The following is a 576,716-nucleotide window of genomic DNA, read 5'->3' on the forward strand; positions in this document are numbered from 1 at the left end:
TCTCAAACCAATTTAGTGAGGGGCAGTTGTGTGGGCAAAAAAGCCTTTTTAGTGTCAGAGGAGAATGGGCAGACTGCTTTGAGATGACAGAAGGGCAACAGTAACTCAAATACCCACTTGTTACAATCAAGGTATTCAGAATACCATCTCTGAACACAAAACACATCAAACCTTGAAGCAGATAGGCTATGAGGTATTTCCTTACCAAATATTTTTATTTTTTTTTTTTTGGGGGGGGGGGGGCTTTTTCTCCTAATACCCCTTGTAAAAATTCAAAAACTCAGTCTACAAGAACAAGCGAGTGTAAAAAATTAAGATTTTGAATTTTCTCCTTCACTTTTAGCTGCTATTCCTGTGAAACACAGGGGTGCAGTTTTTATAATGGGGTCATTTAAGGGGTATTTCTAATATGAAGGCCCTTCAACTGAACTGGTCCATGAAAAATTCAGATTTTGAAAATGGTCAGAATTGCAAAAAATGCTCCCGTTCTTAGGGTTATAATGGGCTCTGTCCCCAAAGGGTTAAACATATAAATTTTCATGCATATAATTATGATTTTTCCCAGAAGTACGACAAAATCAAACCTATATAAGTAGGGTATCATTTTAATTGTATGGACCATTTTTTTAACGAAAAATGTACTGCGTAGAGATGGAAGCCCCCAAAATTACAAAATGGCGTTTTTTCTTCAATTTTGTTGCACAATGATTTTTTTTTTTCCCATTTCGCTGTAGATTTTTGGGTAAAATGACTGATGTCATTACAAAGTAGAATTGGTGGCACTAAGAAAAAAGCTATCTTATAGATTTTTAGGTGCAAAATTGAAAGGGTTATGATTTTTAAAATGTAAGGAGGAAAAAACAAAAGTGCAAAAAACAGAAAAACATGTGGTCCTTAAGGGGTTAAAGACAACAGAGAAATAGTCATCAGACCCTCTGACAAAGGGGTCGGGCTTGTCATACAAAACTATGTAGATTACCACAATGAAGCCCTGAAAATCTTCCAAAATGAAAACTAGTACAGAAAACTCAACTACAATCCATACCCCAAACTATGAGAAACAATAAAAAAAAAATCTACTGAACCATGCATCTACATAAAACATCATCAACAAAAATGAAAAGAAATTCCTATACATAGAAAATCTGGCAACACCCTTCTACTATCACCTACCTAAAATCCACAAAAAACAAGAAAATCCCCCCCGGCAGACCGATCATATCTGGAATTAACAGCCATACCTCTCAAATTTCTCACTATCTGGACCTCATTCTGCAAGACTATGTCCAAACCCTCCCCAGCTATCTCAAAAGCTCAGATGACTTGATCAAATTACTCTGTCCCATATAATGGCAGAAAAACCTCACATTCATCACCATGGACATCACAGCTTTATATTCAAATATAAAGCATGACATAGGCCTAAACTGCATCAACTCACCTTTGATGAAGATCCCACCAAAACAAAGACAATTTCTACTGGATTGCCTAAAAATAATACTCAATCACAACTACTTCACATACGACGTACCACCTACCATCAGACACAGAGAACAGCTATGAGCACATGGGTGGTACCGTCATACGCAAATCTGTTAATGGGCACATTTGAAAAAACATACATTCCTTACAACCGCTGTTTCAACAACATATTTCACTTTACCGCTGGTACATAGATGATCTGTTTCTACTTTGGAATGGACCACCACACCTAATCAACAAATTCATCACAACCATTAGAGATGTGTGAAGTTACAGTGATTCGATTCGTCAAGAACTTCTCAGCTTGGCAGTTGCTGACTTTAGTCTGCATAAAATAGTTCTGCTTTCAGGTGCTCCGGTGGGCTGGAAAAGGTGGATACAGTCCTAGGAGACTCTCTCATCTCTAAAAACCATCAACAATAATGACTGGGGAATCACACTCAACTCCAACACATCCAACAATAAAATCTATTTCCTGGACCTCGAAATCTATCACAAAAATAACAGTAGTTACCGCCATCTATTTAAAAAAAAAAGTTGATTCTAATAGCTAGCTGTCATTTAACAGTGGACACTATAAAAAATGGAAAACAAACATACCCTTCAGTCAGTACAAATGCATTTGGAAAACAGATTCCTAGCCAAAGGCTATCCCAAAAGTATTTTAAATTAAGCCTACAAAAATACTGACATAAGACTTTAAATCCCCCTAACCAAAATGAAAACTCTGACAAGAAAACAAGAAAACTCAACTTCATCACTACCTACAAGTCCTCCCACAACTCAATCTGTTCTGTCCTTCATAAACACTGGCACATACTCCAAACTGACCCAATACTAAAACAAGCCCTCCCCAACAAACCAAGCATCACTTTCAAGTGAGCACCTATACTAAAAAACATACTAGCTCCCGGCAGGCTAAGACGCCATACAAACACAAAACACAACCACAAGCAAAGAAACTAAAGGAGCATCTAGATGTGGAACAAAAAAGATACATTTGCTGTACCACCATAAAGCACAACCAAAAAACATTCTCTAACAAAATAAACTTTCAATATCAAATTTCCCCTAAACTGCAAATCAAGTGTCATGACCGACTGGGGGGACATGGAGAGTGAGCCCTAAACTGACCCTAAAACATCTCTCCCTGCCTATTTGCCCATCCATCCTAAATGATGGCTCGACAACTGGGCACTGGTCCCCTCCTGCGCTAAAGTGCAGTGGCGTAAAAACACATAATATACATAGTCAGTCACAGGCCAGAACAGTAACGGACAACTACTAGACAACCAGAAATGCCAAACAGGATACAAATACTAACGGAAGAATATAAATAGGCAAACTGATACAGGAACATAGGATACTGTTCACAAACAGGTACAAGGACAAAGATCAGATCAACCAAACAGGATATAAATATAGGACACTGGAACACAGAACAAACAAACTGGACACCCCACTCCACAAAAGGAGGAGCCATTAATAATAAAGCCAAATAGGCTACTGGCCAGCGGACGCAATCCACCGTGTGGACAAGATGCTGAAACACTAGACTAGAACTGGATGAGTCTGAATAGGCTTCATGAGATACCAAACAGGAATATAAATATACAGAGCACAGGTAACAAGCAAGACTCAGACATAGTGTGAACAGATACATAACAGGATATACAATCCTAAAACTGACTAATGTAACACAGACTAAAATACAAGGAGCATGCTATATAATCATGGCTTAAAACCCAGATAAAAATGGAAAGATAAATACAAGGTAAATGCTCAAGCAGACATAGTCAGAATATTGCACAAACAGACATAGTGGCATTAAACTAAATAACCAGCACCGAATGCAGAAGAATTCTGGCTTAAAATAGACACACCCAAGTTTTCATTCGTTGAGAGCATTAACCATTCCCTACCTAGGAAGAATAGAAAACTGCTCTGAATATCCTAGTGTGTGAATACACCACTAAACAGAAAAATACAGAAACAAATGAACGGACATTACAACAATCTTTGTCTAATCACCTGCATCTGCAACCAACAATACATTGGAAGAACCACCCAAGAATTGCACCTCCGACTCAACCACCACGAAACAACATTAAATGGAAATTCCTTCCTCGTAGTCTATCAAGACACTGCTTCTAAAAACATCCTGACGTAACCAATCCCATCACCATATACCCCATAGACCACATCCCAAAACACAGAAATGACAGGTTCACAGCTCTGAAAAAACACGAGATATACTGGAATTACTGCCTTGGGATGCTCCAACCCCAAGGTCTAAATGATGCCACTGAACTTATAATGTAGCCTCCCCTACAGGTACAAATCTCTCCTAGCTCTGCATTCACTTTGTCCCCAACTTCCAACACACTAACTATTCTAACACATTCCATAAGTTTCATGAATAACTACTTTTTTTTTCTTTTCTTAAAAATAAGAAATACAACCACACAGTGTAACCTCCTGGTTCTTCTTAAATAATGTAGGATTGGAATATAAACAGCGAGTTTAGGCTGGGTTCACACCACGTTTTGTTAAATACGGTTCCCGTATACGGCTGGGAGGAGGGGGGCGGGGCTTAATCGCGGCGCCCGCACTCAGCCGTATTCGGGAACCGTATTTAATGTATGTCTATGAGCCGACCGGAGTGAACCACAGCCTCCGGTCAGCTTCGTTTTTGGCCGTATGCGGTTTCCCGACCGTAGGCAAAAAACGCGGTCGACCACATTTTTGCCTGCGGTCGGGAAACCGCATACAGCCGAAAACGAAGCCGACCAGAGGCTGCGGTTCACTCTGGTCGGCTCATAGACATACATTAAATACGGTTCTCGAATACGGCTGAGTGTGGGCGCCGCGATTAAGCCCCGCCCCCTCCTCCCAGCCGTATATGGGAACCGTATTTAACAAAACGTGGTGTGAACCCAGCCTTACCTCAGTCCTTGGATGTGACGAGAAAAAGCTGCACAGACAACAGAGAGGTTGATCAATGGTCAACAGCTGCAGTCTTCTCCAGTTTGTTATTGGCAGCCGTTCTCGACACAATGACAGTGGTCTGAGGGTCTGCCCTTTGTGCCCCTGTTAGCACTTCTCCAATCCCGAGTTATTGGCACCATTTTGATCTGGATAAACACCTACTTACAGGTCACCTTTGTGGGTCCAAATTAGGATGAGGTATAATTTGGCCAAATGAAAAAAAGCTACATTAATGAATACATAGACAAGATTCTTCGAAGACAATAATGTGCTGATGTGTTTATTAGGCAGAGTTACCCACTTCTTATACACTGGGTATGTACTATGTGTACATCACAGGTTATACATTTATACTGTACATAGCAATTAACCCCTTCCCGACCTATGACATACCTGTACGTCATGGGTGGCAAGGTGTTCCCGACCCATGACATACAGGTACGTCATGAACATTTTTTCCGCTACTCGCGGCATCCCGCAGCGCCCGGAAAGATGGTGGGTATCCCTGATAGCCAGCCATCTTACCATGCGACCACGGGGGGTTTCATCCCCCCCCCCCCCCCCAGCGATCGCTGCTATCAGCTGGTCAAATCTGACTAGCTGATAGCAGCGTTTCGCTATCAGAATACTTAGCAGCGCGGTGTGTGAGTCCGGATCACGGGGATCGGGACACACACCGCTCTACTAAGTGTCCCTTACCCGTCCCCCGGCGTCACTTACCCGTCCGAGCGGTCCCGGCGTGAGCGTCCGCTGCGTCCCGGAGGTAAGTTTCCGGCAGCAGTGCGGCATCTTCATTGGCAGCAGTGAGATCGCCGTAAAGCGATCTCACTGCTGCCTCTGGGAGTTTCAAAACTGCAACTCCCAGCATGCCCAGACAGCCTTTGGCTTTCTGGGCATGCTGGGAGTTGTAGTTTTGCAACATCTGGAGGTCCTCAGCTTGGAGACCACTGTATAATGGTCTCCAATCTGTGCTCTTCCAGATGTTGCAAAACTACAAATCTCAGCATGCTCAGTCTGTCCAGGCATGCTGGGAGTTGTAGTTCTCTAACATCTGGAAGAGCACAGATTGGAGACCATTATACAGTGGTCTCCAAACTGTGGACCTCCAGATGTTGCAAAACTACAACTCCCAGCATGCTCAGACTGCCCAAGCATGCTGGAAGTTGTAGTTCGGCAACATCTGATCCTTCAGATATTGCCGAACTACAACTTCCAGCATGCCTGGGCAGTCTGGGCATGCTGGGAGTTGTAGTTTTGCAACAACTGGAGGCACACTAGTTGGGAAACATTGTCCGTTTCCTACCTCAGTGCCTCCAGCTGTTGCAATTGTTGCAAAACTATAACTCCCAGCATGCACTGACAGACCATGCATGCTGGCAGTTGTAGTTTTGCAACAGCTGGAGGCACACTGGTTTGGAAACACTAAGTTTGGTTGCAAAACACTTGAAAGTTTATTACTTAACTTAGTGTTTCCAAACCAGTGTTCCTCCAGCTGTTGCAAAACTACAACTCCCAGCATGCACGGACAGCCAAAGGGCATGCTCAGAGTTTGCAACAGCTGGATGTTTGCCCCCTCCCCCCAATGTGAATGTACAGGGTACACTCACATGGGCGGAGGTTTACAGTGAGTGCTGCAAGTTTGAGATGGTGCAAATTTTGCGCTGCAGCTCAAACTTCCAGCGGCAAACTTGCTGTGAACCTCTGCCCATGTGACTGTACCCTAAAAACACTACACTAACACTAACCCAAAATAAAAAGTAAAAAACACTACATATACACATATCCCTACACAGCCCCCCCTCCCCAAAAAAATGAAAAACGTCTGGTACGCTACTGTTTCCAAAATGGAGCCTCCAGCTGTTGCAAAATAATAACTCCCAGTATTGCCGGACAGCCATTGTCTGTCCAGGCATGCTGGGACTTTTGCAACAGCTGGAGGCCCCCTGTTTGGGAATCATTGGCATAGAATACCCCTATGTCCACCCCTATACAAATCCCTAATTCAGGCCTCAAATGCGCATGGCGCTCTCTCACTTTGGAGCCCTGTCATATTTCAGGGCAACAGTTTTGGGACACATATGGGGTATCGCCGTACTCGGGAGAAATTGCCTTACAAATTTTGGGGGGCTTTTTCTTCTTTAACCCCTTATGAAAAGGTGAAGTTGGGGTCTACACCAGCATGTTAGTTGAAAAAAATAAATTTTTTACACTAACATGCTGGTGTTGCCCTATACTTTTCATTTTCACAAGAGGTAAAAGGGAAAAAAGACCCTCTAAATTTGTAATGCAATTTCTCCTGAGTACGGAGATACCCCATATGTGGGCGCAAAGTGCTCTGGGGGCGCACAACAAGGCCCAGAAGGGAGAGTGCACCATGTACATTTGAGGCGATTTGCACAGGGGTGGCTGATTGTTACAGCAGTTCTGACAAACGCAAAACAATAAATATCCATATGTGACCCCATTTTGGAAACTACACCCCTCACGGAATGTAATAAGGGGTGCAGTGAGCATTTACACTCCACTGGTGTATGACAGATTTTTGGAACAGTGGTCTGTGAAAATGAAAAATAAAATTTTTGATTTGCACAGTCCACTGTTTCAAATATCTGTCAAACGCCAGTGGGGTGTAAATGCTCACTGCACCCCTTATTAAATTCCATGAGGGGTATAGTTTCCAAAATGGGGTCACATGTGGGGGGGTCCACTGTTCTGGCACCATAGGGGCTTCCTAAATGGGACATGCCCCCCAAAAACCCTTTCAGAAAAACTCACTCTCCAAAATCCCATTGTCGCTCCTTCCCTTCTGAGCCCTCTACTGCGCCCGCCGAACACTTTACATACACATATGAGGTATTTCCTTACTCGAGAGAAATTGGGTTACAAATTTTAGGGTGATTTCTCTCCTTTTACCCCTTGTAAAAATTCAAAAATTGGGTCTACAAGAAAATGCGAGTGTAAAAAATGAAGATTTAGAATTTTCTCCTTCACTTTGCTGCTATTCCTGTGAAACACCTAAAGGGTTAAAACACTTACTGAATGTCATTTTGAATACTTTGGGGGGTGCAGTTTTTATAATGGGGTCATTTATGGGGTATTCCTAATATGAAGACCCTTAAAATCCACTTCAAACCTGAACTGGCCCCTGAAAAATTACGATTTTGAAAATCTTGAGAAAAATTGGAAAATTGCTGCGGAAATTTGAAGCCCTCTGGTGTCTTCCAAAAGTAAAAACTTGTCAATTTTTTTATGCAAACACAAAGTAGACATATTGTATATGTGAATCAATATGTAATTTATTTGGAATATCCATTTTCCTTTCAAGCAGAGACTTTCAAAGTTAGAAAAATGCTAAATTTTCAAAATTTTCATGAAATTTTTAGATTTTTTTACCAAGAAAGGATGCAAATATCAGTGAAATTTTACCAATAACATAAAGTAGAATATGTCACGAAAAAACAATCTCTGAATCAGAATGATAAGTAAAAGCATTCCAGAGTTATTAATGTTTAAAGTGACAGTGGTCAGATTTTCAAAAAATGCCCAGGTCCTGAAGGTGAAAATGGGCTGGGTCATGAAGGGGTTAACCAGCAGACACCTGCATGCTCTCTCGGCCCTTGGCCAATCTCCCAGAAACTCCTCAGCTACTGTTATCAACTTGGTCATTCCTTCCTGAGAACTTTTACACTGATACAAAGTAGAACCAACTTCTTACTCAAAATCAGCTCATTTTCTAACAAATTCTGTACTTTAAGGATATTAACTGTTTAGTTTCCATAACAGAAGCAAGCTGTGAGGAAAAAATGACTCAAAATGGTGTTACTGAGACCACGTAGGGGACTTTCTCCTTTTCATTTTCCAGTATTTGGATTACAATATGGGATAAGATGAAAGGAAAGAATAATAGCAGCTGAAGTACTCTTGTGAGACGTTTACTGTATGAGGTTTGCTCTAGGCTTTTATGCTGCATTTAAAAAAAAGTTTTCTGGGTCAGTAGGAGGAGGAACTATATCTGACTGAGCAGCTGGGGGCAATTTCAGTGAGGAAAATGTGTAAAGTGCCTTTGTGTGCTTAAAGAAAACATGCAGCGGTGACATAAGAGTGTTAAAAACTCTCCAGCAAAAAGAAAAAATATGTATGTTTTGCCATATAGTGTAATCTGTTTATTCCTTACTCATCTGCATCCATACATTTTAAACCCATGTATTATTGCAGCTGGGTCATGTGATCACCACTGAGACCCCAAGTAAACTACAGACTCTACTATGTAGAAAGATCAGTCTATTTCTGTGCACTACAGGCATACATGTTGTTGCTATTCTATCACACACCCCTGTCCATTCTCTCTCCAATCATCTAAAGCATTAAAGGGGTATCCGGCCCTAAGACATCTTATCTTCTATCCAAAGGATAGGGGATAAGATGTCTGATTGCGGGGGTCCCGCCACAGGGGACCCCCGCAATCTCTCATGCAGAACCCACCTGTGTGAGCTGACGGCCATCAAACCCCCTCCCATAGACTTGCATTGAAGGGGCGGGGTGTGATGTCACACGGGGGGCGGAGTTGTGACATCACAATACTCCAACAACAATTGTGCCCAATAGGCACTCACACCCTCATATTCCCTCCACCATAAAACTTAACTTTTATTATTTTATTTTACTATGTACAAAAGTAGAAGATTAAAAACACAGATACTATCCACTAGTATTGTAGCCACTATCCAAACCCTATATATCCAGATGCAGGTACTGGATTTCATGTCCTTTTTATTTCAAGGATCCAGTACAATTGCACTTTTATTCTTTTACAGATTAATATTCAGGGAGAGGATATTCTGTGTTGTAGTCACAAGACTGACTAGTGGCAATTTGCCAATGGGCAAGTGCACTTGTAGCATGCATTTCACTCAGTATTAAACCAATTGTGGGTAGTGGTGCCGGTTAAAATCTGTATGCACTACTACATTAAATTGTTGTTGGTACCATTGTTGTACTCTTTTCCCCCCCCTCCCCATCTGGGGCAGTTTTGTTGGTATATGTCAAGATACTCCGGCTCCGTAGTCGTGAGGCTTCAGACTAGGAGCCTCCAGTGCTGACGTGCAGGTCACACAGGTGGGTGCTGCATGAGAGTTTGCCGGGGTCCCCAGCAGCGGGACCCCCACGATCAGACATCTTATCCCCTATCTTTTGGTCAGGGGATAAGATGTCTTAGGGCCGGAGTACCCCTTTAATGTCATTAAAGAAAACTTTTCACATCAGTCACACATGTCACTGGTCTTGCTGCTGAGACATGATGCAATTGTGAGTTATTAGCCGGAGAATTAGGTGGCCGGGAGATCCATTTCTCTGGATAGAAATCTACTAAATACCTTCTCCTCTACTGTATTAACACAGATGCGTCAGCTTACAAAACATTAAAATAGACAAATCACCGGGCCCAGATATAATCTATCTGCAGGAAGTAAAGGGGTACTCCTGACATGGACAGAGGTATCAGCAGAGAGCACCTTGTCAGACAGAAAAGAGATTCACAAAGAAAATAACTTTCTCTGGAGCATACAGCAGTTGATAAGTACTGGAAGGATTAATATTTTTATATAGAAGTAACTTATGACTTTCTGGCACCAGTTGATTAAAAAAAAATTGGGTTTTCACCGGAGTACCCCTTAAGTAATTTTCTATACAGACTGATATTCCTAATATTTTAAGATTTTATAATAACACAAAACTACTGCTTAGAAAATGCTGTGCCAATATTAAAAATTCGCACTACATTGGACCGGGGTGAAACTGTGGCTGTGATGTTGTGTATCTGGACTTTTTGAATGCATTTCATAATGTTACACATAACATGTTAGTGTAGAAGTTCACAGTCTTTGCATTGTGTGTCTGTGTGTGCCACACTAAGCATTGGCAACAGAAATAGCAGAAGAGAACTGTCTGAGGACTTGAGAACCAAATTTGTGGAAAAATATCAACAATCTCAAGGTTACAAGTCCATCTTCAGAGATGTAGTTTTGCCTTTGTCCACAGTGCGCAACATTATAAAGAAGTTTGCAACCCATTACACTGTAGCTAATCTCCCTGGGCATGGACGGAAGAGAAAAATTTATGAAAGGTGTCAACCAAGGATAGTCTGGATGGTGGACAAGCAGCCCCAAACAAGTTCCAAACATATTCAAGCTGTCCTGCAGGCTCAGGGAGCATCAGTGTCAGCACAAACTATCCGTCAACATTTAAATGGAATGAAATGCTATGGTAGGAGAACCAGGAGGACCCCAATGCTGACACAGAGACATAAAAAAAAGCAAGACTACATTTTGCCAAAATGAACTTGAGTAAGCCAAAGTCCTTCTGGGAAAACATCTTGTGAACAAATGAGACCAAGATAGAGCTTTTTGGTAAAGCACATCATTCTACTGTTTACCGAAAACGGAATGAGGCCTAAAAAGAAAAGATCACAGTACCTACAGTGAAATATGGTAGTGGTACAATAAGGTTTTTGGGATTGTCTTTCTGCCTCTGGTACTGGGTGCCTTGAAGGTGTGCAAGGCATCATGAAATCTGAGGATTACCAGCGGATTTTGTACAGCCCAGTGTCAGAAAGCAGGGTTTGCGTCCGAGATCTTGTGTCTTCCAGCAGGACAATGACCCCAAACATACATCAAAAAGAACCCAGAAATGGATGGCAACAAAGCACTGGAGAGTTCTGAAGTGGCCAGCAATGAGTCCAGATCTAAATCCCATTGAACATCTGTGGAGAGATTTTAAAATTGCTGTTGGGAAAAGGCGCCCTTCCAATAAGAGAGACCTGGAGCAGTTTGAAAAGGAAGAGTGGTCCAACATACCGGCTGAGAGGTGTAAGAAGCTTATTGATTATTATAGGAAGCGACTGATTTCAGTAATTTTTTCCAAAGGGTGTGCAACCAAATATTAAGTTAAGGGTGCCAATAATTTTGTCCAGCCCATTTTTAGAGTTTGGTGTGACATTATGTCCAATTTGCTTTTTTTTCCCTACCTTTTTTGGTTTAGTTCCAATACACACAAAGGAAATAAACATGTATAGCAAAACATTTGTTACTGCAATCCTTTTCTGTGAGAAATTCATTCATTTTCTTGAAAAATTTTAGTGGTGCAAACATTTACGGCCATGACTGTATAACCCCTCTGTGTTTGTTGAGAGGAAGGCCAATAAAGAAGAACCCTATGAGGCTGATGCCCCAAATATACAGTATATAGGTTTTATTCTGATTGCCAAATTTAGAGTCAGGAAGCACCCCCCTCGTGGGGATATAAAAAGTGTAAAAAAAAAATTTATGATAAGTTTTTTTAAATTTGTTAAAACGCCACACCCCCAATTAAAAATTAAATGGCCCCATTTTACCCCACAAAGCGTAAAAAAAAATATTTTACAAACATGTTTGGTATCCCCGCGTGCGTAACTGTCTGAACTATCAAAATATAATGATGATGATCCCGTACGGTGAACGGCATAAATGTAAAAAAAATAAATAAACAGGTCCTAAATTGCGGCTTATTTGTCACGTGTCAAACAAAAAAAAATAGTAAATAACGAATAGAAAATAACATATACCCAATCGTGTACCGATAAAAACTACAGATCACAATGCGAAAAATGAGTAATCATACATCATACATGTACCTGTATACAAAAAGTTATAGGTGGCCAAAACAGGGCAATTTTAAACATACTTATTTTGTAAAAAAAAATAATTTAAAAGCAGTACAATAATTGAAAAGTATTTAACCATGGGGGATCATTTTAATTGTATTAACCCACAGAATACAGAAAACATGTCATTTTTACCATAAAGTGTACAGTGTCAAAACGAAATTGCATACGAGATTTGCAAAATTGCGGTTCTCTTTTCAATTTCCCCACACAAATAATATTTTTGGGGTTTTGCCATACATTTCCTTATGGTAAAATAAAAGGTGTCATTACAAAGTACAATTGGTCACGCAAAAAGTAAGCCCACATATGGGTCTGTGGATGGAAATATAAGGAAATAAGTGTTATGATTTTTAGAATGCAGGGAGGAAAAAAATGCACAAAATTTTTTTCCCTGTGTCCTTAAAGGACAACTGTAGTGGTACACTTTTCTATTTGCCCGGGCCTCAAAACTCATACATACCTTCCTAAGAGCCCCCGTTGGTCCGGCACAGGCCTCACGGTCCGGCAGTGCTGACGTCATTCCACTTCCTGGGGACGGGGATGCCGCAGAGCCGTCGGCGTATCACCGGCCATAGCGATGTCCTGCCCGCCTGGTGATAGGCTGAGCCCACTGTCATGTAAGAAGCCGGCCAGAGCTCCTGCGGCGTCCCCGTCCCCAGGAAGTGGAATGACGTCAGCAATGCCGGACCGTGAGGCCTGTGCCGGACCAACGGGGGCTCGTAGGAAGGTATGTATGAGTTTGTTTTGTTTATTTTTGAGGCACAGGCATATAGAAAAGTGTACCACTACAGTTGTCCTTTAAGGCCAAATGAGCTGTGTCCTTAAAGGCAGTGTTTCACAACCAGACTGGCTCCAGATGTTGCAAAACTACAACTCCCAGCATGCCTGGACACTTGGCTGTCCAGGCATGCTGTAAGTTGTAGTTTTGCAACACCTGGAGGCACCCTGGTTGAGAAACATTGCCTCAACCCCTTAACGACCAAGGACGTAAATTTACGTCCTGGTGCTGCTGTACTTAGCGCACCAGGACGTATATTTACATCCTGTATATGACCACGAGCATCGGAGCAGCCAGGGACCCGCTGGTAATGGCCGGCATCCGGATGTCTGCTATTACCCCCCAGATGCCGTGATCAATGCAGATCACTGCATCTGCGACAGTGCAGACAGAAATATGGATGATCGGATCGCCCCCCTCAGCGCTGCTGCGGCGATCTGCTCATCCAGAACGGAGCACGGAGATCCCCTCACCTGCCTCCGTTGCCTTCCACTGGTCTTCTGCTCTGGTCTGAGATCAAGCAGACAAAAGCAGATGACCGATAACACTGATCAGTGCTATGCCCTATGCATAGCACTGAACAGTATTAGCAATCATAGAAATGCTATAAATAGTCCCCTATGGGGACTATTAAAGTGTAAAATAAAAGTAAAAAAAAACTTTGAAAAATCCCCTCCCTCAATAAAAATGTAAAATGTCCCCTTTTCCCATTTTATCCCTATAAAGTGTACAAAAAAAAATGAATGCACATATTTGGTATCCCGACGTGCGTAAATGTCCAAACTATTAAAATATAATATTAGTGATCTCATACAGTAAACTGCGTGGACGTAAAAACGCAAAATTGCTGCTCTTTTTTCATTTTTATTGCAAAAAAATCTATAAAAATTTTATATACACAAATGTGGTATCAATAGAAAGTACAGATCATGGCACAAAAAATGAGCCCTCATACCGCCACTTATACGGAAAAATGAAAAAGTTATAGGTTGTCAAAATAGAAGGATTTTAAACATACTAAATTGGTTAAAAAGTTTGTCATTACGCAGGACAACTGGTCACACAAAAAACAAGCCCTCATACTAGTCTGTGGATGAAAACATAAGAGTTACAATTTTTAGAAGACGAGGAGGAAAAAACAAAATGCTAAAATAAAATTGGCCTGGTACTTAAGGTCAAAATGGGCTTGGTCCTTAAGGGGTCAAAGGGGTACTCCACTGGGGGAAAAAAATGTTTAATCAACTGGTGCCAGAAAGTTAAACGGATTTGTAAATTACTTCTATTTAAAAATCTTAATCCTTCCAATATTTATCAGTTGCTGTATGCTCCACAGGAAGTTCTTTTATTATTGAATTTCCTTTCTTCCTGACCACAGTGCTCTCTGCTGACACCTCTGTCCATTTTAGGAACTGTCCAGAGTAGGAGCAAATCCCCATAGGAAACCTATCCTGCTCTGGAAAGTTCCTGGCATGGACAGAGAGGCCCCCTTCATACATATTCATCTTGTCTTCAGCACAACGGTTTGATGTACCTTGACATCACCACCCAGTCTGTCTGTTTAAAAATATACATATATATACTTTTTTTTTGTTTTGTTTTGTTGCGCTGTACAATTGTTCCTCATATGGTTTTGTGGATGGAAAAATAAAAGATTTCTTTCTCTTAACATCCAAAATGAAAATTGTTCCAGGCCTTAAAGGGGTACTCCGCCCCTAGACATAGGGGATAAGATGTCAGATCGCCGGGGTCCAGCTACTGGGGACCCCCTGGATCTACCATGCAGCATACAGGTATGCCTTCGGTCCCTGGTACTTAAGGACCCCGGGCGTACCTGTACGCCTGTGGGAATTTCAGTCCCCCGCTGTGCGCTGGGCGGGGACCGGGGTGACTGCTGATATCAATCAGCAGGCACCCCGTGAAAATGCCCAGGGGGGTCATCAGACCCCCCATGTCGGCGATCGGCGAAATACGCAAGTGATTTCACACCTGCGATTTGCGCCGATTCCGGGTCATACGGGTCTATGGGGACCCGGTATATAAGGGGGATCGCGGTTGTCCATGACGCCTACGATCCCCCTGAAGGGATAGAAGTGAGGTGGCAGGGGTGCCACCCCTCCTATCCCTGCTATTGGTTGTCAAGACGCGATGACCAATAGCAGATTGGGGGCGGGGGGGTTAACTTTCGTTTTTCACGTTCTGCCCACCCACAATAGGCGGGGCAGGACGGGGAAACCGACAGAGGACCGGGCGCTGAAGTCCACTTACCAATCGGCGATGGCAGCGGACAATGATCGGCGGCAGCGGGCAACGATGTGCGGAAGAAGAGGACGGCTATGCGACTCCCTGGATCCTACGGAAGCCGGTGAGTTGCCTAGCAACATCTGGAGGACTACAGTCTGAGAGCACTATACAGTGGTCTCTAAACTATAGCCCTCCAGATGTTGCAAAACTACAACTCCCAGCATGCCTAGACAGCTATTTGCTGTCTGGGCATGCTGGGATTTGTAGTTTTGCAACATCTGGAGGGCCACAGTTTGTAGATCACTGTGCAGTGGTCTCTAACTGTAGCCCTCCAGATGTTGCAAAACTGCAAATCCCAGCATGCCCAAACAGCTGTCTCAGCATGCTGGGAGTTGTAGTTGCGTACCTCCAGCTGTTGCATAACTACATCTCAGTGTATGCTGGGAGGGCATGCTGGGAGTTGAAGTGTTACAACAGCTGGAGGCACACTGGTTGGAAAATACTGAGTTAGATAACTGAAGGTTTTCCAACCAGTGTGCCTCCAGCTGTTGCAAAAGTACAACTCCCAGCATGCATGGTCTGTCAGTACATGCTGGGAGTTGTAGTTTTGAAACAGCTGGAGGTTTGCCCCCCCCCCCCCCCCATGTGAATGTACAGGGTACATTCAAACGGGCAGGTTTACAGTTAGTTTTCTGCTTCAAGTTTGGGCAGCGGCAAATTTTTCGCCGCAGCGCAGACTCCTAGCGGGAAACTTACCGTAAATGCCCGCCAGTGTGAATGTACCCTAAAAACACTACACTACACTGACACATGATAAAGGGTAAAACACTACATATACACCCCTTACACTGTTTCCCCCCCCCCCCCCCCGATAAAAATGAAAAACGTATTGTGCGGCAGTGTTTCCAAACGGAGCCTCCAGCTGTTGCAAAACAACAACTCCCAGCATTTTCTGGGAGTTTAGCAACAGCTGGAGGCACCCTGTTTGGGAATCACTGGCGTAGAATACCCCTATGTCCACCCCTATGCAATCCCTATGTAGTCCTCAAATGCGCATGGCGCTCTCTCACTTCGGAGCCCTGTCGTATTTCAAGGAAACAGTTTAGGGTCACATATTGGGTATTTCCGTATTCGAGAGAAATTGCACTTCAAATTTTGGGGGGCTTTTTTCCTTTTACCCCTTATGAAAAGGAAAAGTTGGGGGCTACACCAGCCTGTAAATGTAAAAAAAATTAAATTTTTTACACTAACATGCTGGTGTTGTCCCATACTTTTTATTTTCACAAGCGGTAAAAGCCAAAAAAGACCCCCAAAATTTGTAACGCAATTTCTCCTGAGTACGGAAATACCCTATATGTGGGCGTAAAAGGTTCTGCGGAAGCACAACAAGGCTCATGAGTGAGAGCGCACTATGTAAATTTGAGGCCTAAATTGGTGATTTGCACAGGGGTGGTTGATTTTACAGCGGTTCTGACATAAACGCAAAAAAATACCCACATGTGACCCCATTTTGGAAACTACACCCCTCGCGGAACGTAACAAGGGGTATAGTGAGCCTTAACACCCCACAGGTGTTTGACGAATTTTCATTAAATTTGGATGGGAAAATGAAAAACACATTTTTTTTTCACTAAAATCCTGGTGTTACCCTAAAGTTTTCATTTTTACAAGGGAAAATAGGAAAAAAGCCCCCCAAAATTTGTAACCCCATTTCTTCTGAGTAAGAAAATAACCCATATCTTGATGTAAAGTGCTCTGCGGGTGAACTACAATGCTCAGAAGAGAAGGAGCGCCATTGGGATTTTGAGGAGAAAATTTGTCCGGAATTGAAGGCCACATGTGTTTACAAAGCCCCCATAGCGCCAGAACAATGGACCCCCCCCCCCCCACATGTGACCCCATTTTGGAAACTACACCCCTCACGTAATGTAATAAGGGGTACAATGAGCATTTACGCCCCACAGGTGTCTGACAGATTTTTGGAAGAGTGATCCGTGAAAATGAAAAATTTTATTTTTCATTTGCACAGCCCACTGTTCCAAAGATCTGTCAAACGCCAGTGGGGTGTAAATACTCACTGCACCCCTTATTAAATTCTGTAAGGTGTGTAGTTTCCAAAATCGGGTCACATGTGGGGGGGGGTCCACTGTTCTGGCACCACTGGAGGCTTTGTAGACACACATGGCCCCCGACTTCCATTCCAAACAAATTCTCTTTCAAAAAGCTCAATGGCGCTTCCCCTCTTCTGAGCATTGTCGTGCGCCAGCAGAGCCCTTGACGTCCACACATGGGGTTACAAATTTTGGGCGTCATTTTCTCCTATTACCCCTTGTAAAATTTGGGGAAAAAACAGCATTTTAGTGAAGAAATTTATTTTTCATTTACACATCCGAATTTCACGAAAAGTTGTCAAACACCTGTGGGGTGTTAAGGCTCACTGGACCCCTTGTTACGTGCCTTGAGGGGTGTAGTTTCCAATATGTTATGCCATGTGGGGGTTTTCTTCTGTTCTGGCACCATAGGGGCTTCCTAAATTTGACATGCCCCCCAAAAACCATTTCAGCAAAATTCACTCTCCAAAATCCCATTGTCGCTCCTTCCATTCTGAGCCCTCTACCGCGCCCGCTGAACACTTGACATCCACGTATGAGGTATTTCCTTACTTGAGAGAAATTGGGTTAAAAATTTTGGGGGGCTTTTTCTCCTATTACCCCTTGTAAAAATTCAAAAACTGGGTCTACAAGAACATGCGAGTGGGACTTCCGGTTCCGGCGCTGCCATGGAGGGACATAGCTAGTGGAGCTCCCGCATCCCCCGACCCTGAACGTTCCTCTCTGCCGGTTATTGGGATCCCCCCTAGGCGGCTTCACCTCCCGGACACCTGCCTCCCTTGCTTGGGACCCTGCATGGAGTGTTACCTGCTCCAAAGCCTCTGTAATTCCCCGGCCCCAGCTTCAGTCAGCCCGGCCTCCTCACAGCGTGCGGCAGCGGGACCAGGTGGGTCCACGGCTGCGAAAATCAAAGCGAGTGGCGGCTGTCTTATTTCGTCTACGGGCGCACGCCGGACCGATCCTACCTGCCAGCTGAAAGCCCTCATTGGTCTCCCCAGCCAGCGGTGCTCCCTACACAGGTCAGTGACTGCTCACAAGGGATCATCTCCTCTCCTCCAGCCCCTGCACATACTGACAGCGCAGCTATGGCATCTGAGCCGCTCTGCTCCCCCTCCCTCTCAGACACTGCAAAACACTGTCTCACTGCCTGACTTAGCACCTTCTGGCACCTCTGCTCTCATGGATCCTCCTGATGGGGTAACTGGTAGCCTTGCCTCTCTGTCACCTGCCCCTGTAACCCCCACACCATTTGACTTTAAGACCCTGGCGGCCCAAATTATGGCGCAGGTGGTGCCTGATATTCAGAAATCCTTGGAAGCCACCCTACAATACTCATTTCACTCCCTGAGGCGTGATCTCTCTCAGACTAATACTAATGTGACTGTCCTTAAAACTGATGTTACTGTGCTCCAACATGGTCAGTCTGATTTATTTGGTCAGCTCTCAGATCTCCAGCAAGAGAATGCTAGCTTATGGGCCAAGTTGGACAATCTTGAAAACCGTTCGAGGCGCAATAACCTGCGAATTGTGGGCCTCTCTGAACAAGTGCCTAACGTGGACCTTCACCATCTATGCAAAATTGAGCTGACCGAGGCTTTTGGTCTGGACCATTATTGCAGAGTGGAACGGGCTCACAGGCTGGGTCCAGACCCAGGGGGTAGGGGGGATGCTCTGCGACCGTCTCCATCTGGACAGCAGAACAGCCCACGGCAGGTCATATTTAAACTCCTTGATTATAATGACCGCCAGTCTATCCTGTGGCGTTTTGGAAACCCTCATCTACCTTGATACTACGTGACAGTCGAATTCTCATATTTGAGGACTTTTCAGTGCCTGTAACGAAATGGTGGAGGGCCTTCAGTGGTGTCTGCTCGGAATTGTTCAACCACAAGATCAAGTTTCAACTGCAGTTCCCAGCTATCTTGCGTGTTTTTCACAGTGACGGATCATCATCAGTCTTCAATAGCCCCACAGCAGCTTAAGCCGCTCTACATAGCCCGGCGGGTGCGGGTCGTCTAAGAGGGTCACAGGGGTGCCCTAGGGAGAAGTTTCCATCCTATACCCCTGGACGTCAGGGATCCCAGTATGAGAACTTTTGACTTGGAACTGAGCCTGTATCCTGATTTATGTTTGGTTTGAAATACTGATGGCCACTTCTCCCCCGCTGTTGGTTATCTGCCTTAATCCTGCTCCCATTGGATGGACCATGGCGCGGCAGCGGCTGACTGCCTGGAGTGCTGTCTCCCATTTATTTGCTCTCCATGGGGACTTGACTGTTGAACTGCTTGCTTTTCCTACTGCGGAGGGGAGAGGCTGAGGGAGGGTTTGTAGGTGGGGGGCATAGTCGAGGATGGGGCTCATCTGCCTTATCTATACCATTGCATTGTGTCGGGGGCTGTGTTCGTACACAGGCAGAAAAAAGTGAAGTCACTTACACGGTGTGGGACGTCTTGGTGAAGTCCTGACGCACTACGGGGGACATTTACTAATCTAGTCTATTCTGGGTATGCTTATAGACCAGCGTATGTGGTAGTCTCCTGTCTATTGTGCTCCTAATTTATCAAAGGTCTCACAGCCCTTGATAAATTCTGTGCTCAGACTTCAGGGTCTACAGCTTAAACTGCATTTAGACCTGCTCCAACATGGTCTGACATTTCAGCGTATTTTGGGCAGATGCGACTTGTCGCATAAAAGTCGCACTTGATAAATTCAGCACCAATGCATTTTCCAATGCATTTCCGTCTAAAATAGACTTGCATGCATCATGTTCTAAACATCCTCTATAGCAAAAGTCGCACATATTTAGACTGCGACTTTATGTGCGACAAATTTAGACAGGAAAAACCATTCTAAATCCTTTGATAAATCTCGTCCTACGTGTCTATTTTTGTTGTTTGAAGCGATAATACTTTAGCGGTGTGCTTGTCTGACACTGAAACTGGAATTGTTGGCTTGTGTTTATCTCTGCTCTGGGTTCCAACTGACAACGGAGTGAGTGTTTTACGGATTAGTGTGTGCTTGTGCGTCGTGAGTGTGTGAATTTATTTATTTATTTTTTTCTTCTCCTCCTCTCCTTCTCTCTCTCACTCTTCCCCTCCTTCCTTTCTGCCCTACTACTCCTCTTTTATTTCCCTAGTCATGCGTTTCATATCCTGGAACGTGAAGGGTCTTCGCTCCCCCAATAAACGGACACAGATACTGAGACACCTGAAACGACTCCATCCTGACATAGTGATGCTCCAGGAAACTCACCTAGCAGCTGATGACCTGATCTGTATGTCCAAATTATGGGTTGGCTCTGTTATAGGATCACCTGCGATCGGAGGTAAGGCAGGCACTCTCATACTTATTCACAAGAACTTTGGGGGCACGGTCATAGCTCAGGACGTAGACCAGGAAGGACGTTGGGTATGGGTGCACTTACGTTTTGAAGGCCGCGACTTTAGTGTCTACAGCTGTTACGCGCCTAATGGGGACAATAAGTCTTATTTCCAGACCCTGGAGGGGAAATTATTCGCTGACCCCATTTCTAGTAAAATTTTGGGTGGTGACATGAATGCAGTGGCGGTGACGATAGAAGACCGAAGGGGTGGACCTGCCGATAGGTCTCTGACTAGGTCTAGTGACAGGGTATACGGTACCTTTCTGGAGTCCTCTGGCCTTAGCGACCCGTGGACACTGATGCACCCGGACAGCAGAGATTATACGCACTTCTCTCATAGCCATTCTTCCTGGTCCCGAATAGACTACCTCCTGGTTTCCCCTGATCTTTTGCCGAGGGTGATGGACTCTGAAATACATACCATGGTAGTGTCAGATCACTCTCCTGTATCCCTGTCCCTCGCTGACTCCTTCCCGAGAGGGTCCGATTTTCAATGGAGATTCCCCGCCTACATGGCGAAGGACGACAACTTTGCAGATTTCTTGAAGAGTTGGTGGACGGAGTTCTCGTGGGACAATGCTGTACATCTTTCAGACGCACCCTTATATTGGGAATCTGCTAAGTCAGTACTCCGGGGTCGTTTAATCGCTTACATGTCTATTGTTAAGAAGAAGTCCCTCCACCACTTTCGGGAAGCATGCAAAGCACTCCAATCTGCATATACCACTTTTGTTACCCAACCTTCGGAGGCAGCTTGTCAAGCTTGGAAGGCGGCAAAACGACTTTTCACCTTTGGCAGCTTATTCCCGTTACCGAGTTGATTTGTTTCGGTTTGACAATAAATCCGGCCGTCTTCTCGCCAGACTGGCTAACGGCCGTCGAGCCCCTCAGCATTTTTTTTCCCTACGTGATGGGTCGGGGACCTTACATAATGATCCCCAGGCCATAAATTCTCTCTTTTCTTCTTATTACAAATCCCTTTACTCCTCAGCTCCGGTGAACATGGTTGCTGGTAGACTGTTTCGGGAGTCAGTTCGCCTCCCCACTTTGACCTCTGAGCACCGGGATGCTCTGAACGCAGATTTCACTGAGGATGAGGTCCGCAGAACAATAAAAATCTCCACAATTCCAAGGCGCCGGGCCCTGACGGGTTCTCGGGCGAATTCTATAAGATCCTAGTTGATCAGGTGGTGCCTCCTCTGACATCCTACTTCAACCATGTCCTACACACTGGCTCCTTGCCCCTCCACTCTAATACAGCAATAATCAAACTCTTGCTGAAGCCAGACAAAGACCCTTTGCTCTCTTAATCTTACCTCCCCATATCACTCATAAATCAGAATCTTAAATTAATATCCAAAATAATGGATGATCGACTTAGCTTGCTCTTGCCATCCCTGATAGGCCCTTCACAGGTAGGCTTTGTCCGTAACAGATCTGCAGTCACAAATGTACGCAAGGTTCTCACTGTCCTAGATAGGGTGCAGCACTGTCCCGAGCCTGAAGAACACCCAGTACTATTGGCGCTTGATGCTGAGAAAGCATTTGATAACGTAAGATGGGACTGGCTCGGGATGGTGCTGGACACGATAGGCCTGACGGGTGGTTTTAGAAAATTTTTAGGCAGCTTATACGCTTCGCCCCTGGCCCGGGTATTTACTTCTGGGATACTCTCTCCTTCCTTCTCCCTCTTCAAGGGAACGAGACAAAGCTGCCCCTTATCCCCTTTATTATTTAACTTGGCGTTGGAACCCCTGGCCCGCCATTTGGAAGACTCTGCAGTTTATAGGGGTATTACAATTCAAAAAGAAACAGTCAAATTGACCCTTTTTGCGGACAATATCCTCATTTTTTTAGCTGATCCACAAGCCCATTATGCTGCCTTAATGTCTGCCTTGTCACACTTCGAGTCTTTCTCTGGCTACAAAATAAACCAACTGAAGAGTGAACTCCTCCCATTAGGCGCTCCCAGTCCTCCCTCCTTTTGGGCTACTATAGGCATTCCAACTGGCCTAGTCAAATCCTCCGTCACCTACTTGGGGATCAGCATAGGAAAGTTGCCCTCTTTGTACGCTTTAAATTACCCACCCATATTCAGGTTAATAAGAGACGAGCTCAACCGCTGGAGTCATCTTCGGATATCCTCTTTAGGCAAATGCCATTTAATTAAAATGACAGACTTTACCAATTTTACTTAAACATAAGGATATCAATTCTTTAAACTCTGCCTTCACCCGCTTCATATGGTCAGGGAAGCGCCCGCGCATTTCCCTGCAAAAATTGATGTTATCTCGATATGACGGAGGAGTTGGGCTTCCCAATTTACGTGGCTACAATTTGGCCTGCCTTTTCTGCCATGTCCTAGACTGGATCTATGGATCTGACTACCACTCCAATCACGCAACAGAGGCTGATTATGCTTCCCCCTGGAATTTAATGTCCTGCCTACACAACCGAATCGCGGGCCTTCCCTCCTATATTAAGCGCTCAATTTTGTTGAGAGACACTATCATGACATGGAGAGCGGTTCACAAGGCACATGGTTTGCCCTTCCTGCTGTCCGGGAGACTCAATCTCTGGGGTCACCCGGAATTCACTCCGGGTAGAAAAAACAGACTATTTGAGACGTGGCGTGACAGGGGCTTAACTGTTGCGAGGCAGTTGATGCACGTCGAGGAGAAGCGGTGGCTTTCTCCACGAGAAATTAAGCAAACTTTCGATCTACCACCTGCTCATTTCCTCCAGGTGTCTCAGCTGCTATCTTTTGGACCTCTAGACTACGCGACCCCTCTCCTGAGTTCACGCCCTCATCATTTGAGGATCTGGTAGGACCACAACCTAAAAAGATGTCCATTTCTACCTTATATAGAAACTTAAATGACAGAATACTGAAAGTCTCTAAACACACCGTCTTTACCAAATGGGCGACGTTGTTGCAGATCCCGGACGTCAGAGATCATATCTTGGAAGGGTGGACCAAAGTCAGGGCGAATGTAATAAGTGTGCGCTGGCGCGAGACTTTCTTTAAATTGATGCACTTTGGTTATTTGGGCTTCAATCTGCCGGCCACTCCTGCCTTTCCGGAACGGCTTACGGCTTGCCGTAAATGTGATGAGCCAGCATGGCATTTGGACCTGCGAAAGGTCGCAATGCTTTTGGAAGGAGGTTATTGACTATATAGCCCGTCACTGGTCCATTCGCCTTCCTCAGACTCCTCTGGCCCTTCTGTTCCAGTCTGTCGATGCTTCTCTCCCAGAGGAGATGGGTCTCCGCTCGGTCCCGAAATTCCTCCATGTTCTCCTCCTGGTAGCCAAACGCATACTCCTGCAAGAATGGATCAAACCGGCCATGCCGTCCATTGCTGCAGTGATTGCGGAACTTAAAGATTTTCTAGAGGTTGACAGGCTGGATACTGAAAGGCACAGAGAGCGAAATGCAAAGAAATTTTTTGCCAAGTGGCGCACCTTTATGGTTGCCCATCTCACTAGGACTCAGATTGATGATATTGTCTGGCCATTCCGTCACACGGAGTGGTACTCTCTTGCATCCCTCAGTGGCTCCTTAGGCCCTCTACGCCTTTCGGCTCATCTGACATGAGTTTCCCATGGTACTTAGTTGGGAAATTGGAGCTTCTCTTTCTTTTTCCTTGGACACTTTTTCTTGCCCTTTCTCCCCTCTCCCCTTTCTCCCCCCTCCCCTTTCTCCTCCCTCCCCTTCCCCCCCCTCTTTTTTTTTCTTTTCTTCTTTTACGTATGCTAGTGAGGCTGCTTGTTGAGAGGGAAAGATGGGGTGTGTGGAAATGTGCATGACTGGTGTGACTGATTTGTCCTCAATTAATTTTGCCTGTTGGATTGGAATTGACCGAGCCCCAGAGCCCTACTGATCGCACTGACCTAATGTTTACTCATGCTTGTTTAGCGGGTTTGCAGCCCGCCTGTATTTCACCATGCAGTTACTATGTGTACTCTTCTTTTTGTACTGTTCGTATAAAATTTGAAAAATCCTTAACCCCTTCCCGCAGAATGTCATATATAAACGCCGGGTTGTGCAGTGCGTTCGCGCATCCCGGCGTTTATAAATGACATTCAGTTAACCCGGCGATGCGCAGCATCGCACGGGTTAACTGGCAGAAGTCCCGCTGTTTCCAGCAGGGGACAACTTCTGCTTCACCCCCAGGACCATCCACAGATGGTCCTGGTCAGCGATCACTGTGGTTGGTCCCTGTGGACCAATCACAGTGATCTGGGGTGAAAGTTCAGATCCCCCGCACTGCCCGCCCCTGGAAGTCGGGCAGAACGGGGGACGATGGCTGCGGGGGCTCGCGGGGACCTGCGGCATAGGAGGGGAACATCAGGGGACCGGCGGACTTACCTGGCGGGACCGAGGAGCAGCGGCAGGACCGGCCACGTGGACGAGCAGCGACGGGACCGGCAGGTAAGTACATGGTCCTCAGAAGCAGCAGTGAAGATCTTCACTGCTGCTTCTAGGAGTCTGAAAACTACAACTCCCAGCATGCCTAGACAGCCTTTGGCTGTCTGGGCATGCTGGGAGTTGTAGTTTTGCAACATCTGGAGGGCCCCAGTTTGGAGACCATTGTATAATGGTCTCCAATCTGTGCTCTTCCAGCTGTTGCAAAACTACAACTCCCAGCATGCACTGACTGTCCAGGCATGCTGGGAGTTTTAGTTCAGCAACATCTGGCCCTTCAGATGTTGCCGAACTACAACTCCCAGCATGCCCTTCAGCTGTCTGGGCATGCTGGGAGTTGTAGTTTTGCAACAACTGGAGACACACTAATTGGGAAACATTGTTTCTAACTCAGTGTTTCCTAACCTGTGTGCCTCCAGCTGTTGCAAAACTATAACTCCCAGCATGCACTAACAGACCATGCATGCTGGGAGTTGTAGTTTTGCAACATCTGGAGGGCCCCAGTTTGGAGACCATTGTATATTGGTCTCCAATCTGTGCTCTTCCAGCTGTTGCAAAACTACAACTCCCAGTATGCACTGACTGTCCAGGCATGCTGGGAGTTTTAGTTCAGCAACATCTGGCCCTTCCGATGTTGCCGAACTACAACTCCCAGCATGCCATTCAGCTGTCTGGGCATGCTGGGAGTTGTAGTTTTGCAACAACTGGAGACACACTGGTTGGGAAACATTGTCTGTTTCTAACTCAGTGTTTCCTACCTGTGTGCCTCCAGCTGTTGCAAAACTATAACTCCCAGCATGCACTAACAGACCATGCATGCAGGGAGTTGTGGTTTTGCAACAGCTGGTGCACCCCCCCCCCCCCCCTGTGAATGTACAGGGTACATTCACATGGGCGAGGCTTTTACAGTGGGTTTCTCGCATTTTGAGATGCAGCAAATTTTGCGCCGGGAAACTCACTGTAATCCCCCGCCCATGTGACTGTACCCTAAAAACACTACACTACACTAACACAAAATAAAAAGTTAAAAACACTACATATACACATACCCCTACACAGCCCCCCTCCCCCAATAAGAACGTCCGGTACGCCACTGTTTCCAAAGCAGAGTCTCCAGCTGTTGAAAAACAACAACTCCCAGTATTGCCGGACAGCCGTTGACTGTCCACGCATGCTGGGAGTTTTGCAACAGCTGGAGGCACCCTGCTGGGAATCACTGGCGTAGAATACCCCTATGTCCACCCCTATGCAAATCCCTAATTTAGGCCTCAAATGCACACGGCGCTCTCACTTTGGAGCCCTGTCGTATTTCAAGGCAACAGTTTAGGGCGACATATGGGGTATCGCCATACTCGGGAGAAATTACGTTATAAGGTTTGGGGGGCTTTTTCTTCTTTAACCCTTCATGAAAAGGAAATGTTGGGGTCTACACCAGAATGTTAGTGTAAAAAAATTTAATTTTTTACACTAACATGCTGATGTTGCCCTATACTTTACATTTTCACAAGAGGTAAAAGGGAAAAAAGCCCCCCAAAATTTGTAACGCAATTTCTCCCGACTACAGAGATACCCCATATGTGAGCGCAAAGTGCTCTGGGGGCGCACAACAAGGCCCAGAAGGGAGAGCGCACCATGTACATTTGAGGTGATTTGCACAGGGGTGGCTGATTGTTACAGCGGTTTTGACAAACGCAAAAAAAACAAAACCCCACATGTGACCCCATTTCGGAAACGACACCCCTCACGGAATGTAATGAGGTGTGCAGTGAGAATTTACCCCCGACAGGTGTCTGACGGATCTTTGGAACAGTGGTCCGTGAAAATGAAAACTTGTACAGCCCACTGTTCCAAAGATCTATCAGACACCAGTGGGGGGCAAATGCTCACTGTACCCCTTATTACGTTCCTCAAGGGGTCTCGTTTCCAAAATGGTATGCCATGTGTTTTTTTTTTGCTCTCAAAAAGCCAAATATGACTCCTTCTCTTCTGAGCATTGTAGTTCGCCCATAGTGCACTTCAGGTCAACTTATGGGGTACCTCCATACTCAGAAGAGAAGGGGTTACAAATATTAGGGGGTATTTCCTGCTATTAACCCTTGCAAAAATGTGAAATTTGGGGGGAAACACACATTTTAGTGGAAATTTTTTTTTTTTTTTTTACATATGCAAAAGTCGTGAAACACCTGTGGGGTAATAAGGCTCACTTTATTCCTTATTACATTCCTCAAGGGGTCTAGTTTCCAAAATGGTATGCCATGTGTTTTTTTTTTTTTTGCTGTTCTGGCACCATAGGGGCTTCCTAAATGAGACATGCCCCCCGAGCAAAATTTGCTCTCAAAAAGCCAAATATGACTCCTTCTCTTCTGAGCATTGTAGTTCGCCCATAGTGCACTTCAGGTCAACTTATGGGGTACCTCCATACTCAGAAGAGAAGGGGTTACAAATATTGGGGGGTATTTCCTGCTATTAACCCTTGGAAAAATGTGAAATTTTGGGGTAAACACACATTTTAGTGAAAAAAAAAAAATTTTTTTTACATATGCAAAAGTCGTGAAACACCTGTGGGGTATTAAGGCTCACTTTATTCCTTGTTATGTTCCTCAAGGGGTCTAGTTTCCAAAATGGTATGCCATGTGAGGGTTTTTTGCTGTTCTGGCACCATAGGGGCTTCCTAAATGCAACATGCCCCCCAAAAACCATTTCAGAAAAACGTACTCTCCAAAATCCCCTTGTCGCTCTTTCCCTTCTGAGCCCTCTACTGCGCCCGCCGAACACTTTACATAGACATATGAGGTATGTGCTTACTCAAGAGAAATTGGGCTACAAATATAAGTATACATTTTCTCCTTTTACCCCTTGTAAAAATTCAAAAATTGGGTCTACAAGAACATGCGAGTGTAAAAAATGAAGATTGTGAATTTTCTCCTTCACTTTCCTGCTATTCCTGTGAAACACCTAAAGGGTTAAAATGATGACTGAATGTCATTTTGAATACTTTGGGGGGTGCAGTTTTTATAATGGGGTCTTTTGTGGGGTATTTCTAATATGAAGACCTTTCAAATCCACTTCAAACCTGAACTGGTCCCTGAAAAATAGTGAGTTTGAAAATTTTATGAAAAATTGGAATATTGCTGCTGAACTTTGAAGCCCTCTGGTGTCTTCCAAAAGTAAAAACTCGTCACTTTTATGATGCAGACATAAAGTAGACATATTGTATATGTGAATAAAAATTTCTTTTATTTGTAATATACATTTTCCTTACAAGCAGAGAGCTTCAAAGTTAGAAAAATGCAAAATTTTCAAATTTTTCATCAAATTTTAGGATTTTTCACAAGGAAAGGATGCAAGTTACCATAAAATTTTACCACTAAGTTAAAGTAGAATATGTCACGAAAAAACGGAATCAGAATGATAACTAAAAGCATTCCAGAGTTATTAATGTTTAAAGTGACAGTGGTCAGATGTGCAAAAAACGCTCTGGTCCTTAAGGCCAAAATGGGCTTGGTCCTGAAGGGGTTAATAAACAAAGTTTATTAAAAAAAAATAAAACATGCGAGTGTAAAAAATGAAGATTTTGAATTTTCTCCTTCACTTTGCTGCTATTCCTGTGAAACACCTAAAGGGTTAACAAACTTTCTGAATGTCATTTTGAATACTTTGAGGGGTGTAGTTTTTATAATAGGGTCATTTATGGGATATTTTTTAAAAGAAAGTCCTTCAAATCCACTTCAAAACTGAACTGGTGCCTGAAAAATTCAGATTTTTAAAATTTTGAGAAAAATTAGAAAATTTAAGCTGAACTTTGAAGCCCTCTGATGTTGTCCAAAAGTAAAAACATGTCAGCTTTATGATGCAATCATAAAGTAGACATATTGTATATGTAAATCAAAATATAATTTATTTGGAATGTCTGTTTTCCTTACAAGCAGAGAGCTTCAAAGTTAGAAAAAATGCTAAATTTTAAATTTTTTCATCAAATTTTGGAATTTTTCACCAAGAAATTATTCAAGTATCGGCGAAAATTTACCACTAACATAAAATAGAATATGTCACGGAAAAACAATCTCGGAATCAGAATGAAAGGTAAAAGCATCCCAGAGTTATTAATGCTTAACCTGTTGGGGACGAAGGGCATACGCCCTTGCGTCCTGGTACTTAAGGACGAAGGGCGTATCCATACGCCCATGGGAATTTCGGTCCCCGCCGCACGGGGACCGGACCAGGGTGACTGCTGATATCGATCAGCAGGCACCCCGTGCAAATGCCCCCCCCCCCCCCATGTCGGCGATCGGCGCAAATCGCAAGTGAATTCACACTTGCGATTTGCGCCGATTACGGGTCAATGGTGACCCGGAATATAGGGGGGATCGCGGTTGTCTAAGATACCCAGGATGCCCCTGAAGGCATAGGCGTGAGGTGGAGGGGTGCCACCCCTCCTATCCCTGCTATTGGTGGTCTAGACGCGACCACCAATAGCAGATCGGGGGCGGGGGGGCTTTACTTTCGTTTTCCCTGTTCTGCCCACCTACAATAGGCGGGGCAGAACGGGGAAAACGAAGAGGACCGGGCGCCGACGTAGACTTACCCGTCCCGAGGCAGCGGAGCGACGGTGATCGGCGGGCGGCGACGGAGATCTGCGTGTGGTGTGCGGCAGAAGAGGACGGCTCCCTGGATGTGACGGAAGCCGGTAAGTTGCCTAGCAACATCTAGAGGGCTACAGTCTGAGACCATTATAGTGGTCTCTAGACTGTAGCCCTCCAGATGTTGCAAAATTACAACTCCCAGCATGCCCACACAGCTGTTTGCTGTGTGGGCATGCTGAGATTTGTAGTTTTGCAACAGCTGGAGATCTACAGTTTAGAGACCACTGCACAGTGATCTCTATACTGCCCTCTAGATCTTGCAAAACTACAACTCCTAGCATGCCCACACAGCTGTTTGCTGTCTGGGTATGCTGGGATTTGTAGTTTTGCAACATCTGGAGGTCCACAGTTTGGAGATCACTGTTCAGTGGTCTCTAAATTGTAGCACTCCAGATGTTGCAAAACTGCAAATCCCAGCATGCCCAAACAGCAAACAGCTGTCTCGGCATGCTGGGAGTTATAGTTGCGTACCTCCAGCTGTTGCATAACTACATCTCCCAGCATGCCCTTCTGTCATCAGTACATGCTGGGAATTGTAGTTTTGCAACAGCTGGAGGCAACCAGTGTGCCTCCAGCTGTTGCAAAACTACAACTCCCAGCATGTACTGACAGACCGTGCATGCTGGGAGTTGTAGTTTTGCAACAGCTGGAGGCACACTGGTTGGAAAATACTGAGTTAGGTAACAGAACCTAACTGAAGGTTTTCCAACCAGTGTGCCTCCAACTGTTGCAAAACTACAACTCCCAGCATGCACGGTCTGTCAGTACATGCTGGGAGTTGTAGTTTTGAAACATCTGGAGGTTTGCCCCCCATATGAACGTACTGGGTACATTCACACAGGCAGGTTTACAGTAAGTTTCCTGGTTCAAGTATGAGCTGCGGCAAATTTTTCGCTGCAGCGCAAATTCCTAGCGGGAAACTCACTGTAACCCACCAGTGCGAATGTACCCTAAAAACACTACACTACACTAACACATAATAAAGGGTAAAACACTACACTACACTAACACATAATAAAGAGTAAAACACGTATTGTACGGCAGTGTTTATAAAACGGAGCCTCCAGCTGTTGCAAAACAACAACTCCACGCATTTCTGGACAGCCACTGACTGTCCAGGCATGCTGAGAGTTTAGCAACAGCTGGAGGCACCCTGCTTGGGAATCACTGGAGTAGAATACCCCTATGTTCACCCCTATGCAATCCCTAATTTAGTCCTCAAATGCGCATGGCGCTCTCTCACTTCGGAGCCCTGTCGTATTTCAAAGAAACGGTTTAGAGCCACATATGGGGTATCTCCGTACTCGGGAGAAATTGCACTACAAATTTATTTATTTTTTTTCACCTTATACCCCTTATGAAAAGGAAAAGTTGGGGTCTACACCAGCCTGTTAGTGTAAAAAAAAAATTTTTTTACACTAACATGCTGGTGTTGCCCTCTACTTTTTATTTTCACAAGAGGTAAAAGGAAAAAAAGACCCCCAAAATTTGTAACACAATTTCTCCTGAGCATGGAAATACCCCATATGTGGGCGTAAAATGCTCTGCGGGCACAAAACAAGGCTCAGGAGTGAGAGCGCACTATGTACATTTGAGGCCTAAATTGGTGATTTGCACAGGGGTGGCTGATTTTACAGGGGTTCTGACATAAACACAAAAAAATAAATACCCACATGTGACCTCATTTTGGAAACTACACCCCTCACGTAATGTAATAAGGGGTACAGTGAGCATTTACGCCCCACAGGTGTCTAACAGATTTTTGTACAGTGGTCAGTGAAAATGAAAAATGTAATTTTTTTGTTTGCACAGCCCACTGTTCCAAAGATCTGTCAAACACCAGTGAGGTGTAAATGCTCACTGTACATTCCGTGAGGGGTGTAGTTTCCAAAATGGGGTCACATGTGGGGGGTCCACTGTTCTGGCACCACAGGGGCTTTGTAAATGCACATGGACCCCGACTTCCATTCCAAACAAATTATCTCTCTAAAAGCTCAATGGCGCTCCTTCTCTTCTGAGCATTGTAGTGCGCTCGCAGAGCACTTGACGTCCAAACATGGGGTATTTTCATACTCAGAAGAAATGGGGTTACAAATTTTGGGGGACATTTTCTCATATTCACCCTTGTGAAAAAGTAAAATTTGGTGAAAAAACTGCATTTTAGTGAAAAAAATTTTTTTTCATTTACACATACAACTTTAACAAAAAGATGTCAAACACCTGTGGGGTGTTAAGGCTCATCGTACCCCTTGTTACGTTCCATGAGGGGTGTATTTTCCATAATGGTGTGCGATGTGGGGGGGGGGGGGTTGTTGATGTCCTGGCACCATAGGGGCTTCCTAATGTGACATGCCTCCCAAAAACCATTTCAGAAAAACTCACTCTCCAAAATCCCATTGTTGCGCCTTCCCTTCTGAGCCCTCTACTGCCCCCACCGAACACTTTACATACACATATGAGGTATTTTCTTACTCAAGAGAGATTGGGTTACAAATTTTGAGAGGATTTTTCTCCTTTTACCCCTTGTAAAAATTCAAAAACTGGGTCTACAAGAACATGCGAGTGTAAAAAATGAAGATTTTGAATTTTCTGCTTCACAATTTTCTCCTTCACTATTCCTGTGAAACACCTAAAGGGTTAACACACTTACTGAATGTCATTTTGAATACTTTGAGGGGTGCAGTTTTATAATGGGGTCATTTATGAGGTATTTCTAATATAAAGACCCTTCAAATCCACTTCAAACCTGAACTGGTCCCTGAAAAATTCTGATTTTGAAAATTTTGCAAAAAATTGGAAAATTGCTGCTGAACTTTGAAGCCCTCTGATGTCTTCCAAAAGTAAAAACACGTCAACTTTATGATGCAAATATAAAGTAGACATATTGTATATGTTAATCAATATATCATTTATTTGGAATGTCTATTTTGCTTGCAAGCAGAGAGCTTCAAAGTTAGAAAAATGCTAAATTTTCAAAATTTTCATCAAATTTTTGCATTTTTCACCAAGAAATGATGCAAGTATCGACGGAAATTTACCACTAACATAAAGTAGAATATGGCACGAGAAAACATTGTCGGAATCAAATTTATAAGTAAAAGCATCCCAGAGTTATTAATGCTTAAAGTGACAGTGGTCAGATTTGCAAAAAATGCTCCCGTCCTTAGGGTCATAATGGGCTCCGTCCCCAAGGGGTTAAAGTAACAGTGGTCAGATGTTTAAAAATGGCCGGGTCCTTAAGGTATAATTGGGCTGGGTCCTTAAGGGGTTAAAGGAAAACTGACAGCAACATGACTCTCACTTAAAAAGGTTGAAAGTGCAGGAGATGCCCAATCCAATGCAGTTTACCTTGTCAAAATCTGTAGCGCCATTCTAGGGATATATCTAATAATCCCAATATGCTTATCATACTTTTAAAGGGGTACTCCAGTGGAAAATATTTTTTTTTTAAATCAACTGGTGCCAGAAAGTTAAACAGATTTGTAAATTAAGTCCAATAGAAAACAGCTACCTGGCACTGGTTAAACAACAGGCTGATAGATCACTTGCAGGCGTGTCATGAGATTCAGCGGTGCATAAAACAAAATGGTGCTTCACAGATAGAGCGAAAAAAGCTTCTTGTGTAAACCATAATTGTGGAAAAAGGAGATCTGGAGCACTCACTTGATTTTTGATTGTGTGTTCTTTATTGACAAATATCCATAAGAATAAGATCTTTAAAAGTACATGCAGGGGAGCGGAGGCATAGGTGCACACCGGGCGACGGAGTCCGTTTCACGCACAGAGGCATGTCATCAGGCCCATCGGTGATGTCAGTCCGCAGTTATTCCGGCTTTAAATACATGAGAAGGTACGTACAAAACAAAACATAAAAATTAATACAAAAAGCATAAAGACAATAAAATAGCACACATATTAAAAACAAAACACCAGATGTAAGCCTAAAGGATTGCAAGTATTAAATGTATTCTTAGAGAAACACATTAAGCTCGTTTCGCTCATTGAGTCCCAGTGGACCTGTCGCTTCCATGTGCATTATCCACCATGCTTCCCTTTGCATCAGTTTTAAATGCCGATCTCCTCCATCTTTCAATGGTAATATCCTTTCTATCCCGGCAAACGTGATCCACCTGACATCGCTGCTATGACTATCTACTATATTCTTAATAAATTTAGTTGCTCCAGTCATTGCTTTGATAGACCTGATTTGTTCTCTGATTTGCTCAAAATGTCTCCTTTTTGTTTTGCCTACGTAAAACATTCCACACGGCAAATCAAACAGTAGACAACGAAATCAGTTTTACACTTAATCAATTCTTTCACTGAAATCGATATCCTGCAAAATTTAAAATGTTTCTGTTAGGATTCGGCAGGCTGGATGTGGATCCTCTGTGTCAGCGAGGGATTGGCGTGGACCGTACCGGTGGACCGGTTCTAGGTTGCTACTGGTATTCATCAGAGCCCGCCGCAAAGCGGGATGGTCTTGCTGCGGCGGTAGCAACCAGGTCGTATCCACCGGCAACGGCTCAACCTCGCTGACTGCTGAGAAGGCGTGGGACAGAAGGACTAGACAGAGGCGAGGTCAGATGTAGCAGAAGGTCAGGGCAGGCTGCAAGGTTCGTAGTCAATGGTGATAGCAGAAGGTCGGGAACACTGGTATGGCAAACACAGGAAACGCTTTCTCTAGGCACAAGGGCAACAAGATCCGGCAATGCTGGGAAGGGGAAGAGAGGTTATATGAGCAAGGAGCAGGTGGAAGCTAATTACAGTGATTAGGCCAGGCACCAATCAGTGGTGCTCTGGACCTTTAAATCTTAGAGAGCTGGCTAGCGCGCGCTCTAGAGAGCAGAGGCATGCGCGCCAGGATGTGACAGCCGGGGACCGGGACAGGTGAGTAGCTTGGGATGCGATTCGCGAGCGGGCGCGTCCCGCTATGCGAATCGCATCCCCGTCGTCAGCGGGTCTGATCGGGGCGCTGCAGAGAGGAAAACGCCGCGAGCGCTCCGGGGTGGAGCAGGGACCCGGAGCGCTTGGCGTAACAGTACCCCCCCCCCCCCTTGGGTCTCCTCCTCTTTTTGTCTGCTTGTCCCTTCATGGGAGACGAGGCCATTGGGAGCGATTCTTGAGTTTCTTTCCGGAGAGAAGTCCTGGGTAACTTCAACAAAGGCAGGCAATCCAGAAGAAGTGGGAAGGGGGAGGGGGGGCAGAGGGTGAAGCTTGCCACGGGGCAGAGTGTTACTAGGAAGGGGGCTATGAGGTGGCAAAATCCCAGCTTGCTTTTTGCCAAAAATATCCAGGTAAGCCTTGGGAGGAGCCGGTATGGGTGGCACCTCAGGAGTTAGACAAGTGGGAGCAGATGTGAGGCATCGTTTGTGGCAAGATGAACCCCAATTCTTGATCTCCCCGGTGGTCCAGTCAAGGGTAGGAGAATGACGTTGGAGCCATGGCAGACCGAGGAGGACTTCAGAGGTGCAGTTGGGCAGAACAAAAAATTCAATTTTTTCGTGATGCAGACCAATGCTCATAAGCAAGGGTTCTGTGCGGTAACACACAGTGCAGTCCAATTTTACTCCGTTAACAGAGGAAATGTAGAGTGGCTTGACAAGACGGGTCACAGGGATGTTGAACCTATTAACAAAAGAGGCCAAAATAAAATTTCCCGCAGAACCAGAGTCCAAGAAGGCCAAAGCTGAGAAGGAGGGGTTGGCAGAAGCAGAAATTCGCACGGCACAGTGAGACGTGGAGAAGCAGACTTCATACCAAGAGACGCCACTCCCACGTGAGCTGGGTGTGTGCGTGCGTTTCCCAGACGTGGAGGACAAAGAGAGGTTATATGAGCAAGGAGCAGGTGGAAGCTAATTACAGTGATTGGGCCAGGCACCAATCAGTGGTGCACTGGCCCTTTAAATCTTAGAGAGCTGGCGCGCGCCCTAGAGAGCAGAGGCGCGCGCGCCAGGACGTGACTGCCGGGGACCGGGACAGGTGAGTAGCTTGGGATGCGATTCGCGAGCGGGCGCGTCCCGCTATGCGAATTGCATCCCCGCCGGCAGTGTCTGTGCAGCGGTCCCGGTCAGCGGGTCTGACCGGGGCGCTGCAGAGAGGAAAACGCCGCGAGCGCTCCGGGGAGGAGCAGGGACCCGGAGCGCTCGGCGTAACAGTTTCATAGCTAGATTATAAGAGCAGAAAGAACAATTGTTACATTTATGATTTCCTATGGGAGTATTCTCTTTTCTAGCCTCTTCTTCTCTAATTTTTTAATTCGACTACCTACAGTACCATTCCTCCTTAATGTGATAACTGGTTTTCGGAGGCTATATCTCTCACATCTGGATCTTTTTCTAACATATACCATAATTTCCATATTGCGTTCTTCACTGTAATATTCATAGTGGAATTCTGAAAAGAAAAAATGAATCTTTTTGCATCTTTCTTTTTCTTACTTTTCTGTCTCAAAAGATGGGCTCTACTAACACTTTTACTTCTATTAAACGCTTCATTGATTGTTTTCTCTGGGTCATGATTGTTGTTAATTCTTTTTAGCCTAATAAACTGGCTGTATGGATTGCTGGTTATGACATGATACAGGTGGGAGCTGTTAAAATGGAGAAGAGCATTTTTAGATATACTTTTTTGGGAATCCTGTTGTTGATTATGTGAAACTAAAATTTCTACATCCAAGAACTCTAATCTTTCTCCTCTGGAGAGGGCTTCAGTCACTAAGCCAGTCCCAGTCACAATAGGGCGGCCCTGTGCCGGCTCCGTGAGTGAAGCCCTCTCCAGTTATTTAGATTGGTTACTTTCCCTGCTACTAGCAGTTATGCCTTCTTTTTTGAAAGACACCTGGGAGCTTATTAATATCATGAAATTATTTGGTTCGCAGGAAGGTTTCAAATTGGCATCCACAGATGTGGAGAGCCTCTATACCCGCATCCCTCATGATGCGTGTATAGAGGCAATCTGCAAATGTCTGTGGAATGCAGAAAAGTCCCAGGACTTTGTTGAATTTGTGTGATGGTCTTAGACTCATTTTGGAGAACAATGCATTTAGATTTGATGAGCAATGGTACAGACAAAGACAGGGTACAGCTATGGGTACGCCCATCTCTTGCACTTATGCAAACCTGTTTTTGTCTGTGCTTGAACATGATTTAGTTTTTTCTACCAGTAACATTTATGCTCAATTTATTACATTATTTTTGAGATTTATTGATGACATCTTTATAGTTTGGGAGAGTTCCGAAAAAGAATTAGAACATTTTCTTTCCTATTTGAATTCCCAGAATGAGTCTAATATGACCTTCAAACACAAATTTTGAGGAGAAAGATTAGAGTTCTTGGATGTAGAAATTTTAGTTTCACATAATCAACTAATTACAACAGGATTCCGAAAAAGTATATCTAAAAATGCCCTTCTCCATCTTAACAGCTCCCACCTGTATCATGTCAAAACCAGCATTCCATACAGCCAGTTTATTAGGCTAAAAAGAATTAACAACAATCATGACCGGTTCCTCCAACAGGCTAATGATTTGAAACAATTTTTTGAAACGGGGTTACCCAGAGAAAACAGTCAATGAAGCGTTTAATAGAAGTAAAAGTGTTCGTAGAGCCCATCTTTTGAGACAGAAAAGTAAGAACAAGAAAGATGCAAAAAGATTCATTTTTTCTTTTCAGAATTCCGCTACGAATATTACACAATATGGAAATTCTGCTATATGTTAGAAAAAGATCCAGATGTGAGAGATATAGCCCTCCGAAAACCAGTTATCACATTTAGGAGGAATGGTACTGTAGGTAGTAAAGAGAATACTCCCATAGGAAACCATAAATGTAACAATTGTTCTTTCTGTTCTTATAATCTAGCTATGAAACATTTTAAATTTGGCAAGATATCGATTTCAGTGAACGAATTAATTACGTGTAAAACTTTCATTGTCTACTGTTTGATTTGCCTGTGTGGGTTGTTTTACGTAGGCAAAACAAAAAGGAGACTTTTTGAACAAATCAGACAACATATCAAGTCTATCAAAACGATGACTGGAGCAAGTAAATTTATTAAGAATATAGACAGACATTTATCAAGCGATTTAGTTAAAAAATTTTTACAAAAAATGTCGCACAAATATCGCACCTGCGACTACACAATTTTTTCGTGTGACATTTTGACTGGAAAGCGAGAAAAGCAAGTTTTTTTTCAAAACTTAACTACGTAGTAATAATTTTAAAATGGACTACGGGTAGTCAGGTATTTAGTAACTGCGAGAGTCGCAACAGCGCAAAAAAAAAGTCGCAACAAGGTTAAAAATTTACTAAATTTACTCCAGCTCAAACATGGAGCAGAAAAAGCTACTACCAAAGTAAAAAAGAAAAAATTGCTTACGTGAAATAAATTTAGCAACAGGCTGAAACCAGTTGATAAATAAGTCACACATAAGCAAAGAAAATAAGGAATACATAAGCAAACATTGATAAATGTCCCCCATAGTAGATAGCCATAGCAGCGATGTCAGGTGCATCAAGTTTGCCAGGATAGAAAGGATATTACCATTGAAAGATGGAGAAGATCTGCATTTAAAACTGATGCAAAGAGAAGCATGGTGGATAATGCACATGGAAGCGACAGGTCCACTGGGACTCAATGAGCGAAACAAGCTTAATGTGTTTCTCTAAGAATACATTTAATACTTGCAATCCTTTATGTCTATATCTGGTGTTTTTTTTTAATATGTGTGCTATTGTATTGTTTTTATGTTTTTTGTATTTGTTTTGTACATGTTTTGCTCATGTATTTAAAGCCGGAATACCTGCAGACTGACATCACCGATGGGTCTGATAACACGCCTCTGTGCGTTAAACAGACTCTGTAGAGCGGTGTAAGCCTATGCCTCTGCTCCCCTGCATGTACTTTTAAAGATCTTATTCTTATGGATATTTGTCAATAAGAACTAAAAATCAAGAATCGGGTGAATGCTCCAGATCTCATTTTTCATACATTTAAGATTTGTAATTTACTTGCATTAAAAAAATCTTAATCCTTCCAGTACTTATCAGCTGCTGTATGCTCCAGAGGAAGTTCTTTTCTTTTTGAATTTCTTTTTGTCTAACCATGTGCTCTCTGCTGAATTGTTTTCCACCAGAGTACCCCTTTAAAGCAACAGGGATGTTCCCTAGCTCCATGGTGCACCGTTCTGCCCATTCGCTCTCGCCTTGTGATACAGCCCTCTTCATAAACACACTCGCTCCATAGTCACCTCTTTCCATGTCAGGAACTTTCCAGAGCCGAATAGGTTTCCTATAGGGATTTGCTCCTACTCTGGACAGTTCCTAAAATGGACAGAGGTGTCAGCAGAGAGCACTATGGTCAGGCAGAAAGGAAATTCAATAAGAAAAGAATTTCCTGTGGAGCATACAGCAGCTGATAAGTACTGGAAGGATTAAGATTTTTTAACAGAAGTAATTTACAAATCTGCTTAACTTTCTGGCACGTTGATAAAAGAAAAAAAAAAAACGTTTTCCAGGGGAGTACCCCTTTAACCCCTTGCCGGAAAAAAAACGCAGTTTCTAAACGGCGCTGCGGCACGTGAGGGTTATGAAGCGAGCTCAGGAGCTGAGCTCGCATCATACCCACACGGTCCCAGCTGCTATCAGCAGCCAGGGCCCGTGGCTAATGCCAGACATTCCAGTTCAGGCAGATGTCCGGCATTAACTTTTAAGACGCGGCGATCAAAGTTGATCGCCGCGTCTAAAGTGATAGCTTCCTGGCAGCTCAGTTGGGCTGATCGGGACCATCGCGGTAAAATCGCGATGTCCTGATCAGCTAGGACGGAGCAGAAGCGTGCCTTACCTGCATTGATCAGTGTATTGAATCAATGTACTGCATGTTATAGTCGCCTTATGGGGGCTATAACATTGCAAAAAAGAAAGTGAAAAAAAGTTAATAAAGATTATTTAACCCCTTCCCTAATAAAAGTTTGAATCACCCCCCCCTTTTCCCATAAAAAAACTTTTAAATTTAAATAAATATAAACATATGTGGTATCACCGCATGCGTAAATGTCTGAACTATAAAAATATATCAATAATTAAACTGCACGGTTAATGGCGTACGCGCAAAAAATTCCAAAGTCCAAAATAGCGTATTTTTGGTCACCATAAAAAAATGAATAAAAAGCGATCAAAAGTCAGATCAAAACAAAAATTGTATCGATAAAAACTACAGATCATGGCACAAGAAATACTGCCCTGTATGTGTAAAAATAAAAAAGTTATAGAGGTCAGAATATGACAATTTTAAACGTATTTTTTCTGCATGTAGTTATGATTTTGTCAGAAGTAATACCAAATCAAACCTATATAAGTAGGGTATCATTTTAATCATATGGACCTACAAAATAAAGATAATGTGTCATTTTTATGGAAAAATGTACTGCGTAGAGACGGACGCCCCCAAAATTACAAAATGGCGTTTTTTCTTCCATTTTGTCGCACAATTATTTTTTTTCCGTTTCCCCGTAGATTTTTGGTTAAAATGACTGATGTCATTACAAAGTACAATTGGTGGTGCATAAAATAAGCCATCATATAGATTTTTAGGTGCAAAATTGTAAGGGTTATGATTTTTAAAAGGTAAGGAGGAAAAAACTAAAGTGGAAAAACGCTATGTCCTTAAAGGGGTACTCCGCCCCTAGGCATCTTATCCCCTATCCAAAGGATCACCGGGGGACCCCGGGATCTACCATGTGGCACCGGGGGACCCCGGGATCTACCATGTGGCACCATGACGTCACGACTCCACCCCGTGCGACGTCACACCCCGCCTCTCAATGCAAGTCTATGGGAGGGGGCGTGACAGCCATATGAAGTGCACGAAAGCAAGCAATCAAATCTGAATGCATTATTCTATGGAGTGAAAGAGTTTAATTGGGCTGCCAGCTGGGGAGTGAAGAGCACTGCCGAACACTAAGGCTGCTTTCACACTATGAAGTTCACCCGTTAATAAACGTACGTTTGAAAAAGAATTATTAACGCCTGTCAAAAAAACCCATTCAAGTCAATGGGTTTTTTCGTTTACCCGTGATAACGGACGTTAGTTGTGACGGGAGAAATAACGGGACAACATAACGTTATTTTTAACATTGAAGTCTATGGCAAACAGATGAGCCTTTACGTCATCCGTTTGCACCCTGTTTTAAAATATCCATTATTACTTCTGAGCATGCTGAGAAGAGTTGACATCAGCATACTCCTGCAGTGCTGAGGGACTACTACTACTCCCATCATGGAACAGACTTGTTTCCATGATGGGAGTAGTAATTCCCCACTGCGGGAGTCTGCCTGTGGCTGGGGACGCTACATTAGTGTTTGTACTACTACCCCCATCATGGAACAGACTCTGTTCCATGATGGGGGTTTTAGTACAGGGGCTGAGGGATTGATCGCAGTGGGTCTCACTTCTGACACCCTATATAGATGTGCTGGGGGGGCAGACATATAGCGTTATCTGTCCCCCACAGCGATTCTATATACATATGCAGCTGCCACGCTATGAATGAATAGTGTACATGTCAGCATCATCTGGCCGGGCGGCTGCTGGCAGATATCACATATAGCGCTGCACAAATGCGCTAAATATGAAAAGTATATCTGTCAGCAGCGCATCCAGCAGGTGCCCGGCCGATATAGATATACTATTCATTCATAGAGCGGCCGCTGCATAAGTATATAGAAGCGCTGTGGGGGCATATGTCTGCCCCCCCAGCAATTTTTATTAATGCGCTGGCGGGGGTCATATTTTTATTAATGCACTGGGGGGCTGGATATGCTCTATGCCCCCCCCCTTCAGCACTATATATCTTGCCCCCCCCCCCCACACACACACAACACTTTTAATATACATATGTCCCCTCACATTGTCCATTTTAAAACCCCGCTGGGATACCTGAATGGCTCCTCAGTACCGGCCATTCAGGGCTCCCAGCGGGGAATTTAAAAATGAAAGTAAAAAATACATTGTGTACATCGCAGGGTTGCAGAGCATGCCGCCCGCTCCCCTGCTTAATAACGTCTGATCGGATCGGGTGTCAGAAGTGAGACCCTGTACTACAACCCCCATCATGGAACAGACTCTGTTCCATGATGGGGGTAGTAGTACAAACACTAATGTAACCTCCCCAGCCACCAGCAGACTCCCGCAGCCGGGGAACTACTACTCCCATCATGGAAACAAGTATGTTCCATGATGGGAGTAGTAGTAGTCCTGGCTGTGGGAGTCTGTAGGCAGAAGTGTTAAAACGTCCGTACATGACAGATGTTATAACAAGTCTTAACGGATGAATATACCCGTGATTTGGACGTTTATTAACGGGTGAACTTTATAGTGTGGAAGCAGCCTAACAATCTCAGGGAGTCTCAGGAGAGTTTGGACAACATGTCAAAAGTTTTTACAAATGACACTGACGCTTTAACATTCAGTTAGGTAAATAGGCCTGACTAGCTATACAGGCAGCTCCTGCAGGGTTGATGCTTCACAAGAACCAGCTCTGAGTGTCAAAACAGCAGCTTCTGGGGATCAAGGCAGGTAAGTATGATTTGTTTATTTTTTATCAACATGACTTTTTCTTCTGGGGCTGGACAACCCCTGTAAAGTAGTTTTGTGCAGAGAGAAATCTCTTAAAACAGATGATGCTGGGTACAAAAAAAAAAAAACTAAACATTATAAGCATTACTCACCTCTCTTATCCCCTTCATTCGTGCTGAAGTTTCGGCAATGTCTGAGTTCCTGTTGAGCATCACTTTCTGGTACCTGGTCTTGACACACAGAAAATGGCTAGCAATGCCTGTTCTGTCAGTTGCTGGTGCTGGCATTTTCTGTGTGTATCTAAAGTGGTATATAACATGTAGTGTGCCTTACGGAGTGATACAACTCTTTGTACAATAGTATACAAATAGAAGAACAGCAGTGTGCACCTGTGTATTAGGTAGTTGAGATGGCTATTGTTCTGTGTGTCTCTGTACAATAGGTAAGCTTTCTGCAGAAGCTTTGGGTGGAATGAGTGGTGTTCCTAGAGTTGGTAGGGCTTCCAGCCAGTCTTTCCTGTTCTTACAGTACCTTTCTTATATCCAGCCCAGCAGCTGGTGCACGTGTATTCACCTCACACACAATAAATAATCATGGTGACTCCAGTTTCATGCTGCTTTGTGAATTTATTTTTCTTTTTTTTTTCTTTTTCTTTTTTTTTTATTACTTTGTTTCCACTTGTGCTCCTGCCAGGAATCATCCAAAAAGACAATCACAGCAGCAAGAGTAAACCCTCAGCATTGCTGGTTGTAGATTATAAAATAATTTACAGCAGTTATTTCACTTTTTTCCTTTTTTAAAGTTTTTTTTGTTCTTTTTAAAACCACAAACATTCCAGTATCACACTGCAGGAGTAGGTTCAGCGATACAGAGCATAACCTTTGCATAGTATTAAATGAACATAGACATAATGTTTTTTTATTTACAATTAGTATCCTCTAGAATTAAAAAAGTATGTAAAAATGGGCGAACCAAGCATTTCCTCCCTCAGTGCAAAGCAGAGTCGACTCTCTAGCACAGACAGAGGAAATCATTTACAGAATGGATTGTACCATTAAATATCTGTATATATATATATATTTATATATGTATAGATCTTTATATAGCTTTAGTTTTTTTTTGCCTTTTTTTCACATCTCCCATGCTGCTAAAGACAGAACGTAGAAAGCACATTTGTGTTAATAATGAGTTTTTAAAAATACACACAGTTCCATTTCCTGAATCCTACTCAAGTCAGGGAGTGGGATTTTTACACTGTGATAATGCGTGCAAAAATTTCTAACAAGTTATTAAGTAGAGACAGACACAGAAAGCAGCTGCAGGTGAATCATTTTTCAGTGCGCCATTCTTGGGGGAACATTAAACCTGCGCAATAGTCATCCACTGCCAGGGATTCATTTCTGTCTCCTCGATGTTGGCTCTTGAAACCATAAGACAACGCAAGTCTCAGTAGGGATTATACCACACTGATAATAGGGAGTTCTCAGAATTTAACTTTACCGTATAGTTCCCTGGCACGTGGCACAGTGTCGAATCTAGAGGAGACAATGGCTTGTAGAGACTGGAAACAAGATGGAGCTGATGTTGACCAGCCAAACACACTTATTGCTTTGATTAACAATGTAGAGTTTTGTGTCTCGCATTTCCATTATTAGTGGGCTGAATCTGTGCAATGTATCATTAATATACAGGAAAGATTTGTTAAGTTTGCCTGGACCTTTCTTATTGTACCGTAATGTTTCAATAGTTTTTAAACTGTAAAAAAAGAGATTACAAAAGGTACTGCAGAATATTCAAAGTTGGGAAGGTCAGAATGTGTTAACATAAAGCCGGTAGTAGTGCAGTGATCTACAGGAGCCTTCAACATACGGGGCTGTGAATCAGGAAAGCGATCCATGGATCTGACCATGAAGGCTGCACTCATAAATATAACATATTACAAGAGGTTCTCTTATAATATAGATTCAGCACATGGGATGATTTATGGTGAATTTTTTATGGCCCCTTATTCTGGCTGTTTACAGAGCCGCACCACTACCACTTGCAGTCAATAAACTGCATTTCTACTGAAGTCAGTGGGAAAAACCCACTAAAAACACAAGCTAGCTTTTTGTTGTGTGAGTGGGATCTACCAGACCTCAAGAGATGTTACAGTAAGTGCATGCGGAACTCGTGAACTTAGACTTCACTACTTCCTCCTTGCCTTAACTTTTTTGTGTATAGCCCCAGTGTTAGCCTTCTCTAACTGAAGTTATGTATTTGGGATCATTTCCTTTTCTATATAAATCCTGAATGAGCAAATGCCTGAGGTTAACCACCACCTCTCTTTTATTAAAAAATAATAAGAAAAGTGGTGCTTTTTGAGTTGTCCAGGGTCTGCTTTTGTTTTCAGGAACTATACCACTCTTACCCTTGGACTGTGTTTGGTATTGCAGCTTATGTACAGACGTGGATTGGTTTTTAGAAAAAAGCAGACATTCTCCAGTCTTCTAAAAATACAGCCCACTTATATGATGACATCCGCTGCTACTCAGTGTACGTTTATTGTCTACATCCAGAAGTGGAGAACCCATTCTTGTTCATCTGACATACACAGGTATGCACTGTGTGAGCAGGGTGGGTTTTCAGCCTTTGGGTGTGAACAGTGATTGTTCCCATTTTCTCTCAGCAAACACATTTTGAAAACCGTGAGGACATGTAATACGTCCATTAGAAAGCTGCCAAACTTTTGATTTTACAGCGTTTTTTCTTAATTATTGTGACTCAGGTATCCTCTGTTATAGTCTATGAGCTGAACCTATGAGCTGCTACCTTTAGCGGGGGAGTGCGGTCATAAACAGAAAGGCTACAGAGAAGAGAAGGAACAGTGTTCACTGTGCCAGGCAAAGGATCAAGGCTGCCATATCTGTTGCTGATTCCAACATACCCCATAGCTTGTCACTGCAATGATCATGACATTAAGGACTTGTCATTTTCTATTGTTTTTTAGTTATAGGTGGAGCCATAGCTTAACTTTAGTGCTGATGATTTGTAAATATTGCTGTCATATACAGTATTCTATACTGGAAACTCTACCAGTGAAGCTAACCATGCAGGTTGCCATATTTTATTGATCTAGCTTCAAGTGTGAATAATCAGGTTCTGTCCGTTCTGGCTGGATTCATTCAGTCTCTCCTAATATTTTGTAGGTGGAGCAGATCAGACCTGGGGGAATTTCACCAGAATATCATATAGTGATGAAATGAGCGCCGCCGATTGATCGCCAGTAAGGTACAGATGAAATGTTTATCGAGATGAGCTATACCTTCAGACTGTTGCTGCTTTATATGTACCCGTAATGTAATTTCTAGCTAGGTAACACTGTTGATTGTAAAGAAATAGTCTGACAGTGGCAACATTAGAAGGGTGGAGGACCTGACACCTCAATGACCACTGTATGTAAAGTACAATAATCACCAAATAATGTGGTCAAGAATAACTAACATGGTTAAGGCGTACCAAAAGTGAGGGTTAATTATTGCACATAAACATACCTATATGTACTAAAATGTGGAATATGATGACTGCTTTAGACCACTGAACTAAGCAAAAAGAGCATTTATTGTAGCAACGTTATAGCTAGATGAAGTGCTCTGCTCTGTCCTGTGCCCATTATTCGCATGAGGTCTGGACGCCATAAACCTTTTAACCCTATAGCATTTACTTCTTTGCCTCTCAGCAACATGACTGAGCTTGTAAACAAATTACATTCATCTTTCAGGATGTAAATAGCGAAACCAAATGTCAAAATGAAGATAAAGCAGCCTGCCAAATGAGGAACTAAAGAGTACGTTGTAGCAAAGAATTGCTCAGGCCAGACAAAAAAGGGTATTATTGCTATTATAGCCCCATAAGGGGGGACAGGATGGTACAAACAACCTGTGTTTTTACAATGTAGGTTCTTTTTGCTGCAGCAGCCATGCCATGAGAATGGCGGAGAAGCCATTTAGACTTGGATCTTGACTGGTCTGATGAAGGAATGTCCCTTCTACTGTCTAGCCACATTGCACTTCAAGTTCTAGAATGGAATCTGTCCGAGGAAAGTGTGCGTTGTGCGGATCTCCACAGGAACGATGCTTTGTGCATGTCATCCACTACAAGTGGTAGATACAAAGAAACATAACCTTTTCGTGCACCCTGCTTGCAATAAGTATATTAGCATTTTTTTTGTAATTTTTTTTTTTTTTATCTTTTTAACCTCATATATTTTTAGGGAACAACATATTTCCCTTCTCACATGCATAAAGGGATTGTACACAGATTTTTGTACGAGAAAAAATGCAATAGTGGGTGGGGTGTTGTGCAGCCCCAGCACCTGTGAAGATATGCCAATGTTCATGTGTCTTCTTTGACTTATGTGAGGGGGTTTCCACATGTGTATACACATACACACACACATACACACATCTGCCATCTGTAGAAATCGCTCATATATATGTTCTTCTGTCATTATGGGTGTAAATCCACTGTGCAAGGTGAGGTTTAGAACTTCAAAAAGGAAAAAAATAGTAATCCACTATAAAGGATTCCAAGCTTGAGGTCTTTACCTAGTTGCTGTTTGGTGGCTCATGTATCAGTACAAGATCAATACTGTAGACTGGGGAAATCTTGTTTTTTTTTCAAGTCTGCCCCTTCCATGGAAACCTCCAGAAACATATGTAAAAAATGAAACAAGAGCAGGGGATTGTAAATGTACATTCATGCAGGAACATGGTTGGTTAGAGTTGTTTTTGGGAGGGAGCAACATGCGGCTTTTGCAGAAATCTGCCACATTTTCTTTCCAAGCACTGTCTGGACATGGACCATCCAAGTGGTGTCACCTTTACTGTCAGACAGACACAAGTATTGATTGCTTTTGTGATTATGAATAATTATTTTGCTGTTGCACTGCCGTCTCCAGCTAAAGGGAGGTTTCCAGGCTATGTATCGGACTCCCGGGACTGGAAGAGGTAGCTGATTTGCTTGTCTCTGTGGTGAGATTGATCCCACTGTCAATTGCATTGTTGTTTTTGTTGGGTGAGGGAGGCTGGCTGGAGTTTTGCTTCAGGGCAGGGTCTTCCTCGTGGTCTGTGTCATCGATTAAAGGGATATGTGGCTGAGAATCTTCTATCTTAAATTCTGGATGGGTCATGAAATTGTGAATGGAAGATCGAGAGTCCGGTTTTTCTAAACCTTCATAGAGAGAGCTACGGAATGCCTTCACGACGCGGATCTGTGTGCAAGGAGTCAAAGAGAAGAGTGAAAAAAAAAAACATACAAACATATTCACAGTTACAGATCAGAATGGACGTGGTTTGCTTGTGCACTAAAGAGAAGCACATTCTGGTCTGGGGCAAAACAGGCAGCACAAAGTAAAAATGTGGAAAAGTTGACTTCCTGCAGAGGGACAGGCGGCTCAGTGTTCTGTGCTTTACTCTCAGATACATAAAGGAAAAAAAACAGTTTAGCAGTTTTCCAGCAACCCTTAATAAACAGAAATATGTGCTCTTTATTAAGGGTTAGAAGACAAGAAAAACACAGACCCATTCGAGGCCTAGTTAGTAAATAAAGGTTTACAATAATGATGTGATAACACTGCAGACACAAAAGCACAAAACAACACTGGCATGGTCAGATGAGTAAGACAGAGAGGCGGAAGAACTAGTGCATGTTTGGAATTGGTTTCTTGCAGAGATGAGAACAAATGCTCCGAGCAGGCTTCTTCATCCTCCATTAACTGACCAGCAACTATTCCAGGGGCCACTCAGATTTTATCAAAATTGCAGCATAAAATTTATTGTTTATGGCCACAGAAGACAGACATCCACTCCACAGGCTGATCATCAGACCCTGGGACTATTTTTTCTTGGCCCTAATATTGTCTTTTCAGCAATCAAGTAAAAAGCTTTAGAGTGATTTTATCCCAAGAATAATTTTATACTGGTCATCAAGGACTGATAAAAGATCATCTCTGTCAAGTAACTTAGCAAACACAGCAGCAGAAACACTTAAGAGCAATGGTAAACACATGGTGGCCACAAGCAGACAATGAACAAACACATGCCACAACATAGGGTCACCGGCACCACAAGACATAAGACACTGGCACACAGTGACTCTAACACACTACACTCGAAGCCCTGGATTATGTCTAGAAGCTTTTTTTTTTTTTTTTTTTTACTTTTCTCATGCACAAAAGGTAAACACTTGAGTATAGGCCCAATTTTCCCTTCAGCAAAAGTGGATTCTCAAAATGACTTGTTATCCTAAAAGAGGGATTGTTTAGACTAGAACGGAACACTTTCTCTACAGATGGACAATAAAAGAGATGACAGACCAGATTTACAGGTCCCACTGATTTAGCTGCTGAACACCTGCAAAAGGCAATATGCTGACCCTAAAGGCATGCCAGGCCTCACCACTACACATCTTGCTGGATGCAACACTGGATATAAAAGAACCGGAGAGAGATTCTCTGTGCTATTATCTTGTCCCTATCACACAAGTGGTGTTTACCATTTTCCAGGCTTGCACTCTCTCCTGCACTGTAGACTGTGTTCACATACGAGATGGGATAGAAAAGATCTTGTCACATTCATGTTGATAAAATATTAATGTCTCATTTCTGCTACTGACACAGGTAAATACTACAGTCTAGCCCAACTAACTTTTGACTATTAAATCCAGGAGATAACAGAAATCCGGATCCTTTTGGGTAATTGCCAGAAAACAGACACGCTAGCGACACGGACAAGGAGAGACAAGCTCTTGTGCTAGTAGGACTAGAGACACCACATAACAGAAAACCTCTCTGGACAGAGGAACTAGAAGACAGACATGACAATATTCTACAGCACACAGTAGATTCTTCTTTCCAGTCAGCTGTAACATATAACCACAAAAGAAAAATCTTCATCCAGTCCTGCAAGTTAGATGGTAATAATACTGATAAAGTGGGGGAAAGAGAAACATTCACTTAGTGTCTTTCTGTGAATCCTACAAGTGAGAGGTTATAGAGTCTGTTCCCGCAGCTATGTCCTGTAGTAGGTCTGCTCTTACTGCATATTACAAGTGACTGTTATATTATTTATTGGATTTCAGTAGGGAATCAGTAATAGTGGTGTTTGGAGTTGATCTCTTAGCTCCTTTGGCCTCTTTTGAAAATGTTGTGTTAGAGGTTGTATGTGTAAGATAGGGAAAGTATTGAATACTGTGCAAAATGCTTTGGAATAAAATGTTAGAGCTGCCTTTGGTTCAACATCAAGAGCAGACACAATGAAAATTCAACTTGTGAAAAAGACGTCTGCATAGGAGAAAGCATCTAGTGATCCTCAAAGTGATTACAGTGTCGGGGCTGTAGGCTAACATTCCTCAATGGAGAATAAGCAACAATTTATACTCATGCATTTTTTTTTTTGCCAACTGCTGAAATAAGAACCTCTTACCGTGGAACCATTTCTTAGCTATGGGCTTGTGCCCTTTACATATTTATGTTTAAATGTATTTTATGTGAGGATTCTCTACCTATCATTGTGGTGCAGACATCAGGCCAAAACTGAAATGCCGGATTTACAAATACTCATATACACATATTTCTAAAATTGTGCAAATAGCGTGACACCCACAATTCAAACCACAAAAGTCAGTGCAGTTTGATAACACAGCCACTAAAAATATGGGGGGAATTCTAAAATGAGAATAAGCATAATAAGTGGGTAAGGGGGTGTTTCCATCTTTTGAAACCTAGATATTACAGTTGCACAGCTGGTTATTTTTGGGCATATACTCAAAGTTTTACCCCGGCTTCGTCAAGATGAAACCCTGTGTCACATTCAATTTAGGCTCAAAGATAACGACTCACAACCTCTTTATATTTCACTCTCTCTCGCTAAACCTTTGGTCCAGTGTTCTCTAGCCCTCTGAGAAAGACAAACAAAGTGGGAAAGGTTTAGACAAAGAGCAGAGCAGCAAGGAAAGAAATTCAAATCCAGATCTACACTGGGTAATATACATTAATTTATGAGAGTAAATATGTCTTAACAGTCCCAAGAGATGCCAACTGCTGAGAGTGATGGAAAGTGATGTGGGAGCAGGAAGGAGGAAATGTTAAATCCACTTGATGTGAGGTGTGCTGCAAACTCATGCATTGTTCAATATACAGTACTCTCCAAGTAATGGGTAAAAATGCAGAAACATTCACGTGAATAACCATTCTGATGATACCACTGTATTGAATAGTCTCTTGGCGGATTGGTTGTTTTTTAAGGGTACATTTTATTGGTCTTTACATTAGGGCAGATGTCCTATGTTCTAGTGCTACAACACAGAATCCTAAAAAGCATGTGCGGTGACACTCCATGCTGTCTGTGCTAGGATGATTCACCGTACCAAAAGCTTCAGGGAACTTGTGTTAATAGTAATATACAGGGTGGGCCATTTATATGGATACACCTTTATAAAATGGGAATGGTTGGTGATATTAACCTCCTGTTTGTGGCACATTATTATATGTGAGGGGGGAAAACTTTTCAACATGGTTGGTGACCATGGCAGCCATTTTGAAGTCGGACATTGTTAATCCAACTTTTGTTTTTTCAATAGGAAGAGGGTCATGTGACACATCAAACTTAGGCTGGGTTCACACTACGGTTTGTCATTACAGTTCCCGTATACGGCTGGGAGGGGTGGGCGGGGCTTAATCGCGGCACCCGCACTCAGCCGTATAGGGAACCGTAGTTAATGTATGTCTATGAGCCGACCGGAGTGAACCGCAGCCTCCGGTCGGCTGCTTTTTCGTCCGTATGCGGTTTCCCAACCGCAAGCAAAAACGTGGTCGACCACGTTTTTGCTTGCGGTCGGAAAACCGCATACGGCCGAAAAAGCAGCCGACCGGAGGCTGCGGTTCACTCCAGTCGGCTCATAGACATACATTAACTACGGTTCCATATACGGCTGAGTGGGGGTGCCGCGATTAAGCCCCGCCCACCCCTCCTCCCAGCCGTATACGGGAACCGTAATGACAAACCGTAGTGTGAACCCAGCCTTATTGGGAATTTCACAAGAAAAACAATGATGTGCTTGGTTTTAATGTAACTTTATTTTTTCATGAGTTATTTACAAGTTTCTGACCACTTATAAAATGTGTTCAATGTGCTGCCCATTGTGTTGGATTGTCAATGCAACCCTATTCTCCCACTCTTCACACACTGATAGCAACACCGCAGGAGAAATGCTAGCACAGGCTTCCAGTATCCGTAGTTTCAGGTGCTGCACATCTCGTATCTTCACAGCATAGGCAATTGCCTTCAGATGACCCCAAAGATAAAAGTCTAAGGGGGTCAGATCAGGTGTCCTTGGGGGCCATTAAACTGGCCCACGACAACTTTCCAGGGAACTGTTCATCTAGGAATGCTCAGACCTGACACCCATAACGTGGCGGTGCACCATCTTGCTGGAAAAACTTGGGGAATGTGCCAGCTTCAGTGCATAAAGAGGGAAACACATCATCATGTAGCAATTTTGCACATCCAGTGGCCTACATGATGATGTGTTTCCCTCTTTATGCACTGACGCTGGCACGTTCCCTGAGTCTTTCCAGCAAGATGGTGCACCACCACATTATGGGTGTCAGGTCCGAGCATTCCTAGATGAACAATTTCCTGGAAAGTGGATTGGTCATCGTAGGCCAGTTGAATGGTCCCCAAGGTCTCCCGATCTGACCCCCTTAGACTTTTATCTACGGGGTCATCTGAAGGCAATTGTCTATGCTGTGAAGATACGAGATGTGCAGCACCTGAAACTACGGATACTGGAAGCCTGTCCTAGCATTTCTCCGGCAGTGTTGCTATCAGTGTGTGAAGAGTGGGAGAAGAGGGTTGCATTGACAATCCAACACAATGGGCAGCACATTGAACACATTTTATAAGTGGTCAGAAACTTGTAAATAACTTATGATAGAATAAAGTTACATTAAAACCAAGCACATCACTGTTTTTCTTGTGACATTCCCAATAAGTTTGATGTGTCACACGACCCTCTTCCTATCGAAAAAACAAAAGTTGGATTCAAAATGGCCGACTTGAAAATGGCCACCATGGTCACGACCCATCTTGAAAAGTTCCCCCCCCCCCACATATACTAATGTGCCACAAACAGGAAGTTAATATCACCAACCATTCCCATTTTATTAAGGTGTATCCATATAAATAGCCCACCCTGTACTATTATTATCATACCAGCAGCAGCCAGCAAAAAATTTTGTTGTTGTTGCTGGATACACATTACTTACATGAAAGCTTTTTTTATGGGGCATAACTACCAAACTATCTTGAACTAGCTTACTCTAGCAGCTCTTACGTAATCCTATATGTGCATTACTCCCACTAGTTGTCAAAAGCATTGCTAATACTGTGTAAGGGTGCTAACACCCCAGATTAGTTCACAAAAGAAGTCTGAGAAAATGTTAAGAGGCCATACACCTTTTAATCTCTCCTGTATACCCCAAAGACATGAATATTCAGCTCATGAAAGAAACAAAGTAAGCTCAGATAGCAGCTTAGCTCCTGAAAGCAAAAGCGTTAAGCAGATGAAATCCAAAATATGCAATCCTTTTCTCCCCTGACATCACCTGTTGGGGGAGAGACAGGAAGCCCCCATACACATTAAAAAGAGTCAGCTGTATCTCCAGATATTAGCTGGGTTGGTAACTCTACTCTTAAATGTATGGGTCCCTAGAAGACTAGAGAAGTCTTACTTTCACCCGTAGAACACTATGGAAGCCTTACAGTTGGTCAGCAGAAGACTTAGAAAGTCTTACAGTCTCTCACTATTAGACTAGTCTTACATATGTTCAGCATAAACTTGGAAAGTCTTATTATTACTCAGTATGGGAAGGAAGTATTTTAGTAGCTTAGCAGAAGAACAGGGAATACTTACACTCGCTTAAGTAAAAGACTACAAAAGTTTAAAGCTGGCCATACATTTAAGTTAGCTGTTGGCTGAATGTTTATTCAGTTGACAGCTATCTCTCCCATAACTCCTATGTACATGTAAATCTGACCTGACTAGTGTGCATGTTTTGTTAATGGGGAGAAAACCACAGCAATACTGCTTGGGCACAAGTCTATCTCCCAAGAACAAAGGTATCATGGAGTTAAAATCCAACACACGTGATCCTTCTTACCCCCAACATCTACAGTCAGAGGAGAGTCAGGAGGCTACCATATAAATTAGATTAACCATTCCAGACAAAATTGATGGGATCAGCTGATACTTATCTATAGTGAAGACCAGGGAAATCTAATAGTTGCTCACAAGAAGACTAAGGAAGTCTTAAAGTCACTCAGTAGAAGATTAGAGTAGTCTTACAGTCGGCCAGTAGAAGACAATAAGTCTTATAGTTGAATATACAATACAGTGTTGGGTGATGAACAGCTTGTACTATTAGACAACTGCTTTCTTATGCTTGAAAGGCTCTCATGTTCCGTATTCTATCATAGCTTTGCAGGGTGTAAACCCCTAAATACTGCGTTAAAAACTTACAGGCCTGAGGTACACAAGAAAATGAACTGGTGGCCAGTTATTTAAAACATAAACAATGAACATGCCTAAAGCCAATTACCAGTTATTTGTCAATCTGCCACATTGTGGGAGTCTCTAATATGGCTTTAGTGTCAATCAGAAAGCTAAATATCTTCTATAGCCACAGTGAGGAACAAGTTGGGGTGCACTTATATAAATAGGGACTGCTTAAGGGGTACTCTGCTGTCCGAGCGTTCGGAACATTTTGTTCCAAACGCTTGGAACAGGCGATTGTGATGTCACGGCCACGCCCCTCGTAACGTCACACCACACCACCTCAATGCAAGTCTATGGGAGGGGGCATGACGGCCGCCACACCTCCTCCCACAGACTTGAATTGAGGGGGCATGGCGTGACGTCACAAGAGCCGTGGCCATAATGTCACGATCATTGCTGCCCGCATCCAGCGTTCTAAACAAACGGCAAGTGCTGAACAGAGATCGCGGGTGTCCCAGCGGCGAGACCCCCCCCCCGATCAGACATCTTATACCCTATCCTTTGGATAGGGGATAAGATGTCTAGGGGTGGAGTATCCCTTTAAGCTACGTTCAAACTGCCGTTGTGCTCAAACCGTTCTGACTGGGTTTTGTTTCTTTTTGCACTGAACAGACCCAGAATGGCTCGAAGCACAGCACTGCTGGGTCCTGCCGGATCCCATTTACTTGAATGGAGTTGAGCGGAGAAAGAAATAGGACATGAATTATTTTTTTCTCTGCTCCACTCCCTTCGTTCTGAATGACTAGCCAATGGAGCCTATACCGTAGCACAAGGGCAGTGTGAACAAGCCCTCATTCAGCTATATACAGCTATACTTGTCAGATAAAAGCTTCTTTGTGATTAAGCAGAGCTATCCAGCTGCTTCTGCTGGATCATGTGTCAGACACAAGCTCTAAACCTTGTCCAGCTGCTGGAAAATGGGCTCCTTAATGGGTAACCAATGCCACCATAAAATCACATGTTCAATTATCTGTACGCAAAAATTGTCCAGTGGTACAGGCTTCCATCGCTACAAACAGAAATAGTACCACTAATTTATGAAAATGAGGGTGAAGTGTGGAAGTAAGTGATCCTCACACTGAAGATGAAACGTGGAAATGTTCATCATGCTGAAGATGAAAGGGGGAAGTGTTCCTCACACTAGCCAATTTTTTTGTTTTGCTTACATATTGAAAGCGGTGATGTTATGTGGGTAAACATTTTCATTACTTCAGTTGTTGTAATATTGTGTTGTAATATTAACACATGCCTGGATCTTATTGGCCACCAATATTAATTATTATCGATTTGCTCCATTTCATGTTTGTTAGACTTTCCTCAGTGACATAATTTATGACCAATACATGTCATTACACTATATGATTACTATTATGGGACCATTAGACCACTTAATGTCAGGTGGCTAAATTGCATTGTATTGGAAATGCAGCTGATGTTTTTTTATTGTCATAGAGAAGCCATATGTGAGTATTTATGTTAGTCTTGTAAAACTCCAGAACCTGTAAAGAATAAGCTGTAAAAGGGAGAGATGCAGAAACTGCAGTACGGGGAAGTGATGGACCAGCACAGATACTAAATGAGGACTATGTGGTGGACGTAAAGATATCAGTATGAAGAATGTCACATAATTTTAGATATGGACTTAGTTTTGACTGTCCATGATGTCCAGGACCTGTGACTGTATATGATCTTCACTGTCCCTTGAATGATATTTTTAGGGCCACATGTAGCAAAACCTTTTGTGTAGGATACATTTCTCATCCTCAATTTAGTTTTAGACAGAAACACCAAAATTATGAAAAATAAATAATACAGTGAATGAGTACAAGCTATGATGTTGATGAAGTTCTGTGAATGTCTGTCCAGGCTCTTTATACCTGCAGTTAGGACCCTCACCGATAAGACCCTTATGAGGCGGATGTAAAAATGAAGACAACCTGTGTTTGTATCTGTGCTGGACTCTCACTATGGAAGACAGGATAGGAAATGGAGGAGACCTCAGTGAGGACTACAGGCTAGTTGGCATTTCTGTGGATGTGAGGCAGTAAGAAGGCAAACTCACGCCCTGCTGCTGATGTGCTGGTAGGAGAAGAAAGAGCATTGGATAAGGAGACATGACTAGGGCTAGAAATATTGGTTACATCCTGGTTCTGGCTTGTGGTAGACGACTGTCTCCTCAGGGCCCCCTGAAAGGAAGCCCCGCTCTTGAAAGTATTCACTACTTCAATCTGTAACGGAGCAGAAAATGAGACAAGTTTCTTTAACACTTCATGCAACAAATGGCAAAAATAATAATAAAAAAATAATAACACATAACAGTACAGAATAGACACAAAGCACACACAGAGGCAGTACATCAACGTGGTATACAAAGAATATAATGTGACTTGCACAACTCGTCCTTTACTGCACACTTTTTGACATATATCACATACATTTTTGATAGCTCTTCTCCCATGCCACTGACATTTATTTTATATAATTACAGTCAAATTTCACGTTTTACTTCCAATACCTTATGTAAAGTTCTCATAATAAACTTTACTTGGAGCTTATACATCTTTGAATCCAAACACGGGTATTTTATAGATGCTGCCAATACAGGAAAAATTAGATCAATACAAAGTGGTTTGTCTAGTTTTTGGTACTGTCTTCCTGTTTTGTAGTACTTCTCCACCCAGTGACTGTATGACATGATGCTTAGTGGTAATGTCTTCCATGTCTAATGCCTCATGTATTTTTTACCTAAAACTTATTATAGTGCTCCTCAGCAGTAATGTCTTCATTTCTAATAAGTCATGTAGTGCTACTTCTTTCAGTGACTGTTTTAAAGAAGCACTCAGATAATTTTTTTTTTGCTTACATAGTGAGCAAGGCTATTATTAGAGAATAATGTAGAGGTTCTAGTGTATTCCTTGTACTTACCTGTTTTAGCTGATGTGGCATGCATGGATTTTCAGCCAAACCAGTTTGTATGTACACAATGAAAATATATTCTACTACTGTCTATATTTCCCATGATACCTCTAACATTGGGTGTGGAGTCCCATCAATGCAATTTTCAAATGAGATGAACTAAATCACTTGGCTAGTGGTTTTGTGTCAGTTCACACTACACACAATTTTTATGCTTTTTATATTCACTCAAAGTGAGTTTTAGCAAAATATTGCCACAAGGAGAAAGAGATTTGACCAATAATTACAAATGTGTTATTTTATGAAGAATTAAAGTCTGCAGCCTGTGTTCACATGTTGTACTGTAACCACATTTTTCATATGTTTTTACTGCATCTGGGCTGTGTTACTGGTGCAATTTTCCAAACTCGTGGTTAAAATAACATGTTACAATGATTTAAACGACTGCACTAAAATTGTAAAATTTGGGCAAAAATTTGGGGAAAATTACAGCAATAAAAAAAAAAGCAATGTGTGAACACAACGTCATGGGAGGGGTATAACTACTATATATACTGATCCCATAAAGATAGCAGCAGCAGTGTACAGATAGAGCTGGGAGGGGAGAGGTGGGGAGAGATCTTGGAGCTGTCAAGTGGGATCTGACAGGTGATCATCCTGTAATTTACAGGAAGTCAGCTGAACTAGGACAGACGACTTCCTGAGAAATATTAAGCCATGTCATTTTCTGTGGGTCAGGCTGGTGATCACATGACTCGGGTACAGTTATGAAACGCATGAATGCAGCTGCACTGCAATAAAACAGATGGCACTGTAGGCTTAGTGTTGGTTAAGTGTGCATTTTATGGGCAAAAACAAAACATGGAGTGCTTCTTTAAGTGGTACTCCTTGGTGCTCTTTAAAACCTCTTATAGGTGTTGGAAAAAGCATCAGACTTAGATTAGATGTATGAATTTCCTGACTAACGCCATTGCCAGTGAACATTCTCCAGTGAAGTTTATCTTCGGGTGTGGCCTAAATGTACTAGAGTACATGGATTCAGAATATATATCATTCATTGTATAGTTGTACGTATCACATATATCTACTCGCTTCATTTCATGTACAGTAGGATAAACAATCTATGCTGCTTGAGTACTTGACCTTTTGTGGCATAAATTACACTTCTTAGCTCACTTTTCCCTAACATAATAAAACACCTTAAAACTTGGTGCTGTGCATTTTCCATATGCTGGTGGCATCTTCTCCTCAGCTGTCAGTGACTTCCTGCACCGGTCACCTTACTGTCTATACACGTAATCTGCACAATACTTATGCTCATTGTTTCTGCTCAGCACAATGCAACAAAACATGGTGCATGTCAGAAAAGAATATTTATCAAAACCTGTGTAGAGGAAAAGTTAACCAGCTGCCCATAACAACCAATCGGATTGCTTCTTACATTTTTCAAAGGTCTTTTAACAAATAAGCAATCTGATTGGTTGTTATGGGTAACTGGTCAACTTTTCCTCTACACAGGTTTCGATAAATCTCCCCAATTGTGTTTATTCAATACATAATGTGAGAGAAGATTAGGCTAGGCTCACATGGCATTAGTATGTCTATCTGACAAACAGCTATAATGGATGCCACTCAGTTATACATTATGGCATCTGCCATACATAGGGTCCCAGGTTTTTAAAAAAGTATATAGTGTGGTATTATTTTTCATGGGATCCAGATGAATGGAATAGTCTGCACTATTTCAGCCAGCAAGTTCTGACACACACATGCCAAATAGAGGCCAAAGTTACATACTTTTGGACTTTGGCAAGTGAATAGAGGTCTATGGATCCCTTTAATGAATGTACCAGGACCTACTGTGTTAAATTGAGCTGCTTGACACTACTTAACTCAGTGTGAATCCAGCCATAGTGGGAAAAATATACAAGTGTACTGCACAGAACTATTGGGTTCTACCACATTAGCAGACACCCAAAATAAGGCTTTAGCAGCCATAATGGGTGTTGTGACAAAAAGTCATCTGTAACAACAGACAGCAATATTTTGCTTTACAAATCACAAATCTTCTATACAACATTATATACTATGTTGATTTTTTACTACATGCATTCATGATCGTCAATGTACGGTGGACAATCTATACCATCAATGTACTGAGATAATGCTTATCTTTAATGTACTGTGCATAATCCCTACCATCAAATTACTCAGTCTAGACAGTCCTTACCATATCAGTGTAACACTGGGAATTCCTGCAGTCTATTGTAGAAAATCCTTGCCTACTATACAGATTCCCATAAATAGTAATAACCTAACCTCTTATTATTATACATTATTGCGTTTGGTCCTTGTTCACATAACCAGTTTCCTTGATTTTCTGCAAAATCTTTCTTTTCTGGTTTATAAGGCCAATCTGTGAAAAGAGCAACAAACTCATAAAATCATTGATATACCTGGGTCTGTATTCGGTTAAGCCCACGAAACCAGAGAATTTGTCCACGTCTAAGTTCACGTTCTGCATGGTCTATTTCTTCAGCATCTTCATTCATCTCCTCGTCATGGTTCTCTTCTTTCCGTGTCAAATGACCAGCTCCCTTGAGGAACTTTAACCTACTGGTTGGGATGCTGGAAATGACCTGTAAGCACAGCATAATAGCACTGCCCATTATACCTTAATGCCAACACATTTGTTATCCACACCATGTACCTAACAGATGCATCTGGGACTAAACCCAGGTGAACAGCTCTAAAAAGAGGGGTTTCTTACTTTAAGCCCTTAAGGACCGGGGGTTTTTCTGTTTTTGCATTTTCGTTTTTTGCTCCTTTCAATTTTCAATTTTGCATCTAAAAATCCATATGATTGCTTATTTTTTGCGCCACCAATTCTACTTTGTAATGACGTCAGTCATTTTGCCCAAAAATCTACGGTGAAATGGGAAAAAAAATCATAGTGCGACAAAATTGAAAAAAAAAAACCGCAGTTTTGTAACTTTTGGGGGCTTCCGTTTCTACGCAGTACTTTTTTCGGTAAAAATGACACCTTATCTTTATTCTGTAGGTCCATTCGATTAAAATGATACCCTACTTATATAGGTTTGATTTTGTCATACTTCTGGAAAAAATCATAACTACATGCAGGAAAATTTATACGTTTAAAATTGTCATCTTCTGACCCCTATAACTTTTTTATTTTTCCGTGTATGAGGCGGTATGAGGGCTCATTTTTTGCGCCGTGATCTGAAGTTTTTAACGGTACCATTAAATGATATTCATTCACTTTTTTTTTGCAGTGTTATAGCTCCCATAGAGACCTATAACACTGCACACACTGATCTTTATCATTGATCACTGGTTTCTCATAGGAAACCAGTGATCGATGATTCTGCCGCTTAACTGCTCATGCCTGGATCTCAGGCATTGAGCAGTCATTCGGCGATCGGACAGCGAGGAGGCAGGTAGGGGCCCTCCTGCTGTCCTGTAAGCTGTTCGGGATGCCGCGATTTCGCCGCGGCTATCCCGAACAGCCCACTGAGTTAACCAGCACTTTTTACTTTCACTTTTAGCCGCACGGCTCAGCTCTGAGCGTACAGCTAAAGGGTTAATAGCGCGCGGCGCCGCGATCGGCGCTGCGATCGGCGCTGTGCCGCTCGCTATTAACCCTTTAGAGGCGGCGTTCAAAGTTGATCGCCGCGTCTAAAATGAAAGTAAAAGCTTTCCGGCAGCTCAGTCGGGCTGATCGGGACCATCGCGCTGAAATCGTGATGTCCTAGTCAGCTAGAACGCGAGCGGAGGTCCCCTTACCTTCCTCCATCACGTCTGATCGGCGATTGATTGCTCCAAGTCTGAAATCCAGGCTTGAGCAATCGACCGCCGATAACACTGATCTTTGACGTGTCAATGCACGGCAATGATCTGTGTATGAGATCGGTGTGTTCAGTGTAATGGCCACTAGGGGGGGCTATAACACTGCAAAAAAAAAGTGTGGAAAAAAAGTAAATAAAGATTATTTAACCCCTTCTCTAATAAAAGTAAGAATCACCCCCCTTTTCCAATTTAAAAAAAGTTAAATAGAAATAAACATATGTGGTATGGCCGCGTGCTGAAATGTCTGAACTATAAAAATATATTGTTAATTAAACCGCACGGTCAATGGCGTACGCGCAAAAAAAATTCCAATGTCCAAAATAGCGTATTTTTGGTCACTTTTTATATCATGAAAAATTTAATAAAAAGCGATCAAAAAATCCGATCAATACAAAAATGGTACCGATAAATACTTCAGTTCACGTCGCAAAAAATGAGCCCTCATACCGGCCTGTACGTGGAAAAAAAAAGTTATATGGGTCAGAAGATGACAATTTTAAACATATAAATTTTCCTGCATGTAGTTATGATTTTTTTTAGAAGTAATACAAAATCAAACCTATATAAGTAGGGTATCAATAGGGTCCGTATGGACGTACAGAATAAAGATAAAATGCACTGTGTAGAGAAGGAAGCCACCAAAAGTTACAAAATGGCATTTTTTCTTCAATTTTGTTGCACAATGAATTTTTTTTTCCGCTTCGCTGTGGATGTTTTGGTAAAATGACCAATGTCGCTGCAAAGTAGAATTGGTGGTGCAAAAAATAAGCCATAATATGGAATTTTATGTGCAAAATTGAAAGGGTTATGATTTTTAGAAGGTGAGGAAAAAATGAAAATGCAAAAAGGAAAAACCCTGCGTCTTTAAGGGGTTAAAGGGATGTGTAGACTTTTTGTATCCAGTATACCAGGTGCCTAAAGCCCAATATATAAGCCACAATATATATTATTAAACTGGAACCTTAAGATGAACAATGATAAAAAGGATGGCTACAGTCATATATAAACTGCATAAACTGAAACCCAGCCTTCTGTACATGGCACCTGCCTCTTGAGAAGATAAACGTAGAAAGGGATGAAATAATGCAAGGTCAATAAGACTTCAACTTATAGAATTCACTTGACTTATTATTTTTATTAGAATTGGATAACACGCAACTTACCTGACCCCACACAAGTTCCCCAATGCCAAGAAATATGCACCACATCCATTGATCAAGCTGAAGAGGCGAACAACTGAATGGCTTCCCACCAAACTGCACAATCACGATCTGCAAGTAAGAACAATCAGAACCACTATTCACACTACTGTGCTTTCACTAAAGAGCAGTCACATTATGGAGCTCTCTACTGTAAGAGCAAATTCAGTGCCCACTACCTCTTGATAAAGCCATGAGGACATGGTGAAACATGTTGAGGGGGGTAGAGTGGAACTTTTAAATCAGTGTTCAATCCACTAAGAAACTAAAACTGCGTCTGCAGCCGCAGTAGCAGAACGTACACAAACATATGGCGAGGGCTGTTTAGCCATAATATAATCCTTACTGCTATTCAGGAAAGCAGGCAGAGCACTGGTTTTTTTTTTATGAAGATTTAATAATTATAGTATTTAATAATCACGCAATTATAGTTTATGGTAAATTTAGTGTATTTTTGGATCACAAAAAGGTGGTCTATTGGAATTTAATTGAGATTTAACCCTACATAGACGTGTCTCATGATAAAGGGCTCTACTGTAAGAGCAGTCACACTATGGAGCCCTCTACTGTAAGAGCAGTCACACTATGGAGCACTCTACTGTAAGAGCAGTCACACTATGGAGCACTATACTGTAAGAGCAGTCACACTATGGAATACTCTACTGTAAGAGCAATGACACTATGGAGTCCTCTACTGTAAGAGCAATGACACTATGGAGCACTCTACTGTAAGAGCAATCACACTATGGAGCACTCTTCTGTAAGAGCAGTCACACTGTGGAGCCCTCTACTGTAAGAGCAGTCAGACTATGGAGCCCTCTACTGTAAGAGCAGTCACACTATGGAGCCCACTATTGTAAGGGCAGTCACACTATGAAGTCCTCTACTGTAAGGGCAGTCACACTATGGAGCCCTCTACTGTAAGAGAAGTCAGACTATGGAACCCTCTACTGTAAGAGCAGTCACACTATGGAATTCTCTATTGTAAGAGCAGTCACACTACGGAGTCCTCTACTGTAAGAGCAGTCACACTATGGAGCTCTCTACTGTAAGAGCATTTGCACTATGGAGCCATCTACTGTAAGAGCAGTCACACTATAGAGCCCTCTACTGTAAGAGCGGTCAGACTATGGAGTCCTCTACTGTAAGAGCAGTCACACTATGGAATTCTCTACTGTAAGAGCAGTCACACAATGGAGCCCTCTACTGTAAGAACAGTCACACTATGGAGCTCTCTACTGTAAGAGCAGTCACACTATGGAGTCCTCTACTGTAAGAGCAGTCACACCATGGAGTCCTCTACTGTAAGAGCAGTCACACTATAGAGATCTCAACTGTAAGAGCAGTCACACTATGGAGTCCTCTACTGTAAGAGCAGTCACACTATGGAGCTCTCTACTGTAAGAGCAGTCACACTATAGCGCTCTCTACTGTAAGAGCAGTCACACTATGGAGTCATCTACTGTAAGAGCAGTCACACCATGGAGTCCTCTACTGTAAGAGCAGTCACACTATAGAGATCTCTACTGTAAGAGCAGTCACACTATGGAGTCCTCTACTGTAAGAGCAGTCACACTATGGAGCTCTCTACTGTAAGAGCAGTCACACTATAGCGCTCTCTACTGTAAGAGCAGTCACACTATGAAGTCATCTACTGTAAGAGCAGTCACACTATAGAGCCCACTACTGTAAGAGCAGTCACAATATGGAGTCCTCTACTGTAAGAGCAGTCACACTATGGAGCCCTCTACTGTAAGAGCAGTCACACTATGGACCCCTCTACTGTAAGAGCAGTCACACTATGGAGCCCTCTACTGTAAGAGCAGTCACACTATGGAGCCCTCTACTGTAAGAGCAGTCACACGATAGAGCCCTCTACTGTAAGAGTAGTCACAATATGGAGTCCTCTACTGTAAGAGCAGTCACACTATGGAGCCCTCTACTGTAAGAGCAGTCACACTATGGAATTCTCTACTGTAAGAGCAGTCACACCATGGAGTCCTCTACTGTAAGAGCAGTCACACTATAGAGATCTCTACTGTAAGAGCAGTCACACTATGGAGTCCTCTACTGTAAGAGCAGTCACACTATGGAGCTCTCTACTGTAAGAGCAGTCACACTATGGAATACTCTACTGTAAGAGCAATGACACTATGGAGTCCTCTACTGTAAGAGCAATGACACTATGGAGTCCTCTACTGTAAGAGCAATGACACTATGGAGCACTCTACTGTAAGAGCAATCACACTATGGAGTCCTCTATTGTAAGAGCAATCACACTATGGAGTCCTCTACTGTAAGAGCATTCACACTATGGAGCACTCTTCTGTAAGAGCAGTCACACTGTGGAGCCCTCTACTGTAAGAGCAGTCAGACTATGGAGTCCTCTACTGTAAGAGCAGTCACACTATGGAGCCCTCTACTGTAAGAGCAGTCACACTATGGAGTTCTCTACTGTAAGGGCAGTCACACTATGGAGCCCTCTACTGTAAGAGAAGTCAGACTATGGAACCCTCTACTGTAAGAGCAGTCACACTATGGAATTCTCTATTGTAAGAGCAGTCACACTACGGAGTCCTCTACTGTAAGAGCAGTCACACTATGGAGCTCTCTACTGTAAGAGCATTTGCACTATGGAGCCATCTACTGTAAGAGCAGTCACACTATAGAGCCCTCTACTGTAAGAGCGGTCAGACTATGGAGTCCTCTACTGTAAGAGCAGTCACACTATGGAATTCTCTACTGTAAGAGCAGTCACACAATGGAGCCCTCTACTGTAAGAACAGTCACACTATGGAGCTCTCTACTGTAAGAGCAGTCACACTATGGAGTCCTCTACTGTAAGAGCAGTCACACCATGGAGTCCTCTACTGTAAGAGCAGTCACACTATAGAGATCTCTACTGTAAGAGCAGTCACACTATGGAGTCCTCTACTGTAAGAGCAGTCACACTATGGAGCTCTCTACTGTAAGAGCAGTCACACTATAGCGCTCTCTACTGTAAGAGCAGTCACACTATGGAGTAATCTACTGTAAGAGCAGTCACACCATGGAGTCCTCTACTGTAAGAGCAGTCACACTATAGAGATCTCTACTGTAAGAGCAGTCACACTATGGAGTCCTCTACTGTAAGAGCAGTCACACTATAGCGCTCTCTACTGTAAGAGCAGTCACACTATGAAGTCATCTACTGTAAGAGCAGTCACACTATTGAGCCCTTTACTGTAAGAGTAGTCACACTATGGAATTCTCTACTGTAAGAGCAGTCACACTATAGAGCCCACTACTGTAAGAGCAGTCACAATATGGAGTCCTCTACTGTAAGAGCAGTCACACTATGGAGCCCTCTACTGTAAGAGCAGTCACACTATGGAGCCCTCTACTGTAAGAGCAGTCACACTATGGAGCCCTCTACTGTAAGAGCAGTCACCCTATGGAGCCCTCTACTGTAAGAGCAGTCACACTATGGAGCCCTCTACTGTAAGAGCAGTCACACTATGGAGCCCTCTACTGTAAGAGCAGTCACACGATAGAGCCCTCTACTGTAAGAGTAGTCACAATATGGAGTCCTCTACTGTAAGAGCAGTCACACTATGGAGCCCTCTACTGTAAGAGCAGTCACACTATGGAATTCTCTACTGTAAGAGCAGTCACACCATGGAGTCCTCTACTGTAAGAGCAGTCACACTATAGAGATCTCTACTGTAAGAGCAGTCACACTATGGAGTCCTCTACAGTAAGAGCAGTCACACTATGGAGCTATCTACTGTAAGAGCAGTCACACTATGGAGCCCTCTACTGTAAGAGCAGTCACACTATGGAGCCCTCTACTGTAAGAGCAGTCACCCTATGGAGCCCTCTACTGTAAGAGCAGTCACACTATGGAGTCCTCTACTGTAAGAGCAGTCACATTATGGAGCCCTCTACTGTAAGAGCAGTCACACTATGGAGCTCTCTACTGTAAGAGCAGTCACACTATAGAGCTCTCTACTGTAAGAGCAGTCACACTATAGAGCCCTCTACTGTAAGAGCAGTCACACTATAGAGCCCTCTACTGTAAGAGCAGTCACATTATGGAGCCCTCTACTGTAAGAGCAGTCACACTATGGAGCTCTCTACTGTAAGAGCAGTCACACTATAGAGCTCTCTACTGTAAGAGCAGTCACACTATAGAGCCCTCTACTGTAAGAGCAGTCACACTATAGAGCCCTCTACTGTAAGAGCAGTCACACTATGGAGTCCTCTACTGTAAGAGCAGTCACACTATGGAGCCCTCTACTGTAAGAGCAGTCACACTATGGAGCCCTCTACTGTAAGAGCAGTCACACTATGGAGTTCTCTACTGTAAGAGCGATCAGACTATGGAGTCCTCTACTGTAAGAACAGGCACACTATGGAGTCCTCTACTGTAAGAGCTGTCACACTATGGAATTCTCTACTGTAAGAACAGTCACACTATGGAGCCCTCTACTGTAAGAGCAGTCACACTATGGAATTCTCTACTGTAAGAGCAGTCACACAATGGAGCCCTCTACTGTAAGAACAGTCACACTATGGAGCTCTCTACTTTAAGAGCTGTCACACTATGGAGTCCTCTACTGTAAGAGCTGTCACACTATGCAGTCCTCTACTGTAAGAGCAGTCACACTATGGAGTCCTCTACTGTAAGAGCAGTCAAACTATTGAGCCCTCTACTGTAAGAGTAGTCACACTATGAAATTCTCTACTGTAAGAGCAGTCCCACTATAGAGCCCACTACTGTAAGAGCAGTCACACTATAGAGCCCTCTACTGTAAGGGCAGTCACACTATGGGGTCCTCTACTGTAAGAGCAGTCACACTATGGAGCCCTCTACTGTAAGAGCAGGCACACTATAGAGCCCTCTACTGTAAGAGCAGTCACAATATGGAGCCCTCTACTGTAAGAGCAAGCACACTATAGAGCCCTCTACTGTAAGAGCAGTCACAATATGGAGCCCTCTACTGTAAAAGCAGTCACACTATGGAATCCTCTACTGTAAGGGCAGTCACACTATGGAGCCCTCTACTGTAAGAGCAGTCACACTATGGAGTTCTCTACTGTAAGAGCGATCAGACTATGGAGTCCTCTACTGTAAGAACAGGCACACTATGGAGTCCTCTACTGTAAGAGCTGTCACACTATGGAATTCTCTACTGTAAGAACAGTCACACTATGGAGCCCTCTACTGTAAGAGCAGTCACACTATGGAATTCTCTACTGTAAGAGCAGTCACACAATGGAGCCCTCTACTGTAAGAACAGTCACACTATGGAGCTCTCTACTTTAAGAGCTGTCACACTATGGAGTCCTCTACTGTAAGAGCTGTCACACTATGCAGTCCTCTACTGTAAGAGCAGTCACACTATGGAGTCCTCTACTGTAAGAGCAGTCAAACTATTGAGCCCTCTACTGTAAGAGTAGTCACACTATGAAATTCTCTACTGTAAGAGCAGTCCCACTATAGAGCCCACTACTGTAAGAGCAGTCACACTATAGAGCCCTCTACTGTAAGGGCAGTCACAATATGGGGTCCTCTACTGTAAGAGCAGTCACACTATGGAGCCCTCTACTGTAAGAGCAGGCACACTATAGAGCCCTCTACTGTAAGAGCAGTCACAATATGGAGCCCTCTACTGTAAGAGCAAGCACACTATAGAGCCCTCTACTGTAAGAGCAGTCACAATATGGAGCCCTCTACTGTAAGAGCAGTCACACTATGGAATCCTCTACTGTAAGGGCAGTCACACTATGGAGCCCTCTACTGTAAGAGCAGTCACACTATGGAGCCCTCTACTGGAAGAGCATTCACACTATGGAATTCTCTACTGTAAGAACAGTCACACAATGGAGCCCTCTACTGTAAGAACAGTCACACTATGGAGCTCTCTACTTTAAGAGCTGTCACACTATGGAGTCCTCTACTGTAAGAGCAGTCACACTATGGAGCTCTCTACTGTAAGAGCAGTCACACTATAGAGCTCTCTACTTTAAGAGCTGTCACACTATGGAGTCCTCTACTGTAAGAGCAGTCACACTATGGAGTCCTCTACTGTAAGAGCAGTCACACTATTGAGCCCTTTACTGTAAGAGCAGTCACACTATGGAATTCTCTACTGTAAGAGCAGTCCCACTATAGAGCCCACTACTGTAAGAGCAGTCACACTATAGAGCCCTCTACTGTAAGGGCAGTCACAATATGGGGTCCTGTACTGTAAGAGCAGTCACACTATGGAGCCCTCTACTGTAAGAGCAGTCACACAATAGAGCCCTCTACTGTAAGAGTAGTCACAATATGGAGTCCTCTACTGTAAGAGCAGTCACACTATGGAGCCCTCTACTGTAAGAGCAGTCACACTATGGAGCCCATTACTGTAAGAGCAGGCACACTATAGAGCCCTCTACTGTAAGATCAGTCACAATATGGAGCCCTCTACTGTAAGAGCAGTCACACTATGGAATCCTCTACTGTAAGGGCAGTCACACTATGGAGCCCTCTACTGTAAGAGCAGTCACACTATGGAGCCCTCTACTGGAAGAGCATTCACACTATGGGGCCCTCTACTGTAGGAGCAGTCACACTATGGAATTCTCTACTGTAAGAACAGTCACACTATGGAGCCCTCTACTGGAAGAGCATTCACACTATGGAATTCTCTACTGTAAGAACAGTCACACAATGGAGCCCTCTACTGTAAGAACAGTCACACTATGGAGCTCTCTACTTTAAGAGCTGTCACACTATGGAGTCCTCTACTGTAAGAGCAGTCACACTATGGAGCTCTCTACTGTAAGAGCAGTCACACTATAGAGCTCTCTACTTTAAGAGCTGTCACACTATGGAGTCCTCTACTGTAAGAGCAGTCACACTATGGAGTCCTCTACTGTAAGAGCAGTCACACTATTGAGCCCTTTACTGTAAGAGCAGTCACACTATGGAATTCTCTACTGTAAGAGCAGTCCCACTATAGAGCCCACTACTGTAAGAGCAGTCACACTATAGAGCCCTCTACTGTAAGGGCAGTCACAATATGGGGTCCTGTACTGTAAGAGCAGTCACACTATGGAGCCCTCTACTGTAAGAGCAGTCACACAATAGAGCCCTCTACTGTAAGAGTAGTCACAATATGGAGTCCTCTACTGTAAGAGCAGTCACACTATGGAGCCCTCTACTGTAAGAGCAGTCACACTATGGAGCCCATTACTGTAAGAGCAGGCACACTATAGAGCCCTCTACTGTAAGATCAGTCACAATATGGAGCCCTCTACTGTAAGAGCAGTCACACTATGGAATCCTCTACTGTAAGGGCAGTCACACTATGGAGCCCTCTACTGTAAGAGCAGTCACACTATGGAGCCCTCTACTGGAAGAGCATTCACACTATGGGGCCCTCTACTGTAGGAGCAGTCACACTATGGAATTCTCTACTGTAAGAGCAGTCACACTATAGAGCCCTCTACTGTAAGAGCAGTCACACTATGGAGTCCTCTACTGTAAGAGCAGTCACACTATGGAGCCCTCTACTGTAAGAGCAGTCACACTATGGAGTTCTCTACTGTAAGAGCAGTCACACTATAGAGCCCTCTACTGTAAGAGCAGTCATGCTCCGAGACATGTTGTCCTACATTGTACTGCCTTTATGCTCTCAATAAAGACAATACTAAAATATACAACAAGACTCCGTGGGTTTTCGCCGGCAAGCATCCAAGTCGGATTATTCTACCTTCCAGTGAGGTTAACCCTGCCAGGCTACCCTCCTGCCAAGTACCTCTTCTCTGCTTCTACACTGCAGCGGGACCGACGGCCATCTGCACCCTGATACCTACACCGATAAGGCACTTTCCAGTGTTGTGCCTGCCCGCACAACCAATCCAGGTGAGCAGGCATTGAGCCTTCAATACCTTTTTACATCAAGCTGTTTTCAACCCCTGGATTTACTGCACTATACGGGCACCGCTCTTGTTCTTCTTCTTCCCATCTATATACTATTATAAGAGCAGTCACACTATGGAACCTTAGTGTACTAGTATTGTGCTAGGTTACAGGAAGGATTATTTTCCCCGGAGATAATTGGTTGATGTATTCCTTTACTGGATCTACACTGCAGGATAACAGGGTGAGCTTTACTATGTAATGTTATAAGAACAATACAATATACATGGTTGTTTGTTTAAGTTTAATATCACTCATTCATGCTGCTCTTATATATTTGGAAGAAAGCTGCCCTACTTAAAAATTCAGAAAAGCAGCAAACCCCAGTATACCAGTTGGACCATTCTTACACTCACAGGGGTCCAAGAAGCTGACGTACGGGAAGAGTCTGCATGAGTCATGGAGAACTGTGGTAATTGATTTTCTTTCCCTTTTTAACAGTATATTGACTCTGGAAGGTTAAGATGTCAAAACAGATTTGTTTATATAATAACCTTGAAGATAATGGTTGGTAATCACGATGATCCCCACCATATAACAAGAACCATTAGAGGAAGTAAAGCTTATCTACAGTATAAGCAATGTGCAGGCAACAAAGTGAGATCTTCCTTCACCTGTCACAATAGGTAAAATAAAGGAGCAAAGATTCTTACACGACCAGAGTAGGTTACTGTGTGTAGAGAATAGACTGTTTTTTCCAGGTCCTAAATAATCTATGATGTCTATTATTCTTGATGCCACTAAAACATAATATATGCATAATTACCTGGATTGCAAATGTGCCAAGTACAATTAAACAGAAAATCGGATTCCTAAAAATTCCATCAAAGACATTGCGCTCTCCATGGATCTTGCGAGCATTGATCTCATTGAAAAGCTGCATCATGACGAACGTGTTGAAGATTATTGTATAGTGCTCCGATGGAGGGGAATGGAGTGGTGCGTTTCGTCCACTGTCTATATTAAAGATCTCCTCTCCTGCAGGCACAGAAAACTCTCTGAATTATAGATGTGTGCTCTAGCACACAGCAAAAAAATGTTTATGTCATGTAAAGGGCAAACTTACCTGCAAAAAGTAGCGTAAAGATCAGAGTCAGCTGATAGACAGCATGACCTAGAATGTTCTTCATCATAGTTTGGGAAATCAGAGGCTTGTTTCTTCCATAGGGTTTCCGAAGTAGAAGAGACTCTGTTGGTGGCTCAGTTGCCAGAGCAAGAGATGCAAAGGTGTCCATGATAAGGTTCACCCACAACATCTGAACAGCTTTCAAGGGAGAATCCTAGCAGGAAAATCAAAAGAAATGCATGTATCTCCAGTCAATGGTTATGCTGAAGGCTTTCCCCAGAAAGTCTTTATGACAAACCTGGGGGAATTGACAGATTCTCCACTACGAGCCTCTACTGCCACATAGAGCCTCTTCTGCCACTTTGTACCAGAGACATGCTGCCTCACCTGTGTAATGCATGCCCCTGTAAATGCCACAATAACGGCCACCACATTCACTGTCAGCTGAAACTGCAGGAACTTGGAAATGCTGTCATACACATTACGGCCCCACATGACAGCCCTGACAATGCTGCTGAAGTTGTCATCTGTCAGGATGATGTCAGAAGCCTCCTTTGCTACATCTGTGCCTGCAATGCCCTACAAGATCATATAAAGACAAAAAAAACAATCAGCTGCTTAACATAGGAGATTAGGTGTATCCCATCCTACAGTTATAAATGTATAACAAGGTTTCCCTCTCACATACCAGAGTATACACTATAGGGAATCTGTAAGCTGCAATTCACATTCCAAACTGTTGACACTGTTAGCTAGCTCTTAGTGCAAGGATACTGTACCTTTCAAATAACTGTTTGTGCTTCCAGAAAATAGACAAATGCTTTTATTCTCTGGGGCATAGAATCAAAGAGGGGTCCCCAAGCCCCTGAAGTGCTGATGGCTAAAACGCTTCCTCACATCTCTGTCACTACTTAATTGACAGTCTAAGCTCAGCCTCCAAATCATATTGTTACGCCGAGCGCTCCGGGTCCCTGCTCCTCCCTGGAGCGCTCGCAGCGTTCGTCTGTGTGCCGCGCCCCGGTCAGACCCGCTGACCGGGAGCGCTGCTCTATTACCGGCGAAGATGCGATTCGCGTGGCGGGACGCGCCCGCCCACGGATCGCATCACAATCTACTCACCAGCCCCGTCCTCCTGCTGTCCGGTCTCGGCGCGCGCGGCCCCATTCTCTAGGGCACGCGCGCGCCGGCTCTCTTAAATTTAAAGGGCCAGTGCACCATTAATTGGTGCCTGGCCCAATCAGTTCTATCACTTCCCACAATATATAAACCCACTTCCCCTTCCTGTCCTTGCCAGATCTTGTTGCCTTGTGCCCTGTGAAAGCGTTATAGTGTGTTCCCTAGATGGTGTTTCCAGACCTTTTGCTGTTGCCCCTGACTACGAACCTTGCCGCCTGCCCTGACCTTCTGCCACGTCTGACCTCGCCTCTGTCTAGTCCTTGTGTACTACGCCTATCTCAGCTGTTAGTGTGGTTGAGTCACTATCGGGGGATACGACCTGGGAGTTACCGCCGCAGCAAGTCCATCCCGCTTTGCGGCGGGCTCTGGTGAAAACCAGTAACTTCTTAGAACCGGTCCCCTGGTACGGCCCACGTCATCACCTCACTAACACAGAGGATCCACTAACTGCATACTAGACCGGTTCCTGACACATATTCTTGCGATGTGCATACAGATGCCCAGGTGCAAGATTTGCAAACAGGGCTCGGCTTCCCGCTGATTGTGAACCAAGCAGGAACAAGGATGGGAGGGTGAGCGAGGAGACGCTCCAGGCCTCAGCATTTCATGGTTTTGGGAACGCCTCTTTGACTCTTTGCACCAGAGAATAAAAGCATTTTTCTATGTTATGAAAGAACAGACAGATATATAAAAGGTACCATGTGTCTCTTTGCACTAACAGCTATAAAACAGTGTCAGCACTTTGGAAGAGATTCCCTTTAAGTCATAAAGATATAGTGTTATAGCCCAGAACCAAATGCTGAAAACATGACCTATAATATGTAATAATCACTTCAGAATTTATAAGGACTATGTCTACATTATTGCATGCATAATAACAGATAAGAGCAATTAGGTTGGAGCAGAAAAGTCCAAAAAATGCCTACGCAAGGTCGTTATATGCTGCACCTACCATTGCAAATCCAACATCAGCTTTCTTTAAAGCCGGACCATCATTTGTTCCATCCCCGGTAACCGCAACCACTTGCCTCTGTTCCAGCTGTGTGCTGTCAATAATACCTATAAAACAAATAGATAAACTTGTTTATAAGACAGTATGCACCATATACCGGGATTATTGTCTTATCAACAGTGTAAGTTACATACTGGAATCAATGCTCATCATACATTATACTGGGATCAATATACATCATATATATCAGGATCAATGTCCACTATATACAAGGAATTGTTTCTGTAATTTAAATGTATGTTTCAGGCTGTCATATTCAAGTATCAGTGTCCATTAAATACAGAGACTGGTGTCCATAATATTCAGGGATTATGCATCATATACAGAAATCATTGTTCATTATGCACAGGAATGAGTGTTGAATAGCAGAAGCAGTGTTCATAATATACCAGAATTAATGTTACTCATGTACAGGGATCAGTGTCCAGTATATAACAAAGTTGGTATCCTCGATCAATGTCAATCATTTACAGGGATTGGTGTCCATCATTTACAGAGATTAGTGTTAATCATACACTTTAAACAGTGTCCATTATATATTATAATGAGTGTCAATTATATACAAGGATCAGTGTCTGCCACAGAACGTCATTAAATGGGCACTGTCATGAACTTTTTTTTTATATGTTGTAGTACTGATGTACTACAACATATTTCTAATATACTTTAATTATTTTTTTTGTAATTAAAACACTCTATTTTGAAATCTGGCCACTCGAGGTCTTCCTCCTAGTGGCTGACTGCAGCCTGATGTGATGTCACAGATGAATTCAGACTGATCCCTGATGGGCATCCGTCTGAATTCAGTCAGGCTGCGCTCACTCCCTGCCTGTCAATCCCTGGCCTCACATGTCGGCCCTGGCTCCCAGTGTGGGGTGGAATTTCATGCGCTGCTGCTGCCAATAGATGTCAGGGCAAGCTGGAGTTGTAGTGGTGAAACAGCTGGAGGTACACTGTATAGGTGAACCAAGGGCGGAAGTCGGCCCCCTGCAGGAATAAGTTACGTCGCGCCGGCTGGGGAAGTCTGCCTGGTAATTGAGCACACTACCAGGCAGACAAAAAGGCATTTTTAATGTAGTAAAAAAAATGTAAAGCCAGCGAAGGGGTTAGGGATAAATGGGCAATAGGCAGGGACAGAAAAAAAAAGGATGGTGGGAGCTACTCTTTAAGTGAGATCAGTGTATACAGAGAGATTTATGTCCATTATATACAGGGATTAGTATCCCTCAAATACAAGGATCTGTGCCAATTACATATGGGATCAGTGAATATCATATACCAGATCAGTATCCGTCATATACAGGGAGCAGTGTCTGTCACAATGAATGTATCTTTATTATACACTGTGATAGATCACCATTAAGGAATTAAGGCTATTGCTTACTATTTGTCTAGGGATACACTTATGCCCAGGTTTTAATAAGATTTTGTTATTAATGGCACATGTTTAATCTTACATCCTAATTATTTTGAATCTCTGAGTATTATTTTTCGACAGATTAAGGGGGCTGCTATGGGGACGCATTTAGCTCCCAGCTTTGCAAACTTACTTGTCAGACTGCTTGAAGAGAATACTATCTATTTCCATCCTCATTTCAATAACTGTGTTTTATATAAGAGGTACATAGATGATATTTTCATAATTTGGAAAGGCACAAAACAGAACTCAACAATAAGTCATGCGGCCTACACTTTACTCAGTTGGTTTATCGCAGTTATGCAGAGTTTCTAGACGTAGTTGATTCCATATGGACAATAAAATTAACAAAATAATTTTCTTCAAGAAAGTTAATAGTAATAGCTATATACACTTCTCTAGTGATCACTTCAAATAATGGCTGACCAATGTCCCGTATGGAGAATTGAAACACATAAGACATAATAGCAACCGTGATTCTGATTTTATGTGCAGCCTCACTTACACAATTGGACTATCTAGTAAAAGCAAAGACCCCTGATGCTTTTATAGAAGATAAAAGATTGGCCTTCTAATTTTATCACAACATTTCCCAAAGATAAGCTAATCAGACAAATCCTACATTCCTACATACCAATGCCATGAAACTCTTACTAATTTCCTGGCATCATGGGACAATCCTGCAGAAAGTGATGTTTAGTCCCACAAAATTAAAATGAACACTTTGGGCCTCATTTACTAAGAGTGTCGGGTATTACTAGTGCAAAATTGTCTAGCCAGCTTTTTATCCACAGGATTTTCTGTGAATTCAATAGTAAATAGGTTGGGTTGTGAAATCACGCCCCCCCCTTTTTTTTTTTGGGGGGGGGGGGCACACCCATTTGCAACAGACCACGCCCACTTTTTGGCTTTTCACAGTGCAATGTCGGGTTTGTCGGATTTTCCTGGCAGACACTGTCGCAGACTGGCGCAGACATGTCGCAGACACTCTGTGCCAAAATAAGCTGACAAAACTGGTTGGTTTCAGCTTAGTAAATTAGGCCCTTTGTCTATAGGCACTCCCCTTCAGGAAGCTTGACTCTCCCAACTTGCAATGGCTTGTCATGCGGAGATGTTTCCAGAGGTCCCGGATACATTTGTACCCATGATATTTTTCTCAAATTTCTATTTTGCATTTGTCTTATTATTTTGTTGTCCATATCTTTATCCTTAAAGGGGTACTCTAGTAGAAAAAAAATGTTTTTATCTACTGGTGCCAGAAAGTACTTCCAGTACTTATCAGCTGCTGTATAAAACAGGGGAAGTTCTTTTCTTTTTTAATTTCTTTTCTGTCTGACCACAGTGCTCTCTGCTGATACCTCTGTCCATGTCAGGAACTGTCCAGAGCAGGATACGTTTGCAATGGGGATTTAAAATTTGCTCCTGCTCTGGACAGTTCCTGACATGGACAGAGATGTCAGCAGAGAGCATTGTGGTCGGAGAGTAAAGAAATTCAAAAAGAAAATAACTTCCTGTGGAGCATACAGTTTACAATTTTACAAATCTGTTTAACATTTTGGCACCAGTTGATTACAAAAAAAGGGGGGTACCCCTTTAAGAAAGAAGTGCTTCCTCCCCCTGTGCTGAAGCTTCTATGCTGCTCAATGGAGCTTCATTCTGCAGCTACACCGCTTTCCTCTGCATGTGCGGCCAGCCACAGGATAGCATGAAGTGAAATCTCCCAGTGGTGAAGAGGCAGATATGTTGCAGAGTGGAGCTCCATTCTGCAGCAGAGGAGCCTCAACATAGGAGGAGGAAGCGCTTCCTCTTAAGACACACATCACTGGGCACTGGGGGCTTGGGAACTCCCCCTATGAACCAAGCAACTGATTAGCATTATGAATAAAAAGAACAATATTGGTGGAACAAAGGCATGGATCGGGAATCCGTAAGTATTTTAATATCAGTATTACCTGCAGTACAACCTTGTACTTATAGGTTAGTGAGGGTGATACTAATGACAGACAGATTCCCTTTAAAACAATATTGGGGAATTTTTTTAAAACCTGTGCAGAGAAAAAGTGGTGCTCTGGTCAGAGCAACCAATCAGATCGCTTCTTTAATTTTTAAAAAGGCCTCTGAAAAATTAAAGAAGCAATCTGATTGGTTGCTATGGGCACCTGCACCACTTTTCCTGTGCACAGTGTTTGGATCTCCCCTTTGTACGCCTGAATGTGATCTATAATAGTAAATTGAAAAGATCCTAGTAACAGTAGAACTTAGGACATATTATTAATGAGGACAATCAGGAGGCATGTGGTCATATGGAGAGGGATGAACGTGACATAAAGAGGCAGAGGGTACAGACATTATCTGTTAAATTCCGCTGCTCACCCTTGTCACTTCTTCTCTTTTTACAATGAAGCTAATATTATAATTTAAAATGAACTGGATGGGGGGTGCTTTGTACCAACGATGTTCACACCATCATTCATCTTCATAGAGGAACTCTAGCTGTCCCATATCATTAATAATGGAACGACTTTCATTTGAGTCAAGTGAATGTCCGTGTTATCTTACACGTGACGATCATGAAAAAGCAGCAAGGAGCGCACATTATCCAGTACATCTCCTTGTATTACTGCTTGCCTTTCGTTGTCCAAGGGGGAAACAGTTCCCATCAGATTGTCACCATCTCACTTCTCAGCAGGACTTAGACACCTGGGTCAAGTTGGAGACAATGTCATTGATGGATTGTAGTGATGGGTCTTGTTTTAGATGCAGAGCACTGCCTTTGCCCAGGAATGGTGACAATGTAAAGCAATTCCCCACAAGTTATATGGGTAAATGTTATACACTCTTTTATCTGAAGGCAAAGACCGGCATTTATCACAAGCTAAACTAAGTCTGGGCTTGTGTAGTTTTAGAGACTTTTCAGTGGCTTTGTGCTGTGTGTTTTTTGCGACTTTTCACAAAAAGGCGCAGTTCATAAAACCCTTCCATATCATGTGTATTGCCAAAATCAGTGGATTGCAACTCAAAATCAACAGAAATGTGTAAACCGAAAGGTGCAAAAAAGGTGCAAATCAACCCTGCTTGCGCCTTTTTTGCACCTTTTCTAGACACAAAAAACAGTCTAAAGACAATGATAAATGTCGGCCATTGTTCTGAATACAGCCTCAAAGATAAGTGTAAATGTATCCTGAGGGCAGGACACTGGTCATCTGCAGATCATCTTCCTCATCCAGGAGGCCATGCACCTTACTTACAGCCAAACCCACTGATTTCGCCAGGAACAGATTACCACCTTATGTGTATTAAAGGAAATCTGTCACCAGAGTCACCTGCAGTAACCTGTAGTGCAGGTGACACTGATGCCAACGTTACCTTGTCCCAGTCCGTGCAATCGTTCTTCGGTAATCTTTTCCGGTATCTTTAGCTCCGGGCCCGGCTTGGAGCACGGCGAAGCTTAGTGACGTCAACGCTGCAGTTCTCTGCTGGGTCCCACTGCTAGAGGACAGCAGCGGTGAAATCACTAAGCTCCGCCCATGCTCCAAGCTGGACCCGGAGCTGAAGATACCGGAGAAGATTACCGAAGAACGACTGCACAGACCGGGACAAGGTAAGTACCATTGTCATCAGTGTCGCCTGCACTACCTGTTGTTACCGACAGGGTGTTGCAGGTGACACTGGTGACAGATTTCCTTTAAATCTTCAGCTGACATCAGCCAAATGACAGCTATTATAATTTTACCATATTTAACACGTGCCAATGCATTTTATATATTTATCTATATATATAAAACTCAACGTGTGTGTGTGTATGTGTGTATGTATGTGTGTATGTTCCACAAAAACTTCCAAACGGCTAAAGATATTAACATGAAACTTGGCACACATGTTACTTATATGTCAACAACAAACATAGGATAGGTGATTTAAAGGGAACCAATCATCAGATTTTACCCTATATAACGCTTGGCAAAGCGTTATATAGGGTAAAATCTTTTTTTTCACCATTCCCAAGGGAAGCTCCTGCCCCCAGGGATGGTGAAGATATGAAGTTATAAACTAGTCACCGCCGCTGTCGTAAGTAGTCACCTGGGCGGGGAGCTCTTCTCACCTACTCCCGTTCTTCGTCCGGCAGCGACGCCCCCTCCGCTTGATTGATGGGCCGCGTCATCGCTCTGCTCCGTCTGTTCAGTGAGCGGAACAATGACGCTGCCCATCAATCAAGCGGAGGGGGCGTTGCTGCCGGACGAAGAACGGGAGTAGGTGAGAAGAGCTCCCCGCCCAGGTGACTTCATACAGCGGTGGCGGTGACTAGCTTATAACTTCATATCTTCACCATCCCTGGAGGCAGGAGCGTCCCCGGGGATGGTGAGGACAACAATTTTACCCTATATCACGCTTTGCCAAGCATTATATAGGGTAAAATCTGATGATTGGTTCCCTTTAACCCTTACTCACCCCCATTTGCCAGGGGCGGGGTTTATGTTTAAAGTCGGAGGTGGGGATAGGAGGACGGGATAGGAGGTCGAGATAGGAGGAGGGATAGGAGGACGGGATAGGAGGACAGGATAGGAGGACAGGATAGGAGGACTGGATAGGAGGACGGGATAGGAGGACGGGATAGGAGGACGGGATAGGAGGACGGGATAGGAGGTCGGGGTATGAGGACGGGATATGAGGACGTGAAATGGGGTTGGAATATGACAACAATATATGGGGATGGGATTTGAAGTCAAAAGCTTCCTCCTTTGTTGATTTTCTTCCCCAACAAGGATGAGGAAGGAAAAACCGGGCAATGCCAGGTACTCAGCTAATATATATATATATATGAAAATATATATCCTCACCATCCCTGGTGCAGGAACGTCTCCTGGGATGGTAAAGATTAAGATTTTACTATATATATAATCTAATTCTTTTTCCTGCTCGCAGGGATGGTGAGGATACAGTATATATTTTCAAAGGGTTCCCCCTGCCGGCCCGTAAGTAGTTTTCTGGGCGGGGAGCTATACACACCAAGTCTCGCTGCTCCTGCTGTAATACGCCCCCACCCCACCCCCCCTGCCCATATCTTGGAGCTGGAAAGGACTATGGAAGTAAAAAGGTATAGTAAGAATTGTGATGACTTGACAGATCTAGCCATTGGCTTATTTACACCCCTGTTTTCAGTTCCACTTTAATGCTTGTTCCTTCTAGTGGCATGCATTGGGTGATGGCCTGCCTGCTGAAGGTATAACCCTAAGGCTAAGTTTCCACTTGTTTTTTTTCTGTCAGTTTTTGGATATCTGCCACTGCAGTTTTTGAGCCAAAGTCAGAAGTGTATTCAAAAGGAAAAGGACATATAAAGGAAAGACTTATACCAAGTGGAAACTTAGGAAACAGATTTTTTAACTACATTGGAATTAATAATGAAAATAAGTAGCATTGTCTAATATGGAGCACAATGATGGTCATACCCAATGCACATAACAGTTCACTGGCACTGCTTGTGGGCACTTACCCTTTACCAGAGTGTGCTTGTCAGTAGGTGAGGAGCGTGCCAGAACTCGCAATTTAGGCCAAATTTTATCAATCCTTTCTTGCTCAACCTATAGAAACAAAAATAATTATAGCAAATGCATTAATGCTGAATTAATGTAATGTAGTAGATGGCCAGAAATGCCTTGTTGATGTCAAAGGAGAATAGACAGACACAACAGTGATTTAATAACCACTTGTTACAGCCAAGGTATGCAGAATACCATCTCTGAATGCACAGTGCCTCGAACCTTGAAGCAAAAGACCACACCGGGTGCCACTCTTGTCAGCTAGGAACAAGAATCCTTGTCTGAAATGTCTCAATTCTAGGTGCCATATTCAGATGACAGGGTCAGAACTTGGCATAAACAATATAAGAGATCATGAAAGTGAGGCCAACAAATCTACAGCAACCACATGATGCCATCAAGTCCGTATGAACCAAAATCTAAAAAAAAAATGTTGCCAGAATCTTGAACAAAACACACGAAGAATGAAGACACAAATGAAAACACACGAAGGATGAAGGCAGTTCTGAGGGCAAAAGGGTGTCTAACCTGGTACAGGCAGGATGTACCTAATAAAGTGGCTAGTGAGTGTACATTTGTATACACACATGTACTTAGTGTTGAGGCCATTAGGGGTGGTGGGGGTTCTAAGGGAAGCATTCTCTTAGTAACAATCCACACATACATCCGTGCCCACCATGCCATTTTGTGATCAGCTATAACTGCTAGGAAAAGCCACAAGACTCCTTAGAAATGATGCAATGATACACGGGGCTCATAAAAATGACTAGGCTGATGACATAAGCATATGCTTTAGCTAATAGAAGGAATCCTGAATGGCAACCTGTCTATTACAAAATGTGCATAGGTAAAATATGTCGAACTTTCTGTGTTCTATAAAAGATGATACTGAATTTCCCAGGACTCACCTCACCCTTCTCGTTGCGTATCCTCCTGTTAAATTCTTTCCCTTCTATGCAGAGAAAATCTTCCCCAGGACTTATGATGCCGCATTTAATGGCAATAGCACGTGCTGTATTAATGTTATCACCCGTTACCATACGGACCGTAATTCCAGCACGTTGACATTTCCGTATCGCTTCTGGTACCTGCACCCAACACAAAATAGTTAACCAAAAAAAGCTGGAAAATTAAAGTTTGCTGAATTTTCTCAACCTTTATCTCTCTTAAGGCTCTGCTATCAAGTTGTAGACATATTGCAGTATCGCTGCGGTTTAGCAACAATTTGACAAAATGATGTTATAAATGCAGCGTTTTTGTTAATTCACAAAACAGCCTTAAAGGGGTTATCTGGCCAAAGAAACGTCTTTAGTCTCAGAAAGCTCTTTGTTCCCGGGACTGGGGACATGATGCTCCTCCATTCATGTCCATGGGAGGGGGGCGTGACGGCCATCACGCCAACTCCCATAGACATGAATGGGGGCATGGTATGACGTCACGAGGGGGCTTTCGTCACGTCCCCAGTCCCGGAAACAAAAAGCTTTCCAGACTGGAGACGCAGCCTACATAGATTGCGGGTCCGACATCCTATCCCCTATACAAAGGATAGGGGATAAGATGTCTTTGGCCAGATAACCCCTTTAAGGTTTAAACATCTCATACCTTTCCCATATTAGTTCCATTGATCCATGATGTAAGCATAGTCGGTGTCCACCTTCTCTCTCCCTCTGCCCCCCTTTCTGAACTCACAGTGACACCAGTGGATCTTTTTGTTGCAGGCATCATCTTCACCCAATTGTACCACAATACAAACAAGCCCCCATATAGGTCTTTCAAAATAAAAATACAAGAGCAATGGCTCTTAGAAGTAGAAAAAAACAAAAATTGTCTGCAACATTAAGAATCTGACTCCCTACCAAGCCTTGATATAACAGTACCACAAGGGCCTTAAAGAGTAAGTGCACCAAGGCTTAGTATTACATCATGATGATCGCATAGTCATTGCAACTGTGCCAATTTGATCAACGACAGTAAGGGCATGCATTTATGTGTGTAATATTTTCATCTAAAGTAACTGTGGGATTGGCCCCAGATTCAGCTCCAATGGTGGGCTCTCAGTACCCAGTCCAACACTGCTTGCATCTCTAAAATTCTGCAGAGATCAGTGGTTACTGAGAAACACATAGACATCTTTATGAGACCTTACCTCTGGTCTCACTGGATCTTCAATGCCAACAACAGTGACACAGGTCAGATCAGCTACAATATCATTTTCATTTTCCCAGTCTGGCTCTGGACTCTGGGGGAAGTCTCGATAAGCAATGCAGATTGTTCTGAGACCATCAGAAGCCATTGGCTCAATCACTTTTTTTACCATCTCATCTCGATCTCGGGGTTTGAACAAACGAGGTTCTCCAACTTCATTCAAGATTTTAGAACATCTACAAGAGAGGACATCCGAAAATAAACTAAACCAGTTATGCCCACGGTCCTCCCTGATGGCTACTATAGAAATTACGTAGAATAATACTCCACTGTGGCAGCTGCAGTTGTGACTTCATCTACTAAATAGAGAAACATATTTTAATGGGTGCACAGGAAAGAAGAGTATTAGGGGCAGGAAGGAGATGTCACTGTTGTGTAACTATAGAGATGGACGAAAAGAGAAAAAAACCTCCTCTGATACATCTACACAAATGTTAAGAATGCAGATCACCTACTTTTTAAGGATAATCTCTGAAGCCCCTTTGCTGTACAGGCGGAAACTTCCATCTTCCAGCTTAACCACAGTGCTCATAGACTTTCTCACAGAATTGAAGGTGTACACCTTGTAGAGTTTTTCTTCAGGGATGAGGTTTCTCACAGTCTGATAATTTTGCTTCAGATCCAACACAAATCCCAACAAGCCACATTCTGTTTTGTTTCCAACTTGTCGTGGGAGGCCACCACCCTGCTCTGCAGGCTGCAAAGAAATGCCAATACTATATGATGTGTGAGATAGTTTCCGTGCTACAAGATGTGACATATGAACCTTGCCTCATGTGGAAGCTGGCCTCATGCATGCTTTTCTTTGTGAAATGAATCAACATTTTGCTGACTTAGATAAGAGATTCCCTGTCTGTTCTGCACATCTCCCTGCATATGTTATGATCACAACTAAGCTATATGACATCCCTATCATGATGACCTAGACAGTAGCACCTACAAAATGTAAATGTATGTAGACTCTTGGGAGTTAGAACTCAGTATTTGTCTGATCCCTCCCAATAAACCATCTTTAACAACACTTGAATAAAAGTCTTCAGCTCCATATAAAAGGTATTTTATTTCATTGTAATAAAAAGTCAGTACACAAACTGACACATTTCGGATCCACAAAGCATTCTTATTTTTGGCCTAACACACAATTGTGCTTAAAAATTTGCATGCCTAAACATAAATAGTTAAGATCGATTTTAGAAAATATGACTGAACATGCAAAAAATGTGTCTTTTATGTAAAGATAGCATTTAAATGAAGCCATTTATCAAAACATAGTTGTTTTGTTCCTTTTTCATTTATAATGATAATAGAAATCACCCAAATTGCCCTCATAAGAAGTTAACTTTCCCTTGAAGGTTTGACCTTGTAACAGACACACAAGGTGACATACAGAGGATAAAATGGCAATTAAAGGTACATTTTTTACACCTGTGGCTTTTTAATTTGCAAATCTATATATCTATATATATATATATATATATATATATATATATATATATATATACATATATGAAAAGGCCTGACTCACTGACTCATCAATGCCCAGAATTTTTTAACATGTGTTTTTTAGTAGGTCGAGATAGGAGGACGGGATAGGAGGTCGGGAAAGGAAGTTGAAATAGGAGAACAGGAAAGGAGGACGGGATAGGAGGTCAGGAAAGGAGGGCGAGAGAGGAGGGCGAGAGAGGAGGGTGAGATAGGAGGACGGGATAGGAGGTCGGGATAGGAGGTTGGGATAGGAGGTCAGGATAGGAGGTCGGGATAGGAGGTCGGGATATGGGGTTGGAATATGACAACAATATATGAGGACGGGATATGTCAAAAGCTTCCTCCTTTGTTGATTTTCCTCCCCAACAAGGATTAGGAAGGAAAAACCGGGCATCATTGGGTACTCAGCTAGTAGAGTGTAAATAGTCAGAATTTGTTAGTTCTTATGTGGATGCACTCAGCAGGCTAGATACTGAGCCATGGGGAGCAGAAAAGACCTGTCAAAAGACCTGCGCAACAAGGTAATGGCAAAAGATATAAAAAGATATCCAAAGCCCTGAAAATGGCAGTCAGTACTGTTTAATCCAGGTTCTATTGATTCCAAGCCAAGACAGGTAAACCAAAAGAATTGTTCAGGATACAAAGAAAAACCCACTGGAAACATAAGGAGATTGTGTGGTTGGTTTACAGAGCGCAAAATGACAATAATGCATGGTCGAGTTGCCAGAAAAAAGCCTTTACTGCGCCAATGCCACAAAAAAGCCAGGTTACAAAAGATATCCTTCACAGACTCTGGCACACTGTTATTTAGACTGATGAGACCGAAATAGAGCTTTATTGTCAGAACCATAAGCCATATGTTTGGAGAGGAGTCCACGACCCGTAACACACTGCTCACTGACCTGCATTGAGATTGCTTGGCTGCTGCCAAAGGAAGTGCGATTTCTTACAACTTTATCCCACAAACAGCATTGTCCTAACAGCTAAACAGACCTGGATGTCTGGAAGCACCACAAAGATTTATATGCTTCTGTATTCCACACATATGGTGGCATGTAATATGACTTACCAGCACTTTGGAGGTGTATGCACTGTTGATACCTATAGAATTCACCAGAATATCTAAGGTTTTGGCTGGAAGAGCATCAGGGTCTGGAATTTCTTTGTAATGGACGTCGGCGAGATAAGCTTGAACCACAGTCATCCTATTTGTAGTCAATGTGCCAGTCTTATCAGAACAGATAGCTGTTGCATTACCCATGGTCTCACAAGCATCTAAATGTCGTACTAGATTATTATCTTTCATCATTTTCTGGAACAGAATAAAATTTAAGATATAACAGTGTTCAGAATAATACAGTGGTACATTATAAGACAGGGTCATCTTTCCACCAAGTAAACATATTTTCAGCATCAGTAATAAAAATTACCTTAACAGAATATGCCAGAGAAATAGTCACAGCAAGAGGAAGTCCCTCTGGTACAGCAACAACCAGCACAGTGACGCCAATGATGAAAAACTTGACAAAGTACTGGATGTATATTGGCGTGCACTCGGACAACCACTGTCTTTTTTGGACAACAAAAGTATCGATGGTAAAGTATAACACCAAGATAATAACTGTGATGGCAGACATGACCAGACCTGTAGGACAAGGGACAGACAGGAAAAGATAGAAGGTGAATTATATGAACCTCACACAGTTACACCATCAGTATCTTTAAGTCCTTCAATATTCAGGAAACAAATTTAATCTTCTTTGAGAAGACCACCCAAAATTGCATTGAAAGATGATCTGCTATGGTGATGACCAAGTTTAAGAAAACACCAGCTATGAAAAATTTAAAGGGGTATTCTGGGCAAAAACATTTTATCCCCTATCCAAAGGATAGGGATAAGGTGTCTGATCGCTGGGGGCCCACTGCTCAGACCCCCTGCAATCTCCCTGCAGCACCCGCAGTCACGCCCCCTCCGATAGACATGAATGGAGGGAGCGTGGCGTGATGTCACGTCCCCAGTCCTGGAAACCTGGAGGTTTCCGAAACTGGAGATTCAGCACCCGCATAGAATGCGGGTGCTGTAGGGAGATCGCAGGGGGTCTCATGCAGCTGGGGGATATTTTTACATGAAAGGAGTATGAAGTGAGTGACTTTGTTAAAATCTTTACTGAAGTGAGTGGCAACTAGCTGAAGATCTAGATACTGGGGCATGGAAGAAGTAGTACTACTGCAGCACTCTTTCTGGGATCTGATGTAGCAGATGGGGACTGTTCACCTATGAAGAGGGCAGATCTCTACCAACAGGATGTCGGTGTTATTAAATTAAGTACTGGATTTTCTTATTCTGAAAAAAATTGAAAAGGTCAACAGACAAGAAATCTTCTCCACCATCCATGTTGGTGACCATATGCTCAAGATACTTGTGTCTCTTTGACCTACCAGCTTTTCCAATCTGTACTGCCAGTTTTGTCAGCTTTCCCTGCAAAACAGACTTCTCCTTTTTGTGTGGATTTGTTTTTTTCTTGTCCTTGTCTTCTCCATCACCCTCTGCACTTTTCAAGGGCTGCATCTCCATGGCAGCTGCTCCATCTTGCTGTTTGGCTGTCAAGGCAGAAATAGATGGTCAGTGAAGGCAAGTGGTCTGCAATACCGCAACTTGTTTAATGTAACCTTTATTTTCCTTACACACAGAAAAGACAGGAGCCAAGAGGACCCAAGAGCTTAAAACCTGGACTCCCACAGCTCCAGAAGGGGGCCATTCTATAGGACCATCGAGAGATTGAGGCTGTAACAAGGGTCACTATTGGGGCATGGCAATGAATGGTTAACCTGTGACCCAGGCCTCCACTTAATCCCCCAGGAGTCACTTAGGTCAGGTTCCGGGACATTTTGGATTGCTTGTATTTGCTTGTTGGCTCACATGAACAGGTTCCTGCTAGATACAGCTCTATACCTTAGTTCCAGCACTGTCGCTTCATTACCTTTATTTTGGATGATCTCCACATTCCCATCTTGCATTTTGCCTACATGATGAAAGGTTGACAGACAACAGAGAACAAAACATGAAACATCAGAACAAACAAGGAACCAGAGTGACAGCACAGATTAAATACACAAACTGTGAACGACTCTACAGCTTAGGGCTGGCTGCTGAGATCGGAGCAGCGTGTGTTTATCTGTATATATGCAGAAAGAAATCCCAATGTAAGAAAGGGTTCCTGCATCCAAAATAGTTAAACCTTCTCCCTTTCTTAAAAGCACGAGTATTCCAAATAGTGTAAAACTAAGAAGGCAGGTCACAGTGTCAGATTTTTAAACATGCTATTCTTTATCTGAGCCATGTATCTCTGTATATATGTATATACCGGTACATGTAGTCTGTAGAGCTGTATAGGTGCAATGTGTATACCAGTAGAGGTGCAGTTTGTGTACCTCTCTATATGTGCAATGTATGTATAAAAAGATATATGAGCCGCTTGATTAATAACAATGTGTATAATACAGGTGATATATGCAGTGAGTATAAGTCTATCCATCTCTATATATGCACAATATATGTACCACTATGTGTATTGATCGTATATGCCCCTGTGTATGTACATCACTATATATGTAGTGTGTATGTACTGCTGTATGTGTCCATCTCTATAGATGCAGTGTGTATGTACTGCTATATGCATCCATCTTTATATATACAAAGTACTGTATATGTACCGATACGTATATCTATCACTATATTTGCAATATGTATGTACTTCTCAATATAGCTGTACAGTTTTATATGTGCACCATATAGTTTTGAGTTATACATGCTGCTATACCACCTGCTGCCAGCAGAGGGCAGTGCAGTGCTTTTTACTCGACACCAGTGCAGAAGTGAATTAAGTGTTGTCTCAGTCCCTGACAACTGTTGGCACTATTTCTTTAAGCAAAGAATGCCAGTCATGGAACGGTTTACTACTACCACTATCTGGGCAATGTATGCCTCGTGTGGCACTGTAGATATTCACAGTATTTGTGACTGTGCCAGCCAAGCATTGCTCTGTGAATGCTGCTTGGCTCTATGAGGACAGTAGATTTATAGGTACACAGTAAGGCACTCAGTGGACACTAGTCCATTCTTTGCAAGCAAAGTATATCACTATGAGTATAATTCAGCTCTATGTGCAAATTATACTCATTGACAAAAAATAACGCACCAACAAGGAGTTGTTGGAGTCAAATGAAGCTTTCTATGTGTGAATGTAATGATGATCACAGTATATGTAAGTAATTATAAAATTATAATTGAAAGGAGGCTCTAATAACTTGTTACCTCTAGCCTGGACACAAGATGAGACACAGTTAAGCATATATACATATATACAGGTTCTGTATTGCATCCTGTGGCACACGTGCCTGCATATGTTACAGCTGGGCCTGTAGATCCTGCATATTTGTAGACTGCCAAACCTGGCATCCCAGATGGTCCAATAAATGTGTGACCTGCAAATAACCTGGCGACCAGGCAGGCCGAGGAAGTGTTGCAATCTAGTGAACCAAATCCTGCGAAATCTTTGCAGTGTGTGGGTGAGCTTATCCTGCTGAAAAATGCCAACTGGAAGCCCTGCCCTAAAAGGGTACATATGTGGCTGCAGGATGTCCTGCACATATTGCTGAGTTTTTAAAGGGGTACTCCGGCGCTAAGACATCTTATCCCCTATCCAAAGAATAGGGGATAAGATGCCTGATCGCGGGGGTCCCGCCGCTGGGGCGTGACGTCACACGGGGGCAGAGCCGTGACGTCACTATGCTCCATCCCCATGATCGCTAGTAATCAGACCCAGAGCGAGCACGCTCCGGGGGCTGATTCTATCGGGGTGCGGCGTGGAAGATCACGGGGGTCCCGAGCGGCGGGACCCCCGCGATCAGGCTTCTTATTTCCTATCCTTTGGATAGGGGATAAGATGTCTTAGCGCCGGAGTACCCCTTTAATGTCTCTTGTATTACTACAAGGGGTGACCGACTGTTGTATGTGATGGCTGCCCAGATAATAGCAGTTGGGGCAATGTGTGCCACCACAACAATGGCAGGGTTGAAGCGCTCACTACGAGGCCTCCATCCTTGAACCTGACCATTGTAAGATCTTAAACAGAACCTGAATTAGTCTTTAACCCCTTAAGGATCGGGGGGTTTTCCGTTTTTGCATTTTCGTTTTTTGCTCCTTGCCTTTAAAAAATCATAACTCTTTCAATTTTGCACCTAAAAATCCATATGATGGCTTATTTTTTGTGCCACCAATTCTACTTTGTAATGACATCAGTCATTGTGCCCAAAAATCTACGGTGAAACGGAAAAAAAATCATTGTGCGTCAAAATTGAAAAAAAAAACGCCGTTTTGTAAATTTTGGGGGCTTCCGTTTCTACGTAGTACATTTTTCGGTAAAAATGACACCTTATCTTTATTCTGTAGGTCCATACGATTAAAATGATACCCTACTTATATAGGTTTGATTTTGTCGTACTTCTGGAAAAAATCATAACTACATGCAGGAAAATTAATACGTTTAAAATTGTCATCTTCTGACCCCTATAACTTTTTTATTTTTCTGTGTATGGGGCGGTATGAGGGCTCATTTTTTGCGCCGTGATCTGAAGTTTTTAACGGTACCATTTTTGCATTGATAGGACTTTTTGACTTAAAAAGTGACCAAAAATGCACTATTTTGGACTTTGGAATTTTTTTGCGCGCACGCCATTGACCGTGCAGTTTAATTAATGATATATTTTTATAATTCGGACATTTCCGCACGCGGTGATACCATATATGTTTATTTTTATTTACACTGTGCTTTTTTTTATGGGAAAAGGGGGGTGGTTCAAACTTTTAATAGGGGAGGAGTTAAATGATATCTCAGGCACTGAGCAGTCATTCGGCGATCGGACAGCGAGGAGGCAGGTAGGGGCCCTCCCGCTGTCCTGTAAGCTGTTCGGGATGCCGCGATTTCGCCGCGGCTATCCCGAACAGCCCACTGAGTTAACCGGCAGCTTTCACTTTCGGTTTTAGCCACGCGGCTCAGCTCTGAGCGCGCGGCTAAAGGGTTAATAGCTATTAGCGGCGAGTCCCGGCTTCACTATGACGCCGGGCCCGCCGTGATATGATGCGGGGTTACCGTGTAACCCTGCGTTATATCAGGAGAGCAGGACCAAGGACGTACCCGTACGTCCTTGGTCCTTAAGGGGTTAAATGGGTTCTGTCAGATACAAAACTTTTTATATGTTGTACATCTTGGAAAAACATTATCCTTTCTATTATACTTCATAGGAAAATTTTGTTTCCTTTTTTATAGAAAATGGATCTGTGTTTCTTGTGTTGTGTGCCAAAATATGGTGCAGTGCTTCATAATTTGGTGAATTGCGTCACAATTTGTGTCTGTGCCAGAATTTGCAACCAAAAATTTCCAAAAACCCGACCAACTCTCCATTTTGTTTAGAAAAGGGGTGTCGCCACCCAGGAAAGGTGGCGTGGCTACCAAAAAGGGGCGTGTCCCTGACATTTGCGAAAACTCCCTATATATTTACTAAGGTTTCCACAGTAAATGTAGTGGATTTGAGCTCTGAAAAACCCCACAGCTCAGAGCAATTGCAAAAAAAAAAAGAAAAATGTAGGGAAAAGTGGAAAATGTTGGGAAACATTAGTAAATACTGTGGAAAAATACTTGTAGGGAATAAAACCCCACAAAGAAAACTCCACTCAGTAAATCAGGGCCAATGTCTTTGAGTTTATTTCTAATGGTCAACAATATCTCTCAGCAATAAGTATTCTATCCAAAAGTAGCTGAAAATGATCAACAGAGTGGAAAAACAGGGAGATTTTGGTGCATTTTTGGTTCATAATGTTAATAAATAAAGAAAAATTATTTTCCCCGTAGTTTTTTTTCACCAAAATTTACATGAAATTCTGATAGTACATGAGGCCCCAGAGCCTAATCAAACCAGACTTGTAGCTTTGCAGCAATCCAACATTTCTATCAGGGTGCATTATTTATTTTTTTGGTCAATAAGTGTATTTTTCCACCAAAATGAAGAAAAGCTTTGTCTGTAGTGTCACATACTAAAGGTAACTACTCTGTAAAATTATTGTCTAACCTGTTAAAGAGCTTTAAAATATGACTAAGGATTAAAGAAGACAATGCATTTTGACACTCTTTAATAGTGCTTTTGGAAAATCATAAGTGGAACAAAGAAGTCTATCATGTTATGACCTGACGAAGGCACCATCATAGCACCAAAATGAGTTGTTCTCGTTATTCATCCAGTGATAGTAGCTATCACAGACGCATCAGTATATTATTCTGCAAATAAGAGCAGCATCTGCACAAAAACAATGGGGGGAGATTTATCAAAACCTGTCCAGCGGGAAAAAGTCGCCCATAACAACCAATCAGATCGCTTTTTTTGGGAAATACCTCTGAAAAATGAAATAAGCGCTCTGATTGGTTGCTATGGGCAACTCAACAACTTTTCCACTGGAGAGGCATTGATAAATCTCCCCCAATTACTTTTCTAAGAAGGATTTGTCACCTTAAGGGTCTATTTACACATACAGTATTCTGTGCAGATTTGATGTGCAGGATTTGAAGCTGTGTTCAGTCATTTAGTTTACATTGAAATCTGCAGCCGAAAATCCTGTGCATCAAATCTGCACAGAATACTGTACGTGTGAATAGACCATAAAGCTACTTTGTCTTGCGGTATAACATATCGGATGTAGAACCCACAAATCCCAGGCTGAAACATCACTATCCTCCAGCACTTCTGCACAGAGGTGACATATTCAACCTCGAATTTTGGATGGAAATGGCTTCTCGACACAATTGGTCTGTCATCTTCTGCATTAATATAGATGTATTAGCTGAAGTGGTGTGCAGTTCTGCCCCAGTCCATAGCCCCACTGCTCCATGACCTGAGACTTTTACGTTCAACTTCCATACTGCAGCTTCAGCCTCCAGTGGCTCATCAGTGGGCCCCACTCTCCTAACTCTGGAGCAGTGCTTACCCTCCCTAAATCATTCATGCAGTCCTCTTTTTGGAGGATTTTACCTTCCTTATCTCTGCAGGTACCCTATGCACTTTCTCTTCAAGGAAGATGGTGGCGTAGGTTACTGAAGGCTCACTGTCTGAAGAAGAAAAAGATAGTGGGGGAACTGCTATCCAAACCTTTAACAACACCTTGTCATCCAAATAACCTCTCTGGTTACTTGGGTGACAAAGGACTTAGTCTAGACAACAGACTCTTTTAAACTTTTTACCCTAACAGGGCTGTGATATTTAAATGCTGCAAGAAATCGTTTTGCCTTCTCTGTGGTCCTACAACCATGACAGTTGTCTCATTGCTTTTCCTTGTCTTTTGGGGGCATGACGGGAGCCACATGGGTCACCATCCTTATTAGGGAGAACACTTGATTGGATCAGGCAGCTAACCTGTGGCAGATTGCAAATTGCAGATGGTTCTTGAGTGGTGGAGCTGTTCAGGCTTCTCAATGTGTGTTTCTGTGGTCAGGAATGAGCAATTGGAACTGTTCCAGCTTATGCATAACAAGTTTGCCACTTACAGAGTGACATTGTTGGCTAAAGATTTCAACTGCCCCATCGAAAAAAAAACAAGTCGATATGGTTACACAGACCTAGGAAGCTGTAGGCTCCATGAGTGCTGCCATTGTAAACTACAGCTGGAGCTACCATGATTGCTTACAGCGCTCTTGCATCAACTATGTGTTCCCATCTTGGGAGGTAATATACCTTAGGCCACTAAGCTTCAGGCGATTTTGTACATGATGAAAATATGTTAAAATCAAGTTTTAAGTTCTTGTCAGGAAACATTAAAGGGGTATTCCAGGAAAAAAACATTTTTATATATCAACTGGCTCCAGAAAGTTAAACAGATTTCTAAATTACTTTTTAAAAAAATCTTAATCCTTTCAGTACTTATGAGCTTCTGAAGTTAAGGTTGTTCTTTTCTGTCTAAGTGCTCTCTGATGACACGTGTCTCGGGAACCGCCCAGTTTAGAAGCAAATCCCCATAGCAAACCTCTTCTAAACTGGGCAGTTCCCAAGACATGTGTCATCAGAGAGCACTTAGACAGAAAAGAACAACCTTAACTTCAGAAGCTCATAACTACTGAAAGGATTAAGATTTTTTAATAGACGTAATTTACAAATCTAAATATAAAAGGTTGTGCAGCTCACAATTAACTAGCCGAGGTAAGGAGGTTGTGCACCTACACCAGGTGCTGGAAATTTAAAACAATATTTTCAAACAGTAACCAACCCCTCAAGATTAGTACCAGTTGCCTGATACATGGATGGATGATATTATAAATAAAATAGCTGGATCGTGCTTCAAATAGAGGATACAATTTTATTAAAAATATATATAAAACGTCAATGACTTAGCCACGTTGCACAGGGCCCTTGTGCCGAGGAAAAGAAATAGATTTACTTAGACATATAATTATAATATATAAACACCGATATTTTTACAAAATATAACAAAATTAATATGAATTATAAAAATATTGAAATAGATCACTATCGATAGTCCGGCAACTGAAAATCCAGAGATGTATAAAAGTCCCGTAACTGATATAAGATCCTGATAAACTGAAAGGGATGGGTGAGTTAATATTTACCAGCTTGAATAAAGTCCCACTGTAGCGTCACCTGAAGACAACTGATGAGGTCCGCAAATCTCGGACCTCATCCAGTTGTCTTCAGGTGAAGCACAGTTATGCACAGCTTGCCCCTCCAATTTCAATATTTTTATAATTCATATTAATTTTATTATATTTTGTAAAAATATCGATGTTTATATATTATAATTATATGTCTAAGTAAATCTATTTATTTTCCTCGGCACAAGGGCCCTGTGCAATGAGGCTAAATCATTGACATTTTATATATATTTTTAATAAAATTGTATCCTATATTTGAAGCACGATCCAGCTATTTTATTTATAATATCATCCATCCATGTATCAGGCAACTGGTACTAGTCTTGAGGGGTTGGTTACTGTTTGAAAATAATTTACAAATCTGTTTAACTTTCTCGAGCCAGTTGATATATATATAAGTTTTTTCCTGGATAACACCTTTAACACCCTTATTCATGTAGGTAAATCAGACCTGCACACCTCCTTGATAATGGAGGAACTGCACTTTTTCACTAAACTTTTCAGGCTCTGGCAGTCTCCCAGCAGTAGACTATGGGACCTCATTCACTTGGACCTGTTGAAACTGTACAGGAGAATGTGGTGGCAGCAGAGTGAAGGAATGATCACAATCTTTTATAAGCTGAAGGGTGATAGATGGCATTAAAAAAAATTTGGCGCCACATCTTTCTCCTAAATGTGGACTACAAAATCCTCACCAAGGTACTGGCCAACAGATTGAAGACTGTCTGTTGAATAGATTAACTGATATCTGATGGACAGATCATTAACCGAAATCAGACCTGTGATCAGGCCACAGAATCGGAGACAGCCTTTCCCTCATCAGAAACACTAAGCACTATGCCACAATATATGTCCATGGCCCTGATCAGTCATGACTAGAAAAGGCATTAGATTATGTTTTGCACATGTTCTGGAAGAAAGGTGCTGGATGGGTTTGGGCTGGGGTAAATGTTGATGAATGGCTAGAAGTGTGACCCCTTTCCAGTTCATTCAGGCACAGCTTCCCCTTTTCCCTTCTAATTTTGTGTTATAGAACTCTTTGTGGGAAAAGCCAGTGGCCAGGGAGATAAGTCTAGATCAGCCTGTGGTCAAGCGATTATGCAGATCAGTGTATGGTTATGTGCTTGTCCAGATATAAGGAATTCAGTTAGCTAAGCTCAACTGAGGAAGTTTTTGAGGGGTGTGCCTTGACGTCTTCAAAACCCCTTTTTTGGAGTGGGCCCTGACTTCCTCTGACCCCTTCACATTTTATATTCAATTGGACTTCATCAAGATCCTGTGAATATGGTTCAGGAAGGAAGCAGAATCCCTAAAGTCTTGGTAAGATCACTCGGCTACAGTCAAACAAAATATTGTGGAGCCTTAGACAACAAGGGAAAGACTCTTGTATAATGATATTCTGGCTCTGCCTCAATACATGGTGCAAGCCTGGCCTCATGCCACTATTTGCATGCCAATTACCTGCTTTGTTTAGGGCTCCAAAATGGACTGTTATAAGGATGCTATATGGCTTGCCAAAAATGCTTTGGTATAAACTGGTAGAAGATGTCTGTTCAGGTTTGCTGCAAGCTGGTTCACAGCCTGCTCAGAAACCATGGCATTATGAACAGACCGGTCTTTGATGAAATAGAGGATTGATTCTTCTTTATCCTTGTCTCTCTTTCAGTAAAGCTTCAGATGTGTGATTCCTTTATCTTTTTTCTTCTTTCCCACTCTACTATTCCTTATCACTCGTTTTTATTTATCGAGTGAAATTTCCAGCTTTACTAGAATATTAAAGGAGAACTCCCATTTATAAAAACGTATCCCCTATCCAACCGATTGGACCGCCAGCGATCTCCTGAACTGTGGCACGGCTCTCCTTCTGAATAGGGTGTGTCAACTACAGCCCAAAGCTGCAACCGACATGCCCCGTCCATGCAGCTCTATGGGAGAGCCGGAGCGCTGCACTCAGCAATCTCCAGTTCTGCCATAGAGCTGAATGGAGGGGGCGAGTCAGCCGCATCTTTGTGCTGTGGTCCACACAACTCTTATCATGCAGAGAGCGGGGGCACAGTGCAGGAGATCACGGGAAGTCCCAGCAGTCCAACCCTCCACGATCTGACACTTTTCCCCTATCCTTAGGATAGGGGATAAGTTTTTATAAACGGGAGTTCTTCTTTAATATATTAAGGACCCATGACGTAAATGTACGTCCTGAGTCCGCTCCCGTTCTATAACGCCGGGTTAAGGGGTTAATATAGCATAGTGTTTATTGTATTATGTAAGGCCCTTCATGCCTTCTTCTGTATGATATGATCTTGTGCTACAAAATGTGTATGTGGTATTTATTGTACTGTGTTCCAGCCTTCACTGCATCATAGTATATATGACTAACTGACATGTATGTATTTGATGATTAATTTTAAAAAGTTTTTTTCAATACACCCAAAAAAGCTGTCTGCAGACAGTTTTTCTTCCTATTGGAGAAGATTTTTGCTTGGCTGATAATCTCTGGTCATGTTTTAAGGTAGGGATCGACCGATATAGTTTTTTTAGGGCCGATACCGATAATCGGTGCAGGTTAGGGCCGATAGCCGATAACTTATACCGATATTCCGGTATAAGTTATCGGCTATTTAACCCCCTGCGACACCACTGCAGATCATTGATTTAAAGCGGGCGCTTTAAATCAATGATCTGCAGTGGCTTTTGCGGGGCCATAGGCCGCTGCCGCCACCCGCTTCTCTCCTCCTACCTGTCCGGGTGGTCCGGGCCATCCATCGTTCCTGTAGTGTCCGGGGGCTTTCCGGGTGGAGGGTGAACCGGTCCAGGCTGTCCTTTTTCTCCGGCGGTCATCTTCTCCACTCCGGGCAGGCTCCGGCCTAGTACGCTGCATAGACGCCGCTGCGCAGTGACGCCCGTGCGCAGCGACGCACCTGACGTCACGGCGTAGCGACGTCTATGCAGTGTACTAGGCCGGAGCCTGCCCGGAGTGGAGAAGATGACCGCCGGAGAAGAAGGACAGCCCGGACCGGTTCACCCTCCACCCGGAACGCCCCCGGACACTACAGGAAGGAAGGATGGATGGCCCGGACCACCCCCATTACGGATAAGTTTAATTTTTTTATTGACTCGGAGGGTGGGGGAGGGGCCCGACTGGTATAGCGGTATGGGCAAAAATCCATACCGGTATACCGCCCAGCATCACGGTGGGGGGTGCGACGCGGTGCTGTGGGTCGGGGGTGCGGTGCGGCGGATCGGGGGGGTGGCAGTCGCGGAGCGGTGGGGGCGGTGCATTATCGGCTTATCGGCAAGATAATTGCCAATACCGATAATGCCCAAAATCGTGATTATCGGCCGATAATATCGGCCATACCGATAATCGGTGGATCCCTATTTTAAGGCTTTTATTGGTCACACATTTACTTCCAGGGTAGTTACCTCCAATATGTGTTACTATAGAGATATAAATTCTTACTGCTAGAAAATAGCTAATTTGCATAATTAACAGGAAGCATTGCTTGCTATGTAATTCCAGCTGGTAGTCTCCACAAATATCAGTCCCTCAGTTTTGGTGACATGCAGGTCCTTTATATGGATCATTAAGATATCCCTGCTTTGGGTTGCTGTAGTGTCACTTCCTAAGGGTACAGCATCAGGGTCTTATGGTGTGACATTAGAACTCCATGCACTGCTTAGTTGTAGAGCTGTCATCCTCCCAGTGCACCCTCTAAATACTTAAGCTGTCCTCAGATTTATTTACACATCTGCAGTGTACAGTTTTCCATCGGTATAGACCACACAGCACGGTTTAACGTGTAGCAGAGGAGGTGTCTGTCAATCTACAGGGTGGGCCATTTAAATGGATACACCTTAATAAAATGGGAATGGTTGGTGATATTAACTTCCTGTTTGTGGCACATTAGTATATGTGAGGGGGGAAACTTTTCAACATGGGTTGTGACCATGGGGGCCATTTTGAAGTCGGCCATTTTGAATCCAACTTTTGTTTTTTCAATAGGAAGGGGGTCATGTGACACATAAAACTTATTGGGAATTTCACAAGAAAAACACTGGTGTGCTTGGTTGTAACGTAACTTTATTCTTTCATGAGTTATTTACAAGTTTCTCTTTGTTTACAGCCATTGACATGTCGTTGAGGTTAACACGTGAGGAGCGGATAGAAATTGTGTTGATGTCTGGTGAACGCAGTAACCGGGTCATTGCAGCAGATTTCAATGCAAGACACCCCATGAAACCACCTATCTCCCATGCTACAGTTAGAAAACTGCTTGCTAGGTTTCGTAAAACTGGTTCAGTGTTGGATTTGCCAAAATGTGGACGCATGAAATCTGTCACTAATGAAGAAACATCAGTGGCTGTCCTAGCTTCATTAAGCAAGAGCCCACAGCGTAGCACTCACCGCATGTCACTGGAGAGTGGCATTAGTGAAACATCCCTTCGGCGGATATTAGCTACTCACATATGGCACCCTTACAAACTCCAGCTACTGCAGCATCTCAACGAGGATGACCCAGATCAGCGCACTGAATTTGCAGAATGGGCAAAACAAAAATTGGAACAGGACCCTCAGTTTACTCAGAAGATTTTGTTCAATGATGAGGCAAACTTTTATGTGAATGGTGAAGTTAACAAACAAAACCGCCGCTATTGGTCTGACACTAACCCACATTGGATAGATCCCTCCAAGACTGTTGGAACACAACAATTGATGGTATGGTGTGGTATATGGGGTACAAAGATAGTGGGGCCATTCTTCATCAATGGAAACCTCAAGGCCACTCATGATGATGTGTTTCCCTCTTTATACACTGAAGCTGGCACGTTCCCTGAGTTTTTCCAGCAAGATGGATGTCAGGTCTGAGCATTCCTAGATGAATAGTTTCCTGGAAAGTGGATTGGTCATCCTGGGCCAGTTGAATGGCCCCCAAGGTCTCCCGATCTGACCCCCTTAGACTTTTATCTTTGGGGTCATCTGAAGGCAATTGTCTATGCTGTGAAGATACGAGATGTGCAGCATCTGAAACTACGGATACTGGAAGCCTGTGCTAGCATTTCTCCTGCGGTGTTGCTCTCAGTGTGTGAAGAGTGGGAAAAGAAGGTTGCATTGACAATCCAACACAATGGGCAGCACATGGAACACATTTTATAAGTGGTCAGAAACTTGTAAATAACTCATGAAAGAATAAAGTTGCGTTAAAACCAAGCACATCATTGTTTTTCTTGTGAAATTCCCAATAAGTTTGATGTGTCACATGGTTCTCTTCCTATTGAAAAAACAAAAGTTGGATTCAAAATGGCCAACTTCAAAATGGCCGCCATGGTCACCACCCATCTTGAAAAGTTTCCCCCCTCACATTTACTAATGTGCCACAAACAGGAAGTTAATATCACCAACCATTCCCATTTTATTAAGGTGTATCCATATAAATGGCCCACCCTGTATATTGTAAAGGCTTAGAACACAGCAGGAAATACATAATTAGCACAAGAGTTTCTATACCCTGACTGTATACAGAGAGTGGGGGCAACCACTGAGCCCAACATCATCTCCTCACCCAGCTGTACAAAATGAAAGGGAGGACAATGACTTCCTACAAACATGAGAGCAATACATCATGGGAAATGTTGTGGGTTGACGTACCATTCACTAAGTTGGCATTGGCATTATCAGTGGCGTTTGCCCCTGCGGCACCATCTGAAGCTGCAGGAAGGTGACAGGGTGGATGGGTGGAGCCGACTGTGATAAATTTAAAGAAACAGAGAGAATGAAAAATAACCAAAAGAACAAAAATGCAATGAAAAAAAATAAGTGAAGTGACACAAGGTGTGAGAATTATCTGGATATAGACCTCTAATAACTATACTAGGGCCCGATGGACATAGTGATCCATATACAATCCCCTGAATATTAGTACTGTAATGAAGACGGGATAAAGAAAGGAACAATGTAGAGTTCCTGCACTCAAATAACAAAAGATTATCCAATACCTCTAGTCAATGATCCATCCCACCGCCACGTGGTCCTAACGCCCTATGTTCTGCCACTAGGAAGAGCCTACAGAGATGCTAGAATGAGTCTGGGGTGACACACAGGTCATGTAACAATCGCAATCCATAGGAATACATAAAGCCACAAGGAATTTTTACTTGCATTCAAGGTGACACAAGGTGAAAACTATTTTTCCACAAACTGCTAATGAAGCAATGACAAAACTGTGCAGCCTCTGGCCTAACATGCTATCAAATGGTCAGCCATGTGTAGACTTACAGACACAGAAAATATATGGGTTTAGTCCATGGAAGAATTCCCACTGGCCTGGTTGACCACAAAAAAATAAACCTCACAATGGTCATTCATTTACTTTTTACCCCTGGCCCTGGATCAGTCAAGTTCCCCATACATATTAGTCTAAAGTCCAAAAAAAACACCGACTTTGGCAGGACTGGCAGACTGTGTAACGTGTATGGGTGTCTCTCCCCTCCAACAGATGTTATCGGGAGAGAAGGATTGGGCATGTTGGATTTCCACTGCCTTATTTTGTTCACCACCAGTCAGGCATTAGCTTACCTTTTCTCCCATTATAGAGAATACATGAACATTTGGCAGAGCCATATTATCAAGGGTATGTGGAGAAAGGATTGATAGCAGTTGGCTGAACAAACTTTTAGCCGGGAGCTATTAAAAGTGTATGGGCACCTCAACTGATATAGTAAACAACTGTTGTCTTCTGGAAACCCTGACTGACATTGCTGCTTAGCTTATATGATGAGTGAGATATGGTTAGTCCCCCAGCATTTCACACAGGGTCATGACCTACAGGCTTCAGTCTACAGTAGAGATAGTATGTGCCCCCTGGTGTTACTTGCTACATCTACATGTCTTACACTACCTGGTAAATTGGCTCCATCCTCCTTTTTCACACCTGTGAGATGACGATGAGAACAAAACAGAAATAGGATGTTAAACATGGAACCAATGGGACACGACAAGCACATGCATCCAATGCAATGATCATGGCAGCACAGAAATATGCTAAACCCACTGCCTCACCATCCTTTCCTTCTGCATCAGAACATAAAAGAGAGACATGTGGGGTCATGTTGCTTAGTGCTGGATACTGAAGGTCCAAGACTCAGGAGATGTAGAGGAAAAGGACAACAAGTGCTAACATTGCCTTTGCAGCAAACATTGCAGGATAATAAGGAACACTTACCTTTCTTGTCTTTCTTCTCATCCTCTGTATCACTTGCCCCTAACAAGGTAAAAATGATTCCAGTCTGAGAGTTGACACCTACAGCAGTGACGAGCATTCTCCCTGATCCCTCCATCACATGGGTGCCTGTAGAGAAGTATGGTACATCAGTACGATAGGACCCTACAGAAGCTTGTATATCAGGCAGACTGAACCATTCAGCAACTATGTCATATAAAGATCCTAAATACATGTGTGGACATACTTACATACAGTATATTTTTGAATAGATACTAATTTAAAATGGATCCTGAATATTCACCACAAGGTCTTGTGATCATTATTGAAGATGTATAGTAGGTGGCATTGTCTTAGAGAGGACTAGCTTATCTTTTTTGTTTTTTACCAAATACCCCCTGGAGCCTTACCAGTGCATTCTCCAAATCCACACAGCCACTTTTTCCCCTAACAATATGCCCCTCCCCCATAACACACCACAACTACGCCCAAAACCACTTCATCTTTCACAGCCGCACCACTACTTAGTCCCTCACCATTGTGTTCCCCACTACCAAACAACATGTTCCACACAACTGCATCTTCCACTTCCACAACACCACACCACTGCATCTATGTGCTTCATCAATGTATCCCCCACCTTTACTACATTACTTATCACTATGTCCCCAATCAATGCTACATACTCCACTGTGGCCTCCACTACTACGCCACCACAATTCTACCACGGCATTTCCAATTACCACACTACTACTACAACCGAACTACAGCACCCCCCCCCCCACACACACACACAAAAAATACATGTCCCACTACCAATTCATTCTTCACCATTGTACCCTAAACAACACTACCAATAATTTTTGGTTCTGAGCTCTGTGGCTACTTAGCTGTTCCGGGGAGCTCACCAGGTTTTATTGCACTTTGCTGTGTACTCGACAGTCTTGCTCTGACAGAGTGAGAAAGGCATACACGTTTTTACTGGTCTCAGAAAAAGCTTGGGTGGCTCCACTATGGGAGTTTTACGCTTTATAAAAAGAACTAAGGAGAAGGATAAAGATCACTGGTTTCCTCGCCTGGCTCCTGTTTTCCATTCGCTTAGAAAAGAGAGCTCTGTGGAACCCTTAGGGCTTGGACACTCTTTCTTGTTTCCTCAGGAGAGGTCCCTTCAGATGTCTCTGGGACTATGCTATATTTTGTACAAAAAGGACATCCACATTATCACTGTCCGCTGCTCCTTGGGAAGCAAGGGAACTCTGATGACCTCATTTTTATTCTAACTACAAGACTGCACATTCCATTGTTGACCTTGATGGGTACCTGAATTAAACAAAAATAAACTTCTGAAGTCTTAAAGGTGTACTCCGGTGGAAAACTTTTTATTTTTTTTTAAATCAACTGGTGCCAGAAAGTTAAACAGATTTGTAAATTACTTCAATTACTTCTTAATCCTTCCAGTACTTATTAGCTGCTGAATACTACAGAGGAAATTATTTTCTATTTGGAACACAGTGCTCTCTGTTAACATCACGAGTACAGTGCTCTCTGCTAACATCTCTGTCCATTTTAAGAACTGTCCAGAGTGGGAGAAATCCCTATAGCAAACATATGCTGCTCTGGACAGTTCCTAAAAGGGACACAGATGTCAGCAGAGAGCACTGTGCTCGTGCTGTCAGCAGAGAGCACAGTGTTCCAAAAAGAAAAGAGTTTCCTCTGTACTATTCAGCAGCTAAGAAGTACTGGAATGATTAAGATTTTTTAATAGAAGTAATTTACTTCTGGCACCAGTTGATTTAAAAAAAAAAAAAAGTGCCCAGACAAGCGATAACTGTATAAATAAAAATGTTTTGAGCATAAATGTGAGTTCAGGTGCAGTGACCAAGAATTTATTTTTTTTAATCTATTTTTATAATAACATTTTTCAATAATAATATTTTTTTTAAATGATTTCTTAAATAACACCTCCCCCCCCCCCCCCCCCAAAAAAAAAAAAAAAAAAGAAAACTACAACCATTTCTGTGATTTCTACACTATCAAAAAGCTGGTTTTAATTTTTTGATGTAAACTGGACTCTCACCCCTTTAAAATATCATGTAAAGCAGATAAAACGCCCACTTTTACAAAACTGATGTGAACGGTGTAAACCATGGCACAAAGCTCTTTGAAAATATGGTCGATACTTTTCACACCAAAGTAGATTTTTTGGGGCACAAAATTCTTTGAGAATCTCCCCCAATGTGTGTATGTATGTGTATGTTCCAGCATAACTTCCAAACGGCTAAAGATATTAACAAGAAACTTGGCACACATGTAATTTATATGTCAACAACAAACATAGGATAGGTAATTTAACCCTTACTCACCCCCATTTGCCAGGGTCAAGGTTTATGTTTAAAGTCCCATAAAAGTCTATGGGAAATATATGTTACTGCATAACTTCAAAACGGCTCGAGAAATTTCGATAATATTTGGTCACATGTTATTTATATGTCCACAAAAAATATAAGATAGATAATTTCACCCTTAAAGGGGTACTCCGCCCCTAGCATCTTATCCCCTATCCAAAGGATTCTGACATCACGAGGGGGGCGGAGCCGTGGCATAACGATTCTCCAGCCCCTGTATTGCCCGTCATTACGCACAGAGCGAGTTTGCTCTGTGCAGTAATGATAGCAGGGTGTTGCAGCAGAGATCCCTTTGGATAGGGGATAAGATGCTAGGGGCGGAGTACCCCTTTAACTACCCCCATTTGTGAGGGTCGGGGTCCCATGCAAATCTACGGGAAATGTATTTTCCGGCATAATTTCTGTACGGCTGGAGAAATTTCTATAATTCCTGGTACACATATTACTTATATGTCAAATAAAAATATATGATAGTTAAATTAACCCTTACTTACACCCTTATATAAAAGATGGGTTTTTGTTTCAAGTTTCATGCAAATATATGGGACTTCCAGTACCTTATTCCACAAGCTCCGCTCTTCATCTCCTGGTGAATGTGTCAGTCCGGCTTGAAAGCCACACCCCATGTCACAAAGACACACCCATTGTTTAACCCTTTAAGGACGCAGCTCATTTTCACCTTTAATGGGCACTGTCAGATACAAAAACTTTTGATTTGTTGTAAAGCATGCAAAACCAATAGGTTTTGCAATTGCTTTCATTAGAAAATTTTCAGTATTTCATACTGAAAAAGCCAGATGAAAAACTGCCCTCCCTGCCTGCTCAAACACATACTAGTCCTGCTGTGTCTATGCGTCATGGACCCACTTCCTTGATTGACAGCTGTGAGCGCAGGAAGAATCCTCCCACTGTCAGCTTGTGTCCCGCTACTGTCAGTTAGGACAAACTGGGAGTTGTAGTTTTGCTAATGCTAGAGGAAACGTGAGCAGACAGCATACTGAGAGAGGAGGCGGAGACCTGCACAGAGAGGCCACGCCCCCTCCCTTTGAGAGGAATTCAGACTAGTGAGCTAAATTAAAAGTGTAAAAAAAATAAATAAAGGTGCCACGCACATACAAATTAGATGTACATGGTCAAAATTAGGCATTGAGTAATAGATTAAAAAAAAGAATAATTTGTTGGGTCTAACGGGTACGCTTTAAGGACTTTCTTGCTAATCTGACCACTGTCACTTTATATAATAATAACTCTGGGATACTTTTACCTTTCATTCTGATTCCGAGATTGTTTTTTCGTGACATATTCTACTTTAACAAAGAGGTAAATTTTCATCGTTACTTGCATCATTTCTTGGTGAAAAATCCCCAAATTTCAGGAAGATTTTGAAAATTCTATATATTTTTTTTACTTTGAAACTCTCTGCTTGTAAGGAAAATGGATATTCCAAATAAATTATATATTAACTCACAAATACAATATGTCTACTTTATGTATGCATCATAAAGTTGACATGTTTTTACTTTTTGAAGACATTAGAGGGCTTCAAGTTCAGAAGCAATTTTCAAATTTTTCACGCAAATTTAAAAATTGGAATTTTTCAGGGACCAGTTCCGTTTGAAGTGAAATTGAGGGGCTTTCATGTTAGAAATACCCCATATATTACCCCATTATAAAAACTGAACCCCTAAAAGTATTCAAAATGACATTCAGAAAGTTTGTTAACCGTTTAGGTGTTTCACAGGAATAGCAGCAAAGCAAAGGAGAAAATTATAAATCTTCATTTTTTTACACTCGCATGTTCTTGTAGAGCCATTTTTTTATTTTTACAAGGGGTAAAGGGAGAGAAATCCCCACAAAATTTGTAACCCCATTTCTCTCGTGTAAGGAAATACCTCGTATGTGGATGTTAAGTGCACTAGAGGGCTCAGACGGGAAGGAGCGACAATGGGATTTTGGAGAGAGAATTTTGCTGAAATGGTTTTTGGGGGGCATGTCGCATTTAGGAAGCCCCTATGGTGCCAGAACAGCAAAAAAAAAAACAACATAGCATACTATTTTGGAAACTACACCCATCAAGGAACGTAACAAGGGTTACAGTGAGCCTTTACACCCCACAGGTGTTTGATGACTTTTTGTTAAAGTCTGATGTGTAAATTAAAATTTTTATTTTTTCACTGAAATGCTGGCTTTTCCACAATTTTTTTTTCTCTATCGGCTCCATTGGGGGACACAGACCGTGGGGACACAGACCGTGGGTGTATGCTGCTGTCTCTAGGAGGTGTGACACTATGGTAATAAAAAAAGTCAGCTCCTCCCAGCAGGATATACCCGCCTTCAGGCTCTGAGCTAGTCAGTTTAAGCTTAGTGTCTGAAGGAGGTGGACATGGTCTGGATTCTCCAGACCAGGTCTTCTGATTTTTTGTTCTCCTAGTATAGGGACGTGTTAGTTTTTTTATTCCTTTTTCTTTTCTGTTTTCAGGTGGGGGCTCAGGGACTCCGGTTCCCTGTTTCCCCATTGCGAGTAAGGGGGCACAGACATTGCGTATATACGCTGTTCACCCCCCCCTCGCCAACGGTCAGCGTCTGGGTTGGTACCTCATGGGTCCGGGTCCCCCTATTTCTCTGCTCGCCTCGCTCGCGCATAGCAGCTAGGTGTGAGGCAGGGACAAAAAGCTGACTGAAGACTTCACTGAAGACTCCATTAGGTAAGTTCTTCTGACTGAGGTAAGTACCCCCCCTTTTTCTCCATAGGTACGGACTCGCAACCTCTGGAGACCCCCTGTTTTTGGCCCACCTTCAGGTTATGGGGCTGGCTTATACAAGGGCTGCACTTTATTCTGAGGGAGCAGTGGCACCTGAGGGGGCATGTATTATGGGGCACTTTACTTTATGGGGCATGTATTATGGGGCACTTTACTTATGGTGTGTGTGTTTGTTGCATCTACGTTCAGCGCCTTATATGCGGCTGTTAGCCGCGGCGCTGTTTTCGTTTTGCTGGCAGCGCCTTATACGCGGCTGACAAGCCGCGGCGCTGCTACGAGCCGGGCACTTCAGCGCCAGCTTACTTTCACTTTCGCCGGCCGTCTCTACCGGCGTTTAGGCCGCCCGCTCTATTCCCCCGAGCGCATATGTGGCTAGACATGGCGCTCGGGACAAGGAGCGGGCGTCATGACAGTTCTTCTCGGCCGGTCTGTAGCTCCGCCCACAGGGCTGGGAGCTCTCGGAGGCGCGAAACAGCCTTCAATCAGCGCCGTGGGTGCGATTTTCAGTGTGAAGGGGTCTGTTACTGTGTGCCTTGCATCAGGCAAGCCCCTCCCTTCCTATTGGCTGGCCTGTTCAGTCTCCCTGGCTGCACGGAGTGAGTTCTCCTCACTGCAGCTGACAGGGGACACAGACTAGGGTGAGAAAGTTCCTGTCTCCTTTTTCCCACATTATGTCCGTACCCAGAGCTGTTCCTCCCTCTAAACAGAAACCTGGATCTTCAGTGACTTATTATATCTGTAAGCACTGTAATACCAAGATGTCTGCCTCTGCTGAGCCCACTTGCCCTGCCATCTCCACTGCTCCCCCAGACCCCCTGGTACCCCTTGATGCCCCTTCGGTCCCGGTGGGTTCAGCCGCTCCTCCAGCCTGGGTTTCTTCCCTGACCCAGTATATGGCTGACTTGACCCAAGTCTCCCGTTCGGTGGCTGAGGCCTCCCGGGAAGTGGTGTTCGTCTTGAAGGGGTCTTCCCTGCGCAGGACCTCTGAGAGGGCCCGCTCCTCGTCTCCTCATACTTCACGCTTTCACAAGCGTGCTAGGGGTGCCTCGTCTGACTCTTCCATTGAGTCTTCAGATAGACGTGAGTGTTCCCCTCGCGGGTCCCGCCCGCCCTATCATCTGGGCACAAACGTCGCTCCTCCAGAGGACATTCTCGGAGTTGCCGCTCTGCCACGCCAGAGCCGTGTAACCGGTCTGGGTCGCCCCCCTCCAGGACTGCCTCTACTCATTCACATTCCCCTGGTGAACTGGTGGACGAGGCTTCCGAGCCGGCATCTTACTCAGAGGACCGCTCAGACTCAATTGCAATGGTGAACTCATTGGTGACAGCCATAAGAGACACCTTTCACTTGGAGGACCCAGGATCTTCAGATGTCAATCCAGGAGTATCCTTTCAACGTGCTAAGCCAGCACCTCAAAGGTTCAACTCTCACGCTAACTTTGACGACATTCTGGAATCCGCATGGAAACATCCAGACAAGAGGTTCCTGGGAATCAAGACAATTCAAGAACGTTATCCATTTGACAAGGACTTTGTCGTTTAAGGTGGTTTCCCCTCCCTCAGTGGATCCACCAATCTCCCAGATCTCTAAGGCGACTACACTGCCTCTGGCAGATGCCGCTGCCTTCAAGGATCCCGCGGACAAGAAGGTAGAATCTTTAGTGAAGTTAGCTTCTGAAGCAGCTGGCTCTTCTCTTCTTCCCATCTTCGCCTCGACATGGGTATCCAAGGCCCTGTCGGAGTGGTGCCAAAAGCTCCATCAGGATATCTTAGTGGGATCCCCCTCAGAGGATCTATCTGCTCTGGCTCTCCAATGTGCTAAAGCTGGGGACTTTCTGTGCGCAGCTTCCATGCAGTCAGCCCGTTGTTCTGCCTTTGCTGTGGGTCACCTAGCGGCTCTCCGCCACTCTATGTGGCTGAAAACTTGGAATGCGGATGCCGCTTCCAAAAGGTCTCTCACTGAGCTTCCCTTTACTGGGGGCCGTCTTTTTGGCAAACGCCTTGATGAGATTATCTCTGAGGCAACGGGAGGTAAGAGTTCCTTGTTACCTGAAAATAAGGCTCACCATACTTCCCAAAGGAAGTCCTTTTCCTTTCGGTCCTTTCGGACCTCTGGCCCCAGTAAAGGGTCCGGGCAGGCGCCCTCGCGGAACAAGAAGGCTCCCTCATTCCGGGCACGCCCGTCTTGGAAGTCGTACTCCAACCGGTCCGGCCGTTTTGCGCCCAAATCGGGCAACCGCAAACCCACTTCTGCATGAAGTGAGGCCCCCACCCACGGTTTCTTGTCGGGTGGGAGGTCGTCTCTTGTTTTTCCGAGACATCTGGACCTCACACAATCAGGACTCTTGGGTCAGGGACATGGTGTCCAACGGTTACCAGATCGAATTCGCCTCCCTTCCGAGGGATCGCTTTTTTCAATCCCGGGCCCCCTGGTCTCCTCCTCTGGCGAAGCAATTTCGAGCGGCTCTACAGTCTCTGCTTCTCCAAGGGGTTATCGTCCCCGTTTCTTCAGGAGAACGTTTTCGGGTGTTTCTATTCAAATCTTTTTGTGGTCCCCAAGAAGGACGGTTCTGTGCGACCAATCCTAGACCTCAAGCATCTCAACCGTCACCTTCTCATCCGCCACTTCAGAATGGAATCTCTCCGTTCGGTGGTGGTGTCCCTGGAACAAGGAGAGTTCCTTTCATCGGTGGACATCAAGGCTCCTCGGTTCTTTACAAAGATCCTTGCACCAGTGATGGGCCTGTTACGGTCGAGGGGAATCTCGGTGATACCCTATCTGGACGACCTTCTCATCAAGGCTCCAACATGAGCCCAGACTCTGGAGAATCTGGACGTCACTCTCCACACTCTGACTCGCTTCGGGTGGATGGTCAACCGGGACAAGTCAGTTCTCCGTCCTACCCAGTCTCTAACCTTTCTAGGACTTCAATTCGACACGGTCTCTGCCCGAATTTGTCTTCCGCCAGACAAACGTCTAGCGCTCTGCTCGGGGGTCCGCTCCCTTCGGACCCAGGTATCAGTCTCCATCTGTACTTGTATGGAAGTCCTGGGTCGGATGGTGGCAACTATGGAGGCCGTACCCTTTGCCCAGTTTCATTACCGCCCCCTTCAACTTGCGATTCTCTCTCTCGATGGAACAGGTCTACTCTGTCCCTTGATCGCCAGATTGTTCTCCCTCGCAGGGTCCGTCAGTCTCTGCTCTGGTGGCTCCGCTCCCCCCTTCTTCTCCAAGGGCGGTCGTTTCTTCCCCTTCACTGGCAGGTTGTTACAACGGATGCCAGCCTGTCGGGTTTGGGCAGCGTGTTCAGGGATTGGACGGTTCAGGGACTCTGGTCTCCCACGGGAATTACGGGCGATTCTTCTTTGTCTTCTTCATTGGGAGTCCTGTCTTCAGTCCCGTCCTGTCCGCGTTCAGTTGGACAACGCCACGGCCGTGTCGTACATAAATCGACAGGGCGGCACTCGTAGCTCGGCATCCATGGCCGAGGTGACCAAGATTCTCACCTGGGCGGAGAGCAAGGTTCCGGCCATTTCGGCGATTCACGTTCCGGGAGTGCTCAACTGGGAAGCAGACTTCCTCAGTCGGTCCTCCCCCGACCCCGGTGAGTGGTCTCTTCATCCGGAGGTCTTCGCGCAGCTCTGCGACCTCTGGGGAATTCCGGACGTGGACCTCTTTGCGTCCCGGCACAATTGGAAGATCCTTCCGTTTGTGTCCAAGTCCCGGGACCCTCAGGCTCTGGCCGTGGATGCCCTAGTGATTCCTTGGGCGGGGTTTGCCCTACCCTATTTGTTCCCTCCTCTTCCGCTCCTTCCCAGGGTGCTGAGGAAGCTCAAGGCAGAGGACGTCCCCGCCATTCTGGTAGCTCCAGATTTGCCCCGAAGGTCGTGGTACGCCTACGTAGTCAGGCTCCTGGACGACACTCCTCTGCGCCTTCCGCTCTGCCCAGACCTACTCTCTCAGGGTCCTCTTTGCCACCCCAATTTACAGTCACTGCATTTGACGGCATGGCGGTTGAGACCGCGGTTTTGAGGGCCCGCGGGTTCTCTTCCCAAGTCATTCACACCATGCTCAAGGCTCGTAAGCCCGTAAGAATTTACCACCGTACTTGGCGGTCTAATTTTAGTTGGTGTGAAGCTCAGGACTTCTCCCCGGTAACCTTCTCGGTTCCCCGTCTTCTCTCCTTTTTGCAGTCGGGTTGGAACTGGGGTTGTCTCTCAGTTCCCTTAAAGGTCAGGTTTCAGCCTTTGCTGTTCTTTTCCAGCAGCCCCTGGCTTCTAATTCTCATGTCCGGACCTTCCTGCAAGGAGTGGCGCATGCTGTTCCTCCTTATGGGTCACCCTCTCCCCCTTGGGACTTTAATTTGATTATGAGTGCCCTCCAGGGTGCACCCTTTGAGCCCCTTAGAGAGGTGTCTCTCCGCCTCCTTTCTTGGAAAGTGGCGTTTCTTGTTGCTATCACCTCCATCGGGAGGGTGTCTGAACTGGCAGCTCTTTCCTGCCGTTCTCTGTTTCTAGTGATCCACCAGGACATGGTCGTTTTCCGGCCAGATCCTTCCTTTTTGCCTGGTGGTCTCAGCCTTTCATCTCAATGAGGACATTGTCCTCCCGTCCTTTTGTCCTGCTCCTTCTCATCCTAAGGAGCGCTTACAACACAAGCTGGATGTAATTCGGGCTGTTCGGTCTTATCTCTCCATCACTTCTTTGTTTCGTCAGTGTGATTCCTTTTCTGTCCTTACGGAAGGTCGTCTCAAGGGCCACCATTTCTCGGTGGATTCAGTCCGCCATTTCGGAAGCCTATCGCTGTAAGGGGAAGATTCCTCCTTTCAGAGTTGTGGCTCATTCTGCCCGTTCTGTTGGGGCATCCTGGGCTCTCCTGAATAGAGCCTTGGCCTCGCAGATTTGCAAGGTGGCTACCTGGTCGTCTTTGCACACTTTCTCGAGGTTTTACCGAGTTCATACTTTCGCATCGGCTGATGCTATTCTGGGTCGTAAAGTGTTGCAGGCGGCAGTGGATCGGCCGTCCGCCTGATTACTTATCTGCCCACCCAAGGAACGGCTTTGGTACGTCCCACGGTCTGTGTCCACCAATGGAGCCGATAGAGAAAAGGAGATTTTTGTTTACTTACCGTAAAATCTCTTTCTCGAAGGATCCAATGGGGGACACAGCTCCCGCCCATTTTGGGATTTTCCTTAGGTTCTCTGTCCGAGGGTGTGTTCAGTTGTGTTTTTTCTTCTGGTTCTCGGACAGTTTTGGGTTTTTCTTTGACCTGTTGGTCTCCTCTTATTGCTCTGGAACTTATACTGACTAGCTCAGAGCCTGAAGGCGGGTATATCCTGTTGGGAGGAGCTGACTTTTTTTTATTACCATAGTGTCACACCTCCTAGAGACAGCAGCATACACACACAGTCTGTGTCCCCACGGTCTGTATCCCCCAATGGATCCTTCGAGAAAGAGATTTTATGGTAAGTAAACAAAAATCCCCTTTTTTACAATGGGTAATTGGAGAAAATGCCCCCCCAAATTTGTAACCCCATTTCTTGGAAATACCCCATGTGTGGACGTCAAGTGCTCTGCTGGTGCACTACACTTCTCAGAAGAGAAGGAGACACATTTGGCTTTTGGAAAGCAAATTTTGATGAAATGGTTTTTGGGGGGCATGTCACATTTAGGAAGCCCCTATGGTGCCAGAACAGCAAAAAAAAAAAACACATGGCACACTATTTTGGAAACAACACCCCTCAAGGAACGTAACAAGGGGTACAATGAGCCTTAACACCCAACAGATGTTTTACGACTTTTTGTTAAAGTTGGATGTGTAAATGAAAAAGAAACAGTTTTCACTAAAATGCTGTTTTTCCCCCAAATTTTACATTTTTACAAGGGGTAATAGGATAAAATGCCTCCCAAAATTTGTAACCCCATTTCTTCTGAGTATGTCAAGTGCTCTACTGGCACACTACAATGCTCAGAAGAGAAGGAGCTCCATTGAGATTTTGGAGAGAATTTGTTTGGAATGGAAGTCGGGGGCCATTTGCATTTACAAAGCCCCCATGGTGCCAGAACAGGGGACCCCCCACATGTGATCCCATTTTGGAAACTACACCTCTCACAGAATTTATTAAGAGGTGCAGTGAGCATTTACACCCCACTGGCGTATGACTGGCATATTTGGAACAGTGGGCTGTGCAAATGAAAAGTTACATATTTCATTTTTACGCATCACTGTTCCAAAAATCTGTCAGACATCTGTGGGGCATAAATGCTCACTGTACCCCTTATTACATTATGTGAGGGGTGTAGTTTCCAAAATGGTGTCACATGTGGGGAGTTCCATTGTTTTGGCTCCATGGGGGCTTTGTAAACACACATGGCCTTCAATTCTGGCCAAATTTTCTCTCTAAAGGCCCAATGGTGTTTCTTCTCTTCTGAGCATTGTAGTGCGCCCGCAGAGCACTTTACATCCACATATGGGGTATTTCCATACTCAGAAGAAATGGTCTACACATTTTGGGGGGCTTTTTTCCTATTTTCCCTATTGAAAATTAAAAAAATTAGGGTAACACCAGCATTTTAGTGAAAATATTTTTTTTCCATTTTCCCATCCAAATTTTACAAAAATTCGTCAAACACCTGTGGGGTGTTAAGCCTCACTATATCCCTTATTACGCTCCGTGAGGGGTGTAGTTTTCAAAATGGGGTCACACGTGGGTATTTTTTTTTTTTGGGCGTTTATGTCAGAACCGCTGTAAAATTAGCCACCCTTGTGCAAATCACCAATTTAGGCCTCAAATGTACATAGTGCGCTCTCACTCTTGAGCCATGTCATACGCCCGCAGAGCACTTACGCCCACATATGGGGTTTTTCCGTACTCAGGAGAAAATTGCGTTACAAATTTTGAGGGTCTTTTTTTCCTTTTACCTCTCGTGAAAATTAAAAGTAAGGGGCAACACCAGCATGTTAGTGTACATGTGTGTATATGTAGTGTTTTACCCTTTATTTTGTGTAGGTGAAGTGTAGTGTTTTTAGGGTACATTCACATGGGTGGGGGTTTACGGTGAGTTTCCCGCTAGGAGTTTGAGCTGCGGCAGAAGATTTACCACAGCTCAAACTTGAAGCAGGAAACTCACTGTAAACCCGACTATGTGAATGTACCCTGTACATTCACATGGGGGGGGGGGGGGGGGGGGGGGCAAACCTCCAGCTGTTGAAAAACGACAACTTTTGCAACAGCTGGAGGCACACTTGAAAACCTTGAGTTAGATTCTGTTACCTAACTCAGTACTTTCCAACCAGTGTGCCTCCAGCTGTTGCAAAATTACAACTCCCAGCATGTACTGATCGCCAAAGGGCATGCTGGGAGTTGTAATTTTGCAGTTGTAGTTTTTTTTCGCAAAAATGTTGCGCTTTTGCCCCATAGAAGTCTATGGAAGTGAAAAAACGCAAAGAAAAACGATATGTGGGTTTTAACTTTGGCGTTTTTGCTGGCGGTTTTTAATCTTTTTTGGACTTTAGCGATCCAAAAAAGTGAGGGAGATACCTTTTTTTATTTAAATTTCATAGGGTAACATAAAAAAAATTATAAAAAATATACATTAGTGTTAGAAAAAATTGTATCTAACGAAATGTATATTTTTTTTTATACCACGCACCGGCCTATAACACGCACCCTAATTTTACCAAGGATATTTGGGTAAAAAAAGTTTTGTACCCAAATATCCATGGTAAAATGAGGGTGCGTGTGTGTGCGCGTGTATACCCCGATACACCCCCAGGAAAGGCAGGGGGAGAGAGGCCGTCACTGCCCGCTTCTCTCCCTCTGCCTTTCCTGGGGTCTAGAGCCCTGCTGCCGCCGCTGGCTATCTGCCCGTTCTCTCCCCCTGACTATCCGTGCCGGCGCCCCATTGCCAGCGCCGATAGCCCGGGGGAGAGAAGCGGCGCCGGCAATGGGGCAGCGGCGCCGACAGCCAGGGGGAGAGAAGGGGCAGCGGCACCCATTGCCGGCGCCGCTGCCCCATTGCCTCCCCCCATCCCCGGTTGCATAATTACCTGTTGCCGGGGTCGGTTCCGCGCTGCTTCAGGCCTCCGGTGTGCGTCCCCTGCGTCGTTGCTATGTACTGCACGGCGCGGCACACTGACGCCATGCGCCGTCAGTCATATTTCCCGCTGAGATGTGATTGGCCAGAGGGTTCTAGCCAATCACAAATGTCTGGGAAATATGAATATTAGGACATATACGGCAGGGACCTTAGAAGAGCGGCCGGCCGGATCTATACTTTAAACAGGATGATCGCAGCTGATGTCTAGAGTGACATCAGCTGTGATCATTTCTACTACTACCCCCAACATGGAGCACACACCATGATGGGAGCATTAATAGATCGCAACAAGTGTCACCACTAACACCTGTTGCGATCTGTAAAAGTACTACAGCTCCCATCATGGAGCCCAGTGTGCTACATGTTGGGAGTAGTAGTAGAAATGATCACAGCTGATGTCACTCTAGACATCAGCTGCGATCATCCTGTATAAAGTATAGATGCAGCCGGACGGCCGCTCTTCTAAGGTCCCTGCCGTATATGTCCTAATATTCATATTTCCCAGACATTTGTGATTGGCTAGAACCCTCTGGCCAATCACATCTCAGCGGGAAATATGAATATTAGTAAATATACGGTAGTACAGGGGACCAGGGAAGAAAGCCCAGCCTATACAGTATACAGGAGGATTGCCGTGGCTGACAAATGTGACAGCCGGGCGATCTGACAGTGAGTCAAAGTACTACTACTCCTATCATGGAACAGTGTGTGATGGGAGTAGTAGTACTACCTAAAAAATGTTAAAAATAGAGGTTAAAAAGTAAAAAAAACACAAATACACTTTATTAAACACATTAATAAAAACATTTTTTTTTACATCCCTACAGCATCCTTTTTTTTTTTTTGGTACCCAACAAAGGGTACAAAAAAAACGCCAAAGTGCAAAAAAAAAGCTATTTCCACATAAAGCCTCAAACGCAAGAAAAAACGCCAGAAAAAAAGCCAAGAATGCAGGGCAGTTTTTCTGGAGTTTTTTCTGGCGTTTTTTTGGACAAAAAAAAAAACACTGCAAAAAACTCAGTGGAGACCCAGCCTTAAACCTGCATGTGAAAAACAAAATGTGTCTGGTCAGGAAGGGGGTAACAAACCTAGTCTCAGAGTGGTTAAAATAAATAATAATAGTAATAACATCATAACAATCTCACATTATAACAGGCTACTGAAGGGGACCCCCGAAACGCGTTTAGCACTACCCATCCATCTGTTACTTATGTACACCAACCTAAGGTCAAGTGAATAACTACAGCACGGCCGGAAGCCCAGGCTATTGATCGCCTACTAATTCTTACAGCATCAGAGCACCCGCTCTGTAAACGTTTATGCCGGACAATTCCTACACATCTACTTGGGACTTCTACTGCTACCTGCACGGAGGCGACAGACTCGCCCGCATTGCCTAATCCTCATCGTGACCCAGGTCGGGTAAGAGGTACTCTGTACCAACCCCTTCCCTATTAACTATTGCAACAAACAGTGTCAACAGGTCAGGCGCTGTCTGGACCATTCCAGGGGTCTAAACTTACCTGTATCTCCAGCACTGTTGAGCACTACTGTTTTACTTTAACTTATTATAGCGTGCTACGTTTGTGTTGTGTCCAAACGGCTCAGTGCCATCTGAGCCAAGTTACTACAGGGGTACAATTTATTTATACCTACAGCGCTGGTGAGCGCTCCCATTCCTCATTTACTTCTTAGGACAGTGTTTCCCTACCAGAGTGCCTCCAGATGTTGCGAAACTACAAATCCCAGAATGCCTGGACAGCCAAAGGCTGTGCAGGCATACTGGGAGTTGTAGATTTGCAACATCTGGAGGCACCCTGGTGGGGGAAAACTGTCTGAGGAGATCAGCAGGAGAGACATTATTTGTGCAGCACAGTTCTATAAAGGAGTTCCTTCTCATCTTTTTCTAAAGACTAATGATATATCTATAAGCGCACTCTTTTATATGCACCGTGCTAACATATATTGTATAAATACTATACATGTTTCATTTATAAGCATATACATGCAATAATTGTGTTTTTGCATGATTGCTGGTTACAATATTTCATTTAATATATATTATAATATATACAATTTTTATGTTTTATTCAACTTTTAACCTATCCCTATTTTGCTATTTTATTTTGTTGTACATATCCTTTCTATACACAGTTAATATACTGCACCTAGAGGACCTGTTATAATAAATCAAGGTTCATTAATTATTCATTGTAAATAATAATAATAACATCATCCTTACAGCAATGGATCAACCAGGTACTTGGGTCTTTGTACATACGTGAAGCTCACCAGAACAACCATGTCTGAGTCGTCACCCTTCGGGATTGCCTATATGCAAAAACTCTGCCTATCTCTACCCAGGCTCAGTGGGTGCTATCCAGAATGTCAAAACATTCAAGACTTCTGAGCTGAAGTTCATAAGTATTTGGAATCCGTTTCTGCTAAGGCTAAGAGGAATGCAGATAAGCATTGACGTCTGGGTTCACAGATTTCTGGGGGGGGGGGGGTTTTGGGTTGTAAACTCTGCTTATCTAGCGATTTTTTTAAAGTTCCTTTTTCCGAGTTTTCTCCATGTTTTATACCATTTTTATACCATCTTGAATTGCTATTCTTCTCTCTGAATTCCCATTTCTTTCTATATCTTTCTTCTGCTTCAATCAGATCTTATCTAACTTCTTAGGGCACTTACATATAGCCTTTGATACAAAGGAAAATGTTTGTTAATCATATTTATCCAGCGTGAAAGATGGGGGTAGCAGTGTCCTTCCAAGCCATAAAAACGACCTTACGAGCACAGAACAGAAGAAACCACAATAAAATTAGTCTATGAGAGCCCAACTCCAAACCATTAATCAGACCCAACAGACAGACCTCTGGGGACAAAACGAAGTGAAAATCTAAGTGGTCTGCCAAAAATTGCCTCACTGCTCTACAGAAGGGGACAACACAAGGGCAACTCCACACAGCATGCAAAAACGATCCCCCTGTCCGCTGCACATCTAAAACAGGTATCTGCGGGAGAAACACCCATGCGTTTGAGTCTAACAGGAGTATAGTACAGGCTTAGAACAAAAAGCAGCAACTTCTTCAGAAAAAGCCGGAGCCATATCCAAAGTGTCTTGTTCTGACCTGTTAAAAGTTTTCATAAATGGGGGATCAAATGTCGAGACTTCTATCAATTATTAGAACCAGCAGAGAGAAGCGTGCAGCTGAGCAATGTTTCTCCCTACTGTCTTGGGCTCAGCAGGGAGTAACAGTGCTTAACACCCAGATCCCCACCAATGAAAATGTTGACGTGTGTATGATATGTCAAGTGTTTTCTCAAATAAAAAGTGTTCAATAAGAAGTGAAGAAAAGGGCATTTTTGGCTCTGGTCTTACCTTTCGTTGAGGAGAGAGGGGATGACATCTATAACTCTGGAATTAATGTCGGGGAGGAAAGTGGGGAGAACATTTATTGCTTTGGTCCTAACCTTGTAGCCTCTATAACTCTGGAGCTCATTGTTTCATGCGTAAACTGTACCTTGATTGATCTGTATAGTAACATTAGTCATGGTCTCCATGTGTAGGTGGATGAGCCCAATCCACCTCATTCCTCTATATGGTGGAGTGCTGTCATCTCTCTACTAAATATTACCTGATAGCAACATCGGATCTTTATCCACAGCTTTGCGGACCTGGTCTGACTCTCCAGTTAGAGAACTTTCATCAATTTTCAGATCATTTCCCTGAATAAAGAGGCCGTCTGCTGGCAGCAGGTCCCCTAAGGAGAGAGGAAACAAGTAAATACGGATGGATGGTTATCCTTTCAGTCAACTAAATGAATTAGCAACAGCCATGACACATACCATATTTTACTTGTGCAATGTCCCCAACCACAAGTTCAGCCACAGGGATCTGAATGACCTGACTAGCTCGAATCACTGTAAATTTCTGCTCCTGTTCAATACGACTCTGGAGACCCCGGAACTGCTTCTCTTTGCTCCAGTCATTGAAGGCAGTGACAAGCACAACACAGACGACTGAAAGAAGAATGGCAGCTCCTTCAATCCAACCTGCTTCTGCTTCACCTTCATCTTCTGCCCCAGCAGCAGCTCCAGCACAAGCTGTTAAGAAACACAATGAGAAGCTGATCACCTATGCATGGCCAAGGAAGACTTAGTTACCCTCAGATATTTTTTGAAGCCCTACGTCATGATATATACTGTCTTAAAGTGTACCTAAGCTTTTAAACAGTTGAATAGTATGGGCATCGCCTAATCGTATAGTATGATTACTATGTGCAGTTATAAAAAATAAGCAATACCTCTCTTAGGAATCGTAGGCGTGTGAGAAGCTGTTCCCAAAGTATTGTGCAACTGTGCAACCACCCCCATATAGCATTGTAGCTGGGCTACATCATGGTGGGAATACATTTTTTACCAGTAACCAGTAAGTAATCCATCCTTTCTGTGATTTCAGCTGCTGAGACTCCCACCGATCACTAGACTAAAGGAACAGATGTGCTCTGCTGAGGGTTGTGTCCCGTAGTTTCTGCTCACCTTTATTCAGAAAGCAGAGTGCACGGTGTACAGATACAGTGGCCCAGATTTATCAAACAGTGTAAGAGAGAAAATGGAATGATTTTCCCTCAGCCACCAATCACAGCTCAGCTTTCACAGCTCGTTAGCTCTGGTTAGTTTTATTTTCTTTCACACAGTTTGATAAATCTGGGCCATAAGACTTTCTGAATAAAGCCAAGCAGAACTAAGGGAAAGGTAAGTGCTTCATTTGAGCAATCTTTGAGAGTCTCACCAGCTGCGGCAAAATTGAAAAAAACCCACCATTTTGTAATTTTGGGGGCTTCCAATTCTACGCAGTGTACTTTTCGGTATAAATAACAAGATATCTTTATTCTCTAGGTCCATACGGTTACAAGGATACCTAATGTATATAGATTTTATTTTATTTTACTACTTTAAAAAAAATTATAACTACATGCACCAAAATGAGTATGTTTAACCCCTTAATGACGCAGGGTATTTTCCGTTTTTGCATTTTCATTTTTTCCTCATCACCTTCTAAAAATCATAACGCTTTCAAATTTGTACCTAAAAATCCATATTATGGCTTATTTTTTGCGCCACCAATTCTACTTTGCTGTGACATTAGTCATTTTATCCAAAAATCCACGGCAAAACGGAAAAGAAAATCATTGTGCGATAAAAATTAAAGAAAAAATGCAATTTTGTAACCTTTGGGGTTTCTGTTTCTACACAGTGCATTTTTCGGTAAAAATGACACCTTATCTTTATTCTGTAGGTCCATACGATTAAAATGATACCCTACTTATTTAGGTTTGATTTTGTTGTACTTCTGGAAAAAATCATAACTACTTGCAGGAAAATGTATACGTCTAAAAATGTCCTTTCTGACCCCTATAACTTTTTTATTGTTCCGCATATGGGGATGTTTGAGGTATCATTTTGGTTTTGATTGGACTATTTGATCTCTTTTTATTATCTTTTTTATGGTATAAAAAGTGACAAAAATACGCTATTTTTGACTTTTGATTTTTTTTACGTGTACGCCATAGACCGTGCGGATTAATTAACTATATATTTTTATAGTTCGGACATTTACGCACGCGGCGATACCACATATGTTTATTTTTATTTACACAGTTTTTTTTTTTTTATTGGGAAAAGTGGGGTGATTCTGACCTTTATTATGGAAGGGGGTTAAATGATCTTTAACACTATTTTCACTTGTTTTTTGCAGTGTTATAGCTCCCATAGGGGGCTATAACACCGCACACACTGATCTTCTACACTGATCACTGCCTGGCAATAGCCGATATTAGCCGTGGATGGCCGCTGGGACCGACGCGATATGACGCGGGGTCAGCGTGTGATGTAGCGGGAAGGGGTTAAAATCGTCATTTTCTGACCCCTTTTTTATTTTTCCGTATACAGGGATGTATGTGGGCTCATTTGAAGTTTTTCATCTGTTTTTTGTTTTGATGGGACTTTTTATAAATTTTTTTAGGGTATACAAAGTGACCAAAAATTTGCAGTTTTGGACTTTGGATTTTTTTTACGTGTACGCCATTGACCATACGGTTTAATTAACGTTATATTTTTATAGTTCAGACATTTATGCATACGACGGTACCACATAGGTTTATGTTTATTTTTGTTTTCATATTTTTTTTTTTTTATGGGGAAAGGGTGGTGGTAATTTCACCTGTTACTCTGACCATGTTTCCTGCACTTTTGTCTGTCTGAGAACATTTCCTGTGTTTGACCATCGTTATCTGTCCTGTCTATGTTATTGTTATCTGGATTTTATCCTGCTTTGTTTAGTACTGTAACTAAACAGTCCGGACAGGGGACTGGAGGTGGATCCACTGGACCAGAAGAGTGATGGCGTGGGCCGCACCCAGGGAACGGAATCTAAGGAGCTACTGGTCTTCATCAGAGCCCGCCGCAAAGCGGGATGGTCTTGCTGCGGCAGGTAGCCCCCAGGTCGCTCCACCCCTCTGGTTGCTCAGATAGCGCGGTACAGGAGGAACAGGCAGAAGCGTAGTCAGACGTAGCAAAGGTCAGGGCAGGCGGCACAGGATCTGAAGCGGTACTCACTAGCAACAGGTCTAGGCAGGCAACACGGGTTCAGGGTCGGTGGTCACGGGCAAGGGTCGGCAACAGGCAGGGAACACTTTAATAACAGGGAATGCTTTCTCTTGGCACGAGGCACAAAGATCCGGCAAGGGCAGGAAGGGGCAGGAACCATTTATAGAAGACTTTGGGCCAGGCACCAATTAATGGTGCGCTGGCCCTTTAAATTTCATGAAGCCGGCGCGCGCGCGCCCTAGAGAGGGGGGCCGCGCACGCCGGGACACAGAAGGGAGACAAGGAGCCACAGAAGGTAGGGGACAGTGTCGGGATGCGGCGCGTGAGCGGGAACCTCCCGCCACGCTAACTGCATCCCCGTCGGGGATCACTCTGCGCTCCCGGTCAGTGTGTCTGACCGGGACGCGCGAGGACTTAGTGGACCGGGACAGAGGCAGTGAGCGCTCCGGTCCAGGAGCGAGGAACGGAGCGCACACTGTAACAGTACCCCCCCCCCCCTTAGGTCTCCCCCTCTTCTTGGTGCCCAGAAACCTGAGGATAAGGTTGCGGTCCAAGATGTTCTACTCCGGTTCCCAAGACCTCTCCTCAGGACCGCAGCCTTCCAAGTCGACCAAAAAAAATCTTCTCCCCCGAATCAACTTGGAAGCCAGGATTTCTTTTACAGAGAAAATGTCTGACGTGCCGGCCACTGGACTAGGAGTGGTGACGTTGGGGGAGAACCGGTTAAAGATAGCTGGCTTGAGGAGGGAGACATGGAATGAGTTAGGGAACCTAAGAGTGGAGGGAAGATGAAGCTGGTACGCCACAGCGTTAATTTTTCTTTTAATCTTGTAGGGACCCAAGTAACGGGGTCCTAGTTTGTAACTTGGGACCCTAAAACTGATATATTTGGCCGAGAGCCATACTCTGTTACCTGGAGAAAACACTGGAGGGGCCCTGCGTTTCTTGTCAGCTTGGGATTTCATGCGGGCCGAAGCTTTAAGAAGAGCGGTGCGAGTCTCTCGCCAAATGGAGGAAAAATCCTGAATGAGCTCATCGACTGCAGGAACAGAAGAAGAGGAAGACAACGGCAGAGGGGGCAGAGGATGGCGACCGTAGACCACGAAAAACGGTGATTTCTTGGAGGCGGAGGAATTCCTGTAGTTATAGGAGAATTCCGCCCAAGGAAGAAGGTCAGCCCAATCATCATGACGTGAAGATACAAAATGGCGTAGATATTCCCGCAAGACTTGGTTTACGCGTTCTACTTGGCCGTTAGTTTGGGGGTGATGAGAGGACGAGAAATCTAATTTCACTTTGAACCGTCCACACAGAGCTCTCAAGAATTTAGAAACAAATTGCATCCCATGATCAGAGACAATATGCAGAGGAAGACCGCGAAGGCGAAAAATGTGCAGGAAAAAATGTTTCGCCAGCAGAGGCGCAGAAGGTAATCCTGGTAGGGGTACGAAGTGTGCCATTTTAGAGAAACGGTCAACAACGACCCAAATGACCGTCATACCCTGGGAAGGAGGAAGGTCAGTCACAAAGTCCATGGCAATGTGAGACCATGGGGTCTCAGGAACAGGAAGAGGTTGGAGCAGCCCAGCCGGCTTTTGACAAGGCGACTTGTCCCGTGCGCAGATTGTACAGGCTTGAACAAACTCAAACACATCCTTAGCCATAGTGGGCCACCAATATCTTCGGGAGATTAGTTGAAGGGTCTTTTGGACACCTGAATGACCTGCCAGCAAGGAAGAGTGCCCCCACTTAAGGACTTCCATTTGTTGGCTAGGAGGTACAAAGGATTTACCCGGAGGGAGAAGACGAAGATCCACAGGTGCCACGGCAATAAGGCGCTCAGGTGGAATTATATGTTGTGGAGTAACCTCTTCACCCACTACATCAGCAGAGCGGGAGAGGGCATCTGCCCTAATGTTCTTGCTAGCTAGACGGAAGTGGATCTCAAAGTTGAAGCGAGCAAAGAACAGGGACCAACGAGCTTGTCGTGGGTTGAGCCTCTGTGCGGACTGGAGATAGGCAAGATTTTTGTGGTCTGTGTAAATGCAAAAAGGAAGGATGGAGCCCTCGAGAAGATGCCTCCACTCTTCGAGTGCCAATTTAATGGCCAGCAACTCCCTGTCTCCAATGGAATAGTTCCTCTCGGCTGGGGTGAAGGTCTTAGAGAAATAACCACAAGTTAAGGTCTTGCCCTTAGATGATTTGTGGGTGAGAACAGCTCCAGCTCCTATGGAAGAGGCATCCACTTCCAAGGAAAGGGGCTTAGCGGGGTCAGGTCTGGAAAGCACAGATGCGGAGGTGAAGGCGATCTTTAGCGATTGGAAGGCCTCTTCAGCCTGAGAAGGCCAGGATTTAGGACTAGCCCCTTTCTTGGTCAAGGCCACAATAGGAGACACCAGGGTAGAGTAGTGCGGAATGAATTGCCTGTAATAATTAGCGAAACCCAGAAATCTTTGAATAGCATGAAGTCCAGAGGGGCGTGGCCAGTCCAGGACCGCAGAGAGTTTAGCCGGGTCCATCCGTAAGCCCTGGGTGGAGATAATGTACCCTAGGAAGGGCAGACTGGACTGTTCGAAGAGGCACTTCTCGATCTTGGCGTAGAAGCGATTTTTTCTGAGACGGGACAGAATTTGGCGTACATGTACCCGGTGTAGATCAAGGTTTGGGGAGAAAATGAGTATGTCGTCAAGGTATACAACCACGCAGGTGTAAAGCAAATCTCTAAAAATGTAATTGACAAATTCTTGAAATACGGCAGGTGCATTGCAGAGACCGAAGGGCATCACCAGATATTCGAAATGGCCATCCCGCGTGTTGAAGGCGGTCTTCCACTCATCACCCTCTCTAATTCGGATCAAGTTGTAGGCTCCTCTCAGATCCAATTTGGTGAAAATCTTGGCACCTCGAAGTCGATCGAAGAGCTCAGAGATGAGTGGAAGAGGATACTGATTCTTAATGGTGATCTTGTTTAGGCCTCTGTAATGGATGCACGGACGGAGGGAACCGTCCTTTTTAGCCACAAAGAAAAAAAAACGGCTCCTGCGGGAGAGGAGGAAGTTTTCCTGAATGTAGTCCGACATGGCGAGAGTCTCTGGTTGAGAGAGTGGGTAGATTCTACCCCGAGGAGGTGTAGTACCCGGCAACAAGTCGATTGGGCAATCATAGGGTCTATGGGGTGGAAGAACCTCGGCTTGTTTCTTGCAAAAGACATCCGCATAGCTGTGGTAGGGCTCAGGAAGGCCAGGTGGCGGAGGAGCTACGGGGACATGCTTAACAGGAGCTGACCGGAGACAGCGGCCAGAGCAAGAGGGACCCCAACTCTGGATCTTTCCGGAGGACCAATCCAGGACGGGACAGTGGCGTTGTAGCCAGGGCAGCCCCAGGAGGAGTTCAGAAGAGCAAAAAGGAAGGACCAGGAATTCCACTCTCTCGGTATGCAGGATGCCAATGTCCATCTGCAAAGGTGAAGTGCGGTACTGCACTGTAGTGGAAAGTCTCTCACCATTAACAGTAGAGATGAAGTAAAGCTTGGGCAGACGGTGAATAGGAATCTGATACTTGTCAACCAGAAAGGCGTGGATGAAATTGCCCGCAGATCCTGAATCCAAGAAGGCGGTAGCAGTGAAGGTATACTTGGCAGGCACGGTGAGCTGTACTGATAGTGTAAGATGTGGAGGGGAAGAATCCACACCTAGCAACGCCTCTCCCACGTTCACTAGATGCGTGCGTTTCCCGAACGCGGAGATCGGAGAGGACTCCGTTCTTGAGGGGTCAAGCGAGACCGATCCACCTGCATGGCCTCCACGGCGGGAGGCCCAGAGAAGGGTTGCGGTGGATGCTGGAAAACCAGAGCCAGCTGAGGATAGCTTCTTGGACGAGCTTTCTCCTTTTCTTGCTGCTGTTCCTCTTTTCTCTCCAGGAAATGCCAGCAGTATAAGCTCACTAAGAGTAGATGGCATCTCACGTGCCGCCAGGACGTCCTTGATTTCACTGCATAGTCCCTTCTTAAACATGGCACATAGAGCATCATCATTCCAATTCAACTCGGAGGCAAGAGTGCGGAATTGGATGGCGTAATCACCCACGGTAGAACCTCCTTGGGTCAGGTTCAGCAAAGCAGTCTCTGCAGAGGACACCCGGGCAGGTTCTTCGAACACACTGCGGAACTCTTGGCAAAAATTCTGAACGGAGGAAGGGGCTGGATCAGAGCGGTCCCACAAAGGTGTAGCCCAGGCCAGGGCCTTCTCGGTTAACAGACTGAGAATGAAGGCCACCTTGGCACGTTCAGACAGAAACTGGTCAGCCATTAATTCAAGGTGGAGTGAACACTGCGACAGGAACCGACCGGCACTGCTTAGGATCTCCGCCATACTTGTCAGGCAAGGACAAACGGATTCTGGAAGAGGAGACGGCTGCTGGCTGAGGCGGAGCAGCCGGCATAGGTGGAGGAGATGGCTGTTGCTGGACAGGCAGGAGCTGCTGCACCATGGCGGTCAACTGGGCCAGCAGTTGACCTTGCTGGGCGATCTGCTGCGTCTGCTGAGCCACTACGGTAGTGAGATCCGCAAGGCTAGGAAGAGGTACCTCAGCAGGATCCATGGCCGGATCTTACTGTAACGGCCCGGACAGGGGACTGGAGGTGGATCCACTGGACCAGAGGAGTGATGGCGTGGGCCGTACCCAGGGAACGGAATCTAGGGAGCTACTGGTCTTCACCAGAGCCCGCCTCACGGGTTCATGGTCGGTAGTCACGGGCAAGGGTCGGCAACAGGCAGGGAACACTTTAATAACAGGGAACGCTTTCTCTTGGCACGAGGCACAAAGATCCGGCAAGGGCAGGAAGGGGCAGGAACCATTTATAGAAGACTTTGGGCCAGGCACCAATTAATGGTGTGCTGGCCCTTTAAATTTCAAGAAGCCGGCGCGCCCTAGAGAGCGGGGCCGCGCGCGCCGGGACACAGAGGGGAGACGAGGAGCCACAGAAGGTAGGGGACAGTGTCGGGATGCGGCGCGTGAGCGGGAACCTCCCGCCACGCTAACCGCATCCCCGTCGGGGATCACTCTGCGCTCCCGGTCAGCGTGTCTGACCAGGACGCACAGGGACTTAGTGGACCGGGACAGGGGCAGTGAGCACTCCGGTCCAGGAGCGGGGACCGGAGCGCACACTGCAACAAGTACATTGTCGGGTTTTAGTATTCTTGCATTGTATATATTAAGTGTTCCTTGTTTAGACCCATGTTCAGATTGTATTCAGTTTTGCCTGAGTTTTGTGAATCTTAGTTTGTGTTCACATTATGCCTTTGTATCAGTCCTGTTTGACCTTGTTGGATGCTGGATCTCCAAGGATAGAATCCTGTTTCGAGCTTTGTGTTAATCCGTCTATCTAGCAGTATGTTGGTGTCTGTGCCTGTGAGTCATGTATTTTTATTTATGTTTCCTCCTTGGCTGGTATCCATTCCACACTGTTGAGTGTGCCACAAGCAAGGAGTCCATTTGGAGTTATTATTGCTGTCCACTCCATTTATGGAGTGGGGTGTCCAGTGTGTTTCTTGTTCTGAGTCCAGTGTGAACAGTGCTCTTGATTTCTTGACCTGTTTAGTGTTCTGACATTTAGTTAACCTGTTCATCCCCTGTATCTCCTGGTTTTGTCTGCTACATACTTATCTCCATATCTAGTCTTGTTCATATTATCCTATCTACCATTAATCTTGATCCCGGTTTCTGAACTGTATGTTAGTATGCTACATTCTGTCTTGATATATCTTTGTTGCTTTGTAGTATTCCCGTTATGTTCCTGACTTGTTTCCCAACATGTACTGTTTCGTCTGTTACTAACTCCTTGCTGCCCCCCTGTCATGACACAGTCGTTTGCAAAAACTTTTTATCTAATGTGAAAAATTGCTGTCCCTGCAGCTATTGCATGTGTATCGCATGTGCAGAGACAAAATATAAGTGAGGGCGGGACAAGCAGGGTTTTGTGCAGGCTCCTTGCTTGTCAATCATCCTGCTGTGTGAGGGTGGGGTGTGTCAAAGACACTCACTAAACAGAGCCCTGCTCATCCTCAGTGCACAGAGCCATGCTTGTCTGCTCATACTTCCTGTATTTTGTCTCTACACACAGGCAATAGCTACAGACACACAGCCAATAGCTGCAGAGACAAGACAGCATTTTTTTACCCAAAAATATACACATTTTTTTTTACCAATGTATATTACAAATATACATATGATGTTATTATCTACATTATATAAAATGTTTTTGCTCATGACAGGTACACTTTAACAATGATGCCTCCCCCCCCCCCCCACACTGTTTATTGTCACACGTATAATACAGACACTCCATGTGTAATATCATACAGACATGTAATACAGTTGCTTCCCTTATATAAAATCATTGATGTAATAAAGACAATTCCCCCATTATTGTTATGTGATTCCTCAGTGTTGGAGTGGAGTTGCATCCATAAGTTGTATAATACAGCATAAACACCCCAACTGTGGCCTTTACCCACCTTCATTATCTCCTCCAGGCGGATGGTAGAATGACAGCCCTAAAGATATAATGGCTGCAATTTCCAAGATGATCAGTGTAACGTCCTGCAGAGCTTCCCATACAAGCTGTAAGAAAGTTTTTGGCTTCTTTGGAGGTATAAAGTTTTTTCCAAATACTTGTCGCCTTTTCTCTAGATCTGCTAATGTGCCTGGCAGACCTGAAAAGAGATAAAAACAATGAATAGTGGAGTTCCCCTTAAAAAGCTGATGGGCACAAAGTTGAGGAAGAGTCATGACATACTGTACATCAGCATCCGATTCTCACTAGGATGTCGACTGATACCTGTGATTAAGAAATAAATTCAGTGTCAACCTGGCCTTAAAAGGTCAATGCACCTTAAAGAGTACCTGTCACCAAACTTAACTTTTAATATATTGTTCCTTGTAATTATAACACTTTGCTATTTACTTGCTGTTAAAATCCTCAACCCCTATATCAGGGGTACTCAACTGGCGGACCGCGGTCCAGATCCGGACTGCGACCGCTAGCAATGCGGACCAACCGCCGACTTCCTCCTCCTTCACTTGTGTAGGCTTCTCAGGGGGCCGTCCATCTGCCCAGACACAATTTTTTCAACAAAACAAATGCGTCTCAGGCCGCTCTCAACAACTCCCCCCATTTGAGTAATGCCCCTCCCCCCCCCCCCCCCCGACTGGCTGGTCCCCCAGCAAGTTAATTGAGGCGGGGCAGGGACACTGTCGCTTTAAAACATCCGCGCGTATGCACGCCCGACGTCACGGCCCGTGTCCCTGCCCCGGCTGCTAAGGAGCAAAAGGAGATCCTGCCGCTGCCGAGAGCTGCAGCTCCTACAAGTTGCAGATGCTATGAAGGTGGGGAAGGGCTGGTTTCCGCTTGGGATGAAATGTGTAGTTTAGGATGGCAGAGGGGTGGGGGGCACTGTAGGAGTGTGGAGGATGGGGGGCTGTAGCAGTGTGGAGGATGGGGGTCTGCAGGAGTCTGGAGGATGGGGGTCTGCAGGAGTGTGGAGGATGGGGGCTGCGGGAGTGTGGAGGATGGGGGGCTGTAGCAGTGTGGAGGATGGGGGGGCCGCATCCTCCACACTGCTACAGCACCCCACATCCTCCACACTGCTACAGCCCCCCATCCTCCACACTGCTACAGTCCCCTGTCCTCCACACTCCTACAGCCCCATCCTCCACACTGCTACAGCCCCCATCCTCCACACTCCTACAGCCCCATCCTCCACACTGCTACAGCCCCCATCCTCCACACTCCTACAGCCCCCGATCCTCCACACTACTACAGCCCCCCGATCCTCCACACTACTACAGCCCCCATCCTCCACACTCCTACAGCCCCCCATCCATCACACTCCTACAGCCCCCATCCTCCACACTCCTACAGCCCCCATCCTCCACACTCCTACAGCACTCATCCTCCACACTTCTACAGCCCCCATCCTCCACACTCCTACAGCCCCCCATCCTCCACATTCCTATAGCCGCCATCCTCCACACTCCTACAGCCCCCCATCCTCCACACTCCTACAGCCCCCCATCCTACACACTCCTACAGCCCCCCATCCTACACACTCCTACAGCCCCCATCCTCCACATTCCTATAGCCCCCATCCTCCACACTCCTACAGCCGCCCATCCTCCACACTCCTACAGCCCCCATCCTCCACACTCCTACAGCCCCATCCTCCACACTCCTACAGCCCCCATCCTCCACGCTCCTACAGCCCCCCATCCTCCACACTCCTACAGCCCTCCATCCTACACACTCCTACAGCCCCCATCCTCCACACTACTCCTAATTTCCCAGGTGAACAGTCATTCCCCCACCTGTGACTCTCCAGTTGTTACAGAACTACAACTCCGATCATGACCGTCTGTCTGTGCATGATGGGAGTTGTAGTTTGCAGAAGCTGAAGAGTCACCGTTGCACAGTTTGTGGTAGCACAGTGACATTATGTATTCTGGGGGCACAGTGGCATAATTTTTTGTGGGGGCAAAATGTGTGGCAGTACTATATTCAGGGGAAGAGCATGCAGCAGTAATATACCAGGGGTAAAGTATGTAGCAGTAATATATTCATGGGTATAGTATATGACAGTAATATATTCAGGGGCACAACATGTGGCAGTTATATTCAGGGGTACAGCATGTGGCAGTATTATATCCAGGGGTACACAATGCGGCAGTATTACATTCAAGGGTTCCACAATGCAGCAGTATTTTATTCAGGGGGTCCACAATGCAGCAGTATTTTATTCAGGGGGTCCACAATGCGGCAGTATTTTATTCAGGGGGTCCACAATGCGGCAGTATTTTATTCAGGGGGTCCACAATGCAGCAGTAATTTACTCAGGGGGTCCACAATGCGGCAGTATTTTATTCAGGGGTCCACAATGCAGCAGTATTTTATTCAGGGGGTACACAATGCTGCAGTATTTTATTCAGGGGGTACACAATGCGGCAGTATTATATTCAGGGGGTACACAATGCGGCAGTATTATATTCAAGAGTACAGTATGCGGCAGTATTATATTCAGGAGTACAGTATGCGGCAGTATTATATTCAGGGGCACAAAATGTGGCAGTTATATTCAGGGGTACAGCATGTGGCAGAATTATATCCAGGGGTACACAATGCGGCAGTATTACATTCAGGGGGTCCACAATGCGGCAGTATTTTATTCAGGGGGTTCACAATGCAGCAGTATTTTATTCAGGGGGTCCACAATGCGGCAGTATTTTATTCAGGGGGTCCACAATGCGGCAGTATTATATTCAGGAGTACAGTATGTGGCAGTATTGTATTCAGGGGCACAACATGTGGCAGTTATATTCAGGGGTACAGCATGTGGCAGTATTATATCCAGGGGTACACAATGCGGCAGTATTACATTCAGGGGGTCCACAATGTGGCAGTATTACATTCCAGGGGGTCCACAATGCAGCAGTATTTTATTCAGGGGGTCCACAATGCGGCATTTTATTCAGGGGGTCCACAATGCACCAGTATTTTATTCAGAGGGTCCACAATGCGGCAGTATTTTATTCAGGGGGTCCACAATGTGGCAGTATTTTATTCAGGGGGGTACACAATGTGGCAGTATTTTATTCAAGGGGTCCACAATGCGGCAGTATTTTATTCAGGGGTCCACAATGCAGCAGTATTTTATTCAGGGGTCCACAATTGGGCAGTATTTTATTCAGGGGGTACACAATGCGGCAGTATTATATTCAGGGGGTCCACAATGCGGCAGTATTATATTCAGGAGTACAGTATGCGGCAGTATTATATTCAGGAGTACAGTATGCGGCAGTATTATATTCAGGGGCACAACATGTGGCAGTTATATTCAGGGGTACAGCATGTGGCAGTATTATATCCAGGGGTACACAATGCGGCAGTATTACATTCAGGGGGTCCACAATGTGGCAGTATTACATTCCAGGGGGTCCACAATGCAGCAGTATTTTATTCAGGGGGTCCACAATGCGGCAGTATTTTATTCAGGGGGTCCACAATGCAGCAGTATTTTATTCAGAGGGTCCACAATGCGGCAGTATTTTATTCAGGGGGTCCACAATGTGGCAGTATTTTATTCAGGGGGTACACAATGCGGCAGTATTTTATTCAGGGGGTCCACAATGTGGCAGTATTTTATTCAAGGGGTCCACAATGCGGCAGTATTTTATTCAGGGGTCCACAATGCGGCAGTATTTTATTCAGGGGTACACAATTAGGCAGTATTTTATTCAGGGGGTACACAATGCGGCAGTATTATATTCAGGGGGTACACAATGCGGCAGTATTATATTCAGGAGTACAGTATGCGGCAGTATGATATTCAGGAGTACAGTATGCGGCAGTATTATATTCAGGGGCACAACATGTGGCAGTTATATTCAGGGGTACAGCATGTGGCAGTATTATATCCAGGGGTACACAATGCGGCAGTATTACATTCAATGGGTCCACAATGCAGCAGTATTTTATTCAGGGGGTCCACATAGCTGCAGTATTTTATTCAGGGGGTCCACAATTCAGCAGTATTTTATTCAGGGGGTCCACAATGCGGCAGTATTTTATTCAGGAGGTCCACAATGCAGCAGTATTTTATTCAGGGGGTCCACAATGCAGCAGTATTTTATTCAGGGGGTACACAAAGCGGCAGTATTTTATTCAGGGGGTCCACAATGCGGCAGTATTTTATTCAGGGGGTACACAATTCGGCAGTATTATACTCAGGAGTACAGTATGTGGCAGTATTATATTCAGGAGTACAGTATGCGGCAGTATTATATTCAGGAGTACAGTATGCGGCAGTCTGGCAGTATTCAGAAAATATGGGTAACTGTAGATTTACATCCTCCAGACTCCAGTCATTTTACCTATTTCCTTCATGTCACTGTGGCCACTAGGTTTGAACCAGGCCTCAGCGCTTTGCTCGGACCTTTACCAGTGGCAGACCTGAATAAGTGGACCCTCACTTAAAATAGTTGAGTACCCCAGCCCTATATGTTTTTAATTTGATTGAAAAAATGGTCACTAGGTGGCTCTGTTTTGTTCCCTGACGCAAGTCAAACAGTTAGTTTGGTCTCCTCCTGACCTAGCAGGAGACCAAACTAAGGAAGTGCATGCGAGACATGGCGAGGGACAGCTCTCACAGGCTTCAGTGACAACTCTTCTGCTGGGGAACGCCCACTTTCTCCTGCCGGGAGCTCACACAATGTAAGCAAGGGTAAAGGTATGATACAGAGCTTTTTAAAGCCCAGAAAACATTTTTAAGGGCAGGAGGGGGTGTTAGGAGTAGTTAGGGAATATAATCTGAGTTAGTTCAGAAAATATGTCACGCCCCCTCCAATAGACTTGCATTGAGGGGGCGGGGGTGATGTCATGAGGGGGAGGGGCTATGACATCACGAGCTCCGGGTGCCAGCTACAGCATTCTGAATAGTTTGTTCCAAACGAAGAGCAGCGGAGTACCCCTTAAAAGACACATCCTGTGAATGCCCATGGTTATTACTTCTTAGAGTAGTGAGGAATTCACTTAAGACCTGTATTTTTCCTGTCGGCCTTCAGCTAAACTATTTCATAGTAAAATGCAACACATTTATTAATAGGTGCACATCTCAAAAAATTGGCAAATCTGTGGCTGCACCACATGCTGAAATCTATGCCACCTAGAAACTAACATACTTGTAAGCAACAATTTATATAAGTTTTTAGGAGTGTGTTTTAGAAAATGTGGTAGCAGCAAAAAGCCCTGCCTCATCATACTATGCTCGGCCCACTTTTTTAAAAGTGGCAAGAGCAGTATAAAAAAACTAAAACTTAAAATTTTTTGCTCAAAACAGAAGAAAAGATTGTGCAACACCATTAATAAATCCCCCCCCCCCCCCTTCAATTTTGATACTACTGCAGGTAACGATCTGTGGGAAGATTTAGTGAAGCAAACCTGTACATACAGACAATATTACTGATACACTATATTTACAAAGCATTGGGGCACCTACACATTAAACCTACAGGAGTTCTTAGGACATCCCATTCTAAACTCAGAGGCATTCATGTGGAGGTGCTCCCTTCTTTGAAATTCTTCTACTCTTCTGGGAAGCCTTTCCCAGAAGATGTTTTGCCAATTCATCCAGAACAGCATTTGTGAAGTCAGACACTGATATAGGTTGAGAGAAACTGGCTCACAATCTCCATTTTAGTTCTTCCCAAAAATATTTAATGGAGTAAGGTCAGGGCTCGATGTGAGCCAGTCAAGTTCTTGGTATGCTTAAGTATTAAGATTTCCCTTTCCTAGAATGAAGGGACTTAGGCCAAACCCTGAAAAACAACCCCACACCATTATTCCTCCCCACCAATCTTTACAGCTGGCACAATGCAGTCAGGCAGGTACCATTCTTTTGACATTCCCCTAACCCAGCCTCATCCATCAGGCTGTCAGATAGAGAATCGTGATTCATCACTCCACAGCAATGCTTCTCAAATGGTGACTAGGGCCTAATAGTTGGTGTGGCACAGCTACCAAGGCAGTTTTCTTAACCCCTTAAGGATTCAGCCCATTTTGGCCTTAAGGACTCTTAAGGACAATTACATTTTTACGTTTTCATTTTTTCCTCCTCGCCTTCTAAAAATCATAACTCTTTTATATTTTCATCCACAGACTAGTATGAGGGCTTGTTATTTGCGCGACCAGTTGTCCTTTGTAATGACATAACTCATTATATCATAAAATGTATGACGCAACCAAAAAACACTATTTTTGTGGGGAAATTAAAAAGAAAAACGCAATTTTGCTAATTTTGGAAGGTTTCGTTTTCACGCCGTACAATTAATGGTAAAAATGACGTGCGTTCTTTATTCTGAGGGTCAATACGATTAAAATGATACCCATTATTACATACTTTTCTATTCTTGTTGTGCTTAAAAAAAATCACAAACTTTTTAACCAAACTAGTACGTTTATAATCCCTTTATTTTGATGACCTCTAACTTTTTTATTTTTCCGTATAAGCGGCGGTATTGAGGCTAATTTTTTGTGCCATGATCTGTACTTTTTTTATACCACATTTGCATATAAAAAACTTTTAATACATTTTTATAATTTTTTTTTTATAAAATGTATTAAAAAAGTAGCAATTTTGGACTTTTTTTTTTTTCGTTCACGCCGTTCACCGTACGGGATCATTAACATTTTATTTTAATACTTCGGACATTTACGCACGCGGTGATACCAAATATGTCTATAAAATGTATTTTTTACGCTTTTTGGGGGTAAAATAGGAAAAAACGGACGTTTTACTTTTTTTTTATTGGGGGAGGGGATTTTTCACTTTTTTTTTACTTTTACATTTTTTTAAATTTTTTTTTACACTTGAATAGTCCCCATAGGGGACTATTCATAGCAATACCATGATTGCTAATACTGATCTGTTCTATGTATAGGACATAGAACAGATCAGTGTTATCGGCGATCTTCTGCTCTGGTCTGCTCGATCTCAGACCAGAACAGGAGACGCCGGGAGCCGCAAGGAGGTAGGTGAGGGGACCTCCGTGCGGCGTTCTGAATGATCGGATCCCCGCAGCAGCGCTGCGGGCAATCCGATCATTCATTCAAATCGCGCACTGCCGCAGATGCCGGGATCTGTATTGATCCCGGCACCTGAGGGGTTAATGGCGGACGCCCGCGAGATCGCGGGCGTCTGCCATTGCCGGCAGGTCCCTGGCTGCGATCAGCAGCCGGGATCAGCCGCTCAAGACACGGGCATCGCTCCGATGCCCGCGGTTATGCTTAGGACGTACATGTACGTCCTAGTGCGTTAAGTACCACCGCACCAGGACGTACATTTATGTCCTGCGTCCTTAAGGGGTTAAAGGGGTACTCCGGTGAAAAGCTTTTTTTCTTTTAAATCAACTGGTGCCAGAAATTTTAACATATATTGTAAATTACTTCTATTAAAAAATCTTAATCCTTCCAGTACACATTAGCTGCTGAATGCTACAGAGGAAATTCCTTTCTTTTTGGAACACTGATGACATCACGAGCACAGTGCTCTCTGCTGACATCTCTGTCCATTTTAGCAACCGTGCATAGCAGATGTATGCTAAGGGCAGCATGGTGGCTCAGTGGTTAGCACTGCTGCCTTGCATTGCTGGGGACTTGGGTTCAAATCCCACTAAGGACAACAATAAATAAATAAAGACTTATTATTATTATAATAACGTCGCAGAGCACTGTGCTCGTGATGTCATCAGAGAGCATTCAAAAAAGAAAATAATTTCCTCTGTAGTATTCAGCAGCTAATAAGTACAGGAAGGATTAAGATTTTTTAATAGAAGTAATGTAAAAATCTGTTTAACTTTCCGGAGTCAGTTGATTTAAAAGAAAAAAAGGTTTTCACCGGAGTACCCCTTTAAGTGACTATAAGCTAAACAGTCCTTTACCTGGATTCAACTATCTCTAGTTTAACAACATAATTGACTAATGTTGTACTTATTTTAATGTTTTACAAAGTTCAGTAAAAGTAGATTCTGCAATATTTTTACTTTTTACATGAGTATATCTCTCACATTTTTGAAAATATTTTATTATAACTTTTCATGTGACAACACTGAAGAAATGAGTACACCTCTAAGTAGAAATGTCCAAATTGGGCCCAAAGTGTCAATATTTTGATTGGCCACTATTATTTTCCAGCACTGCCTTAAAGGGGTACTCCGACGGAAAACATTTTTAAATCAACTGGTGCCAGAAAGTTAAACATATTTGTAAATGACTTATATTAAAAAAAACTTTACCCTTTCAGTAATTTTTAGCAGCTTTATGCTACCGAGGAAATTATTTTATTTTTGTCTTGTCCACAGTGCTCTCTGCTGACACCTCTGTCAGTGTCAGGACTTGTCCAGAGCAGGTGAGGTTTGCAATGGGGATTTTCTCCTGCTCTGGAAAGTTCCTGATATGGTCATCAGGTGTCAGCAGTGAGCACTGTGGACAAGACAAAAAAAGAAATTCAAAAAGAAAAGAATTTCCTCTGTATTTTATTTTATTTATTTATATAGCGCCTAAAGATTTCGTAGCGCTTACAATTATGGGGTACAAACAAAGACAAGTATCAGACATAATATTACACAATAACTATTCAAACAAGAGGTGTGGGGATATGTTGAGGATATGTTGAGGCCAATTAGAGACTGTTTGAAGAGATGTGTTTTCAGGCCACGTTTGAAACTATGGATGTTGTTGTTGAGTGTGAGGGATTGAGGGATAGCATTCCAGAGAACTGGTGCAGCACGAGTGAAGTCTTGGAGACGGGAGTGAGAAGTTCGGATTATAGAAGATGTTAGTGTGAGATCATGAGCAGATCGTAGAGAACGTGTAGGATGGTAGACAGAGATGAGAGAGGAGATGTAGGGAGGTGCAGCATTGTGGAGAGCTTTGTGTGTGAGACTGAGGATTTTGTACTGTATTCTGGACTGAATTGGTAACCAGTGTAGTGACTGGCACAGGGAGGAGGCATCGGTGTAGCGGCTGGAGAGGAAGATGAGTCTGGCTGCGGCATTAAGGATGGACTGGAGAGGAGAGAGTTTGGAGAAATGAAGGCCTATTAGTAAAGAGTTACAGTAGTCGAGGCGGGAGTGAATCAAAGCAATAATGAGAGTTTTAGCAGTTTGAGTAGTGAGAAATGGGCGGATTCTGGAAATGCTTTTGAGATGCAGGTGACAAGAACATGAAAGGGACTGAATATGGGGAGTGAAAGACAGATCAGCGTCAAGTATAACTCCAAGACAGCGAGCCTGCTGCCCGGGAGTTATGGGTAGTACCACATACCGAGATGGAAATGTCAGGGTAAGGTACAGTATCAGTTGATGGAGAAAAAACAAGAAGCTCTGTTTTAGAAAGATTTAGTTTCAGATATAAAGAGGACATGATGTTTGAGACAGCAGAGAGACAATCACTGGTATTCTGTAGGAGTGCAGGGGTGATGTTGGAGGAAGAGGTATAGAGTTGGGTGTCATCAACATAGAGGTGGTACTGGAAACCAAATCTTCTGATTGTTTTTCCAATGGGGGATGTGTAGAGTGAAAAGAGTAGAGGACCAGGGACCGATCCCTGGGGAACCCCGACAGCAAGGGGAAGAGGAAAAGAAGTAGAGCCAGAAAACGAGACACTAAAGGAGCGGCCAGAGAGATAGGAGGAAAACCAGGCGAGAGCAGAGTCCTTGAGACCGATGGAGCGGAGACTACTGAGGAGGAGTTGGTGATCCACTGTGTCAAAAGCCGCAGACAGGTCCAAGAGAATCAGTAAAGAGAAATTTCCATTTGATGTGGTCGAAGCATAAAGCTGCTAAAAAGTACTGCAAGGGTAAATATTTTTTAATAGAAGTCATTTACTCATTGGTTAAGTCATTAAGTCATTTGTTTAACTTTCTGGCACCAGTGGTTTAAAAAAAAAAATGTTTTCCGCAGCTGTCACGCTTGCTCCCATAGGCTTGCATTGAGGGGGTGGAGCGTGACGTCACACGAGGGCAGGGCCGTGATGTCACAATGCTCCGGCCCCCGTGATCACCAGTAATCAGAACCGGAGCAAACATGCTCCGGGGACTGATTATAACGGGGTGCTGCGTGCAAGATCACGGGAGTCCCCAGCGATCAGGCATCTTATAAGATGTCTTAGCGCCGGAGTACCCCTTTAACTGGCCACCAGGCTATCATTGGCAGAGCTGTGCCTTAGAGATGCAGCATTGCCGGCATGCGACCAGGCTTTCTTTTCATCTTTTAAGTAATAAAATTGTGTGAAGGGGCGAAGGGGTCTGGATCCTAATGGAAGAAATGTTCCCATGATAGAATATAAACAGTACAGCAAATATACAAGTTGCATTTAATTGGCTGTATATGTGGACGATAATATAAAAAGGGATGATGGGCACATAATATGTATACAATAAGCAGGTCCTGTATATGTGCTTCCTTGTGGCTTATGCCACGCCAATCGATTGCAGTGGGAGCTAGAGCCTAGGAGCGGAAAAGCAGTAGAACGCAGATTGCCAACTAACACTTATTAGAGGCTGTACGCAAAGGAGGAGACACTACTTACAAGAGCTGAGTGGTTGATACAGAAAGAAGGAAAGGCTGTTATAGGGAGGCAGCACACTGATGTAGAACTAGGTTGATGCTCATATGTTACAGGAGGGTTATTTTAATAGGTAAGGGGAGAAGGCATTACACTGTAACAGAGTAAGGGTTTCTGTTGTAATAGGTGGTGCTGAATTAGGCGTAGTACCTGAAATCTTGAATTCTAAAATGGTGTGTGCACTGCCAAAAAAACACTGTCTGACAAGTTTAAGGATGGCATGCAGAGTGATGGCTGGAGTGAGGGGAGATGAGTATTATTAATGTTGGTTGTTCCCTTTTAGAAAACCCATTAGGGAAAATCTGAATAACATACAAAAAAAAAAAAGTTCTTTATGCAGTGATTTTCTGCTCGCTTATCACTTTCTGGTTCTCCCAGTTTGAAATCTTTTATGAGGTACAGGCAGTATGTGTTTACTATGGCTGGCACTATTGGAACTACTGCTTATGCAATTACCACAACAATTTTAGTACTAGGCAGTGCACACACCATTTTAGAATTCATTATTTCAGGTACTAAGCCTAATTCAACACCTAATATTTCCAAAATAATAACTACATTGACTGTATAGACAAAAAATATGCAGCCTAACGTTGGTTATGCACTATCATTGTTATGGCTGCCTCCTGAGAATGGAGACAAAAAGGGAAAATATAGCTGCCTCCCGAGAATGAAGACAAAAAAAGAAAAAAGATGGCTGCCTCCCGAGAATGAAGACAAAAAAAAGAAAAAAGATGGCTGCCTCCCGAGAATGGAGATAAAAAAGAAAAAAGATGGCTGCCTCCCGAGAATGAAGACAAAAAAAGAAAAATATTAGAAGTAGAGCAGGAAAAAACCCTCAGGTATGGCGCTGCAGACTCTTGTAGACCTTGGTTACACTGTTCACATGCTGCGGCTGACAGCTTCCGGCCCACTGCGATTCTCCAGCAGTTGCTAGTCATGGTCCAACACATAACCTGACCTTATATTACCACAATTTGCAATTGTATTGCTTCCTAATGTATATTCATACTGTATATTATATGTAAGTGCTGTTTCTGTTCCTGTACTTTGATTTTCAAGTTTGGATTGTTACTCCTCCCATGTGTTTTTGGCGCCCATTATTGTGCTATATAAACCTGCTATTGTTGTACTGTCCTTATCCTGATCTGAGGAAGGGAGGGATCCTCCCGAAACGTGTAATCTTGTCCATTTTATTGTTTTTTTTATAAAATGTCCTGCTGAGGACTTTCCTATTACCTTTGGCATCCGCCTCATCTGTCTACAAGAGTCTGCAGCGCCATACCTGAGGGTTTTTTCCAGCTCTACTTCTAATATTGACTCCCAGGACGACTTGTTTCCTCCTGCAACCCATCGGCATAGCAGCGACTCGCACTACAGTACCCAGATTATATCGTGGGTGATATGCTTTTTTGCATAGATCTCAAGGTGAGCGGCCATCTATAAGCCCCGTGGGGTTGCCCCCCCACCCACCACCCGATCTATTGAGGGTAAATACATGAGGCGCCGTCCATCGGTCCTTTCTTTTCTTTTCTCTACAGAAAAAAAGAAAAAAGATGGCTCCCTCCCGAGAATGAAGACAAAAAAAGAAAAAAGATGGCTGCCTCCTGAGAATGGAGATAAAGAGGGGGAAAGGTGGCTGTCTACTCAGAGGCCAGAACAAGGGAAAAGGATGACTGCCTCCTGAATATACACCACTTCTCTCTTCTGAGTTTTGATATTCTAATTAAGGAAAAAATGAGAGCAATGACTATGGACATCATGTCTGCTTTTGTTTGTTGTCTGGTTTATACATGTACCTTTAGGGCCTCATTTATCAGAACAGAAGATCCAGTTATGGTATCTCTAGTCAACAACAGCAGAATATGAGAGCTGTGGTTGCAATACTGTCTACAGGTGCCTGGCAGCTTACTGTCCTGAATCCAACCACGCTTCTACATCCAGGACTGCACAGGAGAATGACCCAGGTAACAGATTGTAGGAAGGGTAATGAATAAAAACACAGGACAAGCAAAGGTATATACAATCTGACAATACCACATTAATAGAGCCAAAAATACAGTGATCCCTCAACTTACAATGGCCTCAACATACAATAGTTTCAACATACAATGGTCTTTTCTGGACCATTGTAACTTGAAACCAGACTCAACATACAATGCTACGGACAGTCTAGATCTGTGAAACATGTCAATGGCTGGAAGAACTGACCAATCAGAATGGACATTCACTGGTAAAACACCTGTATTACTATAAGTACATGCACTGACTAGCTGTCTGGTAGTGCCCCCTACAGTACAGGGAGATATTACTTGTTCTGTACTCTTTACCTGTGCCTCGGTTAGCTGCTCCTTTGGACACCAGGTGAGGGCGGCTCCATGTTACTTTATTAGGACATTGCGTGTACAGTACAGGATCCTGAAGAAGCTCCTGTCCTCTACATAGACAGTGATTACAGCTCCCAGCAGATCTTTCTTACTTTTATATGTAGGAACTTGTTTTATCTGTATTAGTTATCTACTTATTTTTCTTTAATCCTCCCTTTTTCCTATTTTTGGATGACATTTTGGGGATTCAGAACCAGGTTTTCGTAGAGTTATGGTCTCAACATACAATGGTTTCAACATACAATGGTCGTCCTGGAACCAATTAATATTGTAACTTGAGAGACCACTGTATTAGAAAAATACATTTAATCCAGAGAAGAATAATAACAAAATTATCCAAAAAACATGGCACTCCAAACGTGATGAATCTTTCATTTGTAAATGAGGTCTGTACGCAGTTAAAAAAGAATCTGTAGTAATGTATGTACAACATAGAGAGATGCTATTATGTTCTAGTACCAAGTGTCAAGGAGGCATTCCCAAGCCCCTGAAGTGCCGAGGGCTAGAATCTATCTGCTTTCCTCCCATCCCATTGACTTGCAGTCAGCTGGAAGCCGAGCTCTTTTACATCTCACATATGCACACAATTTGTATTTACAGCATAAGAACGAGATATGGAAGCTCGGCATGGTGCTGGCGGCAGCGCACTGGTGGGTTTGATCAGTACGTCAGAGGGTGGGTGCGCCATCTGACATAGGCACAATCCAACTGGGTGACACATTATGGCAAAAATATGGAAGTTTAAAAGAATGCAGTGTCTGTTTGCATGCTGCTCTTAGGGACCAAAATAGGATGTTGGAATGTTACTTCTGGGACTTCTCACAGACCTCTTCAATGAGGATCTTCATCTAAATCATCTCTGGGGACCTGGTTGAGTGGTCTAATCATGGTCCAATGTCTAAGATGTTACACACATCTGCTTTAGTACTATCATAGCAAGAATAATTGTTTTGTACTTTTACCCCTTTGTGTTCTAACCCTCTGATGAACCCCATCAGGGGGAAGCATGTTGGGATTATACATGCAGTTTATAGGATTTGGTTGTGTGGGGGGAGGTGTAGGTCTTTATATTGAGAGGAAAGTATTAGCCATTTGGTATGGGCAACTTTGCCACCTATATATATCTGGTTTAAATATAACCATAGACAAGACAAGACATTTGTTACCGTTTTTCTGCATACTTTAAAGCATTGTGATTTGTTGGTTTCTTTATTACCATGGTTCGGATTCTATACATTTTAAATATATATCCAATAAAAGTTACATTAATCATCTTTTCCGTGTATCTTTTTAAAGTGTACCAGTTGTCAACAAAAACCTTTTATATAATGTAGATAATAATATTATGGGGGGAGATTTATCATTGCTTTTAGAGCATTTCTTTTGTCTATGTTTTGGTGCAGTTCAGGCGCAAGCAGCATATTTAGCGACTTTTATGCGTCTTTTGATATAGACAGTTTCACTCTTTTTGCCTACCCCTAGAACATTTTCTTTTTGACCATGCAGTGGTCACATATTTATCATTTGTGACTTTTGTCAAAAGTCGTTATTTTGTGCGCAAAGGTACTTTTTTAGGCGCAAAACTACACCACCTACCAGTAGGCGTGAGAATCCCTTCTACCTTCCGCAATTCAACCTTTAACCTCTTGTGGATGACAGCATCCCACTCCCCTTCTATGACACGTGCTCAGGAGCTGAGCGCAGGTCATAGATGGTTGGTCCTGGCGGCTATCTGCCACCAGGACCCATCTGTAATGCCAGACTTCACCGATCATGGTGATGCCCGGCTTTAACCCCTTAGACACCGCAATCAAATTTGATTGTAGTGTCTATAATGCAAGTAAAAATGTCACGGCAGCTCTCCGAAAGTAAATAAAAACACCTAACCTGCCAAATTCAGGACCTGGGAAAGTGTCTACTTCCCTCCCTCACAAGTGTCTAGAAGAAGTGTATGTGGTAGAGCTTTTCCCACCACAGCAGAGCTGCACAAAATTCATCATCCTGCTGCACCTTCTTGATAAATAAGATGCACGCTAGTCACAGCCACCACCCAAATAAATGTGGGAAAATAGCTCTACCGTAGACATTCTTTGATAAATCTGAGCCTATATTAATATTTGTAATATACATTGGTTAAAAATGTGTATATTTGTGGGTGAAAAAATGCTGTCTCTGCATGTTTGTCTCTGTGAGGAGTCCAAATACAGGAAGTGAGGGCAAGACAAGCAGGGCCATAGCATGTCACAGAGCCTTACTGCACAGAGCCCTACATGTCCTCTGTGCACTGAGCCCTGCTTGTCCACCCTCACTTCCTGTATTTGGACTCCTCATAGAGACACTCAGTCAATAGCTGCAGAGACAAAAATATACAAATTTTTTAACCAATGCATATTACAAATATACATATAACTACATATTATCTACATTGCATAAAAAAAATGTTGTTGACAACAGGTACACTTTAAGAGACATCTATTATCTTTTGACATTTTCTCTCAGAGGTTTTTCAATGATAAATTCCCCCAATACTCAACAAACAAAAATATATTGTATAGAGTGTTTTTATATTGCACTATAGACTTTAAATTTACATTGGGCTGCACAAAAAGTAATACCATGAATTATGTTACAAAAATATGGCATTTTTAGCAAAAGCATTATTTGTGTTAAACCAACCTAATGGAGGTAAGGGGAGGACTTGCTCATTTCATATGCAAAAGCAGCCCCCTGCTGTCCATCAGCAGGATTTCCCAACAGAGAGTTTGGCCCTTTTCTGTGCCCAGTATGACTGTGCCACAGAGCAGAAAGCAAGGTCCATGAAGACATGGTTGGGTTAGTTTAACCCCTTCTCGACCTATGACATACCTGTACATCATGAGTGGGAAGGTGTTCCCGACCCATGACGTACCAGGTACGTCATTAAAATTTTTGCTGCTACTCGCGGCATCCCGCAGCGCCCAGTAAGATGGTGGCTATCACTGATAGCCAGCCATCTTACCATGCGACCACGGGGGTTTTTATCCCCCACCCCCCCAGCGATCGCTGCTATCAGCTAGTCAAATCTGACTAGCTGATAGCAGCTCGGTGTGTGAGTCCTGATCATGGGGATCGGTCGGGACACACACCGCTCTGCTAAGTGTCCTTTACCCATCCCCCGGCGTCACTTACCCGGCCATGCGGTGTCCCGAGCAGTCCCGGCGCGAGCGGCGTCCTCCAGGCGGTCCCGGAGGTGGTGCGTCCCGGCGTCCTCCAGGCGGTCCCGGAGGTGGTGCGTCCACTCAACCAGGTCCCCAGAGATGATTTAGATGAAGATCCTCATTGAAGAGGTCTGTGAGAAGTCCCAGAAGAAACATTCCAACATCCTATTTTGGTCCCTAAGAGCAGCATGCAAACGTCTGGTACGCTACTGTTTCCTAAACGGGCCTCCAGCTGTTGCAAAACAACAACTCCCAGTATTGCCGGACAGCCATTGACTGTCCAGGCATGCTGGGAGTTTTGCAACAGCTGGAGGCACCCTCTTTGGGCATCACTGGCATAGAATACCCCTATGTCCACCCCTAAGCAAATCCCTAATTTAGGCCTCAAATGCGCATGGCGCTCTCTCACTTTGGAGCCCTGTCATATTTGAGGGCAACAGTTTTGGGACACATATGGGGTATCTCCATACTCGGGAGAAATTGCCTTACAAATTTTGGGGGGCTTTTTCTTCTTTAACCCCTATGAAAAGGTGAAGTTGGGGTCCACACCAGCATGTTAGTGTATAAAAATTGAATTTTTTACACTGACATGCTGGTGTTGCCGCATACTTTTCATTTTCACAAGAGGTAAAAGGGAAAAAGACCCTCAAAATTTGTAATGCAATTTCTCCCGAGTACGGAGATACCCCATATGTGGGCGCAAAGTGCTCTGGGGGCGCACAACAAAGCTCAGAAGGGAGAGTGCACCATGTACATTTGAGGTGATTTGCACAGGGGTGGCTGATTGTTACAGCAGTTCTGACATAAACGGAAAACAATAAATATCCATATGTGACCCCATTTTGAAAACTACACCCCTCATGGAATTTAATAAGGGGTACAGTGAGCATTTACACCCCACTGGTGTATGACAGATTTTTGGAACAGTGGACTGCAAATGAAAAATACAATTTTTCATTTGCACAGTCCACAGTTTCAAATATCTGTCAAACGCCAGTGGGGTGTAAATGCTCACTGTACCCCTTATTAAATTCCATGAGGGGTGTAGTTTCCAAAATGGGGTCACATGTGGGGGGGTCCACTGTTCTGGCACCATAGGGGCTTCCTAAATGGGACATGCCCCCCCAAAACCCTTTCAGAAAAACTCACTCTCCAAAATCCCATTGTCGCTCCTTCCCTTCTGAGCCCTCTACTGCGCCCGCCGAACACTTTACATACACATATGATGTGTTTACTTACTTGAGAGAAATTGGGTTACAAATTTTTGGGTGATTTCCCTCCGTTTACCCCTTGTAAAAATTCAAAAATTGGGTCTACAAGAACATGCGAGTGTAAAAAATGAAGATTTAGAATTTTCTCCTTTACTTTGCTGCTATTCCTGTGAATCACCTAAAGGGTTAAAACACTTACTGAATGTCATTTTGAATACTTTGGGGGGTGCAGTTTTTATAATGGGGTCATTTATGGGGTATTTCTAATATGAAGACCCTTAAAATCCACTTCCAACCTGAACTGGTCCCTGAAAAAGTGCGATTTTAAAAATCTTGAGAAAAAGTGGAAAATTGCTTCGGAACTTTGAAGCCCTCTGGTGTCTTCCAAAAGTAAAAACACGTCAATTTTTTGATGCAATCATAAAGTAGACATATTGTATATGTGAATCAATATGTAATTTATTTGGAATATCCATTTTCCTTACAAGCAGAGAGTTTCAAAGTTAGAAAAATGCAAAATGTTCAAAATTTTCATAAATGTTTTAGATTTTTTACCAAGAAAGGATGCAAATATCAGTGAAGTTTTACCAATAACATAAAGTAAAATATGTCACGAAAAAACTATCTCGGAATCAGAATGATAAGTAAAAGCATCCCAGAGTTATTCATGTTTAAAGTGACAGTGGTCAGATTTGCAAAAAATGCCCAGGTCCTGAAGGTGAAAATGGGCTGGGTCATGAAGGGGTTAATGTGGAAGAGCTTGACTTGCCTGCACAGAGCCCTGGCCTCAACTCCATTGAACACCTTTCAAAAAAAAGAAGATTGTGAGCCAGAGCCTTTCATCTAACATCATTGACCTCACAAATGCTCTTCTGTTTAAATGGGCAAAAATTCTCACAGACTTGAAGGTCTTTCCAGAAGAATAATACTAATATTTTTCTCTATATACTGCAAGTCTATGGGCACATTTTAGGCTTTTTCTTGTGACGTTCTTGCATGAAACATATAGTAGTTTTCCTATTTACCACTAGATGTCAGCTGAATAGGACTCACTTCAGACTGGCCGGAGAGCCTTTCATTTTACAGCATGCAGGGAAACGGAATGTTTTGGGAGTCACACTAAGGCTATGTTCCCACTTATATTTTCAGCCATATTTTCAGCCTTATTTGTAGACTTTTCTTTGCATAAAACTATGATCCCGAACAGTTTTTTTTTGCCATTTATTTTTCTTTTGTCAGCTTTTTCAACCCTTTGCAGCTCAAAATACTGTGTGTGGACATAACCTTAGGGTCCATTGACAGGGGGGTTATTGCCAATCTACAAGTTGATGCAAGATATTTGGCGCACGTTCAGAGAACTAACTGCACAACTCCATTGTCAGGAGTGAACTGCTGCATGATCAATCTTATCATCCACTTCCTTCCATTATTACAACAAACAATGATTTCTCTGCCCATATAAAAGAGAATATGCTTGTTCATGCACTGAACGCTCGGCTTTTCACACTGGGCAATTATCAGAAGCAAAGGTTCCTACAACCATTCATTTGGAGAATAATCACCCTGTGTAAAAGGGATTATAGGATGGAGAGGTTAGCAGTAATCCCTCAGGCAATAGCTAGCATTTGTGGGGTTCACATATCAACTGTGTGTTTCTTTATAAATTCTCCTATGCTGTCAGTCATGCAGCACATTGATAAAATTACACATGGGATATGACTGTGGACGATATGGGTGGATTCTCTAAGCTGTCCGGAGATCATTGTGATAATCACATTACTTACAATGCGTCCTGATCAATGGCAGATTCTGTCCATAATGTTTCCAGCTTTGTTGAACTGATGGAATTTTGTTATATCAAGCTGGAGGGTTATCACCTTGGGCACAACATTGCTGGTTAGGGTTACTGGTTTATCTGTCCCAGTGGATAGGACTATAGCTGGACATACATATGCACCAAATGTTCTCTATTGACATGTACAGTAAGAGAATTATGTCATGTATGTCTTTGCACTGTTAGTCTGCATTACATTGTAGTGCACTCCTCACAACATCTAGCACCCTCTGCAGGCTTCCCTTTGCTCCTTCCTGCCATATTGAGGATGACTGATGATAATAATGACCATAAAAATAATTGATGGTAATGATGCTAACAATAAATGAGGGATATTAATAATGATGACCAACAACAATTCATGATGATGACAATAATGATGATTCATAATGGTGGTGATTAATGCTGATGACTTCATAGACGATAATGATAATTGATAAGAATAGGGATGATTGATGGTAACGGTTGGCGTTGACCATAACAAAGATGACGAGAATGATTGATGTTGATGACTATCATTCATGGAGCTGATGATTGACGATGAGTTTGCCTGCTGATACATCTATGGCTTTCAATGTAGTTTGATGGAATGGTAAGGCTGATGTACAGCCTTTGAACAGTCCTGTGGAATATGTAGCCGCTAGAGATACCAGAGATAAATAATAAATATTCTGTTAAGGCTGTCCCTCCAGACTCTCCTACATTTCTTATTGATGGTCTCATGTAAAGGTTTCCACTATCACTGCCAGGCACAATGGCGCAGTTATTAGAAGCATGCTGTTCCTTCTTTCAGAGGGCAGAAAAAAGCACAGATCTGTTAGCAGCTTCTCTGGTCTGATGGGCAGGAGCATCCATAATTCATCCGTCACCACCTGAAACTTAACCGACCTGAAAATATCTAGCAGTGACCTGGAGCCCAGCGCCACCCACCTTAATATTTTCTCAGAAAAAGTAGAAACTCTCCATATTGTAAGAGAGTAACCATCAGTGGATATGAGACATATACTGCAGTTGTAATAGCTGAAAATCTTAAAATACTGTGTCTCTTTTCATGTTTTACTTAAATGGGTACTTCACTGCCCCAGTGTCTGGACCACTTAGTTCCAAACGCTGTGGGGGTCGTGACATCACGGCCACGCCCCTCGTGGCATCACGCCACTCCTCCTCAATGCAAGTCTCTTCCCACAGATTTGCATTGAGGTGCCGTGGCGTCGGACTCCCGCAGGGGCGTGGCCGTGATGTTGCGACTCCCGCAGCCCACTCCTACGTTCAAAACGAAATGTTCCGGATGCTGGGGCAGTGAAGTACCCCTTTAACAGACATTAAAGTGTGTAGGTGCCTAATATTGTGTAGGTTCCTTTCATGCCGCCAAAGCCAATCTGCACTAAAGGTGTCCTATAGTATTTGGCACATTAGTGCAGACCCTTTAAGTTCCATAAACTGGGAGGTGTTGCCTCCATGGATTAAACTTCAGCACATTCTACAGATGCTTGATCAAGCTAAGATCCATAGATCTTCAACTCTTTGTCCTATTCCTTAAATCATTTGTGAACAATGTTTGCAGTATGGAATACTACTGTAATGAAGAGTTGTACTTGGCCAGCAGCAATGTTTAGTTAGGTGGTATGTTTCAAAGTAAGGCTCTGTTCACATCATATGTATGCCTACATTGGAGGTATACACCAGGAAAATTAACAATAGGATACATCACGTATGGTTCTTATTGTAAAAAGAACTTATACAACATGGTATGGTTTTTCACAGTAGCACTAAGATTAATGGATAATGGGTGCTGAGTAGGATCCCAATAATGAGTATGCATAAAACACATAACTCTAACTCACATGTCTATTGAAGAGGCAGTCAAAATCACCATAACACTTTGGTCTACATATTCAGGACTTTTATTACATAAGATCACTGCAGGAGCCAGGAGGAAATCCATATCTTAAAGAGGTCATGTATTATGCGGGAAGTGACCCAAATTTAGTCAGTTGCTCAGTTTGGGCCATTAGAGTGAATGAACCTGCTGCTGTATGCTGCAGTATATGTCAACATCCCTTACGATGGGATGCACACATGTATCTAGGATGCACTGCATTAACCATCTACTGACAAGATCACTTCTCACACCCAAAATATCTACTGAGGACATCACTTCTTACAACCAGAACATTTACTAAGGACATCACTTCACACAGCCAGAATATCTTCAGAGGACATCACTTTTCCCAACCAGAATATTTACTGAAGACATCCCTTCTCGCAACCCAGAATATCTCCTGAGATCACTTTCTCACCCAGAATATCTACTAAGGACACCCCTTCTCCCAAACAGAATATCAAATGGGGACATCATTTCTTTTAACACAAATATATACTAAGGGACATCCCTTCTCCCAACCAGATTATTTACTTAGGACAACATTCTCCCGACCAGAATATCAACTGGGGACATCACTTCTCCCAACCCAAATGTCTACTGAGGATCATTTCTCAAGCCCAGAATAACTGCTAAAGAAATTTTCTGAGGACGTAGCTTATCACATTTAGAACACCAACCAAGGACTTAAATTCTGCATATCAGAATATCTACTGAGGACATCACTTCTCCCAATCGGAATAACTAATAAGGATGATACTTCTCCTATCCGGAATATCTACTTAGGATGTCACATCTCCCAACCAGAATATCTATTGAGGATATCACTTTTTATACCAAAACCTATGGCTGTTCTTTGCCCCTATCTGTGTGTAGGGAAAGATGTGTTAATCAGGACTGGCCCCACTGACTGGTTAGGCTGGGTTCACACCACGTTTTGTTAAATACGGTTCCCGTATAGGGCTGGGAGGAGGGGGCGGGGCTTAATCGCGGCACCCACACTCAGCCGTATTCGAGAACCGTATTTAATGTATGTCTATGAGCCGACCAGAGTGAACCGCAGGCTCTGGTCGGCTTCGTTTTCGGCCGTATGCGGTTTCCCTACCGCAGGCAAAAACGTGTTCGACCGTGTTTTTGCCTACGGTCATGAAACCGCATACGGCCGAAAATGAAGCCGACCGGAGGCTGCGGTTAACTCTGGTCGGCTCATAGACATACATTAAATACGGTTCCCGAATACGGCTGAGTGCGGGCGCCGCGATTAAGCCCCGCCCCCTCCTCCCAACCGTATACGGGAACCGTATTTGACAAAACGTGGTGTGAACTCAGCCTTACCTGGGTCCTGCTGGCTTTTTTAACTATGATTACTCTAAAACACCCGAGCATATCAGAGTCAATCATAGTGTTCAGGAACCCGCTCCTTGCACCTGTTTTATGTCACCCACGGTTTAGGCAGCATAAAACAGGTAAAAGGGCTCCCAAAAACCATTAATCACCTATCCACGTCAGGCTACTGTAAGCTAAACTGTGTAGTATTTGTCGACTGAAAAACTGGTGAAATCACTTGTTTGGGATAATTTTGCCAAGATCACTGTCTTGTTCCCCCTGTGATATCTTCTGTGCCTGTTAAATTCAGATGTAAAGTCTTGAATTGGGGACATTCTTCCTTGCCAGTTAGTCACCTTAGAAGATGGAAGACTCCACGACAGAAGCCGGCAAGTTCCTTACAGCCTTTGCCCATTCCAGAAATCCCCTTGTCTCATGTAGTGGTGAACTCTTTGAAATCCAAAGAAGAGGGGGAGACCAAAGGGGGGGGGGGGTACTGTAATGCCTGCGCTCCGGCCGGACACGCCGGCCGTCAGCGCTCTTTGCTCATGTCCCGGCTGCCGGCGGGGCTGGGATTCACATCGTGGGACGTGCCTGCATGCGTGCCTTCGCCTCCTAGGGCGCACGTGCCGGAGCTCTCACTCCTAAAGGGCCAGTGCTCATTTAACTAAGTGTCTACACCTGCACCCTGTCCTTAAATATCAGCTCCTCCCTTGGTTCCCTGCCAGATCTTTGGTTATCTATGGCCATTGTGAAAGTCCTGTGTCTCAGTTACTGTGTACCTGTTCCTTGCTATCTTCCTACCCTGCACCTGTGTTCCTGCCCTGACCTACTGCCATCTTGCCACGTCCTGCCAGTCTCCTTCTGTGCCACGCCACCTCCCAGCTACCTGTGTGGACGAGTCACGCCAGGAGTAGCGACCTGGGTGCCGCCTGCCGCAGCAAGACCATCCCACTTTGCGGTGGGCTCTGGTGAAAACCAGCGGCACCTTAGACTCCGCTCCCTGGCACGGCTCATGTCATCATCCACACAGGCCCAGAGGATCCACCACCTGCCGAGACCCGTTAGATAAAGGATAAAGGATCAAGAGAGTACAGCTTAACCTTTCAACTACTATTCTGTGATTATATTTTACATGGCTTATACAAAATGTAATCTTCATATGCTCTTATCATACACTATTCATAAAATGCATTCAGTTTTTAGACCCTTTTACTCTTTATATTTTGTTATGTCTCAGTGTTTCATAATGACAACGTTAAAACAGAATTTTTATACATTTTAGCAAAACTACAATTTTATATGGTAAATTCAGTTGATTGGACAGGATTTAGAAATACGCAGTCCTGTCTATTTAAGATCTCTCAGGTGACAATGCATATGAGAGCAAAATCCAAGCCATGAGTTAAAAAGAACTGTCTGTAGAGCTAAAAGACATGATTGTGTGGAGGTAAAGATCTGGGAACGAAAAAATTAATTCCAAGAACACAGCGGCCTCTATAATTCTTAAAAGGAAGAAGTATGAATATACTTGGACTCTTTCTCCAGCTGGTCGTCCCACCAAAGTAAGTTATCAGGAAATAAGGGTCTTGGCATGAGAGGTGACCAAGAATCCAATAGTCACATTGGCTGAGATCCAAAGATCCTGTGTGCAGATAGGAGAAACTTCCAGAAAGTCATCACTGCAGCCCTTCACCAATCTGGGCTTTATGGTAGAGCAGCCAGAACGAAACCTCTTCTCAGTAAAAGACACATGAAAGCCTGGAGTTGGCAAAAAGACACCTAAAAAACTCACAGACTGTGAGAAACAATATTCTCTGCTCTAATGAAAACAAAATGGATCTTTCTAGCCTCAATTGTCATGTCTGGAAAAAAAAACAGGCACTGTTCATCCCCTGTTTAATACCTTGCCTACAGTGAAGCATGGTGGTGGTGGCAGCATCATGCTGACGGGGGTGTTTTTTAGTGGCTGGGACAATGAGTCAGGGCTGAGAGCACTCTAGACCTCAGACTGAGCCCAATGTTCACCTTTCACCAAGACAATGACCCTAAGCACACAGCCAAGACAACACAGGAGTGGCTTGAGCCGAATGGAACATATCTGGAAATAACTGAAAATGTCTTCGACTGAGGGGCTCAATCCAACCTGACAGAGCTAAAGAAGATCTACAAAGAATGGCAGAAAATGCCCCAAATCCAAGTGTGCAAACACGAGGGTGTAATCTAAAAGTCTACTCTTACTGTGTGTATTTCACCCACATGGGCCCTGAGGAATGCAATTATATATATATATTCATAGTTGTACTATATTGACTGGAATTTTAATAAATCATTTTTATACTAATTCTTGGTGTCTGTATAATCCTTGGGCCACAATATTGTGTGGTTTTCTAGTACTTTTTAGGGTATTGCTTGATTAGGATATTGGATTTAGGGTAATGGTTGATTATTGATGTGCTCGGATCGTGGGTAATGAGAGTGGAGTGAGCCATGTCTATCTAGTTCTTTTTTTAGTAAATTAGCAAATATTTCTAATGTTCTGTTTTCCCTTTGTCATAACAGGTATTGGGTGCAGAATCACGTCGAAAACTTGTTTTTATACATTTTAGTACATAAAATAAGAAAATGTAAAAAAGAAAAAAAAAGGTAAAAGGGTCTAAAAAATTTCTGGATGCAATGAACTTTATCGACTTTGTTCTACCACTGTATTGTTGACACAAACGTATGTAACAACTATTTCCTGCACTCTTGACCACATAATAGTGAAGGGGTTAAAGTAACATCTAGTTTGTGCTCTACATCAGATATTTGTGTCATCCTATGATCAAACACCCAACCTTACACATAGGATTCTGTGTAATTGTCCTGACAGAGGTATAGCAGGGTAATGTCGCCTTCTGTTTTTCCTTGCCCAGGGCACTGCTGCTCTGCCACCGAGCCCTCGTCCTGCAAAAAGCTGGCAAAATATATTACATCATATGGGGCTTGTCACCTCCCAAGGCTTTCATTTGGAGTGCTGCTCTAAGGTGCAGAGGAATCTCTTACTTTGTTTATGTCATTATATGTACATTGTGATGCGATAAAAAACAAAGCCTATCATGGATGCCAATAACTTGGCTCAGGTCATAGACATGACTCCCTTCCTAGCATATTGGTATGACGGCAGCTGGAAGAGTCATGGGGCAACAGTACTAACCACACAAGTCACAAAACTGGAGAGTGCCCATGAGACTACAAGATGAAACAAGATGGCCCCGAGTATATGAAACAATGGAGCAAGTACGTTACATTTTATATAACCAGCATAGCAATATATATATATATATATATATATATATATATATATATATATATATACAACCAGTCATATTACAGTAAGTCTTACAATAACCAGTTAAGTGGAAACGTAAGAACTCACCATTAAAATCCCGCAGGACCCAATTCAAACCATTAGGGCGCGGGTGGCAATGAGGCTGCTGCAGGCAGGACTGGGTGGTCAGTCGCTATGACTGCAGGTCCCACAAATCCTGCGCATTCCCGTACAGCCGCAGCAGTTTTGGTCCCTCCCTCCACTGATTTTACCCATCCGGCAGGGCATGTTCTTGGGTCTCCTCCCATGCCCTCGCTGCGACATAGAACGGCCACCATCTGGTGGGGGCTGCCCTGAAGGACTCGACCTGTACCTCACCAGCTGCGGCGCTCGTATTTCCCTTTCGCTGTAAAGGACTCCCTAATTATCCCGATCCTGCTTTATGTATAAATGTGGGCATAGTAGGCATGGAGCCTCGGTATCTGCAGAGAATTGCACTGGTAACCCAGGTCTAGTCTGTACTACAGACACTAGGGTGCAATGCTCTGCACATAATGCAATAGGAGGGACCTATGAGTGGAGGGTAAATCCAATATTATTAACATTTGACCGCTAAGCGGTCACTAAGACCCTAAATTTCCCACCCAATTTAAAACTTAACGTTTAATGAGCCGAGATTAAAATAACCTCACACATATTGATCCATGGTGCATTGATTGGCATGACACTGCATGCTATAGAAGTGAATTGAAAAATTAGACTGTGGCTGCAGTCCACAGTCTATAGTGTGAGACAATTAAAAATCTAACACATTGCCCGCCCGCCCGACGTTTCGCCACAGGCTGTGGCTTTATCAAGGGCTAAGAGGCAAATGGCGTGCAAACAAGCCTTGCAGGGGTTTAAATAACCTCCTGTCTCTAACGTCATTAGAACATGTCACTTCCTGTATTAACATGACATCTCATTGGTTACAATCATATGCAGACTCATGATTGACCGCTTCCTGGCCAATGAATTTTTAGACCAGGATGCATCTTGCTATATTCGTTTGATTGACAGCATCCTTGACCAACCAGCTGAGAACAATCAAGCTTCTGAACTCCTCATTGGTGCCGGAAGCTGTATACGTATGTGCGCCATCGGTCCTGCGCTAACTAATAGCTTCCCGAACCTCCGATATGGGCGCATGCGCAGTACGGATGCGCAGAAAAACGTGCGCGAATACTTAGTCATATACAGGCACTGCTGGAAGCTGCGCGACAGACATATGCGCCGGCACTTAGCCGATTTTTGGCATATGATTCACTCATGGCTATTGTGATAGGGCTGTAATACACAATATAACCACTATTGTGAACAACGACTGCGTAGCAAGTGATAGGTTAATTCGAGAACACTAATAAGTTACTATCTGGCAATATAAGACGGCCAACCTAGCAACGTAAGTATAAGATCAGAACAAGGAAATATTAATCGATAGAGGGAGGAGCAATTACTCATCTGTTCTGCATAGATGTAGTCATAATTAATTCATATCTCAACGGAAGTTAATCATAAATATAATTAATAAAGGCTTATAACGGCTCTTCTATATAGTAACAATTGTAATAAGTGATTCCTGTCCTACAAGAAGGCTGCAAAGGTGAAGCCTTCATTCAGTCCATTTGGACTTTGGGATTTTAATCTCCAAATCCAACGGGCTTCTTCTTGAAGCAGTCTGGTGTTAAGATTGCCACGTCTCGGACCTAGTTTACACTGGGTAATGCCACAGAAACGTAATTCAAAGGGAGCATCATTGTGTACAGTCCTCATATGCCTAGCAATTGGCGTATCTTGGTAGGTGTTAATAGTACTCATATGTTTTGAGATACGCCTACGCAATTGTTGAACTGTCTTTCCTACATAGATTTTAGGACAATTGCAAGTGGCTAGGTACACTACCCCCGTCGTTTGACAGGTGATGAAGTCCCTAATTTGATATTTCCGATTATCAATCGGATTAGAGAATTCTTTTGTACGTGGCATAAATTTGCAAAAATTGCACCGTCCACATGGATGTGATCCTTGAATTGAAGATTTCAACCAACTGGATGCAGACTCCTCTGCATAAAAACTCCTAACTATTTGATTTTGAATATTGGGTCCTCTACGATAGGTTATAGAGGGGTGAGTAGAGATCACCTCCCTAAGGTCATTATCCACCTGTAATATAGGCCAATATTTCCTAAGTATATTCATGATTTTTTGATTGTGTTGATCAAAAGTTCCGATACACCTAATGATCTTTTGGCCACTATTGTCTTTAGCCAATTTGTGATCACGTAATAATTCAGATCTTGGAGTAGCCCTGGCTCTGGCGAAGGCCTTGTGAAGGACTTTCTTAGGGTAACCTCTATTGGTGAAGCGTCTATACAGGAGATCACATTCTTCTTGAAATTTAAGAGGGTCAGAGCAATTCCTTTTGGCTCGTAGATATTGACTGATAGGGATGCCTTTCTTCAATGGTACGGGATGATAACTCTTCCAATTGAGAAAACTATTGGTTGACGTAGGTTTACGATATATAGAAGTGTGAATGTGACCAAGTGAATCAATAGTGATAGTGAGGTCAAGAAAATGAAGAAATTTATCATGAATTTCAGAAGTAAAGTGCATATTAATATGATTAGTGTTAAGTGCTTGAACGAAGGATTGAAATAGTTGTGTGGTGCTGTCCCAAAAAATCAATATATCATCTATATAACGACCCCAAAATAAAATGTGAGAGTTAAATTCTTGAAAAGTGTCAGAGAAAACGTGAGTGTCTTCCCACCACCCTAAGAATAAATTAGAATAATTCGGTGCACAAGGAGTGCCCATAGCAGTGCCCTTCAACTGAAAATAAAAGTGCCTATCAAAAAGGAAAAAATTGTGAGTAAGTAGAAAACGTAATAAGGTCAAAACAAATTTGTTGTGTGCTGTGTACTGAAGACCTTTAGTCGTTAGGAAATGTTGTACAGCATGAAGTCCCTGTTCATGTTGGATGTTTGTATAGAGAGATTCCACATCCAAACTAGCTATAAGGGTACCTGGAGGGAATGTGATCTCCTGTAATTTCTTCACAGTGTCCTTGGTATCCTTAATAAAGGACGGAAGAGAGGAAACAAAAGGGGCCAAGAACTGATCTACATAGTGACTGATATTTTGTGTAATATTGTCACACCCTGAAACAATAGGTCTGCCAGGGATAGGGGAACTCCGTTTGTGCACCTTAGGAAGGGCGTAGAAAGTGGCTATTGTTGGCGATGGATTAAAGAGATATTTAAATTCTTCTTCTGTTATCAATTGGTCTATTCTTGCCTCTTGTAAAATTGTACGTAAATTCTGGTTAAACTCCTGAAGTGGGTTATGGTCAAGTTTACGATAAGTATCTTTATCATTCAACAGTCTCATCACCATAGCCTTATAGTAACTTTTATCCATCAGGACGATGTTTCCTCCTTTATCAGAAGGTTTGCAAACAATCTCATTATTATGTTGTATTTCATCAAGTGCTCGGATTTCTTCCGTAGATAAGTTAGATGGAATATGGGGAGTCCTTGACCTTAGGGAACTGATCTCGTGTGTAACCATCTTAACAAAAGTATCGATATTAGAGTATTGTGACAAGGATGGTGTAAAGCTTGACTTAGGTTTAAGATTAGAGAAGGGAGCTTCAACTGAGACAATTCCTGTCTCACTTTCTTCTTCTAGCTGTTCTAGCATAGTAACAACTTGCTGATCTTGTTGTCTGTTCACAGCAGGATTGGTAGCAAGGTTTTTGTGAAATTTGTGTAGGGCAAGCTTCCTGCCAAATAGATTTATATCTTTAGTCCAAGTAAAAATATTACAAGGTGGTGTAGGGGTGAATGATAACCCCTTTTGTAATACGGACAGATGGTGTTCATTCAGAACTAGGGATGACAGGTTACAAATTTGCAATTGGTCACTGGTAGCATCAGTTATTGTCTGGGAATTGGATTGTATCCCCATTTGTCGCGATCCCTCAGTTGGACCCCTGGTTCTAAAAAAAGGTGAGGGGGATTCTGTGGTAATCCTCCCATATGAGTAATCGTTGGAATGCCAGGTGCCCGTGGGGCAGCTGTTGTTGCTGTAGGACCAGGTATCACTGGGGTCATATGTACCTCTGCAGGATTGGGTAAGGCAGAGGATAAAAATCCATGTGAGTGCATGGAGGGATGGCCACCTCCTTGAGTAGTATGAGGTGGGCATGGTTGTGAATGGCCTTGTGGTCTAGGGGTGTTCTCAGATTTAAAAATACCAGTATTTTTTCTGTAGGGTTGACGTCTCTTATTGCTCCTAGATCGCGATCTAGGGTGAAACCTCTTAGGGCCACTCTGGACGTTAGTACTATCCTCAGTACCTGAGTATTCAGAATCCGAAATATCTGTATACCTATTACCCTGAAAATCTTGTTGTTGTGATTTTAAATAAATCTGTCCTGTTTCAAAATCCCTCTTGTCTCGTACGTATTTCCTGTGTTTCCTTTCTTTAATCTCACTTAAAAAACTATCAAGATGTTTCTTAAGTTTTTGCTCCAAAAGAGGATACTCAGGTTGTGTTTGGAATATTTTAATTTCACTAATTTGTGTTTCCAACCGTATACCAATTTTTGTAAATGCACCCTTCTCAAAATCTAGTAGATATTGTAACATACGTAAGGAGTTTTCAGTTAAAAGTTGTTGCCAACCTTGTATAAATTCAGTTTCGTTTTGATGTGAGTTAGGAGTGATATTGATTCTTAAACCACGATAAACAATTTTTTGCTGGAGGTATGTTTCGAGACTGGCAATCTCCCACCAGGAACGATAATACTGTTTATAAGTTTTTTGTAAATCCCTAAAAGCTGAATTTATATCAACTTGATTAAAGGGAAGATTTTGAAGTGAAAAGACATGAGCAGCATCAGCTTTAGAGTGCTCTAAATTAGGTTTGTTGGACAGGAATCCAGCCATCAGTGCATAATAAGCTTGACAGTCCACAAAAAGGAGTGATTAACTCCAATTAATTAATGCAATAGGAGGGACCTATGAGTGGAGGGTAAATCCAATATTATTAACATTTGACCGCTAAGCGGTCACTAAGACCCTAAATTTCCCACCCAATTTAAAACTTAACGTTTAATGAGCCGAGATTAAAATAACCTCACACATATTGATCCATGGTGCATTGATTGGCATGACACTGCATGCTATAGAAGTGAATTGAAAAATTAGACTGTGGCTGCAGTCCACAGTCTATAGTGTGAGACAATTAAAAATCTAACACATTGCCCGCCCGCCCGACGTTTCGCCACAGGCTGTGGCTTTATCAAGGGCTAAGAGGCAAATGGCGTGCAAACAAGCCTTGCAGGGGTTTAAATAACCTCCTGTCTCTAACGTCATTAGAACATGTCACTTCCTGTATTAACATGACATCTCATTGGTTACAATCATATGCAGACTCATGATTGACCGCTTCCTGGCCAATGAATTTTTAGACCAGGATGCATCTTGCTATATTCGTTTGATTGACAGCATCCTTGACCAACCAGCTGAGAACAATCAAGCTTCTGAACTCCTCATTGGTGCCGGAAGCTGTATACGTATGTGCGCCATCGGTCCTGCGCTAACTAATAGCTTCCCGAACCTCCGATATGGGCGCATGCGCAGTACGGATGCGCAGAAAAAACGTGCGCGAATACTTAGTCATATACAGGCACTGCTGGAAGCTGCGCGACAGACATATGCGCCGGCACTTAGCCGATTTTTGGCATATGATTCACTCATGGCTATTGTGATAGGGCTGTAATACACAATATAACCACTATTGTGAACAACGACTGCGTAGCAAGTGATAGGTTAATTCGAGAACACTAATAAGTTACTATCTGGCAATATAAGACGGCCAACCTAGCAACGTAAGTATAAGATCAGAACAAGGAAATATTAATCGATAGAGGGAGGAGCAATTACTCATCTGTTCTGCATAGATGTAGTCATAATTAATTCATATCTCAACGGAAGTTAATCATAAATATAATTAATAAAGGCTTATAACGGCTCTTCTATATAGTAACAATTGTAATAAGTGATTCCTGTCCTACAAGAAGGCTGCAAAGGTGAAGCCTTCATTCAGTCCATTTGGACTTTGGGATTTTAATCTCCAAATCCAACGGGCTTCTTCTTGAAGCAGTCTGGTGTTAAGATTGCCACGTCTCGGACCTAGTTTACACTGGGTAATGCCACAGAAACGTAATTCAAAGGGAGCATCATTGTGTACAGTCCTCATATGCCTAGCAATTGGCGTATCTTGGTAGGTGTTAATAGTACTCATATGTTTTGAGATACGCCTACGCAATTGTTGAACTGTCTTTCCTACATAGATTTTAGGACAATTGCAAGTGGCTAGGTACACTACCCCCGTCGTTTGACAGGTGATGAAGTCCCTAATTTGATATTTCCGATTATCAATCGGATTAGAGAATTCTTTTGTACGTGGCATAAATTTGCAAAAATTGCACCGTCCACATGGATGTGATCCTTGAATTGAAGATTTCAACCAACTGGATGCAGACTCCTCTGCATAAAAACTCCTAACTATTTGATTTTGAATATTGGGTCCTCTACGATAGGTTATAGAGGGGTGAGTAGAGATCACCTCCCTAAGGTCATTATCCACCTGTAATATAGGCCAATATTTCCTAAGTATATTCATGATTTTTTGATTGTGTTGATCAAAAGTTCCGATACACCTAATGATCTTTTGGCCACTATTGTCTTTAGCCAATTTGTGATCACGTAATAATTCAGATCTTGGAGTAGCCCTGGCTCTGGCGAAGGCCTTGTGAAGGACTTTCTTAGGGTAACCTCTATTGGTGAAGCGTCTATACAGGAGATCACATTCTTCTTGAAATTTAAGAGGGTCAGAGCAATTCCTTTTGGCTCGTAGATATTGACTGATAGGGATGCCTTTCTTCAATGGTACGGGATGATAACTCTTCCAATTGAGAAAACTATTGGTTGACGTAGGTTTACGATATATAGAAGTGTGAATGTGACCAAGTGAATCAATAGTGATAGTGAGGTCAAGAAAATGAAGAAATTTATCATGAATTTCAGAAGTAAAGTGCATATTAATATGATTAGTGTTAAGTGCTTGAACGAAGGATTGAAATAGTTGTGTGGTGCTGTCCCAAAAAATCAATATATCATCTATATAACGACCCCAAAATAAAATGTGAGAGTTAAATTCTTGAAAAGTGTCAGAGAAAACGTGAGTGTCTTCCCACCACCCTAAGAATAAATTAGAATAATTCGGTGCACAAGGAGTGCCCATAGCAGTGCCCTTCAACTGAAAATAAAAGTGCCTATCAAAAAGGAAAAAATTGTGAGTAAGTAGAAAACGTAATAAGGTCAAAACAAATTTGTTGTGTGCTGTGTACTGAAGACCTTTAGTCGTTAGGAAATGTTGTACAGCATGAAGTCCCTGTTCATGTTGGATGTTTGTATAGAGAGATTCCACATCCAAACTAGCTATAAGGGTACCTGGAGGGAATGTGATCTCCTGTAATTTCTTCACAGTGTCCTTGGTATCCTTAATAAAGGACGGAAGAGAGGAAACAAAAGGGGCCAAGAACTGATCTACATAGTGACTGATATTTTGTGTAATATTGTCACACCCTGAAACAATAGGTCTGCCAGGGATAGGGGAACTCCGTTTGTGCACCTTAGGAAGGGCGTAGAAAGTGGCTATTGTTGGCGATGGATTAAAGAGATATTTAAATTCTTCTTCTGTTATCAATTGGTCTATTCTTGCCTCTTGTAAAATTGTACGTAAATTCTGGTTAAACTCCTGAAGTGGGTTATGGTCAAGTTTACGATAAGTATCTTTATCATTCAACAGTCTCATCACCATAGCCTTATAGTAACTTTTATCCATCAGGACGATGTTTCCTCCTTTATCAGAAGGTTTGCAAACAATCTCATTATTATGTTGTATTTCATCAAGTGCTCGGATTTCTTCCGTAGATAAGTTAGATGGAATATGGGGAGTCCTTGACCTTAGGGAACTGATCTCGTGTGTAACCATCTTAACAAAAGTATCGATATTAGAGTATTGTGACAAGGATGGTGTAAAGCTTGACTTAGGTTTAAGATTAGAGAAGGGAGCTTCAACTGAGACAATTCCTGTCTCACTTTCTTCTTCTAGCTGTTCTAGCATAGTAACAACTTGCTGATCTTGTTGTCTGTTCACAGCAGGATTGGTAGCAAGGTTTTTGTGAAATTTGTGTAGGGCAAGCTTCCTGCCAAATAGATTTATATCTTTAGTCCAAGTAAAAATATTACAAGGTGGTGTAGGGGTGAATGATAACCCCTTTTGTAATACGGACAGATGGTGTTCATTCAGAACTAGGGATGACAGGTTACAAATTTGCAATTGGTCACTGGTAGCATCAGTTATTGTCTGGGAATTGGATTGTATCCCCATTTGTCGCGATCCCTCAGTTGGACCCCTGGTTCTAAAAAAAGGTGAGGGGGATTCTGTGGTAATCCTCCCATATGAGTAATCGTTGGAATGCCAGGTGCCCGTGGGGCAGCTGTTGTTGCTGTAGGACCAGGTATCACTGGGGTCATATGTACCTCTGCAGGATTGGGTAAGGCAGAGGATAAAAATCCATGTGAGTGCATGGAGGGATGGCCACCTCCTTGAGTAGTATGAGGTGGGCATGGTTGTGAATGGCCTTGTGGTCTAGGGGTGTTCTCAGATTTAAAAATACCAGTATTTTTTCTGTAGGGTTGACGTCTCTTATTGCTCCTAGATCGCGATCTAGGGTGAAACCTCTTAGGGCCACTCTGGACGTTAGTACTATCCTCAGTACCTGAGTATTCAGAATCCGAAATATCTGTATACCTATTACCCTGAAAATCTTGTTGTTGTGATTTTAAATAAATCTGTCCTGTTTCAAAATCCCTCTTGTCTCGTACGTATTTCCTGTGTTTCCTTTCTTTAATCTCACTTAAAAAACTATCAAGATGTTTCTTAAGTTTTTGCTCCAAAAGAGGATACTCAGGTTGTGTTTGGAATATTTTAATTTCACTAATTTGTGTTTCCAACCGTATACCAATTTTTGTAAATGCACCCTTCTCAAAATCTAGTAGATATTGTAACATACGTAAGGAGTTTTCAGTTAAAAGTTGTTGCCAACCTTGTATAAATTCAGTTTCGTTTTGATGTGAGTTAGGAGTGATATTGATTCTTAAACCACGATAAACAATTTTTTGCTGGAGGTATGTTTCGAGACTGGCAATCTCCCACCAGGAACGATAATACTGTTTATAAGTTTTTTGTAAATCCCTAAAAGCTGAATTTATATCAACTTGATTAAAGGGAAGATTTTGAAGTGAAAAGACATGAGCAGCATCAGCTTTAGAGTGCTCTAAATTAGGTTTGTTGGACAGGAATCCAGCCATCAGTGCATAATAAGCTTGACAGTCCACAAAAAGGAGTGATTAACTCCAATTAATTAATGCAATAGGAGGGACCTATGAGTGGAGGGTAAATCCAATATTATTAACATTTGACCGCTAAGCGGTCACTAAGACCCTAAATTTCCCACCCAATTTAAAACTTAACGTTTAATGAGCCGAGATTAAAATAACCTCACACATATTGATCCATGGTGCATTGATTGGCATGACACTGCATGCTATAGAAGTGAATTGAAAAATTAGACTGTGGCTGCAGTCCACAGTCTATAGTGTGAGACAATTAAAAATCTAACACATTGCCCGCCCGCCCGACGTTTCGCCACAGGCTGTGGCTTTATCAAGGGCTAAGAGGCAAATGGCGTGCAAACAAGCCTTGCAGGGGTTTAAATAACCTCCTGTCTCTAACGTCATTAGAACATGTCACTTCCTGTATTAACATGACATCTCATTGGTTACAATCATATGCAGACTCATGATTGACCGCTTCCTGGCCAATGAATTTTTAGACCAGGATGCATCTTGCTATATTCGTTTGATTGACAGCATCCTTGACCAACCAGCTGAGAACAATCAAGCTTCTGAACTCCTCATTGGTGCCGGAAGCTGTATACGTATGTGCGCCATCGGTCCTGCGCTAACTAATAGCTTCCCGAACCTCCGATATGGGCGCATGCGTCTTAGTGACCGCTTAGCGGTCAAATGTTAATAATATTGGATTTACCCTCCACTCATAGGTCCCTCCTATTGCATTAATTAATTGGAGTTAATCACTCCTTTTTGTGGACTGTCAAGCTTATTATGCACTGATGGCTGGATTCCTGTCCAACAAACCTAATTTAGAGCACTCTAAAGCTGATGCTGCTCATGTCTTTTCACTTCAAAATCTTCCCTTTAATCAAGTTGATATAAATTCAGCTTTTAGGGATTTACAAAAAACTTATAAACAGTATTATCGTTCCTGGTGGGAGATTGCCAGTCTCGAAACATACCTCCAGCAAAAAATTGTTTATCGTGGTTTAAGAATCAATATCACTCCTAACTCACATCAAAACGAAACTGAATTTATACAAGGTTGGCAACAACTTTTAACTGAAAACTCCTTACGTATGTTACAATATCTACTAGATTTTGAGAAGGGTGCATTTACAAAAATTGGTATACGGTTGGAAACACAAATTAGTGAAATTAAAATATTCCAAACACAACCTGAGTATCCTCTTTTGGAGCAAAAACTTAAGAAACATCTTGATAGTTTTTTAAGTGAGATTAAAGAAAGGAAACACAGGAAATACGTACGAGACAAGAGGGATTTTGAAACAGGACAGATTTATTTAAAATCACAACAACAAGATTTTCAGGGTAATAGGTATACAGATATTTCGGATTCTGAATACTCAGGTACTGAGGATAGTACTAACGTCCAGAGTGGCCCTAAGAGGTTTCACCCTAGATCGCGATCTAGGAGCAATAAGAGACGTCAACCCTACAGAAAAAATACTGGTATTTTTAAATCTGAGAACACCCCTAGACCACAAGGCCATTCACAACCATGCCCACCTCATACTACTCAAGGAGGTGGCCATCCCTCCATGCACTCACATGGATTTTTATCCTCTGCCTTACCCAATCCTGCAGAGGTACATATGACCCCAGTGATACCTGGTCCTACAGCAACAACAGCTGCCCCACGGGCACCTGGCATTCCAACGATTACTCATATGGGAGGATTACCACAGAATCCCCCTCACCTTTTTTTAGAACCAGGGGTCCAACTGAGGGATCGCGACAAATGGGGATACAATCCAATTCCCAGACAATAACTGATGCTACCAGTGACCAATTGCAAATTTGTAACCTGTCATCCCTAGTTCTGAATGAACACCATCTGTCCGTATTACAAAAGGGGTTATCATTCACCCCTACACCACCTTGTAATATTTTTACTTGGACTAAAGATATAAATCTATTTGGCAGGAAGCTTGCCCTACACAAATTTCACAAAAACCTTGCTACCAATCCTGCTGTGAACAGACAACAAGATCAGCAAGTTGTTACTATGCTAGAACAGCTAGAAGAAGAAAGTGAGACAGGAATTGTCTCAGTTGAAGCTCCCTTCTCTAATCTTAAACCTAAGTCAAGCTTTACACCATCCTTGTCACAATACTCTAATATCGATACTTTTGTTAAGATGGTTACACACGAGATCAGTTCCCTAAGGTCAAGGACTCCCCATATTCCATCTAACTTATCTACGGAAGAAATCCGAGCACTTGATGAAATACAACATAATAATGAGATTGTTTGCAAACCTTCTGATAAAGGAGGAAACATCGTCCTGATGGATAAAAGTTACTATAAGGCTATGGTGATGAGACTGTTGAATGATAAAGATACTTATCGTAAACTTGACCATAACCCACTTCAGGAGTTTAACCAGAATTTACGTACAATTTTACAAGAGGCAAGAATAGACCAATTGATAACAGAAGAAGAATTTAAATATCTCTTTAATCCATCGCCAACAATAGCCACTTTCTACGCCCTTCCTAAGGTGCACAAACGGAGTTCCCCTATCCCTGGCAGACCTATTGTTTCAGGGTGTGACAATATTACACAAAATATCAGTCACTATGTAGATCAGTTCTTGGCCCCTTTTGTTTCCTCTCTTCCGTCCTTTATTAAGGATACCAAGGACACTGTGAAGAAATTACAGGAGATCACATTCCCTCCAGGTACCCTTATAGCTAGTTTGGATGTGGAATCTCTCTATACAAACATCCAACATGAACAGGGACTTCATGCTGTACAACATTTCCTAACGACTAAAGGTCTTCAGTACACAGCACACAACAAATTTGTTTTGACCTTATTACGTTTTCTACTTACTCACAATTTTTTCCTTTTTGATAGGCACTTTTATTTTCAGTTGAAGGGCACTGCTATGGGCACTCCTTGTGCACCGAATTATTCTAATTTATTCTTAGGGTGGTGGGAAGACACTCACGTTTTCTCTGACACTTTTCAAGAATTTAACTCTCACATTTTATTTTGGGGTCGTTATATAGATGATATATTGATTTTTTGGGACAGCACCACACAACTATTTCAATCCTTCGTTCAAGCACTTAACACTAATCATATTAATATGCACTTTACTTCTGAAATTCATGATAAATTTCTTCATTTTCTTGACCTCACTATCACTATTGATTCACTTGGTCACATTCACACTTCTATATATCGTAAACCTACGTCAACCAATAGTTTTCTCAATTGGAAGAGTTATCATCCCGTACCATTGAAGAAAGGCATCCCTATCAGTCAATATCTACGAGCCAAAAGGAATTGCTCTGACCCTCTTAAATTTCAAGAAGAATGTGATCTCCTGTATAGACGCTTCACCAATAGAGGTTACCCTAAGAAAGTCCTTCACAAGGCCTTCGCCAGAGCCAGGGCTACTCCAAGATCTGAATTATTACGTGATCACAAATTGGCTAAAGACAATAGTGGCCAAAAGATCATTAGGTGTATCGGAACTTTTGATCAACACAATCAAAAAATCATGAATATACTTAGGAAATATTGGCCTATATTACAGGTGGATAATGACCTTAGGGAGGTGATCTCTACTCACCCCTCTATAACCTATCGTAGAGGACCCAATATTCAAAATCAAATAGTTAGGAGTTTTTATGCAGAGGAGTCTGCATCCAGTTGGTTGAAATCTTCAATTCAAGGATCACATCCATGTGGACGGTGCAATTTTTGCAAATTTATGCCACGTACAAAAGAATTCTCTAATCCGATTGATAATCGGAAATATCAAATTAGGGACTTCATCACCTGTCAAACGACGGGGGTAGTGTACCTAGCCACTTGCAATTGTCCTAAAATCTATGTAGGAAAGACAGTTCAACAATTGCGTAGGCGTATCTCAAAACATATGAGTACTATTAACACCTACCAAGATACGCCAATTGCTAGGCATATGAGGACTGTACACAATGATGCTCCCTTTGAATTACGTTTCTGTGGCATTACCCAGTGTAAACTAGGTCCGAGACGTGGCAATCTTAACACCAGACTGCTTCAAGAAGAAGCCCGTTGGATTTGGAGATTAAAATCCCAAAGTCCAAATGGACTGAATGAAGGCTTCACCTTTGCAGCCTTCTTGTAGGACAGGAATCACTTATTACAATTGTTACTATATAGAAGAGCCGTTATAAGCCTTTATTAATTATATTTATGATTAACTTCCGTTGAGATATGAATTAATTATGACTACATCTATGCAGAACAGATGAGTAATTGCTCCTCCCTCTATCGATTAATATTTCCTTGTTCTGATCTTATACTTACGTTGCTAGGTTGGCCGTCTTATATTGCCAGATAGTAACTTATTAGTGTTCTCGAATTAACCTATCACTTGCTACGCAGTCGTTGTTCACAATAGTGGTTATATTGTGTATTACAGCCCTATCACAATAGCCATGAGTGAATCATATGCCAAAAATCGGCTAAGTGCCGGCGCATATGTCTGTCGCGCAGCTTCCAGCAGTGCCTGTATATGACTAAGTATTCGCGCACGTTTTTCTGCGCATCCGTACTGCGCATGCGCCCATATCGGAGGTTCGGGAAGCTATTAGTTAGCGCAGGACCGATGGCGCACATACGTATACAGCTTCCGGCACCAATGAGGAGTTCAGAAGCTTGATTGTTCTCAGCTGGTTGGTCAAGGATGCTGTCAATCAAACGAATATAGCAAGATGCATCCTGGTCTAAAAATTCATTGGCCAGGAAGCGGTCAATCATGAGTCTGCATATGATTGTAACCAATGAGATGTCATGTTAATACAGGAAGTGACATGTTCTAATGACGTTAGAGACAGGAGGTTATTTAAACCCCTGCAAGGCTTGTTTGCACGCCATTTGCCTCTTAGCCCTTGATAAAGCCACAGCCTGTGGCGAAACGTCGGGCGGGCGGGCAATGTGTTAGATTTTTAATTGTCTCACACTATAGACTGTGGACTGCAGCCACAGTCTAATTTTTCAATTCACTTCTATAGCATGCAGTGTCATGCCAATCAATGCACCATGGATCAATATGTGTGAGGTTATTTTAATCTCGGCTCATTAAACGTTAAGTTTTAAATTGGGTGGGAAATTTAGGGTCTTAGTGACCGCTTAGCGGTCAAATGTTAATAATGCTCTGCACATAACTCCAAGTGTATAGGAATGTACAGATGCAGACACTAGGATTGAAATTATTTTGTGTACCAGGACAAGTGGATTGTCATGAGGGACAAGTAGATTGTCCTCTCATTTGACAGGTAGTTTTTTTTGTTTTCTTTAGTTTCCACACCACTGGGTCTGATAATGTGAACCCGGTCAGCAAAGAACATTTAGGAAGCAGATTGCTCTGTGCATGGAGCCACAGAGCTCTTTGGGTCATATAGAAGGTTCTAGATGCTGATAAGTCTGGGAAGGGATTTATACTGACATCAAACAAATGTCTCCACACAACAGGGCTCAGCTATATCAAAACTCATCTAATAAAGGGGTGATGCCATGCGTACCCATATACTAACACTGCACCACAAGAAAAAAGCGAAAGGTACATATATTTCCAAGTTTATTTCAGTTTACAAAAATACACAACAGACAAAGACGCTTAAAAACATCTAAAAGGCCAAAAGGGCCATTGGACAAACAGGGGGGGGGGGCCCTCCCAGGGCACCAAAAAGGAGAGACCCCTCCCAGGGCACCTGCAATTCTCAATGCAAATATATTTAGACGCCAGCCACTCCAACCTGTGCTATATATAATATTCCATGCATAATTACAACCCTGGCTAAAAACAATATTGGGGGAGATTTATCAAAACCTGTGCAAAGGAAAAGTTGTCCAGTTGCCCATAGCAACCAATCAGCTTGCTTCTTTGATTTTTAACAAGACCTCTGCAAAATGAAAGAAGCGATCTGATTGGTTGCTACTGGTGTGTGAGATTATTACACGTTTGTATTACGAGTGGGATGTATAGGTCATTCCACACACCCTATATAATATTGTAAGGACAGGTATAGGTAGTCTGGTACTGCATATTGGGAGGTCCTGTGAACTACTGGGGTTTCCCTATAAGCATAAGAGCGATACATTCACCGAGTATGCATAGGGATATGTATATAGAAGTGCATGGTTTACTAATTTTTATCCATTCTGCAATAGATCTTTGGAAAATGTATATAGAGAGATGCCCTTATGTTGCTGTTATGAGAACTGGAGAGTTGCCCTGATGTTGACGGAGTGTTGCTTTGAGGCTGACTATATGACAACAGGAGAATTGCCCTGGTGGTGTTGCCTTGATGATTGGAGAGTTGCCCTGAAGCTGATGCTATAACAACTGGAGAGCTGCCTTGGTGCTGATGTGATGTTAACTGGAAAAGTGAGAAAGATATAACGTGGAGATATGTGGATGCACTATATCGAGTAGGGTCTACCTTGATGGGGACCTAAGTTATGTGATCTCGCCTTGTGGTTTCTCGGGAGGATCCGATTTAGAAAACACCATGGAAATTTCTGGACACTACATAAGATATTCCTAATCTGAAGACTCCAGATGTAGACATGGAAAGTGTGGAGGACGCTTACTCCTTTGCTCCTGTGCTGCCCTACGGCCAATGTTTCTTAATCTTGGGACTGTGTATGTACTGGAACTAGTGTATTGATAATTTAGTTAGTGCAGATATGTGCAGAGGTGCACAGTATGAAGAAATGTTATCTATGTCCTCTGGAACTCCTTTTTCTACCTAGGAACACTCTGAAAATAATGCCCTGTTTGACTGTGTTTAGACATGATATGGGTCATGCATAAATGATATGAATAAAACTGTGATGTTATTTGTAAAGGAGGAGGTAACTGTGGTTCAGTGTGGTTGAATATGTGGTACGCATGTAACGGAGTTAATGTATGTTGGTGCTACAATGGATAATATGGGAACTTGTAGATGTGATGTGTGCTTGTGCTGCGATTGATAGAAGGGAACATGCATATGCATAATACGTGTACACAACATATATGACCGCACATTAAGTGTGGCTTGGGGTAATAAGCTATGAATTAATATGATCTGTGGGTATAGCTATCGCACGGTATCAATATGGTATGTTGGTATGGCTAACACACAATATCATAGGGATATATATTGGGACTTACGTTCTACTTGAATAGGCACTTTAATGTGGATCATGGGAGTAATTAGGTTGAATATGCACTCTAAGGCTAAATATGCACTTTAATGTGGATTATGGGAGTATTAAGATTCAATATGCTTTCTTATGGTGGCATATTAGGCTTATATCTATGGCTATGAGAGTATGACTCTAAGGTGGTGAGAATACGATAAAATAAGCTAAGCTAATATGCACATATATATAGTTCTAAGGTTAAGGACACAAGGTGCCTATCACCTTTGGGAATCTCAATAAAATGGTGGCATATGTATTTTGTTACAATTATAGTATGGATAAGATAAGCTAAGATAATATGGTGATGTAGTTTTTTATTTGCACCAGTAAGGCAATGGTGACCACATATATATGTATATATTAATGTTCTCTTTGGGGATGTGTATAAGATAACTGACGTGAAGTGGACAGGAATGCAGGTGGTGACTTTATAATTCCCTGGGATACTGATGTGAAATGGACAGATAAATGGACTAATAATATCTACACTGAAATGGACTAATAATATCTACACTGTATATTGGATACTGTGTTCCTTACCGTATACATAGGTTTGGATACTGTGTTCCTTACCGTATGTATAGGTTTGGATACCGTGTTCCTTACCTCATACATAGGTTTGGATACCATGTTCCTTACCTTATACATAGGTTTGGATTAGGGATCGACCGATATCGTTTTTTAGGGCCGATACCGATAATCGGTGCAGGTTAGGGCCGATAGCCGATAACTTATACCGATATTCCGGTATAAGTTATCGGCTATTTAACCCCCTGCGACACCGCTGCAGATCATTGATTTAAAGCGGGCGCTTTAAATCAATGATCTGCACTGGCTTTTGCGGGGCCATAGGCCACCGCCGCCACCACCCGCTTCTCTCCCCTACCTGTCAGGGTGGTCCGGGCCATCCATCCATCGTTCATGTAGTGTCCGGGGGCGTTCCGGGTGGAGGGTGGTCCGGTCCGGGCTGTCCTTCTTCTCCGGCGGTCATTTTCTCCACTCCGGGCAGTACGCTGCATAGACGCCATTGCGCAGTGACGCCTGTGCGCAGCGACGCACCTGACGTCAAGGCGTAGCGGCGTCTATGCAGCGTACTAGGCCGGAGCCTGCCTGGAGTGGAGAAGAAGACCTTGGGAGAAGGACAGCCCGGACCGGACCGCCCTCCACCCGGAACGCCCCCGGACACTACAGGAAGGAAGGATGGATGGCCCGGACCACCCCCATTACGGGTAAGTTTATTTTTTTTATTGACTCGGAGGGTGGGGGAGGGGCCCGACTGGTATAGCGGTATGGGCAAAAATCCATACCGTTATACCGCCTAGCATCACGGTGGGGGGTGCGACGCGGTGCGGTGGGTCGGGGGTGCGGTGCGGTGGGTCGGGGGTGTGGTGCGGCGGGTCGAGGGGGTGGTGGTCGCGGTGCGGTGGGGGCGGTGCGGGGGGCGGGGCATTATCGGCTTATCGGCAAGATAATTGCCGATACCGATAATGCCCAAAATCGTGATTATCGGCCGATAATATCAGCCATACCGATAATCGGTCGATCCCTAGTTTGGATACTGTGGTCCTTACCTGATACATAGGTTTGGACTACCGTATATATTGTATGGGTCACATGAATATGGTTTGGAATTTATAAGAGATATTGGTCTTTCATAAGGATAAGGCACTTTTTTTTTTGAGCATCTGCTGATAACAGAGTGAGGACATTAGCGCAGCGCACGAAACATTCTAGCGCATGCGCGGATGAATGATGGCTCATTGAGGTATGCAATGCAGAGCGCATGCGTGTTAAGATTCTGAGAGGACAGATGTGAACTGAGAAGCACCCAGAAGTGATAGCCGCCGTCAGCGGCGTTGCATATGTAAACATAGATGCATGGATCTACGGACCACCAGGTATCTTCTCCTGTTGTAGATTACCCTAATTAAGTTATATATATATATATATATATATACATACATATATATATATATATATATATATATATATATAGCAGGGACTGTGAATCATGGCCCAACACCCCTGAGGAAGTTGCCGACAGGGGCAACGGAACGCGTGGGGTCTAGGGGGGCACCTGCCTGGGAAACTCCTCCATCTGCCGTCTGCTGTCCGCCTGTACCCTGGCCCATTTGATACCTGGATGCAGGTGGTAACACAATACTGTTTTTAGCCAGGGTTGTAATTATGCATGGAATATTATATATAGCACAGGTTGGAGTGGCTGGCGTCTATATATATTTGCATTGAGAATTGCAGGTACCCCGGGAGGGGTCTCTCCTTTTTGTTTGCCCCCCCCACCCCACCCGTTTGTGCAGTGGCCCTTTTGCCCTTTTAGATGTTTTAAGTGTCTTTTTCTGCTGTGTATTTGTGTAAGCTGAAATAAACTTAGAAATATATGTATCTTTGAGTGTGCGCTGAATTGTGTAATGCTTTTTTCTTGTGGTGCAGTATAAAAAAGTTGCAGTATAAAAAAGTCCCAGCACTCACCACATAGGATGCAGTATTTTGTAGTATTTATTCACATTAGGTTAGGATAAAGGTACAGACAGGACGCATTTTGGCACAACAGGCCTTCCTCAGCTGTCTGGCACAACAGGCTTTCCTCAGCTGTCTGACAGTTGAGGAAAGCCTGTTGTGCCGAAATGCATCCTGTCTGTACCTTTATCATAACTTGATGTAAATAAACACTACAAGATATTGCATAGTACCTGGTGAGTGCTGGGACTTTCTTATTATCGTGTTTTTGGTTTTGATGCAACCACATGCACCTACCCAGATGCAGTTGTGCTGACACTTCTTCATCATCTATTCAGACCAGGCCGTTTCAGCAAATCAGCCAAAGATGCTTAAATATGACACAACAGAAAGCCATCAGCTTCTGAACACGTCAGCCAGACAACACATCCTCTGTATTCTGAACAGAGGGCATAGAGGAATAAGCCAGCAGAAAGGTAAGCCAGCATTCATCACAAAACCTGTTACCTGTTACAGTGTGTATTGGACCGTGAGATCGCTACACTGTTAATAAGAAACCATTATGCCACTAATTAGTCCCTAATTACTACTGGAATGTGTGTATATACAGTACATGGTTAACTCTATGAAGACTATACAAAATATACCTCTAATTTGTCCTATTGTGACAATAAATACCCCAGAATTACATGTATTTCAACAATATATGGATATATTTAAACAAAGTATGAATACATTTCTTTGTACATTGTCTCCACGGGCAGAACATTGAAAGGCTCTTCATATACAACAACAGAATACAACATCCTATTTTATTGTATTGTAATTTATTATCGAGACAAGGCACAAGTGTGTGTGTGTGTGTGTGTAAACCCTCTTAGTATTTTTATATTAATTTATATTTTTTTGTATTTCTTTTTTTTTCATTTATATCTTATTTTATTTTTTATTCTATTTCTGTGCAGTTTCCCATTAATATGTTTATATGTTGTGTGATTATATTAATACATCCAATACTACTATCTTACATATTTACCAATTTAACGTTATCTTCAGTTTAGAACATTGTAAGCTTTTATGTATGTTGTTTTATTAATAGTTTTCAGGAGTACACTGGTATTTTACAGCTGCACTTATCTGTGAATATTCATTTTTCATCTTAAAGGGGTACTCCGCTAAAAACATCTTCGCCCCTATCCAAAGGATAGAGGATAAGATGTTAGATCAAAGGGGTCCTGCCGCTGGGGACTCCCGCGATCTCTGCTGCGGCACCCCTGTCATTTGGTGCCAGCTGATACGCCTCCTCCATTCATGTTTGTGGGAGGAGGCGTGATAGCTATGTACTAGCCGCCACGCCCCCCTCTCATAGACATGAATGGAGGGGGCGTGGCACTGCCAGCCCAAAGATCGTGGGGGTCCCCAGTGTTGGGACCCCCGTGATCTAACATCTTATCCCCTTTCCTTTGGATAGGGGATAAGATGTTTTCAGTGGAGTACCCCTTTAAGTTGAGATGCCACAACCATTTTTGTATATAAAATATGGCTGGAGGAATTGTCATGGTGGTCTAGGCTGGATAAAAAGGATAAGAAAAGAGAAAAACTCCAATCAGAGAAACGTACTATAGGTGGTGGTTATATGCGGTCATGGTGTGGTAGTATTGTCCCTTGAATGGTGGTATTATTGGTAAAAGTTGATGTTGGGATAAAGAAGAATTTGGTATGTTAGATGTCAACTGCCTGATCCTTTTTCTTTTGGAAACATAAGCTGCCGCCAGTCTTTGAGAAGAAAAAAATGAGTGGCACAGGATGGTGGGTATTAGTGATCAATAGGCGGCAGTGATGAAAGGGCTTCTTTTTTCATCTTTTCACGGGACCCTGTTGGCAGTACCATATATACTGCCTTGATGGTGGTTCCGGTTGCAGGCATGCTCTCATGCTGTCATGTGCAGTGGTTCCTGTGTAGGAAGGAGGAAGGTAAACTGTTCCCATTATCTCTTGATGTCTGTGGGAAAGTGTTATGGGCCTTCTGTATGACTTGTGTAAAAATATAAGGATTGAGTGGCCACAATGAAAACCCGGATCTTTACTGTATTTGATAATAATGATAATAATAAAAATAATAATAAAAAAAGATTGTTTTAAAGTAAATTGCACAAAGTGAAATTACAAAAAAAGACAATAAATTTCCATTACCTTAAAAATGTCTGTTAGTGAAAACTAATGGGTTCAGACATAAATAAACCTCATCCATCTACACATTACTAAGCTGCCTATACACATTAGTGAAAAGTCATCTAAACCAGCCAACTGAGTAATGTATGTGGGGGCCTTCCAACTATGCCCAACAGATGATGTGGGGGAGAGAAGGATCGGGCATGCTGGATTTCAAATGGCCAACCCTGTTGTTTAAAAAGAGACTTAGTCTGGCTGTGGCTTATCTGTCCACTTTCTACTAAGAATACAAATGGCCAAGCCAAACGTTTATGGAGGGATCCATATGGAGTATGGAGGGATCGTCAAACAGCTATTTAGGGAGTACCTTTATTCTATGTTCCTACACAGTTTTTTCAAATTTTTTTTTTTTTTTTTTTAATCTCAGATGTTCTTTGTTTATGGTCTATTTTTTGGTTTGTTTGTGTGTAAACAAAGCCTTACATTAATCCCTGGGTGCACGCTGATGTCTGGCCAACATCTTTATAGTAACGCCTCTTTCCCTGTGATGAGCCTCTGCAGAGTGGAGCTGCATTCTGCAACAGAGGAGGCTCAACACAGAGGCAAGGACGTGTTACTATGAAGATGCTGGACAGACATCACTGTGCACCCAGGGCTTGGGAATGCCCCGGGTGCAACAAACTCACCATTTACATATACCAAAGAATGGGGATTACCAAAGAATGGACAATATAATTTTCATCAGTGTCAACTGTACTACACGCCTATACCAACAGGTTAGTGCGGGTGATACTGATGACAGATTCCCTTTAAGTATTCTGACATGTGGTGTCTCAAGTCTGCGTAATAAATGGTTGTCTATAGCAAGGGTACTGACCCACCACCTTCCTTAAGCTTTACCCTATCACTAGGCAGTCTTAGAATTTGAGCTCCATGAAGTAATCTGGTTACAGACCAGGAACCTTCAGTATGTTCTTGACTCAATCGTGCTATCTGTTATCAGTGGCTAACTAACCTGCCCATTAATTGTAAGCTCTGCAGGTAGCCTCACATGAATGCTTAATGACAGTCACTGTTCTCTGGAGATGTGGTCACATAAAATATAAATGCCCATCATACATAGACTGGAAATGAAAAATGCATGTTAAGTAAGAAAATACCACTGTGCTCACTGCCTGGTAGTAGAGCATTTCCTGTGAAAGGATGAAGAGGAGATACAGTGGTCTCCAGGGGGCTAGAAACATATAGGAGACACAAAGGGGCCACCGCAGACTGGTGTTTGTTTAACCTGGAAGTAACTTGCAGATACCACATATCTAGGGTTCACTCCACAAACCCACAGGCTAAGGCAAAGAGACATATCCACCATGATAAGGAAGTAACAAGGACTACGCTGGCCGTAGCTTGCATGCCCTGGGTGATTTGACCAGTTCTTAGTAGCACAAATGCACAGCTGTAAGGGTCATGGCAGGTGGTGGATCATCTGGGCCTGTGTGGATGATGACGTGATCCATGCCAGGGAGCAGAGTCTAAGGTACCCGCCGCAAAGCGGGATGGACTGCCACAACTCGTCTACATAGGTTGCTGGGATGTGGTGTGGCACAAAAGGAAACTGGCAATACGAGGTCAAGGTAGCAGTGGGTCAGGGCAGGCAGCACAGGTGCAGGGTCAGGTAAGGGAACAAGGATCAAGTACACAGATATCAGGAACACAGAAACACAGTAGCTTTCTCTAGGGCACAAAGGCAAGAAAGATCTGGCAGGGAACAAAGGGAGGAGCTGATACTTAAAGACAAGGTGCAGGTGTAGACACTTGATTAAATGAGTACTGGCCCTTTAAATGTAAGAGCTACGGCGCACGCGCGTCCTAGGAGGCGAGGGCACACGCGCCGGGGCTGCGGGAACAGAAAGACCAGGGAGGTGAGTGACGGGCTGGGATTTGCATGCGGGCGCGTCCGCGATGCGAATCCCAGCCTCACCGACATGGTGGACATGACAAGAGAGAGCTCAAGGCCAGCGTGTCAGGCCGGAGCGCAGATGTTACAAAAGCAGGTGACAGGACAGAATGGCACCATGATACAGTAGCTGTATTCTACTTTGGGCGGACATATGATAGCTGAAACCAGCTGCACAAGGGCCTAAAGGTAAGGAGGCAGGTAATAGAGCTTACTGCTGTCTATGAGTTTACATATCAGGCACTGGGATGATGAATTACATATCTCGCAATTGCTAGCGGATTATTAGAGACATAGGGGACCCTGTTTTATAACCTATCGGAGAGAAAGAAGCCCATATTCTGGTTTTGCACCGGGCCCTTTGTTGTCACTGTCTTCTCCTGCTGTATATGTGAAAACTGCTCCTATGTATAGCTGATCAGTGGAACCATATATAATAGTCCCAATGGCCAATAATCAGCAAAGAGGATCTAATCTTATCTATGTATATAATTATCGTCTCTGGGCTAGTGAGGTGCAGTTCTGGCACTCTCCTAAGCAGCTGGGTCTCTTCCATGAAGGGAACTCCTGGTAAGACATCTCTGGACCAATGAGGTTCAGTCAGTGATTGAGTTGGGATCAGCACTGTCTTATTTTGTAGGATTTCTGTTTATATGAACTCTGTTAATATGAACACCGGGAGATTCCCAGGTACTTAGTGGAGACCTAACTCCTGCAGGATGACCACCTTATGTCTTGCTGCTCTGCTACATAACCTATGAAATTCACACAAACAAGAAAAAAAAATTCTGCACTCACAGCAAAGTAATGGAATGTCTGCTCCTAGCTGGAAGGTTTCAGTGGACCGGCTCCTGGAATGTCCTTGGGCGCTCAGAGGCGACTGCAGTCACCTCTGAGCGCCCACGGACATTCCAGGAGCCAGTCCACCGGTACCTTTCAGCTTAGAGCAGACAGTCCATTACTTTGCGGTGAGTGCAGAAGGTTTTTTCTTGTTTGTTTGAATCTCTATGACACTTGCGCTTTTCATAACTTCTAGCACCACAGCCAGACATACACCTGATGCGCATCTTCACTTGTCCTACTGCCAATCCACGAGCATATCCCACTCTACATAGGATGATCTGGTAGTGCCTCCCTCTGACCTTCTCTGTGATGTGTATATATAACCTATGACCTTACAGGTTGTTTAATCAAGGTTCAAAGGGATGTAAAGGAATTTAAGGCCATGTTCACGCACCTTTTTTGGCTAGTATATTCAGCTGTAACAAAAAAGAAAAAAAGAAAACAACATAGCTGCTTTACATAAAAAAAAATGGCAGAAGATAATGGCCTTTTTGTTTTAGCCAAATCTGTATAAATCGTCCATAAAATTAATGTATGTGTGTGTACAAGTGGCTGCTGTTTTACTATTAAGTTCAACAGGCATCAAAAGGGAGAGTACTTACCGGTAATCATCTTTTCACAGACCCATAACAGCATCCCTGGAGAGGGCATATCTCACCGCAGGACGGAAAACCTGTGTGAAGATAAAAGCAGGACATGCCTCTCCATACAACTAAGTATCTGTGAGAACACCAGTGGAACTATATAACCTATTCCCTTTTTTTGTTTGCTTTTTTTAAACATATCAAGATGAGTAGAAAAGAGCGGGAAAAAAGCAAGGGTGCTGTCATCGGTTCGTGAAAACCTGAATACTGCTAAGTAATCTTGATTTTACCCCTTCACCATGACAAAAACTTTGGAGACTAAACTAGAAATTTAGTTAGGGAGGGTTTACAGCCTGAAGGACCTTAAGCCCCAAAGACAACTCAAACACAGGATCTAGCTGTAGCCAATAATGTCTCAGGACAGTCTGTGGGGAACTTCCATTCGGCTGTCTAACATATCTGCTCTATTGTGGCAACATACCTCTTGGACCAAGGTATTCAAACTGCTCCACTGGTATAGGCTCCAAAAAGGTAGGAGGGGATTGCTCTTTGCTTTCATAAGGCTATAGCCTACCTAACCCTCCTACTGAGGCCTTACAAACTGCCAGACTCTTGTCTATTTTGTTTAATAAAATAAGGTCAGAATAATTCCCTCATCTTTAAGAAATTCAGATTCCACTGTGGTGTCCCAGCACCAAAGGCTGTCCTGTGGGCTGCAGATCGCCTCGGGTATGTATGCCTTTTGCACTTGTGTTGGACTTACTACTTTATTGTTTACTGTGATACTGTGATTCACTGTATTATTGTTCTATATATGTACTGTACCCTTAAGAAGGGAGATGCAGAGTAACCAGGTGACTCTGTTACTCAATGGGAACACCCAAATTTTCCTGTATATATTGAGGGAGGACCTATTCAGTTTAGGAGCAGTTCAATGCTAGTTCTGGCCTAGCTTAGGTTAGGGTTAGTAGCTGCTGTGTGCAGAGCTCCATGTGAGCTGCATTGTGGAAAGGAGGTAGAAGAAGTGTGAAGTGATTCCGAGGGAAGCCTAAAGAAAATCTCTCTTCAAATCAACACCGCCATTCTAAAAGTATATCTCCAAGTATCTAATAGCAAGTCAATTCAAGTGGGTGGGTGAAAAGCACCATAAGTCCCAGCAAGGCCACAGGGTTCCCCCGGGTTACACTGCATCCCTTCTACTCTGCTTTGTTCTGGGAGTATTGTACCATCTGCTCCTGCCTCGGTAAAAGGCTGTTATCCAAAACCTGGCATCGGTGAGTTTATTGCCCTGTGCCTGGCCCAAGAGAAGCTGTCACCACCTTGGACCGTGTAGGTTAATGCTGCCCTAGTGTCACAATTTGAAAGGTATATCTTGCAACCGCCTGTCGCCACAAAAACTGGGAGTCATGATCAGGATAATTGCTAACCGTAATTGCTGCTTTTTGGCCCATTTTATAAAAAGTTTTATATACATAAATGTGGTATCAATAAAAAGTACAGATCACAGCACTAAAAATGAGCCCTCATACCACCGCTTAAATGGAAAAATTATAAAATTATAGGTCGTCAAAAAAGAGTGATTTTAAACGTACTAATTTGGTTAAAAAGTTTGTGATCTTTCTTAAGCGCAACAGTAATAGAAAAGTATGTAATCATAGGTAGCATGGGTAGTGATTTTAAACGTACTAATTTGGTTAAAAAGTTTGCGATTTTTCTTAAGCGCAACAGTAATAGAAAAGTATGTAATCATGGGTAGCATTTTAATCGTATTGACTCAAAGAATAAAGAACACATGTCATTTTTACCATAAATTGTACGGTGTGAAAACAAAACCTTCCAAAATTTGCAAAATTGCGGTTTTCTTTTTAATTTCCCCGCACAAATAGTATTATTTTGGTTGCTCCATACTTTTTATGGTAAAGTGAGTGAATGCATTACAAAGGACAACTGGTCACACAAAAAACAAGCCCTCATGTCACGATTCGGCTTACGGGTTGTGGATCCGCTGTGTCAGCGAGGGATTGGCCTGGACCGTGCTAGTGGACCGGTTCTAAGAGCCTACTGGTTTTCACCAGAGCCCGCCGCAAAGCGGGATGGTCTTGCTGCGGCAGTAGCAACCAGGTCGTATCCACTAGCAACGGCTCAACCTCGCTGACTGCTGAGAAGGCGTGGGACAGAAGGACTAGGCAGAGGCAAGGTCAGACGTAGCAGAAGGTCGGGGGCAGGCGGCAAGGTTCGTAGTCAGGATGGATAGCAGAAGTTCAGGTAACACAGGCTTTGGACACACTAAACGCTTTCACTGGCACAAGGCAACAAGATCCGGCCAGGGAGTGCAGGGGCAGTGAGCAGATATAGTCTGGGAGCAGGTGGGAGCCAATTAAGCTAATTGGGCCAGGCACCAATCATTGGTGCACTGGCCCTTTAAGTCTCAGAGAGCTGGCGCGCGCGCGCCCTAGAGAGCGGAGCCGCGCGCGCCAGCACATGACAGCAGGGGACCGGGACGGGTAAGTGACCTGGGATGCGATTCGCGAGCGGGCGCGTCCCGCTGTGCGAATCGCATCCCCGACGGCCATGACAGTGCAGCGCTCCCGGTCAGCGGGACTGACCGGGGCGCTGCAGGGAGAAAGACGCCGTGAGCGCTCCGGGGAGGAGCGGGGACCCGGAGCGCTAGGCGTAACAGTACCCCCCCCCCCTTAGGTCTCCCCTTTTTTTTGTCCGGTAACTGCCTCCCCTGGGATGTGGACACCGGGAAAGAATGGAGGGTTTCCTCAACGGCAGGCAGTACAGCAGGAGTTGGAATGGGGAGGGAGGGCAGAGGGTGAAGCTTGGCACGGGGCAGGGAGACACAAGGACGGGAGCCATGAGGAGGCACAGAGGCTTGCCTGACGGGACTGGGAGGGGGGGAGAGGCACTTCCTATGGCAGGCAGAGTCCCAGTTCTTGATCTCCCCGGTGGTCCAATCAAGGGTGGGAGAATGAAGCCGGAGCCATGGCAGACCGAGGAGGACCTCAGAGGTACAGTTGGGGAGAATGAAGAGCTCAATCCTTTCGTGGTGGGGTCCAATACACATCAGGAGGGGTTCTGTGCGGTAACGCACGGTGCAATCCAGTCTGACTCCATTGACCGCGGAAATGTAGAGCGGCTTGACGAGACGGGTCACCGGGATGCGGAATTTATTCACAAAAGACTCCAAAATAAAATTCCCAGAGGCACCAGAGTCCAAGCAGGCCATGGCTGAGAGGGAGGAGTTGGCTGAAGGAGAAATCCGCACGGGCACCGTGAGACGTGGAGAAGCAGACTTAGAACCAAGAGACGCCACACCCACGTGAGCTGGGTGCGTGCGTGCGTGCGTGCGTTTCCCAGACGTGGAGGACGGATAGGGCAATCCACCAAGAAATGCTCGGTACTGGCACAGTAAAGACAGAGATTTTCTTCCCTACGGCGATTCCTCTCTTCCTGGGTCAGGCGAGACCGATCCACTTGCATGGCCTCCTCGGCGGGAGGCCCAGGCGTAGATTGCAATGGATACTGTGGGAGAGGTGCCCAGAGATCTAAGTCTTTTTCCTGGCGGAGCTCTTGGTGTCGCTCAGAAAAACGCATGTCAATGCGGGTAGCCAAATGGATGAGTTCTTGGAGGTTGGCAGGAATCTCTCGTGCGGCCAGCACATCCTTGATGCGACTGGATAGGCCTTTTTTAAAGGTCGCGCAGAGAGCCTCGTTATTCCATGATAACTCGGAAGCAAGAGTACGAAATTGGATGGCGTACTCGCCCACTGAAGAATTACCCTGGACCAGGTTCAACAGGGCAGTCTCGGCAGAAGAAGCTCGGGCTGGCTCCTCGAAGACACTCCGGACTTCAGCGAAGAAGGACTGGACTGTGGCTGTGGCAGGATCATTGCGGTCCCAGAGCGGTGTGGCCCAAGACAAGGCCTTTCCTGAAAGAAGGCTTACTACGAACGCCACCTTAGACCGTTCTGTAGGAAACAAGTCCGACAACATCTCCATATGCAGGGAACACTGAGACAAAAATCCACGGCAGAGTTTAGAGTCCCCATCAAATTTGTCCGGCAGGGACAAGCGGAGGCTAGGAGCGGCCACTCGCTGCGGAGGAGGTGCAGGAGCTGGCAGAGGAGATGGTTGCTGCTGTAGCAGAGGCAGAAGATGCTGTAACATGGCGGTCAACTGCGACAGCTGCTGTCCTTGTTGGGCAATCTGCTGCGATTGCTGAGCGACCACCGTGGGAAGGTCAGCGAGACTTGGCAGCGGCACCTCAGCGGGATCCATGGCCGGATCTACTGTCACGATTCGGCTTACGGGTTGTGGATCCGCTGTGTCAGCGAGGGATTGGCGTGGACCGTGCTAGTGGACCGGTTCTAAGAGGCTACTGGTTTTCACCAGAGCCCGCCGCAAAGCGGGATGGTCTTGCTGCGGCAGTAGCAACCAGGTCGTATCCACTAGCAACGGCTCAACCTCGCTGACTGCTGAGAAGGCGTGGGACAGAAGGACTAGGTAGAGGCAAGGTCAGACGTAGCAGAAGGTCGGGGGCAGGCGGCAAGGTTCGTAGTCAGGATGGATAGCAGAAGTTCAGGTAACACAGGCTTTGGACACACTAAACGCTTTCACTGGCACAAGGCAACAAGATCCGGCCAGGGAGTGCAGGGGCAGTGAGCAGATATAGTCTGGGAGCAGGTGGGAGCCAATTAAGCTAATTGGGCCAGGCACCAATCATTGGTGCACTGGCCCATTAAGTCTCAGAGAGCTGGCGCGCGCGCGCCCTAGAGAGCGGAGCCGCGCGTGCCAGCACATGACAGCAGGGGACCGGGACGGGTAAGTGACCTGGGATGCGATTCGCGAGCGGGCGCGTCCCGCTGTGCGAATCGCATCCCCGACGGCCATGACAGTGCAGCGCTCCCGGTCAGCGGGACTGACCGGGGCGCTGCAGGGAGAAAGACGCCGTGAGCGCTCCGGGGAGGAGCGGGGACCCGGAGCGCTAGGCGTAACACCTCATACTAGTCTGTGGATGAAAATATAAAAGAGTTATGATTTTTAAAAGGCGAGTGTTACGCCGAGCGCTCCGGGTCCCTGCTCCTCCCCGGAGCGCTCGCGGCGTCTCTTTCTCTGCAGCGCCCCGGTCAGACCCGCTGACCGGGAGCGCTGCACTGACATTGCCGGTGGGGATGCGATTCGCATAGCGGGACGCGCCCGCTCGCGAATCGCATCCCAAGTCACTTACCTGTCCCGGTCCCCGGCTGTCATGTTCTGGTGCGCGCAGCTCCGCTCTCTAAGGAGCGCGCGCGCCAGCTCTCTGAGATTTAAAGGGCCAGTGCACCAATGATTGGTGCCTGGCCCAATCAGCCTAATTAGCTTCCACCTGCTCCCTGGCTATATTACCTCACTTCCCCTGCACTTCCTTGTTTAGTGTTGTCCAAAGCCTGTGTTCCAGATCTCCTGCTATCCTCTTTGACTACGAACCTTGCCGCCTGCCCCGACCTTCTGCTACGTCTGACCTTGCCTCTGTCTAGTCCTTCTGTCCCACGCCATCTCAGCAGTCAGAGAGGTTGAGCCATTGCCAGTGGATACGACCTGGTTGCTACTGCCGCTGCAAGACCATCCCGCTTTGCGGCAGGCTCTGGTGAAAACCAGTAGCAACTTAGAACCGGTCCACCGATACGGTCCACGCCAATCCCTCTCTGGCACAGAGGATCCACCTCCAGCCAGCCGAATCGTGACAGCGAGGAGGAAAAAACTAAAATGTTAAAATAAAATGGTCTGAGTCCTTAAAGCCCAAAAGTTAAGTTGACTTTAAGATAACTACCATTTTTTAACTATTTGGAAAAACAAATTAACAGCCAATTTTTGATCAAGAATGCCACTTGTTGGTCATGAAAGAGTGAAATAAGTAAATATTATCTTAGTCACATGACCAGAACATAATCCACATAGTACACACATACAAAGATGTGTCTAAACCTTGGAAGTTGTGGCTACCGGGTAAGAAATACCATGAAATTGTCATGATCGACTGGGGTAGACAGGAAGAGTGAGCCCTAAACTGACCCTAAAAACACTCCCTTTGCCTACTTGCCCATCCATCCTAATCAATGGATCGACAACTTGGAGCCGGTCCCTCCCTGCGCTACAGTGCAGTGGCGTCAAAACTAATATAAATACATAGTTGTCACAGGCAAGAAAAAGAAATGGAAAACTACTAGACAACTAGATATACCAGACAGGATACAAATACTAACAGGGCAGAATATAAACAGGCAAACTGATCAGGAACATAGGACACTGTTCACAAACAGATACAAGTACAAAGAACAAACATCAGATCAACCAAACATGATATAAATATAGAACATTTTTCATACTGGACACAGATAGCTAACAAACAGATTAGGTCCAGAAAACAAGACTGTGTAATGGATGAGTCAGCATAGACTCCAGGAACAAAAAGGAATAAAAACTCAATCCCCCCAGAAAACCTCCAGAAAACACGGGAATGCCTGATTCTAGAACTCAAGTCCACCATGGAGCACGGAGATATCTTGAATTAAAACTCAATTCCTCAGATTCCCATTAAAAGGTCAGAGGGATATCTTGTTAGAAAAACTCAGAAAAAGGATACAAGAAAACTCATATAGTGTGAACACCGACATAGCAGAATGGACATACTAATCCTAAAACCGACTAATGTAACACAGACTAAAACACTGGCTAAAAACTCAGATTATATCACAAGATAAATTCAAGATAAATGCAGACATAGTAGCATTTTAGCACAAAGAGACAAAGTGTATTGCACAAAATAACCAGCAACTAGAATGCAGGCTGAGCTGGAGATATATATAGGCACACCCACATTGCAATAGGGTGAAAGGATTAACTCTTCCACGCCTGGAAGACATAGTCAGAAACAGATAATGCATGAAAAACAAGGTCTGAACAGGGTCTAAAACGGAAAAATGCAAAAACAAATGAACGGACATTTCAGCAATCCTATGTTGTATGATGAAAGAGAGGTCAGACAGGAAAGAGAGAGAGAGAATGTTGTCAAACTCCCAGAGCAATCTGAAAGGGCAGAGCCAGTGAGAAATATTCCACCATGTTTTTCTGCTCTGGTGACAAATGGTGGCAAATGAAGACAATAGGCTATTCCCAGAACTCCTGACAGACATCTTCCCTGCATGCAGAAGTAGCCACTGAAAATAAGTGCTGGTAAGGTATAAGGTTTATTATATTATTAAGTTTTACCTCTTCTGTTTTGTGGAGGAAATTACATTTTGTTGGGTGAAATAGATTTTCCTTAGTCACTATATTGAGATTTTAAAGTTAGCATATTAGTTACCTCATCCTCTGCTGCAGATGAATGTGAGGGGTCTAATCTATATTAAAGGAGTATATGGTACTCCAGCATCCTGAACATTTTGTTCAGAATGATCAGAGCCGGAGGCCATGATCGTGATGCCTCCCTCGTGATGTCACGCCACGCCCCCTCCATTCATGTCTATTGGAGGGAGCGTGGCATGACATAATGAGGGGCCATGGTTGTGACACAATGACCACTGCCGCATGAACCCGGTGTTTGTTTAGAACTCTGTGGGCTGTGGGAGATCGCAGGGGCCCCAACTGCGGGACCCACCACGATCAGACATCTTATCCCCTATCCTTTGGATAGGAAATAAGATGTCTAGCAGGGGAGTACTCCTTTAAAGCAATTATATGATGCTAATAGTTAATGCTAATTAGTTTATTTTTGTATTTCGCCTAACTACTTAGGAAACCTATTTTCTTTCTTTTTTGGTACCACAGGCTATGTATACCATACCTTCAATACCTACCAGAGATATTTATTTTTGTCAGTAAGAAATAAGCATAAGGTATAGTAATTAGATGTTTGCCCATTTGATACTAATTTCTGTGATTTAAGTATTGTTTTACTATAATGTAAGTACTTACTAATGTTTCATTGATATTCTTTAGATTCATATCTGATATCGTGTTTAGGTATATATTTATTGATATTAATTATTTGTTTACAATAAATCTACATATTTTATTTAAATCTATGTTATTTAGTGATTTAGTGATAAAGAAGACAAACCACTCACACATTTTACTGGAGGTAGTTTTTCTTTCTTTGCCCCCTACTATACTATAATGTAGAAGGTTTGACCCCATTTGTCCTCAGGTACTGGGTTTGAAGGGATGTGAACTGCCTCAGACCATGCATCCTGCTTTATCTCTGGCTGATTCCGACATCTACAGTAACCAGTAAGTCTGGAGCAATAAAACATTTAGCCTATAAAGGCTAAGGGACTGACTGAAATTAATTCCAGTGCCTGAGGATGCCTGAGGCAGACCAGACTCCGGACCACTAGCTTCCTGGCACAGTGAGCACTTGAAGAGAAACACCCTGACAGGATGTGACACACACACACACACACACACACACACACTGTACACTGGCTTAACTATAAGGGGTGCACGTGCAAGCACCACCAGACGCTTTCAAGCCCAGACACAACTAGAGCATCTTATACTACAACTGCCCAATCAAGTCCCCTCTCAGGCACCCGCCTGCAGCTGGAAGGACCTCCCTGGGGGGGAAATATTTGGAGCTATGCACCACTTAAGAGGCTGGTGGGTGCCGCAAGCCGAGGACGGACCCATAGAGGAGGAGGCTGCATATAGGACAAAATAGGAATAAGCAGCGCTGACAACTGGTAGGAACATCAAGACTTAAGGCTGCTCTGAAAGGATTCTTACACCTCCAGGGAGCCCACTAATTGTATAGAAGTCAGGGGACCTGCATCACAAGGTGCAGAGATATCCAGGTATCTATATCTCCCCAGGGTCCCTTCTGCTAGACTGGAAACCAGACCTGTGGTGTGGAGAGGCATGTCTTTCCTTTAACATCACAAGTTTCCTGTCCAGGTGTTTTACTGCTCAAAAAAATGACAAAAATACAATGTGTGAACATGGCCTTAGGGTCCCCCACTATAAGCTAGAAGTTGTTTTGATTTTGTATGATATGGATGCCAATTTATCTGAATGCTGCCTTACAATGGCACATTTCCCTTACAATAAGCATTGTTTCGGAGGTTTTAGGGAATGGTGATAATATTAAAGGTGTTGTCTGTGATGAGACATACTGTATACATATTATACATAAAAACTTAATATAAATAATGTGTATGCATGTAATATACTGTATAATATATATCATACAGTATATTATACATATACAATTTTTATGTATGTAACACCACTAGATATAAATAAATAAATAAATAAAAAATAAAATATATATATAGTGTATAATGTGTAATTTGCATGTATGTTATATTTTGCTAAATACATGTATGTAATATAGTGTATAATGCACAGAGTATCTCAAAAACACACATTTCATTACAGATTTCAACTAACACCTCCCATTACCCAGTTGCCAAACTTCTTTCTAAATTCTGAGCAATAAGTTGCCAATAAAGCTGGATGGCCCAAAACAGCTACAGATGTAGCAACAGCAATAGCTGTTCTGGCCTCCTTTGGCAAGACCCTGCAACATAGCACTCACCTTGGGGGAGATTTATCAAAAACTGAGTAGAGAATGAGTGGTGCAGATGCCCATAACAATCAATGAGGATTGGTTGCTATGGGACAACTGCACCACTCATTCTCTACACAGGTTTTAATAACTCTCCCTCTATGTATAATGTGGAATTAGCTCTGTGTCAGTTTGGCGAATTGTGTGTACTGATATACTGCACACGCAGTTAGAACCTTGTCCTCTTTATCAGAAGTGATGAAGCAAATTTCGTAATGGACGATGAGGCCAACCAATATTACCAATAATGGTCAGACAAAAATTACAAAAACCTAACTACTCTTTCACCTTAAAGGGGTACTCCACTGCCACAGCGTCTGGGACATTTAGTCCCGAAGGCTGGGAGCAGGCTGCGGGGGTCATGACTACCCCGCCACGGCCCCTCCCATAGACTTGCATTGAGGGGGCGTGGCCATGATGTCACGACCTCTGCAGCCCACACCCAGCGTTCGGAACTAAATGTTCCGGACGCTGGGTCAGTGGAGTACCCCTTTAAGGGGTATTTCCATCTGGGACATGTATGGCATATCCACAGGATATGCCATAAATGTCCCCTAGATGTGGGACCCGCACCTATCTTGATTTTGAGAGCTACTCGGCCCCGTTATGGCCTGTATGCAGCTGCCAATGCCACTGGCTATGGATTCAAATTTTTAAAAATGTCTTGGGCATGGCAGATCATTATTGAGGGTAATGGATATCCCACCCCTCTCATCAAGTGAACCGCCAGGAAAAGAGTCAGTTATTATAAACGCCTGCCCTGTCTGACTCCTGGCGCGAAAGTTAAACAATTAATGCCATGGAATTCTTCATGCTTTAAGGTAAAGATGCAATAATGAGATGTAATGATGCACCACATATCCTATTGCATAATGTAATGGCATGGAAGGGTGTGTGTGTTTGTAAGGGGGGGGGGGGGGATGAAAGGGAGAGGCAGGCAACTGTGGTGGAGACAGAGGGAGTAGCAGGATGAGTGGCACCAAAATGCACTTTTGCCTGTGTAGACAGAGATCCTTGGACAGTTTATACAGATGCACTTTTTGCATCCACAAGTGGCAGATTTAACACTAATGTGAGCATATTGCCCCAGTGAGGAGTTTAATATCTCAATTTGAAGACAGCGTGGTGCTCCAGTGTGGAGAGTGACAACCTCAGAACCCCTGATACTTGTAATGTCAGCTTATCCAGTGGTGGTGTTATCAGTCAGTAAGTAAGCAGGTGTAGACATTACAGGATCTTACCTTCAGTGGGAGAAGTCTTTAATCTCTTGCACAATCCATCAGAGTCCCCGTACCATTCCTTGATCTTAACCACGGCTTCTGTTCCCCGCAGCTCCATAAGAGAGCGCAGTTCGTCGAGGGTGCACCCGAAGTCTGCGGCATGATTAGAATCACTTCTTTGGTTCTTGGAGTAGAAATCACTATTGCTCATGTCACCCATCACCTTGTTTTTTGTAGCTGGGACAAGATATCCCCAGTAATGACAGAGATGGAAATCCTAGTGCTCACAATGTGTGACGGTCGGCCAGATGGCATAAACCAGAGTGGAAGAACACAAGGTGCCCGCAAGGTGACCGTCTACTCGGCGCAAGGATACTTTCAAGGCTGCAGCATAAAGGCTTCTTTCCATTTATTGAATGCCATCACGCTGGACTCCACCATCACCCGATGCAACGTCATCTCTGCTGAAAGACAAACACAACGACATTCATGAGCTGCAAATGTTGCCGCTAACCTCCTGAGAAGCCATCGCCCTATGGAGCCTCCACTACTACAACGTTTAAAGCTGAGGCGCAGAGGACAGCAGGAGGCTCAGTGTTCAGCAGCGCTCTCAGCTAGATGAGATGTCTCATGTATATTGATGAGGAGACATCCGTCCCGGAGCCTGAATTACGTGGGCAAGTTTACACTGCACATCAATCTTTCATTTCACCAGGGACACAGAATGAGGCAAAAAGAAGCAAAAACATAAATAATACAGAAACAGCAACATGTCATTTCTCATGGGTCTCTCAACCAGGGGCAAAAGCAATATACTTGCCCTATGACATATATCAGGAGTACATCAACTAGGGGCAAGAACAGCACAATTGCTTTACATTATACATTACGAGAATGTCAACCAGCAGCAAGAGCAACACAACTTTTTTACGACATACATCTGGAGTACGTCAACCAGTGGAAAAAGGAACACAACAAACCCATGTCATATATTGTAATTATGTTGCAATGGGACCAAAGCAACACAGCTGCCCCATATCATGTATCACAAGTGTGTCAACTAGAAGCTAGAGCAACACAACTGCAACAAGTCATACATCACAAGCGCATCATATTAGGGAAAGATCAACACAACTGTCAAATGTCATATTTCACAAGTCTTTTTAACCAGGAGCACAAACAACACAACTACCCCATGACATTTGTATACAAGGGAGAGAACTGTCTCATGTCACAAACACAATAAGATAACTGTGCACCTCAGCTTCCTGGGCGATACGTCAGTACTTCTGATGCTTCTGAACTCCAGATCTGTACTCCAGCGATACCTCTGACCTTAGTTTCTCCGGTGACTCTCTCCACCTTAGCTCTCCAGTTATATATCTGCACTGCAGCTACTGCCATGATAGCTCTATACATCAGCCACTTCAGTGATATTTCTATTTATTTACTCTCCATTGCTACTTCTGTACAGGGTGACCAACCTTTCATAATTCATGGACAGTCTGTAAAAATTGGGGCTATTTTCTTGTGTCTCTGAAATTTTTTTTTATTGGTCTGTAAAGGAACTTATTATCGTGAATATGGTTGGAGGAACAGGTAATTGTGATTGGAGTTATCATTTTATTGTGTGATGTAAATACTACTCGTGATCAGTGATCAGTGATAAACTTGTGATCAGTGATCTTCTGTGGTAATGGTTTCCTTAAAGGGGTACTCCACCCCTAAACATCTTATCTCCTATCCAAAAGATAGGGGATAAGATGTCTGATCACTGGGGACCCCCGCTATCTCTCCTGCTGCACCCCGTACATCAGCAACCTGGAGCTATGTTTGCTCCGTGGCTGATGACAGGCGATACAGAGGATGGGGTATTGTGACATCACGGTCCAGTCCATAGACTTGCATTGAGGGGGCGGTGTGTGACATCACGAGGGGGTGGGGCCGTGATGTCACGATACCCGTCCCCTGTATTGCCCATCATCACTCAAAGAGCAAACATAGCTCCAGGCTGCTGATGTACGGGGGTGCAGCAGAAGAGATCGCGGGGGTTCCCAGCGGTGGGACCCCGTGATCAGACATCTTATCCTTTGGATAGGAGATCAGATGTCTAGGGGCGGAGTACACCTTTAAAGAAAATGGCTACTATGCATATTGTATGGTGGACTGAAAATCTGTGACACAAAATCTGGTCGGGATAAGGGGTGGACTTTTGGTGAGGTGTCACTGTACTTCTATTATTTACATTCTTTATCATTCCTTATTGTTTTCCTATATGTCTGTAAAAAATGGTGTCTGTCCATGATTTTTGGACATGGTGTCTATGATAAGACATAAATCAGGTTAGCAACCCTGCCTTTATATCTCAGATGTAATCATATATTACTGTATACACTGGCCAAGTCACTGCAGATGACACACTATACACTAGGGATCGACCGATATCATTTTTCTAGGGCCGATACCGATAATGTGTGGAGGTTAGGGCCGATAGCCGATAACTTATACCGATATTCCGGTATAAGTTATCGTCTGTTTAACCAACCCCCCCCCCCCTCCCCACACACACCGCTGCAGATCATTGATTTAAAGCGGGCGCTTTAAATCAATGAACTGCAGCGGCTTTTGCGGTGCCATAGACCGCCGCCGCCACCCGCTTCTCTCCCCTGCCTGTCCGGGGGTCCTGAGTCCTATCACCATCACTGCGACAGACTACTGCTGATGACACACTATACACTACTGTATACACTGGCCAGACCACTGAGGATAGCACACCATACACTACTGTATACACTGGTAAGGCCACTGCAAATGACATACCATACACTACTGTATACACTTGCCAGACTACTGCTGATGACACGCCATACAATACTGTATACATTGTCCAGCCACTGAGGATGACACACCAAACCCTTCTGTATACACTGGCCAGACTACTGCAGATGACCCAGCATACAGTACTGTATGCCCAGGCCACTGAAGATGGCACACTATTCACTACTGTATACACTGGTCAGGTCACTGTGGATTGTCGTGGAAATATTAAGTTGTCACATTGTGTTCATTTTGTGCAATATGGCACAGATTCATGGGGGGAGATTTATCAAAACCTGTCCAGAGGAAAAGTTGCTGAGTTGCCCATAGCAACCAATCAGATCGCTTATTTCATTTTTAACAAGGCCTCTACAAAATAAAAGAAGCAATCTGATTGGTTGCTATGGGCAACTGGGCAACTTTTCCTTTGCACAGGTTTTGATAAATCACTCCCCATGTGTTGTCAACTGGGCACCATGGGGGAGATTTATCAAAACCTGTGCAAAGGAAAAGTTGCCCATAGCAACCAATCAGATCACTTCTTTCATTTTGTAGAAGCCTTGTTAAAAATGAAAGAAGTGATCTGATTGGTTGCTATGGGCAACTTTTCCTCTGGATGGGTTTTGATAAATCTCCCCCTAAAACTGCAGATGTGGTGGTTATTGATGGCACATGGAGGTGTATCATATCTTCTGTAGGCTAATTTGTAATGCTGATTGTATGTATGGGTGTGGCTTTGTATGATATATGTGGGAGTGGCTTTGTAAACCCTCCCTTTTGTTAGCAATAAATATAACCCTCACTAGCAAGGGGGATTCTTCCGGAAGCTGGTGGGAGAACCGCTTTGCTGGATCACAATATGTTGTTTGTGCCTCTTCAATTAAGGCGATCCTGGCAGACCACACTGAGCCCGAATTATTACGTCTGGATTCCTACATTTGGCAAGAAAAGGTAGGAGGCAACTGTGCTTCAGTAGCTACATTTAATGGATAATCTGTATGGTTTTGAAGCCGTAAATCTGACCGGTCTTTAACCCCTTAATGACGCAGGGTATTTTCCGTTTTTGCATTTTCATTTTCCCTCATCACCTTCTAAAAATCATAACGCTTTCAGTTTTGCACCTAAAAATCCATAGTATGGCTTATTTTTTGTGCCACCAATTCTACTTTTCTGTGACATTAGTCATTTTACGCAAAAATCCACAGCGAAATGGAAAAAAAAAATCATTGTGCGACAAAATTGAAGAAAAATGCATTTACTGGTAAAAATGACACCTTATCTTTATTCTGTCGGTCCATATGATTAAAATGATCCCCTACTTATATAGGTTTGATTTTGTTGTACTTCTGGAAAAAATCATAACTACATGCAGGAAAATGTATACGTTTAAAAATGTCCTATTCTGACCTCTATAACTTTTTTATTTTTCCGCATATGGGAATGTATGAGGGCTAATTTTTTGCGCCGTGATCTGACGTTTTTATCGGTATAATTTTTGTTTTGATTGGACTTTTTGATCGCTTTTTATTCACGGTATGTTTTTATAGTTCGGACATTTACGCACGCGGCGATACCACGTTTATTTTTGTTTTTATATACACAGTTTTTTTTTTATTGGGAAAAGGGGGGGTGATTCAAACTTTTATTATGGAAAGGGTTAAATTATCTTTATTAACACTTTATTTTCACATTTTTCTTTGCAGTGTTATAGCTCCCGTAGGGGGCTGTAACACTGCACACACTGATCTTCTACAATGATCACTGCCTGGCAATAGCCGGGCATTGATCAGTGTTATCGCTGCTCAACTGCTCCTGCCTGGATCTCAGGAACGGAGCAGTCATTCGGCGATTGGACAGAGAGGAGGCAGGTAGGGACCCTCCAGCTGTCCTGCAAGCTGTTCGGGACAGCTCCACTGGGTTAACCGGCAAAGTTTACTTTCACTTTAGACGCGGCGATCAACTTTGATCGCCGCGTCTGAAGGGTTAATACCGGGCATCACCGCAATCGGGTCCCGGCCGTTGATGGCAGCCAGGACCGACGCGATATGACGCGGGGTCAGCGTGTGACCCTGTGTCCTATCGCGGGAGCCCGCTCATGACGTATGCATACGTCATGTAGCGGGAAGGGGTTAAAGTAAGAAACATTGTATTTCTTTTTATGATTTTAAAATTTGACTTATAGTTCATCTCATACGGCCTATCTGGCCAGCTATTGGGACAGAGGCTGCCTTAGTTTTATAGCCAGTGATCGTGTCTGCCATTAAGGGAAATTACCAGCATTGTGGCCTATGTTTGTATATAGATTGTGTTGTCTGTGTTTGGAGAGTATCTGATAAGTGATAAGTACTGTAGTGTGTTTTTTTTTAGAGTATTTCTGATAAGCAGAGTATTCACATTGACCATATTGTTGGAGTATTAGAATTGTGTATAGGTGTTTGGTTGTGTGGAGTCACATTGTGCTGGGGGGGGAAGTTATTTGAGCAATGTGTTTGCACAATCCCATTGAAGTGGTGCATTCTCTTTGTTCAAAGTATATTTTCCCGCTCTTTTGGTATTCTCTTTGTTTCTGTAACTAGACGCTTACAACTAATTCAGTGCACATTTAAGCCGGTTAATTAAGCCCTCTCCCTATGTTTATAATCCATAAATTTTAATTGAATAAGTATTCCACTACTATACCCATTCGCTTTTGTGTTCACAGAAGTAAGAGTCATTTGCATAAGGCGGTTACTGGTAAATGTCCAAGGTTTTCGCTTCCGTGTTCACGAAAGTAAGAGTAATTCGCAAACGGCGGTTACTGGTAAAGGTTTTCGCTTCTGCATTCATGCAGTTGTAAGAGTGGCTGAAAGCTACAATCACTGGCACTAGTTTTTGCTTCTGTGGCTGGTCCTAGAGGTAAGGCTGAACCCAAGAAGGGCAATAGTTTACCGTATATACTCAAGTATAAGCCGAGTTTTTCAGCACGATTTTTCGTGCTGAAAACAACCCTCTCGGCTTATACTCGAGTGGACTCTCCGCCCTCAGTGGTCTTCAACATGCGGACCTCCAGATGTTTCAAAATTACAACTCCCAGCATGCTGGGAGTTGTAGTTTTGGAACATCTGGAGGTCCGCAGGTTGAAGACCACTGTAATCAGACATTGACAAGCGGTGATGATGAAGGTGGGGGGGGGGGGGGATGATGACAGGCAGTGATGATGAAGGTGGGGGGGGGGGTGGGATGATGACAGGCAGTGATGATAAAGGGGGGTGTGTGGGATGATGACAGGGTAATGATGACAGGCGGTAATGATGAAGGGGGGTGTGGGATGATAACAGGTGGATGATGACAGGCGGTGATGATGAAGGGGGGGATGATTACAGGGTAATGATGAAGGGGGGGATGATGACAGGCGGTGATGATGAAGGGGGGATGATGACAGGGTGATGATGATGAGGGTGTTAATGACGGGGGTCTGGATGATGACAGGGGGGATGATGTATTTCCCACCCTAGGCTTATAGTCGAGTCAATAACTTTTCCTGGGTTTTTGGGGTGAAATTAGGGGCCTCGGCTTATATTCAGGTCGGCTTATACTCGAGTATATACGGTACATATTTGATTTAGATTTAGGTTATAGAGGGTTTTCGCTTCTGCCTTGTGCAGTTGTAAGAGTAACCGAAAGATACGGTTACTGGTAATAGGAGAGGTATCCCTGGTGGAGTACTGATTCAGAGTTATAGGGATTTTAATGGAAAAACAAACCCCTAAATCGAGAGTTGGCAGAAATTATAGTTAAAGGGGTACTCTGGTGGAAAACTTTTTTTTAAATCAACTGGTGCCAGAAAGTTAAGTAGAATTGTAAATTACTTCTATTGTATACATCTTAATCCTTCAAGTACTTATTAGCTGCTGAATACTACAGAGGAAATTCTTTTCTTTTTGGAACACAGAGCTCTCTGCTGACATCACAAGCACAGTGCCCTCTGCTGACATCTCTGTCCATTTTAAGAACTGTTGAGAGTAGGAGAAAATCTCCATAGAAAACACATGCTGCTCTGGACAGTTGCAAAAATGGACAGAGATGTCAGCAGAGAGCACTGTGCCCGTGATGTCAGAAGAGAGCTCTGTGTTCCAAAAAGAAAATAATTTCCTCTGTAGTATTCAGCAGCTAATAAGTACTGGAAGGATTAAGATTTTTTTTTATAGAAGTAATTTACAAATATGTTTAACTTTCTGGCACCAGTTGATTTAAAAAAAAAAAAGTTTTCCATTGGAGTACCCCTTTAAGTTTAATGGCAAACTCTAAAAACAAGGGGCCCTAAGGGGGGCTTGGTTTTTGGCTTAAAGAGTTCAGTGAACAGGATATACAGCAAATAGTCAATGTGAAACAAAAAACCCATATTGGAGGTTTGCAGAAAATAGGAATGTTTGGTTTTAAGGGTGCATTCCCACAGGGCGTATACGCAGCGTATTTGACGCTGCGCAAAATTTATGGCAGCAGCGGGAAATACGCTGCGTATCCCTTGGTCACTATACACACAGGGCTTTCCGGCGGCAGCCCTATGTGTGTAGTGAGTTTTGGAGGCGGGGCCGTGTGCCGGCGTGTCTGTGACGCGCGGCTCTGCCTCCAAAACTCACTACACACATAGGGCTGCCGCCGGAAAGCCCTGTGTGTATAGTGACCAAGGGATACGCAGCGTATTTCCCACTGCTGACATCAATTTTGTGCAGCGTCAAATACGCTGCGTATACGCCCTGTGGGAACGCACCCTAAAAGTGTCAGTAACGTGTGTGTTTTTGTAGAGAAAGAGATGAGTGTATAGATATTGCATTGCGCCCAGTTTCTCCCATATCTGCATTTCTACCTCTGTAGGGATGTAAATGAGTTTAACCCCTTAAGGACTCAGCCCATTTGGGCCTTAAGGACTCCGAAAATTTTATTTTGGGACTTGTTTTTTGCGTGACCAGTTGTCCGTTGTAATACCATCACTTACTTTACAATTAAATGGCTGGGCCAACCCAAAAAATACTATTTGTGTGGGGAAATTAAAAAGAAAATCGCAATTTTGCTACTTTTGGAAGGTTTTGTTTTCATGCCATACAATTTAAGATAATTTACTTTTATAATGATACCCATGATAACATACTTCTCTATTACTGTTGCTCTAAAAAAAAAACGCAAACTTTTAACCAAATTAGTACGTTTAAAATCCCCCTATTTTGAAGACCTACAACTTTTTCAACTTTACGTATAAGCGGCGGTATGAGGGCTCATTTTTTTGCGCCGTGATCTATACTTTTTATTGATACCATATTTGCTTATATAAAACTTTAAATAAATTTTTTATCATTTTTTGGGGGAATAAAATGTTATTAAAAAAGCAGCAATTTTGGACTTTTTCATTTTAATTTTTTTACGTTAACGCCATTCACCGTACGGTATCATTAACATTCTATTTTAATAGTTTGGATATTTTTTTTTTACACATTTTGGAGGTGAAAGAGGGAAAATGGGACAATTTACGTTTTTATTTGGGGAAGGGGTTTTTCAAATTTTTTTTAACTTTTTTTTAACTTTTTTACATTTATTTTTACACTTTAATGGTCCGTCTGCCGTTCTGGATGATCGGATCGCCGCGGCAGCGCTGCAGGCAATCCGATCATCCATTTTAGTGTCCGCAATGCTGCAGATGCCATGATCTCTATTCATAATGGCATCTGAGGGGTTAATGGAGGACATCTGCGCGATCGCGGTTGTCGGCCATTACCGGCAGGTCCCTGACTGCTATCAGCAGCAGGGACCTGCCGCGCATGATCCAAGCATCACTCCAATGCTCGTAGTTATGTATAGGACATAAAAGTACGTCCTGGTGCGTTAAGTACCACCTCACCAGGACGTACATTTATGTCCTGCGTCGTTAAGGGTTTAAACTGTGATGTTTTTGTTCTGTTTTGTTAGTGAAAATTCTTTATTTTGAATTTGACCATGTAGGGAGCACATCGTATGAATTTAGGCCTAGTCTAATTTACACAGGAATAGGTCTTTTCATTAGTTAATAATCAAAAAGACAGGGGAGGAGCATTTCTTTGTGTTGGGGACAAGTGATTTTTTACCTGTAAGAATTTGAATGCGTTTATCTAACCATTCGTATTTAGCATATCTTTCAGGAATCACATGGATAATGGTAACCGGTAATAAACCACCAAACACCAACTATAGCCATAAGATCTATCCTGCTTTCAGATGTTATCCCTATAAAAAGTTACAGCAGACATTTAATCAGAAGATCCAGGCCTCATCACCTGCACCCAACAGGTATTGTGGTGGCCGGTGCACTCATGGATGGAAGGATATGCACCATTGTTGCCATACCTTGCATCCAGGAACCAGACAGCCTGATCCCACTGGACATTATAGTTTAAGTAAACCTGAAACTTTGGGCAGTAGATGAGTATGACGTGGGTTTGCGCTGTGAGCCTCTGGTGACAATCAGGACAAAGCCTGCTTGTACACTCACTTGGCTGCCATAATATCCCCTTAGCGTAGTGGAAGTGGATAGTATAAAGGTGCAGATACTGTAGACTGTTATATTAAAAGCATAGGCGTGCGCACAGGGTGTGACGGGTGTGCACAGGCACACCCTAATCATCGCGGCCCGCTGCTGCAGGACTTTTTTTTTTTCCCCTCAATAGTAAACCCCAGCCCCACCGGACATCCCCGACATCACCAGCGCAGACTACAAGCTGTGTAAGGGGCCCCAACATTTCTGATGCCAGCCCTGTATGTAGGCTACATATAATAGACAGTCACAATCATACATGATGGTAATGTAGTCCTGAGCTGTGAGCCTGGGCATGTGTGGTGTGGTAAGGGCATACTGGGAGTTGCATGCTGGGAGTTGCAGTTACTACTGTAACGCCCAGCATGCCCTGATACAATCTTGGTCTGCTCTGCAGCTGTCCCAAAATTAGTTTTGGGTCAGCGGCAAAACCATAGGCTGCATCAGCCTGATACTGTCTATGGTTTTGCAGCTGACCCAAAACTACAACTCCCATTATGTTGCACTATACTATAATATAGGTTATATTTTGCTACATGCTGGGGGGAGCTGTAGTTTTGGTCAGCTGCAGAGATATAGGCTGGAATCTGGATCAAGAAATTTCCTTGATCCAGATTCCAGCCTATATCTCTGCAGCTGACCCAAAACTACAGCTCCCCCCAGCATGTAGCACCATATAACCTATATTATAGTATAGTGCAACATAATGGGAGTTGTAGTTTTGGTCACCATATATTGTATCAGGGCATGCTGGGAATTTTAGTTGGTAACTGCAAATCCCAGCATTGCATTCCTTGAAGGAATGCAATGCTGGGAGGTGCAGTTACCAACTACAATTCCCAGCATGCCCTGATACAATCTATGATGACCAAAACTACAACTCCACACCTCTTGCACTATATAGGAGTACAATTTAGATTATGGTGCAACATGCTGGGAGTCCTAGTTTTGGGTCAGCTGTAGACCCAAAACTACAGCGTGCACCTGCTCCAAGCTTGCTGGGTGCCGCATCACTTTTTCAACCAATCTGGTGCAAAAAAAAATTCTATTTGGAATATTCCCCCCTCTGTGCCACCATCTTATAGTAAAAGCGTTCTTCTGTTTGCCAAGTAAAGAAAAACATGAGTTTTACCATTCAACTTACAATTTTTTTTCAAATCCACATCAAATGCATCCCTATAAACACCAGCAAACATACACACAAGTGGGAGGTCTAGTCAGGGCTGGTGCATGGATTTTTGACACTCTAGGCAAAACCTAATTTTGACAACCCTTTGGCTCCGCTCATTGAACCCCTTGGCAAATATAAGATCAGGGGTAGAATTAGTCCCGTAAGCCTTATGGTAAATTCTAGACTTGCCCTCCTCCCTACAATTTTAACTATACTGCACCTAATGTGGGGGAACTATATTGCACCTAATGTGGGGGAACTGTACTGCACCTAATGTGGGGGAACTGTACTGCACCTAATGTGGGGGAACTATATTGCACCTAATGTGGGGGAACTGTACTGCACCTAATGTGGGGGAACTATATTGCACCTAATGTGGGGGAACTGTACTGCACCTAATGTGGGCAAACTATACTGCCAACCTAATGTGGGGGAACTGTACTACTAACCTAATGTGGGGGAACTATACTGCCAACCTAATGTGGGGGTACTGTACTACTAACCTAATGTGGGGGAACTATACTGCCAACCTAATGTGGGGGAAATATATTTCCATCCTAATGTGGCAGATTTATACTGCGAACCTAATGTGGGGGAACTATGCTGCCAACCTAATGTGGGGGAACTATACTGCCAACTAGGGATTTTTAGGGCCGATACCGATAATCGGTGGAGGTTAGGGCCGATAGCCGATAACTTATACCGATATTCCAGTATAAGTTATCGGCTATTTATCCGCCCGCGACACCGCTGCAGATCCTTGATTTAAAGCGGGCGCTTTAAATCAATGCACTGCAGTGGCTTTTGCGGTGCCATAGGCTGCCGCCACCACCACCCGCTTCTCTCCCCCTACCTGTCAAGGTAATTGCCGATACCGATAATGCCCAAAATCGTGGTTATCGGACGATAATATCGGCCATACCGATAATCGGTCGATCCCTACTGCCAACCTAATGTGGGGGAAATATATTTCCATCCTAATGTGGGAGATTTATACTGCGAACCTAATGTGGGGGAACTATGCTGCCAACCTAATGTGAATACAAAAATATAAAATTGTACTATTCTGATCCCTATAGCACTTTTATTTTTCTGTATATGGGGATGTATGAGGGTAATTTTTAGCGCTGTGATTTGTAGTTTTTATCGGTACCTTTTTTTTTTTTTTTTTGCTTTTTAGATATTTTTTATGGTATTTGAAGTGACCAAAGATGTGCTAATCTGATTAGTGCACTATTACAACTTTTGGGACCCCACTTCTGATTTGCCCAGGGCCATGCTAAGCCTAAAACCTGGATCCAATCCTCCTACACTATGCAAGCAAGAGTGTGTGTGTGTGTGTATATATATATGTATGTGTGTGTATATATATATATATATATATATATATATATATATGTATACACACGCACGCGTGCGCAGAGTGAGTTTGTGCTTTAGGGTGCACACCCTAATGCAATAGGCTGCGCACGCCTATGATTAAAAGTAGATTAACCAAGGTCCTTGCAAAACATTCCTTTTCCCAGGAGGTCACTTATAGGCTTGTACATTTGAATGAGATAATCTTGAACGACACCCCATTGGTCCCTAATCCACACACATTGCTGGACTCTATACCACCTGATTCATCCTGTCTTGATGTGACTGACCTCACAAATAAAAAAAAAAATTTTGTGTCACTGGCTCACAATGTCCTTTTTGCTTTCTCATTACAGGGTCAGCAGTAGAGATTGACACGTTTACCGCAGGGCTCGGTGACTGGCCCATCTGAGTATAGTGACTAGCTGAAGATGGTATTAGACCAGTGGACTTCTGGCAATAGTGATGTCTCCAGGGCTCAATGACTGGCCCATTTGAGTATAGTGACTAGCTGAAGCTAGTATTAGACCAGTGGATGTCTGACAATAGTGATGTCTTCCTCCTACAGTGTGTCAATAACCTGTTGATCTGTTGTCCAGACTGATCAACTTGTTATTGTCATACTGTGTCTCTGATAAATCTCCTAGAATCAACAGGAAATATGGCTAGCAAGGATAAATAACAATTTTGTAATCATAAGGTTACCTTCCTGGGACATTGCATATGGCAGGGCAGTCAATATTTGACGGCCAAGAGGGTACAAGCTTTGAAGGATTTCCTAGGCCGCAAAACTCCCATAAAAAGAGAGCTATTCTGGGGTAAATAAATTATTGTAGAGAACAGGTACCAAACATTCCCACAACCCTAGGTCCTCTGTATGAGAAAGCTTCCACAACACCTTTTACTTTGACAGATGATGACTGGCTGACAATACACACACACTGGTTCAAGAACTCTCTCAAGCCCCCGCCCTAGGCCTTCCCAACTATGAGATGCCCTTCTTCCTATTCTGCTACAAGAGCAAAGGGCATGACACAGGGATCTTTACTCAACACCATGGAGCTAGATTCAAATTATGTATCCTTCTAAGGCTCTGGGCCCTGTAATCAGGGATCACCATGACGTGTTCGTGCCGTAGCCGCCTGTGCACTTTTACTACAAAAGGTTGGCGATAAAGGTTTACACTCTATTCATGCCCCACTGGATCCAGGAGATCTTGAACCAGATACAAACTAAACATCTTTCAGTAGCTCATCTGCTAAAGTACAAGGTGGTCCCCTTATCCTATACCGGGCATCTCTTCTTCCTTTTGAGGAGGAAGAAAAGGGGGGAAAAGGTGATATAGGGACACAAGACCACAGACAAAGCAGTCTACAGATGATAAGCATGACTGTCTGGCAATAAATCCTGTAAAGGAAGCTCCCATCCCTTCTTTGCTGGCCAAGTTTTTGCAGAAGTGTGCACTTAATTAACCAAGGTTTACACACCCTATACCACCCCCAGAATAGCGACAATGTTGAAAACTTAAATGGGAAATTTTAAAACAAAATAGTTAAGATAACGGAAAACATGAGTAATTTTTGGCCAGAATGTCTTCCGAATACTCTTAATCCAGTAAGAAATGCTCCTTAATGTCCCCATAGTTTGTCCCTGTACAAAATTTTGTTTGTGAATAGGCGTAAGACATAGTTACATAGTTCAAAGACTATCGAGTCCATCAAGTTCAACCGTCATCCCTTTTGTTCCCCTACTGAGTTGATACATAGGAAGGGAAAAAAAATCCTTAAAAAGCTGATGCCAATTGCTACATACTAGGAAATAAAATCCCTTCCTGATTCCAAATAGCATCAGAATAAATCTCTGGATGAATGTTCTTACCCATCTAGTATCCATGACCTGTAATATTATTATGTCTAGAAATGTATCCAGGCCATTTTCTGACTCATTTATTGATTTACCATGACCACTTCTGGCAGAGAGTTCCACAGTCTCACTGCTCTTACAGTAAAGAACCCCCGTCTGTTCTGGTGTAGAAACCTTATTTCTTCAAGACATAGAGGATGTCCCCTTGTTATAGATACAGTTCTGGGTATAATAAATAGTTCATGGGAGAGATATCTGTACTGTCCCCTAATATATTTATACATAGTTATTAGGTCTCCCCTAAGACAGAACTGTACTGCTGACTGAGTATATGCAGTCCCTACATCCACAATCGTGTCCATGTATCTATCCTTGACCTAGATTCAATAACTGGTTTAAATTCCATCCAGCTAGGTGATTGGGTCATAATTAAAAAGTTCAAACAGAAGGGGGTAGAAGCTGCACTGGTCCTTTCCAAGTGCTGATACAACGCAACGTCTTTAAAGATTGAGGACAAGGACACCTGGATCCACGCTGGCCACTGCAAGAAGCTGCTGAAATACACGGGGAAACAGGTCTAAGTATCAGTGTCGGCTACTGTCTTGCCTTTTCCACCCCAGGTTTGTGCATGAGTGACCATCATTATCTGTTGTTCAGAATAAATGTGCAGTTGGCTAAAGCCGCCAATCGTACCAACTGTTGGGTGTGTTCCATCCCGCCACTAGTCAGAGCACATCGACCATGGCTGCCATCTATGCTGTATATAGTTTTTGGTTGTCCATGGGAATATGTAGGGACCTAACAATTGAAACCCAACAGCACATTTCTGGATGACAGAATGGGTAGGGGGTCTGTATAACTTCAGTCATGACCATAACTCATGCATAACCCTCAGCAAGGGTTTTCCAGAAGTCTGAGTGATCCGCAGGTGTGTTTTTATTTCAGCTTTGGAGTCAATGACTTGGAAATCCCAATGTGTAAGAATGTTTTCAAAGTCAGCTTAGCAAAGCATTAGGCGTCTTTAGAGATTGGTCCATTGGTGATTGGTTGAAGCGGGTTGGAGTATATATATATATATATATATATATATATATATAAAAATACTATTCTTTTCTATCCTAATTTTATATGTACTTGCCCAATGTTCCTGTGGCTTGATGGAGAGAATTGCCAGGATCAAGCAACAAATCAGACCATGATATCAAGAACAATGTACTATGAAGCTCAAGACTAATCAACTATGAAGATCAAGCCATCGTATCGCAAATTTGAAGCCGAAAGTTCCAAGCAGGAAAATCAACATCCTCTTAATTTGGACTATTTTATTACATTTCTTATCGGACTATTTTATTACATTTCTGGACTTCCTGGTGGGAATGGTCCTTGGGTTGGTCTTCATTGGTGGGACTTGACTTGGCCTATCTAGTTCTTCTTACCTCTTGGTAATATACCACTAGGAAGAAATATGTCAAAAAGGGAGGAACTGTTGTGGAAATATTAAGTTGTCACACTGCCTTCATGGTGGCTTCACACAGTGCGATATGGCACAGATTCATGTGTTGTCAACTGACAACCATAGCTGCAGATGTGTTGGTTATTGATGGCACATGGTGTGTCATATCTTCTGTAGGCTGAATTGTAACCTTGTAACCTAATGCTGATTGTATGTATGGGTGTGGCTTTGTAAGGTATATGTGGGAGTGGCTTTGTAAACCCTCCCTTTTGTTAGCAATAAATAAACATAACCCCCACTAGCAAGGGGGATTCTTCCTGAACCTGGTGGGAGAACCGCGTTGCTGGATCAAAATATGTTGTTTGTGCTTCTTCAACTATGGCGAATTCGCTATCCTGGCAGACCACACTGAGCCCTAATTATTACGTCTGCATTCCTAAAACAGGAAGACACACCATACAACACTGTATATATTGTCCAGCCAATGAGGATGAGACATATACAATACTGTATACACTGACCAGGCCACTGAAGATGACTGTATTCAATGCCCAGGCCACTGTGGTTGACCAGGGGAATAAATAAAAACCTATTAAAACAAAAACTGTCTGGTTTGCCCATAACAACCAATCACAGCTCAGGTTTCATTTCTGAACAAGCTTTGGTAAAATGAAAGCTGAGCTGTGATTGGTTGCTCTGAAAAGGTTAAATACTTACATTCTTATAAGTTACCTGCACAAGTTACGTTGCACCTCTGTGAATGTTAAGCCTGCTGACAATGTTAGGACATAAACTGCATGGCCACTGTATTAGAAACAAACATCCATCTGTGTGCTAAATCTTCATTGGCAGCAATTTGTCATGGCACAGATACCTCTAGGTGTTAAAATCATTGTGGAAGAATATTGGCTCATGTAGACAGGATACACTACAGTACATAGACAAAAGTATTGTTTGACAAGATGGCCTTGCTCGCAGCCTCTGTTCTAGTTCATCACAAGGATGCTGGATGGGCAAGAGGTCAGGGCTCAGTGCTGGGCAGTGAAGTTCTTTTACACCAAACGCACCCAACCGTATCTTTATGGACCTTCCTATGTGCACTGGGACACAGTCATGCTAGACCAGAAAGGGCAGAACCCAAACTGTTCCCACAAAGTTGAAAGCACAGAATTGTAATAAATATGGCCTCCACACTCTGTTGCTGGTATTTTGGCCCATTCCTCCATGCAGATCTCCTCTAGAGCATTGATGTTTTGGGGCTGTCGCTGTGCAACATGGACTTTCAACTCCCTCCAAAGGTTTTCTATGGGGTTGAGATATGGAGACTGGCTAGGCCACTCCAGGACCTTGAAATGCTTCTTACAAAGCCACTCCTTCGTTGCCCGGGCAGTGTTTTTGGGATCACTGTCATGCTGAAAGACCCAGCCACATTTCATCTTCAATGCCTTTGCTGATGGAAGAAGGTTTCACTCAAAATCTCACAATACATGGCCCCATTCATTCTTTCCTTTACACGGATCAGTCATACTGGTACCTTTGCTGAAAAACATCCCCAAAGCACGATGTTTCCACCCCTATGCTTCACAGTAGATATGGTGTTCTTTGGATGCAACAAAAGTTCTACTTTGGTTTCATCTGACCATATGACATTCTCCCAATCCTCATCCAAATGCGCTCTAGTAAACTTCAGACGGGCCCAGACATGTACTGGCTTAACCTCTTAAGGACGCATGGCGTACCTGTTCGCCTGGTCCCGGTCTATACGCGTCATAGCGGGTCGTTCCCGGCGGCTAATGAAAGCCGGTACCCTGGGCTAATAGCGTGCGGCACCGATTGTTGTGCCGCGCGCTATTAACCCTTTAGAGTTGAACGCCACGTCTAAAGTAACAAAAATACACTCCCGGCAGCTCAGTCAGGCTGATTGGGACCATCACGGTGAAAATGCGATGTCCCGATCAGCTAGGATGCAGCAGAAGGATGCCTTACCTGCCTCCTGCACGTCCGTTCGGTGACTGCTAAAAGCCTGAAATCCAAGCTTGAGCAATCAACCGCCGATAACACTGATCATTGCCGTGTAAATGCACGGCAATTATCTGTGTAGCAGATCAGTGTGTGCAGTGCTATAGCCACTAGAGGGGGGCTATAACACTGCAAAAAAAAAGTGGGAAAAAAAGTTAAGAAAGATCATTTAACCCATTCCTTAATAAAAGTAAGAATCAACCCCCTTTTCCCATTTAAAAAAAAAAAAACTATGTAAATAAACATACTGTATGTGGTATCACCGCATGCGGAAAAGTCAGAACTATAAAAATATCTAGTTAATTAAACCGCACGGTCAATGGCGTACGCGAAAAAAATTTCCAAATACCAAAATAGCGTATTTTTGGTCACTTTTTATATCATGAAAAAATGAATAAAAAGCGATCAAAAAGTCAGATCAATACAAAAATGGATTAAAAACTTCAGACACAAAAAATAAGCCCTCATACCTTCCCCTATGCAAAAAAATTAAAAAGTTATAGGGGTCAAAAGATGATCATTTTAAATGTATTCATTTTCGTGCATGTAGTTATGATTTTTTCCAGAAGTGCGACAAAATCAAACCTATATAAGTAGGGTATCATTTTAATCATATGGACCTACAGAATAAAGATCAGGTGTTATTTTTACCGAAAAATGCACTGCGTAGAAACGGAAGCCCCCAAAAGTAACAAAATGGCATTTTTTCTTCAATTTTGTCACACAATTTTTTTTCCATTTTGCTGTGGATTTTTGGGTAAAATGACTAATGTCACTGCAAAGTAGAATTGGTGGCGCAAAAAATAAGCCATGGGTGACTTTTATACTGATAACAAGTTCAAACAGGTGCCATTAATACAGGTAACGAGTGGAGGACAGAGGAGACTCTTTGGCTAAGTTTCTACTTGTTTTTCTTTGGGGGGAGGACGCCAAATCTGCCGCATGGCGTTTTTTCGGGCCATAAAAGCTGCGGCCAGATGTTAGCTGTAAATCAATGAGAAATCGCAAAATTTGTTTTTCAGTTTGGTGTTATTTTTAATCCTGTTGGCGTTTTTTCACTCTTTTTTAGCTCATTGGCAGTTTTGCAAAGTCGCAGCATGTTGAAAAAATTGCGTTTTTTTCACACAGCGGGTGTCAGGAGTGACTTAATTGCAGGTACTACTACTCCCAACATGGAGCACACACTGCTCCATGCTGGGAGCTGTAGTACCTGCATTAACCCCTTAAGGACCAAACCCATTTTCACCTTAACCTGTTGGGGACGAAGGGCGTATGCATACGCCCTTGCGTCCTGGTACTTAAGGACGAAGGGCGTATCCATACGCCCGAGGGAATTTCGGTCCCCGCCGGGCGGGGACCGGCCCAGGGTGACTGCTGATATCTATCAGCAGGCACCCCCTGCAAATGCCCAGGGGGGTAATTAGACCCCCCCATGTTGGCGATCGGCGCAAATCGCAAGTGAATTGACACTTGCGATTTGCGCCGATTCCAGGTCATTACGGGTCTATAGTGACCTGGAATATAAGGGGGATCGCGGGTGTCTAAGACACCCACGATCCCCCTGAAGCGATAGGAGTGAGGTGGCACGGGTCTAGACGCGACCACCAATAGCAGATTGGGGGCGGGGGGGGGGGGTTACTTTCGTTTTCCCTGTCCTGCCCACCCACAATAGGCGGGCCAGAACGGGGAAAACGAAGAGGAGCGGCGCCGAAGATCACTTAGCCGTCCGGAGGCAGCGGGGCGATCGGCGGGCGGCGACGGAGATCTGCGTGCGGTGTGCGGCAGAAGAGGACGGCTCCCTGGATGCGACGGAAGCCGGTGAGTTGCCTAGCAACATCTAGAGGGCTACAGTCTGAGATCACTATAGTGGTCTCTAGACTGTAGCACTCCAGATATTGCAAAACTACAACTCCCAGCATGCCCAGACAGCTGTTTGCTGTGTGGGCATGCTGGGATTTGTAGTTTTGCAACAGCTAGAGGTTTACAGTTTAGAGACCACTGCACAGTGATCTCTATATTGCCCTCTAGATCTTGCAAAACTATAACTCCTAGCATGCCCACACAGCTGTTTGCTGTCTGGGCATGCTGGGAGTTGTAGTTTTGCAACATCTGGAAGTCCACATTTTGGAGATCACTGTTCAGTGGTCTCTAAATTGTACCACTCCAGATGTTGCAAAACTGCAAATCGCAGCATGCCCAAACAGCAAAAAGCTGTCTCGGCATGCTGGGAGTTGTAGTTGCGTACCTCCAGCTGTTGCATAACTACATCTCCCAGCATGCCCTTCTGTGATCAGTACATGCTGGGAATTGTAGTTTTGCAACAGCTGGAGGCACACTGGTTGGAAAATACTGAGTTAGATAACAGAACCTAACTGAAGGTTTTCCAACCAGTGTGCCTCCAGCTGTTGCAAAACTACAACTCCCAGCATGCACGGTCTGTCAGTACATGCTGGGAGTTTTAGTTTTGCAACAGCTGGAGGCACACTGGTTGGAAAATACTGAGTTAGGTAACAGAACCTAACTGAAGGTTTTCCAACCAGTGTGCCTCCAGCTGTTGCAAAACTACAACTCCCAGCATGTACTGACAGACCGTGCATGCTGGGAGTTGTAGTTTTGCAACAACTGGAGGCACACTGGTTGGAAAATACTGAGTTAGGTAACAGAACCTAACTGAAGGTTTTCCAACCAGTGTGACTCCAGCTGTTGCAAAACTACAACTTCCAGCATGCACAGTCTGTCAGTACATGCTGGGAGTTGTAGTTTTGAAACAGTTGGAGGTTTGCCCCCCCCCATGTGAACGTACAGGGTACATTCACAAGGGCGGGTTTACAGTAAGTTTCCTGCTTCAAGTATGAGCTGCGGCAAATTTTTCGCCACAGCGCAAATTCCTAGCGGGAAACTCACCGGTGCGAATGTACCCTAAAAACACTACACTACACTAACACATAATAAAGAGTAAAACACTATATATACACCCCTTTACACTGTCCCCCCCAATAAAAATGAAAAACGTATTGTACGGCAGTGTTTCCAAAACGGAGCCTCCAGCTCTTGCAAAACAACAACTCCACGCATTTCTGGACAGCCACTGACTGTCCAGGCATGCTGGGAGTTTAGCAACAGCTGGAGGCACCCTGTTTGGGAATCATTGGCGTAGAATACCCCTATGTCCACCCCTATGCAATCCCTAATTTAGTCCTCAAATGCGCATGGCGCTCTCTCACTTTGGAGCCCTGTCGTATTTCAAGGAAACAGTTTAGGGCCACATATGGGGTATTTCCGTACTCGAGAGAAACATTGCACTACAAATTTTGGGGGGCTTTTTCTCCTTTTACCCCTTATGAAAAGGAAAAGTTGGGGTCTACACTAGCCTGTTTTTTTTACACTAACATGCTGGTGTTGCACTTTACTTTTTATTTTCACAAGAGGTAAAAGGAAAAAAAGACCCCCAAAATTTGTAACGCAATTTCTCCTTAGTACGGAAATACCCCACATTTGAGGCCTAAATTGGTGATTTGCCCAGGGGTGGCTGATATTACAGCGGTTCTGACATAAACCCAAAAAAATAAATACCCACATGTGACCCCATTTTGGAAACTACACCCCTCACGGAATGTAACAAGGGGTACAAGGAGCATTTACGCCCCACAGGTGTCTGACAGATTTTTGGAACAGTGGTCAGTGAAAATGAAAAATTTAATTTTTTTGTTTGCACAGCCCACTGTTCCAAAGATCTGTCAAATGCCAGTAGGGTGTAAATGCTCACTGTACCCCTTATTACATTCCGTGAGGGGTGTAGTTTCCAAAATGGGGTCACACGTTTGGGGGGTCCACTGTTCTGGCACCACGGGGGGCTTTGTAAATGCACATGGCCCCCGACTTCCATTCCAAACAAATTAGCTCTCTAAAAGCTCAATGGCGCTCCTTCTCTTCTGAGCATTGTAGTTCGCTCGCAGTGCACTTGACGTCCAAACATGGGGTATTTCCATACTCAGAAGAAATGGGGTTACAAATTTTGGGGGGGCATTTTCTCCTATTACCCCTTGTAAAAAAGTAAAATTTGGGGAAGAACCAGCATTTTAGTGAAAAAAACATTTTTTTTCATTTACACATCCGACTTTAACAAAAAGTTGTCAAACACCTGTGGGGTGTTAATGCTCACCGTACCCCTTGTTACGTTCCTTGAGGGGTGTAGTTTCCATAATAGTGTGCGATGTGGGGGAGGTTTTGCTTTCCTGGCACCATAGGGGCTTCCTAAATGGGACATGCCCCCCAAAAACCATTTCAGAAAAACTCACTCTCCTAAATCCCATTGTTGCTCCTTCGCTTCTGAGCCCTGTAGTGCACCCGCCGAACACTTGACATACACATATGAGGTATTTTCTTACTCGAAAGAAATTGGGTTACAAATTTTGAGAGGATTTTTTTCCTTTTACCCCTTGTAAAAATTCAAAAACTGGGTCTACAAGAACATGCAAGTGTAAAAAATGAAGATTTTGAATTTTCTCCTTCACTTTGCTGCTACTCCTGTGAAACACCTAAAGGGTTAACACACTTACTGACTGTCATTTTGAATACTTTGAGGGATGCAGTTTTTATAATGGGGTCATTTATGGGGTATTTCGAACCAGAAGACCCTTCAAATCCACTTCAAACCTGAACTGGTCCCTGAAAAATTCTGATTTTGAAAATTTTGCGAAAATTGGAAAATTGCTGCTGAACTTTGAAGCCCTCTGATGTCTTCCAAAAGTAAAAACACGTCAATTTTATGATGCAAACATAAAGTAGACATATTGTGTATGTGAATCAATATATAATTTATTTGGAATATCCATATTGCTTATAAGCAGAGAGCTTCAAAGTTAGAAAAATGCTAAATTTTCAAATTTTTCATGAAATTTTTGAAATTTTCACCAAGAAATGATGCAAGTATCGACGAAAATTTACTACTACCATAAAGTAGAATATGTCACGAAAAAACTATCTCGGAATCAAATTTATAAGTAAAAGCATCCCAGAGTTATTAATGCTTAAAGTGACAGTTGTCAGATTTGCAAAAAAATGCTCCCGTCCTTAGTTTCATAATGGGCTCTGTCCCCAAGGGGTTAAGGACATGGGCAAATTTTTTTTGTGTTTTCGTTTTTTTGTGTTCTTTATGCTGTGGGTCAATACGATTAAAATGATACCCATGGCTAGATACTTTTATATTTTTGTACCGCTTAAAAAAATCGAAAGCTTTTTGTACAAAATCAGTAATCTAAAATCGCCCTATTTTGACCACCTATAACTTTTTCATTTTTCTGTATACAGGGCATTATGAGGGCTCATTTTTTGCGCCGACATCTGTACTTTTTATCGATACCTATTTGCATATATAAAACTTTTAGATAATTTTTTATTAATTTTATTTTTAATGTGACAAAAAAAGCTGCATTTTTGGCCATTTTTTTTTTTTTACGTTTACACCATTCACCGTACGGGATCATTAACATTCTATTTTGATATTTCGGACATTTACACACGCGGCGATACCAAATATGTTTATAAAAAAAAATTACGCTTTTTGGGGGTAAAATGGGTAAAATGGACAATTTACATTTTTATTGGGGGAGGGGATTTTTCACTTTTTTTTACTTTTTATTTTTACATTTTTCTACACTTTTTGTGTCCCCATAGGGGACTATCTATAGCAATAATTTGATTGTTAATACTGTTCAGTGCTATGCATAGGAAATAGCACTGATCAGTATTATCGATGATCTTTTACTCTGGTCTGCTCGATCTCAGACCAGAGCCGGAGACCCCGGGAGACGGCTGGAGCAAGGTGAGGGGACCTCCGGCCGCCATGCTGGATGATCGGGTCGCCACAGCAGAGCTGCGAGCGATCATCCTTTCAAAGTACCGCACTGCCGCAGATACGGTGATCTGTATTGATCACAGCATCTGAGGGGTTAATGGCGGACATCCGCTCGTGGTCATACACAGGACGTAAATGTACGTCCTGGTGCGGGAAGTACCGCCAAACCAGGACGGACATTTACGTCCGTGGTCGTTAAGGGGTTAATGGACAGATCGCAACTGGTGTCAGAAGTTACACTCGCTGCGATCTGTCTATTAATGCAGGTACTACAGCTCCCAGCATGGAGCAGCGTGTGCTCCATGTTGGGAGTAGTAGTACCTGCAATTAACCCCTTAAGGACCTGGGTTTTTCCGTTTTTGCATTTTCGTTTTTTCCTCCTTACCTTAAAAAAATCATAACTCTTTAAATTTTGCACCTAAAAATCCATATGATGGCTTATTTTTTGTGCCAATATTCTACTTTGTAATGACGTCAGTCATTTTACCCAAAAATGTACGGCGAAACGGAAAAAAAATCATTGTGAGACAAAAATTTAAAAAAAAAACACTATTTTGTAAATTTGGGGGCTTCCGTTTCTACACAGTAATTTTTCGGTAAAAATTACACCTTTTCTTTATTCTGTAGATCCATACGATTATAATCATACCCTACTTATAAGGTTTGATTTTGTCGTACTTCTGTAAAAAATCATAACTGCATGCAGGAAAATGTATACGTTTAAAATTGGCATCTTCTGACCACTATAACTTTTTAATTTTTCCGCACATGGGGCAGTATGTGAGCTAATTTTTTGCGCCATGATCTGAAGTTTTTATCGGTACCGTTTTTGTATTGATCGGACTTATTGATCGCTTTTTATTCTTTGTTTCATGATATAAAAAGTGACCAAAAATACACTATTTTGGACTTTGGAATTTTTTTGCGCGTACGCCATTGACCGTGCGGTTTAATTAATGATATATTTTTATAATTCGGACATTTCCACACGCGGCAATACCACATATGTTTATTTTTATTTACACTTTTTTTTTTTATGATCTTTATTCACTTTTTTTCACTTTTTTTTTTGCAGTGTTATAGCTCATAGATTGTTCAATGGTTTCCTCATAGGAAACCATTGATCAATGATTCTGCCGCTTGACTGCTCATGCCTGGATCTCAGGCACTGAGCAGTCATTCGGCGATCGGACAGCGAGAAGGCAGGTAGGGACCCTCCGGCTGTCCTGTAAGCTGTTCGGGATGCTGCGATTTCGCCGCGGCGATCTCGAACAGCTCCCTGAGCTAACCGGCAATGATTTACTTTCACGCCATGGCCCTGCGTTATAGAACGGGAGCGGACTCAGGGCGTACAGGTACTGGCTCCTTAACAGGTTAAGGACAGATCACAGCGGGTGTCACTCCTGACACCCGATGCGATCCTCCTATCTATTGCAGAGATGCGGAGTGTCTTACTCCTGCGCTCCACGGCTCTGTACTATACTCTGGCCAGTGATATGAATAGAACATAACTCATTCATATTTCCCTCTGAGAGCTGTGATTGGCTGCAACCATCTGGCCAATCCCCACTCTGAGAGGAAAATATGAATGAGTGATGTTCTATTCCCATCACTGGCCGGAGTATAGAACAGAGATGCGAGCGCTGTATAGAGCCTCTCCGCATCTCTACTATATTACGGATGATCGCATCGGGTGTCACGACTGACACCCGGGGTGATATGTCTATTAGTTGGGTACTACTACTCCCATCATGGAACAGTCTGTTCCACGCTGGGAGTAGTAGTACTACCTAGAAAAAATTTAAAAAATTGAGGGGAAAAAAGTGAAACACACACACACACTTTATTAAAAATTTATTAAAATTTCATTATAAAAAATATAAATTTCGTTAAATACATTTTTTTCCCTCACTACTGCATCCATTTATTTATTTTTTTTTGGTACCCAACAAATTTTGGGTACCAAAAAAAATGCCAAAGGGGCCAAAAATGCAATTTCCAGTCAAATGCAAAAAAAAAAAAAAAAAACGCAAGAAAAAAAAATGCCAAACACAGGAAAATGCTGTCGCGTTTTTTCCTTGTGTTTTTTTGGGCCACAAAAAAAAAAACAAGTAGAAACGTAGCCTTAAAGAAGAAGTTACAGGTCTGTGAGAACCAGAAATCTTGCTTGTTTGTAGGTGACCAAATACTTATTTTCCACCATAATTTGCAAATAAAGGGGGAGATTTTTCAAAACCTGTACAGGAGAAAAGTTGCCCAGTTGCCCATAGCAACCAATCAGATCCCTTCTTTCATTTTGCAGAGGCTTTGTTAAAAATGAAAGAAGCGAGCTGATTTGTTGCTATCGTTGCTATCCTTTAAAATCCTTTTAAAATCAGACAATGAGATTTTCTGGATTTATTTTTCTCATTCGGTCTCTCATAGTTGAGGTATACCCATGATGAAAATGACAGGCCTCTCACATCTTTTTAAGTGGGAGAACTTGCACAATTGGTGGCTGACAAAATACTTTTTTGACCTACTGTAATGTTCTCCTGGTATTTGCCAAACACAGACTTGTCCATCAGACTGCCATATAGAAGTGTGATTCTTCGATCCACATAACAAATTTCCACTGTTCAAGAGTCCAGTGGTGGTATATATGCTTTTAAGGCTAGGTTCACACTGCAGAATTTCTGGGCAGAATTTCTGCTGGAGAATGAGAAGGCGGCGCTAGGACCGAGCACACTGCATTGCTGCTCCCATAGACTGCAGTGCATTTCTGGGTGGATCTTTTGGGAGATCTGCTCAGAAATGCATTGCCATCTATGGGGACGGCAATGTAGTCCACGTGGTCCTAGTGCTGCCAACTCAATCTCCGGCAGAAATTCTGCCCAGAAATTCCACAGTGTGAACCTAGCCTAAGCGTTTTTTCACACTGTGGAATTTCTGTATGGAATCTGGCTGAAACTAATTTTTATTGCAGTAGAGTCCCATTGTTTTCAATGGGATTCTCCTGCACAGTGCACACTGTGGAATTTATGTGCCAGAAACACCTGCCGTGGAAATTCTCATTCCAGTCCTCTAGGAATCCAATTGGAAAGTCATTGCCATCTATGGAGATGGCACATTTTTGATCGGTCCTATTGCCGGCTGTTTGCTGGCTGTCCGCCCAGAAAGTTTGACTGGTTGCTATAGGTTTTGATAAATCTCCCCCCATGTGCATCAGCACTCGGCAATACCGTTTTTATAAGTGTTCGGTAACCTGTGTTGAATAAAAGCTTCCATCTTTCAGTAGCACCACTAATAGCTGACCGTTGCAGGCAGGAAACTTGATGCATCGGTGGCATCCTATTACAATGACATCCTGAAGTTCAGTGAGCTCTTTAGAATGTCCCATTCTATCACAAATGTTGTAATTGCAAATAGTAGGTGCTGGATTTTATACATCAGGGGTGATGAGACCAGATTCAGTTACCTTAGGCTAGGACAACACTGCAAATTTGGCCACGCCACACAAAAATTCCATGACACCGCACAAATTGTTCGGAAATGGTGTTGCATGCGAGATAGCATGGCTGCAATGCCACAGTTGCAAAAAAAAACACCCATCTTTTATGGATTTTTGGTCGCATGTCACGCCGTTGACCTCATTGCAAGGTGCATGCAATTGCATCCTGCTTGTGACTTCTCACAATATATAGCATAAATTATAGCATAACTTCTGCTGATTCAGTGGTTTACTATGGTTCATGGGGAGGCATTCCTGACTCAGCTTTAGGGCGCCATTAAATCTAGATACACCCCAAATACAAATATGTGTTACCATCCTATTCAAAAGCCATAAACTGCATGGAGAAATATCCACAAGCAGCAGAAAATAATCTGCCTGCACCCCTAAAGCTGTTACCAAGATGGCAGAAGAATCCAAAAAATGTTCTGTGCGATTTCTCATTTTCCCTATTTTTATTATGCACTGTGCTTAAATGTGAGAAAACATTATGAATAGCAAATGCAGTATGTCATAATACAGAATATCTGGGAAGGACACATACTTTTAGCAATGCCAGCTTTATGTTGGATAGTACCAAGTGAGACCATATGGTATACTGTCATACAATGTACAAATACACATAGCAAACCGTGCCTCGGTGCAAGCACCACATAATATAATGCCATATGCTGGTATACAGTAAGTGGCTAAGCAACAATAATGCTGCCATTAACATGCAGTGCAAAAATATATATTGCACAATGCCACAAAATAAATTTAACCCAAACAGCTACACACATAAAGTAATCTAAGAACAGTGCTACACAATTAAGATTTTTTAGTTAGTGGAGGCACCCCCTGCAACAAGAACAGCTGCTGCTGTATTACTTACTAGCAGAGTACGGAGTGTTGCCCGGTCTTCCTACCTATACCTTGTGGGAGAGGAGATGCAACAGCAATGCTCTTGTCTCTATATTCAACCTCATATCCTGTCCTCTTATCCCGTCCTCACATCATATTCTCATATCCCGTCCTCCTATACCGTCCTCATATCCTGACCTCATATCATATTCTCATATCCCGTCCTCCTATCCTGACCTCATATCCTGTCCTCTTATCCCGTCCTCACATCATATTCTCATATCCCGTCCTCCTATCCTGACCTCATATCATGACCTCATATCACATTCTCATATCCGTCCTCCTATAAGGTCCTCATATCACATATTCATATCCTGTCCTCTTATCCTGTCCTCACATCATATTCTCATATCCCGTCCTCCTATCCTGACCTCATATCACATTCTCATATCCGTCCTCCTATAAGGTCCTCATATCACATATTCATATCCTGTCCTCTTATCCCGTCCTCACATCATATTCTCATATCCCGTCCTCCTATACCGTCCTCATATCATATTCTCATATCCCGTCCTCCTATACCGTCCTCATATCCTGACCTCATATCATATTCTCATATCCCGTCCTCCTATACCGTCCTCATATCCTGACCTCATATCATATTCTCATATCCCGTCCTCCTATACCGTCCTCACATCATATTCTCATATCCCGTCCTCCTATACCGTCCTCATATCCTGACCTCATATCACATTCTCATATCCGTCCTCCTATAAGGTCCTCATATCACATATTCATATCCTGTTCTCTTATCCTGTCCTCACATCATATTATCATATCCCGTCCTCCTATACCGTCCTCATATCCTGACCTCATATCATATTCTCATATCCCGTCCTCCTATCCTGACCTCATATCACATTATCATATCCGTCCTCCTATAAGGTCCTCATATCACATATTCTGTCCTTCTATACCGTCCTCACATCCTGACCTCATATCCTGTTCTCTTATCACATTCTCATATCCCATCCTCCTATCTCGTCCTAATATCCCAACCTCACATCCTGACTGCACACCCCGTCCTCATATCACATCCTCATATCCGACCTCACACCCTGTCCTCATATCTGGTCCCTCGCACTAACTATTCTCTGTACCTGTCTGCAGGACAGTCTGCAGTTCAGGGCAATCTCTGCAGTCCGAGAGTTACCTGTGTAGGAGATGTACCTGAAGTCTTATAGAATTGCATGAGACTTCAGACAAAAAAAAACAGGGTTAATTTAACCTCTTCAGGACACAGGGCGTATGGATACGCCCTGCATTCCGAGTCCTTAAGGACCGAGGGCGTATCCATACGCCCATGGGAAATCCGGTCCCCACCGCTAGCCGGTTGGGGACCGGAGCCGGATGCCTGCTGAAATCATTCAGCAGGCACCCTGGCACATCGCCCAGGGGGGTCCTGAGACCCCCCCATGTCGGCGATCGGAGAAAATCGCATGTCAATTCAGACATGCGATTTTCTCCAATTCCGGGCTGATCGGGTCTCTGGTGACCCGATCACCCGGAAAATAGGGATGATCGGAGTTGTCAGCAACACCCCCGATCAGCCTAAAGGATTGGAGTGAGATCGCAAAGCTGCGATCTACTCCTATCCCCTGCCATTACTCAGAACGGAGTTCTGACCAATGGCAGCGCAGGACAGGGGGTTGCCATGGCGAGGGGCTCTGGGAAGAAGATGGAGGCCGTACCTGCAGGAGAAGATGCCTGGGGACCTGGGATCTTCGCTGGAGCCTGCAGGATCCTGATCAGGTAGGGAATCGACAGTGGGGGGGGGGGGGGGGGGGGGAATTGAAAGTGAAAGTAAATCGATCTTTACTGTGGCAACCACTAGGGGGGCCAAACTGCAACTCCCAGCATGCCCAGAGAGCCAAAGGCTGTCTGGGCATGCTGGGAGTTGTAGTTTTGCAACATCTGGAGGGTCACAGTTTGGAGACCACTGTTACAGTGGTGCCCAAACAGTAGCCCTCCAGATGTTGCCAAACTACAACTCTCAGCATTCCTCGACTGCCCAGGCATGCTGGGAGTTGTAGTTCTGTAACATCTGTCCCTTCAGATTTAGCAATTTTCATGACATTTTTGAAAATTGCTTCTCTACTTTGAAGCCCTCTAATTTTTTCAAAAAGCAAAAGTATGTCCATTTTATGATGCCAACATAAAGTGGACATATTGTGTTTTAGAAGAAAAATAAAATTTATTTGGAATATCCATTTTCCTTACAATTAGAGAGCTTCAAAGTTAGAAAAATGCAAAATTTCCAAAATTTTCATGAAATTTGGGGATTTTTCACCAAAAAAGGATGCAATTAACGCCGAAAATTTACCACCAAAATAAAGTATAATATGTCACGAAAAAACAATCTCAGAATCAGAATATTCGGTAAAAGCGTTTTCGCGTTATTAATTTGTAAAGTGACGGTGGTCAGAATTGCGAACAAGGGCTCAGTCCTTAAGGTGAAAAAGGGCTGCGTCCTTAAGGGGTTAAATGGTAACTCTTTTTAAAAAATGTTTTGCTATTGCACTCCTTATGGTAAATAAAAAATATTTGTAATATACTTTGTTTAAAAAAAATGAAGTTTTCTATTTTTTATTTGTGCTTAAAGGGGTTCTCCACTGCCCTGCCTTCTGGAGCTTCGCTCGCAGCGTCCAGAAGTTTATTAGTCCGAACTCTGTCTATGGGAAGGGAGCATGACAGCGGTCGCGCCCCCTTCCCATAGACTTTCCTTGAGGGGGCGGGCGTGACGTCACGAGGGGGCGGCCTCGAACACGGAAGCCCGCACACAGAGTTCGGAGTAATAAACTTCTGGACGCTGCGAGCGGAGCTCCGGAAGGCAAGGCAGTGGAGAACCCCTTTAACCCCTTAACGACGCAGGACGTATATTTACGTCCTGCGCCGGCTCCCGCGATATGAAGCGGGATCGCGCCGCGATCCCGCATCATATTGCGTGGGTCCCGGCGCTAATCAACGGCCGGGACCCGCGGCTAATACCACACATCGCCGATCGCGGCGATGTGCGGTATTAACCCTTTAGAAGCGGCGGTCAAAGCTGACCGCCGCTTCTAAAGTGAAACTGAAAGTATCCCGGCTGCTCAGTCGGGCTGTTCGGGACCGCCGCGGTGAAATCGCGGCGTCCCGAACAGCTGATCGGACACCGGGAGGGCTCTTACCTGCCTCCTCGGTGTCCGATCGACGAATGACTGCTCCGTGCCTGAGATCCAGGCAAGAGCAGTCAAGCGTCGATAATGCTGATCACAGGCGTGTTAATACACGCCTGTGATCAGGATGAGAGATCAGTGTGTGCAGTGTTATAGGTCCCTATGGCCTATAACACTGCAAAAAAAAAAGTAAAAAAAAAGTGTTAATAAAGGTCATTTAACCCCTTCCCTAATAAAAGTTTGAATCACCCCCCTTTTCCCATAAGAAAAATAAAACAGTGTAAAAAAAAATAAAAATAAACATATGTGGTATCGCCGCGTGCGTAAATGTCCGAACTATAAAAATATATCATTAATTAAGCCGTGCGGTCAATGGCGTACGCGCAAAAAAATTCCAAAGTCCAAAAAAGCGTATTTTGGTAACTTTTTATAACATAAAAAAATGAATAAAAAGTGATCAAAAAGTCAGATCAAAACAAAAATCATACCAATAAAAACTTCAGATCACAACGCAAAAAATGAGTCCTCATACCGCCCCGTACGTGGAAAAATAAAAAGTTATAGGGGTCAGAAGATGACATTTTTAAACGTATAAATTTTCCAGCATGTAGTTATGATTTTTTCCAGAAGTGCGACAAAATCAAACCTATATAAGTAGGGTATCATTTTAACCGTATGGACCTACAGAATAATGATAAGGTGTAATTTTTACCGAAATATGCACTGCGTAGAAACGGAAGCCCCCAAAAGTTACAAAATGGCGTTTTTTTTTTCGATTTTGTCGCACAATGATTTTTTTTTCCGTTTCGCCGTGCATTTTTGGGTAAAATGACTAATGTCACTGCAAAGTAGAATTGGCGACGCAAAAAATAAGACATAATATGGATTTTTAGGTGGAAAATTGAAAGGGTTATGATTTTTTAAAGGTAAGGAGGAAAAAACGAAAGTGCAAAAACGGAAAAACCCTGAGTCCTTAAGGGGTTAAAAAAGCTCAAGAGCACATTTTCCCCCATCTCATACTAATACTATGGACCGAAGCCCCAACACAGGAAGTGCAGCCTGGAGTGCTGAGGGGGGGGTGTCCAACCAACAGCATATGGCAGTTAACTGTGAGATGAGCTATGATTGGATGAGGCTGGACACACACCCCTCAGCACTCCAGGCTGCACTTCCTGTGTTTGGGATTCAGTCCAAAGTCTGTGGATGAGATGGGGGAAAATGTGTTCTTGAGCTTTTTTAAGCACAAATAAAACATAGAAAACTTCATTTTTTTTTTTAAAACAAAGTACATTAGAAATATTTTTATTTACCACAAGGAGTGCAATAGCAAAAATTAGTTTTAAAGGAGTAGTCCAGTGGTGAACCCAGTGGTGAACAACGTATCCCCTATCCTAAGGGGATAAGTTTGAGATCGCGGGGGGTCCGACCGCTGGGGTCCCCTGCGATCTCCTGTACGGAGCCCCGACAGCCCGCGGGAAGGGGGCGTGTCGACCTCCGCACGAAGTGGCGGCCGACAAGCCCCCTCAATACAACTCTATGGCAGAGCCGAAGCGCTGCCTTCGGCAATCTCTGGCTCTGCCATAGAGATGTATTGAGGGGGCGTGTCGGCCGCCGCTTCGTGCGGGGGTCGACACCCGCTATCTGGCCGGAGAGCCTGGCCCCCGTACAGAGAGATCGCGGAGGGCCCCAGCGGTCGGACCCCCCGCGATCTCAAACTTATCCCCTATCCTTAGGATAGGGGATAAGTTTTTCACCACTGGACTACCCCTTTAATGAGAGTGCCCATTTAACTGTACTATATTTTTAATTGGTTCGTCTCTATTTTTATTATTTAAAATAACAGAGATAGACATTGCAATATCTGGATGTATTTTCTTTTTCGCAACCCGATTATTGTACGTATGCCTCTGCTATTTTGTTCAAATTGTATGCATTCATTTTTGGACAACTGTCTTAACTCTAATGCAATGTGTATTATTTTTTATGTGTATTTTATACATGTCTTCATTGTCCACTTCACATTGTAACACTCCTGTGTAGGTGAGAGGTGTGTGCTCATCCTGCAATGCAGGTGTTAATTCACAGGTGCTTAGTCCCCTGATCATATCATTGCTTTAAAGGAGATCTCCGGCCAAAATGTACTTATCCCCTATCCAAGTAGCTGATCTCTGGGCGCTCAGTGGGAAGTGTGCGCTGCTGCCAGTACACGCTCCATTCCTTTCTATGGGTGCGTGGAAAAGAACCTCTTGGGCAGCAGCGGAGCTCCTGTAGAAATGAACCGAGCAGTAGACGACAATTTGTCACAGTTGCTCTTTAGAGACGTTCTGTTGCTACTTTGCTTCAGATGCTTTTTCTAAAATGGTGTAGCTATGCCATGATCTGGTTAACTTTTTGCAGTGATCTTGAATTTATCATGTGAGATTTGATCCCGCAATTTGTCATTAATCTACACTAGCCCTGACTTGGCTAACAAAACTGGCTGGGGACTGCATTTTGTAAACCGTCACACATTTTGTTGCAGAAATAGTCACAGAGGCGGAACCATACATGACCCTTAATAAAGTGCAGCAGAATCCTATTGAAATCAATGGGACTCTTTCTGAGCAGAATTTTTCAGCGGAATATTACTCTGAACATAGCCTAAGGAGAAGATTTATCAAAACCTGTGTAGAGGAAACAGTTGCAACCAATCAGAGTGCTTCTTTCATTTTTAAAAAGGCCTCTGTAAAATTAAAAAAGCAATCTGATTGGTTACTATGGGAAACTGCACCACTCTTCCTCTGCACAGGTTTTGATAAATCTCCCCCTACGGGCTCCTTGACGCTACAGAAACTCCACCTGGAATATCTCCATCTGTAGCATGCCATCTGTAGAGCTAGGCAGGGCCAGATTTGGGCAAAGTGTGGCCCTGGGCATAATTAAAAGTGGGGCCCCAAAAGCTTAAATATTGTACCAACAATATGGTCACATTCAGCAAATTCAGGTAGAGTGGATTGTGGCACAAACGACAAGAAATATGTCAACTCTAAAAACACACAAAATATTTATATGCATTGTTATGAAATAATAAACATACAGTGGTGTGGCCTGACACCCGGGACATGTATTTCTGGGCACTGGGCGGGCATTTTTTTTCCTGTCTGGCTCTGCAGCTTTCCGGAAGCAGGGCTAGACAGGCAGCCAATGGTGGCTGCCAAACAGATTTACAGCCACAGCTATCCCTGCATGCCCTCATCACAGGAAACAATTACTGGCCCAGAGGGTGCGGAGCGATCCGCTGCAGGTGTGGGGTAATTTGATGCATGTATTGTTTCTTTAACTCCTTGGGGACGAAGGGCGTATGCATATGCCCTCGCGTCCCGTCACTTAAGGACAGAGGGCGTATCCATACGCCCTTGGCATTTCCGATCACTGCCGCTCGCCGGGCGGTGATCGGACCGGGATGACTGCTGATATCTATCAGCAGGCATCCCGTGGCAATGCCTAGGGGGGTCATGAGACCCCCCCATATCGGCGATCGCAGCAAATCGCAGGTCAATTCAGACCTGCGATTTGCCGCGATCCGGGCAAATCGGGTCACTGGTGACCCGATCTCCCGGAAAATAAGACTGATCGGAGCTGTCAGAGCCAGCTCCGACCAGCCTAAACGATAGGAGCGAGGTGGCAGTGTTGCCACCCCCTCCTATCCCCTGCCATTGGTCGGTCAGGCTGACCACCAATGGCAGGAGGGGGGCGGGGGGTTGGAGTTCATTTCCCCCGCTCTGGCCACCGATCGGAAGTCTGAGAAGGCTGCAGTGAAGATCGCGATAAGTGATCTTCACTGTGGCCTTCTAAAAGCTGCAAAACTACAACTCCCAGCATGCCCACACAGCCAAAGGCTGTCTGGGCATGCTGGGATTTGTAGTTTTGCAACATCTGGAGGGTCACAGTTTGGAGACCACGGTGTAGTGGTCTCTAAACTGTGGTCCTTCAGATGTTGCAAAACTACAATTTTCATCATGCCCCGACTGTCTGGGCATGCTGGGAGTTGTAGTTTTGCAACATCTGAAGTGGCACAGTTTGGAGACCACTATAAGGTGGTCTCCAAACTGTAGCCCTCCAGATGTTGCAAAACTAGAACTCCCAGCATGCCCAGACAGTCAGGGATGCTGGGCGTGTAGTTCTGCAATATCTGGCCCTTCAGATGTTGCAGAACTACAACTCCCAGCATGCCTGGATAGTCTGGGCATGCTTGGAGTTGTAGTTTTGCAACATCTGGAGGGCTAGAGTTTGGAGGCCACTGTTCTTCCCCAGTTGTTGCATAACTACAACTCCTAGCATGCCCAGACTGTCCAGGCATGCTGGGAGTTGTAGTTCTGCAACATTTGAAGGGCCAGATATTGCAGAACTACACGCCCAGCATCCCTGACTGTCTGGTCGTGCTGGGAATTGTAGTTTTGCAACAGCTGTAGGCACACTGGTTGGGAAACACTGAGCTAGAGTCTGTTTCCTAACTCAGTGATTCCAACCCGTGTGCCTCCAGCTGTTGCAAAACTACAACTCCCAGAGTGCACTGAGAGACCGTACATGCTGGGAGTTGTAGTCCTGCAACAGCTGGAGGCACATGGGTTGGAATCACTGAGCTAGAGTCTGTTTTCTAACTCAGTGGTTCCCCACCAGTGTGCCTACAGCTGTTGTAAAACTACAACTCCCAGCATGTATGGTCTGTCAGTGCATTCTGGGAGTTCTCATTTTGCCACAGCTGAAGGTTTGGGGCGCCCCCCCCCCCCCCCCCATGTGAATGTACAGGGTACATTCACACGGGCTGTGAATGTACAGGGTACATTCACACGGGGGGTTTACAGTGGGTTTCCTTCAAGGAAACTTACTGTGAACCCCTGCCTGTGTGAATGTACCCTAAAAACACTACACTACACTAACAAATAATAAAAAGTAAAATGCTACACATACACCCCCTTACACGTCGCCCCCCCCAATAAAATGAAAAACGTCTCATACGGCAGTGTTTCCTAAACGGCGCCTCCAGCTGTTGCAAAATCACAACTCTCAGTGTTGCCGGACAGCCATAGACTGTCCTGGCAGGCTGGGAGTCTTGCAATAGCTGAAGGCACCCTGTTTGGGAGACACTGCTGTAGGGTTTTGGTGGAGACAAGCGCCATCCTTGTAACCGGGTCCACCACTATTGCAAATTCCTTATTCAGGCCTCAAATGCGCATGGAGCTCTCTCACTTCAGAGCCCTGTCGTATTTCAAGGCAACAGTTTAGGGCCACAAATGGGGTATCTCCGTACTCGGGAGAAATTGCGTTACAAATTTTGGGGGGATTTTTCTCCCATTACCCTTTGTAGAAATGGTTACATTGGGAAAAAAACCTGCACTTTAGTGAAATTTTTTTTTTTCATTTACACATCCGAATTTAACGAAAAGTCGTCAAACGCCTGTGGGGTGTTAAAGCTCACCGGACCCCTTGTTACATGCCTTGAGGGGTGTAGTTTCCAAAATAGTATGCCATGTGTTTTTTTTTTTTTTTTTTGCTGTTCTGGCACCATAGGGGCTTCCTAAATGTGACATGCCCCCAAAAACCATTTCAGCAAAATTCACTCTCCAAAATCCCATTGTCCCTTCTGAGCCCTCTACAGCGCCCGCCGAACACTTTACATACACATATGAGGTATTTCCTTACTCGAGAGAAATTGGGTTACAAATTTTGGGGGGCTTTTTCACCTATTACCCCTTGTAAAATTTCAAAAACTTGGTCTACAAGAACATGCGAGTGTAAAAAATGAAAATTTGGAATTTTCTCTTTCACTTTGCTGCTATTCCTGTGAAACACCTAAAGGGTTAAAAAACTTACTGAATGTCATTTTGAATACTTTGAGGGGTGCAGTTTCTATAATGGGGTAATTTATGGGGTATTTCTAATAGGAAGACACTTCAAATCCACTTCAAAACTGAACTGGTCCCTGAAAAATTCCGATTTTGAAAAATTGGAAAATTGCTTCTGAACTTTTAAGCCTTCTGATGTCTTCCAAAAGTAAAAACATGTCAACTTTATGATGCCAACATAAAGTAGACATATTGTATTTGTAAATCAAGATATAATTTATTTGGAATGTCTGTTTTCCATACAAGCAGAGAGCTTCAAAGTTAGAAAAATGCTAAATTTTAAATTTTTTCATCAAATTTTGGAATTTTTCAACAAGAAATGATGCAAGTATCGACAAAAATTTACCACTAGCATAAAGTAGAATATGTCACGAAAAAACAGTCTCGGAATCAGAATGAAAAGTAAAAGCATCCCAGAGTTATTAATGCTTAAAGTGACAGTGGTCAGAATTGAAAAATGCTCCCGTCCTTAGGGTTATAATGGGCTCCGTCCCCAAGGAGTTAAAGGGGTACTCCGGTGAAAACCTTTTTTCTTTTAAATCAACTGGTGGCAGAAAGTTAAACATATTTGTAAATTACTTCTATTATAAAATTTTTATCCTTCCAGTACTTATTAGCTGCTGAATGCTACAGAGGAAATTCCTTTCTTTTTGGAACACTAATGACATCACGAACACAGTGCTCTCTGCAGACATCTCTGTCCATTTTAGCAACCATGCATAGCAGATGCATGCTAAGGGCAGCATGGTGGCTCAGTGGTTAGCACTGCTGCCTTGCAATGCTGGAGACTTGGGTTCAAATCCCACTAAGGACAACAATAAATGAAGTGTTATTAATATAATAACGTCAGCAGAGAGAACTGTGTTCATGATGTCATCAGAGAGTATTCCAAAAAGAAAAGAATTTCCTCTGTAGCATTCAGCAGCTAATAAGTACAGGAAGGATTAAGATTTTTTAATAGAAGTAATTTACAAATATGTTTAACTTTCTGCCACCAGTTGATTTAAAAGAAAAAAGGTTTTCACCAGAGTACCCCTTTGGAGAGTAGGGGAACAGGGCAGGATGTCCTGCAAATTCTTTGCACTCCCACACCACAGGCCTGGCCTCTATAAGTTATGTCCCACCCTCAGACTCTCGTCCCAGGTCGCAGCTGACTGAACTCACCCAGCCCGGTGTCATGCTGTGTTCACTGAGCACGTGCAGACTCTTGTCTCCTCTCTCCACCATCATCTGGTACTAGTATACCAGATGACTGGAGGTGATATGTGACATAGTACACACATAAATACTACGCTTACAACGGCCACTAACTGGACTTACTTTACCATCTGGTACAAAGTCATTTATATATACAGTGCCCAACTGTCCACCAACCAGACCATTGACTACTGCAGTGACATTTCTATAGTGGTGCAGATTTGCCTTTCAGAAGAAGGAGCTGTCTTACCTAGCTTTTTGAGGCTCATGAATGGCACATTTGCTTAGTACAGCAACCACATGACCACCATTGAAAGAATTATATAATTTCTTAAGTTTGCCTGTGCATAAAGGGATCCCGGTATAGTGTAGGGTCACACAGAATGGATCCGCAGCTGCAAATTCACAGATGATTAACCCTACAGTGTTCATTATGACCCTACCCATAAGTAGATATGCCATTCAGGAGAATAAAAATGATATCCGAGAAAATCTGATCTAGCTTTTTCATGCTCCTGAAGGGAAAATCTGCTTCAAGCTGGATCTCTTTATGCACAGGAAAACTTCAGAAATCATAAAATAATCCCTGCAATGGTGGCCATGTGGTTGCTGTACTAAGCAGATGCGCCATTCAGGAGCCTGGAAAAGCTGGTGGATAGTGTAAAGTGGGTTATTTGCATAAATGTTAGCATGAGCCACCAAGATTAGACACTCATGTTGCAGGTTGCAGGCAGGATTGGACACACATATTGCCCTTTGCGGGAGGTAATGGTTAGAAATTTATCGGAAGCAGACACATTGTTGGAATAACAACTACACCTGCATAACTTGCAGGTGTCTGAAGTATTATACAGCTCATGCCCTGCTCAAATGGGGTTGTGTAAATGTTTCTTTTTCTTTTCTAAGAGCCAAGGAACGTGCTCTCGAATCACTCAAAGTGCAAGAAAAAGTGCAAACGTGTTACACTAATAAAACGTGCGCAAAGGATGCGGTCTATCGCAAGCCCTTCTCAGATAGGAGAGAGGCCCCCCAACAAACCTTACCCTTCGCCTCCGGACCAAAAAGTACCTGTGAGGTTCCAGGTTCGATGTCGCTTTTCGCCGAAGCTACTAAGGGACCACAAATGCTCCTGGCATCCCCCTTGGTATTAGCCAAGGTATCTGCCCGCAGAGCCAATAACGGTTGGTACCCTGCCCATGCAGGAGTACCTGGGGTTTTTGCAGGGAGGTGCGGAACCTAATAGCCACACACACCTCCCCTAGGCCACCAGGAGGGACACCCAGAAGGGCTACCCCATCTTGAAAATCCAGTGGACACACAACACGCAAAAAGTGACACAGTGAGACAAAACGAAAGAAATAAGTGAATGTGTGCAGATATACTGCCCGGACATCCAGCCGGATCTATAAAAATGTCTCTGATCCTAGCCAGGCCAGGAATCAAGAGGTGAGTGCCACAAGGTGAAGAGTTCATGGTACCTGTGCTTCCACTCAGTAAGCCTATCCTCCCAGTGAGTTTCGGCACCTTGGGCTCACCACTCCCCGAGGCACTAAAGTACTTCTGCTCTAGATCCCCTCAACATCATGGCAACAAGTTGTGTGCAGTTGAAAGAGAGGCCATATCAATCAGCAGCTGTGGAGGCAGCACTGTGAGCTTCATAGTGTTGTACACTACCACCCGTCCTCCTCGTCTCGACTGCTCAGCTGTATAACAACAGCAGCAGGAAGACGGGAGCATCCCAGTGAGGAAAGGGGCCAGGGGGAAGGGGAGGGGGGTTCTTTAAGGAGCAGAGTGCCGACTGCACATACTGCATTCTTTTACTATAAACTTTTGCTGTTAGCAGTAATCTGCTGCAGCGAGGTGCACTTCCAAATGCTGCAGGCTGCTGCTGATTCACTGCGCCCGATCCAAGTGTCAGGAAAGCTGCAGGGGGCCCTGTGGAGGATGGAGGCCCTGGGAAATTGCCCTGTTCGCCACCCCCCCCCCCCCCCCCCCCCCCATAACGCCGGCCCTGGAGCAGGGACCGCTCAAAAATGTGCCATCTTCATAGATGGCAATGCAATTCTGAAAACAATGGGAGCTGCTGCTCCGGATTTTCTGCTGCAGAATTCCGGAGAGGGATTCCACTCGGAAAATACGTAGGGCCCTGAGAGCCCTTTCAAAGGCAGAATTTCCTCACTAAATTTTTTCAACTTCTCCATGCAAAAACATAAAGAGAGGTAATGTGTAATGGAGTCATTTAGAGGTGATGTCACTGCCAGTAAAGAGTTGATAACACTTTATTTTTCTTCTCCAAAATAGAGAACTCTAAATAATATAATAGTGGACAATCCCTTTATGTGGTACCATCATCATATGTAGGGGTGAAACTCGATAAATTTGAATATTGTGTATAAGTTAATTGCATTAAAGTTCATTAATGCAAGTTAACAGGAAAGGAAGCATAAAGCACTCCACAATCTCCTGGTAGACGGATGCATTGACCCTGGATTGAATGAAGCACAGTGGACCAATACCAGCAGATGACAGGGCTCCTCAAATCATGGTAATGGGGGGGGGGGGGGGGCTTTGGGGTTTTCATGAGCTGTAAGCCGTAATAATCACAATTATGACAAATCACGGCTTGAACTATCTTATGTAATGAGTCACTCTCATATATTAGTTTTACCTTTTACGTTGCATTACTGAAATAAATGAACTTTGCACGATATTCAAATTTTTCGAGTTTCACCTGTAGTCTACTCTTTATACAGCTCTATAGCTATTCCTATCAGCGACAGTATAACTCCCACTTTCATGATCTCAGAAGCCTGCAGACAGCCCATTCATGATGCATGGTGTCAGTAAATGCACTGTAAGGTATTGAGCTCCTTTAGTTGGTCTCAGATGTGAGTTCTAGGAGCACAATTGCTGGAAGATGATGGTGATAATCAGGCTACCTGGGGACACCTTCACACTCTCTCAGAACTGTTACTGGAAAAACAAGCACAGGCCGAATGTTCCATCCACAGCTGTCACTTTCTGCACGCCAGCGGAACTAGCAATTCCCAGAATGAACATGAAAAAAGAAAAACAAATCTCCCCCAGGTACTGGAAGCTAAAAATATTGAGGGGCCATAAGACAAGGCTGCTCCTGGACCCTGCTGAGATCAGTCATTATCCAGCAGGTAACCACCTCTATTCCCTGATTTGCGTTGAGCCTCTTTATAGTGAGTTACCATAGAATAGTGACCATGCCTAGAACGCAGACAATCTGTCACATCTGGTATCAATGGTTGCTCATTCATCAATGATAGAGATGCCCTGACAAACCTGCAATGATCACCTTCATGCCACTGTTATGGGGCAGCTGTGCTGCCCATAATATGCCCTCTTTTGCATAACCTAAGTATGTGTGAAGAAACTTTCTCCCTCTATGCTGGGCGACCATCTGATGGGTGGGTTAGAAATTACAAATAATGTGGAGCACACTCTGCTCAGCAGATGAAGATGGAAATCTATTGAATTGTACATGAGCGTGGCAGTAACACTGATGCTGCGATGACCTTCTCACAGGATCTACTCTTTCACGTTGCCGAGAATATATTTACCACTGCCTGCAACCTGAGCATTCCCACAGTGAACCCGAGCTGTGAAAACAAAGAGTTACCATGGCTGCACCACACACGATACTGACCTCAAAAGAGCTTTCAGAAAGCCCAGCAGAGAAAGAGACCAAATACAACACTTTAGATAGGACCACTTAAATCCAAAGACAATGTCATCACAAAACTACCCTGAATCTGTGAGATAAGGAACACCACAGCAGCCTCCTCAATCTCTAGCCTAAGAGAGAGAACACACGCCACCCCTGCAGCCACCTCACTTTCTAAAATAGGAGAGAACACAGCCTACACCTCCACAGGTCTTCACAATATAGAAAAGAGAACGTAGGCTACACCTCCAGTGGTCTTTACAATATAGAAAAGAGAACATAGGCTACATGCCAACAGCCTTCTCACTCTAATACTGGAGAACCCAACATACATCTCTATAACTCCCTCATAGAAACACATTCTATATCACGATGCCCCCCCCCCCCACTATAATATTGGAGAGAACACAGCCTATATCATGATACACCCTCACTATAATACGGAAGAGAACACAGCCTATATCATGATGCACCCTCACTATAATACTGAAGAGAACACAGCCTATATCATGATGCCCCCCCACTATAATATTGGAGAGAACACAGCCTATATCATGATGCACCCTCACTATAATATTGGAGGGAACACAGCCTATATCATGATACACCCTCACTATAATACTGAAGAGAACACAGCCTATATCATGATGCACCCTCACTATAATACTGAAGAGAACACCGCCTATATCATGATGCCCCCCCCCACTATAATATTGGAGAGAACACAGCCTATATCATGATACACCCTCACTATAATACGGAAGAGAACACAGCCTATATCATGATGCCCCCCACTACAATACTGGAGAGAACACAGCCTATATCATGATGCACCCTCACTATTATACTGAAGAGAACACAGCCTATATCATGATGCCCCCCACTATAATACTGAAGAGAACACAGCCTATATCATGATGCACCCCCACTATAATACTGAAGAGAACACAGCCTATATCATGATACACCCTCACTATAATACTGAAGAGAACACAGCCTATATCATGATACACCCTCACTATAATACTGAATAGAACACAGCCTATATCATGCTGCACCCTCACTATTATACTGAAGAGAACACAGCCTATATCATGATACACCCTCACTATAATACTGAAGAGAACACAGCCTATATCATGATGCACCCTCACTATTATATTGAAGAGAACACCGCCTATATCATGATGCACCCTCACTATAATACTGAAGAGAACACAGCCTATATCATGATGCACCCTCACTATTATACTGAATAGAACACAGCCTATATCATGATGCACCCTCACTATAATACTGAAGAGAACACAGCCTATATCATGATGCACCCTCACTATTATATTGAAGAGAACACCGCCTATATCATGATGCACCCTCACTATTATACTAAATAGAACACAGCCTATATCATGATACACCCCCACTATAATACTGAAGAGAACACAGCCTATATCATGCTGCACCCTCACTATTATACTGAAGAGAACACAGTCTATATCATGATGCACCCTCACTATAATACTGAAGAGAACACAGTCTATATCATGCTGCACCCCCACTATAATACTGAAGAGAATACAGCCTATATCATGATGCACCCTCACTATAATACGGAAGAGAACACAGCCTATATCATGATACACCCTCACTATAATACTGAAGAGAACACAGCCTATATCATGCTGCACCCTCACTATAATACTGAAGAGAACACAGTCTATATCATGATGCACCCTCACTATAATACTGAAGAGAACACAGTCTATATCATGCTGCACCCCCACTATTATACTGAAGAGAATACAGCCTATATCATGATGCACCCTAACTATAATACGGAAGAGAACACAGCCTATATCATGATACACCCTCACTATAATACTGAAGAGAACACAGCCTATATCATGCTGCACCCTCACTATAATACTGAAGAGAACACAGCCTATATCATGATGCACCCTCACTATAATACTGAAGAGAACACAGCCTATATCATGATGCACCCTCACTATAATACTGAAGAGAACACAGCCTATATCATGATACACCCTCACTATTACACTGAAGAGAACACAGCCTATATCATGATGCACCTTCACTATTATACTGAAGAGAACACAGCCTATATCGTGATGCACCCTCACTATAATACTGAAGAGAACACAGCCTATATCGTGATGTACCCTCACTATAATACTGAAGAGAACACAGTCTATATCATGATGCACCCTCACTATAATACTGAAGAGAACACAGCCTATATCATGATGCCCCCCCACTATAATATTGGAGAGAACACAGCCTATATCATGATGCACCCCCACTATAATATTGGAGAGAACACAGCCTATATCATGATGCACCCTCACTATAATACTGGAGAGAACACAGCCTATATCATAATGCCCCCTCACTATAATACTGAAGAGAACACAGCCTATATCATGATACACCCTCACTATAATACTGAAGAGAACACAGTCTATATCATGATACACCCTCACTATAATTCTGAAGAGAACACAGCCTATATCATGATGCACCCTCACTATAATACTGGAGAGAACACAGCCTATATCATAATGCCCCCTCACTATAATACTGAAGAGAACACAGCCTATATCATGATACACCCTCACTATAATACTGAAGAGAACACAGTCTATATCATGATACACCCTCACTATAATTCTGAAGAGAACACAGCCTATATCATGATGCACCCTCACTATAATACTGGAGAGAACACAGCCTATATCATAATGCCCCCTCACTATAATACTGAAGAGAACACAGCCTATATCATGATGCACCCTCACTATAATACTGAAGAGAACACAGCCTATATCATGATGCCCCCCCACTATAATATTGGAGAGAACACAGCCTATATCATGATACACCCTCACTATAATATGGAAGAGAGCACAGCCTATATCATGATGCCCCCCACTATAATACTGGAGAGAACACAGCCTATATCATGATGCACCCTCACTATAATATTGGAGGGAACACAGTCTATATCATGATGTACCCTCACTATAATATTGGAGGGAACACAGCCTATATCATGATGCACCCTCACTATAATATTGGAGGGAACAGCCTATATCATGATGCACCCTCACTATTATACTGAAGAGAACACAGCCTATATCATGATGCACCCTCACTATAATATTGGAGAGAACACAGCCTATATCATGATGCACCCTCACTATAATACTGAAGAGAACACAGTCTATATCATGATACACCCTCACTATAATACTGAAGAGAACACAGTCTATATCATGATACACCCTCACTATTATACTGAAGAGAACACAGTCTATATCATGATACACCCTCACTATAATTCTGAAGAGAACACAGCCTATATCATGATATACCCTCACTATAATACTGAAGAGGACACAGCCTATATCATGAGGCACCCTCACTATAATACTGAAGAGAACACAGCCTATATCATGATGCACCCTCACTATAATACTGAAGAGAACACAGCCTACATCATGCTGCCCCCCCACTATAATACTGAAGAGAACACAGCCTATATCATGAGGCACCCTCACTATAATACTGAAGAGAACACAGCCTATATCATGAGGCACCCTCACTATAATACTGAAGAGAACACAGCCTATATCATGATGCACCCTCACTATTATACTGAAGAGAACACAGCCTATATCATGATACACCCTCACTATAATACTGGAGAGAACACAGTCTATATCATGATGCACCCTCACTATAATATTGGAGGGAACAGCCTATATCATGATGCACCCTCACTATTATACTGAAGAGAACACAGCCTATATCATGATGCACCCTCACTATAATATTGGAGAGAACACAGCCTATATCATGATGCACCCTCACTATAATACTGAAGAGAACACAGCCTATATCATGATACACCCTCACTATTATACTGAAGAGAACACAGTCTATATCATGATACACCCTCACTATAATACTGAAGAGAACACAGCCTATATCATGAGGCACTCTCACTATAATACTGGAGAGAACACAGCCTATATCATGATGCACCCTCACTATAATACTGAAGAGAACACAGCCTATATCATGATGCACCCTCACTATTATATTGAAGAGAACACCGCCTATATCATGATGCACCCTCACTATTATACTGAATAGAACACAGCCTATATCGTGATGCACCCTCACTATAATACTGAAGAGAACACCGCCTATATCATGATGCACCCTCACTATAATACTGAAGAGAACACAGCCTACATCATGCTGCCCCCCCACTATAATACTGAAGAGAACACAGCCTATATCATGATACACCCTCACTATAATACTGAAGAGAACACAGCCTATATCATGATGCACCCTCACTATAATACTGAAGAGAACACAGCCTATATCATGATGCACCCTCACTATTATACTGAAGAGAACACAGCCTATATCATGATACACCCTCACTATAATACTGAAGAGAACACAGCCTATATCATGATGCACCCTCACTATAATATTGGAGAGAACACAGCCTATATCATGATGCACCTTCACTATAATACTGAAGAGAACACAGCCTATATCATGATACACCCTCACTATTATACTGAAGAGAACACAGTCTATATCATGATACACCCTCACTATAATACTGAAGAGAACACAGCCTATATCATGATGCACCCTCACTATTATACTGAAGAGAACACAGCCTATATCATGATACACCCTCACTATAATACTGAAGAGAACACAGCCTATATCATGATGCACCCTCACTATAATATTGGAGAGAACACAGCCTATATCATGATGCACCCTCACTATAATACTGAAGAGAACACAGCCTATATCATGATACACCCTCACTATTATACTGAAGAGAACACAGTCTATATCATGATACACCCTCACTATAATACTGAAGAGAACACAGCCTATATCATGATGCACCCTCACTATTATATTGAAGAGAACACAGCCTATATCATGCTGCACCCCCACTATAATACTGAAGAGAATACAGCCTATATCATGATGCACCCTCACTATAATACGGAAGAGAACACAGCCTATATCATGATGCACCCTCACTATAATACGGAAGAGAACACAGCCTATATCATGATGCACCCTCACTATAATACTGAAGAGAACACAGCCTATATCATGATGCACCCTCACTATTATATTGAAGAGAACACTGCCTATATCATGATGCACCCTCACTATTATACTGAATAGAACACAGCCTATATCGTGATGCACCCTCACTATAATACTGAAGAGAACACAGCCTATATCATGCTGCACCCTCACTATAATACTGAAGAGAACACAGCCTACATCATGCTGCCCCCCCCCCACTATAATACTGAAGAGAACACAGCCTATATCATGATACACCCTCACTATAATACTGAAGAAAACACAGCCTATATCATGAGGCACCCTCACTATAATACTGAAGAGAACACAGCCTATATCATGATGCACCCTCACTATTATATTGAAGAGAACACAGCCTATATCATGATGCACCCTCACTATTATACTGAATAGAACACAGCCTATATCGTGATGCACCCTCACTATAATACGGAAGAGAACACAGCCTATATCATGATGCACCCTCACTATTATACTGAATAGAACACAGCCTATATCGTGATGCACCCTCACTATAATACTGAAGAGAACACAGCCTATATCATGCTGCACCCTCACTATAATACTGAAGAGAACACAGCCTACATCATGCTGCACCCTCACTATAATACTGAAGAGAACACAGCCTATATCATGATACACCCTCACTATTATACTGAAGAGAACACAGCCTATATCATGCTGCAACTTCACTATAATATTGGAGGGAAGACAGCCTATATCATGATACACCCTCACTATAATACTGAAGAGAACACAGCCTATATCATGATACACCCTCACTATAATATTGGAGGGAACACAGAATGTATTCCTGGACTCCTCATTTTGTTATACACTCAACATTGAAACTGCAACTCCAAGAAGGATGAGCTGTAATCACCAGAGACCCGATCAGCCCGGAATAGCAGAAAATCGCATGTCTGAATTGACATGCGATTTCCTGTGATCGCCGACAGGGGGGGGTCTCAGGACCCCCCTCGGCGATGTGCCGGGATGCCTGCTGAATGATTTCAGCAGGCATCCCGGTCCGGTCCCCAATCGGCTAGCGGCGGGGACCGGAATTCCCACGGGCGTATCCATATGCCCTACGTCCTTAAGGACTCGGGATGGTGAGCGTATGCATACGCCCTGCGTCCTGAACTGGTTAACTTAAAGGGGTGTTTTTTTATATATATCAACTGGCTCCGGAAAGTTAAACAGATTTGTAAATTACTTCTATTAAAAAATCTTAATCCTTCCAATAGTTATTAGCTTCTGAAGTTTTCTGTCTGACTGCTCAATGATGATGTCACATCCCGGGAGCTGTGCATGATGGGAGAATATCCTCACAGGAACTGCACAGCTCCCGGGACGTGAGTCATCAGAGAGCAGTTAGACAGAAAACAACAACTCAACTTCAGAAGCTAATAACTATTGGAAGGATTAAGATTTTTTAATAGAAGTTATAGAGCCAGTTGATATATAAAAAAAAGTTTTTGCCTGGAATACCCCTTTAATATTTGGATGCACACCCTTTAGAAAAAATAACTGAAATCAGTGGCTTCCTGTAACTATCAATAAGCTTCTTACACCTCTCAGCCAGAATGTTGGACCACTCTTCCTTTGCAAACTGCTCCAGGTCTCTCTTATTGGAAGGGCGCCTTTTCCCAACAGCAATTGTAAGATCTCTCCACAGGTGTTCAATGGGATTTAGATCTGGACTCATTACTGGCCACTTCAGAACTCTCCAGCGCTTTGTTGCCATCCATTTCTGGGTGCTTTTTGACGTATGTTTGGGGTCATTGTCCTGCTGGAAGACCCAAGATCTGGACGCAAACCCAGCTTTCTGACACTCGGCTATACAGTGCGACCCAAAATCCGTTGGTAATCCTCAGATTTCATGATGCCTTGCACACATTCAAGGCACCCAGTGCCAGAGGCAGCAAAACAACCCCAAAACATCATTGAACCTCCACCATATTTCACTGTAGGTACTGTGTCTAGAATGAAGTGCTTTACCAAAAAGCTCTATCTTGGTCTCAACTTGTTCTCAAGTTCTCAGACAGTTTTTTTCTCCTCTTTCTGTTGACCATGCTAAGTGTGGCACACACTAAGTGAACTTCTCTCCTTTTTATCTTCTTTCAGGTGTTATTTTTATATTGTCCACACCTGTTACTTGCCCCAGTTGAGTTTAAAGGAGCAACACATGCTTGAAACAATCTTATTTATCCACAATTTTGAAAGGGTGTCAATAATTTTGTCCAGCCCATTTTTGGAGTTTGGTGTGACATTATGTCCAATTTGCTTTTTTTCCTGCCTTTTTTGGTTTAGTTCCAATACACACAAAGGGAATAAACATGTGTATAGCAAAACATGTGTTACTGCGATCCTTTTCTGTGAGAAATGCTTAATTTTCTTGAAAAATTTCAAAGGTGCCCACATTTATGGTCATGACTGTATATCTCTTCAGCCCTGGCAGTCTATAATATAGGTAAGAACATATATATCTGCAGCCTCCTCATTCTGTTATACAGGAGAACACACAAGCTATATCCCAGCAGCCTCCTGACCGTATAATACAAGAACACAGCCTATATCCATGCAGTAACATAATTTAATTAGAACAAAGCCTATACCCCTGCAGCCATGTCACTGTTATATAGGAGAAACCATAGACTGTAGCCTTCTAATTCTGTGCTATAGGAAAGAACAAAGCCTACACGTCTGCAGTGCCCTTATTCCATCATAAAGAATAAAAAGACTGCATCCCTATCTCCCTCTATGATATAGCGATGAACATAGCCTGTCCGGTCATGGCCAAGAGGTTTGAGACTGACACAATGAAAAGCATTTCATAAGTTTTCAAAATTGTACAAGTTTATATAGACTTTATATTTACAGTGTTGACCCTTTCTTTTCATGGACAGTCATTATTCCAAATGTCCCAAACAGTCTGAAGGGGGCATCATCAGAGAGAATAACTTTACCCCTGTTCAGAGATTGGACTGCAGAGGACTGGGGTAAAGTTTTTTTTATGAGAGAAAAGGGTAAGGTATATATCATGAGTCTTGTGTCATGCCAACAGCAAAGCATCCGAAAATCATTGTTATGGTCAATTTTCTGAATGAAGAAGATGAAGTCGTTACTCGTGCAACACCGAGTGGTACTCGCACACCAAGAACAAATGTAATGTGTAGAATGAAGTCTCGGCACTCACATATCTCTGCAAAATCTTTCCTGTTTATTCACACATCTTCAATATAACGACACACAGGACGCGTTTCGGACACAAGCTGTTATCAACCGTAATGCTTACAAATTAATATACAGTGTAATATATAGGAAGCCTGCCCCATCCGGTAGGCTAGTTATTTAGTCGCGACTCTTAAAAAAAGAAAAATTTACTGGACCCCATCCCCCACCATTTTGAAAAAACAGGACATAATATTGCCCAACTGAAGTTTCAGGTGATCGACAAGGTGGAATTACCAAGGAGAGGAGGTAATTTGAAAAAATAGCTTCTGAAACGGGAAGCCTACTGGATCCATAAATTGGATACAGTAGAACCCAGGGGTATGAATCGTGACTATGAACACACAACTGCTATAATAAGTCAATACTGCCCTTCTTTCCCCTGATATTTAATATGATATATATATATATGTATTTTTTACTAACATGAATACATTCCTTTATTTTAGATACAATGTTTTGCAATATGTACTGGGACACTTAGTGTCCATTTGTTTTTCCAGGTTTAGTGTTAGTTGACACCTGTATAGAGTCAGGACTAATTAACCAGCCTACCGGATGGGGCAGGCTTCCTATATATTACACTGTGTATTCATTTGTGAGCATTACGGTTGATAACGGCTTGTGGCCGAAACGTGTCCTGTGTGTCACTATATTGAAGATGTGTGAATAAACACAAAAGATTTTGCAGACATATGTGAGTGCCGAGACTTCATTCTACACATTGCAATTTTCTGAATGACACTGCTGTGCACAATAATCATTTTTCAAAACGACATGTATTTTAAATTTGGTGCCTAAATCCCAGAATGTGGCCCTGTTCTCCTCACTGTATATAACTATGCGCTATGAGACAAAGCTTCCTGCTCTGTCTCCACTGCACCCAATTCCAGCACAAGAGCCAGTACTATAGAATCACATTACACTGGGTCTTATACTAGAGATGGGTGCTGTGGAGACAGAGCAGGGAGCTCTCTTTTATAGTACATAGAAATATTTAGCAGAGAGTGATGGGAAACAGGGGAAATGGCACCCCGTTCAGGGATTTTGGTGCTGAATTTAAAATTAAAGTTATTTTGACAAATTATTATAGTGCACAATTCTGACTTAATTTACAAAAAAAAAAAAAAAGATTTCCTACCCTAAAGTCTTGGCCACTTTGTGTCTCCCTTCTCTGCAATCTGCATTTTACTGCCAGTTGTTATGGGAATTCTGTCTCTAGTAGCGGAGAGACAGAACACAGAAAAGCAGGACAGGGCTTAGCTAGTGCTATGTACAGGAGAAAGCCTTGTGCTTAGTAAATGCAGGCTGCACATGTCTGCCTCCTCTAGAGGGACCATGCTGTTTCTTTCCTTTCTGCTCACATAGCATCTTGCAAACTCTGTGCATCAATAATCCCCCCATCTAGTATTGTATTGTGTAAATCATCCCCAAGCACAGTGCAGCTTGTTAAATATAGTGAAAATTCTCTGGAACAAACTATGTCATGGCAGAGCAGAGAAGAAGGCTTGTTAGTGCAAGTAGGTGCTGTCCTGTAATTGGCAGGCAAAAAAGGAAATCACTGTGTGAGAACTTCTGGCAGACAGCTGAGCTCTGCTCCCATCTTGAAATGAAGGGAATTAGAAATAGCTGTGCATCATGGAGAGGACACTCAAGAGGGGCTCAAAAAAACAGCAGTAAGGCTAGGTTTCCACACAGGTTGTTTCTGCCGTTTTTTTTTTGTTTTGTTTTTTGAAAACTGCGACTGCAGTTTTTGAGCCAAAGTCAGAGTTGGATCCAGTGTGAAGAAGTATAACTCTTTCCTTAATATTCCCCATTTCTTTTGAATACACTTCTGGATTTAATTCAAGAACTGCATTGGCAATTTTCCCAAAAACGCCAGAAAAAAACGTGTGTGGCATTTTTTTTGCTTTAGTACTAATAGGCAAGGATTTCAACATGCAGCATCCTTGGCATGATGTCTGAGATCCATATGAAGCTGGTTTGTAATAAGAGTTGATCCTGCTTGAAAAGTGGTGTAGGAGGGTGATGTGGTGTTATTGGTGTCTCTGAATCCACAGGGCCACTTGTCTCTAGTAACTCAAAGCCTCTTTTATCAGTCCCCATAGCCCAGTAACAAATATGCTTGCCATCATTACAGCTGTTTCAGCAGGAATTCTTGTTGGGTCACAATGCTCAGGTTCTCTCTCTAGATTTAAAGGAGTACTCCAGTGGAACACATTTTTTTCATATGAACTGGCTCAGTTACAGTGGGGATCAAAAGTTTGGGCACCCCAGGTAAAAAATTTTATTAATGTGCATAAAGAAGCCAAGGAAATATTGAAAAATCTCCAAAAGGCATCAAATTACAGAATAGACATCCTTATAATATGTCAACAAAAGTTAGATTTTATTTCCATAATTTACTCTTTCAAAATAACAGAAAACAAAATGGCATCTGCAAAAGTTTGGGCACCCTGCAGAGTTAATATCTTGTACTGCCCCCTTTGGCAAGTATCACAGCTTGTAAATGCTTTTTGTAGCCAGCCAAGAGTCTTTCAATTCTTGTTTCAGGTATCTTTGCCCATTCTTCCTTACAAAAGTCTTCCAGTTCTTTGAGATTTCTGGGCTGTCTGTCTCTTCTAAGATCTATCCATAGATTTTCAATTATGTTGAGGTCAGTAGATTGTGAAGGCCATGGCAAAACATTCAGTTTTCGCCTCTTGATATAATCCCCCGTGGATTTTGAGGTGTGTTTAGGATCATTATCCATTTGTAGAAGCCATCCTCTTTTTAACTTCAGCTTTTTCACAGATGGCATCAAGTTAGCATCCAAAATTTGCTGAAATGTTATTGAATTCATTTTTCCTTCTAATTGTGAGATGTTCCCTCTGCCACTGGCTGCAATACAACCCCGAAGCATGATTGATCCACCCCCATGCTTAACAGTTGGACAGAGGTTCTTTTCATTCAACTCTGTTCCCCTTCTTCTCCAAACGTACCTTTGCTCATTCCGGCCAAAAAGTTCAATTTTAACCTCATCGGTCCACAGAACTTGTTTCCAAAATGCATCAGGCTTGTCTATATGTTCATTTGCAAAGTTCAAACGCTGATTTTTGTGGTGAGGACGTAGAAGAGGTTTTCTTCTGATGACTCTTCCATGAAGACCATATTTGTACAAGTATCTCTTTTTAGTGGAATAGTGTACCACAACTCCAGCGTCTGCTAGATCTTTCTGGAGGGATTGTGCAGTCAAACGTGGGTTTTGAATTATTTTTCTCACAATCCTGCGAGCTGTTCTGTCTGATCTTTTTCTTGGTCTTCCAGAACTTGCTTTAACTTCCACTGTTCCTGATGACTGCCATTTCTTAATTACATTCCGAACAGAGGATATTGATATCTGAAAACATTTTGTTATCTTCTTATAGCCTTCTCTAGCTTTGCGATCGTCAACTATTTTCAGTTTCAGATTTCTAGACAACTGCTTTGAAGAACCCATGGTGCTGATTGTTGGGGCAAGGTCAGATGAGTCTGGGCATTTAAAACCTTTGAGATTGACATCACCTGGTCTTCCCAGATGATGATTGAGAACAATCCATGGCAGGTCTCAGCTTTGCAAAGGGGGCAGTGCATGCTATAAATTCTGCAGGGTGCCCAAACTTTTGCAGATGCCATATTTTAGTTTTCTGTTATTTTGAAAGTGTTAATGATGGAAATAAAATCTAACTTTTGTTGACATATTATAAGAATGTCTAATCTGTAATTTCATGCCTTTTGGAGATTTTTCCATGGCTTCTTTATGCACATTAATACAAATGTTTATATGGGGCGCCATAGATGTATTAACCAATATACTATACACTCTATATGAACGTCGTCCCCAATAGTTTTCATATGATTACACCAAGTTGATATACAGAATTTTCTAGAGAAGCTCTGGTTTGAAATATCAAACCTTTTCATCCCTGACCTCTTCCCTGACTACTTTTGGAAGTGTCTTCAAGAAACTGTGTTGAGTCTCTTTTGCAGCCTCTACACTCAAATAACATACCATCAACTGTTGCACCTTGGCTTTAGAGTTAGCATGGAACAATGATTGGAATGAGACAGCATTCCGTGAGCAACTTATGATCATCCCTAGACATTAACAACCTAATTTCAATATCAAGTAGAGTATATCTAAGTTTTCAAGAAAGGTCTTTGGGGAAAAAGAACAAGCTTGTCTGTATTCCAATTTGGCTTTAAAGGGGTACTCCGGTGGAAAACAATTTTTTTTAAATCAACTGGTGCCAGAAAGTTAAACAGATTTGTAAATTACTTCTATTTAAAAATCTTAACCCTTCCAGTACTTATCAGCTGCTGTATGCTCCACAGAGTTGTATTTCTTTCCAGAATGTTTTCCAGTCTGACCAAAGTGCTCTCTGCTGACACCTTTGTCCTTGTCAGGAACTGTCATAGCGGGTCGGGCCCGACCCGTGGCTAATAGCGTGCGGCACTGATCGCGGTGCCGCGCACTATTAACCCTTTAGACGCGGCGTTCAAAGTTGAATGCCGCATCTAAAGTGAAAGTAAAACATTGCCGGTTAGCTCAGGGGGCTGTTCGGGATCGCCGCGGCGAAATCGCAGCATCCCGAACAGCTGTAGGACAGCAGGAGGGTCCCTTACCTTGCCTCCTGTTGTCCGATCGCCGAATGACTGCTCAGTGCCTATGAGAAACCATTGATCTATGTAAAAGATCAGTGTGTGCAGTGTTATATGTCCCTATGGGAGCTATAACATTGCAAAAAAAAGTGAAAAAAAAGTTAATAAAGATCATTTAAACCCTTCCCTAATAAAAGTTTGAATCACCCCCCCCCCCCCCAAAAAAAAACCCAGTGTAAATAAAAATAAACATATGTGGTATCGCTGCGTGCGGAAATATCCAAATTTTAAAAATATATCATTAATTAAACAGCACGGACAATGGCGTACGCGCAAAAAAATCCCAAAGACCAAAATAGTGTATTTTTGGTAACTTTTTATATCATGAAAAAAATGAATAAAAAGGGATCACTAAGTCCGAAAGTGATCAAAAATGGTACAGCTAAAAACTCAGATCACGGCACAAAAAATGAGCCCTCATACCACCCTGTACGCGGAAAAATAAAAAAGTTATAGGGGTCAGAAGATGATAATTTTCAATTTATTAATTTTTCTGCATGTAGTTAGGATTTTTTCCAGAAGTACAACAAAATCAAACCTATATAAGTAGGGTAGCATTTTAACCGTATGGACCTACAGAATAAAGAGAAGGTGTCAATTTTACCGAAAATGTACTGTGTAGAAATGGAAGCCCCCAAAAGTTACAAAATGGCGTTTTTTTCTTCAATTTTGTCGTACATGATTTTTTTTTTCCGTTTCACCATAGATTTTTCGGTAAAATGACTGACGTCATTACAAAGTAGAATTGGTGGCACAAAAAATAAGCCATCATCTGGATTTTTAGGTGCAATATTGAAAGGGTTATGATTTTTTAAAGGTAAGAAGTAAAAAAACCAAAGTGCAAAAACGGAAAAACCGTGTCCTTAAGGGGTTAAGCTATGGCCTGTCTTCAGCTGCTAAATTCTAATCTGTATTGTCTGGAAGATAAGCCACAAGCAGGATTTTACCCTCCATCCAGCCACCTCAGCTGCATAGAAGACACAAAGCTTTATCTGTAGAACATTAAAGGGGTACTCTGCTGCTCAGTGTTTGGTACAAACTGTTCCGTACACTGGAGCCGGCGCCGGGAGCTCGTGACGTCATATCCCCGCCCCCTCATAATGTCACGCCCCCTAAATGCAAGTCTATGGGAGGGGGCATGACAGCCGTCACGGCCCCTCCCATAGACTTGCATTGATTGGGCGCGGCGTGACATCATGAGGGGGCGGTGATATGACATCACGAGCTCCCGGCACCGACTCCAGCGTTCGGAACAGTTTGTTCCAAATGCTGAGCAGTGGAGTACCCTTTTAATAAACACGGAGCTCTAGGCTCCTACAGAAGGAAATCCCAGTACAATTCCCTGGAGCTTGTTAAAAAAAAACTGCAGTTAGGAAACTTTACTGGTGGTAACATCTATGCAGTGGGCACACCCACCTGATCCTCCGCAGCTGTGTTTTGTCATAGGCAAGAAGTGATGACTGCACCCACCTAATCCTCGTGATTTGTAAACAAGCAGATAATAAAGAGCCGCAATATCAGAAAAATGAACTAGTGACCACAACGTATCTCATACTACATCCATAGCAAGGTAAACAAGATACATCCATCTACAGACGTGGACAGAAGGACAGGAAAACCCACAATGCTCCCTGACATAAGTTAAAACTGATAAAGTAATAACTAATAAAATTTACTAGAAATAAACTGGAAAAAATGATGGTCCCTTAAAGGGGTACTCCGGCCCTGAGACATCTTATCCCCTATCCATAGGATAGGGGATAAGATATCTCACCGCAGGGGTCCTGCCGCTGAGGACTCCTGCAATCTTGTATTAGCCACCCACCTGTTTGAGCTGCATGCCGCAGTGCCAGCTCACAAACAGCCGGGTGGCAACCACAGGGCCGGAGTATCGAGACGTCACGACTCCGCCCCGTGTGACGTCACAACTCCGCCCTCGCTATGCAAGTCTATGAGTGGGGGCGTGACGGCCCCGTGGTTGCCACCTTCCATAGACTTGCATAGCGGAGGGGGGGCGGGGGGAGGTGGAACACTGTTCCTATTAGCAGGAGTCCTACAGGACCGACTTTTGGGTTCCCATAGTTTTCTTTTTCCCAGGTCTTGACCCCTGATTAATAGGTTAGATACTATCAGTATCTGACCTATAGACAAATAATACTTATACGCTTTATCGCATCAATATTTGGCCTGTAGACATGGTTGATCTTCTGTTCAACTTTGTATATGCTATAGGAAGTTCATCAGAATAAATCACCTAACAATAGAAACCTTAGGGGCTATTTGCACGGCAGACTTTCCGCTTGCGGAATTCCCCCTCAAATAAAGGCCATAACCTTCTATGGGATTCCGTACTCCCATTCAACCTTCTGAAATTCCTCTTGCCTTGTGAATAGATCTAAGAGTCTATTCACACAGGTGGAATTTCGGCACGAATCCCGCTTCCTGGGGTGGTTTCTGGTTTGTGCAGGTTTTGTGTGGAATTGGTGCGGAATTCATGCGGAAATTCAGAAGTGTGGAATCCAATAGAAGTCTATTAGGCTTCCAGTCGAGGTGGAATTCCACAAGCGGAAATTCCACCAAGTGAATAGACCCTAAGAAAAGTCTGGCAGCTGAATTCATATATCAATGTCAAGAAGTATCTGGAACATTAAGGTCACCTTTTCACATTCTGGGGATTGCTAGTGGCTAAAACCATATCTCCATGTGTTGCCAGGATTATTGGCAACAACATCAGCAACATCGCATGGCCATTGGTGAACACATGGGAGGATACATTAATGGAGCATATACAGTCATGGGCGTAAATGTTGGCACCCCTGAAATTTTTCAAGAAACTGAAGTATTTCTCACAGAAAAGGATTGCAGTAACACATGTTTTGCTATACACATGTTTATTCCCTTTGTGTGTATTGGAACTAAACGAAAAAAGGGAGGGAAAAAAGCAAATTGGACATAATGTCACACCAAACTCCAAAAATGGACTGGACAAAATTATTGGCACCCTTTCAAAATTGTCGATAAATAAGATTGTTTCAAGCATGTGATGCTCCTTTAAACTCACCTGGGGCAAGTGATGAAGTGGTCAGTGATGAAGGTGACATTTGGACAAAGGCTATTATTGCTTCTGGAGGAGCCATCGTTAGACACAAGGCCATATATACCAAGAGGGATGGACCATGACGTCTTTGTGGGGAAAGAGGAGACTCAGCCTTGGTTGGTCCTATCCCCTTTTCTATTAGGCAGTGAGAACCTGTTTAGGACTCTTCTAGGAAAGCGAGGTTGGTTAAAAAAAAAAAGGTTACAGAAAAGGAAAACAAACATCAGGACCTTTAGTCCTACATGGCAAAACCCAGCATCATAATGTTGGGTCCCACTTTAAACTGTGCTATGGGGCCCCCACTCTCCTATGAATGCCCCTGAGTAGAACATAGGGACAGCAATAGTCCCCTGGGGGCCACATCCACTGTCAGTATCAGCAGGTATTAGTGCATTGTGCTGCAGCTTTAGGCTACATTCACATTACCATTGTGCCCCGTCAAGAATGGCCGTCAAACTCTCTTTTATTTTTCTCTTTTTTTTTTGTTTGACGGCTGTCATTTTGACAGGGCGCAACGGCCAACAGCGGGTCCCGATGGACCCCATTATAGTCAATGGGGTCCGTCGGGCACCGCTGCTTTTCAGTAGGAGTAGTGGGAGAAAAAGACAGCGCAAGCTATATTTTCTCTCCTGCTATTTTCCCCAGCAGCCTTGACAGCCATCACACTACCATGTGATAACAGTAGTGTGAAAGGGGCCTTAGAGGAAACCTTATTGATAAGGTGCTGGGGCTGACAGTAAGGTTGTCGGTGAAAACATCACTTATTTTCTTCCTCTTAAAATACATTTGTTTAAAAAACATCACCAAAAAAAAAAAATGGTAGCTGTCTATGTTCTCAAGAACAGTATTCTGTGCAGGTGGCTGTCTTTCCCTTAAAAAAATACAGAACCACACAGTAGCCCTATAGCTTTACCCTAGAGAAAGCAGAGGTACCACTAGAGAGGCTTTTCCAGGAAGCACAGGTAAGAGAAATACACTAGTAGAGTACCAATAACCTGAAACTTTACTCTGCTACTGCAATTGTCTTATCTATGTGTCCTTGAACTCTGGAGACGTTCCAGGTTTTCAGTGATTTTACAGTCTTCTTCATTCTGCTTCTTCTCATTTTGGAGTATATAAAGGAACGAGGACTATACTTCTAGCCTTGTTGTTTCTACCAAATCTGTCTTGCCCAAGATGGAACAAAGATACCCATTTTTCTTCAAATTTGCTTTGTATGCTGCAGTCGTATCCTTGTCTTGTTGTTTTATGTATATGAATTTTGGATCATTTATGGTAGCAATCCAAATACTTTGTTGGTGTCTCATACTATAGAGACAATATACCTCATCTATGTACTGGGGCTGTTGTGAGTCATGTGTCTGACACTCTCAATACGCTTAGGGTTGGGTTCACAGTATTTTGGTCTGTATTTTTTACTGAAACCAACTCAAAGAAAAATATTTGCACTTTTTTGCACTTTGGACCAGCTCCCAGTTTTGGCTAAAAATGCAGATAAAAATTCTACATGTGAACCAAGCCTAAGTGTTTATGTACACAGGTTGTTAGGAGTAGTGTTGCTCGCGAATATTCGCAATGCGAATTTTTATTGCGAATATCGCATATTCGCGAATTCGCGAATATTCACGAATATAGCACTATATATTCGCAATTCCGAATATTCGTTTATTTTTTTTTTATAAAATTTTTTTTTTCACAGTGCACATCACAGTGATCATCCCTCTCTGCTTCCAGCTTATGTGGTGTAAAGAAGGCTCTAATACTACTGTGTTAGACTGGCGTGCGAATTTTCGCATATGCGAAAATTAGCATATGCTAATTTTTGCATATTCGAATTTTCGCATATGCTAATTTTTTATATGCTAATTTTCCCATATGCGAATTCTTGCATATGCGAAAATATGCTGCGAATATAACGAATATGCAAATTTAGCGAATATATGACGAATATGCAAATTTAGCGAATATATGACGAATATTCGTCCATATATTCGCGACATATCGCCAATTCGATTCATTTTTCAGGGCAATATATACCCAATGCAGACACATGAGCTGACCTAAAGACATCTTTTGTCCCAGTCTACGTTCTGCCCATTGTTGGTAACAGTTGTGCAGCAAATAGTTTCCTGTAATAATGAAAAGAGCAGGGAAATTGTATTTTGACCTGTTGGACTGTACGATAAGAAACCATCAGAATCAGCTTCACAGCGAGCAAGTCATATGTATTATATAGCATTAGCTAACAATATCTTACCCTGATGGAGAATCCAAGACTTCATGTGAATAAAGGCTCAGGGTCACTGTTAAATGCATATTGGAACAAGTTTACATTATTCTGGGGTAATTTATGCAAAAAAAAGCCAAATTTTAAACACTTTTTAAAACTCTTTTCCACATGACACTAAATGAAACAATAATAATAATAAAAAAATGTATTAAAATTGGTATGCGTCACTTGGGGGTAAGACATCTCTTAATTTTTACATTTAGTGTTTCCCACTCACATACCAACTCCTCATCTTTCTCTCTCTCTTTCTCTATCTCTTCCCTTCTCAAAGCCCTCCTAGAATTCCACTGCACAATGCAGAATTGCTGCAGTGGAATTCCACCAACGGAATGGATGTCTACCCAAAGTATGAACATCTTTATTCTTTGAGCGGAGTTCCACCTGATTGCATTGCTATCTATAAAATGGAGCATGTCCACGTGGTCCTACTGCTTCTGGTCCTATCACCCAATGCCCAGGACATGCATTCCCGGGTGCCCACCAGGTGAATTTTTCAGGCTTTTAGCCCTACTTCGAGCAAGCAGAGCCAGACCAGTAGGTCCTCGACATGTAGGGTGGTGCTCAGAATGTATGGAGTGGGCTCCTGACTTGAGCCCACTCCATAACAGTAGCTGGGGGCCGCCGCTAATAACCGGAATGCAGCGATCTGCATGGCTGGCTATAAACCCTTTAGATCGCCTCTGTCAAAGTTGACAGGAGCATCTAAAAGGACCTGTAAATGCTCCCTGCTGATCATGGAGTGTGTTTGGTCACTCCACAGCGCGATCGCACGGTCGGGGTGGGTGTTGGGTTGGCGGGGGATTCACTGGTAGCTGGGGGGCTTACCCCTGCATCCCTAGGGAACATGGCTCTGTCATTGATAGAGCCTGGCTGGACCAGGCTTTATCAATGGAGCGCAGAGCACATAGATCAATGTAAAAAAAATACCAAACTCCAGAATTGCATTTTTTTTATAACATCATATCCCAGAAAAAAATAAAGTAAAAAGCAATTAAAAAGTCGGATCAATACTAAAATCATACTGATACAAACAAAAGGTAGCAGCACACAAAATGAGCCATCCAGTAATACAGCCTGGTATACGAAAAAAAAGAAAAAAGTTACAGGGGTCTGAAAATGGCAATTAAAAAAAATTTGTTTAAATTAATAAAACGTGATGGAAACTATACACATTTGGTATTGCTGTAATCAGCATATGTTATGGGAAAAAAAGGCGTCGTTACAAAGGAAAATCGGTCCGGCAAACAACAAGCCCTCATATGGGTGTGTAGATGGAAAAATAAGAGTAATAGCTATTATAGGGCGAGAAGGAGAAAATTAGAGTGCAAAACTGAAAATTGGCCCAGTCCTTAAAGGGGTACTCCGCTGCTCAGCATTTGGAACAAACGCCGGGAGCTCATGACGTCCTACCCCCGCCCCCTCATGGAATGGCTGACACGCCCCCTCCCATAGACCTGCATTGAGGGGGTGGAGCATTACATCATGAGGGGCGGGGCTATGACATCACAAGCTCCTGACACCGGCTCCAGCGTTCGGAACAGTTTGTTCCAAACGCTGAGCAGCGGAGTACCCCTTTAAGGGGTTAAAGTATTTTTTAGGTCTGCCTATTAAGTTTTTATTAATAAAGACCTTATTTACATACTATTTTGGTTGAAATTATTTTGTGTACCAGGGCAAGTGGATTGTCATGAGGAACAAGTAGATTGTGCTCCCATTTTAGTCCCTTGGTGGGATAAAGTTTTACCTGACTTCTCTGGCAATTGCTTATATCCCTAAAAATAAAAGGATCAGGCAATGGAAATTTAACATGCCTGATCTTTCCCTATCCCGATATCATCTGTCGGGCGACAGTCTGGAGACACCTGTACACAACAGACAGCACCGACACAACACTATTATTTTGTGAATAGGGCCTTAACTCACACACGTAATCTCTAATCTACAACATGTTCCATATATAACTCTAATCTACTGATATCTACCCACATGTGATCTTCACAAGACCTCCTTCATTGCTCTACTTTTCTCTGCTCCTTACACCATTTTTTCTCACTCACCTTTAAAACCTCTAAAAGCAACTTGGATACCTATCTCTTCAGAAAAGCTGACACTCTACAGTAACGTTAATGCTACAATAGTGCTACAATACTACATCTATCCTCACCTACTTTAAAATTCCCTAGTAGACTATAAACCCTTGTGAGCACTGGCATCTTTGCTCCATACAAGAACGCCATACATTTACCTGTAGTTTATTGTACTTGTTGTGTTGATTGCATCAGATTATGTACTTAAACCCCTTTGTATTGTTTTAAGTTGTGCAGTGTCCTTGAATTTCTGGCACTTTAAAAGAAATGATAATATCCCCCGGCAATAATTTTCTATTACATGAGTCACAAAACCAGCAAGTATAAGAAATCAGTATGATAAGACATGTACATTGGCTTCACCAATCTCGGGCAGTGAAGAGACAGCAGCATGTAGTCGTGAATTGCACACTAATGGCCAGATCTGCCTTATTAGAATGACAGCCTAGAAAATTATGACCCTCACACAGATGATAATTAAAGAAGCACTCTTTAACTCCACCGTCGCTAGTACTACAGTGCCATCTGTTTCATTCCAGCACAACTGCATCCATGCATTTCAATACTGTAACTGGTTAATGTGTTTACCAACCTGACCCACAGAAAATCACAATGTGGCCTGTCCTGGGTCAGCTGCTTTTCTGTGAACTACAGGATGACATCATCGCCTAAGAGATCCCTTTTTGCTGCTCACAACCCCCACCCCACCCCAACCCAGCACTGTATACTGCTGCTGCTATCTCTATGGGATCAGGCTATATAGTAGTTATATACCTCCCTGAGGCTGTGTTCACTCATTGCATTTTTGGTGTGTTTTTGCCATGATTTTAATGAAATCATAGGAAAATGTCAATATTTTACTCCAATTGCACATATACTAAATAAAACATTGCAACAAAAACATTGTCAAAATGCAGAAAAACTACTCCAAAATGCAGTAAAAATGCAATATGTGAACATAGCCTGAAGACTTTATACCTTCATAGAACATCTAAGTTGTGATTACAGGCCAAATCGCTTTAAATGGCAATATTTCTCAAAAAAATGCACTTAATATAAAAAAAGCATCAAAACTGCACATACTGTGAACCGACTCCAACCCATTTATGGGTCTTAGCAGTTTAGTTTCTTGAGTTTTTGTTTCCGACGGGTATTTATCCATGGTGTTTACTATTGTAAATTGTATTTGGCAATTTTTTCCTACATCTTGCTCTTTTTACACATGCTCTGAGCTGTAGAGTTTTCCAGAGCTCAAATCCACCACATTTTATGTGGAAAAATTTGTAAATTTGTAGGTTTCTTAAAAAAACATAAGGTTTTTTTGAAGGCATTCCCCTTTTCCCTGATGGTTATGCCCATTTGTAGCATTTTCTGAGTAAAGTGGAGAGTAAGTGATGCTTTTTGAATTTTTTTGTCAGAAATTCAGGCGCACGACACATGTGACACAAAAAACCCTATAAAATTGACTCGAAAAAACTTTTGTAAATCAGGCCCTATGTGTTGAGCGGGTCCACACCCATTGGGGCATTACACTCATTAGGGAAATTGCATTGATGAGACTCCATCCCTTCTCTCTGCAAAGACAGAGGAGTCTTGGAACAGAATAAAGCAGTCGGCACTGCAGCTGACCCAGTGCAAATAGTAAACAATTGCAGTAGATCCAAATGAAGTCTTGGCACACAGTAAATATCTTGCATGTGGTTGAGAAAGGCTCAGGTGTGAGCCAATATGGGTGCAGTGACTCCCAGCTATGTAAAGATGAATAAACCTTATGAAAGATACTTACTGTGTGCTGAGATTTCTTTTGGATCTACTGCATTATAAAATAATGCCAGAAAACCCATGCATGCCACATCAACTAAAACAAGTAAGCATATTGTATGCAAAAGAACTTCTACACAATTCTCTAATATCAACCTATGCTGCACTATATAAAGCAAAACAAAATCCTGGAGTGCTTCTTAAAGTATTCCAAGTTACTCCTCACACAGAGGAGGGAGGCAATATCTACAGTAGCTCTACTTAGAGACTGTAAACAGAACAATGTGTGCAGAGACTGGAAGAAGACACTTAAGGTAACTTCATCAGCAATCAAGTCAGACTGAAGACGATCGTGAGTGACTAAGGTGAAGAAGAAATCTATTTTGTAAACTTAAAGGTGTACTCTGCCCCTAGACATCTTATTCCCTATCCAAAGGATAGGGGATAAGATGTCTGAACACGGGGGTCCATCGCTGGGGACCCCCGCGATCTCCGTGCTGCACCCGGCGTTCCTTTAGAGTGTTTGTGACGTCATAGCTGCGCCCCATTTGTGACATAACAGACACGCCCCCTCAATGCAAGTCTATGGGAGGAGGCGTGATTGCCATCGCGCCCCCTCCCATAGAATTGCATTGAGGGGGCATGGCCGTGACGTCACGAGCCTGTCATCCGGCAAGGAGTTAAGTTCGCTCCGTGCACCAAATGTCTGGGGTGCCGCAGCTGAGATCGATGGGGTCCCCAGTGGTGGGACCCCCGCGATCAGACATCTTATTCCCTATCCTTTGGATTGAGGATAAGTTGTCTAGGGGCGGAGTACACCTTTAAGTAGAATACTGGCTCTTGAGGTAACTATGTCACACTTCATACAGTAGAAAACCCTAAAAATTAACGGGTTTCCTTATAGATCCAGAACATTCTTGTGAAATGAAGCCCAGAACTGAACTGTATCTGCAAGATCAGTAAATGGGACCGACTGGAAAGTCCTGTCCATCCCTGCCTGTATTTAGGCACTCCATATCAGCAGAAGCACATTTTTGGGAGAATATCTGTTAAAGTGAGCGTCTATGATGGTGCGCTGCTCCTGGAGGCTGGAACTGAGTGGAGGGTTGTTAGACAACTGCACAGGAATGCAACACAAAACAGAAGAAATGTATCAAGAGCCACGTCAGCATCTAAATCAACAGTGCAATGCTGGACATGATTTGGGCAAAAAAAAAAAAAAAAGGATCAGGCAGCTGTTCAGAAGAAACTAGACTCTAACCATCCATTCTAGTACAAATGTAACTTGCACAAAAAATGTTCTAGTAGTAGAAACTGTAACATATTGTTCCCCCTAAACTGAGCTCTGACATAACCCAGGGGAGCTATGGTGTAAACATGTATGGATTACTTTAACCAACCTTGTGCTGCCGATTGCAGGGTTCCGATGGGAATCTGACAAGTCACCACATATAGGACTTTTCTCATAGAGATGGTGATCCACCTTCAGAATCACCCTGTCTAATAATCCTGCCTTTATAGACAATAGCTCTATGAGGAAAGTCAGATGGGATCAGATCCAAGTGTGGTAACTCAGCATACCATGGAACAAATGATACTTTATGTTTGGTGGCTAGGCGACTCAGAGGCGGTTATTTGCCCTTTCACAATATGTATATATAAATTGATACACATACACACACAAGGAGCTACAAATTTTCTAGCAGTGCCAAACCGTTGCCAATCACAAAGAAAGCGTTTGCTATACACAAAAACTGCATGGTGCCATAGAATGGAAAAGACTAAAATAAACAACAGGCAGCTATCAATACACAAAAAAGGAATTAGCAAACCTTTATCAATACACGAGAAAAGCAAAAGGAGGATCTGTGTTAATATAACGGGAAAGTAACCGGAGAATCTATACCACAATACACAAGAGAAGCAACATGAGGATCTGTATCAATACTGAAGAAAAAAAGTAACAGGAGGGTCTGTAATAATCTACAAGAAAGAGATATGTGCATCATAACAGTACACTAGAAAACAGTACACAAGAATGTGAGTCCAATACACGAAAAACAACAGGGGGGTCTGTATCAATACATATGAAAAGGTACAGGTGGATCGGTATCAATACTCAAGGAAAAACAACAGGAAGATCTGTATTAACACCTTCATGTTTTTTACTCTCTTACATTCTAAGACTCATAACTTTTTTATTTTACGACTGACAAAGTTGTATTAGGGCGTATTTACTGCGTGAGGAGTTGGACTTTTTTTTATCATGTATTACAAAGCCCGAAAAAAAAAATTATATGCAGGGCAAAATTGAAAAAAATATGGAATTGTACAATTTTGTAGGGCAGTAATTTTTTCGGAGATCAAAATATGGTAAATCTGACATTTCATCTTTATTCTATGAGTCAGTGTGATTCCAATGATACCAAACTTGAATAATTTTTGTTTAGTTTTACACTTAAAAAAAATTAAACCTTGAAAAAAAATAAAAACTTTGTTTATTACCATGTTCTCACCCATACAACATATTTACTTTTCCACCTATGGAAGTGTGTTAGGGTTTGTTTTTTGCGCCATGAGCTGTAGTTGTTAAAGGTACAATTTTTGTGTAGCTCTGGCTTTTTGATCACTTTTTAATATAATTCTTCTGGGATGTAATGTAGCCAAAAATCTGCAATTTTGGTGTTTGGAATTTTTGGGCGATTACGCCATTCACCATGCAGGATCAGAAACATAATAATTTAATAGATTGGACAATTACGCACGCAGCGATACCAAATTTTATGTTTATACAGTGTTTTATTTAAAAAATTGAAAAAGGGGGGTGATTAGAATTTTTATTAGGGGAGGGATTTTTTTATGTTTTTAAAAACATTTTTTTTTTACTTTTTTTTTACACACAATGTTTGGCCACCCTAGGGGCCTATCATAAGCCATTATCAGATGGCTTACATAGATCAATGTAAACCTATTGCATTACATTGATCTATGAAATCTATGTTCAATTGCTAAGAGCTGCCAAAGGGAACCTTAAGCAATAACAGAGCTGGGGGAGGAGCCGAGGACAAGGTAAGGCCTCGAGCTTCCCTAGCAACCCATAGCCCCCCCGTGATTACATCACAGGCGGGGGCTATGGGACCACTAGACACTTGGGAATAGCGGCATTTAATGTGTAAATGCTGTGATCTGTCTAGATCACTGTATTTAAACAGTTAAATGACGGATATCGGCTGGGGTCAGGAAGGGGTTAAAATACAAAAAAGAGACATGTGCATCATAACAATACACAAGAAAAGCAGAAGGAGGATCTGTGTTAATATAAGAGAAAAGTAACCAGGGTCTATAGAAATGCACAAGGAAAGTAACTGGAGGATCTATACCTCAATACACAAGAAAAGGAGGGTCTGTATTTATATACAAATAAGAGACATGTGCATCATAATAAGACACAAAAAACAACAGGATGATCTGTATAAATACACAGGGAAATTGACATAAGAAAAGCAGGGAGACCCGCATCAATATAGAGGAAATACTACAGAAAGATCTATAACAATACACGCAAGACGCAAAAGATGAACCTGTGTCAATACACAAGAAAAGCAATAGAGAGACCTGTTCAATACACACGAAAGCAACATGCGGATCTACATGAATACCTAAGAAAAGGATCTGTATCAATACACAAGAGAAGCAGAAGGAGGACCTGCTATATTATACAAGAACAGCAACAGGCTGATCTGAATCAACAAATAAGAAACTCAACAGACAGATCTTTATAAACATACAGTGGTGCAAAAAAGTATTTAGTCAGCCCCCAATTGAAGGGGTACTCCGCTGCTCAGCGTTCGTTTAGAGTGTAGGGTTCAGCGCGAGAGGCTCGTGATGTCACAACCGTGCACCATTCGTGACATCATGGACATGGCCCCTCAATGCAAGTCTATGGTAGGGGGCATGGGGTGGGGTGTGACGTCATGAGGTGGCAGGGCTATGATGTCACAAGCTTCTGGTGCCAGATCTAAGCGACATTTTGTTCCAAATGCTGAGCAGCGGAGTACCCCTTTAAAAAGATGAGAGAGGCCTGTAATTTTCATCATTGGTATACCTCAACTATGAGAGACATAATGAGAAAAAAAAATCCATAAAATCAAATTTTTTAAAGAATGTATATGCAAATTATGGTGGAAAATAAGTATTTGGTCAATAACAAAAGTTCATCTCAATACTTTGCTATATACCCTTTGTTGGCAATGACGTCAAATGTTTTCTGTAAGTCTTCACAAGGTTTTCACACACTGTTGCTGGTATTTTGGCCCATTCCTCCATGCAGATCTCCTCTAGAGCAGTGATGTTTTGGGGCTGTCGCTGGGCAACACAGACTTTCAACTCCCTCCAAAGGTTTTCTATGGGATTGAGATCTGGAGACTGGCTATGCCACTCCAGGACCTTGAAATGCTTCTTACGAAGCCACTCCTTCCTTGCCCGGGCGGTGTGTTTGGGATCATTGTCATGCTGAAAGACTTTTTTTTTTTTCATGTTTCATGTTTTCATGCACTTGCTGATGGAAGGAGGTTTTCACTCGAAATCTCACGATACATGGTCACATTAGTTCTTTCCTTTACATGGATCAGTCATCCTGGTCCCTTTGCAGAAAAACAGCCCCAAAGCATGATGTTTCCACCCTCATGCTTCACAGTAGGTATGGTGTCCTTTGGATGCAACTCAGCATTCTTTCTCCTCCAAACACGACGAGTTGAGTTTTTACCAAAAAGTTCTACTTTGGTTTCATCTAACCATATGAAATTCTCCCAATCCTCTTCTGGATCATCCCAATGCTCTCTAGCAAACTTCAGACAGGCCTGGACATGTACTGGCTTAAGCAGGGGGACACGTCTGGCATTGCATGATTTGAGTCCCTGGCGGCGTAGTGTGTTACTGATGGTAGCCTTTGTTACTTTGGTCCCAGTTCTCTGCAGGTTATTCACTAGGTCCCCTTATTCACTAGGTCTCATTATGTCTCTCATAGTTGAGGTATACCTATGATGAAAATTACAGGCCTCTCTCATCTTTTAAAGTGGTAGAACTTGCACAATTGATGGCTGACTAAATACTTTTTTGCCCCACTGTATAAGAAAAAAAATAGGAAGAGCTGTCCACCAAAACAAAACAAACTATTTCTATCAATACATTAGAAATTCAACAAGATGATCTTTACCATTAGACAAAAAAATAAGTAAAAAACAAACAGTTCTCTGTATTAACATATAAAATAAAAGGGAAACACACAAGTATTTATGCTCAAGGAAAACAGAAGGGGTAACTGCATTAATACACAACAATTGCATCAATGATCTGCATCTTTATGGCAGAAAAAAAAAGGAGTTGTAACAATGTAAAAGAAAAGCAACAGGCAATTTATATCAATACACAAAGGAAGCAAAAGGTGAATATATACCAGAACTGCAGGATCTTTATCAGTATACAAGAAAAACAGAAGCAGGACTTGTATCAATACACAAGAAAAGCAACAGGAGTAGCTGTATCAATACACAATAAAGGCAACAGGTTATCTACACCTATAAAGAAGAGAAGCAACAAGAAAAAAAAGCTTGGGGTCTATATCAATACATGAGAAAAGTAACAAGCAAGCAAATCTGTATCAATGCAAAATGAAAATATGTATCAATACACAAATGGCTGCAGAAGAATCTACCTGTATAAATACACACAAAAAGCAACAGAAAAGTCTGCATCAATACACAAAAACAAAACACAAAAAAAAAAAAAACAGAAGGACATGTATAAATATACACAGAAAAAGCAAAAGGAAAATGCATCAATACCCAAAAAAGAAACTGGCAACAGGGGGATCTGTATCATTAAACAAGAAAAAAACAGAAGGATGATTTGTATCAACACACAAGAAAAACAGATGGATCTGTATCAATACACAAGAAAAGCAACAGGCAGATCTGTATCAACACACAAGACAGTCAACAGGAGGATCTTTATCAATGCACAAAAAATCTACAGAAATAAATAGGCACCAATACACAAATACAAATGAAAAGCAAATGGAACATCTGTATAAAACCAGGCAAATCTGTATTAACATACAAAAATGCGACAGACTGATCTGTGTTAAAGGGGTACTCCAGGATAGAACTTTTCTTTAAAGGAGTGCTCCGGTAGAAAAAAAAAAATAAAATCAACTGGTACCAGAAAGTTAAACAGATTTGTAGATTACTTCTATTAAAAAAAATCTTAATCCTTCCAGTACTTATCATCTGCTGTATGCTGCTGAGGAAGTGGAGTTGTTCTTTTCTGTCTGACCACAGTGCTCTCTGCTGACACCTCTGTCTATGCCAGGCACTGTCTGGAGCAGGATAGGTTTGCTATGGGGATTTGTTGCTGCTCTGGACAGTTCCTGACATGGACAGAGTCAGCAGAGAGCACTATTGACGGACTGAAAAGAACTATACAACTTACTCAGGAGCATACAGCAGCTGATAAGTACCGGAAGGATTACGATTTTTATATAAAAGTAATTTGCAAATCTGTTTAACTTTCTGGAGCCAGTTCATATGAAAAAAATTTTTTTTTCCACCAGAGTACCCCTGTATAACCCTGCCCAGGCTGCTGGCATTTAAAAAAAAAAAAAAAAAAAAATAGACTTATCCCTCACCACTCCACAGATGCCTCAGGTATCCTGCTTCTATCATCGGATGAAGTCCTCTTCATGGTTGTCAGGGGTTGACGTATCAGAGTGCAACTCAGTCCCGCTTCTGCTAGTGATTGGCTGAACAGCAGTGTAACATAAGGAGCCGCAGGCCTTTTCCTGGTGCTGTGGCTTAATGCGTCACACTGCTGCTCAGCCAATAACTGGCCGAGGAGGGACTGAGTTGCATCAGTGGACGGGAGTAGAATACCTGAGGCATCGGGGGAGCAGTCCAAATTTAGTTTTTTTTTTTCAAATGCTGGCAGCCTGGATAGGGATTTGAAGAAAGGTTCTATCCCAAAAAAGCAAAAGGAGAATCTGTATCACTATAGAAGGAAAGCAACAGAGATATCTGTGTTACGCCTAGCGCTCCGGGTCCCCGCTCCTCCCCGGAGCGCTCACGGCGTCTCTCTCCCCGCAGCGCCCCGGTCAGTCCCGCTGACCGGGAGCGCTGCACTGTCATGGCCGTCGGGGATGCGATTCGCACAGCGGGACGCGCCCGCTCGCGAATCGCATCCCAGGTCACTTACCCGTCCCGGTCCCCTGCTGTCATGTGCTGGCGCGCGCGGCTCCGCTCTCTAGGGCGCGCGCGCGCCAGCTCTCTGAGACTTAAAGGGCCAGTGCACCAATGATTGGTGCCTGGCCCAATTAGCTTAATTGGCTCCCACCTGCTCCCTGGCTATATCTGATCTCCTCCCTTGCACTCCCTTGCCGGATCTTGTTGCCATTGTGCCAGTGAAAGCGTTTCCTTGTGTGTTGCTAGCCTGTGTTCCAGACCTCCTGCCGTTGCCCCCGACTACGATCCTTGCTGCCTGCCCCGACCTTCTGCTACGTCCGACCTTGCTTCTGTCTACTCCCTTGTACCGCGCCTATCTTCAGCAGTCAGAGAGGTTGAGCCGTTGCTAGTGGATACGACCTGGTCACTACCGCCGCAGCAAGACCATCCCGCTTTGCGGCGGGCTCTGGTGAAAACCAGTAGTGACTTAGAACCGATCCACTAGCACGGTCCACGCCAATCCCTCTCTGGCACAGAGGATCCACTACCTGCCAGCCGGCATCGTGACAGTAGATCCGGCCATGGATCCCGCTGAGGTGCCGCTGCCAAGTCTCGCTGATCTTCCCACGGTGGTCGCTCAGCAATCGCAGCAGATTGCCCAACAAGGACAGCAGCTGTCGCAGTTGACCGCCATGTTACAGCAACTTCTGCCTCTGCTACAGCAGCAACCATCTCCTCCGCCAGCTCCTGCACCTCCTCCGCAGCGAGTGGCCGCTCCTAACCTACGCTTGTCCCTGCCGGACAAATTTGATGGGGACTCTAAACTCTGCCGTGGATTTTTGTCTCAGTGTTCCCTGCATATGGAGATGTTGTCGGACTTGTTTCCTACAGAACGGTCTAAGGTGGCGTTCGTAGTAAGCCTTCTTTCAGGAAAGGCCTTGTCTTGGGCCACACCGCTCTGGGACCGCAATGATCCTGCCACAGCCACAGTCCAGTCCTTCTTCGCTGAAGTCCGAAGTGTCTTTGAGGAACCTGCCCGAGCCTCTTCTGCTGAGACTGCCTTGCTGAACCTGGTCCAGGGTAATTCTTCCGTTGGCGAGTACGCCATACAATTCCGTACTCTTGCTTCTGAACTATCCTGGAATAACGAGGCTCTCTGCGCGACCTTTAAAAAAGGCCTATCCAGTCGCATCAAGGATGTGCTGGCCGCACGAGAGATTCCTGCCAACCTCCAAGAACTCATCCATTTGGCTACCCGCATTGACATGCGTTTTTCTGAGCGACACCAAGAGCTCCGCCAGGAAAAAGACTTAGATCTCTGGGCACCTCTCCCACAGCATCCTTTGCAGTCTACGCCTGGGCCTCCCGCCGAGGAGGCCATGCAAGTGGATCGGTCTCGCCTGACCCAGGAAGAGAGGAATCGCCGTAGAGAAGAAAACCTCTGTCTGTACTGTGCCAGTACCGAGCATTTCTTGGTGGATTGCCCTATCCGTCCTCCACGCCTGGGAAACGCACGCACGCACCCAGCTCACGTGGGTGTGGCATCTCTTGGTTCTAAGTCTTCTTCCCCACGTCTCACGGTGCCTGTGCGGATTTCTCCTACAGCCAACTCCTCCCTCTCAGCCGTGGCCTGCTTGGACTCTGGTGCCTCCGGGAATTTTATTTTGGAGTCCTTTGTTAATAAATTCAGCATCCCGGTGACCCGTCTCGTCAAGCCGCTCTACATTTCCGCGGTCAACGGAGCCAGATTGGACTGCACCGTGCGTTACCGCACAGAACCCCTCCTGATGTCTATTGGACCCCACCTCGAGAGAATTGAGCTCTTCGTTCTCCCCGGCTGTACCTCTGAGGTCCTCCTCGGTCTGCCATGGCTCCGGCTTCATTCCCCCACCCTTGATTGGACCACCGGGGAGATCAAGAACTGGGACTCTGCCTGCCATGGGAAGTGCCTCTCCCCCCCTCCCAGTCCCGTCCGGCAAGCCTCTGTGCCTCCTCATGGCCCCCGTCCTGGTGTCACACTGCCCCGTGCCAGGCTTCGCCCTCTGCCCTCCCTCTCCATTCCCACTCCTGCTGTGCTGCCTCCCGTTGAGGAAAACCTCCATTCTTTCCCGGTGTCCTCATCCCAGGGGAGGCAGTTACCGGACAAAGAAAGGGGGAGACCTAAGGGGGGGGTACTGTTACGCCTAGCGCTCCGGGTCCCCGCTCCTCCCCGGAGCGCTCACGGCGTCTCTCTCCCCGCAGCGCCCCGGTCAGTCCCGCTGACCGGGAGCGCTGCACTGTCATGGCCGTCGGGGATGCGATTCGCACAGCGGGACGAGCCCGCTCGCGAATCGCATCCCAGGTCACTTACCCGTCCCGGTCCCCTGCTGTCATGTGCTGGCGCGCGCGGCTCCGCTCTCTAGGGCGCGCGCGCGCCAGCTCTCTGAGACTTAAAGGGCCAGTGCACCAATGATTGGTGCCTGGCCCAATTAGCTTAATTGGCTCCCACCTGCTCCCTGGCTATATCTGATCTCCTCCCTTGCACTCCCTTGCCGGATCTTGTTGCCATTGTGCCAGTGAAAGCGTTTCCTTGTGTGTTCCTAGCCTGTGTTCCAGACCTCCTGCCGTTGCCCCCGACTACGATCCTTGCTGCCTGCCCCGACCTTCTGCTACGTCCGACCTTGCTTCTGTCTACTCCCTTGTACCGCGCCTATCTTCAGCAGTCAGAGAGGTTGAGCCGTTGCTAGTGGATACGACCTGGTCACTACCGCCGCAGCAAGACCATCCCGCTTTGCGGCGGGCTCTGGTGAAAACCAGTAGTGACTTAGAACCGATCCACTAGCACGGTCCACGCCAATCCCTCTCTGGCACAGAGGATCCACTACCTGCCAGCCGGCATCGTGACAATCTGTATCAATACACAAGAAAAGTAACAGATGGATATCACTTCACCGGAAAAAAACTCGCCCATAGGCAACAGGACAATTTTTATCAACAGGGCCTGGAGGAGGGGTTGGTACCAACATAATAGGCATCACTCATATCAGGCAAAGACATGAAAAAACTGTGTGCATGTACTGCTATAGAGAAGTGATCCGCAACCTATAATACTGCCCTTGTGTACAACACTTCCTACAATATTGTCATTTCTTTTTATTTTTACAGCCCCCTCCAGCTCAGCCCCACCTACCCCACGTCGTTATCATCATTATGACAGGTCCTTGAGCCACAATCTCATAATATCTTAGCCTCACCTACTCTTTGTCATCATCGAAGGTCCTTCAGCCACAATCTCATAATAGCTTAGCCTCAACTACTCTTTGTCATCATCAAAAGTCTGTCAGCCTCAATCTCATCACACCTCAGCCCCACCTACACTGTCATCAACGAAGGTCCTTCAGCCACAATCTCATAATAGCTTAGCCTCACCTACTCTTTGTCATCATCAAAGGTCCTTCAGCCACAATCTCATAATAGCTTAGCCTCACCTACTCTTTGTCATCATCAAAGGTCCTTCAGCCACAATCTCATCACACCTCTGCCCTACCTACACTGTCATTATCGAAGGTCCTTCAGTCACAATCTTATAATAGCTTAGCCTCACCTACTCTTTGTCATCATCAAAAGTCTGTCAGCCTCAATCTCATCACACCTCAGCCCCACCTACACTGTCATTAACGAAGGTCCTTCAGCCACAATCTCATAATAGCTTAGCCTCACCTACTCTTTGTCATCATCAAAAGTCTGTCAGCCTCAATCTCATCACACCTCAGCCCCACCTACACTGTCATTAACAATCTCATAATAGCTTAGCCTCACCTACTCTTTGTCATCATCGAAGGTCCTTCAGCCACAATCTCATCACACCTCAGCCCCACCTACACTGTCATCATCGAAGGTCCTTCAGCCACAATCTCATAATAGCTTAGCCTCACCTACTCTTTGTCATCATCAAAAGTCTGTCAGCCTCAATCTCATCACACCTCAGCCCCACCTACACTGTCATCAACGAAGGTCCTTCAGCCACAATCTCATAATAGCTTAGCCTCACCTACTTTTTGTCATCATCGGAGGTCCTTCAGCCACAATCTCATCACACCTCTGCCCCACCTACACTGTCATCATCGAAGGTCCTTTAGCCTCAATCTCATCACACCTCTGCCCCTCCTACTCTATCATCATCGAAGGTCCTTCAGCCACAATCTCATCACACCTCTGCCCCACCTACTCTGTCATCATTGAAGGTCCTTCCTCCTCAATCTCATCACACCTCTGCCCCACCTACTCTGTCATGGAAGGTCCTTTAACCTCAATCTCATCACACCTCAGTCCCACCTACTCTGTCATCATCGAAGGTCCTTCAGCCTCAATCTCATCACAGTTCAGCCCCACCTGGACCCCTCTCCATGCAGTGTAGGAATAAATACTTATGGCACATCCTGCATCTGCCAAGGGAAAGTGCGTCCATCTGGCTAGTCTGCCACATGCCTCTCCCCCACAGCAAGCCCCGCTCCCAAAATTAGTGGCACATTTTTTCCTTTCGCACACTGCTGTTAAAGCCATTTTCAGCTGATAATTTTCAGCAGCCAAAATTTTAATGCATCCCTAGAAATCAAAACAACTTTACGCATCAAAAGCAACAGAATGATTCCTATCAATACACAAGAAAAGCAACAGGAGGAACTGTATCAATATATAACAAAAACAGAAAAATATGCATCAAACAGGAGAAAATAAACAGAAGGACCTGCATCAATACATGAAAAGAAGCCTTATCTCAAACCCATCTACTGTATGTAAGGGCCAAAACATCCCGTGTCTTTTAATATGCAGTTGCAATAAAAAAGACTTTACGTCACTTGGATGCTTAACCATTTTCTTATTTTGAACTGACCAGATACAGGATATCCTGTATGCACAAACGTCAGCATGATGAAGTTTTGTTATAGGAGGTAGATACAGGTAATCTAATACATCTGTTTATATCTATTTTATTGGTGCATATTCCACTTAAATTTCGACCTGTGTCCCCCTCACACTTTGGGCATGACAAATCGACATTGACTTTGGGCATGACAATCGGGTGTTATTGTTACATGTATTTTGTGATCATACTACTATTATATCTTGTATTGGTGCCGATTATACATTTACTAGACTTCCACCTGCCATGTTCTCTCTTGTATGATGCTTTTTATTGGACTTTGATTGTTTCTGGGTATATGGATTTAAATACATTTATTGTGTATACCTGGTCCTACCTAAAAGGCATAAATAAGTGTTCAAAGTAAAGATGGAGCAGACAGGTGGCATTCTGATTTGGACACACGCACTAAAGCTGGGCCTAGTATTGATGGAGTAAAGGCCTCCCCCACCGTAGAGGGGAACCGCCACTATTGCCCCGACACACTGAACTCTTTGTAACCAGTTTTATTTGTTGTCTTCATTTTTGGACAATTCCCTTCCATCTATAACTCTTCTGCTCTTTTTTTTTACTTATCAAAGAATCTTTTAAATAAGCCTGAAGCAATATGATTTTTTGTGTATGTGTACAGTGATTCCTCAACTTACAATGGCCTCAACATACAATAGTTTGAACATACAATGGTCTTTTTTGGACTATTGTAACTTAAAACCAGACTCAACATACAATGCTATGGAATCTGCGAAACGTGTCAATGGCTGGAAGAACCGACCAATCAGAATGGGCATTCACTGGTAAATCCCCTGTATTCCTAAAGTGCATGCACTGACTGGTGTCTGGTAGCGCCCCCTACAGAACAGGGAGGTATTACATGTTCTGTACTACTCTTTACCTGTATTACTGAAGTGCAAGCACTGACTGGTGTCTGGTAACGCCCCCTACAGTACAGAGAGGTATTACAAGTTCTGTACTCTTTACCTGTATTACTGAAGTGTATGCACTGACTGGTGTCTGGTAGCGCCCCCTACCGTACAGAGAGGCATTACATGTTCTGTACTCTTTACCTGTGCCAGGGATAGCTGCTCCTTTGGACACCAGGTGAGGGCGGCTCCATGTTACTTTTTTTTTAGGACATTGTGTGTACTGTACAGGACCCTGAAGACACTTCTGTCCTCTACTTAGACCAGTATTTTCCAAAGAGGGTGCCTCCAGCTGTTGCAAAACTACAACTCCCAGCATGCTGGTAGTTGTAGTTTTGCAACAGCTGGAAGCACCCTCTTTGGGGAAAAACAGAAATAGACAGTGATTACAGCTCCCAGCAGACCTTTATTACTTTTATATTTAAGGACTTTCATAATCTTTATTAGTTATCTACTTATTTTTCTTTAATCCTCACTTTTTCCTATTTTTGGATGACATTTTGGTGGCTTCAGAACCAATTACCAGGTTTCCATAGAGTTCTAGTCTCAACATACGATGGTCTCAACATACAATGGTCGTCCTGGAACCAATTAATATTGTAACTTGAGGGACCACTGTATATTGTGGAAGTAGCCTTTCCTTGTGATATTTTATCAGCTCATACAGTGCTATGAAAGTAATTTGCCCCTTTACATCCCCACACAGATGTCTACTAGGTGGCAATTCTCAATCCACCATTAGTAAAGCTATTGATGTCATTCAGGATCCTTTCCCAGCGAAGTCTCAGCTCCTGTCCTGAACTGCTGTCCGAGGTGCTGATGGAAAAAGTTCTAGGGGCTTCCTAAAGATTGTGCTTAAATATTTCACTAACGCTCCCCTGGATTGGGTGACACGTTGATATATCGAAGAGGAGTATGTCTAAATATCTATGTTTGCACACCTGTATATATAAGAGTGCATTTAATACATACACACTCTCCTATATAGGTATGTGTTGCTGCCTTGTATAGTTATGGGTCCCTAATTCCCATATGTGGATGGATATAAAAATATAAATAAATACTGGCACAACTGTGTGTAAAAGAAAACTGTATTTATTGATAAAAAACTGTAATATTGCACAAAACCCAAATGGAGGAGCACGTCCCTCTGGATCCTTGGGTGGCTTTGTGCGCAGCTTTTCTATGCAGCTAAAATGGAGAATATATATGTATATCTGTATTGGGTAATATACTATATACATTGGTGCTCTATAAAAGGATACAGATGGAGTACACTGTACCTACCTATGTCTGCTCTGAATCTTATTCTTATATGTAGAGCATATATCAGGCTGTATGTAGGTAATATGCATCTACAGAAAAATGAATGGACAATATTAATGCTGTTATATATTTATAATGGAGCAGTAGGAGGATATTCGCAATGTCTCACCTTGATGTCCTATACGTTCTATAGATATGCTGGAATCCAGGTCCTATATGGACCGCAGGTGCAATTAAGTTCCCAACTTTTAAATCCGATGGGTTATTCCTTTAGTATGACAAACACAGGGGTTTTCTTATATGTATATAGTGATATGAATAATCCCCTTCCTGTATCCAAGTGTTAGGTAATGTACCTGAGATAGCAGGTTGTGCCTCAATTGTGGAGAGCAGGGGTCCAGATCCTTGCGGGTCTGGTCAGAATGAACACTCCTTTAATGGAGCCTGCCCCGGCCGGTGGCGTCTTTACCGTACCTGGTTCTTCTGCGTTGCGTGTTTGGCGAGTTGGTTGCCCTTAGTGACGTCACTACGGGAGTGCGGCTTGTCCAAAAAAACCTCCAACGCATTTCAAAGGCAGTATCGGCCTGCTTCGTCTGGGATGAGTATATCCTGGATTCTCCGCTCTGTTATAGCTTTACAGATTTTGAGTGACATATCTCCAGTGTCTGCCCCGTTCTGGGGAGTATTTCTTTCTACCACATTTCTTTTCACATCTTGATTGAAATATTTTTACTTATGTTGAAATCCCCAGTGATTGCGCTTTTAATCTTAATCTTCCCAAAAAAAAACACAAAATTTCAATATCAGTATTGAGACCATGCGGGGCTCTCGTATTGAATTCAAAGATCCATTTAGCCACCACTCTAAATGTAATTTCCACCCCGCCAATGTGGTGTGATTTTCTCTATCCCGCAAACAATAGAGCCCTTCATAGTGGATTCATGTTTATCCCTATAATGTACAGATAGAGGGTGTCCATCATATCTGTTACGCCTAGCGCTCCGGGTCCCCGCTCCTCCCCGGAGTGCTCACGGCGTCTTTCTCCCTGCAGCTCCCCGGTCAGTCCCGCTGACCGGGAGCGCTGCACTGTCATGGCCGTTGGGGATGCGATTCGCACAGCGGGACGCGCCCGCTCGCGAATCGCATCCCAGGTCACTTACCCGTTCCCGTCCCCTGCTGTCATGTGCTGGCGCGCGCGGCTCCGCTCTCTAGGGCGCGCGCGCGCCAGCTCCCTGAGACTTAAAGGGCCAGTGCACCAATGATTGGTGCCTGGCCCAATTAGTTTAATTGGCTTCCACCTGGTCCCTGACTATATCTGACCTCCTCCCATGCACTCCCTTGCCGGATCTTGTTGCCCTTGTGCCTAGTGAAAGCGTATTGTGTGTCTAAAGCCTGTGTACCAGAACTTCTGCTATCCACCCTGACTACGAACCTTGCCGCCTGCCCCCGACCTTCTGCTACGTCCGACCTTGCTTCTGTCTACTCCCTTGTACCTCGCCTATCATCAGCAGTCAGAGAGGTGACCCGTTGACAGTAGATCCGGCCATGGATCCCGCTGACGTCCCTCTGCCTTATATCTCTGATATCACCACGGTGGTGGCCCAGCAATCCCGACAGATCGCCCATCTAACCCACCAGCTGTCGGAAGTATTCACCATTGTGCAGCAACTTCAGTCGCAACTTCAGCAGCAATCATCTCCTCCGCCAGCTCCTGCACCCCTTCCGCAGCGAGTGGCCACTCCTAGCCTCCGCCTGTCCTTGCTGGACAAATTTAATGGGGACTCTAAGTTTTGCCGTGGCTTTCTTTCGCAATGTTCTCTGCACTTGGAGATGATGTCGGACCAGTTTCCTACTGAAAGGTCTAAGGTGGCTTTCGTAGTCAGCCTTCTGTCTGGAAAAGCTCTGTCATGGGCCACACCGCTCTGGGACCGCAATGACCCCGTCACTGCCTCTGTACACTCCTTCTTCTCGGAAATTCGAAGTGTCTTTGAGGAACCTGCCCGAGCCTCTTCTGCTGAGACTGCCCTGCTGAACCTGGTCCAGGGTAATTCTTCCGTTGGCGAGTACGCCATACAATTCCGTACTCTTGCTTCTGAACTTTCCTGGAATAATGAGGCCCTCTGCGCGACCTTTAAAAAAGGCCTATCCAGCAACATTAAAGATGTTCTGGCCGCACGAGAAACTCCTGCTAACCTGCATGAACTCATTCATCTAGCCACACACATTGACATGCGTTTTTCTGAGAGACATCAAGAGCTCCGCCAGGAAAAAGACTTAGATCTCTGGACACCTCTCCCACAGTCTCCACTGCAATCTGCGCCTAGGCCTCCCGCCGAGGAAGCCATGCAAGTGGATCGGTCTCGCCTGACCCTGGAAGAGAGGAATCGCCGTAAGGAAGAGAATCTTTGTCTGTACTGTGCCAGTACCGAACATTTTTTGGTGGATTGCCCTATCCGTCCTCCACGTCTGGGAAACGCACGCTCGCACCCAGCTCTCGTGGGTGTGGCGTCTCTGGATGCTAAGTCGGCTTCTCCACGTCTCACGGTGCCTGTACGGATTTCTACTTCAGCCAGCTCTTCCCTCTCAGCCGTGGCCTGCCTGGACTCTGGTGCTTCTGGGAATTTTATTCGGGAGTCCTTGGTGAATAAATTCCGCATTCCGATGACCCGTCTTGTCAAGCCACTCCACATTTCCGCGGTCAACGGAGCCAGGTTGGATTGCACCGTGCGTTACCGCACGGAGCCCCTCCTAATGTGCCTCAGACTTCATCACGAGAAAATTGAATTTTTGGTCCTTCCCAATTGCACTTCCGAAATTCTCCTTGGACTACCCTGGCTTCTACACCATTCCCCAACCCTGGACTGGTCCACTGGGGAGATCAAGAGTTGGGGCCCCTCTTGTTCCAAGGACTGCCTTAAACCGGTTCCCAATACTCCCTGCCGTGACCCTGTGGTTCCTCCTGTATCCGGTCCCCCTAAGGTCGTTAGGGACTCTGCCTGCCACAGAAAATGCCTCTCCCCCCCTCCCAGTCCCTTCAGGCAAGCCTCTGTGTCCCCTCATGGCTCCCGTCCTTGTGTCTCCCTGCCCCGTGCCAAGCTTCACCCTCTGCCCTCCCTCCCCATTCCTACTCCTGCTGTACTGCCTGCCATTGAGGAAACCATCCATTCCTTCCCGGTGTCCTCATCCCAGGGGAGGCAGTCACCGGACAAAAAAAAGGGGAGACCTAAGGGCGGGGGGTACTGTTACGCCTAGCGCTCCGGGTCCCCGCTCCTCCCCGGAGCGCTCACGGCGTCTTTCTCCCTGCAGCTCCCCGGTCAGTCCCGCTGACCGGGAGCGCTGCACTGTCATGGCCGTTGGGGATGCGATTCGCACAGCGGGACGCGCCCGCTCGCGAATCGCATCCCAGGTCACTTACCCGTTCCCGTCCCCTGCTGTCATGTGCTGGCGCGCGCGGCTCCGCTCTCTAGGGCGCGCGCGCGCCAGCTCCCTGAGACTTAAAGGGCCAGTGCACCAATGATTGGTGCCTGGCCCAATTAGTTTAATTGGCTTCCACCTGGTCCCTGACTATATCTGACCTCCTCCCATGCACTCCCTTGCCGGATCTTGTTGCCCTTGTGCCTAGTGAAAGCGTATTGTGTGTCTAAAGCCTGTGTACCAGAACTTCTGCTATCCACCCTGACTACGAACCTTGCCGCCTGCCCCCGACCTTCTGCTACGTCCGACCTTGCTTCTGTCTACTCCCTTGTACCTCGCCTATCATCAGCAGTCAGAGAGGTGACCCGTTGCTAGTGGATACGACCTGGTCACTACCGCCGCAGCAAGACCATCCCGCTTTGCGGCGGGCTCTGGTGAAAACAAGTAGTGACTTAGAACCGGTCCACTAGCGCGGTCCTCGCCAATCCCTCTCTGGCACAGAGGATCCACTACCTGCCAGCCGGCATCGTGACAATATCCTCTTCTGACATTATAAAGATGCTCAGAAATTCTTTGGGCCAAGAGTCTCTTTGTACGTCCAATATATCACTTATTACAGGGGCATCTAATTCCTTTTGAGGGGATAAAATACAAACCATGCTATTTTGTTTAGGATTCTTTTTAGCTTTTATTGGTGGTGCTATTAAATTCCCCAAATTCTGTGCCCTTTTGAAAATGAATGATGGTTCATTCGGTATTTCTTCTCCAATTATCTTATAATTTTTTAAATGTCCCAATGTTTTCTTATTATTCATTTAAATAAATAGCTTTGATTTGAGTACGTTGTTATAATAGGTAGTTTGATTTTTTCTTTTTCCTCATCTTTCTTCTCCTTATTTTAATTCTTAAGTAGTGTTTCCCTTTCTATAACAGCCACTTCCATACTTGTTTGATTAAGTGTTTTTTCTTCATATCCTCTGTTTTGAATTTTTTTCTTTAAATTATTTGCTTCTTGTTCTTTTTCCTCCACTCTGGTGCAATTGCGGCGTGCTCGAATAAATTGACTACGTGGAATATTTGCCAGCCAACTTGGTAGGTGGCAGCTGTTTTTCCTGCTAAAATTATTGCTGTCCGTAGGTTTGTGGAAAATTTTTGTCTCGATTTTATTATTTTTGATATAGATATTCAGATTTAAAAATTTTATATCTGTTTTACTACATGTGGCGGAAATAAAAAAATAATAATTTTTATTAATATCCTCTAAAAATACATTTAAAAGTTCTTCTTCTCCTTTCCAAATAAAAACAACGTCATCTATAAAAAGCTTCCATAGGACCAAATTCGCACCAAGTATTCCCTCGGGGTATAGTGGGAGAATTTAGCAATATACCCCCAAGGGAAGACTTGGTGCAAATTTGGTCCTATGAAAGCGTTTTATAGATGACGTTGTTTTTATTTGGAAAGGATGAGAAGAACTTTTAAATGTATTTTTTGAAGATATTAATAAAAAAATAAATAAAAATTCTGCCAGATATAGTAAAACAGATATACATTTTTTAGATCTGAATATCTATATCAAAGCTAATAAAATCGAGACTAAAATATTCCACAAACCTACGAACAGCAATAGCTTTACCAGGAAAACCAGCTGCCACCTACCAAGTTGGCTGGCAAACATTCCGCATAGTCAATTTATTCGAGCACGCCGCAATTGCACCAGAGTGCAGGAATATGAACAAGAAGCAAATAATTTTAAGAAAAAATTCCAAAACAGAGGTTATGAAGATAAAAGACTTAATCAAACAAGTATGGAAGTGGCTGTTATAGAAAGGGAAACACTACTTAAGAATAAAAATAAGGAGAAGAAAGAGGAGGAAAAAGAAAAAAATCAAACTACCTATTATAACAATGTACTCAAATCAAAGCTATTTACTTAAACGAATAATCAGAAAACATTGGGACATTTTGAGAAACGATAAGATAATTGGAGAAAAAATACAGAATGAACCATCATTCATTTTCTAAAGAGCACAGAATTTGGGGAATTTAATAGCACCCACAATAAAAGCTAAAAAGAATCCTAAAAAAAATAGCATGGTGTGTATTTTATCCCCTCAAAAGCAATTAAAAGGTTTTATCCCTACCGCAAATGCAAAGCATGTTGTGGCACAGATACTTCAAAACCAATTTTATCCATAAAAAATGGTGACATCAAGAAAACCATAAACAGTCACATCCACTGTAAAAGTAAGGGGGTAATATACAGAATTAGATGCCCCTGTAATAAGTGATATATTGGACGTACAAAGAGACTCTTGGCCCAAAGAATTTCTGAGCATCTTTATAATGTCAGAAGAGGATATGATGGACACCCTCTATCTGCACATTATAGGGATAAACATGAATCCACTATGAAGGGCTCTATTGTTTGCGGGATAGAGAAAATCACACCACATTGGCGGGGTGGAAATTACATTGCCCGCATGTCCAGAGCGGTGGCTAAATGGATCTTTGAATTCAATACGAGAGCCCCGCATGGCCTCAATATTGATTTTGAAATTTAGTTTTTTTTTGGAAGATTATGATTAAAAGCGCAATCACTGGGGATTTCAACATAAGTAAAAATATTTTAATCAAGATGTGGAAAGAAATGTGGTAGAAAGAAATACTCCCCGGAACGGGGCGGACACTGGAGATATGTCACTCAAAATCTGTAAAGCTGTAAAAGAGCGGAGAATCCAGGATGTACCCATCCCAGACGAAGTAGGCCGATACTGCCTTTGAAACACGTTTTTTTGGACAATCTGCACTCCCGTAGTGACGTCCCTAATGGCATCCAACTCGCCACCGGCCAGGGTAGTCTCTCGATTGGCTCCATTAAAGGAGGGTTCATTCTGACCAGACCCGCAAGGATCCAGACCCCTGCTCTCCACAATTGAAGCACAACCTGCTATCTCAGGTACATTACCTAACACTTGGATACAGGAAGGGGATTATTCATATCAATATATACATATAAGAAAACCCCTGTGTTTGTCATACTAAAGGAATAACCCATCGGATTTAAAAGTTGGAAACTTATAACAGCATTAATATTGTCCATTCATTTTCCTGTAGATGCATATTACCTACATACAGCCTGATATATGCGCTACATATAAGAATAAGATTCAGAGCACAATCAAGCGGAGCAGACATAGGTAGGTACAGTGTACTCCATCTGTATCCTTTTATAGAGCGCCAATGTATATAGTATATTACCCAATACTGATATACATATATATTCTCCATTTTTGCGGCATAGAAAAGCTGCCTAAAGATAGCTCTACCACTGTCTGACATAAGTCTACCAGTCCTGAACTCTTATATACCTACATACCGCCATCCAGGTTATGTCACATGACCCCACCATCCATGCACGTGCAGATTACAGACAACCCTCCACAAAAGCACATGATTATACCACATGACCTCTTGGTTATGACATCACCTGGACAACCTTTACCTGTGGCTATGCTGCTTACATATTTATTCTGAACTGGTCAGACGATGTATCAGTAAGCAGGTTGTCATCTACAACTAGAAACACCAAGCAAACCAACTAACCCCCTAGTTATTATCAGTCTACTTACATAGCACCAACATATTCCCCAGCACTGTGCAGATATTGTTATCACTTACAGTGTTCCCTGTCCCCACTGGGGCTACCGATCAGTATATTTCTGGAGTGTGGGAGGAAACCAGAGGACCCAGAGGAAACCCACACAGACCCGGGGAGAACATACAAACTCAGATTTGAATCCAAGACATCAGCAGGCAAAGCAACAATATAAAACATATATATTAAAAACATATATATTGGGAGCTCAGTAAACTGTAAGGGGGTCTGTCTGTCCACAAGCTTTCTGATTGTTTCCAGCAATGAGCAGCAGAAAATTGAGTGCAGCCATGTTGTATTATAAATGAAATAAATGTACAGAATGACTCCATCAGCAGAATAGCGGGTACAATTCTGAAGAGTAAGTATGTACTGTGACTCCACCAGCAGAATACTGACTGCAATACAGTAGTACGATACAGAATGTAACTTTCAGTACAGGATAAGTAAAGTAACACATGCGAACAATGACACCACCAGCAGAATAGTGAGTGCAGCTCTAAAGTGTCTCCTGTGCAGAATAGTAAGTGTAATACTGGTGTATAATATAGAATGTAACTCAGTACAGGATAAGCAATGTACGTTTTGCACACAGCAAATAAAACAAGTGTAATACTGGAGTATAATACAGGATGTAAGTCAGGATCGGTATAGGATAAGTAATGTAATGCATGTACACAATTATAGAGCTAGCAGAATAGTGAGTGTAGCTCTGGACCATAATGCAGGATGTGGAGAACCGAAAAGATAGGACTTGCTTAGCCCTTGGCGCCTATTCCCCAAGTAACGATTCCAACCGGTAGTAGTCCGTAAAACAACTGGCCCACTTCTGTCTGGTGGCTCTCGCTGCGAGAGCCACCAGACGGAAGTGGGCCAGTTGTTTTACGGACTACTACCGGCTGGAATCGTTACTTGGGGAATAGGCGCCAAGGGCTAAGCAAGTCCTATCTTTTCGGTTCTCCTCATACTAAAGCTACACCACGGCCTGGAGGTCACGGTGAAGGACGCCCAGGCTGCCGCCTGTATTTTCAACCACAAACCCCAGCGAGTCTACAAGCTCATCAAGGTGTTGTGCCCTCAGCACAACGCTACACGGTAAGGTGCAAAAGACACGCCCACACGTCAACCCCCCTTATGATTCTCCACTAGGAGCGCATCTCTTCTTTTTTATATATATCTCCTTTATAATGCAGGATGTAACTCAGGATCGGTATATGATTAGCAAAGTCATGTTCACACGACTCCACTGACCCCAAAAATTATATATATATATATATATATATATATATATATATACCTGTTAATGGGGTTCCGAGGTGACATATAATCAAATATTTAAAAAAAATCCTGAGAATTCAAGTGTGGCTGATGACTTTGTGTTAGCCCACTGCAGTTTATAATATAGATATAGGGGGATATTTATCAAAACTTGTGCAGAGGAAGAGTGGTGTAGTTGCCCATAGCAACCAATCAGCTTGCTTCTTTCATTTTCAAAGAGTCCTGTGGAAAATGAAAGAAGCAATCTGATTGGTTGCTATTAGCAACTGCACCACTCTTCCTCTACACTGGTTTTGATAAATCTCCCCCATACTGTATACATATAGATGCATACAATACCACTGTAACCTTCTACTGACCTTCAATGACCCCAGGACAGAGGGGCTCCTCGGCTATAAACATATGCCACCTAAGTGAGGCTCAGGGCAGAGTATATAACAATCTTTGACCAAAGAAGTAAATACAAGGGGGTAGATGAAGCATGACGGTAACCATGATGGCCCAAACGGTATTGTGAAAGCCCCTTCTGAGGAAGCTGTAAGGGTAACCATATTGACTGTAAGGGTAATATATATTGACTCAATACCCTCCATCCTCAGACAAGACCTTTTTACAGATACTGTATTGTTTTTTAATGGCGATGGTTGGTGGTTAAAGGGGTTATCCAGGAAAAAAATAATTTTATATATCAACTGGCTCCAGAAAGTTAAACAGATTTGTAAATTACTTCTATTAAACAATCTTAATCCTTTCAGTACTTATGAGCTTCTGAAGTTAAGGTTGTTCTTTTCTGTCTAAGTGCTCTCTGATGACACGTGTCTCAGGAACCGCCCAGTTTAGAAGAGGTTTGCTATGGGGATTTGCTTCTTAACTGGGCGGTTCCCGAGACAGGTGTCATCAGAGAGCCCTTAGACAGAAAAGAACAACCTTAACTTCAGAAGCTCATAAGTACTGAAAGGATTAAGATTTTTTAATAGAAGTAATTTACAAATCTGTTTAACTTTTTGGAGCCAGTTGATATATATATATATATATATATATATATATATATATATATAAAAGTTTTTTTCCTGGATGGTGCCACTTTACTGTTCAGAAATACCTGGTAGAGAAGAGAAGATCTCATCAGGTGATTCCTCCAAGATTACCTCTCTGAATCCTCTTTTTTCTGTGCATCTTATGGCTTCTGCTAGACCAGTGGTCCCCAAACTGTGGCCCTCCAGATGTTGCAAAACTACAACTCCCAGCATGCCTGGACAGCCAACGGCGGTCCGGGCATGCTGGGAGTTGTAGTTTTGCAACATCTGGAGGGTCACAGTTTGGGGACCACTGTGCTAGACCATAGTTACATAGCTTTTAAGACTAAAAAAAATACAAAAAAAAACAAAAAAACACATCTATCTCAGCCTATTACAAAAAAAAAAAAAAAATCCCATGAGATAGAAGGCAATTTTCTCATTTTAGGGAGAAGAATTCATGATTTGCCATTCTCAGTTAACATAAGGAAGGTAAGGATGTGGACAATGTGTTCTGGGGATGTTAATGTGTTTCTCTTTAGCCTTTGTTCAGGGATCATTTTCCGTTTAACTTCCCCTTATCTTCCACTGCAAAGCAGCAGCTCAATGCAGCAACATGATAGCTACAATACAAAGGCATTCTAGTCTGAAGGGCTGAGAAATGTAGCAGGTAGTGTTCAGCGAAGGGTAACTAAGTGCGCTCTCACCGCAGTCCTTTATTATGTAGAGGAAAAAACTATCTGCTGGATGAAGACTCGCGGAAATGACTTCTGCCGACACAAGGCTTTAGTCTGCCCTGTCTGGGATGGTCACTACACGCAATTGGGGCTATTTATCAAAGGAGTTATGTGTTTTTTTTCCTGTAACTTTGGCGCAATACTTTGTTTGGCGCATTTTCTCCACTGTCATTTTTACAACTCTCTCAAAATCACACGGTCCTGTAATTTGGTCAGTAATTCATCATTTGCGCCAATCGATCTTTGGCGCAATTTAGCACCTTTAGGGTTTTTTTGGGCGCCATTCACTGCCAAGAAATTTTGTACATGGTAAACACACATAGCAATGTCAGAAAATGTAAAGGAGTCAAAATACATAAAAAAAATGTTTTGTGAAAGCATCAACGCCTCCGGGGCTGCTCAATACTATCCTGCGACATAGTTGTCTTTGAGGAACCTTCACCCTCTGTTGAGACAGCATTGGGCATGGCCGCACAGGTTCAGGAAAGGTAAGCACTAAAGCAGCGGTCTTCAAACTGTGGCCCTCCAGATGTTGCAAAACTACAACTCCCAGCATGCCCGGACAGCCGTTGGCTGTCCGGGCATGCTGGGAGTTGTAGTTTTGCAACATCTGGAGGGCCACAGTTTGAAGACCACTGCACTAAAATAACCACACAAAAAAACACTCAAGTTAAAAATAAAATCCATTTCACATGATATATATATATAAACCCCACAAAAGAAAATAACTCACGTCGCTTGCCGATATACTGCAGGAGGGACTCCGAAATGGCTTCTCTACAGGGTAAAATACGCGTCCTCTGTGGCGGCAAGTTCTGTGTAAAAGGTGCTGATTTCAACATTTGTGCCAAAATTACTAACATCTTGCACCAAATGATAAATTTGGTGCATGTCCACGAAAACCAAAGTGAAAAAAAGAAGGGTAAAAAGAAATGTTCAACAGGCAAAATTGATAAATACCCCCCTATGGGTCTAGTTGAAGAATACACATCCCACATTTACTTGTCATCTCACTGGACTTTTCATTCTTTGGTGAGACTTCAGATGAGCCCTCATGGGCAGAGTCATGTCTAGGTCCGGTCTGTCACTCATTGACATCATGTTTTTGCACTTGTTTTTGTTGTGTTGTATATAAGCCTGCTTTTATGAGTAAAGAGCCCTAGAATCAATAGTGCTTCAAAATAAATAATATTCCTGCTAGGGGCTGTCACCAAGTTGGGGTCATTACCAGATGTTCAAATAGACGACTTATCCTTTCCATATCCCCATGGAGCCGCAGCTTTATTATTGGACGGACTCTTTCTGTAATGTTTGCTGCTGCTCCTGGGGCATTTACTCGATGAGGGACTGTAAAGTACCACCTGGAGTGTGAAATGGGCCATAAAGTTTACATTCATCGCCATTGGTTGCCAATTTCTAGAACAGTTTGTCACTCAGAATCTTTGCTTGTTGGCTTAGAGTTAGGATTTATTCTTCCTGGGACATTTTAAAGGGGTTATCCAGGAAAAAAAACTTTTTTATATATATCAACCGACTCCAGAAAGTTAAACAGATTTGTAAATTACTTCTATTAAAAAATCTTAATCCTTTCAGTACTTATGAGCTGCTGAAGTTGAGTTGTTCTTTTCTGTCCAAGGCTGCATTCACATCTCGTTTTTGCAATACTGTTGCCATATCCAGTTTCTGTTAAAAAAACGTATGTCACCGAACTGGACCGAAACGTATGCAAACATATATGCCTCCTCACGTTTGCATACGTTTTAATACGTTTTTCTTGAAAAAAAATATATACGGTTTTAAAGTTTGTCAACATTTTAAATAAAGTTCTTCTTTTTATTGAATTTCCCAAGAAAAAAAAAGAAAATGAAAAACCGTATTGTGCAAACCGGATGTAACCGGATGCAAATACGGTTATATACGGTTAGCATAGAACTCCATTTTAAAATAACCGCATACAGGTTGGATATGGTTTTTGACCGGGACACAAAACCGTAGTAGACTACGGTTTGGTGTACCGTTAAAAACCGTATACAACCGTAAAGGATGCAAAACGTACACAACCTGATGCTACGGTTGGCATACGGTTTACAAGGAAATGTCTATGTATACGGTTTGCACTACGGTTCGATTATTTTTTTTTTAATCAAACCGGATACGGCAACCGTATTGCAAAAACGAGGTGTGAATGCAGCGTAAGTGTTCTCTGATGACACGTGTCTCGGGAACTGTCCAGAGTAGAAGCAAATGCCCATAGCAAACCTCTTCTATTCTGTGCAGTTCCCGAGACAAGCAGAGATGTCAGCAGAGAGCACTGTTGCCAGACATAAAAGAACAACTCAACTTCAGCAGCTGATGATTATTGAAAGGATTAAGATTTTTTAATAGAAGTAATTTACAAATCTGTTTAACTTTCTGGAGCCAGTTGATATATAAAAAAAAAGTTTTTTCCTGGAATACCCCTTTAACCTGTTGGGGACGAAGGGCGTATGCATACGCCCTTGCGTCCTGGTACGTAAGGACGAAGGGCGTATCCATACGCCCGTGGGAATTTCAGTCCCCGCCGCGTGCCGGACGGGGACCGGACCGGGGTGACTGTAGATATCTATCAGCAGGCACCCCGTGCAAATGCCCAGGGGGGTCATTAGACCCCCCCATGTCGGCGATCAGCGCAAATTGCAAGTGAATTCACACTTGCGATTTGCGCCGATTCCGGGTCATTACGGGTCTATGGTGACCCGGAATATAAGGGGGATCACGGTTGTCTAAGAAACCCACGATCCCCCTGAAGCGATAGGAGTGAGGTGGCAGGGGTGCCACCCCTCCTATCCCTGCTATTGGTGGTCTAGACGTGACCACCAATAGCAGAACGGGGGCGGAGGGCTTTACTTTCGTGTTCCCCGTTCTGCCCACCCACAATAGGCGGGCAGAAGGGGGAAAACGAAGAGGACCGGCGCCGGAATCCACTTACCCGTCTGGAGGCTGCGGAGCGACGGTGATCGGCGGGCGGCGACGGAGATCTGCGGGTGGCGTGTGGCAGAAGAGGACGTCTCCCTGGATGCGATGGAAGCCGGTGAGTTGCCTGGCAACATCTAGAGGACTACAGTCTGAGACCACTATGGTGGTCTCTAGACTGTAGCCCTCCAGATGTTGCAAACCTACAACTCCCAGCATGCCCAGACAGCTGTTTGCTGTGTGGGCATGCTGGGATTTGTAGTTTTGCAACAGCTGGAGGTCTACAGTTTAGAGACCACTGCACAGTGATCTCTATACTGCCGTCTAGATCTTGCAAAACTACAACTCCTAGCATGCCCACACAGCTGTTTGGAGATCACTGCTCAGTGGTCTCTAAATTGTAGCACTCCAGATGTTGCAAAACTGCAAATCGCAGCATGCCCAAACAGCAAACAGCTATCTCAGCATGCTGGGAGTTGTAGTTGCGTACATCCAGCTGTTGCATAACTACATCTCCCAGCATGCCCTTCTGTGATCAGTACATGCTGGGAATTGTAGTTTTGCTACAGCTGGAGGCACACTGGTTGGAAAATACTGAGTTAGGTAACAGAACCTAACTGAAGGTTTTCCAACCAGTGTGCCTCCAGCTGTTGCAAAACTACAACTCCCAGCATGCACGGTCTGTCAGTACATGCTGGGAGTTGTAGTTTTGCAACAGCTGGAGGCACACTGGTTGGAAAATACTGAGTTAGGTAACAGAACCTTACTGAAGGTTTTCCAACCAGTGTGCCTCCAGCTGTTGCAAAACTACAACTCCCAGCATGTACTGACAGACCATGCATGCTGGGAGTTGTAGTTTTGCAACAGCTGGATGCACACTGGTTGGAAAATACTGAGTTAGGTAACAGAACCTAACTGAAGGTTTTCCAACCAGTGTGCCTCGAGCTGTTGCAAAACTACAACTCCCAGCATGTACTGACAGACAGTGCATGCTGGGAGTTGTAGTTTTGAAACAGCTGGAGGTTTGCCCCCCATGTGAACGTACAGGGTACATTCACGTAGGCGGGTTTACAGTAAGTTTCCTGCTTCAAGTATGAGCTGCGGCAAATTTTTCGCCGCAGCGCAAATTCCTAGCGGGAAACTCACCGTAACCCGCCAGTGTGAATGTACCCTAAAAACACTACACTAGACTAACACATAATAAAGGGTAAAACATTACATAAACACCCCCTTACACTGTCCCCCCCAATAAAAATTAAAAACATATTTTACGTCAGTGTTTCCAAAACGGAGCCTCCAGCTGTTGAAAAACAACAACTCCACGCATTTCTGGACAGCCACTGACTGTCCAGGCATGCTGGGAGTTTAGCAACAGCTGGAGGCACCCTGTTTGGGAATCACTGGCGTAGAATACCCCTATGTCCACCCCTATGCAATCCCTAATTTAGTCCTCAAATGCGCATGGCGCTCTCTCACTTTGGAGCCCTGTCGTGTTTCAAGGAAACAGTTTAGGGCCACATATGGGATATTTCTGTACTCGGGAGAAATTGCACTACAAATTTTGGGGGGCTTTTTCTCCTTTTAACCCTTATGAAAAGGAAAAGTTGGGGTCTACACCAGCCTGTTAGTGTAAAAAAAAAATTTTTTACACTAACATGCTGGTGTTGCCCTTAACTTTTTATTTTCACAAGAGGTAAATGGAAAAAAAGGCCCCCAAAATTTGTAACGCAATTTCTCCTGAGTACGGAAATACCCCATATGTGGGTGTAAAATGCTCTGTGAGCGTACAACAAGGCTCAGGAGTGAGAGCGCACTATGTACATTTGAGGCCTGAATTGGTGATTTGCACAGGGGTGGCCGATTTTACAGCGGTTCTGACATAAACCCCAAAAAATAAATACCCACATGTGACCCCATTTTGGAAACTATACCCCTCACGGAATGTAACAAGGGGTACAGTGAGCATTTACTCCCCACAGGTGTCTGACAGATTTTTGGAACAGTGGTCCGAGAAAATGAAAAACGTAATTTTTTTGTTTGCACAGCCCACTGTTCCAAAGATCTGTCAAACGCCAGTAGGGTGTAAATGCTCACTGTACCCCTTATTACATTCCGTTAGGGGTGTAGTTTTCAAAATGGGGTCACATGTGGGGGGGGTCCACTGTTCTGGCACCACGGGGGGCTTTGTAAATGCACATGGCCCCCGACTTCCATTCCAAACAAATTATCTCTCTAAAAGCTCAATGACGCTCCTTCTCTTCTGAGCATTGTAGTTCGCTCGCAGTGCACTTGACGTCCAAACATGGGGTATTTCCATACTCAGAAGAAATGCGGTTACAAATTTTGGGGGGCATTTTCTCCTATTACCCCTTGTAAAAAAAGTAAAATTTGGTGAAAAAACAGCATTTTAGTGAAAACATTTTTTTTTCATTTACACATCCGAATTTAACAAAAAGTTGTCAAACACCTGTGGGGTGTTAAGGCTCACCGTACCCCTTGTTACGTTCCTTAAAGGGTGTAGTTTCCATAATAGTATGCGATGTGGGGGGGGGGGGGGTTTGCTGTCCTGGCACCATAGGGGCTTCCTAAATGGGACATGCCCCCCAAAAACCATTTCAGAAATACTCACTCTCCAAAATCCCATTGTTGCTCCTTCCCTTCTGAGCCCTCTACTGCGCTCGCCGAACACTTGATACACATATGAGGTATTTCCTTACTCGAGAGAAATTGGGTTACAAATTTTGAGAGGATTTTTTTCCTTTTACCCCTTGTAAAAATTCAAAAACTGGGTCTACAAGAACATGCGAGTGTAAAAAATTAAGATTTAGAATTTTCTCCTTCACTTTACTGCTATTCCTGTGAAATAACTAAAGGGTTAACACACTTACACACCCCTACCCCTTAATTCACACCCCTACCCCTTAATTCACACCCCTACCCCTTAATTCCCTGGTTGAACTTGATGGACATATGTCTTTTTTCGACCGTACTAACTATGTAACTATGTAACTTACTGAATGTCATTTTGAATACTTTGAGGGGTGCAGTTTTTATAATGGGGTCATTTATGGGGTATTTCTAACCAGAAGACCCTTCAAATCCACTTCAAACATGAACTGGTCCCTGAAAAATTCCGATTTTGAAAATTTTGCGAAAAATTGGAAAATTGCTCCTATACTTTGAAGCCCTCTGATGTTTTCCAAAAGTAAAAACATGTCAACTTTATGATGGAAACATAAAGTAAACATATTGTATATGTGAATCAATATATAATTTATTTGGAATGTCTATTTTCCTTACAAGCAGAGAGCTTCAAAGTTAGAAAAATGCTAAATTTTCTAATTTTCCATCAAATTTTTGAATTTTTCACCAAGAAATTATGCAAATATCGACGAAAATTTACCACTAACATAAGGTAGAATATGTCACGAAAAAACAATCTCGGAATCAAATTTTTAAGTAAAAGCATCCCAGAGTTATTAATGCTTAAAGTGACAGTGGTCAGATTTGCAAAAAATGCTCCCGCCCTTAGGGTCATAATGGGCTCCGTCCCCAAGGGGTTAAGAAACATACTGCCTAATAGGAAGGAATGCTGTAGTCTCAAGACTCCAGCAGATAAATGACTCCATGAGATGAATCATGGGCTGAATACATGGTTTTATGTCCTCATTTAAGAGTTAACATATCACACAAAGTGGACCCAGCAATTGGTGGACATTTTGCTATGTTCCAGGGACAGAGTCACAAGGTTCACATTGAATGCTGGTGAGAGTGTGGCACTTTATGCAGTCCTAGAAACAACATGGCGCTGCATAGGACAGTATAGATGAAGGCAATGGTCACCTCAGACACAGACTCAGTCTGGCTAAGCTTCTCCAGATAGTCAACCATAGTAAGACAATAAATTAGGTTTTCCATAAGTTTCTTAATGGAGATGTATCATGATTAAAGTCTTGTGATACATAAGGGGCTGAATAAGGGTCTGTAATGTAAGATGGGTAAATGCCACGCTATGGGGGTATGATTAGGAGGTTCATAATCACACAAGCTTGACTAGTGTTTCCCAACCAGGGTGCCTCCCGCTGTTGCAAAACTACAACTCCCAGTATGCATTATTTCCAGGTTCTCATTACAGTAGATATAAATGCACAATTCCACAAACTGCAAGATATAAAACTGTAGTAAAAAAAAACAGCAGCTAGAAGGTGTATCTTGTGCATAGGACGATGCCAGCTCAGTTCCTTCTCCCCCTATCAATTAACTCAATGTGAAATCTATTGTTGGAAGCTGGGAAAACACTTCAATGAAATGATCGCGGAGTGGAATGTTAGAAATGTAGAAATGGGGTTAAACTCCTGGGTCATAATCGTGGTTGGCTACAAACAGTCAAGTAGACCTCACAGCATGGCACACTGAACTAATAGCTCAAGATCAGTGCTTTCTCTATGAGTCTCCAAAACTTTACAGCCAAGTGTACGGAGTGATATAGGGCATGTCCAGTATACAGAGTAATATCAGGATCTGCCCTTTATAGTGTATGGTTGTGTGGGAATGTTCCAATATACATTAGCCTAGCGTTCTGAGCTGAAAAGTTCTCTATCTGCTCAGTTCTTCTCATTATCCTTGTAGAGAATCTGGATAATACCCCAGTGTGAGAGAACGGTGGTACAAATAAGGGAGATTTATGATGCTTTGTCACACCATCATCCTACACTGAGCGGATCCAATTACCATCTTCTCTGCCTTATCATTACCATCGACAAGAAGCCATAGTCAGTGCTGGGGACGGAAGATACTTCCAATTATAATTGGGCATTGCTTAGCACTGAGGAAGATGGAGAGTGCTCCTTTAAGACTTCTGGCCCTAATTTTAATACTTGGTTGCACTAACAAACCTCTTAGTCTGCTAAGCACTGGACTTAATCTCTCAGTGTAATCCTGTTAAAAGAGAACTAAGCAGATCAAGGCTGAGTCACAAGAAAAGAGATGTGTATTGTTGTACTGAGGATCACGCAATATGGCTGCTCCCACGCTCCACAGTGACCAGGTGAAAAGATGTCACTAAAGACCATGCAAAAACCATGTCCACCATGTAAACATACTGTCCCCCTAAAAAGCCAAGGTCAGCACAAAACCTTAGGGTTGGTGAGTCTACGAAGTGCAGTTTCCAGGTCACACAGATAATAGTTTTCTTATTCTTCTGGTTTTCTCCTCCCCGTATCTACACGGCCCCTCCTGGGCAGCACTAGAGATAAGTGTAAATAAGTTTTGCTGACTTTTTGGTGAATCCAGGTATCTGTTTCTGTTCCTGGCTTATTTTCTTAGAGATGTAAGTGGTGAACCAGAAAGAAGCAAAATGAGTTTAATATAGCAGGGGGTGGTGCGGGAGTCCATGGCGGGGGTTGTCCCAAAGATCTGACTTGCAGGAGCGGCGCTGCACCGGGAGGTGGAAGAAATGGACGTAGGCAGTGGAATTGTGGAAACCGTTTTTATTTGCCGAAGTGCGGGTGATACAAAGGCAAGGTTCAAGGTTCTCACAATGATTTGGCAGGCTGGACAGTCCACTTCCACCTCCCGATGCAGCGCAGCTCCCGCTAGTCGGATCTTTGGGACAACCCCTGCCAGGAACTCCTGCACCACCCCCTGCTACGTTCTCGACCGCTGCCTGCGGTACCGACGACCGGCAGCTCCCGGACCGTGCCCCTACTTTTCAAATCGCTCAACAGAGTTGTGCCTGTCGACAGCACAACCCTCCAAGGTAAGTGGTATTTCTCAATTACTCTATCCACATTTTAAAACCTACTGCACTATCAGAGCTTTGTTTCTCTTGTTCTTTTCTCATCCCCCTACTAAAATGAGTTGAATGTGATATCTGGGGCAGGACTGGGTGTCATTTTGTTATCCTACTTATTTCTCTCTTGTTAAAGGGAGGAAGGCACAGCAGAAAAGGTAAATCAGGTTTCCACAGGTGAGAGAGCACCTGCCTTGTACATGTGATGTGATGCGGGGACCTAGAAAGGGTGCATTGTTTACTGACTAATGGAGAGAACACCTCTATAAATTATATAACTCCCTCCTGCCAAATATTCTACCCAAACATCTTGTACTTATAAGTTGATAAATAACCTCTTACACATTCCTTATCCATTCTGTGAACCTCAGACCAAATCCAGAAGCATCTAATAATTTCCAAAAGAAGGGTAATCCTCATCCATCATCAGCTTTGCCCTTCTATCTACATTGTGTGGCCTAGATGAGGTTATTATTGTTTTATGCTGTCGTTGCTTCCCACTCCCTCACAAACCCACGTTGGTCCTTATGAATTCAAGCACCCATGGCTTTCCATAATCTAAAAAACTGCTAATATCTTTACCAGCATTTTGATATCAGCAGTTTCCAGGGAGACTGGTCTATTGCGCAGCATTCTGTCTGTATCTACTTTGCTGACGATAACAGCTTCATAAATTCAAGGAGGCAAAAAGTAATGTTCCAGTGTGTAGCCCACCCATTCCCGGAGCTTTATTCTCTTTTAAAGAATGGCATCTTATAATCATTAAAAAACTGGAAAAAAAACTCTATACCACTGTCCTTTTCCAGTCCCCTCTTCAGACCACTATTATTCTTCAAATCTTTCTGTCCACACTGCTCTGTCACCTCCAGACCCCCCGGCTCCTTGCTAGACATCCACACCATCTCCAGACACTTCTGTCCAGCACCTATTTTCTCTGATGAATATAAATGTGTATTAAGAGGCGGAGCTTCCTGCTGCATCTCCATAACACATGGTGCTGGGTCTTGTGCAGGAAATGGATGCTATGGCAATGGAGCAGGAAACTCCGCCTCCTAGTGCACAGTTATATGCAGCAAGTAAAATGTGCGGTGAAGATATTCTAGTCCCAAATTCAAAAAAGTGCGTAAAACTGTACAGGTACACTTTAAGGGAGGGATTTATCATTGGTTTCCTTCTAGCTTTTGGTCTTGTTCAAGTGCATTTTTTTGTGGATTTACAGAAATTGGTTTTACTTATTTTTTTACTTTTTTTTACACCCTTGCCCAAATTTTTTTTAAAGTAGTGTTGGTAGTACTTTGTAGACACTATGCAGTGGTAACAAATAAACCTCCTAAGATCACAGCCTATTTTGGCCCAATTTTCATCTTTGTGTTTTTGTTTTTTCCACCTCGCCATTTAAGAGCCATAACTCTTTTATTTTGCCGCCTACGTACCCATATAGAAATTCAAAAGAAAAGAGCATATTTGCTAAATCTTTTTTTTTTTTTACACAGTGCCCATTACAGTAAAGCTATTCTGAGGGTCAGTATGATTAAAAGGATACCCATGTTTACAGTCATGGCCGTAAATGTTGACACCCCTGAAATTTCTAACAGAAAAGGATTGCAGTAAAACATGTTTTGCTATACACATGCTTATTCCCTTTGTGTGTATTGGAACTAAACCAAATAAGGGAGGAAAAAAAGCAAATTGGACATAATGTCACACCAAACTCCAAAAATGGGCTGGGCAACATTTTTGGCACCCTTAACTTAATATTTGGTTGCACACTCTTTGGAAAAAATAACTGAAATCAATCGCATCTTATAACCATCAATAAGCTTCTTACACCTCTCTGCCGGAATGTTGGACCACTCTTCCTTTACAAACTGCTCCAGGTCTCTCTTATTGGAAGGCGCCTTTTCCCAACAGCAATATTAAGATCTCTCCACAGGTGTTCAATGGGATTTAGATCTGGACTAATTTCTGGCCACTTCAGAACTCTCCAGCACTTTGTTGCCATTCATTTCTGGGTGCTTTTTGACGTATGTTTGGAGTCATTGTCCTGCTGCAAGACCCAAGATCTGGACGCAAACCCAGCTTTCTGACACTGGGCTATACAGTTCGACCCAAAATCCATTGGTAATCCTCATATTTCATGATGCCTTGCACACATTCAAGGCACCCAGTGCCAGAGGCAGCAAAACCCCAAAACATCATTGAACCTCCACCATATTTCACTGTAGGTACGGTGTTCTTTTCTTTGTAGGCCTCATTCTGTCTTCGTCAAACAGTAGAAGGATGTGCTTTACCAAAAAGCTCTATCTTGGTCTAATCTGTCCACAAGATGTTTTTCCAGCAGGATTTTGGCTTGCTCAAGTTCATTTTGGCAAAATGTAGTCTTGCTTTTTTATGTCTCTGTGTCAGTAGTGGGGTCCTCCTGGGTCCCTGCCATAGCATTTCATTTAAATGTCGACGGATAGTTTGCACGGACACTGATGCTCCCTGAGCCTGCAGGACAGCTTGAATATCTTTGGAACTTGTTTGGGGCTGCTTATCCACCTTCCAGACTATCCTGCGTTGACACCTTTCATAAATTTTTCTTTTCCGCTACAGTGCCATGGGTTGCAAACTTCTGGATAATGTTGCACACTGTGGACAAAGGCAAATCTAGATCTCTGGAGATGGACTTGTAACCTTGAGATTGTTGATATTTTTCCACAATTTTGGGTCTCAAGTCCTCAGACAGTTCTCTTCTCCTCTTTCTGTTGTCCATGCTTAGTGTGGCACACACAAACAGACAATGCAAAGACTAAGTGAACTTCTCTCCTTTTTATCTGCTTTCAGGTGTGATTTTTTATATTGCCCACACCTGTTACTTGCCCTAGGGTGAGTTTAACCTGTTGGGGACCATGGGCGTATGGGCCCTTAAGAACCAAGGGCGTACCTGTACGCCCGTGGGAATTTTGATCCCCGCCGCTAGCCTGCTGGGGATCGGAACGAATGCCTGCTGAAATCATTCAGCAGGCATCCCGTGCAAATGCCTGGGGGTGTCCTGAGATCAGCGATTTGCAGCGATTCCAGGCTGATCGGGTCTCTGATGACCCGATAGCCCAGAAAATAGGGATGATCGGAGCTGTCAGAGACAGCTCCGACCATCCTGAAGGATAGGAGTGAGGTGGCAGGGTACCACCTCCTTCTATCCCCTGCTACTGGCCGTTCAGGACTGACAAGCGAAACGCAGGGCAGGGGTGAAAGTTCATTTCCCCCCGCTCTGCCCGCCCCTGGATGTCGGGGCAGAGCGGGGGAAGATGGCGGCGATGTGCGGGGGCCGTGGATGCAGCGGGGACCACCGCCGGCAGTTACCTGGGTTTACGCGATGACCTGGAACTGGTGGCTGACAGGAGGCGGCAGGCAAGTGGAGGCGGCGTCGGCGGTGTCCCAGATGCAGCAGTGAAGATTGCTGTGAAGTGATCTTCACTGCTGCTTCTAGGAATTTCAAAAATACAACTCCCAGCATGCACAGACAGCCTTTGGCTGTTTGGGCATGCTGGGAGTTGTAGTTTTGCAACATCTGGAGGGCCACAGTTTCCAGACTGCTCAGGCATGCTGGGAGTTGTAGTTCTGATGGGCCAGATGTTGCAAAACTACAACTCTCAGCATGTCTAGACAGTCCAGGCATGCTGGTAGTTGTAGTTATGCAACATCTGGCCCTTCTGATGTTGCAGAACTACAACTCCCAGCATGCCTGGACAGTCTCAGCATGCTGGGAGTTGTAGTTTTGCAACATCTATAAGAACAGTGGTCTCCAAACTGTAGTGCTCCAGATGTCAATTCAAAGCATGCTGAGACTGTCCAGGCATGCTGGGAGTTGTAGTTCGGCAACATCTGGCCCATCAGAACTACAACTCCCAGCATGCCTGAGCAGTCTGGACATGCTTGGAGTTGAAGTCTTGCAAAATATGGAGGGCTACAGTTTGGAGACCACTACACAGTGGTCTCCAAACTGTTCTCCTCCAGTTGTTGCTTAACTACAACTTCCAACATGCCCTTCGGCTGTCTGAGCATGCTGGGAGTTGTAGTACTGCAACAACTGGAGGCACACTGGTTAGGAAACTGTCTGTTTCCTTACTCAGTGTTTCCCAACCCATGTGCCTCCTGCTGTTGCAAAACTATAACTCCCAGCATGCACTGAAAGACCATGCATGCTGGGAGTTGTAGTTTTGCAACAGCTGGATGCACATGGGTTGGGAAACACTGAGTTAAGAAACAGACAGTGGTGCGGAAACACTGCGGTAGTCTGTTACCTAACTCAGTGTTTCCCAATCCCAACCAGTGTGCTTCTAGCTGTTGCATAACTACAACTCCCAGCATGCACAGTTTGTCAGTGCATGCTGGGAGTTGTAGTTTTGCCAGGGTACATTCACATGGGTGGAGGTTTACAGCAAGTTTCCCGCTTCAAGTTTGAGATGCGGCAAATTTTCTGCTGCAGCGGGAAACTCACTGTAAACCCCCGCCCGTGTGAATGTACCCTAAAAACAGTACACTACACTTACCCTAAATAAAGAGTAAAACACTACATATACACTTTACCCTTACACTGTGCCCCCCTCCCCCCCAATAAAAATTACAAACGTCTTGTACGTCAGTTTTTCCAAAACGGAGCCTCCAGCTGTTGCAAAATAACAACTCCCAGTATTGCCGGACAGCCATTGACTGTCCAGGCATTCTGGGAGTTTTGCGACAGCTGGAGGCACCCTGTTTGAGGAAAACTGACGTACAGTATTTTTGGTGGAGGAGGCAAGTTTAATGCTTGCATCCGGGTACACCCCTATGAAAATCCCTAATTTAGGCCTCAAATGTGCATGGCGGTCTCTCACTTCGGAGCCCTGTCGTATTTCAAGGCAACAGTTTAGGGCCACTCATGGGGTATATCCGTACACGGGAGAAATTGTGCTACAAATTTTAGGGGCTTTTTCTCCTTTTACCCCTTATGAAAAGGTAACGTTGGGGTCTACACCAGCATGTTAGTGTAAAATTTTTTTATTTTTTACACTAACATGCTGGTGTTTCCCCATACTTTTCATTTTCATAAGAGGTAAAAGGAAATAAAGACCCTCAAAATTTGTAACACAATTTCTCCCAAGTACAGAAATACCCCATATGTGGGCATAAAATGCTTTGCGAGGCGCACAACAAGGCCCAGGAGTGAGAGCGCACTATGTACATTTGAGGCCTAAACTGGTGATTTGCACAGGGGTGGCTGCTGGTTACAGCGGTTTTGACATAGACGCAAAAAAAAAAATACCCACATGTGACCCCATTTTGGAAACTACACCCCTTATGGAACGTAACAAGGGGTATAGTGAGCCTTAACACCCCACAAGTGACTGACAGATTTTTGAAACAGTGATCCGTTAAAATGAAAAATGTAATTTTTTATTTGCACAGCCCACTGTTAGGCTGCTTTCACACTATGAGGTTCTCCCGTTAATACTCGTACGTTTGAAACATAATTATTAACACACGTTAAACAACCCCATTCAAGTCAATGGGTTTTTTCGTTTACCCTTTGTCACACGTTATAGCCCGTCATGACTAACGTATGTTAGTTGTGACAGGAGAAATAACGTGACATGCACAAATTTTTCGCACGTCACAAGAAACGGTTATATTAACATATGTTATTTTTAACATTGAAGTCTATGGCCGACATACGTTAGAAAATACACCCGTTAATGCCCGTTATTATAACGGACATTATTTTTACTGAGCATGCTCAGAAGAGGTGACATCAGTAGACTCCTGCAGTGCTGAGGGACTACTACTACTCCCATCATGGAACAGACTTGTTTCCATGCTGGGAGTAGTAATTCCCCACTGCAGGAGTCTGCCGGTGGCTGGGGAGGTTACATTAGTGTTTGTACTACTACCCCCATCATGGAAAATACTCTGTTCCATGATGGGGGTTGTAGTACAGGGGCTGAGGGATTGATCGCACTGGGTCTCACTTCTGACACCCAATGCGATCAGAAGTTATTAAGCAGGGGAGCGGGCGGCATGCTCCGCAACCCTGCAATCACCCGATGTATTTTTTACTTTCATTTTTAAATTCCCCGCAGGGATCCCTGAATGGCCGGTACTGAGGAGCCAATCAGGGATCCCCCTGGGGTTTTAAAAATGGACAATGTGAGGGGACATATGTATAATAAAAGTGTTTATTGGGGGGGGGGGCATAGAGCGCTATATATCTAGCCCCCGCCAGCGCATTAATAAAAATAGGACCCCCGCCAGCGCATTTATATGTATATATCTATACCCCCCGCCAGCGCATACTGTGACCCCGCCAGCGCATTTGTCCTAATTTTCTATTGCAGGTATATGTGACAACCATACCTATCAGAACGTATTCAGCAGCGGCCCGGCCAGATGATCCTGACAGATATACTATTCATTCATAGCGCCGGCAGCTGTATATGTACTGTATATAGATGTGCTGGGGGGGCAGACATATAGCGTTATCTGCCCCCCACAGTGCTTCTATATACATATACAGCTGCCGGCAATATGAATGAATAGTATACCTGTCAGGATCATCGGCCGGGCGGCTGCTGGATGCGCTCCTGACATATATACTTGTCATATATAGCGCATTTTTACAGCGTTATATATGACAAGTATATATGTCAGGAGCGCATCAAGCAGCCGCCCGGCCGATGATCCTGACAGGTATACTATTCATTCATATCGCCGGCAGCTGTATATGTATATAGAAGCGCTGTGGGGGGCAGATAACGCTATATGTCTGCCCCCCCAGCACATCTATATACATATACAGCTGCTGGCGCTATGAATGAATAGTATACCTGTCAGGATCATCTGGTGGGGCGGCTGCTGAATACGTTCTGATAGGTATGGTTGTCAAATATAGCTGCAATAGAAAATTAGGACAAATGCGCTGGCGGGGTCACAGTATGCGCTGGCGGGGGGTATAGATATATACTTATAAATGCGCTGGCAGGGTCACAGTATGCGCTGGCGAGGGCTAGATATATACAGTGGTCCCTCAACATATGATATTAATTGGTTCCAGGAGAACCATCATATGTCGAGTACATATGTCTATGTAAAAATGGTAATTGGTTCTGGGGCCTTGGAACCATTGTATGTTGAATACATAAATACATATCTCTATGGTAAACTGCTAATTGGTTCTGGGATGACCATTGTATGTGGAGTGTTAGGGGAGTGTTTAACAAACCATGGTGCCTCCAGCTGTTGCACAACTACAACTCCCAGCATGCATGTACAGCCACTGACTGTCTGGGCATGCTGGGAGTTATAGTTTTGCAACAGCTGGAGGCACACTGATAGGGAAACATTGATGTATGGGGTGTATAGTGTGTCTATGTATTGTATGTGATGTGTGACATTGCATACAGTACTGTACAGTTCTTTAAATACCCTCAGGGGGGACAGAATGTCCTCCATTACCATCCTGCCGACTACAGCTCTATAGGAAAGGAAGGGGAGGGCAGCCAGCAGCTCATTGGATGCCTGCAGCAAGATGCTGCAGGCTATTGGCTAGGGCTGCACTGGGGGGGCGGGGCTTACACGGAGCTCACAGTGGAAGCCTCCGTGAGTTAGCAGGACAGCATGTGAGTAACAGGAGGCAGAACGGGGCACACGGGGCACATTAAACAACTATCTGTCAGTTGCTGAAGTTGTCAGCGCTGTCAGATAGCTGTTTGTATGATATCCCCGCACACAGCAGCATCATATGTCGATGCTGCCTTCAACATACGATGGTCTCTGAGAGGCCATCATATGTTGAAATGATCATATGTCGGGGCCATCATAAGTCGGGGGGTCACTGTACTTATAAATGGGCTGGCGGGGGTCATATTTTTATTAATGCGCTGGCGGGGGCTAGATATATAGCGCTCTATGCCGCCCCCACTTTTATTATACATATGTCCCCTCACATTGTCCATTTTTAAAACCCCAGGGGGATCCCTGATTGGCTCCTCAGTACCAGCCATTTAGGGATCCCCGCGGGGAATTTAAAAATGAAAGTAAAAAATACATCGTGATCGCAGGGTTGCGGAGCATGCCGCCAGCTCCCCTGCTTAATAACTTCTGATCGCATCGGGTGTCAGAAGTGAGACCGGGTGGATCAATCCCTCAGCCCCTGTACTACAACCCCCATCATGGAACAGACTCTGTTCCATGATGGGAGTAGTAGTACAAACACTAATGTAGCCTCCCCGGCTGTCTGCAGACTTCCGCTGCTAGGGATTTTCTACTCCCATCATGGAAACAAGCCTGTTAGTAGTAGTCCTGGCTGTGGGAGTTCGTAGGCAGAGGTGTAAATGTGTCCGGTACATGACGGATGTTTTGTAGCATCCCTTAATTCACCCGTTATTAAACGTCTGTTAATAATACATAATAACATACGTTTATTAACGGGTGAACTTCATAGTGTGAAAGCAGCCTTACAAAGATCTGTCAAACGCCAGTGGGGTGTAAATGCTCACTGCACCCCTTGTTATGTTCCTTGAGGGGTGTAGTTTCCCAAATAGTATACCATGTGGTTTTTTTTCGCTGTTCTGGCACCATTTCAGCAAAATTCGCTCTCCAAGAGCCCAATGTCGCTCCTTCCCTTCTGAGCCCTCTAGTGCACCCGCAGATCACTTAAAGGGGTTATCCAGGAAAAAACTTTTTTTCATATATCAACTGGCTCCAGAAAGTTAAACAGATTTGTAAATTACTTCTATTAAAAAATCTTAATCCTTTCAGTACTTATGAGCTTCTGAAGTTAAGGTTGTTCTTTTCTGTCTAAGTGCTCTCTGATGACACGTGTCTCAGGAACTGCCCAGTTTAGAAGAGGTTTGCTATGGGGATTTGCTTCTAAACTGGGCGGTTCCCGAGACACGTGTCATCAGAGAGCACTTAGACAGAAAAGAACAACCTTAACTTCAGAAGCTCATAAGTACTGAAAGGATTAAGATTTTTTAATAGAAGTAATTTACAAATCTGTTTAACTTTCTGAAGCCAGTTGAAATATAAAAAAAGTTTTTTCCTGGATAACCCCTTTAATATCCACATATGAGGTATTTCCTTACTCGAGAGAAATTGGGTTACATATTTTGGGGGCTTTTTCTCCTTTTACCCCTTGTAAAAATAAAAAAAATATGGGTCTACAAGAACATGTTAGTGTAAAAAATGAATTTAGAATTTTCGCCTCCACTTTGCTGCTATTCCTGTGAAACACCTAAAGGTTTAACAAACTTTCTGAATGTCATTTTGAACACGTTGAGGGGTGCAGTTTTCATAATGGGGTCCATTATAAAGACCCTCAAATTCACTTCAAAACTGAACTGGTCCCTGAAAAATTCAGATTTTGAAATTTACTTGAAAAATTAGAAAATTGCTTCTATAATTTGAAGCCCTCTGATATTTTCAAAAAGTAAAAACATGTCAACTTTATGATGCAAACATAAAGTAGACATATTGTATTTGTGAATTAATATATAATTTATTTGGAATGTCTATTTTCCTTACAAGCAGAGAGCTTCAAAGTTCGAAAAATGCTAACAATCTTATTTTTCCACAATTTTGAAAGGGTGCCAATAATTTTGTCCAGCCCATTTTTGGAGTTTGGTGTGACATTATGTCCAATTTGCTTTTTTTCCTCCCTTTTTTGGTTTAGATCCAATACACACAAAGAGAATAAACAGGGAAATAGCAAAACAAGTGTTACTGCAATCCTTTTTCTTGAAAAATGTCAGGGGTGCCAACATTTATGGCCATGACTGTACAAATACACTATTGTCCCAGGCTGGCACAAAGTATTTAAAAGGAATGTGTCATCGGAATGTGGCCTCTTATATACGTTTTTATGTTAAACCTATTTGTTTTTACTTTTTTTGGTGTTATTTCCAATATATTTATCATCTATGAATTTCCCATTTAGTTTTCAGTCTGACCACTAGGCCTAAAATAATGCTATGACTTCCTGTTATGAGAGAGAGACTGCTGGAAAGTGATCTTTACAGTCTTAGAGTAAAGGTAGGGTCACACGGAGCTTATCCGCAGGGTATTTAACGCTGTGGATCCACCGAGGATGGACCCTACAGTGTGCCTCCAGCTGTGCCTGCTTGTAGTGGCAAACTGCCGCTACGAGCAGACACACATAGAAACATAGAATGTGTCGGCAGATAAGAACCTTTTGGCCCATCTAGTCTGCCCAATAAAACACACAGTGTTCTGCCAATCGCCACGCACATGCGCAGTCTACTCGCAGACATTGCAGTCGTTCCCCCACTACTCTATGAGCTAGGCCAAGAGCAGCCGCGATGTGTGTGAGTACACTGTGCATGCACGCAGAGACTCACAGCACACTGGGTGTCTGCTCGTAGCGTCAGATTGCTGCTACGAGTAGGCACAGATGGAGGCACACTGTAGGCTCCGTCATCCATCGGCGGATCCACAGAGTAAAATACACTGCGGATCCATTCCATGTAAAGGGAAGACCAGTAGATCGAGAAGACAATAGGAGTCAGTCACAGCCTCATGCATTGTGACATAATTTCGGCCTGGTACATCATACAAGCACTTAATTCTTATGGCCAGGTAAGTTCTTAACATCTATTAATTAGTGAGATGAGGTCTCTGTGTAAAGGACTACATTTTATGCAGGTCCATGGAGAAAGATACCGTGTTTCCCTGAAAATACACCCTACCCCGAGAATAAGCCATAGCTGGATTATTGGGGTGGGCTGCAATATAAGCCCTACCCCGAAAATAAGACCTAGGCAATGCCCGGGCTGCAAATATAAAAAAAAAACAACTTTAACTTAATTTCGTCCTCCGTTCCTCCGTTGCTAAGGAACCAGCATCACTATTCTCCGCTGCTCTTGCTGCTTCCTGGTGTTGGGGCGTATCAGAGCCTTCAGCCTATCACCGGCCGCAGCGATGTCCCACCTCTGCCGATGATAGGCTGAGCCCACTGTCATGTAAGAAGCCAGCCGACTTCTTACATGACAGTGGGCTCAGCCTATCATTGGCAGAGGCAGGACATCGCTGTGGCAGGTGATAGGCTGAAGGCTCTGTGACGTTCCCATCCCCAGGAAGCAGCAAGAACAGCGGAAGGAACCATGAGGCCGGTTCCTTAGCAATGGGGTAACAGACGATAAAGGTAAGGTAAAGCTTGTTTTTTTATATTTGCAGCCCGGGCACAGGAATACAAAGTACAGCGCAGCGGCTGATAATTTTTTGGCGGGGGGGGAGAGAAGCAGTGCTCGCAGGTGACATACAGTACGATTAGTCCTCCGATGTGGGGTGCAACGCTGGGCTGACAAACCGCCGGGGGGGGGGGGGGGGGATCGACGTTGGAGGGCAATGTATGTTGTTTAATGTACATACCGTAAATAAATAAGCCCTACTCTGAAAATAAGCCCTAGTGTGTTTTTTGTGACTAAAATTTATATAAGAGAAACGCGGTATGAGAATGGATCTTTGGTAACTAGGGAGGTGGATTTACCTAGAGCCGGACTGCAATGAATTCCTGGGAAATACACCCGCTAGGTAGACAGATGATCACACTGGTGCCCACCCCCAGAAAGACAAAAGATCAGAGCTGAAGATTGGGTAGGAAAGAGGCCTTTGTGTGGATGAAAGTTTCTGACTTTAGCAGAACTGTTACAAATTCTGTCCAGAGCTACTTGAGCCTTCTGCTTGTGTTCTCAGACAATCCACATAACTGATACAATTATGTCTTGCCATTGAGCAGCCAAGAAGCTGCTCTACAGCTTTTATTTCCATTTTATTTACCCTGTAAAGTAAATTATTATGGAACGCAAAGTAGCAAAACAGACAATCACTGCCTTATTCTTCTGGTACACAACTGACTACAATTTCACCAGACAGTAACTATATTAGGAAGAATCAGCTGTATTGTACCACTGTTTTGGAAAATCTCAGGTAAGTAGTTTCCTCTAGGCACCCAGACAGGACTTCTAAAAGAAAGTAATTAAAGGGGTACTCCCGTGGAAAACTTTTTTTTTTTTTTTTTTAAATCATCTGGTGCCAGAAAGTTAAACAGATTTATAAATTACTTCTATTAAAAAATCTTAATCCTTCCAATACATTTTATGGGCTGTATACTACAGAGGAAATGCTTTTCTTTTTGGATTTTTCTGATGTCATGACCATAGTGCTCTCTGCGGACCTCTGCTGTCCATTTTAGGAACTGTAGCATATGTTTGTATTGGGGATTTTCTCCTGCTCGGGACAGTTCCAAAAATCGACAGCAGAGGTCAGCAGAGAGCACTATGGTCATGAGATCAGAGAAATCCAAAAAGAAAAGCATTTCTTCTGTAGTATATAGACCCTAATAAGTACTAGAAGGATTAAGATTCTTTAATAGAAGTAATTCACAAATCTGTTTACATTTCTGGCACTAGTTGATTTAAAAAAAAAAGTTTCCCACAGGAGTACCCCTTTAAGTTCCCCTTGTACCATTTCCACAGCAATAGGAGGTTATTCAGATACATCAGGGGGGGGCTGCTTATTTATACAAAAATCATAGAACGAAGAAGAATGTTTAAACTATGCCCGCCCACTTCACGGCTCACTGACCCACAAGGATTTTCTACAGTGAAAGGATAGTCTTTAAAGGAGTACTCAGGGATACAAAAATGTATCTCCTATATTAAGGGTCACTAAACGACCGATGGGACCACTCGTGATCTCCAGTATGGCTCCCTGGCTCTCCTTCTGAATGGGGCTGGCACACCCCTTCCATTCAGCTCTACGGGAGAGTGGGAAAGCTGCACTCAGGAATCTCTGTCTATCCCATAGAGCTGCATTGAGGGGGCGTGTTTACCAGCAGTCTGAACCCCGCAATCTGACATTTATACCCTATCCTTAGAGTACAGATTTCATGTCTCCATGGATAAAACATTTTAAGGAAACAATCTATGGGTTGCAAGCGCAGCGAAACGCGTTGCATTCTGTGTAATATTTCTTCCATTCACCATCCTGGTTGTGTCCTGTGGTTCAGTCAGCGCTGGAATTATCCTACCGTTTGGTTTATGAATCCTATCCCTACATTCTGCAATGGTGGTCAGGGGATTCTCTATAAAAGTCTCGTGTCAATGTGTCCTGAATCATCTAAATGGAGGCACCAAAGTGAAGATGTGGTAACAACCAACTTTCTCTTCATTCCAGAAATCCCTTTAGTTTCCAGAATCTGCAGAACTCACGGTTGTCCAGCAACCCACACCCTTGTGACCTTATCCCAGGAACGGTGCTCGTCAGCCACTGCCATCCAGATAACTTCTGCTATTGGCAGACCTTCTTTAAATGACCTATTCAGTGATGATGACTGGAGGTGGGAGGGTTGGGTCCCCCATCTTGTTAATAACAGCAAGACACAAGAGTGACGGTAAGCGCCATTTGTGTACATGTAGTAAATAGTACTGTGAACGCGCTCTCCTCTCATGATACACATAGACATTGCTGCATGAAGCCACTGCTGCTGCTCATGACTTTATTCCACATTTTCCCACCGTCCACTTGCTGCACCATCATCTGAAACAGGACGAGACAGTGAGCTCGGAGGCTGCTGGCTAGAACATGGATAATGCACAGTCAGAAGTGAAACCCCATCTCTATAGCAACCGCAAATGAGGGTTTTAGTTGTGATGGTGACTGGGCGGATTAGCTGGCACTTAACTCTTAGCCTCCTGTCACATGCTACAACACACCCCGAAGACACCAATTCTCTGGCCAGCTGCCCAATGGAGCCTGCTGGGGACATCCATGAGCTAGGAAAGACATACTCCTGAGGAATCCTACTACAACATGATGCACAGAGCACATCACTTTACAGGAAGCATAGACTTTGGGGGTCTGAGACCACCTGAAATATAACTTTTAGTTCATTGCAAGTACTGAATGATCCATCACCTTTAATAATGCACACAAACACAACTATACCCTATACACACAGCTAAGCACAATACATTCTGCTGTTCACCTAACACACCATACACATTGTCAAGTATTATACACACTACAGGGTGGGCCATTTATATGGATAGACCTTAATAATATGGGAATGGTTGGTGATATTAACTTCCTGTTTGTGGCACATTAGTATATGTGAGGGGGGAAACTTTTCAAGATGTGTAGTGACCATGGCGGCCATTTTGAAGTCAGCCATTTTGATCCCAACTTTAGTTTTTTCAATAGGAAGAGGGTCATGTGACACATCAAATTTATTGGGAATGCCACAAGAAAAACAATTATGTGTTTGGTTTTAACGTAACTTTATTCTTTCATGAGTTATTTACAAGTTTCTGACCACTTGGGTTGTCAATGCAACCCTCTTCTCCCACTCTTCACACACTGATAGCAACACCGCAAGAGAAATGCTAGCACAGGCTTCCAGTATCCGTAGTTTCAGGTGCTTCACATCTCGTATCTTCAAAGCATAGACAATTGCCTTCAGATGACCCCAAAGATAAAAGTCTAAGGGGGTCAGATCGGGAGACCTTGGGGGCCATTCAACTGGCCCACGATGGCCAATCCACTTTCCAGGAAACTGTTCATCTAGGAATGCTCGGACCTGACACCCATAATGTGGTGTTACACCATCTTGCTGGAAAAACTCAGGGAATGTGCCAGCTTCAGTGCATAAAGAGGGAAACACATCATCATGTAGCAATTTCGCATATCCAGTGGCCTTGAGGTTTCCATTGATGAAGAATGGCCCCAACTATCTTTGTACCCCATATACCACACCATACCATCAATTTTTGTGTTCCAACAGTCTTGGAGGGATCTATCCAATGTGGGTTAGTGTCAGACGAATAGCGGTGGTTTTGTTTGTTAACTTTACCATTCACATAAAAGTTTGCCTCATCACTGAACAAAATCTTCTTCATAAACTGAGGGTCCTGTTCCATTTTTGTTTTGCCCATTCTGCAGCACCTGAAACTACAGATACTGGAAGCCTGTGCTAGCATTTCTCCTGCGGTGTTGCTATCAGTGTGTGAAGACTGGGAGAAGAGGGTTGCATTGACAATCCAACACAATGGGCAGCACATTGAACACATTTTATAAGTGGTTATAAATTTGTAAATAACTCATGAAAGAATAAAGTTACATTAAAACCAAGCACATCATTGTTTTTCTTGTGGAATTCCCAATAAGTTTGATGTGTCACATGACCCTCTTCCTATTGAAAAAACAAAAGTTGGATTCAAAATGGCCGCCATGGTCACCACCCATCTTGAAAAGTTTTCCCCCTCACATATACTAATGTGCAACAAACAGGAAGTTAATGTCACCAACCATTCCCATTTTATTAAAGTGTTTCCATATAAATGGCCCACCCTGTATATCACCTGTATAATACCAGGACCACACATTATATATCACCTGTATAATACCAGGACCACACATTATTATATATTACCTGTATAATACCAGGACCTCACATTATATATCACCTGTATAATACCAGGACCATACATTATTATATATTACCTGTTCAATACCAGGACCACACATTATATATCACCTGTATAATACCAGGACCACACATTATATATCACCTGTAGAATACCAGGACCACACATTATATATCACCTGTATAATACCAGGACCACACATTATTATATATTACCTGTATAATACCAGGACCACACATTATATATCACCTGTATAATACCAGGACCACACATTATTATATATTACCTGTATAATACCAGGACCACACATTATATATCACCTGTATAATACCAGGACCACACATTATTATATATTACCTGTTTAATACCAGGACCACACATTATATATCACCTGTATAATACCAGGACCACACATTATATATCACCTGTATAATACCAGGAAAATACATTATATATCACCTGTATAATACCAGGACCACACATTATATATCACCTGTAGAATACCAGGACCACACATTATATATCATCTGTATAATACCAAGACCACACATTATATATCACCTGTATAATACCAGGACCACACATTATATATCACCTGTATAATACCAGGACCACACATTATATATCACCTGTATAATACCAGGACCATACATTATTATATATCACCTGTATAATACCAGGACCATACATTATTATATATCACCTGTATAATACCAGGAACATACATTATATATCACCTGTATAATACCAGGACCATACATTATTATATATTACCTGTATAATACCAGGACCACACATTATATATCACCTGTATAATACCAGGACCACACATTATTATATATTACTTGTATAATACCAGGACCACACATTATATATCACCTGTATAATATCAGAACATACATTATATATCACCTGTATAATACCCGGACCATACATTATTATATATTACCTGTATAATACCAGGACCACACATTATATATCACCTGTATAATACCAGGACCACACATTATTATATATTACCTGTATAATACCAGGACCACACATTATATATCACCTGTATAATATCGGGAACATAAATTATATATCACCTGTATAATACCCGGACCATACATTATTATATATTATCTGTATAATACCAGGAACATACATTATATATCACCTGTATAATACCAGGACCATACATTATTATATATTACCTGTATAATACCAGGACCACACATTATATATCACCTGTATAATACCAGGACCACACATTATTATATATTACCTGTATAATACCAGGACCACACATTATATATCACCTGTATAATATCGGGAACATACATTATATATCCCCTGTATAATATCAGAACATACATTATATATCACCTGTATAATACCAGGACCATACATTATTATATATTACCTGTATAATACCAGGACCACACATTATATATCACCTGTATAATACCAGGACCACACATTATTATATATTACCTGTATAATACCAGGACCACACATTATATATCACCTGTATAATATCGGGAACATACATTATATATCCCCTGTATAATATCAGAACATACATTATATATCACCTGTATAATACCAGGACCATACATTATTATATATTACCTGTATAATACCAGGACCACACATTATATATCACCTGTATAATATCATGACCACACATTATATATCACCTGTATAATACCAGGACCACACATTATATATCACCTGTATAATATCGGGAACATACATTATATATCCCCGGTATAATATCAGAACATACATTATATATCACCTGTATAATACCAGGACCATACTTTATTATATATTACCTGTATAATACCAGGACCACACATTATATATCACCTGTATGTCTATTGTCACTGTATGCTCTATTTTCAGCTGACTGGATAGCGCAACAGATCACGCTTTTGAGTTAAGTTTGCATCCCACTTTCAGCGGGATTCAGATGATACGTCTGATGGAGTCTTTAATGTAGTGTGAACTTAGCCTAATACCAGGAACAGAGATCAAATTTTTTGCATCCTGTTGTCCTGTTTTTTTTTTTTTATTATTATAAAATAATTTACAGGAAGAAACAGGAAGCTTTTAAAGATCAAATGTCTGTTTTTTTAAATTAGTTTTTTCTTGACATATCCATTGGGAGAATGAGCATCACTTTGCACTTGTTTGTAGGACATGTTTACATCTGCATTGGAGAATCTATAGTTTTTCCATTCATCTGCCCTATCACTGGAACAGAAGAATGAAAGAACAGAAACTGAGCCCAATGGACCCCACTGACATTAACAGGGTCCCTTAGGTTTCCAAAATGGCGTCCATATATTACTGGACTTTACCAGGCAAAAAAATTCACAAATAGATATGCCCGCATAGACAAACAGCAGTAATAAACTACACTACAGTAGTAGTGCAATGTATTATATAAGAGTTAAGAAGATTGCTGGTGAAAGTCCCCCTAGTGAGGCTAGTTAAAAAGTAAAAAATAAATAGTAAATAGTTTTAACCCCTTGAGGACGCAGGGTTTTTCCGTTTTTGCATTTTAATTTTTTCCTCATCACCTTCTAAAAATCATAACGCTTTCAATTTTGCACCTAAAATTCCATTTTATGGCCTATTTTTGGCGCCACCAATTCTACTTTGCAGTGACATTGGTCATTTTACCATAATATCCATGGTGAAGCGGAAAAAAAATTCATTGTGTGACAAAATTGAAGAAAAAATGCCATTTTGTAAATGTGGGGGGCTTCCGTTTCTACGCAGTGCATTTTTTGGCAAAATTGACACCTCATCTTTATTCTGTAGGTCCATACGATTAAAATGATACCCTACTTATATAGGTTTGATTTTTTAGTACTTCTAAAAAAAATCATAACTATATACAGGAAAATGTATATGTTTAAAATTCTCACCTTCTGACCCCCTTTAACTTTTTTATTTTTCCGCGTACGGGCCGGTATGAGGGCTCATTTTTTTCCGTGCATTGACATGGCAAAGATCAGTGTTATCAGCGGTCGACTACTCAAGCCTGTATTTCAGGCTTGGAGCAATCAATCGCCGATCGGACACGACGGAGGCAGGTAAGGGGACCACCGCTAGCGTTCTAGCTGATCGGGACATTGCAATTTCACCGCGATGGTCCCGATCAGCCCGACTGAGCTAATGGGAAGCTTTTACTTTCATTCTAGACACGGCGATCAACTTTGAACGCCATGTCTAAACGGTTAATAGCGCGCGGCACAACGATCGGTGCCGCAGGCTATTAGCCCAGGGTCCCGGCTTTCATTTGCCGCCGGGACTGTGACCCCGCGTTATATACCGGGGCCGGTCGCAGGGCATACAGTTACGCCCTGCATCCTTAAGAGGTAAAAAATCCCCCACCCAACTCCCCAAAAATAAAATGCATAAATTCCTCATATAAAATACTTTTTAGTAATAATAATAAAAATAATTTAAAAAAAACTATACATATATGTTATTGCCACATCCGTAACAACGGGAACTATAAAAAATATTTAATTATTCATCCAGCACAGTGAAAGCTGTAAAAAAAAATATGTACAAAACATTCTGAAAACAGCAGTAATTTGTTAGTCCACCTCTCACAAAATGGTTAAAGTGTACCTGTTGTTAACAAAAAAACTTTTTATATAATGTAGATATTACCATTATAGGAATATTTGTAATATACAATGGTTAAAAAATGTGTATATTTTTATCCCTACAGCTATTGTCTGTGCGTCTCTCTGAGGAGTCCAAATACAGGAAGTGTGGGTGGACAAGCAGGGCTCTGTGCACTGAGGACAAGCGGGGCTCTGTACACCGAGGACAAGCAGGGCTCTATACACCTAGGACAAGCAGGGCTCTGTGCACCGAGGACAAGCAGGGCTCTGTGCACCGAGGACAAGCAGGGCTCTGTGCACCGAGGACAAGCAGGGCTCTTCTCACCGAGGACAAGCAGGGCTCTGTACACCGAGGACAAGCAGGGCTCTGTGTACTGAGGACAAGCAGGGCTCTGTACACTGAGGACAAGCAGGGCTTTGTACACTGAGGACAAGCAGGGCTCTGTGCACTGAGGACAAGCAGGGCTCTGTACACTGAGGACAAGCAGGGCTCTGTGCACTGAGGACAAGCAGGGCTCTGTGCACTGAGGACAAGCAGGGCTCTGTACACTGAGGACAAGCAGGGCTCTGTGCACTGAGGACAAGCAGGGCTCTGTACACTGAGGAAAAGCAGGGCTCTGTACACTGAGGACAAGCAGGGCACTGTACACTGAGGACAAGCAGGGTTCTGTGCACTGAGGACAAGACGGGGTCTGTACACTGAGGACAAGCAGGGCTCTGTGCACTGAGGACAAGCAGGGCTCTGTACACTGAGGACAAGCAGGGCACTGTACACTGAGGACAAGCAGGGCTCTTTACACTGAGGACAAGCAGAGCTCTGTACACTGAGGACAAGCAGCGCTCTGTACACTGAGGATAAGCAGAGCTCTGTACACTGAGGATAAGCAGAGCTCTGTACACTGAGGACAAGCAGGACTCTGTACACTGAGGACAAGCAGGGCTTTGTGCACTGAGGGAAAGCAGGGCTCTCCCAGCTCACACAGCAGGATGATTGACAAGCCAGTGAGCCTGCACAGAGTCCTGCTTGTCCTGCCCTCACTTCCTGTATTTGGACTCCTCACAGAGACACACAGGAAATAGCTGCAGGGACAGCATTTTGTCAGCCGAAAATATAAAATGTTTTATTTAATGTATATTACAAATATGCATATAATAGTATTATCTACATTATATGAAAATATTTTGTTAACAACAGGTACACTTTAAAGCGATCAAATCATTTGTTCCTAACACTGATACCAGTAAAAACTAGTTTTTCCTGCAAAAAACAAGCCACACCCAAAATTAAGCGTTATGGGTCTTGGAATGTGGTGACATATAATTTTTTTGTTGTTTTGTTTTATTTATTTATTTTACATATATATATATATATATATATATATATATATATATAATGTTTTTATTATACCAAAATGCTAAAACTTGAAATAAAACTATATACATTTAGTAATTGTGTAGCAAAATCAGTTGCACAAAAATATGCAGCAGATCCTGTATGTGTGAACGTACCCTCAGGCTAAATTCATCCTGCGTTTAGTGCTTCGGTCACAGGTATACCTCTGCATCCCACCAAGAACATACAAGGTAGAATGAATACTGTGGCAGGGAGCAGTAGATGCCATTTATTTCATTGGCTCTAGTGCTGTTTGGGCCGTATATGCATACCGGTATATACCGGTATAAGTTAACGGCTATTTATCCCCCCCCCGGCGACACAACCCGTCACACCGCACCCCGTCCCCCCCCTCCCTACTAGGTTCGGCCCACTGAAATGAATGGTGTCCATTTCTCTTTGCCACAGCATACGTCAGCATCCTGTTCTTGGCGGGATGCCGAGGGAAACTTGTGACAACCCTAAACGCAATATGAACTTAGTCTAACCATGTGGATACCCCATTAACAATCAATATATCCTTTAACAAAGCATTCCAAAACAAATAACATATCAAGCAGACGATTAACAGAGAAGCCAACTGTGAGCAGACCATACCCCCAATATAATACCAGGAACACAAGTCTAGTAAAATACCAGGAACACACATTAGATATCACCCGTATTATACATAATATACACCTGTTATCACTTGTATAATATCAGGACACACATTAGATGTCACCTGTATAATACCAGGAACATCCATTAGATGTTACCTCATGTACTTTAATGATCCGACCGGAGTCAAACGGTGACTTCGGTCTGCTCAGTTTTGACCCGTATGCGGTTTCCTGACCGGACCTAAAACCGTAGTATACTATGGTTTTAGGTCCGGTCAGGAAACCGCATACGGGTCAAAACTGAGCCGACCGGAGTCACTGTTTGACTCCTGTCGGATCATTAAAGTAAATGGAGTCAGGGGCTGATCCGGCTGGGGAACGGGAGCGCCCGGTTTTCCCCTCCCCCAGCCGGATCCGGCACCCGTATGTACAAAACGTGGTTTGAATGCAGCCTTACACATATCCGTATGTCCCAGGAACATACATTATATATCACCTGTATAATACCAGGATCACACATTATATATCACCTGTATAATACCAGGACCACACATTATATATCACCTGTATAATACCAGGACCACACATTATATATCACCTGTATAATACCAGGACCGCACATTATATATCCCCTGTATAACACCAGGACCACACATTATATACCACCTTTATAATACCAGGACCACACATTATATATCACCTGTATAATACCAGGACCACACATTATATATCGCCTGTATAACACCAGGACCACACATTATATATCACCTGTATAATATCAGGACCACACATTATATATCACCTGTATAATACCAGGACCACACATTATATATCGCCTGTATAATACCAGGTACATACATTATATATCACCTGTTTAATACCAGGAACATACATTATATATCACCTGTATAATACCAGGACCACACATTATATATCACCTGTATAATACCAGGAACATACATTAGATGCCACCTGTAATAATACCAGGAACATACATTAGATGTCACCTGTATAATACCAGGACCACACATTATATATCACCTGGAGAATATCAGGACCACACACTATATATCACCTGTATAATACCAGGAACATACATTAGATGTCACCTGTATAATATCAGGACCACACATTATATATCACCTGGAGAATATCAGGACCACACATTATATATCACCTGTAATAATATCAGGACCACACACTATATATCACCTGTATAATACCAGGACCACACATTATATATCACCTGTATAATACCAGGACCACACATTATATATCACCTGTATAATACCAAAACCACACATTATATATCGCCTATATAATACCAGGAACATACATTATATATATCACCTGTATAATACCAGGAACATACATTATATATCACCTGTATAATACCAGGAACATACATTATATATCACCTGTATAATACCAGGAACATACATTAGATGCCACCTGTAATAATACCAGGAACATACATTAGATGTCACCTGTATAATACCAGGACCACACATTATATATCACCTGGAGAATATCAGGACCACACACTATATATCACCTGTATAATACCAGGAACGTACATTAGATGTCACCTGTATAATATCAGGACCACACATTATATATCACCTGGAGAATATCAGGACCACACACTATATATCACCTGTATAATACCAGGACCACACATTATATATCACCTGTATAATACCAGGACCACACATTATATATCACCTGTATAATACCAGGACCACACATTATATATCACCTGTATAATACCAGGACCACACATTATATATCACCTGTATAATACCAGGACCACACATTATATATCACCTGTATAATACCAAAACCACACATTATATATCACCTGTATAATACCAAGGCCACACACTATATATCATCTGTATAATACCAGGACCACACATTATATATCACTTGTATAATACCAGGACCACACATTATATATCACCTGTATAATACCAGGAACATATATTAGATGTCACCTGTATAATATCAGAACACACATTATATATCACCTGTATAATACCAAGACCACACATTATTATTATATATTACCTGTATAATACCAAGTCCACAGATTATATATCACCTGTATAATACCAGGGCCATACATTATATATCACCTCTATAATATCAGGAACATACATCATATATCACCTGCATAATACCAGGACCGCACATTATATATCACCTGTATAATACCAGGACCACACATTATATATCCACTGTATAATATCAGGACCACACATTATATATCACCTGTATAATACCGGGACCACACATTATATATCACCTGTATAATACCAGGACCACACATTATATATCACCTGTATAATACCAGGACCACACATTATATATCACCTGTATAATACCAGGACCACACATTATATATCACCTGTATAATACCAGGAACATACATTAGATGTCACCTGTATAATATCAGCGCACACATTATATATCACCTGTATAATATCAGGAACATACATTATATATCACCTGTATAATACCAAGACCACACATTATATATCACCTGTATAATACCAGGAACATATATTAGATGTCACCTGTATAATATCAGAACACACATTATATATCACCTGTATAATACCAAGACCACACATTATTATTATATATTACTTGTATAATACCAAGACCACAGATTATATATCACCTGTATAATACCAGGGCCATACATTATATATCACCTGTATAATATCAGGAACATACATCATATATCACCTGCATAATACCAGGACCGCACATTATATATCACCTGTATAATACCAGGACCACACATTATATATCCACTGTATAATATCAGGACCACACATTATATATCACCTGTATAATACCAGGACCACACATTATATATCACCTGTATAATACCAGGGCCATACATTATATATCCCCTCTATAATATCAGGAACATACATCATATATCACCTGCATAATACCAGGACCACACATTATATATCCCCTATATAATACCAGGACCGCACATTATATATCCACTGTATAATATCATGACCACACATTATATATCACCTGTATAATACCAGGACCACACATTATATATCCACTGTATAATATCAGGACCACACATTATATATCACCTGTATAATACCGGGACCACACATTATATATCACCTGTATAATACCAGGACCACACATTATATATCACCTGTATAATACCAGGAACATACATTAGATGTCACCTGTATAATATCAGCGCACACATTATATACCACCTGTATAATATCAGGAACATACATTATATACCACCTGTATAATATCAGGAACATATATTATGTATCACCTGTATAATACCAGGACCACACATTGTATATCACCTGTATAATACCAGGAACATACATTATATATCACCTGTATAATATCAGGAACATACATTATTTATCACCTGTATAATACCAGTAACATACATTATTTATCACCTGTATAATACCAGGACCACACATTATATATCACCTGTAATAATACCAGGAACATACATTAGATGTCACCTGTATAATATCAGAACACACATTATATATCACCTGTATAATACAAGGACCACACATTATATATCACTTGTATAATATCAGGAACATACATTATATATCACCTGTATAATACCAGGACCACACATTGTATATCACCTGTATAATACCAGGACCACACATTATTATATATTACCAGTATAATACCAAGACCACACATTATATATCAACTGTATAATACCAGGACCACACATTATATATCACCTGTAAAATACCAGGAACATACATTAGATGTCATCTGTATAATATCAGAACACACATTATATATCACCTGTATAATACCAGGACCACACATTATATATCACTTGTATAATACCAGGGCCACACATTATATATCACCTGTATAATACCAGGAACATATATTAGATGTCACCTGTATAATATCAGGAAAATACATTATATATATCACCTGTATAATATCAGGAACATACATTATATATCACCTGTATAATACCAAGGCCACACACTATATATCACCTGTATAATACCAGGACCACACATTATATATCACTTGTATAATACCAGGACCACACATTATATATCACCTGTATAATACCAGGAACATATATTAGATGTCACCTGTATAATATCAGAACACACATTATATATCACCTGTATAATACCAAGACCACACATTATTATTATATATTACCTGTATAATACCAAGTCCACAGATTATATATCACCTGTATAATACCAGGGCCATACATTATATATCACCTCTATAATATCAGGAACATACATCATATATCACCTGCATAATACCAGGACCGCACATTATATATCACCTGTATAATACCAGGACCACACATTATATATCCACTGTATAATATCAGGACCACACATTATATATCACCTGTATAATACCGGGACCACACATTATATATCACCTGTATAATACCAGGACCACACATTATATATCACCTGTATAATACCAGGAACATACATTAGATGTCACCTGTATAATATCAGCGCACACATTATATATCACCTGTATAATATCAGGAACATACATTATATATCACCTGTATAATACCAAGACCACACATTATATATCACCTGTATAATACCAGGACCACACATTATATATCACCTGTATAATATCAGGAACATACATTATATATCACCTGTATAATACCAAGACCACACATTATATATCACCTGTATAATACCAGGAACATATATTAGATGTCACCTGTATAATATCAGAACACACATTATATATCACCTGTATAATACCAAGACCACACATTATTATTATATATTACTTGTATAATACCAAGACCACAGATTATATATTACCTGTATAATACCAGGGCCATACATTATATATCACCTCTATAATATCAGGAACATACATCATATATCACCTGCATAATACCAGGACCACACATTATATATCCCCTATATAATACCAGGACCGCACATTATATATCCACTGTATAATATCAGGACCACACATTATATATCACCTGTATAATACCAGGACCACACATTATATATCCACTGTATAATATCAGGACCACACATTATATATCACCTGTATAATACCGGGACCACACATTATATATCACCTGTATAATACCAGGACCACACATTATATATCACCTGTATAATACCAGGAACATACATTAGATGTCACCTGTATAATATCAGCGCACACATTATATACCACCTGTATAATATCAGGAACATACATTATATACCACCTGTATAATATCAGGAACATATATTATATATCACCTGTATAATACCAGGACCACACATTGTATATCACCTGTATAATACCAGGAACATACATTATATATCACCTGTATAATATCAGGAACATACATTATTTATCACCTGTATAATACCAGTAACATACATTATTTATCACCTGTATAATACCAGGACCACACATTATATATCACCTGTAATAATACCAGGAACATACATTAGATGTCACCTGTATAATATCAGAACACACATTATATATCACCTGTATAATACCAGGACCACACATTATATATCACTTGTATAATATCAGGAACATACATTATATATCACCTGTATAATACCAGGACCACACATTATATATCACCTGTATAATACCAGGACCACACATTATTATATATTACCAGTATAATACCAAGACCACACATTATATATCAACTGTATAATACCAGGACCACACATTATATATCACCTGTAAAATACCAGGAACATACATTAGATGTCATCTGTATAATATCAGAACACACATTATATATCACCTGTATAATACCAGGACCACACATTATATATCACCTGTATAATACCAGGACCACACATTATATATCACCTGTATAATACCAGGGCCACACATTATATATCACCTGTATAATACCAGGAACATATATTAGATGTCACCTGTATAATATCAGGAAAATACATTATATATATATCACCTGTATAATATCAGGAACATACATTATATATCACCTGTATAATACCAGGACCACACATTATATATCACCTGTATAATACCAGGGACATATATTAGATGTCACCTGTATAATATCAGGAACATACATTATATATCACCTGTATAATATCAGGAACATACATTATATATCACCTATATAATACCAGGACCACACATTATATATCCCCTGTATAATATCAGGACCACACATTATATATCACCTGTATAATACCAGGACCACACATTATTATATATTACCTGTATAATACCAAGACCACACATTATATATCACCTGTATAATACCAGGAAAATACATTAGACGTCACCTGTATAATATCAGAACACACATTATATATCACCTGTATAAGACCAGGACCACACATTATATATCACCTGTATAATACCAGGACCACACATTATATATCACCTGTATAATACCAGGGCCACACATTATATATCACCTGTATAATACCAGGAACATATATTAGATGTCACCTGTATAATATCAGGAACATACATTATATATCACCTGTATAATATCAGGAACATACATTATATATCACCTGTATAATACCAGGACCACACATTGTATATCACCTGTATAATACCAGGAACATATATTAGATGTCACCTGTATAATATCAGGAACATACATTATATATCACCTGTATAATACCAGGACCACACATTATATATCACCTGTATAATACCAGGACCACACATTATATATCACCTGTATAATACCAGGAACATATATTAGATGTCACCTGTATAATATCAGGAACATACATTATATATCACCTGTATAATACCAGGAACATATATTAGATGTCACCTGTATAATATCAGGACCACACATTATATATCACCTGTATAATACCAGGACCACACAATATATATCACCTGTATAATACCAGGACCACACATTATATTACACCTGTATAATACCAGGACCACACATTATATATCACCTGTATAATACCAGGAACATATATTAGATGTCACCTGTATAATATCAGGACCACACATTATATATCACCTGTATAATACCAGGACCACACATTATATATCACCTGTATAATACCAGGACCACACATTATATATCACCTGTATAACACCAGGATCACACATTATATATCCCCTGTATGATATCAGGACCACACATTATATATCACCTTTATAATACCAAGACCACACATTATATATCCCCTGTAAAATACCAGGACCACACATTATATATCCCCTGTATAATATCAGGACCACACATTATATATCACCTGTATAATACCAGGACCACACATTATATATCACCTGTAAAATACCAGGACCACACATTATATATCACCTGTATAATACCAGCAACATACATTATATATCACCTGTATAATACCAGGGCCACATATTATATATCACCTGTATAATATCAGCAACATACATTATATATCACCTGTATAATACCAGGACCATACATTATATATCACCTGTATTATACCAGGACCACACATTATATGTTACCTGTATAATATCAGGACCACACATTATATATCACCTGTATAATACCAGGACCACACATTATATGTTACCTGTATAATACCAAGACCACACATTGTATATCACCTGTATAATACTAGGGCCACATATTATATATCACCTGTATAATATCAGGACCACACATTATATATCACCTGTATAATACCAGGACCACACATTATATATCACTTGTATAATACCAGGACCACACATTATATATCACCTGTATAATATCAGGACCACACATTATATATCACCTGTATAATACCAGTAACATACATTATATATCACCTGTATAATACCAGGAACATACATTATATATCACCTGTATAATACCAGGAACACACATTATATATCACCTGTATAATATCAGGAACATACATCATATATCACCTGTATAATACCAGGACCACACATTATATATCACCTGTATAATACCAGGAACATACATTATATATCACCTGTATAATACCAGGACCACACATTATATATCACCGGTATAATACCAGGACCACACATTATATATCACCTGTATAATACCAGGACCACACATTATATATCACCTGTATAATACCAGGACCACACATTATATTTCACCTGTATAATACCAGGACCACACATTATATATCACCTGCATAATACCAGGACCACACATTATATATCACCTGTATAATACCAGGACCACAAATTATATATCACCTGTATAATATCAGGACCACACATTATATATCACCTGTATAATACCAGTAACATACATTATATATCACCTGTATAATACCAGGACCACACAATTTATATCACCTGTATAATATCAGGAACATACATCATATATCACCTGTATAATACCAGGGCCACACATTATATATCACCTGTCTAATATCAGGACCACACATTATATATCACCTGTTTAATACCAGGGCCACACATTATATATCACCTGTATAATATCAGGACATACATTAGATGTCACCTGTATAATACCAGGACCACACATTATATATCACCTGTATAATACCAGGACCACACATTATATATCACCTGTATAATACCAGGACCACAAATTATATATCACCTGTATAATATCAGGACCACACATTATATATCACCTGTATAATACCAGGACCACACATTATATATCACCTGTTTAATACCAGGACCACACATTATATATCACCTGTATAATACCAGTAACATACATTATATATCACCTGTATAATACCAGGACCACACAATTTATATCACCTGTATAATATCAGGAACATACATCATATATCACCTGTATAATACCAGGGCCACACATTATATATCACCTGTCTAATATCAGGACCACACATTATATATCACCTGTTTAATACCAGGGCCACACATTATATATCACCTGTATAATATCAGGACATACATTAGATGTCACCTGTATAATACCAGGACCACACATTATATATCACCTGTATAATATCAGGACCACACATTATATATCACCTGTATAATACCAGGACCACACATTATATATCACCTGTTTAATACCAGGACCACACATTATATATCACCTGTTTAATACCAGGGCCACACATTATATATCACCTGTATAATATCAGGAACATACATTAGTTATCACCTGTATAATACCAGGACCACACATTATATATCACCTGTATAATACCAGGACCACACATTATATATCACCTGTATAATACCAGGACCACACATTATATATCACCTGTATAATACCAGGACCACACATTATATATCACCTGTATAATACCAGGACCACACATTATATATCACCTGTTTAATACCAGGACCACACATTATATATCACCTGTTTAATACCAGGGCCACACATTATATATCACCTGTATAATATCAGGAACATACATTAGTTATCACCTGTATAATACCAGGACCACACATTATATATCACCTGTATAATACCAGGACCACACATTATATATCACCTGTATAATACCAGGACCACAAATTATATATCACCTGTATAATATCAGGACCACACATTATATATCACCTGTATAATACCAGGACCACACATTATATATCACCTGTTTAATACCAGGACCACACATTATATATCACCTGTATAATACCAGGACCACAAATTATATATCACCTGTATAATATCAGGACCACACATTATATATCACCTGTATAATACCAGTAACATACATTATATATCACCTGTATAATACCAGGACCACACAATTTATATCACCTGTATAATATCAGGAACATACATCATATATCACCTGTATAATACCAGGGCCACACATTATATATCACCTGTCTAATATCAGGACCACACATTATATATCACCTGTTTAATACCAGGGCCACACATTATATATCACCTGTATAATATCAGGACATACATTAGATGTCACCTGTATAATACCAGGACCACACATTATATATCACCTGTATAATACCAGGACCACACATTATATATCACCTGTATAATACCAGGACCACAAATTATATATCACCTGTATAATATCAGGACCACACATTATATATCACCTGTATAATACCAGGACCACACATTATATATCACCTGTTTAATACCAGGACCACACATTATATATCACCTGTATAATACCAGTAACATACATTATATATCACCTGTATAATATCAGGACCACACATTATATATCACCTGTATAATACCAGGACCACACATTATATATCACCTGTTTAATACCAGGACCACACATTATATATCACCTGTTTAATACCAGGGCCACACATTATATATCACCTGTATAATATCAGGAACATACATTAGTTATCACCTGTATAATACCAGGACCACACATTATATATCACCTGTATAATACCAGGACCACACATTATATATCACCTGTATAATACCAGGACCACACATTATATATCACCTGTATAATACCAGGACCACACATTATATATCACCTGTATAATACCAGGACCACACATTATATATCACCTGTTTAATACCAGGACCACACATTATATATCACCTGTTTAATACCAGGGCCACACATTATATATCACCTGTATAATATCAGGAACATACATTAGTTATCACCTGTATAATACCAGGACCACACATTATATATCACCTGTATAATACCAGGACCACACATTATATATCACCTGTATAATACCAGGACCACACATTATATATCACCTGTATAATACCAGGACCACACATTATTATATATTACCTGTATAATACCAAGACCGTACATTATATATCACCTGTATAATATCATGACCACACATTATATATCACCTGTATAATACCAGGAACATACATTAGATGTCACCTGTATAATATCAGAACACACATTATGTATCACCTGTATAATACCAGGACCACACATTATATATCACCTGTATAACACCGGGACCACACAATATATATCACCTGTATAATACCAGGACCACACATTATATATCACCTGTATAAATACCAGGAACATACATTATTATATATTACCTGTTTAATACCAGGACCACACATTATATATCACCTGTATAATACCAGGACCACACATTATATATCACCTGTATAATACCAGGACCACACATTATATATCACCTGTATAATACCAGGACCACACATTATATATCACCTGTATAATACCAGGACCACACATTATATATCACCTGTTTAATACCAGGGCCACACATTATATATCACCTGTATAATATCAGGAACATACATTAGTTATCACCTGTATAATACCAGGACCACACATTATATATCACCTGTATAATACCTGGACCACACATTATATATCACCTGTATAATACCAGGACCACACATTATATATCACCTGTATAATACCAGGACCACACATTATATATCACCTGTATAATACCAGGACCACACATTATATATCACATGAATAATACCAAGAACATACATTATATATCACCTGTATAATACAAGGACCGCACATAATATATCACCTGTATAATACCAGGACCACACATTATATATCACCTGTATAATACCAGGACCACACATTATTATATATTACTTGTATAATACCAAGACCGTACATTATATATCACCTGTATAATATCATGACCACACATTATATATCACCTGTATAATACCAGGAACATACATTAGATGTCACCTGTATAATATCAGAACACACATTATGTATCACCTGTATAATACCAGGACCACACATTATATATCACCTGTATAACACCGGGACCACACAATATATATCACCTGTATAATACCAGGACCACACATTATATATCACCTGTATAAATACCAGGAACATACATTATTATATATTACCTGTTTAATACCAGGACCACACATTATATATCACCTGTATAATACCAGGACCACACATTATATATCACCTGTATAATACCAGGACCACACATTATATATCACCTGTATAATACCAGGACCACACATTATATATCACCTGTATAATACCAGGACCACACATTATATATCACATGAATAATACCAAGAACATACATTATATATCACCTGTATAATACAAGGACCGCACATAATATATCACCTGTATAATAACAGGACCACACATTATATATCACCTGTATAATACCAGGACCACACATTATATATCCCCTGTATAATACCAGGACCACACATTATATATCACCTGTATAATACCAGGACCACACATTATATATCACCTGTATAATACCAGGACCACACATTATATATCACCTGTATAATACCAGGACCACACATTATATATCACATGAATAATACCAAGAACATACATTATATATCACCTGTATAATACAAGGACCGCACATAATATATCACCTGTATAATACCAGGACCACACATTATATATCACCTGTATAATACCAGGACCACACATTATTATATATTACCTGTACAATACCAAGACCGTACATTATATATCACCTGTATAATATCATGACCACACATTATATATCACCTGTATAATACCAGGAACATACATTAGATGTCACCTGTATAATATCAGAACACACATTATGTATCACCTGTATAATACCAGGACCACACATTATATATCACCTGTATAACACCGGGACCACACAATATATATCACCTGTATAATATCAGGACCACACATTATATATCACCTGTATAAATACCAGGAACATACATTATTATATATTACCTGTTTAATACCAGGACCACACATTATACATCACCTGTATAAATACCAGGAACATACATTATTATATATTACCTGTTTAATACCAGGACCACACATTATATATCACCTGTATAATACCAGGACCACACATTATATATCACCTGTATAATACCAGGACCACACATTATATATCACCTGTATAATACCAGGACCACACATTATATATCACCTGTATAATACCAGGACCACACATTATATATCACCTGTATAATACCAGGACCACACATTATATATCACCTGTATAATACCAGGACCACACATTATATATCACCTGTATAATACCAGGACCACACATTATATATCACCTGTATAATACCAGGACCACACATTATATATCAGCTGTATAATACCAGGACCACACATTATATATCACCTGTATAATACCAGGAACAGACATTATATAACACCTGTATAATACCAGGACCACACATTATATATCACCTGTATAATATCAGGAACATACATTATATATCACCTGTATAATATCAGGAACATACATTGTATATCACCTGTATAATACCAGGACCACACATTATATATCACCTGTATAATACCAGGAACATACATTATATAACACCTGTATAATACCAGGACCACACATTATATATCACCTGTATAATACCAGGACCACACATTATATATCACCTGTATAATACCAGGACCACACATTATATATCACCTGTATAATACCAGGACCACACATTATATATCACCTGTATAATACCAGGACCACACATTATATATCACCTGTATAATACCAGGACCACACATTATATATCAGCTGTATAATACCAGGACCACACATTATATATCACCTGTATAATACCAGGAACAGACATTATATAACACCTGTATAATACCAGGACCACACATTATATATCACCTGTATAATATCAGGAACATACATTATATATCACCTGTATAATATCAGGAACATACATTGTATATCACCTGTATAATACCAGGACCACACATTATATATCACCTGTATAATACCAGGAACATACATTATATAACACCTGTATAATACCAGGACCACACATTATATATCACCTGTATAATACCAGGAACATACATTATATATCACCTGTATAATACCAGGACCACACATTATATATCACCTGTATAATACCAGGAACATACATTATATATCACCTGTATAATATCAGAACACACATTATATACCACCTGTATAATATCAGGACCACACATTATATATCACCTGTATAATATCAGGACCACACATTATATATCAGCTGTATAATACCAGGACCACACATTATATATCACCTGTATAATACCAGGAACAGACATTATATATCACCTGTATAATACCAGGACCACACATTATATATCACCTGTATAATATCAGGAACATACATTATATATCACCTGTATAATACCAGGACCACACATTATATATCACCTGTATAATATCAGGAACATACATTATATAACACCTGTATAATACCAGGACCACACATTATATATCACCTGTATAATATCAGGAACATACATTATATATCACCTGTATAATATCAGAACACACATTATATACCACCTGTATAATATCAGGACCACACATTATATATCACCTGTATAATACCAGGACCACACATTATATATCACCTGTATAATATCAGGAACATACATTATATATCCCCTGTATAGTACCAGGAACATACATTAAATGTCCCCCCTATAATACAGAACATACATTAGATGCCACCTGTCTAATACTATAAACATAAATATCACCTGTATAATACCAGGAACATACATAAGATGTTGCCCCTATAATACATTACAAACATCTGATATCAATTGTATAATACCAGGAATACACATTAGATGTCCCCTGCATAAGTAGGTCGTTATATAGAAAGGCAAGTAGGTCGGTATATAGGTAGGCAGGTAGGTCACTTGTGTATAGACAGTAGGTCACCTAGTATGTGTATAAACAGGAACACACATTTGCTATACTAGAAACATTGAATATCACCTGTATATTATTGAATATCACCTGTATACCACCAGAAACATATACTATATATCACCTATATAAATATCACCTGTATAATATCATAACACACATCATATATTAGCTGTTTAATTCCAGAAACACACATTACATATCACTTATCTGCTATAGTTACATAGGTAGGTAGTAGGCAGGCATTTCAGTCACTATGAGGGAGATTTATCAAAACCTCTGCAAAGGAAAAAGTTGGTCAGTTGCCCATAGCAACCAATAAGATTGTTTCTTTCATTTGTAAAAAAAAAAAAAAAAAAAAGGCCTCAGAAAAATAAAAGAAGCGATCTGATTGGTTGCTATTGGCAACTAGCCAACTAGCCAAGGTTTTGATAAATCTCTCCCAATTGTGTATAGATGGCAGGTAGGTCAGGTCAGTCAGTAGGTGTAGAGACAAGCAGGCAAGTTGGTCAGCATGCGTATAGACAAGCAGGTAGGTTGTAATATAGATAGGCAGGTATATAGATAGGCAGGTATACTGATCAGTATGTGTATAGATAGGTAGGTGGGTCAGTATATAGATAAGCTGGTAAGTCAGTTAGGAGGTGTACAGATAGGCAGGTAGGTCAGTTGGTTGGTATGTATATAGATTGGCAGGTCTGTCGGTATATAGATAAGCAGGTAGGTCAGTTCCTAGATAGGCAAGGAGGTCAGCTATTATTTCTATAAATATGCAGGTAGGTCGGTAGGAATACAGATAGGCAGTTAGTGTGTATAGGCAGGTACGATGGTTTATAGATAGATAGGTAGGACAGTTTATAGATAGACAGGTAGGTTGGTATCTACATAGATAGGCAGATAGGTCAGTTAGTATGTGTATAGATAGGCAAGTATGTTGGTTAGTATGTATATAAATAGGCAGGTCAGTCGGTATATAGATGAGCAGGTCAATAGATAGATAGGTAGGTCGATGTATTGATGAGCAGCTCAGTAGATAGATAGGTAGGTCGGTGTATTGATGAGCAGGTCAGTAGATAGATAGGTAGGTCGGTCAGTGTATAGATGAGCAGGTCAGTAGATAGATAGGGTGGTCGGTCGGTATAAAGATAGGTAGGTTTGTCGTGTATAGATAGGCAGGTAGGACGGTATATAGATAGGCAGGCAGGTTGGTATTTAGATAGGTTACTTAGTTTGTATATAGAGAGGTAGGTAGGTCGGTATCTAGATAGGAAGGTAGGTCAGTATAGAGATAGTCAGGTAGGTCGGTATAGAGATAGTCAGGTAGGTCGGTATATAGATAGGTTGCTTAGTAAGTCTATATATAGGGAAGTAGGTCAGTATATAGAAAGGCAGGTAGGTCAGTATATATGGTCAGGTAGGTCGTTATATAGATAGGTTGCTTAGTAAGTCTATAGATAGGGAAGTAGGTCAGTATATAGAAAGGCAGGTAGGTCAGTATATATGGTCAGGTAGGTCGGTATATAGAATGGCAGGTAGGTCAGTATATATGGTCAGGTAGGTCGGTATATAGATAGATTGCTTAGTAAGTCTATAGATAGGGAAGTAGGTCGGTATATAGAAAGGCAGGTAGGTCAGTATACATGGTCAGGTAGGTCGGTATATAGATAGGTTGCTTAGTAAGTCTATAGATAGGGAAGTAGGTCAGTATATAGAAAGGCAGGTAGGTCAGTATATAAGGTCAGGTAGGTCGGTATATAGAATGGCAGGTCGGTATGGGTATATTGAGATTCTCCATGTAGTCGGTGCCCGGCAGCCAGTCATGGAGTGGGTCGGACGGTGCCCGGTGTGGGTGACCTTGTGAGCAGTGCGGGGACAGTGACCTTCTGCCGGTGTGTGGGGGGCTCATTCCCTCATGGGGGCACAGAGCAGGGAGAGGCCGCGGTGCCGGGGAGCGGGCCCGTCATCTGCACTGCAGAATGTGGAGTCACCTTGGGCTTGCAGCCCCATCACTCCCTCCTTACAGGATGACCGGGTCCGCCAGCTCGGGAGAACCCACACACCGGGAGGGAGCTGATTCCTCCTCACTCTCCGGGGCAACCTGTTCACTATAATAGGGGGTGAGGGGAGTACTACGCCCGATACTGGGGTCCCCATCACCCTGTTCACACTGATGTATATGACGATCGATCAGCTGCCCCAGATGTGCACGGAGCAGGGCAGCCGCAATGAACGGTACTTTACTCAAAGTCACCTTGGCTAGTTCACTCCTCTCCCCCCTCCCAGACAGACGCCACCTGGGCACGGGCTCCACACACAAGCCCCGGGCATCATGAGGGCTGCGATCACTCATCACCCGTCACTATGACAGCGTCCACACGGGAACCGCAAAGCAGGCTGGAATGGCCGCAGCACAGATCGATGTGATCACGGAGGAGCCATCTATGGACGACTGCAATGGAATATTCCCGGGTCTGACCGATCAAATGAAGCAAAAAGCAGTGTGCAGCCCCTCCGGGCCCCGCTCCATGCACCACTTACAAGGACAACCTGCGGGCGCCTAGCAATCACAGCCGCCCTCCTCAGGCCATCGGAGCCGGCAGCACAGCCCTGGCAGCAGCCGCAGCATCCAATCGGCTGCCTCCCCTCTGCCAAGAGACACCTGGCGCCCGGGCCCAGCTCTACAGGAATGAGTCACCTTGCTGGAGGTCCCCCGCACCGAGCGCTCAGGATGGATGCGGAGCACGCTACTTACTTGTCTACGATCTCATCATCCTCATCATCACTTCAAAGCATCTGGACCGGAGCACAATACATTACAGGAGTCCCTCTGCAGACCGTACCATCGCAGGCAGCCAGGTAGGGGGAGAAGTGAAGTTGACAGTCACAGCATCCCAGTGGTGCAGTGAGATCACAGGAGATGCATGGAAGGATGTTTACTGGCTGGAGGATGAGGAATGCACAGAAGCGGAGGAGAGGGAGGGAGAGCAAGGAGGGAGGGCACAGATGGAGCGCAACACGCACCAATGCAACACATTCACAGGGCTGCAACCCAGGACTCAACCATTCTATTGTCATCTGTGCCCCCGGGACATGCCACTGCTCCCAGTGACGTCCGCATGCCGGGCACACCGGGGGAGAGAGGGGGCGGCTGCTCGGGCACTACAACACATTCTGGAGTGGGCAGGGCCACCAGAGAAATTCCCTGTCTGCCCCCCATCAGACCTGTGCCCTGATTCCCTGGCATCCATAACTTATTCCCTTATGTAACTGCAGCGATGCCCGGGCTATAGGTGATCAGTCGGAGCCCACGAGCTGTCCACCAGTGACCCGGCCCGGGTAACCTCGTCACGACTCACACTTGTGGTTACCTGCGGAATCCTGGGGCCCTTCAGCTACTACCTGTGGCCCCGCAGAGCACGAGCCTCCATCAGTGACACAGCACAGCGCTGGCGGCCGCCCCTCTGCCGCAGTGGTGGCTCTGCTGTGGGAGGGACCGGAGGACGGACGGGGCGCTGCGGGGAAGCCATCCGCTCCGCTCACACATCTAACGGGGAACCCGGCCAGCCGACTGGGGGGAAGCCATCACTGACACCACCGGGAGAGACATAGGAAGACGGGCAGAGATGAAGGGACACAGGCAGAGATACAGAGACAGGCAGAGATACAGAGACAGGCAGAGATACAGAGACAGGTAGAGATACAGAGACAGGCAGAGATACAGAGACAGGCAGAGATACAGAGACAGGTAGAGATACAGAGACAGGCAGAGATAGAGAGACAGGCAGAGATACAGAGACAGGCAGAGATACAGAGACAGGCAGAGATAGATAGACAGGCAGAGATACAGAGACAGGTAGAGATACAGAGACAGGCAGAGATACAGAGACAGGCAGAGATACAGAGACAGGCAGATAGACAGGCAGAGATAGAGAGACAGGCAGAGATACAGAGACAGGCAGAGATACAGAGACAGGCAGAGATAGAGAGACAGGCAGAGATACAGAGACAGGTAGAGATACAGAGACAGGCAGAGATAGAGAGACAGGCAGAGATAGAGAGACAGGTAGAGATACAGAGACAGGCAGAGATACAGAGACAGGCAGAGATACAGAGGCAGGCAGAGATAGAGAGACAGGCAGAGATACAGAGACAGGCAGAGATACAGAGACAGGCAGAGATACAGAGATAGGCAGAGATACAGAGACAGGCAGAGATACAGAGACAGGTAGAGATACAGAGACAGGCAGAGATAGAGAGACAGGCAGAGATACAGAGACAGGCAGAGATACAGAGACAGGCAGAGATACAGAGACAGGCAGAGATAGATAGACAGGCAGAGATAGATAGACAGGCAGAGATAGAGAGACAGGCAGAGATACAGAGACAGGCAGAGATAGAGAGACAGGCAGAGATACAGAGACAGGTAGAGATACAGAGACAGGCAGAGATAGATAGACAGGCAGAGATAGATAGACAGGCAGAGATAGAGAGACAGGCAGAGATACAGAGACAGGTAGAGATACAGAGACAGGCAGAGATAGAGAGACAGGCATAGATAGAGAGACAGGCAGAGATACAGAGACAGGTAGAGATACAGAGATAGATAGACAGGCAGAGATAGAGAGACAGGCAGAGATACAGAGACAGGCAGAGATACAGAGACAGGCAGAGATAGAGAGACAGGCAGAGATACAGAGACAGGTAGAGATACAGAGACAGGCAGAGATAAAGAGACAGACAGAGGTAGAGAAAGGCAGAGATAGTAAAAGGCAGGCAGAGGTATAGAAAGAAAGGCAGCGATGGAGAAAGACAGAGATGCAGCAAGAAAGGTAGAGAAAAAGGCATACCCAACACAGAGAAAGACATAAAAAAGACAGACAGAAATACCACAACACAGACAGCAGCACAGAGACAGACAACAAACACATCAAAAAGAATATGGACACATAGGTGTAGACATGGCTCGGCTTCTGCCCATGATAAATAATGAGACGTTCCCCATATTCACACTCAGCAGATCCGGCCATAGTCTTCACTATTTGTAAAGTGAAAGATAAAGTCTGTTTATCTCATTAGGTAAGGAAGCCATCCAGGGGACATTGGGGGAGATTTATCAAAACCTGTGCAGAGGAAAAGTTGACCAGTTGCCCATAGCAACCAATCAGATCTATTCTTTCATTTTTCACAGGCCTCTATAAAAATGAAAGAAACAATCTGATTGGTTGCTATGGGCAACTGGTCAACTTTTCCTCTGCACAGGTTTTGATAAATCTCCTCCATTGAGATTTTGCTGCAAAATTTTGGGGATTGTCCATGGCAGAAAAGTTCCCCTGCCTGAAATATTTGGGTCTTTGGTGCCCACTGGTAATAAAATATTTAATGGGGACATCCCTGGTGGTCTATGAATGATAAAGGGTCAGTCAAGTACCTGTTGTTCTGTGCAGCACTGTCCGGTGAACTGATCACTGATCAGCAAGAAGGTTGGTAGGTGCCAAGAGTGCAGGGATTTAGCCCTATGACACTCTAGGTGCAGCCATAAGGTGACTATCACCGATAAGAAGAGTCAGGAACAGGCATAGTCACTACCACTGATATAGACAGTTCTCAACAGGTTACAGTATAGTCATTACAACTTATATACAGGGATAAAGGCTGTGAACACCTTTGAATGTTTTATTACTGTTTTTATCCTTCTATCCTGTTTTGCAGAAAATAGTTTTCCCATAGTTTTTTTTTATCAACATTGCATTTCGTTTCTCTTCTACAGCATCCTTCAGGGGGTGGGGTGTATTATGCAGTGAACAGTCAGATCTTGAGGTTAGTGCACTGGGCCAAACTATTTCCAAAATGGCAGGTCTTATGGAATGTTATTGGTATACCATGGTTAGTACCTACCAAAAGTAGTCAATGGAAGGATAACTGGGGGACTGACAACAGGGTCATGGGTGCGCAAGTGGGTGTGTGGGGGATCAAAGAGTAGCCTGTCTGATGTCAGAGGAGAACTACTGGAGCTCAGATTACTGAAAAAGGTCCTAGTGGCCATGAATGAAAGCTGACAGAACACATCAGGGGGCCTGCATTGTCACAGAAAAGTCATAGTGCCCATGCTGACCCCTGTCCACCCCAATAGTGTCTACAATGGGCATAGAGCGAGCATCAAAACCAGACCATGAAATAATAATAGAAGGTAAATAATGTTTTCCTTTACATCATGTGTATGATAGGGCCATAATCTGCCCTGTATCCAAGCCAACATTCAATACTTCCCAACAGCTGTACCCAACATGGAACCCTTCTCACTACATGTATCAAATCTGCTTCACTCTCCACCACCAGTACCCAATCTGCTGCACTTCTCACCAACTATGTCCAATCTGCCACACTCCTCACCTGTGCCCCACCTGCCACAGCCCTCACCTTCTACACCTTCTCTAATCTACCACATTTCTTAAATGCACCGAACTTTATGCTTTCCTAACTACTGTGCCCAACTACTGCACTCCTTGTCATCTGGTAGCAGGTACCTTCCATTATATGACAAGCACCTCCACCAATCCCAGAATATCCCAGCATCTCCTTACCAACTGTACCCACCATTTCACACTGCTTACCACCTGAGCCGAAATCCCCACACTACTTTGTACCTGTAGCCACCCTAGCACACTTTTCTCCTGTCCTAAAATGTATTTAATAACAGTAATGCACTTCAAAATAGTCCATGTTTTCTTAGTTCACTTGTGTCTTAGCGTTTGCACTGTGCTGCTATTTTTTAAGTATTTGCTTTTACATTACAGACATAGCAGCGTGTACATGTGTATTTCTTTCTTTTAGGAGTTTAAAGAGCTGAACAATTTAGTTTTATGGTACTGTATCCAACCTACTGCACTTCTCGTGAACTATTCCCAACCTGCCACAATCTTCACCTCTTGTACCCATTTTTAGAGAGTTATTTCCATCTCATTAAGTCAAACTTATCCATAGGATAGGGAATCGCAAGCTGATCAGTAGGGGTCTGACCAATGGGACCCTTGGCGATTCTGCAAATAGGAACAAATTAGTACTACCAATTTTTTCCGAGTTCATCACTTATTAATAGTCAGTGGTTCCAAAGAGAATGAAAGGAGTGCTGGCTATCCATGTGAGGCGCTCTCTATTCATTCCAGGCATGATTTTCTCCTCCGTACCAAATTTGTCCTCCTTACCATCCATCTGTAACCAAACTGCTGATCACCTAACCACGGTAACAAACTCGAGGCACTCCTCACCACCAATACCCAACCTGCCACAATCGTCAACATCTGCACACATTCTGCCATATTACTTATCTTTTTACCCACCTGTCACACAACTACAGTACCATCCTGATACACCCCTTACTATCTTTTCTCAACCTTTTGCACACCTCACGACCTGTACCCAAGGATGCTGCAAGGATTTTTGCCACCCTAGGCGAAAGCTAATTTTGCCACACCTTGACCTTGTGCATTGGCTCCGCCCTTTGACATGCCCCACATTACTGCTAGGGTGACACACTGTAACAAACCTCCTTCACATGTAATCTCCTTACTATTGGGGTGACACACTGTAACAAACCTCCTTATGTAATCTCCTTACTATTGGGGTGACACACTGTAACAATCTTCCTCTGTAAGTAATCTCCTGGATAAAGCCCCGTTGGGTGAAACGCGTTGGAGGTCTGGTGGGTAACTGGGGAGCAGAGGGAGTGTTACTGTTCTATGCCACTACTTATGTGGCTTTCTCTGTGATCCGTTTTGTGTGCGTTTTTAAACATATTGGTCCTATCTATTTATTTGGCACGCTGTTGGCACTTTAAATTGTTTAGCACACCTGGACACTATATATATTATTTTTACTTTCTTTTTATCTCCCCCTGCTCCCTGGTTCCCACTTCTGTTTGTCCACGCTGTGTGTGTAATTATTATATGTCTTCATATTATTCTAAATTAAATTTATTTTAGTTTATAGATGGTCCGTTTTCAAGTGGTTTCTTTTCTTTTTGGTTCCATATTTAGAGTGTTTACCACAGGACCCTATACATTTATGAGCATATCTCCTTTCCTTTTTTGGTGCTTTGACTTATTTTGCCTATAGGCAGAACCGGCCCTGCCTGTACCCAACCTTTCACAATCTTTGTCAATTGTGCCCAGTTCCTTACCTATACTGAACCTGTTGAACTAATAACATTTGCATGCATCTCGTCCAGTTGGGTACTGAACACCAGTACTCAACCTTCCTTACTTCTCCCAATTGTACCCAACTCCCCTCACTGCTCACCACTTGTATCCAATCTGCCGCACTCCTATACACTGTAACTAACCTGCTTACCTACTCTAAGGTGCTCCTATTCCAAACCTGTCACTTTATTAACCACTGTACCCAAACATCCTCACTTTTAACCATTATAACCAACCTGCCTTTCTCCTCACCCCCAGTACAATGCACAACATCTCATTTGTTTATACCAATATTAATCTTATTATACCATATCACTGCACCAAGTAAGCAGTGACACAGATTGAGCTTAGGGGATAGTGGGGGAATTCATCAAGCTGTGCTTACGTACACGACTTACATACACTGTTTTCCATGGTGTAAATGTTTCTTACGTGTGACAAATTTATCATATAATCATAGGGGGGTTGATATATTTGGCATACATAAGCAAAAACACTTTTTTTTAGCATGCATAAGCAAAAACCAAGAAAGGGCTTCAGAATACCACTTTGTAAAACCACCTCTTCTCCTCTATGACTTTTTTTGCTCTAAAGTCACATTTGTGACAAAAATGTGCAATATATATGTATTATTTAATTTCTTTTACCTCTTTTTCCCCCTAAATGTACTAACCCATTATTTGTATGTTTTTTTTTTCTCATTTCAGTTCCGTGTATGCAAAGGACTACTTTGGACTATGGTGACCAGCATTGTTTTTGTTTATTATTAATAAAATGATTAACAAGGGCTAGTGGGGGGAGTGTTTTTTTGGAATAACATTTTTTTAACCCCTTAAGGACCCAGCCATTTTACACCTTAGGACCCGGCCATTTTTTGCAATTCTGACCACTGTCACTTTAAACATTAATAACTCTGGAATGCTTTTAGTTATCATTCTGATTCCGAGATTGTTTTTTCGTGACATATTCTACTTTAACACAGTGGTAAATTTTTGGCGATACTTGCATCCTTTCTTGGTGAAAAATCCCCAAATTTGATGAAAAATTTGAAAATTTTACATTTTTCTAGCTTTGAAGCTCTCTGCTTGTAAGGAAAATGGATATTCAAAATAAAAAAAATTTTTATTCACATATACAATATGTCTACTTTATGTTTGCATCATAAAATTGACGAGTTTTTACTTTTGGAAGACACCAGAGGGCTTCAAAGTTCAGCAGCAATTTTCCAATTTTTCACAAAATTTCAAAACTCACTATTTTTCAGGGACCAGTTCAGGTTTGAAGTGAATTTGAAGGGTCTTCATCTTAGAAATACCCCACAAATGACCCCATTATAAAAACTGCACCCCCCAAAGTATTCAAAATCACATTCAGTCAGCGTTTTAACCCTTTAGGTGTTTCACAGGAATAGCAGCAAAGTGAAGGAGAAAATTCACAATCTTCATTTTTTACACTCACATGTTCTTGTAGACCCAATTTTTGAATTTTTACAAGGGGTAAAAGGAGAAAATGCATACTTATATTTGTAGCCCAATTTCTCTCGAGTAAGCACATACCTCATATGTCTATGTAAAGTGTTCGGCGGGCGCAGTAGAGGGCTCAGAACGAAGGAGCGACAAGGGGATTTTGGAGAGTACGTTTTTCTGAAATGGTTTTTGGGGGGCATATTGCATTTAGGAAGCCCCTATGGTGTCAGAACAGCAAAAACACCCACATGGCATACCATTTTGAAAACTAGACCCCTTGAGGAACATAACAAGGAATTAAGTGAGCCTTAATACCCCACAGGGGTTTCACGACTTTTCCATATGTACATTTTTTATTTTTTTTTCACTAAAATGTGTGTTTCCCCCCCAAATTTCACATTTTTTCAAGGGTTAATAGCAGTAAATACTGCCCAAAATTTGTAACCCCATCTCTTCTGAGTATGGAGGTACCCCATAAGTTCCCCTGAAGTGCACTACGGGCAAACTACAATGCTCAGAAGAGAAGGAGTAATATTTGGCTTTTTGAGAGCAAATTTTGCTAGGGGGGCATGTCGCATTTAGGAAGCCTCTATGGTGCCAGAACAGCAAAAACACCCACATGGCATACCATTTTGGAAACTAGACCCCTTGAGGAACATAACAAGGAATTAAGTGAGCCTTAATACCCCACAGGGGTTTCACGACTTTTCCATATGTACATTTTTTTTATTTTTTTTCACTAAAATGTGTGTTTCCCCCCAAATTTCACTTTTTTGCAAGGGTTAATATCAGTAAATACTGCCCAAAATTTGTAACCCCATCTCTTCTGAGTATGGACGTACCCCATAAGTTCCCCTGAAGTGCACTACGGGCAAACTACAATGCTCAGAAGAGAAGGAGTAATATTTGGCTTTTTGAGAGCAAATTTTGCTAGGGGGGCATGTCGCATTTAGGAAGCCTCTATGGTGCCAGAACAGCAAAAACACCCACATGGCATACCATTTTGGAAACTAGACCCCTTGAGGAACATAACAAGGAATTAAGTGAGCCTTAATACCCCACAGGGGTTTCACGACTTTTCCATATGTACATTTTTTTTATTTTTTTTTCACTAAAATGTGTGTTTCCCCCCAAATTTCACATTTTTGCAAGGGTTAATATCAGAAAATACCCCCTAAAATTTGTAACCCCATCTCTTCTGAGTATGGAGGTACCCCATAAGTTCCCCTGAAGTGCACTACGGGCGAATTACAATGCTCAGAAGAGAAGGAGTAATATTTGGCTTTTTGAGAGCAAATTTTGCTAGGGGGGCATGTCGCATTTAGGAAGCCTCTATGGTGCCAGAACAGCAAAATAACCCCACATGGCATACCATTTTGGAAACTAGACCCCTTGAGGAACGTAACAAGGAATTAAGTGAGTCTTTATACCCCACAGGGGTTTCACGACTTTTCCATATGTAAAAATGTTTTATTTTTTTTTCACTAAAATGTGTGTTTCCCCCCAAATTTCACATTTTTGAAAGGGTTAATAGCAGAAAATACCCCCCAAAATTTGTAACCCCATCTCTTCTGAGTATGGAGGTATCCCATAAGTGGACGTCAAGTGCACTGCAGGAGCGCCACAATGCTCAGAAGAGAAGGAGTCACATTTGCAAACTTTGCTGAAATGTGGGGGACATGTTGCATTTGGGAAGCCCCTATGGTGCCAGGACAGCAAAAAAAAAAACACATGGCATCACATTTTGGAAACTAGACCCCTTGAGGAACGTAACAAGGGGTAAAGTAAGCCTTAATACCCCACAGGGGTTTCACGACTTTTGCATATGTCAACATTTTTAAGTTTTTTTCACTAAAATGTGGGTTTTCCCCAAAATTTTACATTTTTACAAGGGTTAATAGCAGAAAAGACCCCCCACAATTTGTAAATACATTTATTTGGAGTAAGGACATACCTTATTTTTTGATGAATTTGGCATGGCGGGTGCACAGCAGGTCTTGCTTGAGTGGGAGCGCAGTCAGGGACCTTGAGCTTGATATGGAGCCAGGATGTGGGACCCCCCCTCAAAGAGCATTAATGGGGGGGAGCACTGAGCCCTAAAATAGGGGAACATTATGGGGGACAACGGGCCGTAGCTGGGGTAGACAGGTGGGGTACAGAGGCCTGTAAATATGGGGTACAGTGGGCCAGAAAATTATAAATCATAATTTTAAAAAAGGATATATTCCCAGAATGATGACCCAGAGCATAGCCAAAACAAAAAAAAATATGCCCGCCCCAAACCCCATGCTCTGAATCATCATTCTGGGAATGTGATGTGTGTGGCCGTCCCTAATCTGTTGCCTCAAATGCGCACCCGCTCAGGTAGAGAGAGAGCGCTGCGCATTTCAGGCAACATAAAAAGTCCTGGATGATAGTGACTCAGTGACCCATGACCCATTTCTGAAAAAAAACACCCCCAGAGGTCTTATCAGGTTTTTTTTGTTTTTCTCAGGTTTTTTGGGGCAATTTAGTGATTTATGGGGGTTAAATTTTGGAATGTACTCTGGACTTGGTACATTGGTCAAATTATGGAAAATTCAAATGAAAAGGGAAAATTTAGGGCTCCATGGAAGTGTGATACTCCCTGAAGCAGCCTATGCAGAGGCCCGGATTATCTGGGCAAGTGTCACATTGATACGTGGTGTCCTTCCGTCTCCCCTTCCTGTGACACACTCTGCATTTTTTCTGGGATCGTCCCGTCCTTCCTGTGTTGGGGATCACACCTGGAAAGTGTTGGCCTGGGACGATCCTGGCGCCTATAACTCCAGACCCTTGGGAAGTCCGGCCTGATCTTTCCCGGTCAGCAAATATCAGGAACCTTAGGACTTCTTCTTGGTACTGGAGCAATGTCCCTGTGTTGCCAGCGTACTGGGATAGTACAAAAGCGTTGTACATGGCAACCTGTACCAAGTAGACCGCAACTTTTTTGTACCATGCCCGTGTTTTCCGCATGGCGTTATATGGCTTGAGGACTTGATCTGAGAGATCAACTCCCCCCATATACCGATTGTAGTCCAGAATACAATCGGGCTTGAGGACCGGTCCCACGGTACCTCGCACAGGGACAGGGGTGCTGCCGTTCCCATGAATAGTGGTGAGTATAAGGACATCCCTCTTATCCTTATACTTCACCAACAACAGGTTATCATGGGTCAGGGCACGGGACTCACCCTTGGGGATAGGCATCTGGACCAAATTTATAGGGAGGCCTCTCTGGTTCTTCCGCACGGTCCCACAAGCGGACGTGGATCTGGCGGAAAGGGATGTGAAGAGAGGGATGCTGGTATAAAAGTTATCCACGTATACGTGGTAACCCTTATCCAGCAATGGGTGCAAAAGGTCCCAAACGAGTTTCCCGCTAACACCCAGAGTGGGGGAACAATCTGGGGGTTCAATACGGGAATCTCGTCCCTCATACACTCTAAACCTGCAAGTGTACCCGGAGGTACTCTCGCAGAGTTTATAGAGCTTCACGCCATACCGCGCCCGCTTCGAGGGAATATACTGGCGGAAGATGAGTCTTCCCTTAAAACTGATGAGAGACTCATCTACCGAGAGGTTCCTGAGCGGTACGTAGGCCTCCAAAAATTTGGCCCCAAAGTGATCGATGACCGGCCTCACTTTGTAAAGCCGGTCATGAGCGGGATCACCTTGGGGCGGACATGCCTCATTATCTGCATAATGCAGGCATTTCCGAATCGCCTCGTACCGCTTCCGTGTCATCGCCATACTGTAAAGCGGGGTCTGGTATAGGACGTCCCCGCTCCAGTAATGACGAGCACTTGGTTTTTTGTCCAGGCCCATATGCAGCGAGAGGCCCCAAAATGTCCTCATTTCCGCTGCATCAATGGCACGCCATTCATTGGACCTGGCCAAAAAGGAATCGGGGTGGTGGGCGATGAACTGCTGGGCGTACAAGTTCGTTTGCTCCACCATTAGATTGACCAGGCTGTCACTGAAAAAAAACTTAAAAAAGTCTAGATCAGTGAAGCCAGCCGAGTCAATCCGGATTCCTGAGTCGCCAACAAACTCAGGAATCCGTGGCTGATAATCCTCTGGGGGGCTCCAGACAGGGTCATCGGAAGGGGGCTCCGGTGCACTTGTCTGGGGGGCCGGACTCCTATTACGAGCGGCATTGCCACTTGTGCTAGTGTCGGCCACTGGGTCACTCTCATGGGGGGTGCGTGGCCTCGCCTGGCGGCGTCTCCGCCGCCGTGCAGGGGGCTCATCATCACTACTAGATGATGAGGAGGGCGATGAAGAACACAAAAAAGTTGGATCTTCATCGTCCTCACTGGCAGATTCGGAGTCGGAGGCTAAAAAAGCGTAAGCCTCCGCTACCGAAAATGCCCGGCGGGCCATCGCCTTTTTTCTACAGTGGAGGGGGGGACAGTGGCGGGAGGGGGGAAGTGTGTATGTGGTGCTTGGTGTAAACTTGATATAATAACGGTGTGTGATTTACAACCACACACCGTTATTAGAAACAAAAAAAAAGCTGCAGCCAAAAAAAAAAAGGGGTGGCAAATGCGGCTCCCTGAACCCCTAATAGGACCCGGGGTAAGGGGTCAGACCCTAATAGGACCCTGGGGGACCTATTAGGGGGTCAGGGGGGATTTTTTTTTTTATTAAAAAAAAAAAAAAAAAAAACTGCCGCCAAAAAAAAAAAACGGATGGCGCACGCAGCTACCTGAACCCCTAATAGGGCCCGGGGTCAGGGATCAGACCCTAATAGGACCCTTGGGGACCTATTAGGGGGTCAGGGGGGGAGGGGGGTTACTTTTTTTTTCTTTTTTTTTTACTTTTAATAACTTTTATTGACACTTTTTTCACCCACCTGTCCCTGCAAGAGACTATCCCTATTCTAACGGCTCCAGAGGGGGCTCCGGAGCTCTGAGGGGGGATCCACGGTCCTCTCTGCGCTGCTGTACCCGCTGACTGAACGCAGCGAGCGGGTACAGCGGCAGGAAGGACCGTTAACCCCTCCTCTGCCGCGCTACTATTGGCCAGACGATCGCTGGCCAATAGTAGCGTTGCTGGGGCGGTGACAGTATTGTCACCGCTCCCCAGCAACGGCAGGTGATTGGTGGTGTATGGTACACCCCTGATCACCCTGTATTTCGCGGTCATCGGGTCACAAGTGACCCGAATGACCCGAATCGCCGAAAATCGCTTGCGTGAATTCGCAAGCGATCTCCGGCGATCGCCGACATCCGGGGGTCCCGGGACCCCCCTCGGCATATGCACGGCAAGCCTGCTGAAAGATTTCAGCTGGCCAGCCGTTCCGATCTCTGTCCGGGGCGCGGCAGAGACCGGAGAAACACCAGGACGTACTAGTACGTCCTGGGTCCTTAAAGCCCAGGGTGCCAGGACGTTCTAGTACGTCCTGGGTCCTTAAGGGGTTAAACTTGTGTTTTTTTTGTTTTCTTAATAGGCTTAGTAGTGGAAGCGGTCTAATAAACAGAATCCATTACTAGGCTGGGCTTAGCGTTAGCCACAAAAACAGCTAGCACTAACCCCCAATGATTACACTGGTAACTGAGCCGGTATCAACAGGCCCCGAGCTTCAAAAATGGTGCTCCTGGGCCTAGGTGGTAACAGGCTGGCGTTATTTAGGCTGGGGAGGGCCAGTATCAATGGTCCTAGCCCACCCTGGTAACGTCAGGCTGTTGCTGCTTGGTTGGTATTGTGCTGAGAACGAAAATACGGGAAGCCACACACATTTTTTTGCATAAATAATAAAGATGAAAAAAAAAACACATAGGGTTCCCCGTATTTTCATTCTCAGCCAGATACCAACCAAGCAGCAACAGCCTGACATTACCAGGGTGAGCGAGGACAATTGTTACTGGCCCTCCCCAGCCTAAATAACGGCAGCCTGTTACCGCCTAGCACCATTTTTGACTCTCTGGTTCTGTTGGTACTGGCTCTTCCCAACACCCCTGTGGCGTTGGGTACCAGGGTATTAATTGCTGGTTAGCGGTAGCTGTTTTTGTGGCTAACGCTAAGCCCTGCTTAGTAATGGATTCTGTTTATTAGACAGCTTCCACTACTAACCCTGTTAAGAAAAAAAAAACATGTTTTAAAAAAATGTATTCCAAAAAACACTCCCCCACAAGCCCTCGTTAACCATTTTATTAATATAAAAAAAAAGCTGGTCATCGATGTAATCCACCGAATCCAAAGAAGTCCTCCGCATACATGGATCTGAAATGAGAAGAAAAAACACGGAAAATACATTTATGGTGCCTCCAACAGTTGCTAAACTACAACCCCCATGCCATGACGGGAGTTGTAGTTTAACAACAGAGAGCCTCCAGTTTAACAACAGCTGGAGGCACCCTGTTCCTAAACTACTACTCCAATCATGGGAGTTGTAGTTTAGCAACAGCCAGGGAAGCCCGCTTATCTCCCACTGCCTGTGCTGCATGACTACAGCTCCCAGCATGTCCTCACTGTAAAGGCATGCTGGGAGTTGTGTGGTGTGCGGGCAGCAGGTGATAGATGCGGCGTGCTGTGGGGAGCGGAGCCGGCCGGGAACAATTAATATAATACTACGGCATTGTCATTTCATATTCCCTGCCCAGAGCTGTAATTGGCCGAGAAGTCTTGGCCAATCACAGCTTCAGGAGGGAAATATGAAACTACAGTGCCTTAGTTTCAAATTCATTGTAGCCGTCCAGGGAGCAGAGCGCTTGTCACCTGCGCCGCATGACTACAAATCCCAGCATGCCCTTACAGTAAGGACATGCTGGGATTTGTAGTTGTGAGGTGCTCGCAGGTGACAAGTGGGGAATATGAAATTACAGTGCCGTAGTTTCTTATTCAAGGTTCCCGGCCACGGAGCAGATTGGAGCGCCCTTACTGTAAGGGCATGCTGGGATTTGTAGTCATGCGGCGCTGGTGACAAGCGCTGCGCTCCCCGGTCAGCTACCATGAATATGAAACTACGGCACTGTAGTTTAACATTCCCCTCCTGAAGCTGTGATTGGCCGAGACCCCTCGGCCAATCACAGCTCCAGGCGGGGAATATGAAATGACAATGCCGTAGTATTATTTTCATGGTTCCCGGCTGGCTCCGCTCTCCACCGCCCTCCCGCATCTATCACCCGCTGCCCCCCGCATACACCCACCGCCTGCAGTATGCCACCACCACACCCCCACCCCATACACCACCCGCATATACCACCCGCTGCTCAGCCGCATTTGCCCCTGCCATCTAGCTACTGCAAGACTACATGCTGGGAGTTGTAGTCTTACAACAGCGGGTGATATATGTGGGCAGTCAATGATAGATGCGGGCAGCGGGTGATAGATGCGGACGCTACTTTTTCTAAGCCAACTTTTTTTTGTGTAGATTTGCGACTTTTTAGGTCATTTGCAACCTTTTTTGTGACTTTTTGTGAAAACTCGCAGTTAGTAAATCCCTGCCTACAGCTAAGTAAAAAACATCTCCTGTAAAACCAAAATCCTGTGTAAATCCCTTAATAAATTCCCCTCAGTGTCTGCACATTTTATACCAGGGTGGAAGTTTATAAACCTTTTAGAGCTTTTTTCAGTTTACAAAACTGTCTACAGATTCCAAAATATCCAGGAGGTAATTGTCCTGCGGTCGCTAGTGATTCACAGCAGGACTGAGAAAGTGCTTGTGTACCGCCAGGGTTTCCACAATAAAATATGGCGTATATGGGATATCAGCAAAGACTTGTCTTAATCTCCAGCCTTAAACACTGTATACACAATACAGTATCTAACTTCTAGAAGGAGACAGGGCCATATAGAGTGAGTGCAGAGGCGCAGTCACCTTGTTCCTTGGTGTCTAAGGGCCCTAATGCACCAGCATTATAAAAGGCATATAACAGGTTGAATGCATGTTATAGATTTTACATTAAGGCTCAGGAGCTTCTTTAATCTGACAATAGAAGGAGATAAAGTTCAGTCAAGGTCTGGCCTGGGAGACCTGTATGATGCAGGACACCCATTTACAGCCTACACATTTCCCTGAGGATTATAGAGAAGAAGCCAAGTTGTTAATGCTGCTGCTTCCTGCACAGAATATTAATCTCACCAGTTACAGGAATGTCTGCAGTGCAGCAAAGATCTTCTGAAACTTAGACAGATCTTTCTCTGTCAGTATGGCCTCCTCCAGCAAACTGGCTTCATTCCGAAAAGAATCATGAGGGCCACCGTGCTAGAACCCCTCTCTAGCATATATGGATGACACTGCAAAAGACAGAGCAAGACTACACTCTACAACAGCAAGATCTTCTCCATGTTTTACTGTGAAATGTCTCCATATTGTATGATTACAGGAAAGGGCACATCTACCTGGATTACAAGCACCTTAAATTGTTTTACACATTTTATGAATATGGTCTATTTGTAATGAATCGATGTGTGATGGGTGACAGTGACCATGAAAGGTGGGCACTAGTGACCATGGTAAGAGGATGCAAGTGACCATGGAAGATTGTTTTAGCAACAATACAAGGTGGGCACTAGTGATTATAAATGGAGATAGTAGTGACTATGGAAGGCAGGTGGGAGGGACCGTGCAAGAAAGGTGCAAGTGATCACAGAAGTTGGATACAGGGCTCTAATAACCATGGAAAGACAGTGCTCTCAGCCATTGAAAAAGGGTGCTATGAAATAGGCAGGTACTAGTGACCAGAGAAGGAAAGTAGACACACAGTGGACACACGACCTGAAGTGGACACACATGACCAGAGTGGCAGTGGCAAGGAATATATGCATGATCTCTAAGCTTGTAGGAGGCTCTGTGGAAGAAACATAGAATGTGTCGGCAGATAAGAACCATTTGGCCCATCTAGTCTGCCCAATAATCTGAATCCTATCAATAGTCCCTGACCCTATCGTATATGAAGGATAGCCTTATACTTATCCCACGCATGTTTAAACTCCTTCACTGTATTTGCAGCGACCACTTCTGCAGGAAGACTATTCCATGCATTCACTACTCTCTCAGTAAAGTAATACTTCCTGATATTACTGCAGAAACCTTTGCCCCTCTAATTTAAAACTCTGTCCTCTTGTGGTAGTTTTTCTTCTTTTAAATATGCTCTCCTCCTTTACCGTGTTGATTTTATTTATTTAAAAGTCTCTATCATATCCCCTCTGTCTGTTCTTTCTTCCAAGCTATACATGCTAAGGTCCTTTAACATTTCCTGGTAAGTTTTAGCCTGCAATCCATGTACTAGTTTAGTAGCTCTTCTCTGAACTCTCTCTAGAGTATCTATATCCTTCTGGAGATACGGTCTCTAGTACTGCACACAATACTCCAAGTGAGGTCTAACCAGTGTTCTGTACAGCGGCATGAGCACTTTCTTTCTACTGCTTATACCTCTCCCTATACTTCCAAGCATTCTGCTAGTGTTTCCTGCTGCTCTATTACATTGCCTTCCTACCTTTGAGTCTTCTGAAATAATTACTCCTAAATACCTTTCCTCACATACTGAGGTCAGGACTGTGTCAAATATTCTATATTCTGCCTGAGGGATTTTACGCCCCAGGTGCATTATCTTGCACTTATCTACACTAAATTTCAGTTGCCAGAGTTCTGACCATTCTTCTAGTTTGCCTAAATCTTTTCCATTTGGCGTATCCCTCCAGGAACATCAAGCCTGTTACATATCTTTGTGTCATCAGCAAAAAGACATACCTTACCATTGAGACCTTTTGCGATATCACTAATGAAGATATCAAACAAAATTGGTCCCAGTACAGATGCCCGAGGTACCCCACTGGTGACCTTGATCTGAATATACTCCATTGACTACAACCCTCTGTTGTCTGTCACTCAACCACTGCCTAATCCACTCAACAATATGGGAGTCCAAGCTCAATGACTGTAGTTTATTGATAAGTCTTCTATGTGGGACAGTGTCAAAAGCCTTACTAAAATCTAGATATGCGATGTCTGCTGCCCCTCCGCCATCTATTATTTTAGTCACCCAGTCAAAAAAATCAATAAGATTTGTTTGACATTATCTCCCTGAAGTAAATCCATGTTATTTTTCATCTTGCAATTCATGGGATTTTAGATGTTCCACAATCCTATCCTTTAGTAAGGTTTCCATTAATTTCCCCACTATTGATGTCAGACTTACTGGGATATAGTTGCTTGATTTCTCCCTACTACCTTTCTTGTGAATGGGCACGACATTTGCTAATTTCCAATCTTCCGGGACGACTCCTGTTATCAGTGATTGGTTAAATAAATCTGTTAACGGTTTTGCTAGCTAACCACTAAGCCCTTTTAATAATTTTGGGTGTATCCCATCAGGCCCCTGTGACTTATTTGTCTTCACTTTAGACAGCAAATGTAGAACCTCTTCCTGTAAAGACACATGCATGAAACGATTCATTAGTCTTCCTCCCTAATGGAGGTCCTTTTCCTTCTTTTTCTTCTGTAAAAACTGAACAGAAGTATTCATTAAGGCAGTCGGCTAGCCCTTTATTCTCTTCTACATACCTTCCTTCCTTTGTATTTAATTTAGTTATTCCTTGTTTTAATTTCCTTTTTTCATTTATATATCTAAAGAATGTTTTTTTTTACAGACTGAACTAGTTTTTCTTCTGCCTGCGCTTTAAAAGTTCTTATAACTTGCTTGGCCTCTTTCTGCCTAATCTTGTAGATTTCCCTATCTTCATTGCTCTGGGTTGTTTTATAATTAATAAATGCTAGCTTTTATTTTTTTATGATTTTGGCCACTTCTGCTGAGTACCACAGTGGACTCTTCCTTTTTTGGTCTCTTCCTTTTTCTGCTTTTACTGACAAGTCTAATGCAATTTTCTGTTGCCTTCAATAATGCGTCTTTTAAGTAGCATCATTTCTCCTGGACTCCATGTAATCCATTCCAGTCTGATAGGGACTCATTTATGACTAATCTCATTTTTGAAAAGTCTGTAGTAGATCATCTAATTCTTTAACTTGGCCAGGTGGTCTATATATCACACCTACACGAGTTACTGTCTGATTACCAAACTGTAACGTAACCCAAACTGACTCTATGTTTGCCTCACTAACTTTTAGGTTAGATTTTATGCTGTCTTTCACATATAGGGCCACTCCTCCTCCTAAGGGGAAAAGCCAAAAAACTAAAAACATGCATGGAGGTAGCATCATGCTGAGTTAAGGCTTCTCCGCAGCAGGCCTTGAATGGATTGTGAAGGCAGAGGGTACAATAAATACAGAGAAAATGTGAAGGAAAATCTGCCACAGTCAGCAAGAGAGCAGGGATTGAGGGGATTTAGTATCCAGCAAGATACTTATTTATGACATGTATTTATTTTTTATTATTATTATTATTAATAATAATAATAATAATAATAATAACTTTTCTGTTGGGTTTATTGTGTCTTTCCTGTCACGATGCCGGCTGGCAGGAGGTGGATCCTCTGTGCCAGAGAGGGATTGGCGTGGACCGTGCTAGTGGACCGGTTCTAAGTCACTACTGGTTTTCACCAGAGCCCGCCGCAAAGCGGGATGGTCTTGCTGCGGCGGTAGTGACCAGGTCGTATCCACTAGCAACGGCTCAACCTCTCTGACTGCTGAAGATAGGCGCGGTACAAGGGAGTAGACAGAAGCAAGGTCGGACGTAGCAGAAGGTCGGGGCAGGCAGCAAGGATCGTAGTCAGGGGCAACGGCAGGAGGTCTGGAACACAGGCTAGGAACACACAAGGAAACGCTTTCACTAGGCACAAGGGCAACAAGATCCGGCGAGGAAGTGCAGGGGAAGTGAGGTATACATAGGGAGTGCACAGGTGAACACACTGATTAGAACCACTTGCGCCAATCAGCGGCGCAGTGGCCCTTTAAATCGCAGAGACCCGGCGCGCGCGCGCCCTAGGGAGCGGGGCCGCGCGCGCCGGGACAGGACCGACGGAGAGCGAGTCAGGTACGGGAGCCGGGGTGCGCATCGCGAGCGGGCGCCACCCGCATCGCGAATCGCATCCCGGCTGGAGGCGGTATCGCAGCGCACCGGGTCAGTGGATCTGACCGGAGCGCTGCAGTAGCGAGAGTGTAGCGAGCGCTCCGGGGAGGAGCGAGGACCCGGAGCGCTCGGCGTAACATTTCCTTTACATCAATAGGTTTATTAAGGGGATTTTATCTGTAACAGACAATAACTGGGTGGGGTGGCTGATGTGTGAGAAGGAGGAAAGTGACCTCACACTACAGACAAGGAATTATGGGATTTGTAGTTTAAGCGAACGAGCTCCAACAGGAAATAGCACATTCACAAAAAAAGGAGCCTCAGCATTATGGTAATCTCATAACAAAGTCATTTAGCCCCAAGACAAGTGCGGATCCTTCCTAAGCATGTTCAGTACTGTCTGGCAGGTACATACTGAAATCACCTTATGGTGCATAACCCTTTTAATATGAGGCCTGCTGTGTAACTATTTCCCCCTGTAAGGGTTCCAGAAGGCACAGTTGATCATATGATCAATGAACCATCTTCATTGATTTCTTTCTGCATTATATAAAACACAACCTGAGTCCATGACCTGGGCAAATAACAGACATTTCCCAAAGACAGCTGTAAGGGGTTTACATAGATACAAAGCTATTGTAGTAAACCCATCAGTTATGACTATGAGAATGAAGGAAATGATAAAGGCGAGGCAAAAGTGGTCCACAACCTTTGTTTACCTTTCAAGACATTAAATGGGCACTGTCATGAAGTAAAAAAAAATGATATGTTGTAGTACTTAAGTACTACAACATATCTCTAATATACTTTAATAAAAAAAAAAGTGATTTTAAACCAGTTTAAAATCCCTTTTTAATTCGGCCACTAGGGGTCGCCCTCCTAGTGGCCGAATGCATTCGGCAGTAACGTCACTACTGAATTTCGACTCATTTAAGCCTGGCATTGAGTCGAAATTCAGGCATTGCAGTGCTCCCTCCCGCCTGTCAATCAAACAGGCGAGAGCGAGCACGCTTGTTATGATTCGGCTAGCTGGATGTGGATCCTCTGTGTCAGAGAGGGATTGGCGTGGACCGTGCCGGCGGACCGGTTCTAAGTTGCTACTGGTATTCACCAGAGCCCGCCGCAAAGCGGGATGGTCTTGCAGCGGCGGTAGCAACCAGGTCGTATCCACCGGCAACGGCTCAACCTCTCTGACTGCTGAGATAGGCATGGTACAAGGGATTAGGCAAGAGCAAGGTCGGACGTAGCGGAAGGTCAGGACAGGCAGCAAGGATCGTAGTCAGGGGCAACGGCAAGAGGTCAGGAACACTGGTTAGGGATACACAAGGAACGCTTTCTCAAGGCACAATGGCAACAAGATCTGGCAAGGAAGTGCAGGGGAAGTGAGATAATATACACAGGGAGCAGGTGGAAGCCAATTAGACTGATTGGGCCAGGCACCAATCACTGGTGCACTGGCCCTTTAAATCTTAGAGAGCTGGCGCGCGCCCTAGAGAGCGGAGCCGTGCGCGCCAGAACATGACAGCCGGGGAGCGGGACGGGTAAGTGGCTTGGGATGCGATTCGCAAGCTGGCGCGTCCCGCTATGCGAATCGCATCCCCATCGTCAATGACAGTGCAGCGCTCCCGGTCAGCGGGTCTGACCAGGGCGCTGCAGAAAGGAGAACGCTGCGAGCGCTCCGGGGAGGAGCAGGGACCCGGAGCGCTCGGCGTAACAACGCTGATAGCTGGGGCTGCGTGCATTGGCCAGCTTCACTGGCCTCGCCCGCCCCCGCTACCCTGTCCGGAGGCAGCACCCGCACTCATTGCTGTGCTGATCCTCCGGATGGGTAAATCTGCACTAGAGGCATGGGGGCGGGGAGCGGGGTTCGGGAGAGCGCCGCCCCTGCTGCTCAGCACTAGAGGCTGGGGGGGAGCGGGGTTCGGGGGAGCGCCGCCGCTCAGCACTAGAGGGTTCAGGAGAGCGCCGCTGCTGCTGCTGCTCAGCACTAGAGGCTGGGGGGGGGGGGAGCGCCGCCGCTCAGCACTAGAGGCATGGTGGGGGGGAGCGGGGTTCGGGAGAGCGCCGCCGCTGCTCAGCACTAGAGGCTGGGGGGGGGGGGGGGGGGAGCGGAGTAGCACTGTGCTAACAAAGTTATTGTTTTTACCACAGGGTGCCTCCAGCTGTTTCACCACTACAACTTCCAGAATGCCCTGACAGCCAGTAGATGTCAGGGCAAGCTGGGAGTTGTAGTGGTGAAACAGCTGGAGGCACCCTGTATAGTGAACTAAGGGCGGAAGTGTCGGCCCCAGCAGGCCTGCTGCTGGGGAAGTCTGCCTGGTAGTGAGCACACTGCCAGGCAGACAAAAAGCCATTTTAATATAGTAAAAAAAAATGTAAAGGCAGGGAGGGGGTTAGGGAGAGATGGGCAATAGGCAGGGACCGAAAGAAAAAAAATGGATGGTGGGAGCTACCCTTTAACATAAATAGGGTTATTGACCAAGATAACAGATTTCTCCAAGGCTGCTACTGCAGAAGGATGGCTTTCGATCAGTTGTTTCCCTGTGCATGTATTAGATAGATAGATGTTACAGTTTATGTACAGTGGCTCTCTCTTTCTGACTGGTGGCTACCATTTGTTAAGACCATGTACATCACATAATTGTCTCTTATCTGATGTGTTTCATGAAATGAAGTGTAGCTTTAGACAGCAGAGCCTTGCAGAGGACAGGGGGAAGCTAGAAGAGCGGAGTGAGCTGCCAAGATTTCATTCTTTTCTCCTGCCTCCTCCATCCCAGTGCTGATGCATCTCTTGATTGAATGCAACACGGTAACAAGGTGCTGCGTACTGGAGGATGGGAGGGAGCCACAGGAGAGGTGTGTGTCAATTTCTCTGTGTAGCTGACATCATGCTTCGTGTGAAGGGAGCTTAGCCCACTTATATAAGCTACAGCAGCCTGTCACTACCTGGCGATGAAGGAGCCATACTGGGAAGAATAGGAGGAGAGGCTAGGGTCTGAGCATAGGGAGGTCAGGCTTGTGAACGACAAGCCGATGGAGTCATCCTTGAGACTAATGTAGTGTATAAAGGGTTTATCCTGGGGACTGCAAAGGAAATTGGAACAATGCTGACGACTGAGGAGAGGTGGGGCATGCTGCAAACTCAAAAGGAGAGTGGAGCCATACTAAGGATTAAATAAGGATACTGTATGATGCTATGCAGTATTTTTTAACCTGTGGCTCCCAGCTGTTATGAAAATCCCTGCAAGTGCTATAGGTCTCTAGGTAAACCGGGCTACCATAGATAGAAGCCCACTGACTACATTAGAGTCTGCTGTGTGTTAACTGGGACATTCAGGCCATGATTCAGGGCACTTCATCATTTTGTGTGCTCGCTTGCACGCTGTGCTTATTTGCTGACTGCATTTAACACTTTAGCCAGCATTATGTGTACTATATAAATAGATTTGAGTTAGAGAAAATGAGAGATATGAGATTTATAGATAGATAGAAGATAGAGATTTCATGGGTAAATAAAATGTACTTGCACCTTATATTTTTAAGTGACGAGATGATGAGAGTCCCAAAGGTTAGACCCCTGCGATCAGACTGAGGGTAGGGTATAAGTGTATATGATGGTAAAAGCACATTAGGGTCAGTTCACAAGTCCTTATTTTTTTGCCGCAGAAGATTTTGCTACCCATTGAAGTCATTCAACAGCAAATCTGCTGCAAAAGACCCCTTAAGGGTCAGTTCACACGTTCAGCATCCTGCGAATCTTTTATGCTACTGATTTGAAGCTGTGTTCAATCATTTAGTTTACATTAAAATCTGTAGTGTAAAATATGTGTAGGATTCTGTAGGTTTTCTGCTGTGCATTTTCCTACCCATTGACTTCACTGGGTAGGAAAGTCATCATCAGGAAATCTGGTGTGAACGTACCCTAAACCCCCAAACATATCCTATTGTGTAGAAAAGTAAGGGGGGGAAGCCTTTCGTCAAACCACCCACCGGATCTAAAGTGACAGGTGCCACGTCCCATTGTGACATCATGCCATGCCCCCATCCCTGCATAACTTCGCCCCCCTTTCTCCCACATTCACAGCCCTAGTCTCCTAATTGGATGTGAATATTTATTGTGTGGGACCCCAGTATAATATGTGGACATGTCCACTAGCAGACTTAAATGCTTCTACGGCAGCTGTTCTTGCTTCTGTCATTTTTCACACGGGAATCATAGTACAACAACCCGTCACGGTATTCATTTCACATTATATAGAAACAGATGCTCAGAATGTTATATAAATTTACAGACCGTGTGAATATATATAAATTTTATATCAGGTTTTCAACAGCTGCACAGAATGTTATGTAAATAATTATATCACATTATATAGAAACAGAAGCTTTTTATGGTATATTCACACATATAGATATAATCTGATAATCCATCAATACAGCTGAATAGTTTGTTTATACAATATGTGCATGGATTTAACCCTCACAGAGACAAAGTCCTGCAACACATTTCAGATTTGCGCTGTTTGAACATACCCAAAGGTAAATACTTTCAAAGTGCACAATTTATAGTTACATTAATTATGCACCCACATAGGTGTTTCAGGTACTATGGACATAACAAAGATTCATGAAAATATTGTCCTATCCAGGTAATATCCAGGGGTAAATGAGCACTGTGCCTATTGTAAGTAAAAGAAATGTGGCCAATCGTTGAAGATTTAGTAACATATAAACTTTAAGAAAATGCCATAATAAAAATAATAATAATGATGTTATATATTTATAGCACATGATAAATAATGGCATTAAGCATTGTCAGTGACAGTAATATTAATAGGACATGTATGAACACATAGTAAATACTACAGTAAAAGTATTTCAGATTTTGCCAATTATTCTCACACGAACGAACATCACAGGACCCACCATGAATTGAATCTAAACACTGCACGATTCTTTGGTATTCTCACAAATGCCGGTGCATTGCCGTGGAATGAGATTTGCCATAGAATGAGATGGTCCGCCTCCATCACATCCTATTGGCTCTCTCTTGTCACGTGACATATTTAAACGTCACGCATCGATGCGCACAGCAGTGTCAATTTGGCTATCACAGGGAGAGGATCTCCTCACCCTGTGATAGCTGAAGCTGTACGGAGCTCTCATGGCCTCTGTGGCCCGACAGAAGTTCACACATGTACGCAGCTCATACGGCTGCCTCATATACATTTACTGTTGATCCACAGCGCTATCGGGATCCCTATGCCCGATGGCGCTGTCATCAGGATCCCCACGCCCGCAGCTCTACACCCCGTCCCCCGCATCTCTACTCCCCGTCCCCCGCAGCTCTACTCCCCGTCCCCTGTGAACGCTCAGGGAGCGATCCACAGCGCTATGGGGATTCCTACGCCCGATGGCGCTGTGATCAGTGTGCGTCCCCGCGAGCGCCCCATGCCCGCAGCTGTACTCCCCGTCCCTCCGTAGCTCTACTCCCCGTCCCGTTAACGCTCAGGGAACGGGGAACAGAAAGTAGAGCATCGGGCGCAGGTTAAGTTATTCGCGTAGTGCTGCGCATGCGCAGTACTACTTTACCTGCGCCCGATGCTCTACTTTCTGTTCCCCGTTCCCTGAGCGTTAACGGGACGGGGAGTACAGCTGCGGGGGGCGGAGGACAGGGAGTACAGCTGCGGGGGGCGGAGGACGGGGAGTACAGCTGCGGGCATGGGGCGCTCGCGGGGACGCACACTGATGACAGCGGCATCAGGAATAGGAATCCCCATAGCGCTGTGGATCGCTCCCTGAGCGTTCACAGGGGACGGGGAGTAGAGCTCCGGGGGACGGGGAGTAGAGCTGCGGGGGACGGGGAGTAGAGCTGCGGGGGACGGGGAGTAGAGATGCGGGGGACGGGGAGTAGAGATGCGGGGGACGGGAAGTACAGCTGCGGGGGACGGGGTGTAGAGCTGCGGGCGTGGGGATCCTGATGACAGCGCCATCGGGCATAGGGATCCCGATAGCGCTGTGGATCAACAGTAAATGTATATGAGGCAGCCGTATGAGCTGCGTACATGTGTGAACTTCTGTCGGGCCACAGAGGCCATGAGAGCTCCGTACAGCTTCAGCTATCACAGGGTGAGGAGATCCTCTCTCTGTGATAGCCAAATTGACAATGCTGTGCGCATCGATGCGTGACGTTTAAATATGTCACGTGACAAGAGAGAGCCAATAGGATGTGATGGAGGCGGACCATCTCATTCTATGGCAAATCTCATTCCACGGCAATGCACCGGCCTTATACTTACTGCACGTTCACTAATAAACAACAGGCTGCATTCTCTAGAGGCGCGGAGACACCTGACTGTAAGCTAGTGGTTTCTCCCTACACATATGTAGCGGACCTCACCTCTGAAGCAATGTGTAGGGCCACACCATGAAGAAACTGCAGACAGTGTAAAAGTTTACAATAGCGGCTCTATAGCATTCCATTCCTGAAATAACCAACACAAATCTGTTCCTTATCACATGAAAAATGTATAACATTCCCTTATTATTAATATTTAATATGTATTTATTTATTCAGATTGTCTATTATTTGTTGTTGAATGATTTGTAAACACAATAAAGACTCTATGGATTGGTCTCATGACCTCACCAAAACCCTAAGGCTGGGTTCACACTGCAGAATTTCTGGGCAGAATTTCTGCCGTAGTTTGAGCCGGCGGCTCTAGGACCGAGCAGACTGCATTGCTGCCCCCATAGACTGCAATGCATTTCTGGGTGGATCTTTTGGAAGATCTGCTAAGAAATGTATTGCCATCTATGGGGACGATAATGTAGTCCGCTCGGTCCTAGTGCCGTCGACTCGATCTCTGGCAGAAATTATGCCCAGAAATTCCACAGTGTGAACCTAGCCTAACAGGGTATAAAAACAATATATGTGTTTCAGAATTGCTCCTCTACAATGCACCTTGGGCCTCTAGGGATTCCCCTCAAGCTCATCTTTTAGAACACTCAAGGCAGTGCAGATTTTAGACCCTGTGCAAACGACGACGACGCTGCTCCGTGTCTGTGGGAAGGCCCGGCCCTGGGACTGGTTTGAGGGGCATTGGGTCTGCACTGCCAGTGGGTCATTCCTCCTGTGGTCACTGGTGTTGCGGCAGCAATAGGCACCGTTCAGTGCTATGCCATTTTATGCTAGTGACATTAGGGAACAGCTACTTACAGGTGGCTGTGACGAGGCTAGCGGGCTTGCACTTCATGATCATAAAGTACACTAACGACCTGTTATTTTAATAAATGTAGCTGAGAAGCATTAGATCATTGTGCATGATGTGGATGTGCGGCCATGTCTGGACCTCTGTTATTTTACGCCACACTTTAGCATTTGTTTACTGCTGTTGGGGAAGTATTCTTATATGTGGTCTTAGTATTTGTTTTGTATTGCTGGATAAGTGTTTTGTGGCTGAGAGTTATTTTGTGCTGCACTGTAATATTTGGTGCTGCTGGTGTTGTACTTTGTGCTGTATTATCGTGTTTATTTAGCACTTAGGGGGAAATATTTTGTATTGCACTGTGGTATTTGGTGTGGGAGATATTATGTGTTACTTGGCGCTATTGAGTTGGCATTAACGGGTTGGCGCTATAGCGTTTATTTAGTGTTGTGTGGTATTATTTGTCATTTGTTCATGTGATGGTGAAACAGAGAAGTCCTGCTATATAGTACATTACAGTGTTTTGGTACAATATTTCACCATTTAGGTCAAACTGTGTGAAGTTGGCACCCCATGTTTGCAAAAGCTGAATATAAATACACCATTCGTTTGTGCTGGTTTGTGCCGCAGAAATGAGCGTTTGTGCCGGTTCGGTTCCTGAGTTATTGCGCGTTAGATTTTTATGAGGCCCCGCCCATTTTCCACCCCCATGAAGTCAAAATGAAAAAACAAATACACCATTTGTTTGTGCTGCGTTTGTGCTGCAAAAATGAACGTTTGCGCCGCTTTGGTTTCCGAGATATTGTGCGCTTGATTTTCTGAAACCCCGCCCACTTTCCACCCCATGAAGTCAAAATTCAAAAACAAATACACCATTTGTTTGTGCTGCGTTTGTGCTGGTTTGCGTCGCTTTGGTTTCCGAGATATTGTGCGCTTGATTTGCTGAAACCCCGCTCACTTTCCACCCCATGTTGTTAAATTTCAAAAACAAATACACCATTCGTTATTGCTGCGTTTGTGCTGGTTTGTTCCGCAGAAATGAGCGTTTGTGCCAGTTCGGTTCCTGAGTTATTGCGCGTTAGATTTTTATGAAGCCCCGCCCACTTTCCACCCCATGAAGTCAAAATAAAAAAACAAATACACCATTTGTTTGTGCTGCGTTTGTGCTGGTTTGTGCAAAAATGAAGGTTTGCGCCGCTTTGGTTTCCGAGATATTGTGCACTTGATTTGCTGAAACCACGCCCACTTTCCACCCCATGAAGTCAAAATTCAAAAACGAATACACCATTTGTTTGTGCTGGTTTGTGCCACAAAAATGAACGTTTGCACCACTTTGGTTTCCAAGATATTGTGCGATTGATTTGCTGAAACCCCGCCCACTTTCCACCCCATGCTGTTAAATTTCAAAAACAAATACACCATTCGTTAGTGCTGCGTTTGTGCTGGTTTGTGCCGCAGAAATGAGCATTTGTGTCGGTTCGGTTCCTGAGTTATTGCGCGTTAGATTTTTATGAAGCCCCGCCCACTTTCCACCCCATGAAGTCAAAATTCCAAAACAAATACACCATTCGTTTGTGCTGCGTTTATGCTGGTTTGTGGTGCAAAAATGAGCGTTTGCGCCGCTTTGGTTTCGGAGATCAGAAAAGTTAATTTAGCATTATGGGATTAACGTAGCAATATATGATTTATTATGATATACACACAGTTATTACTACATATTACTACAGAGGTGGAAATGTCTGTATGTTCGTCGGTATGATGTCATAGGAATGTCATAGAGATGTCATAGAGATGCCATAGGGACGTTATAGGGATGTCATAGTGTCAGAGATGTCATAGAGATGTCATAGGGACGTCATAGGGATGTCATAGTGTCAGAGATGTCATAGAGATGTCATAGGGACATCATAGGGATGTCATAGTGTCAGAGATGTCATAGGGACGTCATAGGGATGTCATAGGGATGTCATAGGGATGTCATAGAGACGTCATAGGGATGTCATAGTGTCAGAGATGTCATAGAGATGTCATAGAGACATCATAGGGATGTCATAGTGTCAGAGATGTCATAGAGATGTCATAGGGACGTCATAGGGATGTCATAGAGATGTCATAGGGAGGTCATAGGGATGTCATAGAGACATCATAGGGATGTCATAGGGACGTCATGGGGACGTCATAGAGATGTCATAGGAACGTCATAGGGATGTCATAGAGATGTCATAGGGATGTCATAGGGACGTCATAGGGACGTCATAGGGAGGTCATAGGGAGGTCATAGGGAGGTCATAGGGATGTCATAGGGAGGTCATAGGGAGGTCATAGAGACGTCATAGAGACGTCATAGGGACGTCATAGGGACGTCATAGGGATGTCATAGGGACGTCATAGAGACGTCATAGGGATGTCATAGGGACGTCATAGGGACAAGCATTCTGTAATTGCTAATGTCCACTCTGTGTACATTTTATTATACACAATGGAGGTTATTGGCTGAGCAGCATTAGTTGACACTCTCAGCTGTTGAATGGGGGTGAAAGACGTAGAATCAGGAGTTTGTCCGGCGCAGAAAGGAACCGTCAGGGAGCAGGATAAAATCAAGTAATTTATTAAATGCAACGCGTTTAGCTGACTATATGGCATCTTCTTTGTAAGTTTTGTTTTTTTGCAATATACATGTATTACATGTTTTGGCAGCATGTTCTGTAGTTCTGAGTGTTTTCTTTTACTGTTGTCCACAGTTCTGAGTCTGTTGTGGACAAGATGCCATAGCTTTTTTTTTTTTTTTCTCTGTCTGCATGAGAAAATAAGCCACACCCCCTCATCTCATCCAGCTGAGTACACAGCTCCTAACCTCCCCTCCCCCCCTGCTCTGTATTCTAAGGACGCAGGTCTGCACAGGAGAAGGAACACAGATAAGATAAGTGTTATCTGAAGGGGAGGATGACAAGGTGCACGGTCTGGGAATGTATGGACTGCAGGGGAATAAATCTCATACTGGGAATGATTTCTATATGTGAAGGGGGGGGGGACTCCTGAATGACACATGCTGGGAGTTGTAGTCCCTGTTGTGTGTGTGTATGCTAGTGTTTACAAACCAGTGTGCCTCCAGCAGTTGCAAAACTACAACTCCCAGCATGCACTGACTGACATGTTGGGAGTTGTAGATTTGCAACAGCTGGTGGCACACTGGTTGGGAAACACTGTTCTGGCCTATTCAGCATACACATCAAGTTACACCAGTGTTTCCCAACCAGTGTGCCTCCAGCTGTTGCAAAACTACAACTCCTAGCATGCCCAAAGGGTGTCAGGGCATACTGCGAGTTGTAGTTTTGAAACACCTCGAGGCACCCTCATTGGCAAACACTGGTGTATGCCCTACAGAGGTGTGGTGAACTACAACCCCCAGGAGACTACAGAGGCAGTATGCTGGTGTTATACCACAGACTGAAGACTCCTGAATGACACATGCTGGGAGTTGTAGTCCCTTTTGTGTGTATGCCAGTGTATCCCAACCAGGGCTGATTATATTAGTGTGTTGTGTATAAGGGGGCCGACCCGGGAAAATAGTAGGGTGGGTAAAGGGCGGAAAAAACAAACAGGGAAAAAAGGGGCCGTCCCAAATCAGCAAGGCATGTGGCATGCTGGGATTTGTAGTTTTCAGCACAGCAAGAAACAGGAAATAGAAGCAAAGATAGGAAAACAAAGTGGGGGCTAAAAAGACATCAAACAACGGAAATAGAGTAGGCTAAACAACAAGAATAGAAATGAAACAAAACAAATAGGGTAAGTCAAAAACGGAAAAGCACGTTAACCACCGGAGTACCCCTTTAAGTTTATATGTTACTAAACCTTCTATGATTGGACACATTTCTTTTACTTAAAATAGGCACAGTGCCTATTTGCCCCTGGATATTACCTGAATAGCACATTTTCATGAATCTTTGTTATGTAAATAGTACCTGAAACACTTATTTAGAGGGTGCATTATAAATGTAACTATAAATTGTGCACTTTGAAAGTATTTATACCTTTGGGTATATCCAAACAGCGCAAATTTGAAATGTGTTGCAGGACTTTGTCTCTGTGATGGTTAAATCCATGCCCATATTGTATAAACAAACTATTCAGCTGTATTGATGGATTATTAGTTTATATCTGCATGTGTGAATATACCATAAGGCCTCAAAGATCTCATGGAATGTTTTGTGCATTTTTCAATTAATGTATTCCTTTTTGTTTTTGTATTGTTTTCCTTTCCTGGGGACAAACTTCAAATGGCACCTAGGAATATTCTTGGAATTTTCGTCATTATTTAGCCAAAATTAGGAGCGGAATTAGCCTGACTGTAATTTACAAATAAAGAAAACAAAACAGAAAAATGCTCAAAATAACAGACTCATTTGTAAATCCACTGCACATTTTTGTGATGTTTATTTTATAAATTAAAGTCTACTACAGCAGTAAAATGAGAAACACTAGCAATGTAGCTCACTAGGTCTACCACTAAAACATATGCTCTCAGGCCTTGTATGTTTGAATTGCCCCCACCTGACATAGATAGCTACATTGAAGATGTGTAACCAACCTTACAGTTCAGCAGAACATTACATGTTACCGAGAGCCTAAGAATATACCATGCTTTTCAGCACTGCCAGGCATTAAATTGCAACCCTTTTATTGTATAAAATTAAGCTTTATATTAAATGAATGGGACCTGTTCATGTAAATACTTTGTCTCAGAAGCCTAAAATACACCTACTCTAGTATTTACTATGTGTTCATACATGTCCTGTTATTATTATTACTGTCACTGATAATAATAAAAATAATTATTTATGTATTATAATGATATAACATCATCAATATAGTATTTTCTTTTAGTTTATGTGTTAGTAATATTTGTATGATTGGATATATTTTTTTCCTTACATTTGGAACAATATCTGGTTGCAATTTATATTATTGGGGATAATATTTTCCTGAATCTTTGTCATGTATACAGTACCTAAAGCACTTATAGAGCAGTGTAAAATAACTGTAACTGTAAGTTGTGAACTTTGAGAATATCATTGTTTACAAAGACAGAAAACTAAACCCAGACAGTTTGTAAGGTTGCAAAAAGACTTCAACCTAGAGACACAATATTAAGCAGTGGTATTGATATTATGGTTGATGGAACATAATATCAGGCCGTGGTATTAATATTATAGCTCATGGGACACAATATTAGAGGGTGGTATTGTTATGGGTCATGGATCTCTATATTAGAAGGCTGTATTAATGTTCTTTCTGATGAAACACTATTAGGTGGGGTATTAAATAGGGATCGATCGATTATCGGTTTGGCCGATATTATCGGCCGATATTCACGATTTTTGACATTATCGGTATCGGCAATTACCTTGCTGATATGCCGATAATGCCCCGCCCCCCCAGTCCGAGACCGCCACTGCCCCATTGCCTCCCCTATCCCCGGTTTTATAATTACCTGTTCCCGCTGCCCGGGGTCTGCACTGCTTCTGGCTCCTGCGACGTCCTGCGCTATTGCTGTGCGCTGCGCAATGATGAGCGACGTCCTCAATGCAACGTCACAGTCAGTGCGCACAGTGACAGCTCAGGACGCCGCGGGAGCCAGAAGTAGCGCGAACCCCGAAAACAGGTAATTATAAAACCGGGGATGGGGGAGGCAATGGGGCATACATATCTATGTTACCTTTAGGGGTGTCTAATGTGAGAAATAGGGGGATTGACTGTTGGAAAACACTTTGTTTATACAGCTGTTCTGGGATATGGCTATGTACGCTGCTTTTGCACAGTTTTTAAGGGTGTAATAGAGAAACCTGCCTGTACCCCTTTTTCATTACTCTGCGGAATGTGTGGCTTCTGTACAGAAAAAATGTGCTTCTGCTGGAAAACTCTGTTTATACAGCTTGATTTGGATATATTTATTTTCCTCACATTTGGAACAATACCTGGTTGCGTTGTATATTATTGGGTGTAATATTTTCCTAAATCTTTGTCATGTATACAGTACCTAGAGCGGTGTAAAATAACTGTAACTCTAAGTTGGGAACTTTGAGAATATCATGGATTACAAAGAAAGAAAACAAAACCTAGATTGCTCCAAAGGGAAACATTGTAACAGTTTGTAAGGCTGAAAAAAGACTTCAACCTAGAGACACAATATTAGGCTGTGGTATTAATATTATGGTTGACGGGACATAATATTAGGCCGCGATATTAATATTATAGCTGCTGGGACACAATATTAGGCAGTGTTGTTAATTTTATGGGTCATGGAACGCTTTATTAGAAGGCGGTATTAATAATTTGGCTGCTGAAACATTTTAGGCGGTGGTATGCATGTTATGACTGATGGGGCACAATATTAGGTGTGGTATTAATGTAATGTTAATTGAAAAAAGAAGAAAAAGACTGGCAACCACAAAAGATGCACACCATATGTACAAATAAATATAAATATTACTTTATTAGAAAAACCACAAAGGGAGAGACCGTCTTAAAAACACTTAAAAACACACAAATAAATGTACAGAGAAAAGGGATGTAACCCCACCTCAACCCCCTAACCGACGCTAAATAGCGTATCGGTGGAAAACTGTCCAAATAAACCCTGCCAAGTCCACAAAAAATAAATACAGAAATATGCATAGCAAATAGATGTTATATAAGCAATGCCCTCACACAAAAAATACCAAGAATGTGACCAAAAAAGAAAGTGTATATATATATATATATATATATATATATATATAATATTTAAATAATGATCCTGGACAATAATTAATACAGTGCCACTATATACTTAACAACATAACACCAGAGTGCTGAAGGCACCAGAAAATATGTATATATGACAAGCCTATACTCCTAACCAAAGAAGAAATGTGTAGTATTGAACAAAGAAAATAACTGAAAAATTATATACTCAAGGACTTGGACCCATAGAAGAAATATAAGGGTGCACAGACATAGGACAGTTTCCACCGCGAGATAGGGGGACAGCTTGCTCCACGCGTTCCGCCACCCACTACGGCGGCTTCCTCAGGAGTATAGGCTTGTCATATATACATATTTTCTGGTGCCTTCAGCACTCTGGTGTTATGTTGTTAAGTATATAGTGGCACTGTATTAATTATTGTCCAGGATCATTATTTAAATATTATATATATATATACTTTCTTTTTTGGTCACATTCTTGGTATTTTTTTTGTGAGGGCATTGCTTATATAACATCTATTTGCTATGCATATTGCTGTATTTATTTTTTTTGCGGACTTGGCAGGGTTTATTTGGACAGTTTTCCACCGATACGCTATTTAGCGTCGGTTAGGGGGTTGAGGTAGGGTTACATCCCTTTTCTCTGTACATTTATTTCTGTGTTTTTAAGTGTTTTTAAGATCGTCTCTCCCTTTGTGGTTTTTCTAATAAAGTAATATTTATATTTATTTGTACATATGGTGGTGTGCATCTTTTGTGGTTGCCAGTCTTTTTCTTCTTTTTTCAATTGTGTAATGTTTGGGCAACCTCCTTGCACCCACGTTCATTATTTCAGCGGTGCCCATCGCTTTCTTTAGTGCAGTATTAATGTAATGTGTCATGGAGTGCTATATTAGAAGGCGGTATTAATATTATGCAATGTACGATACTATAAATGATCTGTTTTAGATCCAACATTAAAATAAATCAAGATCCCTTACATAGAGGCATCTCTATTCATTGATATAGCCTTGTATTGTATAAACAAACTTTAATGCTGTTATGATGGATTATCAGATTATATCTACAAGTGTGAATATACCATAAAAAGCATCTGTTTCTATATAATGTGATATAATTATTTATATAACATTCTGTGCAGCTGTTGAAACCCTGATACAAAATTTATATATATTCACACGGTCTATAAATTTACATAACATTCTGAGCATCTGTTTCTATATAATGTGAAAATAAATACCTTGACGGATTGTTGTACTATGATTCCCGTGTGAAAAATGACAGAAGCAAGAACAGCTGCCGTAGAAGCATTTAAGGACTAGGGCTGTGTCTGTGGAAGAAAGGGGGGCGAAGCTATGCAGGGACGGGGGCGTGGCACCTGTCACTTTACTTCCGGTGGGTGGCTTGACAAAAAGTACCCCCTAGAAAAGGGGGCATGGCACCTGTCACTTTACTTTCAGTGAACTATGTTGACTGATCCCAGAAAGAAGCCCTGATGAAGTTCCAATGATATAACTGTGCATATATAAATGGTTACCTTATATTAATCATACATCATCGGAAATGAATTGGGGAAGCCAGGTAGTTTGGTTCTAGAGAGAGCTCAGAAGGAGGACTCCAATGAGGTCATCTGCATATTTGCCTCCAGCAGTCTCCATTAAATAGCTGCCCTTGACAGAAGGCAAAAAGAATACTCTTTTGGCTTCTGTCTTGCAATGGAAATCTATAGACACATATAAGGGTCATGTACTAACCCCTGTGCTTTTTGATAAATGTTGGTGCATATTTTTGCACAACTTTTGAAAGCCCTGCTGTGTACAAATTTGCACAGCATGGCTTTAAAAATACGCTGGGCTGGCGAAGCATTTATACGTAGGAAGGGTGCTTTGCACCCAGCACATGTATTTAAGGTATGCAGTGATGCACTACTATTTACCTCTACCGGCCATATGGTACATAGTGGTGCAGAGTGTACCACTGTATACAGGACCGGATTGGCCAAGCGGGGTACAGTATACAGTGGTGGATATGCCTTACAGCAGCGGGACCCTTATCATTATACTGGGGGAGTACCTGCTCTGTATGAGCTGGGACTAAGTAGGAGGTGTAAAATCTTAACCCTTCCAGTACTTATCAGCTGCTGTATGCTCCACAGAAAGTTATTTTCTTTTTGATTTTCCTTTCTGTCTGACCACAGTGCTCTCTGCTGACACCTCTGCCGCTTTTTAGGAACTGTAGGAGCAAATCCCCATAGCAAACCTCTCCTGATCCGGACAGTTCCTGACACGGACAGAGGTGTCACTAGAGAGCACTGTGTTCAGACAGAAAGGAAATTCAAAAAGAAAAGAACTTCCCGTGGAACATACAGCAGCTGATAAGTACTGGAAGGGCTAAGATTTTTTAATAGAAGTCATTTAGAAATCTATTTAACTTTCTGGCGCCAGTTGATTTAAAAAAAATTTTTCCAAGGGAGTACCCCTTTAAGTCAAATAGTACACATATATATATATATATATATATATATATATATATATATATATAAAGCTCAATGTATGTGTGTATGTATATATGTGGGTTTGTTCCAGCATAACTTTGAAATGTCTGGAGATATTTCGATAATACTTGGTGCACTGACTTATATGTCAAATAAAAATATAGGATAGTTAAATTAACCCTAACGTCTGTAGTCTCATGCAAGTCTATGGGACTTCCATTTTGCATCTCTGGGTAAGTGCGTCAGTCCGGCTTGCCATGCCTTTTCACAAAGCCACTCCCCCTTTACTATATCCACAGAATAAAAAAAGAGTTTAGAATGAATGTAAAAAACTTAAATAAAAAAAGTAATAATAAAAAATGTAAATAAAAAAATTCAAATTAATAATAATATTAATAATAAATTTTTTTAATTAAAAATAAAATGACATAGAAATTTAAAAAGGCTGGGATATGAGGAAGGGTTATGAGGATGGGATATGAGGATGGCATATGAAGTCAAGAGCTTCTTCCTATGCTGCTTTTCCTCTCCCACAAGGATTAGGTAGGAAAAACTGGAAAACACCGAGTACTCTGCTAGTTTATATAATAAATACATTCATTATAGGATAAAAATAAAAGTAAAATAACCAAGCAATAAATGGATCACAAGGCCCTTGTGAGTGCAATTAAACCCTACAAAAACAGATATAATAATCTTTTAGGAACATCAGATTACATTGAAAAAAGAGGAAACAAGTGTTATCCTCATACAAAGAGCTCTCTTATAATGATAATAAGCAGTCTCTTATTTAGCAGACATATCTAACTGTTTGCCTATTAAGCAGTTCATCGATCTATAATGTAACGTCGGCTTTTTTTTGTATGCAGCTCGTTCCCAGTGCTGGCCAACAGTGCAACCTTGCAGTATAAGGTATAATAGTTGTATATTGCACACAAAAATAATTGGAGAGATTTATCAAAACTTGTGCAGAGGAAAAAGTTGATCAGTTGCCTATAGCAATCAATCAGGTGGCTTCTTTTATTTTTAAAAAGGCTTCAAAAAAAGAAGCGATTTTTAGATAGTTGCTATGGACAACTTTTCGTATGCACAGGTTTGATAAATTTCCCCAAATGTGTATCGGGGTCGGTGTGGTCACACCTCGTACCCACTCTGGTATCAGTCTGCCATGCTCTCCAGTAGATGGTCTGGGTGCAGGGCAGGATCGAACTCAACACTTCGGCAGGAGTGTAGACTAAGTCTGTCTGTGTGGCAAGGTCCTCTCTCCGCACATAGAGGATACTGCTCAGATGTACAGCGGTCTGCTCTGGACGCCGAACCTTGTGGTTTTCGGCAGGAATATCTGCTTATCGATCAAAAGTGGCTTACTGCAATAGCTTAAATGTAGCTGGCAAATGAATTACTAATGTCCTTATTGTCATAAAAAGGCTGGACATGTTTCAGGACTACTGTCCTTTCTTCAGCAGCATAGATTTAAGAATGGTGATGGTAGTAGTCCAACCATCATCTATTTATTCATAAGAAAAAACATTGGATAGGTCAAATTTCTCAATAGGAATAGATATAAAATATAGGAATATACCACTTATTTTTGTAAATCACCAAAGCTTTATACATATGTAATATAATATATAGTAAGAATCTTACCTATATTGATACATATGTATATGCATACGTACAGACAAGACATCTGGTTACTGGATACAATCTAATAGAAATTAAACAGATTCAAAACCACAGAAAAAAAGAGGAAACATAGCATAAAAATATAATACAGAAAACACAAGTCATATAAGACTATTCATACTCATATATCACTAATATTATTTAATTGCATACAGAATAATTTTTTTTATCATCCCTATATTATTATATCCACAAAATGACAAATAGTTTAGAATAAATGTAAAAATAATAATAATAATCATAATAAAAGTAAGAATAATATTAACTAAAAAGTATAATAATAACAAAAAGTTAAAAACAAAAATGAAATAAAAAAATGACATAGAAAAATAAAAGGTGAGACCAAAAGTGAAACAGAAGATTTTTGTTTTCGAAAGTCGAGCACCAGGAAGTCTAAATGAAGAAATAGAAATCTTTGGGTTTATCTAGTTACACCTTCAGATAGACCTTCACCTTCCTGGTTGGGCCCTCGTCAAAACCCTGAAAAGAAAAAGGGGAGAAAAACAAGGAGAGCAGCGCTTTGTTTAATTAAAGTAACAGTGGTAGAAAAATCCTAATGTGCACATGGACTCTCACCTTTTTAGCAACTTGGTTTCACCCATATCAACCAGGGGTACCTCAGGTAGGATGCTGCAACCTGTCAGTGCCTCGAACTGGTATCCTCAGCAGGAACCTGTTAGTGGCAAATGTGAAGAAGAAAGAAAAATTCGCACTGGGATCATCGTTGATTATTTTTTTTTAAGTATCAATATATTTATTGATATGAATAGAAAATAAAAAAGTTACATACAGTAGCAATGACATGTTTCAGTACTTAGTTCCCTTCCTCAGATTGCAGATGTATAGTCATAGCATACCTGGTCATTCCTTACATACAAAAAAAGGGGCCAACACACAGTATCCAGGGGTCACGGGGAGGAATAAGCTCCAGTGAGATGAAAATATATATATATAAAGAACATAAAATGCATATTTCTAGACTTATTTTAGTCATATGCAGGTATATCCAAGACAAACTTGGCACTCAATTTGCAGTTAATATGAGTTTATTGTGCAGTCCTTATACAATAAAATCTCCCTTAGCTGACACCTCCCAATAGGGGACACCTCCCAATAGCGGACAGTTTTTAATTCCACAGCAGAGTCCCAAAAGACTTAATGTATCCGCACCCTCCGAATAGGGGACATTCCCAATAGTGGACACAGACACCCAATAGGGGACAATAGGTACCAAAACACTCTCATTAGGGAACAAAACAGTCCCAATAGGGGACAAAGCACTCCCATTAGGGGACAACCAGGCTTATGTGCAGGCCCAACCTTGTACACAGGGCCACCGTCAGGACAGAAGCTCCAGCACATAAGCAGAAGACCGATGTTTAACCTCTTAAGGATGCAGGGCATACCTGTACACCCTGCGCTCGATCCCGACATACAACGTGGGGTCATGCCGTGACCCCGCGTCATAGTGGGTAGGTCCTTGTGGCTAATGAAAGCCGGGACCCTGGGCTAATAGCGTGCAGCACCGATCGTTGTGCCGCACACTATTAACCCTTTAGACGCGGCATTCAAAGTTGATTGCCCTGTCTAAAATGAAAGTGAAAGTTTCCCGGCAGCTCAGTCGGGCTGATCAGGACCATCGTGGGGAAATTTCGATGTCCCGATCAGCTAGAACGTGAGTGGAGGGTGCCTTACCTGCCTCCATCGCGTCTGATCGCTGATTGATTGCTCCAAGCCTGAAATCCAGGCTTGAGCAATCGACCGCCGATAACACTGATCATCTCCATGTTAATGCATGGGGATGATCTGTGTATAAGATTTGTATGTGCAGTGCTATAGCCACTAGAGGGAGCTATAACACTGCAAAAAAAAAAGTTGTAAATAAACAGTGTAAATAAAAATAAACATATGTGGTCGATCGTTGTGCCTCGCGCTATTAACCCCTTTGACGCGGCATTTAAAGTTGATCATTGTGTCTAAAGTAACAAAAGTACACTCCCGAAAGTTCAGTCGGGCTCATTGGGACCATGGCTGTGAAATCTCAATGGCCTGATCAGCTAGAACGCGAGCGGAGGGTCCATTACTTGCCTCCGGTGCGTCTGATCGGCGATTGATTGCTCCAAGCCTGAAATCTTGCAAGTGGAAATGTTCGAACTATAAAAATATATAATTAATTAAACCACACCGTCAATGGCGTACACGCAGAAAAAAGTCCAAAATTGCATATTTTGGTCACTTTTTGTATCATGAAAAAATAAATAAAAAGCGATCAAAAAGTCGATCAATACAAAAATTGTACCAATAAAAATTTGAGATCATGGCGCAAAAAATGAGCCCTCATACCGCCCCATACGCAGAAAAATAAAAAAACTTATAGGGGTCAATATATGACAATTTTAAACGTATTCATTTTCGTGCATGTAGTTATGATTTTTTCAGAAGACAAAATCAAACCTATAAAAGTAGGGTATCATTTTAATCGTATGGACCTACAGAACAAAGAAAAAGTGTCATTTTTACAAAAGGAAGCCCCCAAAAGTTACAAAATGGCATTTTTTCTTTTGTCACACAATAAATTTTTTTGCCGTTTCGCCGTGGATTTTTTGTAAAATGACTATAATGTTACTGCAAAGTAGAATTGGTGGTGCAAAACATAAGCCATAATATGGAATTTTAGGTGTAAAATTGAAAGGGTTATGATTTTTAAAAGGTAAGGAGGAAAAAACGAAAGTGCAAAAATGGAAAAACCCTGAGTCCTTAAGGGGTTAAACAGTGGTCTTCTGCTTCTGTACGTCTGCCAGCCACATCATTCACTCCCCTCCTCCCCTGATCCCCCCGTGCCACATTATTCCCCCTGTGCCAAATCATCTCCCCCTTTATTACCCCCAGTGCCAAATTATTTCATCTTCATTCCCCCTTTATTGCCCTTTGTGCAAATGTTTCACCCCCTCTTTACCACCCCCTTTGCCATTTCATTCTCCCTTTATCCCCCTGTGGCACTTCATGAAGAGGGGGGTGACGAATTTACACAGAGGGTAATAAAGGAGGAATAAAATGGCACTGGGTGATCAAGGGTAAATGATGTGGTACAGGTGGGGATGATTTGGCACAGTGCACGGGGAAATAAGATGGCTCAGGGTATAAAAGGGGAATGAAATGATAGGGGGGGGGGATATAAGGGAAGATTAAACAACACTGGGAGATTCTACTGTAATATTGCTTTTTATTATGTTCTATAGGTAATTACACTCTGGAGTGAGTACAGTACAGTATTCTGTCATTTAGGAAGATTTTTGAGCCTTTTTTCCCAATAAGGGACACCTCTCATTAGCGGACACTTTTTTATTCCCCATGAGTGTCCGCTGTTGGGAGATTCTACTGTATATACAACACTTGATGTTTTGGTCCTAACCGAACCTTCATTAGAATCACACAGGACTGCCATGCTCTAAGGAAGAAGTAGCAGTGACCATCGTCACTAAGAGATTGCCTTAGCGAAGATGGTCACTGCTACTTCTTCCTTAGAGCACAGCACTTGGCCGCTTACTATTCTCTTAATTTTACCTCCGCAGCAGTCTTGTGTGATTATGATGAAGGTCGGGGTTGGACCGAAACGTCAGTTTTTGGATAGATAAGGACTGCACAATAAACTCATATTAATTGCAAATTGAGTGCCAAGTTTTCTTTGGAAATACTATACGGATTGTGTTTCCTACTTGAATACCAGACCAAAGGGAGTGCCATATAAATTTTTTCCTCATAAACAGGTATACACATTAAAATTAATTTCATTAAAATTATATTGCATAGATGTTTTGTTGTTTGTTTCTATTCATTTGAAAAAGGCTGGAGGCACTGTGAGTGTTTCTGAGTCAGCTGTATGAAAAGGAGGCTTGTAAACATAAACAAGTCTATATGAATGGACTTGAGAGTACTACTGTATGTCTCTAGATAGCCCACAGAAGGTTTAAAAGCACTCATCTACTTTGAACCAACCAGAGCCGAGCAGTGAATGAAGTCAGTGTGGTATTGAGGTCATGTGACCAGTTTCGTCCACTCTAAATCAGCAATGGCTGGTACTGGCTGTAAGGAACCGAAGGGTTAACTCGCACTGAGAGCTTTTGTTTGGTATTGTTGCTTTGGTTACTCTTGTCTGGACTGGTCAGCTGACCTTGATTGGAGCACCTGCTCTGGCTCCATATAAGCTGTCAGTCTACTCCCAGTCTCTAATAATATGCATAAGTAAAAAAAAAAAAAAAAAAGCCTGCACGGGGCTAGAAATTCCCAGCATAAGTATTTTTTATATTCAACGAAAAAAAAGGGGGGGCATAAAATATAACCTTTATTCAGTCACTCCTAAAAGCTACACCATTCAAACGTGAACGTGCTCTAATATCACCAGCACTAAATTATAAATCAAAAAAGGTCTTGTCGATTTACCATTTACTGCCAACACCTCATATTATTCTCTCAATACCACACTAAAGTGGTTTATCATAATACTTGGCTTCTATACACAAGCAAAGAACCTCCCAACGCGTTTCTACCACGGTATTGTTGTGTTATCAGGGGAAGAGAAAAAGCTGCTCAATAGAAAAAAACTGTTCAAAACTTAGCCAATCTATGATTCAAGATCAAAATGTTGTAGTGTTATTTGGTTTATATCAAAGGGGACACCCGATACAAAGTGCTCACCTATTATAGGTGTGCATAGGTTTATAAACAGCAGGGACCCTGATATGTCCAGTTATGGTATATCTGCAAAAGAAGGGGGACACAAAACTGCCAGTTTCAGTTTGTACTCTAGCTAGCCTTCTACTGAATCTGTTATATCTGGCATTTTGACCCTTTGGCTCAGCTCTCTGACTATTCTCTCTGGTATTAGCGATTTTGTACTCTGACAACTTCTGGCTTGACGCGGATAGTGGACTTCTTGTGTGAGTGTGTTAGTTTTGCTTTGTTAGTCTGTCTGTTTCCTACTGTGTATTATTGTAGTTTATTCTGTATTATTCTGTATTCTGTATTCTGTATTATTGTAGTTTATTGTTTTGACTTTTTGACTGTCCCTCACTTATTTACTAAGGGACTGTCTCGTGGTTGTGGACTAGTTATTTAGGACAGGTACGCAAGAAGGCAGGGATAGGGGGAGTGGCCGAGAATAGAGTGCACTCCTTCCCTGCCCAGTCCTGACACTGGCGGCTTATTTTTATGGATGGGATATCAATCAATGTAGCAAATCTGCTATCTCTAAATATTGTTACATAATGGAAGATGAATTAAAATCACACATATATTGCAGGAGTGTGGTGCCCTTAGGTATTTAATTGGGCATGGAGCTGTTTTCATCAGAATGTATATAATAAATATAATGAAAATGACAGCAATTTATCAGAACCAATGGATAAATACAAATGTTGATAATAATATGCAGGGGTGTTGCTAGGGGGGGGGGGGGGGCTAACAGGGCTATAGCCCCGGGTCTCAGGCTGGAGTTTTTTTTTTTTATATATATAAATATTGCCACCGCTGCTTTAAGACAGCAGTGGCTTCTGGGATAATGGGGCCTGATTCCATGCAGGAGCCTCCCTCTGATCCATTACACTGAACCCCAAGTCCCATGAGATCGGGCAGATGCAGAGGCTGTTGGGAGCAGACGTGCCCTTAGCAGGCACGCACGCCTGCTCCTAGCCTGCAACTGTCGGTGTAATAAAATTCCTTGCGTCCTGGAAAAATCACACCAGCGCCGAGTGGGGGCAAGGAGTAATGGCCAGCATATTCAGCGCTGCCTCCGACCTGATCCCCAGATCCTGATGAGTGGGGGTGATCTCCAGGTGATGGCATGATAGATGTGTCATGTGGGTATGTATTATAGATCTATGCATGACAGATGTATGTATTCATGCTTGTATATATGTATGATAGATGTGTGTATGATATGTTTTTATGTATAATAGATGCATTTATGTATGATAGATGTATGTATGTATGATAGATGTATGCATGCATGTATGATAGATATGTGTATGATATATGCTTGTATGTATAATAGATGCATGTATGTATTTACGATAGATGTGTGTATGTATGGTAGATGTATGCGTATATGGTAGATGTGTGCATGCATGATAGATGTATGTATGCATGTAAGATGTATGCAAGTATGTATGATAGATGTATGCAAGTATGAATGTAGGATAGATGTATGTATGATGTATATACATAATGATATATGTATGTATGTATTTGTGTATGACTCTCTGTCATACATACATCAGTCATATACACATCTATAATGCATCATCTGGAGGACAAGGACAGAGAAATCTGGAGGAGGAAAGAGGAGCCTGGGGAAAGTCTCAGGGGTTTGGATGAAGTGGACAGAGGAGTCTGGAGGTGGCGGACAGAGGGGTCTGGAGGAGGTGGGGGCAGTGGAATCTGCAGGAAGAGAACAAAGAGGTCTAGAGGAGGAGGTGGAAAGAGGGGTCTGGAGGAGGAGAACAGAGGGGTCTAGAGGAGGAGGCAGACAGGGGTCTGGGCAAGGGGGGGCATAGGAATCTGGAGGAGGCGAAAGACAGAGGGGTCTGGAGGTGGAGGACAGTGCAGGGGTGGGATTCATCCGAACTTAAAAAAAACTGTGTGTGGCTGTATTATTATTATTATGGGTACAGTGTGTGGCAGAGGGCACAGCTTCTAGCAGGGTTATATTCAGGGGTAAAGTGTATGGCGTGTTTGAGGGTACGTCTTGCCTGAGGGTATGGTTAGGGGTGTGGCTGGGCTGTGGGCTCCAGCCCTGAGTCTTTTAGAGACCTAGGAACGCCCCTGATATCAACTATCACATCAGAACCAATAGATGTTAAACATCGTTTTTTTTCTAAGTTACATTTTTTATATATTTGTTAGATCGATATCCCATCCATAAAAGTAAGCCACCAGTACCAGCCATTACTGATTGGACACCTCTGGCATTTTGTATTTTCCTCCGAAACATATAGCTCCACATCATCCTTCTTGGAAATACCGCCAACAGCTCTCTTAAATATACCCCTTTCCTCCAGTCTAGTAGCTCTTATGACTTAAGCTGTATACTTCCCTCCTCTTTAATGATTGGCTTAGACATTTTACTCATATTACCCTTTTCTCCAATTATATTGAATGCTAGCATTCAACCTCAAGATCTTCCTAGCAACTAATGATGTCACCTACTCCTTAATTCAGATTGAACAGAGCTGGTCACATTACCTCAATACCACACTGGCAACCTCTTTATAATTCCCGTCCTACAAAGTGATGTCCTTAACTGCTTGGCTCTGATTGGTCCAAATTAGATGAATGCTTTAAAACCTTCTGTGGGCTATCTACTCCATTCATATAGACTTGTTTATGTTTTCAAGCCTCCTTTTCATACAGCTGTTCCAGAAACATTCACTGTGCCTCCAGCCGTTTTCAAACTAATAGAAACAAACAACAAAACATCTATGCAATATAAGTTTAATTAAATTAATTTTAATGTGTATAGCTGTTTATGAGTAAAATAAGTCAAGTCAATAAATATGCATTTTATGTTCTGTGTATCTATATATTTACATCTCACTGGGTCAGAGCTGACACCTCCCCTTGACCCCTGATACTGTGTGTTGGCCCCTTTTTTGTGTATTTAGGGAATTGCCAGGTACACTGTGACTATACATCTGCAATCTGAGGAAGGGAATTAAGTCCCAAAACGCATCATTGCTACTGTATGCAACTTTTTTACTTCCTATTAGTGTCATAAATATATTGATACTTAAAGGGTACCTCTCATCAAAAAACTTTTGATATATCATAGATTCTTGTTTGCAGAATAACTTTCCTATTGCATGTTATTAAAAATATGCTTCTTTCTATTTATTTTCCACTTTGAAAAAATGACCACTAGGCGTCTCCCTACCAGTCCTGGCAGCAAGCATTTCAGACTCATGCTGGAGTCCTAAACACTCAGAGCTGCCAGCCTGCTTTGTTCACAGCTAAATAGGCTGTGAACAAAGCAGGCTGGCAGCTCTGAGTGTTTAGGACTCCGGCATGAGTCTGAAATGCTTGCTGCCAGGACTGGTAGGGAGACCCCTAGTGGTCATTTTTTCAAAGTGGAAAATGAAATAGAAAGAAGCATATTTTTACTAACATGCAATTGGAAAGTTATTCTGTATACATTAAACTATAGTATATAAAAAAAAAATTTGATGAGAGGTACCCTTTAATGGAGCCATTTTGTAACACCACAGACAACCTGGGGACAGCTGTAGAGCTGTTTTTGAAAGAAATTAGCTCTGTTTTTCTAATCCTGACCAACCCCTTTAAATTACAAATCTGTGAACTGCATAATAGTCAAATGGTTAAATATAACAGTTTGTCGTTATAAGAGAGCTCCTTGTATGAGGATAACACTTGTTTCCTCTTTTTTTGTATTGTAATCTGATGTTTCTGAGAGATGATTCTGTTGTATGTAGAGTTTAATTTTATTGCAAAGTGCCCTGTGATACATTCATTAGTTGTTTTTTTTTTTTTTTTTTAATAAGGAACAGTGAGCTGCACCCTTTCTTTTCATTTTTATTTTTTGGGACACTATCCAGCAATGTCTATACATCGCTGAATAATGTTTTTCAATGCTGGGTTGAGTGCTCTATGCCAGCCCAGCACTGAGGGGGTTAACTTGCCATCATGTCCTATACTGTATACAGCCATCTATATAGATTATTATTGATATTGTTTTTCATCCAACATTGTCTTGGCATATGTCTACTTTTTCAGACTTTAAACTATGTAAAACTTTTCATTATAAAATGTAATTCAGTCTAAGGCTGGGTTCTCACTACGTTTTTGCCATACTGTTTTCAATCCGTTTTTCTAAAGAAAACCGTATGGCAAAAAAACGGATGGAACAGTATGGAAAAAAGTCAACCGTATGCGTTTTTAAACAGTATACTGTTTTTAAAAGTGCATACCGTTCCGTCAGTTTTTATAGAAAAAAAACCCATACGTTTTTGAAAATTTTGTCCATTTTTAATGGGAGGGGTCTTGGGTGGGGACATTAGGATTCAAATGCGCATGTGCAAAGTAAAAACGTATACGTTTTTCCCATATGGAACCATATACATGTGCGTTTCCCATTGATGTCCATGTTAAAAAAAACGTATGTGGTTGCAGTACGGTTTTTAAACCGGAGTCAAAACCGTGGTTGACCACAATTTTGTCTCCGGTTTAAAAACTGTACTGCAACCGCATACGTTTTTTTTAATATGGACGTCAATGGGAAACGCACATGTATATGGTTCCATATGGGAAAAACGTATACGTTTTTACTTTGCACATGCGCATTTGAATCCTAAAGTCCCCACCCAAGACCCCTCCCATTAAAAATGGACAAAATTTTCAAAAACGTATGGGTTTTTTTTATTATAAAAACTGACGGAACTGTATGCACTTTAAAAAACAGTATACTGTTTAAAAACGCATACGGCTTACTTTTTTCCATACTGTTCCATCCGTTTTTTTTCCATACGGTTTTCTTTAGAAAAACTTATTGAAACCAGTATGGCAAAAACGTAGTGTGAACCCAGCCTAATACCATCTCTATGTATATGCATATAATACTCTTGGGGGGGTGGCCAATATATTTTGAGGACATTGTAGTATGCACTTCTCACAGTCCCCATTGAATATGATATATTATCACTTTTGGATAACATTTGCAACATTTCAATATCCTGTGCAGTGTCCATTTCATACTAATGGTTTCCATTAGTATGAAATGATCCAAGTGGCTCACCACTGTAGCTCTCAGCGCGGTTTGTTACAATAAATATATATATATTTTATTGAGTGTATCTATCTATCTATATATATATATATATATATACATATATATATATATATGTGTGTGTGTGTGTGTGTGTGTATATATATATATATATATATATTTATTTTTTTTTTTTTTTTTTTTTTGTGGCAGAAATAAGATTTCAAAACGTTTTCTTTTGTTGTTTTTATTTTTGCGTGCCAATATGTTTTTTTTTCATGTGTGTATCTAATTTGCCATTTGCCTACTACATGCAAGAATCAATATTTCTTTATGTCTTTATGATATGATGCTTTTTATTTTGATGCTTTTACAATGTATTATCTTTTAAGTTCTTATTCTTTTTTTCATGTGTGGTATTTTATGGCCTTTTTCTTCAACATCTGTTATGTACTGTAATGTAGTGTGTGTACATAGGCATTCCATGTAGTAGCTGACTGTGCCTATTAGTGTTTTTGTACCTCTGCTGTTCCCAGAACAATCACAATATAAGTAAGAAATTTTATCACCATACATATTACCATTATACTGAAACTGAACAAAACCCACTGTACCAAGTTTGACACCATATAATGGCCAAATAATACCACTACACCATGACCACATATTACTACCACATGGGGGGAGATTTATCAAAACCTGTGCAGTTGCCCATAGCAACCAATCAGATTGCTTCTTTCATTTTCCACAGGCCTCTAAAGAGGCCTGTGGAAAATGAAAGAAGCAACCTGATTGGTTGCTATGGGCAACTGCACCACTCTTCCTCTGCACAGGTTTTGATAAATCTCCCCAATGGTGACTAAATCTTATCAAAATACTGTAGCCAGTAGTCTACAAGTGAAAGGCCTGAAGACACTGACTAAGTTAAGAGCAGCGCTCCTGTGTGGCATAGGATTGGGGGGTCCTTTGATATACAGTAGTCTTTGCTCCTATATGTACATTCTGTGGTGCACTACACTGATAGTGGACATGGAATGTACATACAGAAGCAGAGACTCCTGTCTATTGCTGGACTTCCTGCTCCTGCACTGTACTGAGTGGTAATGCATACAGAATATGCAGTGCCGCTTACCTTACAGTGAAACAAAATCTGTGAATCTCATCCCCAAGTTTTGTGCCTGTGGTAACAGCCCCTGTGGCTCCCCCCACACTACGCCAATGTGCATAAGTAGACAGAATCTCCCCTCTGGGACCTCCCGACAGGGGTCAAGTCCTGGGGAAAAAAGTGTGGGAACTCACCCAAGATTTTCACTTAAAGGGGTACTCCGCCCCTAGACATCTTATCCCTTATACAAAGGATAGGGGATAAGATGTCTGATCGTGGGGGTCCCGTCGCTGGGGACCTCCGCGTTCTCCCTGCTGCCCCGGCATTTGTTTAGAGTGTTGGGTGACATGTCGAAGGCTCGTGACATCACGGCCACGGCCCCTCAATGCAAGTCTGTGGGATGGGGAGTGATGGCAGTCACACCGCCCTCACAGAGACTTGCATTGAGGGGGCATGGCAGTGACGTTAGGAGCCTCGGCCCCACTTCCCCAGTCATTCGGCACTGAGCGAAGTTCGCTCTGTGAACTGAATGTCTGGGGTGCCGCAGCCAAGATCGCAGGGGTCCCCAGTGGCGGGACTCCTACGATCAGACATCTTATCCCCTATCCTTTGGGTAGGGGATAAGATGTCTAGGGGCAGAGTACCCTTTAAGGTCTGGTTCTGCAGGACTCCTACTAATAGGAACTGCGTTCCTGCTCTGGAAAAAGTGCAGGAACTCCGTTCCCATGAGTTCCTGCAGGACTTGAGCCCTGCCTCCCGATCTGCTGCCTGAGGTGGGATTCTCATCTTGCCTTATGGCAGATTCAGCCTTGATCCCAGTGAAATGGAAATGTTTACAAAACCAAAAGGTCAGAGATCCGGTAGGGAGAGCTAAGCTTCATACAATTCATTGAAGGTAGTGCCTTGTCAGCATGGAGAATGGCAGCAACAGAGTAGGAGGCCTAATCATGGCGCATTATATTATGAAGGGAGGGAACATGGAGGAATCGTTTGATCTTGGACTTTAGCGCTAATCCTTTCCATTCCACATTACAGGTCATCACCTTCTGATACTGGAATGAAGGATTTAGGAGTCAGAAAATAAAACTATTTGGAGATTATCATTGTAGGATGCATACACTGGATGCATATTCTGTGACAGACTCTATTACTACCTGTTTTATCTATAACCTGGATTATTTAGTCCAACAACCCGGATAGAGGCAAAAGCCTGGCTTAGTCTAGTCTGTAATGGAACAGGAATGACCCGGCCATACACATTGTACTATCCAGTCAGTTGTCAGACAGGTTCTTGCTTGGCTGACAGCAATGCACAATAATGCTTGACAAACTCCTCTGGCAATTCTCTCCCTCTGAACAGCACAATAAAGCAATGACATATGAGAAAAACACAGAATAGACTCCATTTATTACTAAAATAGATAGATTATATATAGCAGAGTGTCTCATTCAAGATGTTGAAAAAAAAAATTCAAAATAGGAAATGACCGTAGCCAGGAATCACAATAATCTGGGGCACAAAGCCCATGGCACAAAGATCCCTATAAGGAGACTAACCCTAAAAATGAACTTTTATTGTAAAGAATAGAAATTGCTGGGGTCTGTGAGCTTCTGTGTGGACAGCTGTTGGCATTTGTAAATGGAAGACCTTCTTATAGGGTCAGGAGGGGCTTGGACCAACTCACTCACCATCCTTTATGTGTTTCCATACATGATATTTACCTCTGATGAATTCTGTTCAATAATTAAATGATGAGAGAGAAATTGCTATCATTGTGTGCTTTACCTTGTTTGTCCTTATTCTTCACATTCTTGGGTTAATGGTTAGTGTCTATAGCCAGTTTATGATGATGTTATACTTGGCAACTCACCACAGCAGACATAAGAGAACTGGTGCGTTATTGCTCCGGGCAGATCTAATGCCATCTTTGTGATGGCCGTCGGAGCAGAAAGCATCAGGTGTCAGGCACAAAGTAATGCAATCTCACTCACCATCACCCATCTCATTCCTGTATGTATAAATGTAGAGGGCTGATAAATAATATATCTGCTAGTGCTATTTTGCTGACCTATTTTGCTTGACTGTGTGGACTTGATTAATTATATCAGATTTCTCCATAGATTTATTTGGGATTCTTGTCTGAGAATCTAGAATCACAGCATTGTGAGGTTTATCGTCCTTCATGCTAGGAATTTCTGTGACTATGAGGATTTCCAAATAAGTATAAAATCTACTCAAAATAGTCTTAACCCCTTAAGGATTCAGGGTTTTTCCGTTTTTGCACTTTCGTTTTTTCCTCCTTACCTTTTAAAAATCATAACCCTTTCAATTTTCCACCTAAAAATCCATATTATGGCTTATTTTTTGCGTCACCAATTCTACTTTGCAGTGACATCAGTCATTTTACCCAAAAATTCACGACAAAACGGAAAAAAAATCATTGTGCGACAAAATCGAAGAAAAAACGCCATTTTGTAACTTTTGGGGGCTTCCGTTTCTACGCAGTGCATATTTCGGTAAAAATGACACCTTATCATTATTCTGTAGGTCCATACGGTTAAAATGATACCCTACTTATATAGGTAAATGTAGGAAAATTTATACGTTTAAAAATGTAATCTTCTGACCCCTATAACTTTTTTATTTTTCCACGTACAGGGCGGTATGAGGGCTCATTTTTTGCGCCGTGATCTGAAGTTTTTATCTGTATGATTTTTGTTTTGATCAGACTTTTTGATCACTTTTTATTCATTTTTTAATGGTATAAAAAGTGACCAAAATACGCTTTTTAGGACTTTGGAATTTTTTTGCGCGTACGCCATTGACCGTGCGGTTTAATTAATGATATATTTTTATAGTTCGGACATTTACGCACGTGGCGATACAACATATGTTTATTTTTATTTACACTGTTTTCTTTTTTTATGGGAAAAGGGGGGTGATTCAAACTTTTATTAGGGAAGGGGTTAAATGACCTTTATTAATGCTTTTTTTTTAACTTTTTTTTTTGCAGTGTTATAGGTCCCATAGGGCCTGTGATCAGTGTTATCGGCGCTTGACTGCTCCTGCCTGGATCTCAGGCACGGAGCAGTCATTCGTCGATCGGACACCGAGGAGGCAGGTAAGGGCCCTCCCGGTGTCCTGCAAGCTGTTCGGGACACCGCGATTTCACCGCGGCGGTCCCGAACAGCCCGACTGACTAGCTGGGATACTTTTGCTTTAGAAGCGGCGGTCAGCTTTGACCACCGCTTCTAAAGGGTTAATACCGCACATCGCCGCGATCGGCGATGTGTGGTATTAGCCGCGGGTCCCGGCCGTTGATGAGCGCCGGGACCGAAGCGATGTGATGTGGGGTCGCAGCGCGACCCCGCTTCATATCGCGGGAGCCGGTGCAGGACGTAAATATACGTCCTGCGTCCTTAAAGGGGTACTCCGGTGAAAAACTCTTTTTTTTTTTTTTTAAATCAGCTGGTGCCAGAAAGTTAAACAGATTTGTAAATTACTTCTATTAAAAAATCTTAATCCTTCCTGTACTTATTAGCTGCTGAATACTACAGCGGAAATTCTTTTCTTTTTGAAACACAGAGCTGTCTGCTGACATCACGAGCACAGTGCTCTCTGCTGACATCTCTGTCCATTTTATGAACTGTCAAGAACAGCATATGTTTGCTATGGGGATTTCCTTTTACCCTGGACAGTTCCTAAAATGGACAGAGATGTCAGCAGAGAGCACTGTGCTCATGATGTCAGCAGAGAACTCTGTGTTTCAAACGGAAAAGAATTTCCACTGTAGTATTCAGCAGCTAATAAGTACAGGAAGGATTAAGACTTTTTAATAGAAGTAATTTACAAATCTGCTTAACTTTCTGGCACCAGTTGATTTAAAGAAAAAAAAAAAGTTTTTCACCGTAGTACCCCTTTAATGATGCATGAACAACCACTGAGACCATGACAAGCCCAGGAATAGTGAACCAGAGTGGAGCACAGTGGATCTCAACAATAGTCTATTTTTTTTTTACTTTTTTTTTTGCAGTGTTATAGGTCCCATAGGGCCTGTGATCAGTGTTATCGGCGCTTGACTGCTCCTGCCTGGATCTCAGGCACGGAGCAGTCATTCGTCGATCGGACACCGAGGAGGCAGGTAAGGGCCCTCCCGGTGTCCTGCAAGCTGTTCGGGATGCCGCGATTTCACCGCGGCGGTCCCGAACAGCCCGACTGACTAGCTGGGATACTTTTGCTTTAGAAGCGGCGGTCAGCTTTGACCACCGCTTCTAAAGGGTTAATACCGCACATCGCCGCGATCGGCGATGTGTGGTATTAGCCGCGGGTCCCGGCCGTTGATGAGCGCCGGGACCGAAGCGATGTGATGTGGGGTCGCAGCGCGACCCCGCTTCATATCGCGGGAGCCGGTGCAGGACGTAAATATACGTCCTGCGTCCTTAAAGGGGTACTCCGGTGAAAAACTCTTTTTTTTTTTTTTTAAATCAGCTGGTGCCAGAAAGTTAAACAGATTTGTAAATTACTTCTATTAAAAAATCTTAATCCTTCCTGTACTTATTAGCTGCTGAATACTACAGCGGAAATTCTTTTCTTTTTGAAACACAGAGCTGTCTGCTGACATCACGAGCACAGTGCTCTCTGCTGACATCTCTGTCCATTTTATGAACTGTCAAGAACAGCATATGTTTGCTATGGGGATTTCCTTTTACCCTGGACAGTTCCTAAAATGGACAGAGATGTCAGCAGAGAGCACTGTGCTCATGATGTCAGCAGAGAACTCTGTGTTTCAAACGGAAAAGAATTTCCACTGTAGTATTCAGCAGCTAATAAGTACAGGAAGGATTAAGACTTTTTAATAGAAGTAATTTACAAATCTGCTTAACTTTCTGGCACCAGTTGATTTAAAAAAACAAAAAAAGTTTTTCACCGGAGTACCCCTTTAATGATGCATGAACAACCACTGAGACCATGACAAGCCCAGGAATAGTGAACCAGAGTGGAGCACAGTGGATCTCAACAATAGTCTATGGGAGATTTGGAAACAGTCCCTCTAATCAAGTGCCCAAATGTGTGCTAACATTGCTTTGGCAGACATATTGTTGGCACTGCCTGTAGGAACCTTACTTCTGGTTTTATTACTTACATATTCAGTACAGAACAAGCAGAACAGTAGTAAAGAATGCAAAATGTTTTTAAAATATTCTTGTCTATGTACAGTGGTCCCTCAACATACGATGGTAATCCGTTCCAGTCGGACCATCGTTTGTTGGGACCATCGTTTGTTGAAACCATCGTATGTTGAGGGATCCGTGCAATGTAAAGTATAGGACAGTGGTCTACAACCTGCGGACCTCCAGATGTTGCAAAACTACAACACCCAGCATGCCCGGACAGCCGCTGGCTGTCCGGGCATGCTGGGAGTTGTAGTTTTGCAACATCTGGAGGTCCGCAGGTTGAAGACCACTGGTATAGGAAGTTGTACTCACCTGTCCCCGCCACTCCGGACCGTCATCGCTCGTCACCGCTGCCCTGGATGTCGCCTTCCATCGCTGTCGCCGCGTCCCAGGGGTGTCCCCGACGCTCCGGCAAGGCCTCTGCTTCCCCAGCATCCACGCTCTCCGTCGCCGCCACCACGTCGCTACGCACGCTGCTCCTATTGGATGACGGGACGTCGTGCGCAGCGATGTGAACGATGAAGAGCGCCGACAATGCAGGGGATCCCGAAGAGGAAGCGCCGGAGCCCCGAGGACAGGTAAGTGATCGTCAGCGGAGCACACGAGGCACCGTAAACGGCTATCCGGTGGCAGCTGAAGCAGTCTGCGCTGCAGGATAGCCGTTTATGCGATGGCCCCGACATACAAAAGTATCATATGTTGATGCTGCCTTCAACATGCTATGGCCTCTGAGAGGCCATCACATGTTGAAATTATCGTATGTTGGGGCCATCGTAGGTCGGGGGGTCACTGTAAATGACAAAAATATGTTACAAAATGAAATTTACCTGCTCAAATCTTTTGTTCAGGTAAACTGATCGAAGCACAAATAACTGTGGCAAAAAGGGAAGAAATAGCTGCGGGAATAACAAAGTCAGTCATGCATAACTGACACAAGGATACTACATCATTCATAGAAGGTGAGCAGGACATCTGTCATTACATCATAGGAGTTGTCTTTCTAGAAAAGTCACTTGACCAGGAGGAAAGTAAATTGTTCAAGCCATACAGCAATAAGATATCTTTAAGACCAAGGCTCTAAGCATGTGGATAATGTATTGAGCACCAAACCTGATACAGATGGAAGCTCCTATAAGAAAGGATAAGTGTGACACAAGAAGTGACCTAAGGTACTAATGAGTAGTGTTGAGCACGAATATTCGCAATGCAAATTTTTACCGCGAATATTGGCACTTAATACCACGAATATTTAGAATATAGTGATATACAGTATATTCGTAATGACGAATATTCGTTGTTTTTTTTTTTTGGGGGGGGGGGGGGGGGGAGAATATTGAAATATTCATGAATATCGCCACTTCCAGTCAGAGGACACTGATCCCTCCCTTCTTTTTAGGTGAGAGATATAATCGCGCATGTGCACTATGCAAATTTCATTACAACTCTCTCTCTCTTTCTCTGTCTCTTTCTCTCTTTCTTTTTCTCTTTCTCTCTCTCTCCCTCTTTCTCTCGCTCTCTCTCCCTCTTTCTCTTGCTCTCTCTTACTCCTTTCTCATATATATAGATATAATCTCCAAATAGAAAAAATTATTCCTGAGAACTGGAGAAATAATGCCTGAGAATTGGAGAAATAATTCAATGACAATTTTTTATAAATGGGTGATGTAAATTTCCAAAACTGATAAATCTGTGAATCTCCTTTGCATTGTTTGAACTTTTTAAATTTTATTATGTTGAGACCTTTTGCTAAAATAAAACTTCTATGTTTTCCCCCATCATTCTGCACTCAATACCCTATAATGACAAAGAGAAAATGCATGTTAAAAAGGTAATGTGAGAACTCAGCCTTCCTGCATTTTACAGACACTTCTCCCTGCTGCGCTAGCACATGTGGTTGGGACCTGGACTTGCCTAATTAAACAATGTCAAGTCCAGTTCCCTCCTGCTATTCACAACTGCATGCACTAGCTGCCGCTAGTGCAGCAGGGAAAAATGCCCCATAGTAACTAAAAAAAATTTTTCTCTTTTTTTTTTTTCAGATTGCATTAACCAGAGGCCCAGCAGACTACTCCAATGACTATCGTTGAAAGACATCAGTAAGAAAGGGCTGAAACACTGCAAAGCCATATGCACACACCCCTTGTAGGCCTACAGTGGGGATCAAAAGTTTGTGCACCCCAGGTAAAAAATGCATAAAGAAGCCAAGGAAAGATGGAAAAATCTCCAAAAGGCATCAGATTACAATTAGACATTCTTATAATATGTCAACAAACGTTAGATTTTATTTCCATCATTTACACTTTCAAAATAACAGAAAACAAAAAATTGGTGTCTGCAAAAGTTGTAATCCCCCGTGGATTTCGAGGTGTGTTTAGGATCATTATTCATTTGTAGAAGCCATTCTCTCTTTAACTTCAGCTTTTTCACAAATGGCATAAAGTTAGCATCCAAAATTTGTTGAAATTTTAATGAATCCATTTTTCCTTCTACTCGTGAGATGTTCCCTGTGTCACTGGCTGCAATACAACTCCAAAGCATGATTGATCCACCCCCATGCTTAACAGTTGTTTTCATTAAATTCTGTTCCCCTTCTTCTCCAAACGTACCTTTGCTCATTCCGGCCAAAAAGTTCAATTTTAACCTCATCGGTTTACAGAACTTGTTTCCAAAATGCATCAGGCTTGTCTATATGTTCATTTCCAAAGTTGAAACGCTGATTTTTGTGGTGAGGACGTAGAAGAGGTTTTCTTCTGATGACTCTTCCATGAAGACAATATTTGTACAAGTATCTCTTTATAGTGGAATAGTGTACCACAACTCCAGTGTCTGCCAGATCTTTCTGGAGGGATTGCGCAGTCAAATGTGGGTTTTGATTGTTTTTCTCACAATCCTGTGAGCTGTTCTGTCTGATATTTTTCTTGGTCTTCCAGATCTTGCTTTAACTTCCACTGTTCCTTATGACTGCCATTTCTTAATTACATTCCAAACAGAGGATATTGACATCTGAAAACATTTTGCTATCTTCTTATAGCCTTCTCCAGCTTTGTGAGTGTCAACTATTTTTAGTTTCAGATTTCTAGACAACTGCTTAGAAGAACTCATGGTGCTGATTGTTGGGGCAAGGTCAGATGAGTCTGGGCATTTAAAACCTTTGAGATTGACATAACCTGGTCTTCCCAGATGATGATTGAGAACAATCCATGACACTGGCAGGTCTCAGCTTTGCAAAGGGGGCAGTGCATGCTATAAATTCTGCAGGGTGCCCAAACTTTTGCAGACGCCATTTTTTTGTTTTCTGTTATTTTGAAAGTGTAAATGATGGAAATAAAATCTAACTTTTGTTGACATATTATAAGAATGTCAAATCTGTAATTTCATGCCTTTTGGAGATATTTCCATCTTTCCTTGGCTTCTTTATGCACATTAATACAAATTTTTACCTGGGGTGCCCAAACTTTTGATCCCCACTGTATAGTAGATCAAGCTTAGTGAAGATCTTAGCAGACCGCTCTCTGTCAAGTGACTCTGGAACAAATGAAATGTGATAATTATTTTCTACAGTTATTTGATTAAAAGAACACTGTGATTGACACCATCAACCACCTGCCTCATTTTATTGGTCTTTTCATGTTCAGGAAGAAGTACAGTGCTGCCTACAAAAAATCTAAATAGACAAATCGCCAGGTCCAGATGGCATTCACCCTCGTATTCTAAAGGAATAAAGTCATGTAATAGACAGACCTCTATTTCTAAAATTCAGGGACACTATAGTAACAGGGACTGTTCCCCAGGACTGGCACATGGCACATGTGGTGCCAATATTTAAAAAGGGGACAAAAGGTGATCCCGGGAATTATAGACCTGCTAGTTTAACCTCTGTTGTATGTAAAATGTTTGAGGGTTTTCTAAGGGATGCTATTTTGGAGTATCTTGAGAAAAATAAATGTATGACTCCATATCAGCATGGCTTTATGAGGGATCAGTCCTGTCAAACTAACCTGATCAAATTTTATGAAGACCTCCTGACTGGACCAGGGGGAATCGCTAGATGTCGTATATCTGGATTTTTCCAAAGCATTTGATACAGTGCCACATAAAAGGTTGGTGCATAAAATGAGAAGGATTGGGCTGGGGGAGAATGTGTGTAAGTGGGTAAGTAACTGGCTCAGTGAAAGGAAACATAGGGTGGTTATTAATGGTACTTATTCTGATTGGGTGACTGTTACTAGTGGGGTACCACAGGGGGTCAGTCTTGGGTCCTGTCCTATTTAATATATTCATTAATGACCTTGTAGAGGGGTTTAATAGTAAAGTAGCAATCTTTGCAGATGATACGGTACTAAACTCTGTAAAGCGGTAAACACTATAGAGGACAGTGCACTGTTACAAATGGATCTGGATAGGTTGGAGGTTTGGGCTGGGAAGTGGCAGATGAGGTTCAACACTGATAAATGTAAGGTAATGCACATGGGGAAGAAAAATCTGGGCTGGGATTATGTATTAAATGGGAGAACACTTGGGACGACTGACATGGAAAAGGACTTAGGAGTCTTAGTTAACTGTAAATTTAGCTGTAGTGGCCAGTGTTGGGCAGCTGCTGCCAAGGCAAATAAAATCATGGGGTGCATAAAATCATGGGGTGCATCAATAGGGGCATAGATGCCCACGACAAGGAAATAATTCTACCGCTGTACAAATCACTGGTCAGACCACACATGGAATGCTGTGTACAGTACTGAGCACCAGTGTACAAGAAAGTTATAGTTGAGCTGGAGAGGGTTCAAAGATGGGCAACTAGGGTAATACGGGGAATGGGAGGACTACAGTATCCAGAAAGATTATCAGAGTTAGGGTTATTTAGTATAGAAAAAAGAAGGCTTAGGGGCGACCTAATAACTATGTATAAATATATCAGGGAACCATACAGAGATCTCTCCCATGATCTATTTATACCCAGGACTGTATCTATAACAAGGGGCATCCTCTACATTTGGAGGAAAGAAGGTATCTACACCAGCACAGACGGGGGTTCTTTATTGTAAGAGCAGTGAAACTGTGGAATTATCTGCCTGAGGAGGTGGTCATGGTGAACTCTGTAAGAGTTCAAAAGGGGTCTGGATGCATTTTTGGAGAATAATAGCATCACCGGTTATGTATAATAGTTTTAAAGGGACAGAACGTTGATCCAGGGATTTATTCTGATTGTCCTATTTGGAGTCGGGAAGGAATTTTTACCTCTAGTATGAGGGTTTTTTGCCTCCTCTGGATCAACTCAGTAGGGACTCATTAGGGTTATAGGTTGAACTTGATGGACTCTGGTCTTTTTTCAACCTTATGAACTATGTTACTATGTTCTTAATCAGATTAATCTGAGCATCTTCCTTTTGAAACTGCCAGGAATCCTATAGACAACCAATAGGTTGTCTATACACTTTTCTGCAGATTTAAAGGGGCACTCCAGATGAAAAATGTTTTTAACCCCTTAATGATGCAGGACGTAAATGTACGTCCTGGTGAGCTGATACTTAACGCATCAGGATGTACATTTACGTCCTATGCATAACCGCGAGCATCGGAGCGATGCTCGCATCATGTGCGGCAGGTCCCGGCTGCTGATAGCAGCCAGGGACCGGCCCGTAATGGCGGACATCCGCGATCGCGCGGATGTCTGCCATTAACCCCTTAGATGCCGTGATCAATGCAGATCACAGCATCTGCGGCAGTGTGGTACTTTGAATGGATGATCGGATCACCCGCAGCGCTGCCGCAGCGATCCAATTGTCCGGCATGGCAGCCGGAGGTCCCGTAACCTGGCTCCGGCCGTCTCCCAGGGTCTTCTGCTCTGGTCTGCGATCGAGCAGAGCAGAAGATGACCGATAACACTGATCAGTGCTATATCCTATGCATAGCACTGAACAGTATTAGCACTCAAATGATTGCTATAAATAGTCCCCTATGGGCACTATTAAAGTGTAAAAATAAAAGTAAAAAAAAATTTGAAAAACCCCCTCCCCCAATAAAAGCGTTAATTGTCCCATTTTCCCTATTTCACCCCAAAAAGTGTAAAAAAATATATTTTATATACATATTTGGTATTGCCGCGTGCATAAATATCCCAACTATTAAAATAAAATGTGAATGATACCGTACGGTGAACGGCGTGAACGTAAAAAAAAAAAGTCCAAAATAGCTGCTTTTTTATAACATTTTATTCCCAAAAAATAAATAAAAAAAGTATTAAAAGTTTTATATAAGCAAATATGATATCAATAAAAAGTACAGATCATGGCGCAAAAAATTAGCCCTCATACTGCCGCTTAGACGGAAAAATGAAAAAGTTATAGGTCTTCAAAATAGGGGGATTTTAAGTGTACTAATTTGGTTAAACACTTTGCTATTTTTTTTAAGCGCAACAGTAATAGAAAAGTATGTTATCATGGATATCATTTTAATCATATTGACCCAAACAATAAAGAACACATGTCATTTTCTCTGTAAATTGCACGGCGTGAAAATTAAACCTTCCAAAATTTGCAAAATTTGCAAAATTGCGGTTTTCTTTATAATTTCCCCACACAAATAGTATTTTTTTGGTTGGGCCATACATTTTATGGTAAAGTGAGTGATGGAATTAGAACGGACAACTGGTCACGCAAAAAACAAGCCCTCATACTAGTCTGTGGATGAAAATATAAAAGAGTTATGATTTTTTTGATGGCGAGGAGAAAAAAACGAAAACGTAAAAATAAAATTGTCCTTAACCCCTTAAGGACCGGAGGTTTTTCCGTTTTTGCATTTTCGTTTTTTGCTCCTGGCCTTTAAAAAATCATAACTCTTTCAAATTTACACCTAAAAATCCATATGATGGCTTATTTTTTGCGCCACCAATTCTACTTTGTAATGACGTCAGTCATTTTGCCCAAAAATCTATGGTGAAGCGGGAAAAAAAATCATTGTGCGACAAAATTGAAGAAAAAACGCTGTTTTGTAACTTTTGGGGGCTTCCGTTTCTACGTAGTACATTTTTCGGTAAAAATGACACCTGATATGTATTCTGTAGGTCCATACGATTAAAATGATACCCTACTTATATAGGTTTGATTTTGTCGGACTTCTGGAAAAAATCATAACTACATGCAGGAAAATTAATACGTTTAAAATTGTCATCTTCTGACCCCTATAACTTTTTTATTTTTCCGTGTATGGGGCGGTATGAGTGCTCATTTTTTGCGCCGTGATCTGAAGTTTTTAACGGTACCATTTTTGTATTGATAGGACTTATTGATCACTTTTTATTCATTTTTAAATGATATAAAAAGTGACCAAAAATGCACTATTTTGGACTTTGGAATTTTTTTGCGCGCACGCCATTGACCGAGCGGTTTAATTTATGATATATTTTTATAATTCGGACATTTCCGCACGCGGTGATACCACATATGTTTATTTTTATTTTTATTTACACTGTGTTTTTTTTATTATTGGAAAAGGGGGGTGATTCAAACTTTTAATAGGGGAGGAGTTAAATGATCTTTATTCACTTTTTTTTTTCACTTTTTTTTTGCAGTGTTATAGGTCCCATAGGGACCTATAACACTGCACACACTGATCTTCATCATTGATCACTGGTTTCTCATAGGAAACCAGTGATCGACGAATCTGCCGGATGACTGCTCATGCCTGGATCTCAGGCACTGAGCAGTCATTCGGCGATCGGACAGCGAGGAGGCAGGTAGGGGCCCTCCCGCTGTCCTGTCAGCTGTTCGGGATGCCGCGATTAGCCGCGGCTATCCCGAACAGCCCGACTGAGCTAGCCGGGAACTTTCACTTTCACTTTTAGCCGCGCGGCTCAGCTTTGAGCGCGCGGCTAAAGGGTTAATAGCGCGCGGCGCCACGATCGGCGCTGCGCGCTATTAGAGGCGGGTCCCGGCTTCACTATGACGCCGGGCCCGCCATGATATGACGCGGGGTTACTGTGTAACCCCGCGTTATATCAGAAGAGCAGGACCATGGACGTACCGGTACGTCCTTGGTCCTTAAGGGGTTAAAGGGTACCTCTCATCAAAAAAACTTTTGATATATTATAGATTAATGTATGCAGAATAAATTTACAATTGCATGTTATTAAAAAATATGCTTCTTTCTATTTAATTTTCCACTTTGAAGAAATGAGCACTAGGGGTCTTCCTACCAGTCCTAGCAGCAAGCATTTCAGACTCATGCAGGAGTCCTAAACACTACGAGCTGCCAGCCTGCCTTGTTCACAAAGGAGAACACTCAGAGCTGCCAGCCTGCTTTGTTCACAGCCTGTTTGGCTGTGAACAAAGCAGGCTGACAGCTCTGAGTGTTTAGGACTCCAGCATGAGTCAGAAATGCTTACTGACAGGACTGTTCAGGAAAAATACAATAGAAAGAAGCATATTTTTCATTAACGTGCTATTGGAAAGTTATTCAACATTCATTAATCTAAAATATATCAAAAGTTTATTTGATGAGAGGTACCCTTTAAGGCCCAAATGGGCTGAGTCCTTAAGGGGTTAAATCAGATGGTGCCAGAAAGTTAAACAGATTTGTAAATTACTACTATATGAAAATCTTAATTCTTCCAGTACTTATCAGCTACTGTATACTACAGAGAAAGTTTTGTAGTTCTTTTCAGTATGACCACAGTGCTCTCTGCTGACACCCTGTCCGTGTCAGGAACTGTCCGGAGCAGGAGAGGGTTGCTATGGGGATTTGCCAGTTCCTGACACAGTCAGAGGTGGCAAAATGCAGATGAGACTCAGTTAAAATTGAAAATACTAAATCAGTCTCCTGAATATCTCCAGCAGCACTTAGAAAAGCAGGACTTTGGACATGCAGCCAAGCTAACTACCTATATATATATATATATACCAACTCCCTCAAAAGCTCCTTCCCCAACAAAAGAGTAACACCTTAATGGCCCTACTATTAACAAACAAACAATAGCAAAGACCTGAGGTTCCTTACCTATTCTTAGTATATGTGCAGCCAGCAAAAACACATTGACAAGATACAGATGAAACTTAGTTGTAATTGATAAAGTTAAAAACTCTAAATCAGTCTCCTGAATATCTTCACTTAGAAAAGCAGCTATTTTGATTGTTGGTATAAGGAGGTAGGGGAAACTGTTATTTGGCTATCCAGGCTCCAGGGCCTCATCTTTTTGGGCAAACCAGCTTACCAGCCTAGAAGCTCTGCCCAAGGCCTCCTTCGAAGTGGCATTGGATCGCCAAGGCAATCAGAGCCAGAAGATAACATTTATAGGTGTTTTTTTTTTTCTTTATTTCTTTCTTCACTATCCAAGTACAACACAAAACAAAAATTCTCACAAAAGTATTTAAAATGTTCTATATAGGGAATGGAATATGACAGGGTTGTCCCCTTCCCTTTTCACTTTGATTATGAAGACCTTAATTCAACACATCAGACAGGATCCACACGTCATGGGCTTGAAGATTGTCTCTCAGCATTCTGAACTTTTATCTTTAGCAAACCCTAGATGTGTGTTTCCTGTCCTGATGTCTATTTTCAACATTTATGGATAGATTTTTCTAAATCTGAAGCCCTCAATATTTCAGCTTCTCAATGGTTAATTAAACATATGCGTAATTCTCCTTTTCTAGGTGCATCATATCTAGGTTTTTAAGATCTCTTTAGTGCCAGCTTTGTGCCATTATTACACATATTGAAAACCAACCCAGTTAATCTCTAGTAAATTGGAAGGAAAACATTTAATAAATCTTATATTTTACCAAAAATATTAGATTTTTTTCAGTCTGTCCCTATTATAGTACCAAATTACAATTTTTCTCCTATTCGACAGTTATTTCATTTTTTGTGGAATCAGAATAGCTAGTGCCTCGTGTAGCTAGCAAACCCTGAAAAAAATTGACGGTTTTTGCAATATCGCACTTACACACCTATTATAAAGCTATTGTTTGTCTCAATAGTTAGTTAATACTTTTTTTCTGATACTCCGCTTTATATTTCTTTTCCTCTTCATGTAGAATTATCATCAATCCTTTCTTCTACACAGCCCATTTTGTGTCTGCCACACTACTCTTGACCCCTTTAGCACTTTCCTCTCCTCTTTTATATGCAAGTTTGTTGGTATTACGAGACTGTTCTATTACTGATTCTGATATTTCCTTCTCTTCTCCCCATACCCATACTTTCTTTAACACATTTTCCCTAATCCCCTTTGTGGGCACATTTACATTCTTTTTACGTGACAAAATTTATATTCTTCTACTAAGACTTTATTCATAGACAATTCCCTGGCTTTCAGGGGATTCTATGAGCAAAATGATCTCCAAATTATTTAAGAATTATACTAGTATATGTCACCTAAATTAGTTATAGACTTTATACTTTTTTCCTAACTTCCTCAAGAAAATAACATCTAAGCTTTATATCTTATCTGATTTCTTCTGCTCCTAATAGTAAAGCAAAATGCATTCTTAAATGGGAAGAGGAGCTGAGTATCAAACTCTCTGAAGAACAGTTTAAAGGGGTACTCCGGAGGAATTTTTTTATATTTTTTTTAATCAACTGGTGCCAGAAATTTAAACAGATTTGTAAATGACTTCTATAAAAAAAAATGTTAACCCTTCCAGTACTTATTAGCTGCTGAATACTACAGAGGAAATTATTTTCTTTTTGGAACACAGTGCTCTCTGCTAACATCACGAGCACAGTGCTCTCTGCTGACATCTCTGTCAATTTTAGGAACTGTCCAGAGCAGCATATGTTTGCTATGGGGATTTTCTCCTACTCTGGACAGTTCTTAAAATGGACAGAGATGTCAGCAGAGAGCATTCAGCAGCTAATAAGTACTGGAAGGATTAAGATTTTTTAATATAAGTAATTTACAAATCTGTTTAACTTTCTGGCACCAGTTGATTTAAAATAAATAAATAAATAAATAAAACGTTTTTCACCAGAGTACCCCTTTGAATTTATCAGCATTTACATGGCATCTCTCCCTGTATTCATATACTGGAGAGTTCATATGAATTATATTCTTGAGAATATAATGGGACTCCTACTCTTCTTTTTCATGTGATATTTCCGAACCTGATAATTTTTGGAGGTGTGGGATTGAGTCGGGCACTCTTACATATATAGTGGTCTTGTTTGAAAATTCAACCTCTCTAATTTCACCACAAAAAAGGTTCTTCTTTGGGTTCCTTCAGCTTATTTCTATACACTGGAGATCTACTACCCCTCCAATAATTTTGCAGTGGTGCAAAAATGTTTCCCAGTTGTTCAGAACTGAAGAACTTGTTTCACAGTAAAGTCATTCTCATGAACAATTTCGTATCACTTGGTCTCCCTGGATTACTTTTAGAACCTTTACATTAAATAAATAATTGATTCATTATTAAGTTTTACTCTAGACGTCTGGTTCATTTATTTCTTTTGCTATGTATTTCTTCTTTTTTTTTTGTCTTCTTTCTTGTCTAAAAAATTTGTGTTTGTAATTTATTTATTGTGGCAATATGATTTTTATTGTTATGTAGCAATGATTTGTAATTTTATTTTATTTTTTATATTAAGAATTAAAGAGATATTTGGGGGGGGGGGGAGAAATATATACAGGGAGATTTATCAAAACCTGTGCAGGGGAGGAGTGGAGCTGTTGCCCATAGAAACCAATAGGATCGCTTCTTTAATTTTTCAAAAAGGCTCTCAAATTTTTTTTTTATCATATCTTTTTATGACCTTAACTGTTTTACACAACGGAGGTTAAGCTAAGGGGGTTTAAAGAAGCCATTTACTATCAATTGTGTAACACTCACGTTTCAGAAGACAGGAACACCGGTGGATGTGTATCCGCTGGACCTGTGTGGCAGATGACTCGGACCGTACCAGGGAGTGGAGTCTAAGGTGCCGCTGGTTTTCCCCAGAGCCCGCCGCAAAGCGGGATGGACTTGCTGCGGCAGGCAGCACCCAGGTCGCTACCCCTGGCACGGCTCGACCACACAGGCGGCTGAGGAGATGCGAGGCACAAGAGGGATAAGGCAGCTCATAATCAGGATAGCCGAAGGTCAGGGCAGGTGGCACAGTAGCATAGTCAGGACGTAGCAAGGTCAGGTTACAGAGCAAAGGATCAGATATACGGCAAGTCAACTCTCAGGTATGCTTTCTCTCAGGCACAAGGCAACAAAGATCCGGCAGGGAAGATTGGGAGGAGGAGGAATTTATCAATGAGCCACAGGTGTACTACACTAATGGGCGCACTGGCCCTTTAAATCTTAAAGCTCCGGCACGCGCCATAGGGGATGGGGACACGTGCGCCGGAGCAGAGAGGCAGAGGCGGGGGCAGGAGAAGCACCTGGGGAGTGACGGACTGGGATTCGCATGCGGGCTCGTGCCGCAATCCGAATCCCAGCCCCGCCGGCAGCAGCAGGTAACGAAACCATGCACTCACAGCCAGCATGTGCGGTAGGAGCGCATAACATAACAATACCCCTCCTTTTAAGACTCAGAAAACTCCTGAGAAGGTCACGGTCCAGGATATTCTCCTTAGGCTCCCAAGATCTCTCTTCAGGACCGTAACCCTCCCAGTCAATCAGAAAAAATTGTTTACCTCTCACGGTTTTAGTGGCAAGAATCTGTTTAACTTTGTAGATGTCAGAAGAGCCGGAGACAGGTGTGGGGACAAGATATTTTTGATAAAACCGGTTTATGACAAGAGGCTTGAAGAGAGAGACATGGTAGGAATTGGGAAATCGTAACGTAGCATGAAGACGGAGTTTGTAGGAGACAGGATTAATTTTTTGTAGAATCTGGAAGGGACCAAGGTAGCGAGGACCAAGCTTGTAACAGGTTATCTTGAAGCGGATGTACTTGGATGAAAGCCACACCATGTCACCAGGAGAGAAGGATGGAGGAGGTCTTCTACTTTTATCAGGTTGCTCCTTCATGCGTGAAGAAGCCTGGGATAATGACTTTTGGGTCTTTTGCCAGATGGTGGAGAAGTCACGGACCAGCTCATCAACAGCAGGCACTCCGGAGGAAACTGGCCGAGGAGAAGTCCAGCTTGATGTCCAGTTGTTTACAAAGGGCTCGACAGAACTTAGAGACAAACTGCACACCACGATCCGAAACGATATGCTGTGGAAGACCATCTAAACGAAAGACATGCAGCAAGAAGTACTTTGCCAGCTGTGGAGCAGAAGGAAGACCTGGTAGAGGAATGAAATGAGCCATCTTAGAAAACCGATCTGCAAAGACCCAAATGAAAGTGTTATTATGAGATGGTGGCAAATCAGTAATGAAATCCATGGCAATATGGGACCAGGGAGTCTCTGGAATGGGTAAAGGCTGTAAGAGTCCTGCAGGTCTCTGTTGAGGGGTTTTGTCAAGGGCACAAGTTTCACAGGAACGAACAAAATCAGAAACATCACGTTCAAGATGGGGCCACTAGTAGTGTTGAGAGATTAGAAGTAGAGTCTTGCATATTCCAGGATGTCCTGCTGTCAAGGAAGAATGACCCCATTTTAGCACCTTGCGTCTCAATCTGGCGGGCACAAAGGATATTCCCAGAGAAACTTGCTGAATTTCGGTAGGAGCGGCAGGAATTAAACGGTCAGGAGGAATAATATGCCTAGGCGTGGAGTCCAAACCAATGACATCAGAGGACCTGGAGAGAGCATCAGCCCTGATGTGCTTGTCTGTTGGACGGAAGTGGATGAAGAAGTTGAACCTAAAAAAGAAGAACAGTGACCACTTTGCCTGGCGGGGGTTCAAACGCTGAGCAGACTGAAGGTATAAAAGACTCTTATGGTCGGAGTAGATGCTGACCGGATGAGAAGAACCTTCCAATAAATGTCGCCATTCCTCCAAAGCTAGCTTGATAGCGAAGAATTCATGATCTCCAGTGGAGTAATTCCTCTCAGCAGGAGAGAAGGTCTTGGAGAAGAACCCACAAGTTACAGTCTTGCCTTTGGCGTTTTTCTGTATAAGAAATGGCACCCGCTCCAATAGATGAAGCATGAACCTCCAAAGCAAAGGGCCTCTCCGGATCAGGTCTTGTAAGCACGGGAGCAGAGGTAAACGCAGACTTTAAACGGGAGAAGGCCTCTTCAGCCTCTTGAGGTCAAGACTTAGGATTAGAAGTCTTCTTAGTGAGAGCCACTATTGGAGCAACTGATATAGATTTTATCAGTGCTCTTGTAACTATCTTACTCCCAGCTTAATCCGTATACAGAATCTATATACCGAAGTATACCAAAGTAAATCAAACGGAGCCATTGTAAGTTTCAAATGCTTCTGTCTTTTATTAGGCTTTCCACTGGATTACATAACCTCTGTACTTAGCATAAGTTCCCACCCTCACTAGTGGGATGTTCTAGCATATAGGGAGTAAGAAAATAACAGAGAGTAGAATGAGGATGAGCATTGTCCTCGTGGCCAGCAGCTTCCTCTACACGATGGTGGGGGCGAGATGGGAGAGAGCAGATGGGGGAGGGGTGGACAAGTAACAGAGAAGCATTGAGTCCTCATCCTAAATGGGCATTTTACATATACAGTACAGTGGTCCCTCAACATACGATGGTAATTCGTTCCAAACGACCCATCGTTTGTCGAATCCATCGTATGTTGAGGGATTCGTGCAATGTAAAAAGTGCATTTAATACTCACCTGCCCCCGCCGCTCTGGACCGCGTCCTCACCGCTCCCGATGCTGTCCCACTGCTCCGGCGTCTTCTTCGGGATCGTCGGGTGTCTTCCGCATCTTCTCCGGTGTCCGGGCCTCGCTTTCTGGTGACGTTATTACGCACGGCGTGGGCAGCGATGTAATAACGACGCCGGAAAGCGAGGCCCGGACCCCGGAGAAGATGCAGAAGACACCGGAGGATCGCGAAGTGGACCCGGAGCAGTGGGGATAGGTAAGTGAACCTGTCCGGGATGCTTAAACTGCTTTCCGACAGCAGCTTAAGCATTTTGCGCTGTCAGATAGCAGTTAATGCGATGGCCCCGACATAGAAAAGCATCGTATGTCGATGCTGACATCGACATGCAATGGCCTCTGAGAGGCAATCATATGTCAATTTGATCATATGTCGGGGCCATCGCATGTCGGGGGGTTACTGTATATAAAATTTATATGTACACACACATACATCTATCACATTCCCCCCCTAAAATGACCATTTGCCCTTTCCCTAATTTCCATCATCCTAACTCATCTGCCCCAATGTGTTTTCTCGAACACTTCACTGTACTTTAGACGACCCATAGCTTGTCCATTTACACATATGGAGTCAGATGCTGTCCCTAAGGTTTACTGGTGTTATAGATGGCATTTAAGCTCTGTAATGGGGTATAGGCTTCATCTGTAATCTCAAAGTCCACATTTGTTATCACTGGCGTGGCATTCTCGACGGTCGTCTCACACTTCTTCTTTAGGCAAGGCAAAACACAACACAAAACAAAGCAAGATTATTAGAATTATAAGTATGGTTATTTTACTGGTCCTATATTGGCTGAGCTATATCTGCAACAAGTCTCCCCAAACAATTAAATGTTCCCCCTTTTTCCTCTTACACCTTACATCATATCTAATGCCATACCATTTTGGAATGTTATAGTGGATGTGGCTCTTAGTTGTTCGACTTGACCTTAAAGAGCATTTACAAAGAAATGTATGAATCTTTGTTGGTTATAATAGATATCATTAATTTTACTCATTGAAATCTGGGATATTATTGACTCAACTCCGGCTTTTTACTTGACCTATAGCTCTAAATTCATCTGGGGGCCCCCCTTGGGACTCCTATAACATCAATATACAAAAAGGGATCAAAACTCCCAGCAGGGGCTGCCCGTTTACTTCTAAAGTGTGGTTTGGATTCCTTTGTAGGTTCGGTAATGGAAGTGTGTGTGGGCAGACTTGTCTTGCCTAATGTGCATTCTCCAGTTCAATTCCTTTCTAATCGGATTCTAAGCTTCATATCCCCAAGTATCCCATACTTTACGATAGTTACAATTTACTCATCCCGCTAGCTAAGTCTATCCTTTCTATAATCTTACACCAAGTATTCCTTATCTTTATATCATTATCACCCACTGGAATACTTATTTCACTCCGCTATTTGTACATGTTCACCTACTGATTCTTCTTATACACTGTTGCTTCCTAACAATCCGTTGTGATAATCTTTCCCTTTGGAACAACCATGGTTATGTACAGACATAGATTTAACAGTTAGCAGAAAATATATCTTAGATACATCTATACGGGACCATCATATGTAAGCATCTCTTTCCCACTTATTTCCTGACACACCCTCATAGGGTTTAAGGAAATAGGTGACAATTACAGAATCTACAGAATGTACTAGGCACAACTTTATAAAACGTACTTCATTGTATACTTTACTGTATCTATGGTTAGGGATCAGTACAATCAGACAAAGACATACTGATATTGACTCACCCCAGGCAGTTAGATGAAGTCAGACCTTCTCTGTACAAACCTTCTTTCTGCATTGTTGAATCCTGAGGCAACCTAATGTACGGACATTACTACACACATAGCTCCCCTCTGCTTAGTGTATGGGGTCATATATGTTACCATGGGGTACAAGACTGCTGGCACATACATTTTCTTACCAACTCTCTGGATGCAGTCTTTGCCCTGTACCACCTCTTTCTTCTTCCATTGGTCTCTCTCAGTATGCATAGCTGGTTCCTGCAAGAGACCTTACAAGAAAATCCCACATTGCCCATCCACCTGTACACTTTGTACTGTAACTGTGGGGGAACAGGAGCACTGCAGCCTTGGCAGCCTCCTTCACCATTTAGTCCCCTTGACTTCTGGGGCTGTTTCCTTCATGTGGCTCTGATCTTTACGATGGCCACTTTCTCTGGCCGCTCTCGGACTTTGAACACTTGAATTACAAACAACAGATTGGTTCGCTCAAGGATTCAAGAACACTTTTACTTCAATAGGCCCATACTTGTGGGCGGTAATTAAAGGGTACCTGTACTCATTGTGTCATACCTTCAGATATCTTACACATCTCAGTGAATACCTTCAACTCTACTTCTCTGAACCACCAGCTCAGATCGAGTGGTTTATTGTAGTAGAACTTCATTCTGCATGTGGTCACCATATATCCTGTCTTATGTATTACATCTTTACATTACTTGGAACAAACTTACAATTATAACTCAGCATCAACCATGGATTCTCTGATATTCTATCATGGCTCTAGTATTTTTGACCTTATAAATCTAAGACAATCAGCATCTTCGTGTTACACTAAATTATCATTATAAAGTTGTCCACTCAAAATTTATGTTTTTCAAATAAATGCAATGTAGAACGTATAGGTGTATAGGTATATCACATTGCGTATGCAGATCCTATAAACACATTCAAGTTTAAACAGTAGAAATGTAGTTTCCTCAATTTAATGTGACTGTGTTTCAGTAGACCAAGGCTGTTCTGTCAATCTTCCTATAAGCCCCGCCTTTCTCCTCCCACTCCTCTATGTCACTGGTCACCACCCCTTTGAGTCTGCTCTCTGCTTTCCCTCAAGCTAGGTCATTCTTCAACAACTTTTGAGCGTCCAGTGTCTCACTGGATTTCTGCACTACTTTACAACAAGAGACATACAAGAAACATGTAACATGGAACAATATAGACATACAAAACACAGGGCCCACATTCTCACCAAAAACAAAATGTAAAAAAAAATATATACAGAGCTCTTTCAAAAATTGGGAAAAATCACCTTCAATGCGCATTATTTATAATCAATAAACCATTAGCTGATTTTAAATGCTTAAGGTAATATTCATTAATTAAATAGTGATCACTTTTTAATTTATTTTACATTTTATTTTATTTTCCTTGCCCAAACTTCTTCTCTTGTTATCCCTATAATATAATCAGACAATTAACTGCATTTCCTTATAAATTTCATGTATATATATATATATTTTTTTTTTCATCCATCTTGCACTCCTGCGAAATCAAACTTATTAAGAAATTAATAAAATATCATCAAATAGGTTCATTATGACATAAACATGTACATACACAGCTTCACCAGAAACCATTCACTGGTCATACTCCATGTATTATTAATCCAGTTAATCTACATTATATATACTTTACTATACTAGATGTGCTAAAATAACTGCTGGGGAGTTGAGGTGGGAACTAATTGAGTGAGCTAAAATGGTTGCTGGGGAGTGGAGGTGGGAACTAATTGGGTGAGCTAAAATGGCTGCCCCCCATACGGAGTAAGCATGTGGCAGAGACTAGCAGCCTCATGGTTATCTCCAGAAAGAGAGAGCATGGGATGAATAAAAGGTAAAATCTTAACATTATCTGAGGTTGCGTTTCTAGGGTGTCACTCCATAAGTGTTACGCTGAGCGCTCCGGGTCTCCGCTCCTCCCCGAAGCGCTCGCAGCGTTCTTTAATTCGCAGCGCTCCGGTCAGACCTGCTGACCGGGTGCGCTGCGATATTGCTCCCAGCCGGGATGCGATTCGCGATGCGGGACGCGCCCGCTCGCGATGCGCATCTCGGTCCCCGTACCTGACCCGTTCCCCGTCTGTGTTGTCCCTGTGCACGTGGCCCCGCTCCTTAGGGCGCGCACACGCGCCGGGTCTCTGCAATTTAAAGGGCCAGTGCACCAATGATGGTGCCTGGCCCAATCACCTTGATTAGTTTCCACCTGTGCACTCCCTACTTATACCTCACTTCCCCTGCACTCCCTCGCCGGATCTTGTTGCCCTTGTGCCAGAGAAAGCCTTTCCTTGAGTGTTCCTAGCCTGTGTTCCAGACCTCCTGCCGTTGCCCCTGACTACGATCCTTGCTGCCTGCCCTGACCTTCTGCTACGTCCGACCTTGCTCTTGCCTTATCCCTTGTACCATGCCTATCTCAGCAGTCAGAGAGGTTGAGCCGTTGCCAGTGGATACGACCTGGTTGCTACCGCCGCTGCAAGACCATCCCGCTTTGCGGCGGGCTCTGGTGAAAACCAGTAGCTACTTAGAACCGGTCCACCGACACGGTCCACGCCAAATCTTCTCTGACACAGAGGATCCACCTCCTGCCTGCCGAACCGTGACAGTAAGGGATTTTTAGCTCCATAATGATAGCATTATACAGACAGTTCTATTTTCACACTCCCTTCCCCCCCTCACTCAAACTCCATTTCCATTCATAGTATCCCACACCCTAAAACAAACTTTCAACCAACAACTTCTGCCTATCTATATCCATTCAGATGACTACAGTATAACTAAGTTAAATCACAACTGTTCTCAGGAATCACACTGCTGTATGACTGTATCTAACACTGCTATATATATATATAACCTTCTTATCCTAGCAACCATCAATATATTTGCAACTTGCAACTGCCTCAATATTTATAATTCATCCATTCCATTCTGAACTCACCACATGTTTTCCATCAAAACTTCACTTTTTTTTTTCCTGTTCCTTACTCTATACAACTTTCTGCATTTCCCTTCCTCCACTTCCTGTCAGCAACTCAGTGAGGTCAGGTTACATCTGCAAACTCCATAGCCCCCTACTTGTCCCTGACTATCTAAAGCCCACAGCTCCATTAGCTTGGTGCGACCTTTTCATGTACTTCCAGCTGTTGCACAACTAAAACCCCACTTAACCCCTCCTGTACTTTAGGATATTTTTTAGAACACTAATACATTAGGATTCAATCAACAAACACTTTTGTAACTAGACCTAATATTACATTAGCTAGCTTAACATTAATCCATGGACACATTAAAACAAGACAAGACACATTCAATCAGTTGCAATGGGACAAGTTCCGGGAATCTGGTATTGCCGGGAAAATCCCTTGTACCCCCAGTCCTAGATAAGATCTATTTATGACTCTAAACCAGGCGTCCTGCGCCCCCCCAGTCCTAGACCATCTATCTTTTTACGACTCTGTCCTAAACATCCCGATGATGCTTACTTATGACATTATCTGTCCTAAACATCCCGATGTTTACTTACGACAATGTACTCCGCAACTGAACTCCCCAAGGAACAGTCCCAACTCCACTTATTCACTCACTCACATTTCATACACACTCGGGAAGTAGATAGCTACTTCATGACAGGTACAAGGGTAATTGGCTCTGGGCGAGATTATTACCTGTCTCTGCTTCGTCACAAACCAGTCAGCTTAAGGCATCAAGATAAACAAAAGGAGAAGGTGTCCTTACCGTACTTCTGGAGATGATCCACTGCCCTCCTCTGTGCCATCTCCTTTGGTTCCATCTGCGTGGCTGGATTATGATTGGAAAAAAACAGGCCCCACGTTGGGCGCCACCTGATATAGATTTTATCAGTGCTCTTGTAACTATCTTACTCCCGGCCAAATCCGTATACAGAATCTATATACCGAAGTATACCAAAGTAAATCAAACGGAGCCATTGTCAGTTTCAAATGCTTCTGTCTTTTATTAGGCTGTCCACTGGATTATATAACCTCTGTACTTAGCATAAGTGCCCACCCTCACTTGTGGGATGTTCTAGCATATAGGGAGTGAGAAAATAACAGAGAGTAGAATGGGGGATGAGCATTGTCCTCGTGGCCAGCAGCTTCCTCTACACGATGGTGGGGGCGAGATGGAAGAGAGCAGATGGGGGAGGGGTGGACAAGTAACAGAGAAGCATTGAGTCCTCATCCTAAATGGGCATTTTACATATACAGTATATCAAATCTATATATACACGCATATACATCTATCACACAACCAAGGATGAAAAATGTGGGATAAATTGACGATAATGGTTAGCGAATCCCAGAAAGCGTTGAATAGGCCTGAAGGATGAGGCCAATCCAATACTGTAGACAATATATCTGGATCCATCTGCAGGCCCTGATGAGAGACAATGTAGCCAAGAAACAGAAAACTAGACTTCACGAACAGACATTTCTCCAGTTTGGCATAGAGATGATTCTTCTGTAGTCGCTGAAAAACCAGATGAACATGAGTACAATGCTCCTCTAACTTGGAAGAGAAGATCAGGATGTTATCTAGGTATAAGACAACACAGGTGTATAGAAGATCACGGAAGAAATCATTGACAAACTCTTAAAAAATGGCTGGAGCATTGCAGAGACCAAAAGGCATTACGAAATATTCAAAATGTCTGTCCCGAGTATTGAAGGCCGTTTTGTTAAGTCCCCTGTAGTCAATGAATGGACGGAGTGAGCCATCCTTCTTCCCTACAAAGAAGAAACCAGATCCAGCAGGAGAAGAGGACTTATGGATAAATCCCTTTTGGAGATTCTCCTGGACATACTCAGCCATGGCTTTGGTCTCAGGAACCGATCCTTCCACGAGGAGGTGTGGTACCAGGCAGAAGATCTATAGCCCAGTCGTAAGGATAATGTGGAGGCAGAGACTCAGCCCGTTTCTTGCAGAATATGTCAGAGAAATCTTGGTAAGGTGGAGGCAGACCAGAGAAACAACTTTTATAGAGAAAAAGACAAAAGAGAGGTGCGCTCCTAGTGCGGATGGATCAGACAGGTGAGCCCCTTAGGATAATTAGGTAGGCTTACCAGAAGTGGTCATGCTCAGGCCACAACACCTATATCTGCATGTAGTATCGCTCGATGAAGATGAGGCATCAGAAAGAGGCTGATGTGTGACGCTGGCCGTAGCGATACTGAGTGGTGGGGGTGGCAGCCACTCAGTATCGCTACGGCCAGCGTCACACATCAGCCTCTTTCTGATGCCGTGATTAACCTCCGCTGATCGGGAGCCTCCAGCGCTGCCAAATGGGCAAATATATAAGTTTTATACCAGTTTTATACCAAACTCCGTCTAATTTAAAGTTTACATATGTATATTTTCTAATGCTTTTATCACCTTTTATGTTGTATGTTACATTTTCCAATTCAAGTGTAATGTCATTGTGACCTTTCACCCGGAATCATTTTGGGTCCCGGGTATTTTAAATTTATGTGTTTGAACCCCTTGTCATATGCCTAAAGAAGAGTCTGGCACAAGACTCGAAACTATTGTTGCGAATAAACCTTTTTTATTCTATGGAACTGCCTGCTTAAGATTCAGTATTCTACCAGGTGGGGAAGCACTCGGAACCCAGTCCTCTTTTTATGTGTCCCAGGCTTTTTGTTCACATTATTCCAGACCGTATCAGAGAAACAACTTTAGGCTGGACTGGACTGAGACAAAGATTTTGACAGAAATGTCCCCAGCGAATAATTTCTCCAGTTCTCTATTTGCGGAGAGTGACATCAGAGCCAAGGAAGGCCAAGAAGAAGCTCAGAAGTACAGTGAGGCAGTATATAGAATTCAAGGCAACCACTTGCATGACGAGAGGCTCAGTACGGAATAGCACCTTACAGTCCAAATTTTGCCCATTAACAGAGGAGATGAACAAAGGCTTGGCAAGCCGAGTAACAGTAAGATGATATTTGTGGACGAAAGAAGCATCAATAAAGTTACCTGCAGATCCAGAATCCAAAAATGCTGTGCGCTGAAGGAAGACTTGGCAGAAGCGAAGACTTGTACAGAAATGGTCAAGCGAGGAGAGGTGGTATACACACCTTAGGACGCCTCTCCTACGTGCCCTAGGTGCAAGCGTTTTCCCAGATATTGTGGATGAACAGAACAGTCTTTGAGGAAGTTCTCCGGGCTAGCACAATACAAACTCAAATTCTCACTGCGTCGTTGTGATCTCTCCTGTTGTGTAAGATGGGAACGATCGAGGTAGACATTGAAACTCGGGTGGCAGGCGAGGATATCTCCACGTTCGAGCAGGTTCCATCTCCAAGCACAGTTCTTCCTGCCTCTCAGCAAAACGCACATCAGTACGTGTTGCCATGTGGATAAGTTCAGTCAGAGAAGAAGGAGGATCATGTGCAGCCAGGGCATCTTTAATCCTGCTAGACAGTCCTTTTTTGAATGTGGCACACAAGACCTCATTATTCCATGCTAGTTCTGAGGCTAGAGTGCGGAATTGCACCACATAGTCACCAACTGAAGAATTCCCTGGACATAGGTTCAGCAAAGCCATCTCAGCAGAAGAGGCACGTGTGAGTTCTTCGAAGACACAGCCAAATTCCGCCAGAAAATCTGTCAAGTTGGAAGCTACCGGATCACCGCGGTCCCAAAGGGGTGTAGCCCAGACCAGGGCTTTTCCAGACAGTAGGCTAATAACAAAGGCCACCTTAACATGTTCCGTCCGAAACAGTTCAGACATGAACTCCAAATGCATGGAGCACTGTGTAACGAAGCCTCTGCATAACTTGGAATCACTGTCATATTTAGAGGGTAATGGTAGACGTAGCTTGGAGCCAGAAGACAGTGCAGGAGCTGGAGGAGGGAGTGGGACAGGTTGCGGGTGCTGCTGCTGTTACAAGGCCAAAAGCTGCTGTTTCTGTGTCCGTCGCGCTGAGACTGATGTACCACAATGGAGGGAAGATCCGCGACTTCAGGCGGGGGTACCTCAGCGGGATCCATGGCCGGATTTCACTGTAACAGTCACATTTCAGAAGACAGGAACACCGGTGGATGTGGATCCTCTGGACTTGTGTGGCAGATGACTTGGACCGTACAAGGGAGCGGAGTCTAAGGTGCCGCTGGTTTTCACCAGAGCCCGCTGCAAAGCGGGATGGACTTGCTGCGGCAGGCGGCACCCAGGTTGCTACCCCTGGCACGGCTCGACCACACAGGCGGCTGAGGAGATGCGAGGCACAGGAGGGATAAGGCAGCTCGTAGTCAGGATGGCAGAAGGTCAGGCAGGCAGCACAGTAGTGTAGTCAGGACATAGCAGGAGGTCAGTAGGCAGGCGGCAGAGGAGCAAGGTCAGGTCACAGAGCAAAAGATCAGATATACGGCAAGGCAACTCTCAGGTGTGCTTTCTCTCAGGCACAAATCAACAAAGATCTGGCAGGTAGGTGTGGGAGGAGGAGAAATTTATCAATGAGCCACAGGTGTACTACACTAATGGGCGCACTGGCCCTTTAAATCTTAAAGCTCCGGCACGTGTGCCATAGGGGATGGGGACACGCGTCCTGGAGCAGAGAGGCAGAGGTGGGGGCTGGAGAAGCACCTGGTGAGTGACAGACTGGGATTTGCATTCGGGCGTGTCCCGCGATGCGAATCCCATCCCCGCAGGCAGCAGCAGGTAATGGGACCATGCACTCACAGCCGTAGCGCATAACGTAACAAATTGCCTGGCTAAAAAGAGGAGTTTAACCCTTTTAAGACAAGGTCTACATTTACTTTATAGACTTAATTTTTTTCCCCTTGCCTTCATAACTTATTTTTTGGTTTTTTTTGTGTAACAAATTGTACTTTGTAATAACACCTTCTATTTTACAATATAAAGTACAAAAAAAAACAAAAAACGTTTAAAAAAGTATTTGTGGGGTGAAACAGAAAATTAGTTTTTACGGCATGAAAGTTATGGTAAAAACAACATGTTATCTGTATTCCATGGGTCAGAATGATTACAATGATAGCATTTGTTTTATGTCACTACTGTGACCAAAATGTGCAATTTTAGTTTTTTTGTTTACATGTTTTATTTGAAACATGGGAGGGGTGATTTGAATTTTTCATTAGGGGAGGGTTTTTTTCATATATTTTTGGTTCAGTTCACTCTGTTATCTGCTGGTTTAGTCTGTCTGAGGCAGACTCTATTAGCAAATTTATTATGGCAAGCACGGAGGCCTAGTAAAGGGCCTCCGACCCCAGTAACTGATTGTCACCCCACAATCATATTGCCAGGGTACCGCTCAGTAAACCGGAAAGGTGCAGTAGCTGTCATTTAGCCCTTTAAAAACTATGATTGCTATTGATTGAGTTATTGATTAAATTACCTTTATAAGCATGATTGTTGATGTTGGATAGCAGGCACCTGCCATGTATGGTGCTTGTTTAGCTTCTGAGTCTACTCCATACATCCCTTCATGACTATTTACGTATATAGCCATATTGTGGTCACGAAAAAGGGTTAACTTTTCCTTTGAAAGGCAAAGTCATGTATTGTCTCCTTAGATAGAAAATGAAGGCAATAAATAGAAGTCAGATACAGCTATCTATTGATATACAGTTCTCAAAGATATTTTTACATGATAATAATATATGTAAATTACCAGTTTCCACTTCTGCACATCTAGGATATGAAGAATCTGATCCTCTCTATTTTTTTTTTTAGAAAAAGCTTAGTGAAATATAACCTATGTACAATATTAAACTGCATAATACAATAGTTGCCATTTATAGACACAATTTTTATATTAGCAAAAATCCTTTGCCATTGTAAGGCTCTAATTTCCCTTAAATCCTCTTTATATTTCAGGTAGTTTTAACTTGACATTTATCTTGGGGGGATTCTATGACATTTTGAGAAATAAATGAAAGTTCCTTCTTATTAAAGGGTACTCCACTAGAAAAACATTTTTTTTAAATCAACTGGTGCCAGCAAGTTAAACAGATTTGTAAATTATTTCTATTTAAAAATCTTAATCCTTCCAGTACTTATCAGCTGCTGTATACTACAGAGAAAGTTATTTTCTTTTTTAATTTCTTTTCTGACCACAGTGCTCTCTGTTGACACCTCTGTCCATGTCAGGAACTGTCCAGAGCAGGATCAAATCCCCACAGTAAACCTCTCCTGCCCTGGACAGTTCCTGACATGGACAGAGATGTCCGGGGATAAGATTGCCAGAAAAGTCCTAAGCAGATGACAGTAGCTGAGGTAACAGACAAAGGTTGACAGGTTAAGTGAAGTAATTTTCCTGGGTATTTTGTGGGTTGCTCCAATCATACATAGTGCCTCTGTTTAATAAATTTGGGGCAAGTATGTCAAAATTCAGCTCAACTAAAAATAGTGCCAAAAGCATCCACACAGTACACACAATAATAAATTCCCATCAGTGTTTTATTCTTTGTATGCTTCATTTCTGTGTCTGCAAACATAGAGCTGATGTGACTTGCCAATAAGCACCAGTTTTGTCTCATATGTCCAAAGAACAAGGCACAAAGCTTTTTGGAAAATGTCCTTTGGACAGATGAGACAAAACTGGAGCTTTTTAGCAAGTCACATCAGCTCTATGTTCGCAGACACAAAAATGAAGCATACCATAATATTTTTCTAGGCCATTTTCATTATTTGTTTTAAAAAATGATTCGGTTGAACCACAATTCAAAAGCAACGTCTGATTTTTATCACTTAAGTTTCAGTATTTTTTTTAAATATTTCTTTTGACAGTTTCAGTTATTTCAGGGAGCATTGTGGGTCTTTAACAGAAGGGTAACAGCACTTCTGGAAGGGGGACACTTCTGGAACCACTTGACAGCAAGATTGAACATGTGTGTCATGCAGGGCGCATGGCTCAGCCTTCCCAGTTGCAGCGCAGACAAGATGTCCTTCCCGTTGTCAGTCACCATGGTTCCCATTTCCAGTTTTTGTGGAGTAAGCTATGCTCCGATTTCTTTACAAATAACTTTTAGCAGTTCCACCCCTGTGTAACTCCGTTCGCCAAAGCAAACCATGTGAAGAACAGCATGACACCGCAGTGCCCTGCACACATGGTATGCTGAAGGGCCACTGAGACTTATCTGGGCAGTGGAGGCTGAGGACACGGTGGAGGATGAGGATGCGGAGTCGCGCACCAATGGGAGGAAGCGGTGTGACCTGTCCAAGTTGGTGTTGTGGCTGTGCAGGAACCACGAGTTCCTGCGAGTTTGAGCTGCCGCGCAAAATTTACTGCATCGCAAACTTGCAGCCTGATACTCACTGTAAGCCCCCTGCCCATGTGAATGTACCCTGTACATTCACAGGGGGGGACCTCCAGCTGTTGCAAAACTACAACTCCCAGCATGCACAGTCTCAGTGCATGCTGGTAGTTATAGTTTTGCAACAGCTGGAGGCACACTGGTTGGGAAACACTGAGTTAGGAAACAGACAATGTTTCCCAACCAGTGTGCCTCCAGCTGTTACAACTCCCAAACATTCTCAGGCATGCAGGGATTAGTAGTTCGGCAACATCTTTAGAGCCAGATGTTGCCGAACTACAACTCCCAGTATGCTTGGAGTTGTAGTTTTGCAACATCTGGAGGACTACAGTTTGCAGACCACTAATACAGTGGTTCCCAATCTGTACCCTTCCAGATGTTGCAAAACTACAACTCCCAGTATGCCAAAACTGTCCAGGCATGCTGGGAGTTGTAGTTCTGCAACATCTGAAGGGCCAGATGTTACAGAACTACAACTCCCAGCATGCCTGGACAGTAAGGGCATGCTGAGGATGTGTAGTTTTGCAACATCTGGAAGGGCACAGTGGTTTCAAACTGTGGACCTCCAGATGTTGCAAAACTGCAACTCCCAGCATGCCCAGACGCCAAGGGCTGTCTGGGCATGCTGGGAGTTGTAGTTTACAGGGTCCCATTACAGCAATGCATGTCGCTTTACGGCGACGTGCATTGCTGTAAAGGGCCCGACCACGGCTGAAGATCAACTCACCTGTTGCCGCCGCCGCCATCTTCCTCGCCGGGATCCGGGTCTTCAGGGACGAGGTAAGTACCGGGGCCGGTCCCCAGCACTCCCCCGTCCCCCGCCGCGTCCTCCGGTCTTCCTCCCGTCCTCTCCGGACTTTCAGGGGCCGGGCAGGGCGGGAGGAAGTAACCGCCCCCCCTCCTGCGATTGGACGGTTAACTAACCAACGCATCGCAGGGGATCGGAGGAGGTGGCAGGCTTGCCACCTCGCTCCTAGGCTCCAGCATGGTCCTGGCTGTCTGTGACAGCCAGGATCATGCGAAATTACCGGGCGGTCGGGTCCCAGAGACCCGATCAGCCCGGTATCGCCGCAGATCGCAAGGGCGATTTCCCTACATGGCCCCCCTCGGCGTTTGCCCTGGATGCCTGCTGAAGGATTTCAGCAGACATCCGCTTCCGATCTCTGCCCGGCACGGCAGAGACCGGAAAACGCCAGGGCATATGGATATGCCCTGGGTCCTTAAGGCCCAGGGTGTGAGGGCGTATCCATACGCCCTGGGTCCTTAAGAGGTTAAGGCACTTGGGGGGAGATTCATCAAAACCTGTCCAGAAGAAAAGTTGCTGAGTTGCCCATAGCAACCAATCAGATAATTTCTTTCATTTTTGAAAAGGCCTCCGAAAAATGAGAGAAGCAATTTGACTGGTTGCTATGGGCAACTGGACAACTTTTCCTCTGCACAAGTTTTGATAAATCTCCCCCTCGGTGTAGTTAAGGTGATTGGCATTGCCATCCCTCAAAGTACCCCATAGCCTCAAGCGCACTGCACCCCCTATTCCTTTCTATGGAAAATATTCATATGCATACTGGGCAGGAATAGGGGTGGGGCAGAGGTGGGGCCAGGGGCGGAGTCTTGCTGGGGGCCCTTGCTTTATTTGGTCCGGGGGCCCTGGGTGGTTTCAGTCCGCCCCTGACAGGGACTGCTCCCGGGCCATGCCAACTGAGGGTTGTGTCTGAGGAAACCACCGACTGTTGACTGGGGGTATCAGATGTAACTTGTGATGAAGTGGATGACCATGTTAACCAATCGATGACGGCAGATGGGTTGCTGGTCGAGATACGACCACTAGCTAATATCGGGAGCTCAGGCCTCTCGCTGCGACTCCTGCTGCCACTCACCCCTAGTCTGCTGCGACCTCTGCCTGATGAATTTAGGCCTCTGCCACTCCTCTGTGCACGTCCTGGCACTTCTCTGCCTGACATACTTAATGCGTATATGAGGGGAGTTCAATACGCTTTACTGTGCTTAAAATAGTATTTGTCTAGAACAGCAGCAGGTGTGTACTTTTTGCTGTCTTTTCACAGTATCTAGGCCCTTGACAGATCAACAGGTACAAAATAGTACACTACTTAGATGTAGGTATGTGGTATGCACTTATGAGGGCATAAAAATGCACTACAGTACGCTTAAAAAAGTATTTGAGTACAACACCAGCCAGTGAGCACTTTCTCCTGGCCTTTCACAGTATCTAGGCTGTTGACACATTAACAGGCACAAAATAGTACACTACTTAGATGTAGGTATGTGGTATGCACTTATGAGGGCAGAAAAATGCGCTACAGTATGCTTAAAAAAATGTATTGGAGTAAAACACCAGCCGGTGATTACTTTTGCCTAGACTTTCACAGTATCTAGGTTCTTGACAGATTAACATCTACAAAATAGTACACTACTTAGATGTAGGTATGTGGTATGCACTTATGAGGGCAGAAAAATGTGCTACAGTACGCTTAAAAAAATTATTTTTGCACAACACCAGCAGTACGCAACAGTGCTGGAGCACACAAAAGCTGTGTACTAAACACAAAATTGCACTGTCAAAGACTATTAGTGATGGACTGCCGGGTATTATACCGTCTACAGACTATTATAACCAGCAGATGATTTGTTGTGGAACAATGACACAGAATTGCGCTGAAAAATTATTCCTGCCTCCTCTGCTAAGGATTATGAAGTTGAGGCAGCTTCTTGAAATGTAAGAGGCAACACACAGCTCTCTGCCCCTCTCTGTAATACAATGCTGTAGAAAGTGACTGGGAGGTTAATGGCTGCAGTAAAAATACTTTTCAGCGGAAAAAAACACTGAACGCTGATGTGACTAGGAGGTGAAACGCTGCTGGAAAAAGCTTTTCTGTGTAGCACACACACAGGACGTCCGTCCTATCTCTCCGCAGTGTAATGAATGAAGTGACTGGCCGCAATATGGCTGCCGATTATATAGGGCTGTGACATCACAGGGGTGTCTGGCTGCTGATAAGCTGCATCCTGTATGTGATTCAGGGTCATCCCTCCTACCCGCCTTCCCACCTTGCCTTCCCACCTTCCCAGAGTTCCTTGCCCCATGTCCTCACGTGTGGATCTGCCATTTTAGATGCCCTGGAGCCTGGACCGCACTAAATGGAGTTTAATGAAGAGTTTTGCGTGATAGAATTGTGGTGATATTCGCATTAGTTGCGAATCAAATTTTTCATGAAATTCGTAACAAATTCAGGTTCATCAGCTTCGATTCGCACATCTCTACTCCCTACATCCTGTGGAGGAGAGGAGAGACCCGTGCGCATTGCACCTGAGCACTGACCGGACCTGAAGATTTTCATGCAAGAAGCAGGAGAGCCTGTGTGAGTGTGTAAGAAGGATTGTCACATTTAGATTTGTGTGTATTATAATCTTAAAGGGGTTATCCACCATAAGGCGATTTTAGTACGTACCTGGCAGACAGTAATGGACATGCTTAGGAAGGATCTGCACTTGTCTTGGGGCTATGGCTATGTTGCGAGATTACCATAATACTGTGGCTAGCTTTTTGTGAACTGATATTTCCTATTTCAGTTTTCTTTTTTTGACTACAAATCCCATAATTCCATTTTCCTCCCTCCCACACATCAGCCACCACACCCATTGAAACATAAATGAGCTGCATCCATTTGAGTCAAACGGTGACGCCGGTCGGCTCATTTTTGACCCGTATCCAGGAAACCGCATACGGGTCAAAAATGAGCCGACCGGAGTCACTGTTTGACTCCGGTCGCCTCATTAAAGTGAATGGAGTTCAGCGCTGGACCAGCTGGGGTACGGGAGAGCCCAGTTTGCCCCTTCCCCAGCCAGATCCGGCACCCGTAATGTAAAAACTAGATGTGAATGCAGCCTAAGCTACATTGGTAATTGCAGCACATATTTTTGTAACAAAAGGTTGAACTATTGAGATAAATAGTTGATTTAACCGATCCCATAGATAAATGGGTAAATGGGGATTCACCAAACAATTATAAACCTTCGGTAAATGATAAATAAAAATAGGCAATATTATAGGAGGATATTAGAGAAAATATATGAAACATTTTTTGAAGTTAAAGGTGTTATCCAGCAATAGCAAAACAAATCTAATTTCTTCTAAAAACAGCACCACACTTGTCTGCAGGTTGTGTATGGTATTAGAACTTTAATGGAACTAAGCCGCAATACCACACACAACCTGAGGAGAAGGGATGTGTTTTTTTTATATATAAGAAATCAGCTCTATTTTTGGAATGCTGGATAACTCCTTTAAGGGATTATCAATTACCTGCATTTTATTAGTGACTGGGCATTAGGTGGTTCTGAAACACTTTTTGCACCCCTCTATACCATATATGAGTATTAGAAACTGGTGAAAATAGAAATAATACAATGAATGGGTTAATACTTTTTAATAAAACAAAAAAAGTGGCTGCCTTTCCCTCAACATGCAAGAGCTCAAATGTGTGACTTCATATTCTCAGCCCAAATCCCATCATGCCACAAGTTCTGCACAATGAACCTGCTGGGAGTACAACAATTGTGAAATGATTCTGTTTTTCCATAGTTGTGCAGAAGGTGTCATGGGGCGCTGGGGTGTTGTCTCTACAATAGCAGCTGATTGTCTCCCTGAGTGTTTTGCCATAAATACCGCCACGTTGGGGATATATATAACAGGGATAACAATCATATTGTATTTATAGCACAATGTTCATATTTGTTTAAAGGGGACTTTGTTAAATGTCAGAATTGACTATAATTTAGGACAAGGTGATGGCAATGACTACTTCAAGTCCTAACTCAACTTTTGATAATTTATAATAGCTCTCCATGTCAAACTCATCATTTCCCTGCTGTTATAAAAGTTACCTGGACAATTCATATGAATGAACCCAGAATACACCCAGCATTCACCAACCAATCTGAGCAATGACCCCTAATGGAAGAGATAGCCATAGCTATTTTTCTTTTTTGTGCCTGAAGCGTCAAGAAAAGAAAAAGGAAGAAAATAAATAAATAAATAAATAAATAAAGATATATATATATATATATATATATATATATATATATATATCTCTTAATAACAACTTGACATGGCAAAACCTTCAGTTTACGCCTCTTGATGTAATCCCCCGTGGATTTCGAGGTGAGTTTAGGATCATTATCCATTTGTAGAAGCCATCCTCTCTTTAACTTCAGCTTTTTCACAGATGGCATCAAGTTAGCATCCAAAATTTGCTGAATTTTTATTGAATCCATTTTTCCTTCTACTCATGAAATGTTCACTGTGCCACTGGCTGCAATACAACTCCAAAGCATGATTGATCCACCCCCATGCTTAACAGTTGGGCAGAGGTTTTTTTCATTAAATTCTGTTCCCCTTCTTCTCCAAACGTACCTTTGATCATTCCGACCAAAAAGTTCAATTTTAACCTCATCGGTCCACAGAACTTGTTTCCAAAATGCATCAGGCTTGTCTATATGTTCATCTGCAAAGTTCAAACACTGATTTGCGTGGTGAGGATGTAGAAGAGGTTTTCTTCTGATGACTCTTCCATGAAGACCATATTTGTGCAAGTATCTCTTTATAGTGGAATAGTGTACCACAACTCCAGTGTCTGCCAGATCTTTCTGGAGGGATTGTGCAGTCAAATGTGGGTTTTGAATTGTTTTTCTCACAATCCTGCGAGCTGTTATTTCTGATATTTTCTTGGTCTTCCAGATCTTGCTTTAAATTCCACTGTTCCTGATGACCGACATTTCTTAATTACATTCCGAACAGAGGATATTGACATCTGAAAATGTTTTGCTATCTTCTTATAGTCTTCTCCAGCTTTGTGAGCGTCAACTATTTTCAGTTTCAGATTTCTAGACAACTGCTTAGAAGAACCCATGGTGCTGATTGTTGGGGCAAGGTCAGATGAGTCTGGGTATTTAAAACCTTTGAAATTGACATCACCTGGTCTTCCCAGATGATGATTGAGAACAATCCATGACACTGACAGGTCTCAACTTTGCAAAGGGGGCAGTGCATGCTATAAATTCTGCAGGGTGCCCAAACTTTTGCAGACGCCATTTTTTTTTTGTTTTCTGTTATTTTGAAAGTGTAACTGATGGAAATAAAATCTAACTTTTGTTGACATATTATAAGAATGTCTACTCTGTAATTTGATGCCTTTTGGAGATTTTTCCATCTTTCCTTGGCTTCTTTATGCACATTAATACAAATTTTTACCTGGGGTGCCCAAACTTTTGATCCCCACTGTAGATACAATGATCATTGGTACACTGTCCCTGGATATTACTTTATCATATAATACCTGTACACCCTAAACACTTTACTTACTAATAGCACTATACAAGTGTCAAATTGTAAAATGGTTAGTAACAAAAGTTCATCTCAATACTTTGTTATATACCCCTTGTTGGCAATGACAGAGGTCAAACATTTTCTGTAAGTCTTCACAAGGTTTTCACACACTGTTGCTGGTATTTTGGCCCATTCCTCCATGCAGATCTCCTGTAGAGCAGTGATGTTTTTGGGCTGTCGATGGGCAACACGGACTCTAAACTCCCTCCAAAGGTTTTCTATGAGGTTGAGATCTGGAGACTGGCTAGGCCACTCCAGGACATTACAAAGCCACTCCTTTGTTGCCTGGGCGGTTTGTTTGGGATTATTGTCATGCTGAAAGACCCAGCCACGTTTCACCTTCAATGCCCTTGCTAATGGAAGGAAGTGTTTGCTCAAAATTTAACATGGCCCCATTCATTCTTTCCTTTACACGGATCAGTCGTCCTGGTCCCTCCCTGAAAAACAGCCCCAAAGGATGGTGTTTCCACCCCCATGTTTCACAGTTGGTATAGTGTTCTGTGATGCAACGCAACTGTTACGCCTAGCGCTCCGGGTCCCCGCTCCTCCCCGGAGCGCGTACGGCGTCTCTCTCTCCGCAGCGCCCCGGTCAGTCCCGCTGACCGGGAGCGCTGCACTGTCATGGCCGTCGGGGATGCGATTCGCACAGCGGGACGCGCCCGCTCGCGAATCGCATCCCAGGTCACTTACCCGTTCCCGTCCCCTGCTGTCATGTGCTGGCGCGCGCGGCTCCGCTCTCTAGGGCGCGCGCGCGCCAGCTCCCTGAGACTTAAAGGGCCAGTGCACCAATGATTGGTGCCTGGCCCAATTAGCTTAATTGGCTTCCATCTGCTCCCTGCCTTTATCTGACCTCCTCCCATGCACTCCCTTGCCGGATCTTGTTGCCATTGTGCCAGTGAAAGCGTTTTGTGTGTCCAAAGCCTGTGTACCAGTACTTCTGCTATCCACCCTGACTACGAACCTTGCCGCCTGCCCCCGACCTTCTGCTACGTCCGACCTTGCTTCTGTCTACTCCCTTGTACCGCGCCTATCTTCAGCAGCCAGAGAGGTTGAGCCGTTGCTAGTGGATACGACCTGGTCACTACCGCCGCAGCAAGTCCATCCCGCTTTGCGGCGGGCTCTGGTGAAAACCAGTAGTGACTTAGAACCGGTCCACTAGCACGGTCCACGCCAATCCCTCTCTGGCACAGAGGATCCACCTCCTGCCAGCCGGCATGTGACAGTAGATCCGGCCATGGATCCCGCTGAAGTTCCTCTGCCTGTTGTCGCCGACCTCCCCACACTGGTCGCCCAGCAAGCCCGACAGATTGCCCAACAAGATCACCAGCTGTCGTACTTGACCACCATGACTCAGCAACTCCAGTCGCAGCTACAGCAGATTCAGTCTCAGCTACAGCAGCAGCAACCATCTCCTCCGCCAGCTCCTGCACCTCTTCCGCAGCGAGTGGCCACTCCTAGCCTCCGCCTGTCCTTGCCGGACAAATTTAATGGGGACTCTAAGTTTTGCCGTGGCTTTCTTTCGCAATGTTCCCTGCATTTGGAGATGATGTCGGATCAGTTTCCTACTGAAAGGTCTAAGGTGGCTTTCGTAGTCAGCCTTCTGTCTGGAAAAGCCCTGTCATGGGCCACACCGCTCTGGGACCGCAATGACCCCGTCACTGCCTCTGTACACTCCTTCTTCTCGGAAATTCGAAGTGTCTTTGAGGAACCTGCCCGAGCCTCTTCTGCTGAGACTGCCCTGTTGAACCTGGTCCAGGGTAATTCTTCCGTTGGCGAGTACGCCATACAATTCCGTACTCTTGCTTCTGAACTTTCCTGGAATAATGAGGCCCTCTGCGCGACCTTTAAAAAAGGCCTATCCAGCAACATTAAAGATGTTCTGGCCGCACGAGATACTCCTACCAACCTGCATGAACTCATTCATCTAGCCACTCGCATTGACATGCGTTTTTCTGAGAGGCATCAAGAGCTCCGCCAGGAAAAAGACTTAGATCTCTGGACACCTCTCCCACAGTCTCCATTGCAATCTGCGCCTAGGCCTCCCGCCGAGGAGGCCATGCAAGTGGATCGGTCTCGCCTGACCCTGGAAGAGAGGAATCGCCGTAAGGAAGAGAATCTTTGTCTGTACTGTGCCAGTACCGAACATTTTTTGGTGGATTGCCCCATCCGTCCTCCACGTCTGGGAAACGCACGCTCGCACCCAGCTCTCGTGGGTGTGGCGTCTCTTGATGCTAAGTCGGCTTCTCCACGTCTCACGGTGCCTGTACGGATTTCTTCTTCAGCCAGCTCTTCCCTCTCAGCCGTGGCCTGCCTGGACTCTGGTGCCTCTGGGAATTTTATTCGGGAGTCCTTGGTGAATAAATTCCGCATCCCGGTGACCCGTCTTGTCAAGCCACTCCACATTTCCGCGGTCAACGGAGCCAGGTTGGATTGCACCGTGCGTTTCCGCACGAAGCCCCTCCTAATGTGCATCGGACCTCATCATGAGAAAATTGAGTTTTTGGTCCTCCCCAATTGCACTTCTGAAGTTCTCCTTGGACTACCCTGGCTTCTACACCATTCCCCAACCCTGGATTGGTCCACAGGGGAGATCAAGAGCTGGGGTACCCCTTGCTTCAAGGACTGCCTTAAACCGGTTACCAGTACTCCCTGCCGTGACCCTGTGGTTCCTCCTGTATCCGGTCTCCCTAAGGTCGTTATGGACTCTGCCCGCCTTAAGAAGTGCCTCTCCCCCCCTCCCAGTCCAGTCAGGCAAGCCTCGGTGCCTCCTCATGACCCTCGTCCTGGTGTCACACTGCCCCGTGCCAGGCCTCGCCCTCTGCCCTCCCTCCCCATTCCCACTCCTGCTGTACTGCCTGCCGTTGAGGAATCCCTCCATCCTTTCCCGGTGTCCTCATCCCAGGGGAGGCAGTTACCGGACAAAGAGAAGGGGAGACCTAAGGGGGGGGGTACTGTTACGCCTAGCGCTCCGGGTCCCCGCTCCTCCCCGGAGCGCGTACGGCGTCTCTCTCTCCGCAGCGCCCCGGTCGGTCCCGCTGACCGGGAGCGCTGCACTGTCATGGCCGTCGGGGATGCGATTCGCACAGCGGGACGCGCCAGCTCGCGAATCGCATCCCAGGTCACTTACCCGTTCCCGTCCCCTGCTGTCATGTGCTGGCGCGCGCGGCTCCGCTCTCTAGGGCGCGCGCGCGCCAGCTCCCTGAGACTTAAAGGGCCAGTGCACCAATGATTGGTGCCTGGCCCAATTAGCTTAATTGGCTTCCATCTGCTCCCTGCCTTTATCTGACCTCCTCCCATGCACTCCCTTGCCGGATCTTGTTGCCATTGTGCCAGTGAAAGCGTTTTGTGTGTCCAAAGCCTGTGTACCAGTACTTCTGCTATCCACCCTGACTACGAACCTTGCCGCCTGCCCCCGACCTTCTGCTACGTCCGACCTTGCTTCTGTCTACTCCCTTGTACCGCGCCTATCTTCAGCAGCCAGAGAGGTTGAGCCGTTGCTAGTGGATACGACCTGGTCACTACCGCCGCAGCAAGTCCATCCCGCTTTGCGGCGGGCTCTGGTGAAAACCAGTAGTGACTTAGAACCGGTCCACTAGCACGGTCCACGCCAATCCCTCTCTGGCACAGAGGATCCACCTCCTGCCAGCCGGCATCGTGACAGCAACATTCTTTCTCCTCCAAACACTACGAGTTGAGTTTTTACCAAAAAGTTCTACTTTGATTTCATCTGACATGATATTCTCCCAATCCTCTTCTGGATCATCCAAATGCTCTCTACCAAACTTCAGAGGGGCCCAGACATGTACTGGCTTAAGTAGGGGGACACTTCTGGCACTGCCTGATTTGAGTGCCTGGCGGCGCAGTGTGTTACTGATGATAGCCTTTGTTACTTTGGTCCCAGTTCTCTGCAGGTCATTCACTAGGTCCCCCTGTGATCATTTTGACACCATGGGGTGAGATCTTGCATGGAGCCCCAGATTGAGGGAGATTATCAGTGGTCTTGTATGTCTTCCATTTTCTAATAATTGCTCCAACAGTTGATTTCTTCACACCAAGCTGCTTGTCTATTGCAGATTCAGTCTTCCCAGCCTGGTGCAGTTCTACAATTTTGTTTCTGGTGTCCTTCAACAGCTCTTATGGTCATGGCCATAGTGGAGTTTGGAGTGTGACTGTTTGAGGTTGTGGACAGGTGTCTTTGATACTGATAACAAGTCCAAAAAGGTGCCATTAATACAGGTAACGAGTAGAGGACAGAGGAGACTCTTAAAGAAGAAGTTTGAGGCGGGAGCCATGTCTGATCAGCACGCCCCGCAACACACATTGAAGTGCTTCCCATTGGGTGGGGAGTGGCGTATCGTCAGAAACGTGATCAGTTCTGAAATGCGCTATGGTAGTTTTGAGATCGAACAGACAGAGCGTATCAAGGGGACATCTTGATTTTATTGCGATGTCCCGATCAGCCCGACTGAGCTGCCGGGAAGCGTTTACTTTCACTTTCAGACGCGGCGGTCAACTTTGATTACCGGGTCTGAAGGGTTAATAGAGCGCGGCACAACGATCAGTGCCGCGCTGTTAGCCCAGGGTCCCGGCTATGAATAGCAGCTGGGACCGACCCAGTGTGATGCGGGGTCACGGTGTGACCCCGTTTTAACACAGAGACCGGGCGAAGGGTGTACAGGTACCTCCTACGTCCTTAAGAGGTTAAGGGGTTAAGGAAAAAACTACTAAAGGTGGATGTTCCACATTATTAAACAGAGCACCATTTCAAAGCAATATGAGAAACGAAAAGGATCTCTCAGCTGTCAAAAAGAGTGAAATAGTTCATTGCCTTGGACGAGGTATGAAAACGAGATATTTTACAAAAACTTAAGCCTGATCATCACTATTAAGAGATTTGTGGCCAATTCAGAGCACAGACAGGTTCGTGCAGATAGTCACATTGAGGAAGATTTCTGCCCAATTCATGCATTGGATCAAGAGAGCAGCTGCTAAAATACCATTACATAGCAGCAAACTGATATTTGAAGCTGCTGGTGCCTCTGGAGTCCCACGGACATCAAGGTGTAGAGTCCTCCAGAGTCTTGCAACTGTGCATAAACCTTCTATTCGGCCCCCACTAACCAATGCCCACAAGCAGAAACAGCTGCACTAATTTTCAAACAGTCTTGTTCACTAATGAGTGCTGTGCAACCCTGGATGGTCAAGATGAATGGAGTAGTGGATGGTAGAGAAAGAAGAACTATGCTTTCCGTAATAAAATAATTTTCATGCATGACAACGCACCATCTCATGCTGCAAAGAATACCTCTGCATCAATCATCCTCAAGCAAAAGATCTGGGAGGCTATTCTGACATCTTGCAAACAAATTAAAGCAGAAACTGTCCAGAAACTCACAAGTTCAAAGGATGCAAGACTTGTGAAGCTGCTATCAAATAAGGGGTCGTATGTTAAAATGTGACGTAACCTGTTAAAATGTTTAAAAAGTTAAAATGTAGTTAAAAGTTTGATTGAAATTGCTTTAGATTTCAGTAAATATGCTGCAAACACAACAAATGACAATTTTCAGTTCGTTACAATCTATAAAGTGTTTTGAAACTTACTGTGCATAATAATTTGGAACAGTACACTGTAAGTGGCTTATGTTTAAAGAAAATAATGTTATTAGAAGGTTTGTTCTAAAAAATTTGAATTGTACTCTTAATAGTTGATAATATGCGAATTATGCTGACTGTTATTTACATAAATTATTTAGGTAAATGAGAAAAATATAATTTGCACAATAATTTGGAACAGGGTGCAGCAGTAGATTTATAGAGGAGATCTGCAGCCTGTAAGTTATTACAGTTATATCCAGTGACTGACTGGTGACGTCTTCTCTGATTGGAGTTGTTCTCTTTCCCCATTTCTTCTCCATCTGTAGTTTGCTTCTCCTGTAAATGTACCATACTGTAATATTGTCCTCACTAGTATTGCCCAACTATGCCCCAACTAATAATGTCCCAACTGTGATCGCATTCACAAATAATGCCCCAACAGTACTCACACTTATTAATAATGCCCTCCTGTGCCCCCTATTTAGTTAAAATGATCCCCCAGGAAGTAATAATGTCCCCCTTGTAATAATGTCCCCTGTGCCCCATATAGTAATAAGGCCCTTCAGAAGTAATAATGACCTTTTGTGCCCCATATACAAATAATGCCCTCCTGTGATCTCACATACAAAAAGTGCCCTCATGTGCACTCTTACATACAAAAAAGTGCCCTCCTGTGCCCCACGTATTAATAATGTCATCTTGTAATAATAATGCTACCCTTTAGCCTCATGTAGTAGTAATGCACCTATTGTTCCCCCATGAGTCATAATGACCCCTGTGCCCAAGATGTAAAAAATGCAGGAAATGCTAGCAGAATGCTTGGGTGTATAGGGAGAGGTATTAGCAGTAGAAAGAGGGAAGTGCTCATGCCGCTGTACAGAGCACTGGTGAGACCTCACTTGGAGTATTATGCTCCAAAAGGATATAGGGGAGATTTATCAAAACGTGTCCAGACAAAAAGTTGCCCAGTTGCCAATAGCAACCAATCAGATCGCTTCTTTCACTTTGCAGAGGCCTTGTTAAAAATGAAAGATGCGACCTGATTGGTTGCCATGGGCAACTGGGCAACTTTTCCTCTGGACAGGTTTTGATAAATCTCCCCCATAGATATTTTGGAGAGAGTTCAGAGAAGAGCTACTAAACTAGTACATGGGTTGAAGGATAAAACTTATCAGGAAAAGTTAAAGGGTCTTAACATGTATAGCTTGGAAGAAAGAGGAGACAGAGGGGATATGATAGAGACTTTTACATACATAAAACGAATCAACACGATAAAGGAGCAGAAGATATTTAAAAGAAGAAAAACCACCACAAGAGGACCTAGTTTTAAATTAGAGGGACAAAGGTTTCTGCAGTATTATCAGTAAGTATTACTTTACTGAGAAAGTAGTGGATGCATGGAATAGTCTTCCTTCAGAAGTGGTCGCTGCAAATACAGTGAAGGAGTTTAACCCCTTAAGGACACAGGGCGTACCTGTACGCCCTGAGTCCACTCCCTTTCTATAACGGGTCATAGCGGGTCGGGCCCGGCCGGGACCCGTGGCTAATAGCGCGTGGCACTTATCACGGTGCCACGTGCTATTAACCCTTCAGATGTGGCGTTCAAAGTTGATCGCCGCGTCTAAAGGGAAACTAAACTAACCCTGGCTAGCCCCTGGCTAGCTCAGGGGCAGTGAAATCATGGCGTCCCGAACAGCTGTAGGACACAAGGAGGGTTCCTACCTTCCTCCATGCTGTCCGATCGCCGAATGACTGCTCAGTGCCTAAGATCCAGGCATGAGCAGTCCAGCGGCAGAATCATCGATCACTGGTTTCCTATGAGAAACCATTGATCATTGTAAAAGATCAGTGTGTACAGTGTTATAGCCCCCTATGGGAGCTATAACACTGCAAAAATAAGTGGAAAAAAAAAGTTAATATAGATCATTTAGCCCCTTCCCTAATAAAAGTTTGAATCACCCCCCTTTTCCCATTAAAAAAAAAACTGTGTATATAAAAATAAACATATGTGGTATCGGCGCATGCAGAAATGTCCGAATTATAAAAATATATTGTTAATTAAACCGCACGGTTAATGGCGTACGCGGAAAAAAATTCAAAAGTCCAAAGTAGCGTATTTATGGTCACTTTTTATATAATGAAAAAATTTAATAAAAAGCGACCAAAAAGACCGATCAATACAAAAATGATACAGCTAAAAACTTCAGATCACGGCGCAAAAAATGAGCCCTCATACCGCCCCGTACACAGAAAAATAAAAAAGTTATAGGGGTCAGAAGATGACAATTTTAAACTTATACATTTTCCTGAATGTAGTTATGATTTTTCCAGAAGTACGACAAAATCAAACATATATAAGTAGGATATCATTTTAATCCTATGGACCTACAGAATAAAGATAAGGTGTCATTTTTACCAAATTGGTGGCACAAAAAAGTAAGCCATCATATGGATTTTTAGGTGCAAAATTGAAAGAGTTATGTTTTCTTAAAGGTAAGGAGGAAAAAATGAAAGTGCAAAAATGGAAAAAAAAACTGGTCCTTAAGGGGTTAAGCATGCATGGGATAAGCATAAGGCTTTCCTTTATATAAGATAGGGACAAGGACAATTTATATTATTCAGAAATATTGGGAAGACTAGATGTTTTTTTTTTTATCTTCTGATACATTCTATGTTTCTATTTTAATGTCCCTGTGCCCCATGTACAAATAATACCCTCCTTCACCCCGAAGTTATATTAATGCTCGTTTCCCCATGTAGTAATAATGCCCTCCTGTACCCTAAGATAAAAAAGATACCATTCTGTGTCCCCTGTAGTACTAATGCCCATGTGCCCCATGTATTTATAATGACCTATTATGGCCAAGAAAAATGTCTAACACTGTTATGTGGTGTCCCGGAACCGTATGTTATACCGTACCTTGTATGGTGGTCCCCAAAGTCAGAGTGGGATAGCCTCTAGTCACCTCTTCCTTCTTCAATTTTGTGATGTTTGTATGTATATTTGATTGTATATTTAATTGTGTATACAGTGTTGCAGGACCTTAAGTCATTTGACTAATGTTAATCATAGGCGTGCGCAGCCTACTGCATTAGGGTGTGCACCCTAAAGCACAAACTCACTCCGCGCACGCGTGTGTTTATGTATATATATATATATATATATATATATATACATATACACACACACACTCCTGCATGCATAGTATAGGAGGATTGGATCCAGGGCCGGTTTTAGGCTTAGCATGGCCCTGGGCAAAATCAGAAGTGGGGTCCCAAAAGTTGTAATAGTGCACTAATCAGATTAGCACATTTTTGGTCACTTCAAATACCATAAAAAAATATCTAAAAAGCAAAAAAAAATTTAAAAAAATGGTACCGATAAAAACTACAAATCACAGCGTTAAAAATGACCCTCATACATCCATCCCCATATACAGAAAAATAAAAGTGCTATAGGGATCAGAATAGTACAATTTTATATTTTTGTATAGTTCCTCCACATTAGGTTGGCAGTATAAATCTCCCACATTAGGATGGAAATATATTTCCCCCACATTAGGTTGGCAGTATAGTTCCCCCACATTAGGTTAGTAGTACAGTTCCCCCACATTAGGTTGGCAGTATAGTTCCCCCACATTAGGTGGTAGTATAGTTCCCACACATTAGGTTAGTAGTATAGTTCCCCCACATTAGGTTAGTAGCACAGTTCCTCCACATTAGGTGCAGTACAGTTCCCCCACATTAGGTGCAGTACAGTTCCCCCACATTAGGTGCAGTACAGTTCCCCCACATTAGGTGCAATATAGTTCCCCCACATTAGGTGCAATATAGTTCCCCACATTAGGTGCAATACAGTTCCCCCACATTAGGTGCAATATAGTTCCCCACATTAGGTACAGCATAGTTCCCCCACATTAGGTGCAGTATAGTTCCCCCACATTAGGTGCAGTACAGTTCCCCCACATTAGGTGCAATATAGTTCCCCCACATTAGGTGCAATATAGTTCCCCACATTAGGTGCAATACAGTTCCCCCACATTAGGTGCAATACAGTTCCCCCACATTAGGTGCAATATAGTTCCCCACATTAGGTACAGTATAGTTCCCCCACATTAGGTGCAGTGTAGTTCCCCCACATTAGGTGCAGTATAGTTCCCCCACATTAGGTGCAGTACAGTTCCCCCACATTAGGTGCAGTATAGCTCCCCCACATTAGGTGCAGTATAGTTCCCCACATTAGGTGCAATATAGTTCCCCCACATTGGGTGCAGTATAGTTATAATTGTAGGGAGGAGGACAAGTCTAGAATTTACCATGAGGCTTACGGGACTAATTCTACCCCTGATCTTATATTTGCCAAGGGGTTCAATGGGCGGAGCCAAAGGGTTGTCAAAATTAGGTTTTGCCTAGAGTGTCAAAAATCCATGCACCAGCCCTGACTAGACCTCCCACTTGTGTGTATGTTGCTGGTGTTTATAGGGAGGCATTTGATGTGGATTTGAAAAAAAAATAGTAAGTTGAATGGTAAAACTCATGTTTTTCTTTACTTGGCAAACAGAAGAACGCTTTTACTATAAGATGGGGGCACAGAGGGGGGAATATTCCAAATAGAATTTTTTTTGCACCAGATTGGTTGAAAAAGTGATGCGGCACCCAGCAAGCTTGGAGCAGCATGCACGTTGTAGTTTTGGGTCTACAGCTGACCCAAAACTAGGACTCCCAGCATGTTGCACCATAATCTAAATTGTACTCCTATATAGTGCAAGATGTGTGGAGTTGTAGTTTTGGTCATCATAGATTGTATCAGGGCATGCTGGGAATTGTAGTTGGTAACTGCACCTCCCAGCATTGCATTCCTTCAAGGAATGCAATGCTGGGATTTGCAGTTACCAACTACAATTCCCAGCATGCCCTGATACAATATATGGTGACCAAAACTACAACTCCCATTATGTTGCACTGGGGGTGCTGTGTGTGTGTGTGTGTGAAGTGCTGTGTGTAAGTGTGTGTGTGTGGGGGGGGGGGGGGGTGCTGTGTGTGAGTGTGGGGGGGGGGTGCTGTGTGTGAGTGTGGGGGGGGGGGTGCTGTGTGTGAGTGTGTGTGTGGGGGGGTGCTGTGTGTGAGTGTGGGGGAGGGGGGTGCTGTGTGTGAGTGTGGGGGGGGGGTGCTGTGTGTGAGTGTGGGGGGGTGCTGTGTGTGTGTGGGGGGGGGGTGCTGTGTGTGTGTGTGTGTGTGGGGGGGTGCTGTGTGTGTGTGTGTGGGGGGGGGCTGTGTGTGTGTGTGGAGGGGGTGCTGTGTGTGAGTGTGTGGGGGGGGGTGCTGTGTGTGAGTGTGGGGGGGTGCTGTGTGTGTGTGTGTGTGGGGGGGGGGGGCTGTGTGTGTGTGTGGAGGGGGTGCTGTGTGTGAGTGGGGGGGGTGCTGTGTGTGTGTTTGAGGGGTGCTGTGTGTTTGAGGGGTGCTATGGGTGCTGTGTGGGGGATTGCGTACATAATACATACATAATATAAAATACATACATAATACATTAAAAATGTTTATTTCAGCTCCCGGGTCGGTGCTGTAGTAGTTTTTAGTATATTTCCTGGTAGAAGAGCACGGACTGCAGAGAGTGGGCCAGAAGTATAGTATTGTATAGTAGAAGAGCATGGACTGCAGAGAACAGGCCGTGTCCCGTGTATCAGAACAAAGGAAAAAAGAAAGTTGCCTCTTTCAAGGTGCTTGTAGTATTAAAACATCAAACCTTTAATCTGTATGCATTAAAAATAGAAAAAGGTGACATCAATCATTAAAGAGAAGTGAAACGCCAACAGGTTTTGAGTAAAATGTAGCTCTTAATCATGGCTATATGTAGCCCAAAACGCACTGAAGTTTCACTTTTCTTTTATGATGTCACCTTTTTCTATTTATAATGTTTACAGATTAAAGGTTTGATGGTTTAATACTACAAGCACTGTTATCCTTGGAAGAGCTGGAGGAAACTTTATTTTTTCTTTTGTTCTGATTCATAATACATATATACATACGTCATACATACATACACACATCATACATGCATAACCTACACACACATATATATATATATTATATATATATACACACACATACATACATAATGCAGAAATACATACTATATGCATACAAACATCATACATATATAATACATACATAATACATACATATGCACACCATACATAATACATACACAAATCCATTATATATACACACACATCATACATAAATACATCATACATACATAATACACACCATACATAAATATTACACACCATACATACATATTACACACACCACACACACACACACACACATCCCAACCCCCTCCCGTCCTCGTTCTTTGCACTTTTCTTACCTGCGGCAGCCATGTTGGGGTCAGAGGCCGGGCACGTCCACTCCCATCTCCTGCACACTTTGCACCATCGCCCACTTCTTCCTCATGCCGAGGAATGGACACTCGGTGCCAGGAGTTGCGGCCAGGATCATCCCAGGAGGTGTAAGCAGACGTGCGCAGCTGCGGGGCAGCCCCTGCGTCTGCAGTTAGCGCAGCAGTGTGCGCGGCCAGGGAAGGGGGAGGAGCGGCCCGGAGGAAGGGGGATAGAGCAGCCCGGAGGAAGGGGATAGATCGGCCGGAGGAAGGGGGATAGAGCGGCCCAGAGGAAGGGAGGATAGAGCGGCCCAGAGGAAAGGAGGATAGAGCGGCCGGAGGACGGGGGGGATAGAGCGGCCCGGAGGAAGGGGATAGAGCGGCCCAGAGGAAAGGAGGATAGAGCGGCCGGAGGACGGGGGGATAGAGCGGCCTGAGCCGCAAATAAAAAAAAAAATGCATTTTTAAACATCCGGTGTGCCCTGAAAGTCTTTCAGGGCACACCGGATGTTTAAAAATGCATTTTTTTTTTAATTTGCGGCTCCGGCCAATCTATCCCCCGTCCTCCGGCTGGTGATGTCGGGGATGTCCGGTGGGGCTGGGGTTTAGTAGTGAGGGAGAAAAAAAAAAAAGTCCTGCAGCAGCGGGCCGCGGCTGCGGTGATTAGGGTGTGCCTGTGCACACCCGGCACTCCCCGTGCGCACGCCTATGTGTGTGAGGTGCTGTGTGTGAGTGTGTGTAGGGGTGCTGTGTGTGTGAGGTGCTGTGTGTGTGTGTGTGTGTGTGTGTGTGTAGGGGTGCTGTGTGTGTGTGTGTGTAGGGGTGCTGTGTGTGTGAGGTGCTGTGTGTGTGGGGGGGTGCTGTGTGTGTGATGTGCTGTGTGTGAGTGTGTGTAGGGGTGCTGTGTGTGTGAGGTGCTGTGTGTGTGTGTGTGTAGGGGTGCTGTGTGTGTGAGGTGCTGTGTGTGTGTGTGTAGGGGTGCTGTGTGTGTGAGGTGCTGTGTGTGTGTGGGGGGTGCTGTGTGTGTGATGTGCTGTGTGTGAGTGTGTGTAGGGGTGCTGTGTGTGTGAGGTGCTGTGTGTGAGTGTGTGTAGGGGTGCTGTGTGTGTGAGGTGCTGTGTGTGAGTGTGTGTAGGGGTGCTGTGTGTGTGAGGTGCTGTGTGTGTGTGGTGCTGTGTGTGAGTGTGTGTAGGGGTGCTGTGTGTGTGAGGTGCTGTGTGTGTGTGTGTGTAGGGGTGCTGTGTGTGTGAGGTGCTGTGTGTGTGTGGGGGGTGCTGTGTGTGTGATGTGCTGTGTGTGAGTGTGTGTAGGGGTGCTGTGTGTGTGAGGTGCTGTGTGTGAGTGTGTGTAGGGGTGCTGTGTGTGTGAGGTGCTGTGTGTGAGTGTGTGTAGGGGTGCTGTGTGTGTGAGGTGCTGTGTGTGTGTGTGTAGGGGTGCTGTGTGTGTGAGGTGCTGTGTGTGAGTGTGTGTGAGGTGCTGTGTGTGAGTGTGGGGGGTGCTGTGTGTGTGTTTGAGGGGTGCTATGGGTGCTGTGCGGGGGATTGGGCACATAATACATACATAATATAAAATATATACATAATACATTAAAAAAATGTTATTTCAGCTCCCGGGTCGGTGCTGTAGTAGTTTTTAGTATATTTGCACACTGTATTATTTTGCACACATAATACAGCATACATCCATAATACATACATAATACACACCATACATACATATAATACACATCATACATACATAATACACACCATACATACATATTACACACATCATACATACATATTACACACCATACATACATATTACACACATCATACATACATATTACACACACCATACATACATATTACACACACCATACATACATATAATACACATCATACATACATACATAATACACACCATACATACATATTACACACATCATACATACATATTACACACATCATACATACATATTACACACATCATACATACATATTACACACATCATACATACATATTACACACCATACATACATATTACACACACCATACATACTACACACCATACATACATATTACATACACCATACATACATAATACACACACCATACATACATACTACACACATCATACATACATACATATTACACACATCATACATATTACACACACCATACATACATATTACACACACCATACATACATATTACACACACCATACATACATACTACACACCATACATACATATTACACACATCATACATACATATTACACACATCATACATACATAATACACACATCATACATACATACTACACATCATACATACATATTACACACACCATACATACATCCATAATACACACCATACATACATATTACACACACCATACATACATATTACACACACCATACATACATACTACACACATCATACATACATACATATTACACACATCATACATATTACACACACCATACATACATATTACACACACCATACATACATATTACACACACCATACATACATACTACACACCATACATACATATTACACACATCATACATACATATTACACACATCATACATACATAATACACACATCATACATACATACTACACATCATACATACATATTACACACACCATACATACATCCATAATACACACCATACATACATATTACACACACCATACATACATAATACACACCATACATACATATTACACACACCATACATACATACTACACACCATACATACATATTACACACATCATACATACATAATACACACATCATACATACATAATACACACATCATACATACATACTACACATCATACATACATATTACACACACCATACATACATCCATAATACACACCATACATACATATTACACACACCATACATACATAATACACACCATACATACATATTACACACACCATACATACATACTACACACCATACATACATATTACACACATCATACATACATAATACACACATCATACATACATACTACACATCATACATACATATTACACACACCATACATACATCCATAATACACACCATACATACATATTACACACATCATACATACATATTACACACACCATACATACATATTACACACATCATACATACATATTACACACACCATACATACATATTACACACATCATACATACATATTACACACATCATACATACATACTACACATCATACATACATATTACACACACCATACATACAAACATATTACACACACCATACATACATCCATAATACACACCATACATACATATTACACACACCATACATACATATTACACACATCATACATCCCACCCCCCTCCCGTCCTCGGTCCGTGCACTTTTCTTACCTGTGGCAGCCATGTTGGGGTCAGAGGCCGGGCACGTCTAATCCCATCTGATGCACACTTTGCACCATCGCCCACTTCTTCCTCATGCCGAGGAATGGACACTCGGTGCCAGGAGTCATCCCAGTAGGTGGAGGCAGACGTGCGCAGCTGCGGGGCAGCCCCTGCGTCTGCAGTTAGCGCAGCAGTGTGCGCGGCCGGGGAAGGGGGAGGAGCGGCCCGGAGGAAGGGGAAAAGAGTGGCCCAGAGGACGGGGGGATAGAGCGGCCGGAGGACAGGTGATAGAGCGGCCCGGAGGACAGGGGATAGAGTGGCCGGAGGATGGGGGATAGAGCGGCCGAAGGACAGGGGATAGAGCAGCCGAAGGACAGGGGATAGAGCCGCAAATTCCGCAAATTAAAAAAAAATGAATTTTTTAACATCCGGTGTGCCCTGAAAGTCTTTCAGGGCACACCGGATGTTTAGAAATGCATTTTTTTTTTAATTTGCGGCTCCGGCCGCTCTATCCCTGCTTCCTGCTGCCATACATGATGGGGATGTAGTCCCGAACTGTGAGCCTACATTATGTAGGCTCACAGCTCAGGACTACATCCCCATCATGTATGATTGTGACTGTCGGGGATGTCCGGTGGGGCTGGGGTTTAGTAGGGAGAAGAAAAAAAAAAGTCCTGCAGCAGCGGGCCGCGGCCACGGTGATTAGGGTGTGCCTGTGCACACCCGGCACACCCCGTGCGCACGCCTATGATGTTAATTCTATTAAGGTATGTCAAAGGACCTTCCTAGGTCACATGTGTGGTCACATGTTTAGACCATAATTCCTTGTAAAGTGAATGACAGATGGTATGGACCAATGAGCTCAAGGCCAGCCCTTGCCCATATAAGGGAGCTGCCAGCCAATCCTCGCTCTCTTGGGTTCCGGGCTAGCAGAGAGTAGAGATCTGTGCAACTTTCAAAGACAAGACCAGGCCGAAGCCTGATAATACCAAACCGTGAGTTATAATACAACTCCCCGCTAAAGTCAGCGTGACTGCTGGACCTAGACTCAATCCCCTAAATCCAGAGGAACAGCGCATATAAATCTCCTGAGCTTAAAACTCACAATGTCCCAACCAACTGTCAGGATCCTCATAGACTCTGATTGTACAAAGACTGTTCCTGTTTAATTCTGCATAAAACCTGCAATAAAAGTTCCAACAGTTTCCTGAAACCTCTGGTTGTGGACATTCATTTATTATACCTCCCTATCGCTCTTGGGACTGGTGGCGATAGGACAAGCATATACAGAGGAGCCGTCACCCTGGCATCACGACAGTTAATGGTTAAACCAGCACCCTTTCATCACTGCACAGCTACACCCCATATACCCTATACCCCCACAAGCTTACCACAGTTATATTAACCCAGCCCTGATTCCCACCATAAATGGAGTAGCACTCTCTTCAGGCCTGCAGCCTGTTAGCTGTGAGGATGGGATCCCCCTGGCAGTCACGATGACGTCATACCAATGTGCTGGTCTGTTCAGGGATTGTGTCCAATTGGCTCATATGCTAAAGGCCTGAAGTCCCTCTAGCCCATGACTGTGGAGCAGGGAGCTTACAGGTTCCACTCCGACATTCTACTTTACTGCATCTGTGTCCGGAGAATATAGATGCAGTGAAGGGTGGCAGTCGCCCATAGATCTGGGGAAATGGGCTAAAAATGCCCAATGCCAGCGACCCCACTGCTGCAAGAGAATGCAGCAGTACAATTAGAGTACAGTGGCAATAAATAAAATATTTGCATGCTCACTGAGCTCACAGATGTTTTAAAAAAAACTATAACTGTCTGTTTCTTAGATAGAGGACATACTTTAAATATGCCAGATTTATCACAGGATCTCAAGTTGATTGAAAATATGTTTTTAATTTACATAAACATGAAGTTGCAAAGACAATGCGCCAAATGCATGCACGGCATTGCCCTTAGACCATGCCACCTTTCCAATAGGCCACACCTCTTTGGCAGATAAGGAACATCTTCCTGTTTGTTGTTTGTACCTAGCATAGTAAATGTGTCTCAATTACTGTGTGCCAATTGTGAGTCATTGTGTTTCAGTCTTTTAAAATGCCTTTTCTTGGACTATCAATATTAGATTGGGAGGGGGCGGGGCCAATTGTAGCATTTCTGTTACCTGAAGTGAAAACTGACATGGCATCCCCACCCTGAAAATCATAAGGAAGGTTTGCAAGCAAATAATCTGTAGTATATAAGGGCCCATTAATGGAATATCTGCATGGACAAATTCCAGATGGACATTCTGTGCGCAGCTGGTGCTGCCTGAATCAACTGAATACCCTGGTAAGTGCCACTTCATTGGCATCTTCGGCATGCAGACACAGTTGCACACTGCCAGGGAGATCCAGGGGTGTAATTATAGGGGGTAGAGATAGAAATTTCACCAAGGCCCTGGTGTCAAAGGGGGCCCAAAGGTACCTCTGCCCCATAACAAAATAAACCATTATTAGAAATGGCGCACATAAGACATCGGGGGGCCGGTGGCAGATTTTGCACTTGGGCTTTGAAGCTACAAGTTATGCCTCTGGGGAGATCTACCATCTGACTACAAGTGCTACAGACTGTATTGGGCTTGTAGGAGTAATTGGATTCCTGCCAGTGATAGCCTGAGTGACAGTCAGAGGACTCCTGGTACAGGAGGGAACCATCCAGAACATCAGCGACATTCATTTAAGTAGCACTGGTGCAATGTTGCATCCTGAAGCTGGGCCTCAAGATTACTGACTATGAAGTGAGACAGCAAAGGTATCCCTGGTTGCACTTGACTGTGTAGAGTACACGACTGATAGAGAAGACAGAAGTTATTCCAGCAACAATAACACCAGCCTGCAATTATTTATTAAGAAATGTGCATCTGTGTATATTGATGTAACTGCTAAGCTTAAAGTGCCCCTATGGAGAACCGCCAAGAACTCTGTACCAGTATATATGTTAATGCAATCATCAAGCTTGAAGTACTTCTATTGAATAAAGCCTACTTGAGATATTTTCAAGGACTGTGTATGTCAAGCTCTTGCTGCACTATCTCCTACCTTAACAGGCTTCAGCAGTTAACCATTAAGCCTCCACAAGTTTACATGCAGCAGATATTTTTGCGACTAAAAAATCATTTTCTGCACGGCTGGTTTCTGCAGTTTGTTCACAGATTTCTAGAAAAGAGATGGATAGAATGACATAAATGTCTGCAGCAAATCTCCAGCGTTATTATACACTCTAGGGGCAGGGTCACACGTAATGCATTCACAGCATAAATCATTCTGCCGATGTGCCGATGCCAGTCACTAGGGCGAGCTCCCTGCTGCAGGGCAGCCCTGTGTGTCTGCTCGTAGCAGCGGATTTCCCACTGCAGATCTGCTACAGGGAGCTTGCTCTAGTTACTGGCATCTGAGCATCCACAGAGTGAAATATGCTGTGGAAGCAATATGCGTGACCCTAGCAATACGCGTGACCCTAATGCGCCAATGCTAGCCACTAAAGCCACCACATGAGGCAATAAAGGGGTTATCCAGGAAAAGAAAAAGAGCAAAAATAGAGCAGATTTCTTCCAGAAACAGCACCACACCTGTCCTCAGGCTGTGTGTCGTATTACAACTTGCCTCATGGCTCCAAACTTAACTTGAGGACCGCTGTGGTGGTGGTTTGGAAAGGCAGAAGAATGTCTCCATCATCTGGACACCAACATAGCATCTCAAATGTGGTGTAATGCATAGCAGATCATAGAAATCCCTTGGACAAACCAGGAGATCTGCAATGTAAGGCTGGATTGTCTTATTTATGCAACACTCAACAACAAATACTAATGAGAACAGACAGATAAAGGTGCTTAGAGAATCCAGGGACTGATAATAGGGAGTTTGAGTCTTGTCAAGAAGGAAAGATCTTGGCTTAATATGTGCTACTTGGACCAAACATGAACTTATATGAGCATTAATGGAACTACTCAAAGCTTTGGCATGTCGGGGGTTAATAACTCATTTATGAATTATTAATTATGGTCAACAAAAATATGAAAAATATTATGACTGTTATGAATTGCCAAAAATATACAAACCATGCAATTCACCATATCTGGGCCCGACTATTTTCCCAGATATGAGTTCTATAGTATGATATCCTATGGGTATACTATCTCTAGATATATAAAATGGGAATAAACCCCACCCAGTCCTAACCCCAGCTTTTCCTTGATAAGATACAGTATAAAAAAAATACTAATTATTTAGAAAACTTAAATTAAGTTCTCTCGTGGTAATTATTATTATGTCATGTATATAAGTAGAGTGGGATCCCAACAGACTATGCTATGTATGCAATATGATTATCGCATTAATCCCCATAAGACACCCCGTTCATCTGCAGTAGAAGGGGGTAGCTTATACACTACGGTTACCATATATAATGTATAAATGTAATAAGCCGGTCTGCTCATAAACATGACATAACTGTCCATAAAATGAGGTAACTTAGTCAAATAAGAAACCAGTGTATCTTACCAAGAGCATTTCTGGATAAAAGAAAGATGGCTGCCTGGATCCCATGGAAACACCTGAAGTCAATAACCGTTGAGTAGGGAAGAAATGGGCTTATAGACTAAAGTATTTCTCCCTGACTCTTCATGGCTCCGCCCCTTCAGGTAGCCTTTGTGATCAGGATGGGTCTCTCTGTCTGTATGGCTGTCAGTCCCTTATCATTGTGTGGATCTCTGTCTGGATGTGTCTCTGTCTGGATGTGTTCCCTCTGTCTGGATGTGTGTATGGAGATCAGGGCAAGTCACATGTCTAAGCTCATGACATCACAGCTAATCATTCATTTATTCTTTATATATACTATGTGATTAAATTCACCATAAGTGATATATATATATATATATATATATATATATATATATATATATTTATATCATGGCTACTATATTTTCATAATACGCTATATTATTCCTGAGATTAATATTCATGAATTAATCCATTAGGCGACACCAATTATATGATTAAACGTCTCACACATTATTTAATCAATCATACTACGTTATAATGCCACTATTTACCAGTTATATATATATATATATATATACATACACATATATATATATGTATGTATATATATATATATATATATATATATATATAGACATGCACATTGCTAAATATATCAATATTGTATAATAGGGCAAGATAGTATATTCATGCTCATATTTTAAGAATGTTTTATAAAAATACATGAATTTTAGCCTTTTTAGTTCACCTGGCTGAAACTAGTCTTGTTGAAATCATTGTATATTGACATTTTCTCAGGGACTTGTCTGTTTACAGATAGTGTAACAGAGTGCTCACCATGACAGAACCCCCCCTTAGGTCTTCCCCTCTTTTTGGAGGACAAGAATGTCTGAATAAGGTCACAGTCCAAAATGTTTTCCTGCGGCTCCCAAGACCTCTCCACCGTCCCGAATCCTTCCCAGTCCACAAGGAAAAAACCTTTTCCTCTGATAAACTTGGAGTCCAAAATCTTTTTAACGACATAAACATCAGAGGTACCAGAGATGGGAGTGGGTGAGATGACTTTTTTAGAAAAGCGGTTGTGGATGACAGGTTTTAAGAGGAATAATATGCTGAGGAAGAGATTCCTGGTCATGACCGTCAGAAGATCTGGAAAGAGTGTCTGCTCAGAGATTCTTCGCTACTGGACGGAAGTGAATGTAGAAGTCAAATCTGGAGAAGAACAGTGACCATCGAGCCTGCCGTGGGTTGAGTCGCCGGGCTGTCTGAAGATAAAGCAGGTTCTTATGATCAGAATATATAGTAATCGGATGTACAGAGCCCTCCAAGAGATGATGCCATTCTTCCAAAGCCAGCTTTATTGCCAAGAGTTCGCAATCTCCAGTAGTATAATTTTTATCCGCAGGAGAGAAGGTTTTAGAGAAAAAAACACAGGTTACAATTCTTCCCTTAGAAGACTTTTGCATTAAAACAGCACCAGCAACATAGAAGGTTGCAGTGGTTGCTGAAAGACTGGTGCCAGACAAGGAAAGCGCCGAGGTCATGCAGACTCCCTTTCCTGACGTTGTCACTCATATATTTCAGAGAAACGGATATCAATCCGAGAGGCCAGCTGTATGAGATCACTCAGAGTAGATGGCAATTCCCGGGCAGCAAGGACATCCTTAACCCCTTAATGACAATGGACGTAAATGTACGTCATGTTGCCGTGGTACTTAACACACCATGAGATACATTTACGCTCCGCCATGACCGCAAGCACCGGACCAGTGTTCGCGTCATGTGCAGCAGGTCCCGGCTGCTATCAGCAGCCAGGGACCTGCCGGTAATGGCGGACATCCACAATCACGCGGATGTCCGCCATTAACCCCTCAGATGCCATGATCAATACAGATCATGGCATCTGCGGCAGTGCAGTACTTTAAATGGATGATCGGATCGCCCGCAGCACTGCTGCGGGGATCCAATCATCCGTAATGACAGATGGAGGTCCCCTCACCTGCCTCCATCTGTCTCCAGGGGTCTTCTGCTCTGTTCTAACATCGAGCAGACCAGAGCAGAAGATCACTGATAAAACTGATCAGTGCTATTCCCTATGCATAGCACTGAACAGTATTAGCAATCAAATGTATTGCTATAAATAGTCCCCTATGGGGACTATTAAAGTGTAAAAAAAAAAATATTACAAAATGTAAGAAATAAAAAGTTAAAAATTTATAAAATCCCCCCCCAATAAAAACGCAAGTCATACGTTTTTCCCATTTTACCTCCAAAAAGTGTAACAAAATAATTAATAAACATATTTGGTATCACCGTGTGCGTAAAAGTCTGAACTATCAAAATATATTGTTAATTATCCCGTACGGTGAAGGCCACCTTTGCTCGTCCTGTAGGGAACTGTTCTGCCCAGGGGCGGACACAGACAGCAGAGGGCCCCTGTGCAAAGAATGTGCCTGCCCCCTCACCCCAGCACTGTGCCCCCTCATGTACCTAGACCCCACCGGAGGGTCTCCACTTACCCCGCGCGTGTAGTGTCGCCACTTGCCTTGTCCACCACAGGTGGATGGAACGGCTCCTGAGGTGGGCTCCGGGTGGCCCCTGTCCCTCTCAGTGTGCGGCCCAGGCCCAGTGAGTACTCCCCCGGGTCAGCCAGACCCGTATCTAGCTGGGAGGCAGTGCTCCCCTTTACATTCGCACCCCTGGACTTAGCACGACACCCCTTGGCACCCCCTGGTTCCTTGGCTTCTTATCCTTAGTGATAGAAGTGACTTATAGGCAGGGCCAGACTGGGACCAAAAATAGGACCAGGCATTTTAAAATAAACAGCCCATTTTTATGGTGGGGGTCTGACTCATGGGACCCCCACCAATCACCTTTGTTCAAGTGGCTCCCCAGATGTTGGAAAGCTGCAACTCCCATCATGTCTAAAGTGACTACAGCTGATGGGACAGTCAGGAGACTACACAATGATATCAGTGACTACAGCTCTGATGGGACAGTTAGGAAAATACACAATGATATCACTCACCTGAGTGACGTCTTCTCTGTTGTCTTTACTTTTCTTCTTCATCTGGTCCAGACACCAGGATTTCTTCGCTCTTCTCTGCAGAGTCTGACACCTGGACATCATTGGTTCCTTAATTTGTCAGTAGATCCTCATCCTCTGTATGATGACAATAATCATTATAACCTTGCCAAATACGGTACCCCCTGAATATAATACTGCCAACCACTGTACCCCCTCAATATAATACTGCCAACCACTGTACTCTATTAATATAATACTGCCAACCACTATACTCCATGAATATAATACTGCCAAATACTGTACCCCTGAATATAATACTGCCAACCACTGTACTCTATTAATATAATACTGCCAACCACTATACACCACTGAATCACCCCATACACCCCACGCACTCCATCCTCAGTCTCCTCATCACCCCATACACACCACACAACCCATCCTCAGTCTTCTCATCTCCCCCATACACCCCACACACCCCATCCTCAGTCTCATCCCCCCATACAACCCATCCTCAGTCTAATCATCACCCCATACACCCCACACAACCCAACCTCAGTCTTCTCATCACCCCATACAACCCACACACTCCATCCTCGGTCTCCTCATCACCCCATGCACTCCATCCTCAGTCTCCTCATCACCCCCATATACCCCATCCTCAGTCTCCTCATCACCCCATACACCCCATGCACCCCATCCTCAGTCTCATCACCCCCATACACCCCACGCACCCCATCTTCAGTCTCATCACCCCATACACCCCACACAACCCATCCTCAGTCTCCTCATCACCCCATACACCCCACACACCCCATCTTCAGTCTCCTCATCACCCCATACACCCCATCCTCAGTCTCCTCATCACCCCATGCACCCCATCCTCAGTCTCCTCCTCACCCCATACACTCCATCCTCAGTCTCCTCATCACCCCATACACTCCATGCACTCCATTCTCAGTCTCCTCATCACCCCATGCACTCCATCCTCAGTCTCCTCATCACCCCATGAACTCCATCCTCAGTCTCCTCATCACCCCATACACTCCATCCTCAGTCTCCTCATCACCTCATGCACTCCATCCTCAGTCTCCTCATCACCCCATGCACTCCATCCTCAGTCTCCTCATCACCCCATGCACTCCATCCTCAGTCTCCTCATCACCCCCATACACCCCACGCACCCCATCCTCAGTCTCCTCATCACCCCATACACCCCATCCTCAGTCTCCTCATCACCCCATACACCCCACGCACTCCATCCTGAGTCTCCTCATCACCCCATGCACTCCATCCTCAGTCTCCTCGTCACCCCCATACACCCCATGGACTCCATCCTCAGTCCCCTCATCACCCCATACACCCCATGCACTCCATCCTCAGTCTCCTCATCACCCCATGCACTCCATCCTCAGTCTCCTCATCACCCCATACACCCTATGCATTCCATCCTCAGTCTCCTCATCACCCCATGCACTCCATCCTCAGTCTCCTCATCACCGCATACACCCCATGCACTCCATCCTCAGTCTCCTCATCACCCCATGCACTCCATCCTCAGTCTCTTCATCACCCCATGCACTCCATCCTCAGTCTCCTCATCACCCCATGCACTCCATCCTCAGTCTCCTCATCAACCCATGCACTCCATCCTCAGTCTCCTCATCACCCCATGCACTCCATCCTCAGTCTCCTCATCACCCCATGCACTCCATCCTCAGTCTCCTCATCACCCCCATACACCCCACGCACCCCATCCTCAGTCTCCTCATCACCCCATACACCCCATCCTCAGTCTCCTCATCACCCCATACACCCCACGCACTCCATCCTGAGTCTCCTCATCACCCCATGCACTCCATCCTCAGTCTCCTCGTCACCCCATACACCCCATGCACTCCATCCTCAGTCTCCTCATCACCCCATACACCCCATGCACTCCATCCTCAGTCTCCTCATCACCCCATGCACTCCATCCTCAGTCTCCTCATCACCCCATACACCCTATGCATTCCATCCTCAGTCTCCTCATCACCCCATGCACTCCATCCTCAGTCTCCTCATCACCGCATACACCCCATGCACTCCATCCTCACTCTCCTCATCACCCCATGCACTCCATCTTCAGTCTCCTCATCACCACATGCACTCCATCCTCAGTCTCCTCATCACCTCATGCACTCCATCCTCAGTCTCCTCATCACCCCATACACTCCATGCACTCCATCCTCATCACCCCATACACCCCATCCTCAGTCTCCTCATCACCCCATACACCCCACGCACTCCATCCTCAGTCTCCTCATCACCCCATGCATTCCATCCTCAGTCTCCTCATCACCCCCATACACCCCATGCACTCCATCCTCAGTCTCCTCATCACCCCATACACCCCATGCACTCCATCCTCAGTCTCCTCATCACCCCATGCACTCCATCCTCAGTCTCCTCATCACCCCATACACCCCATGCACTCCATCCTCAGTCTCCTCATCACCCCATGCGCTCCATCTTCAGTCTCCTCATCACCCCATGCACTCCATCCTCATTCTCCTCATCACCCCATGCACTCCATCCTCAGTCTCCTCATCACCCCATACACCCCATGCACTCCATCCTCTGTCTCATCACCCCATGCACCCCATCCTCAGTCTCCTCATCACGCTATGCACCAATCACCATTAAAGGACAGCACCAATCACCATTAAAGGACAACTACAGCGTTCTAACACTTATCTAGATAAGTGTTTGCTCTATATTTATTGGTAGATGAGAAGCTATCACCATTATAAAACTCATATAGACTTTTAGTTTTTACTTTAGTATTTTACTTTTTATTTTTATTTTCTTTATTAATATAGCCTACATAGAGAGAGGGGGGAAAATTCTAAATTCTAGAATATGACTCCTAAATTACACTTTATACATACCTCAAAGCCAGTAGCAACGATATGAAGATATAACACTTTATGTATACAGTTACAGAATAGTCGGACTGGACTTACGATTACTTGCAATAATCAATATTCCAAGGTTGTGAAATAACGGGCGCAAGGGTGATATCTGTGTACTTTATTATTTCTGGATTTATAATATCCTTTTCACTGTTTCTTAATTCTTGTTTATTGTTATTTTTCTTTGTTACTTATTGTAGTTGCTGTAATTGTGTTTAAAACTTGGAAAACCCAATAAAAACACTTTGAATATAGATAAGTGTTTGATCGCGGGGGGTCCAACCGCTAGGATCCCCCCCCCACCCTGCGAACTCTTGAACGGGGCCCCCGCATTAGAGCTCATTGAGATCTCTAATGTGCGTAGCATCGACCTAGAGAGGTCACCGGTACGCCCCCTCCTCATACAGTTCTATGGGAGAGGCAGGGAGACACGAACGCTGTCTCCCCTGCCCTTCCCATAGAACTACATGGAGGAGGCGTGTCAGCCGCAACATCATGCTGCTGCTGGCACGCCACCTGCACGGAAGATCCGCGCCCCCATGTAGGAGATTACAGGGGTTCCCCGCGTTCGCACTCCCCGCGATCAAACACCTATCCCCCTATATATTGTTTTCGGCAGCAGATGGCTTTTAACCCCTTAAGGACCCAGCCCAAATATACCTTAAGGACCCGGCCATTTTTTGAACATCTGACCACTGTCACTTTAAACATTAATAACTCTGGAATGCTTTTACCTTTCATTCTGATTCCGAGATTGTTTTTTCGTGACATATTCTACTTTATGTTAGTGGTAAAATTTTGTCGATACTTGCATCATTTCTTGGTGAAAAATTCCAAAATTTGATGAAAAAATGGAAAATTTTGCATTTTTTTTAACTTTGAAGCTCTCTGCTTGTAAGGAAAATGGATATTCCAAATAAATTATACATTGATTCACATATACAATATGTCTACTTTATGTTTGCATCATAAAATTGACGTGTTTTTACTTTTGGAAGACATCAGAGGGCTTCAAAGTTCAGCAGCAATTTTCCAATTTTTCACAAAATTTTCAAAATCGGAATTTTTCAGGGACCAGTTCAGTTTTGAAGTGGATTTGAAGGGCCTTCATATTAGAAATACCCCACAAATGACCACATTATAAACACTGCACCCCTCAACGTATTCAAAATGACATTCAGTAAGTGTGTTAACCCTTTAGGTGTTTCACAGGAATAGCAGCAAAGTGAAGGAGAAAATTCAAAATCTTCATTTTTTACACTCGCATGTTCTTGTAGACCCAGTTTTTGAATTTTTACAAGGGGTAATAGATGAAAAATCCCCCCAAAATTTGTAACCCAATTTCTCTCGAGTAAGGAAATAGCTCATATGTGTATGTCAAGTGTTCGGCGGGTGCACTAGAGGGCTCAGAAGGGAAGGAGCGACAATAGGATTTTGGAGAGGGAATTTTGCTGGAATGGTTTTTGGGGGGCATGTCACATTTAGGAAGCCCCTATGGTGCCAGAACAGCAGAAAACCCCAACATGGCATACCATTTTGGAAACTAGACCCCTCAAGGCACGTAACAAGGGGTCCAGTGAGCCTTAACACCCCACAGGTGTTTGACGACTTTTCGTTAAAGTCGGATGTGTAAATGAAAAAAAAAAATTTTTTCACTAAAGTGCAGTTTTTCCCCCAAATTTACCATTTTTACAAAGGGTAATGGGAGAAAATGCCCCCCCCCAAATTTGTAACCCCATCTCTTCTGACTATGGAAATACCCCATGTTAGGATGTAAAATGCTTTGCGGACAAACTACAATGCTCAGAAGAGAAGGAGTCACATTTGGCTTTTTGAAAGCAACTTTTGCTGAAATGGTTTTTTGGGGGCATGTCCCATTTAGGAAGCCCCTGTGGTGCCAGAACAGCAAAAAATACCCACATGGCATACTATTTTGGAAACTACACCCCTCAAGGAACGTAACAAGGGGTCCGCTGAGCCTTAACACCCCACAGGTGTTTGACGACTTTTCGTTAAAGTTGGATGTGTAAATGAAATTTTTTTTTTTTTTTTACTAAAATGCAGTTTTTCCCCTAAATTTTACATTTTTACAAGGGGTAATAGGAGAAATACCCCATGTTAGGACGTAAAATGCTCTGCTGGCAAACTACAATGCTCAGAAGAGGAGGAGCGCCATTGAGCTTTTGGAAAGAGAATTAGTTTGGAATGGTAGTCAGGGGCCATGTGCGTTTACAAAGCCCCCCGTGGTGCCAGAACAGTGGAACCCCCCACATGTGACCCCATTTTGGAAACTACACCCCTCACAGAATTTAATAAGGGGTGCAGTGAGTATTTACACCCCACAGAACTTTGGAACAGTGGGCTGTGCAAATGAAAAAGTTTATTTTTCATTTTTACGGACCACTGTTCCAAAAATCTGTCAGACATCTGTGGGGCGTAAATTCTCAATGTACCCCTTATTACATTATGTGAGGGGTGTAGTTTCCAAAATGGGGTCACATGTGTCGGGGGTCCATTGTTCTGGCACTATGGGGGCTTTGTAAACACATGTGGCCTTCAATTCCGGACAAATTTTCTCTACAAAATCCCAATGGCGCTCCTTTTCTTCTGAGCATTGTAGTTTGCCCGCAGAGCACTTTAAATTCACATATGGGGTATGTTCTTACTCAGAAGAGATTGGTTTACAAATTTGGGGGGGCTTTTTTCCTATTTCCCGATGTGAAAATGAAAAATTTAGGGTAACACCAGCATTTTAGTGAAAAAATATAATTTTTTTCATTTTCCCATCCAACTTTAATGAAAATTCGTCAAACACCTGTGGGGTGTTCAGGCTCACTATACCCCTTGTCACGTTCGGTGAGGGGTGTAGTTTCCAAAATGGGGTCACATAAGGGTATTTTTTTTTTTTTGCATTTGTCAGAACCGCTGTAAAATCAGCCACCCCTGTGCAAATCACCAATTTAGGCCTCAAATGTACATGGTGCACTCTCACTCCTGAGCCTTGTTGTGTGCCCGCAGAGCATTTTACGCCCACATCTGGGGTATTTCTGTACTCAGGAGAAATTGCGTTACAAATTTTGGGGGTCTTTTTTTCCTTTTACCGCTTGTGGAAATAAGAAGTATGGGGCAACACCAGCATGTTAGTGTAAAAAAAAAAAAAAAAATTTACACTAACAGGCTGGTGTAGCCCCCAACTTTTCCTTTTCACAAGCGGTAAAAGGAAAAAAATCCCTCCAAAATTTGTAGTGTAATTTCTCCCGAGTACGGATATACCCCATATGTGGCCCTAAACTGTTGCCTTGAAATACGACAGGGCTCCGAAGTAAGAGAGCACCATGCGCATTTGAGGACTAAATTAGGGATTGCATAGGGGTGGACATAGGGGTATTCTACGCCAGTGATTCCCAAACAGGGTGCCTCCAGCTGTTGCTAAACTCCCAGCATGCCTGGACAGTCAGTGGCTGTCCAGAAATGCTGGGAGTTGTTGTTTTGCAACAGCTGGAGGCTCCGTTTTGGAAACCCTGCCGTACAAGACGTTTTAAATTGTTTATTGGGGGGGGGGGGGGCAGTGTAAGGGGGTGTATATGTAGTGTTTTACCCTTTATTAGGTGTTAGTGTAGTGTAGTGTTTTTAGGGTACATTCACACTGGCAGGTTACGGTGAATTTCCCGCTAGGAGTTTGCACTGCGGCAAAGAATTTGCCGCAGCCCAAACTTGAAGCAGGAAATTTACTGTAAACCCGCCTATGTGAATGTACCCTGTACGTTCACATGGGGGGGCAAACCTCCAGCTGTTTCAAAACTACAACTCCCAGCATGTACTGACAGACCGTGCATGCTGGGAGTTGTAGTTTTGCAACAGCTGGAGGCACACTGGTTGGAAAACCTTCAGTTAGGTTCTGTTACCTAACTCAATATTTTCCAACCAGTGTGCCTCCAGCTGTTGCAAAACTACAACTCCCAGCATGTACTAATCACCGAAGGGCATGCTGGGAGATGTAGTTATGCAATAGCTGGAGGTACCCAACTACAACTCCCAGCATGCCGAGACAGCTGTTTGCTTTCTGGGCATGCTGGGAATTGCAGTTTTGCAACATCTGGAGAGCTACAGTTTTTAGACCACTGCACAGTGATCTCCAAACTGTGGACCTCCAGATGTTGCAAAACTACAACTCCCAGCATGTCCAGACAACAAACAGCTATGTGGGCATGCTAGGAGTTGTAGTTTTGCAACATCTGGAGGGATATAGTTTAGAGACCACTGTATAGTGGTCTCAAACTGCAGCCCTCCAGCTGTTGCAAAACTACATATTCCAGCATGCCCAAACAGCTGTCTGGGCATGCTGGGAGTTGTAGTTTTGCAACATCTGGAGGGCTACAGTTAGAGACCACGGTCTCAGACTGTAGCCCTCCAGATCTACTTACCGGCTTCCGTAGGATCCCGGCAGCCGTCCTCTTCAGACGCACGTGACGCCGCCCGCCGATCAACGTCGCCGCAGCCTCCGGACGGGTAAGTGGACGTCGGCGCCCGGTCCCCTTCGGTTCCCCGTTCTGCCCCGCATATTGTGGGAGGGCAGGACGGGGAAAACGAAAGTTAACCCCCCCCCGCCCCCGGTCTGCTATTGGTCATCGCCTCTGACGATCAATAGCAGACCAATAGCAGGGATAGGAGGGGTGGCAACCCTGCCACCTCACTCCTATGCCTACAGGGGGATCGTGGGGATCGTCTTAGACAACCGCGATCCCCCTTCTATTCCGGGTCACCGGGTCACAATAGACCCGTATGACCCGGAATCGGCGCAAATCGCAAGTGTGAATTCACTTGCGATTTGCGCCGATCGCCGACGGGGGGGGGGGGGGGGGGTCTGATGACCCCCCTGGGCATTTGCACGGGGTGCCTGCTGATTGATATCAGCAGTCACCCCGGCCCGGTCCCCGCCCGGCGCGCGGCGGGGACCGAAATTCCCACGGGCGTATGGATACGCCCTGGGTCCTTAAGTACCAGGACGTCAAGGCGTATCCATACGCCCTAGGTCCTTAAGTGGTTAAGGAACAGGAGGGTGAAGACAGTGGTGCCACATCTCTGATCACCAATTGGTTGGTTGGTATCGACTGACCAATCAGGGACAAAGTGGGCAAATGAAAATAGTGACTAAAGCAAACAAAAGGATTGATTTGTTCTCCGCTCCATGTTGCAATCCAAGACTGTGCTGGCATTGCAGCCAAATGCATGTACAAACTAATAAGCATAGAAAGTTCCCAAGGGAGTGGATTCCCAGCACTCTAGAGGTCAGCTTCTTTCATAAAACATAACAGCTTTATTCGAAAAAATGAAAAATATACAGCGGACAAAAAAAAATAATACAAAATACAGGAAGTTTGGGTAGGACAGGCAGAGCTCTGTGCAGTGAGGCTCTGTGACACTCGGCTCACACAGCAGGATGATTGACAAGCCAGGAGCCTGCACAGAGCCCTTCTTGTCCCGCCGTTCCGTATCGTTTTTGAAAAAATTTTCGGTTCGGTAATATTATCGGTTTTGATTTTTCGGATACATTCGGTATTCGGGTGTTCGGTTTGATTTTTTTCGGATACATTCGGTATTCGGGTACATTCGGTAAATCTTTTAATTCTTTTTTGGACTTAAGCGATCCTAAAAAATTATGGAGATACCTTTTTTATAAAAATTTTGTAGGGTATCATAAAAAAATAATAATAAAAAAGATACAGTAGTGATGGAAAAAATTGTATCTAATGAAATGTATCTTTTTTATTATGAAATGCTTATTAATTTTGAAGCAGGGATCAATTTATGTGAGCGGGTAAAGCACTAAAAATGTAGCCGACAATAATAAAAATTTATTGTGTGCGTGTTTTTCACAGTTTTATTTATTTTTAACATTTTTTAGGTAGTACTACTACTCCCAGCATGAAACACACTGTTCCATGATGGGAGTAGTAGTTACCTGTACTAATTGACAGATCTCCGGGGTCCCTTGCGATCCTCTTGTATAATGTATAGATGCGGCGGCCGCTCTTCTATGGTCCCCTGCACTCACTTATATATACACATATTCATATTTCCCACAGAGCTGTGATTGGCTAGATGGTTCCAGCCAATCACAGCTCTCTGTGAGAAATAGGAATATGTGTATATATACGGCCGTGCAGGGGACCATAGGAGAGCGGCAGCCGCATCCATACATTATACAGGAGCATCACAGCGGGTGTCAGGAGTGATACCCGCAGTGATCTTTCCTTTACTACAAGTACTAATACTCCCAACATGGAGCACACTCTGCTCCATGCTGGGAGCTGTAGTACCTGCATTAATAGACAGATCGTAGCAGGTGTCAGAAGTTACACTCGCTGGGATATGTCTATTAATACAGGTACTACAGCTCCCAGCATGGAGCAGAGTGTGCTACATGTTGGGAGTATTAGTACCTGCAGTAAGGGACAGATCCCAGCAGAGGTGTCTACTGACACCCGCTGCAATAGTCCTTATGTGAATGTCGGGATCAGCTGTTCTCAGGGCTACAGAGCCGAGAGAACAGCTGACGCTGAGCCGTAGGAATACATCGTATATCTACTGCCCAGCAAGAACTTACAGTGAGCCTGCAATGTGTATACAGTATACACATTGCTGGCTCACTTAACCCCTTGCTGAGCTGTGCGCTATGCGCAAGCCCAGCAAGGAAAGAGTTAACTTACACTGCTGGACAGTGTAGGTTAACCCTTTGGGCGGTATACACTATATATAGCTATCTATAGATAGCTGTATATAGTGTATACAGAAGACAAAGTCCGCTTACTTCCCTCGAGTACCGGGCAGGTCCGTGTAGCTCCGCCCCCTAGTGATGACTTCATTAGGGGCGGAGCTACAGAAGGGAACAAGGCTAGTTAATCTGAAGCTCTGTTCACATTGTCCGTTTTGTATAATGTGAACAGACCCTTCTGGCAGTGTCTACCCAGACAGGGAGACTCCAGCTGTTGCTAAACTACAACTCCCAGCATGCCCAGAAAACCAAAGGCTGTCTGGGCATGCTGGGAGTAGTAGTTTTGCACCAATTGGTGGCAAAATTATTACCCCGGTACCCACCGCCACAGGGGTGCCGGGAAGAGCCGGTACCAACAGGCCCAGAGCATCAAAAATGTCGCTCCTGGGCCTAGGCGGTAACAGGCTGGTGTTATTTAGGCTGGGGAGGGCCAGTAACAATGGTCCTCGCCCACCTTGGTAACGTCAGGCTGTTGCTGTTTGGTTGGTATTGTGCTGAGACTGAAAATACGGGGAACCCTATACGTTTTTTATTTTTATTTATTTAAATAAATAAATTAAAAAACGCATGCTGGGCATGCTGGGAGTTGTAGTTTAGCAACAGCTGGAGTCTCCCTGTCTGGGTAGACACTGCCAGAAGGGTCTGTTCACATTATACAAAACGGACAATGTGAACAGAGCTTCAGATTAACTAGCCTTGTTCCCTTCTGTAGCTCCGCCCCTAATGATGTCATCACTAGGGGGCGGAGCTACACGGACCTGCCCGGGACTCGAGGGAAGTAAGCGGACTTCGTCTTCTGTATACACTATATACATAGTGTATATATACATACGTATATAGTGTGTACCGCCCAAAGGGTTAACCTACACTGTCCAGCAGTGTAAGTTAACTCTTTCCTTGCTGGGCTTGCGCATAGCGCACAGCTCAGCAAGGGGTTAAGTGAGCCAGCAATGTGTATACTGTATACACATTGCAGGCTCACTGTAAGTTCTTGCTGGGCAGTAGATATACGATGTAGCCAGAGCTCTGTAGCCCTGAGAACAGCTGATCCCGACATTTACATAAGGACGATTGCAGCGGTGTCAGGAGGAGTGACATGCGCTGGGATCTGTCCCTTACTGCAGGTACTAATACTCCCAACATCGCAGCGAGTGTAACTTCCGACACCCACTGCGATCTGTCTATTAATGCAGGTACTACAGCTCCCAGCATGGAGCAGAGTGTGCTCCATGTTGGGAGTATTAGTACTTGTAGTAAAGGAAAGATCACTGCGGGTATTACTCCTGACACCCGCTGTGATGCTCCTGTATAATGTATGGATGCAGCGGCCTCTCTTCTATGGTCCCCTGCACGGCCGTATATATACACATATTCCTATTTCTCACAGAGAGCTGGGATTGGCTGGAACCATCTGGCCAATCACAGCTCTGCGGGAAATATCAATATGTGTATATATACGTGAGTGCAGGGGACCATAGAAGAGCGGCCGCCGCATCTATACATTATACACGATATGTCAATTAGTACAGGTAACTACTACTCCCATCATGGAACAGTGTGTTCCATGCTGGGAGTAGTAGTACTACTTAAAAAATGTAAAAAAAAAAAAACCTTGAAAAACACGCACACACTGCATTTTTATTATTGTCGGCTACATTTTTAGTGCTTTACTCGCTCACATAAATTGATCCCTGTTTAAAAATTTATAAACATTTCATAAAAAAAGATACATTTCGTTAGATACAATTTTTTCCATCACCACTGTATCTTTTTTATTATTATAATTTTTATGGTACCCTACGGAATTTTAATAAAAAAGGTATCTTCATAATTTTTTAGGATCGCTAAAGTCCAAAAAAGAATAAAAAGATTTACTGAATGTACCCGAATACCGAATGTATCCGAAAAATCAAACCGTATCTGTATCCTTTTTATTATTTTTGTTATTAGAATGAATTCTTTACGTTCGTATACGGATAACGAATGCATTTGTTATTTACCGCATGCATTCGGTAAATAACGAATGCATTCGTTATTGTGCTATTATCGTGGCTATTCGGGAATGTTCAAAATATGTTTTCGTGCATTCGGATCGGTCAATAGGTAACTAGGTAGGTAGATCAGGAAGCCAGATATATAGGTAGGTGACAAGTTAGGTAGGTAGGGGGCTAGCTAGGTAGTTAGGCAGCCATGTATGAAGGCCAGGTATGTACATAGTTAGGTAGCTGGGTATGTAGGTAAGTAGTTAGGCATTCAGGTATAAAGTTAGGTAGCCCCCCTTCCCTATAGGTATAGGCAGCAGAGTTAAACCCCCTTCCCAAGAGGTATAGGAACAGAGTTAACCCCCCTTTCTCCTTAGGTATAGGCAGCAGAGTCCCCCCACCCCCTTTCCCCGTAGGTATAGTTAAAAGTTAAAAAAAAAAAACCTCCCCCCGTTTCCCATAGGTATAGGCAGAGTTAAACCCCTTTTTTGCCATAGGAATAGGCAGATTCCCCCCCCCCCTCTTCCCCATTGGTATAGGCAGAGTTACCTTCCCCTCCCCTCTTTCCCATAGGTATAAGCAGGTACACCCCCCTCTTTCCCATAGGTATAAGCAGAGCTACACCCCCCCCCCTCTTTCCCATAGGTATATGCAGTTACAACCCCCCTCATTCCCATAGGTATATGCAGTTACATCCCCCCCTTTCCCATAGGTATATGCAGTTACACCCCCCCCTTTCCCATAGGTATATGCAGTTACACCCCCCCTTTCCCATAGGTATATGCAGTTACACCCCCCCCCCTTTCCCATAGGTATATGCAGTTACACCCTTACATCCCCCCCCTTTCCCATAGGTATATGCAGTTACACCCCCCCCCCTTTCCCATAGGTATATGCAGTTACACCCCCTCCCTTTCCCATAGGTCTATGCAGTTACACCCCCCCCTTCCCATAGGTGTATATGCAGTTACACCCCCCCTTTCCCATAGGTGTATATGCAGTTACACCCCCCTCTTTCCCACATGTATATGCAGCTACACCCCCCCCCCCCCCCCCTCTTCCCCATAGGTATATGTAGAGCAGTGTTTCTCAATTCCAGTCCTCAGGGCCCCCTAACAAGTCATGTTTTCAGGATTTCCTTAGTCTTTCACAGGTGATATAATTGTGGTGATGCCTGATTCACTGACATTAATTACCTGTGAAAGACTTAGGAAATCCAGAAAACACGACCGGTTAGGGGGGTCCTGAGGACTGGAATTGAGAAACACTGATGTAGAGTACCCCCCCTTCCCCATAGGTATATGTAGAGTAACCCCCCCTTCCCCATAGGTATATGTAGAGTAACCCCTCCCCCCCATAGGTATATGTAGAGTAACCCCCCTCCCCTTTCCCATATGTATATGCAGAGTTGAGAAAAAAAATGAAAAAAGGATGTTCACCTGATATCCCACGCAGCAATCTCCTCAGCTGCAGGGCCCGCGTCTTCTCCCCTCCACAGTACAGGCGCCGATGAGTGACGTCATCGGCGCCTGTACTGCGTGCTGCGTGGGGGCGGAGGTCACGTCTCCTCTGTGTAGCTGCAGCACATACAGGAGAAGGCACCGCTGTCTGCTGGGGATCTGGGACGAGTGTCCTGGATCCTCAGTAGTGGTGGCGGCGGCAGGTCAGTCCGCCCTTGGCACCCCCCTTGTGAGCGGCACCCGGAGCGGGCCGCCCCCCCCTTAGTACGCCACTGCTGTAGAGTGATGCCAGCCCGGGCTCCTTTTAACATATAATGGAGCCACAGAGTTTCTATATCTACTGCAATATCAAATTTGATATTACATATGAATAGAGATACTCGCTGGGGCCATTGTATATTAAAAGGAGCCCGGGTTGGCATCAATCTGCAGCCACCCGGGCTCCGTCATATTTTCTCCCCGCTACCCTCACTTCAAATGATGGGGACACTGACTTACTTCCCCCCGCTTGTCTCCCACCCAAGCCGGCGATGCACATCTTACACACGCTACCTGCTAGAGACTGCAACTCCCAGCATGCCCTCACTGTAAGGGCATGCTGGGAATTGTAGTCTTGCAACACTTAGCAGACAGATGGGAGATTTGCAGCATGGGCGGGTGGGAGACAAGTGGGGGGGATGTAAATCAGTGTCATTGTCATTAGAAGTGAGGGTAGCGGGGAGAAAATATGATGGAGCCCGGGCGGCTGCAGAGTGATGCCAGCCCGAGCTCTGTTGTACAGTTTTAATATTATATTTCCCACTGGAGCCGTGATCACGGCTGCCAGCGGGAAATATGAAATCTGCACTCCAAATCCGTTTTGTAAGCCAGGTCCGGGCTGGCTTAAATTTACGGAGTTTTTGAGGTGTTGCGACTTTTTGTGCGACTTTCGCACTTGATAAATTTAATTCACTTTCGTACGCTCTTTTGTAGCTTTTTGCTTACAGCCATAAAAATTTGCTTAGGTGCTCATGCGACTTTTGTAAGAAAAAAAAAGGCGCTCTAAATCCTTGATAAATGTCCCCCTATGTCTCCAGAGTGCAATAGTCTGTAAGCAAGTCATAAGGTCATAAACGGCCTCAATATTTTAAAATATTTCCTGCTACCAGGTGCATGTTAAGAGGTAACCTTTATAGAGATGGCACTTCAGTGGGAAAATTGCAATTTTAATTTTTCAAGAACTGCAGGATATTTAATCCAGGAAAATACATTTAGTAAACACCTGTGGGGTACAAATGTTTACTGTCACTTTTGGGTATTTCCCTTTTTTAATTACCTCAGAATCTCTGAAAATGTCAGCCATCGCTATGCAAATCACTAAATTGGGCCTGGCTCTCTCACTCCTGAACCCTGTCATATATCTAGGCAACAAATCCACAAGTAAGGTGTTTTTAGAATGTTAAAACAGAGCATAATTTACAGAGGAAGTTTATGAAACACCTGTGGGGTAAAATGTTCACTGCACCACTACATAAATTACGGCGGGGTCACTTTTGTGGGTTTCTGTTTTTTTTATTTCCCTTATGTGGTAACAGGGTTTGATGATGGGTTTGTTTACAAGTGATGCTTTGATGGGGCTCCTCGGAGGATCTCTGTTCCTAGTCCCAAATTAGGGTTTTGGAATGATGGTCCACGATTGACCATCATTCCGAAACCCTGATTTGGGACAGGGAACAGAGCTCCTCCGAGGCGCCCCATCGAAGCATCACTTGTAAACCGCTGGACAAGACCCCTGCAGAGGTACTCCGGCATTGAAGCAACTATTTACCAGACCGATACTATGGACCATCGGGACAGATGCTTGGCAGCCGCGAGGAATATATAGAGTGAATCTTACACTCCAATGCGAACGTCAGTGTTGTGCCTGAATTAGCGCAACACGAAAAGGTGAGTGTGCAAATCTCACCTGAAATCTCTTTTTGCTATTTTTTATTTTTACCATACTTGTATTTTACCATAATTATGTCATTTAGATAGCGCCCCCTTTGTTCCCTTTTTTATATTTCTTTACTGTATCTGTGGTGCATAACTTTACACACTATATTGTGAGCTAATCCTTGTACCTTGCGGGAATTTGTCATGGCGGTAAGATAGTGGCTACGTCCGGACACTTCACATATACATTGCCATGAATAAAAGACACTGTACATGTAAACACTACCATACAAAACATATTATACACATCTTATTACAGCTTACCACAACCATTACAGTACACCAACATAAGAATTTACTTGTGCAAAGGTAAGGAGCAAAAATATATTACTCTGACAGTATATACATATTTCCATTGTACCGCTCCACAGTCCTGGTACATTTTAGAGTTTTTAGTAAAGAATCACGGCTAGAAGCCAGGCACGTACACTTACACAAATGGTTACAAATAAACTTCTTGACAAGTTCATCAGGCACTTTTTCTTGAACGTTACACAACCTGTGGAGTACAAAAGTACTTCACAAAGAAAGTTAGTTATTTACAGCCTAATAGATACTTCATTCTGGAAACTTGCCATCTCAGCCTTGCCAGTCAGACTGCTTCCGAGGCTGGGACATGTAGTGGGGTCCACGGGACTGTGCCCCCTCCAATAGACTCACTCTAGTGTTCCAGTTCACCTGTGACAAAGTGGACTCCGTAATGGTGGGGATGATGGTGACCACCATTTGTACTGTAGCAGCTTGCACCACTGCGGGAATAGCAGTTGGTACCTGTTGGGCCGGCCAAACCTCCTCTGCGGGAGTAGGCCGAGGCACTTCAGTTGGTGCCCGCTGGTTAGGCCAAAGCTCCTCGACCACAGGAGTAGGCCTGGTCACATTCACAGACGACTGTGGTAGATACTTTGGTGCCATGACAGGCACTTCGGGCAAATATTTCTTTTCTTCTGGACAGATGCCTTTAACTTTATGGGACAGCAATGGTAGCAGATACTGTCGCGGCTCATCACCAAACAACCACTTTGGTAATGGTGGTGACCGGGGACGTACAGCAGATTTCTGGACCTTGGGAGTTTGCTCCTGTGCCATGGGTAGAAGGAAAAAGGGGTTTCAGCCGGAGTGGTCACTTCTGACTCCTTGGTGTGGATTTCGGCCCAGGACCCCCAGGTCCGGTAGTGAGGGGACAGCCTCACTGGCGATGATGCACAGGAAGATGCCGGCGTTCCCTTCGCCGGGGTTTCTGGCCAGTCTTCATTGTCCTCGGGCAGCGGGACTTGGTAGCAGGCCTCTTTGGCCCCCGATGGAGACCTTCTGGAGACCGTCAGCTAACTCTTGAAACATGTGCGCCGCGGAGACTTTCCGGGCCTCCGGCGCCATCTTGGGACTCTCTGCACATGTGCTTGCCTGTTCCGCCATGTGTCTCCCCTTGCTGACTTCCGGAAAACTGGGAGAATCCAGCAGTGCTGCTCTTTTTATGGTCGCATAAGGTGCAAACCCGTATCCTGTTCGTAGGAAGTCAAAAGTTGTTGTAACGGGGTGTGATGAGGGCAGATGTTGTTACCCTAGGGGCAGATGGCATTAACCCCTTGTATTTGTGACACCAGGACATGGTTTATCCTCGATACCACCCGAAGGTATACCACTAGATCTTGGGCTAGGCACAGGGGACAATAATGTCTCGAACACCAAGTTACGGATAATGGTAGCTTTACTGAGGGTAGACAGATGGTAAAGTCTATACAGTTCAGCCAGGGCCCACAGAGGTGACCAATGACTCAGAGACCTTAAGGGCTTGCTGGGACTTGTAGTAGTACTGGACAATGTAATGCACGTCACGCTGACTTGACAGATGACAGGGACTGACTTGACTGAAGACTCACAAAGCTATGACTGTAGTTTACTTGAATTGATGGTGGTTGTAGGACTTGACTTTGAAGCCTTCAACACTCTGGACACACACACTAGGCACAACTGACCTCAGCAAAGACTTATCTCCAAAGAGGAAAGAGAAAAAAAAGAGCAAAAGAGAAAGCTATCACCACCAAGGGCTTATATGGGGAGACTAGCAGGGAGCCCATAGGTCACTCTTGGGGTCACCTGGTCACTGATACCTCCTGGGTAACAATCACATGACATATTACATGGTACACCTCTTAAAGCAACGAGACGTTTTATAATACATTACAATGTAGAACATATGTACAGGGGGGGGGGGGGGGAAACAAGTACAAGGAAGCCCAAGGGGACACTGAAGGGAGGCTGCCGGACAGGGCAGCAAGGGTACGGGGTAACACATCCCGTACTGGGCCACCTCACTTATAATCTCTGCAACTTTCAGCTATCACTGTGCAAATCACTAATTTAGGTCTCAAATGCGAAATGGTACTCTCCCATTCCTGAGCCCTGCTGTTTGACAGCACAGCACTTCACGTTCACATAATGGGGGCTCTTGTCAAAATGAAAATTTTGGGGCTTCCCCAATATGTTAGTGTAAAAAATTACATTTTTCATTTTCACGCACCACTATTTAAACATCCTGTGAAACACCTGTTGGGTCCAAATGCTTACTACACCCCTTGGTAAATTTCCCAAATGTGGGTCACTCGTGGGGGGTTCCAAAGCACCATGGCTTTGTAAATGTAACTTGACCCCGGAAATCCATTCCAGGCAAATCCACTCCAAAAAAATCAAATGCTTTTTCCCTTCAGAGCCCTACCATGCACCTGCACAGAAGTTAAAGTACACCTAAGGAGAATTTCTGTAATTGTGTTAAAAATTTGGGAGACCTTTTGAAAATTAAAGACATATTTTCCATTTTTACAGGCCACTATTCCAAACACACCTGTGGGGTCCAAATGCTAACTGCACCCCTTCTTACATTCCTTGATAGGAATACAGTAGAATCTCCCAATAGCGGACACTCACAGGGAATAAATAAGTGTCCACTATTGAGAGATGTCCCCTATTGGGAAAAAGGCTCAAAATTCTTCCTAAATGACAGAATACTGTCCTGTTCTCACTCCAGAGTGAAATTACCTATAAAACATGATAAAAAGCAATATTACAGTAGAATCTCCCAGTGATGTTTAATCACCCAGTGATGTAGAATCTACCAGTGATGTTTTATCCCTCCCCCGTAAGATTTCATCCCCCCTTCATATTCTGTGCCACCTTATTCCCCCGTGCCTTGTGCCAAATTATCCTCTCCCCCTTACCCCCTGTGCCACATCATTTTCCCTTGATTCCCCCTCCCCTGTGCAATTTAATTTCCCCTTCATTACCCTTTGTGTAAATTCATCACACCCCTCTTTATGACGTGGCACAGAGGGATAAAAGGGGAATGAAATGGCACAGGGGGATAAAGGGGGAATTGGCACAGGGGGATAAATGGGAATGAAATGGAACAGGGGAATAAAAGGGGGCAAAGGGGGAATTAAATGGCACAGAGGGATAAAGGGGGAATTAAATGGCAGAGGGGGAAGAAATGGCACAGGGGTAGTAAAGAGGGGGTGATATATTTGCACAGAGGGCAATAAAGGTGGAATTAAATAGCATGGGGAGGGGGGGAATCATGAGGAAATTATGTGGCACATGGGGTAATAAGGGGAATAAAGTGGCACGGGGGGATCAGTGAAGGAGGGGGGTGACTGATGTGGTTGGCGGACGTACAGAAACAGGAGATCACTGTTTAAACATTGGTCTTCTGCTTCTGTTTTGTGGCTTCTGCAGGGGGGTGCAACGGGGGCCTGAGCCCCTTACTTTGGTATTGGTTGTACCCTCTGACGGCAGCCCTGTGTGCAAGGTGGGGCCAGCACATAAGCCTTGTTGTCCTCTATTGGGTGTGTTTTGTCACCTAATGGGAGTGTTTTGTCCCCTATTGTCCCCTTTCGGAGGTGTCCGCATCCGCTATTGGGAATGTTCCCTATTTGGAGGGTGCAAATACAATAAGTCTTATGGGACTCTGTAAGTGAATTAAAAACTGTCCACTATTGGAAGGTGTCCCCTATTGGGAGGTATCTACTAAGGGAGATTTCACTGTAGTTACCAAAATGGTGGCCTTCTAGGGATGTTTCTCATGTTTTAGCACCCCAAAGTCTCTGAAAACCTGAAATCATACTGGAAAAAATACTCATATGAAAAGGAAGCCTTAAAATCCATTAGGTGCTCCTTCATGTCTGAGGCCTGTGGTTGACTCAAATAGCACCACATATAAAAAAAAAAAAAAAAACTCCGGAATCAGGGAAATATTGAGTTTCATTTGTGTGTTATTAGCTGCGGTGTTACAAAAAGATGGAATATCTGCAAAGAAAATATAGATTTTTACTTTTCTCTTCCACTCTGCTGTTATTCTTGTAAACACCTAGCGGGTTAACAAACTTTCTGAATGTCATTTTGTAAACTTTGAGGGGTGCAGTTTTTAAAAAGGTTGATTTATGGTTTTTTTCTTACACCTCAAACTGAACTGGTCCTTAAAGAAATTTGATTTTGAGATTTTCTTGCAAATTTGGAAAATTGCTGCTAAACTTTTAAGCCCTCTAATGTCTAAAAGTAAATGCATCTTTAAAATGCCAACATGAAGTTGTTCCTTACAAAAAAGAATAAAAAATTTAGAAAAAATACAAATGCTTCCAATCTTCATTGGAATTTTGGAGTTTTTTTTTTTTTTTTTTTGCTTTGTCCACAAGGCCAAAGCAGGCCCTTTGCTTAAAGGGGTACTCCGCCCCTAGATATCTTATCCCCTATTCAAAGGATAGGGGATAAGATGTCAGATCGCCGGGGTCCCGCTGCTGGGGACCCCCGGGATCGCTGCTGCGGCACCGCGCTATCATTACTGCACAGAGCGAATTCGCTCTGTGCGTAATGACGGGCGATACAGGCGCAGGAGCATCGTTACGTCATGGCTCCACCTTTCGTGACATCACGGCCCGCCCCCTTAATGCAAGTCCATGGTGGGGGCGTGACGACTGCCATGCCCCCTCCCATAGACTTGTATTGAGGGGGCGGACCGTGACGTCACGAGGGGCGGAGCCATGACGTAAAGGTGCTCCAGTGCCTGTATTGCCCATCATTACGCACAGAGCGAACTCGCTCTGTGCAGTAATGATAGCGCGTGCCATTTTATCCCTATCCTTTGGATAGGGGGTAAGATGTCTAGGGGCGGAGTACCCCTTTAAGGGTTTAAGGGGTGGATTAGTTATGTTGATATAAATAGAGAGGATGACCACAGACATTATGAGCCAAACTGAAATCATTAGAAGGCACTCAGAGAAGACTCAGAGACGTCATAGGTTTGGATTCATTGACAACATTATCAGACTGGTCTAACATAGCTATAATATAACATTTCTTTTTCTTAAATATATTTTTATTCAGAGTTATAAAGTAAACAGAACCAAATATAAACAAAGAAAAAATAAAACCATAATTCAAAATAAACATGGTGAATGGGCCATATAAGCATATTTTATTATTTATGGACAATATTATGTCACGCATTTTTACTGAATTGAATATAGATCAGCTTAGAACTCAGAGTACCTGGACAGATGGGTCTCAATGTTAGAAAATAAAACAATTCTGACTCCCAAACAATCAATTAAAAAGGTAATATTTGCATGTAACTTTGTGCTTCAACACTGCAAGACACACTGGAGCTCAGTAAAGGCAAGATTTACCGGAGACACTTTGGATCAGCAGAGGCAGATGATGTCAGCAGAGGCAGGATTTAAAGGAGACACATTGGAGCTCAGCAGAGGTAGAATATCTCAGCAGAGGCAGAATTAACAGGATACACTTTGGAGCTCAGCAGAGGCAGGGTTTACAGGAGACACATTGAATCCGCAGAGGGTCACAGCAGAGGCAGGGTTTACAGGAGACACATTGAATCCGCAGAGGGTCACAGCAGAGGCAGGGTTTACAGGAGACACATTGGATCAGCAGAGGATCACAGCAGAGGCAGAATGTACAGGAGACACATTGAATCCACAGAGGATCACAGCAGAGGAGGAATTTACAGGAGACACATTGGATCAGCAGAGGCAGAATTAACAGGATACACTTTGGAGCTCAACAGAGGCAGGGTTTACAGGAGACACATTGGATCAGCAGAAGATCACAGCAGAGGCAGAATTTACAGGAGACACATTGAATCCGCAGAGGATCACAGCAGAGGAATAATTTACAGGAGACACATTGGATCAGCAGAGGCAGAATTAACAGGATACACTTTGGAGCTCAGCAGAGGCAGGGTTTACAAGAGACACATTGAATCCGCAGAGGGTCACAGCAGAGGCAGGGTTGACAAGAGATACATTGGATCAGCAGAGGATCACAGCAGAGGCAGAATTTACAAGAGACACATTGGATCAGCAGAGGATCACAGCAGAGGCAGGATTTACAGGAGACACATTGGAACTCCAGAGGCAGGATTTACAAGAGACACACTGGAGCTCAGCAAAGGCAGAAGATCTCAGCAGAGGCAAGACTTACAGGAGACACAGTGGAGCTCAGCAGAGGCAGAAGATCTCAGCAGAGGCAAGACTTACAGGAGACACAGTGGAGCTCAGCAGAGGCAGAAGATCTCAGCAGAGGCAAGACTTACAGGAGACACAGTGGAGCTCAGCAGATGCTGAGGATCTTAACAGAGGCAGGCTTTACAGGAGACACATTGGTCTAAGAAAAGGCAGAGGATTTCAGCAGAGGCAGGATTTACAGAAGACACCTTGGAGATCAGTAGAGAAAAAAGACCTCAGCAGAGGCAGGAGTTACAGGAGACAGATTGCAGCTCATCAGAGGCAGGTTTACAGGAAACACATTAGAGCTCATCAGAGGCAGGTTTACAGGAAACACATTGGAGCTCATCAGAGGCAGGTTTACAGGAAACACATTAGAGCTCATCAGAGGCAGGTTTACAGGAGACACATTGGAGTTCATCAGAGGCAGGTTTACAGGAAACACATTAGAGCTCATCAGAGGCAGGTTTACAGGAAACATATTGGAGCTCATCAGAGGCAGGTTTACAGGAAACACATTGGAGCTCATCAGAGGCAGGTTTACAGGAAACACATTAGAGCTCATCAGAGGCAGGTTTACAGGAAACACATTGGAGCTCATCAGAGGCAGGTTTACAGGAAACACATTGGAGCTCAGCAGAGGCAGGTTTACAGGAAACACATTGGAGCTCATCAGAGGCAGGTTTACAGGAAACACATTGGAGCTCAGCAGAGGCAGGTTTACAGGAAACACATTGGAGCTCAGCAGAGGCAGGTTTACAGGAAAGGCAATATATCTTGTCAGAAGTAGTGAAGAGGATCTCAGCAGAGGCAGGATTTATAGCAGTGGCAGTGGATTTAAGAAGACAGGGGCTGTGAGGAGTCAGTGAATCTCAGCAGGGGCAGGATTTATAACCAATGCAGGGGATCTTAGCAGAAGCTGTGTTTATGGTAGATGCAGAAGTTACAGCAGAGGTAGGATTTCCTGTAAAGACAAGGGACACCAGTAGAGGCAAGATCAGAATCCGCAGATGTCAGCAGAGGCAGTATTTACAGAAAGATCCATTTTCTTGTGTCATCAGGTTTAACACAATCTAGGCTTGAGAAGCAGGAAAGGGCTTCCCTGGCATGGTTCCTGCAATATGACAGAGTCGCCGCTGATCTCTTTGCATGACCTTGCAGCACGGGGATCAGAACTGAAGGAACACATTTATTGTGACCTTGGTTTGTTGCAGTGAGAGAGAAGCGGAGCTGGAGAGGAGATGATTGATTTCGGAGTTAAATTAATCTGGCAATCCGCAGGCATGGTGCCAACTGGGAAGGATGCATTAGTCACACTTGACATACAAACTGATGATCTGGCATATCACAAAACATTCACTAAAAACAATGCAGGAACTCTGCTGAACGTGCCTGCTGCTCCAGAGATTGGGCTCAGCCGAGGAATAATCTGGGGGCACAACTCTACAGTTTTACAGATGAAAGACTAGTAGAGAATACTGTGTTAATGTAAATTCATAGGCAGCTCACAAAGCAACAATTTCTGGAAGAGAAATACTGGAGGATGAGGATCTGCAGAAAACAAAATGTATTTGCTATAATCTAGTTCACTAAAGACAAGAAATAAGAGGACAAACTCTAGTTTCTAGACCCAACGTCCAGTTAGGAATAGCCTCGGCTGTGTAAAGATAGATGGATCTTAAAGCGTACCCGTTAGATCCAACAAAAAAACATTTTATTTAATATATCACTCTGTACCTAATCCTGACCATGTACATCTAATTTACATTTTTTACGTGTCTAGCACCTTTATTTATTTTTTTATTACACTTTTAATTTAGCTCACTAGCCTGAATTCCTCTCAAAGGGAGGGGGTGTGGCCTCACTGTGCAGGTCTCCGCCCCCTCCCTCAGTATGCTGTCTGCTCACATCTCCCCTAGCATTAGCAAAACTACAACTCCCAGCCTGTCCTCACTGACAGTAGCGGGACACAAGCTGACAGTGGGAGGATTTCTCCTCCAGCTGTGAGCCCTGCACTCACAGCTGTCAATCAAGGAAGTGTGTCCATGACATAGGTGATGATGCATGGACACAGCAGGACTAGTATGTGTCCAAGCAGGCAGGGGGGGGGGGGGCAGTTGTTTGACTGGCTTTTTCAGTATGAAACACTGAAAATTTTGTAATGAAACCAATTGAAAAACCTATAGGTTTTGCATGCTTTACAACATATCAAAAGTTTTTGTATCTGATAGTGCCCATTTAAGATCCTGAAGGAAAAAAAGAACAGAATCACATGATGGCAGAAAATAAAACAAAACTGCACACTGTTTTATCTGAACTTGGTGCAATTATGACATTTTAAGATCTACTCAAATAAAAGCAATTTTAATATAGAAGAACCTATCTGATGACTCATTTTTGGGAGCGCCAGTAAAGATCTATTTTCTCTACCTGCCTGACTGCATAACTGCAAACAGTTAGAAGTAGAGGGCTTAGATCTGCTCAGGGAGACTGGACATGAGCAGTGGCGTAGCTATAGAGGTCGCAAGGGTCGCAATCATGACCTGTCCTCATAGCCTAGGGGGCCCGCAGCTGTAACAACAGGTCTGACACTCGGGTGCAGCCTGAGCCTGCCGCTGCCAGCAATCTTAATTTTTTTTAAATTACTTGAGCGCTGGCCCTTTAAAAATCAGCGCAGGGTCAGGGGCATGATGGGAGTAGACTGCCCCGTGCAGGCACGCACGTCTACTCCAAGCCCCTGACGCATCCAAGCCCAGAGGCAGGTGCAGCCGCCTGCCCCACACCGCTGCAGTGATATCCAGAAAGGTGAGGAGACACAGGAGGGGCTGCCAGAGGGGGGTGATGAATCCATGAGGAGACCGAGAATGGGGGGGGGGCGGGTGTCAGGTTGATTAATGAGGAGACTGGGGGGGGGGGGAATGGTTGATGAGGAGATCGAGGATGGGGTGTGTGTGTGTGTTGGAAGTTATTGGGGGGGTGGGGGTGATTGATAAGGAGACCAAGGATGGGGTGCAGTTGGAGGGAGGGAGTGATTGATGAGGAGACAGAGGATGGGGTGCAGGTGGGGGGAAGGGGGTGATTGATGAGGAGACAGGATGGGGTGCAGGTGGGGGGAGAGGGTGATTGATGAGGAGACATAGGATGGAATGTTTTTTGGGGGGTTATTCATTAATGAGGAGACCAAGGATGGTGTGTGTGGGGTATTCATTGATGAGGAGACCAAGGATGGGGTGGGTGTGTGTGTTATTGGAGGGGTGATTGATGAGGAGACCAAGGATGGGGCGCAGTTGGGGGGAGGGAGTGATTGATGAGGAGACAGAGAATGGGGTGCAGGTGGGGGGAGGGGGTGATTGATGAGATCGAGAATGGGGTGGAGGGGGTGATTGATGAGGAGACCGAGGATGGGGTGTGTGTGTGGGGGTGGTGTTATTGGGGGGGTGGATTGATGAGGAGACCAAGGATGGAGTGCAGATGGGGGGAGATTAATGAGGAGACCGAGGATGGGGTGCAGGTGGGGGGAGGGGGTGATTGATGAGGAGACTGAGGATGGGGTGCAGGTGGGGGGGAGGGGGTGATTGATGAGGAGACCAAGGATGGGGTGCAGGTGGTGGGGAGGGGGTGATTGATGAGGAGACCAAGGATGGGCTGCAGGGGGGATTGATTGATGAGTAGACAGAGGGCTGGGTGGCGGTGTATGAGGTGAGGGGGAGACTGAGGATGGAGTGTGGGGGGGCTGGGTGGCAGTGTATGAGGTGGTGGGGAGACTGAGGATGGGGTGCGGGGGGATGGATGGCGGTGTATGAGGTGATGAGGAGGAGACGGAGGATGGGGTGACAGTGGGGTCGGGGGTGGCAGTGTATGAGGTAATGACTTAGGTAAAGACTTAGGGGTCTTGGGGGGGACAGAGAAGCTGTGGCAGTATTTTACTGAGGGATTACAGTGTGTAGCAGTATTATATTCAGGGGGTACAGTGTGCGGCAATAATATATTTAGAGGGTACAGTGTGTGGCAGCATTATGTTCAGGGGGTACAGTGGTTGGCAGTATTATATTTAGGGTGTACAATGTGGTGGCGGGGTGTGTGGTGCAGGGCAGATGTTACCCTAGGGGCAGATAGCATTAACCCCTTGTATCCGTAATGACAGGACATGGTTTAGCCTATAACCACCTGAAGGTATACCGCTGGATCCTGGGCTAGGCACGGGGAAAATAACGACTCCAACGCCAAGTTACGGTCAATGGTGGCTTTACTGAAGGTAGACAGTTGGTAAAGTCTATACAGGACACGCACACTAGGCACGACTGCACTGGACCTCAGCTTAGCAGAAGAGCAGAGCTCAAAGAGCGAGAAGCTAGCTCCACCCAGGGCTTATATGGGGGAGACTAGCAGGGAACCCACAGGTCAGTCTTGGGATCACCTGGTCACTGGTATCTCCTGGGTAACAATCACATGAGATTTCACATGGTATAACTCTTAAAGCAACATTACATTTTATAACACTTTACATGGTAAAACATATTTACAATGGGGAAACAAGTGCAGGGGGCTTTGGGGACACTGAAGGAGGCTACCTGACAACAGGAGCATGGGGTAACACCTCCCGTACTGTGCTACCACAACAGTGGTTGGCAGTATTATATTCAGGGGGCACAGTATTTGGCAGGATTATAATGATTAATGTCTTTATATAGAGAATGAGGATCTACTGACAAGCTGAGGAATCAATGATGTACAGGCATCAGACTCTGCAGGGAAGATGGAGCTGGAAAAAGTCCTGGTGCCCGGACAAGATAGGAAGAAAATAAAAGACAACAGAGAAGACTTCACTCAGGTCACTGATATCACTGTGTATTCTGTCTGACCCAATCTGCGGCTCTCCAGCTGTTGCAAAACAACAACTTCCATAATGCCTTAGGATCTCCAGACATGATGGGAGTTGTAGCTTTATTAGAGCTGGAGAGCCACTTGAACAAAGGTGATTGGTGGGGGTCTAAGCAGTCGGTCCCTCACCATAAAAACGGGCTGCTTATTTTAAAATGCCGAGCCTATTCTTGGACCCGTCTAGCCCTGCCTGAAAGTCCCTATTATCTTTGTGCGATCGAGGCCGGGTAAGGGGTTCGTCAGGGATTGGGGAAGCGGGTCATTGAGGGGTAGGGGGCCCAGGACAATTTTTCGCATTGTGGCCCTGTGATTGCTAGCCATGCCCCTGGAATGAGGTATTAGAGCACAAAGCACAACAACAATGTGCTTCAGGCTAAAAAAAAAAGTCTGTGAAATAGCAGCCAGTGCTCCATCAGATTCTCCATCGGACCTGAGACTGTAGGAGATACATTATGGGAATATTCCCATTATTCAGATAGTTGATATTACAGCTACTGAAAGCAAAACGAAAAGGTCAATGCAGCAGCAGAGCAGGTCAAGGCTGCAGCAAAATGGTTAGATTATGTACAGATACAGCAGAGCGACTGGATCTCAAAACTCTCAAAGGGAGGCAGATGTTAGCAGACAAAGAAGGTTTTCGACCCTACCCTTTGTTGTAATCCTAAATCTAATATTACCTTTAATCTTATGGATCAAAGTTCTACGTGCAATATTTAGGGCACAGCACTGTGTTGACATCAGGAAGCAGGATGAACATTTTTTACTCACTGGTTTAGTGTCTGTAAGGTAGCCAAGGGGGGAGGGGGGCATCTGCAAGTAAGAGCAGGGCCAAAGTTTGCTCTTCCTATTTACAGACTCCAGTGACAGGCATGTACAGGAACATTTCTTTATGTTATCAATCACAGCCAGGGGAGTGTGGGTATGCTGCACTGGGTGGATAGCATTACTTCAGTATACCCCTTTGCCCTGCTATCCATCCACCCACTGCAGCATAGCCACGCCCTCCTTTGACTTAAGTGCCCAGATTGATCAAATTGAGTGAGAGAAAAACTGGGGTAAATTCACGACAACAGTCAATCACAACTCAGCTTTTACTTTACCAGAGCTCGTTAAGATATACAAGTTGAGCTGTGATTGGTTGCTGTGGGAAAAACCAGACAATTAAGAGTTTCAGGCTGACTGATAAATCTGGGCAAATATGTGGAAAATGGGACAAAGCGGTGTACAGAGGTAATGAAAGCATATTACACAGTATTATAACTTGGCATCATGGACTCAAAGGCAAAAAATAATAATCCTGGAATACCCCATTAACGTCCTCCTTTGTGATTTTGCAACTCTCTTTATCAGCCATTGCGTGTGTCTATGCATGGTTTACCCCAGTGTTAGGAGGCTCTGTCACAGATTAAGTAAAAAAACAAACAAGCACATAAAATAATGTAGCGTTGCACTTTTTTTATCTGGTAAAATGTTGGATAGCATGCTGGAAACCCTTCAGACCCCATTAATGTCAGTGGAGTCTGTTAAGTCCTAACATGTAACATATTTTCTGGTGCATTTTTTTGTTCTTCTCCATTGAAAGAACAGAATAATGGATTAAAAGGGTTATTCAACACAGTAATTAGGTGTCATATAGTAATGGACATGCTTACCAAGGGTCTGTGCTTGTGTTTGTGGTCAATGGCTGTGTCCTGTGTCTCCAATCACGCTCCTGGCAACTTCAGTTTTCTGCGGCCTTCTTCAGACTAAAATCTCGAGGATCCTTTGTTTCAAGGTGGGAGGTAACTTATTTCCCTTCCACACATCGGTTGCCACACCCCTTACAACACAGCACAACCTGACACACAAACTATGGATCAATGTGATGTTAAATGCACGGACATGTGCAGTATTGTCATCATGAAGCAGGCTTCACACACAACAGATGAAGCAGCCAAGCCCCCTTTCAGCACTTGACTTATGATGTATCGTCTCGGACCACACAGCAAGCTGGGAAAGGTCCAAGACAACACTTATTTTGTAGGCTGCAGAAAATGAACTTCTGGGGTAAAGAAAGACAAAGATATTCAATACCAGCCACCAAACACAGGTATGCAATGTATATTAGTAACTAGTCTCACAATCAAAGAACCAAAAAATCGAGGAATACCCCATTAAACAGCACAAGTATAAGGTCAGCCTAAATAGTAGGAAAACCACACATTCACATGTTGATAACAATATAGTGGTATTAGTCAGTGGTAATGGTAGTAGTGGTCATGGTGTGGCAGTATTATCAGTACTATCTTGTCCCTTACTGATAACATACAAAACTAGAAGTGTGCACCTAGTATTTTGCTTGGAGGTGCTGAACATTTTAGATTATTTTTGTTCTGGTAATGTTGGTCTCACTATGCTGGATTTGGCCAGTAACAGTATGATGGTAATATGTATGTTGATTCTATTTCTCCTTGTATACTGGCATTATTAATAATATTGGTCTCAGTATACAGGATTTGGTCAGTAACAGTGAGATGGTAATATATATGGCAATCCTATTCCTCTTGTATACTGGTATTATTGGTAAAACTGGTGTTAGCATACTAGATTTGGTCAGTAACAGTATGATGGTAATATGTACGGTGATGATATTTCTTATTGTATACTGATATTATTGGTCTCAGTATACAGGATTTGGTCAACAACAGTATAATGGTATTATGTACAATCATAATATTCCCTATTGTATACTGGTTAGGTACAATATCATGGTAATACGTATGGTGATATTTCCTCCTTGTATACTTTTATTATTAGTAAAATTGGTCCCAGTATACAGGATTTGGTCAGTAACAGTAAATGTATAGTTTCTTACTTTCCATCTGTGAGATCTTGGCATGTTCAGGCTGCACTACTCCTGAGGAAGTTGTCTTAGGATGACGGAACGTGTGGAAGTTTCAGCTGGGCAGTCACCTACTGGAGCACTTTTTGAACTCCCCCTACTGGTTTGATGTCTACTGCAATTGTAAGGTTATACTGTATATCATTAAAATAATTCTGTAGTTATTTAACTGTGACTTGGTTTTACTAGGCAGGAGTCGGATTTTCATAGGACTACATACTAAACAGCAAGTTAATTGGGGACATTTGCACAAAGTATTGAGGTTCAAGGCCCTAGGGGTGGAATCCATGGCCCCCATGCCATGTGGAGTTTTTTTTTTGCCTCTCATAGGCATATTTTAATTGATTTTAGAGGGTTTCTGTGTATAGTGTATCATGTGTAATTAATAAAGTATTGTACTTTTCATTATTTGGTGTGCGCCATTTTGTTATATTTTTCTTTTCTTTCTTTTTTGAAGAGTGTTATAAAGGTTGAAGAGTATATAAAGGTTGTGTGAGGGTTATAGAAATATGGTTGACGCAATCACACTTCTATCACTCTCGGCAGCACGTACATGCTGAGATCTGAGGGTGATATCAGAGTGACTGCTGCCACCACACTGTACGGTTGCGTACTGATATAAATGATAATATTGAAGGAGGAGCCTGGGTGTGCTTTGGTGTGCCTGAGGGCGTGGTTAGGGCATGGTTAGGGACATGGCTAGGACTAAGGGTTCTAGCAACATCCCTGACCTGTAGCTTACAAAGTGAAAATCTGAAGCTGTGCTTTGAATTTCTTCCATGGATCTGCAACACTTTTTGTGGATGTGCCCTTAGGGCAGGTGCCCATATGATGAAGAATTCCTGTGGAAAATTTTCACAGTTACTCTGACCAAACAGAAGCTGTGAAGATTTGGGTGTGGATTTTCTGCTGTGCATTTCCCTCTGGATTTTCTATAAATAATAAATGGTTTAGTAATTTGCTAATTACATGTAGAGTGTGGTGGGTGATGTACTAGATCCTGCACTTGCATAATATGTGCTTTACTGTGGTCACCATCTAGCATTTTTATGTTCATATTTTTCATTGTTTCACTTTGCAGTATTTGTTTTTACATAATTCCTATTTCTCCATCCTTTGCGGTTTTGGGATCTATAAGTGATACAATCAAAATAATAATAAAATAATAATAATCAAATTTATTTATTTATTCAGCTACGGAGGGACCGTTGGCACTGGGTGTCACTCCAAAAACCCTCTGCCAAAATAACTTTAAATCCGGGGAAGCGGGCTCTGCTTCCCTGCCGGCCAGTGGCTGCTGAAAACCTAAGTTCAATACTAGTAATTTTTCCTGGTCCAAGCCCTCATTGGTTTCTTCCAATTGTGGTGGCCTCTGGATGGGCAGGTAGCTGGAGGAAGCGCAGTATACAGTAAAGTATATGGCCATTTCGCTAGTAATTCCACACTGCCCGCATCTGCCCTCATTGGTCCCCACTGATTGACCAATGAGGGCTTCTGACGGCCAATGCTGTAAGTTCCTCATTGGTCGATTGGAGGCAACCAATGAGGGCTTGGACCAGGAAATATGAATTATCTAGTACTGAACTTAGGATTTCAGAAGCCGCGGCCAGCAGGGGAGCAGAGTGGCATGCTCGTACCCTATATCCTGGAGATAGGGAATAAGTGTTTAAAAAGTTCAGTCCTCTGGACTACCCCTTTAAGTTATTTCAGGGAGCATTTGTTTTTTTTCGGTCTTTAACGTAAGGGTACCAACAATTTTTTTTCCATGTCTGTAACCTGTATAGACTCCTTAGGGATAGAGAGACACAAGCACTTTTCTTCATTTATCACTCACATTTATCATAGTACATTATTGCCATATTTCCCCATCTATTGATGCCAGGTAAGACTTTTTTTTTCCTTTTTCAAGATGATGAGCAATTACATACCTTAACTTGCGCCTATGTATGCCACTTGACTGCCATCTAGGTAGTAGAGATCTTTGGTCTCTACAGTGTTGATCATTTGTAAAGAGTGTATAATTTATAATATATATATATATATATATATATATATATATATATATACACACACAAAAGAAAATTCAGCAGCACTCTTTTAGGGTTTTGGAGCTCCTCCAAGGAGACTAAAAAGAATGGGTGCGAACAAAGATAAGGGTAAAGTCCACAAACAGTCCCCATAGGATACAAAAAATCTAGTTAAATGCAGAACTCCAATATTGTTGAAAAACAGTAAAAAAAAAAAAAAGAAGAAGATTGTTTTCCATCATAATATGAACACCAATGTTTCGATTCTCCCTAGAGTACAGCATGATAAAGACTCTGGAGAGAGTCATTGTTCATATTATGATGGAATAAAACCCTTTTTACAGTTTTTTACCAATGTTGGAGAGCTGCATTCAGCTGCATACATGAGCACATTAAATTTTTTTCATACATCTCAGACTGCTTAGGTCACAAGAATATATATTTTTTATGGATTTTCTAAGTAAATCAGACATCAGATTTATGAAGTACTGCATGAAGGCAGCCATGATTGTTAAGTGTTGGGTGGGACATTCCAGGTGTCTAATTAAAAAAACTATTGGGTTATGAGGGATAATATGATGTTTTTATTTTACACAATTTAGTGTTCATTCTTAAAAAGTTATGAAGCATTATCAAGCATTATCTGCCTGACCGACCGACCGACACACACTAACAGACATACACTTACAGACACACGGATACATTTACAGACACACTCACCTGGCCGTCCATGGTTTCTTCTTTCCTGCGGCTCACTGTTTTAAAGGACGCGGCACTGCTTTAGAACAGTAAGCCGCAGCGCAGCATCAGGGACGGCCCTGTCTGGACCAGCGGGGGCTAGCTGCTTTAGCGTGGGGCTAAAGGGCTAGCTGCTTTGTGCTCCCAGGAATGATATGGCCCAGGGCAGCTGCCCCTTTTGCCCCGCGTTAAAGATGGCCCTGAGCTGTATACATGTATAAACAGTATACAGTGAGCTCCCTCTTGTTGTGACAGTACAGAAAATGTAATCATGTAATTATATCTATGCAGTGCATTTGGAGCTCTGTATAATAAAATAAAGCTTGGCCCCCTATAAAGATGTATGTAGTGAGGGTGTGATGAGGGCAGATGTTATTACCCTAGGGGCAGTTGGCATTAACCCCTTGTGTTTGTGACGCCAGGGCATGGTTTCCTCTACATCACCCGAGGTATGGTCGCTGATTCCTGGGCTAGCCGCGTGGAAAATAATCACTCCAATGCAAAGTTACAGAACAACGGCAGCTTAACTGAGGTAGATAGATGGAATAGTCTTTTACAGCTCAGTTAGGCCCAAGGAGATGACCAGTGACTTAAGGAGACTTGCGGGCTCGCTGGGACTTGTGAATTTGTACTGAATTATGCAGACCCACGCTGATATGAGCAGAATTGACTGACTTGACTATGACTGACTAGACTTCACCCCTGTGGCAGCTTACCAGGCATTGACATTCCCCTGTGGGGCACTTGGTTGGTGGAAGCATGGCTGCGTGGTTAGGCCTTGGGTCTCTTCAGAACACCAGACACTCTCAGGTCTTGACTGTTCTGTACTCAGCAAAGACTGGAACTCAAGAGAGCTAGCAAACTCCTCCCTTAGTTTATATAGGAGGACTTTTGGGGGAGTCCTATAGGTCACCTCCAAGCCACCTGGGCACTGGCACCTTCCTTGGTTACACATCTTAACAACAGGATTTAAAGGCATATACATCTAGATAAAATATATTAACCATTTGTAGGAACATTCACACAGAGGCGGCTCTAGACTTTTTGAGGCCTTAGGCAAAGATATATCTGAGGCCCCCCAAGCGCGATAAAAAAAGAAAAAAAAATATATAAAATTTTTTTTTTACGCGGGGTTCCCCTACTGAGGTTGACGAGCAAAAAAAAAGGATAAAATGGTAAAAAAAAAAAAAAAAATGCAATGCACTATATCTATTTATCAGTGGGTATGTAGTTTAAAGTGCTGCTTTATACAGCAACTCACCAATGACGTCTTCTCAAATTTGCTTCGTTGCCTTCTCTTCTCCATTTGGTCTGGGCCATAATTTTTTTCCCATGGGTGACAGAGGGGTGTAGAAGAGTGTACATGGGTGACAGAGGGGTGTAGAGGAGTGTACATGGGTGATAGATGGTGTAGAGGAGTGTACATGGGTGACAGAGGGGTATAGAGGAGTGTACATGGGTGACAGAGGGGTATAGAGGAGTGTACATGGGTGACAGAGGGGTATAGAGGAGTGTACATGGGTGACAGAAGGGTGTAGAGGAGTGTACATGGGGGACAGAGGGGTGTAGAGGAGTGTACATGGGTGACAGAGGGGTGTAGAGGAGTGTACATAGGTGACAGAGGGGTGTAGAGGAGTGGACAGGGTGGACAGGGGTGACAGGGGGGTGAACAGGGGTGACAGGAGGGTGAACAGGGGTGGCAGGGGGGTGGACAGGGGGGTGGACAGGGGTGACAGGGGGTGAACATGGGTGACAGGAGGGTGGACATGGGTGAACAGGGGTGACAGGTGGGTGAACAGGGGTGACAGGTGGGTGAACAGGGGTGACAGGTGGGTGAACAGGGGTGACAGGAGGGTGAACAGGGGTGACAGGGGAGTGGACATGGGTGACAGGGGGATGCAGGGGGAGGCAGGAGGACGCTGTGTACGCAGTGCGCATGCAGGCTTCCCTTCCCCCCTGAGCGCAGGCCGGGCGGGACATTTAAAAAAAGAAAAAAAGTTGCCAAAATCACTGCTCTAATATACGATTTAGGCCGCCTAACTGGCCCACACAATGGTAGACAGTTCCAGGGGCATTTATAGAGAATTCCCTGCACAGGGCTGGTAAACTGGGGAAGAGTCCATGTGGCATTTTGCATAACGTCCATACATGCTCAACAATGGGGTGTTGAAACTGGGATACAATAAAGAACATATTGATGGATGTTCTTTGACCTTGTAACTGCTTGGTGGTTGGTGATTTTTTTTTTTGTGGATCGGGCTGCCTGAGGCTCTCTACCCTAATGCCTGTGCTAATGGGGCCCTTTGGCTTAAGCTACTTCTCCCCATAACAATTGACTAGCAGTTATATTTACCTTCTGACAACACATGACAATAATACACATATACACAATAGCTCTGCCACTTTCATGTGTGCTACTAACGACTTTCAGGAGATCGCTCTGGCCACAAGAGGACCCAATAGACAGACATTTGATGACATATGAACTGACTATACATTGACTTTTAAAACTACAGTCCTAACTGAATTTGTCATAAGACTATCTTAGGTACACAAAATATACTATGTACATGCGCTGCCGCCGCCACCAGTTGTGCCATCTAATTATTTATTTATTTTTAGTGGCTTCTGGCCACTCGCACTAAATTGCACCACCTGAATCTCGACCTTTCATACTCGCCCACTGTCCAAGAGCCCCACGGATGCACGCAACCACGCCCGAACCAAAACTACAAATTCCAGCATGTTACACCATAACCTAAACTGTAGAACTATAAAGTGGAACATGCTGGGAGTTGTAGTTTTGGTTCAGGTCAGCTGCAGAGCCATAGGCTGCATCAGGGCATGCTGGGTGTTATAGTTACTAACTACTAACTGCAATTCCCAGTATTCCTTGACACAGCCTATGGCTCTGCAGCTGACACGAACCAAAACTACAACTCCCAGCATGTTACACAATAACCTTAACTGTACTACTATACAGTGCAACATGCTGCAACACCCACTCAACCATAGGCTGTATCAGGGCATGCTGGGAGTTGTAGTTATCTAGTAACTAAATGCAAATTCCAGGATTTTCTGACACAAAATGCAGCACATAAACTGGAGAAGCAGAACACCCCCCCAGTAACACATAAGTCCCTATGAAGACTAAAAAATAGTGATAAAAATATTTTAAAAAGTGCATATATATATATATATATATATATATATATATATATGAATAAGCAGCTTTCCTAATAAAAGTTTCCAATTTTCTTTAAATAAAAATAATGTACAAAAATAAACATAAGTGGTATTGCGGTATGTGGAAATGTCCAGACTATTAAAATATAATGTTAATTAAACCGTACGGTGAACGGTGTAAATATAAAAAAAATTGTCCAGAATTGCTCATTTTTGCTCACTTCATATGAGAAATGTTTTATAAGGTGATCAAAAAGTTACATCTAGACTTTATAAGGTGATCAAAAAGTTAAATATGCTTCAACTGGCCCTGGTCGGTGGGCCAGTTGAAGCATATCTTGCAAAACGGCACCGTAGCCCCGAACGAACGTTCCCCTGTGTTCTGTCCACCCGTGTCTTGCACTGTTTATACCCTTCATGGATTAATAAAGAAGCTTGAAGTTTACGTATTTGGGGAGTTGCCCTGGTTTTCTTTTCTCTTTTCTACGGATTATTTGCATTGGACTTTGCTATTACCAGTGAGCACCATCAAACGTGGTTGAGCCAGCAGAGGCATTGGATGTCAGGTGCTAATAATTAGGCAAGCAGAGCCGAGTTTTTCTCTCTACTATTGTATAATTTACAAGTCTGTTTAACTTTCTGGCACCAGTTGATTTAAAAATAAATAAATGTTTTCCAAGGGAGTACCCCTTTAAGGCCAAAATGGGCCATGTCCTTAAGGGGTTAAGGCCAAAATGGGCAGTGTCCTTAAGGGGTTCAGTTCCTAGTCTAATCAGTATGTAGTGGGGCATAGGGAGTGGAATTAATGATCACCTCCATATACTTAACTGGCATTTAAAGTGTAGGTACTTAATAGTGGATACAAGCTCTGGCAAATTGCAGTGGCAGCATCTCCACATTGGTTTGCATGATGAGTAGTGATACAGTGGGAATCAAAAGTTTGGGCACCCCAGGTAAAAATTTGTATTAATGTGCATAAAAAAGCCAAGGAAAGATGGAAAATTCTCCAAAAGCATCAAATTACAGATTAGACATTCTTCTAATATGTCAACAAAAGTTAGATTTTATTTCCATAATTTACACTTTCAAAATAACAGAAAACAAAAAAATGGTGTCTGCAAAAGTTTGGGCACCCTGCAGAATTTATAGCATGCACTGCCCCCTTTGCAAATCTGAGACCTGCCAGTGTCATGGATTGTTCTCAATCATCATCTGGGAAGACCAGATGTCAATCTCAAAGGTTTTAAATGCCCAGACTCATCTGACCTTGCCCCAACAATTAGCACCATGGGTTCTTCTAAGGCTGGGTTCACATCACGTTTTCTCCCATACGGGAGCGCATACGGCAGGGTGGAGCTAAAACCTCATGCTCCCGTATGCTTTTCTATGCGCTTCCGTATGTAATTCATTTCAATGAGTCGGCCGGAGTGAAACGTTTGGTCCGGTCGGCTAATTTTTGCGTTGTATGTGCTTTTACAACCGGACCTAAAACCGTGGTTGACCACAGTTTTAGGTCCAGGGAAAAAGCGCATACAGTGCAAAAAATAGCCGACCGGACCGAATGTTTCACTCCAGCCGGCTCCAGTCGGCATTTGAACTTTGCAAATGAACATATAGACAAGCCTGATGCATTTTGGAAACAAGTTCTGTGGACCTATGAGGTTAAAATTGAACTTTTTGGCCGTAATGAGCAAAGGTACGTTTGGAGAAGAAGGGGAACAGAATTTAATGAAAATAACCTCTGTCCAACTGTTAAGCATGGGGGTGGATCAATCATGCTTTGGGGTTGTATTGCAGCCAGTGGCACAGGGAATATTTCACGAGTAGAAGGAAAAATGGATTCAATAAAATTTCAGCAAATTTGGATGCTAACTTGATGCCATATGTGAAAAAGCTGAAGTTAAAGGGGTACTCTGGTGAAAACCTTTTTTCTTTTAAATCAACTGGTGGCAGAAAGTTAAACATATTTGTAAATTACTTCTATTAAAAAATCTTAATCCTTCCAGTACTTATTAGCTGCTGAATGCTACAGAGGAAATTCCTCAAATGGATATTATCCATTCCACAAATGGATAATGATCCTAAACACACCTCGAAATCCATGGGGGATTACATCAAGAGGCATAAACTGAAGGTTTAGCCATGGCCTTCACAATCTCCTGACCTCAACATAATTGAAAATCTATGGATAGACCTTAAAAGAGCAGTGCGTGACAGACAGCCCTGAAATCTCAAAGAACTGGAAGACTTTTGTAAGGAAGAATGGGCAAAGATACCTCAAACAAGAATTGAAAGACTCTTGGCTGGCTACAAAAAGCGTTTACAAGCTGTGATACTTGCCAAAGGGGGCAGTACAAGATATTAACTCTGCAGGGTGCCCAAACTTTTGCAGATGCCATTTTTTTGTTTTCTGTTATTTTTAGAGTGTAAATGATGGAAATAAAATCTAACTTTTCTTGACATATTATAAGAATGTCTAATCTGTAATTTGATGCCTTTTGGAGATTTTTTACTGCACATTAATACAAATGTTTACCTGGGGTGCCCAAACTTTTGAGCCCCACTGTATATTAGCAATGTAATTTTGATCTTTTCTAATATATTCACTCTTTATTAATAATTATGCAATAAAAGTTATATTTTAGTTTGTAGAGGTGTTTAAAGGAATAGTCCGGTATGGACTATTCTTATTCCATCCTGCCCGGGCTGCAAAAAAATAGAACACAAACATTCACTTACCTTCCTATATTCCCCCGCAGCTCCACTACAGCTGATCGGTCGGCTGGGCTGTACACTTCCTACTTCCTTTATCCCAGAACGTCACACGGCACTTCAGTCAATAACCGGCTGCAGCGATGTCCCGCCTCGGCTGGTGAATGGCTGAAGCGCTGTGTGACATTCCGGGCTAAAGGAAGTAGGAAGCATACAGCCCAGCCGACAGCTCAGCTGTAGCAGAGCTCCGGGGGAACGTAGGAAGGAAAGTGATTTATTTTCCCAGGCAGGATGTAATAAGAAGAGTCCGTACCGGACTATTCCTTTAAGTGTATTAATGCCCTATGGGTATATGTATTGTTTGATTTGTGTGGTACCCTTCCTTAACCGTTGGGCAAATACCTGTTGTTGTTGGCTACCAAAACCATATGGGGACTACTATTGAAGGGATTATCCAGTGCTAAGGGACCTTTGGCCATTGCATATGATCTAACAGATCTTTACTCACCTCCAGTGTTCCCGCGGTGCCCCCGTTGCCCTGCTCTGGTCCCCAGCTGTCTGGACCAGAGTGGGACATCGGAAGCTCCACAGAAAGGCTGCAGGTGAAGGTCTGTTAGATCATATTCAATAGCCAAAGGTCCCTTAGCGCTGGATAACACCTTTAACAGATGGGTCTACTACAAATTTTTGGGGGCACCTATTAATAAAGGGGCCTACAACAACTATATGAGAGGCACAAAATGGGCCTATAACTATATGAGAGGCACAAAGCAGGCACTATTACTGTGTGGAGCAATATGTATGGGAAGTTTGTAAGGAGGTTGGTTTAATTGTGCAGAAGAAAGGAGCCTAAAATGCTTGTCTGGCAGGTTCTGTTTGGGCCAGAAGAAACCCTGGAAAAATCATCATTTTGGTCTAAGCCGGATAGCGAAGAAAATAAAAAGTGGACAACTCTGATTAGAGAAGACGCCCCCTGTGAAGACGTCTCCTGTGAGTCCTGAAACAAAACTACACTGTAAACATTTATACGGTCTGCAGAACGCTTGTGTACAGTGGTAGCTATCACTATATGGTTGCTGTATTGGGGAAATATTGGTCTTTGTATGAACATAGAACATACTGACTTAATTGGGACACTGACAGCCGGTCACCCACACTAACTGGATGGTACATAGTAATAGTGTGGGCAACCCTGATTCTAACAATGCATAGTGCGTTCCCTATCCCTGAGTGTACTGGTATGCCCTAGATGGTGTGTTAGTGTACCAGTGCACTTGGGGCTTGGGAAGGAAAGAAGATCATTTACAAATTTGTATTGAGGGCGGTATCACTGAAACAGCGCAACTAATCAGGGTTTTCAATGTTGTATCGCTAATGGGTGTCTGTTTTTTTTGTTTGTTTAATATATATATATATATATATATATATATATATATATATATATATATGGTCACCTTGTATATGGGAGCTATAAGGGTCTACTTCTGCTATATGGGAATTGTATGGGGGGCCTACTACTGCTATATTGGGGCCTAACACTGAGCATTTCTAAATTTTGAAGGTTGTAAATCACATTTTACAATGTATCAGCATAAGTCTGGTTCATTGAAGCGGAAAGAGAAGCGAGAAAGAGATAAGGAAGAAGAAAAACTTAGAAAGAAAAATGTATTGTTGAAGTTTTTGAAGAAGCAGAAATCAACAGAGGAAGCTGCCACTGCAGTGACTGTTGTGCCTTCTGCAGAAGAAGATTGTGTTGAACCAGAAGAGGAGACTGCTTCCTGCAGCACATCTTTTTCAACTCAGACTGGGCACATTTCTGACCTTGTGGAAAATGAAGAAGAGCCTGATATGAAGGATCCAGCAGTTTGGCCAGAGGTGTTGACGGACAAAGACAGAGAAATGATTGTGATTTGTAGTTTAGATAAAGAACGACAACTGCGAGAAATGATAAAAGGTATGGACACGGATTGTGAAGAACGGTCATTCAATGAGTTTTTGCTTTATGCAAAATTGTCAAACGGACGAGAGAAAATAGTGCAGGACTGGCTAAGGAGGAGCACCAGCAAGCATGTTTTGTACTGTGTGACTTGTCTTGCATTCTCTTCTGAACGTGGCAAAGCTACAAGTTTTCTTTGTCAGAAAGAGGGATTTAATCCATCAAAAAACATTTTTTGTATAATCGATTGCCAGAACACGAGAATTCAGTAAGTCACAAGCAACATTATTGGAGTTGGAGGAAGCTTCAAACATCCATTGCAGGCCATGGTTTGAACTCCCAATTGCTGAAAAGTTTGGACAGTGAAACCAAAAAATGTACTGCTTTATTAGAAAGACTGCTAGAAATTTGGCATTTCGGGGAAGCTCTCAAAGAATTGGAGATTTGCACAATGGGAATTTCCTTGGTGTACTAGAATTGATAGCACATTATGATCCAATGCTACAGGAACATCTGGAAAAAGTGAAGAAAAGCCAAGAAAGTGGAAGAAAACTTCATGCTCATTATCTATCTTGGGCAACCCAAAATGAGTTAATAAATATATGCGGGAAACATGTTTTGGACACCATACTGTCTGAAAGGAGGAATGCAATTTATTTTTCTCTAATATGTGATGCCACACCAGATATATCACATACTGAACAAAATGTTATTGTTCTAAGGTATGTGCATAGAGATGCAGAGACTAATAATTGGATTATTCACCCAAAAAAACGGTGAAAAAATTGCAGAAAAGCTGTTATTTAGACTGGAAGAGCATGGAATTAATCTAAATGATTGCATTGGCAGCAATGGGCAAAATATTGGCATATACCTTGATAAAGTCCTCAGGGACTTGTATTGGCCCTACCCTCATACACGAGAGATTCCATGGACATACTGAGCAGGGGGATCCCGCAGGGCCAGTATCTCCGCCTCAGGAGGAATTGCTCCCACAACACAGACTTTGTCACCCAATCTAGAGACCTACGAACTAGATTCAGGAATAGGGGTTATCCAAACTATATTCTACGCAATGCTTACCGACAGGCATTAGGAACACGCAGAGAGGAATTACTTACCCCACATCCAAGGGAAGAAGTTAATACTCCACTGCGGGTCATAGGTACCTTTGATGAAGCAGCTGGAGCAATTAGAAACATCTTGACCAAATATTGGCATATACTACGCATGGATGACGATATTTCTGAGGTGATAGGGGACCGACCACAAATTACCTTCAGGAGGGGTAGGAGCTTGGGTGACATTTTGACAGAGAGTCATCTCCCTCCTGATGTGGGTTCAAGAAACCAGTGGTTAGGGAGCCAGCCAAGACCTAAAGGGTGTTTCAAATGTGAGAGGTGCAAAGCATGCGCATTGGTGCAAAAGACTAAAATGTTTGTTGAGGAAAGTAATAACATACATCACACCATTAGGGACTTCATAAATTGTGACTCATGTGGTGTGATTTATGTGGTAAGATGTCCCTGTAATTTGAAATATGTAGGGAAGACCGCAAGAGCCTTTAAAAAAGAGAATCCTCGAATATTGTGGGGATATCCGTCACAAAAGGGACACGTCACTAGCGGTGCACATCAATAGTCAACATGATGGTAGCACAGAAGGATTACAGTTTGTGGCAGTGGAATGGGTCAAACCCCTATCACGAGGAGGAGATCTGGATCGGCTGTTGCTGCAAAAGGAGTGTAGGTGGATTCACAGATTAAACTCCACCGCTCCTTCTGGTCTGAATGAACAGATTAATTATTCTTGTTTTTTGTAGTAGCTGATTGGCCCCTACCCACCTATGAGCAATGCACTGCTAGGCAGTTAGAGGACCCTTAGTAGGTGTTCAGAGGTATTACATTGCTCTAGGTAGACATGATTAGGGGGAAATAGGAGGTTCCAGTGCGGGACCGCCCTTTTTAGGGCGGCCACCCTGCCTAGGCTCTAGGGCATTATATAGGGTAATACTATGGATCTATTTTAGGTTCACTAGGCCCCTGTTTATCCTCGTCCCCTCCCTGACAGTTACCCCGGTGAGGGGCCAATCACTAAAATAGTAACAGGTATCCTTTCCATTTCTTCCTTGCGGTGTCCTTTGGATGGGTTGCACCACTTATTCATTCATTTTTCATCATAAATATGATATATATCTTTATATTTGTGTTTTTTCATTACCTCTTTTTTCATACTTGGTATTCAATGTTATTCATCCCCTTTTTAGGTTTCCCAGGGATTAAGTTACAATCTACCAGCCTAAATCACATTTTGATTACTTTTAATAATGCTTGAGACTACTTGTCCCTGCTCAAACGAGTGGAACTTACCTCCGGCAACTTGGTTAATGCAGGGCTATGTCTTCTAGCAGGGACGCGATGAGGAGATGCTCCGCGCATGCGCGGAGGCTTTGTATGCGTTCCATAGATGCGCTCCAGGTATCGCTGTAGCGCCGGTGACGCACTTTCGGTTCAGCGCATCAGCTGACTGGGGATGCATCACATGACTGCCAGCGTTCCGAATATAATCCGGGCCTTGGCAGTTAGCGGGCAGAGCGCGAGTAGCCCTTGGTGAGGCTCCCTGCCACTGCAGGTGCGCTCGGTCCCCGCTCTACATCCGGACACCATAATCGTGAGTAACATCTATCTGGCTATAAGTTATTCTTCTTTCAGGTGCCTAGCTTCTCATATAATGATCTTTACTTAGACTATGCATTTGCTATATGTTTTCTCTAGGTATCCTGGGAGGAAACTAGGTAGGAAATCTACTCTACGTATTTCTGCTGCTGTGAATTGCAACATAAACACAGGTTGTTGATGGACTGTATTGTCTTTGTTCCTTTTTCCTGCAGGTATCATCTTCTGATTTTCCTTGGTCCGGAGATTTCAATGTAGTGGTTTTCTGCATATGCTTATATACATGAAACATCTCTTTGGTATTAAGCGGTAACCCACTACTAAGGGACCCATTAAGTTTTTAAGCATTATCTATGATTTGCATAATTCTCAGACTGCATATACTATGCATATAGTCTTGTACTAGCATTATTGGTACCAGCACCATAATTCCCCTGATGAAACTGCTATACGCAGTGGAAACGCGTTGGGTATAGCCTGGTTGGTACATTCGGCATATACTACCATAAGAGTACAAGAGGCACTTTTTGTTGCCATGTGATCTTTATTTGGGTTCACTAAATTTGGTGTATTTTATATAAATTAATTAAAGGTTATATTTTAGTTATGCACTTCTCTTACCATCTAATTTGGTAGACATAATTGCAGGGATTTTTTTGTCTGTACCCTCTGAGGGGCCGTACTAATACACAGTCTCTATGATGTCTGGAAAGAACAAAGGAGTTAGAGCACACATACAAAAGAAGTCTTCAAAAGCTATATATTGTCCCTGTGCTTCCCATTCTTTGAACCTTGTTGGTGTACACGCTGCTTCCCGCTGCCCAGATGTGATTACGTTCTTTGGTTGTATCAATCGTTTGTACGTACTGCTTAGTGGAAGTCCACAAAGGTGGAAAATATTGAAAGAGGAAATTGGAAGTTCTCTGCATGCCTTGAGTGACACCAGATGGAGTGCTAGAGTGGAAGCTGTTCGCCCAGTTGCTCTAAGACTTCCAGGCATCATTGAAGCCTTAGAAAAAGTAATTGTATCCCAAAGACTTTCAAGTGAGGCTTATTCTGAAGCAATGGGACTGAAAAATTATTTTTCATCTTTTAAGGCTGTCATACTTGCAACATTTTGGTTTAAAGTTCTGCAGGGTTTTGAAGAGAGAAACAAGATTCTCTTTTTTTTTTTTTCATTTCAAAAGGTTTTTTATTTTTCATTAGACAACAACAAAGGCGGATCTCGCCATAATAAACAAAGGTGTCTTATGGTAGTATAGCACAGAACAGAGTAAAATACAGTACAATACTAACAATAAACGAGCCCACATTAGGTCACAAAAGTGGGTTAGTAGATCTAGAGCGTCCACAATATTCAATAGCAACAGTGTATGGCAGCATGGAATTGAGAGCATAAAAACATAAACAGAGAATTTGCAGACAGGCCAGTGTTTGTGCCTGTGAGGTAGTGCACACATCCACTCGACACAGATAGTGCGTTTGTGTGTCACAGTCCGAGGCACAGATCCAGAGGGGGTAGAGAAAAGGAGGGACAGGGAAATTGAGAATAGAAAAGATAGAGTGACAGATTAGAAAAATGAAAGGGAAAAGAGCAAATCCAGAGTTCTGGCTTTAAGCAAAGTAATGGGGGCTGTGAATCCAAATGTCCCAGTTCGTAAGGAATGCAGAATCTCTAAAATTGGCTAGAGCATAGGTTCTTTCCATGGCACAAGTGAAATTGACATGGGCTAGAATTTCGGACAGGGTAGGGGGGACGCATGTTTTCCACTTCCTAGTCAGGAGAAGTTTAGTAGACATAAATAGATGAGCCATTACTGTTCTAGCATTGCGTGGGTAGAGTGACATATCTATCAATAGGAGAGCTGTGGCCGGGAGTAGCGGTACATCAAATCCTAGTAATTTAGAGCCAATCAGTTCAACCCCCTTCCACATAGGTCTGATCACTGGACAGTCCCAGAGTATATGTTTCAGGGAGCCTATAGCACCACACCCACGCCAGCACAATTGTGAAGAGGTGGGGTAAATACGGTGTAACCGTTCGGGTGTAAAATACCAACGGAATATCGTTTTCAAGAGAGCCTCCAGATGGTTCGTGCATTTAAACGTCTTTTAAATGAATGTGAAAGTCTCTTGCCACCGGTCAGAGGAGATGGAGATTCCCAGCTCCAGTTCCCAGAAACAAGATTCTCCAATCTAGATCTGTTTCATTGGAAGTCGGAAGAGAAAAAATTAAATCTCTTTCCTTGGAAATGCAGGCACTCCATGACAGGTGGGCAGATCTAATGGGGATACCAAAGATCCTGAAAGCACCAAGGCGGCTGAATAGGCCAAGAAAACAGCAGCCAGATATATGTATTGAACCAGAAGAAGCTGAAACGGACTTCAAGATCAAGGTTTTCTTTGTGGCACTTGATTCTATAATTAGTGAGTTGAACCAGCGGTTTCAATCAATGGAAAATGTTTGTTGTCTCTTTACTCCTATTTTGAAATTAAGAACTCTTTCAGATGCGGAATTGGTAAGCTCTTCAGAAAAGCTAATCTCAAACTACTCTGAAGATCTCTCATGCTCTCTAATAGGTAAACTACAGCATCTTCTTAAGGTATATGATGCCACATTTGCAAAATACTTGACTCCTCTTGACTTGCTGAACTTCATTCATCAATTACAGCTTGAAGGAATATTTGGAGAAACATGTATTGCACTCAGAATTTTCACCACAATTCCACTCTCTGTTGCTGAAGGAGAGAGAGCATTTAGCAAGCTATCTTTAATTAAAAACTATCTGCTGTCAACAATGAGTGAGCAACCTTTGAATAGTCTTGCACTTCCCTTCATTGAGCATGAGCTTGCACAAAAACTACATTTTAAAACTTTGAAGACTTTGCAAGCCTTAACCCCTTAAGGACCAGGCCATTTTACACCTTAGGACCAGAGCGTTTTTGCACATCTGACCACTGTCACTTTAAACATTAATAACTCTGGAATGTTTTTAGTTATCATTCTGATTCCGAGATTGTTTTTTCGTGACATATTCTACTTTAACACAGTGGTAAAATTTTGTGGCAACTTGCATCCTTTCATGGTGAAAAATCCCAAAATTTGATGAAAAAAATGAAAATTTTGCATTTTTCTAACTTTGAAGCTCTGTTTGTAAGGAAAATGGATATTCAAAATAAAAAAATTTTTGGATCACCTATACAATATGTCTACTTTATGTTTGCATCATAAAATTGATGAGTTTTTACTTTTGGAAGACACCAGAGGGCTTCAAAATTTTTCACAAAATTTTCAAACTCACTATTTTTCAGTGACCAGTTCAGTTTTGAAGTGGATTTGAAGGGTCTTCATATTAGAAATACCCCATAAATGACCCCATTATAAAAACTGCACCCCCCAAAGTATTCAAAATGACATTCAGTAAGTGTTTTAACATTTTAGGTGTTTCACAGGAATAGCAGCAAAGTGAAGGAGAAAATTCAAAATCTTCATTTTTTACACTCGCATGTTCTTGTAGACCCAATTTTTGAATTTTTGCAAGGGGTAAAAGGAGAAAATTTTTACTTGTATTTGTAGCACAATTTCTCTCGAGTAAGCACATACCTCATATATCTATGTAAATTGTTCAGCGGGCGCAGTAGAGGGCTCAGAAGGGAAGGAGCAACAAGGGGATTTTGGAGAGAACATTTTTCTGAAATGGTTTTTGGGGGGCATGTCACCTTTAGGAAGCCCCTAGGGTGCCAAAACAGCAAATATAAAAAACACATGGCATACAATTTTGGAAACTAGACCCCTCGGGGAACGTAACAAGGAATTAAGTGAGCCTTAATACCCCACAGGTGTTTCATGACTTTTGCAAATGTAAAAAAAAATAATAATAATTTACATAAAATGCTTGTTTTCCCAAAAAATTTACATTTTTAAAAAGGGTAATAGCAGAAAATACCTCCCAAAATTTGAAGCCCAATTTCTCCCGGTTCAGAAAACACCCCATGTGGGGGTGAAAAGTGCTCTGCTGACGCACTACAGGTCTCAGAAGAGGAGTAGTCACATTTGCCGCATTTAGGAAGCCCCTATGGTGCCAGGACAGCAAAAAAAAAAAAAAAAACACATGGCATTATATTTTGGAAATTAGACCCCTTGGGGAACGTAACAAGGGGTCAAGTGAACCTTAATACCCCACAGGGATTTCATGACTTTGTCATATGTAAAAAAAATAAAAAAAATTTCACTAAAATGTGGGTTTCCCCACAAATTTCAAATTTTTGCAAGGGTTAATAGTAGAAAATACCCCCCAAAATTTGTAACCCCATCTCTTCTGAGTATGGAGGTACCCCATAAGTGGACGTCAAGTGCACTGCAGGAGCGCCACAATGCTCAGAAGAGAAGGAGTCACATTTGCAAACTTTGCTGAAATGGGGGGACATGTCGCATTTAGGAAGCCCCTATGGTGCCACTACCACCCACATGCCATACCATGTTGGAAACTAGACCCCTTGAGGAATGTAACAAGGGGTAAAGTAAGCCTTAATACCCCACAGGGGTTTCACCACTTTTGCATATGTAAAAAAAAAAAAAATTCACTAAAATGTGTGTTTCCCCCAAAATTTTACATTTTTACAAGGGTTAATAGCAGAAAAGACACCCCACAATTTGTAAATACATTTCTTTGTAGTAAGGACATACCTTATTTTTTGATGATTTAGGCTTGGCGGGTGCACAGCAGGTCTTGCTTGAGTGGGAGCGCAGTCAGGGACCTTTAGCTTGATATGGAGCCAGGATATGGGACCCCCCCTTAAGGAGCGCTAATGGGGGGAGCACTGAGCCCTAAAATAGGGGAACACTATGGGGGACAACGGGCCGACAACTGGGGTAGACAGGTGGGGTACAGAGGCCCGTAAATATGGGGTACAGTGGGCCAGGAAATTATAAAACATAATAAAACAGGATATGTTCCCAGAATGATGACCCAGAGCATAGCCAAAACTAAAAAAAATATGCCCGCCCCAAACCCTATGCTCTGAGTCATCATTCTGGGAATGTGATGTGTCTGGCCGTCCCTAACCTGTTGCGTCAAATGCGCACCCGCTCAGGTGGAGAGCGAGCGCTGCGCATTTGAGGCAACATAAAAAGTCCCCGATGATAGTGACTCAGTGACCAATGACCCATTTTTGAAAAAACACCCCCAGAGGTTCTGAGTTCGCCCCTTCTTTCCAGTGGGGGGGATCACACCTGGAAAGTGCTGGCCGGGGATGATCCTAGCACTTATAACTCCAGACCCTTGGGAAGTCCGGCCTGATCTTTCCCGGTCGCCAAAGATCAGGAACCTTAGGACTTCTTCTTGGTACTGGAGGAATGTCCCTGTGTTGCCAGCGTACTGGGATAGTACAAAAGCGTTGTACATGGCAACCTGTACCAAGTAGACCGCAACTTTTTTGTACCATGCCCGTGTTTTCCGCATGGCGTTGTATGGCTTGAGGACTTGATCTGAGAGATCAACTCCCCCCATATACCGATTGTAATCCAGAATACAATCGGGTTTGAGGACCGGTCAAACAGTACCTCGCACAGGGACAGGGGTGATGCCATTCCCATGAATAGTGGTGAGTGTAAGGACATTCCTCTTATCCTTATACTTCACCAACAACAGGTTATCATGGGTCAGGGCACGGGACTCACCCTTGGGAATAGGCGTCTGGACCTCTCTGGTTTTTCCCCACGGTCCCACAAGCGGACGTGGATCTGGCGGAAAGGGATTTGAACAGAGGCATGCTGGTATAAAAGTTATCCACGTACACGTGGAAACCCTTATCCAGAAATGGGTGCATAAGGTCCCAAACGATTTCCCCGCTAACACCCAGAGTGGGGAAACAATCTGGGGGTTCAATACAGGAATCTCGCCCCTCATATACTCTAAACCTGCAAGTGTACCCGGAGGTACTCTCGCAGAGTTTATAGAGCTTCACGCCATACTGCGCCCGCTTCGAGGGAATATACTGGCGGAAGATGAGTCTCCCCTTAAAACTGACGAGAGACTCATCTACCGAGAGGTCCCTGAGCGGTACATAGGCCTCCAAAAATTTGGCCCCAAAGTGATCGATGACCGGCCTTACTTTGTAAAGCCGGTCATGGGCGGAATCACCTCGGGGCGGACATGTCGCATTATCTGCATAATGCAGGCATTTCCGAATAGCCTCGAACCGCCTCTGTGTCATCGCCATACTGTAAAGTGGGGTCTGGTAGAGGACGTCCCCGCTCCAGTAATGATGAGCACTTGGTTTTTTGTCCAGGCCCATATGCAGCGAGAGGCCCCAAAATGTCCTCATTTCCGCTGCATCAATGGCGCGCCATTCATTGGACCTGGCCAAAAAGGAATCTGGGTGGTGGGCAATGAACTGCTGGGCATACAAGTTTGTTTGCACCACCATGTGATTGACCAGGCTGTCACTGAAAAAAAACTTTAAAAAGTCCAGATCAGTGAAGCCAGCCGTGTCAATGCGGATTCCTGAGTCGCCAACAAACTCAGGAATCCGTGGCTGATAATACTCTGGGGGCTCCAGACAGGGTCATCGGAAGGGGGCTCCGGTGCACTTGTCTGGGGGGGCCAGACTCCTATTACGAGCGGCATTGCCACTCATACTAGTGTCGGCCACTGGGTCACTCTCATGGGGGGGGGGGGGGGGTGTCTCCGCCTCCGTACTGGGGACTCATCATCACTGCTAGATGATGAGGAGGGCTATGAAGAACACAAAAATGTAGGATCTTCATCGTCCTCACTGGCAGATTCGTAGTCGGATGCTAAAAAAAGCGTAAGCCTCCGCTGCCGAAAATGCCCGGCGGGCCATCGTCTTTTTTCTACAGCGGCGGGTGGGGGGGGGCGTTTGTGTGTGCAGGGGGGGGGGGGTCGGGGAAGTGTGTATGTGGTGCTTGGTGTACTACTTTATATAACGGTGTGTTATAATTGGGGGGGAAACGCTGCGGCCCAAAAAAAAAAAAAAAAAAGGGTGGCGCACGCAGCTCCCTGAACCCCTAATAGGACCCTTGGGGACCTATTAGGGGGTCGGGGGGGTACTTATCAATGGATTTATGTGGTTGTTTTTCCGTAACTTCGGCCCCGTGTCTTGCTCAAAATCACACAGTCCAGTGTGTGATTTTTGCTTTGGTCAGTAATTCATCATTTGCACCAATCGATCTTTGGCGCAATTTTGCACCTTTAGGGGTTTTTTTTGGCACAATTCACCACCAAGAAATTTCGTACATGGAAAACACACATTGCAATGTCAGAAAATGTAAAGGCATCAAAATAAAAAAAATAAATAAAAAATTGGGGTGAAAGCAGCGACACCTCCAGTGCTGCGCACTACTATCCAGCGACATAGTTGTCTCTGCGGGACCTTCACCCTCCATTGAGCCAGCATTGGACATGGCCACACAGGCTCAGGAAAGGTAAGCACTAAAGGTAACAACAAAAAAAAACACCAAAACATTAAAGTTAAAAATAAAATCCATTTCACATGGTACAGACACTATGATATGAACTACACTAACTTTACAGTCCCTGTAGTATAGTCAAAAAATCCCGGAATAACCCTTTAAGGTTAGTAAATCTGGGCCAATTTTTTTCCCCCTGCAGCACAATAGTTAAAGCCAATTTTCTAGCACTACAAAAAGATGAAAAAAGATGAATATCATGTGCTCTTTTCCTTCTAAATGACAGCAACCCCTGTGTGGAGAAGACTTCTTTCTTTCATTACATTTCACGATGGTACTAATATGTAGATGCCTTATTAATACCAAATCACAATCCACATGAATTAGTGTTTTTCCTTTGAGATGAACATCAGGCAAGTGTTTGCTGCTATAGTGTAGACTCTGGCTTTGAGTCCCTTAGTTAGGGGAGTTTAGGGTTCTAGTGATCACTTATATGGACATTTATCAACGGGTTTAGTCAGGTTTTCTTTACTATAATTGTCGCAAAATTGTCGCAACTGCGACTACGCGATTTTTCGTGCAACATTTTGACTGGAAAGCGAGAAAAGCAAGTTTTCCAAAAATTTACTACGTAGTAATAATTTTAAAATGGACTACGGGTAGTCAGGTATTTATTAACTGCGGCAGTGGCAACTGCGCAAAAAAAAGTCGCAACAGGGTTAAAAATTGACTAAATTTACTCCAGCTCAAACATGGAGCAGAAAAAGCTACTACCAAAGTAAAAAAGGAAAAATTGCTTACGTGAAAGAAAATCATCAACAGACTGAAACCAGTTGATAAATAAGTCACACATAAGCAAAAAAAAAGTAAAGAAAAAATTACTAAAAAAAAGAATACATAAGCAAACATTGATAAATGTCCCTCTTAGTGATCAATTGTAAATAGCATTAGTTAGGGGAGGGTCACATTACTTTTTGCTGTTATGAGACAGCATACTGTCAAAAATGCATTCCAATGTACACCACAGTGTGCCTCTAGAGTTCAATAGACAAAACATAGTCTGTCTACTATTCAAATAAAACGTATACCAGTGTAAAACAAACTTAAGAATGACAAGTAGAGTACATTTGGTCTATTAAACCCTATGACTACACCACAGTATATATCGGAATAGAATGTGATGTACAGTAAAACATGTTAGGTTAATAGCCCCTAAAGATGGTATTAAAACCACTTCAAACAGCTATAAATGACTATATCATCCCCCCCCCCCCATTCTGCACCAGGTCATGTGATGCCGCTCTGCACTTTAAGAGACTTTGGAGAACCACTGCGCAGCAGAAATGAGAGAGTGCCTCTAGGGCTGAAGACAGGGACTTCTCTTTTTCTCTTTGGGGGGGCTTTTTAGAGACAAACCCTGTGGCAACAATTGTAATATCTACACTTTCTAATAAAAATTCACATTGTCAACGTGAATTATGAAAATCTATTAGAGCGGAACAGAAGTGTGCAGCCGGGGCTCCTCTGCTAATGAAATCCAGCTTTTAACTAATGCAGGGCAGACTCTGCTGCAAGGTCCTGTCAATACTGTCCATTCATCAGCTGAGCACTTACGGCTCATGCCAAGTAAGACATTGTCCTCTTCCATTACTTGCTCTGATTAATGTCTCCTGGAACAATTGGCCGCGAAACTAACACAAAAAAAAGGTTTCTCTGTAAATATTGACCAAAGGAGAGTCTGCAATTAAAGAGAAACATCTAACTGCTTGGCATGGGGATACGGAGCAGTAAATCACTTGTCTGATTTACAGTCACGTGTACATGAGCACGACATAAAAGGTGGGCTGGTAGGGATGGATGAAGGCATAAAAATAAGGAGGATACCAGGATGCGTCTATTCACTGGCCTATCATCTAAACCTGAAGATATTAGGGGAAAAAAGTTTGACCCCTCTAAGCCCCATTTAGGTCTGTGCAAGCTTCTAAATGTTTGTAAAGCAACTGGTCAAATGTGCAGTCAGTGGCATCAATCTCATAGCATACCTATCATATCACAGAAAAAAAAATAGTTATATGTTACTCAGTACCTCATCCTGTACATATAACTTTTATTTGTCTAGCTTCTGTATTTCTTTTAAAATCAGCTTATATCAGATCACACTGGATTTTCATCTTCTCACAGGCAGGGGGCATGTACCTCTCTTGCCCTCACTGTGCATGACTAAACTTCCTCCCTCACTGTGTGTCACTGAGATGTCCTCCTCATGTAATCTCAATACTGGGCTGGCACACTGTAACAAACTCCCTACCCATCTCCTTACTACTGGGGTACATGTTTCTGTATAAGGCTGAACATGCTGTCACACCTGTGCTCCCTCTTCTCTATGCTATGGATGGAGCTGTGCACTGTTTCCTTCTCTCCCTCGATTCTGCTGAGAGCTGGGGAGATGTGTGTCTGTGGGGAGGGGGGTGTGGCCTACTCTCAGCCAATCACAGCAGCTCACTGCCTGCTCACCTCCGCTCTCTGTGTTGGAGATCTTCTTCACAAAGGGAGCGCACACAGGCTTGTAAAGCCTCCCCTCACTTCCTGTATTCTGACTAAGATGCTGATGTTGCTAATGACAAAAAGACCATAGTAACAGGTGTGGGACATTTTATGAGGACCTCTAGTGGCCACTTTTTTAGAAGCAGTTTTCTAAGGGAAACCGTGGAAAAAAATTATGAAATAGTATTAGACATATACTTATTTTCTATGGCTCTATTGTTGTTAAAAATATAGTTTTGGTGACAGTGGCCATTTAAGTCTTTGGCCAGCTGACGCAGGAGAGAATAGTGAAGGCCTTGCCAATGTTAGCAGCACCCAAACACAATACAAGAAAAAAGGTGATAGTACTGTCACTTTTTTTTTTTATGTAGTTGGAAAAAAAAAAAATTCCACAATATAAATGTTTGTAATAACACATCTCAGTAGATAAGATATCAGGGACCCCACAAACGGGAGACATAAGCAGAGAACATGCTTATAATTCATACATTTCTGTACAGTACTAACCAGCAATGCTGATCACCCTCTCTTTAACCAGCCTGATCCACCTGAGCACTACCATGTGCACTCTTCTTTCTCTAAATGAACATAAAGGGAGAGTGCTACGTTTCAATACCTTCTCTTGGCTTACTATATGGTTCTCTCACTCTAATCGCCCCCCAGTTAACGGACTCTTGTTTTACCTTAATATTGTCATATTACACTACCAGTGCGCTTTGTTCTGCTTTTCATATCTTTTTACTCTTCTATAACCAATCACAGCACAGGTGTCCCCAGGAACAAGTAAACAGGTTTTCTCATATACCAAAAAAAAAAAAAAATAAAGATTTTTCCTCAGGCCTGTTTGCAGCCACCGGAGATGGCAGAGAAGCCAAACACAGCAAGGTCAGCTGTCTTATGTGATGTGCATACCTAGGTAGTTAAATGATCAGCATATACCTGATCTGTGACCAACTGCTGATAGCAGCTGGCACGTGTATGGAAGGGGCTTAGCTCCCGATTCCTCTCCATACCTCTGAGCTTGTGTGATGGATCCTTAGTGAAAACTGAGCTTATGTGGATGGATCCTTACTGCTGCATCAGTTCAGTAAGTAAGGGTTAAAGGCTGCAATGGCACCAAGAATGTGCAACCCAAAAAGGAATCCTAGTAGAATAACCACCATGGAAAGGGGCAACCCCTGATACTACAGGAAACTATCTCTCAGTGCTAACAGCCTCTCAGTAAATTGTTTCAATATTTTTCTCTAAATAGTAGAAGTGGTCAGCTCATACCTCCTGTCGCTTGTACTCCAGAGCAGCATCTCCAACCCCACAGACCCACTTAGATCAAGGAGTGCAGCATAAAAACCAGGGCTGTGGAGTCAGTAGATAAATGTTCCGACTCAGACTTCGCAGTTTTTTGTACTTCCGACTCAGACTCCGACTTTTCTGTATTAATATGCAAAAGTATTTATAAAACACTTACAGTTGAATCCAAGAAGCTGTTCCACCAAGTTCTTCTAAGCACTTCTAGCAGAGAGAGGTAGTTGGGCAGAAGCTGCAGCCTTCTCCTTTTTGTGTGCTGATCTGCTGTTGAAGATAGGGCAGTGGGAGGATCCAGGAAGGGGCATTTATTATAAAACATGATTTCCCTAGTAGAATCCCATAGTCATGTTTAAAGTTTAAGCTAACAATCGGCGTTTACAAGTTTTTATAGCCTTAGCTGAATGGCAGCAGTTTTTCCAATGGTTTACAGCTTCAGTCTTGAACTATTGACCCTCCATTCCCTTCACTTATACAAGTGTGTCTAGTCCTGCAAAAAACATATTTACTTAATCCCTTATCAGTGAGAGGCTAGGTTACCCATGGGTTCCCTGTAACAGCAGAACACAACACTATGGAAAGTAGAAGTATTGCCGCTCCTAATTGTGCAATGCGTGCAATATAGTGAAGCACATGAAAAGCATGCTTCTTCACGGTCACTTAACGTGTTCATTTTGCGGTTACGTGAGGCACTGCATGCATTGGTCTTTATTCTTACAATAGAGAAGTCATTAATTATAACTTTTTGTGAATTGGAACATTTAAACTTGCTTTTTTTTAAATTCCAATCTAAATTTAGTAGGAGTCGGTGCATTGTTTGCCGACTCCGACTCCAGGTACCCAAAATTTCGTCCGACTCCACTGCACTGATAAAAACGGGAACTTTGTTAAAAATTTTGTAGCAACATACAGGTGACAGACAGTAAACGCCATACTGGTGACAGAGCTTAAATGCCGTACGGGTGACAGACAGTAAACACCATACAGGTGACAGTCACTGTTTGTCAACCGTATGTTGATACAGAGTTCATGTTTTTATGCTGCACTCCAGTGAGCAGGATTTCCTTTTCTGTCTAAATATTTTTCTCTAACACTTTTTCACAGGGATAACCGGTTTGTCAGGAAGACATAAACAAACTTGGTCTTCAAGCACAATTATTTTCAGTGTTGTAGTCAGTCCCTTATTTTAACAGAGTTCCAGATGGCATTTAGATCACACAGTACATGTCCATCTTCTGAATGGAACCTTCAGTATGTGATAGAAAGTAATTCCCAGAATGAATTACATGTTGTGTTGTGCTCCATAGAGACCATGTGCAATGTTTCAGTTCTTTATTAAAGAAAAAAAACCACACAGATATACCATTGCCTCCTGTGGAAAGAAAGTGTTAATTACATTTTGAACTAATATAATAATTTGGAGGAACATCTGCAATGGTCAGAAATGATCTTGGAATAAGGGTACTATCTCCGGTTTTCTCTGTATTGGTGTAATGGGTTCACACAGATCTCTTTCATACAGAAGGTTGCAGATGCTGAAAAGTCTGTAGAGGGATTTATAAGTCCCTTACAAGTCCTGCCACAGTCCAGAACAACATTAACAAGTTGAAATTTCACATACCACTTCCAATATAGGTACCAAACCGGATCAGAACATGATGCTGGAAGACATCTTCAATTAGCAAAGAATGTCATTCTGTGACATGCAGGAAGATCTTTCCATTTAATGCGAGCACAGTGTAACAAGCACCATTAGAAAAAGGGATGTACATAACATCTACTGTATAAAAGGTTATTGTAGAAAATACTTTTTTTTTATCAGAAATGTTTATTAAAATTTTTCATAAAACAAACGGCTTACAAAAACAAAGAAAAACAAACCCAGAAAACCCTTCTAACCCACACAGAAATACAACACCCCGTGTCCTTCCTTCACAGCACGGAAAACAAGAACAATATTGTTGAAAATAGTACAGTGCAATACTATGAATCGTCCCACAAACGAGAGGCATAATCAGGGCAAAAAATTTATAAAAAAAATACTGTATGAGCTTCACATGAGAGAAAGTATAATATCAAGGAAATTAGACAGCGGACACCAAGGCAAACAAAAACAGAAGTGTAGACAAGACATGGATAGTCTACAAACAAAACACAGACAATATTAATGGTTGGACCCCCAAGAAACACCTCCATGGGAGTTCTCCGGAGACAGGTGGATGGCAGACCAGGGGTATCAATCCGTGGCCCCCAGATGGACTCAAATTACGCATGGTTTTTCTCTTAAAGGTATACACCTTTTACCAGTCTAATGATATTATTTAATTTCACAATCAATTCACATATAATGGGTGGATAAGGCCGCAACCAATGCTGTGCAATTAGTTTACGAGCTTGGTAGAAAAGCCTTCTAATCCCAATGTACAAGCCACCATCCTCATCCAGCCCATCCAGATATCCAAAACACATGTCAAAACGGACAACCATACACTCGCCTAATCAAATTGTCCCACATCATTCCAAAAATGCGTAAGATAAGTACAGTCCCACATCAAATGAAGCAAGTGAGTATCGGGCAAGGAACAACGGGGACAGCAGGAATCCGGCTGCACCCCAATCTTATGCAAGAAGGCGGGAGTACAATACACCCGGAGTTTGTAGAAATATTTGGGAAACCCGGTAAGCCTCCGACACTGCAAGCCGCAGGGTCAGAGCCACAATCTGTGACCACTGCTCATCCAACATGGGACCCACATCCAACTCCCATTTACCTTTAATACTCAACAGATAGGCCTCGTGATAAGAGGACAGCACGGATATTACACCTTTAGTAGAAATCTGAGTGAACAAATCATTCACCACCACAGATGAGCCAAGTCAAATCACAAGCTAGGGACTGCTCATCAAGGGCATGTTGCAGTTGTAGACAACTATAAAAAAAAATGAGTGAGGCAGGATAAATTCCTCCCGCAATTGAGCAAATGACTTAAAAATCAGGCCATCATACAGCTGGGAAAGATACAAAACCCCATGGGTAACCCAAAGGGAAATATCAGGTAACAAACAATTCAGGTAGATCAGGATTATGCCAAAGAGGATAATACGAACAAATACATGATAATGCATGAGGGTCTTAAATTTCATCCACACCTTACGGATAAGTACAAAAGTAGGAGGGAGGTCCGGGGGCCGTGTTTGTACAGCCATTTCCAGGAGATAAATAGGGGTCACTTTACCAATACGCCTTGAGACTAGATCACCTGTGTGCCCCATAGTAGGAAACTGCGCCCCCACCCCTTCAACTGTTGAACCTGCAATGCTAAAAAGTACAGCCTGCCCTGTCGTACATGCATATTGGAATGATGTGATACAGCTTATTAAGACTGTTTACGGGGTAACATTGAATAAAGCACCTAAGGTGTGCTTATTTGGTCTTATTGGATGCGATCAGGAACCCTCCGAGAGAAGTGGGAATTCTACGTGTGTTATATCAGGCCAGGAAACTTATAGCGCAGTTCTGGATCAGACCGTCTCCTCCGGGAGTTGCTGATCTTATCAAAAGAATAGTGCAGATAGTGCGCTTGGAGAAAGGGATATATATTAAGCGTAACGTTGTCAGGAAGTTTGATGGTATCTGGGGACCCTGGGTAAACCACTTCGACCCCCCCCCCCCCCCCCCCCCCGTCGACTGACTCCTAGATGATTGTGCATCCTTGGTCTGTCTTTGACGTAGTACGATTGGCCTGCATGCTGGAGATCTGTGAATGTGGCTATATTCTTTCTCATGCTCACATCTTTCTTTCTACCCTCTTTTGGTGGCTTTGATGGAGCGCCTGTAGGTACCGCTTGTTGTAGTTCTGAGTGTGTGGTGCGAGGAAGACTGATCATAGGGACAAAGTTTCCTAAAACCGTTGGTTAACTACAAGTGTGTTTTGTGCTGAAAAGGGGTAGAGACGGAATGTTTATTTGTGGGGTGGGTGGGTTTATTGTTTGTCTGTTGTTTTGAAATGTTTGAAAAAACCTTTAATAAAAATTATCTGATTTAAAAAAAAATAAAAAAATAAAGTACAGCCAAGGATTTGGAATGGACAAGCCACCCGCCTCTTTGCCACGCTGTAATGTTTCAAGGTGGATCCTAGCCTGCTTGCCATTCCAAATAAGCTCTCTAAACAAGTACTGAATCCTAGGAAAATATTTCATAGGAATTTAGACTGAAGTATTATGTAAAATGTACAAAAACTAGACGGCATAACAACCATTTTAACTAGGTTAGATCTACCGACCATGGGGAGGGAAATTTTACGCCAAGTAGCTACTTTACGAGAACTATGGTCTAGCAACGGAATAAGATTGTGAGTAACAGTCTGAGGGGAGGGCAGTAACATACACACTCAGATATTTAAACTGTGTAACCACAGGAAGGAAAACCCTAGCAATAACCGGTACAGAATGGAGGGGGTCAAGGGGAAGGCTCGTGGACTTGTCCCAATTAATAGATAGACCGGAGTAACTACCATACAGTTCTATAAGGGCCATCAAAGGGGGCAAGGAATGCGCAACATCTCTCAAGAGGAGCATGTCAATTGCATAAAGGGAAATACGTTCCTCCAGGTCCCCATAACGGAAGCCTCTAAATTCCATGGAAGCCCTAATAAAGTACCGCCAGGGGCTCTATTGCTATGGCACGAGGGGCAGCATACAACAATTGCACCCATGTCAAGAACCTGGGCTCAAACCCCATGTGACACATGACACTCCACAGGAAATTCCACTCAACGCTGTCAAAAGCTTTGGCAGTGTTGAGTGAAAGCACAGCCCTACAAACAGCGCCCTCAGGTTGCAGCTAAAGATTCAGAAAGAGCCTCCTGATATTATCCGCCGTTGATTTCACCGGCAAGAACCCCGTCTGATCCCCGTGCACCAAAGTAATAATGGCCCTCAAAAGACGGTTAGCCAAGACCTTTGCTAGCAACTTAACTTCAGATCACAGTAGGGAGATTGGTCTATATGAACCCATTGGGAGTGGGTCCTTACCGGGCTTCAATAACAGTACTATAATGGCCTCCAGCATAGACCCAGGCAAACCCTCCCTTTCCACAGCAGCCTGCAAAACCCCCAGCAACCAGGGCAACAGATCATCCTGATATTGTTTAAGATACTCATTAGGGAGCCGATCAACACCCAGTGACTTCTCAGAAGGCAAGGCCCCCATACACACACAAATTCCTCAAAAGTAACAGGCTCATCTAGAAGGTCCCTTTGGATCTGTGACAGCGCCAGGAGCGAGATACCGGAAACAAACTGATCAATAGCAACCAGATTGTGTGTCAACTTTAAGAAATACGTCTCCGAATAAAAGGAAACCAAGACATCCAAAATGTCCGCATCATCCTGGACAACAGTCCCGGCACTATCACAGAGGTCAGGAATAGAAACAGATCCCTGCTGGGCCCTAACAGTACGGGCCAGCAAGCAAACCGTACTCTCGCCACTCTCAAAATAGTGCTGCTGTTGAAAGAAGCGCTTGTTATCTGCCATCTGCAACAAATGTGAGTCTAACAGAGTCTGCAAGGACTGCCAATTATCTCTAGCCAGGTCAGAAGGGTCACTTAGAAACTGTTGTTCCACCAGGAGCACTTGTTGCTGCAATGAGGCCTGGATCGAGAAGATAAATCGAGAAGCCATAACATTCCAGAAACTGCAACAAGGAATGACTGAAGAAAATAAAATGGAGCGTTTCCGAAATGTCACAACCTGGATGTAAACCCCAGGAGTGCAGTGAACTTATTATAAAATTCATGTGTTAGGGCAATTCATAGCATAGTTTGGCCACAGGCACCCTGTCAAAAAGGTTTGCTGATGTATCTCAAAACATGCTACCGGTGGGTCCAGTGAATTTAATGGGATGAGCAAATTTTCGGAATGCATATATTGTCCGAGCAGCACAGTAGACCAAATGTTTTAGTGCAACATGCGTATACAATGTCATGTGAATTGGCCCCTAATACACAGATTGTACAATAATTAAACTAATATCTGTCACTTCCTTCTGTGGAGTGGTGATAATGAGATTTAGATGGCCCCTTAGCATTACAGTGTTCAGTACTACCCCCTTAAAGGAGTTTTCAAATAAAAATAAAAATAATCTATATCCTATCCACAGGGGATAAGAATCTCAGAAAAGCACTCAAGTATCTCCGGCGCTCCCATTGACAATGCATAGAGAGCATGCGGTGGGGGGAGGAGGGAAGCAGCCCCCTGCAGCACGCACTCTCATATGACAGGCTACAGCCTGCTCCAGGAGCATGCGCTGAGAAGAGAGGCGGGGGGAGGAGGGGGTCACATGATTCCAGGCGTGTGGTACGGCGCAGAAGAAAAAAGGGGGCGGAGTTATGGTTAGGCCCAAGCCACGGGCTCAATTAGAGAGCCGACCGCGGCACGGGCCGAAAGGAAGAAGGCCCCTGTCCGCGTAGTGCAGAACAGAAGCGCTGCCAGGAGAAGAGTCGCAGCGGCCAGGAGCTCCTCATGCCCAGCCGCGACTATGCGCAAGTCACCGTTCAGAGCCGGTGAACCCAGGTACACCACCAGGTACTGGTTGCTGGCGAGGAGGGGTTAACGGCCCATCCAGCAATGTACCGTGCCCTTAGCTCGCAGGTGGGGGATCAAGCAGCGCCGTGCTCCAGTCGCACTATGCTAGAGAAAACAATGTGTCTGTTTCTGCCTCCTGCTGACACTAAGCTAAAACTGAGTTGCTCAGAGCCAGGAGGCAGGTATATTCTGCTGAAAGGAGCAGACTTTGTTTTGCTTTTTGCCTAGTTTAAGCCTCCTAGCGGTAAGCAGCATATACCAATGGTCCTGTGTCCCCCAATGAAGTGCTCGAGAAATAACATAGGAAAATTGACATGGGTGTACTTTTTACATCAGTAAAAGAATGAATCAAAATCATGCTACAGATCTTCTGAAGAAGCACATACAAACGAAAACTCAAAAAAAGTATAATTTTATTTTTAGTCTCTGAATTTGCCAAAATACATAGAAGGCAGTCACATCAAGTAATAAATAGAGACAGAATTGCTGGGATTTGAGCAGGATCCTTCTTTACACAGGTCAGGCAGCTGCTCTGTTAACACTCAGCAGTTGTTGGGAGCACATGAACATACAGTGTCTTTGTATGAAGGTCAGGCAGTGCTTTGCCCTGGGTCACCTCTGTGCAAAGGAGATGAACAGATCAATTATGTTATTAGTGAGTGGCTACAACTAGACAAATTGTTTTATTTTAAGATTTGGCTAATGTGGTCTGCATGTTTTCTCTGTCTGCTTCCCTAATCCCTAGACACAATGCTGAACACAAGACCCTGACATTATATAAGGCACAGGCTACCACACAGACATTGTGCTTGCATAAATGGCTATTCACATACAAGTTTATTCCAGCTGCTGGTAAACTTTCCATTCTACTTTGTAGAAACTTATGGCAAAATGGGCAAAGGCAGTGCAATCCTTGTGATTCCCCAAGTCATCCTCACAGGCTTCTCTTACCTCCACTCATTGTTGCATCAAGATACAATCGGAACCGCCGGCTCCTCAACCCAAACACTCTGGCCACCTCATGGTACAGGCCCTGATAGTTCAAGGCATTTTGGCCAACTGGGTTTTGTAGTAAAAGTGTTCCTGATAAGACAAAAAGGCAGTTAGTCAGCCTATGCTCCTTCAATAAACACACCACTGCCGTGACACTTATGTACCTTGTGTCTCGGTGCTCAGCAGTCTCAGGTTGACATACTGGCAGTCCAGCTGGCCTCCATGATGTGGCACAACTGGGGCAATTCCAGAGGTAATATACAGGTTCTTTCCATTGAAACTCAAGAGGTTGACATCGCTGGCCAATTCTATGGAGGGATATTTAGTATAAGTATAACAGCATTGAGAATGGATTATGCAAGAGGTAAAGGAGGGACATTCACATGACAATACCTTTGTTTCCATCATATACTGAAAGATGCACAGTCTTCAGCTGAAAAATACTGGAAACTGCAACTTTTAGTTCAGACAAGCTGGAAATGGTGGTTCCTTTTGGGTTCTCCAGCAAGAAGAACCCACCTACAAAAGAGTAAATAAATGAATTAAAAAAATAGTCAGTCAACAGTGTTAAACGTGAACTGGGTTTTACTTTCTGAAGGTGCATAGCAACAAACACATCGTGGGGACAAAGCCATCAACGTGGCAGATTTACCATAGAACATAAAAATGAAGTAAAACTCTCTACCAAATACAGAAGCTAAGATCACAATGAGCTATAGTATCTCCAAAACATGCCTAGCAACTGTATAGACACGGATATCTGCTCTACCCAACATTACTGACTGTTGTGCAATATTTACTGTCCATTCTGATCCTCCTGACACATCTCCATGTTCTACCTTTAAGGGGATCAATAACCGTTCTGTAGATGAACCTGGTCAATTTATGACCTTTTTACAAGTTTCAGCAATGACTCTTTCCCCTAAGCAGCATGCAATAGATGTTGCTGGTGGCAGGGCATGCTGGGAATTGTAATCCTGAGACCTGCACAATGAGAACATTATAAGGAAAACAATACAGGTGAGAGGTCCCTGTCTTACTTTGTTCTGCGCTGTTAACAGCTATATGCAGCTTGACATAGGCGCAGGCTGGACCATCCATGGTTTGAGAGGAACCTTTGACTAGTGTGAGCTCCAGATCAGACCCTTTCAGCTGAACAAAAAGATTCAGTGTAAATGTGTGCATGTGAAAGGTCTACAGCTAGTGCACTTATGGACAGTTTAGGCTATTCCCTGTACTACTCACCTGTGTCTTCTCTTTTATTATAATGCTGGACAAGGGAGGAACTGGATATGGAATAAGAGGCGATTTTACAGTGGCCAAAATGAAATCTGTGTGCCCCTGAATGACAGACTGCAGGTAATCTCCCTGCGGGTTCACCTGGTAGTAAATAGTTATCTCATCAGTTGGAACCAAGTTTCCCTGTGGTAAAAGGAAGAGAAAACAAGTAAATTACTCAGATATTTTGGATCATCAACTTCAGCACAAGGGAAACATGCACACCAGCTCATCTAAAACCAAACATATAGCTGCCATTACTGAGACTTCTGAGCACAGTAGTATAAACCATTGATCAGTGAAGAAGGCAAGTTTAAGGAGTTAGAGGGGAATTTTTTAAAATTTTTTATTAACTGATGCTTTATGCCCTGGAAGACGTTTAGTGTTTTCAGTCAGATGCGGTGCTCCCTGCTGCCATCTCTGTCTGTATCGGGAACACTCCAGAGCAGGGACAATTCCTGACAGGGACTCAGATGGCAGCAGGGAGCACAGTGTCCCACTGGAAAGACTACATGACTTTCTCCAGGGCATACAGCAGCTGATAAATATTGGAAGTTTTGAGATTTTATTAAAAAAAAAAAAAGTAACTTGCAAATCTGTATCTCTCTCACCAGCTAATTTGAAAACATAGTTTTTTTCCCCCTCCAGAATACCCCTGTATGCACAGTTGGAGACAGGCCTCTATAATATAATTAAACACTTTATAACTACCCTGCAGGGACAGTCACCTTTTTCCGTAACTTCTGAATGCGATTAATAACCTCTCTGGCGACTCCTTCATCTACCATGGCCTGGTCTGGAGTGACATCAAGTAATACTAAGACCTGTGAAAGAATCACATGGAGCATTTCTCAAGGCCTGGATTGTATCCAAATATTTCACAGCTCTCCACTACTGCAGTTCACATCTGTCAGCCTCTGTTAAAGGACAAGGTACAGTTGTTCTAATTTAATTTCTTTGACTTACCTGAGCATCAGAATGAGCCTCAAATTGAGCGCTACTGCCACCTGCACCTTGATCAAAAGTGTAGAGCAGGCGTACGTCCTCCTCATGTAACTCATGTCCTTCTACCATTATAGAGCCTACAAAAAAACAGTAAGAGAAATGTAGAAATGTTAGGCCCTGCAGATGCCTTAATACTGCATAAGGCTTCTAGAAGGCAACAGGTAAGGATTGAAGAATGGTAGGTGTCTAACAGAAACAGCCAAACAACCACATATGAAGTTATCGCCCAGTGCGCACCAGTTTTTTGAAACTCTTCTAGCTGCTCACTCCTCAACTCTTTGATAGCAGCCATGATAGACTTGAATGCTCCTTTTAGACGTTTCCCAAGCACCATGTGATCTGGCTCTGCCCTTAGACGAATTCCATATTTGTTTTTATCTGTAGAAACAGTTACTCTTCTGACATTCAGTTCCTGCAAGAAACAAGATGAAAACATCTTATTTTACAAAGCAGAAGATCAGAAACCCCCCCCCCCAGACCCCCATATTTGGATCATGGCACCCACATTTCTTACAGTCCTGAGAGTAATTCCGAAATGTGAGAAAACAAAAGCAGATATACTACTTGGTAATCATCAGATGGGAGTTAGGATGAAAACATTAGAATGAAAAGAATCCACTACAATGTTAAACCTCACCTCAAGTATATATTTCTCCAATGACTTAATGTCTTCAAGGGCCTCTGCTTCCTGATGGATTACAATTACTTCCTTCAGTGGATACTTTGAGAGAAAAAACTAAATGTAAGACGCAGCATGGTCACTTGATTATACAATTCTTATGTAATGGACCAACCTTTATAGGCAAAGTCTTCCGGTCACGAATCACCCTGCCCAGTTCAATGATAGATTGCATCCGAGAAACCGCATTCTCAATCTTCTTATCAATTAAATTCTCCCTAAGTCAAAAACAGTACCAAACAATCTGAGTGGTAACTAGACACTTAAAGAGCAGATCACATCAACTACTACTCCTCTTACTACTAACTTCTACTACTAGGATCACAAAACCAGAAATGGCTACTTATGACATCTCCACCCTAATGGCTGAAGAGTGACCATTACCATTCGTTCTATTTAGAGAAAGTAAAATAAGGGCAAGGAAAAGATAGAAGGTATGAAATGAGGAAAACGCTGTAATAATCTGGTTATGATTACCGGACAGGAGGAAGCATCAGGTAATGGATACTCTGCGAGTCCTTCTCCTGCACAGATGTTGGGTCTATAAGCTGTTTCAGTTTCTGATACATCATTTCTGTGATGAAAGGGGTGAAAGGAGCCTAAAGAGATAAAAGAGCCAGTTATTTATGACAGTGGTTACCAGCAGTTGCCACACTGTCCAGTTACTTTTCTATTGATTCACATGATACCAAGTTTAGAAGAAGACATTCACATATCTTGCACTTTCGATGCTTGCTTAAAGGAAAAAACAGTCTTAATGGGATTGCTGGTAAACTTTAGCAATAATATTAAAAAAGAGATCCATTGGTACCATCTTACCATCAGTCTGCACATGGCGAATAGGACGCTGAACAAGGTTTCTAAGGCCATCAGACAGTCATCTGTGCCACTCTCACCCTGGAACAGTAAAGAAAATTGGAGATGTGGACATAGCATAGCAGATAAACACAAAAATGTCTCCAGTGAGTTCTCACCTTCAGCCGTCGGCGGTTCATACGAACATACCAGTTGGTCAGCATATCAACAAAACGCACAAGTCTGGGAACCACAGTGTAAAGTCTGTAAGCTAAACAGAAGAGCAAAGTCATGAAACCCCATACACAACTGAACATGGACAAATTAAATTCCCAACCCCATCACCAGGCACCTGTCATCTCTGCTTTGAAGAACTGGATTAGAGATTGGGTGAAGGACAGAATCCACTTGTCCATGATGTTGCTGCTTGGTTTTGCTGAACTCTCATTATACAGAAACTGGACACCCTCCTCCTGGAAACACAAAGCACAGTAGTGATTACTAAAGTGATAGCAGATGAGAAACCTGAGGCTCAGACAGGCGGAGCCACATAAAAAAATAATAACAAAAAAAAAACAAAAAAAAAACAAAAAAACATTGCAGCGTTCTGCAACAAAAAAAAGGCTAAGCAGGGCCAACATTTGTACAACATAACTGAAGTGGTTTCTGCTAGCCCTGAAACGTTACATATTAGTGGAAACTTCTGCTGACCTGCCCCATGTACATTAGTGGAAACCTCTGCTGACCTGACCGATCTACATATCTAGGTATTTCTGTTGCTCTTAATCCTCTACATTAATGGGAACTTCTTTTGTGTTGACCTCTCTGATCTCCGTACATTAGTGGGGGTTCTATGACAAAGCCTCTGAGACCAGATCAGTAGATTTCCAGACTGGTATACAGCTTTATGCTAACATATAGGTGAGAAACAAGAATGACATAAACACGTTACATATACCTTATGCAGCCGATAAATATTTTGCATCAGGAAGCGGAAAGCATTGTACCACGGTAAGAAGACATCTTTTAGAATATCACGGACCCCTTCTTCTTTAAAGCGTAGGTTTTCTGCTCTCACAACTGGAGAATTAATCAAATATAACCTGAAAAAAAAGAGTCATAAACATGTACATAAATACAATTTTATCTGAATCCCTGCAGCAACAGCTTCTGATATATATCAATGCCATATCACTCTGTCCAGGCTCTCTCTAAATGGTGAGTCAGATAACCATACATGATGGCCTTTAAAGGAAACCAATCAGTAGATTTTAGCATATATAATGCGTTATATATGTTAAAATCAATATCCTCACCATCACCGGGAGACAACTGTGCCCCAAGGGATGGTGAAGATATTAAGTTATAAAGTCCCCCCGGCCCGTTCGCTGCGGCTATGGCCCCGTCCCGACGGCTTGAATGATGGCTCACTTCATTGTTCTGCTCCCTAAGCAGACGGAGCAGAGTGGTGAGGTGAGCCGTCATTCAAGCCGTCGGGGCCACGGCCGCAGCTAACGGAGCTGGTAAGTGGAAGTCCCCCGCCCAGGGGACTTTATAACTTATTATCTTCACCATCCCTGGTGGCACAAACGTCCCCCGAGGATGGTGAGGATAATGATTTTAGCATATATAACGCATTGCCAAGCATTATATATGCTAAAATCTACTGATTGGTTCCCTTTAATGGCGAGCTTATACTGCCACGTCTCAAATACAAACACTTTATGCCAGGACTCGGCAAGAATGTGTGAAGGATAAAGGACACTGGGGAAATCTGCTAATTTCACAATCCAAACATGAACAGGGGTAGTCATGGGGAAACAGATGGGCAGACCGTATATACACAGCTTCCAGACTGGTACCCGGCTGTATAATGAATAGTTACTGGGGAGGACTACATTATTATGTAGCAGTATCTGCCTTGTGTTCAGTGAGGTTAAGCAGGGCATATACCAAGAGCATGTAGCATCTTACCTGAGGGCATCTGCTCCATAGTTGTTAATCACGTGCATGGGGTCTGGATAATTCTTTTTACTCTTACTCATTTTTTGACCATCACTGTCACAGAAAAAAATACCATAGTAAATATAAAGCACAGTTAGAATATCGGGAATAATGGACCAAGGGTACTAAGGCTAGTCAATGCAAATACCACAATATTTACAGACCCTTCATTTAATACAATCAATCAAAATTTATCATTTCTAATAAAGCCAACAAAATCAAGAGGCACACTCAGAGTAGCCATAGAGTAATAAAGTACAAATTATAAGTTGATGTAAATACCTGGCGAGGACCAGCCCATTGACTATGACATTCTTGAATGGTGGTTGACCAAAAAGAGCACTGGAGAGGACCAGGAGGGTGTAGAACCTAAAAAGGAACATAGCATTACATAAATTATGGCTTCATGATACATTCACACCAGGCTGCCTTCCTGCCTTCTACTCACCAGCCTCGAGTCTGGTCAATTCCTTCAGCAATGAAATCAGCTGGGAATGAGTCTTCAAACTCCCTTTTGTTCTCGAACGGGTAGTGCACCTGAGCATAGGGCATGCTGCCGCTTTCAAACCAGCAGTCAAACACTTCAGTGACCCTGCGCAGGACACCTTTCCCACAGCGAGATGGGATAGTTATGTGATCCACACTGAAAAGATGCACCATTTTCTTTATTATGTATGGGCCACTGCACAACAGTACTGAACACTTCACTACCATCTCTGTGGAGGGCACTCAGAGTAATTTCATATGAAAGTACTCACTTTTCACGGTGCAGATCTGTGGTTTTAACTCCAGTAAGCTCTTCGAGTTCCGCCAAGGACCCCACACATACAACCTGAAAGAAGACAAGCAGGCACATTTACTATCATGACAAAGACTTTGGGGTCCCAAGAACGATATGCTACCCACTACATCTACAATGCATTTGAAAAGTCTTAAAGCGCAACTGTCATGACTTTTTAGCCCCCCAGACTACTACAATGTTGTTACAGATGTCCATACCGTGAGTGTAACCATACCTTTATCGCTTTTCCTCCTCCTTTTATAACTTATAAAATTTTTTATCTGGCGGTAAGGCACAGTCGGATAGGCATGGCTTGGGGTTCGCAAAGCCCCGCCACCGCTACGTCTATCCTCTCCTTTCAGCGCTGGGATTGATGTGTAGTAAGACACAGCGCATCCACAGTGCATGCACCCCTACTGACGTGCACGCACCACCACCCTGCATTGACAGAGCCAGCGCTTGCTCCCGGTGCCTATGCGCTCATTGCGCAGGTGCAGTACCAGAGGAAGGGAGGGGCTTCTTACTACACAGCGGTACCAGCGCTGAAGGGGGGGGGGGTTAGGCGTGGCGGGGCTTTGCGAACCCCAAGCAATGCCTATCCGACTGTGCCTGACCGCTGGATAAATGTATTTTATAAGTTATAAAAAAAGGAGGAAAAGCGATAAAGGTATGGTTACACTCACGTTATGGACATCTGTAACAACATTGTAGCAGTCTTGGGGGGGCTAAAAACTCATGACAGTTGCGCTTTAAGACCCTTTCACTTTTTTCACATCTTATGTTGTGGCCGTTTGCTAAAATAAAAATATATTTTTTTTACTTACAGGAAAATGTCTTTCTTCTAGCCTTCATTCGGGGACACAGGTACCATGGGCATAGGCTGCGGATACTAGGAGGCTGACCAAGATGGTCAGCTGGAGAGGGCAATAGCGGAACTGGGCAAAGGGAACCGCCTCCATGGCCACCACCATTTGGCCCAGCACCCCCATGCAGAAGCTATTCGGAACAGGAGAGGGGCGCCGTAGTTGTCGAACACCCTCCGACAGGGAGCGCCGCTTGGCCAGCGGAAGACTAACACGGGCAGCTGCCGTGTCTAAGACGTGACCCAGAAAGATGAGAGACTGAGTGGAAGAACGGTGGGACTTTTTCCGGTTGATCATCTAACCGGAGGCAGACCGAGTCTGCACAGTGAGATGAAGTTTGGGGACCAGGACTGAGCTTTGATCAAAAGGTCATCCACGTAAGGGAGGATCGAGATCCCCGAGCCCAAAATCAAATGGCAATCACCGCCACTATGACTATGGTGAAAACCCTGGGAGCCATTGCCAGGCCAAAGGGAAGAGCCACGAACTGGAAGTGACCTGACGGAACAGCAAAGCGGAGGAATCGCTGATGGGTGGGGAAAATGTGGATATCCAGGATGCCTATCTGCACATCCCCTGAGGAAAGAAACTCCCCCTGATCCATGGACGCGACCATAGAGTGAAGGGACTCCATGAGAAAGTCGCGTAGCCGCAAGTGGCGGTTGAGCAACTTGAGGCCCAGAATGGTGCAAGCAGAGCCCCCTTTCTTGGGGACTACAAACATTGGAATGCTCCCCTGGAGGAACTGGAACAATCACTCCCTGAGCAAGGATGGTACTTAAAGCGACCTGAAAGGCAGCCGTCAAAGAAGGGGAACGAGGAGGGCGGGATCGGAAGAACCGGTCCCGGGGAAAGGAAGCAAACTCTATCCAGTAACCATCGGATATGACATCCCGAACCCCGGAGTCCTGAAAATGCACAAGCCAAATGTCCAGAAAAAGAGACAGACTCTCCCACCCAAGAAGAGGATACGGGTGGGGGCGTCCCTTCAAGAAGTGTGGTTTCCGGACTTGACCGAGAAACCGCCAGCACGGTTGTCTGACTTCCAGGAAGGACGTGCCTTGAAGGAAGGGGCTTTGTGCACTTGGGAGGGCAACCCGATGCAAAGGACCATTTACCTCCGGTAGCTTTGAAAAGATCTCATCTAGCTGTTTCCCAAAAAGCTGAGAACTTGAGAAGGGCAACTCAGTCAGAGATTTCTTCGAAGCAGCATCTGCATCCCACGCCTTCAGCCACAAGGAGCGATGAATCGCAACCAAGTTACCTTAGGCAAAGGCCGTACATCGTGTGGACTCTAAAGCAGCCGAACAGAGGAAGTCCCCGGCCTGAGAGAGTGGAGGAGCTAGATCCGTTAAGTCCTCCCGAGGAGCGCCTGACAGGATGCCTTGGTGTAGCTGAGATGCCCAAACCGAGACAGCCTTGGACACACCAAGGCAGAAGCAAAGGTAGGTAACAAGAACAAACCTGCCACTTCAAAGGAAAACTTTGCCAAGTTCTCGATCTTCTTGTCCGCTGGATCCTTAAAGGACGCTGCATCCACCAGAGGCAGAGTAGTCGACTTGGATGGCCAGCGGCATCATCCACTTGGAAATCCGATCCTGAGGGAAGGGAAACTAAGCTTGCATCTGCTTGGTCCTCTGAAACCGTTTATCCAAATGCTTCCAAGTCGCATCTAGCAAAGCGTCAAATTCCGCATGAGAGCTTTAAGCCTTGGGGGAACGACGAGAGTGGCAAAAAAACTTCCAGATCAGGATCCGAAGCTCTTGGGTCCTCTAGATTAAACATGTCCCTGATGGCTGACACCAAACTGTCCACCATATCAGACACGGCAGAGTGCTCCTCTTGATCAGAGGTGGCGTCTGACATGTCATCCGCTAATTCCCCTGGAGAGTGGGAGCATGAGGAGGTCACTTTAGACTGAGGCGTATTGGACCTGGAACGGTGATTCTGAGACCTGGGAAGATCACCGGGGGAGCAGCTCCTAGAGCGGGGGCACTGCTGATGAGCTGGGAAGAGAACTGAGATCTACGTGAAGAATGGCTATCCCGATTGCGTGGCTCAGGAGAAAACGCTTGTGAGAGCGCTGGAAGTGGGGGTCAGAAGAAACTGAGCTGGACTCCCTGGGGCAAGAGCCCAGGGAAGACCGCTCCAAGGCCAAAAACACTGTCCTGGAGACCCTAGCCAGATAGGAAATCGACTGGGAAAGGGAGGCAACCAAGAAAGTACAGGAGGCATAGTGCGCGTGGTGGAGCAGGTAGATTCAGTGGAACCACCGGGCAATATAAGGAATATGAGGAATATACTCACCCTGCATACAGCCATACGCACCTAAGATGTCTTCAGCCAGCTATGGTCATCTGCATCATATCAGGCTGAGACAGCGGGACAAGCAGGGAAGATAGGGGGACCTGGACCCAAGGTGCAACCCCAGGTGCTGGCCGTTAGCAGGATGGGGTTAATGGTTCATATTGCATGCCATGTGCCCCTTAGCCGCATATGGGGGGCACAGGTAGCGCCATGCTCCTGAACCCCTCACCTAAAAACCAGAAAAGAAAAGGAGAGAAAAGCCTAATTACAGGCCCTTGCTAGAAAATAAAAAAAGAAGACCAGGTCTGGAGAACTCCAGACCTTTGTCTGCCTCCTACTGACACTAAGCTAAAACTGATTAGCTCAGAGTCAGTAGGTGGCGTATATCCTGCCAGGAGGAGCCAACTTCTTTTTGTATGCCTAGTGTCAGCATATAGTGGCAGCAAGATATACCCCACGGTCTCTGTGTCCCCCAATGGAGCTGACCGAGAAAGGGCACCTATGTGTTTGGTTTTGGAAAGCACTTACCAGCGGCCAGAACTGCCATACAGAACAGGATTTGGAAAGAACTTATTAGAATTCTATGCCTTAAACAGCTATTCGAACTCCTTTGGGTTATGAAAGGTTTTGTGTACATGTCTGGAGGTCCTACTGAATATAATCTCATCTGAAGGGTCCAAATCCTGAGGATCCACGATATGAAAGGTTTCTCTGACAGCAGACACCATGGAATACCTGAGGGGGACCCAGGAGAGACCAGGCAGAAGGGTAGGTGGCCCAGGAAGGCTGCCATTGACTAAAAATTTTACCAAATCTGCAAATGACTGGCAGAGGAAAACAACCCAAGGCACGATGGGCTCAGCAGCAAGCAGAGAATGAATAATAAATAACAGAGTGCGGGACAGACTGATGGTGGAGGAATGGACTCGTGTCTGCTACCTACTGACACTAAGCTAAAACTGATGCCAGTGGGCATGTATAGCCTGCTGGGTGGTGCAGAGTCCTTTTTTATTCTTAGTGTCAGCATCCTAGTAGCAGCAGCCTATACCAATGGTACCTGTGTTCCCCAATAAGACGCAAGAGAAATTATGTTTTCCCCCCAATAGTCTGCACTCAATACCTCATAATGACAAAGAGAAGACAAAATGTTAGAAATCTATGCTAATTCATAAAAGAGAAGATAAACTAAAATATTGCATTTACAGAAGTATTTGGACCCTCTACTCAGTACTTAGACGAAGCATCTTTGGTAGCGATTACAGCCTCCAGTCTTGTTGGTGTCATGCTACAAGGTTTGCACAGCATTTTCTGCCATTCTTCTTTGCAAATCCCGTCTAGCTGTCAAGTTGCTTGGGGACCCTTGGTGGACAGCCATTCTCAGGTCTCTTCAGAGATGTTCGATTGGGTTTAAGTCAGTGTTTTGGCTGAATCACATAAGGACAATCAAATAGTTGTCCCTAAGCCACTCCTGTGTTTTGGCTGTGTTGCTTAGGGTCATTGGGGGAGATTTATCAAAAGATTCAGACTGGTTTTCCAGTCTAAAATTGAAGTACAGAACGTTGCAGTCTAAATACGTGCAACTTTTTCGCTACTTTTGCTTTAGTGGATTTTTAGTCCATGATGAATTCTAGGCTATTTTAGATGGAAAAAATGCATTGGTGCCGTGTTTATCAATAGCGACTTTTCATATCAGGCGAAAGTAGGCTGAAATGTTTCAATACAGTCTAAACCGTACATTCCAAAGTCCGTGCGCAGAATTTATCAAGAGCCGTGGGACTTTTGATAAATTAGGCATTCAATAGACTGGTAACTCTCATTAAAATAAATTTTTTGCTATTGCACTCCTTATGGTAAATAAAAAATATATCTAACATACTTTGTTAAAAAGAAATGAAGTTTTCTATGTTTTATTTGTGCTTAAAAAAGCTCAAGAGCACACTTTCCCCCATCTTATACACAGACTTAGGACCGGGGTCCAAACACAGAAAGTGCAGCCTGGAGTGCTGAAGGGGGGGGGGGGGTGTCCAGCCTCATCCAATCATAGCTTCTCTCACACTTAACTGCCATATGCTGTTGGTTGGACACCCCACCGCCCCCCTTAGCCCTCCAGGCTGTACTTCCTGTGTTTGGACTATGGTCCCAAGTCTGTGTATAAGATGGGGGAAAATGTGCTCTTGAGCTTTTTTAAGCAGTACCTGGTTTCCTCTAGACGTGACTCTTAATAAATTGAAGCTAGAAAGTTCAATTCTGATTTAATTAGATCAGTGAATCTTGTTTCTCAGTCTGATAATCCTTTAGGTGTTTTTTTTTTTTTCAAACTCTAATGTGTGTATATTACTGAGGCGAGGCTTTTTTTCTGCCATAAAGCCCAGATTGGTGGAGTTCTGCAGTTACAGTTGAATTTCTGGAAAGTTCTCACATCTACACACAGGATCATTGGAGCTCAGCCAGAGTGACCATTGGGTTCTTGCTCCCCTCTCTTACCAAGGCCCTTCATTCCTGATTACTTAGTTTGGAGGGGCAACCAGCTCTAGGAACAGTTCTAGTTGTTCCAAAACTTCTTACATCCAAGAATTATGGATGCCACTGTACTCTTGGGAACTTTCAGTGTAGCTGAAATATTTTTGTACCCTGCTCCAGATCTGTGCCTCAACACAATTCTGTATATGAGTGCTACAGGCAGTTCTTTCCCTCTCAAGGGTTCAATTGAACCAAGGGGAGTGGTGTGTAGGGGATGTTAGATTCAGTTTACAACTGAATGTGCAGAGATCGGAGCTCAGATAGTAAAATGAATGAGGGCATGCAGTAAGGAAGAGTCAGGAGTATGCCCTGCTGTGCTATGAGCACAGTGCTGGCTCCTGCCTGTCTGACTGAAAGACAGGGAGGGAGCAGAGCTGAGCTTGTCTGTGTCCCGGCTGCAGTCTGAGATTTAGGACTCCAGCATGAGTCTGAAATCAATAAAAAGGGCTTGCGGCCAGGACTGGCAGGGAGACCTCTAGTGGTCATTTTTTTCAAAGTGGAAAATGAAAAATGGCATATGTTTTAATAACATGCAATTGGAAAGTTATTTTGCATACATTAATCTATAATATATCAAAAGTGTTTTTGATGAAAGGTACCCTTTAAGGAAAAACTACTAAAGTTCCACATTATTAAGCAGAGCACCATTTTCAAGCAATACAGGGAAGGATCTCTCTGCTGCCAAAAAGAGTGAAATAGTATAATGCCTTTGACAATGATCATGAGAGTGATCATCGCACTATTAAGAGATTTGTGGCTGATTCAGAGCACAGACAGGTTTGTGCAGATAAAGGCACATTGAGGAAGATTTCTGCCAGATCCATCAGATCAAGAGAGCAGCTGCCAAAATACCATAACAGCAGCAAACAGATATTTGAAGCTGCTGTTGCCTCTGGAGTCCCACGGACATAAAGGTGTAGAGTCCTCCAGAGTCTTGCAATTGTGTATTAACCTTCTATTTGGTCACCACTAACCAATGTACACAAGCAGGAATGGCTGCATTGGGCAGAAAAATACATGAAGACTAATTTTCAAAGTGCCGTGCAACCCTGGATGGTCCAGATGGATGGAGTAGTGGATGTTGGTGGAAGGACAACCTGATCCAACAAGGCTGCGACATCAGCAAGGCAGTGGTGGAGTCATGTTTTGGGCCGAAATCATGGGAAGAGAGCTGGTCGGCCCCTTTAGGGTCCCCAAAGGTATAAAGATGACCTCTGCAAAGTATGTGGAGTTTCTGAATGAACACTTTCTACCATGGTACAGAAGGAAGAACTATGCTTTCGGTAATAAAATCATCTTCATGCATGACAATGCACCATCTCATGCTGCAAAGAATACTTCTGCATCAATGGTTATTATGGGGTTAAAAGGAGAGAAATTCATGGTGTGGCCCCCATCCTCCCTTGACCTGATTCCTATTCAGAACCTTTGGAGCATCCTCAAGCAAAAGATCTATGAGGGTGGGAGGTAGTTTACATCCAAACAGCAGCTCTGAGAGGCTATTCTGACATCTTGCAAACAAATTCAAGCAGAAACGGTCCAAAAACTCACAAGTTCAATGGAAAAAAGACTTGAGAAGCTGCTACCAAATAAGGGGTCCTATGTTAAAATGTAACGTGACCTGTTAAAATGTTTAAAAAGTTAAAATGTTGTTAAAAGTTTGACAGAAATAGCTTTTGATTTAAGTAAATATGCTGCAAACACAACACATGACAAATTTCAGTTCTTTACAACCTATAAAGTGTTTTAAAACTTACTGTGCGTAATAATTTGGAACAGGGCATTGTTAGTGTATTATGTTTAAAAAAAATACTGTTATTAGGAGGTTTGTTCAATAAAATTTGGATTTTACTCTTAATAGTTGATAACATGAGAATTATGCTGACTTTTACATAAATTATTTAAGTAAATGAGAAAAATATAATTTGCATAATCATTTGGAACAGGGTGTAACACACATGTGCAAGCAAAGAATGGGAGACGGGATAAGGTCCACATAGTCCCAGAAGAATACAAAAACAAAGAGCTTAATGCAGCATTCCAATTTGGTGAAAAACATTAAATGAATTCTGTAGTGCAATATAACTTATCCCCTATTCAAAGGATAGGGGATAAGTGATAGATCTCGGGGGGGGGGGGGGGGGACCAACTTCTGAGATCCCCCACGATCTCCTGATCTCCTGATCTGCTGAAAGGGCACGTGCCAACCCACGCAGAGCGGCGGCCAACACGCCCCCTACATGCATCCCATAGAAATACATGGAGGGGCGTGTCGGCTGCGGCTTCCTGCAGGGGAATGGCCATCTTCTGGCAGATTGGGGGGCCCATCCAGGAGATCGCGAGGGGTGCCAGTGGTCGGATCCCCTGAGATCTATAACTTATCATCTGTCCTTTGGATAGGGGATAAGTTATATTTCACTGCACTACTCCTAGAAAAAAAACAAAAACGTTTTGTTCACTATGATTAAATAAAACTTTCGGGGCAAGATACCGCAGAACACTTTAAAAGGTCTTAAAAAGTTCTTATTTTTTGTGGGGGAATCATTTTTTTTTTTATTGTATTTAACTTTATTTTGTCTTCCTTAGTGACTTGAAGTAGTCCAAAGCATTAGGTCATCTGTATTAAGCCAAGCCTCTGTCGAATCCTTTAAATGCTGTGATCACTTTAGACCTTGGAAACCAAAAGGTTAAAACGGATCTTGGCTGTTTTGCTAGAAATCTGGGTGTCAATCACTGCCGGGTGACCACATGGGCCCAGATCCTGTGCCCAAGTGGCTACAGTGACTATGTAAGAGAATACACGGGATAGGGAATCTATCTAATTTGTCTAATCTTATGAGATGATGGAATATTACTTGAATATGCCATCTCTGTGTAATAGGTGGGGTCCAGAATGAGGCCACCTTTTATCAGTGATCAATGCCAAAATCCACATAATTCAATATTAGATATATAGGCTAAGTAATGCAAGTAGGGAGCAAAGGCAAGCCTGTCTGAACAGATTCTTCAGAAAAGGTATTGTAGCACAGATTTTTGAAAAAGTTGCCACTGCCTATAATAGAAAGGTGTCAAAAAACAGTGCATAGTAGCTTCATGTGTAGCCACAAACCATTCAGAGTGCCCATGCTGACCCCTTTTAACAACTGAAAGCATCAACGATGGGAAAACCTGAGCAGCAGAACGGGACTGGTCTGATGAATCACAATTTCTGTTGCACCATACGGTGACCGATTGCATGTCCATTGCATATCTGGGGAAGGTACCAAGATGAATTATAAAGAGAAGGCAAGCTGACAGGGGCAGTGTGATGCTTGGGACAATGTTCATCTGGAAAAGCTGTCCTGCCAATTATCGAAAGCACCAACATTGGGCACATGAACATCAAAACTGGACCTTGGAGCAATGAAAAAAGGTGGCCTGATCGAAACATTAATTTTTAAATCACACGGGCAGCCCAATGCATGTGCATTATTTACCTGGAAAAGAGAGGGCAACAGGATGCACTAAAAGAAGGCAAGTTGTCAGAGGCAATGTGATGCTTTGTGCATGTTCTGCTGGGAAAGCTTGGGCCCTTGCATTTAAGTGGATTTTACACAACCAACCTAAAGACCAAGTACATCTTTTAATGGCAATCATCATTTCCAATAGTACAACGTGGGCCATTTATATGGATACACCTTAATAAAATGGGAATGGTTGGTGATATTAACTTCCTGTTTGTGGCACATTAGTATATGTGAGGGGGAAAACTTTTCAAGATGGGTGGTGACCATGGTGGCCATTTTGAATACAACTTTAGTTTTTTTCAATAGGAAGAGGGTCATGTGACACATCAAACTTATTGGGAATTTCACAAGAAAAACAATGATATGCTTCGTTTTAACGTAACTTTATTCTTTCGTGAGTTATTTACATGTTTCTGACCACTTATAAAATGTGTTCAATGTGCTGCCCATTGTGTTGGATTGTCAATGCAACCCTCTTCTCCCACTCTTCACACACTGATAGCAACACAGCAGGAGAAATGCTAGCACAGGCTTCCAGTATCCGTAGTTTCAGGTGCTGCACATCTCGTATCTTCACAGCATAGACAATTGCCTTCAGATGACCCCAAAGATAAAAGTCTCAGGGGCTCAGATCGGGAGACCTTGGGGGCCATTCAACTGGCCCACGACGTCTAATCCACTTTCCAGGAAACTGTTCATCTAGGAATGCTCAGACCTGACACCTATAATGTGGTGGTGCACCATCTTGCTGGAAAAACTCAGGGAACATGCCAGGTCCGAGCATTCCTAGATGAACACTTTCCTGTAAAGTGGATTGGTCATCGTGAGCCAGTTGAATGGCCCCCAAGGTCTCCCAATCTGAGCCCCTTAGACTTTTATCTTTGGGGTCGTCTGAAGGCAATTGTCTATGCTGTGAAGATACGAGATGTGCAGCACCTGAAACTATGGATACTGGAAGCCTGTGCTAGCATTTCTCCTGCGGTGTTGCTATCAGTGTGTGAAGAGTGGGAGAAGAGGGTTGCATTGACAATCCAACACAATGGGCAGCACATTGAACACATTTTATAAGTGGTCAGAAATGTGTAAATAACTCATGAAAGAATAAAGTTACGTTAAAACCAAGCACATAAGTGTTTTTCTTGTGAAATTCCCAATAAGTTTGATGTGTCACATGACCCTCTTCCTATTGAAAAAACTAAAGTTGGATTCAAAATGGCCGACTTCAAAATGGCTGCCATGGTCACCACCCATCTTGAAAAGTTTCCCCCCTCACATATACTAATGTGCCACAAACAGGAAGTTAATATCTCCAACCATTCCCATTTTATTAAGGTGTATCCATATAAATGGCCCACCCTGTAGTGGACTCAAAAATCCTAAGATTTAGTTTTTGTGGGATGTGCTGAAAAAGTCTGATCTATGGTTATGCCTAACTTATAGGACCTTCACATTTGTATGTGACATCATGTCACACGATTCGGCAACTGTCCCAACAATAGCTCTAACTGTACATCAATCACTGTGTGCTCTTCTGATTATGTCTCTGCAGACAGGATATGAATGCCCTTAATTTGTGGCTGGGCAGCCATCTTTACCTATGATATAACGCTGAAAGTTTGATAAGCATTACAAACCTCCTCAAAGTCATCGCTGACCCACAGTGGTATTGGAGTCCCCCAATACCGGTTCCTGGATATGGCCCAATCACGAGCCTCCTTCAGCCAATTCCCAAAACGCTTTTCTCTTACAAACTCTGGAACCCTAAAAAAGATGGAGGAAAACTTACAGTGAACGACATCTGCAACAAAAAAATAAATAAATCACAAAGAGAGACCTAATGTCTGGAATGTAAATGAGTCTGGAGATTCTCTGCACTGGAGACAAGTGATATAAAACAGTGATCAAGGGCAGGTGGATTTCTCAAACTCTTGTCACTCTTCCAATTGAAGATCACTGTTATCAGCCTCACTAATGTCTGAAAATGGTTGATAACATAGCAAAATATCAACTCCATATATCGTATTCACCTCATCTACAGCCAGTCTTTTCACTAAGAAATGGCTAATCAAAAGCAATAGATTGAACATAATAAATATTTTAGCCAACAAAAGAATAATAACAGAAATCAATGTTCATCAATGTGGCAGATTTGAGCTTCCAATATATGCATTGAGACATAACACATTAGAACCTTATCAATGACATCTAAAGAGCTGTGAATATTCCTGGATGATGCAGAGCTTGAGAACTTCCCCAGCCCCTCCCATCTGTAGTCAAGAGTATTATTCCTGGAGGGATAGTCACAAAGCTCGGTTATAGCAGGACCAGGACCTGCATCCGGCTTGCCATCTCTGTGTATAAAGTTTTCCGGAGACTTTAACTTATTCCACAACTAATTAGAAGATGTAAAGCAGAAGGTCTCAAGGCAGCAGGAAGTAGGTTATGGGGACATGGCAGCCCTACACACAGCTAACAATGCAGGCGCCCCCTCCTACCACATCTACTGCCCTCTTTTCTGGGCACTGAAGGAACGTCCCCAGGATAGAAGTGTCAGACGTTAATTAGTTTCATTAATTCAATTTCCCACAAGGGCCCAGGATGGGGTAAGAAAACAGCGGTTAAAAGTGAAATCAGATCAAGTGTTTAATTTCTCACTTTCTCTTGACTATTAATGTAAAAATATGTTCTGAAACATCCCAACAGATCAGCAAGTTCTGCTCTGCTCACTTTTCAGCTTTGCTGTAAAGAATGTGGCAGGGTCATGCTGTTCTAAAGCAACACTTTCTGCTTTTCTCACTTTTGAGCAGTGCCATTGCAGACACCACTTTTCAGCTTTGCTGTAAAGAATGAGGCAAAGTCATGCCATTCTAACCCAAAACTTCCTGCTCTCCTCACTTTTTAGCTTTCTTGTCAAAAGGATTATGAAGTGAAACTATGCCGATTCTGGCCAGGGTAAAAAGAAAAAAAACATAAACCTCTACTCACCACTCGCACTTCTGCAGTGCCTTTAGTATCCTGCTTTAGTCTCCTGATGAGATCCTCTTCCTACTTCCAGGGCCCAATACGTCATGTTGCAGCTCAGCAAATCGCAGGCTGCAGTGTCACATATTGGACCCGGGAAGCAGGAAGAGGATCACATTGGGGACGGGAGCAAGATACTGGAGGCACCGCAGTTTTTTTTTTTTTTCATATTTACGACTCAAAATGGCCATAGTAAAAAAAAAAAAGCAAAAAAAAGCATAGGGGATAAGATGTATGATTGCAGGGGTCCAACAGCTGGGGACCCCCATGATCTCGATGCAGGCCCCGGCATTTGTATAGAAGATAACATGTATAAAGCCGGAATACCCCTTTAAGATTGTGGCAGGGTCATGTACCTAGCACACATGTTCTGGTCACAATAACTTACTATAACATAGGATGTGGCTTCCACTTACAGTCAATGGTATATAATGTCCCCTGCACCAGTGACAATAGAGAAGCAAGCAGAATTGGCATCATACAGCATGATAATTTGAAGTTGTAAGGGAGTGCAGGCACAGCTCATACTACAGAGTATACACCAAATATATTGCCTTGTAGCACACACACAACACTTTCCCACAGACAGCAGAAGTTTCTAGCTATCATGCATGTTTACTGTCCTTACCAGTAACACTGACTGTTGTTCTGCAGAAGTCTGTCCACCATGTGTTCAACTCTAACAAACCAGCTGGGGACGGCTTTGTAAATAAGTGGAGTCTCTGACCTGAGAAGAGAACACTGGTTACACAAGCAACGCCATAAGGGAGGAAACATGAGAAATACACTATCACTGAAATACATGGACTCTAATGACCAAGTGAGCTATTTTAACCAAAAAACTCTCCAAACTGTTGCTAAAATGTAATATATTTATTACAAAATCTGTAAAAATCCTAAAATCCTATCACATACAAAACTATTAGGTACAATACAGGAATCAATAAGTATACAGTCATATGAATCTCACAACCAGAGATCCTCAAATAGGTCAAAACATTCCCAAAGCGTTTCCCCATAATTCAGATAATTTTACGGTTCATCAGGGGATTTGGCAGTGTGTAAGTGGAGATTATAAATGTATACATAAGATTATTCCATCACACAAATATACATTACATGGAGCAGCAACAAACAAAAAACAGTTATTAACGGCAAAAGCTTGCTATATGGCTTTATGCAAATATTTTCCAGGAATATCATACTCCTTCAAAGAAACTTCAAGTATGAATCCTTACTCCTTGTGGTGCAGTGGGAATGTATAGCTGTTGTGTATAGATATCACATAAGTCAGCATAATAACGGAATGTCCACAATTGCTTCGTATTGATCACCAGCACATCAAGTGACCAATATACTCTCCATAATCACACTCCCCTATAGAAAAGCATGCACTAGATATAGTAACTGCATACAGGGCACACACTTTCGGACTTCACGCGATAAGTTTTCAGGATAACTCTCACCAACGTTAGATAAAGATCCCATACGGAAATCCTTTCCAAAACTTGCAGCGGTTTCCGATAAATAAATCAACTCCAAAAGATATCGCCGTAGCAAAGATGTTATCGCTGCAGCCGAATCCCCACTATTGTCAGACACTGCCAATGACCGATACATACTCCGATTCCAGTCAGCGGGATATCCGTATGGGATCTTTATCTAACGTTGGTGAGAGTTAATCCTGAAAATTTATGGAGTGAAGTCCGAAAATGTGTGCCCTGTATGCAGTTACAATATCTAGTGTATGCTTGTCTATAGGGGAGTGTGATTATGGAGAGTATATCTGGTCGCTTGATGTGCTGGTGATCAATACGAACCAATTGTGGACATTCCGTTACTATGCTTACTTATGTGACATCTATACACAATAGCTATACGTTCCCACTGCATCACAAGGAGTAAGGATTCATACTTGAAGTTTCTTTGATGGAGTAGAATATTCCTGGAAAATATTTGCATAACGCCATATAGCAAGCTTTTGCCGTTAAGTTTTTTGTTTGTTGCTGCTCCATGTAAAGTATATTTGAGTGATGGAATAATCTTATGTATACATTTAAAATCTCCCCTTACACACTGCCAAATCCCCTGATGAACCGAAAAATTATCTGAATTACGGGGAAACGCGTCAAGAAAGTTTGGGGATTGACCTATTTGAGGATCTCTGGTTGTGAGATTCAGACTGTATACTTACCGATTCCTGCATTGTACCTAATAGTTTTGTATGTGATAGGATTCTTACAGATTTTGTAATAAATATATTACATTTTACCTACAGTTTGGAGAGTTATTTTGAAACATAAGAAATACCCTGGAAAGTGGGATGACCTAATTCTAGAAACTTACCTCCAGCAGAAGGGGTAACTGTGCTTGTATGTGCTGCTGTGCACCAAGCGGCCTCGCTCTTTCAGGAGCTTTATAATGTTCTTATCAGCATCCTTAGGGAAGAAATATACAATTCATTGTCATTAGAGGTCAAGTGTGTGTGTGTGTGTGTGTGTGTGTGTGGGGGGGGGGGGGGGGGGAGTACGTAGGATGACACAGCATCTGTAACACTAAACATCTGCTCTACAGTCATGAGAGGTGAAAAGTTATGCAGTATCTTATGTAGGATCTTTATTAACTTTTTGCCAGGTTTACACCACTTTTTTTGCAATACAGTTCCCGTATCCGGTTTTTGATTAAAAAAAAAAAAGACGTATTTCTCAAAACCTGGCTAAACTGTATCAAAACATGTGTAAACATTTTAACCCGTATACGGTTTGAAAAATGATGTCCGGTTGCATCCATTTCTTTTAGAGAAAAACGTATACGTTTTTAACTTTTCATTCCATTATAAATAAAGTTGCACTTGCTTCATTCAAATTCCAAGAAAAAAAAAAACTGTGTAAAATCAAAACCCGTATGGAACCGTACGCACATACAGTTCTGTAAGGTTCCCACTGACCCCCATGTTAAAAAAGAATGTATGTGTTTCAATACGGTTTTTCACCCGGACCAAAAACCGTGGTAGACTACGGTTTTGGGTATTGGAAAAAACTGAAAGCCGTACAGGATTCAAAACTAAAACCTGATGCATCTTTTGGCATACGGTTTCAATGGAGAGTCAATGCATACGGTTTTCAATACGGTTCCGTACGGTTTTCAAATTGAAAACGTATACGGGAACTGTATTGCAAAAACGTGGTGTGAACCCAGCCGTACTCTTACAAAAAAAGAATCAACATACAGCCATGTTTTACTACACAGAGTATAAATCCCAGAGCACACTTTTTTTTCACAAAGTTAGGATCACTGGGTTGTTTGGATAAAAAAAAAAAACAAAAAAAAAACATAAAAGTGTACTTGCCCTGACTTATCTCCACCTTTGCATAAAAAAAAATTCGGCTTCAAATGATTTAAAGTACAAGATATGTAAATCTGTACATTTACCCAACCATATTGTGCCTGCATCTCTCCTTTGCAGACCTATAACACGAAACAGTATGATATTGGTAATGGAGAATATTGTTTCAACCGAGCGTTTTTAGTGTCCTGCAGTGAATAAGCTCTGAATCTGGTTAGCTCAGTGATCCCCTTGTCACCTGTACAGCCAAGGTTTATTATCACATCAACAGATAGGTAAAGTATGTTAGATTAATCTGGATATTTACAGATTAAGATTCAAGCTGATGGCTCACATAAGCTGTAAATATATTAAAATAAAAATATACAATCAGTTAGAAATTGCTGATGTCTGGAAAACCATCAGAAGGCTGATTGTCCTAGAATGCTCAAAGCAATGTAATGATACACTGACCGCTGCTCCTCTTTCACAGGTGGCTGTATAAAGACAGTGTAAAGGTGGGAGTATAGGATCTCCTCATGCATCAAGCTTCTCTGCTGTAAATCATCTCCTGTTGCAACTCTATATCTACACTAATAGCACCACCACTTATTTTCAAATGCTGCCACCTACCTGTCACTGACTGCTATATACTGTCTACTCTATAATAGACTGAGCTGACTGAGAGAACTATCAGGGAGGACTGGCAGGAATCAAGGAAAGGCAATATGGACAATAATGAATCGAACCTTGACGTATTGTCCTGCAAAATCAGTCACTTCGTCAGAGAAGCAGCCAGAGGCATTGACTGGGCACACAGGAACAGAGTCTTTCTGAATGATCCCAAAGTCCATGCAGACCCTATAATCGTCCTGCAAGGGAAGAAGAGACAGAAGTTGTGACTTGCAAACCAGTGAGATCCCTGTAGTAATAGTGCACATGGGTAAAGTAAATATGGAACCTGCTTAGATGTGAGCAAGGGGTTTAAGTTCAAAGCTATATATTACTTACATATAAACATTACAGCTCTTGTGTAACAGTAGCTGCACAGAAAGCCAAACAGTAGAAAAGGCAAGAAGGTTATTTTTTACCAGTTTTGTCGATCACATACAGTAGGGCAAAAAAGTATTTAGTCAGCCACCAATTGTGCAAGTTCTCCCATTTAAAAAGAGGAGAGAGGCGTGTAATTTTCATCATAGGTATACCTCAACTATGAGAGACATAATGAGAAAAAAAAATACATAAAATCCCATTGTCTGATTTTTAAAGAATGTATTTGCAAATTATGGTGGAAAATAAGTATTCAATTACAAAAGTTCATCTCAATACTTTGTTATATTCCCTTTGTTGGCAATGACAGAGGTCAAACGTTTTCTGTAAGTCTTTACAAGGTTTTCACACACTGTTGCTGGTATTTTGGCCCATTCCTCCATGCAGATCTCCTCTAGAGCAGTGATGTTTTGGGGCTGTCGCTGGGCAACACGGACTTTCAACTCCCTCCAAAGGTTTTCTATGGGGTTGAGATCTAGAGACTGGCTAGGCCACTCTAGATCCTGAAATGCTTCTTACAAAGCCACTCCTTTGTTGCCCGGGCAATGTGTTTAGGATCATGGTCATGCTGAAAGACCCAGCCACGTTTCATCTTCAATGCCCTTGCTGATGGAAGGAGGTTTTCACTCAAAATCTTACAATACATGGCCCCATTCATTCTTTCCTTTACACGGATCAGTCGTCCTGGTCCCTAAGCAGAAAAACAGCCCCAAAGCATGATGTTTCCACCCCCATGCTTCACAGTGGGTATGCTGTTCTTTGGATGCAACTCAGCATTCTTTCCCTGCCAAACACTACGAGTTGAGATTTTACCAAAAAGTTCTACTTTGGTTTCATCTGACCATATGACATTCTCCCAATACTCTTCTGGATCATCAAAATGCTCTCTAGCAAACTTAAGACGGGCCCGGACATGTACTGGCTTAAGCAGGGGGACACGTCTGGCACTGCATGATTTGAGTCCTCGGAGGAGTAGTGTGTTACTGATGGTAGCCTTTGCTACTTTGATCCCAGCTCTCTGCAGGTCATTCACTAGGTCCACCTGTGTGGTTCTGGGATTTTTGCTCACTGTTCTTGTGATCATTTTGACACCACGTTGTGAGATCTTGCGTGGAGCCCCAGATCGTGGGAGATTATCAGTGGTCTTGTATGTCTTCCATTTTCTAATAATTGCTCCCACAGTTGATTTCTTTACACCAAGCTTCTTGTTTATTGCAGATTCAGTCTTCCCAGCCTGGGGCAGGTCTACAATTTTGTTTCTGGTGTCCTTCGACAGCTCATTGGTCTTGGCCATGGTGGAGTTTGGAGTGTGACTGTTTGTGGTTGTGGACAGGTGTCTTTTATACTGATGAGTTTAAACAGGTGCCATTAATACAGGTAAAGAGTGGAGGACAGAGGAGACTCTTAAAGAAGATATTACAGGTCTGTGAGAGACAGAAATCTTGCTTGTTTTAGGTGACCAAATAATTCTTTTCCACCAAAATGTGACAATAAATTCTTTCAAAATCAGACAGTGTTTTATGGATTTTTTTTTCTTATTAGGTCTCTCATAGTTGCATTATCGGCAAGGTAATTGCCGTTACCGATAACTTAGAAAATCGTGAATATCGGCCGATAATATCGGCCAAACCGATAATCGGTCGATCCCTAATATAGTCAGCCACCAATTGTGCAAGTTCTCCCACTTAAAAAGATGAGAGAGGCCTGTAATTTTCACCATAGGTATACCCTATGGTGAAAATTACAGTCCTCTCTCATCTTTTTAAGTGGTAGAACTTGCACAATTGGTGGCTGACCATATTAGGGATCGACCGATTATCGGTTTGGCCAATATTATCGACCGATACTCACGATTTTCTAAGTTATCGGTATCGGCAATTACCTTGCTGACAATGCCGATAATGCGGGCACTTTAAATCAATGAATTGCAGCGGCTATTGTGGGGCCAGAGACCGCCGCTCGCTTCTCCCCTCCCTGCCTGTCCAGGGGTCATCAGTCCAACCACTGCCGCTGCCCCATTGCCTCCCCCTGCCTATCCTCTGACCAGAGACCGCCGCCGCTGCCCCATTGCGTCCCCCATCCCCGGTTTTATAATTACCTGTTCCCGGGGTCCGCTCTACTTCTGGCTCCGGCGGTGTCCTGCCCTGTCACTGTGCGCCACTGACGGTGATGTCGCTTTGAGGACATCACTCATCATTGGGCAGCGCACAGCACCAGCGCAGGATCCCGCCAGAGCCAGAAGTAGTCCGGGCCCCGGGAAAAGGTAATTATAAAACTGGGGATGTGGGAGGCAATGGGGCAGTGGCGGTGGTCTCTGGCCAGAGGATAGACAGGGGGCGGCAATTGGGCAGCGGCAGTGGTTGGACTCAGGACAAGCAGGGGGAGAGAAGCAGGCGGTAGTCTCTGGCCCCACAAAAGCCGCTGCAGTTCATTGTTTAAAGAGCCCGCTTTAAATCATTGATCTGCAGCGGCTTCTGTGGGTCCAGAAACAGTTTATCAGGGTATACCCACACACACGCACCCTCATTTTACCAAGGATATTTGGGGGGGGAATTAAAATGCACGGAATATCGATATAAGTTATCGGCTATCGGCCTGAAAGTTCACAGGTTGTGGTATCGGCTCTATAAAAAATCAATATCGGTCGATCCCTAGACTATATACTTTTTTGCCCCACAATAGGCTCAAAAAGCTCTGTGAACACAACAGTGGCCCAGGTTTATGAATCTCTCAGAGGCTAAAAACTGTCTGGATTTGCCCATAACAACCAATCACAGCTCAGCTTTCACTTTACCAGCGATCGATGAGAAATAAAAGCTGAGCTGTGATTGGCAAAACCAGACAGTTTTTACACTGATTAAGAAATCTGGGTCAATGTATTGTTTGTTCACCATCATATTTTGGGCAATTTTTGACCAGTAAAAGCAAAAAGCAGAGAAAAAAATGGCTTAAGAAATTGTGCTGGAACATAAAAACCGCTGAAACTAAGGATGAAAATAAGGCTCAAAATACTGTATGTAAGGCCAGCCTAAGACTGACTGCTGTCCTGACTCCTTCTCCCCATCAGGCATCAAGATAGGCAGGTCTGGCTGTCAGAAACAGAGAGATACACACCACTATAGGCCTCTGATGGTCATCAGAATGTGATCAGACCAGACTAGATCTAAAATAACTAACCGATTTATTGGCAACTAATTCATTATGAAAATAGTTGTCAACTATTTTCATAATCGATTAATTGTTTGGTCGATTAGGTGGTCAGCCAATTTCTAAAGTTCATATACATTTAGTGATCATCACTGTGTATATATGCAACTGTGGTCCTCAGCAGATTCCCCTTCTTTCCCAAATCTAACTCACAAATTATCTTCTCCACTATGGTTATTATTATACGATTATTCGATCAAAACAATAATTGGCCAACTAATCGTTAATGAAAATAATTGTTAGTCGCAGCCCAAACCAGACACATGTACACATGTGGGAGGAATCAGAGACTGGCTCTGCTGTCGGGACAGGTTCCAGCTGGGAATTCTTTATAATGTCATCTCTTGAGCAGGTAAAAAAACGTACGGTGCTGCTATACATACATATGGGGGACATAGACTGTGTTGGGGCACAACGGAGGGTACTATTAGTGTCTCTGGGCACAAAGAAGGGCACAAATTCAGTCTGGAGGCACAAAGGAGGGCACTAAAACTACCTGTTGGCACAAAGAAGGACACTACTACTGTCTGGAGAGTAAAAGAGGTTAATATTGAGGGCACACAAGGGCTATCCCCATATGAAGTGGGCTCAGCTCTGAGTGCATCTCATTTATTTGCTTCTTTTATTAGTTTTTGTAGTTTTCATTAAATGTGTTTGTGAACTGCTGCATCTGCCTGTTGCTTATTGGCAACTTTTTACCTTTGTCACAGTATAAGCAGGAAGTTGTGAAGCAGCAGTGAGTGGACAAGGGCAGGGGCAGTACATGAATGAACTAGACAGAACATGCACACATCAGGACTAGAGCACTCTAACTCAGATGCAGAAGTGTTTTCATTAAAACTAATGCAAGAAACAAAGTGAGACAGCACTGGAATATGGGGACCTCTGTCACTACTTAACACTGCCCTCCGATACTGCAGAATAAACCTAGTGAGGCAGTAATATAGAAAAGATGTGCCTGGCATCCATGAAGAGAAGTTACAGATCTTTTTCACAAATCAATCAATCTGCTTAACAAATTGTGTTCTATAACATGCTGGCATATTAGACTTCATGTTCAGGTTCCCTTTAAGGTAATACAAGAGCAGGTCAAGATAGGAAGCCAGGCATTGATCTCACATACCGCGCCAAAGTATGGGGCCTGGTGCACCACACCAGTACCATCTTCTGACTTGACATAGTTATCAAACACAACAGTGAATGCTCCCCTGTCTGCAGCCTGGAAAAAAAGAATAACATAATTAATACAACAGAAAGGAGAAATCGGACAGATCCGCAGCTCCACTACATCAGCTCAGACATCATTTAGTACAGCTATCTCTATGAAAAGATGAAAGTAGCAGATCACTTGTGGTCGCCCTCTAGTAAAATGGTCACAAGCCATTCAACAAGCCACTGTGTGTACATGAGTAGTAGCACTATCTAATTTTCAGGTGTCCATGAGATAGTGGGTGTAGACTAGATGCTATGACATTTCTCATACACTGTGAGCACACAGAAGGGGGGATCCTGGAGGACCCTGGACTGAGATACAAGATTTACTATAGGCCTCTGCATCCCTTCTGTGTGTCACTCTGTTTGTTTTAAGGTTAGTGAAAACTGAAACATTACATGTCTCTGTTTGATCACCCCATGGTGTCTTGATTCCCTATGAATGTATGACCAGTGTCCAGTGAAAAGAAGCAGCTCATGCACAATGACAGGTATCATTATGCCATCTTTGTACAATTAGGATCTTAGCACTGGAAATAGGCTACAAGTAGTAATATAGGCAGTAATATATAACCAGTCATATTTACAGAAGAGTATTATTTTTGTAATGATAGAAATATTTTTTAAATCTTGGGATAATCCCTTTAAAAAGGGATCCTACAAAAACTGCATCACTCCTCAAGACTTTCTCCAAACTGCTAAAATCTTGCAAAGCCTTAGATTTCCTGGCCAAGACTGCAGATAGCAACAATTCACACTGTGAATAGTAACTTTGGACAGATCAATGATACAGAAGAGATCACAGGAAATCGTGCTTGTTAATTTAAAGAAAAACTGTCAGCTTGCTCCCCCCACACTAACCAGCGGTAGTGTGTGAGGGGGTAGTGCAGGTGACGCTGATCAGTTTGACGCTTATCGTGCCCGGATCCGCCCCGCCGTTTGGACGAAATCTTCTATTTTTGGTATATGCTAATTAGGTGCTAACTGGCACCGGCCAGGCTACCTGGCACTCTAACGTCAGCGTTTCTGGCCACAGCGCCGCCCAGCTCATTAATATTCCTCCCTCTTCTCCCCGCTCTGTAATGAGGAGGGAGAGGTGGAGGGAGGGGAGGAATATTGATAAACTGGGTGGCGCTGCGGCCAAAAAAGCTTACGTCAGAGAGCCAGTTAGCCTGGCCGAAGCAAGTTAGTGCCTAATTAGCATATGCTGAAAATAGAAGATTACGGCCAAGCGGCAAGGCAGATCTGGGCACGGTAAGCATCAAACTGATCAGTGTTCCCCGCACTACCAGCCAGTACTGCTGGTTAGTACGGGGGGGGAGCAAGCTGACAGTTTTCCTTTAAATTCATAGTCATAGAAGTTATGTTCCAGTATTACCTGGGCAAAGTAGTCAAATAAAGGCCGATACCGTTTTCCTTTAAGGGTAATGCCTGGGAACCTAGAAATAGGAAATAAATATCATATGGATTCATTACTACAGGAACATTGGTGCAGAGCTATGAGAGAATAAAAGCATTCTGTATACCAGGAATTAAGAAGCCCAGCTTTAGGTGTTCAGTAAGGAATATTGCATAGGCTATGCCAGGAATCATGTAACAACCCTAAAACTTTACAATTTATGTTAACTCTTCACATCTGGTAGTAGACAGAATAAGTTGAGAAATATCTGGGAGGGAAGAAACACCATCAGTGTATTATACAGGCATATGAGTGCGCTTATTCAGGAGGGACAGAGCCTTCATCATCAAGTGTATTATATGGGTATATTACAATGGTTACCCCTCACTGGATGACTCCTGTTCACTTGAATAGTTCCCTGTGTGCAGTTTTATTGCCAGCGGCTTACAAGTGTTCATATAGCCTGCAGCAATCACTGCAATAACATAGCTGTCTGTGATGTGTAATGCATGGTTGAGACAAGTTCTCCAGAGGCCCATACAGGCTAACAGGCCCTCTGGAGACAAGCCTTTTAATAATAGCAGATGCAGTCACTGAATTTCTAGCAGAAATAAAAAAGAGAAGAAGGAGGGGACTGAACCTGTCCAGAATTTCATATTCAGCCTCCGTCTTGAACAGGGCAGACAGCCGGGCTTCCATCAGAATATAAACATTCCCATTAGACTTATCTATAAAGTAACGAAAACAACATCACTTTGCTGTCATCCTCTGAACTGATATATTATATAGAACCTCTCCAGTTTCACATACCTCTCAGCTTAACATAGATCAGTTCTGGATTAACACAAAGAGCCATGTTGCTGGGCAAGGTCCATGGGGTGGTTGTCCAGGCCACAAGTGACACGGTTGAGTCTTCGAGTAAGGGAAAGGTGACAATAACGGAGGGATCTTGTACATCCTGAGAGGAGAGATGGTGTCAGAGTGGTGCCAATGCCCACATACAAAGTCTTTAAAAGAAATCAATAAAATACCTTGTAATTCTGATGGGACTCAAAGTTAGATAATGGAGTGTTACAGGCAGTGGAGAACGGCATCACTTTAACACCTCGGTACACAAGGCCTTTATCAAAGAGCTGCTTGAACACCCACCTGTGCCATACAGACAAACAACAATAAAGAATGGCAAGGTATAGTAGGAGTATGTTTAAATAATAATACAAGTGGATCCAGCATTTCTATGTTAAAGTCCCCTAGAGGGACTAAAGGTTTTTCCAATTTATCATATAAAAAAACATAACTGACCAGGTTTGATCTAAAATCTATAAATGTTTAAGTTATTTATCCTAAGTGCCCAAAATAATTCCAATAAAAAGTAAATCTCACCACACAAAAGAGAGCCCTCACACAGGTCCACAGATAGAAACAAGTGGCAAAAAAACAAACAAACAAAAAAAAAAAACATTCCCACTCGACCCCACATAAAAGCTGCCATTAAAGAAAATGTCCCCTGAATGACTACTTATTTACTTATTTATTTTATTAATTTATTTTTTTTACGTTTTTTTCACCCTTGCCTTCCAAGAGCCCTAATTTTTGACATAGCTTTAGGGTTGTACTTCGTAAAGAAGATGATGTCCAGCAGCAAGAAATCTATCCCCTAATGCTGGATAGAGTAAAAATTTCAGATGGCGGGGGGTCAGACAACTGAGACCCCTGCAATCTCCCAGCTCAGCCCCGCCTCTGCTAAAGGAAGTTACACTGCTCAAAAAAATAAAGGGAACACTAAGATAACACATCCTAGATCTGTATGAATGAACTAATTGTATGAAATACTTTCATCTTTACATAGTTGAATGTGCTGACAACAAAATCACACAAAAATGATCAGTGGGAATCACATTTATCACCTCATGGAGGTCTGGATATGGAGTCACACTCAAAATGAAAGTGGAAAACCACACTACAGGCTGATTCAACTTTGATGTAATGTCCTTAAAACAAGTCAAAATGATGTTCAGTAGTGTACCTAATGGCAGCCAGGCTACCTCTGGCAACAACATGGAGGGCTGTGCGGCCCCCCCAAGGTAATGCAACCCCACACCATTACTGACCCACCACCAAACCGGTCATGCTGGAGGATGTTGCAGGCAGCAGAATGTTCTCCACGGCGTCTCCAGACTCTGTCATGTGTGTCACATGTGCTCAGTGTGACCTGCTTTCATCTGTGAAGAGCACAGGGCGCCAGTGGTGAATTTGCCAAATTCTTGTGTTATCTGGCAAATGCCAAACGTCCTGCACGGTGTTGGGCTGTAAGCACAACCTCCACCTTTGGACATCGAGCCTTCATACCACCCTCATGGAGTCTGTTTCTGACCGTTTGAGTGGACACATGCACATTTTTGGCCTGTTGGAGGTAATTTTGCAGGGCTCTGGCAGTGCTCCTCCTCCTTGCACAAAGGCGGAGGTAGCGGTCCTGCTGCTGCATTGTTGCCCTCCTACGGCCTCCTCCATGTCTCCTGATATACTGGCCTGTCTCCTGGTAGTGCCTCCATGCTCTGGACACTACGCTGACAGACACAGCAAACCTTCTTGCCACAGCTCGCATTGATGGGCCATCCTGGATAAACTGCACTACCTGAGCCACTTGAGTGGGTTGTAGACTCAGTCTCATGCTATCAATAGAGTGAAAGCACCGCCAGCATTCAAAAGTGACCAAAACATCAGCCAGGAAGCATAAGAACTGAGAAGTGGTCTGTGGTCTCCACATGCAGAACCACTCCTTTATTGGGGGTGTCTTGCTAATTGCCTATCATTTCCACCTGTTGTCTGTTCCATTTGCACAACAGTATGTGGAATTGATTGTCAATCAGTGTTGCTTCCTGAGTGGACAGTGTGATTTCACAGAAGTGTGATTGACTTGGAGATACATTGTGTTATTTAAGTGTTCCCTCTATTTTTTTTGAGCAGCGTAGTTTTATACTACAAAAACATTATTATACAAATAATCCTCAATTGTAAAGCCTTCCTATACGTCCTTTGTATTTTTCTTATTTTAGTTATTAAATTAATCTCTCATTACCTGAGAAAGTTATTTCAAAGACAAACTTGCTACAGTTAGAGTTACAATATACATTGATCAGTAAAAATATATCAGTATATGAGTCAATGGAAGTTGAAAGCAAAGGAAACATGGACATTTGTGCTGAATCACTGTCTCTCAGCTTTCTTGATATTATGTTGTTAAACTTACCTTTGGACAAAGTGTATTTTTCTTTGTTGTATTTCTGATTGAAAAACTTAATTAAAATTATTTAAAGAGAAACAAGCCCTTTTTATTAACCTCTACAGGAGAGGCGGAGACACTGCATTTGTGTGTCTCCGCCTCTCCCATAGAGATAAATGGAGGGTGCGTGTTTCAACCAGCTGATGTGTTGGGTACGAAAATCGCTCTAGCAGAGCAGAGCTGGGGCCCTGTACGAGAGATCGCGGGAAAGTCCTGCGGATAGGGGATACATGTCTGACTGCTGGACATCTGAAAAAACAATTCCTAATAAAGTTCTGTCAAAAGGGGGGCGTGGCCTGACCGGCGAGCAGAGTGGTCGCATGTAGGAGAAGCTCCCGCTCTGAGCCCGTGATTTCAGTCTCCTGAGCATACCTACCTCCATTCTTCTCCTGATGGTGGTCCGGTCCAGTAGATCAGAGCAGACCCAGAATCGGGACAGGTCAGCCATAGAGAGGCTCCGAGATTTTGCCCGGGATGCCAGCCAAGATGGCACCCGCGGTCCTGAGGACAGCGGTGAGCCCGGGGAATGGGCGGAGGCCTCCGGAACACAGAGGCAGCAGGCGCCGACACCAGCCCTGGACCTCATGCTGAAACAAGTTACTGCACAACTTCTCACCGCCATAACGTCTTGCCAGACGACTCTGACCGGTAAGATGGAGGAAGTTAAAATTGATGTGGGGCTGCTGCTGCAGGACATGCAAATCCTGAGGAGCCGTATTACAGAAGCTGAGGGCAGGGTGTCTGCTCTAGAGGACACTTTGGCTCCAGTACCTAATGAAAGTCTGCTTTGCAATCACAGTTGGAGCAATGCAGGCAAAAGAATGATGATTTGGAAAACAGGCTGAGACTAAATAATGTCCGGATTATTGGACTGCCGGAGAGGGCTGAAGGCTGCAGCGTTTGTTGAGAAGTTGTTCCGGGACTTGTTCCCTAACGCGCCATTGTCAGTGGCATTCAAAGTGGAGAGGGCACACAGGGTCCCTGCCCGGCCCCTCCCCCCCCGCCCCCCCGGAGCTCCCCCAGACCCCTTCTTGCCCGGATCCTCAATTGTAATGACCGTGACTTAATCCTCCGCCTAGCCAGGCAGCTCAGGGACATTTCATATGATAACGCCAAAGTGTCCTTGTCTCGGGATTTCTCCGCTGATTTACAGAAACGCAGGGCCACCTTCACGGCTGTGAAGGCGAGATTACAGGACCTAAACATTGCTTATTCCATGGCCTATCCAGTTCGACTACGGGTTGCAGACGGAGACTGAACCATTTTCTTCAACTCCCCTAGGGAGGTGGATGAATGGGTGCGGCGACAGAGGCGCCCCTCTCCCCGTTGAGAGATGGACTTCTCTCCTTTCGGCATTCCACTGGGGCTCCCTGCATAGGCCTCTGTGTAGCTGTTTCGGGACTGCCTTACTCATTCTGGGTAACTGACCAATGGCCCAATCCAGCCAACTTTTTCTCTCCCCATTTCTTCAGCCTCCTCCCCGTACTCTTATATCTTCTCTACTCTGCCTTGCTACTCTTCTCCTCCCTTCAACCTTTTCGATTTCTTTGTATCTTGTCTTTCTTCCTCTGTTTGCTGACCTGCCCCTCTCTTACTTCTTTTTTCCTCTGACTAACCAATTTGCCTTACAGGGACCACTTGCTGATTGTCCATATTGTGGACTTATGCACCATAGTCTATGTCCATTATGTGGTGAATGGATTCTCATGTTTGGAGGGTGGGAGTGGGATACTTTACATGTATAGCATCACAGGCTCTACCCCATACTATAGCCACCTTATCTACCTATACATTTATTTTCTAGTCCTTTGTTGGGCGACTGATTGATACGTATGCTGTTCTTTTACTTGTTTAAATTGTTAGGAGGGTTCCACTGTATCCTAGTAAGGGTTATGATCTTGTTCACCAATTCATCTGGGCATGCAACTTCTGTGATACTGGACGGGGTGTACTTGTATCAACCATGTGGAGATCTTTATTGTCTTCTCATGATCCCTCTCTGGAGGGCACTATACCTATTTCATGCATACGATGGGTGATTGTACTATTATGTCTTGGAATGTGCGGGGAATGAGTGCCCCTAAGAAAGGGGTTTTGATTTTTCAACATATTCGTAAATTTAACCCTCAAATTGTGTGCTTGTAGGACACGCATTTGGTGAAGGAGCGGTGCCATTTGCTTCACAACCCGTGGGTTCAGTGGCAGGCCCATTCCCTCCATACCTCATTTTCCCATGGTGTTTCCTTTTTGGTGCATCGTTCTTTGAGGTGGGAACCAATTAATACAGTTATAGACCCTAATGGCAGATTTATTTTTATTTATGCCTACATTAATAATGACCAAAATGTTCTTATGGGCATCTATACCCCCCCTCCCCCTGCTTTGTTGGATATTCTCCACAGAGCTGTGGTATTCGCTGCGGCATATCCGACAGCTAAGTGTTTATGCTTTGGGGATTTTAACATGGTACCGACTCAAACTTTAGACCGCCATGGGGCAGGGGTGGGACCTTCAGCTTCTGGGACCTCCCCCCTGTCCTCATTGATGTATTGGGGTGGTTGGATATTTACAGAATACACTTCCCACATAGTCGTACTTACTCGTGTTTCACACGGGGACGCCACTCTCTGTCCCTTATCGATTTAATGTTTGGGAACTCATTACTTCTGAATATGGTGTTAGAGATAGCTTACAAGCCACTGGCGATTTCAGATCACTCCCCTGTCGTTTTAAAATTGACCCTTATGTCTGATTTAGGGCATCGCAGGTGGAAGGTTCACCCCTTTTGGTTGAAATTATTGGGCCCAGTAGACAGAATTCCTGACCAATTACAGGCCTTTCTGGGCGCACACGTAGACCATGCTGACCAGGGAACTCTATGGGACACGCTGAAGGCTTACTGACGGAGGTGCCTTAGGTGAAGTATTTCTTATTTAAAACGGGAATCCTTTCAAATAGATGACGACCTGGCTGCTAGAGTTGGAAGCTAGATATGTTGATGATTCCTTGGACGCCAATAGAGAAGCATGGTTATCTATGGGGAGATTGTATATGCAACATTTAAATGAAAGGATGAATAGGAAACTTTTCTTTATTAAACAATTCTATTTTGAAAATGGGAATCAATCCAGGAAATTATTGGCCCATATAGTATGGCAGAATGGAGCGTCTACCCCTATATTACGGATCCGCTCGGATACGGGTGAGGTCCTGATAGCTACAGACGCCATAGCCCGACGCTTTAGCCAATTTTATACTGATCTATACGCTTCCAGAGCACACTATAGCCCTGAGGACCTTGACTTATATTTAGACGGGATACAGTTCCTGACCTTAACTACTGAGGAGACAACACTTCTTGATGGGGACATTACGGTGGAGGAGATTGAGAACCCGCTTAAAGACATGGCCAAGGGAAAGGCCTCTGGCCCGGACGGCCTGCAGTTAGAGGTGTATCTTACATATTTGCCCCATATTCTCCCCTCTTTGCGGTCCATGTTCAGAGAGTCATTTCGCGCCGGTTCATTGCCTAGGTCCCTCTATGAGGCCACCATTGTGGTTTTGTTGAAACCTGATAAGGACCCACTGGACTGCGGTTCGTACCGCCCGATTTCACATCTGAACTTGGATTACAAAATTCTGACAAAAATACTGGCCAACAGGCTTAACAAGGTCATTCTCTCCATTATTCATGCCGATCAATCTGGCTTTATGCCGGGACGGTCGACTACTGATAACATCCGACGTGCCCAGACTGTGGTGCAACTAGGATCTGTCATTGGCGGGGACTGGGCCTTGGCCTCACTGGATGCGGCCAAGGTGTTTGACTCCGTAGAATGGCCTCGTAGAATCTTATGTCTGCTATGAACCACTTCGGCTTTGGGGAAGTTTTCATGCGTTGGATCTCTATTCTTTATGCTGCACCTACGGCCCAGGTTTTGGTGAATGGGACTTGTTCTCCTTCCTTCACTCTGGGGCGTGGCACCAGACAAGGGTGTCCCCTGTCCCCGCTTCTGTTCGTGGTGGCAGTGGAGCCCCTGGCTATCCGACTTCGACAGAAAGTTCTCATCCTGGGCATAACTAACATGCTTACGACCTTATTCTGTTCCTCAGTGACCCCAGGAGGTCTCTCCCGCCGGCTATTTTTCCCCTGGATGTTTTTGGTGACTTTTCAGGCCTACGTATACATTGGTCTAAATCAGTATTCCTCCCGCTGTCCTCAGGCCCCTGGCCTGCTACCGCCTGTGGCCTTAAGGTGGTCGACAGTTTTAAATATCTCGGGGTGGTGGTTCATAAAGACCCTCATCAAGACCTGTCTCAATGTCCTTCCTCTCCTATCCTTGGTGAAAGATAAGTTCAGGGTCTGGAGTGCTCTCCTGTTGTTGGTCCCTGGTAGAATAAATTTAGTTAAAATGATTATATTGCCCAAATGTCTTTACATCATACAACATGCCTCCACTCCTATACCCACCACGTTTTTTAAATCCCTTCATTCATTGTTGCCGTCCATTATATGGGGCAATTCTAGGTCTAAACTGAAATTGTCTACTTTGCAAAGGTTAAAGGATATGGCGGGCTATTCTCTCCCAGATTTTCATGTTTATTATTTAGCGGGTCAACTGCGCTGTATACTATGCTAAAGAGAAATCCAAAAAAGAAATGCATTTCCTCTGATGTCATGACCACAGTGCTCTCTGCTGACCTCTGCTGTCCATTTTAGCAGCAGAGGTCAGCAGAGAGCACTGTGGTCATGACATCAGAGGAAATGCATTTCTTTTTTGGATTTCTCTTTAGTATACAGACCCTAAAAAGTACTGGAAGGATAAAGATTTTTTAATAGAAGTGATTTACAAATCTGTTTAACTTTCTGGCACCAGTTGATTAAAAAAAAAAAGTTTCCACGGGAGTATCTCTTTAATACTCCTGATCTGCGGAACTGGCTCGAGGCCCCATCGACTACAGGATGGCGTCTCTGGCAGATTCACAGGCTGGCCTTACAGCTGTGGCGGGTGGCGAAAGTGATTTATTCTTTCTCTGCTGTTATGGCTGACTTGCCCCTATGGGATAATGTAGCCTTTCCCAACCTGTCCCAGGATCTTGACCCACAATTTTGGAAGGAGCATGATGTGCTCCGTCTGGATTCCCTCTATACTGACAATACACTTAAGTCTTTCTCTCAACTGCAGGACAAATTCCATCTTCCTAGAACATCCTTCTTTAAATATTTACAATTGAGGCACGCTTAAAGTAAATTCCCTCCACCGGGCCCCACTATATCCACCTATCCCCTAATTGAAATTTTACGTTCTCAGGGTCCAAGGGGACTCATTTCGGTATTGTATACTCACCTGATCACCACTAAACATAGCAGTGCCTCTTTGGTGTCCGAGGAATACTGGAGGCTCCACCTGCCCTCTTTAACTAATGAGGAGTGGCAGGGGGTGACTTCCTCTCATACGCTGGTATCTCCGGCGGCTAACAACAAAATGGTTCAGCTATATATTATACATGCTAGTTACTTGACACCCGAGGCTACACCGTATGGGAAGGTCACCAGATGCTAATTGCCATATGTGCCATGCCCCGCGAGCAGATTTTTGGCACCTGATGTGGGCCTTCCCATACATCGCTTCGTTTTGGCAGGACGTTGTTACTATGTTATTGACTATAATCTCCTTATCTGTCCCCCTGCAACCGCTTGTGTGTCTATTTGGTATTCTATCTGAGGAGGATTGGACTCACCACATGAGTATATTTTTTAGGGAATCTTTATTGTTTGCTAGGAAAATGGGAGCGATGAGATGGATGGATTCTAGGCCCCTTTCCCTGTCCAGTTGGAAACGTATGGTTAATGCATCCATCCCCTACGAACAATTAGTATACAAACATTGGGGTTGCCCGGGTAAATTTGATAATGTGTGGGGTGTTCCTCCTCGTTGACTCAGTACACTGTCCCTGCGTTTAGGAATGCTCGTGATGCTATGTTAGATCAGTTTGTTCGTTGAGTTGTATAGGTTTTCCTGACCTCCTTCTACCCTGGGGGGCACACACTGACATTGTCCATTGGGCGCTCATCCCCACATCTCCCATTCCAATTGCCCGATTGGCTTTATTTACACTACACCTTGTAGAGGATCATGTATGCTTTGAATATTAGTGCACCTTGTCCACCAGGTGGGATTCGATCTACTCTATAACACTGTTTCGATTAGATGTATGTTCCAGACCTCGTTGTCATCTACTGTTTGAATGACCCTTGAACCTACATAGTAGGACGGTGGCTTTAATCTGTATCCTCGTTTTTTTAATGTTATGTTTATTGTCTTTTTACATCTTGTTCCCATTGTGGGACTTTGTCGTGCTCTGGTAATCCTGTATAACGATTGTTTTGGTTATTGTTTTCACTTTTCAATAAGGCGAATAAAAAAAAATAAAAAAAAAGTTCTGTCGAAAGTTAGGGCTCTTGGAAGGCAAGGTTGAAAAAATGTAAAGCTTCCCGAAAATAGGTCGGTCCTTAGGGGTGGTTAAGACTTGTGGAAACAAATCTGACCTATGCAAACAAACCCTTACACCTCTTTTTGAACTAATAAATCTATAAATAATAAGGGATGCATCAAATGGCAAAGAACAAAGTGTGCTAATCTAACAATTATGGTGGGACATTACTAACAAACTGGAGAAGACGACTGTTTTCCCACATACTGGTGGATTCATGTGGCCGAAACCACCTTCATGCATTCACCAATCGCAGCACAATGTAACCGATAATCAAAAAATTGTCAAACTGTCAATCAAAAACTTGTCAAATTGACTACTTTTTGTTAATCTCCTCTTGTAAAAATTAATAGCACTACTAAAAAGTCAACTGATCCCACAAAAAAACACTGCAAGAATATGGCAAAGCACAAAATTATTATTTTTAAACAAAAATAGATTATACAGAGTAAATGCAATAAACCATAAATGTATATAAATTAGGTATTGCCATAATTGTACAGACAAGAGAAATAAAATTAACATGTTGGAACAATGTAAATATAATTGGTAAACATATACCCAGTTATATCCAAATATGAAGTGAAAAAGTAAAGTGACCAGTGCAGCAAATAAAACAAGTGACAAAGGAAGAAAAGTATATTAAAAGCTAAATGCAGAGAAGTAGAGTACACAGGAGTCCTTGACCCCAGTTACCCAACACACCTCCGATACGTTTCGCCCCAAGGGCTTTTCACTGGTTTTATTTATTTGCTGCACTAGTCACTTAATGTCACTTCTTATTCTGATAGAATTGGGTATATATTCAGCATTTATATCTACACTGAGCTTACATTTACTGCTGTGATATTTTAGTCTGCACAACAAATATATAATTTTTTTTTCTTTTCCCTACTGTTTTTTCAAACTCTTTAGAGCTATTAGTACATGCATATGGGAAAACAGATAGCAAGCCATGGAGTACTCCCTTCCCCAGTATTCCACCCTTTCTTTCTATATCATTTATAGTCTTTATTGTATTTTTATATATTTGATAAAAATGAAAAAAAAATTTATGGAATGGTCTTGTTTTCAGTAGTCTTTCATACATGGTTTGCACACCTGTAAAAAGGCCCTTAGGTCTCGTCTGCACTGCTAAATCGCTGTCTGCTGAGACTTTGTCTGGAGCGGGCGCCGCTGAAATCCTCAGCGGTAGGACCAGGGAGACGTGGCGTCTCCACAGATGGCAATGCAGTCTGCCCAAAGAATCAACATGTTCATTCTTTGGGTGGATGTCTGTTCTGTCAGTAGAATTCTGTTCTGTCAGTAGAAATTCCACAGTATGCACAGAGCAGCGGAATTCCATTGCAAACAATAGGATTCCATCAGCTGAATTTCAGCAGTGTAGACAAGAAAAAACAAGCTAGAGCTTTAAAACCAGAAACCTACCACACCGTCTCCATAAACCAGGGATAAAGGGTCTTATAGTCATTCTTGAAGTCAATCCATCGGCCCAACCTTGTCACAGTAATCTGGAAAAAGGACAATAAGGTTAACAGACAAACTGACTGAACATACTCAGTTCCTCTAACATATACTATAGACATTGAGTCCTTGTGAAGGCTGTGAGCAGATAGAGAGTTTGAAAAGAAAGGTTTAACAATCTATCTACTGAATGTCTATTGTCTATTGGGGCCTCCATACTATCAACTGAAAGCATATTTTAAGGTAAAATGAAAATCAGGCTTAAAAGGGTTGTCCATTGGGAATAAAATCACCTAGGTGCAAAGGCTTGCTATCAAAATAAAAACCGCTTATACGTACCTTTTTGGCTCCCTGCAGGTCTCTGGTGTCAGGGCACCCCATCTGCAGGCTGGTGTCTATTCTCCTCCCGGAGCTCACAGCTTTGGTTTTCCTTTGACTGACAGAGACAGGACACCATTGCGGCCAGTCAGTGGTGGATCGTCTGGGTCACCGCCACCTTCTCCTACTCTTTGTTTCCAACATACAGGGCAAGGAACCAAGGCAGACAGGGAGCGAATTTGTAAACTAATTTCCTGCCTAGAGCTGTTTGTAATGCAGAAGTCTGTTGGAAATTCATGTTGCTGTATAAATCTCCTTGATGGGGACCAAGCCCATCTTGACCTTAAAGGTGTACTCCGGTGCTTAGACATCTTATCCCCTATCCAAAGGATAGGGGATAAGATGCCTGATCGCAGGAGTCCCGCCGCTGGGGACCCCCGTGATCTTGCACGCGGCAACCCGTTTGTAATCAGTCCCCGGAGTGTGTTCGCTCTGGGACTGATTACCGGCGACTACAGGGCAGGCGGCGTGTGACGTCACGCCCCCGTGTGAGGTCATGCTCCGCCCCTCAATGCAAGCCTACGGGAGGGAGCGTGATAGCTGTCACGCCCCCTCCCGTAGGCTTGCATTGAGTGGCGGAGCGTGAAATCACAGGGGGGGGGGGCGTGATGTCACAAGCCGCCCGCCCTGTAGTCGCCGGTAATCAGTCCCGGAGCGAACACGCTGCGGGGACTGATTACAAACAGGGTGCCGCGTGCAAGATCACGGGGGTCCCCAGCGGCGGGACTTCCGCGATCAGGCATCTTATCCCCTATCCTTTGGATAGGGGATAAGATGTCTAAGCACCAGAGTACCCCTTTAACGACCAGAGCATTTTTTGCAATTCTGACTACTGTCACTTTAAGCATTAATAACTCTGGGATGCTTGTACTTAGGAATTTGATTCCGAGATTGTTTTTTCGTGACATATTCTTCTTCATGTTAGCGTTACATTTTTGTCGATACTGGCATCATTTCTTGGTGAAGAATTTCAAAATTTCATGAAAATTTTTTAAATTTAGCAGCTCTCTGCTTGTAAGGAAAATAGACATACCAAATAAATGATATATTGATTCACATATACAATATATCTACTTTATGTTTGCATCATTTTTGTTTTTACTTTTAGAAGACATTAGAGGGCTTCAAATTATAGCAGCAATTTTCCAGTTTTTCAAGTAAATTTCAAAATCAGAATTTTTCAGGTACCAGTTAAGTTTAGAAGTGAATTTGAGTGTCTTTTTGTTAGAAATACCCCATTTTGAAAACTGCACCCCTCAACGTATTCAAAACGACATTCAGAAAGTTTGTTAACCCTTTAGGTGTTTCACAGGAATAGCAGCAAAGTGGAGGCGCAAATTCAAAATCTTCATTTATTACACTAACATGCTCTTGTAGACCCATATTTTTTCAATTTTTACAAGGGGTAAAAGGAGAAAAAGCCCCAAAATTTGTAACCCAATTTCTCTTGAGTAAGGAAATACCTCATATGTGGATGTGAAGTGCTTTGTGGGAACACAATGGCATTTTGGAGAGCGAATTTTGCTGAAATGGTTTTTGCGGGGCATGTCGCATTTAGGAAGCCCCCATGGTGCCAGAACAGTGAAAAACACCATACATGGCATACTATTTGGGAAACTACACCCCTCAAGGAACGTAACAAGTGGTACAGTGAGCCTTAACACCCCAAAGTTGTTTGACAAATTTTCAATAAATTTGGACATGAAAATGAAAAAAACATTTTTTTCAATGAAATGCTAATGTTACCCCCAATTTTTCATTTTCACAAGGGGTAATAGGTGAAAATGTCCCGCAAAATTTGAAACCCCATTTCTCTCGAGTAAGGAAATATGTGGATGTAAAGTGATCTGCGGGTGCACTAGAGGGCTCAGAAGGGAAAGAGCAACATTGGCTTTTGGAAAGAGAATTTTGCTCAAATGGTTTTTGGGGGAATGTCTCATTTAGGAAGCCCCCATGTGCCAGAACAACGAAAAACACCCCACATGACATACTATTTGGGAAACAACACCCCTCAAGGAACGTAACAAGGGGTACAGTGAGCTTTAACACCCCACAGGTTTTTGGCGACTTTGCGTTGAAGTTGGATGTGAAAATGAAAATTTTTTTTTTTTTTTACCAAAATGCTGATGTTACCCCAAATTTTTTATTTTTACAAGGGGTAATAGGTGAAAATGTCCCCCAAAATTTGTAATCCCATTTCTCTTGAGTAAGGAAATATCTCATATGTGGATGTAAAGTGCTCTGTGGGTGCACTAGAGCAGTGTTTTTCAACCACTGTGCCTCAGCACACTAGTGTGCCGTGACATAGTGTAAGGTGTGCCGTGGGAAAAACACCCGCCGGATGCCTCTGTATTAAGTCCCTGCGGCCCCGCGTTTACTTTAAAAACACGGGGACCGCCTGGAGGTAGAGCACGCAGGGACGTCACTGACGTCCCATGCATTCGCCCATAGAAACAATCGCGGAGGACCGGAGCAGCGAAGAGGACGCGCGTTGTCAACTTGGTAAGTGTTACCAGCGGAGCGTCTCCTTCTGTGTTCCGAGCACCGCTCCTCCGGTCCCGGGACCTACTGCTATAGCCGGACCGGAGTAGCGGGGTGGGGGCAGTACACAGGCATACAGCCTTCAGTAATACACTATATGGCTGAAGGCTGTATGTCTGTGGGGGAACTATACTGCACCTAATGTGGGGGGACTATACTGGACCTAATGTGGGGGGACTATACTGGACCTAATGTGGGGGGACTATACTGGACCTAATGTGGGGGACTATACTGCACCTAATGTGGGGGACTATACTGCACCTAATGTGGGGGGAACTATACTGCACCTAATGTGGGGGACTGTGAAAGCTGTGCAAACCGTGTTCAGCTCCACCTCCTACGTCCTACTGCGCACGGACTGGTACGGACTGTACCCTGGTACTGGCAATGGCAAGGTAAAGAATAGTTGTCCAGTGCATGTTCCCGTTTAAAATCCAAATCTTTATTCAAGCATATACACCGGGTACGAAAGGCAAGGTAGACACAGGTGACGCGTTTCAGCACGTCAAAGGGCCTTAGTCAAGTAATGTGGGGGACTAAACTGCATCTAATGTGGGGGGACTATACTGGACCTAATGTGGGGGGACTATACTGGGACTAATGTGGGGGAACTATACTGGACCTAATGTGGGGGACTATACTGGACCTAATGTGGGGGACTATACTGGACCTAATGTGGGGGAACTACAACCTAATGTTGGGGAACTACAACCTAATGTGGGGGTAACTATACTGCCAACCTAATGTGGGGGGAAAATAAGATATATGCAAGATAAGATATATGCAGTGTGCATAGGAATTTGTTTATTACTTTATTTGTATTTGTATATTACTTTATAAATAGTCAATATAGGCCAGTGTTTCCCAACCAGTGTGCCTCCAGCTGTTGCAAAACTACAATTCCCAGCATGCCCGGACAGCCAAAGGCTGTCCGGGCACGCTGGGAGTTGTAGTTTTGCAACAGCTGGAGGCACACTGGTTGGGAAATACTGATATAGGCACAGAGTTACATTTTTTTTACATTTTCTAATGGTGGTGTGCCTCGTGATTTTTTTTTTTTCATGAAAAAAGTGTGCCTTTGTACAAAAAAAGGTTGAAAAACACTGCACTAGAGGGCTCAGAAGGTAAGGAGCGACAAAAAAATGTTGGAGAGAATATTTGGTTGGAATAGAAGTCTGGGGCCTTGTGCGTTTACAAAGCCCCCATGGTGCCAGAACAGTGAATCCCCCATTTCGGAAACTACACCCCTCACGGAACATAACAAGGGGTATAGTGAGAATTTACACCCCACTGGCGTTTGACAGATCTTTGTAACCGTGGGCTGTGCAAATAAAAAATTAAATTTTTCATTTTCACGGACCACTGTTCCAAAAATCAGTCAGTCACCTGTGGGGCGTTACGGCTCACTATACCCCTTATTACATTCCCTGAGGGGTGTAGTTTCCAAAATGGGGTCATATGTGGGTATTTATTTTTTTGCGTTTATGTCAGAACTGGCAGTAACCAGCAGCCACCCCTGTGCAAATCACCAGTTTAGGCCTCAAATGTACATGGTGCGCTCTCACTCCTGAGCCTTGTTGTGAACCACGCAAAGCATTTTACGTCCACATATGGGGTATTTCCGAACTCAGGAGAAATTGCATTACAAATTTTGGGGGTCTTTTTTTCCTTTTACCCATTATGAAAAAGAAAAGTATGGGGCAACACCAACATGTTAGTGTAAAAAATTACATTTTTTTACGCTAACATGCTGGTGTAGACCCCAACTTTACCTTTTCATAAAGGGTAAAAGGAGAAAAAGCCACAAAAACTGTGTGAGCCCTAAACTGTTGCCTTGAAATACGACAGGGCTCGGAGTGAGAGAGCGCCATGCGCTTTTGAGGCCTAAATTAGGGATTTTCATAGGGGTGTACCCAGATGCGAGCGTTACACTTGCCTCCTCCACCAAAAATACTGTACGTCAGAGTTCCCAAACAGGGTGCCTCAAGCTGCTGCAAAACTCCCAAAATGCCTGGACAGTCAATGGCTGTAGGCTCCGTTTTGGAAAAACTGACGTTCAAGACGTTTTAAATTTTTATTGGGGGGGGAAGACAGTGTAAGGGTGAAGTGTATATGTAGTGTTTTACCCTTTATTCAGGGTTAGCGTAGTGTTTTTAGGGTACATTCACACGGGCGGGGGTTTACACTGAGTTTCCCGCTGCTGCAGAAAATTTGCCGCATCTCAAGCTTGAAGATGGGAACTTGCTGTAAACCCCTGACAGACAGTGTATGCTGGGAGTTGTAGTTATGCAACAGCTAGGAGCACACTGGTTGGGATAGGGAAACACCGAGTTAGGTAACAGACTACCGCAGTGTTTCCGCACCACTGTCTGTTTCCTAACTCAGTGTTTCCCAACCCATGTGCCTCCAGCTGTTTCAAAACTACAACACCCTGCATGCCTGATCTGTCAGTGCATGCTGGGAGTTATAGTTTTGCAACAGCAGGAGGCACATGGGTTGAGAAACACTGAGTTAGGAAACAGACAATCTTTCCCAACCAGTGTGCCTCCAGTTGCTGCAAAACTACAACTTCCAGAGGAATGCTACCCCCCCCCCTCAGAGAAATGCAGAAAGACTCATCACAGTAATACATAGATCAAAAGGTATTTTACATATTAACACATGCATATTATTATGAATACAGGTCTTAGGGCACATTACTACACAGACAAGCATTTTTTTTTTTTTTACTAATGACAGTAACGCTTCAAAACCAGAGCATTCTGTGCACCCCAGGCCTGTCCCCTTACCATCATACAAAGACCTCATATACTCCCAGTCCTATGCAACAGCACACTGCATCAATGTTCCCCTGTATCTCCCAATTGCATATATCCACCTAAACTCGCACATTTCTCTATCCTATGTGTTTACTCATGTGACACCACTGTTGTCTCTTCCCTTCAGCATGTCTGAATAAACCCCCATACCTCCCAGTCTTGTGAGTATCTCATAACAATTCCACGACACTGTTTGTTGTATTCTTCAATCCCCATCTTAGCGACATCCTCTGGACCTTTTATTCCCAGTGTCTTGTCAATCTCATATTCCTGCATAAAATAAGACAAGTAAATAGACATATCAGAGAAATGCAGAGAAATAAATCGACATATCCGTCATAAATTTAAACTATGTCCCTTTAAATAATGCCATAATGTACTGATCAGCCTAAAAATGTGACCACCAGGCTGTGTATATAGAAAACTAAACATTCTGAATACTCATCATAGTTACATTGGCACAGAAAGAATCACTGTCATTACATAAGGCAGAATGAAAACCACAAAGTACAAGGCGGCCAATATATAATTTGTTTTACACAGTTCTTGGTAGTAAAAAGCTAATTTTTGCACAGTGGATCAAAAAGTGTCTTAAATGGGTACTCCGGCGCTTAGACATCTTATCCCCTATCGAAAAGGATAGGGGATAAGATGCCTGATCGCGGTGGTCTCGCCGCTGGGAAACCCGTGATCTTGCAGGACGCACCCCATTTAAAATCAGTGTTCGCTCCGGGTCTGATTACTGTCGATCACAGGGCCGGAGCCCCCCTCAATACAATCTTATGGGAGGGGGCGTGACAGCTGAGGGGGGCGGGCTTTGACGTCACAACGCTCCGGCCCTGTGATCAACAGTAATCAAACTCCGGGGACTGATTACAAACGGGGTGCCGCGTGCAAGATCACGGAGGTCCCCAGCGGCGGGACCCCCGCGAACAGGCATCTTCTCCCCTATCCTTTGGATAGGGGATAAGATGTCTAAGAGCCGGAGTAATCCTTTAAATAAGTCTAGAGAAAACAACTAGAATGTGTCACATGGTTAGCTTTTTGCTGTGGTCAGGGATTTATCAACTGAGACTGTTGAAACATTTTTGCACAACCTCACACCAGCCCGGACCACACTTGTCTACATCTTAGCTACTTTGCTATTTATGAAGAACGTGCACCTCTTTGATAAATGTTGTGGTAGAACACACAACCTACGCCCAGGCAAACAGGGGTAAAAAGAACTTGATTTACACAGACAATGATAAATTCCTCCCAAGATCTCCAGCTATAGAAAAGTCCCAGTTACCCTGCAGCAAGGTATTTCATATTATACCTTCCCTGCCCTGACGCAAAATATCTCATAGCATTACTACAGATAATAATTTCAGCCACACAGATTGAAAGGTACTGATGATGAAACTCACCACTGGTAATCCATGACAGTCCCAGCCGAACCTTCTCTCTACATAAAAACCACTCTGGTGAGCAAATCTGGTCACAATGTCCTTTATGGTGCCAGCAAGGATGTGTCCATAGTGTGGAAGGCCTGTTGCAAAGGGAGGTCCATCATAGAAAGTGTACCTACATGTAAGACACAGCAACAGTATGGTGTCATCTTCCAATATAAAAAGCCTTTCCCCACTTCCACATAAACTGCCATCAGGCTCTGACCGCAGGAACCACTCGTCCATCATCTTAGTATGGGACCTGCTGTCAGGATCACTTCTAGTGAGAAGAAAAGTCCCTGTGTCAAATCGTCAAAAAAAGAGCTAATCTTTACATTATGCTGTGAGATATAATGAGGGATAAAAACCCCATGCAAAATATCTCACACATTTCTCTTATACTGTGCTATGTATAGTCAGTAATAGTCTTCAGATCAGTCTCCAGTTTAACACAAACACAACCCTATCATTTCAGAAAACAGAAGTAAATGTCTCCCAAGGGGAGAGAGAGAAAGCAAAGGTGATCTCTGGGCTATGCTCTAAGGCTATGTTCACACTACGGAATGTCCACACGGAGAATCTCCATGCGGACAGAATGCACAGTCTGATAGATGGCTATGTATTCCATGTAAAAATTCAGCGGGACTCTGCTGCAGCGGAATCTCCATGCCGGAGATTCAGCACAGAAATTACGACCTGTGAACATGGCCTAAGAGGTTGTACAAAAACATACTGATAGTTTAAAAGGAACCTGTCAGCTGATTTGGGGACACTGAACCAATAGCACAGCTTTATAGAGCCGGTGTTTACAGTTTTAAAACTGCTTGTATAAAGCCCCTGGGGACAGTCATTAAAGGAAATCTGCAGCAAAAAATACTAATCCCCTAGCCACAGGATAGGGGATAAGTGTCTGATCACGGGGGGGGTCCGAACGTCGGGACCCCCCCTCCCCCCGCAATCTCCTGCATGGGGCCCTGGCATTGCTGCAGCTCTCCCGTGCAGGAGGCGTGTTGGCCGCCGCATGACATTGCAGCCAACATGCCCCCTCCATGTATCTCTATGGGAGAGGCGGGAATGCAGCGTTCGTGCCTTCCCACTGCTCTCATAGAGCTGTATGGAGGGGGCATCTGTTGAGCTCAGTGAGCACAATGCCGGGTCCCGTTCGGGAGATTACGGGATGTCCTTTAATTGACAATTCAGACAACCTCTGCATTGCAGAGGGAAATGTTTATAGTATGTGCCCCCACCCACAGGTGAGAAAGTTTAAAGCCAAAATATTATGTATAATACATACTCCCTGCTTCATATGCACAATTAATCAGGGTAAGGCTGCATTCACACAACGTTTTGTACATACGGGTGCCAGATCCGGCGGGGGGAGGGGCAAACCGGGCGCTCCTGTACCCCAGTCGAATCAGCCTGTTACTTCATTTACTTTAATGATCCGACCGGAGTCAAACGGTGACTCCGGTCGGCTCAGTTTTGACCCGTATGCGGTTTTGGACCGGACCTAAAACCGTAGTATACTACGGTTTTAGGTCCGGTCCAAAACCGCATACGGTTTTGTCCTTCCAGTACTTATTAGCAGCAATGTGCTACAGAGGAAATTGTTTTCTTTTTGAATTTCTTTTTTTGTCTTGTCAACAGTGTTCTCTGCTGACACCTGATGCCCATATCAGGAACTGTCTAGAGCAGCATAGGCTTGCTAAGGGGATTTTCTCCCGCTCTGGACAATTCCTGATACGGGCATCAGGTGTCAGCAGAGTGTGGACAAGACAAAAAAGAAATTAAAAAATAAAATACATTTTCTCTGTAGCATACAGCTGCTAATAAGTACTGAAAGGATTAAGATTTTTTTTTAAATAGAAGTAATTTACAAATCTGTTTAACTTTCTGGCACCAGTTCATTAAAAAAAAAAAGTTTTCCACCGGAGTACCCTTTTAAATCAATCTCTGCAGTTCACTGGTTACTATAACTGCGCAAAATTTATCAAGCCCCGTGCACCTTTTTGGTAAATTTTGTGCAAACAATACATCAAGCTAACAGGGGTAAAACCTTTACTACCTTACACCAACAATGATAAATGTCCCCAATGAATATAAAATAAATGGAGGAAGTTGGGGCTTAGAAAGCAGCTGTGGGCTCATTGTAAGGGCAGCTGCAACAACTCAATGGAAGTAGGTGGTGAACACAGCTGCAAGGAGTGGTAAGAATGAACACAATCTGGCAGATCAACATATTTACAAAAATACATTGAATAACATTGAGGCAGATTTATTAACCCCTTGAGAACAGAACCAATTATCGAATTTTCCGGCGTATAAGACGACTGGGCGTATAAGAAGACCCCCAACTTTTACAGTTAAAATATAGAGCTTGGGATATACTCGCTATATAAGACTGACCTTCTACCGCGATGTAAGGTACCTTACCAATGATTGGCTGGTTGTTGTATACAAAGCCTGCTTGGATTGGTCAGCTCTCCCTGTCTGCCCCGCCCTCCCTGTCTCCAAGACTATCAGAGCGGTACATGCCTCTTTCAACCGTCTGGCCCGCCCTTATATCCTATTACCGTATCTCCTTCTCTGCCTCTCAGATCTCAAACACCCTTGTATCCCATTAACGTATCTCCTTCTCCGCCTCTGAGCTCACAAATGCACACCAGCGCCGCTGTCAGATTTTGCACCTGTGCCACCTCTCAGATCTTGCACATTCATGCCTGCGCTGCCTCAGATCTCGCACATGGGCACCACTTCACTGCAGTCCTCAGGAGCGAGATCTGAGAGGCAGAGAAAGAGGCACGGTAATAGGATACATACAAGGGTGGGCCGGATGGTTGAAAGATGCGTGATTTTCTGGGCACAGTGCCGCTCTCTCTTTATCCATACCCCGGGCGTCCCCGTCGACTGCAGCACCCGCCCTATAAGACGACCACCGACTTTCGAGAACATTTTTCTTGGTTAAATAGTAGTCTTATACGCCAGAAAATACAGTATATTTTTGCATTTTTGTTTTTTATTCCTAGCTTACCAAGAGCCATGAAGGCTTGTTTTTTGCACGACCAATTGTACTTTGTAATGAAATCACAAATTTTCCCCAAAAAAAAATGTACGGCAAACCCCCAAAACATATGTGTGTGGGAAAATGAAAAAGAAAATTACAATTTTGCAAAGTTTGGAAGGGTTTTGTTTTCATGCTGTACGCTTTACGGTAAAAAAAATGACGTTTTCTTTATTCTGTGGGTCAATACGATTTAATCGGTTGCCGTCTAAGGACGAGCCTGCTGAAATGGCAAACCGTGTATGGCGCAGGCTCCTGACCAACTGACCTCCAGCTGATTCCTGTAGCTTGGGGCCGCCGTTAATAGCGGACATGCAGCGCTCACCACAGCCGGCTATTAACCCTTTAGATTGCCGCTGTCTAAGCTGACCGCGGTGTCTAGAGGGACCTTTAACCCCTTAAGGACCAGGCGTTTTTCGCACTTTTGTTTTTTTCCTCCTTACATTTAAAAAATGATAACTCTTTCAATTTTGCACCTAAAAATCTGTATTATGGCGTATTTTTTGCGCAACCAATTCTACTTTGTAATGAAATCAGTCATTGTACCCAAAAATCTACGGCGAAACAGAAAAAAAAATCATTGTGTGACAAAATTGAAAAAAAAATGCCATTTTGTAACTTTTGGGGGCTTCCGTTTCTACGTAGTACATTTTTCGTTAAAAATGACACCTTTTCTTTATTCTCTATGTCCATATGGTTAAAATGATACCCTACTTGTATAGGTTTGATTTTGTATTACTACTGAAAAAAAAACAACAAACATATTTGTAAACACTTTTTAGGATAAAATAGGAAAAAAGGGTGATTTAAAGAGTACCTGTCATTAAACCATATTTTCTAATGTAACTCAGATTATATTCCCTAACACCCCTCTTGCCCTAAAAAAAATTTCCACACGTTAAAAAGCTGTGTATCATACATTTCCCCTTACTCACATTGTGTGAGCTCTCGGCAGGAGAAAGTGGGCGTTCTAAAGCAGGAGTGACATCACTTAAGCCCGCGAGAGCTGTGCCTCACCATGCTCCACATGCACTTCCTGAGTTTGGTCTCCTGCCAGGCCAGAAGGAGACCAAACTAACTGTTTGACATGCGGCAGGAAATAGAACAGAGTCACCTAGTGGCCGTTTTTTCAATCACATTAAAAACATATAAAGGTTGAGAATTTTTACAGCAAGTAAATAGCAAAGTATCTTCTAATTACACAAGGAACAATATATTAAAAGTTTAGTCTGGTGACAGGTACTCTTTAAAGGACAAGTCTCATGATCAAAAACGTATCCCCTATCCAAAGAAGCACCTGTGCGCTAGCACAGGAGCGCATCACACCGCACGTCGAAGCGGTGGCCGCCACGCCCCCTCCATATAGCTTTATGGGAGAGCCGAAGATTGCCGAACGGCTCTCCCATAGAACTATATGGAGGAGGCGTGGCGGCCTCCGCTTCAGGCAGGGGTCGTGACACGCTCCTGTGCTAGCGCACCGGGGCTCCAAGCAGGAGATCACGGGGGCCCCTGCAATCTAAAACTTAAACCTTATCCTTTGGATAGGGGATAAGTTTTTGATCATGAGACTTGTCTTTTAAATCTTTATTGGGGGGAGGGGCTTATTCACATTTCTTAAAAAAAAAAAAAAAATTTTATACTTTTTTATTTATAGCAATCATTAGATTGCTAACACTGTTTAGTATTATGCATAGGCATAGTACTGACCAGTATTATGGGTGATCTACTCCTCTGGTCTGCTAGAAGGCAAACCAGAGAAGAAGAGCAAGTGAGAGCTGCCGGAGGCAGGTAAAGAGACCTCCGTCCGTCATCTTGGCTGATTTGAACCCAGCGGTCGATCAGATCATTCATCGAAACCACCACATTGCGGCAGATACTGTGTTTAATATTAATCATGCCATTTGAGGGGTTAATGGCAGAAATCACCGTGATCAGTATCTATCTTTAGTCAGTCAAACATAGGTGATATGTTCCCTTTGAAGGAGGCTTTCCACGCTTTACACTACACAGTGAAGAGGCCCAGAAGTCGGGCACCATTAATTGTGTAGTGGTGGTACTGCAGCTCAGCTCCCATTCACTTTAATAGGAGCCAAGCTGCAGTAACTCTGCACACCACTACAAAATAAATGACCCATGTCTCCTAGCCCTGCTCTACCATTATGAGCACTGCACAGAAGGATACAGATTAGGAGAAAAGCGTCTGACTAAATACCACCTGACTGGGTGATCATGTCACTCCTGTGTGACTGCTGCAGAACCATCCTGTGGGAAATCATAGAAGAGCACTCCATGTAGGAATCTGTCACTGCAATCGGGCTATGGCAGCTAAAAAAAAAAAACACTCAGCTGCCATGCAAAAATTACAGTGTTAATATAGGCCCTTTATATAACTGCAGCACTGAACAAGACTCAGGCTCCAGTAACCACAGGGCCAATCCAAGAGACTCTGCAAAGATACATCATCCTCATACAGTGAATAGAGCCGTAAGCATGTCCCCTTTACAGGTACTTTATACATGCAAAGCGCCTGTATAGAAACTAAAGAAACCATAGCATACATGAGGGTCCATATAGGAGATCTAGGCAGTGTACAGGGTGGGCCATTTATATGGATAGACCTTAATAATATGGGAATGGTTGGTGATATTAACTTCCTGTTTGTGGCACATTAGTATATGTGAGGGGGGAAACTTTTCAAGATGGGTGGTGACCACAGCGGCCATTTTGAAGTCAGCCATTTTGAATTCAACTTTTGTTTTTTCAATAGGAAGAGGGTCATGTGACAAATCAAACTTATTGGGAATTTCACAAGAAAAACAATGGTGGGCTTGGTTTTAACATTACTTTATTCTTTCATGAGTTACAGTGATCCCTCAACTTACAATGACCTCAACATACAATTGTTTCAACATACAATGGTCTTTTTTGGACCATTGTAACTTGAAACCAGACTCAACATACAATGCAGTGCAGATCTGTGATACCTGTCACAACTGGAGGAACTGACCAATCAGAATTGGCATTTTACTGGTAAATCACCTCTATTACTGAAGTGTATGCACTGACTGGCTGTCTGGTAGCGCCCCCTACAGTACAGGAAGGAACTACAAGTTCCGTACTACTCCTTACCTGTGCCAGGGTTAGCTGCTCCTTTGGACACCAAGTAAGGGCGGCTCCATTTGGGACACTGTGTGTACTGTATAGGACCCTGAAGAAGCTCCTGTCCTCTACATAAACCATTGTTTCCCAACCAGGGTGCCTCCAACTGTTGCAAAACTACAACTTCCAGCATGCCCGGACAGCCAACGGCTGTCCGGGCATGCTGGGAGTTGTAGTTTTGCAACAGCTGGAGGCACCCTGGTTGGGAAACACTGACAAGACAGTGATTTACAGCTTCCAGCAGCTATTTCTTACTTTTATATGTAAGGATTTGCTTCATCTGTATTAGTTATCTACTTATTTTTCTTTAATCCCCACTTTTTCCTATTTTTGGATGACATTTTGGAGGCTTCAGAACCAATTACCAGGTTTCCATAGAGTTATGGTCTCAACATACAATGGTTTCAACATACAATGGTCGTCCTGGAACCGATTAATATTGTAACTTGAGGGACCACTGTATTTACAAGTTTCTGACCACTTATAAAATGTGTTGAATGTGCTGCCCATTGTGTTGGATTGTCAATGCAACCCTCTTCTCCCACTCTTCACACACTGATAGCAACACCGCAGGAGAAATGCTAGCACAGGCTTCCAGTATCCGTAGTTTCAGGTGCTGCACATCTCGTATCTTCACAGCATAGACAATTGCCTTCAGATGACCCCAAAGATAAAAGTCTAAGGGGGTCAGATTGGGAGACCTTGGGGGCCATTCAACTGGCCCACGATGACCAATCCACTTTCCAGGAAACTGTTCATCTAGGAATGCTCGGACCTGACACCCATAATGTGGTGGTGCACCATCTCGCTGGAAAAACTCAGGGAACGTGCCAGCGTCAGTGCATAAAGAGGGAAACACATCATCATGTAGCAATTTCGCATATCCAGTGGCCTTGAGGTTTCCATTGATGAAGAATGGCCCCAACTATCTTTGTACCCCATATACCACACCATACCATCAATTTTTGTGTTCCAACAGTCTTGGAGGGATCTATCCAATGTGGGTTAGTGTCAGACCAATAGCGGTGGTTTAGTTTGTTAACTTCACCATTCACATAAAAGTTTGCCTCATCACTGAACAAAATCTTCTGCGTAAACTGAGGGTCCTGTTCCAATTTTTGTTTTGCCCATTCTGCAGCACCTGAAACTACGGATACTGGAAGCCTGTGCTAGCATTTCTCCTGCGGTGTTTCTATCAGTGTGTGAAGAGTGGGAGAAGAGGGTTGCATTGACAATCCAACACAATGGGCAGCACATTGAACACATTTTATAAGTGGTCAGAAACATGTAAATAACTCATGAAAGAATAAAGTTATGTTAAAACCAAGCACATCATTGTTTTTCACGTGTCATGTGTCACATGACCCTCTTCCTATTGAAAAAACAAAAGTTGGATTCAAAATGGCCGACTTCAAAATGGCCGCCATGGTCACCACCCATCTTGAAATGTTTCCCCCCCTCACATATACTAATGTGCCACAAACAGGAAGTTAATATCACCAACCATTCCCATTTTATTAAGGTGTATCCATATAAATGGCCCACCCTGTACATTATCCTGAGGATAAGAAGTAGGAACCCCACTTTTTTAGTCTACAGTTTTTGCTGTAACAAAAAAAACATCCAAACATACAGTCAAAAAAGTTGCAAAAAAGGGCTAAATGCAAAAAGCAGGGTAAAAAAAAATGCTGAATTTTTCAGACTTTTTGCCAGTAAAAATGAACTTTTTTGAAGCTGAAAATGCGCCTCAGAAAAGGGTTTGTGAAAAAAGCCACAGTCTGGCTAAGCTTTGAGACCAGAACAGAGGTTAGTCTTTCAGAAAGACAATGCCACGCCGCCTCCACAGACTTGCATTGAGGGGCGTGGTGTGACATCATGAGGAGCGTGGCTATGAATGACTTCACGACCCCCACAGCCCACACCCAGCGTTTGGAACTTAATTTAGTTCCGGATGCTGGGGCAGTGGAGTAGCCCTTTAATGGGGTTGTTACAACTTACAAAGGGACCCCCTTGATCTTCAGAACAGTGACCCGAGATGCCCGTCAAAAATCAAGTTGAGGGACGCGTGTGCACATTGCAACTCAATTAATTCTCTGGCAGCTGCCAGAGATAGCCAAGTACAGCATTTGGCTACCTTGTATTTCTTACCTGGGCTTATTCTTTGATTGCTTGAGACATTCTTGAAAACAGTCCAAGGACTTCCAGAGCTGCAAGATCTTCTCCTCCTCTGCAGGGAAGTTTATAGTCTCTGGCACCTGCTCAGCCATTATGGGCACTGTACAAAAAGATGCAGATTAGTGGAAAAGAGTCAATCTACTTACCATCTGACTGGGTAATCATACCACGTAGTGTGACTGCTGCAGGAGCACACTGTGTGAGATCAACAGAGCACCCCCTGTAGGAATCTGTCACTGAAATCGGGCTATGGCAGCTAAAAAACACACTCAGCTGCCATGCAAAAATTACAGTGTTAATATAGGCCCTTTATATAACTGCAGCACTGAACAAGAATCAGGCTCCAGTAACCACAGGGCCCATATAAGAGACTCATCCTCATACAGTGAATAGAGCTGTAAGCATGTCCTTAGTTTCCACAAGTACTTTATACATGCTAAGCACCTATAAAGGAGGTAAAGAAACCATAGCATACACATGAGGGTCCATTTTGGAGATCTACGCACACATGAGGGACAGGATAGAATGTGGAAGCTCAATACATTACACAAAAGGCAGTATAAGAGGTAAAAGCCTAATGTATTACACGGAAGGTGCTTACATTACACAAGGTGAGGTACAGGATGTAGAAACTGCAGACATTTGACACGTGAAGGTATAGGCTCTTTACATTTCACATGAGGGGATGTATACAACATGAAAGTGCAGTATAGTAGGTAAATGTTGTGTACATTCAGTATAAGGAGCAGTACAGGAGACTAGACTACATACATGACACAAAGGGTGGTAATTGGCAATGGAGGGTGGTATAAGAGGTAATACTTGTGCACATTACAAAGGGCTGTATAAACTACACATTAGGGGAGGTACAGGCTGTATACATTACACATGAGGAGTGGTATAGGATATACTGTCTGTATACATTACACATGACGAGTGGCATAGGATATACTGGCTGTATACATTACACATGAGGAGTGGTATAGGATATACTGGCTGTATACATTACACATGAGGAGTGGTATAGGATATACTGGCTGTATACATTACACATGAGGGGTGGTATAGGCCTTATACATTACACATGAGGGGAGATATACGATATATTGGCTGTATACATTACACATGAGTGGAGGTATAGGATATACTGACTGTATACATTACACATGAGGGGAGGTATAGGATATACTGGCTGTATACATTAAACATGAGGGGTGGTATAGGATATACTGGCTGTATACATTACACATGAGGAGTGGTATAGGATATACTGGCTGTATACATTACACATGAGGGGTGGTATAGGCCTTATACATTACACATGAGGGGAGATATACGATATATTGGCTGTATACATTACACATGAGTGGAGGTATAGGATATACTGACTGTATACATTACACATGAGGGGAGGTATAGGATATACTGGCTGTATACATTAAACATGAGGGGTGGTATAGGATATACTGGCTGTATACATTACACATGAGGGGTGGTATAGGAACATTACACATGAGTGGAGGTATAGGATATACTGACTGTATACATTACACATGAGGGGAGGTATAGGATATACTGGCTGTATACATTAAACATGAGGGGTGGTATAGGATATACTGGCTGTATACATTACACATGAGGGGTGGTATAGGCCTTATACATTACACATGAGGGGAGATATACGATATATTGGCTGTATACATTACACATGAGTGGAGGTATAGGATATACTGACTGTATACATTACACATGAGGGGAGGTATAGGATATACTGGCTGTATACATTAAACATGAGGGGTGGTATAGGATATACTGGCTGTATGCATTACACATGAGGGGTGGTATAGGAACATTATACATGAGGGGAGGTATAGGATATACTGACTGTATACATTACACATGAGGGGTGGTATAGGATATACTGGCTGTATACATTACACATGAGGAGTGGTATAGGATATACTGGCTGTATACATTACACATGAGGGGTGGTATAGGCCTTATACATTACACATGAGGGGAGATATACGATATATTGGCTGTATACATTACACATGAGTGGAGGTATAGGATATACTGACTGTATACATTACACATGAGTGGAGGTATAGGATATACTGACTATACATTACACATGAGGGGAGGTATAGGGTATACTGACTGTATACATTACACATGAGGGGTGGTATAGGATATACTGACTGTATACATTACACATGAGGAGTGGTATAGGCCTTATACATTACACATGAGTGGAGGTATAGGATATACTGACTGTATACATTACACATGAGGGGGGGGTATAGGATATACTGACTGTATACATTACACATGAGGGGTGGTATAGGATATAATGACTGTATACATTACACATGAGGGGTGGTATAGGCCTTATACATTACACATGAGGGGAGGTATAGGATATACTGACTATACATTACACATGAGGGGTGGTATAGGATATACTGACAGTATACATTACACATGAGGGGATATATAGGATATACTGACTGTATACATAACACATGAGGGGGGTATAGGATATACTGACTATACATTACACATGAGGGGTGGTATACGATATACTGACTGTATACATTACACATGAGGGGTGGTATAGGATATACTGACTATACATTACACATGAGGGGTGGTATACGATATACTGACTGTATACATTGCACATGAGGGGAGGTATAGGATATACTGACTGTATACATTACACATGAGGGGAGGTATAGGATATACTGACTGTATACATTACACATGAGGGGAGATATAGGATATACTGGCTGTATACATTACACATGAGGGGAGGTATAGGATATACTGACTGTATACATTACACATGAGGGGAGGTATAGGATATACTGACTGTATACATTACACATGAGGGAAGGTATAGGATATACTGACTGTATACATTACACATGAGGGGAGGTATAGGATATACTGACTATACATTACATATGAGGGATGGAATAGGATATACTGATTGTACACATTACACATGAGGGGAGGTATAGGCCTTATACATTACACATGAGGAGTGGTATAGGATATACTGACTGTATACATTACACATGAGGGGTGGTAAAGGATATACTGACTATACATTACACATGAGGGGTGGTATAGGATATACTGACTGTATACATTACACATGAGGGGAGGTATAGAATATACTGACTGTATACATTACACATGAGGGGAGGTATAGGATATACTGACTGTATACATTACACATGAGGGGAGATATACGATATATTGGCTGTATACATTACACATGAGGGGTGGTATAGGATATACTGACTGTATACATTACACATGAGGAGTGGTATATGCCTTATACATTACACATGAGGTGTAGCATGGGAGATTCTGGCTATATACATTACACATAAGGGGCCGTATAGGAAATAAATGACATAAAGGGTGGTATAGAAGGTACTGGGTATATACATTACACAAGATGTGTTCTATGCTGTGTACATTACACATAAGAGGGGTTATATGCTGTGTACATTACATTACACATAAGAGGGGTTATATGCTGTGTACATTACATTACACATAAGAGGGGTTATATGCTGTGTACATTACATTACACATAAGAGGGGTTATATGCTGTGTACATTACACATAAGAGGGGTTATATGCTGTGTACATTACACATAATAGGGGTTACATGCTGTGTACATTACATAACACATAATAGGGGTTACATGCTGTGTACATTACACATAATAGGGGTTACATGCTGTGTGCATTACACATAATAGGGGTTACATGCTGTGTACATTACACATAAGAGGGGTTATATGCTGTGTACATTACACATAAGAGAGGTTATATGCTGTGTACATTACATTACACATAAGAGAGGTTATATGCTGTGTACATTACACATAAGAGGGGTTATATGCTGTGTACATTACACATAAGAGGGGTTATATGCTGTGTACATTACACATAAGAGGGGTTATATGCTGTGTACATTACACATACGAGGGGTTATATGCTGTGTACATTACACATAAGAGGGGTTATATGCTGTGTACATTACACATAAGAGAGGTTATATGCTGTGTACATTACATTACACATAAGAGAGGTTATATGCTGTGTACATTACACATAAGAGGGGTTATATGCTGTGTACATTACACATAAGAGGGGTTATATGCTGTGTACATTACACATAAGAGGGGTTATATGCTGTGTACATTACACATACGAGGGGTTATATGCTGTGTACATTACACATAAGAGGGGTTATATGCTGTGTACATTACACATAAGAGGGGTTATATGCTGTGTACATTACACATAAGAGGGGTTATATGCTGTGTACATTACACATAAGAGGGGTTACATGCTGTGTATATTACACATAAGAGGGGTTACATGCTGTGTACATTACACATAAGAGGTGTTATATGCTGTGTACATTACACATAAGAGAGGTTATATGGTGTGTACATTACACATAAGAGGGGTTACATGCTGTGTACATTACACATAAGAGGGGTTACATGCTGTGTACATTACACATAAGAGGGGTTATATGCTGTGTACATTACACATAAGAGAGGTTATATGCTGTGTACATTACACATAAGAGAGGTTATATGCTGTGTACATTACACATAAGAGGTGTTATATGCTGTGTACATTACACATAAGAGAGGTTATATGGTGTGTACATTACACATAATAGGGGTTACATGCTGTGTACATTACATTACACATAAGAGGGGTTATATGCTGTGTCCATTACACATAATAGGGGTTACATGCTGTGTACATTACACATAATAGGGGTTACATGCTGTGTACATTACACATAATAGGGGTTACATGCTGTGTACATTACACATAAGAGGGGTTATATGCTGTGTACATTACATTACACATAAGAGAGGTTATATGCTGTGTACATTACATTACACATAAGAGAGGTTATATGATGTGTACATTACACATAAGAGAGGTTATATGGTGTGTACATTACACATAAGAGGGGTTATATGCTGTGTACATTACATTACACATAAGAGAGGTTATATGCTGTGTACATTACACATAAGAGAGGTTATATGGTGTGTACATTACACATAAGAGGGGTTATATGCTGTGTACATTACACATAATAGGGGTTACATGCTGTGTACATTACATTACACATAAGGGGGGTTATATGCTGTGTCCATTACACATAATAGGGGTTACATGCTGTGTACATTACACATAATAGGGGTTACATGCTGTGTACATTACACATAAGAGGGGTTACATGCTGTGTACATTACACATAAGAGGGGTTATATGCTGTGTACATTACATTACACATAAGAGAGGTTATATGCTGTGTACATTACATTACACATAAGAGAGGTTATATGCTGTGTACATTACACATAAGAGGGGTTATATGCTGTGTACATTACACATAAGAGGGGTTATATGCTGTGTACATTACACATAAGAGGGGTTATATGCTGTGTACATTACACATAAGAGGGGTTATATGCTGTGTACATTATACATAAGAGGTGTTATATGCTGTGTATATTACACATAAGAGAGGTTATATGCTGTGTACATTACACATAAGAGGGGTTATATGCTGTGTACATTACACATAAGAGGGGTTATATGCTGTGTACATTACACATAAGAGGGGTTATATGCTGTGTACATTACACATACGAGGGGTTATATGCTGTGTACATTACACATAAGAGGGGTTATATGCTGTGTACATTACACATAAGAGGGGTTATATGCTGTGTACATTACACATAAGAGGGGTTACATGCTGTGTATATTACACATAAGAGGGGTTACATGCTGTGTACATTACACATAAGAGGGGTTATATGCTGTGTATATTACAGATAAGAGGGGTTATATGCTGTGTACATTACATTACACATAAGAGGGGTTATATGCTGTGTACATTACATTACACATAAGAGGGGTTATATGCTGTGTACATTACACATAAGAGGGGTTATATGCTGTGTACATTACACATACGAGGGGTTATATGCTGTGTACATTACACATAAGAGGGGTTATATGCTGTGTACATTACACATAAGAGGGGTTATATGCTGTGTACATTACACATAAGAGGGGTTACATGCTGTGTATATTACACATAAGAGGGGTTACATGCTGTGTACATTACACATAAGAGGGGTTATATGCTGTGTATATTACAGATAAGAGGGGTTATATGCTGTGTACATTACATTACACATAAGAGGGGTTATATGCTGTGTACATTACACATAAGAGGGGTTATATGCTGTGTACATTACACATAAGAGGGGTTATATGCTGTGTACATTACACATAATAGGGGTTACATGCTGTGTACATTACACATAAGAGGGGTTATATGCTGTGTACATTACATTACACATAAGAGGGGTTATATGCTGTGTACATTACACGTAAGAGGGGTTACATGCTGTGTACATTACACATAAGAGGGGGTTATATGCTGTGTACATTACACATAAGAGGGGTTATATGCTGTGTACATTACATTACACATAAGAGGGGTTATATGCTGTGTACATTACATTACACATAAGAGGGGTTATATGCTGTGTACATTACATTACACATAAGAGGGGTTATATGCTGTGTACATTACACGTAAGAGGGGTTACATGCTGTGTACATTACACATAAGAGGGGTTATATGCTGTGTACATTACATTACACATAAGAGGGGTTATATGCTGTGTACATTACACATAAGAGGGGTTATATGCTGCGTACATTACATTACACATAAGAGGGGTTATATGCTGTGTACATTACACATAAGAGGGGTTATATGCTGTGTACATTACATTACACATAAGAGGGGTTATATGCTGTGTACATTACACATAAGAGGGGTTATATGCTGCGTACATTACATTACACATAAGAGGGGTTATATGCTGTGTACATTACACATAAGAGGGGTTATATGCTGTGTACATTACACATAAGAGGCAGTATAGAAGACGGGTTGTGTACATTACACGTGACAGGCAGGATAGAAGACATACGCTGCGTACATTACACGCGAGGAGTAGTATTGGAGAAATAGGCTACGTACGATACACGAGGGGTAGATGCGTACACTCCTCTAGTACCTATATATACTGTACCTACCAGTCACTTTCGGCTGAGATGATGCAATGACAGAAAAGCATGAGCGGAACCGGAAGTGACGGAGCCGGTCGGTATCTGTCAAATCCGTTCACGTGATACCTTTGTATCATAGCAACCGCCAGATGATGTAACCAAGCCTTATAATCAGGAACCCATGGTAACGGCGTTCCTTCACATTTTCTAGAGGAGGAACGCCGTCCATGTTACAGGATTCCTGCAGGACCGATCTTTTTACCCTCCCTCTGCCTCCTTACCCAAAAGCCGGCTAGATGCAGGAGGTATAGGACCTGTGATGATGTCACCATCGAGTGACAAATAACATGTCGGGGGCGGGGCTCAGTTGTGCAGGGTAGAAGAGATCATGGCTGAAGGACCTGTGATGATGCTGTGGAGAAGGCGGGGCTATGCTGGAGTTGGGGGATCACATGTTTTCTATACAGCGCCTGCTGTGTATGTGGAGATTTCTGCCCCTCAGTGTCCCCCCCCCCCCTATTAATAAGGTGATTATATGAGGAGAGGGTTTGTTACAGTGTGTCACACCAGTACTAAGGTAATTACATAAGAAGGAGGTTTGTTACAATGTGGCCGTTAAACAACTCCATTCAAGTCAATGTTTTTTTTCGTTTCCCGTTATCACCCGTTATAGCCCGTCACTTGACTACACGTGACTACCGTGACTACCGGGCGTTAGTTGTCACAGGAGAAATAACGGGACATGTACTAATTCTTCGCCTGTCACAAGAAACGGGTAAATTAACAAACTTTATTTTTAACATTGAAGTCTATGGCCGAGGGACGTTAGTAAATACACCCGTTAATGCCCGTTGTTATAACTGACGTTATTTTTATTTAACATGCTCAGAAGAGGTGACCTCAGCACTACAGACTTGTTTCCATGATGGGAGTAGTAATTCCCCACTGCTGGAGTCTGCCGGTGGCTGGGGAGGTTACATTAGTGTTTGTACTACTACCCCTGTTCCATGATGGGGGTTGTAGTACAGGGGCTGAGGGATTGATCGCACCAGGTCTCACTTCTGACATGTGATCAGAAGTTATTAAGCAGGGGAGCGGGCAGCATGGTCCGCAACCCTGCGATGTACACAATGTATTTTTTACTTTCATTTAAATTCTTTTACTTTCATTTAAATTCATTAAATTCCCTGTTGGGAGCCCTGAATGGCCGTTACTGAGGAGCCAATCAGGGATCCCAGCGGGGTTTTTAAAATGAACATTGTGAGGGGACATATGTATATTAAAAGTGTTGTGGGGGGGGGGGGGGGGCAAGATATATAGCGCTGCGGGGGGGGGGGGGGCATAGAGCGCTATATATCTAGCCCCCAGCGCATTTATAATGTATCCCCGCCAGCGCATTAATAAAAATATGACCCCTGCCAGCGCATTTATATGTATACATCTATATCTATATCCCCTGCCAGCGCATAATGTGACCCCGCCGGCACATTTGTCTTAATTTTCTATTGCAGCGCTATATGTGAATGCTATAACTATCAGAACGCATCCAGCAGCCGCCGGCAAGATGATCCTGATATATATATACTATTCATTCATAGTGGCGGCTGCATATGTATATAGATGTGCTGGGGGGGTGCAGACATATAGCGTTATCTGCCCTCAACTGCGCTTCTATATACATATGCAGCCGCCACGCTATGAATGAATAGTATATCTGTCAGCATCATTGGCCGGGCGGCTGCTGGATGCGCTGCTGACAGATATACTTGTCACATATAGCGCATTTGTGCAGCTCTATATGTGATATCGGCACTTGGTGGACTGCGTCCATATTTGTCCGTTCCTGCTCCTGTATGTCTTAATAAAGTCAAGAAATATTTTCACGTTACCCCGTTGGTGAGTGCCTCCTACATCTTTGCACGTGTTTTTCTATATGGACTTTGCCTTAGAGGATTGAGCACCCGATACGGGACGTACCTCTGGGGTTTGCAGTTTGATACACCAGCTTTCTACCTGCCAGTTTACTGCATGGAGCTGTTTTAATTGGGCCAAGCTGTGCCGGCCTTTTCCACTTCTCTGCTTTTGCTATATGTGATATCTGTCAGCAGCGCATCCAGCAGCCCCCCGGCCGATGATGCTGACAGATAAACTATTCATTCGTAGCGCGGCGGCTGCATAGGTATATAGAAGCGCTGTGGGGGGCAGATAGCGCTATATGTCTGCCCCCCCACCCGAGCACATCTATATACATATGCAGCCACCGGCGCTATGAATGAATAGTATATCTATCAGGATCATCTGGCCGGCGGCTGCTGGATGCGTTCTGATAGATATACCATTCACAGAAAAATGCGCCAGCGGGGTCACATTATGCGCTGGCGGGGGGGGGGTATAGATGTATACATATAAATGCACTGGCGGGGGGTATAGATATACAGTGACCCCCCCGACCTACAATGGCCCCGACATACGATAATTTCAATTTCTCTGAGAGGCCATCGCATGTTGAAGGCAGCATCAACATACGATGCTTTTGTATGTCGGGGCCATCGCATAAACGGCTATCGTTGGCTGTCTGGGCATGCTGGGAGTTGTAGTTTTGCAACAACTGGAGGCCAGCGGCCCCCAACAAAGAGGAGGAGGGCAGTGCTTGAAGGTGACATCTGTGAGTAGTACCCCGCTGGGCTGATCATTAATTAGGGGAAGCAGAACAGTGCTGGCGGGTCACATGATTTGGGGGGGGGCGTTGCCGAACACCGCTCGCGGGTCACATGATTGGGGTGGGGCGTGGGGTGAAAATACCGCTATATGCCGTGGAACCATTAAAAAAATACCGTGATACACATATTTGGTCATACCGCCCAGACCTAGTTTCAACAAACGATGGTTCATTTGGAACGGATTACCATCGTATGTTGAGGGACCACTGTATACATATAAATGCGCTGGCGGGGGTCAAATTTTTATTAATGCGCTGGGGGTCTGGAGTTTTTTTTACAGCGTGTCACCCCAGTAATAAGGTCATTACATGAGGAGGAGGTTTGTTACAGTGTGTTATCAGTATGTCACCCTAGCAGTAAGGTAATTACATGACATTGTATTATCAAGATGTTAATACCATGAGGGAGGTTTTTACAGTGTATTATCAGGATGTTAAAGGGGTACTCCGGTGAAAACCTTTTTTCTTTTAAATCAACTGGTGGAAGAAAGTTAACCATATTTGTAAATTACTTCTATTAAAAAATCTTAATCCTTCCTGTACTTATTAGCTGCTGAATACTTCAGAGGAAATTCTTTTCTTTTTGGAATGCTCTCTGATGACATCACGACCACAGTTCTCTCTGCTGACGTTATTATAATAATAACACTTTATTTATTGTTGTCCTTAGTGGGATTTGAACCCAAGTCCCCAGCACTGCAAGGCAGCAGTGCTAACCACTGACCCACCATGCTGCCCTTAGCATACATCTGCTATGCACGGTTGCTAAAATGGACAGAGATGTCAGCAGAGAGCACTGTGTTCGTGATGTCATCAGTGTTCCAAAAATAAAGGAATTTCCTCTGTAGCATTCAGCAGCTAATAAGTACTGGAAGGATTAAGATTTTTTAATAGAAGTAATTTACAAATATGTTTAACTTTCTGCCACCAGTTGATTTAAAAGAAAAAAGGTTTTCACCGGAGTACCACTTTAATTCCATGGGGATGGTTTGTTACAGTGTTATCAGGAAGGTAATTCCATGAGGAGAGCTTGTTACAGTTTATACTCTTGAGTGATAGTCACCTGGGGCTGCCAGTGCCACATTAAGAATACAGCCTCCCTCTACCATAAATCGCCCCATTGTGCCTGCCAAAGAGAAGCAGAACAGCTGCCACTGTTGAGTAGAACTGTGGTGGTAACTTACTTCTTTCTGGGCCTACTGCTATATGTGCCAATACGTGGAGTAGAAAAAACAACCCTTTTAAAGGCGCTGCTGGTTCAAGTATATAAAAGTGCATTTATTATGTGCTGAACTTAACCTCTTCAGGACATAGGGCGTATGGATACGCCCTGAATCCCGAGTCCTTAAGGACCGAGGGCGTATCCATACGCCCGTGGGAATTCCGGCCCCCACCGCTAGCCGGTTGGGGACCGGAGCCGGATGCCTGCTGAAATCGTTCAGCAGGCATCCCGGCATATCGCCCAGGGGGGTCATTATGCCCCCCCATGTCGGCGATCGCCGCAGATCGCTGGACAATTCAGTCCAGCGATCTGCGGCGATTCCGGGTCAATCGGGTCTCCGGTGACCCGGTGACCCGGAATTACTGGCTGTTCGGGGCCGTCTCTGACGGCCCCGAACAGCCAGAGCCTGCAGGGGTGAGGTGGCACTGGTGCCACCTCACGATCGCCCTGATTCGTCGGCCGGATTACCGGCCGACCAATCAGGGCGCCTGCTGCGGGTGTCACTCCCGCTCCCGCTCCGCCCCTCTTCCGGAGGACGTGAGCGGGTGCGGGAAGACGACCCCCGGTGCTGGGGACCCCGATCCCCGGCGTCCCTGTTGGGATCGGGGCCCCAGGAGCAGCTGCGGCGGCGGGACTGACCTGCAGCGTCTGGATCGTTGGAGGTGAGTGACAGCCTCCTGCTGTTGCTTAGCAACAGCTCCCAGCATGCAAAAAGGGCATGCTGGGAGCTGTAGTTATGCAACAGCAGGAGGCAGACCACCACAACTCCCAGCATTCCCTTATGGGCATGCTGGGACTTATGGTTTTGCAACAGCTGGAGGCACATTCTTTCTATGGAAAAGTGTACCTTCAGCTGTTGTATAACTACAACTCCCAGCTTGCACAAACAGCTAAAGTGCATGCTGGGAGTTGTAGTGGTGCATCTGCTGGTTGCATAACTACAACTCCCAGCATGCCCGTTGGCTGTCGGTGACTGCTGAGAGTTGTAGTTTTGCAACAGCTGAAGGCACACTGATTGTGAAACTCAGAGTTTTTTTTTACCTAACTCAGTGTTTCACGACCGGTGTGCCTCCAGCTGTTGCAAACTACAACTCTCAGCAGTCACCGTACACCATGCACCGTACATGCTGGGAGTTGTAGTTTTGCAACAGCTGGAGGCACACTGGTTGTGAAACACTGAGTTAGGTCACAAACTCCGTGATACATAACCAGTGTGCCTACAGTTGTTGCAAAACTGCAACTCTCAGCAGTCACCGACAGCCAACGGGCATGCTGGGAGTTGTAGTTATGCAACAGCTGGATGTCCCCCCCCCAATGTGAATGTACAGGGTACACTCACATGGGCGGAGGCTTACAGTAAGTATCCGGCTGCAAATTTGAGCTGCCGCAAACTTTCTGCTGCAGCTCAAATTGCCAGCGAGAAACTACTGTGAACCCCCCGCCCGTGCGACTGTACCCTAAAAACACTACACTACACTAACACAAAAAATAAAATAAAAAGTAAAAAACACTACATAAACACATACCCCTACACAGCCCCCCTCCCCTCCCCAATAAAAATGAAAAACGTCTGGTACGCCAATGTTTCCAGAACGGAGCCTCCAGCTGTTGCAAAACAACTCCCAGTATTGTCGGACAGCCGTTGACTGTCCAGGCATGCTGGGAGTTTTGCAACAGCTGGAGGCACCCTGTTTGGGAATCACTGGCGTAGAATACCCCTATGTCCACCCCTATGCAATCCCTAATTTAGGCCTCAAATGCGCATGGCGCTCTCACTTTGGAGCCCTGTCGTATTTCAAGGCAAGAGTTTAGGGTCACATATGGGGTATCGCCGTACTCGGGAGAAATTGTGTTACAAATTTTGGGGGGTATTTTCTGCTTTTACCCTTTTTAAAAATGTAAAATTTTTGGGAAAACAAGCATTTTAGGTAAAAAAAAAAAATTTTTTTTTACATATGCAAAAGTCGTGAAACACCTGTGGGGTATAAAGGTTCACTTAACCCCTTGTTACGTTCCCCGAGGGGTCTAGTTTCCAAAATGGTATGCCATGTGTTTTTTTTTTTTGCTATCCTGGCACCATAGGGGCTTCCTAAATGCGGCATGCCCCCAGAGCAAAATTTGCGTTCAAAAAGCCAAATGTGACTCCTTCTCTTCTGAGACCTGTAGTGCGCCAGCAGAGCACTTTTCACCCCCATATGGGGTGTTTTCTGAATCGGGAGAAATTGGGCTTCAAATTTTTAGGGGTATTTTCTGCTATTACCCTTTTTAAAAATAAAATTTTTTTGGGAAAACAAGCATTTTAGGCAAAATTTTTTATTTATTTTTTACATTTGCAAAAGTCGTGAAACACCTGTGGGGTATTAAGGTTCACTTTATCCCATGTTACATTCCCCGAGGGGTCTAGTTTCCAAAATGGTATGCCATGTGGTTTTTTTTTGCTGTTCTGGCACCATAAGGGCTTCCTAAAGGTAACATGCCCCCCAAAAACCATTTCAGAAAAACGTACTCTCCAAAATCCCCTTGTCGCTCCTTCCCTTCTGAGCCCTCTACTGCGCCCGCCGAACACTTTACATAGACATATGAGGTATGTGCTTACTTGAGAGAAATTGGGCTACAAATACAAGTAAAAATTTTGTCCTTTTACCCCTTGTAAAAATTCAAAAATTGGGTCTACAAGAACATGCGAGTGTAAAAAATGAAGATTGTGAATTTTCTCCTTCACTTTGCTGCTATTCGTGTGAAACACCTAAAGGGTTAAAACGCTGACTGAATGTCATTTTGAATACTTTGGGGGGTGTAGTTTTTATAATGGGGTCATTTATGGGGTATTTCTAATATGAAGACCCTTAAAATCCACTTCAAACCTGAACTGGTCCCTGAAAAATACTGAGTTTGAAAATTTTGTCAAAAATCGGAAAATTGCTGCTGACCGTTGAAGCCCTCTGGTGTCTTCCAAAAGTAAAAACTCATCAATTTTATGATGCAAATATAAAGTAGACATATTGTATATGTGAACCAAAAAAAAATGTATTCGTAATATCCATTTTCCTTACAAGCAGAAAGCTTCAAAGTTAGAAAAATGCGAAATTTTCAAATTTTTCATCAAATTTACGGATTTTTCACCAAAAAAGGATGCAAGTATCGATAAAAATTTACCACTATGTTAAAGTAGAATATGTCACGAAAAAACAATCTCGGAATCAGAATGATAACTAAAAGCATTCCAGAGTTATTAATGTTTAAAGTGACAGTGGTCAGATGTGCAAAAAACGCTCCGGTCCTTAAGGCCAAAATGGGCTCCGTCCTGAAGGGGTTAAAGATATAATTTACAGCAGGCAGCGATGTGCAGCAGCAGATCGGTCCCAGACATCCGGTCTCCAGATGTCAACATCCTGCCAGATGATGCTGGCAGCGCTGGAGCCGGTGTCAGGGACGCGTTGCTACGGTAAGTACCCATGTGATCGGCTGTCAGCCAATCACAGCTGAAGGGGCGGACAGTCAGGCCGGCGCTTGTGTGCGGCTATGTAAACATAAACACAGGAGCGCCAGGACCTGCTGTCAGATGTGCTAGACCGTGCGCCGCGCTGAATGAGGTACATAAAGCGCGCCGCACGGATACAGCAGAGGAATCATAGTTTTAGTGAAGAAGAGTGGGGACATGAGTAGTAGTAAGGAATGTAATGTGCGGGCATAAGCAGACCCAGACGCACAATGAAAAAAATGCTAAAAGGTTCAGATAGGTAAATAAGAGATAGAAAGAGAGGTCTGGAGTATTGCACATAACCAATATCATATAAGGGGCATACAAGGAAGTGATGTCTAAGGATAATGCAGGTGGATGGATGCCCTATATGGACAGAGCATAAGGGGGATAGTACTTAGTCCTTATTAGAATACACGTTATGTGTACTTAGGAGATTGATATGTGCATAAGAGCACAGGGAATTTATAAAAAAAAATATTTTCACTATTATTAATAATTGTAATACCATTAGTAGGTTAGTGTGCACAGGAAGCATAAAATTATAGATAATAAATAATAATAAAACAGTAATGGGGGATTAGATACAGTACTGAAAGAGAATGGAAAGTGCATAATCTAGTAAATGCATAAAAACATGTTAATACCTCAAATAAAGGACTGTAAAATATGATAATAATATGCTAATAATAGTAATATTCATAATAATAATAATAATAATAAACGAGCCTACAGCCATGTCATAGGGTGCATAAATGAAGTTGAATGGTCATCCGATTATTTACTTGTCACTATGGATGTATCCTCTCTGTACACTATCATAGAGCACAATCTGGGTATAACAGCAGTTGCACATTTCTTACACAGTGATTCCACCATGCCTCTTGCCCAAGTCGATTTCATTCTTAAAGGTTTACTTTTCATACTTCAACATAATTATTTCAAATTTTTAGGCCAGATTTGGGGTCCAAAGTGGCCCCTAGCTTTGCCAATTTATTTGTTGGATTATTCGAAATTCAATCATTCTATACCCACCCCCTCTTTCACAACTGCATCTACTACCGACGCTATATCGATGATATTTTTATCATTTGGAGGGGTAATAGGGTAGACCTTGATATATTCCTCACCGACGCTATATCGATGATATTTTTATCATTTGGAGGGGTAATAGGGTAGACCTTGATATATTCCTCACCGACGCTATATCGATGATATTTTTATCATTTGGAGGGGTAATAGGGTAGACCTTGATATATTCCTCACAGACCTCAACACTAACAACTGGTCCCTACAATTCACCCAATCTATTTTCAACAATCACGCAGAATTCCTAGATATTATTGTTTCCCATGACAACAGCAACAGACTCTATACTAAGACATACTTCAAGCAGGTTGATAGCAACAGTTATCTGAACTTCAATAGTGCACACTATAAAAAATGGATATGCAATGTCCCGTTTGGACAATTTAAGCGAATTCGTAGAAATTGTACCAGGGAGGAGGACTTCAGGGCACAAAGCCATATTCTTAAAGCACGTTTTAAAGGAAAAGGCTACCCTGCCCCCCTGATACAGTCTTCCTACAACAGAGCACTAGCACTTACGCAGAATGATTGTCTGGTCCCCAAATCTGATACCACCAATTCTACCAATGATCGGTCCATCAACTTCGTGACCACCTTTAGCAGAGAGCATAGTAATATAAGAAATATTCTTGCCAAGCATTGGGCTATTCTGCTAAAGGACCCTCATTTGAGTACTCTACTCCCACCTAGACCCCCACTTACCTTTCGTAGGGGTCGCACTCTGCGTAATATTGTCGCTCCCAGCAAACTAAAGAAGATTCAAACTTCTACAGTTACCACTTTAAAAAAAAAAATTCTTATCTGCCCCTGGAAATTTTAAGTGCGGCTTATCAAGATGTAAGTGTTGCTCCCACATTACTCACAGAAGCAACTCTTTCTCTTCACGTGTTACTAAGAATGTATATCCCATCAAAACACGTTTAGATTGTGGATCCCAATATGTGATTTATTTACTCCAGTGTGTATGTGGTCTACAATATGTTGGGAGAACCATACGGTGCTTTCGTGAACGCCTCAATAAGCATCGTAACAATACAGTACACGGGTTCTCTCTTCACAGTGTCTCTCGCCATATGCATGAGCACCATGCCAATGATTTTAGCCTTTTAAAAGCCTATCTCATTGAGCATATTTCCAAAGATGTGTCCAAAAGATTTAATACACTAAGGAAACGAGAAAACTACTGAATACACACTCTGCGCACTCTTACCCCACAAGGTTTGAACGAGATGATAGAATGTAATTTTTCATATGGTCAGTCTCTTTTATGATTATATATTGTTTTTATTATTGTTATTTACATTACTACCGTACTGGAATGTTCCCTATTTTCTGGTTCACTTATATGAACAAATATATATTATCTACAATTATAGTTATCTATCCGTCTGGACGTAATACCAAAAAAAAAAATTCTAGTCATGCCTTCGGCAGTACTGCATTTATGCACCCTATGACATGGCTGTAGGCTCGTTTATTATTATTATTATTATTATGAATATTACTATTATTAGCATATCATTATCATATTTTACAGTCCTTTATTTGAGGTATTAACAGGTTTTTATGCATTTACTAGATTATGCACTTTCTATTCTCTTTGAGTACTGTATCTAATCCCCCATTACTGTTTATTATTATTTATTATCTATTATTTTATGCTTCCTGTGCACACTAACCTACTAATGGTATTAAAATTATTAATAATAGTGAAAATATTTTTTTTTATAAATTCCCTGTGCTCATATGCACATATCAATCTCCTAAGTACACATAACGTGTATTCTAATAAGGACTAAGTACTATCCCCCTTATGCTCTGTCCATATAGGGCATCCATCCACCTGCATTATCCTTAGACATCACTTCCTTGTATGCCCCTTATATGATATTGGTTATGTGCAATACTCCAGACCTCTCTTTCTATCTCTTATTTACCTATCTGAACCTTTTAGCATTTTTTTCATTGTGCGTCTGGGTCTGCTTATGCCCGCACATTACATTCCTTACTACTACTCATGTCCCCACTCTTCTTCACTAAAACTATGATTCCTCTGCTGTATCCGTGCGGCGCACTTTATGTACCTCGTTCAGCGCGGCGCACGGTCTAGCACATCTGACAGCAGGTCCTGGCGCTCCTGTGTTTATGTTTACACTGACTGTCTGCCCCTTCAGCTGTGATTGGCTGACAGCCGATCACATGGGTACTTACCCTAGCAACGCGTCCCTGACACCGGCTCCAGCGCTGCCAGCATCATCTGGCAGGATGTTGACATCTGGAGACCGGATGTCGGGGACCGCTCTGCTGCTGCACATCGCTGCCTGCTGTAAATTATATCTTTAAGTTCAGCACATAATAAATGCACTTTTATATACTTGCCACTCTGCTATAATCATATGCAGATGTTTTGTGTTTTAATACTATATCTGTATATGTACCTGGTTACTGTGAACATTACCTATGATGTTGGGCTTTGGCTCCGCCCCCTTTTTAAATTTTTGGCGCCAATTGTCTGTATTTATATCCCTGGAAGGGAAAGGGAAGGAAAAAAAAAAGGAAGAAAGAAGGGGATATACATATATACACACATATATATATATATATATATATAGATATAGATTTTTATTTCTATTTTTTTTTTTTCTCCATGGCACTAGAATAAGGATTGTGTGGAAGGGGTGGGCGGGTGGTGTATGAAGTGGGTATGTACATAGGTAACTATAAGACAGGTATCCTTTGGGTTCTATGCTGTTAATAATTAATATAGAGAGATATGGGATAACAAATAGAACCCTGTATTTTATATTTCGGTTTTGTCTTGTATAACTGCATGGTTTGTAACTTTGTCTGTTCTGTTTTGTGATGAAAAATAAAAAGAAGTAATTAATTAACCCTGTATGTACCTAATGTCCTTAGACTGATCTGAGGAACAGGGTGGCTCCCCGAAATGCGTCATCCTTAATTTTTTTAGTTTTATCTACTCAAATAAATCACCACAGTGTTTTATAATATTCCTGGCTTGGATGCACTTCTTACTTGAACCAGCAGCGCCTTTAAAAGGGTTGTTTTTTTTTTTCTACTCCACGTATTGGTTCCCATCAGGATTGGACTTCTCCTGTGACCTGGGCTTTGCAGCTGGCTCCCTACTTCTTAGAAAACCCCTGTGTGGGTTGACATGCGAATTTCCTATTCGCTTCTGGTAAGCGGCCATTACCTAAGGGCTTCTCCTGCCTGATGACACCATTTGTCACATTACTGCCGATTATTATAGTGGTAACGCACAAGGCGCCCCCCGTTGGTCTCTTTTGTTTATTTTCAGGTACTGCTATATGTGGGCTTGACAGGGGGGTTGGTAATACCTACAGGGCGGCTTTATTACTGTATGGAGCGCTATAGGTGCAGGAAAAGTGCGAAGCTTAAAATGTTTGTCTTGCAGGTTACGTGGAGACTGTTGTAGCTTGAAGAAATCTTCATGACGGTCTGGAAGAAGAAAAGGAAAAAGAAGAGAAGATGTCACCTGTCACTGTATGTAATCACTTATACGGTCTGCAGAACCTGTGTTCAGATGATATCTACTGCTATATGGTCACTAAATAGGGCAATATTTGTGGTGGTGTGGGTGAGGGACAGTAGTCAGCTTCGTTCTCTCCTTCTCTGGCTACTTCTAGCAGTGATATTTAATGCAGCAATCGCAGGATTAAACTGTTCACTTCATGTGTTTACAAGACGGACTAGCAGCTTACTGAGGAATTAGAATAGATGTGTCCAAACAAGTCAATAAAGAGGGAAGGGGGAGTGAGTTCAGAAGGAGAGAAACACACACACACTGAAAAGAGACTACACATATATCTGTTGGCTGGGTTCACACCACGTTTTTGCAATGCAGTTCCCGTATACTTTTTTAATGTGAAAACTGTATGGAACCGTATGACTCTCCATTGAAAACCGTATGCCAAACAATGCATCCGGTTGTGTCCGCTTTGCATCTTGTACGGTTTTGTCCTTTTATTTTCCCGTACCCAAAACCATAGCCTACCACGGTTCCATCCGGTTTGCACCATACGGTTTTTGTCACCGAAAGTTTTTTTCTTGGAATTTCAATCAAACAATTAAAACTTCATTCATAATGGAGGGAAAAGTTAAAAACGTATACGTTTTTTTTTCTTAAAAACGGATGCAACCGGACATCATTTTTTCAAACCGTATGGGTTAAAATTTGTACACACGTTTTGATACAGTTTAGTCCGGTTTTGAAGAATCCGTTTTTCATTGAAAACCTGATAAGGGAACTATATTGCAAAAATGTGGTGTAAACCCAGCCTTAGTATTAGATCTCATCCCAGGGCTTCATGCTGGGCTTCATTCACAGCTTAGACTGTTCACTGCAGCTCTATAATGCCCTCCATACTGCTGCTGCTTCTAATAATGTACTATATGTGGGTGTGCAGTATATGGGAGACATCATTAAACCACAACCTATTGGCCAAGAGAAAACTAGAAATTATAGATTAAGCCTGCAGAGCAGAAATCTGGTGAAAATGCATTATAGAAGTTATATATTGGCCAGCAATAGTGCTACCCCTTATGTTCACTCACACCGCAGCTTATCCTTAAAATTTACTGTCAAGTCCGTGGTAGGGAGCAGTGCAGATCTGAGGGGAGTGCACTACAAAATCAGAATAAAAAACAGAGTCAGGACAAACAAGAGTCGAACCAAGAGGGGACTTAACAACAAAAACCCCAGGAGGTGCCAGGGTAATAACAATGTAACAACAACTTTAGGGGAAACCCCCAAAGGGGTACCCTAAACTAGGTCCCTCCCAATTAAAATCTAACTTTTATTGATTACATTTAAAATGTGAATAGTTGAAGTGCAGTTAGCAATTTGTCCACTAGATGTCAGGACCACACAGTGATTAAAACCACAGCTACAGTATACCTATAAAGTGATTTGTGAATAACAACCATGCTGATATTAGCCAGGGTGCCCTAATATTGGTATGGCTCCTCTGGTTTTAGCAATATTTCTGGTTGTTAGTATAGGGACTGTGAAGCTGCTAGTTAAAACTCTAATTAGCACTGGCTAATTAGAGTTTTAACTAGCAGCTCCACAGTCCCTATACTAACAACCAGAAATATTGCTAAAACCAGAGGAGCCATACCAATATTAGGGCACCCTGGCTAATATCAGCATGGTTGTTATTCACAAATCACTTTATAGGTAGACTGTAGTTTTGCTTTTAAAGGGTAACTTTGGCACTGTTAGGTTCAACCCCAATGGTTGAGTCGTCTTCTGCCGGTGGATACCCAATAGTGCTTCCCAATAAAGATACAACACACACAGGTTGTAACTGAAATGAAAGCAGAAGCTGGACTGACTTCTCTTTCTCAGTGTATTGCTTATATACATGATATTCAATTGGACTTGCGTAGTAGATTTTAACAATGAAAGGAAGAAGGAAGCAATAAATCTCTACATTAGACTAATCATTAGACTTAGTAAAAAAACAAAATACGTTTGTTGGTTGAAGGTTCCCCTAAATTGTCTTCTGCTACAGATGTGAAGGAAAAGATAAGAAGTCTCTTGCTCAGCATTCTCTCCAGGATCTTGAATATATAAATCACTGAGTGTCTCTTTAGTCAAAGTTCAGAAGAAGGACACAAGTCAAAATTAAAGTCTTATATAGAATGGAGATGAAGTCTATAAAGAATAAAAATTTATTCTCCTCTGGCTCGGACCTATCATTTCCCCCTTTGACATCATCATCTGAAAGAACTGGATCCTCCAGGTCAGGTGTATAGCGGGTCTTTCCTCAGGTACTATCCCAGACCGCGAGTTGTCTGAGGGAACCAAGTCTTCTTAAATTGGCTCCGTCCCCTGAGTAATGGACCGGCATCCTCACCAGGAAGAGTGTTTCAGGTGTGATGTCAATCTAAAAACAAACGAAAAAGAGAGGAGACATGAGAACCTGGAAACAAATGCCGATCATTATTCCTTCTACATCCTGGGAAAACAACATAAAATGTTTATGTTAACCCATTCATTTGAAGTAAACAATACTCAGTATTTACCGATTCTATATTTGCAGCGACTTATGCATATCATCAAAAGCTTAATAACTAAATAAGATAAAAGAATAACTACTGCAACTTGTAATATAAAATGTATGGCACCTCCTACCCATCCCCCAATACCTTTCAACCAGGTAGCTGGGTTCATTATGGAGAAAGTATCCCCCCACCATTTATCTTTATTTTGGTCATTGTCTTTAGCGTACTGTTCCCTTAGTTTTTGTACGTTCTCAAGTTGGTGGTGCATCTGGATGGTACTTGTGGTGTCTGTAGTGACAGCAAGTGGGGCCTATAATCTGACACATTCCCCCTTGAGCAGCTGTAAGGTAATCAAGAACTATTGTGTGCTGGTTAGTTGTACAGACACAGAGGTGTTAGAGATTTCCAGAATGTCATATATTTGGTCGTCAAGGTAGTCAGTTGCCTCAACTAATTTGTCCCACATTTGCATCATCATGGGGTATACAAAGAGAGTGCTGAAGAGTTTATTGGCTGTTCCCATCTGAACTACATGTGGTCTTCCATTTTCTCTTTCCTTGTTATCTGCTGCTCTCTGGTATAGCATGTGTTTTGGGACTGCTCTCATGTCAACATCCTTGTTAGGTATCACAAAAGTCGAGGGAGTGAGTCTTGCTAGGGTACATGTACCATTAACCCCTACTGGTAACCACTTGTAGGCCCCCCCTTCCGCATACCCAATATATGTCTCTTGGGAGTTCCCAATATGAGGAATGTTGATTTATCAGTTTGTTAACTATGTCAACCAGTCTTGAGGCGTTAGTCATGTAGCACCATCCAGGTTTCTGTCCCAATGTACCACAGTAACCAATATCTGGGTTATTACATGTCGGGTCATAGGGCTGGTAATATGAGGATTCATTACATCTTTGATGTCCTATCATGTTATGACACTCTTCTCCGGTACCTTGAGGAAAAAGTATATTATTCAGCCAGTTTTTGTCATGTAAGCACCTCTCTATTTGACTAGGCTTAAATGTATCAGTACTTACAGATGTTCTGCTAAAACTGACCTTTATCCCCTGTGTGGGTATTCGTCCTAGGTCTAGTATTTGTGTGACTTCACGTGCTACCCAGGAGCCCCCCTTAAAGGTCAGTATCTGCTGTGGTCCTTGTCCAAAACTGCTCAGGTTTCCCTGCCACCAGGGTTGCCCAATCCACCCCACTATTGGAATCCCCACTGAAGTGTTCCAATGTTTTGTGTACCGTGGCTTGTTGCTTGCTAATGTGTTGAAGCAATTCCCCTGGAACATCTCATGTGGTGGTACAGGGATAGCCAAATAAGGCATACTCTGGGCAGATGTAAGAGCATGTGTGCATATCCAGCAATCTTTCACTGTGAGATTTTTTGCCAACATTAAGTGGTGTTTCAAGAATTTGTTATCTAGATGCTTTTCTAGCTCATCATGTAAGGTTGTGATGTAACATATTAGACAGTTGTCATGTTGTCATGGTCAGATACCGTCCTTTTGCAGTGTGATGCATGAATCCAGCTGGCTTTTCCTTGCAGCTTGACTGATGTTGCTGTAGTCAAGAGAACTTGATATGGTCCTTCAAATCGGGGCTCGAGGGACTTCCTGGTATGTTTCTTTACATACACGTAGTCTCCAGGCTGTAGCATGTGGGTTCAATGCTGTCCGGATCTGGGAAGGAAAGACAACACTTGCCCACATGTTAGTTTCAGATCCTTTCACAAGAACTGCACATATGAGGACAGATTCTCATACTAATGTTATAACTGTAATACATCCTCCCCATGGGGTAGGCCTCAGGTCAGCCTAAAGAGATCAACACACACCAAGACAAAACACATAGCCTGAACAAGGGGTCAAGCTTATGTAATCTACCTGGACTCTCTAGAGCAGACAGAGTGGCTTTGGGTATACTTTCAGGGGGCTGGTATAGCCCTCCCTGGATTGTATGAAGCATAGGTCATACAGGCTTGAAGAAAAGCTACTGCGGTAGTGGAAATACCAGGGGCTATCCAGGATTTGTCCATGACTTGCAACATGGCAACTTTAGACAAATGTGTTTTACCATGTGTAACTTGGACTATCATTGGGAAGCAGAGTTCTAGGCAGGCAGACTTTTGCAGAAGTCCCCCATATGCCGTCTTTCCTCCTCTGTCCCTTAACATCCTCCAAGATTCTTTTTACAGCAACATCTGCCTGTTGTGAAGGGTTTTTTTTCCACGCTCACCTCCACGTCTCTGACAGATATCACTGGCAGTGCGGCGACTGCCTCTGTAGTGGTGTCAGCCAACTCATTATTTTTGGCTTCTAAGGTACCAGTCTTAGTATGGACCCTAATTCTGACAATTCCCACCTCCTCTGACATTAGCAGACCCTCCATGAGTGCTCCAACTCTCTGCATATTTTATTGGTCTGCCTGAAGAGGTGAGAAAGGTCTTCCAGAGAAGTCTGTTAGCGGTTTTACCCCAACCAAGTCTGTAAGCTCCAGTTAGTGCAGCCAACTCATTACCTTATTGCCCTGGGCAAGCAGGTAGAGAGTTTGTTCTTTTGACTACTTGGTGTCATGCAGAATGCATACCCCATCATGTGAGAACCCTGCTGTCTCCTGTAATATTAACTCCATACAGGCATTCATCATCATTATTATTATACACAGAGTTTGTAATAAATGATGCCCCTCTCCCATCATCTCTCCCCCCCCCCCCCCCCCCCCCTGAATCCAGTCATTCTCCACCAGAGAGCAATGAAGCTGGATTCAAGGGCACAGTTATCTAGTGTAGAGAGGAGTGTAATGGATTGGTACTAGCCGCTACAAGTCAGTGAATGGAATCAACAGGGTGACTCCCTCTCACAAACCAAAATGTAATTCTGAAATTATCTCAATCTTTCACAAGAACAGAATTTTAACCCAATAAGACAACAAGGTTTCAGCACTATGGCAAAATTACGCAAAATAAAAGGTGACTTAATATTTTTATCATAAGAGATAAACTACATTTAAATAATCACAAGAAAAACAAATGAAAACAAACTAGGAATGCCGCTGCCACACAGAAAGTCTTGAGAGATAAAGACAGGAAGGTGGGCTGCCCCCCTCTGCAGCATCGAGATGTTCACACACAGGTTAGAATGCTGTGTCAGCTATTACACGGACGGACCATAAAGACTCAAAAAATACAAACACAAAAAGGGATTCACATAGCAATAAATCACAGATTGCATGACAACTAGTCACCAGCCTATTCCTGAACTACAATACAAGGGTGTTAAACAGAACAGCATAAACAAGAAGAGGCAAGGGTTAAAGAACTAATCCAAGAATGATCTGTGACATACAATTAGATACAGATAGGGAACACTAAAATATTAAACTGATATCGTGACACAGGATCAGGATTAGTAAACAAAAAAGTCACAAAGACCCAGTGTTCAAACACAAACATTGAATATTATCTTTGGAGATCAGAAATCACAACCAAACAAACCTAATAGTGACACAAACATATATATATATATATATATATATATATATATATATATATATATATATATATATATATGTGACGCAAAAAGCTTATCAGTAGCCTTCTAAAACAGTCTCACTGAGAGATTATTTCCACTTCATTCAACTAAAACATTGCAGACTCCAGAATTTCCACTAATCTGGCAACTTCCACATTTACTAAAAAGTATTCACAAACTATCCCATAAGGTAAACACTTATTTCTTTGTCTACAGTATGTGACGTACAAGCTCCTCCTCTTGGAATTTTTGGCGCTGGCTAGTCCCTAGACGCCATATTTAGACCATAAAGGTATCATACCTCACATAAGAGAAAAAAAGAGTTTAATTTCACGTTCTCTACCCTCACAAGACTCACGTAAAAATGTAGCATGTTGAACACCCCATGTCCTGCATACACATGGACAACACAACTTGACTAAACAATTTGTATGGCAATAACAAACATACACATAGATTTCACAGAAAGCTTCTATTTCCTTCACTTCGCTTTAGTCAACTCAACTTGTCAACATTCCCATAACTTGCTGTCTCTCCAAACGCTGATTACTCAGTATTCCATCACTGTCACATTCTGATTTCATTCTAAACTCCGTACATCCCTTTAGTCCTGCTTGTCACTCCCCTCGTCAGCAATACGTTTTCTGCAGGGTTTTTTTTATGTGTCCTGATTTGTCACAATAATAACAAATTGGGGGTTTCCGCGGTCTGTCTCCTTTGTTATTCTGACCCCCACCTTGGGATTTTTCAGAGACATATGCTATTGTAGTCTTTTTAGGGGCTCCCCATAGGTCAGGTCCTATCCCCTGGGCTTTCAGTTGTTCCCTTCTCTGGGGTCTTAAACCGTCCACAAAAGCACCTACAAACAGTCTCTGTATTACGTCACTGTCCATGTCTAATCCTTCGTCTAAGTAATCTTGCTCTAGACCAAGGTAATAGTCAGATACAGTCTGGGTCGGGGTTTGAGTGCCCACTGTTACCGTCCCCCTCTCTCTCTGTCTTTGCGTGCAAAAGG

General features: G+C 43.2%; 2 protein-coding genes, 2 long non-coding RNA genes and 2 other non-coding genes across 25 annotated transcripts; 2 read left to right on the forward strand and 4 right to left on the reverse strand.

Annotated features, from left to right (window-relative positions):
* Window positions 1-42,930: 42,930 nt before the first annotated feature.
* On the reverse strand, window positions 42,931-324,758 carry ATP2B2 (ATPase plasma membrane Ca2+ transporting 2). Of its 15 annotated transcripts, none has more exons than XR_008845052.1 (25): window positions 323,916-324,055; window positions 188,523-188,965; window positions 127,082-127,279; window positions 117,804-118,061; window positions 117,593-117,718; window positions 100,689-100,814; window positions 100,365-100,397; window positions 99,116-99,211; window positions 86,737-86,778; window positions 86,195-86,356; window positions 85,186-85,400; window positions 84,825-85,067; window positions 82,726-82,967; window positions 82,212-82,446; window positions 80,974-81,153; window positions 80,020-80,107; window positions 73,052-73,158; window positions 71,311-71,502; window positions 70,924-71,137; window positions 70,624-70,835; window positions 61,871-61,978; window positions 59,297-59,479; window positions 55,987-56,152; window positions 50,209-50,266; window positions 47,442-47,580 (listed from the first exon to the last, which is right to left on the reverse strand). XR_008845052.1 is itself a non-coding variant. In XM_056525282.1 (25 exons), exons 2-24 carry the CDS (start codon window positions 188,719-188,721, stop codon window positions 50,259-50,261), a joined length of 3,633 nt encoding a protein of 1,210 aa, XP_056381257.1. In that variant the 5' UTR covers window positions 188,722-188,965; window positions 323,916-324,055; the 3' UTR covers window positions 47,444-47,580; window positions 50,212-50,258. The 15 variants fall into 15 exon arrangements, 14 of the variants coding, with proteins under 14 accessions (XP_056381262.1, XP_056381253.1, XP_056381249.1 ...); XM_056525282.1 differs by having other exon boundaries at window positions 47,444-47,580; window positions 50,212-50,266; XM_056525287.1 differs by lacking the exon at window positions 50,209-50,266 and having other exon boundaries at window positions 42,931-47,580; window positions 56,066-56,152.
* Window positions 45,517-266,338, forward strand: LOC130276229 (uncharacterized). Of its 5 annotated transcripts, XR_008845057.1 has the most exons (6): window positions 45,517-45,599; window positions 152,139-152,222; window positions 172,457-172,594; window positions 185,484-185,551; window positions 192,204-192,269; window positions 200,746-204,274. It is a non-coding gene; the product is annotated as an uncharacterized LOC130276229 (long non-coding RNA). The 5 variants fall into 5 exon arrangements; XR_008845053.1 differs by lacking the exon at window positions 152,139-152,222 and having other exon boundaries at window positions 45,518-45,599; XR_008845055.1 differs by lacking the exons at window positions 152,139-152,222; window positions 192,204-192,269; window positions 200,746-204,274 and adding an exon at window positions 265,982-266,338 and having other exon boundaries at window positions 45,518-45,599.
* On the forward strand, window positions 272,798-298,782 carry LOC130276230 (uncharacterized). Its single transcript, XR_008845058.1, has 3 exons — window positions 272,798-272,914; window positions 273,073-273,155; window positions 298,600-298,782. It is a non-coding gene; the product is annotated as an uncharacterized LOC130276230 (long non-coding RNA).
* Window positions 324,759-494,099: 169,341 nt separating the features above from the next.
* IARS1 (isoleucyl-tRNA synthetase 1) lies at window positions 494,100-558,077 on the reverse strand. Of its 2 annotated transcripts, none has more exons than XM_056525291.1 (34): window positions 557,888-558,077; window positions 550,425-550,551; window positions 542,036-542,192; window positions 540,777-540,896; window positions 534,853-534,935; window positions 524,678-524,795; window positions 524,457-524,604; window positions 524,287-524,374; window positions 523,626-523,686; window positions 522,159-522,254; window positions 517,528-517,650; window positions 515,800-515,891; window positions 514,082-514,180; window positions 512,067-512,193; window positions 501,214-501,287; window positions 500,904-501,098; window positions 500,738-500,824; window positions 500,426-500,509; window positions 499,410-499,554; window positions 498,804-498,924; window positions 498,631-498,722; window positions 498,476-498,553; window positions 498,134-498,255; window positions 497,772-497,874; window positions 497,615-497,698; window positions 497,215-497,389; window positions 496,939-497,054; window positions 496,701-496,796; window positions 495,940-496,116; window positions 495,735-495,846; window positions 495,088-495,213; window positions 494,859-495,002; window positions 494,653-494,784; window positions 494,100-494,319 (listed from the first exon to the last, which is right to left on the reverse strand). In XM_056525291.1, exons 2-34 carry the CDS (start codon window positions 550,541-550,543, stop codon window positions 494,237-494,239), a joined length of 3,777 nt encoding a protein of 1,258 aa, XP_056381266.1. In that variant the 5' UTR covers window positions 550,544-550,551; window positions 557,888-558,077; the 3' UTR covers window positions 494,100-494,236. The 2 variants fall into 2 exon arrangements, with proteins under 2 accessions (XP_056381266.1, XP_056381265.1); XM_056525290.1 differs by lacking the exon at window positions 557,888-558,077 and adding an exon at window positions 557,634-557,785.
* Window positions 547,415-547,549, reverse strand: LOC130277845 (small nucleolar RNA SNORA84). The gene has a single exon (XR_008845607.1). It is a non-coding gene; the product is annotated as a small nucleolar RNA SNORA84 (small nucleolar RNA).
* On the reverse strand, window positions 550,680-550,810 carry LOC130277844 (small nucleolar RNA SNORA84). Its single transcript, XR_008845606.1, has one exon. It is a non-coding gene; the product is annotated as a small nucleolar RNA SNORA84 (small nucleolar RNA).
* Window positions 558,078-576,716: the final 18,639 nt, after the last annotated feature.

The sequence above is a fragment of the Hyla sarda genome, chromosome 6 (genome assembly GCF_029499605.1).
Source record: "Hyla sarda isolate aHylSar1 chromosome 6, aHylSar1.hap1, whole genome shotgun sequence".
NCBI classification, from domain to species: Eukaryota; Metazoa; Chordata; class Amphibia; order Anura; family Hylidae; genus Hyla; species Hyla sarda.

Excerpts from the sequence above, each read along its gene's own strand:
- ATP2B2 (XM_056525287.1), bottom strand. The coding sequence starts at position 188,721 with ATGGGTGACATGAGCAATAGTGATTTCTACTCCAAGAACCAAAGAAGT. Across the intron at positions 100,815-117,592 it reads AGATCCGATGTTGCTATCAG|GCACCCATGTGATGGAGGGA; the intron begins GTAATATTTAGT and ends ACTTCTCTACAG. Across the intron at positions 86,779-99,115 it reads CAATGCCAACTTAGTGAATG|GCAAAATGCAAGATGGGAAT; the intron begins GTACGTCAACCC and ends TTCATCATGTAG.
- IARS1 (XM_056525291.1), bottom strand. The coding sequence starts at position 550,543 with ATGGCTGAGCAGGTGCCAGAGACTATAAACTTCCCTGCAGAGGAGGAG. Across the intron at positions 523,687-524,286 it reads GAATATGAAATTCTGGACAG|GTTCCCAGGCATTACCCTTA; the intron begins GTTCAGTCCCCT and ends TCCTATTTCTAG. Across the intron at positions 498,925-499,409 it reads ATATTTATCGGCTGCATAAG|GAGGAGGGTGTCCAGTTTCT; the intron begins GTATATGTAACG and ends TTGTGTTTCCAG.